Genomic DNA, 437,506 nt, shown 5'->3' on the forward strand with positions numbered 1-437,506 from the left:
CAGTCTGTAAACAAATGAACAGGGCTGTGGTCCAGTACAACTATTTACAGGAACAGGCCCGGGCTTGCGGGCTGGAGTTTGCCGGACCCCCTGGTGTAGTCTCCATATTTGATTAGTGACTACGGAGGACTATTTTCAAATTATTTGGGCTTTCTAAATTAACAGGTATATGTAAAGAGTTGTCTTTCCACCTTTTAAATACACACATCTTCGGCTAAACTAAAGGTACTTTCTTTATATGATGAGAAACATTCTCAAACATAATGGAAGAAGAAGTAAGTAATGTGCTGGACCAGCAGGCCATCTGGAGGGCTGACCCAAGTGGAGTAACTTAAGACCAGATGAAGAAGTTTGGAACTACAGAGACAGCAGTAAGGCTTTGCTCTACTCTTTGGCTCTGTTTATAGCCCTGAGGCCCTGGGGATGACATACCACCTTCCCAGTCATGTAAATCATTACAGCTGTAACACCTGTAAAGAAGAACCTGAACTCTTCTCTTTAGATTTCCTCGAAGAGAGCTTTAGAGGGCACTAGTTACTAGCTTTCTTACATACCGTGTTCTTAACCCATTAGTAGGATATGAGTCAGGTGCAAATATACCTCCATAGTTACTGTGTCAGAGTGATGAGTGGAATTTTAAAAATTTGTTCCTATTCCTTTTGTTATTTCAGAGTCAGCAGTTTCTCCAAAGTTGGTATCAGCATAATCTGATTCAAAATCTCTCCAAAGGTTTACCCCTTAAATAAGCATTCTAGCCCCTTAATAAATCTGAACTCACCAGACCCACTTCCGTTAAGTTCAAAATAGAATGTCTGGAGAAGACAGGACTCCTGGTGCCCAGGAGAGTCATGAAGTAGAAAAGCAGGTGGCACCTTCCACCTAAGGTGAGGAAGGACCCACCCAAGGAAAGATCAAATCTCTTCAGGCCAGTAGTTTACGGGAACAGAAATGAGACGGCTGGGCTTCCCTGGTGGCGCAGTGGTTGAGAATCCGCCTGCCAATGCAGGGGACACGGGTTCGAGCCCTGGTCTGGGAAGATCCCACATGCCGCGGAGCAACTAGGCCCGTGAGCCACAACTACTGAGCCTGCGCGTCTGGAGCCTGTGCTCCGCAACGGGAGAGGCCGCGACAGTGAGAGGCCCGCGCACCGCGATGAAGAGTGGCCCCCACTTGCCGCAACTAGAGAAAACCCTCGCACAGAAACGAAGACCCAACACAGCCATAAATAAATAAATAAACCCAAAGTTAAAAAAAAAAAACAAAAAACTGTATCTCTCTTTAAAAAAAAAAAAAAAAAAAAGAAATGAGACGGCTGTAAATGGCAGGTAATTTTGCCTGTTCACACTAAGCAGGTTTAATTGAAAATATTAATAGTTGGAGTGAAAAATAAGAACTTTCTGTCAGGAATCTATGTATCTCTCAGAGGCTGCACTCATTCAGGAGTCAACCAGAGTGTCTTCTATTTGTATGGATTCTCCTAGAATGATTATACCTGCTCTATACCGATAAATGAAATTCTAAGTAAAAATCGTATGCTTAAGAAAGGGAAATATTTAGCAGAAGACCAAAGAAAATCTCAAATCAGAATTCAAATAAGAGAAACCTTAACATTTCAAGTGTTAAGACCTCCATGTCTTTGCTTTAACTCTTCTCTGCCCAGAATGTGCTTGCTTTCCCTTCCCCAGTACAGGAAAGCCTGAGGTCAAGGTGTTCCCTACTCTGTTGAAACTGGCCAGTCCTTTCTTTGTTCACCACCCCTCTCAGCCTGGTACTGGCTTCCGGCATGGCCCTTGGGCATGTGTTTATTGGTCAGGTGTGTCTCACCCACCTCTCCCTCCCCCCTCTCTCCTACCCTCTAAGATCAGGGTCTTGGTTACTCCCTTTCACATCCTCAGGGCTAGGAGGCAGACAGCAGTCACTCACGTTGTCTTAAAGATGCAATCAAATCAACCTTTCTCATCCTGTTCTCCCACTCCTGTTACTTTTTCCCTGCTGTGAGCAGAGAGGGAGGTTTATGGATACTTGTTAATTTCTCTCTCTCTCTTTCTCTCTGTGTCTCTGTCTCTTCACCCTCTCCTTCCAACAGCATTCTGTTCACTCAGCACTCTTACCTAAGGATGGATTTGTAGAAAAATAACCAAAACCACTGTCTTTCACCAAATGGCATAGCACAGACCTCACCGGGCTATGCAGTCAGCAACCAGCTGGTGTGATGCGGTCTACAAGGCCTGGGCCTCTGCGCTCCCAGCCTCACACTAGCCATTCCCAATGCCGTGTATGTGTGTCTGCGAGTTTTACCCACAGCCCCTTCTGTAGGCGTCTCTGGCTCCTGGCCCAAGTTATAATATTAATTCCCTTTCTTTTCCTCTAACTCCTGGGAATGGTCCCAGTAAATTTCAACAGACAGGTTGGTGTTTTACTGTTTGCTTCCTACCTTGGAAAGCCTTATAACTTAGGCCATAGAGGTATTGCTTATGATTAATTCAGTATGGTTAATTCAGTATTAATTCATAAGCAGAGGTATTGCTTATGATTAATTCAGTTTGTATTTATTTCTGTAAAAAGTTGAGCTTCAGGCCTTTGATCAAATCAGAATGTAACCCTCTGTTATATCACTGTTCCCATGAGTTTGTCCAAGTCAGTGTTAAGTGCTTCTCTGTGAAAGGTCCCTGGTCATACCTTTGAGGGCCACCCTTCCATCCTCCCATAATCCTTTTTCACCATGGCTAGTAACCGAAAATTCTACGTGAGCCTTAGACTGATGCTTTGGGGGCCCATGCCATGGTGTCTGCCCTAATAACTGAGATCCTTTGTCATCTTGGTAACTTCAAGGCAATCATCAAATTTTGTGCCATGGCAACTTGTGTTAACAATTTCTAGTGCGATTTCATCCTGAATATTCAGTGCTTGGTTTCTAGGATGTATATGATCCTAATTTTCCTTAATCTTCTCTGTTCATTGATCCCAGACTCTTCTTCCATGGACCTTTCTTTCCTCCTGAGCATGGTTTCCAAGGTGAGATTAGTGCAGAGTAAGCACAAGTCCAGCCAGGAGCAGAAACGTCTGGGGAAGATGTGCTGTCCTAGGGTGGATTACACATTCCTGGGCTGCTGAGCCAGTGTCCAAGATAAAGGCTCAGGAGAAACAGCTGTGATTTGGGTGATTACATGTTTAGCGTGGTCAGAGAAGTTTGTGTTACAACGTGCTGATCCCTCTTGGCTCAGACAGTCTGCTCTCTGTGCTGTCTCGGTTAGGCTGATACAGAGGCGCACACCTGGCCAGAGAGATGAGTTTTGCCATGTAGATTTCAGATAGGCTGCCTGCCCTCTTTATGTTTCTGAGGGCTCAGGCAAGACTAGCACTATCAAAGTAACTCACGCTGCATGCCATGTTTTCAAAGGCACTTTCATAATTGATTTCTTTCATTTGCCTCTCATTGATGACGCTCTCCATTTGACCATTGAGAAAATCGAAGCCATGTTTTGCTTCCCCGTCACCCTAGCCACTATGTTAACTGTTGCCTCATTTTCTGTCATGATTTTGATCCATTTTCCTTTTAAGGTCCTCGATTATGTACATGTATTTTATTAAAAGCTTCCTCAAATCCCTTGTTTAGAGTGATCAAGGCAAGATTTAAATATATTAGTAACTTGCCCAATATTAAGGAACCAGTTAGCGGCAGAACTGTTGTTACTTGGAACCTGATTGTCCTCAAGCCACCTGGGCCATATACACCTCACAGCTCACACCTCTCTCTCTGCTCTTGCTTTTTCCCTCTTTGTCTCTTCCCCCTACATAGGCTCAGGGTTAAGGAGCATGAAGCTGGGTCACCTAGCTTTACCCTCACCTAGCTTCCTAATGTTAGCATCTGATATATCTACGGTACACTTACCAAAACTAAGAAATTAATATTGGAGGAATACTACTAACTAAACAGTTTTTGCCTACTTCTAAATACCTTTTCAAGACTCCATTTTAAAAGTAATACTGAATTTTAAGACAGAAAATGAAAATACTCAACATTAATACCCAAGCTATGGGACAACGGGAGTGTGGAGTCCAAAATAATTGATTTTACCTTCATAATACACTCAAAACTGCCCAATACATAACATATTCATAGTTAATTGCAAATAAGTCATTAAACAACTTGCTAAAATGTCAGTGTTTCAAAAGAGATTTTTAAAGACCCATCAGAATGAACATGTCATTCATAATATGACACAAATTCAAGTATTTATTAGAAATAGGAAATTTACTCACAAAGACTGCATTAAAATTTTTTGTTCTTATGACATAATTTCAGACTTAGAGAAAAATTTTCAAGAATAGTCAAAAAATTCTCCAATACTCTTTATTCAGATTCCACCAATGGTACACTTGCTTTTTCACTGCTCTCACTCTTGCTCTCCGTGGAGAGAGAGGGAGAGAAAGTAGTGTTTTAAGTTGCAGACACAATGCCCATTTACCCATAAATACTTCAATGTGTTATTTCCTAAAGACAGGAAACTTTCTTACATATCGACAGTACAATTGTCAAAATTAGGAAATTTCCATTGATGCAATACTATAATCTACAGCCCTTATACAGATTGCACCATTTGTGGTAGGCAGAATAACGGCTCCCCAAAGATGTCCATGTCCTAATTCCTAGAACCTATGAATGTGTTAGGTTACACAAGGCAAAGGGGAATTAAAGTTTCTGATGTAATTAGGTTGTGAATCAGCTGATCTTAAAATTGATAGATTATCTTGGATTATCTAGTTGGGCCAATACAACCATAAGGATTCTTATAATTGGAAGAGGGAGGCAGAAAAGGAGGTCAGAGTGATGCAATGTGTTAAGGCCGCCACTGTCGCCTTGAAGATGGATGAGGGGGCAGGAGCCAGGGAACGTGGGTGGCCTCTAGAAGCTCAGAAAGAAAGACAAGGGAATGATTCTTCCCTAGAGCCTCCAGAAGGGGACAAAGCCCTGCTGACATCTTGATTTTAGCCCAGAGAGACCCCTATCAGACTTCTAACCTACAAAACTATAAAATAAGAAATTTGCATTCTTTTAAGCCACTAAGTTTGGGGGTAATTTGTTACACAGCATAGAAAATGAATACACAGTTTGTCTCAATAATGTCCTTCACAGCAAAAGAAAATCTGAAATCGTGTGTTGTGTTCAGTTGTCACATCTCTTTCATTTCCTTTCATCTGGAACAATTCTTGAGTCTTTCTTCGTATTTCATGACATTGGCATTTAAAAAAAATACAGACCCTTATTTTGTAGAATGTCCTCAATTTGGTTTGTCTTGTTTTCTTTTTTTTTTTAATTATTTATTTATTTATTTATTTATTTATTTATTTATGGCTGTGTTGGGTCTTCATCCCTGTGCGAGGGCCCTCTCCAGTTGCGGAGAGCGGGGGCCACTCTTCACTGCGGTGCGCAGGCCTCTCACCATCGCGGCCTCTCCTGTTGCGGAGCACAGGCTCCAGACGCTCAGGCTCAGCAATTGTGGCCCACGGGCCCAGTCACTCCGCGGCATGTGGGATCTTCCCAGACCAGGGCTCGAACCTGTGTCCCCTGCATTGGCAGGCAGACTCTCAACCACTGCGCCACCAGGGAAGCCCTGTCTTGTTTTCTTTTGATTGGATTCAGGTTGTGCACTTTCAGCAGGGTGATCGTAGAAGTGATGCTGAATTTTTTTCAGCACATTAAATCAGGAGGCACATAACTAATTACCGGCGATGTTAACTTTGACATTTGATTGGGCTGGTACCTTCTAGGTTTCTCCATTGTAAAATTACTCTGTTATCCTTTGTAATTACTAAGTATCTCACAAGGAGATGCTTTGAGACTATATAAATATCCTGTTACTCCTTATACCTTTACCCAATGATGGCGGCTGCCAAATGGAGATTTTCTAATTCCATCATTCTTTCTGTATTTATTAATTGGCATTAATGCTGTGAGGTAGAGCTTTTCCATCTCTCCCATTTATCTATATCTATATCATATATATATCTATTACTTTTTTTTTTTTGGGCCACACCACATGGCTTGTGGGATCATAGTTCCCCAATTGAACCTGGGCATGGCAGTGAAAACACCAAGTCCTAACCACTCGGCCACCAGGGAATTCCTGATTGCTATTACTTTAGATTCATGGATTCCTATTTTATTTAATGTTTTGTTCTTGATATTTGTTTTGATCTCAAATGTCCCTTATTTGGCCAATGGGAGTACTCTACAGCTGGCCTCTGTGACCTTTGGATGCATCCCCATCGTTCTTTGAGCGTTATCTTACTTCTAGCACATCAAGACATTACAGGCTCATCTTGTACTTTCCCTGCCCTGATCTTGGAATCAGGCACTTTTCCAGGGAGCAAAATTAGGTTTTGTCAATTCTCAAAATGCCAATAGCCAACAACAACAATGATAGCAAAAACAGGTTGCTCAAATGAATGCAAAAACTCTTGAAAATGGTGCTGAATTTTAAGCAGATTGTTCATTAGGCTACTTGATTTTAGGGGACATGGCCTGTTCTCTCCCCATAGATGATTGCCTAGGTTATGCGTTATCAACAAATATTTTTGGAGTACTCATTGCTTGTACAGCCTACCTACTACTGGTACTCATGGGTTTTACAGTGTGACAAAAGCAATTATTCCTACTTTGGGAAATTTATTTAAGTCAAGGAGGCAGCAAGAAACAAAACATAATACAAACAAAAATAGAGAACGACATATTTCTATAAAGTAGGAATATGTGAGGATGTTGGTAAACAGATGCATAGGGACATTATATATATATGTGTGCGTGTGTGTGTGTGTGTGTGTGTGTGTGTGTGTGTGTGATCAATGAATGCTCAGGACTGTTTATTATGGGAAGTCTTAGAAGGACAAATTATATGAAAAGGTGTGTATTTTTTAGCTGTGTTGGAGAGAATATAATCTGGGAAATGAGCTTGGAAACACTGACCCAAATACGACAATGCATGGACAGAGAATTCGATGATGTGCAATTGCATAGTTGAGTTTTCTTCCCATCCATTCCTCTCTATGTCTTGAAGATGTTCTGGCAACCCAGCCCTGTGGTCTCTAGCCCCAAGGAAAACTCATGCCCTATATGGGCATTTTCCATGTTCCAGTTCTTGATTGATTATTGTTGGCTACTCTTAATGTGTGGTGCTGTCATTTCATAAGACCAATGACATCATGGCAAATTATTTGGTTATTTCAAACTCTCACTTATTATTGGAGGGTCTGAAGAAGTGCCTAGTCATTAGGGCACAAACTAGAAAGATTTTGCCATGTTGAGATCAAAAAAGGTAGTTATCAAACCATTAGTAGTCTATTGATGTTTTATTAGATTCTAAGAAAGGGCTAGCAAAAACTATTGTGGGCCTAATTATGCTCTTTTGCTGAGTGTTATGAGGGTTAAATATGTAATATAATGAGGTTTGTACTCAAGTAGAATTGTGGACTCAGAACGTTTCCTTGAGCAATGGTTTTCAAAGAGAGGCCCTGAGACCAGCAACATCTACGTTGCCTGGTAACTTCTTAGAAATGCACATCCTCAGACCCCACCCCAGACCTACCGAATCAGAAATTCAGGGGTAGAGGGGAGGGGGATAATCTGTGTTTTAACAAGCCCCTTCTAGGCGATTCTGATGCTGCCTAGAGCATCAGAGAGTGCTATGCACTGTTCTCGCAATTTTCCCCCTTGTGTTAATCTTTGTTACTGGCATATCCTATGTGTCTGCATGTTGGACTCAACGAAGCATCATCTTTACTTTCAGCTCCGCTTGCTAGGAATTGGGGAGAGAGACGTTCAGAATGTGTCTATGCTAATTACAGTGTTAGAGATGGTGTTAACTCTTTTCTGTGCTTCTTAAAACTACTGAGAAACTCTAAGTATTCTATAACACTGAATTGGTTGATTAATCAAGACCTTCCTCCTATGGAGTACAAAGACCTTCTTAAAAAGTAGGCAGAGACGGATGTATCTATTTTTTAAATCTTTTAATGTAAGTATTTTATCTCCCAATTGATTTCTTCACTTTTCATAAGATCTTCTAAATAGTAATTTCTATCCACTAGGTGTGAACAGGCCAAAGGATTATGGGATAGACTAGACTTTTTATGATTCATCATTACCATCCAATGCTGTGAATGCAGTGAGCTTGTTCTGAAGTATAAAATAAAAGAGAGCCAAATCATTTAATGTGGTGATGCATTTGAAATTAGGATAACCAACAAATACACCTAAAGACATCAAAAGGAGCTCAGTTTAAACCTCAGGCCTTTCTGAGTTGCCACAGTTCATGGACAGCTTAGCTGTGTGCTCTTAGCTAACTAAGCCTCTCAACTTGCCAGTGTTTCCTATAAGTGGGGCTAGCACAACCTTACAGAGTTCTTCACGTAAGTGGGTAAGTACGTGACATTATACAAAACATAGGATAGTCAGGTAAACTAAGTTTTTGTGGGGCCTGAAGCTTGTACAATTTGGGGCCTTCCTTTAAAAATATATATACAATCACAAATGCAAAAGTAAGGATAGAGCTGGAAAGAGGCCTATAAGCTCCATTACCTCCACATGGGAAATCCACGTCTGTGTGGTTACTATATTTATTTTAAGCCAGGGGAAGGCAAAGCAGTTGCTTCCTTTATGTCACTGTGTCATCGGGCGTGTGCATGACTGTACTTCCCTTCCACTGCAGACACCTCAGCGGCAGTCTGGCCAGGAGAACCTGTTTGGTGTGCTCACTGCATGACGACAGTGGGTGCGGCTCGGAGGGGAGTGCCTGGCCTCCAGAATGTGCCCAGAGGCTGCAGAATCAGACTTCTGCCAAAGGAAGAAAGAGCGCCCAAGGACAGGCATTCGTTGGAGCAACAACGGTGGCTGACTTGACTGGGGAGAGCCCACACTATCTTCTTCACTAAACCTTTTAATCTCAGAAGTGGAAGAGGCAGAACTCAATTCTTAAAGATCACTTCTTAAACTAGAATTCCGTCCACTTCTATCCTCAGGGAATTATATATAATACCAAAGACAGTCCAATACTGGAGTCATTCTTAGGTGGGTTCAGGCCCAAGCCTGCTCTAAGCGTTCACCATACAGAACAGAACATAAACTCTGGACAGCAAGGACTCAGACCCTGATGTTTCAGCCAGGACCTGGTGCCAGGGTATTTTTATTAAAACAAAACAAAATAGCAAACATAACAAAAACAATGCTATTTTAATGAGTTGAAAGATCTAAACTCTTAAGCTTACCCTTCTGAGTCTATTTTTCTGGAGACTGTGAGATGATAGAGGACAGGGTTATAGGACAGGGGTCCTCAACCCCCGGTCCTCGGCCTGTTAGGAACCGGACCGCACAGCAAGAGGTGAGCGGCAGGCCAGCGAGTGAAGACTCATCTGCCGCTCCCCATCGCCCACATTACCGCCTGCACCATCCCCCCTCACCCCCCCACCTCTTGGAAAAATTGTCTTCCACGAAACTGGTCCTTGGTGCCAAAAAGATTGGGGACCGCTGGTATAGGATAATAATAGTGTCCTTCAAATTATTTAGGGAGCCCATTTCACTGGGGACCCCAGAGTACCCTGTGGATATCTGCACACTTAAGTGGCATTGTGAAGAATATTCTGGTCAGAAAACACTGAGTAGAGCTTCAGTGCAGGACTCGAACTAACCTCAGTTAGTTCCCATTTACCAAAGGAAAATGATTTTTGGTAGTTATAGATCAAGTACTAAAATAGAACCAATGCATGCTCACCTAGCATGCTGAGAGTCTATTCTGTGACTTTCTGAAACAACCTAGGAGAGAGGCTTGCCACCTGTGAATGATGAACACAAATTTATCCAGGCCTATGTCAACATCAGCAATCAGGAACTTTAGTTTTTGTTCATATGACGTCATTATATTGAGGAAATTTTTCGCAAGTTTTCCTTACTGACTCTTGAGTATCTCAGAAACTTTAATGACTTGTCATTCTACAGCTGTATACTGAGAATCAGCTCTGGGTGAGGCCCTGACTATGTGGTGGGGATCAAGCTGTGTACAAAACAGACAAAACCCCACCCTAGTGGGGGAGGCATAATAAACAAAAGATGGATGAAATATGTGTTAGCTAACCATGTAGCACTTCATATGTTCCAGATACCTTTCTAAGAACTGTACAAATATGAAACCTACAACCCGATGAGGTGAGGCCTATTATTATTCCCATTTTATAAATGAGAAAAATGAACAATAGAGAGATTCTATCTTGACTACCTGGTAAGTAACATAGCGGGGCCTTGAACTCAGGCACACGGACTCCAGGACATACCTGTATCTCAACCACCACATCATGCTGACTGTAAGTGGCACACCGACGTCTAGTAGGGTCGAAAGGAAAATGATTCTCTATGGAGAAAAATAAAGCGGGGAAAGGGGGAAGGAAAATGTTTAGGGGGTATGGCGGAGCTTGCAGTTTTATACAAGGTGGTCCAGACAGCCTCACTAAGATGGCATTTGAGTAAAGAGCTGAACCACATGACTGTCTGGAGAAAGCACCTTCCTGATAGAGGCATGAGAGGGTGCAGAGTCCACAAAGAGGAAGTGGCTATGTGACTGGAGGTGAGCAAGAAGGGGGACACTGAGGGAAAGGGGATTGGAGGTGGGCCAGGATGCACAGGGTAGGACCTTGAGGCCATTACAAGGACTTTGGCTTTGAGAGTGAGATGGAATGCCATCGGAAGCTTTTGTAACCAGGAGTAATGCGGTCTGAGCTATACTGTAATAGGAGGATTCTGGCAGCGGTGTTAAGGTAGACTAGAGGCGGGCAACAGCAAAAGCAGGGAGGCGAGATAGGAGGAGATCACAATAATCTGTGCAAAAGATGAGGGAGCCTGTATTAAGGTGACTGCAGTGGAGGTGATGAGAAGTGATCCAATTCTGATTATGCTCTGAAGGTAGAGCAGGGCAGCAAGATCTACTATGAGAATGGGAGGAGCCAAGAATGACTTTAAGGGCTTCCGTGGTGGCGCAGTGGTTAAGAATCCGCCTGCCAATGCAGGGGACATGGGTTCGAGCCCTGGTCCAGGAAGATCCCACATGCTGTGGAGCAACTATGCCCGTGCGCCACAACTACTGAGCCTGCATGCCACACTAATGAAGCCCGTGCACCTAGAGCCCGTGCTCCACAACAAGAGAAGTCACCACAATGAGAAGCCCACACACCGCAATCAAGAGTAGGCCCGCTCGCCACAACTAAAGAAAGCCCGTGCGCATCAACAAAGACCCAACACAGCCAAAATAAATAAATAAATAAATAAATAAATAAATAAAATTTATTAAAAAAAAAAAAAAGAATGACTTTAAGGTGCTTGGACTGAAGTCCAAAAGGATGGGAAGACTGAGGCATAAGAGGAGCAGGAGGCAGAATATGAGGAGCTCAGCTTTGTGTTACACCAGGGATGTGAACTCTCCGTCCAAATGGAAATTTCAATTAGGAAGTTGAATCTGATCTTAAGAGTTCACGGGGCCTGTGCAAGGAGGCTAAAGATATCAATGTGAAAGTCGTTAGCAGACGTGCTTAGAGTTGAGACTAGCTGAGAAAACCAAGGGAGTGAGTATAGACAGAAAAGAGACGAGGTCCAAGACCTGAGCCTTGGGTGGTTTCTTCTCCATTAGGAGGGCACTTCTGTATTAAGGGGTCAGAGAGATGAGGAGGAATTGACCAAGAAGGGGTGATTGGTGAGGTAGAAGAAAAGCCACATGAGCATACAATGTCCTAGAAACCAAGAAAAGTGTTTTAAGGAGAAAGAAAGGAATGGTCAGTTATGTTAAAGGATGCTGAAAAATGCAAGAAACGAAGGCTGAGAATTGGCCATTGAGCTTTACACCATGGAGGTCCTGGAAGGCCGTAGCAGGGGCTTTTTCAGTGGAATGGTGGAATGGTGAAGACTGAGGCCTAATCGCAGTGGTTGGAGAGGTTTCTTGAAATCTAACTGCAGCAGTTTCAGAAGGTACTGGGAAGAAAGAACCCCGGGGAGGGCACAGATAGACAACACTTTTGTTGTCCGCAAGGGAGACAACTGTAGAAGGGGCAGAAAAATAGGGCAGAAGCTGAAGTGTAGCACAGGTTCAAGGGAGTTATTTTTTTTAATAAATTTATTTATTTTGTTTATTTTTATTTTTGGCTGCATTGGGGCTTTGTTCCTGCACACGGGCTTTCTCTAGTTGCAGCGAGTGGGGGCTACTCTTCGTTGCGGTGCACGGGCTTCTCATTGCTGTGGCTTCTCTTGTTGCGGAGCGCAGGCTCCAGGTGCACGGCCTTCAGTAGTTGTGACTCGTGGGCTCACTAGTTGTGGTGCATGGGCTCAGTAGTTGTGGCTTGTGGGCTCAGTAGTTGTGGCTCGCAGGCTTCAGTAGTTGTGGCTCACGGGCTCTAGAGCACAGGCTCAGTAGTTGTGGTGCACATGCTTAGTTGCTCCGCAGCATGTGGGATCTTCCCAGACCAGGGCTCGAACCTATGACCCCTGCATTGGCAGGCGGATTCTTAACCACTGCACCACCAGGGAAGCCCCGGGAGTTATTTTTAAGATGGGAAAAATCCAGAAGAGAAAGAAAAACTGATGACACAGGAGCAAAGGTGAAGAATCCCTCTCCAGGGGGTGGGGTGCTATCCTTGACAAGGGTGGCGGGAGCCCTCCTGTTGGCCTGAGATGAGGGATGTGACAGCGGGACAGGTGAAAGGAGGGCAGGTTACTGGATGCGGCAGTAAAAGTGTGTGGTAGAGGCTCTCTTCCGAGGGCTTCCACTTTCTCAGAGTCTTGGGAAATAGGTCAGCAGACAGTGACATGAGGAGGAGGTGTGAGAGGTTTGGAGAAAGGGGGGAAGAGAAATAGTCTTTGAGGGGAATGGAAGAACAGGCAACCTAGGGAAATGGAGTCTGATCGCTCACAACCCCTTGAGGTTAATAAGCATGAATTCAAAATGTGACAGTAAGTTGTGCGTGGGAGTTTAGTGGGACTCTAAGGGAGGGATTCTAATGACTGACCGTGGCATTTAACATGGGTGAAGGGGGCTGAGATGGCAAGAGGGTGTGGGAGGAGTGTAAATGTGGTAGGTTCCGTGGTATTTTTAAAGTCTGGGCACTAGAGAGCCCGACCTCCCAAAATCAGAAGTTGTGATTAGAGATTGGGTGCTTGAAACTGAGGTTCTAGAAGAGGTACAGTGACTTGGAATGGCAAGGTCTAGATGTGATTGCAACAGTGAGTAGCTGAGTAGGGCATGTTTTACCAGAGAGTTTACTTGGTTAAGCATCACAATCTTTTCTCTCTTTCAATCCTGTCCCAGTGGAAACTACCTCAGTAAACTGTCCAAAAGTTTTATTTTTCAAATGAAGCCGAATGAAGTCTTTGTTTACTGGCAGCTCATAGGCCATGAGTGAACCACTGTGATTCATAGATGCCCTGACTGTCTGCATCCTGCACCCATACACCTGACTGGGACATTTGGTGGAAATGGATGGGTTTGAATCTCGAATGAACATTAGCATACATACCTGATGTTGATGAAGTATACTTGAGTAATTTCTGTAAAGCCAGTTGTTTAAGTAGGGATATTTGATTTGCTCTAACCAAATATCAGATTACTGTATTTCCTTTTGTGGTTGCCATGTGCATTCTGCAAATTGGCCTTCTTTGAAGTGTTCCCCTCTAGGCAAAGAATTTGAAAACCATTTACCCAGAAATCCTTAATCAGAACATTTAATTGGACTGAATTTTTTTTGGCAATTGATTTAACTGAAAAGAAAAATATCTCAAGAATATAAGCTCATATCAATTATCTCACTAAAAAAAAAAAAGACAAAGAACTATCTAAAATTTCCAAGTGAAGTCAGAGGATGGGCAAAAATTTGGCTTACACTGTTTATATTAACTATAGTGCTGAAGAGTATAAATAATGATTAAGAATGAACAAGATCCAAAATCTTCCAGAAAGAATATAATAATCATGCTTTAGGCAATGTGGATGACACAGAGAGGGCACCTAATTTGTTAAAGGCATGAATGCCTTAGTCTGCAAAGCGAAAGTGCCATATTTAAGAAAAAACTGTAAGCTGGCGTTTAGTTAGCAATAAACCATATTCAACCACACCATCTCCTTTCCTGAGCTTTCTGTTTAATCAAGGATTCTCCATTTGCTGTGTGTATAGGAAGTGAAAAATTGAGAAGGCTCTGAACTGACCAGGATAATTCTTTTAAAAAATCTTCACCACAATTACAGTAAAACTGTTCAAGGGCTTTTTTCCTTGTACTCGTTTTAATGGCCTGGGATACTAGATCAAAATGCAGGCCTGTTTTCAGGTGTTTATGAAAGCACACCAGAACAGGATAAGACAGGAACCAAAGCCTCCACCGCTGGGAAATGGATGCTTCTATACACCATGCAGTGGGTGGGTTTCCAGAGAAATGTGTCAGAGCCATGGAATGCTGTGACTAAGGCTGTGCCCGACCTGAGCATGTTAGAGGTCTCTCCGTCTTGGAGTAAATTCTGGAGAAATAAACCTTCACCTATTTCTGTCAGCCTATGCTGCTTTGGAAGCAAATTTTGAATTGCTTTAAGAGAAAAAATATTCTGATAGAATGAAGACAGTGGCGGCTGAAGTTTGATCTGACCAAAGAGATATGGAAACCTTATAAGCTGATCCAACAATAATCTTCCCCCATTTTCTTTCAAATTAACCCCAAACATATACTTTTTAGTTTTATAAGAAGTCTTTCCGAGGAGAAGTTCAAGTGGATTTTCAGCTACCCAGCCAATTATTCTAATTGTAATTATTCTAATTCTAAGACATGGAATTTATTCTCAAGTTGTTTGGTTGTGTGTGGTATGTGGTGAGGGGTGTGTGTGTGTGTGTGTGTGTGTGTGTGTGTGTGTGTGTGATTTTTAAGAGCATGTTAATACTAGATCAATCGAAAGAGAGAGGCATAGAGAGAGCTTCCTTTCTGAGGAGGGGCAGGATTCATAGGCTGGAACACTGAGAGCACATTTTCAGGACATGCTGAGGTAACCAGTTTAAACTTGCCAAGGGATGCTTTTCCACTTGGCTCACAGCTATTCATTTATATTGGTTCTGACCATCCCACTCATTTTATTTTTAATTCCGTATTCATTTTCAGATCTTTCCATATAGGGTTACTGAGGAACTGCTAATTTCAGAGCTGCCCTTTGTGATGCTCAACTAGAAGATTGTTAGGTTTTAGAAATCTTGGTTTTGTCAAATTTCCCCCATGCCCAGCTTAAGAACACTCCAAATACAGAAAGTGGCGAGTTTTCAGGATAGCAATTTGAGGGAAGTTGGCTTTAGACTTTCTTCAGTGACGTTTGGGAAAAATAATTCATTCGAACAAAGACTAGACTAGAAAAATTAGTTGAGGAGAAAAGACAAATCCCCCACAGAGAAGAATTCCAAATAATTTATCTAAACACTCTGCCCTCAAAGATGTGGAAGGTAACTCCCTAGCCCTTACGTGTGGGCAACGTGTAGTGACTTCCTTCCAAAGAGAACTGTGTGGAAAAAGGGGGGAATAGTAACTTTACAGTGGAGAAACCTGGCAAACACTACCTCAGCCAGGCCCTCAAGGTCAACACCGACAGTGATAAGTGATGTTGACAATGTGTATCCTTGATACAATTAAATGGCACTGACCTTTGTGGTCTTCCTCCTAAAAACCCACAACCCCAGTCTAATGATGAGAAAAACAGACAAATCCCAGTGGAGGGACATTCTACAAAACATGGAACCAGTACTCCTCAAAACTGTCAAGGTCATCGAAAACACGGACGGTCTGAGAAACTGTCACAGCCAAGAGGAGCTGAAGGAGACGTGACAAGTAAATGTACCATGGTATCCTGGACGCACTCCAGGAACAGAAAAAGGACATTAGGTAAAAACTAAGGACATTTGAATAAAATATGGCTGCTAGTAGTTGAAAACAATGTATCAATATTGGTTCATCAATTGTAACAAATGTACCCTCCTAAAGTAAGATGTAATAGGGGAAACTGGATGTGGGCTATATGTTAATAGAGAATTCAGAGAGAACTATATACTCAATTTTCCTATAAATCTATAACTTTTCTAAAAAATGAAATCTATTTTTTAAAAATTGGCTGACACAAAAAAGAATGAAATAATGCCATTTGCAGCAACATGGGTGGACCTAGAGATTATCATACTAAGTGAAGTAAGTCAGAGAAAGACAAATACCATACAATATCGCTTGTATGTGGAATCTAAAAATAGATACAAATGAACTTATTTACAAAACAGAAACAGACTCGCAGACATAGAAAACAAACTTATGGTTACTAAAGGGGAAAGGGGGAAAGCTGGAGGGGAGGGATAAATTAGGAGGTTGGGATTAACATATACACACTACTATATATAAAATAGATAACCAACAGGGCATACTGTATAGCACAGGGAACTCTACCCAATATCTTGTAATAACCTATCATGGAAGAAAATGTAAAAAAAAAGAATATATATATTTACACATATATGTATAACTGAATCACTTTCCTGTACACCCGAAACCAACACAGCATTGTAAATCAGCTATATCTCAATAAAAATTTAAAAAATTTCTTTGGCTGAAAGGTAAACCTCACCGCTCTCATAGGGTCAGTCAGTCTGGTGCAGAAAGTCTGATGGTGAATCGGGCAGTTCTGGGCAGGGAGAACCCTGTAAATATGGACTCTGCAGACCAGCAATTCTGTGATGAGAAGTGTATTCCAAAGCTCCCAGCTTCCACATTTGCACCCTTCCCCTCATGCAGATGACAGCTAGTACTTACACAGTGCTCTACCCGTTCATTGCCTTCCACTGCACAGCAGCCAATGCTATGAAGTAGGTGAGGGCTATGACTATCATTATTTTATCTCTGAAGAAAATGAAACCTAGCAAGTTTAAGGACCCAAGGTCACCCTGCCTGTAGGGGTGAAGCTGGAGCTGGGATAAAAATCCAGGTTAGTCTGAGCCCTAGAGCCAGAGTTTTCTGTTTTATTGAAATATAGTTAATTTACAATATTGTGTTAGTTTCAGGTATACAGCAAAATGATTCAGTTATATATATTTTGTTCAGATTATTTTCCATTGTTGGTTACTATAAGATATTGAATATAGTTCCCTGTACCATATAGTAAATCCTTGTTGCTTATCTATTTTATGTATAATAGTGTTTATCTGTTAATCCCATACTCCTAGTTTATCTCTGCACCCACCCCTTTGGTAACCATAAGTTTGTTTTTTATGTCTGTGAGTCTGTTTCTGTTTTGTATATTCATATATTTTGTATATTCATATGTATTATTTTTTAGATTCCACATATAAATAATATCATATAATATTTGTCTTTCCCTGTCTGACTTACTTCACTAAGTATAATATTCTCTAGGTCCATCCATATTGCTGCAAATGGCAATATTTCATCTTTTTTAATGTAGAGTGAGTGTTCTTTTAACCTCTCTTATTTGTGGACTTCCCTCCCCCATTCACTCTTTCTCTTCCAGGGACTCAAAGGCTCATACTTTCTTCAACAGGAATTATCCTTGGGATATGAATGGCCGAATTTGTTAGGACCCATGGTGTCAGCCGTACTGTGTGGGTTCTATAGAGGAATAACGGAGGAGGGGCGGGTGCTGTGAGCAGGGTGGGAAAGCATCACTCTCTGAAGTAACGCCTGGTTTCTAATGACAACGTTGGCTCTGATCCCACACTCAGATCCCCTCAGGGATGTGCAGTGATACTGAATCCCATCCTATAGTTGATTCTAGCCCTAAACTAACATTGTGCCCATCTGATGTCTTGGAAACAACCCAACCTTGAGACATTTTCAAATGGTTTCTGTAATGAGCATTAGTGAACCCACAAGTGTGCCTAAGTGAGGATTTGTGAGGCTGAGCATACTTTCCCAACCCTGTATTTCAGAAAGGTTCGTTCCCTTTTATTTACCAAATAAGGTGAAATTGTATACACCAACCCAAATGAAGAGAACTAGGTGCTCTTTCATGTTTGCAAAAGATGTGTGTAAGACTTTGAGAGAGTAACTTAAACAGCAACTTCTCACACTGTGCTCTTTTCCATACATTTCCTTAAATGGTCAGAAAGTTCACAACTTAATAAAGACCCTTAGAAAGGCTAGTCAAAGAATGGACCCATTCAGTTACTTCATAAATATAGGGAGCTAAAAAAATAAAATATTCCATCACGACTTCCTGTTGGAAAAGTCAAAGCTAGTTCAGATCACTTGGAGGGAAGACCTCACCTCTAGAAAATGCTGTTTGTTTTAAAAGTTCCCAGGGGTGTGGGATGGTGACAAGTTTTCTTTTCTTTTTTTTTCCTTTTGGTTATCTATGTTTTCTAATGTTTCTACAGTGGACATGTGTTGCTCCTGTCACAACAGAATTAAACAAGAAAAGCTATAAAAGAAAGGGCAGATTGCTGTTTTGGCAGGAAAGGGCTTACCTGGAAAATCATGATGTGAAGGTACACAGGAGGGGTTCTTCCTGTGACTGAGCAGGCATTGTAAGGCAGTGCCCTGGTTTGAGGGAGGTTTCTTCTATGGCTGCAGCAGGACTCTGGGGAATTCCATCAAATGCTGTTGGTGGATTGAAGATCTGGTAGAGAGCTCAAATAGTCTGGATCCGTGGAATGAACAAATAACTGGAAGACAATTCAGAAAACAAAACAAAATGAAACAAACCATCAAAACGACACACGGCTAAGATTGGAACACAGATCAATCAATATAAGGAACTGATACTAATCCATCTGGAAGAGAAGTATGAGGTTAAGTCAATGGACTTCAAAAACTAAGGCTTGGGCTTCCCTGGTGGCGCAGTGGTTGAGAATCTGCCTGCCAATGCAGGGGACACGGGTTCGAGCCCTGGTCTGGGAGGATCCCACATGCCACGGAGCAACTGGGCCCGTGAGCCACAACTACTGAGCCTGCGCGTCTGGAGCCTGTGCTCTGCAACAAGAGAGGCCGTGATAGTGAGAGGCCCGCGCACCGCGATGAGGAGTGGCCCCCGCTTGCCGCAACTGGAGAAAGCCCTCGCACAGAAAACGAAGACCCAACACAGCCATAAATAAATTTAAGAAAACAACAACAAAAAAAAACTAAGGCTTTCCTTCTGAAGCTGGTGTGTTCTTTTTTTTTCAGCTCTGCTCAGAAAAGAACAAGAGAAAAAAATTAACTTAGGTTGACATGTGAGGACCTTATATCGATCCCACTGTGTCCAATTTTCTCTCATCGTGTAGTTGCATCATGATTTAGGGGACTGGACTCAGCTCCAAAGCGGCCCATGTTATCCAAGCCAGGGGTTGGCAAAATTTTTCTGTAAAAGGCCAGATAGTAAATGTCTGAGGATTTATGGGCCTTATGGTCTCTGTTAGCAACTACTGAACACTGCTGTTTTATGGAAAAGTAGCCATGGATAGTATGCAGAAGAAGAGAGTGATTATGTTCTAATAAACCTTTCAGATAAACAGCTGGTGGGCAGGATTTGACCCACAACCATTGTTTGCCAACCTCTAGCCTAAGCCAATCATAGTTATCCATCTCTCTTGCCAGTCATTAGGGTACCCAAGCTTAAACCACTCAACAAAAAGCATTTTCCTGGTGATAGTTCCTGGTTCAGAGACAGACATATGACCTAAATTGGTCCAATCAGGAAGGGGAAAGATTTTTGTTTGAAATTTGGGAGAGGAGAGAGGGGTTTGAGCCTCTAACCCCCCATGTGAATAAGGAAGCATACAACCCTGATTGTTACTGGCAATAACAACTCTGATTCTACAACTACGCGGGGAGCCAGCCTTCAGATGAAGTGGACCCTGGACAACAGAAGAGAAAGATGGAACTTGGATCCTTGATGGTATCATTAGACCATAGGGTAATTTAACCCTATTTCCCACCTGACCTCTGAATTTTCAGAGATGTGAGCCTCTAAATTTGCTTATTATAAAAACCACTTTGAGTTGGGATTTCAATTACTTGTAGCTAAATGCATCCTAGCTGATGAGAAATTTAAAAATAAGTGTATGGCTCTCAAAAGTTTGCAAACTCTAGAAAGAGTTGACCCTGTTTCTATAAAATTTCCTTTCTGTCTTTAAAAATAAATGTAGAAAAATAAGATATAAAACTACTATAGCTCTTTTTAATTGTCTAGATTGGTGAGTGTGTGTCTTCCAGGGGGTCGAGAAGGTTTGATTAAATGACCTTTAATTTACGGAACTGTGGAATATCTGGGTTGGAGGACACTTTCTCTGTGATGAGACCGAGAAGATGGATGCAAAGAGGTACCTGAGGATATGGGCTTTCTCTTTGTCTTCCATTCATACCCTTGGTCTTAAGTGTAGGTCTCTTCCCTTCTTCATCTTCAAGCTCTAAACATAAGAAAGTACTTTTCATAAGCAACATCTCAGTTTAAAGTTTATGTTACTTACACCATTTTTGTTAGAGTTACTTGCAATTCTTCTATATTCATTTTAGTCTCTTTTATTTGTATGAATTTATAGCTTTGGTAATCTATGAAATTATCTTAATAAAGTAAGAGAACTTGAGTTTTAGAATTGTTTTTCTTCCAAGCAAGTCAAATCTGTATAGTATTAACTTATTCATCTTTCTAACGTTCTTAAGGGGTAATTTAGATAAGATATAATTTCCCTCATCATATTAATATTTAAACTGAGATATAGAAAAGTGAGCGAGTTCTGTCTTGCAAAATAAGTACTAAACATGAATTACTCTTTCAAAAAGATATTACTGAGAGCCTACTAAGAACCAGGCAGTGTTTTAGATCCTGTTACAACACAAAATCCCTGCTGTCCTGTAGCTTATATTTGAGAAGAGACAGATGGAAAAACATGTAAATCTTATGTCAGGTGGTAATAAGTGGTAAGAAGAAACAGAAAACAAAGGAAGAAATCGAGAATGACTGGGCAGGGGAGGGAGGTGGCATCTGATCGCGGTCACCCTCAGGTGGGATGGCTCTGAGGTAGATGGGCTCCTGGTTTGAGAAACAGCAGAGGGGCCAGGATGGCTGCAGCAGAATGAAGGAGAAAGAGGACTATAGTGGATGGGTTGGAGGGGTGAGGTGGAGTGTAGCGTGTATGACCTTAGAGGCTGCATAACGACTTTGGGTTTTATTCTGAGAAAGATGGGAATCACTGGGACGGTCACTGGCTACAGACTCTCTCTCTGACTAGCCTAAATGTCCCCAGCAATACGAAACACAGTACAGTTTTTGAATTCTTTTTTTTTTTTTTTAATTTATTTATTTATGGCTGTGTTGGGTCTTCGTTTCTGTGCGAGGGCTTTCTCTAGTTGTGGCAAGCAGGGGCCACTCTTCATCGCGGTGCGCGGGCCTCTCACTATCGTGGCCTCTCTTGCTGCGGAGCACAGGCTCCAGACGTGCAGGCTCAGTAGTTGTGGCTCACGGGCTTAGTTGCTCTGTGGCATGTGGGATCTTCCCAGACCAGGGCTCGAACCCGTGTCCCCTGCATTGGCAGGTAGATTCTCAACCACTGTGCCACGAGGGAAGCCCAGTTTTTGAATTCTTACTGTTCACCAAGCTGATTTATAGTCTTAACAAGCAGTTGAGTAGCCATTTATTAGATAAATTAAAGGGATTAATTCATTCTACCAGGGTAAGTCTTTGAAACTCTACTTCATAATATTTTTCCCTTTGGTTCCCTTCATGCCTAGTAAATTGTGTTTTTGTTGCACCTGTCTTTTCATCCTTTTCCCATAGATTATACAGAATGAGCTGTATTATTTATCAAGCATCTACCACCCTGCCTGGTTCATAGTAGATGCTCAAAAAAAAAAAAAAATCATTTAACAAGTAAATGAAAGAATTGGCATAGCAAAATATTTTACTGTGATAAAGGATTCTCTGTATAAATTACCTCTATAAAATAAATCTCAGACTTTAATATGAAGAATTTAGCCTATGGTCACTGAAAAAGACAGATTATAAGAATTTTTTTCCTGTTTTTTACATCATATTATTTTCCTTAAAAATATCAAATCATAAAATCAAAATCTGTATTGTGGTGACAGTTTTTGTAGGTAAATTCCATTTGTAGGTGATGACAACACCTAAGTTTTCAAGAGTGTTCTAGAAAGCAATTTAAAATACATTTTTTGGTATTTTACATATGCTACTTCTTTCGTTTCTCATAGAACACCCTTCAAATATAGCAATGTGAATACCTTACTTTACAATCGTGAAAACAAAAATATGTGCAACTTTCCAAACTTTAGACTCAAGAAGGCAAAACTAAATGAGCATGAAACCTATATCCCATTTCCAGGCATCTAGTTTATAGGATTTTATTAATGTAAAAGTGATATTTGCCAGTAGAAATGTAGGGTTAGAAAAGTTTAGGTAACACATAAGACAAAATTTCTGCTGGGTAAAATTTTAATAGTCAAACAACAAATTACTAAGTATTTACTTTCAAAGAATTTTTTTTTTTTTCTTCATCAGAAGTGATCCTATACACTCACTGATTTTGCAAGAACTCAAATTATGGGACTACTGACCACAGAGACAACACTTAGTTACAAGTGACCACTGTGAAGGACAGGTTTAGTGAGACATCCATTTATAAAAAGATGTCAGAGAAGGTCTTGGACCAGTGCTGTGTATGCAATATGGTAGCCGCTAGCCACATGTGGCTATTTAAATTTAAATAAAATTAATGAAAAAAATTAGTCCCTCATTTGCACTAGCCACGTGTAAAATGCTCAATAGACACATGTGATTAGTGGTTACCTTGTTAGAAAATTCACATACAGAACATTTTGACCATTGCAGAAATTTCTACTGGACAGCACCACCTTAGAAAGTACAGGTAAGGGAGTCAGGCTGATGAAATCTTTAGTAAAGGTAGGCAAGCAAATTTCTCTGGAAAGGGAAGCATGGATTCTGGGGAAAAGACATCTGATCACACTAGAATGGCTCTTTGGGAACACAAATGAGTTTCAAGACAAGATAGAAACAACAGTTGTTTGTTTGGATGCTCAAAAAAGTTACTAAAATTCCACACCAGAAATTATTTTAAAACTTTCATTACCCTAGAACCAGAGGCAATGTTTTGTTATACATAGGGAACTTAGAGAGAAGAAAGGGCAGTTTTATTTATTTATTTATTTATTTATTTAAAATTTTAAAATTTATTTATGGCTGTGTTGGGTCTTCGTTTTCTGTGCGAGGGCTTTCTCTAGTTGCGGCAAGCGGGGGCCACTCTTCATCGCGGTGGGCGGGCCTCTCGCTGTCGCGGCCTCTCTTGTTGCGGAGCACAGGCTCCAGACGCGCAGGCTCAGTAGTTGTGGCGCACGGGCTTAGTTGCTCCACGGCACGTGGGATCCCCCCAGACCAGGGCTCGAACCCGTGTCCCCTGCATTGGCAGGCAGACTCTCAACCTCTGTGCCACCAGGGAAGCCCCAGGGCAGTTTTTTAGATGGAGGAAAATGTGCTAAAAGCAATATCCTCCGAAGATTGGTGTGGTAAACAATGTTTTCTTAAATGACTGTAAATTACCTGGAAGACATAATACATGGTTTAATCTTCCAGATGGTATTTTGCTCAAGTTGATGCTAAATACCAAATTGATGCAGAGAACAGAAACTTTTTCGGAGAAGCTCACAAGAACTGGAGTAAGCAGGAAGGTGAAATGTGAAATTCAATGAAAACTGGTGTTAATTATTGTATTTAAGGGAAAATCATCCAAATTAGATTAACTAAATGATGGTATCTGAATCCAGGTTCATATCAAAGGCAAAATCAAGAAATCATGTGGACTAATCCTTTGCTTCCCATTTGTTGCTGATGGCTAAAAGGAGCCCCTCTGGGGAGACCAAGCAGAGAAAAGTTTTCCTTCCTTTGGATACTGTGTCAGAGTATGTGGCTTGGCAAGAGAAGCTCCGTGCTGGATTTTAGTACTCCATCCCCGCCACCCCTGCATCCCTCCTCTGCCAGATGCTCTTGTGCTGGCCATAACCATACAAGGTGACCCGCACGAGGCCCTCCGTCCAAAACTGTTATGCTGCCCTTTTGCAAGCTGTGATGCATCCAAATGTAAGGTGCTTTTACAGTCTGGCCTCTCTTTGTTAATATATACATGGGAAAGCTTGGAAATATCCTTAAAAAGCTAACCAAAATCATCACCAGAGCAGGTTACTAGATGAGTCTAAAAATGGGGTTTTTCATCCAGGAAAGCAAAGAACATGTCGGTAAAGCTTATAAAGTCATAAGGGATTGGGAAATGGCTGTAATATACTCTTGTTTAGCAAATCCTAAAGTAATAAAACCAGGAACAATTAAGAGATCCTCTTAATAAAGTAAAAGATAGATGATTTAATATAGCAGATCAAAAACTTCTAGAAAATATAGATATTTAAAAGAGAGAGTTGTTAAATTTACAGATGGTAATTCCATAGTATGCTAATAAGTAAATTTTAGGAAATTTTGAACTGTTTTCCTAACCATTTGAGGTTAGAATCATGGAGGCAACCCACCCTCAAAACATCCACTGGTGCTCCTGTGAGGTCCACTGTGTGAGGGGACAGTGGCCCGAATCAGCATGGCATTTTATGTGTTATCACTCTTGGCTTTGTCTGTGTTCCGGAGGGAAAATCAACATTGTGGTTGACTGGTTAGACATGATCTGGTTCTGAAAGGAAGCTCATTAAATTAATTTTTATTAATATAATTTATTTATAAAGTTTGTAAGAATTCTTCAGAAAATTTTAACAAGAAAGATTAGAATGTAGATAATATTGGGACAGTTAACTCTAAGATGGGTCTTTCCATCAGGCCCTGAAGGGTAGAAGATTTGGAATTGCCCTTTTCTTAGAAAATATTGAATGTAAGATTAAAACCTAAAAACCAAACCAACCAAACAAAAGCCCACACATTTCACTCAAAAGGAGATTTTCTACCTAGAGCTCAAGTAATACATATCTGTGTGTGTGTGTGTGCATGTGTGTGTAGAATTTTTAGCATAGGTATAATCCATTCTAAGTTTACCAAGGCATGTAAAATATATTAATTCCATATAAACAATTCTGCTGCAAAACCAAGTCGTCATATTCCGCTTTTGCTGTGTTTTTCTAAGTTACTTCCCAGGATTGCTTTAATAGAGCACCCTGAGATAAGAAAATAGCAAAGGTATTAGCAGCTTTGATAAAGCAATTAAATATTGCTTTGCTGTGTCTTCATACAATAAAAGATAGGACATTGAAACAATTGTCCAAATAATTCAGGCCTGAAATATAATCACCTAAAATATCCAGAGAGTTGAGATAAGTGTGTCATTTTGGTTTAAGTTGTCTGAATCACGGCGTTAATTCTGCTATTTAATCTAAGTAGACATATCGAAGCTGTGAGAAATTTTTAGGTCAGCGAGGAATGTCTCTAGATTTTCCTGAGATTATTTGTAGCTCTTTCCGTAATTGCAGTGATCTCACAGTTTTACCTTTTAACCGAAGTCTAATCCAATCTTCAGGCTTCCTGCAAAAGAACCACCCAGGAATGTTTGGGGATTTCTGTGTAACCAGGCCCTAGAAAAGCTGACCCCAGGGAGACAGCTACTCAATTCTGGAGCTCTTTCAGACTGCTCAGACACCATGCTGAAACTAATTTCCAATTATCCTAAGGAGTTCAAGAGTTGAGTTATTTAATAAAGAGTTCTTATACCTGGATTAAGGTATCAGTCCAAGAGAAAACCATTAAGACCTGATTAGATGACGTAAAAGGATTTTGCATAAGAATTCGAAGTCATCATCGTACACTGAAGAGTTACGAAAAGGTAATGTGAAAAGGAAAATGTACTCCTAACAACCAAACCTTTATTGCTGATCTGCAGGAGGGGGGAGTCTCTGTAGAATACAGTATATCTTATAAAGATTAGGCATTTGGTAGGTCAATTATACTTCAAAAACAAACAAACAAATAAACAAATTCATAGAAAAAGAGATCAGATTTGTAGTTACCAGAGGCGGGGGTTGAGGGAAGGGTGAATTGGATGAAGGTAATCAAGAGGTACAAACTCCCAGTAGTAAGATAAATAAGTCCTAGGGATGTAATGTACAACATGATAAATATAAGTAACACTGCTGTATGTTATGTATGAAAGTTGTTAAGAGAATAAATCCTAAGAGTTCTCATCACAAGGAAGAAAAATCTTTTTCTATTTCTTTAATTTTGCATCTTTACGAGATGATAGATATTCACTAAACTCATTGTGGTAATCATTTCATGACGTATGTAAATCAAAGCATTACGTTGTACACCTCAAACTTTTACAGTGCTGTATGTCAATTCTATCTCAATAAAACTGGGAAAAAATTCCCTCAGCAAAAGTAAAAATAAATAAAAAGATTAGGCATTTTATTTTTATTTGAAGATCCAACTCAGTTTTTTTCTTTTTTAGTTGGAGAAGAGTGTGTTTATCCAAGTGAGAGGCTTAATTTGTTTTTATACTCTAGTTGAATAATAACTCTAGAGCGAGACATTGGCATGGATTTGTGAAGGAGCCTGGGTAACCTCAAAATGAGGATAATAATAGCACCTGCTTCAGAGGGCGGTGGTGAGGAATGAAATCCAAAACCCCTGCAAGGCTCCCAGCACCGAGCTGGGCACACGCAGAATATTCAGTACAGTTTTGCCGTCAGTATTGTGATTGTCAAAACTCTTATTAGATGTTTAAAATACATCCAAAGTTTCCTATCTAAAGGCAGAGGGTTAAACTCTAAATGCTATCGAGTTTTTCAGAGGGTTAGACTCTAAATGCTAATGTTTTAAATTATTAAAGGTGGAAAGTTCCAGATTGAAACTGAGTCACGTTTAGAAACATTGTTTCGTGAACTTGTTTCTTACTTACGAAAGGTAGGGGTGGGGACCTCTGATCTAAGGTGACTCCCCTGCTTCTTTGGACTTATCTTGTCACGCCTGCAGCCCTGACCCCCAACACTGCAGTCCAGGGAAGAATTTCACTGCGGTGGGCTCCTTACCTCGCATTCAAATCTGAATACCTATGGTCCACGTATTAGAGTGGGTGAGGAACCAAGGGTGGCGTTTAATCTACTGATGGACGTTTCACACCTGAGTGGATGACCAGACTTTGTCCACAGCACAACAGCTGGCACCCCCCTGAATCCACTAGAGTTCCCTTGCAGAATCTTTCACCCTCGCTTTTTTTTTTTCTATTTTGCCTTTTTTTGAGCATGTGTCCTTCTTCTCTCCACTCCTCTCCATTTGTTGTATTGGTTAAACAAATACTCGGGGCTTCCCTGGTGGCGCAGTGGTTGAGAATCCGCCTGCCAATGCAGGGGACACGGGTTCGAGCCCTGGTCTGGGAAGATCCCACATGCCGCGGAGCGGCTGGGCCCGTGAGCCACAACTACTGAGCCTGCGCGTCTGGAGCCTGTGCTCCGCAACAAGAGAGGCCGCGATAGTGAGAGGCCCGCGCACCGCGATGAAGAGTGGCCCCCGCTCGCCACAACTAGAGAAAGCCCTCGCACAGAAACGAAGACCGAACACAGCCATAAATAAATAAATAAACAAATACTTTAAAAAACAAAACAAAACAAAAAAAAACAAATACTCGGTGTGAATATTTCTGTCTAGAATAACTACATCAAAAAATATGCAAATGAAGTTGCTCTTTGTGGTTAGCTGTTGATTTCCCATCACTTCCCTGGTCCCAGGTGCATCAGCAGCCAACCATAGAAAAAGGAATATCTCCCCTTAAAAAGTAAAAGGTGGGGAGGGGGAGGGATAAATTAGGAGTTTGGGATTAACAGATACACACCACTATACAAAACAGATAAACAACAAGGACCTACCGTATAGCACAGGGGACTATATTCAATATCTTGTAATAACCTATAGTGGAAAAGAATCTGAAAAAGAATATATGATATGTATATGTACGTATAATTTAATCACTTTGCTGTACACCTGAAACTAACACAACATGGTAAATCAACTATACTCCAATACAAAATAAAAATTAAATTAAAAAAAATTTTTTTTAAAGTAAAAGGTATTACTTGAACTCTGGTCTGGCTTCCACTGTTCCCTGAAAACTAGCTGTGGGAACACCATATACATTTCTGCATAAGATGGAAGCTTGCCACTTCAGCCAGGATGCCTGCTTCAGAGAACATTGTTTTTCTGGAGTCTGGCCAACCTCAGAGAATTTACCCAGACGATCCAGGAAACACCAAACCATTTCCATTTATGGACATTTTCCTTTACCAATTAAGAACAAAGGGGAGTTGTTGGTTTTCTTCTCCCTGATTGCATTATTTTGCGTTTAAAAATTTTATGCAAATGCTGACGTAATTAGAACTATCTGAGGAGATTAAAGGCTTGGGATCAAGACCAGCAGCCGTGTCTACTGCTGGCATGTTAACAGCCAGTGCTTCAGTTTTTATCATAAGTGAGTTTGAAAGCGGGTGACATGCCAGACATTCCTTCTGAAAGTTAACTAAGGTAATGTTGGAACTCAAGGCAAAAAATCAACATGTCACTTGCAACTCTATTTGGGAGGCTGGGGTGGAGAGATGACAGTTCTGTGAGGTGATTTACACAGCATGTAAAAAAAAAAAGTCCCCTGGACGATGACGGAACTGCAAAAGAAACAATGGACAAAGGGGACTTCCAGGGCCTCAGCCTTCCCGGTCATGCCCTGGGGAAATGCTCCAGTACCTTTCCATCTCTGTTCAGAGAACTTCTGCATAGAACGTTATCCCCACTGATAGTAGGGGTTACACTCTAGCTGAATGTGACTACTTTGGAAAAGGTAAGAGGAAATTCTAAGTGCTGACTTCCTAGGACAAAAGTCCAAGAAGGGTTTCAAATTCATGCTCCTAAGCAAACATTTCAGAAAGGCATCTCTTTCCTTTTGTAAATTGCTGAAACGGACCTCCAGAAGAGGGATCCTTAAATCAACTACACTTCAGTAAAATAAATTAAAAAACAAAAACAAAAAAATGGAAGAGGGGTCTCCCTGCAATTCTTGGGTGGTATTTCTGCCCGAAGGCCTGAGATGGCCTTCTACTCGAAGCTCTTTGGAGCTTAATAGAAACAGCAAGACATCGGGGCTGGAATCTGTGCTCTGGCTTGTCACAATTTATGCAGTCACTGATGTGTTTCTAGTTCTGCGCTTGAGTTTGCACATTTGAATTAAAGTATTGTCTTAATTATAAAATAGCTTTTTTTGAGATGTTCTCTTGATTTTTTTTTTATTAATATTACATTCATGGTAGAGTTTTATTTATTTATTTTTTTGGCTGTGTTGGGTCTTTGTTTCTGTGCTAGGGCTTCCTCTAGTTGCGGCAAGCGGGGGCCACTCTTCATCGCGGTGCGCGGACCTCTCACTATCGTGGCCTCTCTTGTTGCGGAGCACAGGCTCCAGACGCACAGGCTCAGCAGTTGTGGCTCACGGGCCCAGTTGCTCTGCGACATGTGGGATCTTCCCAGACCAGGGTTCGAACCCGTGTCCCCTGCATTAGCAGGCAGATTCTCAACCACCGCGCCACCAGGGAAGCCCTTCTCTTGATTTTTCAAAAATAAATTTATTTATTTATTTTTGGCTGCGTTGGGTCTTCGTTGCTGCATGAAGGCTTTCTCTAGTTGTGTCAAGCGTTGCGGTGCGCGGGCTTCTCATTGTTGTGGAGCACGGGCTCTAGGTGCGCGGGTTTCAGTAGTTGTGGCACGCAGGCTCAGTAGTTGTGGCTCGCAGGCTCTAGAGCACAGGCTCAGCAGTTGTGGCACATGGGCTTAGTTGCTCTGCGGCATGTGGGATCTTCCCGGACCAGGGCTCGAACCCGTGTCCCCTGAATTGTCAGGCGGATTCTTAACCATAGCACCACCAGGGAAGTCCTGAGATTTTCTCTTATTTTTTAATACTAGTTTTATTGAGGTATAATTTATAGACAATCAATTTTACCTGTTTTAAGTGTACAATTTGATTACTTTTGACCACTATCATATTTCAGAATATTTCCTTCATGCCCCCCAAATTATCCTCACACCGCATTGCAGTCAGTTCCCTACCCCTGGTAACCACTGATCTGTTTTTTTTCCTTGTAGTTTTACCTTTTCTAGAATTTCATATAGATGGAATCATATAGAATCTGGTCTTTTTTGTCTGGCTTCTTTCACTTAGCACAATGCGTTGAAATGTATTCGTGTTCTGTAAGTATCAGTAAATCTTTCCTTTTTATTGCTGAATAGTATCAAGATTTTTTTTTTACTTTTTTTGTGTAAAAATACACATAACATAAAATTGACTGACTTTTGTCTGAATTTGAAAAAAAAAGATTTATTTGGGTCATATGGAAAAGCGAATAGATTTTTGTTGCCTTTTTGAAAAGTATGTGTTAATTGAAGTTAATCATAAGGATATATTCAAATCCATCTTACCTTTATATTTTCTCTGAAATATAAGATTCCATCCCCACCCCTACCCATGACTTACTTAAAATGAAGTTCTAAATGCAAAACTTTTGAAACATTAGACAGGTGAATCTGAATGTGAAGAAAATTTCCAGATATGTAGCAAAAATATAAATTAATTAACTTCTGAGTAAATGTTTGTAATAAGGACATGAACCTGGGTTAGACCAAGTGTTTCACAGACGTTTAAAATTATGATGGAATAATCAATTAGTAGAAGGGTTAAAGCAAAAAAAAAAAAAATCCCATCTTTCTCTATGATACTTGTTAGTAATTATAACAAGGAAAAACTGATGGTGCTTAGTGATAATAATAGCAACAACTGTTATTATTATTATTACTAGTATTATTATTATAGCTTACTTGTATAATGCATATTATATGCCTGGTGCTGCTCTAAGCACTATATAGGTCATTAACTCATTTAATTTTCCCAAAAAATCTACTAGGTAAGTGTTCTATTATTATTGCCATTTTACAGGTGAAGAAACTGAGGCATAGAGAAAACTAAATAACCTGCCTTGATGAGTGATGAAGCAGCCAGGATTTGGCTCTGGGAATCTATCAGCTCCAGAGCCTTGACTTTTGACCTCTAGAGCATTCTTAACCACAGCAATGCACTAGCGAAATGTTCAGATTGGCAAAGGGAGTTGATACTGTCCCTGAGGGAGGTAGGAAATTAAGCCAGAGCAGAGGTTGCAAGCCTGAGCCAGACAGGTTGTTCAGATGTGTGAAGAGGCCCAGAATAAGGCAAGGAGAGGAGGTAGGAACTGAGAAACACTGGAGCATTCTGTTCATATAAAAGAGGCTACTATTGACCTGGTATCCAGGGGCCTGCTGCCTGTTTTCTACCCCAGGTCCAGATGACCCCTGGGGCTCCTTGCAGAACTAACACATGTTAGGAAAATCAGAAGTATTTGTTCAGAGTTCATTGTGACTTAGCTTTATTGATGTGGGCCAAGAGTCCACAGCCTGGTGAGGTTATAATGGAGATGTTGATAAATAACCATTGACTGTATATTGAATTCATTCAATATTGTGAATTTGTCTTTTTTATGGTGCTTTTTTTTTTTTTTAAATCAGACTGCATGGCAGAGGGAAATAGACATGGTTTTTTGGGGGGGTGGGGTGGGGGGGCGTATATATTTCTTTATTTAGGCCAAACCCTTTGGCTTGTGGGATCTTAGTTTCCCAACCAGGGATTGAACCCAGGCCCTCGGCAGTGAGAGCACAGAGTCCTAACCACTGGACCTCCAGGGAATTCCCTTTTATGGTGCTTTTTAATCTGACCTAACAAAGAGCTTATGGACTTGAAACTAGATTGCCTGATTTTGAACCTTGGTTTTGCCATTTACAAGCAGTGTGACTTCGAGCATGTTGCTTGATCTTTCCATGTCTTTCCATGCATCTTTCTTTTTCTCATCTGTGAAATGGGAAAATTAATAGTACATCTGTTTCATAGCATTGTTTTGAAGACTGAAGGGTTATGTATAAAAGATTTACAACAATGATGGCAAATAGGTACTGTATATTTTTTAGCTATTATTATTACTATCCAAAAATGATGGTAGCTGGAAATTATCTGCTCCAACTTTTGAGATATAATAAACTATAGTAATCTGTACTAAAATGAAATTACCTTCAAGACTTTACTTTGCAGGGCTCTGCTCCTTGTTCCTGCAGGGCTGGGGGGCATTGCCCATCACTGATGGGTAGGCGTACAAGGAACAGACAACTCAAGGACATGATTTCAGCCTCTACAATGCACCAGATACTAGAAGGGAAAATTCTAAATACCTGGTCTCTGTGACCTGAAACTTCAGCAGTAATCAGACACAATGAGTTTGGGGAAAGAAGAATCTTTATTTTTTTGAATCATGGACAGAATAAAAGAAAATCAAGCTTGGGATAAGAAAATTGGAGCTTCCTTTCTAGTCCTCATTTTTTATTGATGGAGATTTTTTTTTAGAGTAGGTGTTGGCCAGTTTGCAGTAACCTACCTCACTCCTATGGGTCCTTGGTGCTGTATTCAGATCCCAGGTATTCCTGAGCACCTGGTTCATGCTCCATGGTCTGTACAAAGCCATCCCTAGCTGTCCAGACAGCCCAACCTGGCCTTGATTACATGCATAAACTGAAATCTTATACCCTTTGACACTTAATCATGTACTATTTTGCATTGTTTGTTGCCTTATGTTGTTATCATGTATGGAACTATCTAGAGAACACCCATTCATTTATTTAGTCAGTGAACAATAGTTTATTGGGGGCTTTATTGGGGGTTTTTGCAGGCCTTGATGATGAAAAGTAGGGGTGATTGTTTTGGACAGATTGTGTGTGTGTGTGTGTGTATATATATATATATATATATATATATATATATATATATATAAAATACCTCTGGCAATTTAAAAATCTCTAGTAGGAACCAAAGCTTTCTCCTTGGCAGCCACCTCTTTGAATTAGTGCCACCAGCCTCCCTAGGGAAAGGGACAATGTAGGATACACCACTTGCAGTTTCTTACTCACCTAGGACAATGGACTTGGATGATAACCACAGTTGGACTCTACAAATGTTTTCTAAAGGGCCCATAGAGAATGGCATGAGAAATATGCTCTATGATGTACAAATAATATGAAATCTGGATCCTCTTTCTTATTCAATCCAACAGAACACTAACTGAGCACCAAGTGCACGCTGGATACTATACTAGTTGTTAGTGATACAGAATGGTACCTAGCCTAGTACAGACTGGTGCGAGGCCCACCAGTCAACAGATGACTTAATGAGTTACTAGGCCTGGTGATCAAGAGGTTATGGGGACCCAGGAGAGGAACCTTGGTCCAGCCAGGTGATGGTGAGGCATAGGATGATGTGTCATCAGAGTGGATAAGCTGGGGTAGGGCTACTGTATTTCAGAGAGAGGTTGAGCCTAGGCTGGAGGGTAAAGGGGACCCTGTTGTGACTGTTGGACTGGCCTGTTTTCCTTGTTGTCTTTCAGACCAGAGCTGATCACAGCTGCTGACTTATTTCTGAGTTTGCACACAGGAGACTGGGCCTCCCAGTTGGAGGAAGGGGCAGGCTGCTAGCTACCTCCGAATTCTGCCCTGGACCACCCTGGGAGAGAAGGAGGGCTCAGGGGGATCTGGCACATTCCTCCAGAAGGATCCCTGGGCCGCAGCCTCTGCACCACACCCTGGGCCCAGGCCAGGTGTGCGCCCTTCTTGCGGCGAGGGGCGAGCCTGGCAGCTGGGGTGAGCGCTTTTACAGCTGCGTGTGTGCTGTGTGTGTGTCTGCTTCCCGAGGGCTGGGTCCTCCTTATTCACAGGTGAGTCACGCCCTGAAACACATGCTCTCTTCCTGTCAGGACTGAGTCAGGTAGAAGAGTCGATAAAACCACCTGATCAGGGAAAAGGAAGGCACAGCGGAGCGCAGAGTGAAAGCTCCCAGCCGCGAGGCTCAGGGCAGTACCCCTGCAGCGGCTGACTGCGCGGCCCGGCCCGGCCATGCCTGCGCTCTGGCTCAGCTGCTGCTTCTGCTTCTCGCTCCTCCTGCCTGCAGCCCGGGCCAACTCCAGGACGCCAGGTGAGTCCCTTCCAGGAGCAACGGCGCAGCCCTGGGCTGGGAACTGGCCTTTCCCTGCAGACCGTGATGGCGGCCCACACCTCCGAGGAGCCCCACTTTGTGAGAACCTCTTCAGAGCTCCCTCCTCCCGCCCCATCCGGGGCTCCTCCAGAGATTGGTTTACAATAATATTATATAGTATTTACTAATACTGTATAAAGCTGTCTGATTTCAAAATATGAAGCCAATAGGTCGTGCCAAACCAGGGTTTTCCTTGCTTTAAAATTGTTCCTTCCTGATTGCTTTTTTGATCAAAGGGCTTCTGTTTGATCAGTAATAGCAAAACGTGTTGGTATGTAAATTCTCTTCCCAATGTGTGTTTTTACTGATGGGATCTTGGTGAGAATGCTTTCTGTGACTGTGAGCCCCACAAAGATTGAAAAGGAATCTCTTCAGTCATCCTTCTGGAATTCCCGTTTCTTTGCAATGGAAAATGAGTTAAGAGTCTTAACAATGCTTTACTTTTGCATAACATTACTTTTTATAGTATTTTCACGTAATATTCATTCACCAGGCATTTATTGGGCACCTATGTCATAGGTCATTTGATCTTATTTAGGGCACCCAGTGGCTGTCACTTCATGAGAAGTTCAACTCCTATAAACAAAACTTTCTGGGCACCTAGCAATGGTTTACTGTATGCATGTGTCAGCTATGACAACATATAAAGGGTGTTTTCCTTAAGTTTTACTTAGTAGTCACTTAGTTTTACCAGTGATATTTGCCTGTGTAATTACCCCAAATTCTCAGGTTTATTTTTGCTTCTTGTATCTGATGGCATTTCAATACTTATCTCAATAGGTCCAAGAGCCATCTTCACACATGTGCATGTGTGAACATGGGACCAGGTTCATGGGTACATGGAATTATCTTAGATATTTCAATTATTACTTTGCAGTCTGGGTGATGCTGCCTGAATTGTATTTGAATGGCATGAATGTTTTAGCGTGTGTTTGAATGCATTTGATACAGTCTTTTTTTTTTTTTCCCTAAGATAATATTGGAATTAACTTCCAACCCATCATCCTTGACTACCATTTAAAAACCACTTATGAAAAAAAAAATAAAAAATAAAAATAAAAACCACTTATGAAAATGATCATGTGGGTTAGCGTCCCTCAGAATAAATAACTTTAACCTAGTGAGAAACATCCTAAAAGTAAGAACAGTCTTTGAATATTAGAATTCAGAGGAACTGCTTACGGATCAACTACTAGAATTCCTTGGTTTAAAAAAAGAAAATATGGAAATGGATTTGCACAAAGCTACATAAGCAGCTACTGGCAGAGACACATCTGGCACTTGATCCAGCGGTTCTTAGACTGGAACTTCAGGGACCACATTATACAAGTAATAAGGGAACAAGTTACATATGTTTTATATAATGAGTAACTATTGAAGCAATTTCCTTTTTTGGCTGTAGCTGAGTGTATGTGTGTGCGTTAGCATTAGATAACAGAAACAAATATGTAGGGTGATGAATTGTTTAATAAAATAACTGTTTAATAAACTGTTTAATAAAATCAGACTCAAGAGGACAGAGTTCGGACTCTCACTTCTCCAGGATGGACAAGCTCTGAGTATTCCATCTACGTCACTAAGTCAGAAGCAGCGTTTAGGCTCATTTCCAGACTTTCCCCTTCCTTAAAGACAGGCCACTTAAAATACTAGGCTGCCTTCTCAAAGGGCTTCATTTGGGGCTCAATGAGAGTGTGAAAAGTTTGTGTTAGGCTAGAGCACACATGCTTTCCCATTTATGGGGTGCTGTAATGTAGTGAGAGTTGGACCGAAAGTATGGTGCTTGCCACCTCCCAAAGTGACCTGCGTGCACCTCTGCGAGCCTAAAGCAGTGATGTTGCTTCCTGGGTGTTCCCTTGCAGGTGAAATTATGATGTTAGATATAATCAGAGTTGGTCTCAGCTAAAGCACAGGTTTTAGAGTCAGCCTGACCTGGCTTCAAAATTTGGCTGATTCACTTACTGGTCCCTTATTCGTAGCCATTCAGGTTCCTCAGCTGCTTGGAGTCTGCTCTTTGCCTGTTAAGTGGAGGCAATAGTGCTGTGTATCCTTGCAGGTCTGCTGAAAGGATGAGATGTTACTGTAAGGTGCCTTAAAATGCCTAGAACCACGTTTCTTCAAAAGGTCTGATGCTGGGCTTCCCTGGTGGCGCAGTGGTTGAGAATCCGCCTGCCAATGCAGGGGACACGGGTTCAAGCCCTGGTCTGGGAAGATCCCACATGCCGTGGAGCAATTAAGCCCACATGCCTCAACTACTGAGCCCGCGCGCCACAACTACTGAGCCCACGTGCCACAACTACTGAAGCCCACACTCCTAGAGCCTGTGCTCCACAACAACAGAAGCCACCGCAATGAGAAGCCCATACACCACAATGAAGAGTAGCCCCCGCTTGCCGCAACTAGAGAAAGCCCGCGCGCAGCAAAGAAGACCCAACACAGCCAAAAATGAATAAATAAAATAAATTAATTAAAAAAAAGAAGTCTGATGCCAAAGTCTGATGTAGTGAACTCAGATGCTTAGAGGTCGTTAAGAAAGATAGAGACTCCCCTTCAGGAGCTCACAGTTGGTGTGAATGTGGGTGTAGCTCCAATGGTCTGGATCATAGTTCACTTGGGGAGGTATGACTGGAGAAGGGAGATAAGAATGCGACTAGAAATGTAGCCAAGAATCTGGTTGTGAGGAGCCTTACGTACCAGTCTGTGCCATTAGGTTGGTACCCTGTAGGCAAAGAAGGGTTGCGGTTGCAAATGTTTTGTAAGTGGGGTGGGTGTGGTCAGATTCATGTTGAAAAGATCACTCATTTAAGGGCTTAGAGGATGGAGGTGAGCTAGGAGAGGCAAACAAACGGCCATTGCAATAATCCAAAGGAGAGGTGATGAGGGCTTACCTCATGGTGGTGGAATAGTAAAGAGGAAACAGATCACAGAGACATTTAGAAGGTAAAATTGGAAGAATTTGGCGATCCAATGTGTGTGTGCGTGTGTTAGGGCTAATAGTAAGGGAAAATTGTGAGAAATGAGGAAGAGTCCAAGATGGGTCCCAGGCTTCAGGCTTGTGTAGTTGGTTAGACAGTGATGCCGTTAAAGGAAATGAGGACTATAAGAGACGAACAGATTTGGGAGCGAGGCTGGGCGATGGATGAAGCGAAGGAAGTGAGTTTCTGTGGGGATCTGTTGTATTTGAGATGCAAGTGGGGATGTCCAGTGAACAGCTGGAGCTATGATTTTGAAATTTAGAAGAAATTCAAACAATATAAAATTGGGAGCCCAAAGGTGGAAAACAAAGCCTCGACAATAGATGAGACTACCCGAGACAAAGAGACAAAAGAAACCTCAACACTGAACAAGGAGATGGAAGAACAGTGAAGCAGAACAGGAGGAAGGGGCATTGAGGCTAGGGGAGAATCAAGAAAGAGGAGAGTTTTGTTAGCCCAAGGAAGAGTTTTGCCAATGTAAGAGTCATAAATGGTACTCAGAGGTAGAAATATTAATACACAAAGAATGAGGACTAAGAGACACTGTTGGATTCAGCCATCAGGTAAGTTTTAAAGCAATTGTTCTAGAATGGTGAACTCAGAATCCAAGATTATTTAAATCACTAATTTAGTTTCTCCCATGGCCTGATGCTAGAAAAGAAGTGCTGTGGAGAGTGGAATGGACCCCTGGAAAGGTTTACACTCTCATAGATTCTGTTATTAAATCGTTGAAGTGGTACAGCATCATGCGTAGGGGTGCAGGCTCTGTAGTAAGACTGCCTGGGTTCAAATCCTAGCACTGTCGTTTACCACTTAAGGGGCTGAGGTTAGCCACCTCACGTGTTACTCGGTTTCCTCATCTCTGAGATGAGGGTAATAAATTGTTGTGATTATTATATGTAAAGCATTTTGCACAGTGCCTAGTAAACACTCACCATGTTCGATATTATTGTTATATAACTAACTGCTCTGCCAGTACTGAATGTCAGTATAATGCCTTTTGTGTTTTAAGTGGTAAAGTTTTGGAAGAGGCTCCTTTCATTAGTCCAGGAAAGGTGATGAGGAGCCCTTTGGCTCAGGCTGAAATGAACCCTAAATTTTACCCAATGAAACAAATGGAATTCCTGACAAGGAACCCAAAGCAGATTGGAATTTCAAGATTGGGTTTCATATCATTTTTTTTTGCCTTTTGTCAGCCAGACCTCATCACATATAATAGATTCAGCACATCTGTTAGTCTCTAGAACATGCCCATGTATACGATGACCCCGACATAAGATGATCTCTCACTTCTCAATGGGAAGATCTCCCTCTCACACCATCAAAAAAAAAAAAGGGGGTTGGTTAACCTTTTCTTTTTTTTTGCCACGCTGCATGGCATGCAGGATCTTAGTTCCCTGACCAGAGATCAAACCCATGCCCTCTGCAGTGCAAGCACGGGATCTTAACCACTGGACCGCCAGGGAATTCCTAGTTTGGCTACCTTGATTATGAAACATTGAGCAATATAGATGCAGTGGTCGTGTGTCTCTTTACATTTAATTTAGTAAATTAGTTTTGCAAACATATTTAAAGTCACATAATCTGTAAAAGAATAACTTAGAAGTATTCATTTGTTCACTTACATTTCATGTAGTAATTATATTCAAATTCCATCTTTAATATTCCTAAAGCCACTTTAATGCAGTTTTTTCTCTACTTCAGACCAGGTGACTTGAGACACAGCTCTATCTGAGTTTGCTTTTGCTGCTGTCACTGGAAAGTACACCATTTCAGAACATGAAAAGGATTTTAAAATTATCCCGAAGCGCACACTGTGATCGTCACAGCATGATCATCTTGAAAGTCTTACTTATGACGACTTTCAGCACTCACAACTGTGGGATGATGAACAATTATGAGAATTATGTTTGGCCTCTTTCTTGCTAATAAATACCTAAAACATTGATTGAGGTCATTTCAGGTTAACATGTCTTCCCCAAATAATACTTTATTTTAAAAATGAAGTAATTGAGAAAGTGCTGTATAATACGAGAGATTTTGAAAAGACTTAAATGTGGCCTTATATTCACCTTATATTCTAGTATATATAGTAAATGGGAGTATAGAATTGGGTTGGAGTGTAAGCTGGAGATTCCTATGTAAGCTTAAATTCTGAGTGCCCTGAACTGGATTCTGGCAGCCACTGGTTTAGCTCCACTGATCAAAGAAGCTAAGGATGAATGTTGATTTGTGATCAGTGTTTATGGGAAAGTCAGGAGCATGAAATTAAGATGTTGAGGCCATCCTGGGAATAATTTTCCCATTTAAGTTCTTGGTGGCTCAACTATATTGACATTTTTTTTTTTCTTCTAGCTTCCATGTCAGCCATTGTGAAATCTTCTAGCTTATGTATTTATTTATTTTTTTTAATATTTATTTTTTGGCTGTGTTGGGTCTTCGTTTCTGTGCGAGGGCTTTCTCTAGTTGTGGCAAGTGGGGGCCACTCTTCATCGCGGTGCGCGGGCCTCTCACTGTCGCGGCCTTTCTTGTTGCGGAGCACAGGCTCCAGACGCGCAGGCTCACTAGTTGTGGCTCACGGGACTAGTTGCTCCGCGGCATGTGGGATCTTCCCAGACCAGGGCTCGAACCCGTGTCCCCTGCATTAGCAGGCAGATTCTCAACGACTGCACCACCAGGGAAGCCCATATTGACATTTTTTTTTCCTAGAGAAATTTCCAAGGACAAGACTTGAACCATCTATTACAGACCAGTGTAGAAATAGGAACTCCATAGATTCTGGAATACTCTAATTTAGTCACAAATTAGACATAGCAGATTACTGAATCATTACTGGGCTGTGTTCTAATATAACCCCCAGGTACATGATGTAATATTTGAATCACACCCAAAGCCAAAAGCTGAGTCTCTTCTGTGTCTCTGGGTGACTCTCTGTCTGTTTATGTGCCTCCCCAACTAACATGTGCTTCCTTATGTCGTGAAAGAAGAAAAGACTGGTTCTTTCTCTAACATTGATCATGTGAGGACTCCTGCCGTATCAGAGGAAGGTGGAGATCAATTGGGCAAATGTACACATATCCTGGACTTCTTCAGGCTTGTCGACCACTTACAGAAACCCAACTGTTTCTTTTCCATATTTTATTTTTAATTCACTGTGTGAATATGGATATTCATATTCTAAAAAAAATTAAATGGCAACCAAATCATTTCCCACACTAACTTAAACATTAGAAAAATGATGAAATCTTCAGCTGCACTTATATGGGGTATTTCTTCAAAAAGTTTTGCATGTTTCACCACTTTCTTCTCTTATTACAACATCATGGAACTAAATGAGAATGGCCCTTAAGGGTTCTCTACAGGAGCTTCTCCTTTTATAGTTAAGGAAAATGACACTCAGAGAGGCAAAGTAACTGTCCAAATTCTCACGGTTGGTTATAACAGAGCTGGACTCCGGCATGTACGACCCTCATTTATAGATTGGAAAATTGAGGCACAGGAAAATGATTGCCTTGACCAGAGCCAGGCAGTTAATAACAGAATCAGATTTCAATTGCTAGTTTGATTTTCTTTAACAAGATATCCCATTGGCTTATTTCTCATTCTTTTAAAGAATTTTCATTTAAATCAATTTTCAGACCCAATGGAATCTTGATGTATTATAAGAACATCCCTTATGCTTCTAGATGGAACATCTGTTCAGACATCTCTATTTGTGTGAGTCAGTAGAGTGGCCTTTCCTTTAAAAATGTCAGCGAACAGCAGGTTAAAACCAAGCACAAATTCCAGTCTCTGGGGCCCTGACAAGAGAACAGATTTCAGACTACCAAGTTTCCTCTTCTCTTTGTTCAGCTCTGTTTATAGATTATCACACAGCTTGGAATTGACCAAGTGGCTCAGGACAGTTGAGGGACAGCAATAAGCCTTTCTGCTTCACCTGTCAATGTTTTGAATTTATTTATTTATTTATTTATTTATTTATTTATTTATTTATTTATTTTTGGCTCTGTTGGGCTTTGTTGCTGTGCACGGGCTTTCTTTAGTTGTGGCGAGCGGGGGCTACTCTTCGTTGCAGTGCGTGGGCTTCTCATTGCGGTGGCTTCTCTTGTTGTGGAACACGGACTCTAGGCACGCGGGCTTCAGTAGTTGTGGCTCATGGGCTCAGCAGTTGTGGCTCGCGGGCTCTAGAGACCAGGCTCAGTAGCTGTGGTACACAAGTTTAGTTGCTCCGCGGCATGTGGGATCTTCCCAGACCAGAGCTCGAACCTGTGTCCCCTGCATTGACAGGCGGATTCTTAACCACTGCGCCACCAGGGAAATCCCTGAATTTATTTAAGCATCGTTGTGTCCAGAGGTATTTTCTCTCTCTGCTGGAGACTATTGGTATATATTTTGAAGTCTTTCAGTTTCACGGCCAGAGCATTGACCATTAAGCTTCATACATATTTACTGCTCTTTCAAATCACTACCCGTTTTGCTCTTGAATAAAGGAAACTCCTAATGTTTAAAGATCATTTCTCATTTCAATAGGCTGGTCTACTTTGTGAGAGCAGTGGATCCAGCAGCATCCCAAAGCTGCCGCTTTTGCCTCATCCAGGGGGTTGTACATGGGACATGGTAGGAGGGGGTCTTCACGTGCTGAGATCTGAGGGGACAGAACCCAGGCCACAGATGACCTGGCGTGGGAAATGACAGCAGAGCAGCAGCCCTTTTGTCCAACTGGGTTGCAGGACACGTTGCTCCCACTCCCTGCTGGAGGCTTCATGGTCCAAACTCTTCTTAGAATATTTGCTACTTCTCTTTATGGATAGATAAAAATGGCTGGGCTCCTAAAGCCCATTTAATTCATTCTTCTGTCTTTAAGCAATACAATTTTAATTTATTATTTTCAAATGGATTTTTTTCAGCAATGAATCTTTAAGGAAGGTGTTATAAATGCATTTCATACTTTTTCCAACATTGCAATGTACATGAATTACCACGTTCTTTTGGCAAAACTAAGAAGTCTAGTGGTGCATAGTAAGCATGCACATACCTAAATGTGTGTACCTTTGTGAAGGAATGTAGTGATAGCAAAAAATCTGTGGCTAATCTCCTTGTACAAAAATATCTTGTTCATAAACGCAATGAATGGTTTAAAGAGGAAGAATCATTAGGTAACTTTTTTTTTAAGGGGCCAACAAAACACAAATTTAAGCAATTGAAAAACCACATTTAATGTATACTCCAGAAAGCATTTCAGTACAAATCAGAATTGCCTTTTAAACTTTTCTTTATTCAGACTCGTTGTACATGATTTCTTTCCTTTTGGTCCTCATTGCTTTAGGGGCTGCCTCTAGCTGTCCTGGACTCTCTAATGTCCTTTACTTCGGCTGCTTCTTAAAGGGGCATATGATACCTTTTCCTGGGCCAGGTAGCAAGTGCTCAAAAAATACTATGCTCGTGCTCGCTTCGGCAGCACATATACTAAAACTGGAACGATACAGAGAAGATTAGCATGGCCCCTGTGCAAGGATGACACGCAAATTCGTGAAGCATTCCATATTTTTTAGAATCAACATTGTGAAAATGACTCTACTACCCAAAGCAATCTACAGATTCAATGCAATCCCTATCAAACTACCACAGGCATTTTTCACAGTACTAGAACAAAAAATTTCACAATTTGTATGGAGACACAAAAGACCCTGAATAGCCAAAGCAACCTTGAGAATGAAAAATGGAGCTGGAGGAATCAGGCTCCCTGACTTCAGACTATATTACAAAGCTACAGTAATCAAGACAGTTTGGTACTGGCACAAAAACAGAAATATAGATCAATGGAACAGGATAGAAAGCCCAGAGATAAACCCACGCACATATGGTCACCTTATCTTTGATAAAGGAGGCAAGCATATACAGTGGAGAAAAGACAGTCTCTTCAATAAGTGGTGCTGGGAAAATTGGACAGGTACATGTAAAAGTATGAAACTAGAACACTCCCTGACACCATACACAAAAATAAACTCAAAATGGATTAAAGACCTAAATGTTAAGCCAGACACTATCAAACTCTTAGAGGAAAACATAGGCAGAACACTCTATGAAATAAATTGCAGCAAGATCCTTTTTGACCCAGCTCCTAGAGAAATGGAAATAAAAACACAAATAAACAAATGGGACCTAATGAAACTTAAAAGCTTTTGCACAGCAAAGGAAACCATAAACACGACCAAAAGACAACCCTCAGAATGGGAGAAAATATTTGCAAATGAAGCAACTGACAAAGGATTAATCTCCAAGATTTACAAGCAGCTCATGCAGCTCAATAACAAAAAAACAAACAACCCAATCCAAAAATGGGCAGAAGACCTAAACAGACATTTCTCCAAAGAAGATATACAGATGGCCAACAGACACATGAAAGAATGCTCAACATCCTTAATCATTAGAGAAATGCAAATCAAAACTACAATGAGGTATCATCTCACACCGGTCAGAATGGCCATCATCAAAAAATCTAGAAACAATAAATGCTGGAGAGGGTGTGGAGAAAAGGGAACACTCTTGCACTGTTGGTGGGAATGTACATTGATACAGCCACTATGGAGAACAGTATGGAGATTCCTTCAAAAACTAAAAATAGAACTACCATACGACCCAGCAATCCCACTCCTGGGCATATACCCTGAGAAAACCATAATTCAAAAAGAGTCATGTACCAAAATGTTCATTGCAGCTCTATTTACAATAGCCAGGACATGGAAGCAACCAAAGTGTTCATCATCGGATGAATGGATAAAGAAGATGTGGCACATATATACAATGGAATATTACTCAGCCATAAAAAGAAATGAAATGGAGGTATTTGTAATGAGGTGGATGGAGTTAGAGTCTGTCATACAGAGTGAAGTAAGTCAGAAAGAGAAAAACAAATACAGTATGCTAACACATATATATGGAATCTAAGGAAAACAAACAAACAAAAAAAGGACATGAAGAACCTAGTGGCAAGATGGGAATAAAGACACAGACCTACTAAAGAATGGAGTTGAGGATATGGGGAGGGGGAGGGGTGAGATGTGACAGGGTGAGAGAGTGGCATGGACATATATACACTACCAAATGTAAAATAGATAGCTAGTGGGAAGCAGTCGCATAGCACAGGGAGATCAGCTTGGTGCTTTGTGACCACCTAGAGGGGTGGGATAGGGAGGGTGGGAGGGAGGGAGATGCAAGAGGGAAGAGATATGGGAACATATGTATATGTATAACTGATTCACTTTGTTTTAAAGCAGAAACTAACACACCATTGTAAAGCAATTATACTTCAATAAAGATGTTAAAAAAAAATACTATGCTCTTTGATTAACAGTCCGATGTGCTTTCTGTATTGGGATGCTTTTCTTTACAGATCATCTCATGGAGATATAGAAATTTCTACAGCAATTTCTGTGGTCGGAAGTGTGTAGGGTTACATGCGATGATAGAATCCTCACCGCGATCACCGCTGATCACACCCTGTAGCTGACACCAGCTGTCTTGGAGTTGAGCCCTTAAAGACGCCGGGTGTAAGAGAAGGGAGCCTCTCCTGTGTCCCTTGTGTCCTAACCTTCTCTTCCCTCTCACCTTTGCTACTCAGACAAAAATTGGCATCCCCAACCTCTCTGTTCACTGGGGCTTCTTTCCCTCTCCCCACTGTCTGCCTGGGCCCTGGTGGGGTGTTAGGGAAGACATCTCCAGGTGTGGTCTCCTGGTCTAGCCCCCACCAGGCTGAGTCATCCACAGTCCACGTGTGCCATTTCTAAGTCTAGGTTATAATAAAATGTGCTATGAACTCTTGATGAAAATAGGTGACTGCTTTTAAGCCATAGTCATTCAAAAGGAAAATGTGGCGATCTGAGTTTCATTGACTCTTGATGACTTAGAGTTGAAAAGATTTATCCGTGTTCTAGCCTTCAAAATTGCCCATGCAATTAGAGTACTGACCTCTGTTGTTTCTCTCCTCAGAGCACTTCACGTCACAGGCTAACTTGCACTGCTTGGACATTTACACGTCCAGGGAAACAAACGATCAGGCAGGATAGGGCACCAGTGGTCCTGGCTGTGCTGGCCTAAAAGACAGCTGTGAAAAATGTGAGGCAGAGAAAGGAATTCAGTTAAAAAACTCTTAGCGAGGGACGTGACATTTCCGTTTTCTTATTCTAGTTAGAAAACATATTGTGACAGACCTGAAGAATCTGAAACTGGAAGCAGTCACACATCAAACCATAAAATTCAAGATCACTTTAAATGATGAAATGTTCATATTTTGTTTTAAAGCATTTACCCAAGCTGAGAAACATATTAAGCTTTGGAAAGAAAAATCTCATGGAGGAGGTTTTAAATCTAAAAAATATGAGCATTTTCATTATAATTTAAGAAAAATACTCATCTTGTCATCCTGAGTATCTCAGATTTGGAGGTAATTTCAACAATTGCTTTTCTTCTGAAAATGAGCATCTGTCAGGATTTTTTAGAGTATACTATTCTCACCTTTACTTTTAGTCACCGTTTTCTATCTAGTCATTTACATTTGGACTTCCGAATGAAGGGCCTCATTATAGCTGACTTCCTGGAGGTAAAGTTTGCTATCTTTGAGCAGAAAAGGTTGTCAGTGTACATGAGGCCAGTTCTTTGACTCAGAGGAAGGGAATGATATCTAAATAATAATAAATTAAGATTGAATTTTTAGCATAACTTCTCTGAACAAACCAAAGGTAAGAGGATGGTTGAGGTAGGGTAGCCCCAATCCACATTTCCCCACCATGACGCTTGTCCTCTGCAGCAAGAATTTTAAGAAGCAGAGGAAGTCAAGACCTAAAATGAAATATAAGTGAAATGAATGGGAGAGAGATGAGGAGGTCCCAGTGGGGAGTGTTATGTGAAATTAGGCTGGAAAAGTAGATAGAATTAGGCCGTGGAAGTCTTTGTAGGCAATGTTAAGGAGTTCTGGTCTTTATTCTAAAAGTAAAGGAAAGGCGTCAGAGAGTTTGAAGCAGGGAGGTATTGGTAAAATTTGTATTTGGAAAAGTTTTTCTGACTACTGAGCGGAGGGAGGCAAGAGAAGTTGCAGGGGATCCAGTTATGAAGCTTTGCAGGCAAGCAGTGGCTGGGGTTTGGTCTAGAGTGGCCATAGTGGAGATAGAGTTGGGTGACCTTGAGCTATGTAGACAGTTATATCAATAAAATTGGGAGTTGAATAGAATAGAGGCAAGCGAGAAAGATGGAGACCCTATAAGGATAGTTCCCAGCTTTCTGACTTGAAGGGATGACAATCACAGGTTTGGTTTTAAACATATTTTGTGTAAACAGCTTTTGAGACAATCAGCTGGAAATGTAAAGTGGATGACTGGGCATGAGGGTCTAGAGTTGAGAATGAATTCTGGGCCAGGGAAGTATCTTGGTATGTCAATACCCGTCGTGGTTATTGAAGCCCTTGGCTTGGATGAGAGAGTTCTTCAGTGAGAGGCATGGAGGTTCAGGACTGAGCCTTGAGGAACACCAACACTTCGAGTTGGGGCAGGGAGAGGATCCCGCAAAGACTTGGATGGGGCAGGGGTTGGGGGGCATAAGCCAAGGGGAAGTACAGTACAGTACAGCACCATAGTATCCAAGGGAAGAGAGTTTCAAAAAGGAAGGAGAGAGAAAAACATTCAATGTCTCAGAAAGGGAATGCGGGGCACAAAATACCAGAAATGAAACACAAGGCACATACCTTTCCTCTAAATAAGGAAGAGAATTGAGCACGGTTTCTAAGTGGTTTATATGTGGACTCATCCACAGGAGATTAGGGGCAACTTATTATAAACTTGCTGCTGTTTCACTAAATCAGTATTAGTGCACTGAGCAGCTGAAATGGCAGCAAGAGCAGCAAAGCTCAACGTAATAGCAGCCAGCACACACTGTCAGGTTCAAACATGACGATCAGATTCCTAGCTCCTGAGATAGTCCCACACAGCGGCCAAGTACACTACCTGTCAAGGCTGCCTGATCACGGCAAACTGATCTCATGGTCTCACGCCTGCCTCCTCCCCTCGCCCCTCCTCCCACGCAGCCCTAGGCGTGTTGCCCTTTGAGATGGCAGCTCCGGGCTCACACACAGAAGACAGGCAGTCCTGGCACAGAAATAGTTCATCCGGTGAGAGCAGCAACCTGAAAGTCTCAGACAACTCCTTCTAACAAAAGTATCACATTCCTTTCACAATTCTTTCTGTTCTCATCTCACCGTGTATTTTTTGGGTACAGACATTAGTTATTTTACGCTGAATACCCTATATGTAGACAATGAAAATTTTATGTATTGTGTTGAGAAATTTTCATATTGGGTCCCTAGAGTCCTGGGAGATTTCTGTAAGTTCCAGTTCTTGTTTGGCTTTTCTTAGAGTCAGACTGCCTGCTTTCCTTCCTTCTTTCCTTCCTTCCGCCCTCCCTCCCTCCCTTCTTTCCTCCTTCTGTCCATTCTTCCATCTATCCTTCTTGCTAACCAATCATTTCAGCCAGCCATTCATCCACCGGTCACAGTCTCAAGCCCTGTACTAGGTACTATGGGGTACAAAAGTGAGAAATGCTATAGAGGAAGTAAGTCATGTACACAAATAGTGATGACTCAGGATATAAAGTGATAAGTGCCGAGAGAGATGGGGATGAAGACCTGTGGGCATCCAGAGGGAGAAGCTCTTAAAGGGTTATCAGTAGAGACCGAACACCATCTAATTTATGTTCCTAAGACCTCTCTGGCTGCCGCGTGGGTTTAGGGAGGGTGTGAGCAGGTAGTGCCCACGCAAAGGAAACAGCAAGCCTGAAGGCCCGAGGAGGGAAAGAGCTTGGTGCACCCCAGGATTCGTGGGTGCGAGGGCCTGTGTGTTGGAGTCCAGTGAACAAGAGCTAGAAAGAGGACCGAGGTCAAGTTGGAGAGGTCAGCAGGGCCGAATCTTCAGGGTTTTTGAAAGGAGTTTGGATTTGAAATTTTGTTGTTACTGTTAGAACACTAAAGAGCATTGATGTTCCACCATACGAAGGTGGAAATTAGATCAGCTTGGTGAAAAGCAGAGCTGTGTTTTTTTACATTTAGAACAATAGAAAGAGGATCTGCTTGTACACAATTGACCATATGAATGCCAGATTGTTGAAACGTTCTTGTAATTGCTTGTAATGTTTCCTCTGGGGAATTTAAAGTGAGGTCTTGATGAACTGCGGCCACTGATGCTGATTATACCAAGACCTTGCCCCGAGTACAACCCTAGGAAATATTTTCAGTTTCCTTTCATTCTCCGAAGGATACAGCTTGGAAACAGCCTTTGCCCCTGAGCTTCCTGTCCTGACCCGTTAGAGTTGTGTGTTTGAGCGAGGGTGGGAGTGTTAGGTGAGCCTGAGGCAGTCCACACACGTTGTTGCATTGTTTGTAGAGTTTCCAACTCCTGGATCTTCCTGCTGGTGGGGAGCGTGGGTGGTGGTGGGCAGATCAGCCTGTATCTGACTGCCCGGCAGGCTTTTCTAAGAAGCACCTTGAGGGTCAGTGATGGTATGCTATTATAGTTATTATGATAATAAATGCTTAAGTGCCAAAGAAGCAGTATACATCGGAGTCAGACACAATTACCATCCACGCTTTACTAGACTGAAAGAAATACATGAAAATCAGTAAAATGATTCTGTTTCCGATTTGTTTATGCAGGGCTTGAGGTGAACTTGATGAATCTCGCTCCTTTAGCTGTGGAGATCATTCCCCGCTGACAGGGCAAGGATTTAATGAGGTAGAGTGAGGGGGTGGAGAGAGGATAAGGCAAAACCTTGAAGAGATGTCCCTAATTTGGAAAGAGTACCATACAAATGAATAGTCAAGTAAGAGTAGTGGGTAGGACATGGCTCCTATGATACAGAGTTCAGTGAAACAGGGAGAAAGATCCTGCTGCTTTTAATTCCTAGACCCTATAAGGCTTCAGGTCTATTCAGGGTCTGAGTCTGATTTGTTTCTGTATTTTCTGGTACAGTGATAGCTTAATGCCAGGTCCTGGACCCGTGCCTGTCCATGGTGACGTGAGGAAAACAAGGGTAACGTGATGAGTATGTGACAAAGCCCAGTAAATGTCAAATAAGTATATATTTAATGTCTTATTTGATGAAATAAAATATTGCAACTCCCTTTATTGAAATCTTGTTGGCTCAGGGCTTCCCTGGTAGCACAGTGGTTAAGAAACCACCTGCCAATGCAGGGGACACAGGTTTGAGCCCTGGTCTGGGAAGATCTCACATGCCGCAGAGCAACTAAGCCTGTGCGCCACAACTACTGAGCCTGAGCTCTAGAGCCCGTGAGTCACAACTACTGAAGCCCGCTCACCTAGAGCCTGTGCTCCACAGCAAGAGAAGCCACCGCAATGAGAAGCCCGCACGCAGCAATGAAGACCCAACGCAGCCAAAAATAAAAATAAAATAAGAAAAGAAAGAAATCTTGCTGGCTCACGAAGTCCCAGTGTCCAAAATGAATGAAATAATTGTACATCTCATTGAGGCCAGAAGGAAGGAGAAAAAGGAGTAGAATCAGTTAAACAAAATCTATCAGTGAGGTCCTTTGGAGAGAAAGGGGATTTATCCAGAGAGGGAAAGGAAAATCTGCAACAAAATGACAGGTGAATAGTTTGATACATTTGTTATAGAAATAATTAAAGATAATTTAAAACATCGTGCCTGATAGACAAATAGCCAAAGATCATGAACAGACCGATATCAAAGTAGAGATAAAATAGTAAACCAGCATATGGCACTTTTCAACCCTCCCTTCCTACTCACTTTACCCACCTCCAGCTACCTATTTCCTTTCACTGCTTTATGTATTTCTCCTTAACAAATATGGCTATCCACATATTCTCCCTATATTATTTACCTTGTTTATTTTCTTTTCCTCCAATTTGCATGAAAACTCCATGAAAGCTGGGACATCTATTGGTTTTGTCTACCTCTAAATCCCCAGTGCCTAGAACACTGCCTGGAACATAGATGCTCAATCTATATTTATTGGATGAATGGACCTTGACAGATGATTCCCAGCCGACCCAGGACATGTCCAAGACCCCCATCTTTATACTTCCATCACTTGCTTTTGTGTCAAGGCTCCCTGATGGAAACTAGACAACGTAGTTATAAAATTTACAGCTGACCCCAAATTTGGAAGAATAGCAAGTAGATTACAAAATAAAAATGAAAAAAAATTCTAGACATAAAATTGAACAAGGCTAAACATAAGGGAAGGAAAGTATAATCAAAAGCATTTTTAGCATATCCTCTTGTTTTAAAGTGTATTATAGGTGTGTATTTAGGTCTGTGAATCTTAATAAATCATAATATAAGTTACCAAGAAAGGCTATTTTCTGGATTGGGGTCGTATGGAGAAAAGTGTCCCCTCAATTAACAGGGAAGAGAGTAACTGCTAAATATTGGTATTTGTATATATATTTTTTTGGCTGCTGCCTCACAGCATGCAAGATCCTTAGTTCCCCCACCAGGGATCGAACCCGTGCCCTCTGCAGTGGAAGCATGGAGTCTTAACCATTGGACCGCTAAGGAAGTCCCTAGTATTTGTATTTTTTTATTTCTTTTTTAAAAATTTTTAAATTTTTTGGCTGAGTGGGGTCTTTGTTGCTGCGTGCGGGCTTCCTCTAGTTGTGGCGAGTGGGGGCTACTCTTTGTTGCGGTGCGCGGGCTTCTCATTGGTGGCTTCTCTTGTTGCGGAGCACGGGTTCTAGGCACGCGGGCTTCAGCAGTTGTGGCTCGTGGGCTCTAGAGCGCAGGCTCTTAAAGCATGTCCAGACATGTGGGGCCACATGGAGTCCTGAAGATGGTAGAAACACATCTAGGGGTTTCCTGAAGTTCAAGAGAACATTCATTCATTTGTTCACTAAAAATACCTCAAATACCTGCTATGGACCGGGCACTGTGCCATGCAGTAGGGCTTTATATTTCCTTCTCTAAAGCATGAGATGTGTTTTCAGCCTGTTAGAAGAGCAGAGTCCAGTGCAAAGATTTGCCCTTGGACACAGCTTTATTTAAAAAAATTTTTTTAAATGTTTTTTGGCCAACCTTTAAAAATCAATAGATTTCATACCCAAAGCCAGACTTCTGTCTTTAAAAAACATAAGTGGAAATGCTGATTACAATAGGCATCATTCCCATGGGGCTCCCATTGGCTCGGGGTGAAGTGCTGCTTCTTCCTTTAGCCCTTTTGTCAGCGTCCCCACTGCTCCCTGTTGCCTTCCTCCTGGCCTGACAGTGCCCTCTGGCAACCAACGTGTCCTGGTAGTGGCTGGGCAGAAATCAGTCACAGAATAAAAAAGACCAGGCACAAGCTGTAGGAGGCCCATTTTATTAAGCCCAGTTGCAAGAATATTCTGGAATCTGAAAAATAAAGATTTTTTTTTTCCAGCAGTGAGAATGAATAATAATTGCTCTTAGGGAAGTTAGTCTAAATTTGGGAGATGATTTGAGAAAGGCCATGTTTCACATGCATCAAGAACAGAAAGGATTATTCCATGCCAAAGGAGCAAACTCTCTCTCCTCAGTCTCTGGGTGTGAATGTTTGGAAGATTCGATAGTGAGCCAAGTGCAGTGCAGCTAAGTGTTGAGTTCAGCACAGCCTGGTAACTTCAGAGTCCCACAGGCAAGGCTGGAGAGAGTTGCTTCCTGGCATTTTCACATACTGCAGATACAGGTGGCCAATACATTCCCTAGGCCTGAGGCCCACAGGTCCCCTCACTCCAGCCTGCATAACCCTGGGCTTAAAGGGAAACCCATTTGAGAAGAGGAGGGTAGCTTAGCGATAGGTTTGTAGCTGAGTTCCAGAGTGGAGATGCTGGCTGAAGGCCTCCCTTACTGGAACTATACTGCATCTCCATTGAAGGTTGTGAATTTAAAAGAGGAACATCAATTCTTTCATAGTAGAGCTTTAAAGGAGAAAGGACAGAAGGAGAGGGAAATGGTTAAAAAAAAGATTATAACAAGGTTATCTGTTTTTAAAATAGTGCTCTAAAAATATATCATTTCCTTATGAAATTAACTACTACCAGCAAAAAGTTTGTTTTGAATAAAAAAGACACAATGAAAAGTTCGTAATTATTTTGAGATTGCTCCCAAAAGTCATCCAGGGTAGAGAGGGCATTGGCTCAGTGTGTGACCCAGCTGGGTAACCTCCCAAGGATCTCTGGCTGGTGAATTTAGCTCCTAATTGTGCCTAATGAGGTACCTGGTAGAAATTTCACAGCACATGACAGCTGTGTGGTACATCTGTTAGAAATCCAAAACAACAAATTGGTTACACAAACATTTTTTGGGAAAGATTCAGCTTGGCACCAGTTCTGTGAAAAAGCCCTGGGAGTTTGAATTGAATGCAAACTTCATATACTGTGAGTTTAATGAAATGTTAGGCTCATCCATGGAATTATAATATCTGGTCCTGCTGTAAGCCGAGCTGTTCAAACCACACTTGAAGAACTGGAATAGGGGCTTCCCTGGTGGCGCAGTGGTTGAGAATCTGCCTGCTAATGCAGGGGACACGGGTTCGAGCCCTGGTCTGGGAAGATCCCACATGCCACGGAGCAGCTGGGCCCGTGAGCCACAATTGCTGAGCCTGCGCGTCTGGAGCCTGTGCCCCGCGACGGGAGGGGCCGCGATAGAGAAAGGCCCGCGCACCGCGATGAAGAGCGGTCCCCGCACCGCGATGAAGAGTGGCCCCCACTTGCCGCAACTGGAGAAAGCCCTCGCACGAACCGAAGACCCAACACAGCCAAAAATAAATAAATAAATAAATAAAATCAAGTAAAACTTTAAAAAAAAAAAAAAAAACTGGAATAAATTCTGGTCATTTAAAGGCAGATAGTGAAAATTAGAGTTTGTTCCTAGGAGGGGCATCAAGAAGAAATCATGACCTGGGAAATGGTTGAAAGTCCTGTAGGTGACAGGTCTCCAGTTTAACCCGAAGAAGAAAAGACTAAAGAGGGAGATGCTCTAACTATCTTCTGATACTCAAGGACTTGGCTGATGCAGCACCTTGTAAAACAGTGCCTGAAAGAAACATCTGATGGTACATAAATAAATGGAGAAGAGAGTAGGTATGCCAGTGTGTGTGCCTGTGTGTGTGTGTGTGTGTGTGTGTGTGTGTGTGTGTGTGTGTGTTGTTTTCCAGGGAAGAACAGAACACATGGTAAAAATTACAGGAAGGGAGGTGGATTTAAAACTGCAAAAAAATAATTTGTAATAACCAGTGCTGCTGAAGGAGGGATGGGACATCTTACTAGATTAGGAAGAATTCTAGAAGGGTCTGAGTAACTCTCTATGAGGGAGTTATAGAAAGAATACCTATTTGCAGTGGCAAGCCAGCTCTTGGAGGCATAGGGATAACATAGAAAGGTGAGGGCATTGCAGTTGGACAGACCTGGGAGCAATTACATCCTTGCCACTTAGCTGTGTGACCTTACGTGAGACACCTAGCCCCTCTAAGCATTCATTTCTCCATCTGTTGACTGGGGATAATTGAACCCATGTTAAAGTGTTACTGTGAGGATGAACTGAGCTGCTGAACGTAAAGTCCTGGATATAGAGTGGATATCTCTGGATAGATGTTCTTGACTTTGCCTAGATTACGTGGCATCCAAAGGCGTAAGAGAGTGTTTTAGGAGCTCTTGCAAGGAAGTCACTTAGGGAAGTGCATCAGATATACTTAGTCACTTTTGCCACCTTTGTGCCTTCGGAGCTGACCCAGACTGCACAGGGCAGCTGTTCCATACGTGTTAGTACATTTGCTGACTTTTTAAAGTCAGTACTCTGGGTAAGTCATGGCCCTGGGCACTGCCAGAGACAGGCTATCACTGGGGATGCGTGGCCAATGGAGACAGTGTGTCTGGGGCAAAGAAAGTGGGTTTTGGCACCAGACAAGAGGTTCAAATCCCAACTCTCCACTGGCTCAAGTTACTTAACCTTTCCAAGCTGCATTTTTCTCGTCTGAGGCAATGCCTATCTCATGTGAGTTAGGGGTGAAATAGCACAGATGAAGGACTTGATGTTCTTTTCTCAGTGGGGTCCTTTCAACAATCCAGGGAGGCACCTAATGAAGACTGCATCTCTGAAAGAAGAAATAAGATTCAGAGAGTTGAAGTGATTTGCCTAAGGAATTAGTAGAACTGGTATTTGATACCATTCTTTTAACCTCAAGGCTCGTCACCTTTTCCAAACCATGGCTGACACAGTTTTTGAGCGTCTGCTGCGTGCCAGGTACAATACTAAGGATTTCCCCTGTTACCTCATTGGCGGTTTCAGTCCCACATGGAGATGTTAGTCACTCCATGAATCTCTTTGGAACGTGCACAGGGTAAAACTTTCCTAGACACTTGGGGAAAGTCATTCTTAATGGGACGATGGTTGTTTTTGACACCTGGCTTTGGGAGAGACACTTATGGCAGTGAGAGCGGACGAAATACCTGTCCAGACAGTCATATTAGCGCCTCAAGAAAAGGGAACCCTCCTACACTGTTGGTGGGAGTTTAAATTGGTGCAGCCACTATGGAAAACAGTACGGAAGTTCCTCAAAAAACTAAAAATAGAATTGCCATATGATTCAGCAATCCCACTCCTGGGAGTATATCTGGAGAAAACTATAATTTGAAAAGATACATGCACCCTTATGTTCATAGCAACACTATTTACAATAGCCAAGACGTGGAAGCAACCTAAATGTCCATGGACAGATGAATGGATAAAGAAGATGCAGTACATATACACAATGGAATATTACTCCACCATAAAAAAGAATGAAATAATGCCATTTACAGCAACATGGATGGACCTAGAGATTATCATACTAAGTGAAGTAAGTCAGACAGAGAAAGACAAATACCGTATGATATCATTTATATGTGGAATGTAAAACATGGCACAAATGAACATATCTACAAAACAGAAATCTACTCACAGACATAGAGAACAGACTGTGGTTGCCAAGGTGGGTGGGGAGGGATAGACTGAGTTTGGGATTAGCAGGTGCAAACTATTATATATAGAATGGATAAATAACAAGGTCCTACTGTAGAACACAGGGAACTATATTCAATATCCTGTCATAAACCGACCATAATGGAAAAGAATATGAAAAAGAATATGTATATATGTATGTATAACTGAATCACTTTACTGAACACCAGAAAATAACAGAGCATTGTAAATCAACTATACTTCAATAAAATAAATTTAAAAAAATATTTGCTCCTCAGCCTTGATCATCACTGGAGGGACGGGTGCTAGGGGTCCTGAACAGATGACACCATCGGCTTTTACACAGTCGTGCCAGAGTGCACAAGCTGGCAGTTCTCAGGTCTTCTCCAGCTCATAGACTTGTACTATGGGGTTGCACAGAATTTTAAAAATGAATTCCTTGGGCTTCCCTGGTGGCGCAGTGGTTGAGAATCTGCCTGCTAATGCAGGGGACACGGGTTTGAGCCCTGGTCTGGGAGGATCCCACATGCCGCGGAGCAACTGGGCCCGTGAGTCATAATTACTGAGCCTGCGCGTCTGGAGCCTGTGCTCCGCAACAGGAGAGGCCGCGATAGTGAGAGGCCTGCGCACCGCGATGAAGAGTGGCCCCCACTTGCCGCAACTGGAGAAAGCCCTCGCACAGAAACGAAGACCCAACACAGCCAAAAATAAATAAATTAAAAAAAAAATAAAATAAAATAAAAAAGGAAAAAAAAAAAAAAAGAATTCCTTGCAAATATTTAAATCAGGACTTTTCACATAAAACCACATAATAAAGATTTTGGGTTTCTCTGGAGGAGTCGGCAACACTGACCTCATGTTCTCTCGCGTTCTCCCGAGCAACACCCGACCAGCACTGCTTCCTTAGGTAAAGCGAGAACTCTCTCCATCATCAGGTGGCCCATTTGACCCCCTTAGCTTCTGCCGTTGAGCAGTTTGAATTAATATGTAGTACCCTGGGCATCATTTGTATTCATAATAATAAAACACCCGGGGAGGATTGCCCCTGACTTGTTTTCCTACTGACGATGTCTTTTTTTGCCCTGACCCTAGTCTGTGATTGCAGTGGGAAGTCCAGGCAATGCGTGTTTGATGAGGAACTTCACAGACAGACAGGAAATGGATTCCGCTGCCTCCACTGCAGTGACAACACGGGTGGCATTCACTGCCAGAGGTGCAAGGAAGGATTTTACCGCCAGAGAGACAGAGACCGCTGTTTACCCTGCAATTGTAACTCCAAAGGTAGCTGGATAAAGGGGGAAAGAAAGAGGGAGGCGGGAGGGGAGAGAATGGGGAAGGAGAGAGGGGAGGGGAGAGAATGGGGAGGGAGGGAGGCAGGGAGAGAGACAGAGCAGGCCAAGAGGGAGATGTTCAATTTCTAGAACAATTGGGAAGATACTGTTCTTTTTAGCAATTTCAGTCTGAAAGGAAATATGTTTTTCTTAAGTCTGGGTTATAGGAACCAGCTGTGGTCTTTAGGGTACATTAGTTTGAATTCTAGTCCCAAGAGAGACACACGATTACTTTCCTGGCAGATAACAGTCTGTGACCTGGGAACAAAGAAGCTTGCACTCTTCCAGTGATAGTTCTTCATATCCATAACTATCCCTTTGACCGACCTCTCAAAAAATAAGAGGTTAGAAAGATCTGTTTCTGGTGCTATGCTGGGTGCTAGCAATATAAAGTGATACTAATAGAAGAGACAGACAAATAAATAGGCAGATTAGAGTCATTCACAGGGTTGTGAACAAGAGAAAACAGAACAAGAAATAGGAAGCACCTAACAGGGTGGCTGGTTCATAGGAGAGCCTGTTTTTGTTGTTGTTGTTTGTTTGTTTTAAATGTATCACCCACTGCTGTATTCTCAGAACTATAGGTAGTTTTTGTGTACGCAGACGCACACATCCTGCTATATTCATCGTGGGCAGACAGTAAAGACAAGTTAGTAAATGTAAAGAGGGAAAGAGAGGTAAATAAGTTGGGACTTTTTAAGGCTACCTTATTTGTCTTTTATCTTCCTTGGTAGTATCTGTTTCTCCTCTTTGCCAGAAAGTGTTTCATAGCATAATATGATCAATATTAGTCTACCAAAAAGGTATAACCTTAGCGCATGGTTATGACTTAGTGTAGTTCTGTGGAGCCAGTTCTTAGAAGCAACTGAAAGAATCTAAAAATGGGCAGATTTTGGCTTAGCCATGACTTGCTGGTAGAGTGTGTCAGGGAGCCTTATAGAAAACTGGGGTGACCCCGTGGTGATACAGACCCATATACCAGCAATCATTCCCAGATTCTTCAGACTTGCTGCTATTATACGGTTTGAGTCAGATTTGCTCAGCTTTGTGGCTTTGACTCAGCATCCAGAATCCTTTGGGTTTAGCAATTCTCCCTCTGAATCAAAGAATGTCGTAAAGAAAAATTAAAAGAAAAATGATTCTACTTTAATGGGTATTTAACCTCTCTGAAGGCCCTGTATCCCCTTAGGTTATGCAGCTTTGTTGTGAGTCACTGGAGTTGGGTCACCCCAGCAAAATAATCAGCGAGAATGTGATGAGAAATATAATTGGCTCAGCTGGAAAGCCTGGCCTGAAGACAAGGTTATTAGTCTCAGAATAGACAAGGAGCCTGCAGCCTAGCAAAGAGAGATGGTAATGAAGCTTTACCACGCCATCATTTCTTTTACACTGTGTAGTCCATTGTCCACCCAGCAACAGTGAGCCTGGCTCTTTCTTTTCTTTGGGGGAATAGATATCTCAGACTCAGGGTGAACAGCCTCGTAGGAAGCAGTGGAGCCCAGCGATGATTTATATCTTGTATGATAGCTACCATGCATTACACGCTTACTCTATGCCAGGCACTTTTCTAAATGCTTTCATCCAGTAATTAATCTTCACAAATAACCCTATGAAGAGGGTGCTATTATGATTTTCATTTTACGAGTGAGGTATCCGAGGCTTAGGGAGGGAAGTTATGAAACTTGAGGGCTGAGTGGCGTGTTGGTGGCAGGAACTGTACCCACCGTGCACCATCTCTGGCTACGTGTTGGTTGCACAGGTCACTAAATCAGTGGCACAGATTTAATTCTCTATGTGATTCCTCAGTTGCCCAACCAGCCAGGAGGTATTTTTCACTTTCAAATAATAACTTCCCGAGGGAATTTGTTGTATATTCAATTTCAAACGCAGAATTCATTTTACCAAAAAGCTACCATTCCATGCATGGCAAATTAAGCCAACAGCATTCATAATCCCCAAAGTGGTCACAGATTTTGGACGTCACATCAATTTCTCCTAAATATAGCAGCTAGGCTTATTTTTAAGTGATGATTTTGTGGGCTCAGCAACAGGGCTGAATTATCCTCAGTTCTTATAACCCTGATAACATTTTGTGGATACTTTGAAATTCACTGTGTGTGTGTGTGTGTGTGTGTGTGTGTGTGTGTGTGTTTTCCTCCCCGATACCTAAATTCTTGAGATCTGTGTACACATCAATGATACTGGGCTTGTTCTCTTAATTTTATTTTTTTTACATGTATATGACCCAGGCAGTGGATTACTCAAGACTAAAACATTTGAGTTATTATTTAAGATATGTCTTTAGATAATAATTTAATTGTTATTAAATATAATGATTAAATAATAATAAAATAGTGCTATTTAAAAATGCAAGTGTATATATTTTTAAAGGGTTCTCAAAAGGAAGCAAGCTCTCTTGGTTTAAATTTTAAATATTAGTCATTTTAGAATACCTTCGTGAGTCCTCAGATACATGTAGACTGTACTACATAAGTCCAGAAAGTGCTTATTGAAACAGTAAGCTGTTCTTCATCTGTCCTTTAAACCCAATTGTTCACAGTCCCTAAGAGTAGCTCATGATGTAGGAATTGGGACAGGTATTTTTATTTTAATGAGATACTCTGAAAACCCAATGCTATTATTTTGGAAGTTTGGGAACATGAAATAAATCAATCCCATTCACATAAGGGCCTGTGTACGTTTCCATGTCAACTTTGCAAGGCTTGAAGGAGGCCTAGAAGATACGAGTATAAATTACTTTTTTGAGCACCTACTATGTGTGAGATGTTGAATCAGGCCCTTCATATATTTTATTTATTTATTTATTTATTTTAACATCTTTATTAGAGTATAATTGCTTTACAATGGTGTGTCAGTTTCTGCTTTATAACAAAGTGAATCAGTTATACATATACATATGTTCCCATATCTTTTCCCTCTTGCATTTCCCTCCCTCCCACCCTCCCTATCCCACCCCTCTAGGTGGTCACAAAGCACCGAGCTGATCTCCCTGTGCTATGCGGCTGCTTCCCACTAGCTATCTATTTTACGTTTGGTAGTGTATATATGTCCATGCCACTCTCTCACTTTGTCCCAGCTTACCTTTCCCCCTCCCCGTATCCTCAAGTCCATTTTCTAGTAGGTCTGCATCTTTATTCCCATCTTGCCCCTAGGTTCTTCATGACCACTTTTTTTTTTTTTTTTTTTTTAGATTCTGTATATGTGTTAGCATACAGTATTTGTTTTCCTCTTTCTGACTTACTTACTTCACTCTGTAGGACAGTCTCTAGGTCCAAGGCCCTTCATATATTTTAGTTCAAAGTTTTACAACAGCTCTACAAGGTATGGTTGTCCCCACTTAAAGAAGGGATGAGGAGCCCTTTGCCCAAGGACACACAGCTAATCAGTGGCAGAGCTGGTATTTGAGGTGAGGTCTGTTGGACCCCAAAGCCTGGGCTCTTTTCATGTCCCCCAGCTTCTAGAACTGTATTCTTTACATTATGTCCTATGGAATATTGTGTTTCCCAAGATAATAATAGGCGTTGCCTGTAAGAATGTCAAATAATGTTTGGAAACACTGGCATTAGAAAGTTAAACAAGATTCATGCCTACTGAATGTGCTGTTATAAATCTCTGAAAGATTTAGGACGTACCATTTCCCAAACTCTTTTGAACACAGAATGCCTATTTCCATGAGATGACTGTTAATACCCATCAGAAGAGTGTTTTGTACAGTACTGTTTAGGGCTATTTGGGAAAACCCCCAAGTAAAGTACAGTCTTCTCCACCTTATAAGAATAATTTGTTGGGACTTCCCTGGCGGCACAGTGGTTAAGAATCCACCTGCCAATGCAGGGTACCCAGGTTCGATCCCTGGTCCAGGAAGATCCCACACGCTGTGGAGCAACTAAGCCCGTGTGCCACAACTACTGAGCCCGCATGCTGCGACTTCTGAAGCCCACGCACCTAGATCTAGCCTGTGCTCCGCAACAAGAGAAGCCACCGCAATGAGAAGCCCTCACGCTGCAACGAAGTGTAGCCCCTTCTCGCCACAACCAGAGAAAGCCTGAACTCAGCAATGAAGACCCAATGCAGCCAAAAATAAATAAAATTTTAAAAAAAAACGAATAATTTGTTTCTGAAAAACTACTGTAGGGAGAGTTTTCTTAAATTGAAAACATAATTTCCATTAATTTGAATGGAGAAAAACAATGTGTTTCTGGGTCCCAGATTAACACCCATTTATGTTAAAAATAATTAAATGGTATTAAAGAAGGAACATTTAATGTTACTCATCAGAGCATAAATTCAAACAGGAATTTACCTTCTTAGCTCTGTCTGCTGTTTGTCTCTAAATGCCAACCCCAGTGGTCTCTCCTCACTCTCATCTTGTTAAATGTTCTCTTGCCTTAGATCCTGAAAATCATCCCATCTTCCTTCTCCCTTAACTCTTCTCAGAATCCTCCTCCGTGAGACTTCTCTCTGCTCCCATCACCTTTTCCTTAATCAATGAGGTTTCATTTCTGTCCAAGGCACCTTCCCCTCCTCTCTCTATCTGCTCCCGGAGTGACCTTACACTTGGCTGTGGCTTCCTGTTCTGCCTGTGGGCTGAAGGCTCCTAAGTCTTCATCTGCAGCCTCTTTCTTGAGCTCCAGATGAACAGTTTCACCTAAGTTCATTGTGTCCCAAACTAAACTGGTTGTCTTCTCTTGATGATTCCGTGTGAGGCCCTGTTCCTCCTCTGGCCTCTCCTGGTTTGTCAGGAGCCTCATATCTAGCGGTGCCCTCTGGGGACCTGCTGTCGTCTATGTTGATCCACCCCTCCCCCATCATCCATATCCCAAGTCTGTTCATTCTACATCTGCAGTGGCTCTCACAGCATGTCCCTCCTCCCCTTCTCACCCAGACTCCTCTAATCTGGGCCATCGTGTCAGGGGAGGATTTCTGCCCTGAGACCCTGCTGTTCTCCTGTCCCCAAGCCATCCTGCAGTTGCTCTAGAACTGACCTTCTAAACTGCACATCTGATCTCCTCGCCACCTGCCTGATCCTCTGAGAACTCCCTATTATCCACAAATGGATTTGTTACCCTTCCATCAGTTCTTAATTCACCAGTAGATACGGGGAGCTAGCATAAAGCGCCCAATTCAGTGTCTCACATGTAGCAGGTGCTCAAAAAATGTAGTTTATGTTATTATCACTGAGGGCCCTTTCAAGCGTTGCAAAATTGACATGGAGACTTTCACAGACTGTAACTGCGAATGTAACTAATTTATTTCATGTTTCACCTGCGGCTATAGATACAGAGCCAATACTTTTATTGAGTTAAATTGTATCCACAAGTGAATTAAAAGTTCACAGACGGGTAAGAAATTAGAAAAAAAAGGAGCTAATGGTTAGAGTTCTGTTGACTTTATAGATTATGAATAGCCTAATTATCACAGTTAGTTGGAATATAGGGATTACTTTATAATTTTGCCATTTGCTGGGAAGTTATCAAGTAGGTGAGCCCCCTTCCACCTCATCTTTTGGCTTTTTCCAAACTCCTTTCACAATGGCCACATCCTCTTTCTTAAGGGTTAATTAATCCAACAGATGTCTGGGCCTCTTCTTTGTGTTGGGCGCTGGGGATACAGCAGGGAACATAAGCTGAGGTAGTCAGCAGTAAGCAGGGCTAAGGACTGGGGGAGCCGTGGGATGGATATTTTAGATATGAGAGTCAGAGAAGGTTTCTCTAGGGAAGTAATATTTAATCAAGATGTAAGTGCTGAGAATGGGCCAAGGAGGGGAGGTTCTGGGGAAAGAGCATTCCAGGCTGAGGGAGAAGCAGGTGCAAATGCCCAGAGGAGAGAAGCAGTTAGCAAATTCCAGGAACAGGAATGCGAGGGGAGCTGGGGAGCTGGACCTCAGTGAAGGAGAGCGGGAGATGAAGCGAGAGAGGTCGAGTCTGTAGGCCGTGGTACAGAGCTTGCACTTCATTCCGCTCAGAGTGGGGACCCCCTGGAAGACTTCAACAGACGAGTCATATGATCTGAATTCCATTTGCAGAGGAGCACTCTGGCTTCTGTAGAGAGAATGGAGCATAGGGAGGCAAGGATGGAGGCGGGAAGAAGAGTGTGAGGCAGGGTCCAGGTGAGAGAAGATGGACGCTGGGACTGGGGTGTGGAAGGGGGTGCGGTGAGGGGTGGCTGGATTCCAGAGTGGCACATTTTGTTATCCTGAGCACCTCTTGCCTTTCATCAATACTCAGTCTGCGAGGTCCCATTTTACAGAGCATGTCTATAAAAAATTAATCACAAGACAAGTACTCTAGGGCCCCAAACCAGGTAAAATGCACAGGGTCTTCACTCCTTACAATGGGTGAAGCTCCAAGGATGAGAATTTCTGCCACTCCAGGTAGGTAGAGATGTTTTTGGTTAAGAGGCTTTTTTGTACTCTTAAAATCATACCATACAAGCACTGCCCCCTAAAAGATGGCGTTTGCCTGCCAGAGATAAGGGAGAATATGGCTCACTTTCTCACCCTGTCTTTGTGGAGGCCGAAGTGCTCATTCACCAATGTCCCTTCTTGAGATCTCAAGGATTTGACAAACGACTTAATGTTGAAACCAGAGCAGATACATAAATAATAATGCTTTCAGGAGTCATTTCTGTTCCTTTCCCTGAAGAAGCTATCCTTGGCTGTCAGGACTTTCCCTAGTGGGTAGATGCATATCCAGATGATGTGAAAGAATTACTAGAAGCAGCAGGTGGTGGTTATTACTTAGTATTTATTGAGGTCCCATAGGGTGACGTTTTCTTCGTAATGTTGCATGAATTAAATATTTCCTTTTCTTCTTTCCTTTTCCCTACCTTGTGGTTACAGGTTCTCTTAGCGCTCGATGTGACAATGCTGGACGATGCAGCTGTAAGCCAGGTGTGACAGGAGACAGGTGTGACCGCTGTCTGCCAGGCTTCCACACCCTCACTGAGGCTGGGTGCACCCAAGACCAGAGGCTCCTGTAAGTGCCTGCCCCACCACTGTGGCTTCCGCTGTGAAGAATGGCGATTGTATCAACCTTAGGGACCACTTAACATTTACTGAGTAACTGAGTTACTGAAACACCGTTTCGAGGACTTCATTGACTCCTCATAATAATCCTAAAAAATTGGGATTAGCATTATGCTTGTGTTAAAGATAAGAAACTGAAATCGTGAGAGGATAAATAAGATGCCCCGTGTTGCTGGTGAGGGTGGACTTAAAATTCAGGCTCAGAGGTTTGTCTCTGGAGCCTGTGGTCTTCACCCTGACAACCGCCCCTCCTTTAGATGAACTAGGATGGAAGTAAAGAGTCCTTCAAATTTTAACCTGGAAATCATTTCAAAGAAATAGACTCGGAGTAGAAGAACTTTCTGTATAATTTTGATCCCCTTTAGCTTGAAGCATTCTCTATCCCTCCTCAACTTCCCTTTTGGAAGAAGGTGGAGCATACATTATAAATCACATGACCGACCCACAGAGATGCAGAGCCGGCAGGGTGTTGGGCTGGCTTAGAGGAGGGGGAGCTTGGCTGGGAAGCCATTGGCTAGAAGGCCACCCACAGAGGAATCGCCTCCCCATTGCCCATGTTTCCAGCCCCTTGCCCATATGAGACCCGCCCACCAGCCATGCCTGCACCATCCCCGTTACCACTGTCCCAAGTTCTCTTACCATCTGGGCCTTTATGTGAATTGTTCTCTCCCAGCCTTCCCTGACCCCTCCCTGGGCCCTGTCTCTCTTTTGTAAACGCTTGTAAAATATGAAGCCGTTGTATCACGGCTCTGCTCCAAATTTCCATTAGCTCCTTTCCCACCTAGAATGAGATCCAAACTTCTTATCTAGGCAGGTAGGGCCCTGCAAGACCCTCCTGCCCCCTCCATCCTTGGCCTTAGATTCCTGCTCCATTTCTCACCCCCTCCCAGCCTTCCTTTTCTTCTTCAAAGGAACCAAGCGTATGTGACTTCGGCCTTGGTCTAGAGCCCTCTTCCCTCCCTCAGAGCCATGCAGAGCTTCACTGGCTCCGTCCCCACCTTGTCTATCTCCTCACAGAGGCCTTCCAGACCAGCCCCCACCCCTCCGTGTTCTGACTCTGTTGTTTTACAATCTCTTATTTTCTACATGCATCTGTTTATCTGTCTCTCCCACTAGAATGTAAGCCCCACTTGGGCTTTGTCTTGTTCACCACTGCAGGAAGAGGCACACAGAGGGTGTTCCAGCTCGGTTACACTGGCGTTATGCTTTATTGCCATTGCTGTTCGTGTATCTGCCCTGCCTTGAGACTCCTAGAGAGCAGGGCTATTTCCTATTTCTTACTATCCCTGGTGCTTAGCAACCAGCAGATGCTGAACACATGTTTCTCAGAGGATCCTGATAATGGTATAGAGGGACCAAGATGGGGAGGAGACTGTGGGAATTGAAAGATGAAGATTGGGAGAGAAATCTTCAGGTAGCCGGCTAGGACTTGGCGTCTGACTGGATGAGGAATGTGAGGGAGAAGGAGGAGTCAGATGCAGGCTTGGCAGGATTTGACGGGGTCATGGGGCAGTCAGAGGAGGAGCAGGTCAGTAGGGAGAAGACAACAGACTTGGTTTTAGACGCATGAGATAAACACATGTGCTTATGTGCCAAACTCAGAGCCAGAGACCCGTGCTTTGATTAGTCAGAGATCAGTCATTAGTCAAAGCTCTAGTCTGCACAAGTCAAGGAGATGGTGCTAAAATTAAATGATGAAAATACTGATTTATTTTCATTGAGAAAGTCTTGCGACCAAAAAAAAAAAAAAAAAATCAGCAAAACTAGTAGCAATTTAACTCCCAGGTATACATTCGAGAGATGTGAAAACATATGTATCTGCACAGAAACTTGTACACAGATGTTCACATTAGCATTATTCATAATAGCTAAAAAGTGGAAACAACCCAGATGTCCATTCCAATGAATGGATGAACAAACTGTAATATATTCACGTGACAGGATTTTATTCAGCCATAAAAAGCAGGAACTACTGATACATGGTACAACATGGATGAATCTTGAATACATATTGAGTGAAAGAAGCCAAACACAAAAGGCCACATGTTGTACCATTCCATTTATAGGCAATGTTCAGAATAGGCAAATCTACAGAGACAAAAGTTGGTCAGTGGTTGTCTAGGGCTGGAGGGAGGGAATGGGGGTGATTCCTAAAGGACACGGGGTATCTCTCTGGAGTAATAAAAATGTTCTAAACTTGGTTGTGGTGCTGGTTGCACAACTCTGAGGATACACTAAAACCCCTTGAGTTGTGTACTTTAAATGGGTGAATTACATGGTGTGAATTACATGGTGTGAATTATATGTCAGTAGAAGTGTCACCAGAAGAAAGAACTAAATGAACCAAAAACAAGTAGATGGAATTAATCACGGTGAAAGCAGACACCATTGAATTAAACAATAGGGAAACAAATGATAACTTTTTTTTTTTAATGTCAACTGACCCACACAGTCAACCAAACCAAACTAAACAGCTTTGTGATGAATGTGGTTTACATTCTGGGGCAAACCCCTCCTCTTTATAGGAGTGGGTAGCAAACAGTTCCTGGACTGGCTGCCGGCCACAGACCACACTTTGAGTAGCACTGGCATGGACAAACAAATTCTTTTTTTTTTTATTATTATTATTATTTTAATTATTAGCACCTTTAATTAATTAATTATTTATTTATTTGGCTGTGTTGGGTCTTCGTTTCTGTGCGAGGGCTTTCTCTAGTTGTGGCAAGCGGGGGCCACTCTTCATCGCGGTGCGCGGGCCTCTCACTATCGCGGCCTCTCTTGTTGCGGAGCACAGGCTCCAGATGCGCAGGCTCAGTAGTTGTGGCTCACGGGCCTAGTTGCTCCGCGGCATGTGGGATCTTCCCAGACCAGGGCTCGAACCCGTGTCCCCTGCATTGGCAGGCAGATTCTCAACGACTGCGCCACCAGGGAAACCCCAACAAACAAATTCTTAAAGGGTCTGAGAGAGATTAGCATGGACAACAATAGCTAAGAGAGGCCTCACTGAAGATGAAAGATTGACTCAAGTTGGTGACATTTGCTTATGAGTGCCTGATCTTCACGTGTATAGTTGCAAAGTATTTGGAAACACATCCCTAATTTTCTTTTTCTTCTTTCTCAGAGACTCCAAGTGTGACTGTGATCCAGCTGGCATCTCAGGGCCCTGTGACACAGGCCGCTGTGTCTGCAAGCCAGCTGTCACCGGAGGGCGCTGTGATAGGTCTGTGTGAACTGTGACCCTACGGACACAGCAGGGTGTCCCTTGGCAACTAGCATGAGAATTCATCCTCAGTGCAATTACGGAAAAGGGACACTTAACAAATGTTGATGACCTTCTTCCTGCCCCCTGTCCTCAAAAACTAGGCTTTATTTATTTATGTTTAATTTTACTTTTTGGCCGCGCTGCATGGCGTGGAGGATCTTAGTTCCCCGACCAGGGATCAAACCCATGCCCCCTGCATTGGAAGCGCAGAGCCTTAACCACTGGGACTTCCCTCAAAGACTAGGCCTTAAAAAAAGTGCAACCAAGACCCCAAATCTCACTGGACTCCAAGCTTTTGCTCTGGGTCCCTTCTCTGTTTATGCTGTGACCCCGGTGAGTCCCTGGCCAGCTGGCTCTGAATCCCAGGTGCTCTGTACAAGGTGGTACGCTGCGATGAGGTCACATGACTCAACCTGGTCCCAGGAAAGGCCTGGTCTAATTAAGCATGTTGGGAAAATCTTAGTAAGTGGGAATATCGCAGTGTATGGCCACAGATAACCGTCTCGTGCTGAGAAGGACCGGGGCTGGGACGGTGGTCATGTGCACACACGTGAACTAGGGGGGAGATGTAAGAGCCCTTTGGGTCCCAAACCACGTTGGGGCAGGTGGTGCAACCAGGTCTATCCGCCTTCAGTTGCTGCTGCCAGAAATTCCTTAAGTACAAACTGTGCCCAGACTTAAAACTCTTCCCTCCCCGAGATTGTTTTGAGCAGAGGGCTTTGAGGTAGGCCCCAGAGGTAAAGGCTTCCCCCTTATTTCCTTAAAAGAAAGAAAGCAGTTCTTTGGCACCCTGCCAGTCACGTATACCTGGGCAGAGGAAATGCCAGGTACATTCCTGGCTTTTGTTTTCAGGGGGTTCTTTGCTGCTGAGGTGGGGGGGGGGTGAGGAAACATAGCTTTAAGCGTTAAAAAAGGAGTCACTTTTTGAAAGCATTTTAAATTTCAGAATAGAATACAGAAATAGAAAGTCACATAAAACAAATGTTGTCAGCAGCACCAGTTATATGAAACGGACCTTTGCTAAAAATATGCCAGCCTCATAACACCCTCCCTCCTTCCTAGAAGTCACCACTATTCTGACTTACTTACTTTTCTTCATAGTTAATTACCCAAGTACATCCTTAAACATTGTGGTTAATTTTGCCTGATTCCCTTCACTTCCCGCCCCCCACCTCCCTTCCTTTATCATTCCCTCTCCACCCTTTCGGTGCCTCCCCACTTCTTTCCTCCACTCCTCCCTCCCTCCTTCCTTCTTTCCTTCCTTCCTTGGTTTTTAATCTCTTTTAACCTGAAGGTTTCCTCCACAGAAACTATAATGATTTTTTAAACCCTTTCTCTATAGAAAAAAAACCCAACTTATTTATTTACAGCTGGTCTCTGAAGCATCTGTTGTTCATGGCTAAACTGCTTTTTTGTGATTTTGCACAAGGAACATATTCTTGACATATAGTCCAGTGGATTAGACCACGTAATTTTTCAGCAGATATACCTGAATTTGAATTTTGTCTCAGCCACTTACCAGCTGTATGACCTTGAACAAGTTTCTTAACCTCTCTGGCCTTGGTCTTATCATCTAAGAAAATTGGAAACAATTCCCATCTCATAAGGTTGTAGTGAGGATTAAATGAGGGAGCATAAGTAAGGTGCCTGGCATATCACAAGTGCTAAATAAATGATAATCGAAACTACCATTATTTCATGTAGAAGGATGTCGTTAACTTGAACAGAAAACAAATCCTTCCCGGCTTCCCCTGCCCTCTTCTCTGTGACCCCAGCCTCCGGGACTTGTCTGCCAGCTGCGGTCCTCCGAGAAGTCACCGGAGGGCTTGAGCTAGGAGCAGAGGGGAGGCCAGCCTACATTTTGCTTTTGTAGGAGCCTCTAGCCATCCTTTTTTGGCATAACCTCACCTGCCCCCTCCCCTGGGGGTCAGAGCCCAGGTACAAGGGGCAGGGATGGTGGGCAATGCCAGGGAGGATGGTCTGGGAGGGGTCAGTACAGCTGAGTGGGTGCTGGGGCGGGAGCATTTGCCTTTCTTTTGCTGGCCCCCACTTCCCACCCTTTTGCCCCCGTTAAATACTTACTCCAGGACAGGGCCAGCTCTGCATATCCCTACCTGACCCCTCCCCATCTTGCCCACTCAATTCCTCACCACGGATGGGAAAAATCACTGTTTCCAGACCATCACGTCAAACATGATACTGCTTTATCAGAGCAAGAGAAAGTGAATATTCTTCATGCTTTCTTTTTTAATTAATTAATTAATTAATTAATTAATTAATTGACTGTGTTGGGTCTTCGTTGCTGCGCGCGGGCTTTCTCTAGTTGAGGCGAGCGGGGCTACTCTTCGTTGCAGCGCACGGGCTTCTCATTGTGGTGGCTTCTCTTGTTGCGGAGCACAGGCTCTAGGCATGTGGGCTCAGTAGTCGTGGCACACGGGCTTCAGTAGTTGTGGGTCACAGGCTCAGTAGTTGTGGCTCGCGGGCTCTAGAGCGCAGGCTCAGTAGTTGTGGTGCAGGGGCTTAGTTGCTCCATGGCATGTGGGATCTTCCTGGACCAGGGATCGAACCCATGTCCCCTGCACTGGCAGGTGGATTCTTAAGCACTGTGCCACCAGGGAAGCCCTTTCATGCTTTCTTAATGGGGAGCTGTGATTTGTCCATCGGGGGGTTTGGGAGTGGTGGGTGGTATGTGCAACTTAGTATTTCTCACCTCTGGGAATTAATGGGCCGGGTGGAAGAGAAAGTAGAAATGATCAGTTGTCATATTCTCTATAGGGACAAGAAATAACCTATAATATTGTCCTGATTTCTAAAACATCACTGCAGGTGCCGACCAGGTTACTATCACCTGGATGGGGGAAACCCTGAGGGCTGTACCCAGTGTTTTTGCTACGGGCATTCAGCCAGCTGCCAAAGCTCTGGAGACTACAGTGTCCATAAAATCACCTCTACCTTCTATCAAGGTAAAGCGACCTGTTTTCTAGGTTTTTTCCTTTTAATGTTGTATAGGGTTTTGTGCTTATAGACTTCCGTCTGCAGGATGGGGTCCTTGAGTCATCTTTAGCAACTCTCTTCTCGCTTTAAATGTGTATTATTTTGTCAGGCAATAAGGAAGAGCCTAGTGTCTTGTAAAAGTTATAGCTGAATAGTTTACTCAGACCAGCTTATGAATAACTTAAAAAAATAACTAAAAAGAGACCAGATTTTCATCTCCCTGCATTTCCCATCCCATCTATTTTAAAACCACAAAAGAGTCATTCTTTTGGATTGAAGGGCTTAACATGAGTCTTCCTGGAATTCACATTCACTAATAATACCGCTTTCACGTACGCCAAACGAGTTAATTTATGTGAAATTAGTTACCAAGCTACAAAGCACTCTAAAAATATAAAGATTAATATGATTTCAACTCTGAGTTTCTCTTTGAACATACTGGACCCTCTTACCTCACTAAGACCAGACCCTGTTTATGTAAATAAAATAAAAATACAAATTACAGGCAGATGAAAACATGCTCTCTTATTCCAAGAGTCAGACTCGGAGATAAGAAGTGAAAGCAGCTGTAGGGTAGGAGCGGTTGAAGGTGAATACAAAGTAGAGAGGTGCATAGGGGATTTTGAGGATGGTACACGAATGTGGAAACATTAAGAAATCCCCACTTGTTACTCACCGCTAGTGAGTAGCAATCAAGTCTTGGCTTGTTTAACTCAGTAGATGTTGAGGTTTGTCCAAATGCAGAGTGGTTTTATTTGTGTTTCAGATGTTGATGGCTGGAAGGCTGTCCAAAGAAATGGGTCTCCTGCAAAACTCCAGTGGTCACAGCGCCATCAAGATGTGTTTAGCTCAGCACGACAGTCAGACCCTGTCTATTTTATAGCTCCTGGTATGTATGGTATTTTTCCTGTAGAAGCCAACTTAGAAGACTAAGAAGTCAGGATAGAAAAATGGGGTTAGAAAATGTGGACATCTTATCACTTAGTGTTCTGGGCAGTAGTATCTCCAGAAGACAATTGGGGCTTCAGCCCTTTTTGACAAAGTCATGGCACAGGACAGCAGACCTGGGTGTCCAGGTGGTCAGACCCTGGTTCAGGTCCCTACTTCAGTCAAATGGGAAGTTTCTAGGTTTCCCATCAAGACAAGAAATAAGGACAGTGGTCAAATCTGTGGGTCTACTGAGAAACAGATGGAAAAGTGAAAAGAAAGCATTTCTCAAAGCTTTAAACCGCTTGTAAATTTTAAAAAAATACATTAGTCAGAGAAGCTGGATGGAGAAGCTCTGGCTAGAATTTTAATCCTAGTTCATATCCTTAGCTGATACGTGATTCCTGGGCAAGGTGCTCTCTTAACCTTTCCAAACTTCAGTTCCCTCAGCTGTTGAATGGGAAGAATAATGACAACCTCCACGAATTATTGCCATCCAAGGTGATGATGTCAGTGAAAGTATTCTGTAAACTAGAAAGCATTATGTAACAAATGGTATTATTGCTGATAGACCTGGGATCTTTACATATTGGTCTGTCATAGGGGCCAGGCTATGAATCATGTAATGGATGGAATCGTCTTATAATGAGGCCCTTTTAGCGTTTCAGTAACTAACCTTTCTTTGTGGCCAAGAGCTGCACGGCCATGTCCACTGCCATGAACTGGCTCTTCTGGCAGGGTGGTTGGGGAGGGGTGATGGGTGGGTAACATAGGACCCCAAGAGAAATTGCCAACATCGATGAAAACTTACTCACTCCTTTGCTTCTCCAGTCTCAGAACTGACCTCAATCTTTTCGAATTCTATTTCACAGCCAAATTTCTTGGGAATCAACAGGTGAGCTATGGACAAAGCCTGTCTTTTGACTACCGTGTGGACAGGGGAGGCAGACACCCATCCGCCCATGATGTGATCCTGGAAGGTGTTGGTCTACGGATCTCAGCTCCCTTGATTCCACCTGGCAAGACACTGCCTTGTGGGGTCACCAAGACTTACACTTTCAGGTAAAGAGAGAGACCACAAGTGGGTCAAAGAGAGCAAACTGTGATTGAAGTCTGATTCCTTTGTTCATCCAGTCATTATTCATTGGTTCAACAAGCTTTTCTGAGCACCTTTTATGTACCAAACATGGTGTTATGTGCTGAGACAGGTCATGATTGCTGCCCACAAGCCCCGGACAGGCTAATGGGGGAGAAAAATAAACAGATGATTATAGTGCAGCTTGTAAGGGACAAGGTGGACACAGGTGCTTTGAACACACACAGGAGATATCAGTAACTCACACTGGAGTGATCAAGGAAAGCTTCCCAAGAAGATGTGACAAGTGAAGGGCCGCTCTTTAAGGAAAGAAAAGGGGGGAAGGTTAACATGGCAGAAGAAGTATGTTTGAGGAAGTTTCATACATTTAGGAAATTCTAAGTGGTTAAGCATGAGTGGGGCATGGGGTCAGGGAGAGGAATACAGTGAGAAGTGAGGTCAGAGAAAGAGGCTGAGGTAAGGTCATGGATGGCCCCATGTGTGTCTAAGGAGGTTACATGTTATCCTGTGGAATGGGATATTTTTTGAAGTATAATTGACCTATAGCACTATGCTAGTTCCAGGTCCAAAACATAGTGATTTGAGATTTCTATACATTACAAAACGATCACCCTGATAATTCTAGTTACCACCTGTCACCATACAGTGTTATTACATTATTGACTATATTCCCCAGGATGTACATTTCATCCCTGTGGCTCACTTATTTTATAACTAGAAGTTTGTACCTCTTAATCTCCCTCACCTATTTCACTCATCCCCCCACACCCTCCCTTCTGGCAAATACCTGTTTGTTCTCTGTATCTATGAGTCTGTTTTTGTTCTGTTCTGTTTGTTTGTTTTTTAGATTTCACATATAAATGAAGTCATATGGTATTTGTCTTTCTTTGTTTGAATTATTTCACTTAGCATAACACCCTCTAGGTCCATCCATGCTGTTGCAAATGGCAAGATTTCATTCTTTTTTATGGTTGAGTAATATTCCATTGCATACACACACACACACACACACACACACACACACACACACACACACATACATATACACCACATCTTCTTTATCAACTATTGATGGATACTTTCCATATCTTGGCTATTGTAAATAATGCTGCAGTGAACATAGGGGTGCATATAGCTTTTTGTTTTTTTGGTTTTTTTTCCACACACACACACTGTATTTTATTTTTACAAGAGATAAATAGACTGACACCAAGCATTGTACATGGTTGACCACAACAAAAGCAACAATGATTGCAATTACCAAACATGAAACACAGTTATACTATGTCATAATATTGACATTCAGTCCAGTAATCCTCCACTGTAACAGCTCCTTTACTTTGCAGTGAAAATTGATTTGTATATTCTTTTCCTCTGAGTCCTTGTGGGATTTTTTTTTTTTTAATTCAGACAGAAAGTCACAAAAATTATACTCATCCTCATCAGTTCACTCAGTCCCATGTAATTAATTTCTTTTTTTTTTCATCTTGATCTTTTGTTAGCACTTTTATGAGTTCATCAGTTTTTCATTAGAGTTCTGAAAATGCTTATTCATTCAGTTCAGCAGTACAGTCAGTTACCAGAAACCTGTACTTGTCAGAGTCTTTTCCATGAATTTCTTGAAGATGAAACCCTTTTATAGGAACATATTTGCAAAATCATCAGAGTACACCCAGAACTGTCTGTAAATGACAAAAGACTTAAAAATGACCATGGTTAAAGATTTGATGAAAGTTCATAATAATGCAGTTGACAAGAAAATTAGTTATTTCTGAGATATACATTTTAAAGTAATAACTAGGATTATTACTTATAACATTATACCAGAACATATAAGATTTTTAGACGTTTCCTGTAATGTCTGAAACATTTATATTAACATATTTCCATACATATTTCCATACAAATACAAATATAAGATTTTTAGAAATTTCCTGTAATGTCTGAAACATTTATATTAACATATTTCCATACATATTTCCATACAAATACAAATATAAGATTTTTAGAAATTTCATGTAATGTCTGAAACATTTATATTAACATATTTCCATACATATTTCCATACAAATACAAATATAAGATTTTTAGAAATTTCCTGTAATGTCTGAAACATTTATATTAACATATTTCCATACATATTTCCATACAAATACAAATATAAGATTTTTAGAAATTTCCTGTAATGTCTGAAACATTTATATTAACATATTTCCATACATATTTCCATACAAATACAAATATAAGATTTTTAGAAATTTCCTGTAATGTCTGAAACATTTATATTAACATATTTCCATACATATTTCCATACAAATACAAATATAAGATTTTTAGAAATTTCATGTAATGTCTGAAACATTTATATTAACATATTTCCATACATATTTCCATACAAATACAAATATAAGATTTTTAGAAATTTCATGTAATGTCTGAAACATTTATATTAACATATTTCCATACATATTTCCATACAAATACAAATATAAGATTTTTAGAAATTTCATGTAATGTCTGAAACATTTATATTAACATATTTCCATACATATTTCCATACAAATACAAATATAAGATTTTTAGAAATTTCATGTAATGTCTGAAACATTTATATTAACATATTTCCATACATATTTCCATACAAATACAAATATAAGATTTTTAGAAATTTCATGTAATGTCTGAAACATTTATATTAACATATTTCCATACATATTTCCATACAAATACAAATATAAGATTTTTAGAAATTTCATGTAATGTCTGAAACATTTATATTAACATATTTCCATACATATTTCCATACAAATACAAATATAAGATTTTTAGAAATTTCATGTAATGTCTGAAACATTTATATTAACATATTTCCATACAAATAACCCAATGAAAGTTTAGTATTAGTTGTTTTGTTTGTTTTTTTATACTGCAGGTTCTTATTAGGCATCAGTTTTATACACATCAGTGTATACATGTCAATCCCAATCGCCCAATTCAGCACACCACCATCCCCACCTCATCGCAGTTTTCCCCCCTTGGTGTCCATATGTCCATTCTCTACATCTGTGTCTCAACTTCTGCCCTGCAATCTGGCTCATCTGTACCATTTTTCTAGGTTCCACATACATGCATTAATATACGATATTTGTTTTTCTCTTTCTGACTTACTTCACTCTGTATGACAGTCTCTAGATCCATCCACTTCTCAACAAATGGCTCAATTTCGTTCCTTTTTATGGCTGAGTAATATTCCATTGTATATATGTACCACAACTTCTTTATCCATTCGTCTGTTGATGGGCATTTAGGTTGCTTCCATGACCTGGCTATTGTAAATAGTGCTGCAATGAACATTCGGGTGCACGTGTCTTTTTGAATTACGGTTTTCTCTGGGTATATGCCCAGTAGTGGGATTGCTGGGTCATATGGTAATTCTATTTTTAGTTTTTTAAGGAACCTCCATATTGTTCTCCATAGTGGCTGTATCAATTTACATTCCCACCAACAGTGCAAGAGGGTTCCCTTTTCTCCACACCCTCTCCAGCATTTGTTGTTTGTAGATTTTCTGATGATGCCCATTCTAACAGGAGTGAGGTGATACCTCATTGTAGTTTTGATTTGCATTTCTCTAATAATTAGTGATGTTGAGCATCTTTTCATGTGCTTCGTGGCCGTCTGTATGTCTTCTTTGGAGAAATGTCTATTTAGGTCTTCTGCCCATTTTTGGATTGGGGTGTTTGTTTCTTTGATATTGAGCTGAATGAGCTGTTTATATATTTTGGAGATTAATCCTTTGTCCATTGATTCATTTGCAAATATTTTCTCCCATTCTGAGGGTTGTCTTTTCGTCTTGTTTATGGTTTCCTTTGCTGTGCAAAAGCTTTGAAGTTTCATTAGGTCCCACTTGTTTATTTCTGTTTTTATTTCCATTACTCTAGGAGGTGGATCGAAAAAGATCTTGCTGTGATTTATGTCAAAGAGTGTTCTTCCTATGTTTTCCTCTAAGAGTTTTATAGTGTCCAGTCTTACATTTAGGTCTCTAATCCATTTTGAGTTTATTTTTGTGTATGGTGTTAGGGAGTATTCTAATTTCATTCTTTTACATGTGGCTGTCCAGTTTTCCCAGCACCACTTATTGAAGAGACTGTCTTTTCTCCATTGTATATCTTTGCCTCCTTTGTCATAGATTAGTTGACCATAGGTGCGTGGGTTAATCTCTGGGCTTTCTATCTTGTTCCATTGATCTATGTTTCTGTTTTTGTGCCAGTACCATATTGTCTTGATTACTGTAGCTTTGTAGTATAGTCTGAAGTCAGGGAGTCTGATTCCTCCAGCTCCATTTTTTTGCCTCAAGACTGCTTTGGCTATTCGGGGTCTTTTGTGTCTCCATACAAATTTTAAGATGATTTGTTCTAGCTCCGTAAAAAATGCCATTGGTAATTTGATAGGGATTGCATTGAATCTGTAGATTGCTTTGGGTAGTATACTCATTTTCACAATGTTGATTCTTCCAATCCAAGAACATGGTATATCTCTCCATCTGTTGGTATCATCTTTAATTTCTTTCATCAGTGTCTTATAGTTTTCTGCATACAGGTCTTTTGTCTCCCTAGGTAGGTTTATTCCTAGATATTTTATTCTTTTTGTTGCAATGGTAAATGGGAGTGTTTCCATAATTTCTCTTTCAGATTTTTCATCATTAGTGTATAGGAATGCAAGAGATTTCTGTGCATTAATTTTGTAACCTGCAACTTTACCATATTCATTAATTAGCTCTAGCAGTTTTCTGGTGGCAGTTTTAGGATTCTCTATGTATAGTATCATGTCATCCGCAAACAGTGACAGTTTTACTTCTTCTTTTCCAATTTGGATTCCTTTTATTTCTTTTTCTTCTCTGATTGCCGTGGCTAGGACTTCCAGAACTATGTTGAATAATAGTGGTGAGAGTGGACATCCTTGTCTCATTCCTGATCTTAGAGGAAATGCTTTCAGTTTTTCACCATTGAGAATGATGTTTGCTGTGGGTTTGTCATATATGGCCTTTATTATGTTGAGGTAGGTTCCCTCTATGCCCACTTTCTGGAGAGTTTTTATCAGAAATGGGTGTTGAATTTTGTCAAAAGCTTTTTCTGCATCTATTGAGATGATCATATGGTTTTTCTTCTTCAATTTGTTAATATGGTGTATCACATTGATTGATTTGCATATATTGAAGAATCCTTGCATCCCTGGGATAAATCCCACTTGATCGTGGTGTATGATCCTTTTAATGTGTTGTTGGATTCTGTTTGCTAGTATTTTGTTGAGGATTTTTGCATCTATATTCATCAGTGATATTGGTCTGTAATTTTCTTTTTTTGTAGTGTCTTTGTCTGGTTTTGGTATCAGGGTGATGGTGGCCTCATAGAATGAGTTTGGGAGAGTTCCTTCCTCTGCAATTTTTTGGAAGAGTTTGAGAAGGATGGGTGTTAGCTCTTCTCTAAATGTTTGATAGAATTCACCTGTGAAGCCATCTGGTCCTGGACTTTTGTTTGTTGGAAGATTTTTAATCACAGTTTCAATTTCATTACTTGTGATTGGTCTGTTCATATTTTCTGTTTCTTCCTGATTCAGTCTTGGAAGGTTATACCTTTCTAAGAATTTGTCCATTTCTTCCAGGTTGTCCATTTTATTGGCATAAAGTTGCTTGTAGTAGTCTCTTAGGATGTTTTGTATTTCTGCGGTGTCTGTTGTAACTTCTCCTTTTTCATTTCTGATTTTATTGATTTGAGTCCTCTCCCTCTTTTTCTTGATGAGTCTGGCTAATGGCTTATCAATTTTGTTTATCTTCTCAAAGAACCAACTTTTAGTTTTATTGATCTTTGCTATTGTTTTCTTTGTTTCTATTTCATTTATTTCTGCTCTGATCTTTATGATTTCTTTCCTTCTGCTAACTTTGGGTTTTGTTTGTTCTTCTTTCTCTAGTTTCTTTAGGTGTAAGGTTAGATTGTTTACTTGAGATTTTTCTTGTTTCTTGAGGTAGGCTTGTATAGCTATAAACTTCCCTCTTAGAACTGCTTTTGCTGCATCCCATAGGTTTTGGGTCGTCGTGTTTTCATTGTCATTTGTCTCTAGGTATTTTTTTATTTCCTGTTTGATTTCTTCAGTGATCTCTTGGTTATTTAGTAATGTATTGTTTAGCCTCCATGTGTTTGTCTTTTTTACGTTTTTTTCCCTGTAATTCATTTCTAATCTCATAGCGTTGTGGTCAGAAAAGATGCTTGATATGATTTCAATTTTCTTAAATTTACTGAGGCTTGATTTGTGACCCAAGATGTGATCTATCCTGGAGAATGTTCCGTGCGCACTTGAGAAGAATGTGTAATCTGCCGTTTTTGGATGGAATGTCCTATATATATCAATTAAATCTATCTGGTCTATTGTGTCATTTAAAGCTTCTGTTTCCTTATTTATTTTCATTTTGGATGATCTGTCCATTGGCGTAAGTGAGGTGTTAAAGTCCCCCACTATTATTGTGTTACTGTCGATTTCCTCTTTTATAGCTGTTAGCAGTTGCCTTATGTATTGAGGTGCTCCTATGTTGGGTTCATATATATTTATAATTGTTATATCTTCTTCTTGGATTGATCCCTGGATCATTATGTAGTGTCCTTCCTTGTCTCTTGTAACATTCTTTATTTTAAAGTCTATTTTATCTGATATGAGTATAGCTACTCCAGCTTTCTTTTGATTTCCATTTGCATGGAATATCTTTTTCCATCCCCTCACTTTCAGTCTGTATGTGTCCCTAGGTCTGAAGTGGGTCTCTTGTAGACAGCATATATATGGGTCTTGTTTTTGTATCCATTCAGCCAGTCTATGTCTTTTGGTTGGGGCATTTAATCCATTCACGTTTAAGGTAATTATCGATATGTATGTTCCTATGACCATTTTCTTAATTGTTTTGGGTTTGTTTTTGTAGGTCCTTTTCTTCTCTTGTGTTTCCCACTTAGAGAAGTTCCTTTAGCATTTGTTGTAGAGCTGGTTTGGTGGTGCTGAATTCTCTTAGCTTTTGCTTGTCTGTAAAGCTTTTGATTTCTCCATCAAATCTAAATGAGATCCTTGCTGGGTAGAGTAATCTTGGTTGTAGGTTCTTCCCTTTCATCACTTTAAGTATATCATGCCACTCCCTTCTGGCTTGCAGAGTTTCTGCTGAGAAATCAGCTGTTAACCTTATGGGGGTTCCCTTGTATGTTATTTGTCGTTTTTCCCTTGCTGCTTTCAGTAATTTTTCTTTGTCTTTAATTTTTGCCACTTTGATTACTATGTGTCTCGGCGTGTTTCTCCTTGGGTTTATTCTGTATGGGACTCTCTGCGCTTCCTGGACTTGGGTGGCTATTTCCTTTCCCATGTTAGGGAAGTTTTCGACTATAATCTCTTCAAATATTTTCTCTGGTCCTTTCTCTCTCTCTTCTCCTTCTGGGACCCCTATAATGCGAATGTTGTTGCGTTTAATGTTGTCCCAGAGGTCTCTTAGGCTGTCTTCATTTCTTTTCATTCTTTTTTCTTTAGTCTGTTCCGCAGCAGTGAATTCCACCATTCTGTCTTCCAGGTCACTTATCCGTTCTTCTGCCTCAGTTATTCTGCTATTGATTCCTTCTAGTGTAGTTTTCATTTCAGTTATTGTATTGGTCATCTCTGTTTGTTTGTTCTTTAATTCTTCTAGGTCTTTGTTAATCATTTCTTGCATCTTCTCAATCTTTGCCTCCATTCTTATTCCGAGGTCCTGGATCATCTTCACTATCATTATTCTGAATTCTTTTTCTGGAAGGTTGCCTATCTCCACTTCATTTAGTTGTTTTTCTGGGGTTTTTTCTTGTTCCTTCATCTGGTACATAGCCCTCTGCCTTTTCATCTTCTCTGTCTTTCTGTAACTGTGGTTTTTGGTCCACAGGCTGCAGGATTGTAGTTTTTCTTGCTTCTGTTGTCTGCCCTCTGGTGGTTGAGGCTAAGAGGGTTGATGGGAGGCTCTGGTGGTGGGTAGAGCTGACTGTTGCTGTGGCGGTCAGAGCTCAGTAAAACCTTAATCCACTTGACTGTTGATGGGTGGGGCTGGGCTCCCTCCCTGTTGGTTGTTTTGCCTGAGGCAACCCAACACTGGAGCCTACCCGTGCTCTTTGGTGGGATTAATGGCAGACTCTGGGAGGGCTCACGCCAAGGAGAACTTCCCAGGACCTCTGCTGCCAGTGTCCTTATCCCCACGGTGAAACAGAGCCACCACTTGTCTCTGCAGGAGACCCCCCAACACCAGCAGGTACGTCTGGTTCAGTCTCCCCCAGGGTCACTGCTCCTTCCCCTGGGTCCCGATGCACACATTACTTTGTGTGTGCCCTCCAAGAGTGGGGTCTCTGTTTCCCCCAGTCCTGTCACAGTCCTGCAATCAATTCCCACTAGACTTCAAAGTCTGATTCTCTAGGAATTCCTCCTCCTGTTGCCGGACCCCCAGGTTGGGAAGCCTGACGTGGGGCTCAGAACCTTCACTCCAGTGGGTGGACTTCTGTGGTATAAGTGTTCGCCAGTCTGTGAGTCACCCACCCAGCAGTTATGGGATTTGATTTTACTCTGATTGCGCCCCTCCTACCGTCTCACTGTGGCTTCTCCTCTGTCCTTGGACGTGGGGTATCCTCCTTGGTGAAGTCCAGGGTCTTCCTGTCAATGATTGTCCAGCAGCCAGTTGTGATTCTGGTGCTCTCGCAAGAGGGAGTGCGCATATAGCTTTTTGAATTGGTATTCTTGTTTTTTTCAGAAGAGTACCCAGAAGTAGACTTGCTGGATCATACGGTAGTTCTATTTTTACTCTTTTGAGGAACCTCCATACTGTTTATCATAGTGCCTGCACCAATTTACATTCCCATCAACAGTGCGAAATGTTCCCCTTTCTCCACATCCTTGCTAACACTTGTTATTTGTTGTCTTTTTGATAATAGCCATTCTGACAGGTGTGAGATGATATCTCATTGTGGTTTTGATTTGCATTTCTTTGATGATTAGTGATGTTGAGCATCTTTTCATGTGTCTGCTGGCCATCTGTATGCCTTCTTTGGAAAACTGTTCATTGAGGTCCTCTGTCCACTTTTTAATTAAGCTGTTTGTTTCTTTGATGTTGAGTTGTATAAGTTATTTGTATATTTTGGATATTAATCCCTTATCAAATATATCATTTGCAAATATTTCTCTCTAGAATGGGAATTTTGAATGGTGGGTACAGAGAGTTCAGGGGAGGGGGCCGTGCCTATTAAGTGCTTAGTACTGTGTCAGAGGCTGAGAATTCAAGATGAAGAAACGTGGTCTTTGTCCTTCAAGAGTTCTTGTCTAGTAGGATATGTAACATGTCAAAAAGCAAACATAACACAATACAAAATCTCTTCAGTGGTGGTGCATTCTCATGGGGAGTTGGGAGGAGAGGAAAGAGTCTTAGTTCTGCCTGGAGGAGCTAGGAAAAGCATTACTAAGGATGCAGTGTGTGGACTGAGAACAGGAAGAAGCACAGGGCTTTCCCAGGGACAAAATCAGGACAACCCGTACATGTGAATATATGTGAGAATGTGGAAAGGCATAATACAGGGCATTGGTAAGCAGTATTTATGGCTGGAACACAGCGTGTATAGAGGAGACGGGCAGATAAGATTGAAAACGCTGGAACAAGACCCAGCATGGTGGTTCTTGGATGTCATATCAAGGTGCTGAGATCTTGCCCATGCCTACAAGATGATGGAAAGCTATTGAGAGATTGGAAGTCGAGAATTGGCGTGATCAGGTGTGAAGGCTGGGTGCAAATACTGTGTGGAGGACAGTTTGGGTAGGGTCTTTAATTGAACCACCAGGACACATTCACAGTGGTTCAAGTGAGGGTTGTTGGGTACCTACCCCAGGGCAGAGGTAAAGGGAATAGAGAATAGAAGACCCACAGCACACACACAAGGTGTTCTTAAATAACTGAGTGCAACTTATTTGAACGATACAAACACCCAGCTCTCCACGCGGGAACACCCATTCCCGCCTTCTCAGCTTGGTGAACTTACTCTTTAAGATTCAGCTTACAGGTTTTTCCTTTGTATTAGCCTTCTCAGAATCCTAGGACAAGTTACAGTCATCCTGAGTTTCTATGGCATCCTGTTCATGCCTTTGTTATAGCCCTGTCTGCATTGTATCATAATTATTTGTTTACCCGCCACTCCTGGGAGACACTGATCACCTCACTCTACTTGTCTTTGTATCCTCTGTCCTGATACAGCTTCTGGCTCAAACCAAGTGCACAGTAAACAGTTATTTCACGAATCAGTGGATGAAACAAAAGGGTTAGTGTTGTTCCTGGAAGAGCTATTCCAGTAGAAATCAAAACAACATAAAGAAGAATAGTACAGGGGCTGGTGATGTGATGCGTTGAGGCAACATGACGCCAAACTAGGAAGTATTAGATGTGGACAGTGTAGAAGGTGGAAGCTGACTTTTGAAAATAGGAGGTGAAATGTGCTCAGATAACAAATCATTTAAACAACGAAACCAAAAATGAATGATGGCTCTTGAGGATCAGAGCTTCTGGAACTCAGAGATGTTCCTGCTATTAGGTTCTGTGTGACCAAGAATAGAAAGTGGTCTCTGAGGACTTGGACCAGCACTGGATGCTGTGACCCCGGGAGCTCGGCTTCCTGCCCTGGGATGCCCTCCATCAAATCCTGTGGGGCTTGCACTCCCCATGGAGTGAGAAAGTTCCAGGCTTGTGCCTATGGGGATGTGGCTACCAGCCCTTCATCCCTGTACAAGCAGGGCTGTGAAGGGGCTTAGCTATCCCCCCATTCTCAGGCATAATTTGTATCGGGTATATGCATTATAAGATTTGATAAGAGTTGGATTTTTCAGCTTTTGCTTTTAAATCATTCAGATTAAATGAAAATCCAAGCAGTAATTGGAGCCCCCAGCTGAGTTACTTTGAGTATCGGAGGTTACTGCGGAACCTCACAGCCCTGCGGATCCGAGCTACCTATGGAGAATACAGTAAGTGGCTAAAAGAAATGAATTTCTCTCTTCTTAGGTTTTAGTTTAATTTGCTTCAGCTCTCTAAGGTGGTGACAGTCTCCAAACAATTAAACAAACTACTTAATGGTTTTGATGTCGAGTCTCTGATTGGGTCTAGATTTGTACATTCTAGAAGAAGTTGTTACGAAGGAATGTTTCTTGAAAAGAGGTCAGCACCAATGAAGAATGAATGATGCTTCCTTGCTAAAGAGCCTCTGAATTTAGATTACAGCTGATTATTTGCAGAAGATAACCTACAGCAAAAGACACGTTCCCTTAGCTCGGAAATCGCATCTACAACACTGTTCTCTTTATTTCTTGAGTAACTTTCCTTTGGGATTATTCTCCGTGCTACCACGTTCCGAGATCACCATGTATTCTGTTAATTCCTATTATTGAACTTCTATATACTATGTACTATATTGGGTACTCCTAATCTCGATTGGGATTATTTAAATGAGACCTCCCTTAAGCTTTTTAGCACACATGTAAAAAGGAAGCATGGCTGGCATCCACCATTTCCATGTCACTGATATAGCGAATAAAGCAGGAAGTAGAAAAAGTGCTTACTAACAATTTATTGAATCTTTACTATGTGCCAAGCACACTACAATACATGCATTGTCTCATTTAATTCCACAAGAAACATAGGAGGTAGATACCACTGTCCTTTCTTTCTACTGTTGAGGAAACACAGTCATCGAGGTGTTTTGTGACTTGCCCAATTCACACAGATAGTGAGGATTGAGCCAGAATTTAAACCCTGATTTTTCTGACACCAGAGCCTATGCAGTCAGTCGTGATGAACTGCTATATCTTTATGCATGGCATAGTGAGTGAATACCAACTGTCTTTGATAGGGCTATCAATGAAAAAATTCATCAATAGTCAATCTAAGAGGGCTTCTCTGGTGGCACAGTGGTTAAGAATCCGCCTGCCAATGCAGGGGCACAGGTTCGAGCCCTGGTCCAGGAAGATCCCACATGCTGTGGAGCAATTAAACCCGTGCGCCACAACTACTGAGCCTGCACTCTAGAGCCTGCGAGCCACAACTACTGAAGCCCACGCACCTAGAGCCCATGGTCCACAACAAGAGAAGCCACCACAATGAGAAGCCCGCACACCGCAATGAAGAGTAGCCCCCGCTCGCAGCAACTAGAGAAAGCCCGCGCGCAGCAACGAAGACCCAACGCAGCCAAAAATAAAATAAATAAATTTTTAAAAATTGTCAATCTAAGAAAGAAATGGAAAATCTTATTCGAGCCAATATGAGAATTATAACTCAGAAAACAGTCTCTTGGAGAGTTCTGAAGACTGTTCCAAAAAGGTAAAGGGGGAAGCCAGTATATATGTGATTTGGGAAGAGGGTATGTGCAATCAAGCACACATATTGGTAGAAGGTTACTGCTATTTGCAAGGAACAGATACCTTAGTTAATGGTTTAAGTGCTTTTCTAAGTACGGGATGATGCAAGAAACTGGGTTCATAAAATTTTCTCCTGAAAATATCTAACTCTCTGAGGGCCAGTTCTGTCAGGTTTCCTAGAGCACAAAGTGCCTCATCCTGATCTTCGCCCTGAATTCCTTTCAGGATGTCCTGTAGGTCAGCGACTGCAGTGGCTAAAGACTTGATTCTTGTAGAACTGGATAGTGGGCAACATTCTTTATTTTACAATCCCTTCCCTTTCGGTCTTAAGTTCAACCAAGGTTTGGGAGGCATTTTGTGACCAGTTGCTAGGAATGCGCATTCCCAGGTCAGGCGAGGATTTCGTTGACAGCCCACAGAACGTGCTATTACTGGACTAGTTTCAGTCAACAGTAGCCAAAAGCCTCTGGACCGCCTGTCTTTCTAGTCTGTTATGGTCCATGAGATAGTTCCCTCTTGTTGCTTCTTCCCATATCTAGAGTTATTATGCATGATTACAGTCTTATAGAACTATATATTTGATCAAATTGTTTCAAGTTGCCTAATCATTAATTTTATCTAAGGCTCAATCACACATTTGGTAATGCAAGAAACAATAATCTTGTAAAATAGGCAGCATATAATATAGCTAGTAACATTAATGGTCATAAACAAGTATTTAAGCTAAGAACTTCCATTAAGTGCGGCCCAGTATCTCCCCAGGTCGTCTGACCAGTCTGTTCTGCGCTAATTGCTATCTTTAAGGGAAATGATGTATTGGCATTGTACATAAAGTTTACCAAAGATGTCTGCACATACAAGGCGAGTAGTGGGTCATCATGACCCCTTAAAGGATTGACAAAGGAATGTTATCATCTAAGGAGTTACATGGCTGGCGCCAGAAGGAGAAAAATTGATCTTTATGGTTGAGCAGGTATTTCTGCCACAGGGGAGGTCTGGTTAACACATAATGCAGATGTACAATGCAACTAGAGAGGAAGGAGGAGGCCAAAGGGCAGAGAAAAAGTTTCATGTTTAAATTTTTCTTGTCTTGCCTTAAAAACGTGACTTTTCATTTTATCAGGGAGTTAAGAAAAATAAAATCCAATGAGAGGCCTGACTTTAGATCCTTGGACTTTACCACTTGCTGCTTCTAACGTGTTCCCTCTCTTGCAGGTACTGGGTACCTTGACAATGTGACCCTGATCTCAGCTCGCCCCATCTCTGGAGATCCAGCACTATGGGTCGAACAATGTGTATGTCCTGTTGGGTACAAGGGACAGTTCTGCCAGGAATGTGCTTCTGGCTACAAAAGAGATTCAGCCAGACTGGGACCTTTCGGCACCTGTATTCCATGTAACTGCCAAGGAGGAGGGGCTTGTGATCCAGACACAGGTGAGTGAAATGACACCTGCACCAGATGGCTGGGGGCACAGCCAGGTGACTGAGGTCTCCCGCGGAAGAGAGAGCTGTGTAGGAAAGACCATGCCTGAACTCATTTCAGAGATGGGAAAGGATTAAGGGAAGCAGGGCTGGAGTCGGGGAAGATGGACATGGCGCTTTATTACACTCAATCCTTTTCATTATGGAAATGCCACAGGGTTGTGAGAAAGGTGCCAGGTTACAGGAAATGGCTGTCATGGTTCAGTGCTGGGTGGGGGAATTGGTGTCGAGTTGCAAGCATTGTACGGGGAGATCAAAGGCAATGTCAGGACTGGAATGAATGTGCCGACAAATGGTGTCAGGCCTTGGGGGACAGGGGAGCAGTGTTAAGTTATGGATGGTAAAGGAAGTGTATGTCTGCTTAGCCTGGGAGAGTGAGGGTGAGATTCAGGGTCGTGGCCATGTTTAGAGTTGGTACTAGGGCAGAGGAGAGTGCCGGCACTCAGGCACTCTGGGGAAAGCTTCAGAAAGGCAGGCTGTGAGTTACTAAGCTCTGACTTGCACATGTCATGAGTATTAAAGCAAGCGTACAGTTTTACCCTGCTCATTTCTCTGCTCCTCCATTCTTCCTCTGCCTCCCAGGAGATTGTTATTCAGGGGATGAAAACCCTGACATCGAGTGTGCCGACTGCCCCATTGGTTTCTACAACGACCCGCGTGACCCCCGCAGCTGCAAGCCCTGCCCGTGTCGCAATGGGTTCAGCTGCTCCGTGATGCCCGAGACAGAGGAGGTGGTGTGCAATAACTGTCCCCACGGCGTCACTGGTGAGGCCAGCTGCCTGCCCTGTCCTGATGCCGTGAATCTGCAAGGATAGCTACTATTCCAAGGGATTCCCAGGGAATTTTCGTTACTCAGGGTTAGTCTAAATGGGCTCATTTTAAAGATAAGAAGAGCTCGTCGATGCCCGAGAGCTGAAGTGGATTGAGGAAGGGCAGAGTGCACAGTTATGGGGAGGAAACATCTAAAGCTGTTTTAGGAGGTTTGTAATTAGGAGATGAAGTTTTCAGATGAAATACAGGGTTTAACTAAGTTTTTAAAAATGAACCAAGGTGAAGAAGGAAAACTTAGTGGCCTTATAAATGTCTCCTCTCTCTGCTGGTCAGTCTGAAAGAAGAGTTTGTCTTCAGCAGCAGTCTCGGTGGTATGGGTCAAAATCTGACTTTTTCCCAGTCAGCTAGTTAACCGGCAGGAAGGCTCCTAGTGGCGCTTGTGTTCTAAAATCTGTGACCACCGCGGAGTGGAAGAGCCAGGCCCTGGCCGTGGGCGCCTGCTCCTGAAGCCACTGTTCTGGGGTGCACGGGGGAAGCTCTTCTAGAGGGCTATTTATACTTTCGGCCTCTGCGTCTGGTTTTGCTGCCAATGGATGATCGCTTGGGCTTGGCTCTTTGTTCCTTCCAGGTGCCCGCTGCGAGCTCTGTGCCGATGGCTACTTTGGGGACCCCTTTGGGGAACACGGCCCAGTGAGGCCTTGTCAACCCTGTCAGTGCAACAACAATGTGGACCCCCGTGCCTCTGGGAACTGTGACCGCCTGACGGGCAGGTGTCTGAAGTGCCTCCACGGCACAGCCGGTACCCACTGTGACCAGTGCAAAGCAGGCTACTTTGGCGACCCCTTGGCTCCCAACCCAGTGGACAAGTGTCGAGGTAGGACTGCACCCCTAGACGGATTGGACAGCCTGTGTGTGTGTGTGTGTGCGTGCGCGCACGCCTGTGTGTGTACACGTGTAAGAACACACAAATCAGCAAGGCCAACAGCAGGTAATATCGCGATGCTACTTTGGCTTCTCTGACCGACTGGCTCGTGAACAGCCTGGACCTTTCGCCTGTCAGAGGTCTTAAGACCGGTGTCCCCTGCAGCAGGGCTCTGGAGTCAGAGCTGGAGGGTGTTGAAAGGGTTAAAGCTGGGCGGGAGAAGTGCAAAAGGTCAGGTTTACGCTCCAGAGTGGAAGAGGAGATGAAATGGGGCTGCTTCCAGCACCCAGTCCCGACGCTGGTAGGCAGGGAGGGGCTGCCAGACCCGTAAGCGGAAGGTGATAAAGGGCTCGAGACTAAGCCTGAACACACTGAAGTGGGAGGGGAGTGGGCTGTAAAGCAGTTGAAGAGACCCTCTCAGGAAGTCAGTGCGATTGATGTACAGAAAGGTAACAGTCCAAACGTCTCCTAAGGAGACTGGGCTTCAAAGCAGTAGCTCCCGTGGAGCATTCCTGGGGGCCGCTTCAGATCAAAGCATGAATGTGCAGATCAGTCCTCTTGCTCAGCCCTTCTTTCAAACCTTCGAACGTGTTCTGTTCTAGAGGCAAATTCCGTTCTAGGGAGCTGGCCTACCCCACAGACTCACCCCTCGGTCACAAAGCTCCCAGACCAGCCCTGGTGCCCAGAACTCAGGAGCTTCCTCATTTTAAGGTTCAGAGTGTCTTTGGGGACCCAGACTGGAGGACTCCTGGTCCCCCAGGAGGTCTGCAGGGAGCCCAGAGCCACCCCCCCACTCACACCAGAGTCCCCAGCCCCGGAAATGCTGAGGACCTCTGTGCAACTTGGGGCTTCTACCCAGGGGCATGAATTCCACCTGCCCTGACCCCAGCCTGTGGGTTAGCTGTGATGTCCTATGATAGGAAGCATCCACATGACATCAGCGGTACTGAGTTCAAGTCCAGTTGTTTTAACACACCTATTGTATTATGCTGATCATGCCAATTAATCTCTCTGAGCCTCAGTTTCCTCATATGGATGATTAATATTTTACTCAAAGTGGCTGCAAAGATAAAATAGCATATGAGAAAGCACACTATAAACTATATAATTCCATCTGTAAGGTGCTATTAATAGAGATTTCACTGCCTTTAGACCATACATTTTTTCATTCAACTATCTTTTATCAAGCACTTACCGTGTACCCAGTATGGAGCTAGATACCGAGGTTATAATAATGAATAAATCAGCCCCAGCCCCCAAAGAGCTCATATGCTAATAAGGAAGACACACAAATATGTAAGCAAATAATGACAGTACGCTTAGACATATGATCATACTACCAAGTGTTTTGTGAGCACTGAAGGTGGAGTAACCCAAAGAATCACTCCAGTAGAGTAGTGTCTCACCCACTGTTACATCCTCAGCTCCTAGAACTGAACATGACACATAGTGGCACTGAATCAATTTGATTGAATAAAGGTACTGCTTTACTGCAGACGGAAAATATCACTGGCTCTTTCCAGGTTCTCATTCCAGCTTGCCATTTTCTTTCTGTGTGTCCTAGGTCAAATTACTCAGCTTCTCTGAGCTCATATTCCTCATCTGTAATATACAGAGAGATGTCTACTTCTGGCACATATAGGCCCAGAAGAAATGTTATTTTCCCTGTGAGCAAAGCCAGAGTGTCTGCAGAATATCCAACAGGCTTATGATTTAATGGGAGGAAGTAAATAAGTGCCACTAGAAAGGATGAACTGTTGTAGTGTCTCTTCATCCAGACACACACCCCAAACAAACTTGCCAGATGATTCCGAAGACCTCTCTGTGTTGCGGGAATGTGCTTGGAGGCATAGCCAAGAAATGAATCTAACACAATATGAATCAACAAGGGCAAAGAAGGATTCTTTGCCCTTGGTGACTCAATCTTCCTTTTATCTTTGCTATAGCTCCAGTTTCTGGAATTAGCTTGACATGAAAGCTTCCTGTTTGTCCGTCTTTTTTCTCTAGCTTGCAACTGCAACCCAGTGGGCTCGGAGCCCGTGGAGTGTAGAAGTGATGGCAGCTGCGTTTGCAAGCCAGGATTTGGCGGCCTCAACTGTGAGCATGCAGCATTAACCAACTGTCCGGCTTGCTATAATCAAGTGAAGATTCAGGTGTGCATGCTAGCCAGACCTCACCCGCACGAGTAAAATCCTGAAGTGTCTCCTGGGTGGTTCTGTCACAAATCCAGGACTCTCCTAGACTCCTGGGGATGGGGGCGGGGATTACTATTTCTTTCTTTAAAAACTGCTATGTTAAAAAAATTTCCATATACTAGTAATAATACTTCAGGCTTATGTTCTTATATTTACCGTTTTCAAAACCCCCTTTGCAGATACTGCTGCATTCGGTATTCATGGTAACTTAGTCAAATTGGAAGGAAAAGCATTCTGATCTCAGCTTTCACTGAGCAAACAAAGTTTTGAAAAATGTGTAATTTTTCAAAGTCACATGGCCAGGTGGAACCGAGAATGCCATCCATGTCCCCTGATTCTGAATTCGGTGCTCTTTCCATTATAATATGCCACTTTCTAGCTGGATTTTTTCCCAAGAGATGTCCTTATTAAATAAATGAAGAAGACATAAACGTATAAAAGATATGAGGAGTCCAGAGGTGTCAAGGCTGTCGAAACAGGAATAGTCTCCAGACATTTCTCATTCAAATTCCAGAGAAGAATGAAATTGCTGTTGTTGTTGTTAATTATTAATTAATATTTTACTGGGGTGAAGGGTAGGGGAGGAAAGGGCCCAAACAGAACCCAAGTGTAGAACAAACTCAACCTATTTTTTTTAAATTTATCTATTTAACCAGCCCTCTATAGCACTTTATTCCAGGCACTGTTCTAAGTACTATACAAATACTAACTCATTTAGTCCAAGTAATAAGTCTGTGAGATATTATTATTATCATCCCCATCCTATGGATAAAGAAAATGACTTACCCAAGGTCACACAGCTAGTGAGTAGTGGGGCCAGGATTCAGACTCAGAAAGTCTAGGCTCTAGAATCTGAACTTTAACATGACGTGCCAAGCATTTCTGGGCTTTTAGCTACTAGCCCCTGGGTCCCTGCTATTTGACCATGAACTCTGTCATCTGTTCTAATCCTCTTCCGTATGTGGTTTCAGATGGATCAGTTTATGCAGCAGCTCCAGAGCCTGGAGACCATGATTTCAAAGGCTCAGGCTGGCGGTGGAACAGTACCCAACACAGAGCTGGAGGGCAGGATGCAGTGGGTTGAGCAGACCCTTCGGGACATTCTGAGAGAAGCCCAGATTTCAGAAGGTGATGAAGGCCAATTTCCCTTCACATAGGAGAGAATTCAGAGTCCTAGAAAGCAATACACTAGGTCACAGACTCTTCGGTGGTAACAATTCAGCAGATGTCTCTGCCTAGCCCTTGCGGAGGTGGAAGGACTGTCTGTGATGTTCTCCTGGGATCTGAATGATGGAGATAAAAGAGCAGTTGCATGCATTCATATGTCGGGTTTTTACCATTTTGCCATAAGCTAGTCAAAGTCACTTTTTCAACCCTCCGTTATGTTTGATGACTTGGCCCCCAAAGCGCTCATCCTCCCTTTCCTTGTTGGTGTTCAGGTGCTATTAGATCCCTCAATCTCCAGTTGGCCAAGGCCAGGAGCCAAGAGAATAGCTACCGGAACCGCCTGGATGACCTCAAGATGACTGTGGAAAGAGTTCGGGCCCTGGGCAGCCAGCATCAGAACCGAGTTCAGGATACTCACAGGCTAATCACTCAGATGCGCCTGAGCCTGGAGGAAAGCGAAGCCGCCCTGCGAAACACCGTAGGTGGTGCTGGGTTAGGGGGCTGAGAGTCATTGCTGAGATGGAAGGCCCACTGCCCACGTCACAGGCTCACCTTGCCTCTCAGGTTTTCTGGTCTCTCTGGCAGACAGACTTCTCTTCCTTGCAGCAGTCGCACCTTTCTTTATGTTCTTTGGCTTCCTGCAGGTTCCCATTTTACTGTGTTATGTTCCTCTCCTAGTTCATTTCTTGCTACCCATAGCCTCGTCTTGGCTGTCCCTTCTCCCTTCTTTCTGCAAATCTTCTAGCTTGTTAGTTCCCAGAGGGCAGGGTTCAATTTTTGTTCATGTTTACATTCTCAGCCCGTAGCACAATGTGTGGCTGTGATAAACATTTGCTGTAAGAAAGAAAGAGAGAGAAAGAAAGAAATAAAGAACAGATGAAAAAGGAAGAAAGGGAAGGAAGAAGAAAGGAAGGAAGGAGGCCAATAACGACATGGTTCTTAAAATAGGGAAAAAAAATGTTGCCAGTATGATTTTCTTAATGACATAGTTTGTAGCGTGGTGGGAGGGAGAGGTTTGAATCAGCACTCTTCTCGTTCTGAATAAAGAAGGCAGTGGTGATAATAATGTAAGTGGGTGGATAGGAGGTGGATAAAGAAAATTGGAAGATAATCAGATATTATGCTGAGAAAATGAAGGATTTTAAAATAGTGTGTATTGATCTTCCTTTTGTAAAAAATTCAGAAAATACATAAAAATCCCCTATGATCTCATTACTAAGAAATAACTACCATTAAAACTTGGTCTATGTTCTACGAGACTTTGAATACATATGCAAATATAAACATGTATATATTTTAAAATGCATCTATATCTATATACAGACTTCCTTTAAACTTGGATTTCTATTTTATTCTTGTCTATACATTTTTTTTTTAACTCTATACATTTTTTAACGTAATGACCATCGTGACCGGGGACTCGATGTGTCACGTTGTAGAATGCTGTGTGACTAATGACGAGTGGCTCTGACAGAACAGGTGCAGAACCTGCTTAGGCTCACGGCAAAGCCTTAACCAATTGTCCTTTTTCCACAGGACGTTCCTTCCTCAGAGCACTATATGGGGCCAAACGGCTTTAAAAGTCTAGCTCAGGAGGCCACGAGATTGGCAGACAGGTGAGCAGTACTGGAGGGCACCTCTGCTTCAGACCACCTCTGCAAGGCCAGACTTGAACAGCGCTGCGGGGTACTCAGGACCAAAGCATATTCATTATCTCCAGGCTCCTTTGCAGCCATCGCCCTGCCCTGAAGCCATTTTTTTAACCCCTTGGCTTTTAGTGTATATAGATGGCCACTGGGCAAGGTCATTTGGCAGGAGTTGGGGGCAGGGGTGTTTCTCTCACAGATTTCTCTATGACTCAACAGCATGGCTTTGGTGTATGTCAGATGTAATTCCTTGGGCCCCATCAAATGAATCAGCCCTTGGAAAAGAATGCTTTGCACCTTTGAGGGACTCCCACGCTCCCACACCAAGCCTGGGAACAAGTAGCAGGGAGCTGTTTGCTGGCCTGTGGTGGCCAAGTCTGCAGAGGGGTAAGATCCTCCTGAAAACCGGCTCTGCAGGCCCCCAGTGATAACAGGCAGCTCCTTAGTCCTTGCCTGACTATAAGTCCTACCATGCTGAAGAGGTTTGCTCTTGGTGGAGGGCTCAGCAGGGTGGCAGGCTCTGCTAATCCCAAGTGAAATTGTTAGCAGAAGGGGGCTGGCTTGTGTTCTTGCAGCGCGCGCTGCCTCTTGAGCTCGTTTCCATCACTTTCTAGAACCAGGAGGACAAAAGCAACTGGGGGACTTTTACTGACAGGCTTTGTCCCCCTTAGTGGAGGGCTCAGTTCAGAGAAGCAGCAAAAGTGAACAGGGTGTTGGCTCCTGAATGGAATAAAACCTAGGGGCTTCTCCCGCAGAAAACAGTTTATAAATGCAATATTTTATCCCCCTGAGACTTCCCCCACCCATCTCCATAGCTTCCACTGATTATGCCATAAATGGAGTAGATGACCAAAAAAGTCTAGGACATGAGGCTACTTCTCAGAACACCCTCTGCTTCTCGATAGCTCCTCTATTAGAGGAGCTCCATCTCATCTGGGTCAATTCTGTTTGGTTTTTCTCCTCCAACCAGTTCCCTTACTCCTCTCCTTTCATTTAAATAAAAGCCCTAAAGGAAGCTCTTTGCCGTGAAAACTCAAATTCTTGGTTTTTGATCCTTTCAGCCACGTTGAGTCAGCCAATAACATGGAGCAACTGGCCAGGGAAACCGAGGACTTCTCCAAACAAGCCCTATCCTTGGCGCGCAAGGCTCTGAGCGAAGGAGGCGGAAGCGGCAGGCTGGACGGCTCCGTGGTGCAAGGGCTTGTGGGAAAGTACGTTTCAACGGGTCCTCACACGGGCCAATATAATCCGCTCCCGCCCAGGGTTCAATGCAAACCACGTCTGAGGGGGTGCTGTGTTTCTTTAGAAGTACATCAATACCAAGAGGGATGAGAGGATGAGAGTATTACTTTGGAGGAAAACAGACGCCTTTAAGGCTGGAAGAAAAGGTTGATTAAGTAAACTTTGTGTTTTGATTGAGAGATTGTATATTTGGAGATACGGTCACCGTCTGTGGTGTTTAAAGGATGTGAGTACACTCATCTGATGGCATGGCTCAGATAAACATAATATATTCATATGATCAAGAATTGGGGAAAAAAAAATTAGGGAACTTGGGTTGAATTTTTCTGACCCAACCTGTATAAACTTTAAGGTCTCTGTTTAAACTGTGGAAAGGGACACATCTCGTCTGGTTCTTCCAATAATCCCGACTACATACTTTTAACAGGATGAATTTTTGCTTTTAATAAAAAAGAGTGAATTCTCAAAGTCCTTTTTCTTCACTCCCTGCAGATTGGAGAAAACCAAGTCTCTGGCCCAGCAGTTGTCAAGGGAGGTCACTCAAACTGACATTGAAGCAGATAGGTCTTATCAGCATAGTCTCCGCCTTCTCGATTCAGCATCTCAGCTTCAGGGGGTCAATGATCAGTCCTTTCAGGTAAGGACACCTAACCTACGCACTGATGTTCAGAAGAAGGGCCATAATGCTTTCTTCTCTGGGGGTTCCATTGAATCGTTCAATCATTCAGTTTTTTTCTCCATATTGACTTTCCTTGCTTTAGATTAGAAAGAGGATTAATTATCCTTGTTCTTAAACCCCAATCTTGGTCCCTGATAAGGCCATGGCTCACATCCTGAACCTATTCCTATTAGTGGATAAAAGTTTTCTATCTCTTTCCTAGTTCTGGGGACTGTTGAAACCTGTGGGAAATTATTATAGATAAAGTTTGATATTTACATTTGGGTCCAACCTATAGTGTATCTCTACGTATGGCCACTCAGAAGGCTTTTGTTTTTCTCAAAAGTTTGGCATTGTTTCTGTTATCTTCCCTTAATTATTGCAAATTTATTAGGTTAAGATTCAGCTTTCTACCTATGGCAAAAAGTACTCACAACGATTTCCACAAAAATTTTCCCATGTATATATAAACTAACATGTAAAATAATAATAAAAAAAATAAAGCAGGCCTAAGACCTGTTTGATGTTTGGGAGACCTGTTGCCTGACTTTCATGAGGAATATTGCCTCATTTCTGTTAGACTTTTGGCCTGGATAGTTGTTTTCAAACAATGATGGCAGGTGCTAGGAAGGCTGGTGTGACAACTGGTGAGCAGAAAGTAAGGCTCATTCATTTTTGGGGGCTCCCAGGTAGAAACGAAGAGGATCAGACAGAAAGCTGACTCTGTCTCAAGCCTGGTGACTAAGCGTGTGGATGAATTCAAGCGTGTGCAAAGCAATCTGGGAAACTGGGAAGAAGAAACCCGGAAGCTCTTACAGAATGGGAAGAATGGGAGACAGGTATCCTTTGTTAGTTCGTTCATTCAACAAACATGTATTGAAGGGCTACCATGTGAATTAATGCTGTAAGAAGAACCATCAAAAACTCTCGAAAGGTCATGATACTGCTGCTTATAGAGACCTTAATGTAATTAGCTCAGCTCCACCCACTGAGTCAGCCCTCAAATCTAGGAATAGGACTCAGGCCTACTGGACCTAATTTTGGTCTGGCTCTATCTACTAGCTTGGTTTCAGGAAGTATCTAGAGTTTAAAATTAGGATTTGCAAACTGTTCTTGTACCTGATAGGGGACTAGAGCTTGAGACTGTTCTCGATGCGGGATCCTATTGGGTCATTGCGTTATAGAGTTTGTGCTGCCCCAGATTGTGGAGCGGTTTGCTACAGCACCCTTAGACTCTTTGGCGAATCACAGCTCTCTGTTGTCATGAAGAGAAGTGTGTCAGAGTGAATATGCTGGCAGGAGGGCACTTCCTGGGTGTGTGTTACATTTACTCTAATCTTGTTCTGCCTGCCTATTTACAGAAATCAAATCAACTGCTTTCCCGTGCCAACCTTGCTAAAAGCAGAGCCCAAGAAGCACTAAGTATGGGCAATGCCACTTTTTATGAAGTTGAGAACATCTTAAAGAACCTCAGAGGTGAGTATTTCGTGGTTCAGATCACTTGAGTATTTTAAAGTTATAACCATGACTTTGGTTTATTTTGAATCTTTATAAATCTAAGTGACAGGTACATTGGGGTATTTAATAGACACTTAATAAATATCTTTCTAAAGAAAAACATTTTAAAATATTTGATGTAGTAGAAAGAATTGAACTAAATGTCAAAAGGCTTGAGTTCTGATCTCTACTCAGCCATATGACTGGACTGAGCTGGCTGTGTGACCCTAGGTAAGTCACTAGCCTTTCTAGATTCTAACGTTCCCCTCTGGAGAAATTTGAACTAAATGACCTCTAAGGTTCCTCACAGATTCAATATCCCACTACCATACAGATAATTCTCTTTTCTTTTCCTCCCTCCCCCTCTCTCTTTCTTCCTTTCCCTCTCTTTCTCTCTCCCTCCCTCCATCCATCCCTCTTTCTTCCCTTCCTTCCTCCCTCCCTCCCTCCCTCCCTCCTATCTTCCTTCCTTCCTTCCTTTCTCTCCTTCCTTCCTTCCTCCCTCCCTCCCCCCTTTCTTTTTTCTTTCTTCCTTCTTTCTTTCTTTCTTTTCTTTCTTCCTTCCTTCCTTTCTTTCTTTCCTTTTCCTTCTTTCTTTCTTTCTTTTTTCCGTTCTTTCTTTCTTTCTTTCTTTCTTTCTTTCTTTCTTTCTTTCTTTCTTTTCTTTCCTCTTTCTTTTGCCTGGTTGGTTCCAATATATTGACAGAACCAGTGAGGTTGCTTTGTGGTAATAATAAAGCAAGCTTTGTCATAGCATCTAGATTCCAGGTAATCCGGGTTTATGCCTTGTAGAGATTTGGTTAAAGTTTCAGTCTTCTTCACTAAAAAGAAAAAATAAACATTCCTAAGTCTTAGGATTTTCTTCACAGAAAGTACCTCTCTACCCATTCTGTCCAATCCCCAGCTATTGCCATTGGCAGCTTAGGGATTAAGGCTCTGGCTTGAAACTTTGGGCTTCAAAGATTCCACCTGCTTCTGATTCACTTTGGGGTTCACTTTTGCAATGATGGGGGCCCAGGGCAGGCTGATTGTTGATGGTTAGTTCAGTGCCTCCTTTAAGATGCTTTCTCCTGGACAAGAAAGAGTAATAGCCACAACTTTCCACACTCTCACCACCTGGGCAGTATTAACACTCTTTCTGGAATTTTTCTTAAAAACCTCAGCCACTTTCATCTTCCGTTGGAAGCTAATTTTCAACTTTACGGCAATGTTTTCTTATCTGCATTTCAGAGTTTGACCTGCAGGTTGAAGACAGAAAAGCAGAAGCTGAAGAGGCCATGAAGAGACTCTCCTACATCAGCCAGAAGGTTGCAGATGCCAGCGACAAGACCAAGCGAGCGGAAACAGCCCTGGGCGGTGCTGCTGCTGACGCCCAGAGGGCAAAGAACGCAGCCGGGGAAGCCCTGGAGATCACCGGCAACATAGAACAGGTAAAGGGACATCAAGGTGCAGGTTGGTGGGAGCAGCTCCAAACACAAGGGTAATGTTCAGGGAGCAAGAGCGCTGGGCTCATGTTGACCTGTAGGGTTCTGTTATGGTCCACGGCGGCCCTAGAGCCACTTGGCTGACCCTCTTGTTGATTGGTTCACAGGGCTATCATTGGCTGAGCACTGCTGCCCCATGCCCACCATTTTCAGCTCCCTTTTTGGACAACACCATGAGAAGAACCATCCAAGACTGTTGTTTATATAGACTATTGTATTAGTTTCCTGGAGTTGCTCTCACAAAGTACCATGGACTGTGTGGCTTAAAACAACAAGAATTTCTTCTCTCACAGTTCTGGAGGCTAGATGTCTGAGACCAAGGTGTCAGCAGAGCCACACTCTCTCCAAGACTCTGGGTAGAAACCTCCCTTGCCTCTTCCTAGTTTCCCGTGGTGGCTGTCAGTCCTTTGTGTTCCTTGGTTTGCAGCGACTTTACTCCAGTCCCTGCCTCTGTCATCACATGGAGCTCTTCTTCCTGGGTGTCTCCAACTCTTCTTATAAGGACGCTAGTCATGTTGGCTTAGGGGCCCACTCTACTCCAATATGACTTTATCTTAACTAATTACATATGCAACAACCCTATTTCCAAATTAGGTCACATTCTGAGGTACTGAGGTTTAGAATTTCAACATATCCTTTTGGGGGACACAGTTCAACTTGTAGCAACTATACCAGTGTTTTGAGTCAAGATTATGAAATTCTGGAGTTCTGGATCCCTTGACCCTATGTTCTATGTCTAAGCTCCACTTACTCATTTTTCTCTTTCCTTCCATTCTGTGCCAGCACTGTGCTTGGTGCTGGGGATACGGACATGGGAAAGACCCAGTCCTTCTCTTCAGAGAGCATTCAGTGTAATGGGAAAGGACAGGCTAGTTACACTTACACCCCATATGTTAAGTGCTACAGTAGAAAGAGTGCTTCTCAGCTGGACGAGAGCTTCGTAGTTCTTATTTAAGCATGACTTCTAGAAAGCTTAAGCAACTCTAGAAAGCCCAGAGGGAACTCTTGATATCTAGACTGTGTGGCCTCACCCTTGGACCACTTGGTAACTTCCAAAAGTCATCTCAAATCTTAGGTCCCTTGAGGGTAGAGACCAATTTCCTGTGCTTCTCTTCACATGGCTTCTAGTACAGAGGCATCTGTGTAACTTGATGCCTAATAATAGCTTATTGGTAAAGATATTGATAAGATTCATTCATCCTAATAAAAACAAAACTCAAAGCTATAGCCCATTCATTCTCTGCACCCCAAACTCAACTGTCTTGGGGAGTAAAGCCATTCAAAAGATGTCAGCAGCAAAGAAACATGACAGAGAGTGAGATGAGTTTCTCAGCCTCTGGGTTTTCCCGACTGGTTCCTGTTTCACGCACCATTTGGTGAGCTTAACCTGAGAGGGAAGCAGCGTCTCAGGGCTGATCATCCTCGTCCCTGGAGACATACCCCCAAATTAACTTGTTTGAGGCAGAGCTTGGGGAAGGGTGTGTCCCCAAGTCTGACTCTCTCATTGTTCATCTCACTCCATCAGGGCCTGGCTGCAGCTGTATTTTTTCTGCAGTTGTCTTTGGGATGTTTTTGTGCCTTACCCCTCTCTCTCCTTCCGTCCCTGGCTCCTTTTCTTCTCCCAGGAGATGGGGAGTCTGAACTTGGAGGCCAACGTGACAGCAGATGGAGCCTTGGCCATGGAGAAGGGACTGGCCACTCTCAAGAGTGAGATGAGGGAAGTGGAAGGAGAGCTGGCAAGGAAGGAGCGGGAGTTCGGCACAGATACAGATGCAGTGCAGACGGTAAGTTCCCGTGGCTTTCCAGCAGAGAGCACTTTAACCTTGTCAGCGTGGGAACACCCTTGCAAAATGGGCTTGTGTTTATGTTTTCCTCAGGTTATCGCAGAAGCCCAAAGAGTTGATAACAGAGCCAAGAATGCTGGAGTTACGATCCAAGACACACTCAACACATTGGACGGCATCCTACACCTAATAGGTATGTGGAGTATCCACAACCTTCCAGGCCATGTTTCAGGGCTTCTCCCGATGAGTGGGAGTCTCAACTTTCCTTTAGGGTATCAGGAAATTTGCTTTGTTTCCAGGCCCAGATACTTCAGGGCCTGGAAACTTCTTTACATTTGTGGGACTCTGTTTTACCATCTCTAAGATGGGTCACCTGAACACCTACCTATTGCCCTTGGAGGTGAAAATCTGTAGGTCAAAGAACTGGGTGTATGTAGGGAAGGAATATTGAGGCTCAGAGAGGTTAATAATGTCCTGCAGACCACACAGTAAATTGTGGAGGCAGGATTCGAGCTTCACAGTGAAAAAAGAATACTGCACAGTTTGACAGTCCTGATGAGGATTCTGACCTTGATCCTGAGAACTTAGTAGACAGTGTCAAGCAGAGGGATGACATTGTTGCTGTACATTTTGGAAAGATCACTGGGGCAGCTGAGTGGAGGAGAGTTTGAAGGTGGGTTAGACAAGAGGCAGGATGAGATCGTTCAGGAGGCAGTTGAAATAACTGAGGGGAAGTCATAGAGCACTGAGGAAGTAGGAGTGGTGAGGGGGAAGATTCTCCCAGTCTGTGAGGTCAAGAATCACCCGCCAATTCTGTTGCTTGTCCCTCCCAACCACAGTTACACCTCGCTGTGACGGGTTGTGGAAACTTGAGCTGCCAGGTAGATGACCCCAAAGAAATGTCAAGGTGGTAGGCCCATGAGATACTGCAGAATTTTAGGATAAAATAGATCTGATGGCACCGTGTGGCAGCAGCTCAGGTTTCCTCACAGAATCCCACCCAAAAGAAAACTCACATACATTAAAATTACGGGCTTGGGTAGAACTGATATCAAACACTTATTGGCCTGTTTCATCAAGCCTGGACTGCAGCATATATGGAATTAGGGATTCAGTCAGAGATTCCAGCAACATTCAGGAGAACCTCTTTTTTTTTTTTTTAAATTATTTATTTATGTATTTATTTTTGGCTGTGTTGGGTCTTCGTTTCTGTGCTAGGGCTTTCTCTAGTTGCGGCAAGTGGGGGCCACTCTTCATTGCGGTGTGCGGGCCTCTTCACTATCGCGGCCTCTCTTGTTGCGGAGCACAGGCTCCAGACGCGCAGGCTCAGTAATTGTGGCCCACGGGGCCCAGCTGCTCCGCGGCATGTGGGATCTTCCCAGACCAGGGCTCGAACCCGTGTCCCCTGCATTGGCAGGCAGATTCTCAACCACTGAGCCACGAGGGAAGCCCCCAGGAGAACCTCTTTAAAACCGGAATTTTCTGTGGAGTGTCATCATCACCCCGAGAGACCAATATTGTCTGTGTTGTTATCCTGACAGGTTTGCTTTGTGATCCAATGAGCCCCAAAGAGTAAAAGACGCTCTAAGGGTAAAAAATAAATAAATAAATAAACCCTCCCCAGTGGAGAGTTTAGTGATTTTGCTTAGTGTTCTGAAAAAGGCAATGAAACTAACAGGGCCTTTAAAGAGAAAGTGAGAGCGTGGGGAGAGAGGCTGGATGGGAACTGTCAAACATTTACTGTGTGACAGGCTCTATGCCAGGTTTTTCGTGGTGGAAGATCATTTAAGTCTTTTAAAGGTCCTATAAAGTAAGTTTTATTATTATTATTGTTATTAAAATTTATTTATTTTATTTATTTTTGGCTGCATTGGGTCTTCATTGCTGCGCATGGCCTTTCTCTAGTTGCGGCGAGCGGGGGCTACTCTTCATTGTGGTGCTCGGGCTTCTCATTGTGGTGGCTTCTCTTGTTGCAGAGCACGCGCTCTAGGTGCGTGGGCTCAGTAGTTGTGGCTCGCGGGCTCTAGAGCGCAGGCTCAGTAGTAGTGGCGCACGGGCTTAGCTGCTCTGTGGCACGTGGTATTTTCCTGAACCAGGGCTCGAACCCGTGCCCCCTCCATTGGCAGGCGGATTCTTAACCACTGCACCACTAGGGAAACCCCAAGTTTTATTATTTTTATTATTTTATTTCACAGAGGAGTAAACGGAAGCTCAGGGAGTTTAATACTGTCCCACCGGTCACATAGTAAGTTGTGGAGGCAGGATTCTAACCGAGGTCTCTGTCTCCAGTGTTCCTGCTGTTTTCGAGAAGCTCATGCTGCCTCCCCATGGACATTCTGTCCCCAAGCTTGCTTCACTTTCCCTGCATGTTGTAGCACCCTAAATTCTGGAATTCTCCCTTGTCCGCAGGTGAAGGACTGATCCACTGGATCAACATTTTTTTGTAGTGCTGTTTCTACTCTGTTTGCTCTCCTGAGTCCCAGAGCAATAACAATTTAATCTCTCTAGTTGTGATAAACTTCTGCAGTCAAATGCTATCACTGCACCTGACCTTGAGTTTGAATTGACTAAGGACCACTCAGACCTTTTCAAACCAAATGGGTCTGGCCAGGTGCCCTTCATGCTGACATTAGTGTCAGATTGTTTATGGGTGAAACATATCTGAACAAATGTGACCACATTTCATATTGGAAATAAACTAATATCTAGCCAGATTCCCACTGTTTCAGGCCAGAATGAAGTCTTACATCATTTCATAACAGCTGGAATTCATCCCTCAAATAGCAAAGCACACCTTGGCCTCTCTAAACCCTGAAGCCCAGCCAGTTCCTAAAGGTCTTCTAATAGAAAACAGCAAGAGATTTCCTAAGGGTTGTTCAGAAAGCAGAATTTGGAGTTGATGCTGATGTTAGGCATGAGCTGAGTTGGGCAGACACCTTGAGCAGTATTCAGTCCCTATGACCTTCAGCCTTCATCTTTTCAGAGCAGGAGCTGTTGCCTCTAACATGAAAACAGAAATCCAAGCTTCATCTTGCTGAACTAAAGAGTCCAGAGGCTTAAACTGGGCTGTTCAAAACCCAATAATGAGGCTCGTGCTCTCAGAATTTCTTCTAGATTATTTCTAATTTAAAATAAGCCTTTCAAATGCACAGCATACTATTTGCTCTGGGCAAGTGAAAATGGAAATTAGTTAAAGTTACAGAAGGGCCTGCATATGTTCAAGGAGATCTAACCACGGCTTTTTCCTCTGTTAACTCCTTTCTTGTTTCCTAAAATAGACCAGCCTGGCAGTATGGATGAAGAGGGGCTGATCTTATTGGAGCAGAAGCTTTTCCGAGCCAAGGCCCAGATCAACAGTCAGCTGCGGCCGTTGATGTCAAAGCTGGAGGAGAGGGCAAGCTCTCAGAGGGGCCACCTCCGTTCGCTGGAGACAAGCATAGATGGGATTCTGGCTGATGTGAAGAACCTGGAGAACATTAGGGACAACCTGCCCCCAGGCTGCTACAATACCCAGGCTCTTGAGCAGCACTGAAGCTGCCTTCGCGATTTCTCAACTGAGGTTCTTGGGATAGAAACCTCAGGCTCAGGAGCCATCTCATGTGGGTGGGGTGGGATGGGGACATGTGAACATGTTGAATGGGTGCGCTCAGGTCAACTGAGCCTGGTCCCGTCCTTGAGACCTTGGCCAGATAAATGTCTTATTGTATCAGTGTGATGCTCTTTGCTTCCTGGTTCAGGGTAATGAGGCAAATGGCACTGGGTATGAGACTCATCAAGGGCCTGGACCCCAGGGGGTAGACTGGATGGAAGGACAAACTGCACAGGCAGATGTTTGTCTCAGAGTAGTCATAAACCGAGTCCTGGAGTATGGACAAGTGCTGCTGGGTTGTAGACAGCTTATCCTTTGAGAATGTGACCAAAGGGAAAATCTTTTGACTTTGCCAACACCTAAAATTCTTCCTAACGTCAGAACAGAGAGTGAATCCCAGTCATGCCTTGGTCAGTAAAATCCTACTGCCTCATGGTGTCCAACATGTTCTTGTTGATCAAAGTTCTTCCCACTTATCACCCAGGCCATACACACTTACTCCACTTTCAAGCTGGAGGAAGTGAGCAGTGACGGAGTGAGGAGCTGTTAGGCTGGCCCCTTTGGAGCGTTGGTACCCTGCCACCTTCGAGTTCCTCTGGGCCTGGAAGTGACCTCCTTTCCCCTGATGATGGCAGGAAACTTAGAGACTACGTTTTTATTAAAGCATTTCCTATCAGCCAAGCAAACATTGGGAAAGTATTTACTTTGGGGTTTCAAAGTGATGTAAAAATGTAGCTTGGGCACTGAAAGAGGTGCAAGTATTCAAGAAGATTTATTAGTCCTAATTCAATGCCATTTTTCAAACACTAAAAATTATATGCCTCTATGTGGTTTGTTCTCTCTCTTCTGATACCAGACGATGTTCCTATTTATACTTGAGCTGGGTAGAGTCCATCCTTCCTTCCATCCATCCTTACAACATATATTTATTGTACCTATTGTGTGCCAGGGGCTGGGGTACAGTGGTGTCATTGTCTCTGTCCTCATAGAGTTGATTGAATAGTGAGGAAGACAGACCTTGAAAAAAATTTAAACTTACAAATCCTGTTTATTACAAGTGGTGTTTATTGCAATAACCCCATGGTTTGCAACCTGCTTTTCTCAACAGAACATGTGTTGCAAGACATCCCACGGGGGCACTTGGATTTCGGTAAATAGCTGAAATGGCTCTGGGTTGTGCATACTTCTTTGCATTTCAGCTGTCACTCTGCCCCTTTCCTCCACTGATTGCAACACATTGTTGAGTCATAACACCAGTGGGAATTTCTGGAAAAACCAGAAGCACTTCCAACCTCGGCTCAGAAGGCTTTGGTGCTGCCTCACCTCTGTATTTCCTTGGCTTTTCATGGACATGTTTTTAAATAAAGAACAATTCTTAGATGCCTGTGGCCAGTTTCTAATTTGTTAAACTCTAAGCTTAAGGTGTAGGTACCAAAGCAATGAGAACAAAGAATGCTTCAGAAAGAGCAATGAGCCCTAGAATTAACATCTGTAATTCCTTTTTCTGAGCATCTTGTTTTGCCCTTTCCAACCATGCGCACACTTTATGAGATTTAACTGGTGCTGTCTTCTAAGCATAAAGGAGGATTTATTTCTGGAACAACCTGAGCAGGGTGGGGGTGATCATCAATATTTTTGTCTTTTTTTGCATCAGCTCTAAAATAAAGGTAAAATCAACAGTTTGTGGTACATTATCCTGCGTTTTAATAAACTAAAATTTAATAAATTAAGATCCTGAATTGGCCATCTACCCAAGTGGCTGAGGAAAGGATTCTGCTTCTGCCTACACTGACCCCCCCCCAAATTCTGACTGATCTGATCACTATGCTTTACCTTCTCTGAAAGTGCATTTTTAATACTGCCTTGGAATACGCAATCACATATGTTACAAATTCGCTTACATTAACTACTATCTCACACAGACCTAAAAATATGCATAACTCCCTCACGACAGACTTTCTTCTTGCTCTCATGGCATACTGGATGTGGAGAAAGTTGGCACAGTAGCCTTCCACATAGTCATTTCCAGAGGCCCTACCACCATGTGACTTCTCAGGTTGCCCTCTGCACCATCTCCATTCCAGGGGGTGGAGAGGAAAAAAGACATGGAAGACGGAGACACATGGAAGGTCTTTGTGGGCCAGGCCTGGGAGGGGCTGCACATCACTTTCTCTCACATTCTGTGGTCAAGAACCCAGTATTATTATGACCACATCTTACTGGCAAGGGATCTAGGAAATATAGTCCCTTGGCAGGAAGCCACTTCTCTGACAATTCTATACTGTGAAAGGGGGGCATGCATCATGAGTGAATGGCTATCTGCTGCTGCCAAGTATAGAATTAGGTAGTAGCAACTCTAGAGAACTTGGTGGGGGATCCCATTAGTTAATAGCCAAGATGCATGTAATCATAAAAGGATTCCTTAGTGGGATAGACTGTTAAGGAAGTCATAAAAATGTCTTCCCTGACAAACAGGAAATGATCCCTGAGTAGGGATGGGGAGTGGAAAAGTGACTCATGTGACTCTCTTAGTATAATAATGATTCCCTCAGTTCTGAGGATGTGGCAGACTGTCCCTAAGAAGAAAGAAGGGGCATGTGACTTAGAAATAGCCTACCCAGGACTTAGACTCTTGTTACCAGTCTTGACCTGACCCTGCCAAGTTAAGGGTACTTTCCTTCCTATTTCTTATCAGTATTTATGATTTGTAGTGGCAACTCTCTTGTGCTTCTCCTCTGAGAGTTGTCTGATTAATTGTGCCACTGGTAAGCTATCACACATATCATCATCTACTTTGGCCCATGGGGATTTCTGTTTGGAGAGGTGGGTAGAAATGAAACTGCCCATAGACTGTAACATCTTAGCAGATGTATTTCTTTCTTTTTTTTTTTAACATCTTTATTGGAGTATAATTGCTTTACAATGGTGTGTTAGTTTCTGCTGTATATAACAAAGTGAATCAGCTATATGCACACGTATATCCCCATAACCCCTCCCTCTTGCATCTCCCTCCCACCCTCCTTATCCCACACCTCTATATGGTCGCAAAGCACAGAGCTAATCTCCCTGTGCTCTGCAGCTGCTTCCCACTAGCTATCGATTTTATATTTGGTAGTGTATATATGTCAGTGTTACTCTCTCACTTCGTCCCAGCTTACCCATCCCCCTCCCCGTGTCCTCAAGTCCATTCTCTATGTCTATGTCTTTATTCCTGTCCTGCCCCTAGGTTCATCAGAACCTTTTTTTTTTTTTTTTTAGATTCCATACATATGTGTTAGCATACAGTATTTGTTTTTCTCTTTCTGACTTACTTCACTCTGTATGACAGACTCTAGGTCCATCCACCTCGCTACAAATAACTCAATTTCATTTCTTTTTATGGCTGAGTAATATTCCATTGTATATATGTGTGACATCTTCTTTATCCATTCATCTGTTGATGGACACTTAGGTTGCTTCCACATCGTGGCTATTGTAAATAGTGCTGCAATGAACATTGTGGTACATGTCCCTTTTTGAATTCTGGTTTTCTCAGGGTATATGCCCAGTAGTGGGATTGCTGGGTCATATGGTAGTTCTATGTGTAGTTTTTAAGGAACTTCCATACTGTTCTCCATAGTGGCTGTATCAATTTACATTCCCACCAACAGTGCAAGGGGGTTCCCTTTTCTCCACACCCTCTCCAGCATTTATTTTGTTTGTTGATTTTTTGATGATGGCTATTCTAACTGGTGTGAGGTGATGCCTCACTGTAGTTTTGATTTGCATTTCTCTAATGATTAGTGATGTTGAGCATCTTTTCATGTGTTTGTTGGCAATCTGTATATCTTCTTTGGAGAAATGTCTATTTAGGTCTTCTGCTCATTTTTGGATTGGGTTGTTTGTTTTTTTGATATTGAGCTGAATGAGCTGCTTGTATAATTTGGAGATTAATCCTTTGTCAGTTGCTTCGTTTGCAAATATTTTCTCCCATTCTGAGGGTTGTCTTTTCATCTTGTTTACGGTTTCCTTTGCTGTGCAAAAGGTTTTAACTTTCATTAGGTCACATTTGTTACTTTTTGTTTTACTTCCATTTCTCTAGGAGGTGGGTCAAAAAGGATCTTGCTGTGATTTATGTCAAAGAGTGCTCTTCAGGTTTCCCTGGTGGTGCAGTGGTTGAGAATCTGCCTGCCAATGCAGGGGACACGGGTTCGAGCCCTGGTCTGGGAAGATCCCACATGCCGCGGAGCAACTAAGCCCGTGAGCCACAATTACTGAGCCTGCGCGTCTGGAGCCTGTGCTCCGCAACAAGAGAGGCCGCGACAGTGAGAGGCCCGCGCACGGTGATGAAGAGTGGCCCCCACTCGCCACAACCAAAGAAAGCCCTCGCACAGAAACGGAGACCCAACACAGCCAAAAATAAATTAATTAATTAATTTTTTTAAAAAATCTCTTTAAAAAAAAAAAGTGCTCTTCCTATGTTTTCCTCTGAGTTTTATAGTGTCTGGCCTTACATTTAGGTCTTTAATCCATTTTGAGTTTGTTTTTGTGTATGGTGTTAGGAAGTGTTCTAATTTCATTCTTTTACATGTAGCTGTCCAGTTTTCCCAGCACCGCTTATTGAAGAGGCTCTTTTTTCTCCATTGTATACTCTTGCCATCTTTATCAAAGATAAGGTGACAATATGTGCATGGGTTTATCTCTGGGCCTTCTATCCTGTTCCATTGATCTATATTTCTGTTTTTGTGCCAGTACCATACTGTCTTGATTACTGTAGCTTTGTAGTATAGTCTGAAGTCCAGGAGCCTGATTCCTCCAGCTCCATTTTTCCTACGTTTGCTTTGGCTATTCTGGGTCTTTTGTGTTTCCATACAAATTGTGCAAGTTTTTGTTCTAGTTCTGTGAAAAATGCCATTGGTGGTTTGATAGGGATTGCATTGAATCTGTAGATTGCTTTGGGTAGTATAGTCCTTTTCACACTGTTGATTCTTCCAATCCAAGAACATGGTATATCTCTCCATCTGTTTGTATCATCTTTAATTTCTTTAGCAGATGTATTTCTGATCTGATCCCAGGATGTGATTTCTTTTTTTCAGTACTCTTGGGAGACTGGACAAAAGGGTGAGATGATACTCAGTAATGTCCAATGTTTGGACCAAGTCTCAAGGACCAGGAATATGTTTATCTTTCCTTTTTTAATGTTTTATATGGTCATGGGAATGTTGTGGATTCTTGCTGTGGTTCAATTTTCCCACCTGGAAAGCAGAGGTTAGATTTTTTTTTTTCTCTGCTTCCCTTATACTGTGGGCTACATGGAACTTCCTAGGAAATTCCAAGATCTGAAGTTTACTTATGGGTCATAAGGGAAAAAATGTGCTCTGTACATGTATGTTAAGTCATAGTTAGTGTATATATTTTATAAGTTAGTATGAGTAAGCAAAATAAACCAGTGTTTATACCCAATTTTAAACAAGAGCACATCATTACGTAGTCTCAGGAGAGAAGGAAAAAAGTGTTTAGCTTTGCGAGTAAAATAGCAAACATAAATACAAGACATAAATTTATAAGGCATATCAAGCACCATCGTGATATGCCACCAAACCCACATGGATACACACAAAGCTGACTAATCTCAGTCTTAAACAAAAAAAGATACTAAGAACCAAAATAATTTAAAAAAAACCCCACACGACTCATCTGACAAACAAGTAGCTAAGCCTTAAATGAGGTGGCCGAATGGGGAATTGTTATTTGACCTACTGAATCATGGCTGATATTAGCTAATGACTATCATTATTTACACCTAAGCCCATGCATAATGTATGTCATGACTAAAAATTAAATACAAACTAATAGTCACAGCAGGATTGAACAATTAACTTATTCATTTTTTGCTTGTTTACTTTACCAAACAAAACCAATTGTGAGTTTAACAATTTCTGTCTTACTTAAGATCTTTCATGTCAAGAAGCAAGTTATTCAAGTTTTTAATTTTCACAAATACATTTTTATGTCACAAAGCACTATTTTCATTAAGGATCCAAAGCTAACCAATACCAGACTACGCAGATTAGGTAGAACCTAAGATTTGATTTTTTTTAAAAACTGAGAAAACTTAGGCACAATTGACAAATTTGCTAATTACTCTTCCCTCCTTATGGGTGTGGTTGTATATACTTTCATATTACACATGCTGCATCAGCTAAACCAGGCAGAGAATCTCCTGCTCTAAGAGCATGCTTAACAACTGTTGGCTTCTGTCAAGTAAGACTGTGAAGAAAAAGTGGTTAATTCTGCAACTCACAGAGAAGATTCTAGGCCAAGACACGAGACTAGTAGCATCATCTTATTTATTAACGTAATTGAAACATTTTGCTGATAAAACTTTTGTCTGTGACTATTCTAGCAACAAAATTTTACTCAAAATATTTCACTGTGAGATGGGGTTGCAACTTGAATGTAGTTTTTATTAATGTGTTGATTTCCAAAGCAAATCTTGTTCTCAAAATGGCAGATTCAGGGACCAAAAAGTGATTCAAAAAACCTTCCCCCTCCCCATGCCAATCCTTGAGACTGCTTGGATCAAGCTGAGGTCTGGGCCCCAGACCTAGACTGAAGGCGGAGGGAAAGAGTGTAACTCATTCCTAACTGACTGTTACAGGCTAATAGGACATTCCAAACATACACAACAAAGAAACCACGTGAAGAATCGCGTTTACTGGGCAGCTATAGGAAGGCGCAGACCAAATGAAGTGAACAAGCACATTCATCATCTTTACCACGATGCTATTCCTAAGGTGTCCAAATTGGATGAACTACAAAATCGATCCCTGTTTCCATCCTTCCCATCTCACCTGCCCGCTTTCCTGCCGTAGCCTTGGGAGAGATCCTGAGCTTTTCATATTCTACTGATTTATTTTTGCATTATACTTTTGATGAATAAAATATAACATGCTTCTCTCTCTTAGTCCTCTAGAGAGAGAGAGAGAGTCTGTTTGGGGGAACAGATTCGGGCTATTGAAATACAAGTCATTTCTCCCTGTAATTCTCTGCCTTTTGCTGTAGTTTGGTTATGGAGTCTTGCTTTCAATTTAATTAGAACATCATGTTCTTTTATTCTTTCTGAGAAGCTGAAGCATGAGACTAGGGAACGTTGGGGGAAGGTTGGCCAAGCTGGGACAGGAAGAACAGCGTCTCTAGAAGCTCTAGTTCTGGGTTTCAGGCACTTCAGTAAGAGACTTTCCTCCCTTGTTCCCATGTACATTCAAGGAAAGTGAAAGCAAGAAGGCCCCAGAGGCTGCCTGGGGTTAGGGAAGGGGGGTGGCAAATGAGGTACCAGCTAGCAGCACAGACCCCTGCCCCTAAAGGGCCATTCCTTGAGAAGAGAGTCATTGACACAAAGGGTTTCCCTACTGCCTGTTCTTACGTATCAACCACTTTCATAAAAGTGGGAGGGACATTTTTATTGGTAGGCAGGAAATGAGGCTCCAGACTCCTCTTGACACAATCTTTCTAGCCCATGCCCTTCTCACAATCTCTGAGCCTTTGGGTTGGCCATTTTGGGAAGGAGCAGGACCTGAGTGGAAGTTGGGGTCTCGAGGTCATCGCGTTGGCACCTGGGGCACTACTTCAAACTCTTGAATCATTTCTCTGGTGTTGGCCTTGGCTGGGTCACAGTCGTCGTGTCCTGCCCTGAACTGAGAGAGGGGCTCTGACCTCCCCCTAGCAAGTGAAGAATGGGGCAGGGCAGGAAATGGACAATTCCATCCAAAAGGGGAGTCACTTTTCCTGGTATTAAAGAAAAGCTATTTTAACATGATCCTTGTGATTCACCAAGATAGGATCTGCCTCATTTCATTCCTAGAAATCTACTTCTATGCCCTCATTCTTTTCCTCAGCTCATCTCACTCTCCCTACAAGCATGCCTTCCACCCCCCCTCGCCCTCCCTCCCCGAATGCCGAGAGCCAGCCCTGTTTCCTCTCATGGGTCGTGGACTAAATGGGGCTTGACCACAGAGCCCAGCAAAGGAAAAGTGGACCAAAGAGACAAAAGACAGCTGGTCTTTCTCAGATCTGCTCACATGGATCTTCAGAATAAACTCTATCCATAAACTCCATATCCTTGAAAATGCGTGTTCTCCCAGGGAATCCATCTCCCTGATTTCCTTTGTTTCGTTTCCTGGCTTGTACCTGTCTTGCCTAGACAAAGATACTTCTGTCACTCTCTCTCCAGCACTAATGCAATCTTGAGCGCTTTCTGGGTCTTTGCCTTCCACAAAGCAATCCTTTCTTGGATTCAGATTTCCTCCAAGCTGTTGCCATCTCCAGCTACCGGTTTCTAAGGGAAACCTAACTACAGCCTTCCTCACCATCACATTCTCCCCCAGGACTAGCAAACACAAGGCCATATACAGGGAGCACCTAAGACAAACATAACTTAAGAGAAAGACGCCAGGTAAAGGCTGAAAACTACATCTTACCTGGCCAGTATCATGGGGAACCAGAGGATCAGAGACCATGGGGTGTGATGACCTAAGGGGTCAGGGAGACGTTAGTCTTTTGCCAGACTCTACACTTGCTGTGTGACCTTGCGTCAGCCATTTAATCCAGTGGATCTCTGCTCCCTCATCCTTTAAAGGAAGGGTTGGATCAACAAATCTCTAAAGAACTTTCCAGTTTATGATTCCATGACCCTTAGCCAAACACTGAGACCCAAGCATAGGATCTCACTTCTGTCCTTTGGAGATTATTTCCATAATGCAAGAGGAACAGCACCTTCCCCACCCCCGCTTGCTACTCTTCTGTTGAATTTAGTTTCTTTCCCTGGAGGCTATTGAAGGATGTTACAGATGTGAAATGTGTGGTGAAGAACATTGTTTCTGGTGTCAGATCCTACCCGGCCCCTTCTGGGACAGAGCTGGTACTAGATTTTGAAAAAATTATCCTACTGTTCAGCGACCATTCCTCAAAGAACCAAAAACCCAAGAGCCAGAGACTGGATGAGGGACACAGAATACAAGACAGTAATTTCCTTTTGGTTCTTTAAGCAGGTTGTGAACGAGGCCTGAACAACTAGAACAGAGTCTGTCAAAACTATTTCCAGGGCTTCCCTGGTGGCGCAGTGGTTGAGAATCTGCCTGCTAATGCAGGGGACACGGGTTCGAGCCCTGGTCTGGGAAGATCCCACATGCCACGGAGCAGCTGGGCCCGTGAGCCACAATTGCTGAGCCTGCGCGTCTGGAGCCTGTGCCCCGCGACGGGAGGGGCCGCGATAGAGAAAGGCCCGCGCACCGCGATGAAGGGCGGTCCCCGCACCGCGATGAAGAGTGGCCCCCGCTTGCCGCAACTGGAGAAAGCCCTCGCACGAACCGAAGACCCAACACAGCCAAAAATAAAAATAAATAAATAAATAAATAAATAAGAAAATCCTTTAAAAAAAAAAAAAAAAAAAAAAAAAAAAACTATTTCCAGGGCAGCAGAGGAAGGTGGGAAATTAGGGAGAAAAGGGGTGAAACACTTTAGTGGCTCTTGACACTCCCCCGAGATCTCTGTTCTGTGAGCCCACCCCCGCCAGGCAGCGATGACTGTGGCTGCTGGGCTCAGCACAAGACGTAATCATAACCCAGGAACAAGGCTGAGGCTCTGCTTCTCAAGAAGGAACTAACCTCAGGCGCCGCCTGTGTTACCAAGCTAGAGTGGGTGAGAATCACCGGTTCCCATCAGGGAAACTAACTGCTTTCTCCTAGGTCATCCTGGACTGACATTATGACAGAAGCATTTCCCAGCCAAACAGGCAATAAGTAATTCCAGTCAGCAAAGATCTCTAGGGTTAAGTGAATTCCTAGCATATTTTATTTCAGAAATAACTGCATTATTAGGATTTGGCCTTGCGTACGTGATTCTTCTCAAATGCAAGAATGCGGCTAAGTATGGCCTCCAAGGGCTTTGATGGTGATCTGAAGGTCCGTTGGTAATGCCCGGGCTGGCAGGGAACAACCCACACTCTGTCATCAGTCACAGCCCAAATAAGTAACCGTACAGATGCCACCAAGAAAGGAGAAGGGACCGGCTCTGTGTGATCACAGGCCCATCAGGAACGTGGTCTTCTGAAACTAAGGAAATGGGCTTAAATCCTTCTGAGAAACCCTACTATTCCCAGACTTGCATCCCAGGTTTCAGAACATGAATGTCTCAATCTCAACCCCAGACTGCGGTGTGTGTGGGCAGCAGAGGGGAGAAAGTGGGTAGGTGGGTGATGGTGTTGGGAAAGTGGAGGTGGCTCGGCCTCGTTCACCGGCTGTAGCCCGCACGCACCTTCTGAGAGCTGAGGCTGGCTGTGGTATCCTATCAAAACGGAAGGAATACCACAGTAATGCAACAAGACTACAAACATAAAGAACCACGGACACTGATTGGATCCAAGTTCTCTGAGGAGTGAACAACAACAACACAAAACAAAAAAAAAATGAAAGAAAAGAAAGAAAGAAAGAAAAATAGCCCTTTGTGGTAAAGGGCATGCTGGGAAGGCGAGGGCCGGAGCCGCCTCCCCAGAGCATGCTGGGAGACGGACACCCGCGCATCTCCGAGGACTGCACTTCCCCCACCCCTACCCCCTCACCCACCCCCAACCCGGAGACTAGAGGAAAGTTTGTCCGAAGATGACTGCGGAGTGGGGTATGCCGTGGTTCTCTGCAGGTCCTCCACACTGTGGGGGGTTGAGTCAGCAAGTGGGGACAACAGTCAAGATGAGATGGAGGAACAGAGAGGCAGGAGAGAAATGGGACGGACAGAGGCTGCAGGGGCCAGTGTGTTGGTGGAGGACGAGGGGAGATCGGAGCAGGGGGCCCTGGGGCTGCTAGCCCGAGGTGTTGATGTACAGCTGGCTCTTAAGAATGTAGTCGATGACAGGCTGGGACAGGTAATCCACGACATGGCCGTCCCCATGCTGCAGGGCCAACCTGGATGAGAAGAGACAGTAATCAGATGACATCCTTTCCTGAAGCAAGGCCAGAGGACAGGCCAGCCCATTCCCTTTCGGGGAAAGGGTTTACCCAACACCCCATTACCAGTCTTTGCTTAGGCTAAATACATGGCATCCCTATCAGGAAAAGCCCTCTTGCCCCCATAATTCCTCCCCCATCCTAACTCTGCCACTTCCTAACTGAGGAACCTTGGGCAAGTTGTTTAAGCCCATCTATTCTTCCATTTTCTCGTTTATAAAATGGGGGTAGTATTTGGGCCGATCTCAGTTATTAAAATGATTAAATGAGTCATTACACAAAGCACTTAGAAAAGCCCAAGCACACAGTAGGCATTTCAATGCAAGTGTTAGCTATTCTTATTTCATTTCTTTGCGTTTCTCTACACCATGGTCTCATGAAAATGAACCTTATGATTGACCCCTTCTTTTCCTTCCTATTGAAGTTCTGATAGAGATGAAGTTGCCCTTCTCTGAGGCCCTTCTCACAAGCTCTGGAGGGCGTGTGGACTACCAAGTACAGAAGGGGTCTGGTCATACAGTTTGGTTTCTGCACTGTTTTGCTCCAGCCTTGGTCTGGCTGCTCCCCATTTTCTATGCGCATGATGGTCTTGGGAATGTCAGGCCCCAATGAGCTATTTGTAAGAATTCATATACTCCTCTGGATATCTAGATTCTAAAACGCATCTGTGCTCTGCGCTGTGATATCTCCCCAGAGGCTGGCTCGGTGCCTTTTCAATGCATAGTGTCCTGACCTTCCAGCAAGCTAGGTCCCCAAGTGCCTCCCTGCACAGTTTACAGGGAGCCTTCTTGAAAAAGTGGTCTATACCTATGGTTTCCAAATGCCAATCCCAGCTTCACGAGAATCACCCAGGAAGCAGATAGCCAGGCCCGGCACCCAGAAATTCTGATTCAGTGGGGCTCAGTGGGACATGGGAATTTGTGCTGTGTAAGTTCTCACGGTAATTCTATTGTGCAGCCATGGCTAGAACCACAGCCTTCCCCTTTCCCCTCACTGGCTGTTGTCACTGGGCTTCCGCTCTCGCCTCCCAGTTGATGCTACTATTTCAAGTGTCTACATAATCACCTTCCAGGGAAGAAGTCCAGTGGACCTTTTAAAATCCTGGGCTCATCTGATTTCTCTGAAACATGCGACACAGATGACAACTGACAGTGCTCTCCATCTTTGTACACTCTGCTGCCTTTGTTCCAGGGCCACCAATGCTGGTGGTTTCTGACTGCTCCTTTGTCTTCTTTTATTTTTTTATTACTTTTTAAAAATTGAAGTATAGTTGATTTACAATGTTGTGTTAGCTTCAGGTGTAGAGTAAAGTGATTCAGTCGTCCATATATATCTATCTATTCTTTTTCAGGTTCTTTTCCCTTGTAGGCTATTACAAAATATGTCGTATAGTTCCCTGTGCTATACAGTAGATCCTTGTTGGTTATCTATTTTATACATAGTAGTGTGTATATGTTAATCCCAAACTTCTAATTTACTCCTCAGCCTTCTTTTAAATGTTAATGTGTTTTAAGTATTCCCCATAGCCTCCTTCTCTTCTTGCTGACTCTCCCTGTGAGCGTAGCCACAGCCCTGAACTTTAATTTACACTTAGGTACTCATGGCTTTCAGTTTTATTACACTTCCAGACCTCTATATTCCACTCATCTTATTATTCCACTGGACATTTCCACTTGGGGGTTGTGGTGAAGACTGTTAACTGGCCCCTAGTATCCATTCTTTCTTCTGCTTAGTATTACAACCTCCCAAGTTTTAGTTGGACACAGGGCTGCCAAGTTACAAAGTCTACTCCCAGCCTCCCTGGAGGCTAGGCATGGCCACATGACTGAGGCTGAGCCAGGGGGATGAAGGGGAAGGGATATGCGCAACTTCGGGTCACCTTCTTAAGGACAAAGCTCCTTGCTCTTTCCCACTGGCTGAGAACAGTCACTGTAGCAGCTGTGGACCCTGAGAGGGAGGCTTCACATTGAAAAGAACAGAGATTCAGTTTCTTCTGACTTCAGTAAGAGGGATATAAACATTTCTCTTATTTAAAACTCTAACTATTGGGGGCCTTTTTGTGATGGCAGCTTAACCTAAACACTTAACAAATTCCATGCATACCTAAACTAGAGACCAAACTAAAAACCTCTTTTTCCCCCTTCAAACCAGCTAAAACTAATAAATGGCCTGTCCCCCTTTTAAAAGTCAATGACTGGGGACAAATAAATGAGCTCTAAGAAGAAGGCTGCATACTGGGACAGCAGGTGTCAGCCAACCTAACGGTCAGCCTGGACTGAGGAGAGTTGTATGGGAACTTGTAAGCCAGTCTGACCAAGGTCTCTCTGGTCGTTTGTCAAACGTACCTGCTCTTGGTTGAGCTGACGACAGACATGGGATGGTTGATGTCATCCTTCACCACCATGATGTTGTTCTGGGGACAAAGCAGAGAGAGTAGGTAGCCAGTGTCTCACACTAGACTCCTTTTGCATCCTCACTTCTCCAGCCCCCAGGCTTCTCAGAGAAGGGCCATCACATTCCTACACCAGCAGGGAGATGGAGGACTCACTTTGTACTTGCGGAGTATTGAGGAGTGATTCATGATTCGGTCTGTGTCGGCTGCGTCCCGGGGGACCACCACGATCCCAAAGTCCCCGACAATCACCTCCATCTGAAGAAACGGTGAAGGGGGAGGGAGAGAGAGAGAGAGAGAGAGAGAGGAAATGCCCTTTGGTGAGACCTTGACTACAAACCCCTACCAAGCAACTACCTAGCGAGGTGGAGCTATCTTCTCTTGGAACCCCAAGCCTTAGTCCCAAACTTGCCTTCTCAGCCCCATCAGTCAGCTCCTTCAAGTTACAACCTGTAACAGTGTTCGTGGAATGAGTGGGAACTTCACCTGGCACACGTAATGAACACCTCTAGACTGAATTAGTAAGTGCGCTCCTGCGTGTCTAGGCAAGACCTCTCCAATTCCTGAGGCTCCCGCTGAGCTCATAATGCTGAAGAGCAGCATGACACATGGTCCTTACCTGGTAAGTACCCTCTTCGGTTGCCCAGCAAGCATACCCCAGCCCCCGGCTGGTCTCCTGAGAGGGGCTGGAATGCTCCCCTGGCTCACCCATGTCAAAGCTGCTGTGGGACTCAGGGCAGCGAAAAGCAGGGAAGGGCTTGGAAAGCATCAGTGTGCACACAGGCAGTGATAAGGAGGATTACTATGGGGTCACCTCTGAAATCAGCCTCCTATAGAAGCTGGCTCCCATCATGACAAATGAAACCTTTTCATTAAAAAAATAATTTTTTTCCTGATCATACATACAAACTTGGGGAACTCAGAAAAAGAAAAAATATATACAAGAAATCAATCACAACCACACAATCCAGAGAACCACTGTTAACAAGTTAGTATTTCTGTTCAGGGTTCTTTTCTCTACAAATTGATGTGTATATCCACAACCGGACTGAACTGCAAAATTAAACATTTTACCTATACATTTTTTTTTCTTTTAGCATTATATTGTGAGCATTTTTTCATATGGTTAAAAATATTTGAGGACTTCGCTGGTGGCACAGTGGTTAAGAATCCGCCTGCCAATGCAGGGGACACAGGTTTGATCCCTGGTCCGGGAAGATCCCACATGCTACGGAACAACTAAGCCCGTGTGCCACAACTACTGAGCCAGCACTCTAGAGCCCGTGAGCCACAACAACTGAGCCCCCACGCCACAACTACTGAAGACCACGCGCCTAGGGCCCGTGCTCTGCAACAAGAGGAACCACTGCAATGAGAAGCCTGTGCACCTCAACGAAGAGTAGCACCTGCTCGCTGCAACCAAAGAAAGCCTGCACGCAGCAACAAAGACCCAACTCAGCCAAAAAAAAAAAAAAAAAAAATTGAAAATGTGTTTTGACAATCTGTATATTTCATTGCCTGACTATACTGTGATATACCATGATATATTAAATGGAATTTGTGTTATAGACAGTGTACAGTTACTTCTGATTTTTGCAGTTATAATAACACTTTGTTGAAGATCTGTATACATAAACCTTTTACCACATCTCTGATTATTTCCTTAGGATAGAAAGTAAAATCATTGGATGAAAGGATATGAACTGGACATATTTCAAGTTCTTGAGACTTATTACCAAGCTGCTTTCTTGAAGGTCGTGGAATTTTTCTTTTCAAAGAGCCTGAGAGTTATGGCATTTAATAGACTTGGATCTAGCCTGGGCATATTACAGTTTAGATCTTGCCAATTAAGGATCCCAGATGGAGGGAGAAGGGGACGGGCAGGTTTCTTCCGAGCATGCAGCTCATTGGGCAAGATCTGCTTTGGGGCAAAAAAACCCAGGTTTTTCCTCATAATTCTCCAACTGAGTGCCACAAAAACAGACATTATAGAGCACTACAGCCGCTTCTTCTCTATCAGAGGATTTCTGTACCAGCAGAATTCCACTTCTAAGTCTGATTCACTGATAATGCATGTGTGTGCCTGCACTGTGTGCACGTGTGTGCCCTTGGCTATTTCCATCCACCTTCACCCTACTTCTCCCATCGCTTACAACTGGAGCTAGAGCTGCAATTAAAAATTGGCTGAAAGTGCCATAGGAGGGAAGTTGTGGAGAGAAATTAAAAGCTGGGTGTACAATATCTGAGCCCACATTGGATCGTGCTATTTGGAAGATACAGAACATTACACAACATACTGCATCTACTGGTGATGTTCAGATCTGGTAAACTGGCCCCAAGTCTTTGTCCCATAAACCAGGAATGTTAGGGAGAGGCAGGGCAGGTAGTTGGAGGTAGATCCAGCCTCTCCTGCCATAGCATTTAGAATATTGCACTGGGACTCACTACTTAGAAGGTAATTGAAGACACTGGTTCTCAAATTTGGCTGCACATTAGAATCACCTGAGGACCTTAAAAAACCCTCAAAGCCCAGCTCACACCCGAGATCAACTAAATCAGAATCTCTGGGAATGGGGCCCAGGCATTAGTTGTTTTTTTAAAAAAATTCTCTAGGTTTTAATTCCAATATGCAACCAAGTTTGAGAACCAGTGATCTAAGCACTGAATTAAAACTTGAGGGGAATTATTAGGGTACAGAAAGAGATAGAAAAGAGAAGGGAGGAGAAAAGAGAAGAGATGGAAAGGGAAGGGGAGGGCAAAGGAAGGGAAGAGAAGAGAATCCATCCGAGATGGAAAGGGAAGGGGAGGGCAAAGGAAGGGAAGAGAAGAGAATCCATCCAAGCTGGTATACATGGAGATTCCTCAACTGCCTGGCTATGTAGGTAGGTGTTTCGAGATATCTGGTGTTGATTGTATAACATAGGATCTGAATTCAATTTGATTCTGAGGATCTGAGGGATGTTTCATGTATGATGCATGAAATAACAGGGCTATTTAAAGTGAGCATTCTAGGACTTCCCTGGTGGCGCAGAGGTTAAGAATCCACCTGCTAATGCAGGCGACACGGGTTCAAGCCCTGGTTCAGGAAGATCCCACATGCCGCAGAGCAACTGAGCCCGTGTGCCACAACTACTGAGCCTGAGCTCTACAGCCCATGAGTCACAACTACTGAGCCCACGAGCCACAACTACTGAAGCCCGTGCGCCTAGAGCCCATGCTCCGCAACAAGAGAAGCCACTGCAATGAGAAGCCCGCGCACCGCAACGAAGAGTAGCCCCCGCTCGCCGCAACTAGAGAAAGCCCATGCGCAGCAACGAAGACCCAATGCAGCCAAAAATAAATTAAAAATATAAATAAATAAATAAATAAATAAAGCATACACACACACACACACACACACACACACACACACACACACACACACATATATATGTGAGCATTCTAGTTTAAAGCATTAAAACAACGGTTCAGAATGGCAGTCAGGCCTCACGGGGAACGGCCCTACCCGTGACATTAGTGCAGCTGCTGCTTTCTACACAGGAACTAATGATCTGAGCACCCAATCAATAACAGTGCAGGCTGCTCAATGGGTGGCAAGCAGATGGAGACCTTGATGCTTGAGATGGAATTCCTCTTCCAGAAACAGGTGACAGACTTGCCCTCTGGGAATCACAGATGGGGTAAAGGAGATGGGTCTACCAGACAAGACACAGCTTTACCACATCCAAGTGGCATCTCTGCAGGGGTTTGGACCAGAGAATGCAGACCTTTTCTGCTCTTTTGGCCAGACGTGAGGACATGGGCTTGATTTTCATGCCAGAAGGTGTTTGTGTGTGTGTGTTTTGGGGTGCTAGGAGGTGCCAGGTGCTAGAGTTGGTGAGGTGTGCCCTCATCCCACAGGTACCCATCTCCCTCCAGGAGCTTAGCTGCCCTGCCCACCCCCACCCCATCCTTGTCTCCTGTCTTCACGTGGCCTCCAAGATCCACCCTCTCCTGGTCGTCCTTCTACCTCGCTGGCTGCTCTTTTGTGGTCTCCCTGTGCTATTCCCTCTCATCTCCCCGATCTCGAATGACTGGAGTCCCCCAGGCTCAGTCCTTGGAGCTCTTTTCTTTTCTATCTACACTTGCACCTTTAATGATTTCATTCAATTCCAAAGCTTTAAAGACACATGGAAGGCTCCCAAATTTATATCTCCAGCATAGATTTCTCTCCTGAACTTCAGACTCATACATCCAGCAGTCTCTTCAACATGCCCACTTGGATGAGGCATCTCAAACCTAAATAATATGTCCACGAGCCCCTGAACTCTCTGACATCAATCAATCAATCAGTCAATCCCCTCCACCATCATCCTACAGGCACCAAGATGCTTTTCCTGTAGTCTTTCTCATTTTAGTAAATGGAAACTCTCTTCCTACAACTGCTCAGGCCAAAGCCTTCGTGCTTTCCTTGATTCCTCTCTTTCTCTCACATCCCACATTCAATGTATAAAGCAACCCAATTGGTTTGGTCTTCAAAACAAATCCCAGAATCTGCTCATTTCTCACCATTTCCATCACTTCTACCCTGGTCCAAGCCTCCTCTGGTAGGTTAAATAATGGGCCCCCAAAACACTGAAGTCCTAATCCCTGGAACCTGTGAATGTTATTTATGTGGCAAAAGAGACTTTGCAGATGTGACTAAAGTAAGGATCTTGAGATTATTCTGGATGACCTAGGTGGGCCCTAATGTAATAACAAGTGTCCTTAAAGAAGAAGGCAGCGGGAGATTTAACACAGGAGAGAGAAGATGATGTGAAGATGGAGCAGAGAAGATGCTACACTGTTGGCCTTGAAGATGGAAGAAGGGACCAAGGCATGCAACAAATGCAGCTCTAGAAGCTGGAAAAGGTGAGGAAACAGATTCTCCCCAGGAGCCTCTGGAAGGACTACGGCTGTGACTACAACTTAGTATTGGCCCAGTGAAACCTATTTCACACTTCTGGCTTCCAGAAGTGAAAGAGAATAAATGTGTGTAGTTTTAAGCCACCAAGTTTGCAGCAACAGAAAACTAATTCATATATGATCTTATTTGCAAAGCAGAAATAGAGACACAGACATAGAGGACAAATGTACGGATACAAAGGGGAAAGGGGGGGAGGTGTGTGGGATGAATTGGGAGATTGGGATTGACATATATACACTATTGATAGTATGTATAAAATAGATAACTAATGAGAACCTACTATATAGCATAGGGACCTATACTCAATGCTCTGTGGTGATCTAAGTGGGAAGGAAATCCAAAAAAGAGGGGATATATGTATACGTATAGCTGATTCACTTTGCTGTACAGCAGAAACTAACACAACATTGTAAAGCCACTATACTCCAATAAAAATTAATAAAAAAGAATTTTTTTAATTAAAAAAAATGAAAACTAATTCATCTTCATCAGCTCTCACTTGGCTTGCTCTGGTTTGTTTTTCTCTTGCCTTTTTCAGTCTATTCCCAACATCCAGACTGATAATGTGAATACACCAAATTATGTTGCTCCTTGGCTCGAAACCCTTCACTTAAATACCAAGATGGCGGTGTGGGAAGACACAGAGTTAGGTCTCCCCACAACTAGGGTGCCTGCCGGCTGCTGGTGGGGAACTCTGACCCCCAAGAAGATGGGAGGAACCCCAGAGTGAACCGGTAGGATGTAGGGGGACCAAGGGGGAGGAGAAGTGGAGGCCAGACAAGATCTGCGCCCATGAGGCCAGGGATATCAGGAGAGGCAGGTGGGAGGGACTCTCCAGGAAGAGCGGGAGAGGAGCAGAGGGCGATTGCCCTGTCCACTCTGGCACGGGGAGCCTGCTGAGCTCCCAGGCTGATCCCCCAACCTCCAAGGCCCCTCCAGGCTGCGTGGGTCCTTGGGGGCATAGGAGGGAGGCCAGGGAGATCAGGAGAGGCAGGCGGTAGGGACCCTTGGGGAGGAGTGGGGGAGAAGCAGAGGGCGACTGCCCCACCCACTTGGGCATGGGGAGCCTGCTGAGCTCCCAGGCCAGTCCCCTGCCCTCCAAGGACCCCCACTCCCCCTCCAACTGCATTGGTCCTGGGGGCACAGGAGGGAGGCCCGGGAGATCAGGAGAGGCAGGTGGGAGGGGCCCTCCCAGACCCCAGATCAGAGGAGCAGGAGAGGAGAGGAGGGCGTTTGCCCCACCCACTCGAGCCCAGGAAGCCTGCTGGTCTCCCAGGTGAGGTCCCCTGCCCTCTGAGACCAGGGGTGGGGGGCACGCCTGGGCCCCTTCTGTTCCTTGAGCCTAAGCCCCACCCCCCACAGCCCCCAGGGCCTTTTCCAGCCCTGTGGGTCCTGAGCATGGGCCCAGCCCACCACCCAAACCTCACCCTTGATTAGGCCCTGCCCTCCACAGCCAAGGCCTTCCCCACTCCCACCCCACCTTTTTTTTTTTTTTTTTTGCTGCCCATGTGGCTTGCAGGATCTTGATTTGCAAGCCCATGGTCAGGTGGGAGCTCCTGCAGTGAGAGCTCTGAGTCCGTACCACTGGACTAACAGAGAACCTCAGACACCAGGGAATATTCATCAGAGTGAGGTCTCCTGGAGGTCTTCCTCTCAGTACCAAGACCCAGCTATACCCAGTAGCCTACAAACTCCAGTGTTGGAAACCTCAGGTCAAACAACCAGTAAAACAGGAACACAATCCCACTAATTAAAAAAAAAAAAAAAAAAATGAGATGGCAAAAAAATATGTCACAGACGAAGGAGCAAGGTAAAAACCTACAAAACCAAATAAATGAAGAGGAAATAGGCAATCTACCTGAAAAAGAATTCATAGTAATGATAGTAAAGATGATCCAGAATCTCAGAAATACAGTGGAGGTATGGATTGAGAAAATACAAGAAATGTTTAACATTTCTAGAAGATCTAGAAGAACTAAAGAAAAAACAAACAGTGATGAACAACACAATAACTGAAATGAAAAATACACTAGAAGGAATCAATAACAGAATAATGGAGGCAGAAGAACGAATAAGTGAGCTGGAAGACAAAATGGTGGAAATAACTGCCAAGGAGCAGAATAAAGAAGAGAATGAAAAGAATTGAAGACAATCTCAGAGACCTCTGGGACAACACTAAATGCACCAAGATTCGAATTATAGGGGTCCCAGAAGAAGAAGGGAAAAACAAAGGGTCTGAAAAAATATTTGAAGAGGTTATAGTGGAAAACTTCCCTAACATGGGAAAGGAAATAGTCACTCAAGTCCAGGAAGCATAGAGAGTCCCATAGAGGATAAACCCTAGGAAAACCACACCAAGACACATATTAATCTAGCTAACAAAAATTAAATGGAAGAAAAAATATTAAAAGCAGCAAGGGAAAAACAAAAAATAAGATACAAAGGAATCCCCATAAGTTTGTAAGCTGATTTTTCAGTGGAAACTCGGCAGGCCAGAAGGGAGTGGCAGGATATACTTAAAGTGATGAAAGAGAAAAACCTACAACCAAGATTACCCAGCAAGGATCTCATTCAGATTCAACGGAGAAGTCAAAAGCTTTTCAGACAAACAAAAGCTAAGAGAATTCAGCACCACCAAACCAGCTTTACAACAAATGCTAAAGAGACTTCTCTAGGCGGGAGACAAAAGAGAAGAAAAAGACCCACAAAAACAAATCCAAAACAATTAAGAAAATGATAAAAGGAACATACATATTGATAATAACCTTGAATGTAAATGGATTAAATGCCCCAACCAAAAGACATAGACTGGCTGAATGGATACAAAAACAAGACCCATATATATGCTGTCTACAAGAGACCCACTTCAGACCTAGGGACACATACAGACTGAAAGTGAAGGGATGGAAAAAGATATTCCATGCAAATGGAAATCAAAAGAAAGCTGGAGTAGCAATACTCATATCAGATAAAATAGACTTTAAAATAAAGATTGTTACAAGAGATAAGGAAGGACACTACATAATGATCAAGGGATCAATCCAAGAAGATATAACAATTATAAATGTTTATGCACCCAACATAGGAGCACCTCAATACATAAGGCAAAGGCTAACAACCATGAAAGGGGAAATCGACAGTAATACAATAATAGTGGGAGACTTTAACACCCCCCTTACATCCAGACAGAAAATAAATAAGGAAACACAAGCTTTAAATGACACAATAGACCAGATAGATCTAATTGATATTCATAGAACACTCCACCCAAAAGTGGCAGAATACATTTTCTTCTCAAGTGCACATGCAACATTCTCCAGGATAGATCACATCTTGGGTCACAGATCAAGCCTCGGAAAATTTAAGAAAATTGTAATCATATCAAGCATCTTTTCTGACCACAATGCTATGAGATTGGAAATCAGTTACAGGAAAAAAAACTGTAAAAAACACAAATACATGGAGGCTAAACAGTGTGCTACTAAATAACCAAGAGATCACTGAAGAAATCAAAGAAGAAATAAAAAGGTCTCACCTCAAGAAACAAGAAAAATCTCAAGTAAACAATCTAACCCTACACTTAAAACAACTAGAGAAAGAAGAACAAAGAAAACCCAAAGTCAATAGAAGGAAAGAAACCATAAAGATCAGAGCGGAAATAAATGAAATAGAAACGAAGAAAACAATAGCAAAGATCAATAAAACTAAAAGCTGGTTCTTTGAGAAGATAAACAAAACTGATAAACCCTTAGCCAGACTCATCAAGAAAAAAAGGGAGAGGACACAAATCAATAACATTAGAAATGAAAAAGGAGAAATCACAACTGACACTGCAGAAATACAAAGGATTATAAGAGACTACTACAAACAACTATATGCCAATAAAATGGACAACCATGAAGAAATGGACAAATTCTTGGAAAGGTACAATTTTCTGAGACTGAACCAGGAAGAATTAGAAAATATAAACAGACCTATCACAAGTAATAAAATTGAAACCGTAATTAAAAATCTTCCAACAAACAAACGTCCGGACAAGATGGCTTCACAGGCAAATTCTATCAAACATTTAGAGAAGAGCTAACACCAATGCTTCTCAAACTCTTCCAAAAAGTTGCAGAGGGAGAAACACTTCCAAGTTCATTCTACAAAGCCACCATCACCCTGATACCAAGACCAGAAAAAGATATCACAAAAAAAGAAAATTATAGACCAATATCACTCATGAACATAGATGCAAAAATCCTGAACAAAATACTAGCAAACAGATTCCAACAGCACATTAAAAGGCTCATACACCATGATCAAGTGGGATTTTTCCCAGGGATGCAAGGATTCTTCAATATATGCAAATCAATCAATGTGATACACCTCATTAACAAATTAAGGAATAAAAACCATATGATCATCTCAGTAGATGCAGAAAAAGCTTTTGACAAAACTCAACACCCATTTATGATAAAAACTGTCCAGAAAATGGGCATAGAGGGAACCTACCTCAACATAATAAAGGCCAACATGACAAACCCACAGCAAGCATCATACTCAATGGTGAAAAACTGAAAGCACTTCCACTAGGATCAGGAACAAGACAAGGATGTCCACTCTCCCCACTCTTATTCAACATAGTTTTGGAAGTCCTAGCTAGGGCAATCAGAGAAGAAAAAGAAATAAAAGGAATACAAATTGGAAAAGAAGAAGTCAAACTGTCACTATTTGCTGATGACATGATACTATATATAGAAAATCCTAAAGATGCCACCAGAAAACTACTAGAACTAATCAATGAATTTGGTAAGGTTGCAGGATACAAAATTAATGCACAGAAATCTCTGGCATTCCTATACACCAACAATGAAAAATCAGAAAGAGAAATTAAGGAAACACTCCCATTCACCATTGCAACAACAAGAATAAAATACCTAGGAATAAACCTGCCTAAGGAGGTGAAAGACTTGTACTCAGAAAACTATAAAACACTGATGGAAGAAATCAAAGATGACAGAAACAGATGGAGAAATATACCATGTTCTTGGATTGGAAGAATCAACATTGGGAAAATGACTATACTACCCAAAGCAATCTACAGATTCAATGCAATCCCTCTCAAACTACCAATGGCATTTTTTACAGAACTAGAACAAAAAATCTTACAATTCGTATGGAAACACAAAAGACCCCGAATAGCCAAAGCAATCTTGAGAAAGAAAAACGGAGCTGGAGGAATCAGGCTCCCTGACTTCAATCTATACTACAAAGCTACAGTAATCAAGACAGTATGGTACTGGCACAAAACCAGAAATATAGATCAATGATACAGGATAGAAAGCCCAGAGATAAATCCATGCACATATGGTCACCTAATTTATGACAAAGGAGGAAAGACCATACAATGGAGAAAAGACAGCCTCTTCAATGAGTCGTGCTGGGAAAACTGGAGAGCTACATATAAAAGAATGAAATTAGAACACTATATAACACCATACACAAAGATAAACTCCAAATGGATTAAAGACTTAAATGTAAGACCAGACACTATAAAACTTTTAGAGGAAAACATAGGAAAAACACTCTTTGACATAAACCACAGCAAGATCATTTTTGACCCACCTCCTAGAGTAACAGAAATAAAAACAAAAATAAACATATGGGACTCAATTAAACTTAAAAGCTTTTGCACAGCAAAGGAAACCATAAACAAGACAAAAGACAACCCTCAGAATGGGAGAAAATATTTGCAAATGAAACAACAAAGGATTAATCTCCAAAATATACAAACAGCTCATGGAGCTCAATATCAAAAAAACAAAAAATGTAGTTAAAAAACGGGCGGAAGACCTAAATAGACATATCACCAAAGAAGACATACAGATGGCCAAGAGGCACATGAAAAGATGCTCAGCATCACTAATTATTAGAGATGGAAATCAAAACTTCAATGAGGTATCACCTCATGCCAGTCAGAATGGCCATTATCAAAAAAGCTAGAAACAATAAATTCTGGAAAGGGTGTGGTGAAAAGGGAACCCTCCAACAGTGTACTGTTGGTGGGAATGCAAATTGATATAACTACTATGGAAAACAGTACGGAGTTTCCTTAAAAAACTAAAAATAAAACTACCATATGACCCAGCAATCCCACTACTGGGCATATACCCTGAGAAAACCATAATTCCAAAAGAGACATGCACCACAATGTTCATTGCAGCATTATTTACAATAGCCAGTACATGGAACCAACCTAAATGTCCATCGACAGATGAATGGATAAAGAAGATCTGTCACATATGTACAATGGAATATTACTCAGTCATAAAAAGAAACGAAATTGAGTCATTTGTACTGAGGTGGATGGACCTAGGGTCTGTCATACAAAGTGAAGTAAGTCAGAAAAAGAAAAACAAATACCATATGCTAACGCATATATACGGAATCTAAAAAAAAAAAAAAATGGTACTGATGAACCTAGTTGCAGGGCAGGAATAAAGATGTAGACATAGAGAATGGACTTGATGACATGGGGTGGGAGGGCTAGGCTGGGGCGAAGTGAGAGTAGCATCGACATATATGTACTACCGAATGTAAAATAGTTAGCTGGTGGGAAGCAGCAGCAGAGCACAGGGAGATCGGCTCGGTGCTTTGTGATGATCTAGAGGGGTGGGATAGGGAGGATGGGAGGGAGGCTCGAGAGGGAGGAGATATGGAGACATGTGTATGCATATGGCTGATTCGCTTTGTTGTGCAAGAGAAACTAACACGGTATGTTGAAGCAATTATACTCCAATAAAGATGTGTTTTAAAAAAAGAAAAAGTATCAATAGAAACCAAAAAAAAAAAAAAAATACCACCTTCTCAGTGAGACCTCCTCTGGCCATGCTATTTCAACCTGCGTCCCTGTGCATGTAGACCCACACCCATCCCACGCCCTCACACTCCCCACTTCCTACTGCGCTTCATATTCCTCCATAGCATTTATCTCTAACACCTTGTATATTTTCTTTATTTAACCTTTTTTTGCTCTCCTTCTCTCTTCCCTATAAAGGTAACCTTCATGAGGGCAGGCAGTTTTGTGTGTTTCGTTCACTGCCGTGTTCCTGGGTGAAAAGGACCTGGCATATCGTACGTGCTCGATATATGCGGTTGAGCAAGTGGATTCCTGCCGAGTCCCCTCTGGCAGTTGTCCTTGAGTTAGCTGATAAACTCTCTCACCTCAGGACATGGAAGGAAGCCCGATGTACCTAATGGAAACTCTGGGAGACCCAAGGAGGTGACTCTAGACAGACTTTCAGTTCCCCGTGAAAAGCACGGGTGATCTTACTTCTGTAAGTTCCCACACTTCATCTGATTGGTCAGCGGAATCACCCCGGAGCTTTAAAAACAATAATAACAGCAGCAACAGCCCCCCCAGACCTCACCCCAGGGATTCTGATACAACATGTCTACAGTGGGGTGGAGCCTCCCTCTTTACAATGCTTCCTAATCCTCCTGACGTGCACCCACCTTTGGAAAATTGTCACTTTTAATAATAGAGGCAGTTGCCTAAGCTGCTAATACTCTGGCTTGGTTTGGGATGAAGTCAAAATGAGATACTTGTGGGATGAGCACCTCTGGGGATTCCAGCAAAAATGAGGACACTTCCTCCCCCCACCCGCGCCCCACCCCCGGCTCTGGGGAGATGAGGACAGATGTCTGACCCCAGGAAACGGAGGGTTTCTCAAGCTCTCCCTGCCCACGGAGCCCACAGGAATGTGCCCAGGCCCCTGGCATGGAGCTCCTGTTCCAGCACGAGGGGCCCAACACCTCCCGTGTCTTCATGAAGAGTTCTCTGCAGGTCTTGCCTTGGGGGTGGGGAGGTGGGTGAGTGGGTGGTCAGAGCAGCAGAGCCGTCCTGATTGGCAATTCCCTCTCCCGATGGTGACTGATGTGACCTCATTCCGCCACACGGCAGTGGGCAGGATCAGGGCACAATCTTCTCCCCCCGCAGCAGACAGTGGCCTCTCACTGTAGCTCTGGCCTCTGTCGTGTCTCAGAGGCGGGGGTCTGTGACATTCATCCTGCTTCAACTTCCTGCTCACAGGCACAGCTTTGATCACATCTTTTCATCTTCTGGTCAAAGGCTCCCAGGGGCAGCAGGGGTGGGGAAGGGGAGAGGAAGTGGGAGGGGGCAGACTCTGTTCCCCCCAGTGTGGGGAATCTGAGGAAAGGATATGAGACATGTTGAGGCAGGAAGCAACTTGGCCTCGGGAGTGAGAACACTCGTGGCAGCCAGGAGGCAGATCTCTTGGAAGGAATGTGGAATCATCATCATCCTTCCAGGAGGCGGAATTTCAAGACCTGCCCTGCTGGGTTTCAGGGATACTCTGGGTGGGAGGATGCCCTGTGATCTTAGCCAGGCACTTTCCTGGGCACCAGGGCTGAGCAAGACAGACACGGCCTCATCTCTTGGCTCAATCACTATCTAGTGGGAGACATTAAACAAATGACTAATTATTTCAACTGTATTGCTCTGAAGGATAAGGGCAGGTTACTATTAAGTGGCTAATCTCTTGTAGTGGCTAATGTCTTCTGGGTAACTGGCAAAAGTTCGGGCCATATCTCACGGTGGAGGCTGAATTTCTCCAACCAAGCTGTTCCCAGGTACTCTTACATTCTTTCATTCAACAAACTTTTATTGAGTGTATATGGTGAACCAGGCACTGTCCTGGTGTTGCCCAATGAGACAGACAAGTGCAGTGTGCTCACAGAGCTTACCTCCAGTAGGGAGAGATCGTAAACAAATAAATACATAAATAAGAAAACATCAGGTGGAGCTAAGTACAATACTGAATATAAAACAAAATGACTTTTAAGCCGAAACCTAAATGACAAGAACCGGCCAGACATAGGGATACCTGGGAAAAGAGCGTTCCCAGTGAGGCCACAGCTAGTGCAAAGGCCCTGAGGTGGGAAAAACTGTTCAAATAAAGAAACTAGGTGGAACTGGGGCACAGAGAGGCGGGAGAAGTAGAGAAGGACCAGATCATGATAAAGATGGGGTTTCATTCCAAATGTGAAGACAAGCCATTAGAGTGTTTTAAACAGAGGGCTTGACTTCCATTAGTGACAGAATCCAATTTACACTGACTTACCCAGGCAAGTCTAACTGGTAAGACCCTCTATGGAATCATTCTGAGATCAGGGTTCAGGATCCTGACCATCTCCCTCAAACATCTCTCCTCTCTTCCCAAGGTACAGTACCTGAGTTACTCAGGCCAACTCGTACTTCTTCTCCAGATGAGGATGTTCAGGGATGAACAGGGGACTACCAGCAGGAAGCAGAAGCACCATTTATTAGAGGACCTGCTATGCACCAGGCACAGTACTAGCAGCTTTATTTCTTAATACATTTAATCCTTGAAGCAACCATCTTCTGAGATGTGTGCTTCAGTTCTCACTTCATAGATGGGGAAACCAAGACTCAGTGAGATATAGTAACTAGTCCAAGCTGCACAGCAAGTGAGTGAATTTGAACCCACTCTGGTTCACTTTAAAGGCTCTTTCCACCACAGTATGCCTCTTCTAGATCCATTTTTAAGACTCCCATTTTAGTGACTTGAAATTTCTTGGTTTGAGAATATAGTCTATCTTATTTTTTCTCCAGGCTTATCCTAAGTCCTCAGCTCATTACTGTACATCGCCCCCTAACGTATATAATTTTGTGTGCTTCTGAGTAGGTTAAACAAGATGCAAGGAGAGAGCATCCAGCAGAAGCCACACAACAGTAGGTGAGGAGCTTCTGAAACAGGCTCCAGCCATTTCGGGAAAGAATCCTCCACCCTTCTTCTGGCCCCTGCTCCTCTCTGGAGGGAAGGCCAGGTGGGAACGCATTTCCAGGATGGCTCTGTTAGTGCAAATCAATGAATGATCCTTCAGACGGGTTTCCCAGGGGAAATCATTCCCACTACCATTTCCAATCTGCCTGGGGGTGTGGGAAGGCAAGGAATTCCAGACTCAAGTCAGAAGCGTGAAAACCAAACCAACAGTGCCTTTCACACGAGAACCCTAGCTCCCATGGTAGGGCCGAAGCCGCCTTCCCCAGAGCTGGAAACACGGCATCAGGCTTATCAGTGTGGAGACCTAATCCCCGGGGTGGAAGTGTCCATTGGGCTTCCTGGCTGGGGCTGGACTGTCTGATAAAAACCATCTGAGCCTGAAAAACCAAATGTTTGTCTTTGCTCCATTTATCCTGGAGCCCTGGGATTTCTTCTGGAGTGGCTAGTGCCCCAGGCTCTTCCTCTGTTTATTTTCTTTGGTTGTTTTCCCATAGCTGGTGGATGTAGGAAGCAGTTAGCCCATGCCTGGTTGGCTGGAAAAACGTAGAACACAGCCAATTAGAGCCAGCCTGTGGAATGTTGGGCTTTGAGAAGTGCAAAAAGAAAGAAAAAGAAAAAAAGAAAAAACAGTTTCCTCATTGGCCCATCTCTGGTGCTTAATGTTCCACCTTTGGGTTTTCATTCCTTTGAGTTAAATATTGACCCTTGCTCATTTAAAATGCAAATACCATTCTCAAGCAGTGAATACATTTAATCATTAAACTGAATGATTTTGCCTGCTTGCTGAAAAGTCAAAAGTCTCCCAGATAAGGACCAAGATAAACCTTCTATTTCAACCAGCCAGAACCAACTCCCCAAAAGGTCTTATGCCCACCACTGGATCTTTTACAACCTTCTCTCAACCTCAAAAGCCCTTCTTTTTGTACCCACTTAACCCAATCCTGCCCATTATTCAAAGCCCAGCTCAAGTGCTACCCCCTCCCTTGTGGCCTGCTATGAATTTCACATCATTCTTCCCACTTGTCTGTCTTATCTGGATTAGAGATCTGAATGTATGCCAAGTCCTGCTCTGCTGCTAATAGCTAAGTGGTCTTGGACAAGTCACAATCCATGTGAGCCCTGGTTTCCATACCTATAAATGGGAACCGAGATTCCACTTTCAGGAGTGTTCCGGTGGTTAACTGAGACAATCCACGAGAAACAAGCTAAGTGTTTATTGTGTCTCCCCATTAGAAAGCACAGTGCACAACGGTGGGGAACTTCGTCTATTCTGTTTTCTCCGTTCCTCCAGCCCTAGAACAGTGTCTGGCCCATGGCAGGTACTCAATAAATATTTTAAAACCAATGAATAAATAACAGCCAACATTTATTGACTGCTTACTAGGTTCAAGAACTCTTCTAAACTTTTTATATGTTTTATTTCATGTAATATAAAGAACTAATAGAATAAAAACTGTAAGATATTTTTAGATTGCAAGTGCTGCAAGGACAAACAACGTGCTTATATTCATACTGGGCACTCAGTATCAGCTGAAAGATTGATTGAACGAAAGAATGCTTGAATCAGAATTAATTGCCAGACTGCCTTCCATTATAATATGACGGACAAAGCAGATGGCAGCATCAGATCCCTAGACGATGGGTTTTGTCTGGGGGAGGGGAGTGAGGATAAGAGTTTCCTGTTTCACAAATCTGTCCATGGCTGACCCTTTAGGCTTTGGCCTTGACTTCCCATAGACCCCGGTCCATGGCTGGATATGTGCTTTGGTGCTGGTGTCAGGATGAGGCATAGCAAAGATCCCTAACTCCAAAGGCTGGTCCCAAACTCCAAAGGCTGGTCCAGGAAACTGGACCTTGCTCTCTGTCAGGAATCAAGAATGAAAATGCCAACTGCCAGGCCACACAAGCAACTCTTTTGTATTCCATAGAGAGAAACATGATGTATATGTATGGAATTTTCTCCCCATGGAATGTAAGGGGAAGGGGTGTGTCACGGGTCAGAGAAGGTCAGAATCCACTATGGGCTGATGGATTTTTGTGTCTGTTGGGAAATGCCCAGGGGATGTGTTTGGGTGGGGATGGGTTGTTCCTTTAGTTGTGTAATTAGATTTCTGGACGGAGAGCATAGGTTCAGGAATCCAAATCAAAAGAAAGAGCAAGACTGACTCAACGGAGAGTTTGTGATTGTGTCGAAAGAGGGCTTGGCAGCCCTACTGTAGAACAGACTGTCCCAGCTGCTTTCCAGCCTGGGTGGGGCATTGCTGCTCCACGGTCCCCACTGAGCTTTCTTTACAGAAGGATGGTGGGGCTTCTATGTCTCCCAGACCTGTCTGAACTAGTGGCTTCTCTCTTGGTTTGTTCCTGAGGATTCTGGAGAGACTGGAACGCAGAGCAAGGGTCTAGGACTTTTCCAGGAAACTTGGTTCTCTTCCCCACCCTCCTGTGCCATCATTGGCAGATTCAAGGCTTCAGGTTCATGGTCACTGAGCACAGGTCTGTGGCCAGCAAGTACCACTTGGGACACCAGGTGATAAAAAGAAATGTGTTCTGATAAAGGGTTGAATAAAAGAATGAAACCTGGGATAGAAGTGGGTCTCACATACCTGATGCCTGGTAATCTCATGGTTAGGAACAGAGATCCCTGAAATGGGCCGCTTCCAGGCAAACTCCAGAGGCTAGAACTTTCTATTAGAATAAGCAGGGCTCACCTGTACCAGTCTTGAAAGAAAGACCTTCCTTTTCTAGACCCTGAGCTCCAACTTTCCCCACATACGGACAGTGGGATAATTCACTGAGTTACTAACTAGTTTCATGTTCCCTATATATGCCTTTGCCCAATCCCCACCCTATTTCTAGCAGAGAACCAGACCCTTTATGAGAGGAGTTTTCACGGCAGAAAATAGTACGTTTTGAAGTCAATGGCTTTAAACCACTGAAGAGATTTCCCTAGATGTCCAGAGGAGGGGAGAGAAAATAGGGGAGATAGCTTCAGAATAGAAAGAAGAGGTTCAGCTGCCCCCCTTCCACACTACAAAGAAGCTAGAGAGCTGTGAAGCCCACCCCCTCCTCCCTCCCAGACAGCACCCTAAGGGCAAAGCCACAGAAGAAAATAGGGCCAGGATCATAGGTGGGTTGGGCCCAGCACGGGGCCTTCCAGACTCAGCCAGGAGTCCCATGCCCCAGGTGGGCCTGGAGTAGCTTGCCATCCACCTCACTGGACCGCGAAGGCCCCCATAGGGAAGATGTCTGTGGCGACCCTGATGAACGGATGTTCACGTTCAGAACCCACGAGAGCCTCTCAGGTTCTGCTAGTCAGTAATGACTGAGCCTAACTTTCCATCATCCCTGGGATGGTGATTTGGAGTTGAATTTTCACGTGATTTAAATAAATTGTGATATTTCTGGCACACTTCTGTTGTGGCCTGAAATTCACACTTGTTACATAAGGAAACAGCTCCTTGATTTTGATTTTTTTTTTTTTGCCTCTCCCTCGGCTGTCATGATTCTAAGGACCCCACAGATTCACGGTCAGTGGAATCAGGGAACTGAGCAATCGGTTGGGCGGGGGTGGGAGGTAGAGCTCTAGGCTCTAGAGAACCATCTGGAGTGAGCCCTGAGGGTCCGCTTCAGCCAGTCTCCCTCCGCCTGTGCTGTGGATTGGAATTCTCAGCACGCTGAACAGGACAGATGTGGGGTCCCTGCTGGTTTGGAATTGCTGTGCCTCTGGGAGCGGCCGGGCTGGGTGCTCCGATCTCCAGGATGACCCGTCAGGTGGGAACATGGTTGAACAGATGAGGGTCTCACTCCACCTCCACTACCACAGCCCCAGTAAATCCACAGCTATCGGTTTTTCAATTCTTTTCTTGTAACCAACATGTCATGTCAGCATCAGGGACCAACTGGAAGAGGAGTGACCTGGGGCTCTTTTTCCTGGTTCTCTGAATGTGGGATCTGACAACGTCAGCAGCAGCCATGTCGGAGAGAAATTAGAGGCCCTGCAGTCGGCCTTCTCTCTGGGAGGAACACAGAGGGACTGGCGTGCTTCAAGGGCCCCCGGTTGTGTCAATTTCAGGCTCCAGAAAGCGGGGTCTGCCCTTGAGAGTCACACTTAGCAAAGAGGCCCTAGAGACGTCCTGTTCATGCAGCGGCCGCTCAGGCTGCTGCCCCTGTCAATTTCACCCCCCTAAATTGCTCCCGGGCTGCCAGGAACTCCCCATGGGATGGGGCCTCAGGCAATTGCCCGGATTTGCCTGGATTCTTGAAAGAGCTTTGCTGAAATCTTGTACAGAACTTACCCCGCATTACTTTTTGCTTTCAAAGCAACTTGTGAAGTAGAGAGGAAAGTAAAAGTTAATTAAGCCACTTAATCCAGAACCGAAAAGAGGTTTCAAATTTCACCTGCAGGAAATTGTGCAGGGGTAGAGAGGAAAGGACTTCACAGTATAATCTGCTTCCCTGAAACTATGCCTCCACTCTTGGTTACCCCACAGCAGGCTAGCATCTATGCCCTTCACCTTGAATATTTATGTGTTTATCTATGTGTCTATTTAGGTAAATTCACTTATTAACAGTTGTTGTATGTCACTGTGTGTCAGGTGCTAGGCTGGGCACTTTACATGGATAATCTCACTTAATTCTCCCCAGACCCTATGAGATGGGTACTATTAGGATGCCCATTTTAGAGATGGGAAAAACTGATGCTCGGAATATATTTTGTCATGAGCTGTGTTGGAGCAGAACTAGAATCTTGAGTTTAACCCTGAAGGTTCTCTACTTCTCTCTCTCTTCAGAGACATATATATACATGAAAAATTTTCATATGCAGACATCTTACCAGGTGGTAATACTTGGTACCAGGTGGTACCTGATACTTGGGGGCAGGGACTGTATTGTTTATTTCTTTAAAAATCTCCAAATGCTACAGATAACATTCTATAGATTTAAAAAAAACAACCAAGGCCCAGAGGAGTTGAGTGATTTGCATGGGGTCACACAGTAAGTAATGAAAAAGTACTAGGTCTAGAATATCTGCCCTGAGAATCCAACTTTCAAAGGGCTATGGGTTTGGGAGCTAGCATTAGCTCTGGCTATCAGATGAATGAATTAATGAAAGAACAAAAATGAATGTACGTCTGAAGGGTGAGTAACTCATGAATTAGCTAGTTTAAGACCATCTCTGTCAGATCTGGTACAAAAGATGTCCACTGAGCTTCTAAATGGTATAAGTTTAACTTCCTAGTTCCCTCTATCCCTAGTCAATTGCCAGAAGGATCCTACTGACCTTTTGCTATTAACTTTTCCCCTCTTGACCCCTTTTCTCTTGTTAAGGGAATTCTAGGGTGGTATTTACCACCTCTTCAAAAGAATCAAAGGAAAACAAAACACACACATTTCAAAAGGGCAAAGGCTTTTTAAAAAACTTCCTCCCTCCCCCATCTTTCCCCACCAGCACACACCTTCCAAGCACTACTTGGAGAAGGTATTCTATGACTCAGATTGCTTTTTTTCCCAGGGGCTTTCCAGGAGCAAGCATGAGGAGGAGTGAGTATAAAAATACAGGACGAGATAAACCTGGGGGTAGGTGAGAATTTTCTTTTTTTTAATTTAATTTAATTTTTTAAACTAAGTTTTATTGGAGTATAGCTGCTTTGAGAATTTTCTTCCATCATGATGTGAATGGATTGCCCATTGCCCTCCTGTGTGAGGAGGGAAGACTACAGGTCAAAGTCGAGTGCCCCCTCCCCATCCATCCCCACGCCAGCTGTGCACAGGCCATAACCTTGCTACTCACATCTGCCTCATTCCAGAGCCCTGGGATGCAGAAGGACTCCAGAAGGTCACTGCCACACAGCAGCAAGATCCGCAGCTCTGAGGAGGGGGAACAAAGTTTGAAAAGGGAGTGAGTGGAGGCCTGGGAAACATTCAAGTCTCAGCCTTCTTCCCCCGCTGAACACAGAAGTGTCCCATCCTTGGGGCTCCAGAGCCCAGTTCTTCCAGGCACCTCTGCACCACGGCGTGTGCCGTGCTGAAACCTCTGCTCACCCCTCCCCCAGGCTCATTTACAGACCACCCTCATTCCCTGCAGGAGGAATGGCGCAGAGAGGGAGACTAACTGTCCTGGTTTGCTGGTACTGAGGGGTTTCCAGGATGGGTTTCCATGCTAAACCAGGATGGCTGGTCACCCAAACAGAGACTGAGCCAGCTACATGCCTAGTGTGAGGTCTAAGGGTTTCCTTTGCTCCATATCAAACCGAAGTGCCCGTGGAGTTTGGCTTCTCGGCTGCTGTGCATTATCTGGGGTTTGTCTCGTCACAAGCACCTGATGTGATGGGCGGCAGGGGACCCCGAGCACACCCTCAATTCATCAGCTAGCTCAGCTCATCGGATGTCCTCTATTTACATGGCCACTGTCCTCAGCAAAGGGCTTGAGGAGTGAGGCTGCCCCCCACTTTCCTGACTCCCAGGCGTACTTCTTGCTTGTCACTTGTTTTTCTTCCCTCATTAAGCTCACTCTGAATTTCCCCAGTGAGGCCGCTGTCATTTAAAACAGGCAGCAAACTGACCGGGGCATGAACACTGAGCAACAGGGGGAAAAAGAATCCTGGGATTCTCAGAACCACGTGGGGAGAGACTTCCACCTGGGCTGGGATGCAGGTGGTGCGTCTGGTTCCCGGGTATCCCAGGCCCTTCCATCAAGAGGCTGTGGCTGTGGGTATCTTGCCTGAAACAGTGAGACAGCCCCGCTCTGAACCTTCCAGAGAACGCTGCCACCCTGGACCCTGAGGCCGAGAGATGGGCGGCAGCTCTGCCCGCCTCAGACCCTGTAGCTAGCTCAGGGACCTGACGAGCACTTTCAGGTGGTGAGCTCGCCCTGGCTGCAGGCTGAGTGGAAGGCTGTTGGGCTGGCGACAGACAGTGAGAGCATCTCACGGTCCCAGCTCAGTGCAGCCCATACTCAGGGAGCCCCATGGAGCCCTGGGGTCTTAACTCTTAAATATTCCTGCAGCCTCCCCTCTCCCCTCTCCTCCACGTCACACTGTAGTCTCATGGTCTGTTTATGTCCAGGGACCTTAATTGATCTTTATATCTCCAGGGCCTGGCAGAGTGACCTGTGCACAGTAGGTGCTCGGGATGTGTTGAATGAGTGAACAACAGACAGGCTGACCGCAGAGGCCATGCGGGCAGGCTGTCTAAGAGCCTTCTGGGCGCTCTGGGATGGCAGTCCGGGATGGCGATTGTGGCCTTGTCTCTTGCAGCATGGAGGCCCTGGTCAGTGGTGCCTCCCTCTGTGTTAGGCCACCAGCCTTCGGATGGCCGAGAGGAGCCAGACCGGGCTCATTCTGGGATCCTGTTGTTCCCTGTCTCCGGCTTGGAGCCACCCAGAATTCCAGGTCAGTTCTCTGTTGACAGGCTGAAGCTCTGTAACTGTGGGCCTAAGAGTTCAGTTAGCTGGCCGTCTCCAGACGACATGCTGGTCCTCAGTTTCTTCTCCATCAGTGATTCTCAACTGGGGGCGATTTTGTCTCTGGAATTTGGCAATGTCTGGAGACTTCTTTGGTTGTCAAGACTGGAGAGAGGGGTGTGCCGCTGGCCCCTAGTGCTTAGAGGGCAGGAATGCCACTCAACAGTCTACACAGCACACAGCAGCCCCCATGACACAGGATTATCTGGTCCCCACTGTCAACAGTGCCGTGGTTGAGAAACCCTGCTCTACAGCCATGGAAATGAATCTCTTTTCTATTCCCAAGCCAGAGACTCACTTTCTCACTTGAAAATAATGTAGGATTATTTTTAAAGCCAAAGCAGATCAAGTTAAAGCGCGGGGTTTCCACCTTTGCTTGCAGCACTGGAACAGATGGATTTGTCACAGACCAAGAGGCCCTGGCAGGGCTTGGGAATCCCACGTGTGGCCGCTGGAGGGCAGCAGTGGTTTCTCAGGTTTATCATCTGAGACTAAGGTACGTGTTTTCAGCCCATAAGCCTTGGGTCTGGGGCAGGCCTCGGGAGCAGTCAGTGGGTTAAGGAAGTGGAAATGGAGGCATCGATGCTAACTGAGCTAGGAGAAATGGCTTTTTCCTTTTCGTGAAGCGTGCAAGGGGATTTCAAAAAGGGGACTTGTGAGCCAGAGGGCCTCACAGCACAGTGGTCTAGAGGCCAGGCAAGCTCCCTTCCTGGGACCTCCTCTGGGTCCAACTTCCTTCCCCAGTTCAGGATCCAGGGAGCCAGAATCAGCACTCTCCAGCCACACTCTCCTCCCGGGAATCCGGGTTATGCAAAACCCCAGGCCCTGCAGCCCCTTCCAGTACCCACTGCACACTGAGGCAGCTGCCACCTGCACTACACGAGGCCACGAATCCATCCAGACAGCTGAGGCCACTCAGCTTTCCTTTCTCTGAAAGAGGAGTAAGATGGGGCTAAGACTAGCTCTGCCCCTCACAAGGCTGCAGTGAGATGGTAAACGTGGAGTGCTAGGAGCTAGGAGCGTGGCCATACAAACAAACACCCATCGCATCGCCTCTCCGTAGGAGGGGGAACTCCCTTGGGCGGAACAGCCTGATACATAGGCCCTGGGTGCTGGGAAGGTAGAGAGGTCCCAGCTGAAGCTGGGCCACAACGCATTCTTCCTGGAACAAGGTGTCGGAGGAAAATATACATTGAAATAGAGCTGAAGGTCTGAAGACTGATCTGAGCTCGGCTGGTCTGGTGGAGAAGACTTCCTCCCTGGGAAGGTAGTTCCTGGCCAGGTGTGGAACTGCAGGGCTTTTGGGTGTTTGGGGCTGTGGAACCTGGGGTTGCATGCTTCTTCCTGCTGGCTTTGGGAAGCATCCAGAAAGGCAGGCGCCCTTTCCTGTGGTCCTCAGACAGCCATGTGCTGGTAAATAAAGCCTATTAAAACTTGATAAAAGAATTGGGAAATGAGGAGTTTTGAGTACTTAATACTTTTGTTTTTGAATACAATGTATTTAACTGTTACTTAATATAATTTAATTTTTAGTATAGGCTGCGTTTAACAACTGGTTGGTAAGATCCCTGAAAATTTTACAAATGGCTCTGGCGAATAAATATGAGCCAACTCAGGTGCACCACTGCCTGGGATCAGGGGACAGGCCCCAGAGAAGTTCCTTGAAATGACATCACATCTGCTGGGCCTCCTGGGAGAACCCAGTGCCCAGGTGCAACCCCAAACCTCCATCTCTAGGAGGGGGTGCCTGGAGCATCTCTGTAGCTCGAGTTGAAGATTAAGCATGTCAGCTGGACACCAGGTTGCCCCTTATCCTAGAATTTCAAGCATTCCAGCTGTCACTGACCCTCCTTGTCACCTGGTACCTGCATCAGCTCCAGCTCCACTGTTGCTGTCTGCCCTTTACCCGGCTTCAGATACTTGTGTCTCTAACTTATTCTGGAACCTTGGAAAGATCTGTTTCCTGGTTTGTTTCCTAGGGTTGCCCAGGACTCAGCTCACTTCTGTGGGGGGTTAGCTCCTTCCCATCCTGACAGCTCCGTGTAACCACCTTCCACCTGCTCTGGCTCAGGGACTTCATTGCCCTCACACACAGTCGGGGCCTTAGTCTCTACTCAAGGCTGCGGGGGAGGTCATAGATGTGGCTTTCTGCCCCGTCTCTCCTCCTCATCCTCCAAACGCCGGAATCCTCTGGTGAGGAAGGTAGGGGAGCTCTCCTGCCGCAGGCACAGTGCTGTGGGCAAGAGAAGAGTCTCTCTGGCTGGCAATGAACTCAACTTCCATGACTTTTGAAAGAGGGAGAAGAGGCTCCGAAGGGAAAATTACCAACTCATCCCGTCCTTCCTCCTGGGAACCTACCTGAATCTAGTATGGAGATGTTAAAGGAGAGATGACTAAGAATATGATCTTAGCTTGGGAACAATCAATTATCCCTCTAAGAGCAGACCCTGCTGCAAACACCACCCAGGGTTGGCAAGGCTCTCCCCTCCCCCACTTTGCCCGCGGTGGAGGCAGGTGGCCCCAAATGTTCCCACTTGCCCAGCCCCACTCACCAATCTCCTCGTACCGCATCACTGTGCCCAGATTGGCATTCTCATCTAGGGAGGAAAGAGGAAATGCAGAAGCATCAGGGAACCAACTTCCGGGTACCTGATGCGCGTTCTGTACTCGGAGGGAGGACCCGGGGTGGGGTGATTGGGTGGGAGTAGGGAGGGGCGGCTGGGTGGGAGCAGGGAGGGGCGGCTGGGTGGGAGCAGGGAGGGGTGACTGGGTGGGAGTAGGGACATCTGAGTAGCGTAAATGGAGAGGAAGCATCTCCTCAGGCTCCAGCGGCAGGATTCACTGTTCTGGGACTTTCAGAATTGGACAGCCCGGCTGGGTTGCCAATGACGGACACACACGTGCTCATGCCGAGCGCCTTTTGTTTCCTTCTGTATTTAGGGGAGGCTGGCCACAGGAGCAACTTCCTTGAACCTAGGGTGACAGCTTGTAGCGTCACACGGAGGTGGCCCTCTCTCGTTCAGCGTTCTGGTTCAAAGAACAAGCAAAACTGAGTACGCTGAGAGTTTTCACGTGGCAGGATGGAGAGGCCGGGAAAGATGTGAAAGACAGAGGCTTTACCATGTGCTCTGAGTGTGCACGCCCACATGGGGCACACGGTGTGCAGAGCACCACGGAGATGCCACCCTGGCCCCCTGCCTCCTCAACCATCCCTCTTAGTTCCTATTCAAGGTTGGAAATCTGAGAAATGGCAGAAGTCAGCCCCAAAGAGTCAAAGGAATGGGGGCTAGACCTTCAGCTCTTGCAGAGTCGAATTTGGGGTTTGTAGGAGAAAGAGCCCCAGAGGCAGCTATTCTCATCTATGCTGAGTCCTTAGGGGAGCAGCCAAAAAATGGAGAAAATTAAGGAAAGGGCTTGTGTGTTCTTAGCCTCTCAGCAGGAGTACTGACACTGCCAGAGCTGGGAGGACCTGAGGGAGGATGCTGGGCCTCCGAGAACTCTCAGGCAGGTGGACACATCCTATAGAGGGAAGGACCAGAACAGCCCAAGGAGGGGAGAGGAGTGGGGAAGGTCTCCAGGATCCCTGAGCCAGGATGATCGCGCCTCTGGGCTCCCATCACACCTTGGCCCTGCAGGCCTGGTGACATCCTCTCTTCTCTCCCAATTTTTGCTCTATAAATACTCATCCCACAGCAGGTGCTGGGGCTTGTCTGGTGAATGAACAAAGGGAGGAGGGAAAGAAAAGAGGAGGGATTGGTAAAGAAGGTCCTTGCTCCCTTACCTACAAAGGTGAAGCGCTCCACCGGTGGGCGGACACAGCAGATCCGGCTTAGGCTTTCTCCCACCTTTCCCAGGATCTTGGCTATGGGAGAGAGAGCAAGACAGACAGGGACAGACGGAGAGAACCACTCACAACTCACAGTCGCGTCAGTCCCACATTTGGGAAACTGTAGACAGTGGGGCTGCCCTGGAGGGGCAGGGGTTGGGTCATGGAGGCAGTAGGAGGGTGGAAAGAAAGAACAGAAATATGACAGCCCAAATTCCCTCTTCTCATTCCCAGTCCAAGGCACAAGCATTCTGAGCCCTAGATGGGAATCTATTTTCTGGTCGTGTTATTACACTGTTGAAAAATTGGAAAATATGGAAGAGGAATATATATAAAAAGGAAAATAGAAAGCACCCATAATTCCACTGCTAGAGATAACCACCACTAAAGTATGCGTATATTTTTAATTTTCTTCCATTTTTATTATGTGTATTAATGCAGATATGTCTACGTAACATAAATTGGATCATAGTCTACACTTAAAGGGCCTGTGCCCTGTTTGCATTTTTCGTTTTTTAATATCATGTGCATTTCCTCAGCCACCCCCAACACTAAACAGTAACACCCAAATCCACGGAGACTCGGCCTGTGGCAAAGAACTCATTTGGAGTAATTTCTGCTGAGCAAAGGCCTTCCTTCCCTTTCAGATGGTGTTTAGAATAATCAGACATCCTACTTTGGCTGAGAGGGATCTGGTTTTCAGTGATCTTTCTGAGCTCTAATCCAGAGAAGTTTTCTGAGCCCCCAGATGTAGCTATATGCAAACTATGAAATTCTGGCTCATCCTTGTGAATTACCTTATTTATGATAGACTGATAACCAAATAGATTATGGTCTCTAGGCTTGAAAAGTAATACCAGGATCTGTCTCTTGCAATTGGCCTGGAAGGAAATATTAGGAAGAACATGGACCTTGGAATCAGACAGTCCTGAATATGAATTCTGGCTCTTCTACTTTTGAGCTGTGTGACCTTAGGCAAATTACTCACCTTCTCTGAAGCTCAGTTTTCTCTTTGTAAATGGGAATATAATATCTATATCACAGAATTACCGCATTAAATGAGAACCCGTGTAAAGCACTGAGCACCGTGCAAGCATATAGTACTAGGTGCTGGGTAAATGTTGGGGCACCCCTGCTCTTTGTCAGTGAAGGGATGGCTAAGAGTGTGGGACTCTGGCTGCAGACTGTCTGGGTTTAACTCCTGGCCCTGCTACTTCCTTACTGTGTGACCTTGGCAAGATCCTCAACCTCCTTAGAAAAGGCAGAGAAAAATGCTCCCTTTTGTCTTTAATTCCCACTTAAGGCAATCATATTTATATTAAAATACACACCATCACCCCTGTCTCTCTCTGTCTCTGTTCCTGTCTCTATCACTGTGACGATTTCTCTCTGATGCCCTACATTGAGAGTTCTCAAAGTATGGTCCTTGGACCAGAGCATCAGCATTGACTTTTTAAAAATGCAAATTCTCTTCCTTCTTCCAGACCCACTGAATCAAATTCTGGGGCAGCGCTTAGCGATCTGGATTTTAACAAGCCCTGCAGGCGATTCTGAAGTTTGAGAGCCCCTGCTCTACACCAATGTTCCCCTACCTGCAGTGGGCTTGGTGGGCACATTGCTGTTCTGGTAAATGGGCTGGGAGGTCTCATTCTGGGGCTGTCCAATCACAGGCGTCATGGAGGGTGTGTTGACATTGGAGAGGATGCAGCCGGTCACCCGCTGGGGGAAGGAAGAAGGGCAGAGTCAGCGTCGTTAGCCCAAGAGACTTATGAAAGCATTTCCCAGTTGTCCATCATGGTCAGGTGTCCTGGAACTGAGAAAGGGGGCTGGAGGTGGGTTCTAGACCCAGCCACACCCTGTGACCACACTAGGCTAGCAGGAGGTGAGAGAGCTCGATGGGAAACGCGTGGGCTGTGTTGTTTCACAGACCTGGGTTCAAGTTTGAGCTCTGCCCCCTTCTGGCTGTGTGACCTTGGATAGTTACCTGCCCTTGAACCTCAGCTCAAGAGCCTAACACAGAGAGGCAAAAGAGCCACCTTTCTGGGCTGCGGCAGGATTACACGAGCGAGCATACACAGAGCGCCTTTAGAGCATCTGGCACCTGGCAGGAACCTTGTACATGTTGTGACCTTCTGTGGAACATGCATGCCTGCCCTCCCTGCCTGCTTCACGGGGCTCAAATGAGGTCATGTCTGCAAAAGGGCTGTGCAAGCTTGGGAAAGGTCGTGCAAACACCAGGCGCTATCACCACCTGCCGCCTCTCCAGGCCAGAGATGCCAATGACAGGGCCAAGCTGGGGAGCAGTGCCAGGCAGAGCAGGATGTGTTTGTGCTGCAGGAAGAGGGGCGGGGTTCTGGGAACTCTTGCGCCTGCTCAGAGTGTGAATACACATTCCAGAGCCAAATGGAAATTCTATGTGTATTATCCATTGTCCTGTGTTATCTGGCCTGCTGCTTCTCTCTAGTGCTACAGAAAACACAGAGCTGATAACGCAGCATTCTTCACAGCTGACCCAGAAGCAACCCCCCCTTGCCCGCGGGGAGTGGAGCTATTGGGCAACAGAGAAACAAAGGGTGATTTTTCAATCTGTTCAGCTTCATAGGGCTGTTGCTTATTCAAGGTCCCTTCCCTGAAAGCCAGCTTCCCCTCAATCCCTGGCCCACCACCCTTTCTGGGTTATTGAGTCCTGCTGCCAGAGGACACCAAGTCCCAGGATTGATGGCGACCCTCCAAAGGCATCTTCCACACACCACCGTGCAGGCAGAGCAGAACGTGAGAACTTCCGAGCCCTGGAAGGGCAGGCATTTGTCCTGTGGGGTGACCTGTCACTTCTGTAATGTTCCTGACAGGCGATGGTCACGACAGCAAGCAGCCGCAGCTGGGAGCCAGCTGAGGTCGGGGACCACAGGATCTTCTTAGCCTGCTTTGTGGGATTCTCTGTGCGGCTGCAGCTGGTGGAGTGGAAGGGACAGTTTGCCTCCTTTTTATTATGCTTTCACATCCAGAAAAGAAAATGCCACATTCTCATGAAATAACGGGTCTGGTAGCTGAGGATTTTCTTCTTCTTGCTGCATGCATCATTAGTCCCATTCGACTTGTTCTATGCTGGAGAAGAAAGGTGCTGGCCACCTGCCCCGCTCTGCCCTCCACCGGCTCCCACGTTCTCAAAGCCTTGCATCACCTATTAAGCCCCGTGTCTATCTCTCCAACAGGTCCACTCTCCAGGCCAGGAACACCGGCCTGATGCTGGGACCGGGGAGACTGGGAGTTACAAGCAGCTCCAAGCTCCCGCTCCAAGGTGGGGGGCCATCGTGACTGGCATTCTTTGCCGGCCTGTGACCATCACTGCAACAAGCTGGGGGTCCTTGGCCAAGCATCTCGGGCCCAGACTCATGCTTCTGGGCCTGAGTAACAGAGGGAAGGCTCGGGAAGCCCAGACATTTAGACAGCAAAAGAGCAGCCAGGCTTTCTGGCTGGTAGAGCCAGGGCTCCGGCGTGCCTGCAGGGTCCCTGATTCCTCCCTTCGGTGATGCAGCCTGAGGCTCCTGGGTGACCAGAAGGAGCACAGGCCCCCAGCGTGAAGCCACTGAGATTCAAAGGATGTCTGCGAATCTTAGCCTCTCCTGACGGATACATCCTTATACAGTAAGATGGGATGTCTTTTATTACTGCCGTTGTTGAGACAAGCCCAGAGGAGCAAGTCAGGGCCACCCTACGTCAGGGTCCTTCCAAAGGGACCAGGAAAGACTCGGGATGTGTGTGAAGGGTTCTGAAAGCAGAAAGAGAGGAGATGGGTTTTCTTCAATTCCATGGGGGAAAAGCTTATTAGATGAAGCAACAGCCAACTCGTCCTCTCCACTTCTCTTGCTCTTGGCTTCCTGGATGGTCTGGAGCCCCAGAAGTCCACATCTGTTCAAATAAAGCAGGTGGAGAGTGGGGGGGGGGGATTGGGGCTGCTGGCGGCTCCCCAAGGAGAAGATTCTGAAAGGCCCCTCTGACAGCAAACACAGATGCGATGGAGGCGCCCCCTGTGTCAGGACGATGCCATTCTGACCCTTGTTTGGGGCTGCGGAGGGCTGTGCATCCGGGTCAGCGGAGGCAGGGAGGATGGATCGCGTCTCGTCTCGGTGGGTCAGGCTTCTTGCTATTGATCGCACCGCTTTTCACCCCCCGCACGGTGGGAGTCGATGGGTTGCTATTGATCTGTGAAAGGCGCTTTCTGCACACGCTCACTGGTGCTGCTGGCGGGTGAGGAACCCGTGCTTACCTAGCAGCCAGGTCCTCGTCACTGCGCACGGCCACACAAGCCCTGGGCAGCCATCTGCGTGGACTAGGCAGTCACTGTGTGTCCTCAGATACCCTGGTTCACCTCTCTGTGCTTCCTTTTACCCACAAATAAAACAGAGATGAGAACACCGTCTGCCCGTGGACTCCTGTGAGGAGGAATGAGTGTGCATGACAGTACGATGCCTGCGGGTATGAAGTACGGCAGTCACGGCAACCTACGCTGGGGTAAGAGGACCAATGGGTCTCCAGGAGGTGTGGCAGGAGGACCCGGCTGCTTGTAACTCCGCCCAGTGCCCCTCTCTCCTCCTTTGCTCGCTTCCCCTTCTCTCCTCACTTTCCGAAGCTTTCCAGCTGTGGTCTCCTGAATCCCACCTTGAACTTACTGCCAGAAGATGAAAACTGCCCCAAGTCATATCGAGGAGGGGGACAAGGCAGGAAGCAGCCTCTGGTGCTGCTCTGGGTCCCTAATTCACTGCCCTCCTTGCTGCTGCTCGGAGCCTGGTCTCCCCCACCGCTGGCGGAGAAGCAGGAAACAACCAGGTCATAGGCCAGCAGCATCCTTTCCCTGGCCTGCCCGGCTTCCGGGGTCCACCCAACCCTGAGCCTGGCCCAGCTTACCTTCATGAGGTCCCGATGGTGTTCGAGGACGCTGCAGGTTGTCTGCCAGGTGTCCTGATAGCACTCCCACGGGTCCACCCTGACAATAGGAAAGATGTTTCCCTTGGTTTCCATTCTCACGCTCTTTGCTTATTGGTTCCTTCCAATGACATGGCTCAAAAAGCTTAGCAGACCTGGTCATACCATGTACTTAGACCTTGAATCAGGTAAAACATGGGCTTGAAACACCTTCCTGAGCCTCAGTTTCCCCACTGTAAAATGAGAGGAGTTTGACACAGGCTTACATGAACAGTTGCTGGTACTGGTCTGGCCAGGTTTAATATCAGCACCAGACCTTCCCAACTGTGGGGCTTTGGGAAAGTTATGTGATTTTTTTGGTGCTCACTTTCCCATCTGTAAAATGGGAATAACAATAATAACTCTCTTGCAGGGTTATTAGAAGGGCTCAATGAGTTTTCTATGCAAAGTGCTTAGTACAGTGTCTTGCTCTTATTCTTACCTGCAAAATGGGAATTCTCCTCTGGACCTTATAGGACTGTGATAAGAATGAAATGAGCCAGGCCCCCATCAAGTGGCGACTGCAGTTACCCGAACTGGGGAATCTGCCCACGTCTGACTCCCTGTGCAGCGGGGTGCCCTGTGGGCACGCAGGTGGGCACGGCAGCCAGGCCGGAAGGCACAGCCCCGCAGACTGGCCAACCCCTGCTGCCCACGGGATGTAAAGTGAGCAGGGATCCAGCCCCTGACGGATGCAGCCAGCGCTCGGGCTTAATTACCAACTTAACGAGCTGCTACATTGGGACGTTCCTCAAACACGTCCTTAGCAGTTGAGCATTCCCTCCCTAGCCCCACCTCACAGCACACCTGAGGTTCCCAGAGATGAGATCTCGTGAACTGAAAACGCTGAGCGACCCAGCTTGCCCTGAGTCCCCAGATCCCTGACCACCGTCCCCCCTGAGCTGGGCAGACACCTGACCTAGCTAAACAGGCTCCCCCATGTCCAGGGACTCTGCGCACCCACGCCCCATCTCTCGAGCTAGCTCCAAGCCTCTCTGGTGACCTCAGTTCGCGGAACTCTGATTTTCCCAGTGCCTGGAGCGGTGCAGGGCAGGCAGTGAGTGCTCAGCGAATATTTGTTGAATGAATGAGGGAGTTATTTCAGAATCTTCTAATCGCATACAAGCAGTAACAGTCTCCTGTTCAGTATTTCCCCCACTGGACCCCATTTCCCCCTGAGATCATGAGGTGCCGTGCTAAGAGGCTCCGTCTCTACCCTGACTTGACCACAGATGTGCTGCTCCCTCTCAAACTCCTTGACTTCTCCTGAGCTGTCTCCCAACTTCACCTCCGTCTCGGGGCGGGGGTGGGGGGCGGTGAGAAAGTCTGTAAAGGGCATGCACTTCTCACACAAATCACTGCACACAAATGGCACGGATCACTATTTAATTATTATTGTCGCTTTTCTTCACTGCTCCCATTTCCACCCGCCCCATCTCTTCTCCGCTAACTCTGCATCCCTCATTCTGAGGTCAGTGGCCCTTCATTTCTCTCCTTTCCTGGAAACCTCTAGGTGCTGCTTATTTTTCCACGGGGGGAAATCACAGTACAAATGGTGTATCGTTATTTTTTTTTAAAAAGTCTTCTTCTCATGCAAATTATAACTGTAGGTGCTTTGGGGGGCATAATTAGCATAATTCGTGGAGGTTTGCTTTAATTACACTGCAAGAACGATGGATAACGGTGTCTGCCATCTTAAGACTGCGCAGGGACCGTCTGCGGGAAAGGCCGTGAGCGCTTGGGCCTGCCTCCCCCAACCCCACCCCGCCCCGCCCCTCTGTCCCACCATCATCGCGGGGTCCTAGGAAGCCTGAACAGGAATGGAAAATAGCCAAAGCCGGGGGACCTTCCCTGAAAGGTGGTGACAGCTCATGGAAGTGAGTACGGATGGAAGTGGAGAGGCATCTCGGATTCTCTGGCCCTGCCTCACCCCAACCCCAGTGATGCTTGTGGAAGCTCCGAGCATACTCCTGAATCCAAACGTGCCAGAGCAGATGAAACACCAAAAGCTCCCTCTTTAGTTCCCCAGGCTGTATAGCTTGGTTAAAAAATAAAGTCATCAGGCCACCCCAGAATGCTTACGTAATTATCACCTGCATGGGGTTACTCTCTCCCCTGGCCTCCCCACTCCTGTGGGGACTCTTCCTTTTTTCCACCCATTCCCAGGGTGTCCCTGGGCCACCCACCTCTGGCATCATCAGGGCAGCCCTACCTGATCCAGTCGGAATTCTGGACGGCCAGCTGACACATGATGAGACGGTGCCGGCTCGACACGAGGCCCTGGGAAGCAACAGAGCAGTCGTTGGGAGGCTCACTCTGGTCCCCACAGACTCCCTAAGGCTCCATCCCAAGCCAGCCCATTATAAAAGCGCAGCATTTTTCAGTGCCGACAGAGAATGCAGGTGTGACCCCTCCACATGTCCCCCTGCCACACACAAGCGTAGAGTGGCAGGGTGGGCGGGAGAGGAAGAATGGAGGGTGTGTGCGGTATACTCTCCTCCCCCATCAGAGTCAGAGGTGAGCCTCCACTGCCGAAGAAGCCAGTGTGTACCCAGCACAGAGAGGAGACTTAACGTGGTGAGTGTTGCCTTGTTTCCTGGGTCCATCTGGCTGGGTCACTTCCCCAGAGCCCACCAAGTTGTATCTGGGGGAGGAGATTGAGGTCTGGGAGAGCTTCTAGATTTTCTGGGATGTGTGGCAGGGAGGGAGGGAGGGGCAGGGAAATGAATTTTAAATCAGATTATAGGAGGCATAGGCCTTTTTCTCCTAAAATCCCAGGAAAGATTGCCCAGCCCATTACCAGCCCCCAGTTTGGCATCCGTGCTGAGTCACACGGCATGGATGAGTTCTGACTGGGCCTGGTCACAGGCAGCTGTTCCTCCCAGCTGCTGCCCAACCCCCATTTGCTCAGGTCTGACTGTGGTCCAGAGATGGGAAGCAGGACACCTGCTAATGTGTGTTTTGCGTTTCCAGGAATCGTAGATGGCAGAGATGGCAGCAGAGCAGTTTTACATCAGAGGAACCATCGGGTCAGGAAGGGGGGTTAGGGAGGAGAGGGGCAAAGGAGGAACCCACCTGTTTTCCATAGGAGTCGTGGACAGGAGACACAATCCCACCAATGACAATAAACCTTCCAGTTTTGTGTAGATAATCTCTGGCTCTTTCTAATTAAGAGAAGAAAACCTCACATTATAAAGAGGAAAGGTGTGGATTAGACGTGATCATTGAAATCAATACGTTCAGGTCTGTAAGGCTTATTTCCCATCTTTCTTGCCATTTAAATAGAAAGTGCCAACTTTCAAAGCAAACATTGGTGATTCAAAAGGTTATGGAACCAGATTTCAGCCCCCAAAGCAAAAGGATTTAGAAGTCAAGGGGATTAACCCAGGTTTAAAGGTCCAGTGCTGGACTAGCTTAGAGAGATTTAAAACAAGCACCTCACTCAAAGCCAACAGAGCAACTGATTGGAATTAACCATTATGATCACAAGCAGAAATTATTCCAAAGTGAAGGAGTCATTTTCTAAAAAGAAAAAAGAAGAAGCCTTCTTATAATATGAAAGGTGGGCTGACTGCCTCATGGAGTTACTCAGAAGAGGAAAATCACCAAAACAAATTTAAAGGGCCTTCTACATAATTAGGGAGAATTAACAATCAGACCAGAAAACCAACATTACAGTTGGTTGAGAAAAGTTCAGCCAGAGAAAAGCCTTTTTTTTCTGCTGAAAAAAAGTCATGATGTTGCTTTTCCAAATTTACCAGACAAGCCCAATTTCATTTTCATGAGTCAATTTAGCAAACTAAGAAGTGATGAAGATTTTGGTTTTGTCTTTCTTCTAAGGCGGTTCATTGTACAAATCCAACAGGTCCTGAGCTACTACAGCTGAGGGAAGGTGGCGTGGATTTACTGTGTAGGTGAGGGATTCTGTAAGGGAACAGGGGCTTGGGTAGCAAAACTGGCTGTGTAGTTTACAAGCAAGCTTCCAGGATCACCCTGCTGGCTCTCTTAAAAATTTTAATTCTCACCACATTTGCCTGTTTTTTTTCTTTCGATGTGAAATCTCTTAAAGTTTTTTTAAAAAAGTAATTAATAAACTTTATTTTTTTTTAGCACAGTTTTAGATTTACAGAATAATTAAGCAGATAGTACATAGAGTTCTATGTATTCAGTCCCCCCATCTTCCGACCTCCCCCCCGCCACGCACCCCATTTCCCCTGTTATTACTATCTTGCATTAGCCGGGTATAATTGTTACGTTTGATAGGCCCGTATTGACACATTGTTATTAACTATAGGACATAGTTTACATTGAGATTCACTCTTTGTGTTGTATGGTTTTGTGGGTTTTGACAAATACATAATGACATGTGTCCACATTGGTTTCATAGAGAATAGTTTCTCCACGCTCAAAATCCACTGTGCTCTCTACCTATTCATCTCTCTCCCTCCTTCCAACCGCTGGTAACCACTGATCTTTTTACTATCTCTACAGTTTTGTCTTTTTCAAAATGCCAAAGAGTTGGAATCACACACTATGTAGCCTCTTCAGACTGGCTTCTTTCACTTAGCAATTCATATTTAAGGTTCCTCCATGTCTTTTCCTGGCCTGATAACTCATTTCTTTCTTTTTTTTTAAAAATTAATTAATTAATTAACTTATGGCTGTGTTGGGTCTTCCTTTCTGTGCGAGGGCTTTCTCTAGTTGTGGCAAGCGGGGGCCTCTCTTCATCGCGGTGCACGGGCCTCTCACCATCGCGGCCTCTCTTGTTGTGGAGCACAGGCTCCAGACGCGCAGGCTCAGTAGTTGTGGCACACGGGCCTAGTTGCTCCGCGGCGTGTGGGATCTTCCCAGACCAGGGCTCGAACCCGTGTCCCCTGCATCGGCAGGCAGATTCTCAACCACTGCGCCACCAGGGAAGCCCCTCATTTCTTTTTATTGCTGAATAATAGTCCATTGTCTGGACGTACCATAGTTTGTTTATTCATTCACTAATGGAAGGTCATCTTGGTTGCTTCCAGTTTTCACTGATTATGAATAAAGCTGATATAACATTCATGTGCAGGTTTTTGAGTGGACATAAATTTTCAACTCAGGTAAATATCAAGGAGTGTGATTGCTGGAACATACGGTAAAAGTATGTTTAATTTTGTAAGAAACTGCCTAACTATCTTCCAAAGTGGGTGTACAATTTTGCATTCCTGCCAGCAATGAATGAGCGTTCCTGTTGCTCCACATCCTCACCAGCATTCAGTATTGTCAGTTTCTAACATTATAACGTGTGTCATCTTTGCTTTTAAAAGAGTGATATTACTTCACTAGTTTCCAAATCTTATTCTGAGGTCAAGAATAAATTGAAGGCCTTGTAGCAAAACCTTTTGGATATCTGAATAAATTCTATAGCCCCTCCTCTCTTCCCTTTGCCCTTTATACCCCAGTCTTCCTTAGGATCATTTCCATATGGGCTTTGGCTGTCACAGATCCTCTGCTGCAATAAGCCAGACCTTCCTTTGTCTCCCTATCTTAGAAAAAGTGTCCTCTCTTTACTCTCCACTTACCCAAGCTTTTCATTTGAAGCTCAGCTCCACCCCACATCCAGCATGCCTGCCCTGGCAACATCCCCCTTTGCTGGACTTACTGACCTACTAGCTCCCTGTGCATCCTGTTCAAGGGATATGATCTGGAAATTGTTTCTGAAAGTTTGTGTCTTTACTCCTCTTCTGTACGGAATTCTTCAAAGCCAGGGACTTTGCTGTAGAGAAGAGGTCCCAAATGCACAGCTAAAGGAGATGTGCAGTTAACATACACGTGAGAAGCAAGCAGAGCGTAAGATGATTTACATTCAAACAACCTTGGCTTGTTCTGTTGCCACTTGACACACTGTACAGGCTTAAGAAAAGCAATCCACAAGTAGTTCAGTCTGTCACCCATGCCAAAGACTTCTTGGGCTCTTAAGCACTCAGCACAGTGGCTTGTTTATTGAGTAATGCTTGTTCAACAAATGCTCATACCTAGAAGGCTCAACTAGCCACCTTCCCTTAGGGTTTCCTTCCACTGGGCCGTGTCTGTCCGGAGAGCCACCCACTCCATTCCTCAGACCACACTCCAGAATTTCCAAGGGAAATAGGTTGCACCAAGCAACCTCATTGCCTTGGAAAAAATAGGTTGCACCAAGCAACCTCATTGCCTTGGAAAATGTTATCCTTTCCCTCTGGCCAAGATGAGGGGGCACTTCCCCTGGCAATGCTCCAAAGCTCACTGTCTCACAAAGAAGCAATTTTTGAAAGGAATAGCCCCAACCCTACACCCTAAAAAAGGATTCCTGATCTGAAATAGTTAAACACAGAAGAGTCATGATTGTGATCAGGCAGTCAAATCAATTCAGTTAACATGTACTGAGCACAAAATACCATGATGGATCCTAGAGGGATAAGAGTGGCTTTATTTATTATTCTCCAAAGGTTCACAATAATGGAGAAACAGAAGGCTCTAATGAGAGGCAAATTGGGTGAGTGCTATAGCTGTGGCTTTCAATGTTGTTGCTGTTGGTGGTGGTGTTTTACTACAACCCACAGTAAGAAATACATTTTATATCCTGGCACAATACATACATACATATGTATGTTTATGAAACATATGTTTATGAAACAAATGTTACAATGTTTTCTAGTACATTCTATTCTAGTAATTACAAATTTAAATAAAAAGCTGGTCACAACCTACTAATGCGTGGCAACCTATATTTTGAACTCTGTGAGATACTAGGGCACGTGGGAAAAGGGACAAGAGAGGTAATTTTGTCTTTCCAAGGAGTGTGAGGAGTTCCAGCAAATATTCAGAAATTGCACAGTTTAAAGTATGCTTATCAACTGGTTTAGTCTTAACCACTAGGGTTAGGCTGTAGGGGGCCTGGTAGGGGTGGGGTGAGGGTGAGGGAGGGGTACTGTTGGCTAAGCAAGTGGGAATCAAATTTCAAAGGGTCCTGAAAGCCAGGCAAGGAATGTGACTTTTATGCCACTCTTTGGTCAACATGCATTCTGTGGACCACTTGCATTGGAATTACCAGGGAGAGGCTATTAAAATGCACATTTTTAGGTCCTCATCCAGAGTTACTGAGTCAAAATGTCTGGGATTGGGACTTAGTCTACTTTTAAAATTAGTTTCCCCAGGTGATTCTTTTGCTCTCTCAAGTTTGAGAACAATAGACATACATTGAGAATAACCATAAAGATGAAAAGTATAGATAGTAGGGAATCATTGAAGGCTTTTGAACATGGGGAGTGACATGCTCTGAGCTTGAAGAAAAACTCACAGAAGGGATAGTGAAGGTGGTGAAATATCCTACCTTAAAGGAGACAATCATTCCTGGCAGGAAGTTTTGGGCCAGGTGATGAGGGATAAAGGAAGAAGATGACCCATCAAAACTTCCCAGAGAATGTTCAGGGACCATGGATTTCCTCCTTTCTCCAGACATTTTGTTTGCTTTGCCTCTGGGGCTTTGCAGTTGGATGTGTCAATGCAATGCCATGTCATCAATATTTCAGACCATAACTTTATGACTATACTAATAGCACTAGGTTTTATATTCTGCAATTCACTTGTTGCCTTATTATCCTCTAATTTGAATGGAATGTCAGGCAAGTAAGAAACTGGAGGGACTTAATCTTGGAGGAGTCAAGACGGTGGTGTTGGAAGATGCAGAGTTCGTGTCTCCCCACAACTAGGGTGCCTGCCGGACACTGGTGGGAGACCCCAACGCCCAAGGAGGTGGAAAGAACCCCCAAGCAAACCGGTAGGACATTGGGGTCTGAGGGGGGAGGAGAAGTGGAGTCTGGACAGGACCGGCGCCCCTGACGGGTGGCTGAGATGGGGGAGGGGTTCCCACGCCTGGAGGGACCCTCAGGGGCTCGGATCAGGGGGGAGGGGGCTCAGCATTTCCACTGCCCAATTGGCCAGGGAAGTCTGCCCGGCTCTCTCTAGCCGGGTCCTACGCCCTCAGAGGTCCCCTCCGGGCTGGGTTGGTCCTGGGGGCATAGAAGGGAGGCTGGGAGAGATCAGGAGAGGCAGGTGGGAGGAACCCTTCAGGACAGGAGGAGCAGGAGAGGAGTGGAGGGCATTTGTCCCACCCACTCGAGCCCAGGAAGCCTTCTGGGCTCCCAGGTGGGGTCCCCCACCCTCTGAGACCAGAGGTGGGAGGCATGCCTGGGCCCCTTCTGTTCTGTTGAGCCTAATCCCTACCTCACCCCACCCCTGCCTTTTCCAGCCCTGTGGCTAATAAGCATAGGCCCCACCCACTGCCAAAACCTCACCCCTGCTTACGCCCCGCCCTCCACAGCCAAGCCCTTTTCTGCCTTTTTTCTGTTTTTTCTCCTCCTCCTTTTTACTATTGTGGTTCTGTTTTACCTTCTGGTTGTCGTTTCATCTATACTTTTAATTTTATATTTTTTCTAACATAGTGGTTACTTTCCTAGTCTAATTTTATTTTTTACTTCGTTATTGTTCTTTTTTTTTTTTTTTTTTTTTTTTTGCCGCCCTGCCCAGCTTGCAGGATCTTGGTTCATGAGCCAGGGGTCAGGCTGAAGTTCCTGAGGTGGGAGCTTCAAGTCCGAACCACTGGACTAACAGAGAACCTCAGACACCAGGGAATATTGTTCAGAGTGAGGTCTCCTGGAGGTCCTCATCTCAGCACCAAGACCCAGCTCTACCCAACAGCCTACAAACTGCAGTGTTGGAAGCCTCAGGCCAAACAACCAGTAAGACAGGAACACAATTCCACTCATTAAAAAAAGGAAAAAAAATTAGACGGCAAAATATATGTCACAGATGAAGAAGCAAGGTAAAAACCTACAAAACCAACTATATGAAGAGGAAATAGGCAATCTACCTGAAAAAGAATTCAGAGTAATGATAGTAAAGATGATCCAGAATCTCAGAAATACAATGGAGGTACAGATTCAGAAAATACAAGAAATGTTTAACATTTCTAGAAGATCTAGAAGAACTAAAGAAAAAACAACCAGAGATGAACAACACAATAACTGAAATGAAAAATACACTAGAAAGAATCAATAACAGAATAACTGAGGCAGAAGAATGAAAAAGTGAGCTGGAAGACAAAATGGTGGAAATATCTGCCAAGGAGCAGAATAAAGAAAAAGAATAAAAAGAATTGAAGACAATCTCAGAGACCTCTGGGACAACACTAAATGCACCAAGATTCGAATTATAGGGGTCCCAGAGAAACAAGGGAAAAAAAAGGGGTCTGAGAAAATATTTGAAGAGATTACAGTGGAAAATTTCCCTAACAAGGGAAAGGAAATAGTCACCCAAGTCCAGGAAGCACAGAGAGTCCCATACAGGATAAACCCTAGGAAAAACACACCAACACACATATTAATTAAGCTAACAAAAATTAAATGCAAAGAAAAAATATTAAAAGCAGCAAGGGAAAAAACAAAAAATAACATACAAAGGAATCCCCATAAATTTATAAGCTGATTTTTCAGTGGAAACTCGGCAGGCCAGAAGGGAGTGGCAGGATATACTTAAAGTGATGAAAGAGAAAAACCTACAACCAAGATTACCCAGCAGGGATCTCATTCAGATTCAATGGAGAAGTCAAAAGCTTTTCAGACAAACAAAAGCTAAGAGAATTCAGCACCACCAAACCAGCTTTACAACAAATGCTAAAGAAACTTCTCTAGGAGGGAAACACAAGAGAAGAAAAAGACCCACAAAAACAAACACAAAACAATTAAGAAAATGGTAAAAGGAACATACATATTGATAATAACCTTGAACGTAAATGGATTAAATGCTCCAACCAAAAGATACAGACTGGCTGAATGGATACAAAAACAAGACCCACATATATGCTGTCTACAAGAGACCCACTTCAGACCTAGGGACACATACAGACTGAAAGTGAAGGGATGGAAAAAGATATTCCATGCAAATGGAAATCAAAAGAAAGCTGGAGTAGCAATACTCATATCAGATAAAATAGACCTTAAAATAAAGATTGTTACAAGAGATAAGGAAGGACACTACATAATGATCAAGAGATCAATCCAAGAAGATATAACAATTATAAATGTTTATGCACCCAAAACATAGGAGCACCTCAATACATAAGGCAAAGGCTAACAACCATGAAAGGGGAAACTGACAGTAACACAATAATAGTGGGAGACTTTAACACCCCACTTACATCCAGACAGAAAATAATTAAGGAAACACAAGCTTTAAATGACACAATAGACCAGATAGATCTAACTGATATTCATAGAACATTCCATCCAAAAGTGGCAGAATACACTTTCTTCTCAAGTGCACATGCAACATTCTCCAGGATAGATCACATCTTGGGTCACAAATCAAGCCTTGGAAAATTTAAGAAAATTGAAATCATATCAAGCATCTTTTCTGACCACAATGCTATGAGATTGGAAATCAGTTACAGGAAAAAAACTGTAAAAAACACAAATACATGGAGGCTAAACAGTGCGCTACTAAATAACCAAGAGATCACTGAAGAAATCAAAGAAGAAATAAAAAAATACATAGAAACAAATGACAATGAAAACATGACGACCCAAAACCTCTGGAACGCAGCAAAAGCAGTTCTAAATAAGAGGGAAGTTTATAGCAATTCAATCTCACCTCAAGAAACAAGAAAAATCTCAAATAAACAACTTAACCCTACACCTAAAGCAACTAGAGAAAGAAGAACAAAGAAAACCTGAAGTCAGTAGAAGGAAAGAAATCATAAAGATCAGAGTGGAAATAAATGAAATAGAAACAAAGAAAACAATAGCAAAGATCAATAAAACTAAAAGCTGGTTCTTTGAGAAGATTAACAAAATTGATAAACCCTTAGCCAGACTCATCAAAAAAAAAAAAAGGGAGAGGACGCAAATCCATATAATTAGAAATGAAAAAGGAGAAATCACAACTGACACCACAGAAATACAAAGGATTATAAGAGAGTACTACAAACAACTATATGCCAATAAAATGGACAACCATGAAGAAATGGACAAATTCTTGTAAAGGTACAATTTTCCAAGACTGAACCAGGAATAATAAGAAAATGTAAACAGACCTATCATAAATAATGAAATTGAAAGCATAATTTAAAATCTTCCAACAAACAAAAGTTCAGGACCACATGGCTTCACAGGTGAATTCTATCAAACATTTAGAGAAGAGCTAACACTGATCCTTCTCAAACTCTTCCAAAAAATTGCAGAGGGAGGAACACTCCCAAATTCATTCTACAAAGCCACCATCACCCTGATACCAAAACCAGAAAAAGATATCACAAAAAAAGAAAACTATAGACCAATATCACTGATGAACATAGATGCAAAATCCTGAACAAAATACTAGCAAACAGAATCCAACAACATATTAAAAGGATCATACACCATGATCAAGTGGGATTTATCCCAGGGATACAAGGATTCTTCAATATACACAAATCAATCAATGTGATACACCATATTAACAAACTGAAGAATAAAAACCATATGATTATCTCAATAGATGCAGAAAAAGCTTTTGACAAAATTCAACACCCATTTATGATAAAAACTCTCCAGAAAATGGGCACAGAGGGAACCTACCTCAACATAATAAAGGCCATATATGACAAACCCACAGCAAGCATTATACTCAGTGGTGAAAACCTGAAAACATTTCCACTAAGATCAGGAACAAGACAAGGATGTCCACTCTTGCTACTCTTATTCAATATAGTCTTGGAAGTCCTAGCCATGGCAATCAGAGAAGAAAAAGAAATAAAACGAATACAAATTGGAAAAGAAGGAGTAAAACTGTCACTGTTTGCAGGTGACATGATACTATACATAGAAAATCCTGAATATGTCACCAGAAATCTACAAGAACTAATCAATGAATTTGGTAAGGTTGTAGGATACACAATTAATTGCACAGAAATCTCTGGCATTCCTATACACTAACAACGAAAAATCAGAAAGCGAAATTAAGGAAACAATCCCATTTACCACTGCAACAAAAAGAATAAAATACCTAGGAATAAATCTACCTAAGGAGGCAACAGACTTGTGCTCAGAAGACTATAAAACACTGATGGAAGAAATCAAAGATGACATAAACAGATGGAGAAATATACCATGTTCTTGGATTGGAAGAATCAATATTGTGAAAATGACTATACTGCCCAGAGCAATCTACAGATTCAATGCAATCCCTATCAAATTACCAATGGCATTCTTCACAGAATTAGAACAAAAAATTTTACAATTCATATGGAAACACAAAAGACCCCGAATAGCCAAAGCAATCTTGAGAAAGAAAAACAGAGCTGGAGGAATCAGGACCCCCAACTTCAAACTATACTACAAAGCTACACTAATCAAGACAGTATGGTACTGGCACAAAAACAGAAATATAGATCAATGATACAGGATAGAAAGCCCAGAGATAAATCCATGCACATATGGTCACCTATTTATGACAAAGGAGGAAAGACCATACAGTGGAGAAAAGACAGCCTCTTCAATGAGTCGTGCTGGGAAAACTGGAGAGCTACATATAAAAGAATGAAATTAGAACACTATATAACACCATACACAAAGATAAACTCCAAATGGATTAAAGACCTAAATGTAAGACTAGACAGTATAAGGCTCTTAGAGGAAAACATAGGAAAAGCACTCTTTGACATAAACCACAGCAAGATCTTTTTTGACCCACCTCCTAGAGTAATGGAAATAAAAACAAAAATAAACAAATGGGACCTAATTAAACTTCAAAGCTTTTGCACAGCAAAGGAAACCATAAACAAGATGAAAAGACAATGGGAGAAAGTATTTGCAAATGAAACAGTGGACAAAGGATTAATCTCCAAAATATACAAACAGCTCATGGAGCTCAATATCAAAAAAACAAACAATTCAACTAAAAAATGGGTGGAAGACCTAAATAGACATATCACCAAAGAAGACATACAGATAGCCATGAGGCACATGAAAAGATGCTCAGCATCACTAATTATTAGAGAAATGGAAATCAAAACTACAATGAGGTCATGCCGGTCAGAATGGTCATTATCAAAAAATCTAGAAACAATAAATGCTGTAAAGTGTGGAGAAAAAGGAACCCTCCTGCACTGTTGGTGGTAATGTAAATTGATAAAATCACTATGGAGAACAGTATTGAGGTTCCTTAAAATCTAAAAATAGAACTATCGTATGACCCAGCAATCCCACTACTGAGCATATACCCTGAGAAAACCATAATTCAAAAAGAGACATGCACCACAACATTCATTGCAGCACTGTTTACAATAGCCAGGACATGGAACCAACCTAAATGTCCATCAATAGATGAATGGATAAAGAAGATGTGGCACATACATACAATGGAATATTGCCATAAAAAGAAACGAAATTGAGTTATTTGTAGTGAGGTGGATGGACCTAGAGTCTGTCATACAGAGTGAAGTAAGTCAGAAAGAGAAAAACAAATACCATATGCTAACACATATATATGGAATCCTAAAAAAAAAAAAAATGGTACTGATGAACCTAGTGGCAGGGCAGGAATAAAGACGCAGACGTAGAGAATGGACTTAGGACATGGGGTAGGGGAGGGGGAAGCTGGGGCGAAGTGAGAGAGTGGCATGGACATATATACACTGCCAAATGTAAAATAGATAGCTAGTGGGAAGCAGCAGCATAGCACAAGGAGATCAGCTCGGTGTTTTGTGATGACCTAGAAATGTGGGATAGGGAGGGTGGGAGGGAGGCTGAAGAGGGAGGGGATATAGGGATATATGTATGCATATGGCTGATTCACTTTGTTTTACAACAGAAACTAACACAGTATTGTGAAGCAACTATACTCCAATAAAGATCTATTAAAAAAAAAAAAAGAAACTGGAATCCAGCTAAACATAAGTGGCCAAGGAGCAGATACAATTACTCTTTCTTTGTTTCCCATAGAGATTCTAAAGGCTTGAAAAGTCTAGTGATCTCTAACTCAGGAACTGTGGTACTGTGGAAACAACACTGAACTTGGGATCATAAGACTTCTGGATCTTGGGTAAGTCACTTAATTTCTCTGAGCGTTAAGTTTCCATATCTGTTAAATGCCTTCTTTCCAAGGTTGTTTTGAGGGTCAAGTCAAATTCTGAATATAAAAATGCATAATGCCCATGTGGTTTTACTGGAGAATTCCACCAAACATTTAAAGAAGAATTAAAACCAATGCCACAGAAGGATCTAATGTAAAACATGGTGACTATAATTGATTGATAGGTAAAATGATTCTAACACCCAATTCCAATGTGTGTGCATGTGTGTGTGTGTGTGTGTGTGTGTGTTTCCCGTACCACCAGGCAATTCTTGGACACCAGTGGGGTGTCCTACAATTCAACCCAATTCTGACTCATCTACCTGGAGAGAGCATTGGATCCCACAGATTAAGGGCTCAGTCTTACGAGACTTCCTCCTCCCCTTCAGATGACAAATTCCAAGCTCAGGTTGTTACTGTGCTTCTGACCGACCAAGCGGCTACAAACTGGAGTTTCCCATGACCCACTCCTTAGACTTCATATGCCAGTCACAAGTCCAGGTTGTTACCTGTATTTCTGACCAACTGGCTATAAATCAGAGGCTCCCACGACCACCTCGTTTATCTGATTAATTTACTAGAGCAACTCACAGAACTCAGGAAACCCATTTACTTACCAGATTATCAATTTATTACAAAGGGTATTAAAGGATACAAATCAACAGCCAGAAGAAGAGATACATATGGTGGGGTCCAGAACAAAGGAGCCTTTGTACTCGTGGAGTTTGGGGTCTCATGGAATTTGGGGCATGGCACAGTGGTATGTGGAAGCATTCTGGTTCCCCAACCTAGAAGGTCTTCAAACCCCTTGCTTTTCGGGTTTTTAATGGAGGCTTCATTATTTAGGCATGATTGATTAAATCATTGGCTATTGGTGATTGATTCAACCTCCATCCCCACCTCTTCCCCAGAAATCAGAGGGTGGTGCTGAAACTTCCTACCTTCTTCTCTTAGTTGCTTTCCAAAAGTCACCTCATCAACCTTAGCCTAGTTGTGGTGGAAAGGAACTGAGGCAAGAGACCAAGTATTATAACAAAAGATGCCTCCATTGTTCTTATTGCTCAGGAAATTCCAAGGGTTTTGGGAGCTGTGAGCCAGAAACTGTGCACAAAGACCAAATATACGTGAGAAATGTATATGTGGACGTCTGAATGACCACATCTATATGTCTTATAAATCACAGTATTGCAATAACACTGTATTATCTAATTTAAATTTGCTAAGAGAGTAGAACTTAAATGTTCTCACCAAAAAAATGTAAATACGTGAGGTGACGGATGTGTTAATTAACTACATGAGAGGAATCCTTTGACAATGTATACTTAAATCAACACAATGTACACTTTATCTTAAAATTGTATATGTCAATTATACCTTAATAAAACTGAAACTTAAAAAAAATTCTACAGTCTCTTCTAAAAAATAGAAAAGAAGGGAACCCTTTCCAATTCATTTTATGAAGCCACTATTGCTCTGACGTCAAAACCAGGCAGAGTACAAAACATGCAAAAATCATTAGCAAAATATTAGCAAATAGAATCCGGCTATATATAGAAAGAATTATACACCATGACCAAGTGGCATGTAATCCATTGATGGAAGGCTGTTTCAATATTTGAAAAATCATTCAGTGTAATTCACCACATTAACAGGCTAAAGAAGAAAAATCACATGATTATATCAATTGATGCAGAAAAAGCAGTTGACAAAATTCAACATTCATTCATGATAAAAACTCAGAGAAGTAGGAATAGAAGGGAACTTCTTCAGCATGATAAAGAACATCCATGAAAACCTACAGCAAACATCATACTTAATGACGAAAGACTGAATGCTTTCTCCCTGAGATCAGGAACAAGGCAAGGACAGCTGCTCTTACCACTGCTATTCAACATGGTACTGGAAGTTCTAGCTAGCTCAGCAGAGCAAGAAAAAGAAATCAAAGACAAAGAGATCAAAAAGAAAAAAAAAAAACCTATCTCTGTTGCATATGGCCTGAAAGTCTACTTAGAAATACCAAGAAATCTACAAGGAAACTCCAAGAACTAATAAGTGAGTTCAGTAAGGTCATCAGATATAAGATCAACATAAGAAAATCAGTTGTATTTCTATATGCTAGCAAAAAAACACATGGAAACTGAAATTTAAAATACAAGATGACTTATAACCTTTCAAAAAATAAAATACTTAGGAATAAATATAACAAAACTTATACAGAACTTATATGATAAAAACTACAAAATGTTGATGAAAGAATCAAAGAAGATCTAACAAAATGTTGAGACATACTGTGTTTATGGATTAAAAGACTCAACATAGCAAAGATATTAATTCTTCCCAAATTGATATATAAATTTAATGCACCTCCTATCAAAATCTCAGCAAGATTTCTTTTATGCATAAATGAAGACAAAATAATTCTAAAATTTATATGGAAAGGTAAAGGAGCTGAAATAGTTAATACCTTTTTTTTAAAAAGAGGAACAAAGTGGGAAAATCGATCTGTCTAAATTTTAAACCTTATTATACAACTACAGTAATCAAGAGTGTGAGGTATTGGCAGAGAGGTAGACACAGAGATCAATGAAATAGAACAGAGAGTCCAGAAACAGCCCCATACAAGGATGGCCAACTGAATTTTGACAAAGGTGCAAAAACAATTCAATGGAGGAAGGGTAGTCTTTTTTTTTTTTTTTTTTTTAAAGTAGATTAGTGGTTGCCAGCAGCTGGGGTGAGGGAGGGATGGGGGTTTGCTGTTTTTTTGTTTTTGTTTTAAGTATTTGTTTTTATTTATTTATTTATGGCTGTGTTGGGTCTTCGTTTCTGTGCGAGGGCTTTCTCTAGTTGTGGCAAGCGGGGGCCACTCTTCATCGCGGTGCGCGGGCCTCTCACTATTGCGGCCTCTCATGTTGCGGAGCACAGGCTCCAGGCGCACAGGCTCAGTAATTGTGGCTCACGGGCCCAGTTGCTCTGCGGCATGTGGGATCTTCCCAGACCAGGGCTCGAACCTGTGTCCCCTGCATTGGCAGGCAGATTCTCAACCACTGCGCCACCAGGGAAGGGTAGTCTTTTTAATAAATGGCACTGGAGCAACTGGACAGCCATAGACCAAAAACAAAATAAAAACAAAAACACTCTATACAAAAGTTAATTCAAAATGAATCATAGATTTAAATTATGTAAAATGTAAAACTATAAAACTTTTAGATGAAAATATGTGAGAAAATCTTTGGGTCCAGGGCTTGGTGAAGACTCTTAAGACATGACACCAAAAACAGGATGTATAAAAGAAAAAAAAAACACAATAAATTGGACTTTAATAAATAACTTTATTTTTTTCTACATAAGACCCTATTGAGAGGATTAAAAAAACAATTTATAAACTGGGAGAAAATATTTGCAATCCACATGTCTTAGGATTCATATTTAGAGTATAGAAAGGACCCTCAAAACTTAACAGTAGAAAAACTAATAATCCAATTAGAAAATGGGCAAAAGACGTGAAAAGACATTTTACTGAAGAGGACAGATGGATGGCAAATAAACACAAGAAATGATGTTTAGTATCCCTAAGCATGAGGAAATGTAAATTAAGACCACAAGGAGATATACCCATTCACTAATAGAATGGCTATAAGAAAAAACAATGACAATGCCAAGTGCTGTCAAGGATGTAGAGAAACTGGGTTCCTTGTACATTGCTGGTGGAAATGTGAAATGGCAAGCTACTCTGAAAACTAGTTTGGCAGTTTCTTAAAAAGCTAAACATACATTTACCATATTACTCAGCAATTGCACTCCTGGGTATTTATCCCAAAGAAATCAAACCATGTCTACATAAAAACCTGTACATGATTGCTCATATCAGCTTTATTTGTAACAACCAAATACAGTAAACAAATAAAATGGCCTACAATAGCTAAATGGTTAGACTGTGGTACATCCATACCATGGAATACTACTTAGCAACAAAAAAGGAACAAACTGATTTGGAACAAACAAAAAGGAAAAATGATAAATGCAACAATTGAGATAGATCACCAGTTCATCACACTGAGTGAAAAAAAGCCAATCTCAAAAGGTTGCATACTGTATGATTCCACTTATATAACATTCTCAGAAATTATACAGATTAGTGGTTGCCAAAGGTTAGGGATGGGGGTACAGGAAAGGGAAGTGGGAGTGACTATAAAGCTGTAGCTCTAGGGAGATCTTTGTGGTGGTGGACTCGTTTTGCATCTTAATTGCGTTGGTTACATGAATCTACACATATGATAAAATCACATATAACTACACATACACTTTATACCAATGTCAATTTCCTCATTTTAATATTGTACTGTAGTTACATAAAATGTAAGCATTTAAGGAAACTGGGTGAAGGGCACATGGGATCTCTCGGTACTATCTTTGCAACTTCCTATGAATCTATATTTGTTTCAAAAGAAAATGTTTTTAAATTTTATTTATTTATTTATTTATCTATGGCTGTGTTGGGTCTTCGCTTCCGCGCGAGGGCTTTCTCCAGCTACGGCAAGCGGGGGCCACTTTTCATCGCGGCGCACGGGCCTCTCACTATCGCGGCCTCTCTTGTTGCGGAGCACAGGCTCCAGACGCGCAGGCTCAGCAATCGCGGCTCACGGGCCCAGCCGATCCACGGCATGTGGGATCTTCCCAGACCAGGGCTCGAACCCGTGTTCCCTGCATTGGCAGGCAGACTCTCAACCACTGCGCCACCAGGGAAGCCCCAAGAAAATGTTTTTAAAGAGTTCACACTAAACCACGAAACAATGTATAATTTTAAGGTGGCAGTGTGCAAATCCAAGCAAATGGCTAGAAAACTCGGGGGTTAGATGCTTCTGGAAATTTATCTCTCCTCATCCCTTTGCAGTTTTGTTACTATCTGGATTCCAAGATTTTGGGTTGTTAAGGCCGGGAGGTGTCGTTGAAAGCAGTGCTTCTCAAGCTGATGTCCATGTAAATCCTCTGGGGATCTTGTTAGGATGTAGATTCTGATTCCAAGGGTCTGAGTGGGGCCTGAGATCAGGGCCGGGATTAGGGTCAGGTGAAAGGGGCAGGATCATTCAAGTGCAGGGTCAGATCCTGTCTTCATTTAAAATTATGATATTTTCTTCATCACGGGTTTTTGCATTCATTTTGATTTTTTAAAATATTATTTATTTTGATTACTGAGTTTGGGGGTGCCCCCTTAAATTTTGCACTGGAGGGGGCCATCCGCCTTGGCCTCACCCTACTCCTGGCCCTGCCTGAGATGCAGCAATTCTAATAAGCATTTCAAATAAGACCAGTGCTGCCGGTGTGTAGACTATATTTTGAATAGCAAGGGACTACAGACAGGTAGGGCAGCCCTTGCAATGGTAGGGCACCCACAAAAGAAGTTCTCCTCCCTCCTCGACTCCACCACTACCACCACTTTGCATGACAAGGGCATTTCTCAACACTGGCAGGTAACCCACTGGCAAAGCCGTAGCTAGGGCCCTGGAATTTAATTTCATGCCAAGCTTCCCAAGTTGTGGTCTGTTGTTGTCCGTCAGCTCTGTCCCAGGGACAGAGCCAAATCACTCTCACATTTTACACTCGGGGCTGACCCACCCTCCATTTGGTCTACTTTCCTTGCTCCTAGTCTCACAGAGGAGGAGCCCGCGGCTCCCAGTGGCATTGTCATGTCCTGTCCTTGGTACCCAAGGATCCACTGTGTCTCACAACTCATTCCAGGCCACTTGGAACCAGGTAAATCTACCTTCCTGACAGGCTCTGCTGGACCCACCAGCCGAGGACAGACACAACACAGGTGATTTGTCCATTAATAATAATTCATGAGACATGAGACAGACATGTCTCGTCTGCCTCCTGGCTACTCAGTGAACCCAGCTGATGCGTAATCTACTCTCCTCTTCCAGGAAGTTAGTGGAGGAAACACAGTGGTCAAGACATCAATACTAACTTGATTTTTCCTTTTCAGCTGCAATTAGAAATGACCCTTTCTGAGTTGTATTCACAGCTGGAGCTGCCTGCATTTTCCTTGTTTGTGAATTTCACAAAGGCAGTCTGGATTTGTAAACATTCTAAATCTCAGAAAGCACTTGCTAATAAAGGAAGAAACCAAACTGTGAGTCCCTCTAGGCAGAGTTATTCCTGCTCAGGGGCTAAAAAAAAATTATTTTTAAGGGAACCATCCTTGTGGCCTAGCAAACGGAAGCTCGGGCATTCCCTAACAAAAATTTAATGAGTGTTTATTATGTTCAAGGCTCTCTGCCAGGTGCTGTAGGGGACATAGAGAAGTAAAAGACACAATCCCTATCTCTAGGGAGCTTAGGTTTTCAAGGCAAGGACATGGCATCCTCTGCTTAATCAATACCAAAATGAACAACAGAGACCTCAAGTACTATAGAACTTCAGGGGAGGGAGCAATCCCAGTGGAATGGGGTGGCCTGGGAAGCTTTCCTAGACCAGATGAGACTTGAGCTGGGTCCTGACAGCAGAGAAGAGGAAGGTATATTCACTCTTTTTATTTTCTGTTTTCTGATGCTTTAACATCTGGGCCCTTGCTGACCCTGGAAGGGCCACCCTCCAAGAGTTTGTCAATTCCTAGAGATAGTAAACAACTTATCCTAGAGATGGAAAACAACTCACTCTAGAATGCACCCTTCCCGTACCACCTCCTCCATCTGGCTCTCACACTCAGGGCCACTATTCCCCTGCCCTAATCACCCCAGAGCCAGGTACCAGACTACTAGAGACAGCTCCTATGTCACAGAGCCTGTTGAAATCATTCACACTAGCCAATCCTAAGCCTGCTCACCCTGCCTCCCCCCCATTGCTTCCTACAGAAACCACAATAAAGGCTCTTACCCATGTCTCCCCCCGTCTCTCTGCCTCCTGACTGGCCCTGGTGCTTCCCCATGTGGCCCCCCACCCCTGAAACCTGTCATGTCCTCTCCTCTTGGGATCTGTGAGTATACGTATCTTTTCAATGGCAATCATCTCCTGATCTGTTGGCCTTGCCACACCTAAATAATAGCAAAGCCTACATTTTGAAACAGAAGAAAGACACTCATTCCAGGGGGACCAGGCGATGTGAGCAGATGAACTGAGTCATGAGTGGGGTCTCCAGGCTCTATGGCTTGGCTTCTTTGAAAAGCAATGATACCATTTTCAGCCACTGTCACTGAGAGTGTCCCCCAAACAACTTGAGCACCTTTCTGGATCTTCCTCTAGTCCCAAATCCTCCAGTCTCAATCCTTCTGGGAAGCAGGGAGCCGGGCGATCACATGCCCCTGGCTGGGTGAAACAGTCAATCATACCAGCCTCTCTGAGTTGTCCAGTCTAAGGCATAAGACAGTTGTCAAGGGAGATTCCTTCTTGAGTCTGAAATGAGTATGAAAGGGTGGCATTTTCTCTGACGTTGATCCATGGGTGGGACAATGGGAGCCCACCATGCCATCCCTTGGACACCATTAGCTGAGTGGGCTAAGAGCCCCCTAAAATAAGTGCAGGCTTACTCCCCCCCAGGGATTTACGGGCTTACTCACCCCAGGGAGCAGTTAGCTGAGCTCTTCATGAATCAGCCCTGCCCTTGCTAGCCATCTACAAGTGCATGCCATCGTGCCTCAGCGGAACTGGGGGAGAGGATGTGGATTCACCCCTCACTGGATTCACCCTGTGGCCTCTCCCCTTCTTCATACCCTTTACCTGCAACTCTAGGAGAAGCAATGAAATATGAAGCCCCTTGAGGTCATGAGAGCACAGATTTTTCTTCACAGTGAAAGACAGCGTCTTAGTCCCGCCTCTCTGACTCGGGAAGGCACATGATGGAAGCTACGTTTCCCGAGGAGGTGATAGCGTGCCCAGATCCGGTGCATTCTTCTGCCCGGTGTCTGTGGCTAGCGGCTGACCAGCAGAGGAGGTGGTCTGAGCTTGGATGCACGGGGTGATCAGGCTGAGGTCCCTGAACAGACTCATGTGCAGAGCAGCCCTGAAAACCTTGAGAAGCTCCCCTGGACACAGAATCCAGTCTCCTATTGACCATCTGTCAACTCTCACCGGCTGCCCCCCCCCCCCCCACTGCGCATGCCTCAGGCTGTCTGAACTGACCCGGGAAAGTAATCAGTGCTTCCCAGAACCCCTTGCATGCTTGGCTTTCCTCTAGTTCCTGGATTTTTATCCATTTGTCTGGCTTTTGCAGCCCTGAACTGGTTGTCAGGGAGAAACAGAGTGGCACAGTCACTCCCTCATTACTGCCGATCTTATTTGCTCCACTACCTCTAGCTTGGGAGGATTGGAGTCCCTTTGTCTTCATAGCTGGGAAATGATTTATGACCCTCACTTCCTCAACTCTCACTTCTGACAGACCGTGCTGGGGTGAACCTCTCATACGTCCCAGCTGCCATGTGCCACCCCAGAAGTCTCCATTCAAATCCGTTCCACTTGAAAAGCCCCCCCCGCCGCCCCCCCCACCCCGCCCAGATCTCCAGCCGTCACCCCTTTCAAACCAGGCTACAAGCTTCTTGGAATTCACCCACTGTTGAAAAATATTTTTTTCTATTTATTGCCTCAGAAATAGAGAGCTAAATATATACATAAACCCTTCAGTGAGACTCAAACACATGAGAGAATTATTTCAGAACCCCGCAGACTGTAATACTAAATATAACTGGGTGGGTGGGTGGGTTGGGGTGGGAGGCGTGGCTAGAGTGGAAGGTGAGGGGGAAGGAATAAAGGCAGGAGGAGGGCACACGATGTAGAAAACCCACCGTAGCTTCACATTAAGGAGACGAGTCTCTGTTATTTGCATGGAATCAGGCTCTATTTTTAACTACAAGTTTGTTACTCCACACTTTATTAACTTTTTGAATGGCTTCTTATTTAGGGATAATTCAGGCTTTGCGGTAGAATTTATTGAGGAAATAGCTTTGCCTTTATTAAGTAAAACAAGTGGAGAACATGAGGCCAAGAAGTTTCCTTTTTTGTAAGGATGTGGTCCTCCTGAGGCTGTAGTGCAGGGTAGGATTTCTCAAAGGTTAAAAGTTGCTTTTCTCCTAAAGAACGCTATTGGAAAAACGCTGTTTTCTTTACAGCTTTCTTATTTGTGTTCATCTTTCCTCTCTACTTCCCCAAGAGTCAGTAGAAATACCTTCTGGAAACAAGGGCCCCGTTAGCTAGGGCAACTGACTGCCCAGTTTTGCCCAAAACTTTCCTAGTTTTAGCACTAAAAGTTCTATGATCGGGGGCTTCCCTGGTGGCGCAGTGGTTGAGAATCTGCCTGCCAATGTAGGGGACACGGGTTCGAGCCCTGGTCTGGGAAGATCCCACATGCCGCGGAGCAGCTGGGCCCGTGAGCCACAATTACTGAGCCTGCGCGTCTGGAGCCTGTGCTCTGCAACGAGAGAGGCCGCGATAATGAGAGGCCTGCGCACCGCGATGAAGAGTGGCCCCCGCTTGCCGCAACTAGAGAAAGCCCTCGCACAGAAACGAAGTCCCAACACAGCCATAAATAATACACAAATAAATAAATAGAAATTTTAAAAAAGACAAAACTGTAGTTCCCAGAGGCTCTCATTTAAAAAAAAAAAAAAAAAATTCTATGATCGGGAAGACCGTTCAGTCCCCAGCAAACTGAGACAGTTGGTGTGTTATGCTAAATAACGGCCCTCGAAAGATGTCCACGTCCTAATCCCTGCAACCCGAAAATATGTTACCTTAACATAGCAAAAGGGACTTGGCAGATGTGACTTAAATTAAGGATCTTGAGACAGGGAGATTTTCCTGGATTATCCAGGTGAGTCCGATGAAATCACAGAGGGAAGGCAGGAGGGTCAGACTCAGAGGAGATGTAACAACAGAATCAGAGGGAGATTTGAAGATGGAGGAAGGAGCCATGGGCATGGGACCATGGGACCAGGCGGCCTCTGGAAGCTGGGAAAGGCGAGGGAGCAGATCTCCCTCAGCGCTTCCAGGAAGAACACACCTTGATTTTAGGACTTCCAGACCACAAGATAATAAATTTCTGTTTCTTTAAGCCAAAAAGTTTGTGATAATTGATTACAGCAGTAGGAGTAAATCAACAGAGTTGTCACCCTAACCCTGCCGCGACCAGGGTGCCCGGTCAACCACTGAATCTTGCCGTCTTTTTCTTTTACATGCACGTGAACCAGAGAACAAGTATCAGCTCCCACAGAAGTGGAGAAAAGAAATCAGCTCACAAAAAATGTACATGTGTTAGACTCTTTCAGGGTCACAGAAAGGACACAGTTTTAAAGTAATTCCACTGTTATTTTGGAATTTCCTCTTTAAAGAAACCTATAAGTAAAGAAATGTATAATAACTTATAAACACCCCAAAATTAAAGCCTTTGCAATTCCTTAAGTTAAGACACTGAGCCGACCTAGGAGGCAATAGAGCACAAGTTTATAGGCTCTAGGTTCAAATCCTGCCCCAGTGGTTGAACCTGGGTTTAAATCCTGCTCCAGGCATTACTAGCTGGGTGATCTTGGGTTAGTTACTCAGCTGCTCTGGCTGCTGACTCATCTCTAAACTGAAGATAATAAAATTATTCAGCTCACAGGGTTGTTAGATAGTAGGTGCAAAGAGCTCAGGATAGCACCAGCACCCAGGAAACACTGACCATACTTTTCTTTCTTGGGAAAGCCTAACAACTCCTTTGGAGAGGAAAGTGTGAGATAATAGAAAATATATATATTGGTCTGTGCCCCCAATTCCTGGCACAGAGCTCCTAAAACCCTTGTAATTTCCTAAGTAATGAGAAAACTAGGAGCATCTATTGTTCTAGTATTTGTCCTTGACCCCATCCCTGACACAGGGCTCTTAAAATCCTTGCAAATTCCTAAGTAATGAGAGCACAAGGAAAGCCTTTTGTTTTAATGAGGTGACTCTAGGTGAGTTCCCGGATGACTCCTGGGTGGAGGCTGGTCACCAGGAAGACCAAGCCATGATTAAAAGCTTGGAATTTTCGGCTCCACATCCCCACACCCTCCCCATCCTCCAGAGAGGGGATAGGGGGCTGGAAATGGAATTAATAATTGATCGTGCCTATTTGAGGAAGCCTCCATAAAAATCCCAGTAGTAGGTGGTTCAGAGAGCTTCCAGGCTGGTGAACATATCACTGGGAGGGTGACACACCCCAACTCCATGGGGACAGAAGCTCCTACGCTCGGGACCCTCCCAGACCTCACCCTGTGTATCTCTTCACCTGGCTGTTCATCTGTATCGTATCCTTTAATAAACTGGTGAATGTGTTTCCCTGAGTTCTGTGAGCCGCTCTAGCAAATTAACCCAAGGAGGGAGTTTTTAGAACCTTGCATCTGTAGTGTTTGGTCAGAAGCACAGGTGAAAGCATGTGAGCTTTCTACTGGTGTCTGAAGTATGTGTGTGGAGTGAGGTGAGGGGTTAGGGTTAGGGTCTGGGGGGAATGGGACAGTCCTGTGGGACTGAGCCCTTAGCCTGTGGGATCTGATGCTATCTCTGGATAGTGTCAGAAGTGAGATAAATTGTAGGACACCAGGCTGGTGTGGCAGAAACTGCTTGTTGTGGAGAAAAACCTCCAAACATTTGGTCCCCAGAAGTGGCAGAAGTGTGTTTTGTATGAGGGGTAAAGGAGACACACAAGGAAGGGTCTCATAGCAGGGAAGAACTGGGTCTTTCCCTCCGTAGGAAGGTGGAAACTGAGATTTTCCCTTATAACCAAAGTTATAACAAGAAGAATTCAAAAACTCTTTCTAAAAACATGCAGCTTGCCACTGTGGGAGTAGGAAGTCTGAGAAGTCTTACTTTCGACCTGCAGTGCTTGCGGGTATCCCCAGTGAGATGGTTTCCTTGGCGCTCACTACCTCTCTCGTCCTGCCCTATCCTTAGGAGAGCAGATGTGCTCCTCTCGGCTTGAGAAGCCACCACTGGAGACCAAGAGTCTGACTCTTTCCAGACCCTGATCTCCACTTGTCCTTACGTGAAACCAAAGAAAGCGTTCTGAGTCATGTCAGCGAAGCCAAGACCGAGGGCGGGGGTGGGGTGCGCTGCCCTTGGGCAGATTTCCACTCACTTTAGAGCATTAGCTGAGTTGCCGGGTGTGTTCGGATGATGGATGGGAGAGAGAGCCGCATGCAGGAAATGTCAGCCTGGCCCACGGCTCTCCAGGTTATGGACTGAGCCCTGCTGGCACGGGGCACAGAGGTTTCTGGTGAGATGGAGGAGACTGTTCTGGAAGGTTCCATTGGTCTTATGAAACTCTCAGAGCTCACAGAGATTTTTGCTGCTTCTCCCTGAACTGACTTGGAGGTATGACTCCAGGGGGCACCAGCAGGAAACAATCTTAAAATGGCCATTAGGATTCTGATGTGAAATAAGATACCATTGTTGTATATCCCTTAAGGCAATTTAAAAAAATGATACTAATTAGTGTCAGTGAGGATGAAGGGAGGTATGCATTCTAACACACTGTTGGTGGGAGTACAAATTGATTAAGCCTTTTAGGAAAGCAATATGGAGGTCAGCATCTATCAAAATGACAAATGGGCATAACCACTGACCTGGCAATTCCACTTCCAGGAACCTATACTACAGAAAAAAAAACTTGCACATGTGCACAGAGATGTGTTCAAAAGGATGTTTCACTTTAGCATTATTTGTAATAGTAAAAAAATCAGAAATCATATGAAAGATGTTAGACAAATTATGGTATACACATCTAAAGGAATATTATGCAGCCATTAAAAAGAATGAAGAAGGCCTGACATGGAAGAACTCTAAGACACATTGTTGGGGGGGGAAAAATCAAGTAACAGAACAATACCTGTAGTATGGTGACATTTGAATAAAATGCTGTGAGTGTAAAATAAATTCAGCTAATGATAAGGAGAGAAGGGAAGAAACTGAAACGGAGAAGGTATGGTGTGGGCCAGCTTCTTTGCGGAATTGACATAGGGGCAGAGAAGTGAATGACAAGGCCTCAGCCACACAAAGATCTGGAGGGCACGTGTGGCAGATCAGCGAGAGCAGCTGGTAAAGTCCTGGAGGCGGAAGAGCCAGGCTGGTGCTGCAGTCAGAGATGTTTCAGGGAGACCCACAGGCAAGGGCCTTGTAAGCAGGGAAGACGTTTGGGATTTTATTCTAAGCGCGTGGAGGGCTGTAGGCAGGAGAAGGATCCGAGTTACATTTCTGAAAGCTCAAAACTGGCCTTGGGTGAAAAATGAATAGTGGGGGAGCAAGAGTGGAGGCAAGTGACAATCACAGGAGTCCAGGCTAGGAATAGTCATGAACCTGCCAATCGCCAGGCCTCCTGTCATGTTCTTCTGACAGAGATATGTTAATCTGCATCTTCGGTAACTACGATATTATTTTTTAAAGTAAAAAGACCTATGTTAAGTGGAGAGTAATATTATAGGAGAATTAAATTTTGTTAGAGTTGATTAATTATGCAGATTATTTTGTTAGAAACATATCTTGAGCTGGTCAAATTCTTTCCACAGCATACAGCAGTTTACTCAACAACCTGATATTACATTGTTAGTTTATGAAATGGGTAGCGGAACTGTTCCCCCAACCCAAGACTGAAAAGGAGACCCCAGGAATTATGAAAACCTGTACAAAATTCCCAAGTCAAGTTCCACAGTCTCATGCTCTTACTCTGTATGTGCTTAAGCATAATTCTCTGGTTTCTGTTCCTTTTTTTAGCTAAAGTTACAGTGTCCTCTAGAAGGCCAGACTTTTTTTTTTTTTAATCCTAATTTTAAGCATAGCAAATATTTTCTCTTGGATGAACCTTCTCAGCACTTTTTTAAAAATATAAAGTGGACACTAGAAGAATCATGGAAATTTACCCCGGGCGGTCCATAGCTCTGTTCTTGGAATATAGAAGATGAGTTTCGTGACCTTCCACAGAGAAGGCAGTTCTAATTAGAGTGAAAAGAGATAGCTAGGATTAGGTAAATCTGCAGTCAACCTAGGTGGTGCTCAGATGGACTCTCCCAAACATTCCTAAGATGCCGTGTTTCTGATTATTCAAAAACCTTGGCACGGTGATCTGAATCTTAGTATCTCTAGGTCAGCTTCCCAAACTGCCCTGACCCTGAGACTGCTTTCCAAAACTCTGTGTGAACAGCCAGTGCAGAATATGACATAGTCCTAATGCTTTAGAACCAGCACCCAGAGTAATAGAACAAACCCCGACTTCCAGAGTGCCTCAAATATCAAATCACAACTATTTCTTGTCCCTCCATTAGCCCAACCTTGAAATCAAATGCCCTTCAGCTTGCTCGGGTCCCTCTCCTGTCCCCAGTGGTTTCCCAAGAAGGCCAGAAAGACCCCTATTCTTAAGGAAGTTTTTAGATCAGTTCACAATCAGGGTTGATTTTGCTCTCAGGGGACATTTGCCAATGCCTGGAGACAATTTTGGCTGTCACGATTGGAAGGAGGGTACTACTGGCTTTTAGTTGGTAGAGGCCAGGGATGCGGCTAAACGTCCTGCTATGCACAGGACAGCCTCCTACAACAGAGAATGATCTGGTCCAATATATCAATAGTACCAAGGTTGATAAACCCTGTTCTAGATAAACAAAACAAGGCCTCTGTCTTGATAAAGCAGAAACTAATGTTAACACAGGTGGAAGAATTACTGTCCCAAGAGAGAAAAAAAAAAAGGGCGTTGGGATTTCAGAGTCTGCCTTTCCGCCTCTTTTAGCACAAAGGGCTGTTATTGGAAAAAATGACCAAGTCAAACACCATTATGACAAAATGCCTGCGTGACAAAGGGATTTCCAAGCTGTCCAGGGGGGTTTTGTGAGATTAGGCCTAAGATTCCTGCTCACCCTGAGAGGCTGCACGTGGAAACTTGTCCCCACTGGCGTGAAGGACGGTGATCTGGGACAAGCTTCAGCTCACCTGCCTTCTTCCTCTCTATCCCCTCCGTTCCCTTCGCTCTTACAAACCGAATCCATCAAGGGAGTCCCACATCTCAGTTTCAAAAATCCCCCTGAGCTGACAGAATGGTTTCTGTGCACTGTCGTTAAGGAGCTCAGGATTTTGGAACAAGCAGACAGCGATATAGGGAATTCTTGGCCAGAGATCAAGGGAGAGAGACCCTTTCTCCTTGCAAGTCCTAATTAATTAATTGGTTCTTCATGCAGAGTTGTAAGGGAATAATTCAGACAAGCAGCAGCGAAAGGATTTTTCAGCAGCCTATTTTCTAGACTCAAAGTAATAGTATATAATCATCAGGCTAAACGAATTGCACTGGTTTCTTGGCACTCCCCTGGTAAAGCACTTTTCTTTTGTAAGTTCAAATGACACGAACCTCTTTGCCCTGTCTTGGCAGGAGTGGACCAAGAGGCCTGTCCCTAGTAAAGCTCCCTGGAAGGACCTGCTTCCCACCTCTCAGGCTGGAGGACAGGAGGGGCTGCTTTATAACCTGATGATTAAGAGCCGTGAAATGTAGTTACGACTTTTCTTTTGTCACCCGGACCGAAAGAAGCAGGCTGCTGCCCAGATCAGAGTAAAACGATCGTACGATGCATCCCAGACTTCAGGCTCCTACATACACACACACACACACACACACAGATCATCATCATCGTCCTGGTGTTCTGCCCAGTTAAACCAGACACATTTAGAAATTCACAAGCATATTATAAAATAGAAAAAGACAGAGAATCGTTTTCTCTAGGCATGTTATTCACAGGCTTTTGTTGTTGTTTTGGGTAGTTTTAAATTTTTAAAATAATCTCAGACTTAAAACAAATTGCAGGAATAATACAAAGAACTCTATACACCATTCACCCAGATTCCTAATTTGTTAATATCTTGCCACATTTGCTTTACCATTTTTGCTTTCTGTACCTTCGTAGTATTGTTACTTTTTAAACTATTTGATAGTAAGCTGCCTCTTTGCTCCTAAATACATCAGTGTGTATTTCCCAACAAAAAGGACATTTTAGTGACAGTTTATTAAGTTCATCCTTTTCCAGTTGAAGGAAGGCTGAACGTTTGACAAATGGTTTCAAAGTCTGAACCTGAAGAATATGATTTTCCAAGGATCTCTTGGTATATCTGGGTGCAAATCCTGGCTTTGCTACTCTCCAGCAATGTGACTTTGGATACCTTCTTTTTCTTTTTTTTTTTTGGCATGCGGGATCTTAGTTTCCCAGCCAGGGATTGACCCCTTACCCCCTGCAATGGAAGGGTGAGTCTTAACCACTGGACTGCCAGGGAAGTCCCTGGATACCTTCTTAAGTCTCAGTTTCTTCATCTGTAAAATGGAGATAATGCTGGTAACTCTTTCATAGGTTGCTGTGAGGATCAAATGAACTAAGTCACTAAATAAGACTACAGTGGACAGGTTTAACACACGTGTGACACAATGCTCAGTAGTGATAGTGCTTTTGCTTGTAATTATTCAGGACAGCTACTCTCCAATATTTCTCCAACCAGAGTCCTTTCCTATGAAGCCCAATCCCATAGTTTTCACTGGTGGAACTGGCATCACATGTACAATCTCCTTAATTTCTCCCTCTCCACTGCCAGCCACCCACCCCCCCCACACACATCAGTCTTCTGTTCAATTTAACCATGACAAATTTAGAAATTTATGAGCATACTATAGAATAGAAAAGAACAAAAACCCATTTCTCATAAGGTTATTAAAGTATTGTGCTTTGAAGTGGGACAGCCACAAAGACTCTAGCATGCTTGTGATCACATCTCTTAAGGAACAATAGACAGCAATTTGAGTAATTACCACGGAAGAGAGGGAGATACCTGGCTTCTGGGTATGTGGGTCAACCAGCGGTATTTTCTGTCCCTAGGCGTGGATAACTGGGTATTTGATTAGTAACAAAAAAAGAAAACTAATGTTCAGAATATACTATGTTCCTGCCTATCTTTCTGCCTATGTTCCTAATCTATCTTTCACAAGATAGATATTTCTACTTTCAAGCATCTCCTTTTGAGAACTATACCTCTTAAAATCCAACAACAATGCACATGTATTAATTAATCACTAATTATTACCAACGGCAGCTCCAAAGGGGAAGGCTGGAAGAAATGCCTTGAACCAGAAACCTATGGTTTGGTGCCAGCTACGGCTGGGTTTTCTCTCCAGGGCCCTGCTGGGTGAGTAGCTATTGGGAACTCGGTGGCTTTTGCTGAGCTACAGCTCTGGGCCTCCAGTTTATGAGGCAGACTCAGCCAACGGCTGTCTCAGCTGAAAGTCAGAAGCCGCCTTCAGGATGTCCCATGTGGAACCTTCTGCCTGTCTCTAGGGTCATCCATTCACCCTCTAAGATGCCTTCAAACCTTTCACAACTACCTGCCTGTAGGGTGAGACCCAAACTCCCAAGTAGAGCATATCTGGCCCTTAAATCTGTACCCTGCAGCCCCTCCTCAGCTCCTGCTACAGCCCTCCAGCACGCCCTCTTCCCCCAGTGACATGGATTCATGAACACGCCACTGGTACCTGCATCTCTGTGTTCCTTCTGCCTCAGATGCCCTTCCCCAGCTGGTAACACCTGCCAACCCTTCAAAGTCCAATTCACCACACTGCGAAATTCATTCTTTCTTTCCACAACTCCGTGTATATCTCCATAACAGGTTTGATCACATTTTCTTTGGGGCAACTATAGTTTAGGACAACGGTTTACTTCTTTTTTTTTTTTAATTTTTATTTATTTATTTATTTATGGCTGTGTTGGGTCTTCATTTCTGTGCGAGGGCTTTCTCCAGTTGTGGCAAGTGGGGTCCACTCTTCATCGCGGTGCGCGGGCCTCTCACTGTCGCGGCCTCTCTTGTTGCGGAGCACAGGCTCCAGACGCGCAGGCTCAGTAATTGTGGCTCATGGGCCCAGCCGCTCTGCGGCATGTGGGATCTTCCCAGACCAGGGCTCGAACCCGCGTCCCCTGCATTGGCAGGCAGACTCTCAACCACTGCGCCACCAGGGAAGCCCGGTTTACTTCTTTATACATCCCCAGTACCTGGCCCCTCCTTATCCACTAAACATTCAATAATACTCTGCAGACACTCATCATATGCATGGCTCTTGAGTTGAACTACAGCACCGGTATGGATAAAAGTGCAAGCAACTAAAAAGTAGAATTTCCAGTCTGGAGATGATTTTTTTTCATCTACAAATGTAGCAACCTGTGGGCCAAAAAAACCCCACCAAAGTTCTATACTTTGTATATGCTAGTTTTGAGATTTAAATTCCTAATATCACTTCATACAGAATTTAAGAGATAAATAAAATAATAATTAGGTCAAAAGTTTAAATTAACACTCCATCTTAATATTCCATCCAATTGTTTTCTCTTGTTGTCTAGAACATTCATCCACTCCAACAAAAAGATGCTGCTCATGATTTTAAAAAAAATAGAAGAGTTTATTCAATGGACTATCCATCACACTGTGATGACCGTCTGTGCCTGGCTGAAATCACTTGGAGCAGACAGACAGATAGAAATAAAATGCTTTTGCACATGCTTTTCAAAGGGTCCATTTATATTTCAACTGTTTTAACAAAATAAAGAATAAGCACCAAGTTCCCCACTGACACAGCATTTCCATATTGGTGAACACAAACATGCGTCATGCACGTTTGGTAGCATGTGTGTAACTAGTCCAGCATTGCTTTAGAGGGTACTGTGCACTGAGGACAGGTGTTGTGTGTGTGTGTGTGTGTGTGTGTGTGTGTGTGTGTGTGCATTTAATTCAAGGCAAATTAAAGACATCACATCCAAACTGCTTTTAAAATATTAGAGTAGCCCATGAACTGAGCACACCGCCAAATTCAGAGTAACCAAAGCCTTTAATCTTTGATACGTAGAGGACTTTTCTCCTTAGTGACTACTGAAATAAAACACCTACTCTGGGGGAGGGTTGAGCCTGTATGTCTCTTCTTGGGTTCCGTTTCTGTGCGTCCTGACACCATCTATAGCCTGGGGGGCTGCAGGCAGCTTTCCTTGGGAACGCTGATGACATCATAGGCCCAGAGTGCCCGCTGACACCACGTGCTTGGGTTCCCAGGGACATCCCCCCCTGGAATCTGGAATTCATTTTGACACAGGTCACGGAGAGCCATGTGAACAATGAGGAGGGAGCGGGTGGCGGGGCTGAGTGTCTGTCTTCCCAACTCCTCCCTGAGATCAGTGGCCACACGGTGAGATGGAAGCAGAGGGGAGAGGGGCTGGCCTCTCCTCTCCTGCAGGCTCTCCAGCTTGAAAAGGGAACGGATTCATACCAAACACATTCTTCCTGACCCATTTTCTCTTTCATGTCTGTGAAGATCATGTGCTGAGCCAAACAACAGCCCCGGATTTCTTCCCAGGCCGCCGTAATACCCAGGGCAGACCCAGGGTAGGCCAGCTCCACTGGGCATCCTGGGCCTTTGAGCTGGTCGGCCATGGGCTCCCGATGGACCGTGCAGGAGTGTTGACACTTTGCTGGTGCTCTGGAGGGCAGGACTGGACGTCATCTGGCTTGCTGTCTTACCCATCCCACCCCCCAGCCCTTAGAAGATCATCTTCAATGTTGCTACTCAACAAACAGTGAGGGAGTGAGGGAGTGGATAAATGCAGACTTCTCCCCATGGGGATACGGTATATTGTATACTAGGCAAAATATGTTGGAAATAGCCCCCTATCTGATCCCCTTCCTCTCACTTGTGGAAAACTGAGGTTTTTCACAGCAGCACCAACTCCTCATGTGGGCCCTGGCTCTGTATTTTGGAATCTCATTTACCTCCTGGGTGTATCCCATGTTCAGACCTCAGTGCCTCCCTCCTGCCCTCAGCTGATTGTCACTCAGTACTCTGACACTGCTAACCGCTCGACAGGTGTGTATTTTATAAATGTTACCTGATCCATGTCTAACACACACTTTAATAAGAGCCCTTACCGTCTCTCCCCAGAAAAGTGACTACAAGATGGGAATTTCCAGAACCTGCGTCAAGGTGGGGTAGATCCCTCTAGATTGGGGCCCTCGGGTCATGCCCCAAAAGCAGCAGCCATAGGGCCTTGTGGCCAGGCTGGTCAGCCCTTTAACTATACACAGTAGGCCCAGCTTCACCCTGCAGGTCTCAGCCCCAAATCCCCAGTCCCACCCTTAGCCTGACCCTAGTTTTCTATACACTTTCTGATCCCTGGTCCTCACCACCTGCAATTGAGTCACCTCCAGACAGGCTCTGGAAGCAGAAAAGCCCTGTTAGAGTTGACTCAGCTTCCCCACATTTTATTGACAGAGAAGCGAAGGCCCAGAGACTGCCCAAGATAACCCATGGGTTGGAGAAGGATTCTTGAACTCCCCCCCAAGTCCATGAACCCCAGGAATTTTGTCACTGGTCAAGGGACAGGCCTCTACCCACGTCAATGCCAGGAGCTATTCAAAGAGTCTTGACTAGTGTCCAAAATAATTTTTTTTTTTAAATTAGCATCAACTGTGAGCTGGATACTGTGCTAATAAGCACAAGATATACAAACAGAGCACCCAGTGTGGGAGAGAGATACCTAAACAAACACAATACAGTGTTGTAAGAGTTATAACAATGGGCCAGGTTTCTGGGTGTTGTATACGTGCCTGGCACTGTGCTACAGGCTTTATAATTACTGTTTTAATGACAGAGGTAAGCTCACGGTGCTATGGGAGCTCTGAGTCCCACAGACAGTGGGAAACTGAGCCTCTAATCCTGGCACTGGTCCAGGCTAACACCGTCTTTGCCTCACCTCCCCCGCAGGCCCTGGGACCCCAGCCCTGGGTCCTGAGCGCTCCGCTCACTTTGGCTTTGTTGGGCCTTCTGGGCCTCCCATCCTGAAGCTCTCCTGCCTGTTTGCAGATGCTAGCCCAGTCTGTTAGAGAAAAGCCCAGGCCTGATGAAGAATCGGGGCCAGGCTTTGGAGCTGGCTTCTTCCTTGAGAGGAGGAGGGGGATGCAGAAATGATGCCCACAGGAAAGGAGCGATTGAGTTGCGTTCTGTGTTTAGAAGCCAGGTCGGCTCTGGAAGATTTATGCCTGGTTGGTTTTGGAATTCCAAAACCAGAGCAAGGTCATCTTGCCCTCCCTGAGAAAGGAAATCCCCCAGAGAGGGTGGTGGGGGAGGAATTTCTGAGAGCCAGCGTCTCCTGATCAGGGAAGGGAGGGGTCGGGGAGGAGAGAGCAGCAGAACACTGCCCAGCCCTTCTCTCCCTGGGAAAAGTCCTAAGTCCTTCCTGTGTCGGGTGAGCCAGAGGCCACGGGTTCCATCTGCTGAGACCTTGTCGATACACACGCCAAACAAGCCCCAAACTGCTGACCTCTACTTTTACCTTCGCTGGACTTCCTAAAATCAGATGCAGGAGCAGAGAGCGTGGGTGACCCAGACACAGAGCTGTGTGGTCTGGGGTCTGGGTGCCCGGAGCAGGAAGGAGGGAAGGGCCAAGAAGGGTAAGGCTACTAAGGATTTTTAAAATCACCTTTTTGTTGTTACCGTTTATTTAATCATCACATCAGCTCTATTGGGGCTGGTATCACTAGGCACAGTTTACGGATGAGAAGCTAAGTGTCAGAGTCAGGAATCACACCAAGTCTGGACTCAGAAGCCCGTGCACTGGGGACACAGGTGTGTGCACGCCCCTACACGACAATCACCCAGGCTGAAACTGGTTGGTGGCTCTGGATTTTAGTTAACTCACCTAAAAAAAATATCTGCTCTGCTTACTTGCATTCCGCCAACGTTGAGCACCTACCATGTGCCAGTGCCCTATGCTGGGTGTCAGGAATACAAGGATCTATGAAATCAAAGTCTGGCCCCAGAGTAGTTTATATACCAGTGAGGGGAGAAAGACTTATCCACAGATCATTTCAGTACAATGCCCACATGCCCAAGTGGTTATAAAGTTTAAGTGAGATGATACATGCAAGTGTTGAGCAAATCCAAGGCTCACCCTGATTTCCCCGAGGTTGAGCCAGTGCTCTTAGGGGCAGAAGGAGAATCAAGAACGGGATGGGAAACTCTTCAAGAGTATCTCAGGGCAATCCTTCCCTCTCAGGGGTGCCTCAGTACACCAAGGCCTGGGCTGCCTCCTGCTTCCACCTGGTATAGTGACAGGGCCATCCTTTCTTCCCTTTTTTCCTTCCTCCCTTCCTCTCTCTCTCTCTTTTTTCCCTCCCTCCCTTCCTTCCATCTTCCTTCCCATCTCCCTCCCTCCTCCCCTCCCTCCCTTCTTTCTTTCCTTCCTTCCCTCCCTCCTCCCCTCCCTCCCTCCCTTCTTTCTTTCCTTCCTTCCTTCCTTCCCCTCTCTCTATTTCTTTCTTTTTCCCACTGTTCTATGAGTATCCAGCAAAGTCCTTGGTGGAGAGACCCATGGTGGAGGATGGAGTGCAACCTAAGACCTCAGAAGGGAGTTTTCCACCATCTGCTCTGTCTTTGAGCATCTGCGGTGTGAAAGAGTTCCCATGCTCTCATTCCCATTTTCCTGGACTTATCCCAATGTGATAGGAAAATCATTATTCATCTCTTTTAACAGCCTCTCCTCTTCTCTGCCTATAGAGGGGAAATTGTGGAACAGCGCTGTCTTCTCTGCTGAATTGGGGTAAAGGGAAAGGAGGGAATCGAGAGAAACCAGACTGGGTAGATTGATTTCCTCTGGAAAGTAACTCTGAGTTGCTGGCGGAAGAGAAATAAATAGACCCTGAGAGTGAGATGAGAAGAAAAGAAAGATGCGAACATTCTGGGCTTAAGGAGAGTTTTTAGGAGTGTGGAGAGAGGTGACGGTACTTGAGAGATAGTTGTATTTGAAATGTACATGGCGAGACAGATTTTTTTAAAGTGTTGCTCTATTTTGAGCAGAACACACTTTTGGTGTTCTTTGAGAGATTTTAGCTGAGAGTAAGATTTCTTTGTGAATTACTTTTTGTCTATCTGACAGTTGTTTCTCTGAGTACGTCACCATGTCAGGACTGGGTCATGAGGCAGCCATGCTTTCTGTGGGTTACACCAGCATTCACAGAATTCAATCCAAAGTCATCAGTTCTAACCTCTTCATCTTATTACGATAAAGAAACAGAGAAAAGTCAGACAGATCCCAGTTCCTTGTTTCTCACCTAATTTCCTGACCAGGTGGTGGAATTGCCCCTGTCCTTTTGTTGCTGAAAGGAAATGAGGAGAGACTGGGTAGCAGAGGAGAAAAAGGAGAGGAGCAGAGAGAGAAACTATCTCCCTGCATTTCTTTCATTGATACTTCCCACATCTCAGCCACCTGCATACTGGCAGGCAGTGTTAGTCTTCTCTCTACCTTTTTTAAGCTATATGGCTTTGGGCAAGTCACCTCCTAACTGAGCCTTAGTTTCCTCCTCTATGAAATTGGATTAATAAAAGCAACTAACCTGGGCTTCCCTGGTGGCGCAGTGGTTGAGGGTCTACCTGCCAATGCAGGGGACACAGGTTCGAGCCCTGGTCTGGGAAGATCCCACATGCTGCGGAGCAACTGGGCCTGTGCACCACAATTACTGAGCCTGCGCGTCTGGAGCCTGTGCTCCGCCAACAAGAGAGGCCGCGATAGTGAGAGGCCCGTGCATCGCGATAAGTGGCCCCCGCTTGCCGCAACTAGAGGAAGCCCTCGCACAGAAACGAAGACCCAACACAGCCATAAATAAATAAATAATTAATTTTTTTAAAAAAAGCAACTAACCTGCAGGGTAGCTGGGAATTTTGAATGACAATGCAGAAGCAGGATTTGACCTATAAGCTACAAGTTGTGATGTGATGAAACAAAAATGTCCAACCCTTTATCCCACCAAAGAGAATCCTTTCATTTCAACCTAATTCCATAAACCTCTTTCTCCACAATGAAAAAGGATGCATTCTTTCCTCCTAGGAGAAAGTCCAAATCATATACATAATAAAGGGCTAAGAGAGAGAGAGAGAGAGAGAGAGAGAGAGAGAGAGAGAGGAAAGCTCAGAGACTAGGCTATAAAAGAGTTTATTTAGGGGAGAGGTTTGAGATGTTGGTGCCAGAGCAGCTTTAGTGTGTAAACTATCTGAATAGAAAAAGAAATAAAATTTTAATTAATGTTGCTGGGACCACAGATTTGAGTGCCTTTAACATCCTTGACGATAAAGATGGCATTCCTTTTTAAGTATAAGTAAATGTTGAGCTGACTTTTCTGAATATGACAGCCCTCTGAGACTGTACTGCCTGGGTTTACACAGGGTATAAACATGAGGAATTAGAGTATCATCTGCCTGAGAGACTCTTGAGGGAAGAACATGCTTGAGTGTGTGGTCCCAGGCTCTCCTTAGACCCGAGCACAGTGGGCCCTGACCTCTACTTCTTCAATGTCTTGTGCTGCACCTGCAGCCTTGAGGCACAAGGAATCACTGCCACCATCTAGGGTTAAGCTGCTCCTTCTCATCTAGAAAGATCTCCCTCCACCCACTCCATCCAGCTGGGCAGACCTCTCCCTCCTCCTGCCCCTACTCCTTATGAGCTGGGCTTGTCCCAAGCAATGTCCCCAGCTGGGGGCTCTCACATGTCACCAGATTAAGAAGAGTCTACAGAGGAAGGAGCAGCAGCTGTCAGGGGATCACTGAACCACCACTTGGGTCCCCAGGTCCCCTGGAGCAGCCATCTGGAGACTAAACTCTTCGTATCCAAATCACGGGGTGAAATATTCAGGACCACACAGTGAAGTCTAAGTCCCATCTGAACACTCGAGACTATTTAGCGTCCATTCTCACGATTTTAAAAACTATCTGTCTGCTGACATCTCCCAAATTTCTACCACCTTGCAGACTTCTCCTCTGAGCTCTAATCTCAGAAATCTAATTATCTGCTTGACGTCTCTCCCTTGACTGTCTCTCATAAACATCTCAAACTGGACACACACAAAACTAGATTCTCCATATCCATCCGCAAATCTTCACCCCCAACACTCCCCCACCTGCTCCCTCCCTGCAACGATGACACACTGCCCAGGACCTAGTTGCTGAAGCCAGAAACCAGGGTGGTATCGTTTGTTCCTCCCTCTCCTTTAATCCCCACGTCGGCTCCATCAACAGCCTCTAAAATCCACCAGCTTCTTTCTATCTCCACCGCCACCACCATACTCCAAGTGATCCTTATCTCATGCCTGTATGACAAGGGGGTGGAGCTAGAGGAGAACGGGGTTGGAAAGGGGGCACTTTAAACCCGAGATGGAGCTTTGCTCACTGCTGCCCCCACCCCTCATTACTGTTGCATGGGGTCAAAATGGGAAGTTTGGGAATCTGAGAATGGAAAGAACTTGGCACCACAACTCTGGAAGTTGACCCTCTGCAACTCTGGAAGGAGACGGAGATGCCAGCACCAACAAGGGATGCCCTGTTGATGCAGATGAGCAGATTTAGGCAGAGAGAGGGCCTGAGATACTACCTTCCCTGCAAACTTCTCCCCTCCCCCCATCCCACCCCGTTATCTTTGCCTCCTATAAGATGGGGAGTAGATCTGACAAATGCCCATGTGCAAGGTAGGACAAAGGTTAGCTGACAATGGAGAGCTTGAAAGCCTGATGGGGGATCATCATAAAGTGGGCAAGGGGATCCAATGTCAGAAGCTTTAAGGTGGATGACCAAACTGGGGACCTGAGATGGGGCATAGTGGTAAGAGCTGAGATGAGGGCAGAACTCGGAAGGGCAGAGCCCTCAGCAATCACCTCCTGTTGCCCAAGGCAAGAGAACAAATGACAAGTTACATTAAAATAGCAGATGCCAGCAGAAGACATATGTGGATCAGGAAGGACATAAGCCCCTTGGAATTCTGAGCAAATTCAGAGAGAAAGGGAGAAGGAAAAGGAGGGGAAGAATTCTGAAACTGCTGAAAGAGTACTCAAAAGAGAGTCCCAGAACTTATTATGTCATCAGCATAGTACCCTTGCGTAAGGGGGAAATGGACTCTCATTAGCTAAGCTGAGTTTCATTATAGAAAAATAAACAAAATTAAGTGTTTGCCAAGGGAAATTTCACACTGGTGAAATGGAGGTCCAATCACACTATTTCCCTTACTCAAAATAGAATCCAACCTCCCTACTTTGACCCCAAAGGTCCTGCATGGTCTGGCTTCTACCCTCTTCACCAGCCTTATTTCAAACCTCTCTTCCTGGACCACTAAATGCCAGCCACTCTGGCTTTGAGTTCCTCCAATACTCTAAGCCCTTCCTTACCTTCAGATGTGTGCTCCATCTCCCCTCCTCCTTTTTGATAATTCAAAAAGATACCACCTTCTCAGGGAAGTCTTCTCTGCCCACTTTCTAAATGGTTTTCCTTATGTCATCCTCTACCTCTGCACCTTGCTTCCATCCTCTTAGTGTTTCACATGGTACTTCTTCCTTCTTCCTCCCTCCCTTTCTTCCTTCCTCCCTCCCTCCCTCCCTTCTTTCCTTCCACCCTCCCTTCCTTCCTTCCTTCCTTTCATTATAATTAACATACAATATTTTATTACTTTCAGGTGTACAACATAGGGATTCAATATTTTTATAAATTATGAAATGATTACTGCAATAAGACTAGTTACCATCCATCACCATACAAAGTTGTTACAGTGTTATTGTCTATATTCCCCATGTTGTACATTACATCCCCATGACATTTATTTTATAGCTGGAAGTTTGTACTTTGTAATCCCCTTCACCTACCCTCTCCCCTCTGACAACCACCAGTTTGTTCTCTGTATCTTTAAGTCTGTTTCTGTTTTGTTTTGTTTGTTTTGTTTTAAGATTCCACACTGAAGGGAAATCATAGAGCATTGTCTTTCTCTGGCTTACTTCACTTAGCATAATACCCTCCAGGCCCATCCTTGCTGTAGCAAATGACAAGATTTCATTCTTTTTTATGGCTGAAAAATATTAATATTCCAGATATATATACATATATACACACATACATAACACACACACACACATATATATATATATATATTCTTTATCCATTCATCTGCTGATGGACACTTAGATTGTTTTCATATCTTGGCTATAGTGAGTAATGCTGCCATGAACATGGGGGTGCATATATCTTTTTGAGTTTGTGTTTTCATTTTCTTTACATAAATACCCAGAAGTGAATTGCTGGACCATATGGTAGTTCTATTTTTAGTTTTCTGAGGAACCTCCATACTGTTTTCTACAGTGGCTGCACCAATTTACATTCCCACAAACAGTGTAAGAGTTTTCCCTTTTCTCCACATTTTCACCAACACTTGTTGTTTCTGTACTACCGTCCTTCTTTTTGGCTTGCTACTTGTATCCACCACTAGACTTGAACTCCCTAAAGGCAGGGACTTAGACTTTCCTTCCATCACCATTATGTACAAAGCTCCTAGCACTGTGTGTAGTAGGTGCTTGGTAAATATTTGTTGAACGAATGAATCTCTGAGCCACCAGAGCCCACCCAGTAGGGTATCTAATGCAGGGTAAAAGTGGGTTCAATGACTGTGGTTCAACCAAGCAGTCCCCAAGGTTACTCAGGAATCAGAAGTCACACCAAGTCCTCTCTCTGGATACAGGATATATGACTAGAGGCCCCTGGCCCAGGGGCCTCTAGTCATTTCACCATCATTCATCCTGATCTACTAGGGGGAACACCTAACTGAGTCTACCCTCTGACTCTCCAGGTGAGAAATTTGAGGCCCATTGAGAGGATGTGACTCTCCAGTTACTTAGTGATAGAACTGAACCCAGTGTCTGAGCTTCTGACACCTAGTCAGTACTCTTTACCCCACATCAGGTGGCTTCATCCTAAATTCAATTGCTTCCTCAGTGTAAATAAAGGAATTTTATTCCCTCTCCTTCAATTAAATGTAAACATGGCCAACTTGTAAAGGGACTAAAATTCATAAATACTCTGGAGAGATACATACATTTACCTGCATGAAAAAAAGGAAAAGTGTCATGTTCTTTAAGAGGCTCAGGGAAATCTTTAAGGTTTTTCTTTAAACTACTTTAATGCTGTGATGGTTTGAGGAAAGCACATCAGAAATCTCTAGAGAAAATGGCTAAGTAGGCCCAAGATATTATACCTGGGCTGGAGCTACTTTAAATAAAACCTTCTTTCACCTCGTATTTCATCTCATATTGTTTCCCAAGTGGAGCAAAATAGATAAGTCCGTTGTTACTATTTTTTTAATGCAATTTCAATGTGCTTTGGATATTAAAAGAGCCATCACCTTTTCTCCCCTCATACTCAAATAATAGTTAAATCATGTGTTATGACCATTCGCCCTATGTGGGCAGTCTGTTTTATTTCTTCACTATTTGCCCAGCACATAGTACAATTCTTCACACGTAGCCAGTGCTCAAAAAAGAGGTGAATAAAAATGTATTGAGCATCTGCTATATCCTGTGTACCCAGCCTGGGTTCTGATGGTCAGAGGTAGACCAAAGACACATGTCCCTGCCCTCATGGAGCCTACAACCTGGAATAGGGAGACAGACAAGACAGGTATTTATTTTGAAGTATACACACAAACACACACACAACTGTACAATGAGAAAAATGGCATGAAAGTAATGAACAGAATGCAGTCATCAGGCACACATGAAACAGGCAAAGAAAGCTACTTAGAGATGGTTGTCAGGGAAGATATATTGGAGAAAATAATTTTCTTTTGAGGCATGAATGAGGAGGAAATCAGGGGCAGAGACTTAGAGCTGAGCATTCCAAGTGGAGGTGTGACAGGTGCAAAGACTCTAGGACAGGATAAAGTTTGGTGTGTTCTAGACCATGAAAGGTCCAGTGTTGCTGGAATGGTTCAGCAGGCGACATATCATGTTGGACGTACTCGAAGGGAAATGTGAAGTCATTGACGGGATTTAAGAAAGGGAATGACATGATTTCACTTATGTTTTGAGAAAAGCACTTTGGGGACTTCCCTGGTGGCACAGTGGTTAAGAATCTGCCTGCCAATGCAGGGGACACGGGTTCGAGCCCTGGTCCAGGAAGATCCCATAGGCTGCGGAGCAACTAAACCCGTGCACCACAACTACTGAGCCTGCACTCTAGAGCCCGCGAGCCACAGCTACTGAGCCCGTGTGCCACAACTACTGAAGCCCACGTGCCTAGAGCCCGTGCTCTGCAACAAAAGAAGCCACCGCAATGAGAAGCCTGTGCACTACAACGAAGAGTAGCCCCCGCTCGCCGCAACTAGAGAAAGCCCGCGTGAAGCAACGGAGGCCCAGTGCAGCCAAAATAAATTAATTAATTAGTTAATTAATTTAAAAAAAAAAAAGCACTCTGGCCTGTGTGGAAAAAGGATTGAGAAACTAGAGGACCAATATATATATATATGTTTTTAGTATCTTTATTGGAGTATGATTGCTTTACAATGGTGTGTTAGTTTCTGCTTTATAACAAAGTGAATCAGCTGTATATATACATATATCCCCATATCTCCTCCCTCTTGCATCTCCCTCCCACCCTCCCTATCCCACTGCGCTAGGTGGCCACAAAGCTCCGAGCTGATCTCCCTGTGCTATGCAGCTGCTTCCCACTAGCTATCTATTTTACGTTTGGTAGTGTATATATGTCCATGACACTCTCTCACTTCGTCCCAGCTTACCCTTCCCCCTCCCCGTGTCCTCAAGTCCATTCTCTAGTGGGTCTGCGTCTTTATTCCCGTCCTGCCCTTAGGTTCTTCATGACCTTTTTTTTTTTTCAGATTCCATATATATGTGTTAGCATACAGTATTTGTTTTTCTCTTTCTGACTTACTTCACTCTGTATGACAGACTCTAGGTCCATCCACCTCACTACAAATAACTCAATTTCGTTTCTTTTTATGGCTGAGTAATATTCCATTGTATATATGTGCCACATCTTCTTTATCCATTCATCTGATGATGGACACTTAGGTTGCTTCCATGCCCTGGCTATTGTAAGTAGAGCTGCAATGAACACTGTGGTACATGATTCTTTTTGAATTCTGGTTTTCTCAGGGTATATGCCCAGTAGTGGGATTGCTGGGTTGTATGGTAGTTCTATTTTTAGTTTTTTAAGGAACCTCCATACTGTTCTCCACAGTGGCTGTATCAATTTACATTCCCACCAACAGTGCAAGAGGGTTCCCTTTTCTCCACACCCTCTCCAGCATTTACTGTTTGTAGATTTTTTGATGATGGCCATTCTGACTGGTGTGAGGTGATACCTCATTGCAGTTTTGATTTGCATTTCTGTAATGATTAGTGATGTTGAGCATCCTTTCATGTGTTTGTTGGCAATCTGTATATCTTCTTTGGAGAAATGTCTATTTAGGTGTTCTGCCCATTTTTGGATTGGGTTGTTTGTTTTTTTGATATTGAGCTGCATATAAATTTTGGAGATTAATCTTTTGTTAGTTGCTTCATTTGCAAATATTTTCTTGCATTCTGAGGGTTGCCTTTTCATCTTCTTTATGGTTTCCTTTGCTTAGAGGACCAATATTGCAACAGATGAGGTGGGAGTGGATGAGGGAGATAGATGGAAAGGGAAGGACGGGCTCAAGATACAAATGAACTTATTTACAAAACAGAAACAGACTCACAGACTTAGAGAATGAACTTATGGTTACCAGGGGGGAAGGATGGGGGGGGAGGGATAGATTGGGAGTTTGGGATTGACATATACACACTACTATATTTAAAATAGAGGGCTTCCCTGGTGGCGCAGTGGTTGGGAGTCTGCCTGCCAATGCAGGGGACACGGGTTCGAGCCCTGGTCTGGGAGGATCCCACGTGCCGCGGAGCAACTAGGCCCGTGAGCCACAACTACTGAGCCTGCGCGTCTGGAGCCTGTGCTCTGCAACGGGAGAGACCGCGACGGTGAGAGGCCCGTGCACCGCGATGAAGAGTGGCCCCCACTCGCCGCAGCTGGAGAAGGCCCTCGCACAGAAACGAAGACCCAACACAGACAAAAATAAATAAATAAATAAAATTAAAAATAGGTAACCAACAAGGGAACTCTGCTCAATATTCTATAATAACCTAAATGGGAAAATAATTTGAAAAAGAATAGATACATGTATATGTATAACTGAATCACTTTGCTGTACACCTGAAACTGATACAACATTGTTAATCAACTATGTTCCAATATAAAATAAAAATTAAAAAAAAAAAGATTGGATCATACCCTTGATGTGTAATTTAACCTTTAAAGAGACTAAATCACCTGTATTACAGTTAAGGGAAAGAAAGGGTTTCTATTCACTGGAGGACAATAAATTGATATGTAAACTCTCCTGCATTTGCTATAATACTGAGCAAGTGTCACTTCTTTGAGAATTTGTGTGAACATCATTTATATTAAAGACTGACTGTTTAAAACAAAAAAGATACACATTAGAGGAAGAATTACCAGGTTATCTGAAAGTTTGGCTCCCGGGGTTAGGGAAGGGCTGGGATAGCCATGTAGGTGGGAAAGGACCCGGGAAGGACCAAGATGAGAAGAATATTATTCGTCTATAGTCACACTGCACAGGGATAATAGGGTTTGGAAAGCTGTTACCCTTACCATTTCCCAGCAGTGTTCATAGTTGTTTTCTTTCCATAATAGGAAAACAGAGACAGAAATTGGTGAGATAATTTCAGTTCACACGCAAATTATGAAATGTGTTGGCACAAGAATTACCAAACCAGCAAACCTAATAAACCATATTTCCATGCAATCCCCCTTGTTAGGTGACAGTTCATGTATATCAGTGCCTCTTACTGTCTGTGCTCCAATAGCTCTTCCCAACTTGAAAATGTGCACAAGGCACAGAGACTAATATTTCCCAGAATCGTTTAGCACGGAGTGGGTGGTAGGGTGAAGTGGCTGAAGAAGAGAGGGGATGTTTATTCGGCAGCACAGAGCTCTCTGTACACAAAAACCAGGTGATTTCTCGGTGCACAAGGACATTCGTGAGTCACGCGGGCAGATCTCTTGGGAGCAGTGCTTGAAGAGTTGGAAATAAAAATAGTGCTTTTGGCCGCTGGTCTTCTCCTTTCGCCCCAGGAGGCCGCGGCTTTCCCTCTCTGCTCCTCCCTGCTCCTGGCTGCTCCCTGGCTCCCCTGGGTTTCAGAGGAGCTGGCACTGCGCACTCCCCTTTCTCACGTGACATCCTCTCCAACACAGCAAGCAGCTTTCTTGCCAAATCTCTAGGTCAGTGGCTCATCAGATGTCAGCTGCCCTGGCAGCTCCCAGTGCTCAGGGCCAGAGAGGAGAGAGGAAGGCGTCATGTGAGGGGTTCATCACCTGGTCCTGGAACTGAAGACCACACAGCTCTGCCACTCAGACTGAGTTGGCAGGTCCCTGAAAAAGGGGAGTGGCCAGACACCACAGGCCAGGACCCTGGCTTCCTGGCTTCCTCCCCACCCAGCCGCCCTACCCCATCTCCCCTCCAGAAACTTGAGGGGCTGTGCTTTCTTTGGACATAATCTGAGGCTGAGATCAGCAAAATCTGGACCCTTAGAGAGCGTTTCAGAAAGAGCCTCTGTGGTGCTAATCTAAAGGTTAATGAGCTTTTCTAGGAGGTCCTCTTCTCTGATTCACCATCTCTGCCTCCCTGCCACTCCCCAGATATTCTTGGGCAGTGGCCCTCTGTCCTCTGGTCCTTTCTCAGAAAGAAGGGGATCAGTGCAAAGCCCTAGGCAGACCCACAGTGAGCCAGCATGGCCACTGCTGACCTGAGCAATCCTCAGTTTGCTTTCAGAGCTAGCAGTCCTCCCAGATCTGGTCTAGGTGATTTGTCTCCAGGTACCCTGCCTACTGGCCGTCCCAGTCCCAACACTTAGTGCTGCTGGAATGATCTTCTGCAGTAGGAAAAGTCTGCTTCCTGCAAGGGAGATCTTATGGACGGTCTGCCCAATTTATACTGACCCAAAGACCCCCAGGGACAGGAAGCTGGCTGCCATCTTGTAAAATGTGACACTATTCTCCAACTCCACTCCATTCCTTCCAGGTGGGCTAGCAAGGTCAACAGGAATCTTTTCCCTGATGTTAGGATTAGAGGCGAGAGAGAAAAACACAGAGACAGAGAGATTTGGTCCTTCTGTGAGGCTGTAGTTGGCCTTTTTGTGCTGTGAGTCTTGAGATGTAGAGGTAGCAAGTCAGCAGAAAGAATGAACAATGAATCAGTTACACAGAAAAAGGCAAAGAGGAGAGATAAAAATACCTCAAGGATTCCCCACAGCATTCCAGAATTGGGTTTCTTGTCTCCCTGAGGCCCACTCCTGCCCACAGGGGTTCATGATTATTCAAATAAAGTCCCTCTTCTTCCTAAAGTGATTTCTCTCTCCACCACCAACATAGACTAATAATGCTATTATATTCCTTTAATTCTAACATGCACCATCAATTTGAATAATGTTTGTGTGTCTGTCTGTGTATGTGTGTTGGGGGAGAAACACTACATTAAAAATAAATACTGTTTGGGGCTTCCCTGGTGGCGCAGTGGTTGAGAGTCTGCCTGTCAATGCAGGGGACACGGGTTCGAGCCCTGGTCTGGGAAGATCCCACATGCCGCGGAGCAACTAGGCCCGTGAGCCACAACTACTAAGCCTGCGCGTCTGGAGCCTGTGCTCCGCAACAAGAGAGGCCGCGATAGTGAGAGGCCCGCACACCGCGGTGAAGAGTGGCCCCCGCTTGCCGCAACTAGAGAAAGCCCTCCCACAGAAACGAAGACCCAACACAGCCAAAAATAAATAAATAAATAAATAATAATTAAAAATGAATATCTGCTTATAAAAAAAAAAAAAAAAGAAAAGCATGCATCTTAACACTGAGGAAATAGGACACTTCAATTACGCACTCTCTTATCCTGACTCTTAACTAGGTAAAATTGTCCATTTAAATCCAATTAAACTGTATATGTCTCCAAGTCATGAAGGAGTAGCTGGACTCTATCTGTTGTCGTTTACACAGGAGGAGGCCGCTTGAGTTAGCCTTTAGCTGGTCAGGAATAGCCTTTGGCAGTTTCCTACAGACCCCGCCATGATCATAGCCATGCTCATAACTGTGGGACTCATTATGGATCATAATGATAAGAGGACGTCCTGTGAAGAACATCATCCAAGCTCTTACTGTCGCTCTCAAGGAGGGACACAGTCAGAGCCACATTAAGTTGTCCGCCCTTCCCAAGGAGGCCGCCCACCCACTGCCTTTTTGCCGAGCGTGTTCGCTTTCCTGCCTGCTTCCATCTCCCTCTGGTAATCCCCACGACGAGGTCCAGGAGGAGGCAGGGATGGCTTGGCCCAAGCATCACTGAGCACTTTATGGAGGCTTTGCAAACAGCCAATCTTAGAGTGGTTTGGAAGCCATCTAATCCACTCCCTCCTCTGCAAGATGTGGAACTGGGGCTCAGAGAGTTTGAGAGAGCTGCATAGGGTCACTTGGCCAGATATTGGCACAACCCAGACTACACCCAGGTTCATTGACCTTCCATGCTGGGCTCTACTCTCTCTATCACCACTCCTCTTCCCCCGCAAAGCAGGGAGGCTGGGCATCCAGCAGGGATACAAAGGGAGCCGTCATGAGATGCAGCATGACAGGTGATTAAGAGCATGCAGCTGGAGCCAGAATGCCCAGGTTCAAATCCCAGCTCCACGACTCCCCAGCCCCGCCACTCCCCAGCCGCGTGGGCTCAGGCCAGCTACCTAACAGCTTTATGCCTCAGTCACCACATCTGTAAAATGGAGATAAAAACAGTATCTACTGCCTAGGATTATTGCAGCATTATTTTAGTTATTGAGAGTAAAGCATTTTGAACACTGCCTGGCACATAGTATACTCTTATGTTTGCTAAATAAAATTGAGCAGCCCCTGATGCCCCAGGGTCTGAGGAGGAGTCTGGGGGGTAGAGCCACCCTGGGGCATCACGTGGACAGAGTCCCTGAGCCCCAGGCTGCGGGGCTGTGTTACAAACGCAGCCAGGTGCAGACCCGAGGAAAGGAGGGTAGGACGGACGCTGCGGCTTGGGTGACCTCAACGCAATGCCCATCACCTTCCCCACCCATACTCCCTCTTGGAAACCTGCATGTCCTTTCCCAGGGCCTTAGCTAGTGGTGCCCCCTGAGAGCACTGTTGGTGGCAGCGGGGCCACATGCTGAACGGCCAGTTACCTCCAGCTCCCAAAGCTGCGCCTGGTGGAGGAGAGGGTTTCAGAGGCTCCCGCTCGGTGAGAGCTTCCAGAAGTCTGGGTCAACCTGGCACCAGCCCTAAAAGTGTGGAGTGGGGTCACAAAAAGGAACTCCTAAATAAAGGAGCATTTCTTATTAACATAAAAACACATGGGGTTTTGTGGGTTTTTTTTTTTTGCCACATTGCATCTTTAAGGGTTAATTCAAACAGGAACAGAGAGGTGAATTCCATTCCAATTGGCAGTTCCTCCCCCTCTAAGGTCCTCTCAGAGGCTAGTATAAAACATGCAGAGAAAGGTTTTCACCTCCTTCAGGGCTCAGAGCTCCCAATTCCTGGCTACACGACCCTAACATCTCAGTCAGATCTTCACTCAACCTCTCAGAAATGTGGAAAGAACCTTCTCTGCTTCCTTCCTATGCTCAGCCCCCCACCTTTCTTCCCTCCCTCCCCCCTGCCTCACTTCCCCAGGTTTATTCAAGGTCCAGGCTTGATGTTCAGGCAGAGCCACAGCCTGAGACCCTGAACCCCTCGCAGCACTTCCAGCAGAAGGACAGAGGCAGGTGGAACTGTGGAGGTGGGGAGGGGGCAGCGGCGCCCTGAGCACTGGCTCGGGAGAGAGGGCCGCCAGCAGTCACAGCTGCTGTCATAAAACGTGCAGCGAAACCAGGGGAGGGGGCTGCTGGGGGCTGCGGAGGCCTGTTTTCCAGCTCGCAGCTGGGGACTTGAGGAGAAGGAGGGCTGACGGGGAAGCTTGAAAGGAAGAGAAGGAGGCTGGAGGGTGAGGAGCTGGCAGGGGACCCTGCTGGATAGACCAGGTGAAAGGAGAGGAGATACCGAGGGGCTGAGTGGCAGAGGGGGAGAAGAGGCAAGCTGGCCCTGGGGCGGGCCGAGGGAATCCGGGAGCCTGGAAGGGAAATACCTTTTCTCTTCTAATGAAAAGCCACCAGGCTTCCTTTTTTTTTTTTTTAATAAATTTATTTTATTTTATTTATTTATCCTTGGCTGCGTTGGGTCTTCGTTGTGGTGCTCAGGCTTCTCATTGCAGTGGCCTCTCTTGTTGCGGAGCATGGGCTCTAGGCACGCGGGCTCAGTAGTTGTGGCACGTGGGTTCAGTAGTTGTGGCTCACGGGCTCTAGAGCGCAGGCTCAGTAGCTGTGGCGCACGGGCTTAGTTGCTCCATGGCATGTGGGATCTTCCCGGACCAGGGCTCGAACCTGTGTCTCCTGCACTGGCAGGCGGATTCTTAACCCCTGCACCACCAGGGAAGCCCCACCAGGCTTCCTTTTTGAACTGCCTTCCTTTCTGGAAGGCTCTGCGCTCTCTCTGTGGGGCCCTCCTGCTGCAGCCTCAGGCCTGAGTCCTTCAGAGAGAGAGACACACACTGCTGGTAATTCAGGGCCCCTTCCCCAGGGAACACAATCTGCCCCCCACTCTCCCAGGCAACCCTCTTGCCAGCAGCACGCCCTGCTCTGCATCCCCTTGTAACCCTCCAAACTGAACCTGTGTCCTCAGATAAGAGCTCTGCCCAAGCATCACACATGCTTCCCAGGTCCAGCTTTCTGTTAGAGAACTGTTAATGTTAGTGCAAACAAAGGGCTAGTGGGCCTTTTCTAGAATCTGTATGCAGGACCCAGATTCATAAAGTTTAAGCCTACTCCTTTCTCTGCTTTCTGATCTCACCAACATGGGATTTTTTTTTTTTTTTTCCCCAGACGACTTTATCTTATCTGACTGTCTTTTGGGGATATGATAATGCAGGATACACTGCAGAGTTAAATTATGAGGGAGGATGTGGTATTAATCACTGAGAATACTCAGTTTTAAAAGCACAGAATGCTGAATAAATGAAAGCACTCAGTCATGTAGACCAGACCAAAGGGAGAGGAAACTGAGGGCAACTACAGTGGAGACAAGACTTAAAATGAGGTTTGGGATCTGTATGAGCACATGGATAGAAGCGAGATGCAAGCAGACACCGTCACCATCCAGCCCTGCACAGGAGTGGGGAAAAGAGATTCTAAAGTGTCAAAGGGACTGCCTTTGAGTCTGAGCAACAACATGCTAGCTAAGCCCACAAGGACCACCCCAGAAGCACTTTTAAGTTATTCTGGACCAGAAGGAAATTCCACGGCATTTCTCTGGGGATGCAAACTCACCATGGAAAATTCCCAGCCTCACCCAGGTCTGGGCACCCTCACTCTCCCCACTGGTTTCTGGACCTTGAAAGCCTCTGCACATTTCTCCTCGTTTTGTTGGCAGCAGTGACAGCCATCAGCCTGTTGGGAACCACAAGGTAGTGGCAGACTTGGGGGTAATGATCAAGAGAAGTTGCCACTCGGCCTATGGCTGGGCCGGGCTGTGGTATCAGTGTCACCAGGCAATGCTGCCGGTTCTGGCACAGAGCCGGGATGTACCTGGCTCCCACTGTGGAAACCCCAGAGAGAAGGACTCCACCCAGCTGTCCAAATTCCTTTTGGGGGAAGGAACGAAACCGAGGAGGAGGCCATCACCCAGAGAACCCTCCAGGGGATACTTGGAGTTGGTAAAAGTAAGTCCTGGATACCCCAGCATTCAGAGGTGTTACTGAACATTTCTAGATAGACTCGAAGACGAGAGAAGACTCAAACTGGAGGTGGGTTGAGAAGGTCACCTTACTGTGGAGGCAGAACAACAGCCCCCCAAAGATGCTTACATCCTAATTCCCAGAACCTGTGCATATATCACCTTATATGGCAAAAAGGACTTTGCAGATGTGATTAAGTTAAGGATCTTGAGATGGGGAGATTCTCCTGGATTATTCAGGTAGACCCAATGTAACATACGGGTCCTTATAAGAAGGAGGCAAGAGGGTCAAAATCAGAAAGAGAGACGAGACAAGGAAAGCAGAGGTCGGAGTCCTGCGAGGCCACGAGCCAAGGAATGCGATGGTCTCTAGAAGATGGAATGGGCAAGGAAACAGATTCCTGCACAAGCTCTAGAATGGAAATCAGCCCACCTGACCCATTTTAGACTTCTGGCCTCCAGAACTGTAAGGTAATAGGTTTACAGTATATTGATTTAAGCCACTAAATTTGCAGTAATTTATTACAGCAGTGATAGGAAACTAATACTCTTATAAGCTACTTGATTTCCCCACGACCCAAACCATTTCTGGGTAGGCCTGAAACATGGTGCCCCCCTTGGCTTTCTCCTCAGATAACCTGCGCCTGGTGCTTCCCTCTCCTGACTTAGTAATGCTGCCATTAATTCTCTCATTTCCAGCTATGAATTTATTATCCACAGCTATCTCAGGGACCTACCAGTACAGTCTAACTGTTCCCAGTAAGGAAGCTGGATGGAGAAACACGAGTCCAGAGGCTCTGAGGTATATGCGTGATGCCATTTCCTCACTGACTGAAGAGGACACTGGAAAGGGTCCCTCCAGCAGAAAAGCTGATCAAAGATTTCTCCATTGGCCCTCCTGGCCACACCCAAAGAAATGTATTGCATAAGTGTGTCATGCAGACTGTGGTTGGCCGTCATACACTGCCATCTCCAGGGATGTACATGGCCCAGGGCCTCCCCTAGAGGTTTGCTGGAAGGATACAGGTTACATGTCCCCGGCCCACCTATCCCTAACCCCCACCAGCTGTCACCTGGGCAATCTAGTTAGACAAATATCAAAGGAGACCTTCCTTGGCCTTCTACACAGCCTCTTCCAGGGAAAGGTGTTTGTCTTTATTCCTCACTGAACAAGCACAAGCCCATTTTGAGATTCTCTGAGCCCTAGATGGTCAAGACACTCTCTTCTTCTCCAACTTTCACACCACGGGCAGCAGCTCTAGGCCTTAGGGCCCCACCAACATTTAATGTCAATCCTGTTACATTTCAGCACACTCTGTGCTTTTCATGAAAGCCACATTCAACTGAATTTATTTCACCCAAGAGTCTGTTTGTGCCTTCTTGAACAGGTACCGCAGTGGGCAGCTGAGGAGAGCACAAGAACACCCCACCCAGTCTTTCTGGCCCCAACTCAGATGCCCACGGACAGCTGAGCACTGGTGTTTGGGAGGCTCCAGTGTGCCCTAGGGAGGCGGCTCTGGGCCCACTTCCTGTCTGCTCTGGTCAGTGGGTCAGGAATAGGTCACTTGTTATTGTCTTAAGTGGAGAGAACTGAGGAACTAGAGCACAGTTTGGGATTAGGTTATCACATGTCTCCCAACTCCTCATCATGTTAATTAATAATGATTACCAAATATAACCTCCCAGGTACTTTATGGATGCCTTCTCATTCAAGTCACTCAACTACTCCATTATTCTAATTTTGCTGGGCTTCTGTGAAAAGTCATCAACAACCACAACCAAAATGACAACTCCCAATGCAGCAGGTTTCCTCCTCCTTATTAGATCCTGTCTCTGTTAACGGCAGCACCATCCACTCAGATGCCCCCAGTAGAAATGTCTGGTAGAAACCACACGGTCTCATCCTACTTTACCCCTCTCTGCTTAATCCATCTCCAGGTCCTGGAAAACCGACATCTCTGGCTGTGGATGCAGGTGGGAAGGAGACAGCCCTTCACTGGTGAGTGTAAAATATGAATGAGCCAGCAACTGGCCATCACCTCCACCCACCCCTGTGGTGAGGTGGTTGAGTGTAAAGGGCTCCTTTTCTGATCTATGGCTGCTTTTGTTGCAACTGAGCTTAAAGATGTTTCTGCTCAGGTCATCTCCAGTTACAACTTGGCTTTGTCTCCTTGGGATGAACATGTCTCCCATCTATATGATGCCTTCCTAAAGCTTAGGGAAAAATATGACTTCCCAGAAGGGACAACGCATCTGTTCCTCTGGATGCCTTCCCTGTGTCCCAGGGTGGAGTGGATCAAGCCTTTCTCTGCACTCCCATGTTAGTTTGTGCATACCTCTTTTTGCAGTCATCGCTAAGCACTGTCATTTATTTCACTGCATTATTCTCTACATATGGTTCTTCAACTAGATTGTAGGCTCTCAGAAGTCAGGTCAGGACCAGGTTTATCTTCTAATCCCCCGCCTAACTAGTGCCTGGCACATTATAGATGTGTGCCCATAAATGTTTGTTGGATAAATAACCTCTGAATATAAGGGGCTGGCCTGTTCTTTGTGCACAGGATGTTCTCAGGAGATGAAGAGGTTTACAAGGAGAGTAGAAGGCAGAGACCTTCACGGCAAGAGTGTCTGAACTCTATGAAACTCGTTTCTGGGAAGAACTAAAGCCCGGTCAGAAATTACTTGCTGAATTTATGTGATATCCTCTAATACCAACTTTATTCCCTGGTGACAGACTTTCATGGCTTCCTAAATCAGCACAGAGAACTTCAGTTTGTTGGTTTTTAACCAGCACATGCACTATTGTGTTACTAGAGTAGCACCATGATCAAATGTAGGCCTAACGGACTAGATTAGGAATCAAGCTAGGGGGACCAGATTCAATATGACAGCTATTAACATTATGAGTCACTATCCCCTCCACTTTTCTTTTAATCCTTACACCAGACTTCTGTTACACAGGGCTGACTGAATACATGCATTTATTGCCCCTCTCTTGAAACCCCACTAAAATGACATTAAAGGAATTAAAAGGTAAAAATGTCAAGGACAAAGAAAATGGGAGGGGAGACGAAAGATGCCTACCCATTTTTGGAAGGTGCAAAATAAACGTATGAGTGGTCATTGACGTGGCAGAGTGGAGAAAGCCAAAACTTAAATGCCTGGAGCTAATTTGCACCATTGAACCTAAGAATGACTCAGGATTTGAGGTACCATTAACTTAGAAAGCATGGAGCTGGATAGAGAATGGGTAAAAATTGGCATAATGGGCTGTTAGACCTACACACCCACTGGCCTCCTCCGTGTAGCAGGTCTGCTGCCCCTCCCTGACCTTGGCAGGAAATGGGAATATTATTCTCTGGAGCAAATGATCCTAAAAGGTTCTAGACTCTGAGAAACGAGACAAAGTGAAGGGCAGAAGGAAAGCGCTTTCTGGAACACAAGGGGATTAAGTGAAAGTCTCCATGCTGAAGAGTGAGAGCCACAGCTCCCTTTCTCATGAGTCTCCCAGAACACATGCAAACTAGTTCATGTTCCTCAGGAAGACTGAGGACTCCTCTTTAGGGAAATGAAGGGCTCGAGAGAAGCATGGATTGATATTGATGGAACCACCCTTGCACGTCTCTAAAATCCACTAGTCAACAGGCTCCATCTATGACTCAACAAGGCCCAGCTTATGAATGAGCAGTCAAGGATCACCAGTCATTTGAGAAAGCACCCAATATAAAGGCGGAATATCAAAATAAACAAATGGGGGGAGGGGAGGAACTCAGAGAAACTGGAAATGCAGAAAATAGAAAAAAATTAAAGATATTATAATATCCTCAGAGAGTTATAAGATCTTGCTTTCATGAAATGAGAAGAAAATTCTATAACAAAGAAACAATTATTCATTCATTCATTAGATATTTACTGTGCCTATTTGTGCATGGCACTATTCTAGGTGCTAGAAACACAGAAATAGTACTAATATAGAAAACATTTAAACATTCCTGCCCTCATGGAGCTTTCATTTCAGTGAGAGAGACAGACAACAAACAAAAAAATAAGTAAAATATAGTATACCAGATTATGATAGATGCTATGGAAGAAAAAAAATAGCAGGGAAGGGAGTTAGGGAGAGCTAGCAGAAAGGGATTATATAAATGTAACCATGATGATCAGGGACTACCTCAAGGAGACAGTGACATTTGAACAAAGAAATGAAGGAGGCTAGGTAGCAAATATGAGAACAAGGAAAGACTCTTGCCAATCAAAAATATTACAGCCAAAATGTAAAATTCTAAGAAAAGTTGGAAGATTAGGTTGAAGAAATCACATAAAATAAGCCACAAAGACAAACAACAATAGGACAGGGAAAAAAAGGTAGAAGGTAAAAGATGAATCCAAGAGGTTCAATCTGACTAAAAGGTTTCCCAGAGACCCACACATATATGGTGTACTAATTCTCAACAAAAGCAAAGGAATGGGAAAAGGAACATCTTTTCAACAACAGAAATTGGTGCTGAAACTACAGAGAAATGAATAGAAAAAAAAAAAAAAAAGAACTTCAACTCCTATCCAAATATTCCTGAAAAGTTAATTTGACATGGAACTTGCCATATTTATCTAAATATACAAGCTTAAAACCATAAAGCTTCAAGAAGAAAACATAAGATAATAAACTTGTGATTTTGCAATAGGCGAAGATTTCTTAGGACAGAAAAAGTACTAACTTATAAAAGAAAAAATGATAAATTGAACTTCAAGAGAATTCAAAACTTCTGCTCATCAAAGTATACTTGTAAGAAAATGAACAGGTAAGTGACCAAGTGGAGAAAATATTTGCAATATATGTAACTAAGGACTTCTATCTAGAATATAGAAAGAACTCCTACAACTCAATAATAAAAAGATAAACCAATAAAAGGAAAATATGTGAAAACTTGAATACATATTGAATACATATTTTTAAACCTTTTTTATTTTGAAAATAATTATAGATTCATAGGAAGCTGCAAGGAGAGTACAGAAAGGTCCCATGTACTCTTCACTGAGTTTCCCCCATTGGTTACATTTTACATCACTTTATACCAATTTGAAGACCTACAATTAAAAAAAGACTGACAATGCCAAATATTGGTGGTGATATGGTAAAACTGAAAACTTCGTACATTGCTGGTGGGATTGTAAAATGGCAACCACTTTGGAAAACGATTTGATATTTCTTTACAAAGTTAAACAGATACTTATCACATGACACAGTAATTCTATTCCTAAGTGCTTACCAAAGAGAAGCAAAAACATATGTCCACAAAAATACTTCTACAAGAATGTTTATAGCAGGTGTGTTCACAATAGCCCCAAACCAGAAACAGCCCAAATGTTCATTAACAGATCATATAAACAAATTACGGTAGATTCGTATAATGGAATACTACTCAGAGGTAAAAAGGGATAAACTGTGCTACTCGTAAGAACACAGAGAAATCTCAATAACATTATGTTGAGCAAAGAAAGCCAAACACAAAGCAATATATACAATGTAATTCCATTTATGTGAAGTTCAAGAATGCAAAACTAATCTCTGATGACAGAAATCAGAACGATAGCTGTGTATGGGGGATAAGGATTGCCTGGAAGGGGGCATGAGGAAACTTTCTGGGGAGATGGAAATGGTCTGTATCTTGATTGGGGAGTTGGTTACACAGGTATCCAAAATTTATCAAAATTTTGATAAATTTATCAAAATTCATTGCATTGTACACTTACTTGTCACTCTGTATAAACTTTACCTCAGTTTTCAAAAATGAAAAGAATGCAGGAAAAAAGATTTCCACAGTGAGAGAGAGAATGCGCTAAGGAGGGAAGGAAATAAGGGGAAAAACACAAATTAATTTTTTTAACTTTTAAGTCCTCACATCACTTTTTGATGTATTATTTAGTGTTATTATTGCAATATAGATTTTATAAATAAAACCCTGAGACATAAAGAGGTTAAGTAATTTACTAAAAAAAATAAGGACCTGGATCTAGGTTTTCTTACTACCAATAAACTTAACCACCTCCTCTCTGCGGCAAAAAATGACCATATGTTTGAAAAGCATCTATAATTGAGAGCTGCCATCAGTTTGTGGGCTATTATAATTATCCCTTCAAGAGTAATGGACCAAGGATTCAGCTGAAGCATCTCTCTCTTGGCAACAATCATTTCCTGCTCCATTTTAAAATTCTTAATCACTTAGATACCTTGAGCCATCAATACTCTCTATCCACTTGCCCTATTACTGCCATTCTCCAAAGATCTAAATGTCTCGTGGATGATTCTAGAAGATGTCACAAACCACGCTTCTCTACGGAGAGAGCGGCTGTGCTGTGCTCAGAGGTTTAATGCCCAAAGAATGGGGCTGCTGGAGTTGTGCACACTGGTGGGGCTGTTTCTTTATTTGGTCTCAAAATCTAAGGAATAAACTGGTAGTTCCCTTATTATTGATTTCATCTAGGTCCCCTCCCTGAAGAAAGTGTATACATTGCTATGTTTAAAATAGATAACCAACAAGGACCTACTGTATAGCACAGGGAACTCTGCTCAATATTCTGTAACAACCTAAATTGGAAAAGAATTTGAAAAAGAATAGATACATGTGTATGTATAACTGAATCACTTTGCTGTACACCTGAAACTAACACAACACTGTTAATCAACTATACTCCAATATAAAATAAAAATTAAAGAAAAGAAAGTGTATCCTGTGAACTATAGAAATGGAAATGTTACAGAATACAGACAGAAGAGTGGGAATAGATCTGAAAGATCGTAACCCTGATACAAGTATCAGAACTCTGAGTTCTTCAGATTAATAAGGATTCATCAGAAAATTGAGAGCCAGAAGGTCCTCAGAGATCATTTATTACAAACGCCCTCACTTTACACATGAAAAAAAATGGAGGTTCATTTTGTGTGCGTGTGAAGGGGGAGCAGAGAGAGAGAAAGAGAGGGAGGGAGGGCGGTGACAGTGTGGAAATAGCATTGAAATTTCAATTAAGAAATCTTGGTTTTCACATATTAGAAGTACAATCTTGCACCAAGTGCTTAACCAAACCTCAGGTTCTCTTCTGTAAAATGAAAATAAGAGAATCTGTCCTGATTACTCACGTGATCTTATGAGAATCAAATAAAACAAGGTCTGAGAAGCTGTTCTGTCAATGCTGTATTAATGCTTGTTAGTACTATTACCCAAGTTAGCAAATGGAACAGCTAAAACTAGAAGTCAGGTCTCCTGAGTGCACTCCATCAGTCTGAAGACTGCCCCTCGACTCCTCAGCTGACCTCAGGAAGCGCTCTATTATTTACCTCGTGGCTTAGGGTGGAGCATCTGGCTTCAGAGGGTTGCGGAGGAGGAATGTCAGTTGACCACTAGTGAGACAGTGGGGGCTTGGGAAAGAGCAAGAAGCAACTAGAAACTGTCCCATGTCAGAGGATTTGGCCAGGCAACCTTTTGAAGACTGCCCCGCCCTGTCTCAGGAGAACTGGGGTGGAATGGGGTGGGGAGGGCAGGACTGGGAAGACAGAAGGAAATGTCTGCGGGGATCAGGACCAAGTGCCTCTAGTTCACTGTTCATTGAGTTTGAAGGGTCCTGCCAGTTGCCCCTTCTCCCCCAGCCCCTCCACTAGGGCTCCCCTGAGGACTGATGTCCCATTACGGGCAGGCACAACAGCTCCGGTTCCTGAGATCACAGCTGCAAATCCTCAGGGGTTGATGTCCAGAGTAAGTGCTCGGAGAGCACTGCTTAATCCCTTTCAGCATTTTTGGAAAGAGTTTAACAGCTCCACTGTGGGAGGACGCCCAGCTCAGAGGAATCCTGGATTCAAATCCTGAGGCCATCATTCACAAGCTGAAGGTCCCTGGGCAAGAGATTCACCTTCTCTGAGCTCCAGTTTCCTCCTGCTTAAAGTTGGGATAATAATAATACCTTCTTTACAGAGGTGTTGTGAGGAAGGTAATGATAATGGTTAATATTAATTGAACACTACTATGTGCTGTGCACTGTTCTAACACTTGCCATGGATTATCTCAGTTGTCACACAATGTATTTTTTTCTTTTTTCTTTTATATTGGAGTATAGTTGATTCACAACGTTGTGTTTTTAGTTTCAGGTGTCAGGTGTCCAGCAAAGTGATTCAGTTATACATATACATGTGTCTATTCTTTTTCAAATTCTTTTCCCATTTAGGTTATTACAGAGTATTGAGCAGAGTTCCCTGTGCTATACAGTAGGTCCTTGTTGGTTATCTATTTCAAATGCAGCAGTCACATAATGTATTTTTGGTAACTGCTCTGGCACCCGGGAGGTACCCTGTACACCAGTAAAATGAAGCTCATTTTGAGGGAGCATCTTCATCTCTGCCTTCTAGGTGGGCCAGTGAGAGGCTGGGAAGGGGGCGTGTCTGTCTTAGGGAGGGGTTGGAAGCATTCATTAATGCCTGAACATACAGGCATGTCCTGGGAGGTAAGGCCATTATAACCTTTAAAAGCCAGGACCCTGTAAACACAAACACATGAAAGAGGAGTGGCCCTTTGAACATCAAGAGAGCCAGCTGGGCTGATTAGAATGATTACAATTAGTGGAGAGTCTGAGCCTGTCACCTTCCTTAGGGTCCACTGCCAACCAGCCTTGCAAGGGGCCTCAGCCCAGAGAATACGCCCTGGCTTCTCCCTTCCTGGGTGCTGCTTCCCTACAGGGAGTGCTGAATAGCAAACAGCTGTGCTAGCAAACGCAGCCTCTCACACGGCTTCCACTGGACAAGTGTGCACAGCTGACTGGTACCCAGGAGGCGAAGGGGCTGGTGCCAATGGCCGTTTGGATCCTGACACTGTTTCCTCTGGTTAGCTGCTTCTCGTGAACAGCCGGACTGGGAAGTCTTTCCAAATACCTGCTTGACTTAGGTGTGAACATCCTTCCCTGGATGCTAGGAGGTATTTATCCTCCCAGGCCTGCCAGGCTGGGCTGAGGAAGCATAACCCAAGGATGACCTGCCAGATTGCTGGTTTAATCCAGCAAGTGCCATAATGGTCAGGGAGGAAAATGATCATGACCCAGAAGCCCCACCTAACAACATGAATTTATACTAAGGGCGGGTAGTGGTTATTAAAGTAATATCTTTACCTGGGGTGGGCTGGCATTCGCAAAGGCTCCACATACGTTATTACATTAGATCCTGATGACAAGCTGTGAGCTAAAGCAAGACATGTCCTTATTTCACCGACAGGGAAGCTGAGGTTCTGACAGGCTAAGGGACTTGCCCAAGGTCATATAGTTAATGGGCAGCTGCTTTATGAATAAGAAATCACTGGATTAAGGTAGGCTTTCTCAGCCTCAGCACTTTTGACATGTTGGATCAGATAACTCTTTGTTGTAGGGGGCTGTCCTGTGCATTGTAAGATGTCTAGCAGCATCTCTGGCCTCTATCACTACATGCCAGTAGTTCCCCTACCCCAGTTGTGACAACCAAAAAAGTCATATGTGGGAATTCCCTGGCGGTCCAGGTGGTTAGGATTCCCCACTTCCACTGCAGGGGGCACGGGTTCAATCCCTGGTCGGAGACCTAAGATCCCGCATGCCTACGTTGCCACCAAAAAAAAAAAAAAAGTCAAATGTTCCCTGGGAAAGAATTGCCCCAGGCTGAGAACCACTGGGTCAGGGTAGTAGTAAATGAATGCAGCTGAGGGCCCAATTCCAGTACTTCATCTGACTCTGCAGCCCCAATTGTGAGTGACCCAGAATCTGGTGAGGGCTAGCTTCTAACCGTGACCCTGACATCAAAATAGATCTCATAGTTAGGAAGGAATTTTCTCCTCCATGCCAATCCTAATGAAACTGAAATGGATCTAATTTCCCTTACAATTCTTCTACTACCTACCATTAATAAAATGAAACCTCACTTTCATCTGGCCCTCCTATTTCTGAAGGAATCCAGCAGGGCTGGAGATGGAATTCCTTTAGTCCACTCAGACTTCCCTTTGAGAGAAGAAGAAAACATAAATAAGCTCTGGAAACACTTTCACACAATACAGAATAAAATATTTAAAATATTTAGAGCCCTCACTAAGTACCAGGTGCTGTACCTGGCATTTCATATGCTATCTGATTTAAACCCTATTTTCTAGATGTGGAAACTGAAGCTGAGAAAGGCAAAGCATCTTTCCCGGGACCACAGAGCTAGCAATGATGAAGCTCAGGTTTGAGCATAGGCCTGACTCAGGCAGGGCTTCCTCCCCATCCTAGGGCCACTGGAAATCCTCCGGCTCTTCCACATCTGCTCTCGATTGGTTCAGAACCCCAGGGCGGATAAGGAATGTGAGAGTTGTCATCAAATCTCATCTTCCCTCCCAAGGCCCATCTCCTGATCTGACATGTTGGAAATCTCCCCCTAGATAGCCTATGGTCAATTAAAATTACTCTGCCATGGACTTCCCTGGTGGCACAGTGGTGAAGAATCCACCTGCCAATGCAGGGGACACAGGTTCGAGCCCTGGTCCGGGAAGATCCCACATGCCGCAGAGCAACTAAGCCCGTGCGCCACAACTACTGAAGCCCGCGTGCCTAGAGCCTGTGCTCCGCAACAAGAGAAGCCACCGCAATGAGAAGCCTGCGCACCGCAACGAAGAGTAGCCCCCCATCGCCGCAACTAGAGAAAGCCCGTGCATAGCAATGAAGACCTGAAGCAGCCAAAAATAATTAATAAGTAAAAAAATAAATAAATAAATAAAATTACTCTGCCAATACACCACCTCATCCTCTCTTCCCTCCTGCCCCTCACTCTCCTCCTGGATGACTTGTTTCTATCAATAAAATCAACCACCTTAGCAAGTCATTAAGCTCTCAAAATCATCTTTGACTCTTCCCATCCACTCCCTTCTCCCCCCTATCCAATCATTCGTCATCTCTCACACCTGTCCCAATTCCCAGTTCCAATTCTACCTCTACGTTCAGTTCTCTTTGCCTCTCACCTGGATTTTTCTTTTTTTTGGCCGCCCTGTGTGGCTTGTGGGATCTTAGTTCCCCGACCAGGGGTTGAACCTGCACCCTCAGCAGTGAGAGCGCAGAGTCCTAACCACTGGACCGCAACGGAATTCCCTCACCTGGACTGTTAATGGCTCCTCTCTGTGATCCCCTCCAGGCTTTTAACCTCCAATCCCATTGCACCCCCTGCCACCAGACTAGACATCAGCAGCCAACTCTGATCTTCATCTTTAGTGGCTCCCAAGGTCAACATAGTTGAGTCCAAATTCCAGACGTACCTTGACTTGCCCCACCTCTACTCTTCCAGCCTCTGTCCCACTATTCCCCAACCAAACATCTTGTCACCCCCAGGGATCTACAACCTCTGTGTTTCTGCTTACTGCCCACTGTCTGGAACGGCCCTGCAACCCACTCTCACCCCAGTTATAGTCATTTCTTGCCCCCTTTCTTCCTGTGACAAAGCAAAGAGCCAAACATATAGAAACCCTCTGTACCCTTCAAGACCAAGCTCAGGTGTCACCTCCTCTATGAAGACTTCCTTGATCTTCCCGGTTAGAAGTGACATTTCCTTCCTACAAACTACTATAGCATGTCCTTTCTATCTTCTCCTCTGGCATTTTATCACTTTCTCTGTGAGTGTCTTACCCTTACTGTACCGCATAAACTCCTGATTCATAATCTGTAAAATGGGGATGATAATAATGGAACCTCTCTCATGGAACTGTTGAGAGGATTAAATTAGATGAAATAAATTATTATATGGAAAATGCTTGGGAAATTTAATACACAGTAAAAGTTCTAAAAATGTTTGCTGTTATTATTATCTTTATGTCTTTGAAGCACTTAGCACTGTACTATGGACATAGAAATTATTTTTAAAAATTTTTGAACACATGAATGACTGCAATAGCACTGTTCTTTGGAGATGCAACATAGCTGATCAGCATACAGCCAGGGCTCCAATTACATCCCAGATCTGAATGGAAACGATTTTTTCTTGAGTGCTGCCATTCTCCTCGTGGGGGATGGACCCCAAACCACCCTGGTCTTCTCAACCAGATGACTTGAACCTTTTTTTTTCCATGCCAGTGGCCTGAGAGACAACACCCTCCTCAGAGGCGTAGCTCACTTCACCAGCAGCTCAGGCTGGGAAGAGTAAGCGGGGACATGTACACTGAAAATCATCTCCAAGGGAATTCCTGATACGCCTCCCTCCACCTCCCATTTTGAAAAGTGTGTCCTCACCTGCCTTTCTTGAAAAATAGGACTTGTACATAAAATGCCCTGTTCTTTAATTTTCCCATCATGGTGATACATTTTCTCCCTTTCTATTCAGCCCGAGGTTTCATTAAAACAGTGGCAACCCAGCAAAGACATCTTTTAGAGGTTTTTTCCAATCCTTTGAAATAATAAGCAACATGGCTTGTTTGGCCCTAATTTGCATGTGTGAGCGTGCGTGATTATGTACGTGCACGCACAGGCGGTAGTGGGAATGGAAATGACTTATTCTGGTGATGCTGCGTGAGTTAGTGTTAAACCATTCCTGCCTTCCCTCACCAACAGGGTCCGTCCATTGTGCTCCCCTGTGCACGAGGAGCTGCATCCAGCAGAGAAAATATTAGAGTCACAAAGATATTTATGTTCTTTGCCCCTAAGACCTTTGTACCAATGTGAATATAATGGAAAAAACAAAAGAAGGAGATGGGGCGGGGGGATGTCAGAGAAAATGTAAATGTTTTTGCGTAATACACCAGACCAGCCTTGCAGTGCAGACAGTTTGGAGATTCGCGGGAACAAAGGGTCTTGCACGGCACATGCAAGATAAGGGGCGTTTCAGCAGGGTTCTTTTGCTTTCACAAAACAAAAACCAAAAACCCTCTCCTTCATAGCTCCTGCTTCAAGATATAAGGAAGATATTATGTTTTCTGATGTCTTGGATTTTGGTGAGATCTGATGCTTGACTTACTGAATTCACTATTTGAGTCCGGATCCTTCCATCACCTAATGAGCATAACTTTCCCTTGAAATGACAGCCTCAGCAGAGGATCGGGAAGCGAATCCTTGGAAGTCATTGGAGTTTCTCCTCATGTCATGCTTAGGAGAGACTATGACACAGGTCAGGTCCTTGCCAGGAGAAAGGAACACTGATGTGAACACAGCGAGGACTTGTGCTGCCCGGGGTATGTCTGTTGCAAAGACCAAGGCAGGCAGGGAGAGCGTTACCCTGCCAAGTGGCTCCTGACCCATGGGACCTGGCTCATCTGCTTCTTGACCTACACTCTCCTGGTTGCCGGTTTCTGGTGTTCAGAAATAGCCCACATGAAACCTGTCATATGGATTATATTTCCCCCAAAGGACAGAGCTCTGCTGGTTTGCGATCCTGAATCATCAATTTAATAACACCATTCTGCATGGCAGAATTGAAAGCGGGCTTGGAAATGTTTGCTGCCAAGTTTAGGTGCCTCTGCTCCTTCAGGCAGCCTGGGAGGAGCCTGGGGGAATGGTCCAGAGTCACAGCCAACATTTCAAACTCTTTGCCTGCTCACAGAAGGACCAGCCATCCTTAAATGGTCATGTAGACAGAGAGGGCGCAAGACAACTCTCAGGCAGCTCCCATGCTGAAGGCAAGGGAAGAGGAAAATGGAAAGACTTTAAAAGCATTCTCTTTCCAGCCCCCGCTGAGAATTTTAAATGCCTTCTACCCTGACATCCTTGAAGACCGCATTTTATTGTCTGTTTAACTTACCCAGCAAGCTTCGGGGCAGGCGAGAGCTGTGTGGTTGTATGTTTGTATCTAGCACTGAGGGTGCTGTTGACACTCAGAGCAGCAGAAAAGAATAATATGGCTAAAATCCCCTGCAGCAGCAGGTGGCCTGGGCTCAGAATGTAAAAGCCAAAGGAGAAATTTCCTATCTGGATGGTGTGAAGAGGGCATGAGATTTCCAAAGCTGCAAATGCAAATGCTGGGGAAGGAAAGGAACATCAAATACATACTGGGACTTCTCTGGTGGCGCAGTGGTTAAGAATCCGCCTGCCAATGCAGGGGACACGGGTTCAAGCCCTGGTCTGGGAAGATCCCACATGCCGAGGAGCAACTAAGCCTCTGCGCCACAACTACTGAGCCTGCGCTCTAGAGCCCGTGAGCCACAACTACTGAAGCCCGCACGCCTAGAGCCCGAGCTCTGCAACAAGAGAAGCCACTGCAATGAGAAGCCCGCGCACTACAACGAAGAGTAGCCCCCGCTCGCCACAACTAGAGAAAGCCAGTGCGCAGCAACGAAGACCCAACACAGCCAAAAATAAATAAATAAAATAAATTTAGTAAAAAAAAATACACACTGAATTCCTGCTGAAAATTGTCTTGACCTTGCTGATTGGGAGCCTGGCAGGGAGAACTGGGAGGCTCACCCCTCTAGGGAGGAAGGCACAGAAACCATCCCAATGCTGACCTTGCTAGAAGAGGCATGACTCAATCCAAAATAGGAGGCCCCCTTGCTGGACTGGCAGAGTGTAGTTGGAGGCTTCTGAGCACAGCTCGTTTCCAGACTTGCCTTGTGACCCCGTCCCACCAGGCCACAATCTCACACATTCATGTATTCATTCGCCCTTCATTTATTGAATTCCTACCGTGCACCAGGCATTGTGTAAATACCGAGCGCATAAGGGTATATGGAATACACACAACTCCCACATGGAGTTTACTTTCTGAGGAGGACAACTACAGAGGATGGTAAGCGCTATGAATAAATAAATGGAAGAACAAGGTATTTGGGGTCCTCCTTCTTTTCCCCTCCCTCACACACCAAGCAAGAGGCATGACCTAGAGTGTCCAGGAAGACAAGGGGGTCCCCGTTCTCACCTACCAACTGAGACCAGGGAACTATCCTGGCCAGCCTTGGTCAGTTTGGGAGGGAAACTGAAATAAATCCATTCAAAGATACCCTGTAGGTTGGAGGTCTTGATGATAAAGGGAAGAAGGAAAAAGGAAGAAAGACAGAAGGAAAGAAAGGGAGCCTCTTTTTATTACTGCAATTTTATAACTCAAAGTATGTTAAGTTATCTTTAGTAAGAAATATGCATGTTTGACTTTCAAAGCCCAATGCTAATGTGTCAAAATACACTTTTGTTATAGGCTTGATCACAATTAAGCTCCTGGAATACTTGAGTGAATGATTTAAAAATCTAGATAAGACCCTTGGGAGTGCAATAGAGGGAATTCTTGATGGACACATTAGAGGGAGCTGCTACAGGAAATAAAAGGAGAAATGATAATTTCCATTGATCGCATGTCTACCACATGCCACACAGTACATGAAATTTCATTTAATCTTCACATATAGTATGTATTATTTTCTCTTTCTTACAGCAGAGTGAACTAAGGCTCAGGGAGATTAAATACCTTACTTAAGATCACAAAGCTATTAAGTGGTACAGCTGGGATTTGAACCATAAGTTAGATCACTCAAGATGAATCTGTAGGGAAAACTCCCCACTTCCAGAATTGTGTCAGCAAAAATGGCAATGAAATCTCACCACAGAATCTTGTTGAGGGTCGGGGAGGGGGGTGTCCTTGGGAGCCATGTCCCATCATTATTATCAGCCGACCTATCATCACTCAAAATTTCCATTCTTCTCTTTAGAACAGTGCTTCATACTCCAGATCAGTGCTCCAGCACCTGCACCCCATTTTCTTAGGGTCTTGCTCTTTGCTCAGCCACTTATGTCTTCATTTGTCACTGATTTCATTTAAAATGATTTGCATTATAATAGGAACTTTTGGAGACAATGCTATAACCAAATCCCTGTGGGATTTTCAGACACTCTGACAGCCTCATGGGGCTCCAGTAGCAGGCTATTCCCTCCATGATAGGCCCAATCTTGCCCTTACAATGCTTCATATGGGCCACAGGGTTCAGCTCTTTTCAAATACTTAGAACCCTGCATGGACAGAAGTAGTTCTAGGTGATCGAACAAGTTCCAGAGATGCTCAGGATACAGACTGCCAAGTCTGTGAATGTCTGAACCCTCTTTCCCTGCAGAACTTTGGAAACGGCCAGCTACCCATTCCTGATCTCACTTCTTCTTCTCTTATATCCCCAGCAGCATCTAGGGAAAAACCTCACCCACAGGGCAGGTGCTAGACACACAAGAGCATTGATAATATCTTCTGGTTGGTTTATTCCTTTCAGCCTAGGGTCTTGGTTAAAAGGACTGAGTCCCCAGAAGGTGATGACCTCCCCACTGTTGGCAGCATTCAAGCCAAGGTGGCCTGGGAATATAGCATTGGGAACTTGTGTTCTAAAGTACTGGATTGGAAGAGCTGCTGGTCCTTCTACAGTTCTGGAGGAGGCTCTAGTGGGCTCCCTGTAAAAGTATAGAAATTGGGTACCCTTGGAAAGGGACACTATTAACAGTCAACCCATCCTAAGAGAAAATCAATAAATCAGGAGACAAGGTGGCCAGGGTATGACTTGAGTGGACATAATAGCAAATGATATTAGGATCAAGACAGGTGAAACTCAGTGAAATGTAATGTGTTACCAACAGAGATATGGTCTGAGTGGACCTCATATAAGCCCAAAGGAGCAGAACTTATCAGTACTTACTCTCCCAGGGCTGTCCTGGGAAGAGAACAGCCAGCTCAAGGGCAAGTGAACATTCTGCTATAACCCAGTAAATGTCTGTTGTTGGGCAGAGATAGTTCATCAGGGGTTTCTTTCTCAGATAAAACATCCTTTGAGGTCACCCACTTTCCTTTGCTCTGAAGCTCTGATGGCTAAGCAAGCTTCTGATTACTAATTCTATCTTCCAGATGCTCCGATACTGGACAAGAGATGTGAGAATTCTGGTCACTGAAGTAGAATATCCCCATTGTAAAATGCCTATATGGACATTTGAGTTTATATGCCATTTTATTTCAAACTTGGTTATTGTGAGTCAGTATAGGAGACCTGGGCCTACAAGCTAATGGCTGGTCCCAGGACTACAGTGACCACACCAAGGTCCTGCATTACGGGAGGGTCTCACCTGAATGAAATCTTAAAGTCTTAGGCAGTCCCCTGCTCATCCCTCTCTGACACACTTTCCAGCTCTAATGTTCGGTGATTTAAGAGTTCTCTGAGTCATCCTGGGATGGAGATTCAGGGTGCCTGTGTGGCCTGGGCACATGATCTGACCAGATGAGCAAGGAGGGCATGAAGAGGGGGCTGAGGGAGGAGGCCCTGACCATCTTTTTCTGAACATATTCTCCTAAAGAGACAGGAGAAGTTCTCAGACATCTTTTGGAAATAGTCATCAGGATCTTTACCATTCATCCTTCTTGGTATTTTGCAAAATCAGAACAGTTGGAAGATTTTGCAATACTCTGACAAAGAGTTTTAAGCTAGTAGAAAATCTCACTCCATTGGTACCTTAAAGTCCATTATTCTCTGTGAATAGTGCAGTGGACAATGGGAAAAGACATATTATGAGATGGTGCTTCTAGGGCTTCAATCCTAAGACCACATCACCATGTGGAAAATCATCTGAAACTCTATCAAATGCCTGGGAACCATGTTGTCACAGATATTTCCAATCTGAGACAATGAAAATGAAGAAATACAACAGGTTTTCAAAGCAGCAGTTGACTCACCCTGTACTGCTGGGTTGCTGGTCTCAAAAAAGAGGTGGTATTATCATTGCCATGGGAACCTCCACTTTCACTAATTGGTATTCAAACCCCCAGCTGGGAACATCCTCTTCTTGTCCCTAACTGCAGCTCATGACCTACTTCTACTTGCTTGAGTGAGCGGCCCCGGTGAGATACCTGGGAGCCAGCATGCCCCAAATCCCCACTCTGGAATTTGCTTCATTCTCTCCGTGGCAGAGAGCAAGACACTTTACTCCGTGGCTCAGTGTTGCCACAGTGAGATTAGGATAAAAGTATTAAGCTTTCTCTGATGAATGTTTTAAGAGTTTACTAGATAAAGCTTGAAAGGATAGAGCATCTGGATGTGTGGACAATTCTTTCTTCCCACCATGTTTGTCAAATTAGGAGCCCAAGCCTACAGGTCTTGATCCAACTTGCCACAGCCTTGCCCTCATCTTCAAATAGCCTACTGCCCCAGCAAATAGCTTAACTGGCCTAAAGAAGTGATGAATGGGTAGAGACTGGCTTGAAGACAAAGATGTGAGAGGAAAAGGGAGGAGGGAGGATGAGGGATAAGGTTAAATACTGTCCATGGATGTGGACACAAAATTTGCATCCCTTTCTCAGGAAGATCATCAGAACTGTCCTACTGCTAGTCCATCTCACTTACCTGTAGTCATCCTTAATGCTTTCCTTTTCTCCTCTCTCTCCCACCTCTAATCCATCACTAAATTCTATCAATTTTACCTGCGAACAATATCCCAGATTAACCTACTCCTCTTTACACAGTGGCAAGAAGCTCAATTTTAAAAGCATAAATCAGAACATGTCATTTTTCTGTTCTACAAAGGCTTCCTACCGTACTTAGCATTTAACCCACAACCTTTCTGCTCGTCCACCAGATGCTGGTGATCTATCTGGCCCTGGCCCCTTTGGTTTTGCCTCAACGGCTCTCCCGCCACCCCCCGTGCTCCAGCCACGCTGGCCTCCTTGCTCCCCATCACCATGCTCCTCATGGCCCCCACATCTTCCCCCTGCTCTTTCCTTCCTGTTCACCTTCAGACTTCAGTTAAATGCCATTTTCTCAAAAAGGACTTCTGAGACTCTTCCAATCTGAGTTAGGACCCTCTGATATACTCTCCCAGAACTCCCGATATTTTTCCTCCAGAGAACTTAGCACACTTTGTCATTATATGATGTTAGTGATTCTCCAAGTGTAGTTTCTAGACCAACAGCATCAACGTCACCTGGAAACTCTCTAGGAAATGCAAATGATCGGGCCCCACTCCAGACCCACTGAATCAGAAACTGAGAGTGGGCCTCAAACCTGTGTTTTACCAAACCCTTTGAGGGATTCTAATGCACACTAAGGCTGAGGACCAGGACTCTATTGTCATTCCTGTGGCAAGTTGATTGACACCTGTCTTCCCCACTTGAATGAAAACTCCATAAGCTCAGTGCCTGGCACACAAAAGGCGCTTAATACAATTTGGGTGAGTGAATGAATTCATAAGTGTGCTTTACATGCATTGGTTGGGAGGGCTGCCAAGGAGGCCAAAATCAGAAATGTAGCCCTGGCCTGGGCTTTGGCAGCTTGCTCTTTCACAGACTTTAATGGCTAACTCACCAGCCAGGCCCCAGCTCAGATCCTGCTCACAGCGTGTTTCTGGGCCTATAGAGATTATGATATTGTTCTAACCCATGGAGCCCCTGCTGTAGAGACAACACATCTGCTGTCCTTCTCTCAGTCTCAGATACTTGAGGAAATGTTTTGGACAACCAGAGTTGTACCATTAATATCTCTACCTTTTAAGCAGTGCTTCCTGCTTAAAAGCCAGAAACAATGAAGAATTGCTTCCAGAGAGGCAGAATATCTATTACTATGCACATGGGAATAGTCAATTCAGAAGAGCTTGCAGGTACTGAGTACTCACTATGTGTCTATGTGTCAGACACATAGTGTCTGAGTGCATCTACACTATCAAGAGATGCACAGGGGGCTTCCCTGGTGGCGCAGTGGTTGAGAGTCCGCCTGCCAATGCAGGGGACACGGGTTCGAGCCCTGGTCTGGGAAGATCCCACATGCCGTGGAGCAACTAGGCCCGTGAGCCACAATTACTGAGCCTGCGCATCTGGAGCCTGTGCTCCGCAACAAGAGAGGCCACGATAGTGAGAGGCCCGCGCACCGCGATGAAGAGTGGCCCCCGCTTGCCACAACTGGAGAAAGCCCTTGCACAGAAACGAAGACCCAACACAGCCATAAATAAATAAATAAATAAATATTTAAAAAAAAAAAAAAAAAAGAGATGCACAATTCCATATGATCCTCGAAACGATGCCATGAAGTGGGCTATTACTCCATTCTACAGATTTTATAATGAGCCTTAACAAGACTAAATAACTTGTTTTACATCACTCCTTTAGTAGTGGTGAAGCCAGGACTTTAACCTAGTTCTGTCCAAACACTCCTCATTCTTTTTATTTTTTTAATTTTTTAAATTTATTTTCACACACACACACACTGTATTTTATTTTTACAAGAGATAATAGACTGACACCAAGCATTGTAAATGGATGACCACAACAAAAGCAACAATGATTGCAATTACCAAACACGAAACACACTCATACTATGTCATAATATTGACATTCAATCCAGTAATCCTCCACTGTAACAGCTCCTTTACTTTGCAGTGAAAATTGATTTGTATATTCTTTGCCTCTGAATCCCTGTGGGATTTTTTTTTTTTTAATTCAAACAGAAAGTCACAAAAATTATAATCATCCTCATCAGTTCACTCAGTCCCATGTAATTACTTTTTTTTTTCATCTTGATCTTTTGTTAGCACTTTTATGAGTTCATCAGTTTTTCATTAGAGTTCTGAAAATGCTTATTCATTCAGTTCAGCAGTACCGTTACCAGAAACCTGTACTTGTCAGAGTCTTTTCCATGAATTCCTTAAAGATGAAACCCTTTTATAGGAACATATTTGCAAAAGCATCAGAGTACACCCAGAACTGTCTGTAAATGACAAAAGACTTAAAAATGACCACAGTTAAAGATTTGATGAAAGTTCATAATAGTGTAATTGACAAGGAAATTTAGTTATTTCTGAAATATACATTTTAAAGTAATAACTAGAATTATGACTTATAACATTATACCAGAACATATAAGATTTTTAGAAATTTCACGTAAAGTCTGAAACATTTATATTAACATATTTCCATACAAATAACCCAATGAAAGTTTAGTATTAGTTGTTCTGTTTGTTTGTTTTTTTATACTGCAGGTTCTTATTAGTCATCAATTTTATAGACATCAGTTAAACACTCCTCATTCTTAACCCATTATGCTATACTATTCCGCATAAGTCAGAGAGAGACACAGACTCTTAGAGCCACTTCTGGTGAATAGCCAGTGTGTTGGGCGCACCTCATTGGCTCCAAAGTCTTTCCAATAGCAATACTAGGCAGTGCCCCAGGGTGCCAGGGCACCACCCAGCCAGGTGTGTAGTTAGCATGTACCTGCTAAATTACAGAGTACAGAAGTGTAGCATCATCACCGTGGGTATTTGTCTCAGATCTCAAATCTTTTGTTTAAACTTGTGCTCAGACCTGACTCCCATTAGACCATGGACCCCACTAACCCCATGCCAGAGACAAGACCAGCTGGATGAACCATGGGCCTGAGCCAACTGGTTAGGACTATCTATGTTCATGGTATATAAACAAGCAGAGTTAACTAGCAAGGAGGTGAGAAATATTCACCTTTGGAGGGTGCTAAGATTCCTTCAAGCTGCCAGGGGCTATTTATGGCAGTGGAAGATGGAGTTTTCTAAACTGGATATGTCTGAAAATTGGCCTCTAAAACCCAAGCAATTTTCACTAACAAAATCAGGTCTACTGCTACAATTCATAGCCAATATTCTATTCAATTTTAGTGCCCACAGTGGTCTGGGTCTGTGCCATGTGCTACTGATAATATAAAAATTAATAAGACACACACACACCCTCAAAAAGTTTATGATTAATGACACAGGGTGGCTATGGGGGCAGTAGGCAGAGCAGAGAGTGGAGGATGTTGTTGAGGATAGAAAGAGTGCACTGAAATAATCTAGGTGCCAGAACCTAGGTGCCACGGCCAAGTGCTTGGGCGGCTCAGAGAAGAGAGACATCAAGTTCAATAGAATATTGCAGGGAAGCCCTCATGAAGAACATGATTTTCTGACCTGGGCCTTGAAGGAGCAAAGAGGGAAAGGCTCAAGCTAAGTGCAAAGGTGAAAACACTGCAAACATATTTTGCAAGATCTTGAGCTGAGTGTCCTGACAGAGAACTGGAGAGCAAACCAGAGTGGAAGGGGAGTGGCAGATACCACAGAGAACAGTAGGGGACACTTGCCTCGTCATTTCCCGCCCCCCCATCACTTGGTCTGATATTTCAGTTTCCTAAACATGCTGGGTCTAAAGTGTTTCTAGAATCTTACAGCATACCAAGAATGTGTAGCTTTCTCCTTTTTCTGCCCTCTCACGTTCCTCTCCTCCTTTCTGGATGGCAGCAAATTGAAAGATGAAGGGGACACACTAAAGCTGGTGCATGCCCCCTGCCAAATCACTCCTAATTCACTCAGGCATGAATGAGCCAAAGTAGCAGCATCCTGGTGATGCAGGGGAAGGGAAGGCAGGAGATGCGGCCTCTGCTGTCTCTGCCACTACCTCTGTGCAACCTTGGGCAAATGACCTAACCTTTTCGCCCTCTATTTCATCAGTTGTAACAAGAGGGTTAGATCAAGTGATCGTGGATATTTTTCCCATTATGAGATTTTCTGACTCCTTCCATTTTATCATTTTAGAAGACCAATACCTTCTTCCTGAAGGGAAGCATCACATAATCAAAACAAGATTTAATGGTGTCACATAAATAAAATGCCTAAGGGTTGGGAGTAGAGGGCAGGAACTCAAATTACTTGAATACAATAGTGGCAGGTCAGCCCATAATTGAAGGAATGTGTGTGCCTTGTAATACAGAACTATGCAAGCGTCAATATGAACAAAGCTTGTGCAAGCAGGCTGGCAGAAAACAGCTGGACAGAGATGTAAGATTAAAGTGTCATTGTCGGTTGTGTTGTTCAAATATAGAATTTTCTTTCTATCTTGATTTTTCTTTTAAAAAGGTATGACTGCTGAAGAACAGACTTGTGGTTGCCAAGGGGGAGGTGGAGAGGGGAAGGGATGGACTGGGAGTTTGGGGTTAATAGATGCAAACTATTACATTTAGGATAGATAAGCAGCAAGGTCCTACTGTATAGCACAGGGAACTATATCCAGTCTCCCGGGATAAACCATAATGAAAAAGAACATTTAAAAAGAATGGGGCTTGGCTTCCCTGGTGGCACAGTGGTTGAGAGTCTGCCTGCTAATGCAGGGGACACGGGTTCGAGCCCTGGTCTGGGAAGATCCCACATGCCGCGGAGCAACTGGGCCCGTGAGCCACAATTGCTGAGCCTGCGCGTCTGGAGCTTGTGCTCCGCAGCAAGAGAGGCCGCGATAGTGAGAGGTCCACGCACCGCGATGAAGAGTGGCCCCTGCTCGCCACTACTAGAGAAAGCCCTTGCACAGAAACGAAGACCCAACACAGCCATAAATAAATAAATAAATAAATAAATAAATAAATTTAAAAAAAAGTATACATATTAAAAAAAAAAAAATGAGGCTTTCCCTGGCAGTCCAGTGGTTAAGACTTCGCCTTCCAATACAGGGGGTGTGGGTTCAAACCCTGGTCAGGGAGCTAAGATCCCACATGCCTCAAGGACAAAAAAAAAGACCAAAACATAAAACAGAAGCAATATTGTAACAAATTCAATGAAGACTTTAAAAATGGTCCATGTCAAAAAAAATAAAAACAAAAAAAAGAATGTATATATGTGTATAACTGAGTCACTACAGCAGAAATTAGCACATTGTAAATCAACTGTACTTCAATAAAAAATAAAAACAAAACAAAAAGGTATGACTATTAATACCAATTATAGAATACATGAAACTGATTTTATCACATAGTTGATTTTATTACATAATTTTTAAAATTAATTTATTTTTATTTATTTATTTTTGGCTGTGTTGGGTCTTTGTCACTGTGCACGGGCTTTTTCTAGTTGCAGCGAGCGGGGGCTACTCTTCGTTGCGGTGCGCGGGCTTCTCATTGCGGTGGCTTCTCTTGTTGCGGAGCACGGGGTCTAGGCGTGCGGGCTACAGTAGTTGTGGCTCATGGGCTCTAGAGCTCAGGCTCAGTAGTTGTGGCGCACGGGCTTAGTTGCTCCGCGGCATGTGGGATCTTCCCGGACCAGGGCTCAAACCCATGCCCCCTGCATTGGCAGGTGGATTCTTAACCACTGTGCCACCAGGGAAGCCCTATTACAGAATTTTAATAATTCTATCACATCTCCCCAAAAGGTCCTTTCTTTTGGAAGTGGGAGGTAGGGCATATCCTGGGTCCCTTCAGGCTCCTCCAACGCCACACTTACCAACAGACTACATTAGTAAAATAAGAACTTCTTCATAACACACATGCCGTGCTGCCATTCAGAACCTTTCCATAAGGAAATGAAGAACTCTCAGGAAATGTAAATCCCTTCTTTTTCCCATTATCCATCCAACAGATAGGAAAGAGAAGAAAACACAGTGGTATGTGAACCGCCAGATTTGTTTGTCAGCTGGAACGACACCTCAGCCCATCTTGTACTGTCTGGTGGCTGTGGGATGAGAACAGAAGAAACCCCTGAAAAGCAGATGCCAGTTGTCTTTGTCTCTTAATTTCCTGGATCAGTTTATATCTTGAACCATGTGAGCTCTGGATTCTGCCCTTCCTCTGTGTGAGGCTGCGCTGGCTCTGGGCGAAGCTTTTTTCAAGCATAGGAGAACAAGACAGAAAGCATTTGGGCCATTAGTAAGGGATAAGTGAGACGGAGCCAGCCCAAGGCTGGTGGGAACGTGTCCCTCGGGGCTGCCTCCTGCCTGCCCCTTGCCAAGGTCTGGCTCAGCAGTGGGAGAGGGGAACTGGGGAGACGCATGACCCAGAGGCGAGCTGAGGTGGGACACAGGTGTGGTTTAAAGGCAGGAGGCACTGGAAGGCATTTGTTCTTGGGACTTCAGCCTAGACATAAAAATCTACTACTTATTCTTCCTGTAGAGAAACCTGTAGGATAAAGATAGTGGGTTTGCTTATAATCTTCTAGCAGCTCTTTTCTTCTGTCCTTGTTGTCTGCCCAAGCATACCCTTGTCCTTAAAGTTAAGTGTAAAACACTGAATTTTTGCTGACTTTGGACTCTTTTTCTTTTTTTTTAATTTATTTATTTTTGGCTGCATTGGTTTTTTTAAAAATTAATTAATTTATTTATTTTTGGCTGTGTTGGGTCTTCGTTTCTGTGCAAGGGCTTTCTCTAGTTGCGGCGAGCGGGGGCCACTCTTCATCGCAGTGCGCGGGCCTCTCACTGTCGCGGCCTCTCTTGTTGCGGAGCACAGGCTCCAGACGCGCAGGCTCAGCAATTGTGGCTCATGGGCCCAGTTGCTCCGCGGCATGTGGGATCTTCCCAGACCAGGGCTCGAACCCGTGTCCCCTGCATTGGCAGGCAGATTCTCAACCACTGCGCCACCAGGGAAGCCCTGGACTCTTTTCTGATGGGCTGTTAAGTCTAAATGTGAATTAAGTACCTCCACACACTCTTGGGTTCCTCCAAACCCAGAGATGGGTCACCCCACTGTATCCTGTCCTTATTTCTCTATCATTTCACACTTTGCTCCCAGAAGCCCATATGATACATGTCAGGTCAAAGCTAATTAGATTCCCCCCAGATCCTTGGAACAGAGGAAATATGAAGTCCATTTCAGAGATGAGAAAGCCAAATCTCAGCTAAGGAAAAAGAGCCTTGTAGAGTTGACAGGGAAAATTTGGGGCTGAGTAAGATGGAGGATGCACAGCCACCCCAGAGTGAGACGGTGGAGACAGCTTGTCTTTTCCCATCTGGAAGGATGCTGGCTGCTCACCTCTTCTTCCTTTCTCTCCTCAGCTCCAGGTTCCATCCATGATTGAAATTCTCAGACTCCCACATCCACAAGTCTCCCCATTCACCCTTGAATCTCCTAAAGGAAGGCCCTGCTTGTAGACTTCTGTAAATATCACCCATCTAGGGCTTCCCTGGTGGCGCAGTGGTTGAGAATCCGCCTGCCAATGCAGGGGACAGGGGTTCCAGCCCTGGTCCGGGAAGATCCCACATTCCTCGGAGCAACTAAGCCCGTGCGCCACAGCTACTGAGCCTGCGCTCTAGAGCCCTCGAGCCACGGCTGCTGAAGCTCGTGCGCCTGGAGCCCGTGCTCCGCAACAAGAGAAGCCACTGCAATGAGAAGTCCATGCACCACAATGAATACCCAACGCAGCCAAAAATAAAAAAATAAATTAAAAAAAATATATATATATATATCACCCATCGAAGGAGTACCTAGCAGGGAGCAATCTGAGAGGTGCCCTCGGCAGAGCTGAGGTCAAAAAAGCTTTACAGGTCATCTATCAAGATCAAATTATAGCAAATTTGCCCCTAATGAAAAACAGGCTGAAGGAACAAGGTAAGTGAGTCTGTAAAATTGGCATTGTGCCTGCCCCTCACTGCAAAGACTCCGATCCGCGGGTTGCATACAGAAGACTGACTTTGGGTTTCCCGAGAATTACAATAAACCCAGATGCCCCAGGTTTTGATTTGTCTTTTTTCCCCCCAAGTACAAGCGCTCTTTTATTGGTAGAAGCATTTTTATCAGCCGCGTTTTCTTTTATTTTAGAAAGTAATGCATGATTGTAAAAAACTCAAACGTAAAAATAAGGGAGGGGCTTCCTTGGTGGCACAGTGGCTTACTCCCCGCCCCCCTTAATCCACTCCCCAGAGATAATCACTGCTTAAACTGTAAAATTGGGAGAGGCTTTTCTACCCTTTGGGTGATAGTCCCTAACGTCAAAGCCATGACAACCTGCACGTGTGCAGAAGAGGCAATAATAATAATAAACACTCTGCACATTGAGAGTTCACTATGTGCCGAGCACTGTCGTAAGCATTTTTGCATGCTCAGCTTTTTCAATACGCACAACATCCCCATAGAACGGCAGAGGCAAGATTCAAACCCAGGCATTTGACTCCAGGGTCTGGGCTGGACATGACTCATTCCACCTCCGTGCGTATCCTCCCCACCCTCGTGCTGTCCGCACTTAGCCAGCCACTGCTTGTTCCTGGCTCTCCAATCCAACCCTTAGCTTGGGAGTCAGACAAATCTTGGCATAAATTCTGTCTCTACCACTCACTAGCTATGTGACTTTGGGCAGTTTTCTTAACCTCTATGAGCCTCGGTTTTCTCATCTGTAAAACAAGGAGACTTGTCTGTGAGGGAATAAATGTAAGAAATGCTACACCGTTAACAAAGTACCTGGTACACTCTAGATGTTTGATAAACATTTTTTTTCGGGGGGTGGGGTGCGTCACACTACACAGCGTGTGGGATCTTAGTTCCCCGACCAGGGATTGAACCCAGGCTCCTGGCAGTGAAAGCACAGAGTCCTAACCATTGAACCACCAGGGATATCCCTCGATAAACATTTCTTAATGAATATTTGTTCAAATGAAAGGGGCAATAGTAGATCCTAGCAGTAGGTTTACCTTTATTATACCATCGTATTATAAATAATAGGCTGTTGTCTCCTATTGACACTATACTCCTAGCACCTTAATCTCTATGAGATACATTAAGATTATTTGTATTGAGTGGTGTATCTCACACCAGAACCGAAAGGGACATTCTTTTTTGGCTGTTTATCAAGAACCTCATTTCCAAACCTGTCACATACAGACATTTGCAGCAAGCATTCTGGTGCTCATTTTATTGTTAAACCCTAAATCTTGGTAGCATGTGCCCAGTGGGTTAGGGTTTTTTCTAAATATGGTACCTGACACTTGCTTAAGCCAACCTGGCCTCAGACATATATTTTTATAACAGCTTTGTTAAGATATAATTTATATACTTACCATGAAATTCACCCTTAATTTTAAAGTGTACAATTCTGTGGTTTTTAGTGTATTCACAGAGTTGGGCACCCATCATCACTATATCGTCTAGAACCCTTTCATCACCGGAAAAGAAATTCCATGCTCCTCAGCAATCACTCGCCATTCCTCCCACCTCCCCAGCCCCTGGCAACCACTCATCTACTTTCTATCTCTGTGATTTATTCATTCTGGACATTTCATATCAATGGAATCGTACAATATGTGGACTTTTGTGACTGGCTTCTTTCACTTAGCAAAATGTTTTCAGGGTTCCTTCACGATGTAGCATATATCAGTACTTCATTTCTTTTATGGCTAAATAATATTGCCTTATATAGATATATTGCCTTTATTTATACATTTATCAATTAATGGATATTTGGGGTTGTTTCCACTTTTGTCTGTACTGAATAATGTTGCTACAAGTAAGCATGTTTAAGTTTTGTGTAAATATATGCTTTCAATTCTCTTGGGAGTGGCATTGTTGGGTCATATGGTAACTCTATGTTTACTTTTCTGAAGAACGGACAGGCTGTTTTCCAAAGCAGCTGTACCATGTTACATTCCCATCAGCGATGTACAAGCGTTTCATTTTCTCCATATCCTTACCAATACTTGTTACTGTCTCTCTTTTTAAATCATAGCCATTCTAGTGGGTGTGAAATGGTATCTCATTGTGGTTTTGACTTGCATTTTCCTAATAACTAGTAATGTTGAACATATTTCATGTGCTAATTGGCCATTTGCACATATTCTTTGGAGAAATGTCAATTCAAACGCTTTGCCCATTTTAAAAACTGGGTTATTTGTTGGCCTCAGATATTTTTATAACAGTTGTTGTATGTATGGTATGTTGGAAGGATCACAGGCTTACCTGTGTTTGACCTGTGTTTGATTCTGGCTCCATCACTTAACTATGTGACCTCAAGCAAGATTATTTCATTTCTCTGAAACTTAGCTTTATTATCCATAAAAGGGGAGTCACACCTCTCTCCCAGGACTGTTATGAGGAAAAATGAGATGTAAAAGCATCAAGCACAGATTGGGGTACTCAACAGACACTCAAAATTTGTTACACCCTTTTATCACTCCACCCACATCTTAGACATGTTTTCCCTTAGGAAGATGTATTTGACCCTGGCGGACCAATTTCAACAGGGCCAATGAAGTGGAATGAAGTCTAAAAGGTAGGGTCTCCAGTTGGAAAAGGTCAGTGAGTTTACTGTGAGGTCCCCCCAACACATCCAACAATGCTTCCACTTTGGGGTAAAGGTTAGGGTTAGGGGTGACGTGGCCTTGCTGATCTCTGCATGAGATCATCTGAGCAAATATAAGCCATCTCAGTAGCCTGAAAAATAGGACGGAGACAGTTATAAAAGAGCAATTGTAACCCCTTATGCCAGCACCACCAGTACCCTGTGTAACTGTCCGAATTTTGAATAGTAAGATTTTAAGAATGAGTGGCTTGAGACGGTTGGGTAACATGACATTCAGAGTCTGGCTTTTCATAAGAGCAAGTCTGGCTCTTGCTTATTAACAGTCTGGTAATGCACAAGGCCTGTCATTTGTTCTTTCTCTAATGAATGGATAGGCTGTTTAATTTCCTGATGGGCAACCTAGTAATTTTAATCTCCCACTCCAAGCTTTTGTCTGGCTTGTTCCACATGCATAAAAACAACCTTCTCCCTCTTGCTGTCACATGCTATTTTTCTTCCCATTAAAGCTCAGTTCGAAGGCCATTTCCTCTAAGTAGTCTTCTCTATTAGGGGAGGATAATCCCTGAATGGGTGGCCAGGCTGATAATTGCACTCAGTTATTAATCCTGTAATCATTTATTGAGCATGTATTATGTGTAAGACATTGTGCTGTGTCCTGGGAACACAAAAAGGAATATGACATAGTCTGTGCCTTCAAAGGCTCATGATGTGTTGGGTAAAATGGATGTGTAAACAGATATTTACAAATAACACCATGTTTCAGTGATTGCCCCCAAAGTGATTTTCATCACCGGAGCACAGCGGGTAGAGCTTGCAGGAATAGCAGACTCCAAAGTTTCATCTTTCCTCAGGTATCCTTTGGGCAACCCCCCCATTTACATACAACCATTAGAAGAGAAGAGAAAAAACACACACATTCTTTCATTTTTCTGTGTCAAACCATACTTTGGAGAAGGGAACCAGCAGAGGAGAAATGAAACAGAGTAGATTTTTAAAATTATTTCTCTAAATAGAAAAATAAAAGGAGAAATCACAGGAAAGTATTACAATCAATTTACAGTATTGTTTTGTTATATATAAGTAGGAGCTGCAGGGAGAAATTTAGGCGAGGAGAGAATGATTTCGTCTCCCATGTCCCCCAGAGCCTGACAAAGGTTTTCCTGCACCCCCACGAACAGGGTCCTCAGCCTTCTCTAGACTTCCATCTGCTCATATTTAAAATGAAGAGGTTGAATTATGAACTAATTGTTATTGGGCAGGAGAGTTCTAGCAGATGCAAAGAGAAGGCAGGGATTAGTCCTGCAGGGGCAGTAGAGAAGAATTCTTTGAAAAGTTTTAAACCAGCCTGAAATATGATAAATGGAATCTAAAGCCATGTCTGATTTCTGTAAGTGGTAAAGGAAGATACTTGTGAAGAAAAGTCCTTTGGTAACCTGTGTGTTATGGACTGAATGTTTGTGTCGCCCTACCCCCACCCCACCCCGCAATTCATACGTTGGAGCCTTAACCCTCAATGTGACTATATTTGGAGACAGAGCCTGTGAGGTGATGATGAAGGTTAAATGAGGTCATAGGGGTGGGACCCTAGTTTTATAGGACTGGTGTCCTTACAAGAAGGGGAAGAGACACCAGAGAGCTGTCTCTGTCTGGTCTGTCCATGCTCAGAGGAAAGGCCATGTGAAGCCAAAGAGGTGATCTGAAAGCCAGGAAGAGAATTCTCATCAGAAAGCAAGACCTGCCAGAACTTAACCTGGGACTTCCAGTCTTCTGAACTGTGAGAAAATGAATTTTTGTTATTTAAGCCAAAAAAAAAAATAAAAAATAAAATAAAATAAAATGAAGAGGTTGAACCAGCAGATCTTGACGATTCCTGATAGTTCTGAGAGCCTATGAATAAGAGTGGGCAGTCTATTCACGGGTTTATTTTTAGCTGGGAGAAAGGAAGAAAACATGAATAGCAGGAAAAATGGAGGTGTCTTAATGTTTATTTGGTTGTAGAGGGCAGTAAAGGCGTGAGAAGAACCCTGCTCATTGCTGTTCTTTCTCAGTGGTGACGCAGGACCACAGAACTGGAGCACAGAGCCCTATGGAAACAGAGAGGAAGCTCAGGAAGATTAGCAACTGAGGAAGACAGCCAATGGGTCCAGGCAGCATCGTTTTTCTAGATTAGGAAATGTGCAACCGGTAGTTTGTAGTAACTAGGCTCTAATGTGATAAAGAAGATGTGGGTATGAAGAATAGGTTTTTAAAATAAGGGACAATGGGGCTTCCCTGGTGGTGCAGTGGTTAAGAATTCGCCTGCCAATGCAGGAGACACGTGTTCGAGCCCTGGCCTGGGAAGATTCCACATGCCGTGGAGCAACTAAGCCCATGCGCCACAACTACTGAGCCTGTGCTCCAGAGCCTGTGAGCCACAACTACTGAGCCCACGTACTAAAACTACCGAAGCCCACCGGCCTAGAGCCCGTGCTCTGCGACAAGAGAGGCCACTGCAATGAGAAGCCCGTGCACCGCAACGAAGAGTGGCCCCTGCTTGCCGCAACTAGAGAAAAGCCCGCGCACAGCAACGAGGACCCAGCGCAGCCAAAAGTAAATAAATAAAGTAAATAAATTTATATAAATAAATAAATAAGGGGCAATGGCAGGTGGCTAGTAGCCCCCAATAGATGTCCAGGACATTGTGCTATATAAACCCCAGAGATTCAGCTCCCTGGGGCACACTGGTCACGGCGTTTGTGTAGCAAGGACTGGATGAGGCAGGATGCCAGTAGCACTCTGCAGGCACAGACTGCAGACAAACCGCCCCTGACTCGTATCTCCCAATGAAATAACACCTTGGGCCAGCCAACCTGCTTTCCCTCTCCATCAAGAATGTTTTATCCTCTTATTTTCTTTTGATCACATATGTCAGATTCCTATTCTCTCTGATACATCGTTACGCTTGGGTCAAACTACAACTGCCAAAACAATTAGTGTCTATTTAGAAAGATCCCCGGGCTTCCCTGGTGGCGCAGTGGTTGAGAATCTGCCTGCCAATGCAGGGGACACAGGTTCGAGCCCTGGTCTGGGAAGATCCCACATGCTGCAGAGCAACTGGGCCCGTGAGCCACAATTGCTGAGCCTGCGCGTCTGGAGCCTGTGCTCCGCAACAAGAGAGGCCGCGATAGTGAGAGGTCCGCGCACTGCGATGAAGAGTGGCCCCCGCTCTCCACAACTAGAGAAAGCCCTCGCACAGAAACGAAGACCCAACACAGCCAAAAAATAAATAAAAAATAAATAAATTTAAAAAAGAAAGATCCCCAAGAAATACCTCCCAATCTAATAACTATACACATGGCACAAGTTATCATTATATGCTACAACCCATCCTTCTGGCCTCATTCATTTGTTCTCCCATGTATGTTTTCATTCATTTATTCATTCAATATTGAGCTTCTCTAAGTTGTGGACCTTGGTCAAGTCACTTAACGTCCCTACCTCAGTTTTCATCTGTAAATGGAATAATAGTAGCCATCTTAGAGGTTACTGTTAGAATTAAGTGAGCTATTCTATGTGCCATGCTTGGAACAGTGCTTGCCACATACTAAGCACCATATAAGCATTAGATTTTATCATTATTATTATTCATTAATTTTACTACTATACAACAGGCTAAACACTCTGCTACCTTAGAGATTCCAAGATGTGCCTTCAAAGAGCACACAGTGGCCCAAAATAGTAGCCTTATAAAAAGTATTATCATTATTAATATTGAAAGGAAATGCACATTACACATAACCAGGAGAGAGAATTGAACAGGGAGTAAGCGAAGAGATGTCGGAGGTGAGAGAGGGGAGAGTCTGATGCGGGCACAGGGAGAGATGGTGGTGCCACTGATACACTGAGTGTGAGCTGACGGAAAGACATTGGAGGCAGATGGATATCCAGATCTTATGGTAAGATGAGAGATCTGGAATGGAGACATCAATCTGGGAGTCACTGAAATGTAAACAATAGTGGGAGTATATGAGAGCCAGCAGGAGGAAGCTCCAACATGTGAGCAGAGAACCCAAGACGGAACCCTGGGGGAGCGTCCTCATGAAGAGACAAGTAGAGAAGGAGAAACCTGCGGAGGAAACTGAGATGGAACCAGGAGAAAGTAGGAGGACAACAGGAAGAGTGACACCAAAGAGATCTCGGGAGAGGGGAGTTTCAGTGAGAAGCGTGTGATCAATAGGGTCAGAAGGGCTTCCCTGGTGGCGCAGTGGTTGAGAGTCTGCCTGCCAATGCAGGGGACACGGGTTCGAGCCCTGGTCTGGGAAGATCCCACATGCCGCGGAGCAACTAGGCCCGTGAGCCACAACTGCTGAGCCTGCGCATCTGGAGCCCGTGCTCCGCAACAAGAGAGGCCGCGACAGTGAGAGACCCGCACATCGTGATGAAGAGTGGCCGCCGCTCGCCGCAACTAGAGAAAGCCCTCGCACAGAAACGAAGACCCAACACAGCCATAAGTAAATAAATAAATAAAATTAAAAATATATATATATATATTTTAAAAAATAGGGTCAGAAGACTGAAGAGTCCATGGGATTTAGCACCAAAGAGGCCACTGCGAGCCATTCGGGGAAGGTGGAGGGATGCGTCCAGTCCTCAGTGAGTCCAGATACGGGTGGAGGTGAAGTGGCTACAAAGAGGTATGACTATCATAAAACCTGGCAGCCCTCGTAGGGAGGAAAAGGGGTGAGCAGCTAGAGAGGGATGCATGATAGAGGAGTTGCACCTCCCACCTCTCCTCTCTTCCCTCCTCACAACTCTGGGTCCAGCCATGGTGAAGTGCAGAAAATGCCATGCTCTGAACACACTGTGTCACTTGCAACTTTATACGTTAAAAAAAAAAATTGTGGTAAAATACATATATAACATAAGGTTTACCATTTTAACCATCTTTAAGTGTGTACAGTTCAGTGGCATTAAATACATTCACATCGTTGTGCAACCATCACCACCATCCATATCCAGAACATTTTCATCCTCCGCAGCTACAACTCCATGCCCATTAAACAGTAACTCACCATTCCCTTCCACCCCCAGCCCCCGGTAACCACCAATCTACTTTTTGTCTATAGTTTTGACTACTCAAGGTACCTCCTATGAGTGGAATCATACAACATTTGCCCTTTTGTGACTGCTTAATGTCACTCAGCATGTCTTCAGTGTTCATCCATGCTGTAGCATATGTCAGAATGTCTTTTTAAGGCTGAATAATTTTCCACTGTATGTATGTACCCACCACAATTTGTTTACCATTTGTCCATCCGTGGACATGTTGACTGCTTCCACCTTTTGGTTATTCTGAATAATGCTTCTATAAACATGGGTGTACAAATATCTGTTTGAATTCCTGCTTTAACTCCTTTGGGTATACACCCAGAAGTGGCATTGCTGGGTCATATGGTAATTCCATGTTGAATTTTCGAAGAACCACTACACCGTTTTCTGTAGCAGCTGCACCATTTTACACTCCCACCGACAGTGCAGTTCCAGAAAGGGTTCTAATTTCTCTACATCCTCACCAACACTTTGTTATTGTCTGTTGCTGTTAAAAAAAATAATAGCCATCCTAATGGGTGTGAAGACCTTTATGCCTTTTTGCGTCTTAATGTTAGACAAAACATCCTGCTTCCTCCTGTCACCCACTCAAAGCCTAGTTACCCATCAATAACTTCTCAGTTCCTCTGAGTGGATTCTGAGAACCACTCCCAACAGAGTTAACCACTCTTTATGCCTCATGTTTGTTACTTACACGTGCTTACTGGATTGCACATGTTACATTGAGGGAAACTATAAGTTTTCAAATCTCTGTCCTCAACGTAGACACGTACACCTTAGAGAATGGAGATTAATTCCTAGTCGTCATTATATTCCCATATCCTAGCACAGTGATTGGCATGACAGCCATACTTTTCTCAGCTTAATAAATAAGCTTAAATAAGGAATAGTTCCTGCCCTCAAAGAATTTATAGTTTTATTACAATTTTAGGACAGGCATAAATATATGAAATCTTAAATAATAGGAGGTCAGGACAGGAATAAAGACGCAGACATAGAGGGTGGACTTGGGGACAAGGGGAGGGGGAGGGGTGGGCTGGGACGAAGTGAGAGAGTGGCATGGACTTATATATAGTACCAAATGTAAATTAGATAGCTAGTGGGAAGCAGCCACATAGCACAGGGAGATCAGCTCGATGCTTTGTGACCACCTAGAGGGGTGGGATAGGGAGGATGAGAGGGAGACACAAGAGGGAGGGGATATGGGGATTATATGTATATGTATGGGTGATTCACTTTGTTATAAAGCAGAAACTAGCACACCATTGTAAAGCAATCATACTCCAATAAAGATGTTTAAAAAAAAGAAAAAGTGAATAAATAAATAAATAAATAAATAAATAAATAAATAAATAATAGGAGGTCAATGAAAGATACGAGATGCTCCAAAGAGGGATAACAATAACTTTCACATGGGTAGTTGAGGGCAGTAGCCTTCAAATATTTTTGATCACATTAACTCTCTCAGTAAGATTCTGAGCACAACTCACCATATATAATATGTATGTATTATATTACTTATAATATATATAATACATTATAAGTAAATTAATTATATATGTCTTATTTTACTATTGTGCCTTGAAAATATATACAAAATAAAAATTAAAAGAAGATGTGATAGAAAAAGCTGCCTACTGAATGGGAGAAGATATTTGCAAGTGATATATCTGATAAGGGGTTAAGATCCAAAATATGCAAACTAATGAACTAACACAACTCAACATAAAAAAAAAAAAGCCATTTTAAAAACTGGGCAGAGGGCTTGAATACACATTTTTTGAAAGAAGACATACAGACGGCCAAAAGACACAAGAAAAGATGTTCAACATCACTAATCATCAGGGAAATGAAAATCAAAGCCACAATGAGATATCATCTCACACCTGTTAGAATGGCTATTCTCAAAAAGACAACAAATAACAAGTGCTGACAAGGATGTGGAAAAAAGGGAACCCTCATGCACTTTTGGTGGGAGTGCAAACTCGTGCAGCCACTATGGAAAACAGTATGGAGATTCCTCAAAAATTAAAAATAGAACTACCATATGATCAGTAATTCCACTCCTGGGTATTTATCTGAAGAAAATGAAAACACTAATTTGAAAAGATATATGTACTATGTTCACTGCAGTATTATTTATAATAGCCGAGATATGGAAGCAACCAGTGTCCGCCCATAGATGAATGGATAAAGAAATCGTGGTGTGTGTGTGTGTGTGTGTCTCTCTCTCTCTATATATATAGAGAGAGAGAGAGAGAGAAAGAGAGAGAGAGAGAAAGAGAGAGAGAGACACACACACACAATGGAATATTACTCAGCCATAAAAAAGAATGAAATCTTGCCATTTGCAACGACAAGGATGGACCTTGATGGTATTATGCTAAGTGAAATAAGTCAAACTGAGAAATACAAATACTGTACGATTTCACTTATACGTGGAATCTAAAAAACAAACAAAAAACAATGAACAAACATAACAAAACAGAAGCAGACATATAGCTACAGAGAACAAACAGGTGGTTGCCAGAGGGGAGGCGGGTGGAGGAGATGAATGAAACAAGTGGAGGAGATTAAGAGGTAAAACTTACCCAGTTAGAAAATAAATAAGTCTGGGGGATGAAATGTACAGCATGGGGAATGTAGTCAATAATATTGTAATAACTTTGGTGTCAGATGGTAACTAGACTTATCATTGTGATTATTTTACAATGTATAGAAATATTGAATCACTATGTTGTGCACCTGGAACTAACATAGTGTTGTAGGATAGAAATCCAAATAGCAAAAAAAAAAAAAAAAGAGGATGCAACAGAAATATAAACAGAAGTGTCAGTATTTTCTTCCTGCACCCCAATGGATTGCCTTGGCACCCCATTCCGGGGACCAGTAATCTAAAGCAGTGGAATACAAAATGGGGTCCCCCCAGCCAGTGTTGGGGCACAGCCATTTTGTCACTAGTCTATGACATGATAAGCACAAAAAATGGAAAGTAAGCATCTAGAAATTTTTATAGCAATTTAACTAGGTACATTCAAGTCTGCTGGACATCAAAATTTTAAAAGTGGCCTTGTATTTTGCACTCTTTGCTTCTTACTTCATTTGTCTAAATTATTTTTTATTTATTTATTGAATGAATTTAGTAATTAATCTTTACTGTCTTTTATAAAAGTATTCACTTGGAAATTAAAAACAAAACAAAACAGAAATCTGTGCTTGGGAAGCACAAGAATAGACAGTAAGTCTTAGGCCCCTGAGCTGGAAGGGCCTCGGAGAGCTGTCTGTCCTCTGGGCTCAGAACTGGGGGAGCATCGTGCCTGCAGTGGACTAGGAAGGGTCCCATTTCTCCTGACTGCTCCCTGCCCAGGACGGGGTTGTCTGCTCCCTCCTGAGCTCCCAGAGCCCTCTGCACACCACACAATAAACGTTGCTGTTCTGAAGTAAATTGGGATGTTTGGGGAGAATTACAGGCAGGGAGTCTGAAGGGACTCCTGTCCCCAGATCCAGCATGACACAGGGGCGTCTAGGGTGTGTGTCTGCTTTCCCTCCTCTGTTCCATTACACGCCACCTTGCTGTCCTCTGACCAGAGCCCTAAGCACTCTGCATTCTCCCTTCCCTATGGACACTCCATAAATATTTGTGGGCAAGGCCAATGAAAACATTAAAACACCATTCTCTTTTCAGACATACTGTATTGATGCCATTTAATTGGATGTTTTCGTCCCTGGGTTCATAATTCTTTTGTTCTAGCTTAACTACCAAATTCAGCCTCGCGTCACAGCCCGCAACTCATGGAGTGAGTCTGTGCAAAATGGGGCAATTTAGCAAGCAGCGCCCCATTTATAACCCTGGTGCTCGACATGGGCAGCGGGGGCTCTTCCATTAACATGCACAGTCACCAGCCCCTGTCCTGACAGCTGCCGAACCACAAACTTCTCCAGAAACCAGGTGTGAGACCCCTTCTCACGGCAACCCTGAGCCAGGTGACAGGCGTGCCCTGCAAGACTCTGCCCTTGGCCCCGGGGACCTCCCTGGAAAAGGCCAGGGCTGGAGCATACAAGATCTCCTGTTTATGGAGCATTTACCACATGGGCTGTTCTAAGTGCTGAGCACACAGCAGCTTGTTCAATTCTCCCCCAAATCCTTTGAGGAAGGTACCTTTTTTTTTTTTTTTTTAACTGTGGTAAAATATACATAACATAAAACTTACCATTGTAACCATTTTCAATTCAGTGGCATTTAGTACATTCACATTGTTGTGCAACCATCACTACCATCCATCTCCAGAACATTTTCATCTTCCCAAACTGAAACTCTGTATCCATTCAATAACAACTTCCCTTTCCCCTCCTTCGTCCCGTCGCTGGCAAACACCATTCTACCTTCTGTCTCTATGAATTTGACTACTCTAGGAACGAGGACAGTATTTTTATTACTACCCCCTTTACAGAAGAGGACACTGAAGCACAAACAGTTTAAGTAACTTGCCCAAGGTAACAGCTAGCAAATGCAAGAGCAGGCAGTCTGGCTCTGGAGCCTACTAAGCCATGTGAAAGTGCACAGAGGTCCCTCTGGGGAGACAGCCAGATGCCTCATTTCTTAATGCCTCATCCGTCCACGACACGCGGCTCTACCCTGATAAGCAGCAGAGCAGCAAGGTACTCTTCAGGTCCAAGACTCAAGGTGGGAGAAAAAGAAACTGGGATGATTCAGACCACTCAATTTATCCTCTCCCAGTACATCCCACCACACACGAGCACACACACACACACACTGTAGTGGCAAGAACCTGACTTCTGGATTCAGACAGACCTGGGTTCCAGGCACAGTTTTGTGAGGTACTAAATGTCTGCTCTTGGACAATCTGTCTGACCTTTTGTGAACTTCCATTTCTTCTTCATTAACGTGGGAATGATATTATTTACCTTACAGGTAGGCTGAGAATAAGGGTTAAATGAGATGGATCTGGAAAACCATCAGGCACAGAATCTGACACAGAGCAGAAACTCAATCGTTGTAACTTCCGTCCCCCTTCTTTTCCACTTCACCCTTCCTTGAAAAGAAAACTGAAAAACCTCCATGAACGCGCTGGAGCCTGGCCAGTCTTTGGCTGTTGGAGTTACCAAGTGTGCTGGGGAGAGAAGAAATGAGGAAGAGGAAGAGGTGTGCTGGAGGGGAAGGAAAGGCTGGGATTCGTTCATCTTGGGGGAATGAAATTAAATCCCCAGAAAAATATGTGCTGCCTCTTGCATCTCAAGTATTGGCAGGAAAATTAGAACAATGGGACACGGGTGGGTTCACAGTAATACTGATGCTGTAAAGAGCCAAATCCCTGCCTGAGCTTCCATCCCCTCGGGCAGTAGGCAGGCCGGACAGCTCCTGCAGAGCCCAGTGTATTGTCCACTGGATCCCCAGAGCCTCACAGCACACCAGACACACGGGGTGGGGGGGTGGGGATGGCGGCAGTGGGGGGGCAGTAAATACCCACTGAATCAGTGAGTGAGTGAATACATGTCACTTGACCACAGTGCCTAGAGTGTATTTTTACTTAGGAAGAGTGAACTGCCTGGATAAATATTTCAGTGTGGATTCCCCTGTGCTCTCCACAAGAAAAAAAAAAGTGAAGTTTGGGGCAGGGGGTTGGGGGTTGGGGAGTGGGGAGGGATTTGATTGATGCTTTCAGCCACCTGGGTCATGAGGCAAACTTCCTGAAACTGTAAATCCAAGGAGTTTAAAAGGCCTGAAACTCTGGGGTGTTCTAAGTTCTGCTGAGATTGCTTGCAACTGGAGGGCAAGGAAAGGGGGAGCTGCTGTGCTCCCGAAATTTCTTCTCCCCTTTGCAACGATCCACGGTATTAAAGAAACAAGAAGTGAGCTATGAACGCTATGCCTGCTTCTCTGGAGAAACAGGGGCAGCTTCAGGAGACCATCTGGAACAGGTAAGGGGCTCCAGAAACAAAGGCATGCTTCTCAAGGAACTAGGCTGCTGGGCATTGGCTAGTGAAAAAAATAGGGGAGAGATATTTAGCAAACCAGAAAAATAGAGACACAGAAAAGAAAGAAAGAAGGCAGAAGCAGAAACAGTGATGGCAGAGAAATAAACTCCACAGTACAGAAAGCCACAGAAGAAAGTCAAGGAGAAGGGAACAGCAAAGCCAGGTGGTGGAGATGGAGTGAGGGAGTGAAAGCAAGGCTCCAAGACGGGGCTGGAAGAGTGAGACAGAGAACAAGACTCAGCCTTCAACTACATAAAATCTCATGTTGTCTGCGTGCGGCCACCTGTGCAGAACAGCAGATGGAAAGCCAGGTCCTTCCTGTTCCTCAAAACAAAGTAGACTTTTTAGTGAGACAAAAATTCAGAACTTACTGCAAAATTGCTTGGTTCCTTATCCTCTTCTTCAATGTTTTGCTTCTGCAAACAAAAGAGCAAAAATGCCGGCTCCCTTTAACAGCTAGATAATTTCCAAGGAGATTTTGGAAATGAAGATCATCATCAAGTGTGATCCTGGAAAGTGATCAAGCTGAATAGCTGGGTTTAAAGGGATGTTGCTATGAGGATAAGATACTCGGGCTTCCCTGGTGGCGCAGTGGTTGAGAATCTGCCTTCTAATGCAGGGGACACGGGTTTGAGCCCTGGTCTGGGAGGATCCCACATGCCGCGGAGCAACTGGGCCCGTGAGCCACAACTACTGAGCCTACGCGTCTGAAGCCTGTGCTCCGCAACAAGAGAGGCCGCGACAGTGAGAGGCTAGCGCACCTCGATGAAGAGTGGACCCCTCTTACCGCAACTAGAGAAAGCCCTCGCACAGAAACGAAGACCCAACACAGCCAAAAATAAATAAATAAAATTTTTTTAAAAAAGAAATAAAAGATACTCTATGACATTAAAAAGAATTTGGCCCTGATGCCATCTGAGCAGCTTAGCCTGGGAAATGGGGCAGGAATGAATATCAAAGTTTAATCCCCCAGATCCTGGAGATGGGAGAGACCCTCCATGGATTCTCCTTGTGAACCAGAGGGCACAAACGTCTTTCATATTCTAGGTTCCATGAGGAACCCCAGGGAGCTGTAGAGTCCAGGCCCAGATGTTCCATCCCTGGAGCTGACAGGCTCTAAACAGAGCTATGGGGCCAGCGTGCCTGGGATGTTTACTGAGGCACTCAGCTCTAGGTTGGACGAGGGGGGTCTGGGTCATACTCTCCGGTCAAGGGTAGCTTCTCTGCTCACCCCACTATGCTCTTCGGATAGTCACTTCTGGTAATCCTTGACAGGAAAAGTTTGAACATTGCCAAATGAAATGTCTGGCTCTTTTTAAAAATCAGTACTCTCTATGTGAGGCAGGTACCTGTGGTCCTATAGGTGGAGACTGATTGCAAACGGCCCTTTTACGTGGGCTTAATGCACCAGATTCCCAGTGGACAGAGAATGAGCATAGATGTAACAGAATCTGACTATCATGGGGTAGCTGTCTGACCAGCCTGACGAGGCCCTCTTGGCCCTCTTGGCCTCTTCTGCAACCGCTGGGGGAAAAGCTTCAGAACAGCCATGAAATTCCAGTCACCAAGGAAAGAACAAGTGTCCACAAGGGTCTCTGCTTATTCTAAGGCCTCTGACTTCTCCTTTGAGATAGTTGGACTTACTCCTTTTAAACAATAAGTTAAGTGCTCACTATGTGCCTCTTTGCTAAATACATTTCATATATTATTTCATATAACCCTGATGCAATACTCCAGGTGTTGGGTGTTACTGTCCCCAAATTATAGGGAAGGAAGCTGTAGCTCAGAGAATTTAAGTAACTCTTCCCAAGGTCACACATCTAGGGATGAGGGTCTGAACCAGTTCTTTCTAACCCTGAGCCCACATTCCTAATCATACACTATAGTACCATTTAAGAATTTTAACAAGAAGCTTTAACAAAATTTTAAAAACACAATGATGGGTTCATCAAAAGGAAAAATAGGCTCTTCAGGTGTCTGTTTTCACTCCCCTGGCTCCAGGCATCCTTACCTGGTCAATTCCTCACCTGGCAGTCTGCCCTCAAGAGGCTGCATCCTCAGCACCTCCTACCTCATTGAGGAGAGCCTCTCTTCCCCCCACTTGTGGAGGATCATCTACTTAAACTAGGCCACAGCCATAATCATTCATTCCAGAAGGGGCTGTGATTCACATCTGAGCTTCGGAAAACGGTGTTAGTTTAATTTAAAGGGGAGAAGAAAGCAAAATAAAATGTGCAGATGCTGACAGATTTCTTCAGACCTTAATTTGCATTCATTTTGTTTTCAGGGCATTTGATTTGTTTTTTTATTTTCAAACTGTGTTGTGCCAAATGCAAGGAAAATAGATTTACTTAATCTGGATCCTGTGATTTCACTGTTTATTGATGTCAATACAGAGTAGATGAGGAGCGTGAAGAGAGGGACATCAGATGGTTTTCCATCTTCCCTCTAGGAAGCAAAGACAAGAATCACCAAGCCCAGGACTTTTAGGGGCTTCGACAAACTTCAGGGCTGACAGTCACACTATGTGTCACCTCCCCGGTCCTTCCTGGGAGCCACACTAACCTTGACACAACTGCAACTAGGAGACCTTATTCCTCTCCTTAGGAACAGGATGTGTGTTGATGTTCCCAGTGTGTGTTTAAACACACCCTGCGTTTAACCTGAGTGTTGACATTCACTGACCCACAAACGTTTCAAAAGAGGGAAGCATTCCAGCCTTGCTTTTTACAGAGGCAGAGAATCAGGCCTTCCAGGACTAGGGGCAGGGAGGCCATTTAAGACAATCACCACGGTTTCCTAATTCACGTCCCTGCCCATGGTCGGCCTTGTTCTCCACAGAGCTGTCATGATAATACGATTATACCATCTTCCTATTCAAAATTCTTCACCATTACCTACCAAAAGAAATAAACAAAATAACAACCCATGCCTGACACTGCCATTTACTTATGCCATCATTTGACAATTATTTATTAAGCACCTGCTCTGTGCCAGCACAACCTAATTCTGACCAGTCTCTCCAGGCATATCTTCTATTCCCCATTCCCTCCACTCCATTCACCCTCCATACACCTGCACATTCCGCCCTCTAAGCCTTTGCCCAGGCTGTTCCCTCCCCCACATACATCCAAGTTCTACCCAGCCTCAAGGACAACTCTTTCTTTCCCCTCTATGAAACTTTCCCTTTTTTTCCCCAGGTCAGCATTAATCACTTCTCTGACCACCTGCCGCTCCCCTATCCCCAGGAAGAAGTAACTGTTTCCCTCTCTGAGTTCCTGGACCATCATGCTTTTTACACATCCCTCTGTTATTTCTTTATGACTTGGTAGTATTATTTCTTTACTACTGTCCATCAAAAGCAAAGTGCATGCTTATTCTCCTCCCTCCACCTTAAAAACAGAACCAAGCAGCCATTAAGAGTATTTTGAATAAATGGGCACAAGAGTACTTTCTTCTCAGTTCCCATGGCACTCTGTGCTCATAATTAGGTCACTGATCACATTCTGCTTATTATTATAAATATCTGTGTACATAATAATTATAAACCACCAAAGGGCTTATTTATCTCTTATTTATCCTTTTATCTCCCACAGCATCTAAAAAGAAATTCCTTTCTCAAAGTGGGCACTCACTAAATGCTATTGAGATTAAAGAAAATTAAAATAAATTCCCATCCTTCCAGATAGGTTTAGGGAGGCACTGGGAGAAGACTTAAGGAGTGCTTGGGAGAGCATGCCAGAATGTCAGTTCAATTCAGCTAACATTTATTAGCCATATATATATATATATATATATATATATTGCACCATATATGTACACACATATAGTTGACATTAATGTATTTGTATAATAACATAGTATGGTATTAATAATTAATTTAATAATTAATATTAATCATTATTATTAGCTGAACACCTATTAAGTGGGCTATATTTGAGGGTTAAGTTAGAAAAATAAAGATGAATGTGACATAATCCTGCTTTCCAGGAACTTACAACAGAAATACAGAAGACAGAACTACATGAAAAGGCAGCCAAGCTCTACAGCAAACCCATGAGTGCTAGGCTGAGGGCTTGTGCTGGTCCATAAGTAAGCATCCATTGATCTATGATGATAAAGATAAAAAATTAAGTTCACTTTATTGAGTTTATTAATCAGGCTAAATTTATTCCAAATAAAAGGATTGCTCACTCTTCCAAGAGTACATCCTTTGTACTTTGGGGGCAGGGGGATATTAAACATCCTTTCATATTGAAATAATGGGATGGCAAATGGGTGCTTTTTGGTCTGAAAAATAAAAAATTAAGAACCTCATGTTGATTCTCCCAATTATTTTTGTTTTAATTTTGTTGTTTCATGAAATCCAAAACTGGGATCCACTGTTCCTCCATATTGAACTTCATGATCTTGAAGATGCATTTGACTGTGTGGTAGGTAGAGTAAAGACAAGCCTTGGAAGATATTTTCCAAGAAATATCATGGCCCTGTCTATAGGAGCTCCATCAGTCCCCTGCATACTGAGGTAGAGTGGTCATATCTTCAGGCCCAAGAACTGTTTGGAAGCCTTAACTTTCATAAGAAGAGTCCAGTTCTGCTCAGTTTATCGTCAAAAGTAAGGCTCTCTTTGCAGATTTTTCCTCCAGGAATCCCACCAAAGGTTTTCAGGACAAATCAGGGAGAAAGTTCCCCTCATGGTGCTAGCTGGGGGAGGAAGACAATAGCAACTGCTAAAATTCAATCTCCCTTCTGCTATATAAGGAAGAAAATATTCAGAAGGAAGGACAACAAAACAATAGTCTGAGGGCACTGGTGGAAATTTACTGAAGCTGGAGTAAGGGAATAGGAAAGAAACAAAGAAGAAAAGCTCTACCTCTAGTCAAGGGACAGGAATGCATGCTGGTCACAACATTGCATCTGGAGGAGGGCTAAGAACACTTGAGAAAGCCACACCCTGAGTCCCAGATTGATAGTGCCTGCCTACAACTGAGACTTAATCAGAACATCAGAGAATGACCACTCCCCACACTTACCTTCTCCACACTAGCAAGTATCAAGTAAAAATAACACTGGCATACAGCTGGGAGAGCTGCAAAAGGCAGATTCTCTCTGAGGAGCAGTGCAAATGGAGACTCAAATACAATCAGGAAGATTAAAAGTCAAGCAGAGAACAGACTTTGACAAAACCTTCTTGTAAATCAGTCTATACCATAAACAGAAGTTACTGTTAGAGGAATTTGAAGATTTTGGTGCACTAAGGGTAACCACAGAAACAACAAACTTCAAACACAGCCCAACTTCAACTAGATTAACATAAACTTCCCATACTAAAGATGTAAAAGGAAAGGAGTGCTCATCTTCAAGCATTAAAAAAAATTGGACTCATCTCATTATCTACTGTATATATATGTCTGGCCTTCCACAAAAAATTACAAGGCATACAAAAAGGCAAAGAAAAACAGAGCCTGAAGAGAAAAGCAATTGTTAGGACCAGATTCATAAATGATACAGATGTTGGAGCTATCAGATTAGTAATTTAAAATAACTATGATTAATATGCTAAAGGCTCTAATGGAAAAAGCAAACAACATGGAAGATCAGATAGATAATTTCAGCAGAGTGTTGAAAACTATGAGAAGGAATCTAATGAAAATACTAGAAATCAAAACACAGGAGCAGAGATAAAAAATGCTATGAGTTTGTCGGTAGACTTGACATAGCTGAAGGAAGAATCAGTAAATCAGTGAACTTGAAAATAGGTCAATAGAGATTACCAAACTGAAACACAAAGAGAAACAGTAAAAAAACAACAACAATGATGGACTAGAGAATCTGAGAGATGTGCGACAATATTAAATACACAATATTAAATATGTAAGTATTTGGAATAAAAAAAAATCCCAGAACTAAGAAGAGAATGCACAAAAGAACTATTCAAAGAAATAGCAATCAAAAATTGTCCCAAATTAGTGAGAGACACCAAACTGCAACAGATCCAAAAAGCTCAAAGAGAAAATCTTAAAGGCAACCAGAGAAAAAGACACATCACCTACACAGGAACAATGCTAAGAGTTACAGCAGACTTATTCTCAGAACCATTGAAGCAAGAAGACAATGGAATGTTATTTTTAAAGGGCTGAAAGCAAAAAAATTATCTATACCCAGCAGAGATAGCTTTCAAAAGTGAGGGAGGGGAAAAAAAAAAAAGTGTGGAGAAATAGAGACTTTCTCAGACAAAAAAAAAAAAAAAACCTTAGGAAATTCACTACCAGCAGACCTACTCTATAAGAACTGTTAAATCTTCAGGCAGAAGAAATATAGTATGGGTCATAAACTTGAACATAAAGAAATGAACAAAGGAAATAAACTTAAAAAAAATTTTTTAATTGTCCTAATTTTAATTTAACTGTTTAAAGCAAAAAGAGTAACGAGGTGTTATATGTTTCTAGCATAGGTTAAAGTGAAATAATATAACTACAATGGCACAAAGAAAGGGAAGGAGTTGGGAATACAGTGTTATAAGGGTCCTTACATTTCACTAGAAGTGATATAATATTAAGATAGACTCAGATTATTTTAAAATGTGTATTATAACCCTAAGAGAATCACTAATATAAATAATATATCAATAAAGGAGGGCTTCCCTGGTGGCGCAGTGGTTGAGAATCTGCCTGCCAATGTAGGGGACATGGGTTCGAGCCCTGGTCTGGGAGGATCCCACATGCCGCGGAGCAGCTGGGCCCGTGAGCCACAACTACTGAGCCTGCGCGTCTGGAGCTTGTGCTCTGCAACAAGAGAGGCCGCGACAGTGAGAGGCCCGCGCACGACGATGAAGAGCGGCCCCCACTTGCCACAACTAGAGAAAGCCCATGCACAGAAACGAAGACCCAACACAGCCAAAAATAAATAAATAAATAAAGGAGATAAAAATAGAATTGCAAAAAAATTCTAATTAAACATAGAGAAGGTAGAAAAAGAAAATGTAAGCAAAGAACAATCGGAACAGATAGAAATCAAGAAGCAAGATGGTAAGATTTAATCCAACCATATCAATAATCACTTTAAATGTGAATGGTCCAAACACACCAGTTAAAAAGACAGATATTGGGCTTACCTGGTGGTGCAGCAGTTAAGAATCTGCCTGCCAATACAGGGGACACAGGTTCAAGCCCTGGTCTGGGAAGATCCCACATGCCGTGGAGCAAATAAGCCCGTGCACCACAACTACTGAGCCTGCGCTCTAGAGCCCACAAGCCACAATTACTGAAGCCTGCGTGCCACAACTACCGAAGCCCACGCGCCTAGAGCCCATGCTCTGCAACAAGAGAAGCCACCGCAATGAGAAGCCTGCGCACCACAATGAAGAGTAGCCCCCGCTCGCCACAACTAAAGAAAGCCTGTGCACAGCAACGAAGACCCAATGCAGCCATAAATAAATTAATTAATTAATTTATTTAAAAAAAAAAGATATTGTCAGATTGGATTTTTTTAAAAAAAAGACCAAATTCTATACTATCTTCCAGAAACCCACAGGTTTTTAAATATAAAAACGCAGATAGGTTAAAAGTAAAAGGATTGAGAAAGACACACCTGCAAACATAACCAAAAGGAAGCTGGAGGAGCCCTATCAATTTCACATAAAGTAGACTTCAGATCAAGGAATATTATCAAGGATAAAGAGAGACATGACATAATGATAAAGTGGTCAATTCAAGAAGACATAACAATTATAACTGTGTTTGCACCTAACAACAGAGCTTCAAAAACGACGGTCTGCCCTTGATTGGTAACAGAAGTTACTTGAACTCTAGGACCTGGCCACAGATGCTATAGCCTTGAACTCTCAAATATTAATAAAAGATATACTCATGATATATTCATATTAATTCAAAGGATTTCTTGAAGGATAAGCAGCCCATCCATTTCTATAGTTATTTTAAATTTTATTTCCTAATCTAGCCAAACCATTAGAAAGCTGTGCTCTTGAGCTGCACTATTTTAGTCCTTTATGGAACTGTTTTCTTAATTGTACTTTGATGTTCTGCCAGCAACTTGAACTAAGAGATGTTATAAGAAACAGCCCTATAAAATGCCTTACTGGGCTTAACATAGGGTTATTGTTGAGAAAGCTGTCCCTTAGAGCACATAGTATTCTCTTCATAGGGGCCCATGAAAGATTTTTTTTTAGGTTTCAGAGCTAGGAAAATCTCTATTTCTCTGGTCATAATTCCCTACTTCCTTTGGCTGCTGGAAAATTTGCTCAGAGGCAAATTTTAGCCCATGGAAACTTATGGCATACATTTTTTTATACTAACTTTACCCCTGAATTTATTTTATTTTCCCATCATCCCAATTTTCCCATCTGTTAATTTTTATTCTGTTATGCTTTTACTGTACTTTTCTTTTAAATTCAATTTTATTGAGGTATAATTTGCATGTAATAAAATAAACCCATCTTAAGTGTACTGTTCAATGAGCTTTGACAAATATTATCATGTTGTTTTTGTTAGCCATCTAAAAGCAGTTCTGAAGTAAGTAAAGGTAAAGGTAAATGTCACAAGGCAGTCTGTGCTAAGCATTATCATAGAGATATAAATAAATTACTATGGGAATATGAGAGAGGATGAAAAATCTGACTGGAGGGATAGTGGGTGGAAGGTGAGGGATCTTAGAGAAAAAGTCTCATTTTAAAAAGTAATATCTCACCTTAAATTTTAAAGATGGAATTTAAAAGATTGAAGTAGCAGGAAAGGTAATTTGGAAAAGGAAATGTCTAAGTAAAGGAATCATGTGAAAGATATAGACACTGGTTCGGTTTGGCTGGAGTGGAAGGTGAGCAAGAAAGGAGTAAAATGAGCCTCTAGCCATGTTGCAGGAGGTTCTGAAAACCAAATGGTGTCTTCTTACATTATTGTGCAGGCAATAGGGCGCCATTGAAGAAGAAAAGAAGCAAAGAGAAGAAGCAGAGAAGAAACATAATGACATGTGTTTTAGAAAGATCACTCTGGAAGCAGTGTGAGAACTAGATGGGGATGTTTTGACGGGAGATAGAGACAGCAGTGGGGAGGTTCCTGGGGCAGGAGAGAGAGAAAGAGGACCTGGGGCATCTCTTATGAGAATGAAAGAGAGATGAAATCGGGTGCCCTGTAACGGGAAATCTCTAGGAAGGGTCAAAGAATTAGTTATGAGAATGAGTGACAGAGAGATTGACTATACAGATGACCAGGGGGACAGGCATCCCCGTGATTCCTGTTCTGGACAGAAGATTGCCAGGCCCTGGGTCTTCCTTCTCCCAACCTCTGCCAGCAGAGAAAGCACAAGCTACCAACCCCAAACTAACCCCTACTTTGCGGCAGGTTAACCCAATTGGGGCTGGTCATGGTAGTCAGTTCCTTTACAGTTAACCAGAGCCAATAGCATACATAATAATAATAGCTAGTACTTTACTTCAATTTTAAAAAAGTAAAACGGTAATAACTAACACTTAAAATAACAGTCTCTGTGAGGTACTATTCTAAGCACTTCACATATTTTAACTCATTACTTGCCACAGAATTCCTACAAGTAGGAACTATTATATACCCATTTAACAGATGAAAGAATTGAGGCACAGGGAGAATAAGAGTCTTGCTTGAAATACATAGCTGGTAAATGGCAGAACCAAGAATCAAACCAGGCATGTGATTTCAGAGTCCAGGCTGTGTGTCATTATGCTCTAATGCTGAGTGCTCTGGACCCTGTAATAATTTCCTAACTCACATGCTCACCCAGGGTCTCTCACTGCCTTAAGGTAGGAGGTGCTGATATTCCTGGCTGAGAGATTAATAAAAATGTGAGGGAAGGGCTTCCCTGGTGGCGCAGTGGTTGAGAATCTGCCTTCTAATGCAGGGGACACGGGTTCGAGCCCTGGTCTGGGAAGATCCCACATGCCGTGGAGCAACTAGGCCCGTGAGCCACAACTACTGAGCCTGCGCATCTGGAGCCTGTGCTCTGCAACAAGAGAGGCCGCGATAGTGAGAGGCCCGCACACCGCGATGAAGAGTGGACCCCTCTTGCCGCAACTGGAGAAAGCCCTCGCACAGAAACGAAGACCCAACACAGCCAAAAATAAATAAATAAAGGAGTTCTTTAAAAAAAAAAAAAAAAATGTGAGGGAAGGCATTGAAGATCAATGTCTATGGTGTATTTGGTGCCCCATCAGTCATCAGGTATGACCAAGCACAGTATTGGCAAGATGTTGTATAATATATAAACTGCGACCAAGAATATTGCAAAATACGGAATAGAAATAACAAAAATATTGTAAAAATCAATGCCCATAGGTATGTATGAGCATGTGTATTCTTGTGTGTGTGGAAAATGTGAGTTATCGATGATGGCTGGGGTTGGCTGAAGCAATGGCCTGTAAACTCACAGACACCATAAATTCCTGGAAAGCCACTCACCAGCTATTTAACAATCTAAAAATACACCTTTGGAAGATAACCTTGGAAGGAGGCAAGCAAAGGTCTAGCTGAGCTAAAACAAACTCAAAGCAGATGACCAATCTACAGACCTGCTGAACTTGGACATACTCTGTGAAGACAGGGGCGTGGCCTGGCGCCATCACAAAACCGACGTCACGCAGTATAAACAAACAGATCGAGCCTGGATTTTTTTTTTCTTCCAGAAAAGCCTCCACATTTAAGCTGTAGGCACTGCCAGTCCTCCTTTCATCACCTCATGTATGAGATTTGGCCACCCATCCATTTAAGCAACAGATGGGAACTATCTGAATGTGTGTACATAGTTGAAATCAACAAATACTAAAGTCTGCATGTGGCGTCATTTGAACTTTATACCAACTCTGTAAGATATTGGAATAATTTCTTATCACAGAAGAATGTGTGGTGCTTATTTGTTCATTCATTCCTTCAGGCACTATGCCAGGGATTGAGGTAGTGAATAAAACGCAATCTAAGAAACTGCCCTCAGGTTACCCAGCATCTAGTTAGAGAGCCAGATAAGTAACCAGGTGCATATGAAGCCAACTGATGAGGGCCCCCGAGGGTGCTGAGAGCACAGAAGGAGGCACTGACCCATTGTGTCAGGGAAGCTCTGGGGAAGAAGGGACTTTAGGAGAACCCATAGGGCCCATAGGGAGAACTGTACTAGGGAATTAAAATTTTTGTGTTCTTTTGTGTTTTTTTTTTTTTTTTAATTTATTTATTTATGGCTGTGTTGGCTCTTCGTTTCTGTGCGAGGGCTTTCTCTAGTTGTGGCAAGCGGGGGCCACTCTTCATCGCGGTGCGCGGGCCTCTCACTATCGCGGCCTCTCTTGTTGCGGAGCACAGGCTCCAGACGCGCAGGCTCAGTACTTGTGGCGCACGGGCCTAGTTGCTCTGCTGCATGTGGGATCTTCCCAGACCAGGGCTCGAACCCGTGTCCCCTGCATTGACAGGCAGATTCTCAACCACTGCGCCACCAGGGAAGCCCTTCTTTTGTGTTTGTTTGTCTAATCCTGCTATAGCATTTTGTTACCTAAAGGACTATCTTTTAAGCAAAAATTATACTCTCCCAGAAAAAAAACCAGGCTGTGAGTAAAGGGATGACAAGATCAGGCACTGTCAATGGGAGAGAAGAGATCACATATGTGCAAACAGAAGTTGTCCAAAAACATCCCTCAGGAAAGAGAGGGCTATCCCACGTATAAACCTTCACCAAGTCTCTAAGATTTTGAGGTGCCCTTTCAATTACCTTATTTTGAACCTCAAAATTGTACTGTTGAGGGAGGTTATATTCACCCAAAACAACCACAATCTATGCTAAATTTTGGTGCTTATACAGAACATTTGATGAAATTGGTAAAAAGCAAGACAAAGAAATTTATCACAAGTATAATAATTATTCTTGGGGATATAACCTCACAATAGCAAGGGATGGATGTTGTATATGAGCTTTTTAAAGATCACTTTTTAAAAGCAATGTAATTGTTTTGAATATTATTTCTTGATAGGTGAGGTCATACTATATTTACATAATCACGTATCCTGCCGTTATCACTTGATATTACTGCATCAACATTTTGCACAAAATTTAAAATTCTTTAACAATAAAAAATAGCCATGTAGTATGTAGTCATTTGTGGATATCATGGATAGCTGGCAATAGGAAAAATGAAAGCTGTTCTTATATTATGCAAATGGACACTTACAGCTTAGGATAAAATTTTATTATACGCAGATGCAGAAAGGGTTTTATATCAACTTAGACAAATGTGAAAATATTGTGCTCTGAAAAATTATTAGATGGTTCAAAATTCACTTCAGCAATGACAAAGACATTTATGTTGAGAATACCTGTGATGAGTTTGAATTAAACTGATGAAATGTACATGAAGAAAGGCAATATTTATAAATTAATATGTCATACAGTATATACTTTAAATCTTCAAGAGTAAATATTACATGAATTAAACATTATTTTAAATGTCATCTGTAGCACTAAAAGTATATATATGTATATTTTTCTGTTGGGAAAATCCTATCTATTTTCTGCATCTTCTTACTGAGAAAACATGGAATACCTTTGATTTGGAATTTATACTGTAGATGATAAATAATTCGTTTAGGTTTTCTTGACCAATCCCTATGGAACATCTGATAGATAGATACAACTAGTAAAAAAAAAAAAAAAAAATTAGATAACTAAAAGCTTGCAGTAGCTTTGGATCACTTAACATTGGGGTAAATGGTCCTTACACCTGTACTCCTACATTATAGCAGAGGACAAATCTGGATTCCTGAAAGTCCACACTAGTTCTCCCATTTGCCTATAGAGTAAAGTCTAACACCAACAAGCTTAACACTCACGTGCCTTCACAATTTGTCAACTAACCTACCATGTTTCTACACCCCATCTCTCGGTCTTAGCCTCATGCATTCAACATTCAGACAAATGAAACTGCCCGGTATTGCAGTGCTGGCTCCAAATGTTCAGCTTCTGTTCTTTTGCTCATGGTGTTCTCTCTGACTAGAATGGCTCTCCCCTCCCACTCCGCACCATTTCCAAATATCTACATCCTTTCCATTTCCAAGGACCATCTAAAATATCACTGCACGGTTGTTTCATTTGTCTCAAATAAAAGTAGGCTTCTTTTCTGTAATCCCAAATCTAAATCCCAAGGGCTCTGTACTGGTGGTCTCTCTGCTTGGGTTGGGGGTGAGGAGGGGGATTCTCAGCAGGGGTGGTCTTGAGAGTGAGTGAGGTCAGTCCAAATAATAATAATGAACACTTAGATAACACCAGAATAATAATAGCTGACTCTAATGCAAAAATTGCTGTGTGCTAGGCACTCTTCTAATTACTTCACGTAAGTTAATTCATTCGATCTTCACAAGAGTCCCTTGAAGCAGGTACAATATCATCCATAGTTTACAGATGAGGAAACTACAACCCAATTTAAGTAACTTACCCAAGGTGGCCTGGCTACAAGTAACAGAGCTGAGAAAACATGAACTTAACCATTACGCTTTTCTATGTCTGGACTACTAGAAAAAAGACATCAGCTGTGGGCAGGAAGACAGATGGTAAACTGCACGGTACGGAGACCCACATGTTTAGTTGGGTGAAACAAAGGTCAAACATCAAGCAGGCAGGAAGATAACAAGTGCGGGCACAGAGTAGAGTCTATTAGGGCTTTCTTCCCACTCTGGACTAATTTCAGGATCCTAAAGAAATACACTCCTGCCAACTGCTTTGGAAGATGCACAGCATTTTAGGTACCTCATTACTTTTTAAATTACTAATAAACCTGTCACATCTCTGCCAGTAACCATATGCTCCTTGAGGATCCATGCTGAATTCACTTACTATAGTATCTAGAACTATGCTTTGCACATGGTAATTAATCAATAAAATATTGTTAAATGTCATAAACCATTAGTCCACAGTTCAACTGGCTCTTTTTAATAAAGCAAACACATCTTAAAGATATTTTAGGAAGATTTCTATGCAACACTTCAAAAATAATTCATCATTATATTTTTTCTTTATAGTACTTCCTTGGTTTGTTTGTTTGTTTTTTAAATTGTTTGTCTCCCCCAACTAGTATATAAGCTACATAAGGGCAGAGACTTCATTCTTGTTTATCACTGTATTTCTGGCACCCTAGAACAATGCTTGGCACATAAAAAGAACTCAGTAAATATTCATGAAGTGAATATTTGAGAAAGAATGGACTTTGAAAATGCTCACCAGACCCTTGTTGGGCAGGCTTTATTCTTGCCAACCAACCCTGACTTAGTGTATCAATACTATTCCATTACCCTCAAAGCAAACAACAGTCATGCAGCACAAGGAAAAGAAAGGGTTTTGCTGGAGTGGGTTGGGAGATGGAGGAGAGACACAGGCTCACACAGAGCACAGCATTTGTCCCTTTTCCAGTCTCCACTGGGCATCTCTGTCCACACTGGGCTCCAGGCCTGCCAGCTGGTCATCCCTCTACCCTTTCATGCTGCCCACCTCCAGCAATGCAGGGTCCCAAGTGTTCTTCCTCCTGGACTCTACCCTCCCCCTGGGCCCTGAGCAATGTAGGCTCTCCAGTTCACCTGTGGTCTCAATAACAAGGGACACGCCCCTCGGGATCTATTCTCCTTAGAAGGAAGCATGGGAATTAAAAAGAATTTTTCTCTTTTACAAATATCTTAATTTTTTTTCTGTCACCCACAAAGACCTGAATTTGAATTCAAGTTTTCCATTTTACAGGTGCCTGACCTCAGTCAAATTACATAACCTCTCACCACCTTGATCTTCTCATCTTGTAAACATGAAAACAAAACTGACTTTATAGGGCTGCTGTGAGAATTAAGTGGGACAAAACCAGCAAAAGCCCCTGGTGCAGAGCAGGTTTTAAAGAAAAATGTTACTTCTCTTTTTGTTCTTGAAGTAAACTCTTAATTCTTCAAAAGGACCCATGAACCAAGGAGAGTTGAGGTTTTACAGGCCAGTGCAATAGAAACTCATCACCATTGAGAACATTGTTTCCATGGTCCCAGGGACTTGGAGGCATTGACTGCACAGGGTAGTTTTGTGGGCAGCAGTGGTGAGAGGTGGGTGGCCGTTGGGGGGGGGGGGGCGGTGACATTACTGATTTCTCTGTGTGTTGCTTATAAATCAGAGGTGACTGACTAGGGTGAGCTGAATGTACATCACTGTGAAAACAGCTACTCAGAAATGCTCAAGGAAAAAAAAAAAAAAGAAAAGAAATGCTCAAGGTACCAGCCAGCATTGAAAGGGAGACACACAGATCTTAATGACCAGAAGGAATATGTCTAAGTGCTTATGGTGAGAAAATGTCACATGCCAAGGTCATGTTCCCACCCTAATCCTGTCACCACTCCCTCAGTCCTCAGTTTCCTGATTATGAGGTGGCGGAGTCTGAGAAGGCATGCCATTCTGCCTTTGTTGGCCGATTGCTAATGCCAGGTGTGTAAGAGCTATCACCGCACATGATTATTTCTGGCTGGTACATCATAATTGCCTCACAAATAACTGCTACCTGCTTGATTCTAATGGTAGTTATACAAATTATACTTAAAACCAAAATTGAAGACTCTTGGCTGCTATCTAAAAGGTAGTCATTCGAGGCAGCACTTAAAATTTTTAAAAAGATAACTCAGGCTAGGAATGCCTGACCAGATAAACCAAAGTCACTTTGGCAGGGAGAAATGTAAAGGATAGCACATTTATCCAAAACAAAAGAAATAAAGAATTCCTCTCCCAGGCCAAGATTGACTCCCTAACTAATGATGTGAAGGAGAAATTAAACCATGTGGTGCTGCATAAATTTGGAACATTTTGAAGGTCAGCTTGGATCAGAGCACAACATTTTTTCCTTTTACTTTTTATGAAGTCAGTTTCTGAAAAGACATGACAGTTCTGATAGCTCCCACAACTGGAATCATTTGAGTGATGCACCGGTAAGCTGTAATTTCAAAACTTAGGCCTAAAAATCGATAAAAATCTGACTAAGAAATCTTGAAGTGGGGATAGGGACATCTGATATTTGGCATGTAGATCACCGCTGATGAAGGTCTCTCACTCAAGTGCAGGGCCAGAGTCCTTAGAGAAATACCTTCACCCCATCAATTTTTTTCTGTCCCTGCTCCTCTGGCATATTTCTCTTCTCTCCTCAGCACCTCCGCCCCCACCTGACGACCTTTCTCCCTATTTCACTGAGAAAATAGAAACTCTCAGAAGAGAATGTCCCCACGCTTCCACCACCAGATCTACCCACCCACCTGCACGTGACTCAGTATCCCTCATTTTCTCTTCTACTCTGATGGATGAATTTTTGGTGCTCCTAGACAAAGCCAACTCCCCCATTTTGCCTTGACCCAACCCCTCTAGCCTATTCAAGGACATTCTTCCAAGATCTCTCTCTTCTCTTTCTTGCACTAGCAGTTCTTCATATGCATTGGATGATTCCCATCAGTCTGAAAACATGATTGCGCCCATCTTAAAAAAATAAACAAAAAACAGAGACCTTCTCTTGACCCATGTCCCCCTCCAGTCACTCACTCCTCCTCTGCTCCCTTTTAGAGCAACACTTCTCAAAAGAGCATCTAAATTTGCTCTCTCCAATTACACTCTTCTTTCTTGCTTATGTTCAGTCCAGCTGCCATCCCCACCACTCCAGCAGATCTGCTCTTGTCAAAGTCTTCAATGGCCTTTGCTTTGAGAGACCAGTAGTCGGTCTTTGTGCTCATCTTAGTTGACCTCTCAGCAACGTGTGACATGGTTGATCTTGACCCCTTGAAGCACCACCTCCACATGGCTTCTTGGATATCACACTCTCCTGATTTTCTTCTGCCTCACTAGCTGATGTTTGACAGTCAACAGCTGCCTCTTCCCCACCTCACCAGTCCCTGGACGCTGCAGTACCCTGAACACTCAGTCCTTGATCCCTGCCCTATCGACACTCACTTCCTCAGTATTCTCAGCCAGTCTCGTGGCTCTCAATATCAACTCTATGCTGATGACTCCTGAGTTATATTTTTATTTTTATTTTTTATTTAGTAACAGTATATGCTTACTCAATATGCCCATTTGAATGTCCAATCATCCTCCCAGAGGTAACATGCCCAAGATTCATCTCCTGATGGTCCCTCCCGTTCTTCCCACAGTTACCCCACATCAGTAAAAGGCAATTCCATTCTTCCAATGCCTCAGGCCAAAAACCTTAGCTCATCCTTGATTCCTTTTCCTTTCTCACCAAAACAGATCCATATTAACAAATCCTATCAGTGCTTCCTGCAAAATATGTCTAGAATCCTATAACTTCTTGCCACCTCTACCTCCCTGGTCCAAACTACTATCGTTTCTTCTCTAGATTATATGTAGCAGTTATATTATTGTTTATTACATGTTTCTAGTCTCAGTTCCAATGGTCTGTTCTCATCATTGCAGTCAGAGTAAGTCACTGGAAGTCAGATCATATAACACTTCTCTTCAAGACCTTCAAATGTCTCCCCTTCTCCCTTAGAGTAAAATCCAGTCCTCACAATGGCCTGTGTGGCCCTACACAATCTGGCCATCCATTCTCTCTCCAATCTCATCTACCACTCCCCCTCCCTCCCTCTATTCCAGACACACTGGTTTCCTTATTTTTTTCTTGGGCATTTGAGGGAAGCGCTCAGTTTAGGGCTTTTGCAGTTGCTGTTGTGTCTGCCTGGAATGCTTTTCCTCCAGCATGCATATGGCTAAGTCCCTTATTGCCTTCAAGTTTTTGCTCAGGTGTCAGCATCTAGTGAGATCTCCCCTGACCACCCTTTAAAATTACAACCTCTAGCTTTGGTACTCCCTATTCTTCCATCTCCCCTTCTCTCTCTGTTGTACTCCTTGGCACTTACAACCCTAATATACTACACAATTACTATTGTCTCCCCACCTCCTCTAGACTGTAAATGCCACAAAGGCAGGGATTTTTGTCTTTTTTGTTCTCTGATGTACCTCCAGCAACTGAACTACTGCCTACACATAGCAGGCACTTAAATAAGTATTGGTGGTGGTGGTGTTGGTAAGCAAACTCATAAAAAGCAACTCTGGAAAACAAATAATCTCTAGCTGCTCCAGAACTTAATTCATCTCAAGTGGAAGATAAATTCATTCTCAGGCTAAATATACTTTTGCTACATAAGATTATACAACATCAAACACAATAATAATAACAGTTATAACTCTTATACTTATATTGTGCCTTCCAGTTTACAGAATTCTTTCTCCCATATAGTTGTATTTTATCCTCAGGACAACTCTGAAATTGAACAGGGAAGAGAGTGTCAATCTCATTTTACAGATGAGGAAGATAAGCCCCAGAGCAGTTAAATGTGCCCTTAAGGGTTATCCAGGCAATGAGTACAAAAAGTGGGATGAACGCTGGTCCCCTGACTCCGGGATTAGGACTATTGTTGCTATACCAGTCAGCTTTTGAAGAAACAACTTGTCCTTCTCTGGAGTACTCAGATGAGACCTGACAGGATCTGGGGCCATCACTATCCTAATTTGGCTCTTGATTAATTCAACAAATATTAATTGAGTACTTCCTATGTTCCAGCATTTTTCTAAACACTGGGCATACAGTACAGGATGATACAGAGCAGGACAAGGTTATGCTCTCATGGAGTCTATATTCTTAGAGAAGAGATGTCAATAAACAAACACCTCCTAAAATATGTTGGGCTGATAATGCTATGATGAGGAAAGGAATAGAAATTGATGGGGAATGGAGAAGATCAGCTATTTAGAGATGCCCAGTAATAACTTATTAACATGTTACCCACAAATCCTTCCTCTGTCAGCGGGGGGGTCAGTGCTTCCAAATGTTGGATGGAAATACTACAAAATGCATCATTATACATTTGAATAATAAAAACGTTCAAGATTCTCTTTCTAGATTCTAGGGAATGGGGGTGATAGAAAAGCTAAATAAAATAGCCTGGTTGACAGTTGGAGGAGATGGCATCAGGACAGTCAACCCTAAGTTATGGGAACACAGATTTTGTTCAAGACAGAAGCGCTTTCTAACAAATGAAGCTGTCCAGCGATCAAACAGCCTGGAAATGAGCTCCCTGTCATGAAAAGTATCCAATAAGAGACTGAATGACCTCTGGAGCCTCTTCCAACTGCATATCTGATTATTCCCCATTCTGCGGAGCCTTTCTCTACCCGAAGTCACCATTAGTTTCAGTGGTCAATAGGGTGAAGACAGGCACAAAAATCTGGTCCCAAACCATGGTTCTCTTGCCAGCCCTCCTAGAGGATGAGCAGTCACCTGACTGTTGGCCCTAGATCCTTCCAGCAGCAGCCAAAGCTGATTCTTCTGCAGGGAGACTAGGGGTACAGACGATCCTAGCTTTACCCTGCAGGACTTACCAAGGACTCACGTCTAAATGAGGTGCTCTGCCCGGCGGGAATGGGTGGGATGTCTTCGCCAGTCATTCTATTCTCACCGACAGTTAAGCCACCAGTGATTACAGAAAGGAGAATTACAAATTGTCCTGGACAGGAGGCAGTCCCTCTGGATATTCACTGGCAGCGTCCACCTCCACAGGCCTGAGATCCCCACCGGCTCACAATGTCCCTGGATGGCAATCACCTCCCCTCCTCTGCCTTTCAGCCATTTCCCAAATCCTCCACAACCCTGGCAACCAGACCTCCAGGGTGACTGTGTGTTGGCCCAGGCAAGATACCACGGGACAGACACTGGCAACAACTACTATTACCCGCATTTATCCATCACTTACTGTGGGCCAGATAGTTTGCTAAAAACTCTGTATGTGGCAGGAGGGACTATAGCCTTTATATACGTGGCTGGGACATACTTGGAGAACTACAGCTGGGCACAGTCTGACTAGTGGTGGTGGCTTTTGCTTGCTGAGTGGGATAGGCCAGCCAAGGGACTTAGAGCCGTGGGAAAGGTGATGGAGGGGATGGAGGGGGAGCTGGGCCAAGGAAGTGAGGGCAGGGGGACCGACGGCATTTTGTGGGAAGGACATGGGGAGGTGGGGAGCAATTGCTGGAAGATGAGATATGAACCTGCTGCCTTATGGGGAAGAACCAAATTTCTTCTCCCTAAAGTTGCGTGAAATATTTTGGAAATTGTTGGTGATTTAGATTGTAACCCCTGCTATCTCTTGGTAAAATATTTAGTAAAATCTATATCACTTAGTACCTAGAGACTGGATCTGTGCTTTTTCAGCGTGTGCAATAATGCACTGGGGCCCAAGGTGAGAGCCAAGTGGTCAAAAAAGGTGGTATTACAATATATTCACATTATGTCATTTAATCAACAGCCCCAAAAGGTAGGTATTATTATACTCATTTTACAGTGTGTGGGGGGAGGAAGGTTACTGAATAATTATCTGTAGATGTTCTTGCCAACTACAATGTAAAAGAAGGGAGAGAATTTTATACTTATATCTGTCCACTCTGACCCTGTGCCTGTAAGTAAGCAAAATGGTGAGCAGGGCTACTTCACTCTGTTCACCATCACTGCCCAGGCCCTTCTTGATTTGCTCCCAGTCTTCTCCTGTTTCCCTCCAGTGCTTCCTGGTTCTGGGCCAGGTCCTTCTCTTTGCTCCTCACTCTGTCCTCTGGACTGTCCACAGGTCTCCTGGGTGGTCTGCAGAGTCCTCTGGCCCAACCACACTTGGTGGCCTTGGGCAGGATCCCCAGAGCAGTGCCAGCCTCTCTGCACACAAACCTTGGCTCTGGCCCACATAGTAGATGCAAGTGCTAGAGGAGGCCTAGCCTCCGTTTCTGCATTGTTACAGGCCCAAATGTAGAGCTGAGGGTCCCTTTCCACATAAACGAGCAAGGCACTGTTTTGCAGTAGTTAAAACAGGGATCTCCAGAGTCAGAGCATGTGGGTCTACATTTCTGCCCACCATGCACTTGCTGTGTGGCTTGACACAAGCTACCCAACCTCTCTGATCATTAGCTGAATGGGAATGATAATATGATTGCTGTAGGGATTAAATGAGGTAAGGCAAGGAGCGCTCTTAAAACAGTGCCTGGCACAAAGTAAGTGCTCGATAAATGTTAGCTCATGTGTTAGTTTATAATGATTATGTATTGGAGATGAATGGAGTTGGTCACAACGCAGGCCAGAGTGTCTATCAGTGGTTCCATTTCCCACAGAGGCCTTTGGGCAAATGCCCTCTGGAGATAGTTCAAGTCTATGGAAAGGGAAAGGAAAAGAAAGCTGAGAGATCACCTAATTGTCAAGCTGGATTTTTCTTTTCTCTTCCCCATCTCTTTAATTTCTAAAGTTCAAATTTTCCCCCACAGCTATAGTCATACAATAAAATGAGATTCCTCATAAACAGTGTCATTTCTTATTCCTCTTCCCTTTCCCAGCCTTTTCAAACACGATGTTTCTGCATTTCTTTAAACAAACAGACAAAACTTATTATCACAATAGACTGAAATTAACCAAATTTGCATCTAAAAGAAATGTGTATGTGTAAATTACTGAGGGTTGTATTGAGTGGGGAATGGGAGCAAAGTGAAGAGAAGCCAGACCAGAAAAACTACATTAAATGGCCGTGATGGGTGGCCCCACTCAGGAGACTGTCTTTACCTGGTCCCCTTCATTCCTTCTCCATCCACTCTTAGAGCTCAATACAACCACAAATGAAACCACGAAAAACCAATCTTTATGAAACAAATGCAGCTGGGAAGAGCAAATTCCATATGGAGAAGTTATTCAAGCCTCTTGTACAATATTCAGAGCCATAAGATTTACTGGGCAAACTGGGATATTGGGTTTAGACATCCCCCAAGGCCTTCAGCAGGGAGATCTTTATTCACTACATTTAAATGCAAATGATAACACAACTGCATGACAATACACTTCGAAAAGCTGATTTAAAACAACACAAGGGAAGGATTAAGGGACCAATAAGAAGAATTTTATTCTAATTTTCTACAGAGGTTAAAGGCAGGCCAAATAGAAGGCCAGAATTCAAACGCTATGGCAGGAGCCAACCTTGTCCCCAGACAGAATTTGTTTAATTACTTTCCTCTTCTTATGAAGAAATGGAAGAAAAAAAAATTCCTTTTTTTTTTTTGGCTCATCAAAGACATCTGTAGCTACCAAGCAGGACTCCTGATCAATATGAGATTATCTCACCAAACTAATAATAATACAAGCAAAAGCCCAGAAACTTGACTCATAGCCTGTGCCATATTGAGGGTGATTGCATAAGCTTAGAGATACTGGAAACTGTTCCCTGACCCTTATTCTGATTTATGAGAAACCCTGGTTGTTCAGAGTCCTCAGGTTGGGAACCACTGATGTAGGAAGGAACATCTAACACAGACATTCATGGCTTTGAATGACAAGGAATAAAGAGCCGAATGTTGCATGTCATGGAAGAATGGCCCATTGTGTCCAGTGGGAGTTCCACTCTGGAGGGGAGCCTTGGAAGCCCCATACGACGTGAGAAAGATGGGAAAGACCATAAATCCCTTGCAGTAAAGGCAACGCTGATGCTTGTGTCACCCACTGTTGACTGTGGTGAAGGTATTATTATATCTACTCAAAGATGGAAATTAGACATTGTCCCCATACCAGCCCTGTCTGCAACTCAAACTGTCGAGCAAACGAACATGAAATGGAAAGGAGAAAGGTCCAGTCTGTAAATGGAGGTCAGAGAAGCAAATAGACAGAGAAGCAAATATATACTAGCTGAAAGGATCTTGCCTTGAAACAATAGGATGTCTGGGATTTGCTTCAAAAGAATATAGGGCAGGTAGGGGTAGGAGTACCAATGAATAAAGACTGGCAATGAATTGATAATTACTGAAGTTGGGTGACAAGTACATTGGGGTTCATTATACAATTCTGTTTACTTTTGCATATTTGGAAATTTCCATAAGGAAAATTACTTTTTTGTTATTTGTTTTCTTAAAGATTCCATCTGCCCAATTTAAATGTGACACTGACCACCTCTGTTGGGACAAAGTCATCATTGCAGGGAATAAGAGCATTTTTCAAGGGATCCCTGGGAATAGGGCAGTGCCAATAGCACAATCGTGAAGGGAGGAGCTAGACAAGATAGGAAGAAAGTTCAGAGTTCAGTCCCAAAACCAGGACTTTTAAACATGGACAAGAGTTGATTTGGAGCTCTCAACAGACCCCATTAAAAAAAAAAAAAAAATAGCCCCTGAAATAAAATATTAAGAAACTTGATAATTCAACAATTTAGAGACTTCTAGCATCAGCCCTGTCCCTGAACCTGAAAAATTTCTTTCATATTCTGAAAGCAGCATGTTACATGTCATACAACCAAGCATGTGCATTGACCTGCAAAGTTCCAGAAGATACCCATCTTGGCAGTATACTAATCAGTTTTGTTTTACCAGCCAGATTTTTAAATAAATTGGACTAAGTTTAGTAGCTTAGTCCATCGAATTGATTGATTATTCAGAATGTCAGGACATTTCAGCATGCAGCTAGCCATAGGTTGCCTTACCTGATTCAATTAGAGAGACACAGTGCCACAAATAAGGGGAACATCCAATAAGCTACGTTCAATAATAGGTAAGAAAGCACACATCATGCCACATCAGAATGCTGCATCACAAACTGGACATAACATTTAAAGAGGGATGTACACAATGAAGATATGTTTGAAGAAGATGAGCCAGGATGTTATGAAGACTTAGAAACAGTAATAGATGTCCAGCTGAAGGAACTTGTTAGCCTACGGAGAAGACTGGTGAGGAGGGCTGAGTAGCTGTCTTCAGCTATACGAACGTCTCACAAGCAGAGGAAGACAAATTAGACCTGTTCCATGGATCTCAAGGAAAAGAACTAGGGCCAACACGTGGAAGTCTCAGGAAGGTCAATGTCAGCCCAATAAAAGAAATAATCTTGAAAAAAGTAAAACTGTGCCAAGTGCTATTTGGCTGCTTTGGAAAATAGTGCATTCCCTGGCTCTAGACGATCTCAAGCCAGAGTTTGGACAAACACTTGCAAAGATGTTTTAAAGGAGATTTCAGGACTGGATGAGGATCTGCATGAATTTTTAAATCTCCTCCAAATGGAGATTCTGTGATTTCTGAAATGAAAACTTACAATTGACAAACCAAGGTTTTTTGTCTATTTTGTCTGTATGAAATAGAGTAAGTAACATACAAAGCTTCCCTGTGCCAGGTGCCATGTACATAAAACCTTTTTCAAACCACGAATAAATAAAAGTAAAACTTAGCTCCTTTGTCATCCCCAAACCTACTTTTGCCTCACTGAGAAACCACTGCTGGATGTACCAGACATCTGACTGAAGCACCCAGTGGATAGTTTCAGGATTCACCTTCATCCTTGACCCACATTTTCTACTCCTGCCAAGCTACAAACTTAATAGCCCCCAAACACGACTTGCCGCTTGCCCTGTGGATGCCTGGAAAGGCTGTACTCTGGGATAGGGTTCCCCTCTTATAACACATGAGCCTTCCTATCTTGAGGCAACAATCCATCTCAGTTTTGAAGCCCCTAAATGTTTGCTATTTGTCCTGTTTTCTGACTCTGTCATACTTGAATTTCAGTTTCCCTGTGTTTCTTGGTTTCCAAATTCTTGTCTGATTTCTAATCACCTCTTTTGCCTAAAGTTTGAGATTCTGAATATTCCTAACAGTTCAATCATTCATTCATTTGCTAAATATTTATAGTAACTTCCACGTGCCTAGAGCACTGTGCTAGGCATTTTAGGAGATACAAAGAGCCCTATGATGTGGGCAAGGGCCTAAATCTGACAGAGAATATGAAACATGGACTGAAAAAGCTACAACCCAGGGCACAATGTGCTAAGGGCTATACCAGAGGTACAAACCGAGTGCTATCAGAGTTCAGAGGCAGGTGAGATCCTGCAGAAAACCGAGATGTGACTGCAAGAGCAGCCTGTAAAAGCCTGATGCAACTGATGTGTTGATTTTTAAAAATCCTCAAATATAAAGTATACAAAATATTAGATTGAAAGAAGGAGGCAGCCGTGAATCAGGTAAAGCAGTGGTCCCCAACCTTTTTGGCACCAGGGAACGGTTTCATGGAAGACAATTTTCCCGCGGACGGTGGGAGGCGGGGGATGGTTCAGGCGGTAATGCGCGTGATGGGGAGAGGTGGGGAGCGATTCGGAGCGGCAGATGAAGCTTCACTCGCCGGCTGCTCACCTCCTGCTGTGCGGCCTGGTTCATAACAGGCTGCGGATACAGACCGGTCCGCAGCCCGGGGGTTGGGGACCCCTGAGGTAAAGGATGTTCTGGGAAAGTACGTCAAATGTTCAGCAGCAGATAAACGTCCAACATTAGCCAGCGGGGCTATGTCCAATGTCCAATGTAAACCAAACACCAGAAAATCATCCCCGTTGTGAACACAGTCATTTACTCAGTCAGCCAGAAAAATTACAATTATGAAATTGAAACTACATTTGCTGCTTAAATGAGTCTTTTTAGAGATTTAGTTTAGACTGAAAATTGTTCATTAAAGAGTTCCTCTGGGTAATGGACTTCAACTGCACTTTGTATTTTTAGAACCCTTTAAATTCACTGCCCATTCCAACCCCTAGAGGTAGGTAATATCAGGGATAGGCAAACTTTTTCTGTAAACCGCCAGAGAGTAGTAAATATTTTAGGCTTTGCAATCCAAACAGTTTCTGTCACAACTACTCTGCTCTACTGTTGTAATTTGAAAATAGCCATGGACAGTTTTCACGTGAAGGAGTGTAGCTGTGTGCCAATAAAACTTTATTTATGAATACTCATATTTTAATTTCAGAAAATTTTCATGTGTTACAAAGTATTTTTCTTCTTTTATGTTTTTTCCACCATTTAAAAATGTAAAAGCCATTCTTAGCTTGCATGCCACATTTGGCTGGCAGGCTGTAGTTTGCTGACCCCTGGGTTATATCAATCACCCTATTTACAGATGACAAAACAAAGGTTAAAGGAGACTAAGTATATTCTCAAATCAATAGCAATTCAGTTTCTTAAATTCCATATATAATGGAACTAATGAGAGAAATAATGAAGGAACAGGAAAAACTGAGACATTTACCCACTCTTTATCAACATGTTTCACAGGGTGGGAAAATCATGTATTATCTATAAACTTTGATTCCCTGGGGCAAAACAAGTAAATAATTTTTAAACTGTGCTTAGCAAGATTGGTTCATGGTAAATGAGGCAATTATGGCTTAAATTTATATGTACAATACTATATTGTCTCTCTTAATTTTAATTTATAATGGGTGACAGTCTCTAAGTTAAAAAAAATTTTGTCTTATTTTGAAGATCTTGTAGTTTTTGTGATGAACCACACACTGCTAAATATTTATCAGCACATAAATATCTCAAAAGAGATATGAACAGTTATTGATGTAGTTTAATCTCAGTGTTCCATGGAATGAGGATTCCACCTCTCTCTGGGTACCAAGATGAAGGGTTGAAGAAATGTTGAAGAATAAAGCACTGGGAAACCCAACCCCCCACTGGAATGTCACTTATTTGAGGCTTTAAAATGATATAATAAATTTCAAAGTCACGGACACCCATAGCTTTATAGCAAGATCAGATATACAGTATACTTGTTCAAGACCTCCTGAAAGGATTAGAGCAGAAAACAAGTGTCAAAGAAAAGGATCTCCAATGGTCCTCACTCTTCAGACAATTAAGCCTAGGGAAAAGAGAACAGGCGCATGATACAAATGCTTAAAAATCAAGGAAGATCACACTAGGGTGAACTGAGTCACCAAATCTGAAAATACTCTAACAACAGTGAGGTGACATACTGTTAGGGGAACTACTGACCAAAACCGCCCGCCCTGGCCTGGCATCATAGTAACCACATGCATGAGTTATCTTACAACAGGAGGTCCTGTTAAAGAATGCGGCGGAACTAACAAGCTGCCACCAACCGGAAGAACTGGGGAAAGGTTAAAAGAAGAGAGGAGACGCCAGTCCATATGTCCTACCAACCTCCCAGGATCCTTCTTGCTGGAATCCATCTTGGCTGAGCAATGCACACGCCACCAGGAAGGACCCTAAGTCAGAACGATTGGCCAGAGACAACCCAGAAACTAACCCCATTACCATAAAACCTGAGACTGCGAGCCACGTGGCAGAGCAGTTCTCCTGGGTTCCCTTACCCTGTTGCTCTCTGCCCAGGCACCCCTTCCCAATAGAGTCTCTTGCTTTGTCAGCAGACACACAGACACACACATGTGTCTTTCTGAGTGTTAGACAAGAGCCCACCCTCGGGCCCTCGAAGGGGTCCCCCTTCCTGTAACAATCCCACTGAAGTACAGAAGGGCTACATTTAGAACCTAGGTGAGAACAACTTCCTATGAGAGAGGTGGCTGGTTGGTTGTTTATTTGCTTAGGTGGGTTGTACAGCAGTATAATTTCCCACTGATTTATTCCTTCAGTAGAATGGACAAATGGTTCCATTTCAGAAAGTAATAAATAAATAAATAAATAAAAATTTTAAATCATAGGGGAAAAAAGCCCTCCATATTTAGAAGAGTGATACAGAAATAATAACCTCAAAATATTTAGATAAAATCATGGTGTCAGAGCCCTAATAAAGAGAACCCTGACATTTGGGATGTAGGTCCCACATCTGGAATGCACTCCTCTGCCCATCACTAAAAGGGCTGAGTAAAGTCTTAACTCTTTGGTGCCTACCCTCCACCCCTGCCAAAACCTGTTTTCTGGCTGTCTCATCTCCTGCCCTTTCCTGTCCCCGCCCGCACTCCAGTCATCTAACAAGCTCCCTGGAGATCCCTTAATGTGCCATGATGTTTGGGGCCTTTACACATACCCAGCTCTCAGCACAGAATGCCATTCTCCGTCCTGTCCACTGGGCAGCTCCTACCTTCAAGCTCACTCTCACTAATACCTGCCCTGATGATCCTCCCACCATGTCTAGAGTGATCACTTTTTCTTCTATGTTCTCACTTTACGTCATCCTCCCCTCTTTTTATAGCACTATGACCTGAACTGCTATGTGTAGTTTATCTCCTCTACAGAAGATGATCTCCCTGAGGCATAAGAAGGAATGCCTTTAATTTTCATATCCCTGAGGCTTAGCATGATGCCAGAGGCACATTCGTAACTCAATAAACATTTGCTGAATGAATTAACACCCACTGAGTCCTCTTACGACTCTACCCTTCCTGCCACAGAAAGAATCTAGACTTAAGGTCAGGGTGGTAGGTAATTCTAACATTTCATTCATTCACTCATTCAACAGACATTTATTGAGCACTTACTCTGTGCCAGGAACTCTTCTAGGAGCATGAGAAACATCAGTGAGCAGAGTAAACAAAGATCCCTGCCATTGAAGAGCTCACATTCTAGTTGGGGAGACAGACATTAAACAATAAATGTAACAGATAAATAACATGCTTTGTTAAAAGGGGATAAGAGGTAAGGGGAAAAGATATAAGTAGAGCATGACAAGGGGGACTGGCAGTGTGTGAGCTGTGATTTTAAACTATGTGATCAGGGGAGTAGGACCTGCCAAGTAGACAGTGAGAAGGTTGCATTTGGACAAAGACTTAGAGAGTCAATTAGACATGGAGATATATGGGGGAAGGGCATTCCAGGCAGCGAGAACATTCAGTGCAGACTCTAAGGCCAAGACAAGGAGGTCAGTGAAGTTGGCTAAGAATGAGGTTGGAAAGAGGTGCGATGAGGTAGGGGGAGGAGGGGGAAAGGTGGCAGATCATGGAGGCCTTTGTAGGTCATTAAAATGACTTTGACCCTGAATGAAATAGGGAACCATTGGAGGATTTTGAGCAAAGGAGCAACATGATCTGACGTACATCTGACTTACATTTTAAAAGGATCACTCAGCTATGTTGTTGAGAATTTAGTATTGGGCCAAGGGTAGAAGCAGAGAGATCAGTTAAGAGGCTATTGCAATGATGTAAATGAAATGTAACAGTGGCTTACATCAGGGCTGTAGATGGGAAAAAGTGATTGGTTTGAGTTTTATTTTGAAGATAGATCCAAAAACATTTGCTGCCATAGATGGGATGTGCAAAGAGAGAAGGATCAAGCATTAGTCCAAGGTTTTCGACCTAAGCAACTGGAACAAGAGAAAAACTATAAGCATTTAGCCTTATCTAGGGGCTATACTTCACTCACCCGCCTACTGTCCGGAAAGTATTAAGTGAGGTCAATAGGTAGCAGCATAGTGACCCACGCGGAGGCAACATGATGCAGGAGAGAGAGCAGAGAAAGAGTGCTATTTAGCTGTTACCGCTTCCTGGGGTTAGCCTCTGAGCCTTGCTCATTTTCTACCTCCTCCTCGTACTCCCTTATCCCCCAAATTCCAAGAATTTTCCTTGTTGGCTCACTTGTTCAGAACTAAAGAGAATTATGCCATAGATTTAGTGGAAGACAGTTTAATGGTAGTAGATTTTAAAGAAGTTCAAATAAGGTTAACTCCATTATTAAAATGATCATGGGGAAGGTGATGATGCTGGTCATGTTTATAATATTTGCCTTTGCTGCAGAGTTCATAGATCATAGAGATATTGTACAGAAGGAGGAGGGAGCCAAAGCCGGGAGGATGGCCTTAGTCACACCATGTAAGCCACCAAACATCTTTTTTAGGCTAAAATACTTCTGAGGCTATCTGCCAAACTGTATTAAAAAAAAAAAAAAAATGTGTTCCATGCATTTGAATGCTTATGATTGGAAAACCTCTGGCGATGGAAAACTTTATTCTTTTTAAACTGATGCTGCATTTACATATATTGAGATATGGAACACATCCATAAATAAAGTTGTGTAATTCTCTATAAAATGCATTCCTATATCCCAGTTCTTAGTTTGTTAGATCAGATCCTTAAGAATTATTTTAAATGCCTTTGTTTAACCAAAATTTTGTGTGTTGAGTGTTTTTTTTTTTAAACTGGTGTTTAAAATATATTTAATGCATTCCTTTGTGCCCTTAGGATCTTTCTTGAGCAATTCAGGATGATTTGAAAACTCTTTAAAAATGAACGAGAACTCTACTAGAAAGTGTGTATTTCATAGTATCATTAAATATTGATGAAGCACCCACTACATACACAACACTGTATTGGTGGCTGAGAGGACAATGATATTGTAAAATTTAGATTTGAATCTTTTTAAAGAAACACTTTCAAAACAGGGTTTTCATTCTCTTTTCCAGTCATGCATAGACTACTTTCACAATTATTACCTATTAATAGAAAAATAACAGAAAATATAGATTATCCGTCTAGTTTTGCATTTTCCTCTCTTGTCTGAGGATCTCCCTGAAACAGAGAGAGATCCAGACCTGAGGGTTTGCCGGTTATGTTTTTAGTTTAGTTTGCCTCTGCATTTTAGGCTGTTCATTTGACTTGGTCTAAAACTGGAAATTTGTGTAGAAGTGTTTCTCTTGAGACATAACATTTTAAAGGAGGTTCCTACTGAGCAGTAATCTGAACTATTTCTTAAAAGTCATATGAACCTCTTAATTCTGATAGTTCTAAGCATAAAGGGTTGGATATGTAGAATAAGATCAAGGAAAACAAAAAGAGAAGAGAATCTGAAAATTAATATTTCTTCATTTCAAAATTCATAGTACATCAACCTTCTTGGTTATATCCTGTTCCTTGGTTTGGGATGCATTCTAGATGGGAGAGTTGCCTATCATAATTAGCATAATTGTGTCTACGTGGGGCTCTGTCAATCAATTCAGCAGGAGAAAGTAAATCAAACTACCTGTTCATGTGGACAAAAATATCTAAATTTTCTTTTTCAGCCATTATTCTCACATCATGAGCAGACACAGCTCTCGCCAGTGAAACCACCATGAGTGATCCATAAGTTTCCATTAGAGGACATTCAACTTATCAGTGAATTAGAATTCCCAAGCGGCCACTTAAATATATTATTACAGCCATCATCATAGTGATGGGCAAGTTCTGGAATGGTCTTTTGAACTGCATCAACTGTTTCCAATCTCACATCCTCAACATTATAAAAGAGTCAACTTTAGGACCTTGATTTTCTCCCATCTCATAGTTTATAAAAAAGCTGGCAAATTCTTTATCTTTTTATTTCCATAATGTTAATGAATTTCAATATATTTCTTGCATGAAGAATTTTGAGTAATCCAAATAAAACCTACTAGGAGCTTTCATTAGAAGTTTCAGACGTCCCAGGTTACAAAGAGACTTTGAATTTAGGTATTTCCTTCTTTTGCATTAGTACTTGGTTAGAATACATTATTTCCAAAATCTTAGAGTAAGAAGTATGAAGCTTCACTTTCCCCACCAAACCCAAACCTGCTTCTCTTCCAATGTTCTCTATTCATCCACTTTGGATGGAAACCTGCCAGTTACCCTGGACTACTTTGCCATCACCCACCCATCAAATCACCAAATAAGGATCTCTTTTACCTCCTAAATATTTTCAAATACACTCACTCTCCATCCCAAATGCCACCAACCTGAGCAAGGTGACAGTCTTCTCTGACTTGAACTCTGTATTGCTGAAATAGGTGCCCATCTGTTCACTACATCTCCATCCTTGCCCTTCACCAGTTTATGTTCAAAATTCAATTGAATCATAATCTTAACAATATGATTATGACATCCTTTTACTTAAAAAAATGCAATATTTTGTCACTGCCGTTGGGATAAAATCTAAATTCTTTAATATGACTTACAAGCCTTCATAATTGATCAGATTTCCATCTAACTTCCCAGTCTTATTTCTCAATCCCCTCTTCCTTGAGTCATCCTGAACTTTCTTTTGTTCTAATATGTCATGGCTCTCTGTCTCATCACCCCAGCCCTTTATGCATGGTTGATTCCTCCACCTGGAATGACATTCATTTATTTTTAATTTATTCAGCAACTATTATGAAGCAAAGACTCTTTATTTGCAATTATTATTATGTTATACAATTATGGAGAGCTTACTCCATGCTAGGTACTAGGAAGTAAATCAATGATTAAACCAGGCATGGTTTCTGTCTTAATAAATCTTATTGTCTAGCCTGGCAAATAGTCATGAAACACAGAACGAGATTAGAGTTATGGCATGGAAAGTATAAGGTGCTCTGGGATCAAATGTCAAATGTCAGTAAGGGTAACCATACTTAACTGAGGAGTCATTGGAGGTTCCCTGAGGAAGTACTGTTGAAGCTAAAATCTGAGAGATGAGTAGGAGCTAGTTGTGGTAACAGAAGAGTGGGGTGGGGGGGAGTGGTGGAAGAAATGTTCTAGCGGCACAGTTAAATGGAAAATATATGAGTACTAAGAAAAGAAATAGCTTTTCCTTGTTATAAGCATAAGATATTGGGAACAGGTATCTTTATTGAATATATTTTGTTGGTGGCCTGTGTCGCAAAGGAAAACAATTTATAAAGTTCTCACTACCCTTTGTTGATAACTAAGTTCAGTGGCTCTTTCTTTCATAAATGCTGTTGCAATTAAAGGAGTAAAAAAAAATCTTTGATGAGAGACAGGCTGGATATCAGGAAACTAGTTCTATTCTGACTTCTGCTTATGACTGTACCAAATGACTTTTACTTGTACCTCTGCTTTGTTGTTTGTAAAAGGGTGATGATAATATCACCCAGTTTAGGTTACAGGGTAGAATCAAATGAGATAGTGGTGCAAAAGTATAAGTACCACACTGCTTAATGAGCTTTTTAAAATATGCATTTCAAGCATACTAAACAGTTTCTCAGTTTTAGACTGTTCTCTACATATTGGTAGAAACTCAAATTCATTTTTCTTATGATTTCTAGTTGTAGCAATAGGAGCTGCAATTCCAATTTCACAAGTAGAAAGCCATCTTCAGTACATTTTAAGAGAAACAGAATTAGATTATGTCTCTTTTCAAAAAACCAAATAGTTTTTCAAAAAAACCCAATTGTTCAAACCAAAAATATTTTGAAGCAGAAAAACTGGAAAATCCAGTTACTTTGGAATCATCAAAAAACAGGACACATTTCTGCCGTGATCAAGTCCCTCAATTCCTTTATTTTTTATGGAGAAGTTAATCTGATCAGACCTTTCTTACTTTCCTGTTTAAACTTACTATCAGATCTACCAGTGGTATATTTATTGATAAATATTGGCAATACAAATGCAAAGAAAGTTGTACTGAAATATAATCTCTACATGCATAATAGCTACGAACTTACATGTAAAAATAAAAAACCTTCTAGCCTCATGTTATCTTTGTATGTAATAAGGCAGACATGAAATAAAACACGGCTGGTTTATGGGTCTGCTTTGCCAAAAACTTTTACTCATCCCTGAAAACATTTTATTTTTTATTTTATTTTAAAATTTTATTTATTTTTTGGCTGCGTTGGGTCTTTGTTGCTGTGCGTGGGCTTCTCACTGTGGTGGCTTCTCTTGTTGCAGAGCACAGGCTCTAGGCGTGTGGGTTTCAGTAGTTGCAGCACATGGGCTCAAGAGTTGCAGCACATGGGCCCTAGAGTGCAGGCCCAGTAGTTGTGGTGCAGGGGCTTAGTTGCTCCTTGGCATGTGGGATCTTCCCGGACCAGGGATCAAACCCATGTCCCCTGCATTGGCAGGCAGATTCTTAACCACTGCGCCACCAGGGAAGTCCTGAAAACATTATAGTCACAGTTAAGTATATATGTGTCAAATACCTCTATCACAAATATTAATTTTTTCGGGACTTCCCTGGTGGTCCAGTGGTAAAGAATCTGCCTTCCAATGCAGGGGATGCGGGTTTGATCCCTGGTCGGGAACTAAGATCCCACAGGCCGCGGGGCAGCTAAGCCCGTGGGCCGGGCCACAACCTACAGAGCCCATGGGCTCTGGAGCCCGCGCGTCACAACTAGAGAGAAGTCCACACGCCAAAAGAAAGAGCCCACGGGTCGCAACTAAGACCCGACACAGCCAAAAATAAATAAATAAGTAAATAAGTAAATAAATAAATTTTTCTTTAATATTAATTTTTTCTTATATGTTCCCATAGCCACAAGTAGAAATAATATCAACTCCCCCTTCAGAATAAAAAGACAAGCTCATTCTAAAATATTTTACAAATAATGAGAACTGTACAAGTACTACTTTACAGAGATGAAGACTGAGTTTTTAGTTCTGAGTGACACTTTTTTGTTTTGTTTTGTTTATAGTCTCTTTTTTCTTTGGTAAGCAATTGTATTTCAAAATATAGAAGCTCTATTAAAGGTGTCTAATTTCAAAGTCCTGTTTGCATCTTTATACTTTTTTTCTATTACAAATTGCAGGCATCTTTTAAAAGTTTGATAATTTTATTGCATTAATTATTTCTGTATTGTTGGGGAAAAAAATGTTAAAGCCATTTGAAAGGAGAAAGTAGTTCATGGATGCCTGGTTTCTTTAGAGATGGGAAAGAGCTCTTAAGGAAATGCATATTTAGGAATCTCATTTAGTTGATGGCAATTTAATTCTAATCTCTGTTAGTATATGTTTGAAGGAAATAGAGTTCATGGAATCATTCAGTCAGAAGATTAGTGAGCAGTTCTTTCTGCTTTTGGTACAGTGCAAAGGCCTATTCAAGAGGAATCAGAAATGCGGGGTTCCAGTCTCAATTCTGCCACCCACGCTCCATGTCACTTAAGCCACTTAAGAAAGCCACTTAGCCTCTGAACATCAGTTTCTCATTTGTAAAATGGAGATAATGATGCCTTTCTCATAAGCTTCTTATTAGGAATAAGTGACATACACGATGAAAATGCTTTGTAAATCAGAAGCTGCTCTACAAAAATAAATTACAAAACTTATTACTAGCTCAAAGATTCCCATAAGAGATTCTACCAAAAAAAAATTGTTTAATATGTATTTTGTGTTCTTGTTCCTGTTTCCTTTTCAATGTATATGTGCTAAATCCTTCATTAGGTTATAAACTCCTTAAAGCCACAGTGAGCATACCGTATCCTCTTTCCATGTTGCTCTCTGGATTACACATAACTCATGGACACTCAAAAGTTGATATTCTCTCCTCTTCTTCAGTTCCAATAACAAGCAAAAGTCACTACTGTCAAAGTCTCCTTTCACCTATTCTATGTCTAAACCTCCCTGCTGTAATCCATACCTATTTCCATATACTCACTCCTCTAAACTCATGGAGAACTGGCAGGTCAGCATCAACTTAACAAAAGCCTTTATCACTATTACTAAACTCTCTTTAGCTGCAAGACAAAATCCCTGGTTCTCGATCTAAATCTACCCCTCTTGCAATCCAAGTGGAATTAAGTACATCCTTAGTCCCAGGAAGAAAGGAGGAGTACCTGCTGGCCCACTAAAGATTACTAGAGCCAAGGAGTTCCAGAGGAAAGTCCCTCCCTGTCTGGGCAACTGAGAGGAATAAAGTACAGCCACATAAAATGGCTAGAGGAAATACAGACAGAAGAAAAGAAGGACAGGGGTGAAGACACCAGAATCAAAAGGAAGTGAAAGGAGAGTGTTTTCAGGGCACTGATATTCCCTTAGAAGGCTGATGAGATGCTCTAGTCTACTTTGATGCTTGAACAAAAGTCTTTATTTAATAGGTAAGTTGGCACCAGCTCCTGATACAATGCTTTTAAAAGCGAAAGTATGGTGAGGAAGGGATGGCTACCTCAGTCACCCTCCTTGGATCCTATAAATGTGCCTATCTGATCTGCACTCTGCTCAAAGTATATTCTTTCCATGAGGTTTTTAATGAGGGTGCCCAGTTCAACTCACCTTTTAGGTTTAAGAGAGGAATATTTTTATTCTAAGCCACCTCGCCCAGTCTTTACCGATATGATGTGGCTTTCACTAAACAGCCCTAGGAGGGCCCACGCAATCCTCAGGCTCCGGGTGAACACGTGTGCCCGCAGCCGGCTCCGGCTCGCCCTGCGTTTCAGCACCGCTGTCTCTGGATAGCGCCTCGCTGGCCGGCCGGCTCAAGGCCTCCCACCCCTCACTCATCCATCCCTAGTCCACTCGCTTTCCTCTTCTCGTTTCTCTCATTGCCAGAAGAAAAGCATCCTGACTTACAACTTCTCAATTCCTGCTTCTAAAGTCACCTCCGCGTCCCTCCCTCAGGGTGTAAACGCGCAAGCCCCCGCGCCTTTGGGTCCTCCTGGAGCAGCAGCGAAGCCCCGCCGTTTACCCACCGGTGGCCCGAGATCTCCGGCAGGCAACGATCACCTTTCCCTTGCCACGTCTGAATCCCAGCCAGCAGCCAGGAGCCCCCGCTCACTCCGTCTCTCTCTTCGCCACAAAGCCTCCTTGAAAAACACGCGCGATGATGCGCCCTCGCCCCGCCCAGCCCCCAAACACACACACACACACACACACACACACACACACACACAGTCGTACATACACTCGCACGCCTCAAACCTCGTGGGAGCCATCGCCAACCTGGGCAGAGCCTCAGCCAACTTGGGCCCGATCCTTCAACACCGGCTCGCAAAGGGCAGCCCGCAGCAACCGCCCCGCCCCCTCCCCTTCCTAGGCGGCGGGTCCCGGCAGCCAAGCCCAGGCCCCCGCCCCCTGCTCCCCACCTCCACATTCACCAAGCCATCCACCTCGCGCGGGCAATCCACTGTCCATAACCCTCAAACCTTTGCCCCGGGCCGCCCCGAACCAGCAGCCAAACCATAAACGAATCTCCTTGAAGCCCAGCCCTGTTCCTGGTGTGTTGTGTGTGTTTGTGTCTCTGAAGCATATATATCATTAACTCCTTCGAGCTTTCGGCCCAACCTAAACAAACAGCACGTTATCTCTAACCCCCTTCTCCCTTCTCCGCGCCCCAACCTCTGCCCCCATCCCGATCCTCACCGGCCAAGTAGCCAAACCACCGCACCACCGCACCCCAGTTCTCAAACCTCGACCTCCCACCAACCCGAACCAACACTCCTCTCCGGCCCCTCCCCTCCCCCACCCCTTGGCCCCCAGCGAGTAGGGTCTGGCCCGAGCGAGTGACGCCTCGGAAGCACAGTCTGCGTCCCCTCCCGGGAGCCCAGAATAGAGGGGCTGACCTCCCACCAGCTGGATCGGCCAGCACACCTCTCCAGATGGGTACTCGCCTTACCGGCAGACGCCCTGGAAAACACAGGTGCCGGGGAAAGGAAAGAGGCGGAAGCAGTCTCCGGGGGTGGGCGGGAGGACTCACCGAACATCTGAATGTGCCCTTTGGTGATGGGATTGAAGCTGCCGCAGGCGAGCAAGATAACGTGGGTCTTGGTGGTCTCGGTCATGGTGCGGGTGGGTCCCTCGCGCTGGTCCAGGGGTCGCCTCTCTTTTTGTGTCTCGATACGTCTGCAGAGGGAGAAAGGAAGGCGAGGCTCCGGCGGTGGATGCTGGGGACTCCAAGGAGCCGCTCCAGACGCAAACCGCGTCACTCCCCGCCTCCCCTTAACGCTTGCAGCTCCGGCAAGATCCGAGGCTGCTTTTGTATTGCTAAGCTCCGTCCTCTTTTCCTTCTAGCTTCTTTCACGCCTCTCGCCCTGGTCTCCCTCTCCTCCCTTTCTCTCACCCACACCCCACCCCACCCCATCACGCTCTCTTCCGTAGTGTTTGTCTATAAGTCAAGATGTGGTACCCAAGCCCAGAACCCTGAACACTGACAGGCAACCATCAGCATGGTGTGAGCTCTTTCTCTTACCTCCTTCTGAATTAGTTTTCCTCCCTCAATCTAACATTTTTCTGTCCACACCTACTTTCTCGAACATTTCCAACTCCAAAAGTGTTCGATTTTAAGAACTGTTTTCTTTCTCTCCTCAAATTTTAAGTGGGGAAATGACAATTGGTGACTTCAGGAGTATTCATTTCTGCCCGTCTTTCCCCCCTTATCTCATGGTTTTGAACTACTGAACTGAGTCCAGAGGTTGACCTAGTGGTTGCCAAGAGGTAGGGGGAAGCTGAATCCCTCCCCTGGCATACTGCTCCTTTTGTGGGTTGAAGCAATGAGAACATGGATGTGACAGAGTTACTAAAGCTGTGCTAGAAAATTATTGTGATCTTACATAAGCTATCAAAATTGAGACAAAGATTTACCCATTCAACAAGTGTTCCTTGAGTGCCCACTATGTGTTAGGCTGTGTTATAAACACTGCTGATAAAGCAAAGTCCCTGTCTTCATCAAGTTTACATTCTACTGGAAGGAGATAGACAATAAACAAACATAGAAGGAAATATTAGATGGCAATTGTGCAATGCACAATAAGTGAATGCAGTGCACTCTCTGACAGAACAAAGGGTGAATGGAGAAGAGGGGACCACTTGAAATGAAGAAGTTAGGGAAGGTCTCTCTGGGGTGGTGAAATTTAAACTGAGACCCAAATGACAAGGAGTTGCTAGTACAAGTATTCTGGGACAGGGAAGGGCTCATTGTGCTCCTAGAAATGAAAGAAGGCCAGTGTGACCAGACTGCATGAATAATGGGAAAAATGCTAAGACAGAAGATTGGACTGGTGATTAGGACCAAATCAAGTAGGGCTTGTAGGCTAGGGTAGGGTTTGGATGTTTTTCTAAGAGGAATAACTTAGAGAGGAATAACGAAAGGAAACCACTGAAGCTTTTAGGCAGAGAAGTGATAAGTAATTTACATTTTTATAAGATCACTCTGGCTGCTAGGTGGAAAATGGGAAGGCAAGGAAAGCATTTAGGAAATCCTCCTGGTAGTCTAAGCAGGTGTAGTTGTCCTTGGCCTAGGTTTTATAAAGCTGAAGCTAATGAGAAGCAAATGGTCTCAGGATAAGTTTTGTAGATAAAGTTTACAGTCTTTGCAAATGGATTGGATGTGAAGGATAAGGGAAAGAGAAATCTAGGAAAATGTCTAGAAATTTGGTTTAAGTAAATGAGTGGGCTGAGAGTGAGAAAGATGGAGAAAGGAAGTTTCAGGGATGACCAATGTTCTATTCTGAGACAATAAATAAACCTAATAATTTGAGTTTTTTTAAATAGCCTTTCAAAAAATTGAGATATCATTGACATATGCATTGTTATTAGATTTAGGTACACATAATAATTCTGAACTTAGAGATCCACAAGTACAAATATTTACCTTTTTTGGGCTTCAAGATTCTTGGAAAAATTTCTACCTATTTTAGTGGATTGGTCATTGTTTCTTATTTAAGAGCATGTAGTTGGTGTTCAGTAAATATTTGTTAAATTATGCTGAACAGCAAATTGATCCTAATATGCATAAAATTTCCAGTTTAAAGATAAGTCCTAAGAATTGATGTATATTTGTAATTTGATGTATCTTCCCTCACAGGGGATGCAGATTAGTGGGGCAGAAGAGCAGGAGATGTTGAGGGGAGCCCGACTTGGGTAGGAAACTCTGACACTGATTAGCTGGGCAATAAATATTTATTGAGTGTCTGCCACGTGCCAGATACTTGATTTAGAGGCTGTGAACAAAACAAAGTCCCTGCTTTAATACAGCTCACATTCTAGAGGGCAAAACAGACCATTAAAAAATAAAATAAAATAAACATAATGGTAACAGATACCATAATGAAAAATAAAGCTGGATGAGAAGAAAAGGAAAGGGAAATTCTCCTTTATTCAAGGTGGTCAGGGATGGCCTCTCTGATAGGATGGGATCTGATCAGGGACCTGAAAGAAGTGAAGGAATGTGTCATTTGAATATCTGGGGAAGAACATACCTGGCAGAACAGCAAGTGCAAAGAGCCTGAGGAGCAAGAGTGTTTGAGAGTCTTCGACAAGCACACCCATATGGCTGCAGAAAAGAAAGCAAGTGGAAAAGTAGGACAGATCATATAGGGCCTCATAGGCCCTGGTTAGGGGCTTTGGCTTTTTCACTGGGAGAGATAGGAAGTCACTGGAGGGTTCTGAATAGAGAAGTTACATGAGCTGACTTACACTTGAGAAGTACCATTCTGGCAGGAAGTATAAATTTTGGAGTCATCAGTATAGTTTTATATTTAAAACCAAAGGATTAAATGAGGTCACCTAAGGAGTAACAGATATATACATATAAAGAAGAAAAGAGGCCCTCAGATTCAGCCCCGGGGCACACCAAATTAGCAACAGTAGCTAACATTCACTGAATATCAATAGAAGCCCAGGCATTATAAGCCATTTACAGATGTTAATTCATTTAACACTCACCATAATTCTATGAGTTCAAATAATTTTATCCCATTTTAGAGATGAGCATAAGGGAGAACAGAGAAATGAAATAACTGGTCCTAGTAAGTATGGAGCCGAATTCAAACCCTGGTAGTTTTGGTTGAGGCCCTGCTGTTTTAGTTTGGCCCTGCTGTTGATCCAAGCCTACTATTTCATCTTGTTTCACTGCTATGCTATACAGGCATACCTTGCTTTATTAAGCTTCACAGACATGGCGTGTTTTCAAATTGAAGGTTGTGACAACCTTGAGTCAAGCAAGTATATCTACACCATTTTTTTCCAATATCATTTGCTCATTTTGGGTCTCTGTGTCACAGTATTTCAAACTTTTTTCATTGTTATTATATTTGTTATGGTGATCTGCAATCAGTTGTCTTTGATGTTACTACGGTAATTGTTTTGGAGCACCATGAACCACACCATATAAGACGGCAAGCTTAATTGATAAATGTGTTCTGACTGCTCTACTGACCAGCAGTTACCCCATCTCTCTCCCTCTCCTTGGGCCTCCTTATTTCCTGAGACACAGTGACATTGAAATTAGGCCAATTAATAACCCTAGAATGGCCTCTAAGTGTTCAAGTGAAAGGAAGGGTCAACTGATGCGGCAAGCTCCATCGCTGTCTTATTTTAAGATATTGTCACAGCTATCCCAGGCTTCAGCATCCACCACCCTAATCAGTCAGCAGCCATCAACATCCAGGCAAGACCCTCCACCAGGCAAATGATTACGACTCACTGAAGGCACAGATGATGGTTATCATTTTTTAGCAAAAAAGTATTTTTTAATTAAGGTATGTACATTGTTTTTTTTTAGACATAATGTTATTTCAAACTTAATTGACCACAGTATAGTGTAAACAGAAATGTTATAGGTTCTAGGAAACCAAAAAATTCATGTGACTCACTTTATTACAATATTCACTTTACTGTGGTAGTCTGGAACCAAACCTGCAATATCTCCGAGGTATGCCTGGACTAACTGCATTCATAAAAATGAGGTTAACTATACCCACCAAACCACAGAGATGTGAAGATTACCAGTAATGTAGAACAACTAGCATATAATAGATGGTCAATAAGTGATACCTATTTTATAAATGAGAGAATGGAACTTTGTAGCAGAGGTTAGAAGAACAGACTGAGAATTGCCATACCAAGTGTTCAGGTTTTCCCTCCTTTACCCAGGAAAAATGGAAAAGTAGGCAACAAAATTCAATGTAACTTGCTGGAATGACTGGACATTCACTCAACTCTACAAGTTAATTTTCATAAAAAGAAGGAAAGAAAAAAGTCCAATTCAACATTCCCACACAGAACAGTGGTCAATAAATATTTACCAATGAATCAAGTACAAAAATCTTTTTTTACCAGCCCAGTGCTGAGAGAGTAACAATGAAACGTGAATTTGTAGCACAATGCAATAAATATGTTGCAGTCTTGTAGGTTATGTCTTAAGTAACAGTTTAAATTCTATAGATTAGATTAATTGTTGTGATTCTAATTGTCTCTTGTAATTTTCTTTGTGCTTATCTCTAATTTGTGTATCCCCAAAGAGGGCTCAGGAACTGGAATATAAAAACATTGAAAGCAAATCTTGGTCCTGTCACTTGCTAATTGTTTGTCTTTGGGCAAGTCATTTATTGCTAAGACTGGAAATACAGTAGTCCACCCTTATCCTCGGTTTCATTTTCTGAGGTTTCAGTTATGTGTGGTCAACCTCTGTCTGAAAATATTAAATGGAAAATTCTGGAGATAAACAATTCCTAAGTTTTAAATTACATGCTGTTGTGATTAGCATGATGAAATCTCACACCCTCTGCCTCCATCCTGCCTGGGACCCCCAACCACCAACATAATCTGTTCCTGACATCTAACCATAGACATTGTCATGGCTGGATGATCCAGGATCACCCAAAGCAGATGATCCTTCTTCTGACAAATCCTCAGAACGTCAATAGTAGCCTAATGCTATGTCATTCATCTCACTTCATCTCATCATGTAGGTGTTTTATTATCTCACGTCATCACAAGAAGGGTGATAGAGTACAAGAAGAAATTTTTGAGAGACAGACCACATTCACATAACTTTTATTACAGTATATTGTTGTAGTTGTTCTATATTATTATTATTGTTGTTAATCTCTTACTGTGCCTAATTTATAAACTAAACTTTATCATAGGTTTTTACGTATAGGGAAAAACATAGTATATATAGGATTTGGTACTATCGCCAGTTTCAGGCATCCACTGGGGGTCTTGGAACGTATCTCCCATTGATAAGTGGGGACTACTATACCATAATACATGCCCTGTGTGCTTTATAGGGGTCCTATATGGATCAAATAAGACCATGTGTGAGTAAATGAGTTTTTTTGGTTTTTATTTTTAAAGTATATCCTCAGCTTTAGGTCAAACTCCACAGTTATTCCATACAAAATACCTACTGTTTTTAAGTGTTCAGTGTTTCTATTGATGAATTTGTCAAGGATGTTTCTGGCAGTTCCAATCTTAGAGGGTAATGGCTTTGGGAATGCGCTAATAGTGTATATATATATCAACCAATGAAAACAAATACCAAAAAACATACTAACAACAAATTTATTCTCAGTGAAGATTCCAAGGCTGGTCCATAAGATATAGAAATAGGAATGTCAACCCTTGCATAATACATGTACCTTAATATATATCGTGATCTATTCTCAGGGGTGCTTATTTTAACTTAGGTAATATAATTTGGTCCAATATTTCAAGTTTCCAACAACTGGTTAATTGGAAAAGGAACCTGAGTCATTCTCCCACAACCTAAACCTTGCAATCGGCTCCAGCCAGTTCAGTTTCCAAATGGCTCAAGGCAGACAGTCCAACCCAGAACCTTCCCTGCAATAAATGTCTGTTCTGATGGGCAGGCTTAAGTGTCTATTGGGTCTGGTTTGAAATGTGCATATGTAACGTCTAGCAGTGTGGGTATGTATTCTCACTTATCTCTCTATTTACCTAGTCCAGATTAATCATCCATTTACATCACAAATCAGGGTAAAACTATTCCATGTTTACGAAGCTGGCTTCCAAAGTAATGTTAGAGATCATCCTTCATAGGAAGGGCACAAAGTCACACACACAAATGCGGCTCCGTAGTTCCTGGGATCAAGTCAGGTATTGAATATTTATTTCATGTTTCCTGGTAAAAATGATTCTGAGAAAAAAATATTATTCTGAGAAACCATGACTCCTTGGGATTCTCTTCAGTTCTCTACATTTGTATAGTTCTTTCCCCTTTGTTTTCTCCCCTTCTCTTCAAGATAAACATCTTCAGGGATACAGCTAAAGTGATTGGCTTTATTCTCCCGTTTTCCTCACAAGGAGATATTTTTACATCTGTGGGATGAAAAATGTCCCCAAGATTTAAAAAAAAAAAAAAATGTACCTAAGATTAAGATCCTTCTTCCTGTAGCTCTAAATCTCCCAAGTCTCACTCAAACTTATAATTTCTCTAATTATTCTAAGCATATTTCAAAAATGAAAGATGTTTCCAAATTTTAAAACCTGGTTATCAATTATAAACATGCCAATTTTGCTGGCACCACAGTGAAAGAAAAAAAGTACATGGGTCTTTATAACCAATAAGCATTGTATACCATTAAAAATAACAAATTTCTTCAACTAACTCAGATATTTGCTGATTTATTTATCATGACTTCTTTCAGATAATAGGGTGAGGGGCATGTACAAATCATTACTTTCATCTTGAGACCAAAGATCTCTTTTCCCAAGAGACAGAAAAATCAGTTCTAACAGACTTAGCAAGAAGTATAATTGATTAAGAAGTAAAATAATTCCTTGAAATGGCATCTGAGAATATCTCTGCCTCCCTCCTTTAAGTCACCCAAATGGAAAACACATTCGGCTCAAGGGAGCATTAAATAAAGGATAGGGGACGTAAAATACAAAATATTTTTTCCATTACATCAATACCTCACAATTTGGTTAAGTCAGATATAACCTAGAATTTCAATCCCATCATTTCCCAAACACAGAAGATGTAGAAAGCAGTTGGGGTTCCACTTCTAATACCCCGAACACCCCAAAATTAAACTCCCCCATGAAAAACAGGCCCGGGAACTAGAGGAGGAATGATAAAGATGGTGTGACATGATACCTTTTATTACCTCTACAATGGCTCTAGAGAAGTAGCTCAGATCAAAAGATTATCCTGGGATATAATGAATAGCATGGTAACTGTAGTTAACAATACTGTACTGCACATTTGAAAGTTGCTGAGAGAGTAGATCCTAATAGTTCTCATCATAAGAAAAAATTTTTTTGTAACTATGTATGGGGACAGATGTTAACTAGCCTTATTGTGATCATTTTGCAATACATACATATAATCAAATCATTATGTTGTACAGCTGTAACTAATATAATGTTTTTTGGGGGGTTTTGTTTGTTTGTTTTGTTTTTTTTGTGAGATCTTAGTTTCCCAACCAGGGATCGACCCCATGCCCCCTGCGGTGGAAGTGAGGAGTCCTAACCACTGGACCGCCAGGGAATTCCCTAATATAATGTTATAAGTCAATTACACATTATTATTATTATTATTATTATTATTTGGGTCGCACTACATGGCTTGTGGGATCTTAGTTCCCTGATCAGGGATTGAACCTGGGCCCTCGGCAGTGAAAGTGTGGAGCCCTAACCACTGGACCGCCAAGGAATTCCCAATTATACCTCATTTAAAAAAAAAAAAAGACTATCCTAACAAGAGAATGGATGGTGATCACTAAACTACGCTGCAGAATGTGAGGGTCACTAAAGCAAAAACCAAATGCAAATACAGTCCCCACTCCATCTTTTTTTTTCCATGTGGCCCTAAATTTGCAATACTAATGTCTCCACTATGTTAAATAACTAGCATGGGGTATCTGCATCTGGAGACCACTATTACAGCACTGATCTGTTACCTAAGAAAATAAGTTTGTTAAAGAATTTTTGTTTCCCAATTTAAATGAATAAAGAAGTGAATAGGGGACTTCCGTGGTGGCACAGTGGTTAAGAATCTGCCTGCCAATGCAGCGGACATGGGTTCAAGCCCTGGTCCTGGAAGATCCCACATGCCGCGGAGCAACTAAGCCCGTGCGCCACTACTGAGTCTGCGCTCTAGAGCCCGCGAGCCACAACCACTGGGCCCACGTGCCACAACTACTGAAGCCTGCGCACCTAGAGCCCGTGCTCGGCAACAAGAGAAGCCACCGCAGTGAGAAGCCCATGCACTGCAACGGAGAGTAGTCCCTGCTCACCGCAACTAGAGAAAGCCCGTGCAGCAACGAAGACCCAACGCAGCCAAAAAATAAATAATAAATAAATTTATATAAAAAAAGAAGTGACAAAGGGAAGAGGTGGGATAGTGGGGGAAAAAAACGCATACCTTACTTTCCAGCCAATTACTTCCTAAATATCTCCAGAATTGTTCCATTTTTCTGTATCTTTCTGCTACTTTTCAGCTTCAGGCCACCTTTCTCTCTCTCTTTAATTACCGAAGAATTCTGGCTGGATTTCCTGCCAGTAATCTTTCCCTTCCCTAAGCCATTTTTCATATTCCAGCCAAAGGGATATTTCCCTAAAATATAAATCAAATCTTATCACTCTCTGGCTTTGAATCCTTCAATGGCTTCCCGCGGTCCTCAGAATACTATCCAAACTCTTAAAAGTCTAACAAGTCCCCTCATGATCTGGCTCCTAACTGCCCCCTCTCTTCACCCTATTCCCTTTAGTCCAGCCACAATGAACTTCTTTTAGGCATCAAATGTGGCATGCTCTCTCTTAGCCAGCAAATGCAAACCTAAATCGACTTAATTTATTTCCTGAGCCTTCTGTGAGCCCCGTAGGTCTGAGTTAATGCCACTCCTCATACGTGCTGGTTTTTTCTGTATCACAGCATTATCACAGTGTCCGGCATGGTGATTGCCTTTTGATTTGCTCACACTCTTCACCAACATTTATTCAGACCCTAGCATGTACCAGGCAGTGTGCTTAGCACTCTGCATTCATTACCCCATTTAATTTTCACTGAATCTCAGTTAAGTATAATAGGTTCTTTGATTATACATTACAGCTGAGGAAACTGAGACTTACACGAGTAACTTGTTTAAGTTCACACAGCTAATAAGTGGGGGAGGCAGGCTTTGAACCTGGGTAGTCAACCTGGCACTTCTAGTACCGAACTCACCCCAAACTTCAATGAGAGCAGGAACAGCTTCTATCTTGTTCACTGTTATACCCCAGTGACTGTCACAGTTTGGCACATAGCAACGGCTCAAAAACTACCGGTTTCATAAATGTGGAATGATTTTTCCTTATGACTGGCTCCACTCTGTGCATAATTTTTTACTCCTATTCTGAGTTGGATGTCTTAAAATCTAAGAAAAGGACTGCACCAAATAAATCCTACTAGGTATTTGTAAGGCCTGTAACTATAAGATCTGTGGGCCTGTTCTTCCCCTCTCCTCTCAAGCTCTCTTTTAGACCACGGTGGTGTTGTCCATTCTGGAAGGAATAAAGTCACACCCTGGAACAGGTTATTGTCAGCTGGAAGTAGACATCCATCTTCAAAGCCCTCTATGTATGTTCCTGAACTTTAGGGCCTGAAAAGTTAGAAACAACATTTCTCAGACTCTCTGGCAGTCAGACTTCTGGATACTAATTACATTCTACCAGGGGATGTCCTGTGTGAGATTTGGAAGGCAAAAGTGATAAGAAAGCCATCTTACTATTGCTCTTGCTGCTAAGCAACACCGTTGATGTGTGTTTGAAGCCAGAACCCACATCCTGTAGTCCCTAAATTCTAGTCACCGAAGTGATGGGTGTTGAGAAGAGTTTGGCAGCTTCCTGTGGACTACAGCTGTCACGGTGTGCCCTTGAAAGCTAGAGTCATGTGGTGGCACCTAACTTCAGTTTCTTTAGTACTCCCACAGAATCTCCTAAGCACATAGTCCCTTGTTTTTAATCCTTTCTGCTTGAAATACCTAGACTTGTTTCTGTTTCCTGAATTGAAACCTACATGACACATCACCTTAAATGCTGTATCTAGCTGTACCCACTTTTTGTGTAGGCAAGAGCAAATTATATGTAAATGCAGTTATTTTGGAAATGTAAATATGCAGTGAATAAGAAATTGATTGACAGGAATTAGAATAATGGGTGAAAGAATTATAGGTTTTGTGTGTGTGTGTTCCCCGAGTAGGGGAAGGGAGATGGTGGGAAGGATGAATCAAGCAGAATGCTAGATGATGACTGGGAAAAGAGAGAGAGAAAAATGAGTACAGAACCCTAGGGTTCTACAAGGGAATAGCAGAGCAGAATTAATAATCAGTTTTTATGAAGAACTTGATCCAATAATTGTTTATATGCGTGGAGCCATTTAGAGCTCACAGTGCTTTCACACATGTTATTCTATTTGATTCTTGTAATACATGATGTTGTGAACTAAGCTTTTGCAGGCTCTGTTATGGATTTTTCATCTGAGGAAAGAAAGCAAGGTTCAGGGAGTTTAAGTGACTTCCTCGAGGTTACAGCTAGTAAGTGAGTAGATCAGAACGTTGATTCCAAATTCCAGTGTCCTACTCCAGGCTGCTGGCTACAGAAATCACTTTGGCTTAAGAATGAGGGAGAATTGAGGCATTCAGACTGTCAAGGGCAATAACCATGCTATTTTAAATCTGAACACAAAGGCTGTAGAGCCCAGTCATCAGGACCTTTGCCTTACTCAGAATTAAGAGGTGCCTTTCTTTGTTCTTTCCCAGTCACTAAGCCCTGAGAGGTAGGACCTGAGTGGCCTGGCAGTGGAGTTAAGGAGCAAAGTGGATTCAGTCTCTATGCTGCATAGGTAAAATTGGCATTTTGTAAATAGTCTTGGCTTGATGTTCCCATATTGTATAGTAAAGTCATTCTTTTTTTTTTTTTTTTAAATAGAACAGAATTTTAGTTACTTTAATTTTTTTTTTTTTTAATAGCTACTTTATTTATTTATTTATTTTGGCTGTGTTGGGTCTTGGGTTCGTGCGAGGGCTTTCTCTGGTTACGGCAAGTGGGGGCCACTCTTCATCGCGGTGCGGGGACCGCTCTTCATCGCGGTGCGCGGGCCTTTCACTATCGCGGCCCCTCCCGTTGCGGGGCACAGGCTCCAGACGCGCAGGCTCAGTAGTTGTGGCTCACGGGCCCAGCTGCTCCGCGGCATGTGGGATCCTCCCAGACCAGGGCTCGAACCCGTGTCCCCTGCATTAGCAGGCAGATTCTCAACCACTGCGCCACCAGGGAAGCCCAGTAAAGTCATTCTTGTGCTTCAAAGTCTGGCTGAGTTCTCATTACTCATCATAGAGAAAGGCACTGGGGCAAAGTAAGAGTAAGTTTTGGTTCTAAGGTCACATTAAAGACAGGACACTTTGAGTGCTCTGGTGTGACTCATGGTGAATGGGATGCCTTCTTTACGGGGGACCCCTGATGTCTGTGTCCATCTTCCACACAGCCCCACTCAGCTCTCATACTTCCTATCATCTTTGTCAGTCCTACTCTAAAGTGAAGATAGGCAAGCAGTCTTGCTTGGGGAACAGAGAGAGCTGTCTCCACTGGGGCAGAGTCATGTACAAATAGCTACTGAGAAGTGGCATGGGAGAGGGAAGGATGAATAAGCAGTCAATTAGGGGAACCAAAAGGAGTTGTTCTACTATTTATTTCCTCTGCCTGGAGGACACTTCAGTATCTGGTGAAAGGATGACAGTCCTCAGTCCTCTGGGTAACTGGCATGATGATAAACACAGATGCATCTGGCCCTGATTTTGGAGTTGTGGGGATGTGCGAAGTTTCCTTTAGTTGCTCCCTTGATTAGCCCCTCCTCTACATACACATAAAAGATGAACATCTTAAGCAAGGTTGCGGGGGGAGTACAGAAAAAAATGTTTAAGAAGTTTGGTAGAGCCATTTGGGTACAAAGAATACATTTATCCCAGGTGATGAGTGTTCATTGCTTAACGCTTCCTCTGGAGGATTAGTTCTTGGCCTTCTCTGGTAAGCCCAGTCCTCACTGAAAAGGTGCTCTTTAAAGTGATAGACACACAAGTTACTAAAATTATTCTATATTCTTATATCAAACTAATTCAATTTATCTTCTTTCCAATTAGTCTGAATGAGTGTGATAATATAGAGATTGCAAAGTTATTTAAGAAAGAAATTCCAGAGTCAAAGAAGAGGGTGGTTGAGCTGCTTTTTTGCTCACCAAACTTGGAGGTGGCCTTTGAGACAGACGGTAAGAAAGATACTTTTCTTTTATGCGTGTGGTAGACACTGTTGTTTGCCAATTCTCTTCTTCCTTTTTTTAGGCTGCCATTCCCAGCTCTCTTTGAGGCCAGTGTGGCTATGTGACCCAGTTCTGGCCAATGACACATGAGGGAAATTAGGCTGGGGTGGGAGGAGTAATTTACTCCTGGGAATGATTGTTACTCCTGTTAAAAACAGAGATGAGAGTTCAAAACAATTGTATGAAAATGTGATCTTGCAGCTGCAGCAACAATTTTGTTACCATGAGATGACTATCTGAGGAGGAACATTCAACACTCAAGGATGTCAAAGTAAAAAGATATATATATTGATATATTTTTAATGACATCACTGAGCTGCTTCCCAACCCTGGAACCATCTATCTCCAGATAAATGTGTTAATTGCTTAAGCCATTATTTGTCACATGTTCTGTGACTTGCAACTATATGTATCCTGACTGATACAACAGACCTAGCAAACAAAAGGATTCTTCAAGTAGGGCTGCCATTACCCCATTCGACACCTCTGTGTAAATTAGATAAGACGCTTCTTCCTCTAGATGGATTTCAAGTCCTACTTGTTTCCTTTGCCAAGTGCCCCGGTGCCATTATAGATCCAACTTGCCTCCTTAAGTACATCAGAGGGCTGCCTCTGTTCAAAGGACTCAGGTGCCAATTCCAAATAAGGGGGAGAAAGCAATGAGACTTAATTTAATTTTGAGATTGACTAAAATTTGGGCTGTTGTTATTGTTACTGCTCTTCATTTTAAACAAGGAATTTGTTTTTAACTCCAAATCCAATATTGGATTTTTCATTATTCAATAGTGTACCCCAGAATAAAATTCTGGAAAAAATACTAGTTAGTACAAAATTCTTTTTTTAAGTTTGTACTACCACACTTCTGCCAATAACCTGTTAAAACTGGGCTGACGAAAACCATATCGAAGCAATATAACCACTTGCAATATGAAACTGTTATGGTGCAGATTATTTAATTCTCCTACTCCTCTATTAAAACTGCTAGAAGCACTGCTTTTGTATAATTAGCATGACATCATTTATCCTTCACTTGATGCAAGTAAATTTACGTATTAGGTCAGCTGCTACTCATTAGTTGGCACTATGTTATTTTCATCACTTTTAATCAAAGTTTCAAGTTATTAAATAACTTAAGCCAAAGTACTTTTCTGTGAAAACATCTTTCCAATTAATTTTATCACTATAAAAGCTAGTTTTGCCCACATAACTGGTAAAACTAATCAATATGAGTATAGCCATATATGCAGGATACTTATTATCACTTTAAGAGATGCAAATTAATAGGAGTCTGACATGATTTTCCAGTCATTTAATATTATATGCTGTTACTTTAGGTTACTCAGTAGTACAAACTCACCTAGAAACAAACATGGGGACTAACATTATATGACAAGATTGAGAATAATCTTAGACGATCATAAAATATAAACACATTTAAAAAATCCTCTTTGAACTCTTAGTCGCATTTGAAAACTTTGAGATAATGCATTTAATACAATAGGCTGACAGCCTGTATAGACAAAACAATCATCATAAGTAGACTCAGATGTTATAACTAAACAGGATACAATATATACATTATATTTATATAGTATATATACACTTATATATATCAATTTTAAGATTTACCATAAAGCTACAGTCATCAAGACTGTGCGGAATTGGCAAAAGGATAGACACCACAGATCAATGCAACATAAGAGGCCAGAAATAATCAACTGATTTTTAACAATGTGCAGAGACAGTTCAATGGAGAAAGTATAGTCTTTCCAATAAATGGTACTGAAACAATTCAGCATACATATGCAAAAGAAAGGGGGAAATAAAAAAAAGAACCATGTCACAGACTTCACACCTTATGCAAAAATTAACTCAAAGTGGACCATACATCCCAATGTAAAATGTAGAAATATCAAGTTTCTAGAAGAAAATACAGAAATTTGCATCATCTTGGATTTGGTGATAAGTTTTTAGATATAACACCAAAAGTACAATCCATAAAAAGAAAAAATTGGGCTTCCCTGCTGGCACAGTGGTTAAGAATCCGCCTGCCGATGCAGGGGACACGGGTTCGAGCCCTGGGCCGGGAAGATCCCACATGCCGCAGAGCAACTAAGCCCGTGAGCCACAACTACTGAAGCCCGTGCACCTAGAGCCCGTGCTCCGCAACAAGAGAAGCCACCGCCATGAGAAGCCCGTGCACCGCAACGAAGAGTAGCCCCCGCTCAATGAAACTAGAGAAAAGCCTGCACGCAGCAACGAAGACCCAACGCAGCCAAAAATAAATAAATAAAATAAATAAATTTATTAAGAAAAAAAAAAAGAAAAAATTGATAAACTGGTCTTATCAAAATTACAAAGTTTGGCTTTGCAAACAACGGACAACCATGGTTAAGAAGAATGACAAGACAAGCTATAGAGCTGGAGGAAATATTTGCAATTCACATGTCCAATAAAGGACTTAGAGCCAGAGTATAAAAAACTGCTATAACTCAACAAGAAAACAACCCCCCCCAAAAAAAGATGAGCTACTTTTCCAAAGAAATTATACAAATGGCACATAAGCATATGAAAAGATGCTCAAAGTCATTAATCATTAGGAAAATGAAAATGAAAATTACAATAAGATACCTCTATTCACCTACTAGAATGACTAAAAAATTTTTTTAAATTAACAATTCCAAATGCTGGTTAAAATGCTGTGCAACAAGCACTCTCAGTCACTGCTTGTGGAAATACAAAATGGTACAGCTAGTTTGTAGTTTCTTAACAAAGTAAAACATACACTTATAATATGGCCCAGCAATCCCAATCCTAGGTAATTATGAAAGTGAATTGAAAAACTTGTACATATAGAAGTCTGTAAATGAACATTTACAGTAGCTCTATTCATAATCACTAAAAACTAGAAGCAACTGAGATGTCCTCAGAGGTGAACAGATTCACAAATTGTAATACCTCTGTACAATGGAATACTACTCAGCAATTTTTACAAAATGAACTCTTGATTCACACAACAACAATTTAAGATGAATCTTAAATGCATTTGATAAGTGAAAGAAGCCAGATCCAAAAGACTACATGCTGTATGGTGCTATTTAACTGGCATTCTGCAAAAGGCAAAACCGTAGAGACAGAAAATACACATCAGTGGTTGCCAGGAGTTGGGAAGAGGTTGACTGCAAAGGGGCTGGCACAAGGCACATTTTAGGTGTTGGAAATCACTATGGTGGTGGATATGTGACTCTATACATTTGTCAACACCCATAGAATGTTACACCTAGTCTAAGAAGGTGTAATTTACTGTAAAACTAAGAGTGAAATTTACCATATGCAAATTTTCAGAATCAACCAGGATGGTGGGGGGATAAGGGTGGGAGGATCCCAGGATGGAATGCAGACTAACAAATCTAACTGTATTACAAATATATGATATAGCCTAACTGAAATGGATGGGGGAAAATGAGTTGACCAAAGTAATTTTGGAAATGTGTTTTGACTGGCTATCATAAGGCTAAAGTAAGTGCAACTGTACATAAATGCCTTACTTTCCTTGGTAAATTTGTTTCTCACAGGGGTATAAGTTAGCAATTCTGAAACTACTACGCATGTATACTAGGGTTGAACAAGTAAGTAAATAAATTGTAGCTAATGAAAGCCAGGTTTCTCACTGTCAAAGAAAGAAGTTACAAACAGGCAGAGAAGGCTAGAATGAACCCTGTAGCTCTAGATTAAAACTGATTCTATATGTATGAATTCACCATGTGTGTATACACAGGTAGAAAGATACAGAAATAAATATAAATTTGTGTGTACATATGAGCTAGCAAACGTACATACATTTCCCTTTCTATCTGCTCAAAGGGCCTAGAAGCAATGGCACCCCATGAGTGATGAGCACCCCGATCCTGCTTTCTAATTATCATTCTCCAGTAAAGAAACCAAGACTCTTTGAAGAGATGGCTGATTCTGTGACTGGGATGAGGAAAATATAAGTCTGGAGCTTCTTGTAGTGTCACAAAGTAAGGAAGTGCTAAAAAAAATAAAGGATAAGGAATTTCCCTTAAGGGATAAGGTCTTTGGGGCATCCAAGACTGCTCACACATTCTGTATTATGCTACAAGGACTTCACAGGGCTCAACATATTATTGTACTAATGACTAAAATTTATCACTATGACACAATAAGGTTACACAGCAGATAACTGAGGGAAAAAGACACATTGGCCAGAGTCTGGAGAAATCCACCCACAGGCTTTCTATACCAGAGGTCCAGGAGAGGACACACTAGGTGTGTTCCCTTTGCTAGCAGTGAAAATGCAGTGGCACATGTGTAATGTTTCTCCTAGGGAAGCCCATTTAAGACTCAGCGTTTAGGGATTTTATTGGAGACTAGTCATGTAGGCATGCTTTGGCTGGCATCTACCAAAATCCCAGGCTCTCAGAAGGAAACAGGTATTCAGTGTCTTAAGTGGGCAAAACAACCTTACCAGTATAGAGAATTTTCCATATCAGTGTGGGGAAGTTTTCACAAACCAAGTTCACAGATGCCAGCCAAGGGCAACCTTGCAAGCAGGCCCTTCTAAAGATAGCAGCCTCTGGCCTGCTGTGTTAACTCTTTCCTGCACAGGGTATATCAAAAGGACACAGGACCCAGGGCCAAAATTGGAACAATCTGAACAACAAAATAAATAATTACAGTATTGGATTATAATTCAAAGAATAAAATAGATATCCATGAGTCTATACTACTATAAATAAGTGAAATAAATAAATAAATAAATTGGGTGGCAGACAAATCTTTGTTACAGGAGAATTCCATATAATAATATAGAAGGAATTACGGGACTTCCCTGGTGGCGCAGTGATTAAGAATCCGCCTGCCAGTGCAGGAGACGTGGGTTCGAGCCCTGGTCCGGGAAGATCCCACATGCTGTGGAGCAACTGAGCCCGTGTGCCACAGCTACTGAGCCTGTGCTCTAGAGCTCACGAGCCACAACTACTGAGCCCATGTGCCACAACTACAGAAGCCTGTGTGCCTAGAGCCCGTGCTCTGCAACGAGAAGCCACAGCAATGAGAAGCCTGTGCACTGCAACCAAGATTAGCCCCCACTCGCCACAACTAGAGAAAGCCCGTGCACAAGGACGAAGACCCAATGCAGCCAAAAATAAATAAATAAATAAATTTAAAAAAATAATATAGAAGGAATTAAAGAAATTGAAAATCACCATTAGAGCACCACAGTGATAATTGCTTCAAGAAAGATCCCCTAAAATTAGCAGGTGAAACTAAGAAGAAACAGATTTGCATAGCTTCAAAGTATCTCACCCCCCCAAAAAGAACATTAATTATTGCGGTGGTTTAAGCATTTGTTCACAAATTCTTTAATAATCATCCTTCTGGAATGTGAAGCCTAATTCCCTTCTCCTTGAGTATGGACTGGACTGGGCTTCTTCTAGCAAATAGAGTACGGAAAGGCAAAAATAGTAACTTCACAGTACAGAAAACTGGCAGGCTCCAGCTTAACCATGTGATTAACATCATCAGTTATGTCATGTTGATACAATGTACCCCTGATATGATGTAATCAGAGGGCACTTCACTCTGTGATATCATTTCCAAGTTTAGTCTAGTCATGAGAAAACATAAGAAAAATCCCAGTTTAGGGATATTCTACAACCTACCTGATCAGTAGTCTTTAAAATTGTCAAGGTCACGAAAAACAAGGAAAGACTGAGAAATTATCACAGATTTAAGGGAACTTAGATGCAATGACCAAGTGTAACATGGACTGTGTCTCAAAGCTGAAAAAGGACATTAATGGAAAAAATGGTGAAATCAGAATTTAGTTAGTAGTTTAGTTAATAGTATTGCACTAATGTTAATTTCACAGTGTCAGTCATTGTACTACGGTTATAAAACATGTTCATGTTAGGGGAAGCTAGACGAAGGATATTCATGAGCTCTCCAACTATATTTGCAACTCTTCTGTAAATCTAAAGTTATTTCGAAACAGCAACAAAAGAATTTTTAAGCACTTAGGCTGGCGCACACTAGTTGCTAACTGATGTTAGCATCTCTTGGTTAATTTACTTGGTAATCATTCCCAGAGGTTGATAGTGATGGGAAATCTCTCTTGTTGCCTTTACTCCAAATAAAAAGTGTATTTCTAAGGATGAATGATTTTAGTGGAGACTATTTTCCAGAGTGCCAACATGGCTGGAGATTAGGTCTGGACCCGTGACCACTCAGGGGTAAGATGAGCTGGCTATATACACCCCTACAGCTGGCCTCAACCCTACGAGCCCAGCTATCTAAGCCTGTGTTCTTGAGGCTGTGTGGAAACGTACGGCTCGGGATGCCAGAATCAAACCAACACTGAAGCCAGAAATACCTAAAAATGGGACAGTGTAAAAAAATGTGGCCAATATGGGCCTTACTGCTGGCCCTAAGGGTTCTAGATATTACTAACTTCAACAGTGGTGAAGTGAGAGGCTGGCAAAGGCTGAAGAGGCAGCTTTGGAATACTGTAAGCTGTATTGTAGTTTTACCTGTGCTTCATCCTACATTAAAATATTTTTTTCTCCCATTGGAAATGAACTTTGTAGTTTTACCTGGCTAAGCTCTTTCTTGCTCAGTGGCTTTCGTAAAACCACAGTGAAGTAGTTTTTGCTTATTATTTATGCTCCCACCTACTTCCAAAAAGGATCTAAGATGGCTTATTCCCCAAACAATTTTGCTAACCCTAGGCCTTCATTCTCTTCCAGACCATCTGTTCCTTTTCACCATGAAGTCATAGTACTAAATTTGTGACAGTACAATCATTCCCATGGCAACAGGATGTGGTCCTCACCACTGAATCCTGATTTCACTCTGACCAAGATCAAGCAGCAGGAAGATCAGGAAGTATATTCTAACATTTTCCATTCTTTTTCAAGTTTTGTTTCTCTCTGAATAAGTTCTTAATTTTGATTCTAAAATCTTATACTCAGCCTAGATATGTGTTTTTGCATAGTTTACACATGAAACATTCTTTCAGTAAATAGATATGCAAGCCAAAAAATAAGTTGAGAATAATCATACAAGCCTACACACACACACACACACACACACACACACACACACACACACACATACACTATGATGTATAAACTTGCTTGACAGTGGGATGTTTTACAAATACCTTTCTGGTTTGTACAGAAGAAAAGAGAACACAGAATCCATTTAAAAGACATGAAACTTCTAAGCCTAAGAAATTTGCTTTGATGACTGTGATAGGCAGTGCAAGGCAGCTGACCTAGTTCCTACTTAGTGCTTTCCTTATCTTGCTGAGCACAAGTAAAACATCAGAGGGTCTTCCCACGTGAGACCAGAGCAAGACAGATAGATGGCTGGCTTTATTTATATAAATGACCAATACCTGGATATTTTGTCCATTTGTTTTAATCACACTCAGCTTAATTACACAATCTTTGGAGAGACTCCTTAGAATGCCATTTACTATACTGTGAAATTGAGTAAAGGGCATGAATTTTGAAAAGAGAATTAGTTACTGGAGTATCAGAAAATACCTGACTGGTACATTAAGTTAGCAGTCTTACAGGACAGATGGCAAAGTGTGTTATAATGAGGCTCTGCTGGACATTCCACATATTATATATTAAAAATATATATATATATTTAATATGTCACATATATGTTATATATGTCATATTATATGTTATATATTATATAATACACATAACATATTAAATACGTATAACATATAACATGTTATGTGTATATGTATATAACAGAAGAAAAGTGTAACGTGTAAGAACTATCTTCTCTCTCCTTCTGTTCTCCCCCAGCTTCCATGTTGAGTTAATGGACTAAGTGGGGGGAGGTAGAGGAAGAAAGGGCGATAAGAGCTAGAAAAAATAGCTGGATGAGAAGCTAAAGTGATTTATGTTAATTTTTTAAAAGGTAAGAAATTACTTGCAGTGGAAAACATGTGGAAGGAAGAGGAAGTGGAAAGAGAAAGTAGACAAGTGAGAGATAAGGGGAGTGACTGAAAAGCTGAAAAGGGGCATTTTGACAGCACTTCCTCTGTGATGTGGGTGTTTTGGGGGAAACAAACAGAAAAGGAGGATTTTAAAGTTCTGTTGTTTGTTACGTTATATGATTCACCACTTTGCTACCTCTTCAAGACTTCAGTGAAGACAAATTATTTTTCAAAGCTCTTTAGAGATGGATTCGTAATTCTTCTGAATGAGATAAAATGTTCAGATGGACACTAAGGGCTGGAGTAAGCCCTATTCTGATTTTACATATATATAATCAGATTCTCTTGAGGAAAAAGACCAGCAGTGCCACCACTACTGCTATCTTTTACCCTTGGAAAATATGTTGGCCAGAGCTATCCCACTATCCCAAGTCATGTCACATTTGTAGTGGCCAGAGATGTGTGGCATTCTATGGTCTGGAGTTTTTAACTCTGAAGAAATTTAATTTTAGCCTTTAAGAATTTCGGAATTTAGATGATCAAACATGGAAGAGTGGAAAAAGGCATTATGACCGCTTTAGGGAGGCCTAAGGCCAAGCCCTAAACTCAGTCTTTGAGGACCAAGAGAAGGCAAGACCAGACTACAGAGAGCACCATGACACCTAAAGAACAGGCCTCACTGACAATGAGGTGTCACATTCAGGCTTGCTCCAGTCTGACACTGATCTCTCTGAGTCTTGTTACACATTGTGACTGGTCAGAAAATGCAGAGACTCCTACTGTACCCATGTACAGGAATATGGCAGTAAGTGGTAAGGAAGACTTTGCACGGAGGTCATCATCACTTTTGATGTCATCAACATTTTCTAAGTATAGACATCATAATGGAGCATATGTAATGATTCAGGGGAGGGTAAGGTAAAACAAGATGGAAGAGATCATCAGGATAGAAATGGGAGGCCAGTGCAGGAATAGGAAGGATCAACTATTCCCCACTGTCCTGCATAACATTAGTTCATAAGATGTGCTGTGGTTTTTTGTTTTTTTTAAGGATCTGTGGAAAGCTAATTTTGGACACATTGTGTATTTTTTTCCCTTTGGGAAATACATACTTGCATGTTATAGGGTCTGTGATGTCTCACCAAGAAAAAAACTTCTGTTAAACTATTGTTGCCCAAACTTATTTGGTGATAGAATACATTATTTAGTAACATCTATTAACATCCAAAGAGGCTACTGTTATTCAGAATACATATTGCTTAATACTGGGGTAGATTATGTGTATGAAACCATTTTATAACAGGTTATATTACTCTTATACCTAAAAAAAAAACCCATACTGAGGAACACAGGCATTTGTCAAGCTATACCCAATTACTGTGATTTTTGATCTTCCTGTAGTTTCAGTGTAGGGCTTCACGCTACTATACTTGCTTCATGAAAACTGGGTGGGGTTTATATTTGCACTCTCTACACAGATGCATGCTTTCTCCATTTCTCCTAAACGCTCAGTGCCTTTATAATGCCTGTTACTACCCAGGAACTATCATTTGGCAAATCTCTAGGATATAAACTTTCCTTTGCAGAGTTGCATGCATCAGAGTTTTTTTTTGTTTTGTTTTGTTTTTTAACTCCCTCCCACCAAAACCAACCTCATTCCTCAGGAACTGCTTTCTGCTAGGGGACTACTATGAATAAATCCACCCTAACGTTACCATGTTACGCATTTGCAACATAAAAAGGGCTTGCTGAAAATGCAATGCCTTTATCCCAAAAAAGAAAGTTCACAGTAGGGGTTTCCAGAACTGGAGGAAGTTAACACTAGAAAATGTTTGGGGTTAGATGGCTCTTTAATGATCCACAGATTGTACCACTTAAGAAGTCACCTCTTGTCTTTACATGAAGGGAAATTAATTTGCAGAATGATGCTCTATTTGAAAAAGCCATGCTTGACTGTGTGGTATATTTCTTTTCAATAGTCCAAGAATTGCTGGTGCAGTGTTTTATGAATAACATTCAGTGTAAGGGAGTATCTATTTACATTTAATAAATAAATAAATGACTATCTGCATGGCTGTGGATTTTTTTGTTTTTAATTTTTTGTTTATTTGTAAATAGATAACATACTCACATGATACAAAATGCAAAGGACACAAAACAGCATACCATTAAAAGGATGTTTCTCTCCTTCCTCTGCCCCTCAGTGATCCTGTTTTCCTCTCCAGAGGCAACAATTACTACCAGTTTCTTAAATATCCTCCCATGGATATTCTGTGTGTTTACAAACATACACATACTTTCTTTTCCACACAGATGCTAGCATAATATACATACTGCTTTCTACCTTGATTTTTCTCACTTATCAATATATCTTAAATATCCTTCCATATTAATATATGGAGAGCTAGTGCCTCGGTTATTTTAACAGCTGTGTGGTGTTCACTGAATGCCTGTGTTATTTTATTTCATCATTCTATTGAGGGATATATTGTTGCCAATCTTTCATATTATTAACTATATTGCATTAGTAGACTCACTGAATAAACACCTAGAAATGGAATTTGTGTCCATGGGTATGTACATTTTTACTTTTGAAAGATATTTCCCAACTGTTCTCTATCCCTTATACACTCACCAACTCTGTATGAGTGGCTACTTCCTTAAATCTCTATTAAATCAGTATTTTATCAAATGTTTTGATCTTTGACAATTTGATTGGGAAAAATTGTGTATATTTTTAAACCTGAGAACCAAAGATAGTTAGGGAAGTGACAACTTAGGATAAGTGTAAAGGGCATTTACCTATCTTTTCCATTTGTAATATGAGGCAGAATTCCTTATCTTACTTTTTTTTTTTTTTTTTTTTGACCACACCCGTGCAGCTTGTGTGATCTTAGTTCCCCAACCAGGGATCGAACCCGTGCCCCCTGCAGTGGAAGCACGGAGTCATAACCACTGGACCGCCAGGGAATTCCCTCCTCATCTTACTGAACTCAAGAACTTGTCCCTAAGTAGAGAGGTATTGGATTAAAATAATAAGTTGATCTTAAATCAAAAGTGACTGAGATTTAAGTAGGTTATCTCAAAAAGTTAGACTCTTTATACCAAGAGGTCCTTACATATACATTAATTCTGGCCTTGACACTCTGGAAGTAGGGGGAAGACTATAACCTCTCCAGGGTTTTCTAGCTTCATGATTTCTGTAATTCTGCAGATATATGAAGTATTAAACAATTAACAGAATACTTTAATTACCAGCATTCACAATTACAGTTTGTAAAATAAAGAGAAAACATTTCTTTTATAGATCACCAAATATAAATCAGGAGAAAGGGAGGGAGACCCCAGCTGTCTCCACCTTCACCCTCCTAGTCCCGTGGTCACAGCCAGTTGGAGCCATTCAGCATCGCTAATTGTAAATTCACACCTCTCACCAGAACCACAGCTCCTGGGCTTCCTGCTAGTTCATTACTCTTGCCACACATATTCTCTCAGTTTATCAGGCCACTTCCCCCTGCCTCTTCCTTCCCAACCCAAGACAACCCAGTCTTCTTCCCAATGAGAAATTTATCTACATCACTATTCATCCTTGCTTTCTTCTTCTTTTTTATTTTTTATTTTTATTGGAGTATAGTTGATTTACAATGTTGTGTTAGTTTCAGGTGTAGAGCAAAGTGAATCAGTTATACATATACATATATCCACTTTTCTTTAGATTCTTTTCCCATATAGGCCATTATAGAGAATTGAGTAGAGTTCCCCGTGCTGCTTTCTTCTTTTCTAACATAAAAATGCAGCATAGGGCTTCCCTGGTGGCACAGTGGTTGAGAATCTGCCTGCCAATGCAGGGGACACGGGTTCGAGCCCTGGTCTGGGAAGATCCCACATGCCGCGGAGCAACTGGGCCCGTGAGCCACAACTGCTGAGCCTGCGCGTCTGGAGCCTGTGCTCCGCAACGAGAGGCCGCGGGAGTGAGAGGCCCGTGCACCGCGATGAAGAGTGGCCCCCGCTTGCCGCAACTAGAGAAAGCCCTTGCACAGAAACGAAGACCCAACACAGCCAAAAATAAATAAATAAATTTTAAAAAAACAGCAGCATAAACTCTATGTCCATCCTGATGTTGGCAGAAATATAACCTTAACCAATGTTCTCCCTTTCTCTGGGTTGTATTTAAATTTCAGTTTGGGTATTGCATTTATGTGTGGGCAGGGGTTGGGTGTGGACCTGGTTTGGGGACCCACGCCATGTAGACTGCAGCCACTGTCTATTAGCACTGGCAGCCAGTAGATCACCATCATAAGCCATCTATCAGCCCATGCTGGGTGCTGCTGGGTTGTCAACTCATTCAGGCCTTTAGATGCTCTTGAAGTCATTCCACTGAAGCATGGGACTAGCTTGGGCCCATCTTCCTAGACACTGTTCAGTCTTTCTTTGCCCTTTTTTCATGAAAACACATTTTCAAAAGTACATTCGATAACATAAACCATCCACGTACTTATTACCCAAAATGAACAAATGTTACTCTTTCATATTTTCCTTCAGTACAGTAAAGGTGTGAAGTCCCCTAGGTGCCCTTTGCAGCTTCACTCCCTTCTCTCCCTCATTCCCTAGAGACAACCAATAACATGAATTTGGTACAAATCTAGTCCATGTTGTTATGCTTTTGTTTTATACATTTGTAGCCAAAACCAATATCTGGTATCTGTTTTTTAAAAGTTTACAAATAGTATCATAGTGAATATAATAGGCTGCAATTTGATGTTGCAGAGTATTTTCAGGATTCATCCATGTATTGATACTAGTTATTTTAACTTCTGTATAGTATTTCATCAAATCAATATACCATACTTTGTCAGTACCCTACACATTCATTCTTGGGGGTATTTCCAGTGTTTTATTAATACCAACAAAACTGTAGTGACTATCCTTTCCTGCCCCTTTTCACCTTCTGCTACTCCTTAATTATCTCTATCTTAGTAAATGGCTTCACCAGGCACGTCGGCCAAAAACCTCAGTCAGCCTTGAAACTTTTCCCTCACACCTCAAATCCCCATCACCAAGTTGTCTGTTCTGTATCCTGAATCCAATCACTTCTCAACACTTTTAAACAAGTCCAAGCCACCAATGTCTCTCTCCTACTACTGCAATAGTTTTCTATCCTACCCCAAGTGCTAATTCCACTTTACCTTATGGGCTTTCTTTCTTTCTTCCAATGTTCCAAGCTCATTTCTGCTTCAGAGCAGTTGTGTTTGCCATGCTTTCTTTCCTGAAATGTACTTTCCTCAGAACTTAAACATAGACCTTGCTCCCTCATTTCTCTAAGTCTCCTAAAATTCACCTTCTCAGGAAGGCCTTCCCGATTCATCCCACCTAAAATAGCACCTCCAGCCCCCATCCCTTTACCCTGCTAAACCTTGTTTCAACGTACTGGACCCTCCTTGAACTGGTACATAGACTCTTCTTCTAATAATAATTTCTTTTAATGCTTATAAAATATCTATTTATCTATATCTAATCTATATATCTCCATAAGTCTGTTTCACTTAGTTTCATGAGAGCAGTCTTTGTTCACTTTTTTATTCCCAAAGCCTACTATGATGCTTGGTTCAGGTAGGAACTTGATAAACATTTATTCAATCAATGAATCAATGTATCCTCATGCATTTTTCAACATTTGTTTTAAATTATGTATCTAGAGGTGGAGTTTCTGGATCATAGAACGTGTGCATTTTCAACTGGACAAGGCATTTCTAAACTGCTCTTCTAAGTGGTTGTACCAATTTACACTTCCACCAGCAGTAGGTAAGATTTCTCACTTCCATATAACTAATAGTCAACACTTGGTATTGTGAGTTTTAGAAATATTTCCCAATCTGATGGATGCTTTATATTTCTCTGATTACTAGGGAGGTTGGGCATATGTTCTTTTACCTATTTTTCTCTCAGGTTGTTTGTCTGTCTCTTATTTATAAAAGTAATTTATATTGTCTGAATATTAATCCTTTGATAAATATGTTACAACTATCTTCTCCCAGACCATGGCTTTCCTTTTAATACTGTATGTGAGATACTTTATCAAACAGAGGTACTAAATTTGGAGTATTCAAATTTATTAGGCTTTTCCTTTATTATAATTTGTGCTTTTGATGTACTGTTTAAATAATCCTTCCTTCCCCTGTGGCCCTAATGTGTGCACCTATAATTTCTTCTAATAGTTATAAAGTTTTTATTTTGTCCCAGGTTTAGATCCTTAATTCATCTGGAGTTTAGTTTAGAGCAGTGGTTCTCAAACTGTGGTATGGGGATACCGGGGGTCCCCAAGACGTTTTCAGATTTGCAAGACCAAAACAATTTTTGTAATAATACTAAGACATTATTTGCTTTTTTTCACTCTCATTCTCTCATGAGCAGCAGAATTTTCCAGAGGGTACATGACATGTGATGATGTCATCACTCTGATGGCTAATGGAATGTGTGCTTATCTGTTCATGTGTTTTATACATTTCTTACTTTTAATTTTCAATATAGTGTCTTAGTTGGTTCAGGCTGCTATAACAAAATACCCCAGACTGGGTAGCTCATAAAGAGCAGAAATTTATTGCTCACAGTTCTGGAGGCTGGAAATCTGAGGTTTAGGGTGACAGCATGGTTGGTTGAGGGAACTTCTTTCTGGTCACAGGCTTCTCATTGTATTCTCACATAGAGGAAAGTGCTATTCAGTAAGTCCCCTACATACAAACCTTCAAGCTGTGAACTTTCAAAGATGTGAACGTGTATTCCATCAATGTCAGGCATGAGTGAAATTGCAGCTTGCCCTCCGTCTCCTATTTTTTTTTTTTGAATATTTATTTATTTGGTTGCTCTGGGTCTCAGCTGTGGCAGGTGGGCTCCTTAGTTGTGGCATGCAAACTCTTAGTTGTGGCATGCATGTGGGATCTAGTTCCCTGACCAGGGATGGAACCCGGGCCCCCTGCAATGGGAGCTCAGAGTCTTAACCACTGCGCCACCAGGGAAGTCCCTCCATCTCCTACTGCTGACGATCCTTCAGCTCTACCATCTCCCACCGCCTCTCCCTTCTCCAGTCAATAACTCTTCTTGCCTGTTCACCTGATGCCAGCCCCTGTATGCCAGCTGTTGTATGGTGCTACTGTACTTTTCAAGGTACTGTACTATAAGATTAAAAATGTTTTATTTTTTGTTTTTTTTAATGTATTATCTGTGTGAAAAGTATTAGAAACCTATTACAGTGCAGTACTATATAGCCGATTGTGTTAGTTGGGTACGTAGGCTAACTTCGTTGGACTTAAGAACAAATTGGACTTATGAACGTGCTCTTGGAAAGGAACTCGTTTATATATAGGGGACTTTAGGATTTCAACACATGAATTTTGGGTGGACACAAACATTCAGAACGTAGCATTTGGTAAATATCGACAGATACAACCCATATAAACAAAAACTCTGAGGGATCTTCAATAATTTTTAAGAGTGTCAATGAGTTCTGAGACCAAAAAATTTTAAGAACTGCTGGCATAAGATATGAGATAGTGATCTAATTTCATTTCTTTCAGTACAGAAAGTCAGTAGCCCCCAAATTCACTAGGTCTATAATGCTTCCTCTATCATATGCCAAGGTCCCATACACACTTGTGTCTACTTCAGTGCTCTCCTTCATTTTACAACACTGCACCATCTAATTACTATAGCTCTATGAGGAATCTTCCTATCTGGGGAATACATCACACTTCCTTGGTTTTTTAGAATTGTCTTGGCTCTTCTTAGACCTTTTCTCTTTATAATTAACTTTAGAATTAGTTTGTCAAATACCACAAAAAAAGTTTTGTTGGGATTTTGATTGAAATTGCACTTAACTGTGGAGTATCATAATACTTATGGTATTGATTTTTCTGTGAATTTAGTATTACATAATTTTTATTAAAATCTTTTATTCCCCCTTTGGTATTTTAGCCATAAAGGTCTTGCACATTTTTGTAAGATTTATTCCTGGGCATCTTATTGTTTCTACTGTAATTGTAAATGGGATGTTTAACACCCGCCCCCCCACCACTACATAGGTGTATGGATTTCCTATTACTTAGGTATATAGGATTGCTATTGATTTTTCACATTGATTGTGATTTAGCAACATTGCTGAACACTTAGTCTAATTTTTTTTTTTTTTTCTTGAAGAGCCTCTTGGAGATTCTAGTTTAAAAAATGATGTTGTCTGAAAATATTTTGTTCTCTTCCTTGTTAATGATTGCATATCTTTTTTTTCCTCTTAAATATAAGGACTAGAACTGGTAGTAAAATGTTTAATTATAGAGGTTATAGCAGGTATGTCATGTTCTTGACTTTAATGGGATTGCTTTTACAGTCTCATAATTATATATGATGTTTGTTATAGACTCTTGGTATATACCCACATCAAGTTAATAGTCTTTGTTAGCTAAGAGATTTTGTTTTTAAATTATAGTTCTTGACATTTTAATGCTTTTTTTGTATCTACTGAGATGAGCATATGGGCCTTTTCCTTAATCTGATAACAAGGTAGATTACAGATGCATTTTAAATTTTCGTAGCACCTTTATATTTGAGGTAAACTTTATTTGTGCTTGATGTATTTTTTTTTTGTATACGCTGCTGGATTTGATTTCCTAATTGCTTTATATAATTTTCATATCAGTGTTCAAAAAAATGAGATTCATCTATAATTTTCTTTGCCTGTAGAATTCTTCTATTTTGGTATCAGTATCATAGTAACTTCATAAAATAAGCTGGGTTGTCTTTACTTCTATTGTTGGGAATAATTATATAATATGGGATTGTCTGTTCCATTAAATTTGGTAAAACTTACCTGTAAAACCACCTGGCATGGTTTCTTTGGCAAGGGATGGGGGAAGGGTTTGAGAGACTGTGGACTATTGATCTATTTTGTTGATGACTGATTTATTTAGATTTTCTATTTCTTCTTAAGTCAACTTTTTAATTTCTATTTTTCTGGTAAATTGTAAGTTCTATCTCAGTTTTCAATTTATTGACAAAAAGCCACTCAATATTATAAATTGTAAAGTATAAGCAATGATATTCTTAATCTCTACTGTATCTCTAATTATGTCCCCCTTTGAATTTCTTTTTTTTTAAGAATCTGAAAAAGAATTTATTGATGTCTCTCTGTAAGTGAATCAAGTGGATGTACAGCAGAAACACAGCATTGAAAATCAGCTATATTCCATTATAAAAATAAAGATAAATTACAAAAAAAGAGAAATTCTTTTTTTTTGTTTGTTTCCTAAATTTTATTTAAGAATTCATACAAAATACTCCAGATAACTGAGTTTCAATCCTCATCTTTCTCCTCTTCTTCATCTTGATTAATCTGGAAGTAATGTAATTCGTAACTTTCTTTGCTGTTAGCAACTACGCATAACCAATCACGGAGATTATCCTTCTTCAAATATTTTTTGGTGAGATATTTCAAATACCTTTTGGAAAAAGGCACCTCAGAAGTTACAGTGATCTTGCTTTTGCTTCTTTCAATTGTTACAACACCTCCTCCGAGATTCCCAGCTTTTCCATTCACTTTGATTCTTTCCTGAAGAAACTGTTCAAAATTGGCAGCATCCATGATTCCATCTTCTACAGGATGGGTGCAGTCAAGAGTAAACTTCAGGACCTGCTTCTTTTTTATGCCCCCCTTCACCACAAGCTTTTTCACAGGCGCCATGGCGGCAGCGAAGGCAGGAAAGGAGTTGGGTGAACTCGAGAGAGAAATTCTTACAAAATTTGTTCTGGGGTGGTGACATAACCTGGAGTCACATCATCTAGCCCCACAGCTGGATGGGTCCTAAGGCTGGACACTCGTGGGGCTGAACGGCTTGGGGAGGATGTGCAAGCAAATGCAGCCCAATGGAGTTATACTGTCTGGTCCCCACTCCATGGGTCCCAAATCGCCAGGTGCAGGGGTGAATTTCCAATATCATTTGTGTTATCTTCTTCTCATTGTGGCTTGCTAGAAATTTGTTTTATTGGTTTTCTCAGAGAACCAGTTTTTGGATTCATTGATCAATGGTATTTTGGGGAGGTTGACTGTATTCATTTCCCAGGTCCTTGAAGTGAATGCTTAGTTCATTCACTTGAAATAATTTTGAATAAATGCATTTAATGTCATAACTTTCTTTCAAATGACTGCTTTATCTGCATTATCCGAGTTCTATCATGTATTTTCTTTGTTTTTCTTTTCTAAATGGTGTGTAATTTTTTATTTAAATCATGAATTATTTAGGAATGTGCTTTTAAGTATTCAAACATATGAGAATTTCTAATTTAACTAAATTCTGATCACAGAATGTGGTCTGTACTATAGTGATTCATTAAAATATCTGGTCAAATTTTATAAATGTTTGATGTGTGTTTGAGAAGAATGTGAATTCTCTATCTGTTAAGTGGAGGGTTTTTATATATGTGGGTATATAATATATTCTCCAAAGAAGATATACAGATGGCCAATGGGCACATAAAAAGATGTTCAATATCACTAATGATTAGAGAAATACAAATCAAAACTACAATGAGGTATCACCTAACACTGGTCAGAATGGCCATCATCAAAAAGTCTACAAATAATAAATGCTGGAGAGGGTATGGAGAAAAGGGAACCCTCCTACACTGTTGGTGGGAATGTAAATTGGTGCAGCCACTATGGAGAACAGTATGGAGGTTCCTTAAAAAACTAAAAACATAGTTACTAAATGATCCTCTTCTGGACATATATCCAGCAAAAACAAAACCTCTAATTAGAAAAGATACATGCACCCCAATGTTCATAGCAGCATTATTTACAATAGCCAAGACATGGAAGCAACCTAAATGTCCATGGACAGATGAATAGATAAAGAAGATGTGGTACATATATACAATGGAATATTACTCAGCCATAAAAAAGAATAAAGTGTAGCCATTTGTAACAACATGGATGGACCTAGAGATTATCATGCTAAGTAAAGTAAGTCAGACAGAGAAAGACAAATATCATATGCTATCACTTATATGTGAAATCTAAAAAAATGATACAAATTAACTTATTTACAAAACAGAAATAGACTCACAGACATAGAAAACAAACTTATGGTTCCCAAAGGGGAAAGGGGAGGAGGAATAAATTAGGAGCTTGGGATTAACAGATATACATTACTATGTATAAAATAGATAAACAACAAGGTCCTACTGTATAGCACAGGAAACTATATTCAGTATCTTGTAACAACCTATAATGGAAAAGAATCTGAGAAAGAATACATATTTATATATATAAAACTGAATCACTTTGCTGTACACCTGAAACTAATATGACATTGTAAATCAACTACATTTCAATTTAAAAAATATTATAGAAATCTCTGTTCCCTGAAGATGATCCATTCCCACTGGAATAGAAGTCCATATTGGCAAGTAATCTTAAAATGACTTTACAATAAATGCATTCAAAGAGTTAAAAAATAAAATACCTAAAAAAAAATATAAAAGCTTAAGAAACAAGAAGATATGAATTAAGGAAAGATGAAAATCAAAAATAACTAAATAGAAAAACAGACATTGTGATAAAAATATTCAATGAGATAAACTCTAAACTCATTACAGTCAGAGAATAAATTATTTCAGCTTTGTTAGAGGTTTAACTGACAAAATCATAAGACATTTAAAGTGTACATTGTGATGATTTGATATACACACACATTGTGAAGGGATTACCCTCTCCCAATTTATCAAGAATTATTGAATTAGAAGATTAATCTAAGGAATTCATGTAGAATATAGCATATATTTTATTATTATTTTTTAAAAACTGCAGTATAGTTGATTTACAATGCTGTGCCAATCTCTGCTGTAGAGCAAAGTGACTCAGTTATACACAGACAGACATTATTTTTTTATATCCTTTTCCATTATGGTTTATCACAGGATATTGAATATAGTTCCCTGTTATAGCATGTATTTTAAAACTATATTATGGCAGTTTAAAATTACAGCCACAGATTCTTTGATACTCCTTCTATTAAGAGATGGGTCTAGCCCCTGCACTCCCCAATCTGGGCAGGTTTGACTAAGTAAGGTGGAAGTGATACTATGTGATTTTTGAGCCCAGATAGTAAAACTCTATGTAGCTTTTGCCTTGTTTTCTGGAATAGTCACTATTGGAGCCCTGAGCTGCCATGTAAATAGTATGATTACCATGAGGCCACTACAGTGTGAGGAAACCCAAAGCACATGGAGAAGTCATGTGTGGGTACTCCAGTCTATAGGTCCAGTAGAGTCCTGCCTTTGTCACTGTAGCCTAGACATGTGAATGAAAAAAAAAAAAAAACAGCCATTCAAGTGACCACCAGCTGTTCAAGTCTTCTCATTTGACACCCTGGACATCATGAAGCAGAGTCAAGCTATCCTTGAAGTACCTATCCAAATTCCTATCATACAGAACCTTGGAGATTAGTAAAATGGTTATTGTTTCATGCCACTGTGTTTTGGAGTGGTTTGTTACATAGCAATACATAGAATACACGAAGGATGCACCTAATTAGTAGTTTTAGGAAGAGAATAAACGGTATGGTGGAAGTCATATTTGGAGAGATGATACTAAGAATTTTCTAAAGTTTTTGAAATAAAAGCAGTTATTAAGTACAAAAATAAAAATAAAAAAAGAAAAGAAATTCATATCCAGATGCACTGTAGTGAAGATGCCTAACATTGAGAATAAAGAGAAAATTTCAAACGCCACCAAAGAGAAAACATAGATTACCCATAAAAGAATGATAATTAAGACAACAGAATTCTCATCACCAACAAAGGATACCAGAGGTCAACATGGTAATAATTCCAAAGCACTGAGGGGAAAACAACTGGCAACATAGATTTCTATACCTGGCTAAGCTATAATTCAAGAATAATGGTGAAATAGAAAACTTTTCTTTCAAAACTGAGTTTACCAACCATAAATTTTTATTGAATGAATTACTAAATGATGTATTGCAGCAAAAAGAAAAGTAAGTTCACAATGAAAATGTGGTATTAAAGAAACAAGTGCTAAACACAAAAATTGATAAATTAGATTGATAAATCTAATTATACATTGATTGTATAGTAACTTTTATGTTATGTTCTAATAAATATGGAACTAAAATTCTAGAGAGCAATAACTGCTCAATACATTTGGTAGCTAAAACACAGCCTTGTTGGGATAGTTGTATTTTAAACACTATAAATTGTTAGGAAAATAAATAGTTAAGTATACATTTAAAAATTTAAGAGTAGCTGCTTATAGCATAGGCAAAATATAATCTATAGTTTCCAAATTAGCAGAGGTAAAAGTAAGAGAATTTGAAAAGTTATCAATTCAACAAAAGCAGTTAAGGTAAGCAAACGAATAAAACAAGGAGAAAGCATTGTAAACAGAAAATCAAAAGTAAATGGTAGAGATGGTAGAGGTACTTTTAAATAGATCATACTCATATGAATTGAACTTTCCAGTTAAACAACAGAGACTGTCAGGAATAAAAAAAGAAAACCCAGCTACCTGATGTTTACAAAAGATGCACCAATAATAAAATAGCATAGAAAGGTTGAAAATAAAGTAAAAAGTTATAGCAAGCAAATGCTAACCAAAAAAAAAAGTTATAGTAGAATACGAATATCAGATAAAATAACTGTTTAAAGCAAGTATTGATAAGGATAAAAATACATTACATAATGATTAAAATTATATTAAAAATGATAAAAATTTAAAAATCACCAAGAAGTTCTATCCAGCTAACCGTATAACCATGCAATTAAACAAAAAGTAACGAATTATAAGAAAAAAAAAAGTAGATCAACAATAATATTGGGAAGTTTTAATATAAATTTATTAGAAACTCACAGATCAATTAAACAAGACTAAGTTGAGAGGTTGGTTAATGTTTTTAGCATTAACTTGCCTTGTGTGTGAATTGTAATTTGCAGCTCATCTTAAATGGTAGCTTTATCTTTCTACCTATTCCACTCCATTTGCTGTTTTAGTGTAGCCTCCATGTAGATCCGGAGACCCCCTAGTCCAGAACTAGGTGTCACAGGACTCCTGACCCTCAGGGATATTGGGGAAGATAACAGATCTGTCCTCTAGGCAGGAAAGCAGACTGGCATAAGTCCTGTGTGCACTGATTTCTATTCTTCCTTCCACTACCACAGATAGGTAGGGGCTTTGTTTGTTTATTTATTTTGTTTTTTAAACTCTAGGTCAGGGTGGAAATCATTTGGAAGCTTTTCCCAAATCCCAGTTTCACAGTGAGCCTGGCTAATGTGCCACACCCTGTATGGGGTGCTGTTGATACCCAATGCTCTGAGGAATTCAAACTCCTAGCCAACTTCTACCTGCTTCCAGACCCAGAAGACCATCAGGGCCACAGCTCTACCTTTACTAGCCTAGTGGTGTTGCTTTTTCATTTCTGTTACCTAGACATGATTATCTTGTTAATGAACCCAGACACGGCTCTTAATTAAAAAAAAAAAAAGTTTTTGTGATTGGAGTTCTTGGAGAAGATGTGGAAATTCAAAGCATAGCTCACAATACCATTTTGACTATTTTCCTCTGCCTTTCTGGATGCGAGGAATTCTGTGGTCTTGCTACCTTCTTTGGTTTTACTCAGTAATGGAGATTGAGGTTTCTTCTGCTCTCAAATGCCAGAAACCTATTAAGAATCTCTATAAATCTCCTCAGGCTTCTGGCGAAGGATGGGAGGCAGAGCACAAAGTCCCTTTGTTTCTTTCTCTCCTCTCTGATTTTCTGTGTTCATCAATTTGAGGAACTTTTAATATATTCTGGTGCTGAAAGCCTTACCCTTAAATCATCAGTCTTTGTCCTGAATCCTTCAGAGCCTATGTGATTTTGTAACCCAAAGTTTTAAAATCCTAAAGGGCAAGGGATAAAAGAAAACATGGGGGAGGGGGGAGAAAATCCACAATTTACCATTTCATTATTATTCTACCGGAAAGAGATTTCCATCTCTGCCTTTGTGTCCTGAAAGTCTATCTCTTCCCATTTCCTCAGAAGTCACATTCCTAACTACTCAGCCTCTCTTATCTCTTATTCTTCTATCCTTTCTGCTGAAGGCTCTCACCTCTTCCTAAGACAAAACCTCTCCTAGCTTTCTCATTTTATAGGCAAGCTTTCTGAAACCACTCAAGCATCTTTGGTTACCATCTACATGCTGATGACTCCCAAATTCACAACTCTAGCTCAAATTTCTCTCAAGTTCTCCAGATCTTCAAGATCTCTCAACTCCAGACAACTACAGTTCAACATGTCCACAACAAAATCATTATCTCCACATCCATTCATCTCTCCAAACTATTTCTTCTCTTATGCTTTCTATTTTCATCCAGTTTCCCAAGCAGAAGCCTGGGAGTCTCCTTGATTTCTTCCTCTCCATCTCTCACAGCCAATAAATGACCAAGTCCTGCCATTATATTTCCATTTATGGCATATTTATAGCCAAGTATTTATTACATACCACTAGAGAGATAGCAGCATAATGAATTAAAGATGAGGTTAAGGTAGTAGAATAAAAAAAATTAAAATGTCATTGGATTCAAGGTAAAAATATTTTTGGTAAAGGAAACATATTAGTATTACCCAATAGAACAGAAAGTTTAAAAGAATAAAAACTTACAATTGTTAGATTGTTAGATTTAGTTAGAAGGTTCCTAGTGATCTCAAAATCACCTAAGGGGTGAAAAAGGATTTTCTGCAGAGCGTCTAGTAGTTTAACAGCTGTCTGGACTGCACTGCTTTGTAATGACTTGTTTTAAATTGGTGTTTTCACTCTTATCATATGGGTAAGAGGTAAGAGAAGGGTAACACTCGCATGGTACCCAAGGGTCAAATTCATATGACATATTTTGTTTTGGAGAATATCAGCTTTTAAAATGGCAATACAAAGTTTCTCATGGTCTATATCAGCCTTTTTGAACTGGATCATTAAATGGAATCATCTCGAACTTGCCAGGCAGCAACAACCAGGGATGTCCTATTCAGCAGATAGAGATTACTGAGTCTGAAAGTATATTTCAGCGGTCGCCCAGTCCCTTTCTTGTTTTTAATTCAGACTGGGGATCTAGTCATTTCTTAGCGTCTCTCACGGAAAGTAGATTCTAATAGATAAATGTCTAACAGCTATTACTACCACCAGGCAGTGTGCTTCTTTTCTCCTGCATCTCTTCTTTCTCCAGACTTTATAGCTTTCTTTTTCTCTTTCCCTGCTCCTGCTTCTTTCTCAATTCAGTTTTCCTGCCTCTCTTTTTCTTTCTCACCCATAAATTGGAAAAAAAAAAAAAAAAGCAAATGTTGAGTTTCCTGACTGGTCACATTCCAGAGAAAGGAGGAAATGCAGGTTGTTATACAACTGGGAGGGGTCAGGTGTGACCTAAAGTTGAGGGACAAGGAGAAGAGAATTATAAAGGTAAGAGAAGGCAAAAAGGTTAAGTAAAGGTTTGATTTTAGACTTTTATTACATAAAGTGATTCTTTTGTGAATCCCATCTAGGACATTTCATCCTTCTCAGCCTATGATGGTTCCCAGTAGATCCAAAATTGCCAAAGAAGGTCAGTAATGATGTATTCAAAGATGATCACTCTCATCAGCTTTTGTACAAAAGAATCAGTACCTGATATTGTGTTAGAGTGAGCCATAGGAAATGCCTTAGGAATTGTCTCTAATGAAGTCTTTTTTTTCAGTCACCAGTATGTGAAAAGCTATTACATCTATTTTTAATCTGTCTCCTATTCAGTTTCCAATGTTGCTCTCAGGCTTCTGTAACTTGGCAGATAGTTCAGGTATTCTTTAAAAACAATGACAATGAAATTCCCAACAACCACAGCAACCGCCAAAACAGTGAAATCTACTTAGCTTTTTGGTTGGTGGGAGATGTTGAAAAACATAAGAAATAAAAGCCACCCATAAATAATTTGTCTCACAAAAACAATTGCTCTTAGTTATTATATTGTATTTCTGCCCATTTTCTATGCAATTCTATGTCAGAGTTATACTTTATATATACTGCAGTATATAACTTATATAAGTTATATTAACTTAAATATAACTATGACATAGAGTTACATAGTTTGTATCTTTCAGGCATATTTTAGTCTAGAATACTTTCAGCTATGGTTTTCCATCACTTTTCTGGCGGTTGAACTATATATATTTCTTTTGCTGCTGGGAAATAGAATTTGAAAAAATTAAGTCTGCAAAATCTCATTCTAAAGGACTTCGCAGTTGACCAGGACACTTAAGTGGATTATCCGATTGTATGTCTTCACTTGATCTCCAGGTGGAATGGTTCCAAAGACCCCTAACAGCTTTATCACTCTATAGTATAACTGCCCCTTAATTCTCCTCTAAGCTTTAAACCCTGAGAGCAAGACTGTATTGTTCACCATTTGCACCCCAGTGACTAGCATGTGACCTAATACATAGAAAATTCGCAATATATTCTTGATGACTGAGTGAATGAAAAAGTGAGTAAATAAATACTAAAATTCTAGAAGATCCATAACTCATCAAGATTTCTCCTTAGTATCAGGATACAACCAGATTAAGGTTCCCAGAAGTAAAGGATTGGTTTAGATTTAGATTTGTCTCGAAAGATCAGAGAAAGATAGGAATTGATCATCACTTGAACATTCCTTATAGACCCTAAACTCTTTACCTAAAATTCCTATTGTGCTTTAATGCTACAATTTAGCTGTCCCACAAATACTTACAGAAAAGTAATTTTCAACTTTGCTTTCTACAAGCTAATTACCTTCTGTAACATCCAGGCCACTGCCACCTACATTTTGGAAGTGTTGGCATCCCAATAGTTGGCATGCCTTATAGGTTTACCATAGGGCCATTATTAAAGAACTAAAACCATGCACGCCCTCTTGGACAAAGGATTGGATCACCTTGGGGACCATAAAGGAAAGCTTACAGTGGTTGAGAGAGCAAGACAATGAGAGAGAGAGTGAGCCAGAGAGCCTGCCAGAGATGTCAGTTTGAAAGAGGGCAGGGAAAGCATAAGCAGGTGGTTTCACTCCTTATGAGCCTCCTTATCTTCTTCAGTTTTGACAGATCTTGGATCTCATCTCATCCAAGTATAAAACTCCTAGTGAACTGAGACATTCTCTGCAAGTAGATGAAAGCTGTTTTCTCTCTTGGCAGTTTATACTTGGTCACATGATACAACTAGTCATACAGTTTTAAGGCAGTGTGCTGTGTACCTCTCTCTCTCCAAATGCAATTTTACAACATTCTGTGTTTTATTAAAAAAACAAGTTTAATCTACATTAATTAGAGTGTGAAGTTGAGTGTGTGAAGCTCTTATTTACCTTACATGCATAACAAGGGCAGCACCACCTGTTGACTGCCTACTAAGTGCCTGGCACAGCTAGGTATGTTATACACATTATCTAATTGAACTTGGAGAACATGCCTGCCTCCAGAAATATAACTTAAATATCTCATTTACTTTGAAATTGCAAATGGCCCTTTCTTTAAGAAACTTAAATTAAATTTATTTAGCCCTATCCCATTACAGGAGAAAAAAATAACAATAATAAGGCCAGAATTTATAAACACTTTACTGGTGAGAAACACAAAGATCACTGAGCTTTCCATTCTATACTCTAATCCAATTTTCTTTCTGAATTTTTAAATCTAATTTTTCTATCCTATTTTCCAACCTAGCTGATAATCTGTCTTTTCTCTTGCCATCTTCCCCAGCAGTGTTTTTTCTTTTGCCACATAATAAGAGAGTTAACTGCTTCCCCTATTCCCAAATTAGAAAACATAAAGGTTAAATAAAAGTGACTTGGACACTGAAGACTTTTTTCCTACATTGAAGTATGAGACTTTGTGGTGAGATAATTGATGAGTTACCCATAATCTTATGTGTGCTCTTTACTCACTGCCTAAGTAAATTTCATTTAATTAAAACTTTCATCATGTTAAATATAATAGATTCCTCAGATGGGCTGAAGGCCCAGAGTTCTTTTCTTATTGCTTAGTAATGACCTCTATATTCCATAGGAAGGCCGTCAGAAATTTTAAGCATTTATATGAAAGTCGTGGTCCAAATTTCTACTTTTTTCCCCAAGATTAATTGATTCAACAAACATTTATTGAGCACCCTTGTATCAGGCACCCTGCTAGGGGAGTGATAATACAGTAGTGAGCAAAACAGGTACAGTGTTTGCACTACAGAGCTTACAGCCAACTGGAGGCAACAGACACTGAACAAAGAATTACAAATATGACAAATGCCGTGAAGAAGATGGGCAGGGTGCTATGGGAATATGTAATAGGTGTAGCTAACCTAGCTTGATGGGAGGTGGGGCAGAGAAGATTTTTCCAGAGAAGTTCAAGTTTAGGCTTGAAGCATAAGAAGGAAGAAGTGTTATCTAGATAAGGGAACAGCTTGTGTAAAGGCTCTGAGTAGAAAAGAACACCACCCATTCAAGGACCTGAGAGAAGGTCACTGTGGCTAGAGTGCTGACTTCAGGAAACGTTAGAGAAGAGGCAGGCAAGGACCAGATCACATAGGTCACCCTAAGGATTGGGGACTTTATTCTGAGGGCAATGGAAAGCCAATGGAAAATTCAAGCCAGGAATTAAAAAAAATTTTAAGCTTAAAATAGCTAAAATGTAGACTATAAGAATATATTAATTCACTAATTTGTTCTGGAATATGCTCTCATATCTAGTAGTCCAATGATATTAAGAATTTTTATAAATGCAGGACAAACTGTCTAGGTTTATAATATGTAGAATTTTTCTGTGAATAGAAAAGACCCTAGGATAGTTAAGCAAAGCAGAACAGTACTTGGGTACATATAAGTACCCAAGTAAGCCTTGAAACTTATGTCCTGAGTTTCTTTGCTTTTCATCTATATCACATTTTAACTTGAATTGAAAATAGAAGTGGTAAAATAATAAAGGCAGGGAAAGGAGGAAGGCATGCATGTGTGTATGAGCATGTGTGCCCACATGTGGTTTCCTATGGTTTTGAAGAAGAGCAGATTTATGACAATATCAATATCACATTCTCTGTGCTCGAAAATAGTTGTCTACCCTCCAGAAATTAGGAAAGTAGAGACTATATAATAGGGAAAGATAAGATTTTTTTTTTTCTTTTAGTGGGGTGTTTTAAGAAAAAAAATGGCAGCTTCTGGGTAATACAACAGATTTTGACATGAAATACATTGATTTTAGACTATGGACCCCAAGATGGTTTCAGTAGTACTGTGCTTGGAGTAGTAAAGAGATCCATGTACGCCAAGGCCTTTGGACAATATAAAGTGTAAGAGGCTAAGGTTTTAATTTTCTTTTTTAATACTCTTCAGTCTTCCCTATGGGCATTTCTTCTTGTCTTCTCCAGATGGCCTGCATCCATTAAATTAGTAGATAGGATTTTAAGGTGTGGTTCTTTCCCAGAGGTATTTTCTTACTGGGAGTTGAGAGAAATTCTTGAAGATTAATAAGATTTCCATTAGTAAATATTAGGAGAGTGGAGAAGGAGAGCTAGCTAGCTCTGACTACCATTCTCTGTCACCTCACTGTCTCCCAAACCAGAAGTTTCTTCTCTTAAATCTTGGACTGCAATGCTTCCTGACTGTTCTGGAGGCTCAGTGACTCCTTCTTAGAAATGAATGAATAAATTCACACTTGGTGAACTGTTTGAGAAAGGCTGCTGACCCTTAGTCTGAGAAATCTTGAGCAACAGGAGACCTGAGTTTAATGTCAATTTGTATCTGTCTCACTATTTGAAGAGAATGAATTACTTACTTGATTGAATCACTTAGCTCCACACCTGAGGTGCAGTAATGAAGAGAACATGGGCCAGCTTCATATACATTGTGTCCTTCAGTACTGCAATTGATAAAGCATTCTCATCAAAATAGAAACACATTAAGTACCTATTGTACACATGATTGGGAAACAATCAGAATATGTAGGTTAAATATTAAAATAAATTAGTGCTTGTTAAGGTTTCATGGAACAGGTGAGATGTGTATTATTATAAAAAGTGAGCAGGTTTACTATGTATTAATTATCAGGCTACCAAAGCTCTGGGTAAATTTGATAGCAATGTTAATTAAGAGTAGCTTCTCGGCAAGTACTTGGTGTCAGGTTGAAAACTGGCCACTCCGTTTACTTGGGAAGAAATGTGGTTATATTAGGCTGCTTTTAGTGATAAAAGGTTTTTAAAAAGTTTCAACCTTCTGGAATCTGACTCACAATGTCCTGATATTGTGTTCTTTTCTGTAATCAGTGTCATGGATAAAGAAATCTATCTTTCAGCACTGAATAAGAATAAATTTGGGTGTGTGGTCAGATCTATGAGTATTACAGACAAAGACTAGATAAACATTATTTAAAAAAATAATTTTATGCTGCAGTAGTTCTTAATTATTAGTTTTAGCTTGATATAAGAGCAAGATGGCAAAAAATAAATTGACATTCATCAAGTACCAGGGTTGTATGTCAGGCACTCATATAGTCAGTCACCTATATTATCATTAAAGTTCACAGGAAGCCTGTAATAGGTAATGTTTCCATTTTGGTCAAGGAAGAAACTGAACTTCAGAGACTGAGATGGCAGAGTTGGGATGCACACTCAGGTCTCCTAGCTTATGGTCTTTCAATAAAATCACTTAGGTATAAACTGAAAAACTTAAGATTAGGTAGGATTAAACAAAGTGAAACAGCTTCTCATCTATAATTTCTTTTGGTTTAGATGTAATCTTTATCTGCAGGGGGGGAAAAGGTGAATAATACTGCAGAAAGATGCTTGTATTCTACAAATCTGTTGATGGGGACTAGTAGAAAGAGATGAGATTAGAAAATGTACATTAAGCAATATGTAAATTTGGGTCATAATTTTTCTGAATCCTATTGATTTTTTAAAGTTATTTTCAAGATGGGCATCAATGTTTTACAATCTGTAAAATGTAAATGTTACTATTCTATCTAGTTTGTAGGGACACTAAAGCTATTGAAGAATCTTGAAACATTATTAGGAAAACTGCTATAAAATATAAAGATTGCTTATATGTCTGACCTTCATCTGTGCACTTAAAGCACTTGGTTCTTACCTTAATTGTTGCACCCATAATATTGCATCCAAATCATGTCTCTATTCTCTGGTATCTCTACCAGAAGGTCGGTTCCTCCAAGACAGGGACCATGTCTCTTCCATGGTGGTATCCATAGTAACCTGGACAGTGTCTGAAATATAATAAATGCTCAGTAATATTTATCAAACAAACAACACAACAAAAGGATTCATTTTTTCCAACCCAAGTTTCCTTATTTCCAAAATGAGAAGATACTAATATTTTTCTAGATTGTCAGGCGGGTCATGATATATGCTCATATACTGTTGACTGGAGATATGAGGCACAGACATAAAAAGTGTCCTTAGGATGATTACTAAGGGGGTGGTTATTTTACACAACATAAAATTTTTATTCTGTTTAAGATCTTTTAAAAAAATCTAACCAATAAATTTCAGGAAGAAAATCTAAGGTATTTCAGGTAATATGTAGTAGTAATCTCCATCCTTGGGCTCTCAGGGTTGAAGAAAAGCCGGATCCTAAACCAGAGATGAGAACAATCTTTCACTAGGTGGCTCTCTTTCCCATGAGTGGGCGGCCCCTCGGTGGGTGGAGGGACGACACAGGGCAATGTACAGCTGCAATCACCGTGTGTCACACCGCATCACAGTAGGCGCATGCAGCACGAGGGGCATAGTTCAGTTCCTATGTCGTTAATGATAATCTGTCCTTGGGATTTATTTCAAAGTAGCTTGTACTTTCATTTCCTCCAAACCTACACATAGACATTGGCCCAGTCTTTTTTTTTTCTTTTTGGCCCAGTCTTTTAACAGGTGCGGTCTCAGAGAAGGATTTTGATAGCGCCTTTTCACCTAGCATGAAAGACAAAAGGAATCAGGTACCCCGACCGAGCCAAATCAAAATAGCCCATTAAAATTCTGATTTTAACTGTCCAGTGAGGGCTGCATTCCTGGAGGGGTTTATACCATTATTCATCCTAAAGTACTTTGGGACAGCTGTTTAAACGCCTCCACAATACGAATGGAAAATATAATTTGTAAAATGTCAAATAATTCTTTCAAACCACTAACACGACGACTTCTCCAGCTACTTCTCACACACTCATTATTATTGAGCCCATTTACGTTATTCTGCTTTTTTAGCCTCAAACATGAGACAAAATACACATAATAAATATTCAAAAAGATTTGTTCTAAGAATGAATATCCTTTTCCTAAAAGACTTTCATAGGAACTTCGCTCAAGTATCTAGGTTTTTCTTGATACTATTTTACACAATGTTTTCCTCTCCAACCCAAAAGATACATAGTGACAAGTTCTAAAATACTACAAACGCCTGAGAGAAGGAGGAAGTTTGCAGAGAAAGGAACTCGGAGGTCTGTTTTTGATAAGAAAGGGGGACTCCCACTGGGGGGTACCTCTCAGAGGGATGGCGGTCGTGAGCATCTCACCACGTCCCCTGCCCTAAGTGCTGAAAAATCACTTGTTAGCCTTCCAAGATGAGTTCCCGCTCTCACTCTGGCCTCCTCGCGGCAGAAGGTGGCTCGTGAAGGCCGCGTGGGGGGTCTCGCAGGAGGCTAGGTCGCCGAGAGTGTGTGTGGGGTGGGGTTTGGGGGATTTCAGTAAGGGGTCGACCCGCCGGGGAAAGTCGTATGTCCCCGTCGGCAGAAAAGGGATCTCGGCAGTCGTGTGCCGTTCTCCTCCCTCAGGGACCCCGTCCTGGCGGGACCCCGCCTCCCAGAGCCGGGGGCAGTTGTGGGGAAACCCCTCGCCCGCCTCGCAGCCTAGCGCCGCCGCCTCGCCTAGCCTGCTCCAGCCCGCCGCCCACCAGCCTTCAGGCCCAGCATCTTCCGCGTAGGCCCAGCCCTCCCCAAGCCCGGCACGGAGAGGAAAACTATGGAGGTGGTTCTCGCCCGCAGGCGGGTGGAAAAGCCCATGGTGAATGCCTCGGGGTCTCCCCCATTGCTGCGGGAAAGGGAAAGGGAGGAGAAAATGAACTTCTCCGCCCAGGAGAACTACCCGGATTCCCAACCTGGGGGAGGCCTTTAGATGGAAGGGAAGCCAAGGGGAACCCTGGGCTCTTTCCGGGGAATCCACTCGCCAAGGGAGGGTCATTCTGTCTGCACACATTGGTTACTATGACAATACAACTACAGCCTCCAGTTGCCTTGGCAGCTGCTTATCCAATCCGATTGGTTTCTTTTCTCTTCATCCCTGGGCTCCACCCTATCCCTTCCAACAGCCTCCCTGCGTGCAGGGGGTGGGGCCACAGAAAAGAGGAGGGGGTCCTCAGCTTCACTCTAGGGCGCGAGGGCAGGCCGGAGACGAGGGACTGGCGGCCGGAACTGTAGGAGGAAGGGGCGTCGTTTCCGGTAGGGAAGAGTGGAGGAGTGGAAAAAGGAAGAGAGAAATCGGGTGGAGTGCAAAGACGGGGGAAGACTTTGAGTGTAACTCCCGGTTGATTTGAGCTCGATGTTCCCGGTGAGGCTGGGGTTGCCCCCTTGCGCGGGAGGAGCGGGGTGGATTGGCCGGAAGCCGCCAATCGCCTACAGTGGGCCGCTCAGCAACCGCACAGGCGCCGCACCGCTAACTGATCCCAAGAGGGAGCGCTACAGAGAGGCGGAAATCACCCGGAGGGACCGGCGCCGCTGAAATCTCGCGAGAGAGACCCCACTTCCTTCCTCTGCTTCTCCCTCCTCTTTCCCCCGCCCCTATCCCTTCTCCCTCCCCCTCCCCCCTCCCGGGTCGGAGTGTCCCTGCGCCCCACGGGCCGGAGAAGCAGCGAGAGCAGCTATTCCCGCTCCCTCCCCCTCGCCTCACTCACCCCCACCCCTCGCCGAGCGAGGAGGAGCCGGAGGAGAGGAAGATGGCGGCGGCCGCCAGCACCCGCGGTGCCGTGGGGCCGCTCCGAGGAGCCTGAGAGACCCACAGAGGCTTCGCGGGAAGACGCGGCGGCGGAGGATGAGCCTGCAGAGCGCGCAGTATCTCCGGTGAGTGCCGAGGCCGGCCCGGTACGTAGCGGGGAGCGGGCCGAAGGTTGGGGCATGGAGCAGCAGACACAGAGGTGGTATGTCCGGGGTGGCGGGGGAGTTGCTGTGTCCTCTCCTTCCCCGGCAGGGAGGCGGGGGCTGCGAGGATCAGCGGGAGGGGGCGGAGCAGGCACACACTTGGGTGCCTAGCCCCCGCGAGCAGGACTGAGTGTTCCAGCGGAGCCGGCTAGTCTCGGTGCGAAGAAGGAGGTTAGGGAAGCGTGAGAATGTGTGTGCGCGCGCGCCCCGGGTCGCGGGCTCTCTAGTGAGGGGTGGGGGGAGGCGGCGGGCGGCGACCCGGAGTGGAGGTGTCTGATCCCCGTGGCAGGGAAACGTGGTGTGTGGGATTGACTGGAGCGATGAATGGGGAGAGGACAAGGTGGAAGTCTGCACACCTGGGGTGTGTGCGGGGCCGGGGAGGGAGGACTAGAGGAGGGGGAGACCGTAGGAAGCTGGAGTTTGTTCTTCATTCTGGGGTTGGAAGTACTGAGGAATAATGGCATCTGTAGTTAGTTGGCGGAGTGCAGGTGGAGGGCATAAAGAAGGGAATGGGTGACGAAGTGAGGAAAGAAGGAGGCACTACGGATGCGGTTGGGTTCCCCCGAAGAAACTGGGTTAGAATCAGTGCAGTCGGAAGATACCATTCTAAGAGTCGTGTGGATTCATTAAGAGTGGTGTAAGGAACTTGTATGTCGAGGTAGAATGACATATGGGTGCAGAGTGTGAGAGTATGTGATGTGTATCTGGGGAGGGTTAAGGGGGCGATTGACACACATTGTAGGAGGAAGAAGATGCAGACACATTGGAACCAAGTACATGGTGGCGAGAGCATATTGCACCAGCTATTGTGCAGCTAGGAAGGTTCCATGGATGCAGAATAAGAGCTTGGAGGTAGAGGTAAACGAGGGTCAAAATCTTGATGACAGAGAAAAATAAGATTGTCAGAGCCTGGGATTAATTAGGGAGTTGCCACTGCTTAGAAAAGGGGAAGGAAGATCCAGAAACGGGTCCTTTTTGTCTTTCAGTAGAAGAACTAAGAAGGGCAGGCTTATGGGAAAATGATTTTAAAAGTGGTTTCATACCTTGTGGAGGAGGGAATTGGACGGGGTAGAAGTCTGAAATGAGCAGAAAAGTCACTTTAGCTGTTTAGTGAAGTGAAAGTATTGATGTGTGAGTGGATCCCTGCATGTATGTTTCAAGAGAAGGTTTGTAGTTAGGTGATACGTGAGGGTAGCTATTCTCCTTTTGAAAGTAGTAATCGTTTTATTAAGCGGTGTGTGTAGAGGAGGGAATGATGAGATCTTTCAAGTATGGTGGAATGCCTGAGTTTAATAACACACATCATGTATGCTCAATAACTATACGGTGGGTAGTTGGAATGATACCTGTATATCGAAGTCCTTTTTCTCCTTTATTATCCCTTTTTTGTTTAACATATCAGATAAGCTTAATAAATACAGCTGTGGCAAAGATGTATGATAGATGCTGTAGAGGGGAGATATAGAAACTATCAGGACAGTCCTTAATTTTAAGGAATTTGCAGATTAATATATATTAGGAAAGTAAAATATGGTAAGGATCATGAAAGATGCCAGTTTTATTATAAGAGTCCAAAGGCAGGAGATTACCTGAGCAATTGAGGTGAATCAGGAAAAGTTTCCTTTGTTTATTTTCTCATTCATACACATGATTCATCAGTCATTTTGTTGATCACCTATATGGGAGGCATTGTAATAACTTCTGAGAGTAGAGAAGTGAGAACTCCACCCTCCTCTTGCAGAGTTTACAGTTTGTTAGGCTTCAAGGAGAAAGTGGCACTTAAAATGGACCTTAAGGATAAACAGTATTCTGAGAAGTGTGGATTGAGAAGGAGGAATCCAAATGGAAGGAAACTGAGCAGAGATATATGGAAAGGAGGGTTGGGTGCTGGGGGAGGTATTCAGTCCAGTTAAACAAGAATGTAAGGTGATGCAGCTGGAAAAACTTAAGAGTTTCATAGCTTATTAAGTTTGACCCCTTCTTTTTACAGATGAAGAAAGTATAGCCCAAAGAAGTTAAAATTGTTGAGGATCATATAGTTGGTATGTGGAAGCTCTAACTCAGATGTAGGTCTTCTAACTCCAGATCAGCTATACTGTATGTGACATGTCTGAATTCATCCATTCTTTCCACAGGTATGGCTTGAGAGCTTACTGTATTCTAGGCACTGAGGATTCAGTGGTGAACCAAAGAGTGAACATGGGAAAGTATTTTCTTTCTAATAGAAGGATGCAACAAATAAACATATGAACAGATAAATATATTTACCAGGTGGTGACAAGTACTAGGAAGAAAAATAAAGCAAGACAGGGATGTGCTGTTTTTTATAAACAAGGGTGGTCAGGGAAAGCCTATTTGATTAGGTGCCCATATTTGAGAGTATCTTGAATATAATGGTCTGTAGTTTATGGTTAAAATGTGTGGACAGTGGAGAATCTGAGATGATTTGTTTAGAAGGGAAATCACATGTTCATGGCTATGTATTAGGAAGATGAATCTGTGTAGTGGGCAGTTAAGGGTTAGAAATAAGGTGGTGGCAGTGGGACTGGAAAGGTATGATGAAAAGCAGATTGGGAGAGCGGTGGTATTTTTAATGGGAAGATCAGTTGGCTTTGAGAGGCTTCTGTGTTAATGTATCTTATGTTTTTAAAGTCCACATGGTAAGGAAGACTTATCCTTAGGTTGCGGAATCAGTAGTAGACATCTTGAGATGAATTTAGTTCATTGAAGGAGGGAGAAAAGAATAAGAATGAACACAATGTTTAGCCTAAATTTTCCAGCTAAAGTTGAATAGGCAAAAACTGAACAGGCGTAGGACCTGGAATCACTTAAAAATTCCTGAGAGCCAGTCTTTTCTCAATCTTGTTCATCTATCCTAAGTAAATAAAGCAAGTCTTAGGGCTTGTAGTAGTCGGAGGCAGAGATGGGAAGAGGTAATAAAGTAAGGCTTGCACCAGCCAGAATTTCCCTCTTTCTCTTCTTTACATAATCATTCCATTTAAAGTAAAGTGCTGTGAGTAACTAGTGGTTACCAGTGGGGATGGAGTGGGGTGCAGTATAGGTGTGGAAGAGTGGGAGGTACAAACTATTGGGTGTAAGACAGGCTCAAGGATGTATTGTACAACATGGGGAATATAGCCAATATTTTGTAATTACTGTAAATGGAAAGTAACCTTTAAAAATTGTATTAAAAATTAAAAAATAAAGTCTACTGTGAGAGACTAGAGACTATGTTCAGGGAAGCATTATGTTCGCTTTCTTTTCTTTGATGCATATGGAACCATTGGTTTTTATAGACAACCCAGGGAGAATGCTGGGTATTGCTGAGTGAGTATGGTTGGGGGTATAGCAGTTATTCTTTGTGACTTTCACTTTAGGAAGAGTTTTGTTGTCTACCTTTGTCAGTGGTGTACGACCATGACTGGGCAATTTTTAGACTGCACAGCTACAGATCTTCCCTCATGTAGATGAAAACTAGTTTTGTCTCAGCTGAATTAATTTCTTAGAGTAAATGAGCTGGGGTGTCTGGTGTTGAAATGGTGGGGTGGTAAGATGGCAGTTTCAAAAGAGTGAGAAATGAGGATATGCAGTAAGAAGCATCAGTAAGATAAAGAAAGGGAATTCAACAGCAAGGGGACTGAATTAGTCTTGAGTTGTAGAAGTAGAGCATAGATGAAAGGAGAGAAAACCTATCCTCTGGATGGGTGATGTTCTGGGCAGGAAAGGATGATGAAATTTTTTTTGTTAGAAGGGGAGTGTCATTTTTTGAAATAGGAGACCCAATAGGACTCCTATCCAAATGATTAAGTTGAGAATACTTTCTTATATTTTATAAAAATAAGAAATGGTCTTAAATATGGGGCTTCTAGACTGAATAACATTGGAAATTTAATACTCGAAGAAAAATTCAGTGTTTTCTCTTTTGATTTATGACAAAATGGAAAGATTTGTAAAGACTTTGACATCTTTGTTGAGTAAAAGAAAAGGGTGTATTGAATATAGTTCATTTGAGAAGGGCGGAAGAAGGGTGAGAATAGGCCATAGAGAAGATAGTAGGTGAGGTGTAATTTCATGCTTTAAAAGAATAGCATTTGAAAGAATAGAAATATGGAAATTAACATGTCAAAGTTGGAAAAACGGGTGGGGGATGTATTGAAGTACCATACAGGAAAGGTATCATTGAAGTTGTTTTGGAAGATGAGATAGTGGGACAACCATAGCCATAGGGAATACCAGTCAAACAGGTCAAATCTGATGGTACAAGGTGGCACCGGTGCCACTGAATGACATCTGCTGTGACTGTGGGAGGCAACTGTTCATACTCCCCTCCCTCTTTCCTCCACTGTTCTCCTCTTTTTATCTTTAATTTCTTTTTATGCTGAAGGTTTTTCTGTGGGATCCACTTGAAGTCGATCCCTGGTGTTAGACCACTTGACAGGAAAGGCCTACAAATTGTCTGTTTTGTTAGAAATTTTTTGCATGATACCTCTATGGGCGGAGAGCTGCATTCCAGTTGCACATTTCTTTGTCAGAAACTTTGTTACCAGAAGTAGAAGTAATATAACATCCACAAGGTTGTTCTTCTGAGACAGCAGAAAAATGGCTGTCATTTAAATACTAATTAAAATATCCAGTATATTGTAAGATAAAATCTGTCACTGTAAATCTTGAGACAGAGGGAAGTAAAGGGAGGGGATGAGACTGGATAAATTAACAAGCAGAGTCTTATTCTAGCCTGGGGAGGGGAACAAGGTCATGGGATCATTTGGGAGACATAAATATACTAAATAGGGTGGGCTCCAGGTTCTGGAAGAATCTGGTAATGCTGGACTGGATATTCACTGTTGCTAGAAGCTTCAAGAAGTCCTATAGTACACACTGATATTAATTCACATGGTTGAGAAGTCTCCCCCTGACCCGTCCAGCCCCCTCCCACTCCCATGCCCAGGATTTAAAATAGCTTTGGTCCCAGAAAATCAGCCAAACGTGGCCAATTTACCAAACATGGGAAAATTGAAAAAAAAAATGACCCTCTCTTGAGGCTTTATAAGTCTATTTTTTGTTATAATAATGTTAATAGCATTTTACCTGCTTGGGTAGTAACAGGCTAAATTATTTTAGCAGTTAATTTCTGCCTCCCTTGTGGTTTCGGTTGGATTCAAAATGTATACTTCCTGTCCTAGCCTGTGTTTCGTTGCTTTCTAACAGCTGCTGTGTTTTACCTTCATGGTGGATGAAGCATTTGCTGAGTTTTTGTTTTGTTTTTTAAGATATGTTATAATAAGATATGGACGCACTAGTGTAGCAAGTTTGTCATGAGGCAATTTTGGGGTGGAGGGGAGTTCAGACTTGAAAAGGGATAGTTTGTTTTATGGTGGAGAAATACCATTTGCAGCCTCCAACTACATCTCTAAACGTGGCTAGCCTTTCAGATTTTTGTTATTGGTGGCATGCATGAGTACCTGAAAGTTTAGGTGGGTTTGTTTAACTGATTGATCTTTTTCAGAGAATAGACTATTAAGCAGATGTCTTTTGGATAGTGGATTGTTCATCTGTCGGTGGGTATTTTGGCAGATGGTCATCACATATTGCCATTTAAGTTTTGTAATCAAGGTATATTTTAATTTAGTTGCTGAATTGTTGTGGATAGACTTAACAGTGATCTAGGAGGTTATATATAACTAAGAAGGGCTAATCAACAGTTACAGAAAAATACAGGGATGGCATTTTGGCAAACATGTCACATGGTAAGTGAGAACTTGTAACCAACTCCTTTCTTGTTAACATGTAAGTGGAGCTGCTTAGGCAGGTTGTTTTCACCTTCCCTGAGACCCAGTTTTTAAGTCAGTGGAAAGAGTAGGTGACTACGTTAAGAAAACTTTGGGAATCTCAGGTAGACTAGGTAACAGTGTTGTTCAGGGTTTGTGCTAGATAATTCCTTGTTGCAGGGTGCAATCCTGTGCATTGCAGGATGTTTAACATCATCCCTGGCCTCTACCCACTAGATGCCAGTATCATTCTCCCCAATTTGTGACAACCAAAAATGTTTCCACACGTTGCCAGAAGTTCCCTGTGGGTGCAAATTCACTTAGATTCATGTTTTTTTCTTCTCCTTCAAGCCACAGATTATTTCTAAGGCTTCTCTTAGCAGTTTTCTCTTAGGTAGTAATAGGCTAGTTACTATGTTTAGACTTCACCCATAGAAACTTGTACAAGTTTTAAATATATTTTTTAAAAAGTTGTGTTTTATTTTACTGGCAGTTTTTGAACACTTACTATGTGCAGAGCACAATTATAGGGGCTGTGCCTATGGGAAACTCAAAGATACTAGAGAAAGACATTTAAGTAACTATAATAGTGGATGAACTGGTAAGAGCTATGATAGAGAAACAGGTACCGTGTAAGTTTAGGGAAAAAGAACTTTATTCCAATGGAGTTGGGGTGAGGAAGGTATCTTGGAGGAGGTGAGATTTTATCTGGGTTTTGAAATATGGATGGGACTTTTAAAAAGTGGATTATTGGGTAAATTGACATTTCAGGCATCTCATGGCTCCTTTATTCCAAATACATTTTAAAAAATTTTATTCACTCACATTTATTTTTATTTTTATTTTTTTTAAAATTTATTTGTTTAATTTATTTATTTTTGGATGCGGTGGGTCTTCGTTGCTGCGCACAGGCTTTCTCTGGTTGTGGCGAGCGGGGGCTACTCTTCGTTGCGGTGTGCGGGCTTCTCATCGCGGTGGCTTCTCTTGTTGCGGAGCACGGGCTCTAGGCACGCAGGCTTCTGTAGTTGTGGCTCGTGGGCTCTAGAGCGCAGGGTCAGCAGTTGTGGCGCACAGGCTTAGTTGCTCTGTGGCATGTGGGATCTTCCCAGACCAGGGCTCGAACCCGTGTCCCCTGCATTGGCAGGCGGATTCTTAACCACTGCGCCACCAGGGAAGCCCTCACTCACATTTAATATATGACATTAGAATTCTGGCCAGGCCTTTCTAAGTTTTTCTTACATAAGATTGGTTATGGACAGAGAACTAGAGGTATGTGAAGTGGTAGTTCCTGAAGACTTGATGGCTGGTATAGGTCTTGAAAAGGGAAAAGCAGTTTGGCTAGTAGAGTCCTGCAGAATGCCTTTCTTTACCTCTGCTCTTGCTTATATATTATTCCTCCAGAACGTTATTTCAGATGTGCTGTCTCTCTTCTTTTAGTCTTTTTAATTATTCCCTTTACTTGTCTTCTCTTTTGTGGACCAATATCAGCCTTCTCTTAAAAATTCTTTCCTGTTCCCGTTTTCCTTTTAAGTTCTGTCCTTCCTTACCTTTCTTTTATGGCTAACAATTTCAAGTTTGCCCTGTACTGTGTTTTTCCTTTTATTTACCATCTTCTTTTCCTTAGTCCCTTGTAATCCAGCTATTTTTCCTTAGCACTTTATTGGAATTAACCTTTCCAAAGATGCCAAAGACCTAATGGCCAAATTCATCCATTGATTGTTTTCCTCTCTCTCACACACGGACTTTTGCTTTCCTTTCTCTCAGTCTTTCTGTGTCCCTCTCATATCCATCCATCCATCCCATCAGTAAACATTCAGTTAGCACCAGGATATATCCCAGGTCCCTGCAGATGAAATGAGAATATACTCTCAAGTAGTTTTACCAGGCCTATAAGTAAGTACATAATTACCGCATAGTTCATAGCTGCTATGATGTACACACAGCGGCCATACAGGAACTTCGTGAGTTCTGTTGTTTTTAGCACTGAGATTCTGATTCTGAGATTCTGATTCTTATTTTATCTTACTTTCCTGGTCCACCTCACCCCACTTATGGCAAAAAGAAAAGCATGGCCATATTCCTCTATTTTCTTTCAACATTTTCTTTCCTCAGAAATCACAGTACTTTGCTGTCACCCCATCATCATTGTTTAAAATCTATCAGGCACCTACTTAGTATAAATCATTGTGCTAAGTCCTGCAGAGACAAATTGGTGAAAGATACCATGCCTGCAATTCAGAGAGTTTATAAACTATTTAGTGAAATAGGCATAAGCATAAGATCATACATAACAAAGTGCAATTGAGTATAGTGAGTATAGTGGTTTAGAGCAGAGGTTCCCAACGCCCAGGCCACGGTCCGCCATCGGTTCGTGGCCTGTTAGGAACCGGGCTGCACATCAGGAGGTGAGCAGCTGGCGAGCGAGCTAGCAAAGCTTCACCTGTATTTACAGCCACTCCTCATCACTTGCATTACCACCTGAGCTCTGCCTCCTGTCAGCATTATGGTGAGTTGTGTAATTATTTCATTATACATTACAGTGTAATAATAATAGAAATAAAGTAAACAATAAATGTAATGCACTTGAATCATCCTGAAACCATCCCCCCCCAATCCGTGGAAGAATTGTCTTCCATAAAACCGGTCCCTGGTGCTAAAAAGGTTGGGGACCACTGGTTTAGAGCATAGTCTCTGGGGCAGAACTGCCTGGATCCAAAGCACAGCTCTAACACTTACTAGCTGTATTACCTTGAGCAAGCTGCTTAAGTTTTCTGTACCTCAGTTTCCACATCTGAAAAGTGAGGGTAGTAGTAGCATCTATCCCTTAGAGTTATAAAGGTCAAGTGAGTTAACATGTAAAGTGCTTGGGATGGTTCTGGCATATAGTAAGCATGTAAGTTTTAGCTATGTGTCAATATAATGCCTGAAAATTAGCCACTGGCACTGACTAATTGATAATTTTGCACCTCTGCCTTCTGGACATTCCTAATTTTAGAAGTCTTCCTGTCACAGCAAAGTCAGCACTCTTAAAGGTAGACTCTTAATTAACCCTTACCCTTCTCTTCTCCCCCATCCCTCATGTTTTCTCATTTTCCTCATTGGTGCTGCCACTCCCCATCCTCCCATTCAGGTTTAAAACCTTGCAGTCATCTTTGAGTTCTCCCAGTTTTTTCCTCACCCTCTTGCACACGTACACTACTTTGGAAATGCTGCCTTCCTGTTGTCTGTTCTTTTTCATTTCCAGCACTGTCAATTTATATGCATACTGTTGAAATAGTATTCACCTTGTACCTTGCCTGCAGTTCTTGCAAGTAGCAAGAAGAAAGCACTGACTTTGGGTTTTTAAACACTACCCACTACGTTCTCTGTTTTTGAACTAACAACATCTCTGGGTCTTGATTTCTTTATCTTTAAATTGAACATTGATCTCATAAAATTGTGGTCAATCTTTAAAAACAAAAAAAAGTTCACATATGTTTACTAAATTCCGGTTCTCCTTCAGACTCCACCACCTGTCCCCCCGCTGCCCCCGCCAATTAATTTTGCATTGCTTCTATTTACATTATTATTCCTGAAAAGCATTTGTATGTGGCTTTCCCTGGCTTCAACTCCTTAGTTTGGCATTCTTGGCCTTCCATAAAGTGACCCTCATCTATCTCTGTCACATATCTCCTTACCTTTTGAAAAGAGTCAACTGCCCTAGCTAGAGTAATCTACTCATTGTCTTCTAAACATGGCTTATCCACTCCTGCTTTAATCTGTCTTCCAAGGCCATTTCCCCTGCAGGAGGTACTATCCTCCACTCTCTTAAGTTTCACCTTCTGTGTGAATATTTCATGTTCACCCAGGTGATTTCTGCAGTCATTGACTTTCTGTAGCATTTCCTGTTTCTCAGTCATTTGGTACTTATAATTTCTTAAATTTGTAGTGACCTCTTTTTTTTATATAAGTGAATTATCTCTGCAGCTAGACTGAGTATGATAGAGATCATGTCTCAGCAATTTTTAAATGCATAATGTACATAATGGGTGTTGAATAGAGTTTTCATGCTTTTGTTTCATTTTTGCAAAACATTTATGGAATACTTACGAATGCCAGTGCTAGGCTCTAAGAATATAAAGGCAAGTGAACTGATTTTTGTTTCTTAGGCTAGTGGTCTCCTGAGGGAGATGGATGTTGCACAGATATTTCAATATACAGTTGGCCCTCTGTATCTGCGGGTTCCACATTGGTGGATACAACCAACTGCGGATGGAAAATATTGGGGAAAAATTTTTTCAGAAAGTTCAAAAAGCAAAACATGAATTTGCCAAGTGCAGGCAACTGTGTACGTAGCATTTACATTGTATTTACAGCTATTTACATAGCATTTACATTGGATTAGGTATTATAAGTAATCTAAAGATGCTTTAAAGTATACAGGAGGTTGGGGAGGATGTACAAAGGCTATATGCAAATACTACACCATTTTATATAAGGGACTTGAGCATTTGGGGATCAATCCCCTGCTGATACCAAGGGGCAGCTGTAATGTGGTAAATACCAAGGTAAATGTTTTCGAGGGATGAGTATATTGAGGGAAGTGGAACTTTTACTGCCTGGGAGTTCAGAGATAGCTTCTGGAGTTGAACTCATGAGCTCAGTCTTACAGGATGAGTAGGATTAGTCAGGTAAAGAAAGAAGAGAAGCTCTACCGGCAGCATCCGACGGCAGGATGTCTCACAGGAAGTTCTCCGCTCCCAGGCATGGGTCCCTGGGCTTTCTGCCTCGGAAGTGCAGCAGCCGGCACCGCGGGAAGGTGAAGAGCTTCCCCAAGGATGACTCTTCCAAGCCCGTGCACCTCACAGCCTTCCTCGGCTACAAGGCTGGCATGACCCACATTGTGAGGGAGGTCGATAGGCCAGGGTCCAAGGTGAACAAGAAGGAAGTTGTGGAGGCTGTGACCATCGTGGAGACACCGCTCATGGTCATTGTGGGCAATGTGGGCTATGTGGAAACACCTCGAGGCCTCCGGACCTTTAAGACCCACCTTTGCTGAGCATATCAGTGATGAATGCAAAAGGCGCTTCTATAAGAACTGGCATAAATCTAAGAAGAAGGCCTTCACCAAATACTGCAAGAAGTGGCAGGATGTAGATGTCAAGAAGCAGCTGGAGAGGGACTTCAGCAGCATGAAGAAATACTGCCAGGTCATCTGTGTCATTGCCCACACCCAGATGCGCCTGCTTCCTCTATGCCAGAAGAAGGCCCGCCTCATGGAGACCCAGGTGAACGGAGGCACTGTGGCCGAAAAACTGGACTGGGCCTGAGAGAGGCTAGAGCAGCAGGTCCCTGTGAACCAAGTGTTTGGGCAGGATGAGATGATTGATGTCATTGGGGTGACCAAGGGCAAAGGCTACAAAGGGGTCACCAGCCGTTGGCACACCAAGAAGCTGCCCCGTAAGACCCACCGCGGGCTGCGCAAGGTTGCCTGTATTGGGGCGTGGCATCCTGCACGGGTGGCCTTCTCTGTGGCTCGGGCCGGGCAGAAAGGCTACCATCACCGCACCGAGATCAACAAGAAGATCTACAAGATTGGCCAGGGCTACCTCATCAAGGATGGCAAACTGATCAAGAACAATGCCTTTACTGATTACGATCTGTCTGACAAGAGCATCAACCCTCTGGGTGGGTTTGTCCACTACGGTGAAGTGACCAATGACTTTGTCATGCTCAAAGGCTGCGTGGTGGGAACCAAGAAGCGAGTGCTCACCCTTTGCAAGTCCTTGCTGGTGCAGACCAAACGGCGGGCCCTGGAGAAGATTGACCTCAAGTTTATTGACACCACCTCCAAATTTGGCCATGGCCACTTCCAGACTGTGGAGGAGAAGAAAGCGTTCATGGGACCACTTAAGAAAGGACTGAATCGCAAAGGAAGAAGGGGCCTAATGTCAGAACAGATTATACAGCTGGTAGAATCCAAAAAAAGAAAATTCTGCTTAGTTTAGATAAATGAAATAATAATATTATTTGTCTAAAATAATCATTAGTTTCACTTTGCTTTTCTGTGAAAAAAGGTCAGAATATTAAGAAGCACAACTCAAAGGTTAAGGCATATTGGTCATAGATTCTGAAAATGTTAACATGTTAGTCACTTGCTAATTAAAAATATGTTAATTAGGTTGTCTGTAAACCCATACAGGGTTTTTTTTTTGGCTTCCTATGAAAGCAACATAGTGTAGTGAGTTGAATGAGCAAAGCCTTTGAATTAAGATTGGCCTAATTTGTATTTAGGTTGTCCTGAGTTCAGATCCCAGCTCTGCTGTGTGACCTTAAACCTCTCTAGTTTTAGCTCTTTGCTCTGTATTTTCCTGTCTATAAAATGACAATGATAGAAGTATTGGGAGAATTACATGGGAAGATGTATATATAAAACCCACCATAGTTCTAGGTGGGTAAAGAGCCTAATTTATGCATTGTTTTCATTTTCTGCATTTCTGAATATGAATATATACCTTAAAACTTGTTAATGTAGTCTTTGAGTTGGTTGGCAGCAATTGTGCCTTAAATGGGTAGAAGGCAGTTGACAGGTCTTAACTGTGAGGTAGGCTGTTTTATTCCTCAAGAGTATCATCTTACATTTTACTAGTGCTTTATACTTTTCAGAATGCTTTTATATAATTGTCTTCTTAAGTTCTTCTATCCAATAACCTTACATAACTGGATTGGCATTTTGTAGAGAAGGAAAATGAGTACCTCATTAGTGGCAGAGTTGGCATTGGCCTTAATCTGCTCCCTCTTTGTCCACTGTACACACTTGGGCAGTGCTCTTAAAAATGAAAAATTTTCCCTTTTGATATCTATTTGCCATTGATGCTGTCAAGTGGTATAATATATATATAATTTAGATGATTCACAATTAGTGTTTGCAGATTCATGTATTAGAAAACATATTTCTTAAAAATTACTTTAGTTTTTTAAAATTTCACGTGTAATATAGATCTGGTTCTTGCCACTTCTACATCCAGTAAAGTAATACATACTTGTTTTAAACAAAACAAAACCCAGAAAATTTTAAGAGCGATCATGTAACAGTGAAAGAGAGTGCTAATTATTGCTGGAACATGAGGCATAAATCTGGACTGTTCCAGGCACACAGGAACTTATGGTCACCCTACCACCCAGGGTTGTGTAGCCTTTCAGTTATTTTTTATATATATATTAGCATTCACATATTTGTATAAACATATGTATGTATATAGTTTTAACAACTGGGATTGTTCTAATTTATATAGTTTGTAATCTTTCTTTTGTCACTTGACATTTTATCAAAGACATGTTCATAATTATATATCTAAAGCATCATTGGAAACGTCAGCATGCTGAAAATTACAGGAGTACTGTAATTTTCTAAACTGAATTCCTAACAATGAAAATGTGTGTTGTTTCCAATACTTTATTATTATTAAAAAATGCTGTAATGAACATCCTGGTACACACATATTCTTGTGCATGCTTATTTGAATGACAAGATTTGCACATTTCAAAATAATTTGTTAAGCGTGGTGGGCAGAATAACGCGGCTCCCAAAAGACGTCTACATCCTGATCACCAGAACTTATGAATATATTATGTTACATGGCAAGGGGAAAGAAATTAAGGTTGCTAATCAGCTGACTTTAAAATAAAGAGATTATCATGGATTTTTTGGTGGGCCCAGTGTAATCACAAGAATCCTTTAACTGTGGAAGAAGGAGGCAGAAGAATCAGAACCAGAGAGACATGACTTCCCTGGTGGCACCGTGGTTAAGAATCTGCCTGCCAATACAGGGGACACGGGTTCGAGCCCTGGTCTGGGAAGATCCCACATGCCGCAGAGCAACTAAGCCTGTGTGCCACAACTACTGAGCTTGTTCTCTAGAGCCTGAGAGCCATGACTGCTGAGCCCACGTGCCACAACTACTGAAGCACACGCACCTAGAGCCTGTGCTCCACAACGAGAGAAGCCACCGCAATGAGAAGCACACGCACTGCAACGAAGAGTAGCCCCTGCTCGCCTCAACTAGAGAAAGCCCGTGTGCAACAACGAAGACCCAAAGCAGCCAAAAAATAAGTAGATAAATAAATTTAAAAGAAAAGAAAAGAGAAGAACCACAGAGGATAACATCCTGTTGGAATAGAAGGGGGTCACAGCCAAAGAATGCAGGTAGTCTCAAGAACAAGGAAAACGCAAAAACTAGGTTTCTTCTCTAGAGCCTCCAGAAAGCAGCACAGCCATGGTGATACCTTGATTTTTACTGAGACTCACTCAGGCTTCTGACTTTCAGACCTGTAAGAGAATAAAATTTGTGTTGTTGTAAGCCACTAAATTTGTGGTAACCTGTTACAGCAGCAATAGGGAAATAATGCCTGGTAGATGTTGCCAGAAAGCTTGTACTGTTTATTCTGGCCCTAGCAGTGTTTGAAAAGTACCTGTTTCCGTACATCCTCACCAGTACTGAAGGTCTCATGATCTCACCTTTTTTCTGAAGCAGATTCCTTGATGTCTTTACTTGTATTACACACAGACAAGTCTATCCAATACTCTAGCATTTCCCAGAGTGTATTCTGCTGAACACGGGAAATTCATATATGTTAGGGTTCTCAATATATCCAAGGTAAAATAAATTTCAAAATACGGGGTTAAACTGGATTCTTTATTTAAGACTTCTCATAGCTTATAACATGCTAATGTATATTATGAACCTCCAAGAGGGAGATAGAGGTTGGTGTTTCCAAAGCTATGTCACAGCTCATAGAACTGATGTTTTCTTAGAACACTCTTTAAAATGCAGCTCTCCTTTTTCTGTTCTTTTCTCTCTTAATCTTTCTCTTTAATATATTAACCTTTACGTATGTCCATATTATATCTTAGACTTTGTTATTCTTCAGAATTCTTCTACCTCTAAAGTCTTACATTCAGCCATTCCATTTTGACCACAGCCTGATCCGCATTAATCCAGCTGCTTCTCTGTTCAGGACTTCCAGTGTGGATTCCAGATTTTTCGCGATTAGTCACTTCTTGCTTTTTTCTTTTCTTCCTCCTCCTGTTTTTGCTCTTCTGCCCATTTTTTGATATATTACTTTAACCTGTCTTACCAGTATCCTCAGTCCTCTTGTCCTCCCAGCTCACTTGTCTAGGAAAATCTGCTCTGAATGATTCTGAAAATATGCTTCTTTGGGTATTATGGATAGCCTCACTGGAAAAAAAATCTTACAGACTGGCCAGTTGTTTAAATGCAGTCTTCCACTTCAATATCTATTAGTTCTTTTTCCCCCCAGTTTTGCCCATTTCTTTACAGTAGTTAAACTTTTGCTGTTTTCTTGAAGTTTTACTCTCTTAGCAAATGATCTTTATTTGAACATAAAAATAAAAACCTTTTGGTGGGACTGATCTGCTTCCTGTTCCTTCCTCTACTAGTCCTTGCCTCTGTCGCTCTTAGAAAGGAAAAGGTTCTCATCCTCCTTATTAAGGTGGTTTTCTTTGTTTTTTGCTCTGGATCTCATAGACTTTTTTTTTTTTTAATATATTTATTTACTTTTGGCTGCACTGGGTCTTCGTTTCTGAGCGCGGGCTTTCTTTAGTTGCGGCAAGCTGGGGCTACTCTTTGTTGCGTGTGCGGGCTTCTTATTGCGGTCTCGTTGTGGAGCATGGGCTCTAGGTGCGCGGGCTTCGGTAGTTGTGGCTCACAGGCTCTAGAGCGCAGCCTCAGTAGTTGTGGAGCATGGGCTTAGTTGCTCCACTGGCATGTGGGATCTTCCCGCACCAGCGCTCTAACCCGTGTCCCCTGCATTGGCAGGTGGATTCTTAACCACTGCGCCACCAGGGAAGCCCATAGACTTTTTTTATATTCAACCTTTTCCCTCCTTAATTGGAGCTTTGTCATAAACATTTGAGCAAGCTTCCCTTAACCTGTCCTTCCCTAGCATTTGTTCTATATTTATCTTCCCCATTTATCACCTTATAAACATGGTCTATACTGACTCCCTCAACCCATTGTTCTCTGGTTTCTACCCCTACCTTTCCACTGAAACTATACTTGGTCAGGTCACCAAAGGCTTCTGTTTTTAACTCCAAAGACTCTTTTTTTAATTGAGGACAGGGACTGTTTTGCTAACACTTGTATCCCTAAGGCCTCCGCAGTGCCTGATACATAGTGGAATCTTTGCATATATTTGATGAATATTCATTCAAAGCATGTATGAATGTATTTCAGTTTACTAATGTCTGTTATGACTCTCTGCTCTGGCCTTGTTTATGTCTTCATGTGTTTCCTTGTTTTGTTTTGTTTTGTTTTTGTTTTGTTTTCTAACTCTATTTGAATTTGGTACTTTTTCTATTTGTCTTTTTCTTGTTATGTTCAGGATAATTCTTATATCGAAAGCTGTTATCTCTCATGGGATTTACCTTGTCAGTGTGTTACTTTGCTTTTAAAAGTGGAGCTATATTATCAGAAAGTTTAGCCTGATACTCCAAATATGAGCATTAGCCAAGCACAGCACTTAAAGGTATAGTGATTTAAGAGTAAGGCCTTTACTTTCTGGCAGCCCTGAGTTTGAAAACTGGGTGTATGATCTTGGGTAAGTTATCTAACCTTTTGATTCCAGTTTCCTCAGTGTTAGAATGGATATAATATGTTTCCTAGGGTTTGAGAAGGAATAAATTAGATAACAGAGTAAAAGTTCTTAGCATGGTGCCTTATACCTGGTTAAAAAAAGAAGCAGTAGGACTTCCCTGGTGGCGCAGTGGTTAAGAATCCGCCTGCCAATGCAGGGGACACAGGTTCGAGCCCTGGACCAGGAAAATTCCACATGCCGCGGAGCAACTAAGCCAGTGCGCCACAACTACTGAGCCTGCGCTCTAGAGCCCGCGAGCCCCAACTACTGAGCCTGTGTGCCACAACTACTGAAGCCCACATGCCTAGAGCCCGTGCTCCGCAACAAGAGAAGCCACTGCAAGGGGAAGCTTGCACACCGCAATGAAGAGTAGCCCCCGCTCGCTGCAACTAGAGAAAGCCCGTGCGCAGCAACAAAGACCCAACGCAGCCAAAGATTTAAAAAAAATAATAATAATAATTTTTAAAAAAGAAGAAAAAAGTTACATTTACTTACATATTTATTATTTCTGACACTCCTCATCTCTTTGTGTAGTTCCAGATTTCCATCTGGTACCATTTTCTAACAGCCTCAAGAGCTTGTTTTTAATATTTCTTATGGTATTGATCTATTGGCATCAAATTTTCTCAGCTTTTGTGTTTCTGAAAATGTCTGTTTCACCTTCAGTTTTAAAGGATATTTTTGCTGGATATAAAATTATAGATTGATAGGATTTGGGGTTTGTTCTTTTTTTTTCTTTTGCTAGTTTAAAGATATTATTCCATTATCTTCTGGCTTGCACTTTTTCTGATAAGAATTTTGCCATTATTCTTATCTTTATTTTTTTCTCTGCCTGCTCTTAAGATTTTCTCTTTATCATTGCTTTTCAGCCATTTGATTAAAGTGCCTTTGTATGGTTTTCTTTTGTGCTCAAATGCTCAAAGTTTATTGAGCTTCTTAGATATCTGGGTTTATAACTTTCATCAGATTTGGAAAATATTCCGTCATTATCTTTTCAGATATTTTTTTGTGTAACTGATATGAGCCAGATATGGTATAAACTCTTAATTTCTTTGGATCTGTTGCCTAAGTGAGCTGGTAATTTGATTTTGTTAATATGGTATAGAATTGTATGTTATCTACTGTACGTTTTGCAACTAAAGAGGTTTTTGGGTTTTTTTTTTTCTTCTTGTTTAGCAAAGAAGAACTTAAAAAGTGGGTTTTGAGTGATGTTGGAATCACAGTGAGGCTAGGCTATATCTTTGCTTTGGGGAGCAGTGTGGGAGAGTAGAATAAAATTTGTTTGATCTTTATTTTAGATGGTATCTAAGAAAGTTGTATAGCATGAAGATTTGTCCACAAAGATATCCACCTCCCCTTTTTTACCATGTATTCAGGAACTCTTTCTACGAATAGCTTTTGCCCTAAGCTGCAGTGCAAATTACTTGTAGTGGTGACTTAGGGTCACTCCAAGGAATGTTCTGCTGTTGCCATTGAAGTCTGTGTATGTTTATTTTTCCTGTATAATTTATGTAAGAAAATATAGTAAACCTGTGTTGTCAATTGTCTTATTAATCAAAAATTTCTAGAAATTAGGATTTTTGTTTTGCATTGTGATGAGGAGGAAGAGAGTGGGAAGAAGAACTAGAGAGACCTCTGGGACAGAATGTATACCAGAGGCTAAAACCAATAAGATTTCCTGGAGAAGAGTTTTTCAGGTTTAAGGAAAAGGGGAATATGGGTGGGTCTTATGCTTTTAAAAAGGCAAACTCTGAATAAAATCATAAGCAATAAAATAGTCACAATTTAGTGTTTTTTTTTTTTTTTTTGGCTGCATTGGGTCTTCGTTGTTGCACATGGGCTTTCTCTAGTTGCGCTACCCTTTGTTGCCTTGGGGGGGGCTATCCTTTGTTGCAGTGCGCAGGCTTCTCATTGCGGTGGCTTCTCTTGTTGCAGAGTATGGGCTCTAGGCGCACGGGCTTCAGTGGTTGTGATGCACAGGCTCAGTAGCTGTGGCTCGTGGGGTCTAGAGTGCAGGCTCAGTAGTTGTGGTGCACGGGCTTAGTTGCTCCGCGGCATGTGGGATCTTCCCAGACCAGGGATCAAACCCATGTCCCGACGTTGGCAGGTGGATTCCTAACCACTGCACCACCAGGGAAGTTCCACAGTTTAGTTTTGAACATGTGAATTGTTGAAAATTGAGGTCTGTATTGCATCATGGAATAATGAATAAATGAAGTTTAGGTTCTGAAATTCTGATAACACCTGGATTTGAACCCCAGTCCTAGCACTTACTATCTTTGTGATTTTGGGCAAGTTTCCTAAAATCTCTGAGCCTTTGTTTCTTTATTTATAAAATTGGAAAAATAGTAGTTACCTCAGGTTGCTATGAAAATTAAATCGATGATTGTTTATGTAATACACTTGTCGTTTACCTAGGTCCCCAATGATTATTAGTTTTCTTTATATATTCACTTTAAATTTTATTCTTTCATTCAGGGACCTTTTTACCTTTTAAACATTTATAATATTTAAACAAACCCCTATGGCATTCATGAGACTTTGTTTTCATCCTTTATTTTTCTCCATTGAATCCTTCCCTTGTTATTTATCCCACTCCATCCCATAAAAAACATGTTATGTATTCCATCTTAAAAACTCTTTTGACCCTCTCATCTCCCTCTACTGCCTCTCCTTCCCAGATAAAGTGTCTAAACTCAGTTTTAGTCTCAGTTCCTTTCCTCCTGTTTTCCATTGAAGTCAGTCCATGGGCTGATGCTCCCACTTTTCTGCCCAAATTGTTCTTAACAAGATCCTCAGTGCCTTCCACATACGAAATCCAATAGTCATTTCTCAGGCCTCATTTTACTTGATGCATCAGCAGTATTTATCGATTCTACCCTCTTTTTTGAAGCTCTTTTCTTTATTTGGCTTCTAGGACACCATAAAACTTCAACAAGTTTTCCTCCCTTCTCTCTGGTCATTAGTTCTCTGTCTTTTTACTGACCCATTGTCATCTCTAGTCTCTATATGCTGATGGCTCCCAAATGAATTTCTGTAGTACATACCTTTCCTTTAAATGTCAGACTCTTTAATTAACTGCCAGTGTACATTCACATGGATGTATATCTTAAAGTTATCATCGTTGTAAGAAATAATAGCAAGTGGTTATATAACACCATGTGCCAAGCACTGTTGTCCAGAATGAACTCTTCGCCCACACCTATTTGTATTATCTTCCTGTTGCTAGTAAATGACAAATTCCCATGAATCATTTTTGATTTTTCTCTCTCTCTCTCTCAAATTTCACTCAACAAATGCTGTTGGTCAGAGTCTGATCAGATTTTACTCTCTCCACTGCTGCCTACTGGTCCAAGCCAGTGAAGTCTCAACATATAGTCCGGGAGGAACCTCTTAAAATCTAGGTTAGGTCATGTCACCTCTTTGCTCAAAATCTCCAAAGGTCTCACAGATTATCTAGGTCAAGTTGGATGACTCAGTCATTCAGCAGCTCAGCCTGACCTGAAGGGTCCAAGATGGCATCACTCAAATGTCTGGACTGTCAACTGGAATGGCTGTGATAGGTGGGAAAACTGGGTCTCCTCTCTCCAAGTAGTCTGTCTCCTCTGCTTCATAACATTGTGATGGCATTACGAAAGGGCAAGCCCAAATACACAAGTGCTTATCAAGCCTTCGTTTGTGTCACACTTCCTAAAGTCTAATTGGCCAAAGTAAGTCACATGGCCAAGCCCAGGGTCACTGTGTAAAGAGAGTTCACAGTGGTGCAGATGCCAGGAGGTGTATGATTCATTGGGGGCCATCAATATAACAATCTTCTATAGGCCCTCTATGATTTGTATCAGATTTAATTTATTATATTATTTGATTATAGTGCAGCACCCCTTTCTTTAGTCAGATAGGTAAATAATAAAGAAAAAAGGAGCTTCACTAGATAAAACTGATGTCTAGAAGTATGGGTTAAATAATGGTTCTTGGGTGGAAAAATCAGATTTGACTTTTGCGTATCTTTTATTTTTAATTTCAGACACCACCTAGAAGTAGAGAATACTATATATACCATAATACTTTATAGATTATTTTATTTAGTTAAATCAGACAGTAACTTAAATATTGTTGCTGGCTGAGTTAATTAACTTGTCCATATCCCATGTTATCCTCTTACTCCAAATTGGGAAGTTGTACTTTATTTTTCCCTAACCTAAATTTATGTGGTGTTTTACATTATGTAAAGGACTGTTTGCTGTTTCTTTTTCCAACCTAAGTTTTGTTCCCTGTTACCTATCAAAGGATATAGTCACAGCCTTGTTTTCTTCAAATATTCTTCGTACTTTGTCTTGTCATGCTGTCCCTAATGTCAGTTATTTTTCTCTTATTCTTAGCATTTCCAATAAGTCTGGTCTGCTGTTACTTACATTAAAACTTGTTTTAATTCTAGTGTCTACTCATTTTTTGCTTTCATTTTCCTATCTTTGGAATTCTGTTAATCTTAAAATTATAAGTATGTGCAAGCATTGATAGCTTCATTATGTCCTCAAGGTTAATCTTACCTGACCATTTGTATATTGTTATACTAGTTTTATTAAAAATTGCTTTCTTTTTATTTTTCCTTATATAAGGCATTTAGTTATTCATTTTTAATGTGTTAAATAAGTAGTTCATATTATCTTTTATTTTAGGAAGATATAAGGGTTGTTGCAAATAATGCATTTTTGTTGTAAAGCGTTGGGTCCAATAGTGTTGAAAACCATTGTTCTGGCATATATCATCTACTAGGATAATCTCTAGTGCAGAAAATGTGTAAACAAAGAACTTCATCATAGTGCTATGCGTGCTATGATAAAAGTGGGCATTAAGATGCACTGGGAGTGCTTGGCCAAGCCAAGTCCCTTTTACAGGAGTTGAGTCTTTAAATACAAGAAGGGGTTAGCCGGAGGGAAGAGGGCAGGGATTCCATGTTGAGTGAAAGAGCATGAATCAAGGTACTTAGGGGCAAAATAGCAAGGAACTAAAAGTAATTTGGTTTTATTGGGTCATGAAGTGTATAGTGGGAAGCTGTGGGACCTTACATGCTATACTAATAAGCTTGGGTTTTGTCATGAGGTATTTTCTCCTAGTCTTTTCTAAAGTACAACTAAAGTCACAGGTGATTAAATACATGCTTTGGAAGTATGGTGCCAAAGTCCACATAGACCTCCTGCATGTTTGAAATTTCTCTTAAGACTGGTGTTTTATTGTTAAAAATTATGAATAACTTTGTCTTCTATTCTAGAATTGATTAATGTGCATTCTTAGCTTCAATATCCTAATTTTAGAATGAGGATAATAATAACATTTACGTCTTAGGATCGTTGGGAAGAGTAATAATACCTATAATGATGATAATGACAATAATAGCTAACAGTTTTGAGGGCTTATTTAACAAGAAACAATCCTAGGTGTTTTATTTCTATTACCTCATTTAATCCTCAAAACATCTCAATGAAGAACGTACTTTTATTATCTCCTTCTTACTCCTGACAAAAATGGGGCATAGAGAAGCAATTTTCCTAAGGTTATACAGCTAATAAGTGGCAGAGCGTAGTTAGAACCCAGGCAGTCTGAATATAAGGTACTTAACTACTACATTTTATAGTCCCATTCTGTGAGATCAGGTGTATAGAACATTTAGCATAGAATCTGCTACATAATAATTTTAAATGTAAGCAGTTATCAGTATTCAATAATAATTAATTTATTTTGTCCAAATCTTTGCGTTAACTTGATGTCTCTAAGAAATTGTGCTATGTCTTTCCTGTGGCTTGAGTTATTCCCGGCATGCCATTGAGTGCAGCGTGATACCCAAGCCCATGCCTTTAACCACTACTTTCTACTGCTTCCTCTTTCCTTGTTGGTCTGTGTCCATATTAGAATTTAAATCTGGTAGGAACTATAATCTGTTTTGTTCATCATTGTATACCTCGTCCTTAACACTGTATCTAGTACATAGAAATGACCAAATCATTGTTCGATGAGTGAATGAAGATGTAAAACCTGCCGTTTTCAGCTGGTCTTAGAATGTAAGCATTATTTATACCATCTGTAATTGTGGTTTAATTACTTTACTTGTTTTTCCTTCCATAAGCAGTCCAGTTTGGACCAACCGTCTGCTCCTGTGTTCTACAGGGCACTCTCACCTTGGTGCTGCAAGAGCCCTGCTGGGTAACTGGTTTCTGTCTTATAGAGATCACTCAGCTTTCAGGCAGGGAGGGAGATTAGGGTAACACTTCGATCCCAAACTAGAATTTTAGAAATATACAAAACATAATTTTTAAATGTGTATTCTAAAGAAACTAAATATAAAAAGGAAAAAAAGCTTTGATATTTTCCCTTTGCTTTTGACATTAGATCATTTTAAAGAGAAAATTTAACTTTCTTCAAGGGGGTTCTCTGTTATTGTGGGTTAACTCATATTTTCCTCCTCTCCTCTATCTAGAATGTCTTAAACCATTCTACCTTATGAGAAATTGGATGTTCTTGCAGATAGTCATTGTGGGAGAAAACGTTTCATTTAAGTCCCAGATGAGGACCGGAAACTTGAAATCAGAGGAGCATCTGAAATCAAGTAATATTAGGTAGGATGAAAATTACAAGGGATTTCTACATGTTTGTATTCCTTTTAGAGCTATATGTTAAAGTGTTCATATACTATGAACACTAGTACAAGAATTAGAAGCTTTCTGAAGCATTTGATATTGGCCAGGATGGGGGAGGGGAGTGCTAATGGTTTGGGGTTTTTTGTTTGTTTGTTTGTTTTTTAAACTTATGTGGCTTCATAAGAACTTTGGCATGTTTACTTTGTCATGAGCATTTATATCTTACAGTTCAAGGAAAATTTTTAAACATTTAAATTTAAGAAATGTTTATGTTTATATATGTGGTCTCTGAATATTTATGATAAGCATAAGGACATGTGATTTATCTTGTAGATTATCCTTTAGAATAAAAATTCCTATGTTTTGGGTTACATATATTGCAGTTCATTTGAGTGCAGGGAGCATCAGTTCTTGGTTCTATATGTCAGCCTGGATGCAGTCAAGCCTCCTAGGTACCTATAGAAATAGGTATATGATGGTATACAAGAGAAGCCCTCTGCAGCCATATGGTGAGTTGGTAACTCTTGTCACAGCAGCTTGTATCAGTTCAAATGACGGTGTGAAGGTGCTTGATCTTAGAGATGGGGCTTTTAAATGAGAAATGCTAGTTGCCCCTACAAGTTGATACTATGACAGTGACACCTATAGCTAGGCCATTCCAGAAGACTTGCTTTACTGTGTAACGCTTATGAGCTTTGGAACCAGACTGCAGGGTGGAACCCAAGTTCTACCACTTCCTAGTTGTGTTTTAAGTTTTATATAATCAAAGTTTTGTATAATCAAAACTAATGTTTGGGGAGAAACAAAAAGTACAATAATATAAATTCTTTGCAATTCTTTTTTTTTTCCTTCTTTGCAATTCTTATGTATCAATCTCTGGTTTTATTTTATGTGCATACTAGAATGCGGTCATTATGACATTCAAACAGTTTCTCTTTTGTCACTTAGCATTATGTGGTGGTATCTAGGATTTTTGACCTCCACCTTGGAATGTTGTCTTCTTCAACCTAGTGTGTTGCTTCAGAAAGGATCCTTTGTCAGTGACTAGATTAGCAAAAGTAATTTGGTGGTCACTGAAGTATTCAACTCATAGTCAGATTAACCCTCCCTCTCGGAGTTATCACTCATGTTCTTTTATGTAACTTACCTGTTGTCTTATTTGTTCCTGATAGCAACTCTGAAAGGGAGTTTGTATCCCTATTTTATAGATGAGGAAATTGAAGTTTCTTGGAAAGAAATTCCAAGGTAGCACTACTAATACGTAAGAAACCCAGATTCAGGGCCAAGTCTTTTTTATTCTGTATCATTTTGTGTTACATAAAATTGCCTTAAGTATGATGCACATTTTACCATTCATTAATTCAACAACATTTTAGTGAACAGCCATGACGTACCAGGCATTATTCTCGGTGTTAGGGATATAGCCTAACCTTCTTCCTCACATTTTTCCATTGTGCCTAATCCATATGGCACTCATCACTTTTTCTCAGGTTCTTTTGCCTGTTCATTTTGTAATTAGCTCAGAGATTTACCATTCTCCTCAGTTAATCTCCCTCTTACTTTCAGACACTGATCTGATTCTCCTACTTTGTCTCTGAATTTGAGGCAATGTAGCAGTGAATTCTCTGGACATCTCTCCACCCTGCACTACTCCCAGATTTTCCTAGCATATTTCTGTCTAATCTTACCTTCCTCCAATTTCATCCTGCCTCTTTTTCAAAGCCAGTCTTGCCTCCTGTCTTTTTCACATTCTCATGTCTTTTCATCTCTTCCAGGATCATGCTGTGTTAGTTTTGTTCTTTCCTATATCTTCAAGCTATTCCTTTTTCCTAGCTTCTTTTCTTCATTCTAAACGTGCTCAAGTCTTTCCCATTGAAAAAAAGAAACGTCTCTTTACCCATGGCCCCCTTCTCTTTCTCTTCACAGCCCAGTGTCTTAAGACTTGCCTTAAACTTCTCCCTCTCATTTGTTCCTCATTCTCCCTGCAATTTGACATTTTGTCTTTCTCTGGCAAGGCTATCATTGACTCTTGCTTCACCAAATCCAACACACCTTCCAATCCTTATAGTACTTATCCACTGCCTTTGAGATTGTTGACTACTCTGCCTTTTTATCTTCTTCTTTTCCCTATACCACTCTTCTCTTGCTCTCGTACACCTGTAGTTTCTTCTTGGTGTTCTTCATGGGCTGTCTTTCTTTTATCTGCCACTTAAAAATGAAGATAGGGAGCTAGCACCACCCTTCTGCCTTTCTGGGCAATTACATTTACTCTTACGGTTTTAACTACCATCGCTGTGCTGATCACTCCAACACTGTATCCCTGGTCTTGATGTCTCCCCTGTGCTTGACACTCATCTGTAAGTGTCTGCTTGCTCACCCCCACTTTGTCAAATACCCAGATGTCCAAGCCAACAATCTGGGAATGATTTTAGACTGTTTCCTCTGCTTTATCTTTCTCCTTCTGATTTTACTTCCAGATATTTCTTGAATCGAGGCTTTTCTGTTCATCTGTATTATCACTTCCTTTCTTCCAGTCTCGCCCTTTTAAAATCCACCTTCCATGCATCTTGTTGTTGTAGTCTTTTAAAAATGCAGTTCTGACAATGCTGTGCCCCTGTTTAAAACTCAGCACTGTTCTCCTAGTAGTTAAAAGATAGAATCTGAGCTCCTTAACGTGTCATACAAGGCCTCACAGTCTGCTCTCTGCCTTGATTCTCCAGCTCATCTTCTGTAGCTTCCTACCGTGAATTTGATCCGTCAATCTACCTCCTTCACTGGCTTAGCTTTGTTTTTACTGTTGTGATATTTTCTCTGCCTGGAAGAATAACTCCTTCTCATACTTTGAGATTCCCAGACCAGAAATGGCCCTTTATAAAACTAGGTACACATATTCAAATTGTATAGATTGTAGAGTGAACGTTGTAATATAGAGCAGTGGAGTATCAGGAGATTTGAAAATTCGTGCCAAACTCTGTAACGTTTCATAAAGAGAGAAAGCAAGTTAGTATTTTTATTATCTCTTACTGAGAAAAGCTCCTTTAGGAGCAACATCTTCCCTAGATGTTCTTTTCTATGTGAAATTCAACAGTAGAGTGATGTGATTTATTTTCTTCTGATTAATACCATGAAACTTGGTGATATCTTAAAGTTCTAAGTGTATATGTGCATGTGTGTCTGCATGTGTAAGCACACACTCACCTTATGGTGTCTACTGTCTGGCCTGTTATTTAACACAAATAATTATCATTAGGTTAATATGTTTATGGTCATAATTGTTGGCTACTGTTATCCCAAATACTCCGTAGTACTTTATGGAAATAGGTAAACAAATTATCTTGAAATAAAACCTTCTGTGGCTTTTATTTAAATTTCCAAAAAATGTTGCTCTAGCATTACCTCCCGGAACAAAAGAACCTGATTTACCTTTCCTTAACAGCTGTGAGTTTAGAGGATATTGGCTTATATTCCTATGTTCTGCTCATATGAGAAAGGGGGTTGGGAGGCCAGGTAAAAGGAATCCTTCATTGTATCGGCCCCTGATTTGGAAATGTCCTATATTTTTAAACCATGAATATTAATGTGTGATCATAAGAGAGATTATCCTGTATTTGTTACCTTGCATTGTTATATCAGTGCTATGTATAATCAAGCTATTTGTTAAAGAAGATAACCATTAATTAGTTTTTTTCCTCTAGTGACATTATTAAAAAATTACCATAAAATGTTTAACCTTTGAAAACCCCAATTCTTTGGGCTATTACTATCAAACATTCCATTTTTTTTTTTTCCCTTACAGTCTTGTATAACAGGGGAACTATGATACAATGGTTAGGAGTTAGCCCCTGGAATCAGTGTGTTAAAATGCTACCTCTACTACTTGCTAACTTGATGACTTTGGGCATGTTACTTAATCTCTGTCTCCTTGGGTTTCTTCAGCTATAAAGTGGGGGCAATAATAGTACATAGTGAGGATTGAATGATTACCTTATGGAAAGCCCTTACTTTAGAACAGTGTCTGGCAATAATAAGTGCTAAATATAGTGTTAGCTATTTTAGTATAACTAGTGCATTAGAATGCATTAAATGTATTTATAGATCTTGATGATCATGTTCTCTCCAAGAGTATTGTTTCAGATGGTTAGCTTTAAACATATTTGATTATCACTGAATGTTTCAAATTCTTTTCAGCCTTTTAATGACTTTCTTTTTTAGTGTTTGATAGAAGTGCTTAATTTCCCTTATTATTTACGAACTGAGACAATATATTTAGTATTTTGAAAGCTTTATATTTTATAACTATTTAATAGTGCTATTTTATTATTGAAGGCATGATGATTTTAGTTCTTGGATTCTTCATTCATTCATTCTTTTCATTAATTCCTTTAGCTTAAAGTAAGAATAAAAAGGATCTCATGTGGCCACACCTTCTAGAAGCCAAGAGGAAACATTTAAAAACTATTATCTCTTTATATAAGCATTGTAACGTTAATCTTTAACAATATTGGTCTTTAACAAAACCAGTAGATCATTGAGGTGTAGTATTTTTTCTTTATAAAAAAGTAGGGGCTTCCCTGGTGGCGCGGTGGTTGAGAGCCTGCCTGCTAATGCGGGAGACGCAGGTTCGGGCCCTGGCCTGGGAGGATCCCACATGCCGCGGAGCGGCTGGGCCCGTGAGCCACAGTTGCTGAGCCTGCGCGTCTGGAGCCTGTGCTCCGCAGCGGGAGAGGCCGCGATGGTGAGAGGCCTGCGCAGCGCGATGAAGAGTGGCCCCTGCTTGCCGCAACTAGAGAAAGCCCTCACACAGAAACGAAGACCCAACACAGCCAAAAATAAATAAACTAATTAATTTAAAAAAAAAAAAATATATATATATAAAAAAGTAAAATAATCAAATAGCCAATTTTGTGCTAATCTTTATGAAAGCAGTTGGTATAAGATCACATATCTATTGATTTGATTTCTTGTATATTATACATTATTTTAAAAAACTAAGAGTTGTGTAGGGGTGGGAGGATAGGGGTTCCTTTTCTTGTGAGATAATTTTTAGTTTAACCCTCTCACCTACCTAAATGGGTATTTTTGGTACACAGAAAAAGGAAGAGTTAGTGGATAATAATATATAAACCTAACCACGTTTTAAGCAATTTGCAAATTAATTCCATCAGAAATATAGCATGGCCTACAAGTACTAACTTTCTGATTACATGAGACTATATTTTAACATAGTCTTTGTGACAAGATTATGACATTAGTGATTAAAAATAGATCTTTAGTCTGAGGAAACTGTTATTGATGATTCCTCATATGGGAAAACTGTTTGGTTTGGGAACTTACAGATATTCGACTTCTCATTTTTGATGAAGTACTCCCTGAAGCAGGAGAGCCAACTTTTTCTGTAAAGGGCCCAGATAGTAACTGTTTTAGGCTTGGTGAGACATGTGATTGTTGTCTCAGCTACTCACCTCTGCCCTTGTAGCAGAAAGCAGCCATAGACAATATGTAAACGAATGGGTGTGACTGTTCCAGTAAAATTTATTTATAAAAATTGATCCAGTGTGAAGGAGGGAATTTCATCCACAGGCTGACCACTGCGCTAGAATGTGAATTTTACTTCTTGTGGTCCTTTTGATAAAAATCCCAGGTATTTATATCCTAATGTGATCTTTTTTAAAATATCTATTTATTTAATTTATTTATTTATTATTTTTGGCTGTGTGGGGCCTTAGTTGCAGCACGTGGGATCTTCGTTGCCTTTCGTTGCAGTGCGTGGGCTCTTTGTTGTGGCGCATGGCGCGTGGGCTCCAGAGCGCGTGGTCTCTGTAGTTTGCCACACACAGGCTCAGTAGTTGTGGCACACGGACTTAGTTGCCACGCATCATGTGGGATCTTAGTTCCCCGACCAGGGATCGAACCCACATCCCCTGCATTGGAAGGTGGATTCTTAACCACTGGACCACCAGGGAAGTCCCTGAACCGATCTTTTAATTTAGACTAGTTGACTTAAATGTTAGGGTTTAACTGACAGAGCACAAAACTGAACCTAGATAAGTCTATGTTAGCTTTTTATGTCATAGAATTTTTTTATTCTAATTTAAAAGAAATAGAAATGACTTGGACTTTGGAGTCAGAAAGAACTAAGTTTGTACTTAATTGTACCTAATTGCTTTGTGACTATGGACAAATTATTTCACATTTCAGAGCTTCAACTTCCTTGTTTATGGGATGGGAATCATAGTAGCTATCTCCCAGGGTTGTTACATTTTCCATTTATCTAGCTTTTCACCATTTCAATTTAGCAAGGTTATTTTAGTCATTAACACATGTCTCTTTCAGAACCTAGGAGAGAACTGTGCACAGAGGAGCATCTCTTCCCTTGTGTTACTAAGGAATCAGAACTCTTGGAATTTCAAAATGCTTGAACATTCATGTCAGATAGTTTTTATGACATTTTTGAACTTTTGTTAGTGTTTGGATTTTTAGTTTTACATTTTTCTTGGGCAGATTATAGTGTGTAAAAATGTAGAGTGAAATTTTGATCTTTGTTTATCAAAGCCTAGAAGTCTGCTCCAGAAACTGTTAGAATTATAGTTTTTCTCTTACTGATGGCCTATCAGAGAAGCAGATTATTTGGAAATAGTTCCTGTTATATGCTCAATATGATCTTCATTTGACTGGAAATTGGTATCCTCGTTAGGCAGATGTTAGCATACCAAGATGACATTTGTTCATCTTTACAAGCAAATCTTGTTTGGAATGAGAAAACAATCATTAGACACATGATCCTAAGTGTATCTTGTATATACTAGAGTATGTATTTTTAGCTAAGATATGGAAGCATTGTGAAATATGTTCTTTGTAACTTGGCAGCTCAGAATGAAAGGTATTGAATCCAGTGGAGATGCATAAGTAAGGTTGGCTGTCTCAGTATAAGGTTCATAAGTTAGTACTCTAGGAGGGTTTTGGGGTGGGGGAGGAGTGGAGGTTGTTGGTAGGTTAGGATGTGTGCTATTCCTAAGTGTGATCTTAGGTTTTAAGAGCATAAACCAAATACTTTGTGAAGATTTTTTTTTTTTTTTTTTTTTACGGCAAAAGTTTAACACTCAAACTAGGCTTTATGGGTAATGGAATTTGATGTGATGTTACCTTTTAGGACTAAGTGTAGCTGTTTATTTGGTATTGTTCATTTATATTGATAGTTCTTGTGGTTTGTGGTTTCTATAGCATCCTATTGTGATTCTATTTGAAAGCTTAAATTTTTAAAAATATAGATATCTTTTTAAAATCTAAGAAAATAAAAAGATTCATGTTTTGATAAAACTAAAATTCACAATTGTTATCAAATAATAAATTACATAAAGCATTTACAGTAAAACTTTTAGAATCTCTAAATATCCTCTAGCTTTTATGTCAAATTTTGTTTTTAAAAATGGAAATCTCATAAGTTTATATACTTACCTTTTTAGAGTATATGAAAATAATTTAGCCTTTTTCCTTTATTCACTTAAAAAATATGTATTGAATGCCCACTGTGTAGGCAAAGAAGTTGTGATGGTGAGCATTCCTAAAATCTGTGATATACACTGTAAAGAAAAAATACAAGTGCCTTGAGAGCATAAAACAGGAATATCCTTCGTGTGTGCAGGGTTCAAGTAAAGCTTCCTGAGGAAGTGATGTCTCTACTGAGACAAAGGATGAGTAATTAACTAGACAAAGGAGGAAGATGTATTCCTAGCAAAGGGACTCTTCTTTACAAAGGCCCTGAGCACCAGGGGAGTCAAGCACATTGGAGAATCCAGAAAGAAGTCCAGGGGCTGGAACACAGAGATCCAGGAGAGAAAAGAATAATGGTAGAAGTAGAGTACAGAGACTCTCTTCAGTTACAGAGGACTTTGTAGACCGCTTTAGTAAAGATCTTGGTTTTTACCCTAAAAGCAGTGGAAAATCATTAAAGGGTTTTAAGTGCGCAATTGGTGAGGTCAGATTTGCATTTTTTAAAGATCCCTCTGATAGCAGTGGAGAGAGCAGAATGAAATGAGACAAGAGTGAAGTGGAGAAAACAATTTGGTGGCTTTGCAATAGTCCAGGCAAGGGATGGTTGTAACTTGAATTATAGTGACTGAAGAGGAAGTAAAGGGAGAGCTACAGATTCAAGATGTATTTAGTAGGTAAAATTCTTTGGAGTTGATAGATTACCAGGGATTTGAGAGAACGTTATCATGGATGAATTCCAGGTGTCTGCTTTTCACAACTGGAAAGCCATGATACGTTTGCTAAAGTACAAAACACTAGAAAGAAAACCAGGGATGGGGGTAGGGATGGGTCATGAGTTCAGTTTTGGACCTCTTGAATATAGGCAATTCTTAAAGAATTTGGGAGAGAGAAAAGAAGCAGCAGCTAGAGGAAAATCTAGGATAGAAGGTTTTAAAATCTGTGAGAGAATAGGTCATGTTTAAATACTGTGAGAAGGATCCAATAGAGAGGGAAGTTTTTAAATTATTGAAAGAGGGGAGAGGGTAATTAAAGGAGCAGAAGTCCTTGAAAAGGTTAGAAAGAGCATACCTAAGTGTAATTACTGGTCTTAAGTAAGAGATGCAGTACCGCTAGTATTTTAACAAGAGTAAGAAGGAAGAGGGCTCTGTGACTGTAGTAAGTGTTTAGTAACTGGGCATTGTTTTTCCTGAGGTATGGGGCTGTCCTTTGCCGAAAAGAATTGAGGAGAATGGAGATTTGAAATAGTTATAGTGGCTAGTGAATTGAGAAACATAGAATTTCCTGGCCTCATTGAGGGAAAATTTGGAGGTAAACAGTAAGAAAATGAACTCTACTCAGTAGAAGAGTTTGCGATGACCCTGTGAACTTGTAAGAAATGGCATCAATTTGCCAAGATCTAATGCTACTCTAAACATTAAAGCAGGGACACTATTTGCAGTGCCACAAATAGAGCTGTTATACATTCTTACTGTCATATATAATTTTACTTAACATTTAGTGTTACTTACGTTGGGTGGGCCTACTTTGTTTCTAACTGAGGTTCTTTTTTCCTTTTTTAGGCAGGCAGAAGTCCTGAAGGCTGACATGACAGGTATTGGCTGGCTCTTCTGTTCTTCACAACTTATTTTATACCATTGAATTAAGGGAAGTGTATCATCTTATTATACTACTTGTAGTACTGTCCTGGTTGCCAGAGGGGATGATAACTTACTATTTATTTTAAATATTTATTGTTTTTATACTTTGAATTCTTACTTAGATGGCTTGTCAAAATTTTTATGTAATCTGTGCTACACTGAGTTGAATATTACTTAATTTAATGCATATACTCATTTAATTTTTACAAACTATTTATCAGCTACTTACGAGATACAGAAAAAATAATTCATATACCATATAAACACAAATATCTCATGGTATTAGATTTATATCTTCCTGTTTATAATTCCCCAAACTTGAATAGTAGGTAAACCTTCAGAAAAAAATGTTTGCAGGAAAACTCTTGCGAATTGAAAGTCCTTGAAATTGAATGAGCTACCTTGCCACTTTTCTTTCTTTTCTCACGTTTTTTGTTTTGAATAACAGCCAAGGTGTTTTTGAAAGAATAACTGGAATTAGTCACTAAAAGGAGCAGGTGAATTTAACTCCAAAATTAGGAAATATATGGCAATAACTATGTAGTGATCAATATGTTCTCTGTAACAGCATAACAGCAATATGCTTTCTATAACCGTCCTAAAATGTAAAAAAACAATAAGTGCTAATGGATCTCATCCTAATTTTTGAAGATTTTAGTTCTGCAGTGAAACCTGCAAAGAAGAGTTAAACTTGTAAGCAGCATACCTGCCATAATTTACAACCAAGAGGAAATGGGCTATTTAGATCTCTTTTTCTCAATCTGTAGAATTGCAGGCTAATGTTCTAAGAATTTTAGATAATCTCATTGTCATCTTGCTCAAGAAAAAAAAGGGAAAAAAAGCCAAAAACACTTTTTATAGGTTTATAGTTCTTCCCATTATTAACATAACTGTCATCATCTTCCATACTATGGATTCTGATGTCAGCTCTGAGCTACTGTATTATGCTCTTGTATGGGCATTGTAAGCATAATCTATATTCCGTGACAGAAATTGTGCACGGAACAATGTTAAGCCATCTATATACCTTTTACATTTTCTTAACTCTTGAACACCCTCAGTAAGTAGGCTTAGGGTTTGACTTTTGTAGGGGACATTTGACCTGCCCAGAAGGTGACCTGTCCTTAAGATATTAAGTCTGCTCATTTAAATGATAGTCTCACTGATAGGTCAGAGTTAATGATCCCTTACATTCCTTTTCCTGCAATCAGTGAATTGAAGCAGGGTTGAATAAATCTATAAATCTATTTATTTAGTCATTAAAAGCTTAATAAGGAAGGGACCGAGACCCTGATACCAAAAAATAGACCCTATTTTTTAGTAGCCAGCAAACTCTTGTAAAGATTAACTCTGATGTCTGGGAGATTCTGTGTGCAGAATAGGATTATGGTGGCTGTAGATACTAATAGCAGACCTAAAGAAGAGTGAAGATTATGCCATTGTGCAGCGGCAAAATACTAAATGCAACCAGACAGGCTAACTAGCAGCCGGAAATATATAATTGAAAAGTCCATTATTAAGTTCTTCTATTGAGGCAGCTCACTGTCAATTATTGCACTCATAAGCCTAGTAATCGGAAAGGCTAATGTGCCTTGTAGGACTCTGGCAGACAATATGGCCCCAATTTGGTATTACATATAGTTATAGCCTGACTTTCTGATTTCATCTTGCACCCAGTCTCTCATTTGGCCTCTTGAGCAGTTTAATCACTGTCTGCTACTGGTCCTCATTTGCATTAAATAGCAAGTGTGTATTGCTCACAAAAGTGTCTTGGCAAGCAGTCTACCGATTGTTAAAATAACACTCACTGTCAAGACTTTATTGGCTTGACATACATAGGGAGAGTAGGAGTAATAGCAGAATGCCCAAACAGCTGCTGGATTGTGAGCTGACAGGAGGATTCTGTAAGGACAATTGTGAGAATGATTCAAAAGAAAAAGAGAAAAGCTGCTTTGGACAAAGAGATATAGTTATGAGAGTAAACAGACCAACTTGGCAGTCCATCATTTCAAATGGGGTGACTTATTATGAGGCATATGGCTTCCTATGGTATGAATGCATAGAAATCCAAACCAAGATCAAAGGGTGAACCATTCTCTTTTTTTAAGCCTTTTTCATTTCATGGCGTTATTTCAAAACTAAAAGACAAATACAGAAGCATTTTGAAACAGATGTAGTCATTAGCCAAAAGGTAAAAGTCATCTGAAATGTAGTAGTATAAAACTTCTGCAGCTGTCTATGATATCTGTTTAAAGCATGTTTTTGCTTTGGGGAATGGAGAGTGAAGGCATTCTTGGTGTGGCATAATGGTCTTAACTATCTGTTTATCTATCTACTGTTCTGTTTTTGTTTTGTTACTTAGATTCTAAGCTGGGTCCAGCCGAGGTCTGGACATCCAGGCAGGCTCTGCAGGACCTGTACCAGAAGATGCTGGTTACTGATTTGGAATACGCTTTAGACAAGAAAGTAGAACAGGATCTGTAAGTATTACCATTTGGGATGTCCCTGTAAGATCAGGAATCTCACCAAGACTTTAGAATAGAAGAGAACAATTTGGTTGTTTCTTTTAAACCTATTTCAGAGTAAGCTTTTTCAATGAAAAAAAAAAGGAAAAATTCTAATACTTGTGATCTTTTTGAACAAAATATTTGACCATTGATATTACTTTAGATACAGTCTTAGGTAGCAAGAGGAGAAATGTTTAGAGTTGAGTTTTATTAAGGTCTTCAGGGCGTATCGTAAAAACAAATTTGTATGTGTTTCAAGTACTAAGAGACAGTGTTTGGATTCTCTGTATTGTATTCAGTCCTATATTTGAGCCATGATTTAAAAAAAGAAATACGAAGTAGGCTTTCTTTGATAAATATGATTCTATAAGTTTCTCGCAAAGGAAAATGTGTTTACATTGTAAGGAAAGTTCTTCCTTTTAATCCAATAAATAGGTATTTCCTTTTTTTTCTCCCTAATAAGACTAAAGAAAGATTTTGTATATTTAGGCTGTTCCACTCATTCTTTCTATTAGGGGTGAAATGGCAGATGACCAGATTCCCAACTGAGTAAATAAATGTCTTTCATGGAAGGCCTTGCCTTATAAATTGGAACCAAGGACATTAGCCTGGTGGAAAATTAAAAATCAAGAATATTCTGTTTAATAATGCCTGTTACCCTAAATAGTGGTGAAGATTAGTTTTTCCTATATTGCACACCTAACCTTTATATTGTCAGGAGATCTAGTAATAGAGCTTAATCACAACCACTCAAACCCATATTTTTGATATTAGAGTCATGGATAAGATGGCATCAAAAATGCTAAGGGAGTGATTGATTGCCCTCATAAATCATTAAAAACCCCAGTGCTTCAAAAGAGCCTCAAAAGCTGCTGTTGATAAAGAATTAGGTACTTTCCAGGTAGGTTGTAAACCCTTTATCTATCTGTGTTTGCTTCCTTCAGCCAGTAATATCTTCCCTCCATCCTAGTTCCCTTTTTTTGTTTTGTTTCTTTGTGATTTCCCCTGTGATTTCCAAATTAGGGAGTGACTGTATTTCACCATAACTGAATTTAAAATGATTCTCTCTACAATTCGATTAGTGAAAGGCATTTTATAACAGGATTTTGGTGCGCCACGTTTCAGCATTGTGTTCTTTCTTAGTTTGAAGAGCCAAAGTTGAAATGTCAAAATGAGTTTATATGTCAAGCTCTAACGAAAATATTAACCCCAAGAGAAATAAACAAACTGTTAAATAGAACTAGAACTGAGTGCTGTGGGAAATAAGTTTTAGAGAAATAAGAGATATGGCTTAATATTTACAAAAAAAAACTCCCCCACCCCCACCCCCAGACATGCCACTTGATACAGAGAACACATATTTTTTGACGCAATGGTGCAATGTATGGAAATTTGTTAATAGCTTGCTTTTACTTTGGTCTTGGCACTGTAGTTCTAATTTTGTACCAGGATTCCTAAATAGGTTCTAAGTCTAGTAGCCCTAAAAGATTAATAACTGAAGCCACAGTCTGATTATTCGAACATTTGGTAAGTGTTTACTAAGGTCAGTTGCATTCTACTGCTTGTCTAGTCTTGTTCAAAGGGGAGCATAAAGTTATTTAAGTGAATAACTTTAATGCAGGTTTACTGTCTAGTGTGTTATAATTATAACAAACAGTTCTTTCTTGTTCTCAGGGGGACCAGTGTCTGCCCAGTGAGTCACTGCTATACCAAATAGAATTACATTTTGTTTTCAGCTGGAATCATGCCTTTAAGAATCAGATCACAACACTACAAGGCCAGGCAAAGAATCGAGCAAACCCGAATCGGAGTGAAGTTCAGGCAAACCTTTCTCTGTTCCTAGAGGCAGCTAGTGGCTTCTATACTCAGGTGAGTTCTGCACTGTATACCAATTTTCCTAAAATTAGTAGTGAATAATTCTCTTTGTACACATCTTGTTCATATAAGCACTTGGGGTACCCACTGTATGGTCCATCCAGGAGTTGATCACCTATAATCTCAGATGAATCAAAATGTCTGAAATTACTTACCATAAGACCTTTAAAACAGTAAAGACTCTGCTCTTAAAAAGGTGATGGAAAAAAAAAAAAGTGATGGTTCAGCTTAAAGGTTAGAGGTATAATTGTGTGAATAAAAAAAAGGGTAATGAGAGCAATGCCTTAGTGAAACAGCAGAAGTAGTGAGTTACAGGTGGTAGTAGAGCAAATGTAAATGTATGGGCGTAGTCATTGTGAAAGTAACAGCTATGTTTTGCCAGGTAAGAAATAGTCAAAATTTGTGATATCAAGTGAGTTTTCATAGTATTATATATACAGTAGAATTTATCTGGAGCTTCAGTGCTATTAAACTACCTAAGAAATAGAGTAGCCTTTCCTCAGTTTGAATAATAAGCTATTATTGATTGTCCTCAGAGACTTTCCTTGTCCTTAATTACATCTTGATATGACTTCTGAATCAGGCGAGGTAAAAGAATAAATAAATCTTTTTGGACAATGAATTTTATTTAAGCAGAATTCTTTAGAAATTCATCTCATCCACTTGTAATAGCATTCATAATTTAATTAATAACATGTATATAAATTCTCATCTTATAATGACAAGACAAGGTTTTGCAGATCTTGCTCCGAAAGAAATTCAAGAACCTTCTCTCTGTGCTGCTACTTGACCATTGCTACCTGTATTTTGGCTCCATTTTGGTTTTACTACTTCTTAGAATGAAGAGAAAGAAAAGACTGTTAAAAGATAGCAAATAGCCATCATCTTACAGAGATTATTTGTTTTACTTAGACTAAAACATTCATCACAGTTCATCATTGAAAGAACTCAAGTATGGTTCTTGTTCTCAAAATTCATTTTTAAATTGATGCCAACTTTTAGCAAAAGTTGATATTTCTGGAGAGGGGGATTGTGGTTTGCCACTAACTAATCCTTATTAGCAGATGTTAAAGAGTAATTCATTCTACAAGTAGCTGTTAAAAGTCTACTCTTCGTAAGGCACAATACTAGACACTGAGAATTGGAGAGAAAAGAGACCATCTTTAACTTTCAAGGGCATATCCAGTCTAAATGAGGAGATGGATACATTAATAGATATAGGGTTTCTTTTGGCTTTCTGATTATAAAAACAAACATACTAATTTCAGAAGATTTGAAAATTATAAAAAGTCAAAAATTGTTCATTACCCTCTCATTCAGGATAAATTACTACTTTTAATATGTATGTTTCTAGTGTTTTTATACTTTTGTACGTGTTTGTACCTATTCATTCTTGTATCAGCTCTATAAACATAATGTAAGTTTTTCCTTGTATTATTAAACAGTTTGATAAGCATCTTTGTATATAAAGCATTTTCTCTAATACTGGATTACTTCCTGAGGATAGGTTCTTTTTTTTTTTTTATCACTGAGTTTACGAGCTTTTTTTTTTTTTTAACTTTTGAGTTTATTTATTTATTTATTTATGGCTGTGTTGGGTCTTCGTTTCTGTGCGAGGGCTTTCTCTAGTTGTGGCAAGTGGGGGCCACTCTTCATCGCGGTGCACGGGCCTCTCATTATCGTGGCCTCTCTTGTTGCGGAGCACAGGCTCCAGACGCGCAGGCTCAGCAACTGTGGCTGACGGGCCCAGTTGCTCCGCGTCACGTGGGATCTTCCCAGACCAGGGCTCGAACCCGCGTCCACTGCATTGGCAGGCAGACTCTCAACCACTGTGCCACCAGGGAAGCCCCTGAGGATAGGTTCTTCATTGGATGGTGAATTAAATCATTGGATGAGTGGAGCTTTAATACTATTGATACACATAACTGTTTTCCCAAAAGGTTATCATTTATATTTTTGTATTTCCATCAGCAGTGTATGCAAGTGTCTGTCTTGACATCCACTCACCAGTATTAAATATTTCAATAAAGGCAAATGAATGATTAATTGAATAACTTATACTTGATAGATGGAAAATAATATTTCATTTAAAATTCAATGTAATCTAATTACTAGTGATGTTGAACTTCTTTTATATTTTATTAAATATTTGTATTTTATATAAATCATTTATTCATTTACTTTTCCCTTTCATTGTTCAGACCCTAGTTTTTTCCATGGTGATTTGTCTGAGCTTTTTCTATATAAGGGGATATTAATTTTTCTTCCTTTTTTTTGACAAACATCTTTTTCTCCAATTTCTTCTGTTGTTCTTTCATTTTATTTAAAGATTTTTGAAATACAGAAGTTATCAGATAGTTTTTGTTTTTACAGTACAGTTTTTTCTTTGTCCATTTGTCCATAGATTAGTGGATATTTAACAATAACAATAATACTTATATTTAAAGGAACAAATAGATATTATAATTCAAATATTAAAATTTGAAAACAACATCAATATCCTGAAATAGAGTAATGATTAAATAAATTACAGCCTATCTGAAAAATGGAATTATGAAACTATTATAAATGGTATTTATGAAGGTTTTTTTTTGAGGTTTAGTTGATGTACAATATTATGTTTCAGGTGTACAACATAGTTACAATTTTTAAAGGTTATACTCTATTTATAGTTATTATAAATATTGGCTGTATTCCCTGTGCTGTATAATATATCCTTGTAGCTTATTTATTTTATACATAGTAGTTTGTACCTCTTCATCCCCTACCCCTATCTTGCCCCTCTCCCTTTCCTCTCCTAGCTGGTAACCACTAGTTTGTTCTCTATATCTGTGAGTCTGTTTCTTTTTTGTTATATTCACTGCTTTGTTGTTTTTTTAGATTCCACATATAAGTGATAACATGCAGCATTTGTCTTTCTCTGCCTGACTTACTTCATTTAACGTAATATCCTCCAAGTCCATCTGTGTTGTTGCAAGTGGCAAAATTTCATTCTTTTTTATAGCTGAGTAGTATTTCACTGTATATGTATGTATGTGGGGACACACACACACACACACACACACAGAGCGCCACACACCACATCTTCTTTATCCATTCATCTGTTGATGGACAGTTAGGTTTCTTCCATATCTTGGCAGTTGTATATAATGCTACTGTGAACATTGGGGTGCATGTATCTTTTTGAATTAGTGTTTTCATTTTTTTTGGATTTATGCCCAGGAGTGGAATTGCTGGGTCCTATGGTAGATCTGTTTTTATTTTTTTGAGAAACCTCCATACTATTTTCCACAGTGGCTGCACCAATTTACATTTCTACCAACAGTGTATGGGGGCTCCCTTTTCTCCACATCTTCACCAGCGTTTGTTTGTGGTCTTTCTGATGATAGCCATTCTGACAGGTGTGAGGTGATACCTCATTGTAGTTTTAATTTGCATTTCTCTGATGATTAGCGATGTTGAGCCTCTTTTCGTGTGCCTGTTGGTCATCTGTATGTCTTCTTTGGAAAAATGTCTATTCAGGTCTTCTGCCCATTTTTTAATCTGGTTGTTTTTTGATATTAAGTTGTATGAGCTGTTTATATATTATTTTGGATATTAACCCCTTATCAGTCATATCACTTGCAAATATTTTCTCCCATTCACTAGGTTGTCTTTTCGTTTTGTTGACTGTTTCCTTTGCTCTGTGAAAGCTTTTAAGTTTAATTAGGTCCTGTTTATGAAGATTTTTTTTTAAGATGAAATTGTGTTATTATTAAGTGAAAATCATGATGTAGAATTATGTGTACATTTGACTCTACATGTTAATTGAATAGTCTTAGCTCAGTGGGGTATTGACAGAAATGGTATCCCACCCCCCACCCCCACTTCACTACTTTCAACTATGCTTTGTTGAATTCCAGATTCCCGTCATAACATCTTGGACAGATTTCTTACTGTTCTGATTGCTCTTAGGTTTTTAAACATAGTCCAGTTTTAAAACTCCAGTCTCATCTCCAGCTTAAATCGCTTCCTTCCCTCATGTAGTAGAAATTTAAACTGTGAACACAACTGAAGTAGGGAGGGGTAGTAGGGACTTGCTGCAGCCGGCCCTGGTGGAGGTAGAGGGAGAGCATCCACTTTCTGCAGTACATTTTTATATTAGCCATTACACAGACTTGCTTGTTATCTTGAAAAATGATTCTTAACCTTTTTTTTATGATGTGATATACATGTAACACATTTCCAAGGGTTTGATTGGACATTGATAAATCCAGACAAGTAAAGCAAGAATCATCATTTTTGTTGAGGGGGCATGTTATTTGCAAAAACACTTTATAAGCAAGTCAATAATAAAATCATTCAAATGTCTCAAAATGTTGTTTTATAAAGAAAAATATATAATCTAATTTTGAAATTTATTTTTTGAAATTTTTATAATAAGCAAGCATTGATCTTTCCCCACTGCATTCCATAGGCAGTGGTTGAGTGATCACAACAGTTGTAGAATGAGCAGCAATAAACTTTTTTTCAGATCTCAACATTAATAGGACTTGTTGCTTGCATTTTTTTTTTGTTGTTATTATTTTGGCTTGATAATTGAAACAGTTAATGATGTTGTGAACAGTAATGTTCATACATCTTTTTTGATGACATGCAGTGCAGATTAAGCTACCAGATTGGGGAAGTACACCAAGTCCAAATCATTGTACAGCCTTATAGACTAAGATGAGTTTTGAATTTTAATCTTAAGTGTAGTTGCAAGCCATTGGAAAGTAGGCAAGGGAATACCATGATAAGATTTGCATTTTTAAAAGATTACCTTGATGTTCTGTGGAGAATGAATTAGCAGGTCAGGAATGGAAGGTAGTTAGCATGCTGCTGTAGTAATGGAAGGTTATTAAGGGATTTTTGAAGTATAGCCAGTAGAACTTCCTGATGGTTTGGATTGGATGTGTAGAATCGGGTAAGGGAAGAGTCAAAGATGACTTGAGTTATCAGATTGAGCAGCTAGCTGGCTGGTTATACCATTTACTGAGATAGGGAACACTGAGGAGAAGGCAGCTCTATCCATGTTACATTAGAGAGATGCCTGTTTGAGAGGAGGGGTCAAAGAGGTAATTAGGTAAGCTTGGAGCTCAGTGAAAAGGGCAGGGCCAGAGTAAAATTTATTATTACAATAAAGAACCTTGACTTAGACATTAGTGTTTGGCATTGAAACCCATGGGACTAGGTGGGAACACGTTTGGCACAGGAAGAGCCACATTGCAATAGAAGAAAGTCAGAGTGGTGCCTTGGAAGCCAGAGAGAAAAGCATTTCAACAAGAGGAAGGGGTGATCAACTCTGTTGAGCCTACAGAGAAGTCAAGTAAGGTGATTTAAAAGTGATCAGTTAGATTTGACAATATGGAAGTCATTGGTGAAATTAATGAATACCATATTTCTTCATTTCTAAAACATTTTTCATATTTTTTTTAAATTAATTTATTTATTTTTGGCTGTGTTGGGTCTTCGTTTCTGTGTGAGGGCCCTCCCCAGTTGCGGCAAGCGGGGGCCACTCTTCATCGCGGTGCGCGGGCCTCTCACTATCGTGGCCTCTCTTGTTGTGGAGCACAGGCTCCAGACACGCAGGCTCAGTAGTTGTGGCTCACGGGCCCAATTGCTCCGCAGCATGTGGGATCTTCCCAGACCAGGGCTCGAACCCATGTCCCCTGCATTGGCAGGCAGACTCTCAACCACTGCGCCACCAGGGAAGCCCCATTTTTCATATTTTAACACCTCTGAGATAGGGATAAGTTTACAAAAGGTGGTCAGTCACCATTTAATTGGCATTGTTTTTTTTTCCCCTCAATGTTATGGAAATAATAGTTCATCTTATAATTTATGGTATCTTGGATTTGAGGAAATGTGACTTCAGTAGAGTGCTTGAGATAGAAATCTGAGTGGAGTGGATTGACAAGAGACTGATAACATGATTATCCTGTGAAGATGATTTTGACTTAGATATTTTGTTAACTATTTAAAGCATGGTTCAAGGGGGACGAATTGGGAGATTGGGATTGACATATATACACTACTATGTATAAAAGAGATAACTAATGAATACCTACTATATAGCACAGGGAACTCTACTCAGTGATCTGTGGTGACTTAAATGGAAAGGAAATCTAAGAAAGAGTGGATATATGTGTACATATAACTGATTCACTTTGCTGTATAGCAGAAACTATCACAACATTGTAAAGCAGCTATACTCCAGTAAAAATTAAATGAATAAATAAAGCATGATGCCTCGAGCCAGAACCAAACTCCCAATCGAAGTAAAGATGTAACATCATGCAGTATGGGTTTTTTTTAAAACATCAAAGAACAGAACAGTAGAGTAGTTCTTATTCTAAGAAAATGGGAGCCAAAAAGAAAGCATTATCATTAAGTTTCTATAGTAAGTTAAAAGGTGGTATTCTGTATCTTCTTAGTTAGTTCTCAGTTCTTAGTGTAGAGTGAAGAGCTAATAGTATAAAAGAGTTTTCACAGAATAATTGCCAAATATAGTTTTGTTCAACTTATTAAACATATGTTTCTCTTCTTTAGTTCCACTTCGTTTCTGCCTCTAAACTAGTGCTCTCTCACCTGGAATCCTGAACCAGGAGGAACTTTTCTGGTATCTCTACCTACAACTCCTGGGTTCTGGCAAAAATTTTACTGTAAGACATGCACATGAAGTTTCAACCATGCTTGATTTACTTTTCATGAACTTTCTTTTTTCTTTTTGATAGATATTCAACCTTGCCTAATTTTCCAGTCTGTTCTTTAAGTACCTGTTGAACTCAGTTCTTTATGCTGTGTTATGTTTCTTCTTGCCATCTTCCACAGTCATCTGTTTCTGGGTTTCTTCCATTTTTTGTTCCTTTCTTGTAGTTCTTGCTTTTTTATATTTCCAGACTCTAGCCATTCTGGGCACTAATTTTGTTTACTCAGTTTTATGTCAGCAAATTTCTTGCCCATTAGAAATGTACAGGTATAAGTAAAGATGTAGATAATTGCTATGCTTCATGAGAAGGGAATGCAGGATTTTATATTTGGTTATGGAGGTGGTTTTTATCTTAGGAAAACAGTGGGACATTTTATATCCTTCTGAGTTGGGTGCTCAAGGTGTTTTATTTTGTATTGTGAATTCTGCACATATTAGAGTGGTGATAGAATCAAGATATTTCTAATTCTGTAACCTTAGTCAAATGACTCGATATTTTCGTTTTCATATCCTCATCTAAAAAATGGAGCTTCGTATCTACATACTGTATTGCTACCAGTTTATCACAAGGAGAAAGTGAGACAAATGTATCAAATAACCCAGGGAATGAAGTTTATTATAAATGAAGAATATTCTGTTGGCTTATGCTGTCATGTTTCGTATCTTTCCCTCCCTTCCTCCTCTCTCCTGCTGTTTCCTCCCTACTTTATATACCTGTCTTGCTCATTTAGCTATGAACTGTTTAAGGACACAGATTTTTTTTTTACTCATCTCTGTGTCTCTATTGCTTACCATGGTGTGTGATACAGTAACCAAATATGTGAATGATTACATTTGTAAGTAAATACTTGAATGAATGAGAATAGAAAGTGTAGAGCTGTGTGGGGGCCAAGAATGAAACCCTTGAGGGGATTAAGGTGGGAGGAGAAAAGCCTTTGAATGAAGGACACTGAAAAGAAATGATTGGCAAGATAAAAAGAACTAGAAAAGCTCAGTGATCAACCATAACATCAACTGTTTTAAATGTAGCAGAGAGATCCAGTAAGATGATGACTAGAAAATGTCCATTGTATTTGCTTATTTATAACCAGTTGTCATACAGACAACAGTTTCAGTAGAGTGGTTTGTGGATGTTGGAATGGGGAGAGAAGGGGTTGTGTGGAAGTCAGATCATAATAGACTAAGGAGTGAACAGGAATTGAGAAAGTAGATATGACACGTGGACTCTTTTGAAGGAATTTGGTTGAGAAGAAGAAGAGACATTAGAAGGCTGCTAAAGGAGAAATCTAGAGTCATGGGAAAGTGCTTTTGTTCTGTGTGTTGTGTTTTTTTTTAATAATAATACTTATTGTTTATTTTTCGTGGGCAACACTTTATAGGCCACAGCAAAGAAGCTTGAGAAGTTGAAAGTAGATTTAAAAAATGAGAGGATGACAGGCAGGAGGCAGAGAAGAATGAAATAGCATGCTCAGGCAGAGAAATTATCTCTGACCGGGAAGAGGAACCCTCTTATACCATAAGACTAGAGAAGAAAGGAAGAAAGAGTGGGTGTTCTACATAATATCGGAAGTTCCTTCCAGATCTGTAGTACCATGAGATCTTTTGTGTATGCAAAGGCACAAGTTGACCTTGGGCTTAACAAAATAAGTCTCAAGAAACTCCTGAAGTCTGCCAAATATGTTGGTTTGTATTTAAGTCAAATTTGTGACCAACCACCAGTGTTTAATGGGTTTTGTATGTTTCTAAGAGGAAAAGAAGATAGATAGATAGATAGATAATTTCATGGAGTTGCTTGCTGAATGAGTCTGAATACCCTCCTTAAGTGGTCCTTTTTTTAATGCTGCTTTTCCTTTTAGATGTACATTCTGGATTGCTCTAATACTTGAGAAGTCAAAAGATGTGATTTGTAATGAATGTTACTAGTTATCCTATGAAAGGTTATCCTATCTCAGGTGTCAGAAGTATGTGATATTAGTTACACCTGGAAACTCTACTGTTCGAGCACTTCTGACTTACCAGTTCTGACTCAATACTAAATCTTGCTTATGTTCTCCTTTTAGTTATTACAAGAACTGTGTACAGTGTTTAATGTAGATTTACCATGCCGTGTGAAGTCTTCCCACTTGGGAATTATCAGCAATAAACAGACGCGTACCAGCGCCATAGTGAAGCCACAGTCTAGCTCCTGTTCCTATATCTGCCAGCACTGCCTCGTCCACCTTGGAGACATTGGTGAGCCATTGGTGTGCGGGAATTGATCATGCATTCATGCTTTTCTTTGGAGTAGTCACAGAAAGAAATTATTTTCCTTTAAAAATACACACACAACTTAGATTGTCGTAAGAGGAAACTCTAAAATGTCTTTTAAGGAACCTAGAGTTTCGGGATGCTTTGGGATTGGCAAAGGATCTTGAAGGAAGTAACTTTCATGTTCAGATTTAAACTTTGTTCAGACTTTATGCAGATGTAGGCAAATAATGAAGCAGCAGAAATGTAATCAAAGCTAAGTTTTTCAGAGTGGTGCCACAGTATCCCCTAAAGGCTGAGCCCCTTTGGGTTGTGGGCTTTATGAAAACTAGTCATTCTGAAGCTGGGATTGCCTTTTTGTCTGCCTGCCAGTGCATTAAAAGCTCATTTGTAATTGTTTCCTCTTTACAGTTAGATTTGTGTTTTCACTTTATATATTTTATCTGGGAATGTTATATGACTTATTTATTCTTGTTCATTCCTTTAAGGTGACCTAAAAGGGTTGTAAAACAAATTAACTATAGGATTATGTTTTGGCTGTCCTCAAATAACAAGGAATGGAGAGCATTACCGCTTTAAGTTCAAAGATTTTAGATTTCTTGATGTCATAAATCATTGACTCCATGAGAGGTCACATCAAAGTAAGCCCTAAAATTTCTACAGGGAGATTCAGTGGGTAGTATATTTAGATTGGCTTTGCTTTCAATGTATTCTTTGCACACACATAAATAATACTGCAATAGGTATGAGGTATTTTTCTTTTTTCTTTTTCAAGAAAATTTATTTATTTATTTTTGGCTGCGTTGGGTCTTCGTTGCTGCACGCGGGCTTTCTCTAGTTGCGGCGAACGGGGGCTACTCTTTGGTGCGGTGCACGGGCTTCTCATTGTGGTGGCTTCTCTTGTTGCAGAGCACAGGCTCTAGGCGCGCGGGCTTCAGTAGTTGTGGTACACGGGCTCAGTAGTTGTGGCTCGCGGGCTCTAGAGCGCAGGCTCAGTAGTTGGGGTGCACAGGCTTAGTTGCTCCGCGGCATGTGGGATCTTCCTGGACCAGGGGTCAGACCTGTGTCCCCTGCATTGGCAGGTGGACCCTTAACCACTGCGCCACCAGGGAAGTCCGGTTTGAAGCATTTTTCAAAATCACTTTATAAGATATTGAAGAAATACATAAATTTCAGATCATATTGTATAGTGTTTTTTTGTTTTGTTTTGTTTTTAAGTGCCATATAACTCACCCCTTCTTGTGGGCCGGCTCCAGGTCACCAGCATAGTCCATAGTGGGAGCTGGTGATGCATGACACTGGAGGACCTGAAAAAGGGGGCTAGGTAAGCTTTAAAATTGGTTACATGCTGAATGTCCCAAATAGGGAAGGCCGGATAGACACTTCACACATAATCCTATAGTTAATTTGTTTTAAAATATTTTCTGTCTTTAATCATCTTAATTTTAATGTGTTTATTAATTTTAAATTGTTAAACTGTAGCTGCTTTGGAAATATTACCCTAATGCTTGTTTTTTCTGTTTGTTTGTTCGTTTGTTTTTAAACTAAACTTTCTTTTTCCTCCTCTCAGCTCGATACAGAAACCAGACCAGCCAGGCAGAGTCCTACTACAGGCATGCGGCTCAGCTTGTCCCCTCTAATGGTGAGTGGGCCATGTCAACTTGCGGTTGATGATGACACTTTACTCTAGATATAGAAAAATGGTGAATAGTTCAAGGCTCATCTTTCAAGTGTTAAGAAACCAAAAAATGTTGAGTTTTGGTATTGATTATTATATTTTTCCTTTTAACTGTACATTCTCTGTAACTGGAAATAAATTTTTTAAACTAATATTACGATTGTCAGTAAAGCAATATAAATAGAATATTTCCTAATGTGATCTAAAATTGTTTCAACAACTCTGGCTTCCTTAATTACTTATAGAATAATTTTCTTTTTAATACTATCATTTCCCTCCTAGAAAAATTATCTCTTATTACTAAAAGATAATGCTTTTGACTTTTGATGGCTCCCAAGATAGGCATTAGCAGTGATTCTTGAATTAAATTACTGTAGATGTTTGGTGATCTACATTCTTGTTAAGCCACATTGAAAGTCCTTTCACTTCTAAAGGAGCCGCTTGAAGGCAGGGATGGCAGTTGGACACACATTATTTCATGTTGTCTGTGGCTGCTTTCCCACTATCATGGCAGAGTTGAGTAGTCGTGATAGAGACTCTTCGATCCACAAAGCCAAAAATATTTACTGTCTAGCCCTTTCTGAAGTCTTATTTGAACTTATTGTGCGCTTCATCCTAATTATGTGACTCTTCAACCTAAATATAATATGTACCATAGCTGAAGTGTGCTGTTTTACATTATGCCATTTTTAATGAGGTAGTCATGAGATTTACTTCATGAAGTACTCCCCATTGTTAATATAAAGATTTAAAAACTGGCCTTCTATGTTCTGATAGCAAGACTTCATGCATTTTGGGTTGCTTTAGAATCTTAACTTTCTCCTCCAGGTCAGCCTTACAATCAGTTGGCTATCTTAGCTTCTTCCAAAGGAGACCATCTGACCACAATTTTCTACTACTGCAGAAGCATTGCTGTGAAGTTCCCTTTCCCAGCTGCCTCTACTAATCTACAAAAAGCACTTTCTAAAGCACTGGAAAGGTAGGGTTGACTTTTCCAAGAGGACTTTGTAACCTGGTAGCCTTCACCCCTCAAATTTGGGCATGTAAGAAATAATGGCCAGTTTACCTATGCTTCTCTTCTCTTAGGTTTGCCTAATTTCTAAACATATACATTACAATAGTTTTGCATGTAGTCATCACTGAATTTCAGCCAGTCAGCCTCTGATTTGTTCCCAGTGGAGGCGTACAGGCTGCTGAGTACTGACTCATCTGAGTGTGTTGCAGTTGAAAAGTCAGTCAGATGCCGAACCCTCTCCTTGAGTCACAGGTGCTCAAATAATGTGTTTTTGCAAATCGAAGTCTCCTGTAAGAGGTTTTAGCCATTTTGTTGCTTAAGATTCATGGAAGTTTTTCTTTCGTTTCAGCCGGGATGAGGTGAAAACCAAATGGGGTGTTTCTGACTTCATCAAGGCCTTTATTAAGTTCCACGGTCATGTGTACCTGAGTAAGAGCTTGGAAAAGTTGAGCCCTCTTCGAGAGAAATTGGAAGAACAGTTTAAGGTTAGATTTTTTTAAATAGAGAATTGTTTGTCTTGTCTAAATGAGGAAGCATAAGATTTGGAGGAGGCTTACTCCCACTTTTTATGTCATTACTTAATTGCAAACTGTTGATAAAAACTAAATTTAAAGCATGTGAAATTCTTGCATACAGCATTCTTTCAGTTTAAACTGAGGTGCTGTCTATATAAAGAAATACAGCAGCAGTGTTTTCACTAAGTAGCTGAAAATATCATTTGGCAGAAAATATCATAGTGGGAAAAAACAATTTTTCCTCCTTCCTTCTCAGACCAAGCACCTTTCTTTTCTCAGTTTTGGAAGTCCTACATCTGATGGTTTCTGTATTTAGATATGATTCTGTTACCTACTTCATAGATAGTAATTCCATTCTGCAAACCGAGCGCATTGTTCTCCTTGTGCTTCGATCTCTCAGAGTTTGTGGTTGATTGAAGGAATGTAATGAGAGTTTCATTCAACAGGAATATGTTGTACTAATTTGTATAAGGAGATAAAATTAAGTAACCTTTGTTCTATTTATATATATGAAAATAATTTTTTATTAGTATATTAAATTAGCAGTTTAAATGTAGTATAATTTATATAATATTGGAGGAGTCAAAATTAAGTATTAGCATTAATTTTATTTTTAGTTCATTTATTCAACAAATATTTGACTAGTATGTATCAGTCACTGTTTTAGTCACTAGAATCAACAGTAAACAAGACAGTCTCAAAGAACATTTTATATTTCTTGGTTACTTCTGAGTATCTATACACTTGGGGAATTGTCTGTAACTACTTTACAGTTTTATAAGTATTATAAAAGTTTCACATTCCAGAGATTGTTGAACTTAGACAGTTGAGATAATAAATTAGCCAAATATAGTCAGTGTGAAATAGTTTTTACAGATAATCATTTTTAGTTGATACTTTTTATGCGTAAGAGATCATACTAAATAACTATAATAGACATAGTTTGTTTTAAAATAAGCTTCTAGAGTCCCCTTCTGTTCTTTGCTTCTCTTAGTGACCTATTTAAATTTAGCCCATGATTTATAGAGTTGGGTACATGAAAGAAACAACCAACTTTTTAAAGCCCTAGGCTCTTCAGCCTAGAAAGAACAAACAAGGCTAAATAGTTTCATTATACGTTTTCAGTTATATGAAGGATTATTTTAAAATAACACACCTTTGTCTTTCTGAGGTCAGAAATAAAATCTTAAAATTTAAATAGAGACTGTAGGGGATTACTGAGGGGGTCTCTCTTTTGAGAGCTTAAAAGTCGGATTGACAGCCATCTTTCTTGGATGGTTTAGGTGCAGTCCCATTAACTAGCAGGGAGTTGGACCAGATGACGTTTTGATCTTGCTTCCAGTTCTGGTTCTGTGAAAGATATACTCCCTAAATGGGGAGGAAGGGGGGACCTACCTTAGTGAGATCTTCTTTATGTGAGTTATTCTTGTATAAAATCTAGTCAGTTTTGTATTTGGTTCAACCTCAAATACTAATACTCTCTTCAGATATATTTCTGAATGTGAAGTTCTGGTGGGTGTATGTGGGCAATTGCTAAAATACACTTTGAAATATCATTCCAACACTCTGAAGTTAAACATAGTATGAGGCAGATCTATTTTAAACCTCACCCAGTACTGAAATGTCAGAAGAACGTTGTTGGAGTGAAATTTTAGCATAGTTGGGTAAGTATTTCTAAAGCCTTTATAGATAATTAGTATTATCCACATGTAAACATCAGTGTATCTGTCTAACTAGCAAGTCTTTAGCTACTAAGCAGAAACGTGTACCAACTTGAGGTTCGTTGAAGGACTTAAGGCCTGGGATTTAGGAATTGAGATACAAGGCTATTCCTATCTGTTAAATGTGTGCTGTTTCTTAATGGTATTTAGTTCAGTATATTCCTCAACTGCTGTTGAAAGTGTCTTTGAGGAACAAAAAGTCAGTTCCGGTTTGATTTTGTTCCCAGGGAACTCCTCTGTTTACTAAAATACAATCCAAATGTTATGAAATTACAACTGAATAATTACATATTTACTTCTAAAGGTCTGGGTTATTCCTTCACTAAGTGTTTGAGTACCTACTGTCTACTGTGTACTTTTCTGAAGCTCTTAGAGATAGACAGGGGAGAACAAGACAAAGTCTGTGTGTTCATGAACTTACATTATCATTTGCTAGTACTAGGCTGCACTCATATGCTGTAATGTTTCTGTGCATACACTAGAAAAATGTTTTTAAAGGGCTAGGATTTGTTTGGTAGGACATCACCTTCTAAAAGAAATGCCAGTGGATTTATAGATACAAGGGATACATTGCTGTAAACTATACTTACAGGAAAAAATGCTTTTTGAAAAATACAAATTAATATTCTCATGCCAATATTATGCATTTCTGTAAACGATCAGCTGATCTATAAGGTTGGATGTAGAGATTGAAGGAGAGGTTTTGTGGGAGAACTCTGGAGAAGAGATAGCATTTCAGGACATTCAGAGTAAAGGAAAGAAAAATGGTCGATATCTTTAGAAAAGGAGTGAGCATTCTTGATGTATATACTGGAAAGGCAGATGACAAGGAAACTGAGAGAGATGATAGGGAGAACAGAGTTAAAGAAAAGTACAATTGTATTTTTTTCCAATGATAATGTGAAAGGTCTTATTAGTAGAATTATAGAACTTATTCTGGATATTTCAGATTCTTTAACTATGTAAAAAAAAAAATCTCAGAATAGGCTAGACAAAGGCAGCTGTAAATTTCTGAGATGGTAGGATCTCTTGTCACTGCTGGTAGAACTGTAAGTAGTTTGCTATTTCCCACCATAAGGCTAGTGACAGTGAATCGCCCACTTTCTCCAAAAATTTTCCCTGGGGAGGGAGAGTACTTGGCTATGCTAAAGTGTAGGGCAAAGCCAGGTATCATCTCTAATAGCTATCAACTTTGTTAGGAACTTGTGTTTGAAAAATATTTTATATGGGAGTAATCTAAATTACTGTAGATATTAAGGTAGAAGGGTGATGAAGTTAAGGCTATAACTGAGAGCATGTAGGTGAATTTTTCCGTATAGTGCTGATTAGCAGGTCACTGTGAACACCTAGTTATTAAGTAAAAGAAATCCGATTATGAAGACCATGCTTTTCTAATAGGGGAAAATGTAAGTGTAATAATTTGTTGAAGCGCCTATAACACTTGTTAATGATTGCTTTAGTTTATCATTTACCCTGTGTTCCAGATATGTTCTTGCTATATATCTCATTTATAAATAAGTTTCTTTTGGGACTTCCCTGGTGGTCCAGTGGTTAAGAATCCGCCTTCCAATGCAGGGGACGTGGGTTCAATCCCTTGTCGGGGAACTAAGATCCCACATGCCTCAGGGCAGCTAAGCACACGTGCTGGAACTACTGAGCCTGTACGTTGTGGATCCCGTGCTCCGCAACAAGAGAAGCCACCACAGTGGGAAGCCCATGCACTGCAATGAAGAGTAGCCTCCACTCACCGCAACTAGAGAAAGCCCGCGCACAGCAACAAAGACCCAATACAGCCATAAATAAATAAATAAATGTATTTTAAAAAATTATAAAATATATATATATATATGTATAGTTTCTCATGGAAAAAAGTATTGTTAAAAAAAAAAACAGCTCAAACAGCTCTGTGGTGTCTGGGTTTAATCCTTTCAAGGCAGAAAGTCAACATGAGAAACATCAGACCATGTCAGACTCAATTAAAATACTCATCTATAAATGTTAACCTTTGTGGCTTTAAATGCAGACTGCCAGTTTAATTCTTGTGTCAAAGATGGCTTCTGTTCTTGATAATATATTCAATATTCCTGTCTTCTTTTACAGAGGCTGCTATTCCAAAAAGCTTTCAACTCTCAGCAGTTAGTTCACGTCACTGTCATTAACCTGTTTCAACTTCATCACCTTCGTGACTTTAGCAATGAAACGGAACAGCATAGTTATAGCCAAGATGAGCAGCTGTGTTGGACACAGTTGCTGGCCCTCTTTAGTGAGTATAAAATCATTTAACTTTCTGTGCCATCTTCTTTGGAAAGCATGATCTTAGGCATTTTCATCATTATAACAAAGCATTAGTAACACTAAAAAGTGTCCTACATTTCTTAATATTGAATCAGGAGGCCTAAACCCTAAGTTCTGTCCTTTTATCTGCTGACACCCCCTCATCAACTGTATCTATAACATTTTTAACATAGGAAAGAAAATGCCTTTTTAGAAAGAAGCTGTAAGATATTTAAGTATTAAGTAGGATACAGCAGGAGGCTCATAATAATATTTTAATTTGGACTGGTACACAATTTCAAATATCTTATGCTCTCTGAACACATTTTTTCTTTAAGTGTCTTTTCTTGGCATCCTGTGCAAGTGTCCTCTCCAGAACCAGTCTCAGGAGGAATCCTACAATGCCTATCCCCTACCTGCAGTCAAGGTCTCCATGGACTGGCTGAGACTCAGACCCAGGGTCTTTCAGGAGGCAGTGGTGGATGAAAGACAGTAGTAAGTGTCTCGGAGTTTCATGTTAGCTTGTGTGCTTTGTTTGTTTGATATTCAGATATGTAAAAACTGCCTTCTAAAACAGTATTGGAATAATGGAAGACTTTGTATTTTCCACCTACTCTCTAGAAATTGAACTGAAGACTTCTTTGTATGCTTTTTATTTGTTTGTTTGAATTCTTCATGTGAGGCACAGTCTTAAGGATTTCTGACTCCCTGTGTGCTCCCCCTGTTCCTGGTTGCCGTCCTGGGGAAAAGGCATTTTTCAGATTTCAAAATGAAATAGAAATAAAATCAGTTTGTTTCTTATTCACTATAATATGCCCCAATTTTATGCTTAGGAGTTGAAGGGAAGAGATTTTTACTTCTTCCATTCTTTTCTGTACATAAGCTGTTTGTTGCCTTTTAGTAACACCCCATTTGAGTTATATTTGTTTTAAGCATAGAAGATTGGAAGTTATTTTGGCTCTCACTACTTTCTCTGTAATTTCTACTCAGAATAATTCTGACAGTTCTTAGGAACTATTCATTTTACAGTGGCAAATGAAAGCATTCAGTTTACCTTTGATTATAGGAATAACTATTTCCAGTGAGGCTTTGCAGTGAGTGGGAAGTTCCTCCCCTGCATATTTTGATGGTGGATATTAGGAGAGTCTCTGAAATATCTGCTTTGTGGCCCAGTATCTACACATTGACTAAGGTCACAACCTAGAAAATGTCCAAGCCACGTTTAAGACCCTGTGATCCCTCTTACTGCATACTTTTCTTTCCTCTTTTCCCCTCAAACCTAACTTTAAGCGCCTTCATTTTTGACATTGTCATGAATAGAGTTTAGCAACATAGTACAGCATACTACACATCTCCTTTCTGTGCCAATGTAGGTATTAGTAAGTCATACATATTTTTAGACATTGCTTTCTTGCACCGGATTTTCATTTCTCGACCAGAGGTATACATTTTTCCTTCCCATGTGTACTTTAGAACTTGTGTTTGGTTCAGTAACTTGTATCAGTAATGCTGTGAAAGAAGCTTTGATATTTTTATTCGGTTTTTTTATTCCTGTACAGTGATCTTATAGGCCCATTCTGTGCATTCCTAGTTCTTTGTTTTGTTTTTTTTTTTTTTCCCTTTCTGTTTTTAATTTTATTTTGGCCATGCCACGCAGCTTGCAGGATCTCAATTCCCTGACCAGGGACTGAACCCGGGCCATGCGCCGAGTCCTAACCACTAGACCACCAGGAAACTTCCGGTGCATTCCCATTTCTTATCGTTGCAAAGGATATTCAGCCAGAAGGAATAGTTTATTTACAAACTTTTTTCCTTTTCCTTCCCTATCATTTTCTCTTCCCCATCATTTTCTCTTCCCCATTCCTTCTCTTAGATTTGTTGGGATCTTTAGAATTATGGCCTTGCAGGTATTTCATTCTGTCTTAAATTATGTTACTACTCATTTTAGGCTAGTGTGGGGTATTTCTCTAAAACTGAAGATTTTCCTTATATGTCTGATATATCAAGGTGTAATAATCTTCATTTATATCTTTTAAATGATGAAAAAAACAGTTCCTCATTGTGAACTCAAAGTTTTATATATATTCAAATAACCTTCAGTTTCTTGCTTTTGGGCCTTTACAATTTCTAGAACTTGTCTTCTTCTGTACATTTTTTGAGAGCATGTTATCTTAAGCTAACAAATGCATGAAATAGTGATGTATTTTTTTCCTTTGTAGAAAGCAAAGTTAGACTTAAGTAACCCACAGTGGGGTAAAGCAATATATCATTAAGTCATTTCTCACACTCTTCTTCTGTATTCTGTTTCTTGAGATCTCATATTTGTTGCATAAAGATATTGTTGTTCTAGTCTAACATTCTTTTTTAGGTTATTAATCTTCTTTTTCAACTGTCTCATAATTCGTTACATCCCCAAAGACTTGTAGCAGACATTTATTCTTCAGTGTTTATTTCATTATATATTTTTTCTGTATTATTCATTTATATTTTTTTAAGCAGCATATTCCCATATTTTAAAGTGTACAACTGTCAGAAATAGTTGTCAACTTCCAGGTTTTTTCTGTGATGTGGTGATGTACATCCAATTTCTCTATCCTGGGCAACTAACCTTGGGCTTTCTTTTTTTAAAACACACTTTTCACCACCATTGGTTGTTAAGTATTTCAAGAAACCTTAATGTTACCGTCAGTAGATCGTGATTATTTTTAATATTTTAACTAAATATTAAGAATATTTTTTAATATTTTTCAAACTTTGGCAAAAACTTTGTATTAGGAAACAGGTAAGGATATTACAGCAATGTGTGGATTTTGTTGTATCATAAAAAGGCACAGTCATCACTTTGAACAGAGAATGTGATTTGACTATGATGTCACCACACCCCCATCACGGATTAAAAACTAGTAATGGGTTCCACAACTGATACTGTATGTGAAAACTATAAAAACATAATGTGCTATTTCTCTGGTCAAAGTTTTCTCAGTAAATATCAATGTTTAAAACTGACAAATTAATTTTGCTAATTGTTAAATTAGGAGCCTGGGAAACGATCTGCAGTAGTAGGTCTCTATCATGGAAATTTGGCCCTTTTGGTGTATCTTATCTTGACACATTTGGAAATATGTTTTAGGAAATCATACAGCCTTTAAAATGCTGAAGCAAGGGAAAAATACATAGTCATGGTCCTATAGGTAACACTTTCATGGCTTATTAGTGTTCTGGTTTTTCATGCAAAAATAAAGTCTGAACTATCTGTTTAATTTACAGCATTTGGCCTTGGCTAATTTCTCTTCTGAATAGTTTCCATCCCCATGAAGAGGATCTTTCAAGTACTAATGGTAAGGGCTACCTTAACCTTGTGTCACTGACATTGTTCTCCATCGCTAATAGTCGGCTTAAGGCCAGAGAAAAACAGGGTTTTGTTCTTAAGTGTTTGACTTTATTATTATTATTTTTTTAAAGATTGACGTTTCTTTTTATTATTTATTTATTTATTTATTTATTATTTATGGCTGTGTTGGGTCTTCGTTTCTGTGCGAGGGCTTTCTCCAGTTGCGGCAAGCGGGGGCCACTCTTCATCGCGGTGCGCGGGCCTCTCATTATCGCGGCCTCTCTTGTTGCGGAGCACAGGCTCCAGACGCGCAGGCTCAGTAGCTGTGGCTCACGGGCCCAGTTGATCCACGGCATGTGGGGTCTTCCCGGACCAGGGCTCGAACCCATGTCCCCTGCATTGGCAGGCAGATTCTCAACCACTGCGCCACCCGGGAAGCCCAAGTGTTTGACTTTAAATGCAGTAACTCAGAAGTGACTTTGAGCTCTGTATTGATTAAGTGGGTGGAAATAGAGGTAATGTTCTTCCAGTTCTCTCAGCAGCTTATTCTCCTGTTTAGCTACATTTGCATAGGAGCCCAGAGAGTGTAGTACCTTCAGATTCTTTCCATCTTCCTTTCCTCCTCATTCTTAGTAGGTTTTTTTAAGGAACTAATGTGAACAACATTATTCTGTCAAAGTAATACTTGCTTATCATAGAACATTTGGGACATACAAACATAACACACGTCACCCTTAATTCTCTCATACAGAGATACTTTCTGTACTATTCACATGATAGTGTATTTTCTTTGAGGCTTTTACTTATGTGTACATACACACAACCTGCATGTGATTGATGTCAGATACAACTTTGTACCTGCTTTATAATTTAACACTACATTGTTAGCCTTTTCCTTTGTCATTTAAACATTTTGGAACATGATTTTTACAGGCTGCTTAATATTCCGTCCTGTGGCTCTGCCATAATTTATTTTATCATTGTCCATTTGCTTAAAAAATTTCCCCATTATAAATAATCCTGCACTGAACAATCCGTAGTTGACTCCTTTCTGATTATTTTTCTTCCATTACATCAGTGCCCCTCAAGCATCATATTTGCAAATGAATCACCTGGGATCTTGTTAAAATGCAGTTTATGACTCAGTAGGTTTGGGATAATGCCCAAGATTCTGTATTTCTTACAAGCTCCCAAGTTATGTCATTGTTGGTATTCAATACTTTGAGTTAACAAGGAGATAATCTAAACATTGTGATTAATGGATCTGAGGCTTTGAATTTTTAATGCTGCTAGGGGGAAAAGAAGTCCATTGTACCCATCCTCCTCAACAATGAGTAGTAGGTGAGTACTAGGACAATGTCTAGGGCCCAAAGGCAACATGCAGGGGTTTGACAGGTAAGTTATTCTATCAAGATTACTATAAAGAAGAGCAGAGAACTATGAGCATTATAGTTTCTCTCTGTCTAAAAAATACTTTTTTTTTTTAATTTAAGAAGTAATATCCTGCTGAATGAAAGTATTTTAATTAAGATATTTACAGATCTTGTTTTCTGCCCTTCTGTAGCTACACCACTTCCAGAGGAGTTTGAGTTACAAGGATTCTTGGCTTTGAGACCTTCTTTCAGGTAGATGGCTTTTATCACTGTTTACCTAGAGTATAAAAAAGCTTCCTAATCAACTTCCCTATATTGTCCATTCTATTCTGCTTCAGCAATTATATTTTTAAAGTACAGGCTTGATGATGTCCCATTACTAATACAAAAACTTCAATTTACCCATCCCCAGTTGTTATAATATCTTTTTTAGCTTAATGTCCAAATGCTTAGTTTTTCAGTCATATTTCCTGCCACTTTCACCTTCCTCCCCTCCAGTACTTACACATATTATACATACACTATGTCCTGTACTTGAATAGCTCTGTATATTTATTCCTCCAAAACTTTGTTCATGCTATGCCTAGAACATTCCCACTTCCTCTTTTGCCCTTCCCTTACCAACCTGTTAGCACTTAACCATACCTGTCCAAGGTCCAGCTCAGGTATCACTTAACTCTGTGAAACCTTTTCAAAGCTTATCAGAAGAAACTAACCCTTCTTTATTATGCTTCTCTTATTCTTTGTTTAGCTTTTATTTCTTCAGATTAAATCATAATTATTTGTTCCTTAAGGTAGGGACTATTTCTCATTTATCTTTGTATCCTTAGTATCTGACCTACTGCCTAGCAATTCTTAGATGCTGCTTCTTTTTTTTTTTTTTAAAGATAGCTTAATGAGAAATCTGAAAAATCCTTATTTTTTAGGTTGACTTACCTTTCTAATGTCAGTTAGTTCTTTGCTCTATGTACTTTATGATATGTATACATTTTTTCTGATTTAGATTGGGCCACCTTAAAGTGGATAGATTAATACTATTTGTTAGAATAGGCATTTCAGAGACCCTTAGCATTGCCATGGTCATTTGAAGTGAGTTACTTATAATGCAAGGTTAGTGTTAATGAAAACTTTATTCTTATGATAAAAGAATCTTTCCTAATAAAAGATGGTGATTTATTTGAGCTCCTCCGTGAGAAAGTGAAATATAAGTAAAAGTATCACATTAATATAGTGAATTTTGCATATTGTCTTTTCTACTTTGTTTCATTGTATTTACAATCTTTGAGAGCATAAATAAATTTAAACAAATGCAGTTGCTTACATTAAATAGCTAACCTGTATGGAAAAATCTGAAGCCATTGCAGTTCATTAGGTTTAATTTTCTATAATTTGCTTATATCAATTTTAGGAACTTGGATTTTTCCAAAGGCCACCAGGGTATTACAGGAGACAAAGAGGGTCAGCAAAGACAAATACGACAGCAGCGCTTGATCTCTATAGGCAAATGGATCGCAGATAATCAGCCAAGGTATTCCTCATCGGATACACACACAGCCCCCACATGAGTTTTAGACTTGGTATAATGCTATTGATTGTAAACTCTTAAGTCAAAATGTTGGTAACACAGCATCAAACTATGACCCTAGTGATCATACGTATCTCTTTATTTAACCTCTGTTCTCTCATTACACTGCCTATTTTAGAGGAGTTTGCCTTGTCGCCACTGTTTATCATGAGCTTTTTCTCCAATTTATAAACATCTATATAAATCTAACTAAATTGTATATTCACAGTTACGGTGATTTGTATTGACGGGGGCATGGTGGTCAGTTTCAGTCAAGACAGACCAGGATGGTGCTAGTTAAATATGAAGCAGGTATGGTAGTTGGTGTAATAGACAGGGCATAGGTTTTAGAGTCAGATTTGAATTCAGTGTCTAGTTCTGCCACTTCCCCAGGTGTGTGTGCTTAGAATCTCTGTGGTTGATTATAACCTTTCCAAAGTCAGTAACTGTTTCATATTCATTTTTGTATTCAGGTTCATATTATACTGTAAGCACTCACATGGTTGCATATTTGAATAAACTTAATACCTCTGAGCTTCAGTTTTCACGCCTATAAAACAGGAATTATAGCTGCTTCAAGGGCCTAGTCTAGTGTCTTGTGCTTAAAACATGCTGAGTAAATGTAGCTGTACTTATTAGAAAACGTTAAAAGGGCATGGGAATGTGTGGTGGTGATGTTCAGTGGGATAATGAGAATCTGAGTTCACATAACTGCTTTTTATGTTACCTGAATCCACACCGTTATACCCTGCTGTTTCCCACATTTTAAGGCTGTGGGACCCATACACAGTTCAGTTGTTATTGTCTTTTAGATTTGTGTTTTTCATATATGGATTTATTTTTACTTTTTTAGGCTGATTCAGTGTGAAAATGAGGTAGGGAAATTGTTGTTTATCACAGAAATCCCAGAGTTAATACTGGAAGACCCCAGTGAAGCCAAAGAGAACCTCATTCTGCAAGAAACAACCATCATAGAGTCACTGGCTGTGGATGGGAACCCAGGACTGAAATCAGTGCTGTCTACAGGCCGAAATCTAAGTAACAACTGTGACACAGGAGAGAAACCAGTGGTCACCTTCAAAGAGAACATTAAGCCACGAGAAGTGAACAGAGACCAAGGAAGAAGTTTTCCTCCCAAAGAGGTGAGAAGGGACTATAGCAAAGGAATAACTGTAACTAAGAATGATGGAAAGAAGGACAACAACAAGAGGAAAACAGAAACCAAGAAATGCACCTTAGAAAAGTTACAGGAAACAGGAAAGCAGAATGTGGCAGTGCAGGTAAGCTGTATTTGAACTATAAAGCAGCTAGAGGAAGGCTCACACAAAAGGCAAGATTTTTCATTTTGTTCCTAAAGCCTTGAGAATTGACTATTCTGGAAGCTTCAGTGCATTCTTAGAAGGCTGCATAGTAAGGTCATGTAAAGGACTATGGTAGATGGGTACTCCACCAACTCTCAGGAGTTGTAATGTGAGTGAAAAAAATCTCAACCTGATTTTTGTCAGTTCTCTCCAGTTTAAGTGGCTGGAAATGACCAGTTGCAGAGCTATCAATTTCACAAAGAATTACATTTTCTTTGGAAGGTATAATTGTGATTTATTAATGCTATAGTGGAAAATTTGGGGTCTTTTATAGATCCCATAGAACCAAGTATATTAAGGCTTACATGGTGGTTTTTTGTTTTGCAGATTCACTATACAAAATAAAATATATTCTTGGGGAAAGATGAGGCTATTTTCCTTGACATTTATACCTGCCCCAGCTAGTAGCATTATATAACCTCAGTGTTATCCTGGCTCATAGGAATTTGTAAAGCAAGAACCCACGTCTCTTGCTGGGAAAGGATAAACACTGCTCAGTTATTTGTGACTTTTCTTTTAAATACACACACACACACACACCTTTACACACACACGCACACACACCTTTCCAAGGAGATACAGATGATTTCATATAAACAAAAGGGTCTTTACTCTGTGCTGGTTTTATTAACACCGCTGATGTTTGTAGCCATTTGGTTATTAACACATTTTGGCAAATGTATTTATTTACAGTAGGCATGAGGAATCTTACAGTTTTGAAGTCTGCTTGCAAATAAACAATACCTGCAGTGCATTTCCCTTACAGTTTTTTGCGGGGAAAGGGAGAAATAAGAACATAGTAGTTCTGTTTTAAGGTTAATAATAGGGGAAGAAACAGAGAAAAACATGGTAGAAATTGAGGAAAGGCACAGAGAGAGTGAGAGGTGTTGGGGAAAGGCAAGGAAGAAGACAAAAGAATTATAAGGCCACAGGATCAGGGTTTTAGGGATAAAGAGTTCAGCATTTCCTGCCTGCTCTGGCTCTATCCTCTGAAACTGCCTCTCCAAAAGGTCCAGACGGAAAATAAAATCTCTTTTCTGGTCTCTCATCCTTTTTAAATCTGACTATTGATGATTAAAGAAAACCTGACAGTAGTCAATGTATCACCATCCTCTGTACCTCATCCTGAGTTTTCTATAAATGCTACCTATTTTTTCTCATTTTACTCATCTTTACATTACTTGAGCAGTGCATATGGCATCTACTTCTCTCCAGCTCCATGTATAGGATCTCAGGCCTGTTTCTTACTGCTGAAAGTATCCTTATTTATTCTGAGGGTGGTAGGGTTGCGGGGTGGAGCGTGGATGCCTGACTGATAACCCTTGAAGCTGCCCAGATGGAGTTAAACTGAGGGCCCAAAGTGTCTCATCTGTGGATTAGTGGTCATTATTCATTCATAATTCATGTACATTAAGAGAATACAGGGCCCTGGGGCCCATAACAGTGGCTTAAGATCATAAGCAGCTTTTTAAGCCTGTTGGCATCAGGTGTCTCGTTTGTAAAACAAATGAGTTCTCAGGTCTTCTCTGTATTTCGTACTTTTATGATATTGTGAAAGCAAAATAATTATACCAGTAAAACTAAGCCCTTATAGCTTTTTTTGGCAATTAAATAATTTGACTTTCCCATTTTTAATTTAGGTGAAGTGAAATATCTGCAGCATATACTTTTTTGGGGGGGGGAGGGTACATAGTAGGATTTTAAATACTTTCTTAGAGTAGGTGCTTCTTTCTGACACATTTGAGTTTCAGATTATTATAGATAGTTTTGCTTCTGGTTGGTCACAGGTAAAATCCCAGACAGAATTAAGAAAGACTCCAGTGTCTGAAGCCAGGAAAACACCTGTAACTCAAGCCCCAAGTCAAGCAAGTAACTCCCAGTTCATCCCCATTCATCACCCTGGAGCCTTCCCTCCTCTTCCCAGCCGGCCAGGTAAATATATGTTTTGTAGTTTCTTCTGCTGAATTCCATCTGTGTACGAGTTTCTATTAACCCACTGAGAAATTTTAGACTCTGAGTGACATTACTAAACCATAGTGTTAAAAGGTATAAGGGAGTTCTCTTTTCCCTAATGTTTATGAAATTGTTTTTTGAGCCATTTCTCTGTAGTTTGTAGTTTCTCTGTAGTTTATGCTTGTTATTATGAAGGAATTCCTGTCACTAAACATGGCATCTAAGAAACTGCCTTTAGGATACTCCAGTTACCTCCGTGGATAGAAGTAGCAGCCAATAGTCTATATTTAATTCTTGAAATCAGGTTATAGATTGGCACTTGATCAGTCTTACTTGATGGTTGATCCCTGTCTTTTATAATTTATTAGAAGACCTCTTCTCCACCCCAGCCCAAAATGACTGTACTATTTTTTGTCTTTCTTTTGCTAAGTTTCCTTAGAACTAAAGCTATGTTCTTCTGTTTTGAAGGGTTCCCGCCCCCAACCTATGTTATCCCCCCTCCTGTGGCATTTTCTATGGGCTCAGGTTACACCTTCCCAGCTGGTGTTTCTGTCCCGGGAACCTTTCTTCAGCCTACAGCTCACTCTCCAGCAGGAAACCAGGTGCAAGCTGGGAAACAGTCCCACATTCCTTACAGCCAGCAACGGCCCTCTGGACCAGGGCCGATGAACCAGGGACCTCAACAACCACAGCCACCTTCCCAGCAACCCCTTACATCTTTACCAGCTCAGCCAACAGCACAGTCTACAAGCCAGTTGCAGGTTCAGGCTCTAGCTCAGCAGCAACAATCCCCTACAAAAGCTGTGCCGGCTTTGGGGAAAAGCCCTCCTCACCACTCTGGATTCCAGCAGGTAAGTTACAGCTGTGTGTACTGTCCAGCTGAAGTAAGGAGAGGGGAAGGTTGAAATTATTCCGTGTTTGGTTAATTAAAAATACTAGTTAAGCATTCAGCTACTTCTTGCTTAGACTTGTAATGATTATGGGAACACATAAGTCTTCTCTTTGCTGTTTAGGAAAGTTCAGGTGTTCTCCTTTTTACTTTTGTAAAGGACAGTAGATCTTAACTACCATTCTTTGCTGCTACTACTTGTCAGCTTTATAGAAAAGGATTTTCTATAAATAATTTCCTCTATTTGAACCTAAACTACAGCAGGGAAATAGTATCGTAATCTTGATGAGGTGTCAATGATACCAGTCTTAAATAATTTGTCATCCCACAGCACTTGAAGCAGAAGGAGAAATGTGTGCGCGCCCACCCACACTCACATCCTCATTTATTAAACCTCTTAAATAATGGAACTGAAAGGGAACATGAGTTTAGTGCCCTTAATCTGTTCCCAGAAAGCTCTGTGTATTGAAAAACTTAGAGTAAACAAAACTGCATTGCCTAGAGTTTTGTTGGTGATAAAATCTCTCAGATTCATTCTGTGATTGCTGAGTACTGAGTGTAAGTAACATTGCATTTTATCCTCATCTTGGTGACAGGCATCTCTTTTTTAGTATCAACAGGCGGATGCCTCCAAACAGCTGTGGAATCCCCCTCAGGTTCAAGGCCCATTAGGGAAAATCATGCCTGTGAAACAGCCCTACTACCTTCAAACCCAAGACCCCATAAAACTGTTTGAGCCGTCATTGCAACCTCCTGTAATGCAGCAGCAGCCTCTAGAGAAAAAAATGAAGCCTTTTCCCATGGAGCCATATAACCATAACCCCTCAGAAGTCAAGATCCCAGAATTCTACTGGGATTCCTCCTACAGCCTGGCTGATAACAGAGCTGTAACGGCACAGCAAGCCAACATGGACCGCAGGGGCAAGCGGCCACCGGGAGTCTTCCGTCCAGAGCAGGATCCTGTGCCCAGGATGCCATTTGAGGTGTGTGTCCTTTCCTATCGCCAGGCACTTCAGAGTTAGGTCTGGGGATGCATGTCCTTTAAATTTCTCAAGTAGATGTTTATAAAGGTCACTCTGCTTCATTAGTGCTGCAGAATGCTGCTGAGTAAATGGGTGCAGCTTTTGGTCTCCTCTTTACAATTGCATAGTACGCTTGATTTGGGGGAGCTGAAGAATTCTGTTCCTGATTTTGACCTGTGATGGTCTGGCAGAGAAATCATGTGCAGAAATCTCTAACACAGCATGTTAGAGAATTCTGAGACAAAGCTCCTCTCAGTTGGGCTGAATCATCTAAGTTTAAAAATAGGTTTATTGCGTATTTAAACAAATTGTTTTCTGAGAGGAAGGAAGCCAGTTATCTTTGATAGTGGAGTTCCCTGTCCTTGAGCTTTTTACTCATGAGAAACAGGTATCTGTTTGTAACTTTTAAAGAAGCTGTTTCTCTGTTAGCACAAGATAGGCTAATCACTTTGCTCCGTTGCATTGTTTTACTCACTGCCCACATTAACCTTTTATGTTCTGCTCTGTCACTACTTTTGCTTCTTTCTGTCGTCTCGATCTTTCTCTACCATTGTCCTTGTGTCACTTTGCTTTGGTGTTTCAGAGCCTTTTCCTCTTTGCATAATACTGTCTCACTATTCATTACTTCTTCCTTCTTGACTTCAGTTGCCTTCATCCCCCTAATCATGCTACTACTCCTTTGTGCTTTTGTCATCCCTTATTGCATCTCACTGTGATCCTTTCTGTCACTAGGACCCCAAGGGCTCCCCTCTGCTTCCTCCGGACCTGTTAAAGAGTCTGGCTGCCTTGGAGGAAGAGGAAGAGCTGATTTTTTCTAACCCTCCTGATCTTTACCCAGCTCTGCTGGGGCCTCTCGCCTCTCTTCCTGGACGAAGCCTCTTTGTATGTATTTTACATAATTCTTCTTCTTGCTCTAACCTCAACTTCTTTTCTGAGATTTTGTAGTACTTGGAATAGGTGGTTTCTTCTTTCTAGGGCTTTCCTTTTTTACAGAATTTTAAAACTTATTTCCTGATTGCCCAAACTAACCTTCAAATGGTAGTAGAACATAGCAAAACATGTCTGACTCCATAGTTTCCCCAAATCTTATAGTTATAGCTTTGTTACATGTTATCCAGAAAGCATCCTGCAGGGCTGGTCACACACAGAATGTGATGCTGGCCAATTAACTTACTTTTCAGGTATCATTTCCACCTGGACCCAGGAATTTTAGGTGTCATTTAATCTTGTTTAGGAACAGTGAGATTTTTCCTCATGTATTCAAAATATGAAATGAAATAATGTTCTAGATTTTTTACTGAATAAAAAAATTCTAGATTGATTTTACCGAACAGTATGTGGTTCTTTTCTGTTTGGTTAACTAAGAGCCCTGATCTAAATTCAGAGCCAGATTCATAAACAGAATGAGTGAAAATGAAAAGGACTCTATTTATAAACATTGTTGGAGTACCATAAATGAGTGAACACAGAGATAAATAACTAGAATGACGTAAAATAAAGTCTAAGAATTGATTAGTGGTATCTTTTAAAAATAACCTTCTGTAACCCAGTGTGCATTTCAAAGGATGCCATTGTTTACATATTTTACTAAGGTGGGGGGGGGCTGTAAGAAAGATGTATGCTGTGAGGTGTTTCCCCCGCTCCCTTCACGCCATCTTAATAAAACACTTCTTGAGTTCCACTTTCTCGCTGTTTCTTTCCCATAAACACGGGGTAAGAAAACATTCGTAAGATTAAAGTGCATTGATTTTAGTATTAGGAGAACTGAAAGCTGCTTAATGGCTCTCGTGACAAACTGCCATCCCTGGCACTTGAAGTTCCCTTAAGAATTTTCCTGAGTGAGTGGCCACAGAGACCTCTCACTTCCCCCACCAAAATTAGCAGAAATAAAAGATCCCCTAGACACTTGAACGTCGTAGTGCAATGGCAGTGCCTAGAGGTTGTGGAATGTCCAGCTACTAAACTGTTGCCTCTACGTGTTTGCCTTTCTTGCTGCTTTTTTTTGCTGGGGTGGCTTGAGGGACAGGCGAGGGAGCACGTCTCTGTACACTAGTTTCCTAATCCCTTAGTTCCTGTTGTGCTTGCCCCTTCCGTTGGAAATGAAGCTGATGGTGGAAAAAGCGGAGGGGGGCCTTTTAGTGGGTTTTTTTTCATGTTAAAAAAAACCTTACGGTAGCCCTTCTTATATTTAACATCGTTAATGATGTGTGTGAAAGTGCCTTGCATGTAGCAGGTGTTTAATAAATGCTTTGTTGACCAACAATTCAGTGACAGTGAGCATCAGAGATTCAGCTTTTTTTTCCCTAATAACTTTCTTAGGGCCAATAAATGTAAGCTTGACTTCAGCAGCTATTTTAATATATACCACAAATAGAGTTGTTAGGAACCATGCTAACAAAACCAGTTGTCAAATGGATTTAAAGGCTTTTTAAAAGTCATTAATGTCAGTGTTTTAAAAATTTAGGGAGAAACAGTGCCTGATCAGTTCCCCTTCTTGTTTTGAGAGTATTTTAAATGCAACTGTTGACAAAGGGCTTCCTGAGGTTCTTGCCTAGTGAACACTCCAAACTGCCAGTTTCCAGGGTCCCTGCCAGGATCTCTGTGCTAGATTAGAGGTGCTGATCAGGAGGGTTCTGTCTGACTCACCTGTGACAACTGGCACTTATCTGGTGTCATGGTATTAACGGATTTGAATTTATATCTTCTAAGCTTTAAATTGTACAAGATAGGTGAGTACAAGTATGCTTAAATTGTGGTCTTTTGGTTGCATGGTATCTTAAAATTAATATTAAGAAAATGGAAGGCATAATTTAACTACCTTTTTTTCCGGGACTGTGAAGAAATCCTTATTGGAGAAGCCCTCAGAGCTCATGTCACATTCATCCTCTTTCCTGTCGCTCACCGGATTCTCTCTCAATCAGGTGCGTTAAACAGTGAAGCATCCTGCTTTGTGCTTTTATTGTGGGCTAGTATTTTCTTTCCCGTTCTATTTCAATATGTCTGTTTTTCCTTTCTATTCCATATATTGGTGTTTTCCAGGTATTTGATTTTATTCCCCACCCTCCTTTGATTAGGGTACACTAGAGACTTGTATAAGTTTCAATTGTTTAACTTCTCATTAATATTAAAGTCTCTGGGGCTCTGTTGTTCGGCAAGTAAATTATTCATACTTTCTAACCCAGGTGGTTTACATAGAGCAAAATAAAGGGTGAGGGAAAGTAAAAGGCAAATGAATTAAACGGGAAAACTGAAAGAAACAGAAGTAAAAGCCTTCAAAAGTTTGTCTTGCAAAGAAAGGCTTAAGATAAGCATCCATGAGCATGAACACTGCCTTTTCTTAAATCTCTGTCTTTGGCATGAGTTTGTTAACTTGGTGGTCATTGTCTTTCAGGAAAGATACCCAAATAACAGTGTGTTCAATGAGGTGTATGGGAAAAACCTGACAAGCAGCTCGAAAGCAGAACTTAATCCCTCATTGGCCCCCCAGGAAACATCATTGTACTCCCTTTTTGAAGGGACTCCGTGGTCTCCATCACTTCCTGCCAGTTCAGGTATTGACTAGTCTTTAAATTATAGACCTTGCATTTCCCCTACACTCAAGTTGATTAAGAGATAGTATTGATTGTGTTTTGGTGGTTTTTGTTTGTATTTTGTTGTTATTTGTTTTTAAAGTAACTTCTGAAGGAAAATAGGAAAAAAAGCCTGATGAACTGGTTCACATGATAAATGACAGTAAAAAGCTGTTTTACATCCTCAGTAATGAGCAGAGTTGTAAGGGAGAAAAATACGAGTTTTATCTTAAGGTTTGCAGCTTTTTTTAGTTTTATTTGTAGATATTTGTTCTTTGCAGGAAAAGTTGCACTTTTAAAAATACAGAGTTAATAGTAATTTTTAAGGTTAGGCAATTCTGTTCTGATAGAGAAGAGCAGTTATACTTATCTGAAAGAGGCACACCAAAAGAATGCATTTATTTGACAAAACTGTCCTGTTTTATTTGTAAGGCAAGGAACGTGCCTTAGGCATGCACAGCAAGACAGACGAGTGCATTTGGCAGGGTCCCTTTTGGGGCCTTTATTTGCCTTTCTCCTGAAACCCTGTGGTTATTGTTAACAGAATTTAAGTGATCAGATCTACAGGAAACTTTCATTCTTGGCATGTTTGGGAAACATCTTTGTTTAATGTCCTGCGTTGCTATTATTTCATAGATCATTCAACACCAGCCAGCCAATCTCCTCATTCCTCCAACCCAAGCAGCCTGCCAAGCTCCCCTCCGACACACAACCACAATTCTGTCCCATTCTCCAATTTTGGACCCATTGGGACTCCAGATAACAGGGATAGGAGAACTGCAGATCGGTGGAAGACTGATAAGCCAGGTGAGATCCAGACTTCATTGCTTAGCAGAAGTGAGAGAACTTACTCTACCCTTCCCTGGCTTTTGGCATTTGGCAATGATAGAACAACTTCTTGAATTATTCTTATCTCTTCATTCCTAGCCATGGGTGGGTTTGGCATTGATTATCTCTCAGCAACATCATCCTCTGAGAGCAGTTGGCATCAGGCCAGCACTTCAAGTGGCTCCTGGACAGGCCACGGCCCATCCATGGAGGATTCCTCTGCTGTCCTCATGGAAAGCCTAAAGGTGAGTGGATCAGGAACAAGAACCACAAGAGATGTCTCTGCTTTCATTCACATAAATGGCTAATCTTATTCCTAAGGCCCTTAGGATTGATTCATAGCACATATCTAGCAAAGTCCTAGAAGCATGGTCTGCCTTATAAGATTCTTGAATAGGACTTTTTTTTTTTAATTTGTGAATTCACTAGCGATAAAGCAGTATCCTCAGGGGGACAGACGTGAAGGTTTTAGTTGGATTCTAAGATTAAGAAAATTCGGACTCACCTTGGAATATTTTATTTAAGCCTTTTCTGAACAAGTCAGAGAAGGGCATCTAATTTCAGAAATGTTTTGTTTGCCTGAAACCTTTCTGGTAAATGCTCTGGTCTCACATGGAGCTGAGTTTTAGCAAAAAGACTTTATATAAAACATACTTTCACCTTTTCTGGTTTAAAATGATCTTAATGGGAACTAACCTGTCTTGAAAACCTGGTCTTAAAACAACTTTTTCTAATAGCGGGGTTTCTTTAGGGTTTGGGAATCTTGGGGCATATATGCCTTTATGTTTGGCTGGGATTGAAAAACAAATCCCTTAAAGACAACCAGGCATTTGACCTCTGCTGACAAGCTCTGGGCTGTTTTTCAGTCTATTTGGTCCAGTTCCATGATGCATCCTGGACCTTCCGCTTTGGAGCAGCTGTTAATGCAGCAGAAGCAGAAACAGCAGCGGGGACAAGGCACCATGAACCCTCCACACTGAGGCCAGAGTGGCAACCCTGGGAACGAAGGCTCCATCAACCGTGGCATGTTGGGTCTGCAGGACTGGCCCACGCAGTCCCCTGCAGGTGGCAGCCCTCTTTTCTGTCTCTCGCTGTTGAGAGGGTGTAAGTGCTCCACCAGCCCACTGAGTGTGCACGAAATGTCTGCAGTGCAGCAAAAGAAAAAACCATCAGGAACTCTCCATCCCCCCGGGGCCTTCCGGAGGGAGAGAGGAACTGCTGTTTGTCTCACTCAGTTACCTGATATCACCGCCTTTCACCTTCTCCATCGTGCATGTCCCCAGCCACATGGGAAGTGAAAGCTGAGAAGGGAAGGCAGATGGGAGAAGCCAATGGGAACGTCTCAGTCCTTTTTTTTCCTCTTTGGGGAGTAAAATAGGAATCCATTAATGATTGCTTTGCTGACTGAGAATGTAGTTGAAATTATTCCTGAACATCTTTTGTCATTGTTATTCCTCTCAGTAGTAAGATATCACACTGAATTCTTCCGCACACGGATGTGCTTCTTCTAGTCAGTGTGTAGCAAAGGAAGCCCCGTGCACTGCTCCTGTGAGAGGTTGGTGGTGACAGGATGGGGAAACTGACCTCTTCAGCCAGTGGAAATGTTCCATAAGGGAGAGGACAAGGCCTCAACTTTCACTCCGAAGGTTCTGGTGGGCCCTCCTCTGGCCTGGAGACTCCAGCAGGAAATGCCCTTCACTCTGTAGGTGCTTGAGCCCCAGTCGAGGATGCAGCGCGGGTGGTGGTGCTGGGCTGGACTAGCAGACAAGCTGCTGTAGGGTTTTAAATGAACGTTTTTGATTCCTGTACATTGTACGGTAGCAAAGCAGGCAGTCCCACAGAAGGCAGGCTGGTCCGTTCGTGGCCTGACGCATTTGAATAGGCAGAAGCTTTCAGTGTGGTTATTTTTTGTTTGGTTGGTTTTTGTGCCCCCATCCTACTTACCACCCACCTCCTCCTGTCCCTACCTCCACCCCTTTTCTACCCTGTGCTGTGTGCTAGTAATCGTTATTATTCCTAACATGCACAACATCTCGCCAAGAAGCAACAGCATGGGGTCCAGCAGCTGGGGCCCAAAAGACAGTCTGAAGAAGAAGGAAGCAGCAGCAGCGGCGTCTGCACAGCCCACCGAGGGGCCAGGCCCCTGCCCGGCTGCAGTCTCCCGGCCTCCACTTTCAGAGTGAAATTCAAGGCAACACAGACACGTGTGCATCATGCAGAGAAGAAAACACAAGGAAGTCCATTCTGGAAAAGGCGGAAGAAAGGAAAATAAACTTTTATTTGATATTTATTAGAAGGAAAGAGGACTGAAAATTTTCTTGTGTAGAAACAGAAGGACAGCATTTCTGATAGTCATTTCCTGGAAAAGTAATATTTTAAGGGGAAATTATGGAAACAATCTAAATGTCCAATTGCTGTGCTAGTGGTAGGGTTTATTTTCTGGGAGAGCTCTCCTTTGTGTGTGTGTGAGTGTGAGTGTGTGCGCACACATGCCCGTCTGCTCCCCCAGAGGGGAGGGGTGATGCGTGTGAGTGTGTGGAGCTAGCGTGGGACTTCAGAGCTGGAAAACAGCTGCAGAGCAAAGCACATCCAGGAGCCCCGGTCGTCACTGGAGTCTGGGCAACCCCAGCAATGAAAAGGGGTGAGATTCATGCTCATTGCTCTTCCGAGAGAGTGGTTGGAGTCCTGTATGCTTACATTATTGCTCTTTTAGTTTGACATGGTGTTTGGGTTTTGTTTTGTTTTGTTTTATTTTTTTGAAAGGTCCCAAAGGGTGAAGTCCCCCCACCCAATGGCAATATGAAACCCTTTGTGCTTCTCTCCAGCCCCTTCCCCGTGTCCACCTTTCTCCCTTTCCCTCCGTCCCAAGCCTCCTTCCCTGCTGCCTTTACCCACTTTGTGTGTTTGAGCTCTGCATTCAGGCAGCTGCAACATTCCAGTGTTTGAACTGTCACCGATTCTTGCACCCTTGACAAGCTAACCAGGTTCACTGTCTCGGTCCCACGTAGTGCCCACGTCCCATCTACAGCCCCATTTCTGCATGAGAATTTGGTGTTTGGAATGTTTTCTGACTCTTGGGGCGGGGTTCCTCGCCTTATCATCCTCAGTGTGGAGTAATGAGGAGGGAGAGGAGAATCTTCATCAGAAACTGGTTTTGTGTAGTAAACTTTCTTTTGTGTTTATTTTTTTGTTTTTGTTTTTTGTTTTGGTCTGTCTGTGCAAGACCTGCAGCTGCTGAAATCAGCTTTGCCTTTAATTAAACCATGTTCTCTCCAACCAGATCTGTGTATAGATTGTTTCTTTTTTATCCTAAAAGAAAATCCAACTTAAAAAACAAAAATTTAAACTACTTACAAGTCATCTAGGGGAAAGCAAAGAAGGTCAAAAACCAGATATGCTTCAGGGTTATTTTTGCTTTTAGTAATGTTCCTAACCAATGTGCAGGATTATGGAAAGGGATGGGTAGAAAGAAACTGTCAATTCTTTTAACAGCTCAGCGTTTTTATTCTTATTGTCACCCTTAATAAAGCAGCTCAGAGATAGTTTATCCTTTTGGCCCAGTAAACTCACAAGTGTGATGAGCAGCAACAGTAGTTGGTGTTCTTTGCTTTGGGGTTGTATTTCTTCAAGTTGTGTCCCATATTTCCAGTGGTAGCCTGCCGGGCCTTTGCCACGTGCCAGAAGCCAGCACCACAGCTCACCAGTGTGTGTGTGCATGCCCAGCAGCTGCCCTTTCACCGTGATGTTGATTCAGTCTACACTTCATTTCCTAACTAACTGTGCTTTTCACACGCACCTACACACTTGAAAAATTGTTAACAAAGCCACATGTATTCTACAAAAGGAAGTGGGGGGATTAAGGCCAGGTCTTTAGTATTTATGGAAAACTCTCACCCAAGTTAACCCTGAAAAACTGGGCCATTTGGTTAAATGATAACCAGCATAAAGCGATAGCATTCTATCATGTATGTTACTAGAATACTTATTATAAAATGTTACCTAGTAGGGTAGTACTAACCAACTGGCTTCCTGAACACAGCTGCTTTTCATTTCTTATTTATTAGTGGCATACATTCATTACTGAACTCTTAATAAATGTTCCTCCCTGAGAACACATGAAGGGATGTAGTTCTAGTATTTTAATTTTCTGTGGAATTAAAAGCTGTATTTCAGGGGTACATAACTCAGTCTAGGTTCTGTTTAAGCAACAAGACTGTTAACCCCCCGAAATGTTAATTTTGTGTGTGTGTGTGTGTGTGTGCACGCGCCTTCTGAATTACCTGTAAAGTTACCTGAGGCCCTAGGAGTCTGTGATAGTAATGGTGCAGGAATGGGGGTAATTACACTTAGGTCTTGGGCCTGCACTCTGGGTATCTTGTTTTTGTAAGTTTTTTATTGAGGCATCACATACACAGAGAGGTGTACCGATAGTAAGTGTACAACTCGGTGAATTTTCACTAACTGAACATATCTGGGTAGCCAGCACTCAGAGCAAGAAACAGATTATCAGCACCCTAGAAGACCCCCTCATGCCCTTCCAGACTCTTCCAACCACCACCCCCTCCCTACCTCCAAGGTAATCATCATCTTAAGTTCCACATCATTGTCTAATAGGTTAAATTTTAACAGGCAAAAGTAGATGAATTAATACTTCCAAACAGCGATGTCTCTGTACAGTGTACTGCAGAGGCGTGCTAAATCTTGCAAATGATAGTACCTCCTTTTCTTCAACTTTGTAGTTTGTGAAACATCCTAGACTCCTCTAGGAGTGCTTTCCAAGTCTGTAGTTGCACGTTCTTCAACAAAAACTTTGGGGAAAATGCCAACTTTCCCTTTGCACTCCCCCTCCAGCCATTCTTCATTCACTGATAAAAGGAAAAATATACTTCAGTTTCTAAAATGAGTATAGGAGAATTACCTCATCTGAATATTGTACACAGATCTTTTGTCAGTCCTTCTTCACGCCCCAGTTGTGCTAACAGGGAAAAGTCTGCTTTGGAAAGTGATTGGAGGTAAGAGCAAACATAGGACTTAGCCATTTCATTATTCGTTTCTGTCTTAGACATGATAATGGAGGAGTAAAATGCAGAAGAATGAATTAGATTTTTCAAAATGTTACCAAAGAAATAAAGTGAAAGAAATTGAACAATGAATCTTTAGATACGATTTTTTTTTTATTTTAACAAAGAGTTTTAGCGTTCTTGGGAATCTTTGTTTTGATTACAGGAAAGGGACATGCCATTGGTTAAATATGTTAATAATGAATGTTCACTGGTGAATGATCAAAGAATTGAGAGTTGGAGCTAGTGATGGGTTCAGTCCATGTTCGTAAAATATAAGAATTTTCATAGCACCTATTTTGAGACTTTAATAAAGTGCAGGCACAGACTTCGTAACTCAGTTGGAGATAATATCCCCGGTTTACTAAGGAAAAGGAGACCCAGAGAGATTAATAGCTTGTTCAGGGTCATTCTGCCAATAAATATCAGACACCTTAGGTAATGTATGACCTACTCCAGAGCCCATCTACCAGACCATAGAACCAGTTCAGAAGTTCATCTTTGGATGTAAGACATCTGCATCAGATGTTACAGCAGCACTGGTGCTTGGATCCTGTCCCCAGAAACTCTTGCTTTAATTAGTTTGGAGTGTGGCCGGGCATCAGAGATTTTTCTAAAGTTCACTCAAGGTAATTCTAATTGCAAACTGTTGTCTTGATTCTTCCTCCTATAATGTGAGTCATGGATCAGCATTTGTTTGTCTTGGATCCTGGGAGCATACGAGAAATGCAAAATCTCAGGTCCTACCCCAAACCTGAGTTGGAATCCATTTTAACAAGCTCCCCAGGTGATTCACATTATAAATTTGAGAAACTTTTGGAATGAAACTCTCTCATAACTGTTGAATACAGTTGAACTCGCCCCTCAGCCCCACACGATGTTTATGCTGAATTCTGTTTTCTCTGTAAGTGTTATAATAAAGTTTCAAAATATTACATGGATACTTTCTGAATTAGACCGACTTAGACTTTTATACATATCCCAGTAAAGAGTACACCACCTTCTCCGCATACCTACCCAGAACGTTTTTCAGAGCATTCACTTGTCTTTTTCTTATCCCCAACCCCGAAAAAACACCTCTGGACAATTTAGCTGATTGGTTGATACTGACACTTAAAAAAATGGTGTGGGGAGTTAAATCCAACTCTTACAACTGAGTTTCCATTCTCCCTTTCAGAAGATAGGCACTGATTGTGCATCCTGTTTCTGTTTTTCATTACTCTCATTTTGAGTTAGTCGCCACAGTCTCGTACACTCACTCTTTACCCCATTAACTTTAAAATCTCCCGCTCTCATTTCTTAACCTGTTAGATTTTCTGTTATAACTGATAATAGTGTTCGGTTTCACTACTTCGCGTTACTAATGCACAAGATTTCAGCCATGTGAATGAAGCTTTTGATGTGACTCTTACTTGTTACCAGGTAGAGAAATAAGACTGTGTCAAACCATGAGTTAGAGCGGCGCTCCTCTGTATGGTCAGTAGACCAGCATCACCTAGAAGCTTGTTAAAAATGCAAGTTAGTGAGCCCCACCCCAGACCCGAATCAGAATCTCTGGAGCTGGGCCAAGGAATTTTATTTAACAAACTGCAAAGGATGCATGAGCATACTTAAGTTTGAGAAGAACTAAATTAGAACCCTCCACTTATTTCAGTGTTTAATGTGTTTGATTTGTAACATCCAGGAGAGTCGCCAGAGAGAGCAATTCTGAATAGTTGCTTCTTAAGGCAAAATTTATCCCCTTCTTCCTTCATCTTCGAAAAGTACATCAATTCAAAGAACTGTAGTTTGCAGAAGATGAGTATCATGTGGTTCGGCGCAAAGGCAAAATGATTCTAGCCACCTTCCAATTCATTAGTTCTGGTATGAGAATCCATGGCTTCCAAAACAATCTTTAATAATCAAAATGTGATTTAAGTCTGCCATTTGTTGCTTCCCTGCCCAGGAGAGAGCATCAGATGGAAAGGTCAGTGCTCAGTTTTGCTCCCTCCGGCTGAAAGCTAGGCAGGATATTGAAACCATTGGCTAAAGTTTGTAGCTTATTGATGTTTTCTTCTCTCTGCTCTTGAACTTATTCCTGCTAAGGTGTGAATTAGTTACTCTAATCCAGGAGTAGCACTTACCCATTGATATCACCAGGATTACATCCCCTTCCAGAAACTCCAGGTCTTCTGGCTGGGTAGCCTCGTAGCTGAAGAGTGCTACCACTTGGCCCCCTTCCTTAAGCTGAGCTTCTGTTGTCTGGTTATTAGCATCAGATTTTTGGGTTTCTTCCGTTTCATCTGGAAAGCCCTGGTCACCCTGAAATAATAAAAGGCCTGTTAGTTTTCCTAACTTCCTGTGGTGAACATTGAGCATCCCTAAAGTCAGCATCAGTCAGCAAAGTGTCAGTGTAGCACCTGGGTTATAAACTCAGGCAAGTTTGTGATCAGTACCTAGCACAGACCTGGCATGTACTTTATGAACACCGGATGGTTGGATAAATGAAACCAAAAGGTCTGCAGGACTGTAGAGAGTCTTAAAATCTTACTGAAACCTTACAGTAATCCTGAAAAAGGTAGAATAGGTACAATTGATACTTCTTTTCAGATGGAGAAACAGGTTGAGTCACAAGTAAGTGACAGAACCCAAAGTCAAACCTGGGTTTGTAACTCCCAAATCCAACACCCTTTCCCCAGTACCCACAACACTGGGCACCTTGTTATAGAAATGCAAATTTTCTGCGCCATCCCAAATCTATTAATCAGAAACTCCCTGCAGGAGTTAACAATTGTTACAGAAATTAACAATGATTTAAACAATTAAAAAAAAAACCCGGGGCTTCCCTGGTGGCGCAGTGGTTGAGAATCTGCCTGCTAATGCAGGGGACATGGGTTCGAGCCCTGGTCTGGGAAGATCCCACATGCCGCGGAGCAACTAGGCCCGTGAGCCACAACTACTGAGCCTGCGCGTCTGGAGCTTGTGCTCCGCAGCAAGAGAGGCCCGCGCACCGCGATGAAGAGTGGCCCCCGCTTGCCGCAACTAGAGCCCTCGCACAGAAATGAAGACCCAACACAGCCAAAAATAAAATTAATTAATTAATTAATTAATTAAAAAAATTATAATGTCCAGGGTAATTGGACAAAGTTCTTCAAAAAAAAAAAAAAAAAAACCCTTTTCAGTGAAGTAATTCACATTTAGAGCAGAACTCCTAAGCAGAATCCTTTAAAGACAGAACTGAAGGGATTAGTCCAAAAACAGACAATTGGAAAACCTAGAGTGACCTTTCAAACTTTCAAGGGACCCCTTGCTCTGGCACTTACCCTCAGGGTCCTGGGCCTTTCCTCTCAGCCAGAGGCACCAGCAAGTCTCACCTCCAATGTCTCTACTTCCTGAAGGCAATTTTCTGAACTCTTAGATAACCACAAGGTTACTTTGTGGGGTTTACTACAGGGCCTTCCTCCAGGCCCATCCTCTTTAATTCTTCCCCTCCCATTCATTTTTTTTTTTTTCCATCGAACATTTGCCTTTGAGTGAGAACCTACCAAAGAGACCCTTCCCTAACTGAGCAGAAGCCCCTGCCCAGCTGTAGGGATGAGGGTTTGGAGGAGGGACTCTGCCTTCCACTGTGGGCCCAAGGCCTGCATGGTCTGGAATAGCTTTCCCACTCTGGTCATTTCCATGGTCTCAAAATCTACTTGCAGGTGAAAACTAGCAACTGACCAAGGATTCACTTAGGAACTATTTAATTTTATACCCCCTAGACTGATACAACTGCAGATGCCACAGTCGACAAATGCTGAAGCAGGAAACACAGGTGAGTAGAGGGAGAACTGAAGTGTCACTGGACCCGACTCAACAACAGCTTTGGACAGTGGAGACTGCAGACTCATGCACTCTGGTCGGGACACCCCAGCCTCCAGACTGCGGATGGGGAGCTGAGTGCTCAGAGGAAGCCCACCGGCCAGCCTAGCTGAGCTCCCTGCCTTGCTCATGCGCCCCTTGAATCATCGATCCAAAGCAAGGCCTCACTATTTTCTCCCTGCTCACAGCATCACCCTAGCACAGCAGTGTACAAGGCCTTCCTTGATGTGGCCCTGTGGCCTTTCCCACCTTGTCTCCAGCCACTGTCCCAGTTGCATCCAGTAACACTGAGCCCCCTTTCCCGTTATGCTGATTCTTGTGGTCTTCCCTCTGTTCTCTCCATCCATCCTACCCTCCTCCACCTTGCTAATTTCTGTGTACCTTTTTCAGGATAAGCTTCAAGACAATTTCAGCATCATTTTCTCTAGGAAGGCTACTGACTTGTCCCACTTCCCTCCAGCCTTTTTGGGTGAGATGCCCTCCTGAGTGCTTATATAACACGGTAAGGCATTTGTGCATCTCCATCAGTTTACTTAACGCATGCTTTGTAGTCATCTGTTTGCCCTTGTCTTCCCCCCAAGAAGGGCCTGTGTCTTAACTAGTTTTTATATCTCTAGTGCCCATCTAGGAGAGCAGTAAGAGCCCAGCAAATGTTGGTTGAAGAATTAATGTCACTTGACAAACGCTGGAAACAACCCCAAAGTACACCAGCAGGTGAATGAATAAGCAAATTGTGGTATCCATACAGTGGAATACCATTTAGCATTCAAAAGGAACGGACTACTAAAACACAAAAGAATACATCAGTGTATACTGTATGATCCACTAATGTGAAATCACATAAAAGGCAAACAAGTATGTTGACAGAAAGCAGATGGATGGTTTCCAAGGACCATTGTTGGGGGAGAGAATTAACATCTACAACGAAAAGAAATGGCAACTTTTCCTTGAGAGATTAAGGGACAAAGTCCAAGAGTAATAACTTGTAGCTACTACTTCTAGCCTCGAACTTTGCTCCTGACTCCTGACTTTATTCTTACTGGAAAGTCAGTTAACTCTTTTCTAGACCTCAGATACTATAGCTAACCTGCCCTTCTACTGTTAGTATCGTGAGGTGTTCAAGAGTGCAGGCAGGGGCTTCCCTGGTGGCACAGTGGTTGAGAATCTGCCTGCCAATGCAGGGGACACGGGTTCGAGCCCTGGTCTGGAAAGATCCCACATGCCACGGAGCAACTAGGCCCGTGAGCCACAATTGCTGAGCCTGCGCGTCTGGAGCCTGTGCTCCGCAACAAGAGAGGCCGCGATAGTGAGAGGCCCGCGCACCGCGATGAAGAGGGGCCCCCGCTTGCCGCAACTGGAGAAAGCCCTTGCACAGAAACGAAGACCCAACACAGCCATAAATAAATACATACATAAATAATAAGTAAATAAATAAATAAATAAATAAATAAAATTTAAAAAAAAAAAAAAAGAGTACAGGCAGGCTCTGTGTAATCTTGGTCAGGTTAACCTCCCTTTGCCTTGTTACCTAAATTACAAAATAGGATAACAATACCTGCCTCATAGAGTTATGGGGATTGTGAGAATTAATACGCAGACTGCACGGTATCTGGCACATGGGAAGTTCTCAATAGATGCTTGCTGTTAGTAGGAGGTTTTTATCCGAGGCATCTCTTTGTGAAATAAATGCTCACTACTTTCTTTCACTCCCAAGTGTTCTTCCCCGTGGAAACTTAAGGTGAAGAATGGCTGTGAGCTCAGCCTCAAGCTATGACTTCATTCCAACCTTGCTTGATAGTGATGGGTCTAAACATTGAAACAATTAGGTGTGGCAGCAGATGGAAGGGACTAGAAGCTTTCTTTGGGCGCCTGGGCCTGCTCTTCTCTTGTGGGAAACCCCCTCCTGGCTGCAACCCAGGTGAGGATGCAATGGAATGGAGGCAGAGCTGAGGCTCGTTACCCACCGTATCCCTAACACCAAGCCTAGTGCCAGGCACACAGGAGGTGCTGGGTAAATGCTGAACTGCTGTTGAGGAAGTGGCCCATTAGAAACGTGGCCTTAGATGCCCTTGGGCTCACCGCACTCACCACTGTGTTCTCGCACCACACAGTCAGGCAGTAGTTTTTCGCTTGGGCCCAGGCATCCTTCATGCTGTCTTCTGAAAGGACCACCAGCTCACTGCTGTCCCGAGGCCGATAGCTGGGTAGAGATCATGAGGAAGAGTCAAGTCAGAGAGCATCAGTGCAGAACCATCCTCCTCCCCTGCCCACCAGGCCAGCAGCAGGCTCCCAGGTGTGCCCCTAACTGCTCCCTGCATGGAGCTCACCTCAGCTCAGTATGTTCCGGTAGGAGCTCCAGCTTCTTAGCCACCAAGCCCCGGACCTGGCTGTAGGGGAGCCCGGGCTGAATTTCCATGACCACCGTGAACTTGTAGTGCACCTTGAGTGTGTAGGACGTGGGGACGCTGAGCTTCACTTCCTGTGGGGAGAGCAAGCAAAGGGAACTCAGGAGCGTCTGAGGCTTCCTCTGAGAAACACACCAGATCACAGGGAGCACCCCGTGGCAGGGAGAGGCCAGGAAGTACCAAGAATTCCTGCTGGCTTAGATCTGGCCCACCAGCCATGGGCCGGTAGGCAGTGTGTGCATGGAGGAGGGAGGGATTGTCGAGGGAGTCCCTGGTCCCTGTATGAGTGGTAGCATCTGGTCTACCCTTCCTTTGGGTCTCTTTCTGTAATCCAGGGAGACACACCCGTGGACATGCTTAAGTGGGCAGCCCAAGCTCTTCCTTCCTCTACCACTTGAAATAGTACAAGGAAAAAAAAATGTTACCTTGGGCTCTTTTTTTTCTTTCTGACCTAAATGAAGAAGGTAAGGAATAAAACAAAAGAAAACGATGAATGAACACTCTTGGCCAGCCCCTGCCATATACAAGAGGAAACCTCTTGGAACAGGGCACCCAACTTCATACCCTTTAACCTCTGGGATGATTACTAATCGTAATAAACTGCAGGGTAAATCACTGGGGCAATGTGAAGGGCGAAGCCATGAACACACAGATGAACCAAGTCTCTGATTTAGGGAGGATATAGGTAATTATCAAAGGACCATCACATTCTCACCAACCCATGGGGTTAGGGAGGGATCCCCAAAGTCAGTTAACAGCAGTGCTGCTGGTGTAGTGGTACCATTCAAGATTCCCAAAGGTCAGTTAAAGCAGTGGGCTCCGTAGAAATGAAAATCAGAGAGTGTAAGATGAGCCAGGGGCCACTAGAAGAAATATTAGAACCACTTATTTTCATTTTGTCCTTTCTTTTTGTGTATGTTTTCTAATGTGCAAAATATATTAATATAGCAGTATGTATATAATTTATATAAGAGAAGGTAAAGATATTATAAAGATATCCACCATGGTGGGGAGGGGTGCATGATCAAAAAAGACCACTGATCTAAAACCCAGCTGATCACTGGAATCACTTGGGAAGTTTTTTCTAGAAATACAGGTTCCTAAGCCTGATTCCAGTCCTAAAAAACCAGAATCAAAGGCCTAAGAATCCAAATTCTTAAAATCTTCCTAGGTTAATATGTTTGCTGGACCCCCTAGACAGAAAACACCAAAAAAAAAAAAAAAAAAAGCTATCAAGGACATTTTGGGGGGCAGTAGGAGAAATTTGAATATGAAATATACAATTTATATTATATAATTAAGAAATAATATTAACATTATCCTAGATATAACAATTATATTGTGCTTATGCAGAAGAATGTCCTTGTTCTTAGGAGACAGACGCTGAAGTGTAGGGTGAAGTGTCATGAGTCTGTAACTTACTTTCAAGTGGCTCAGCCACTAGAAAAAAATCTTCTATTAGAGAGAGGAGCAGGGCAAGTATACGGTCCAAAATGTTAACAATTACTGAACTTAGGTGAAAGGTATTCTGGTGTTTATTGTACTATACTTTCAACTTTTCTGTAGGCTTGATATTTTCAAAATAAAAATAGGGGTGGGGAGCATCCCAAGTGATTCTAATGATCAGGTGGGCATGACAATCACTGATCTAGGATCTGGACATGCCACCTATTCAGTGCATCTCTGCCAAGCACTTACTCAGAATCTGCTTAATCTGTATTAGTGACAAAAAGCCCCTGACTTCCCAGGGCAGCCGTCTCCACACATCAGGGGAGTCTCCCTTTCACATTTGCCCCGTGGTTCTTTGTCCAGCCCTCAGGGCTCTGCAGAGCAGTTTCTTTTCCAGATAGAGCTCCTCAGACATTTGAAAAGAGCCACTCCATCCCCCTCTTAAGTAAACATGTGAAGCAATTACTTGAAACTTTCCTCCTGGGGTGAGGTCTCAGTACTTAATGAGTGAGCTGGGGTACTCACTGCCCCCTAGAAAGCAGCTACATTTACCCAAGCCCCATGAGTGTTCTGGAACAGGCAGGGAGAAAGGACATCTATTTCCTGTGTTTGGGGTGGGTGAGTGGTACAGGAGAGAGGGGCCTCTGGGGCCGTGTGGTCATACACTGAGTGGCATGCTGGGAGGACAAGAAACCACATTTTCCTGGAAGGCTGGGAGAGCAAGTACACCCAGCCCTGGTCTGGGGCTCCAGAGACACAAACCTGGTGACAACTGGGGTCTCCCAGGAGCACTGGAATGGGGAGGAGCTGGGATATCAGACTCCAGCGAGGTTTCCTCCTGGAGGGAACAGGAAGAGAGGGTGAGAACCTTCATTCAGACGCAGTTCTTAGGCAGGGGTAGGAGTTGGGGGCAGGGGAGACCCTGCAGACCCCCATGGAAAGGAGCCAGATGCAAACGACTTCCTAAAAGCTGGGGTGGTGGTAACATTCAGGGGAGACTAAGGAAAGTGTTGGTTAAATGGGAGGCAAGGTTGGCCTGGTGAAAACAAATCACAGTAGAAATGAGGATCCTAACCCCCAGGAAAAAGGCCCTTGCTGCCTAATCACCCCGTTGAGCCGCACTGGAAACCCACTGGAGGTGGGGTAGGACCCTGAGTCTTGTCTTAGCTCACCCTCTCACTCCACATCTTGCCCCTGCAAAGGAAACATTCCACTTCTCATTTGCATGGCAGTTAGAACTTTTCAAGTCATCTGGACATAGTGACTCTGGCCAGGGAGGGCCAAGCCCACAGAGGACAACTGGTTGCATAGTCTAGAGAGAGACAGGGTCCACTGCCATCAGACATCCGCATGGATCCAACAAAGACCACTCCCCAGGCCTGGCAGAAGGGCAGCTCACTGAGACGGGGGCTGAGGGTGGGGTGGCAGCGGTATCAGAAGCAGTGGCTGGCAAGGCCTGCTCTCTAAAGCAGATTTCTAATTTTGAATGGATTTCACCAGCCAACACATTGACTATTCTTCCAGGTGAAGAGGACATTCTGGGAAGACCTAACATTCATATGCTATAGCTTTGGTCAAGTCACCCCTGACCAGGAGGAATCACAGAGCTGGGGGGCCGCGGTAGGTCCTGCCGATGTCTCTACTCAGCACATCTGGGTTTTCTCCTTCATCCCCAGGTTCCGCTCCGGGCAGCTGGTACCAATGCAAGGTGGGCTCGGGACTAGTGCGTCTTCAGCGCCTCTTCCGCACTGCTCTTCTCCCCTCCGTGGTCTGTCGGTGGGGGGCTCGGGGGGCAAGTGGGGGGAACAGGTCAGACCTTGGCACCACAGTACCTGGGGCTTCTGCTGAGAATGGATCCGCAGTTCAGCTGGTTCAAGGTAGTTGCAGGGAACAAGCCCCTTCTGCAGTGCAGCACCACGGAGCCAGAAAGTAGGAAACAAAGATGCGCTCATCAGTGCCCACAACACAGAACAGCCCAGAGACATGGGGAGGGGTGGATGGACGGTCGAAAGAGGGTAGCAGGCGCTGCTCCTCAAAAAGCTCTGCCATGTGCGGCCAGGACCCCGGGCCCCCAAGCCCACCCCCGGTCCTCTGAATACCTGCCCGTTGAACATGACCGTGGCCCAGTTGTCACTGCCCTTCTTCAAGACGAAGACGATGTTCCCCGGCATGACCTGGAGCTCCTCTGGTGTCTCAGGCACAAACCCAAACAGCACCCGGTGGGCTTCCCCTTCCAGAGCCCTGCAGGGGGAGGCAGCGGGGAGAAGAGGGGGTAGACCCAAGATACAAGATCCCATCCGCTGTCTAGCCTGGACCGCATCCCATCCCGTGGCACTATGGACCAGCAGCTACGGGCGTGCAGCCGGCTCACTCCAGGCGCCTTCTAACTCCACTTCTAACTGCCCAGGTGACCCTGAGCAGGGAGCTTGCCTGCCTGAGGTCCCAAGGGGACTCGGTAGGAAACTGCATGTGAACGTGCTCCGTAGCCATATGTGCAAGTGGCACGAGAGTAAAAGAAATATAACAACGCTCATAACGAGGCCTTGCCATCCCTGCCCTCCCTTCCCTTCTGAGGGGGAAGTTTCCTGGATATGCTTAGCCAGCGCCCAAGCCTGGGTAGAGCCCAATCAGAGGAAGGGCGCAAGGTGAAGGTGGGTGAGAGCCCGCTGGGTGAGGAAGATGAGTTGGGGAGGGGGTCAGAGCAATCACCTAGAGCCAGCATGGGGGTGGGTCAGGCACACAGGAGGGGGACAGAGAGCAGGAGAGATGAGCCGTGAGGCATGGGGGAGAGTAAAGGGCTTTGAGGTTGCCTAGCTGTGCCTTGTACAATGTCATGTCCCCTTTACCGTTTCCTCAAGGCCTGCTTTGCTCTTGGGGCATCCCATTTGTGCCACTCCGGAACGTGTGACTGAGGCAGGCCCACGCGCCCTCCACTCACTCTGGCCTTGCTTGTTCTCCCTCCCTCCCACTCTGCTCCTTCCTTTCCCTTCAGCCCCTCCTTTTGTTTCCAAACACCGTATTCATTTATATAGGGGATACTGCCCCCACCAGCAAATGGAGAGTTTAGGAATGAGCTAATCCAGCCCCCTGATTTTTATAGTTGCTTTTATATACTTTTTTCACCTTTTGTGACACACTTCCCTATCGGGTGCAGGAGCTAGGCTTGCTTCCTCACTTAGAGATAACTCTTAAGAAAGCTGTAGGTTATGTCATTCTTGGCTTCTCATCTTACAGAAGCATGACTTCTTTTTCTTGAGTCCTTCCTCTTCCTTCTTCAGGAAACGTGTGCAAATAGGCAGTGAAAAACGCCCACACAGGAAAGGACGTGCCGTCCCAGCTTCCCACTCTGCTCGCCTGACTCCAGAAGCCCGGCGTCCCCTCCTCCGAGGGGGCTGCGGCCGCAGAGAGCTCTCCACCCTGAGGTCAGCGCGCGGCCCCCAGCGGCCACCTTCCACGGGCACTGCTGCACTTCAGCAACAACCCCTCACTCTCTGGGCGCACCTTGACCTGGGGACACGGGGCCACCACGCAGCTGTGGCCAGACACCCACGGTCGACCCCACCACAGCCAGGGCTCCGTCCTCTGCATCACTCCATTCTAGCCCTGAAAGCAGGAGGAGCCGACATGCTGGGCTAAATTCCACAAGATTTGGCCCCTGACCCCAGCTTCACCTTCTTCAGCCCTTTGTTGCCATCAGTTCAGGCTTGGAGTTTGGATAGTCTGCATTTTGGTCTAAATCTAACTTACCTGAAGATCTCTGGGGTCTTGGGCCTGGGTGGAGGCTCAGCTGCCTATTGAACGTTCAGGAGAAATGAAGAAGGGCAGGACAGTAAGCGAAGGAGGGGGAGACAGAACAGACGATTAATGGTAATTTAAGCCTCCTTCCAGACCAGAACATCAAAGACTGCATCTCTGGCTCAATCAGAACACTGTCTAGGGAGAGGACACAGTGTACCCTGACTAAACACTGGAAAATAACGCCTCCCACCAGCTCCCAGGGCCCAGGTTTCACCAGCACAGCAATTCATCTTGAGCCACACCTGGTCTCTGGAGTTCAGCTGTCACAGAGCAACACGGTGTCATGAGGGTGCTTTTGCCCTCGAGCTCCATCCCCTTCCTGGAACAGTTTCCCAAAGCGCTGCTCTATAGTTACTGTCTGCTCTGTCACATGACACTCGTGGGTATTTAAAAATGAACCCAAGGGCCACTGAGCAGGCAAGACTCTCCTTTTGAGGTGTGTTCCCTGTTCTACACTGAGTAGCACGGAGCCCAGTTCTCCGGGCTTCTTCCCCTCTGGGAGTCCCCTGGCTGCCCTGAAGCCCAAGGGAATCCCGCAAGGCTTTCTTCAACGTTATGGTGAAGAAAGAGGTCAAAGAATTTTGCCTCTCTCGCTCGCCTCCTTTGCTTATCTTACCCTCCAGTGCCCCGGTGTCGGTCCCATTTTGAGCCAGCGGTCATCTCCCTGACCCCGGGACGCTGTCACCGCTGCTCTCGGCGTGACCGGGAGTGTGGACACTGGACCGTGGTTGCCACGCTCAGAAACCCCTCCCTCTGCTAGTGTGGACCAACACTCCTGCCCATCATGGTTCTTTTGCAGCAGAGCTGGAATTTTCCTTAGCCGGCCCTTCCCTCTTCCCTTCATAAGGGAGCTCTGCCTTCACATTTCTAGACCCACTGTCACCTAATCCATCTGGAACTGTGTCTCTGAGCCCAGCTTGAGCAGAAAGATGGTTCACCCTGGGCCCCCCACCTGTGTTCCCGAGGAAATCTCCTGCACGCTGGCAGACAGATGCAGCCAAAAGAGCCACGGCCTCAGGCCCCGGGCCCCGTGGGAGTCCCCTACCAGCCCCTGTGTCCTGTGTCTGAGAAGAGGCATTGTGAAAAAGCCTTCCCTAGCTGTGTTTCAATTTCCTGAGAGAATGGTCAAGACATCGGGAGAGACGATACACCCAGGAGTTCTCTTAGAACTTAGAGAAGTGAAGCCTGGCATCTGGGGAGAAGCAGGAGTGTTGCTTCCTGAGGACTTGAGATTAAGCCTAAAACTGCCTCATCCCCCCGCCCAGTCATGGGACCCGTGACAGAGGATGGTCATGCAGACACCCTCAGAGGCACTGAGAGCTCAGCTGAAGGAGCCCTTAAAACGAGGCAGCTGAGCACAAATATTCTCCCCAGTTGGCTGTTTCACAGAGAGCTCTGGAGACCTCGGTCCGTGGAGAAGGACAGGACCGCCTCACCTGTGGCTGCAGAGGGGCAAACCCCGAGAAACTGTCTTGATCCACCACAGATGCCACGACCTGAAATTGAGAAAGGAAGGTGTGAGGGCTCGGTCAGCAATGCTTCCCCATCCCTCCGTGGTTTTCCCCAAGATTCCCTCCTTTCTCACACCCTGGATCTGTTCTCACGGGTACTTGGTTCCGGAAGTGGAGGGCGGCTAAGGATGGGCTTGCTGACCCTCTGGGTTAGAAGTTGCTGCTCTCCCAGGGCAGAACCACAGGGCAGGTGCCCTTTTCCCAAGAGCCCCTCCCCCCTTGCTCCACAGGGCCCATGCCAGAGGGATCTCAGGGGACGCTAAGTGACCTCACTTACCGTGGCCTTGCCTAGGTAATCCTTCTTGACCAGCTGAGCCACTTGCTTTTCATTTGGCTGAAACAGCCTGCCCACAGGGATCACCACTGGCTCATACAGCTTCTGTTTCTAAAACACAGAGAACATCGTCTTTTATTACCTGTGAAATGGGGCTAAGGGTGTTTGTCCTACCTCCCTCAATGAATGGATGCATGGATCCGTTGAGAGAACCTCACAAGAGCACTTTTTCTCAATGTGCAGGGCCGGACTTGTTATTATTTCAGCGTGTCTAAGTTAGGACCGTTTGGGTTCACAATCGCCTTACACCGAGAGGCCATGAGGACATCTGTGGGTGTTGCTTGCCCAGCACGCTCTTTTCCTAGGGGAGCTGCCCCTTTCCCACTCTGTGTGGCTCAGGCAGGGCTGTCACTCATGGCCTGGGAGGCACCACAACCACAAAGGTGGCCCGGGACCCAAGCAAGGCCCATGACAGTGCTCTCTTGGGACTGGTGTCCGCAGACGTGGATGGGCATGTACAGACTGACTTGAGGCCCCTTGTTCCTGGTGTTTAAAAATCTTATTTAAAACCAGCTTCATCCCCAGCTGCACTCAAACTATGGATACTTTTCACCATTCGTTCATATAATCCATGCATTTTTGTTGAGAGCTGGCATGCACCTGGCACAGAGCCAGGTTTCGAGGACCCAGGGGTGAGCAAGCCTCTGTCCTTGTGTTCTGGCCCCAGCCCCCAGCCTCCCCCCATCCCCGGCTGCCACCAGGCGCCCCTCAGAGGGGCATGAGGAGGGCTCTGCTGTCCCATACTCTAGGCCCCAGCTTCTCAGACTTCCAGATTCAAGATCCCACATGGAAACACGCCCCAAGATCAGTGTTACCCAGAGTTCAGAGGAGGTAAAAGCACCACGATTACGACTTCCCGATCCGCACGTGCACTAAAACAAACACAAACCCAAACAAATCCTCCAGCCACCTGCTTCCCCAGCGCACTCACCCAAACACTTTCCATGGCTTTGTCGATTTTGGAATGTCTCGGCTCAGACTTCATGCTCACAGCCAATGCTAAATGTTCCTCAGCCTTTTTCCATTCCTCCTTCTTGGCGTACATGAAAGCAATATTATATAACACCTAGAAAAGCACAGGCCACAACATAAAACTTGAGGCTGCTCCGAATCTAGGGACCACGCAGGGGAGAGCTTGCACGTGTGTTCCCGGAATGTTGCCTGGTGACATTTCTCCCTTTCCCAGCTCTCCTGGGAATATCCAAACTACAATCAATCTTGCTCCTGAGTTATATCTAGCACAAGGACGGTGTGAAGAAAACATCATGTAATGCACAAATCCAACATCGTGTGCATTCTTTCAACAGCCGGGTAGGTCAGGAGGGGACGAGAATTATTGTGTGGTTTTGGTATTGAGAACAGTGATGTGCTCAAGGCCCCTTGAAGAGTTGGGAATAAAATACAGGCCTGTGGCCTCCCAGACCGGCTTCTGCCACTGAGCCAGCGCTCAAAGACTGGACAGGTGTGGGATGGAGAGAGAGAGGGTTCCAGATGCATCATTCGGCATCAGCACCAAGAGAACCCTGTCCAGAACACAGGAGTAACAAGACTGTGATGTAGTCATACGGGCAGGAGGAAACTCTATGGGCAAAAGTCCACTGGAGGTGGAAAGAGGCTCGATACAAACCCAGGGCAGCACTATACCTGGGGTGGGAGAAAATCAAGATGGCAACTAACAAGTAGGGTTTACTTTACTTCTTTTTAACAACAGTGCAGCAAGTTCTTAGGGTTCCTTGCAGCATGTACGGAGGATGACTGAACAGCCAGGAGCTGCTGCAAGCTTTTCACAGGTGAAAGTGATGGGAGTCACAGCCTGATGCCCCGGGGTGGGGTGTGGGCAGTTCTCCAGGGCCTCAGAGAGGAGGTAGAGCTGGTTAACTGAGGCCTGGCTGGAGAAGGGGATTGTTGGCCTTCCAAGCTGTAACCCGTGGAGGCAGTGCAGTGGAGGTACCCCAGGGCTGTTTGCTAGTATGTGGCCTCGGCTTCATTATAAAATGGTGATAATAACGTTTCCTGCCTCCAGATTTTTGTAAGAAATAAATAATTCACATAAAGCACTGAGTTCAATTGCTTGGCACATACTAGGTGCTGCATAGCTATTCATTACTCTCATTACTATTATCTGGGGAACTATCTCGGGATTTGCGGGGAGGCTGAGCAAAGAGGTCTCGCCTGCCTTCTCAGGGAGAGCCCACATGGTTTGGGGGAAGATCACAGGGCCGAGTCTGCAGACTGATGCCATCTGGGGATGCTTTGTGTTTGCAGTCAGAAGGCTAAATCTACGAAGAACTTGGGGCTCCTGGAAATCAGTGCTGCCTGATACCATTGGTATCAGTGATACCATTTACTGACCGCCTCTTTGGGCCAGGCACTTTATCTGCGTTATCTCTAACCCCACAACCATCATACAAGGTAGGGGCCTCACTTCTGTGCTTCCATAGTCCTTGCCTAGCACTTCTCTTGCCCTAACCTTATCACCTTGCATTACACGTGACCATGAGCTGCTGACACTGGCTTGTGGACTCCTGGACCTCCATTGCCTGACACTAGCAGGCACTATAAATGTATGCAAAAATGAGTGAATTTATTAGCAAATGTGTATGAGGTAAGTACTCAGCCTTTCTTTACAGATGATGAGGAACCTGAGGCTCGGAAATGACACATAACTTCCCTAGGTTTATACAACTAGTAAGTGTTGGGCAGGGATCTGACCACTGTCTCTCTGATCCCAAAGTCCTTGCTTTAGTGGCAGCCAGATCCCAAGATGGATCCCGTGATTCTCACCCTCCCACGTCCAAGGGAGCTGACAGGTGTAGCCAATAGAATATTATGGAAATGAGGGGGGTGTGACATTTGAAGCTACGTTATAAAAGACACTGATGGTCCATATTACTTTCTCTTGGTTCATTACTTCCTCTGGGGGAAGTCCATGTCATGACAGGACTCGGGCCGCCTTATGGAGAAGTTCATGTGGCAAAGAACTGAGGCCTCCTGACAACCAGTAACACTAACTTGCCAGGCATCTAAGTCACCTTAGAAGTAGATCCTCCGGCCCCAGTCAAGTTTTCAGATGACAGCAGCCCTGCCAGCATCCTGACTGCAACCTCATGAGAGCCTCTGAGCCAGCACCACCCAGCCAAGCTTGGGTTCCTGACCCCAGAAACTGTGAGAGAATAAACGGTATTGTTTTAAGCCACTCTGCTGTAGAGCAATTTGGTAATCAGCAGCAGATAATTAATACACTTCTCTATACCAGTCTGCCACCCACACTGCGATTTGGTCCAGGGCCTCATCCAGATAAAAAGGACGGTTTATCAAGGCAAGTATGGATGGGGGCATGGTTGGTTTTTCCATAGAGTTAGTGGCTGGTGCTGAACGATGGACACAGGGACCAAGCCCAGACACAGAGATCTAGACTCCCTTCCTGGGCTATTTCTGAGCAGCAATGAGCTGTTGTCCTCTGCATACATGCTTGGCCAGCCCAGCCCAACCCTGACCATGTGTGCAGGAAGAAAGGAGAGCTCGAGGCCATTTAAAACTTCCTGTTTGGTTCTCAGCCACCTGCCCTTAAGACCTTTTCTAGCAACAGGTTTTTATGACTCCATGACTGGAAAAGCCCCAGACTCTTTTCAAAAAGGATGGTGTGATTTCTCAGAACCCTGGTGGGAAGGGAGGGGTGGCTTTATAAGTAGGGAAGTGACTGGAGTGTCCCATGTGGTGTGTGGGACCCTGAAAAGTCCAGCCTCCCTTACAGAGAAGCCCATACAGCCAGTATTTCCTGCCCCCTGGTAATTTCAACTCCAACTAGAGGGGGAACGTCCCTCCCATGGAATTCTGCTTTGATGGTACCATTCTAAGATTCTTTCTCTAGAGCTTCTGGGTAAGTGATTCTCAATCAGGGGTAATCGGCAATATCTAGAGACATTTTAGGTTGTCACACTGCGGGTGGGGTGCTGTAGGGATCTAGTGGGTAGAAGACAGAGATGCTGTTCAACATCCTACAATGCACAGGCCAGTCCCCATAATAAAGAATGAGCTGGTCCAACGTATCAAAAGGACCACAGTTGAGAGACGGTACTCTAGAAGCTGGCCAAATGCCAGCCAATTCCCACCGAAAAGCCTCATTTCCCTAGTCTGGGAGAACTGAAGTAAGTCGCTATCCTGTCACAGGGCGGGATGGGGACGTGTGTCCCCAGGGGCCCAGGCAGCTGTGGACTCTATTATTAGCCCTGAGTGACCCTGGGGACACTTGGCTTCTCCTGTCTGAGAAACTAAAACAAGGGGACATTTTTTCACCAATTCTTCTAAATAAAGATCTATGATACTTACATGAATTTTAGTTTTAAAGCTACTGGTATATATTTGGGGTTTAGAACAGGAGTGGAGAGGGTGGGTTGGAAAAAGTACATGAACCTATAAAGTCACAGCCGGACATGCCTCTCCGTCTTATGTCATACAGAACATAAGTTATCCTTCTACGGAGACCTTTCCTAACTGTGTGCTCTGAGCTGTTCTCTGACCAGGAGGGGACAGCTTGGTGCTAAATTGTCCTCACTCTCTCTTTGGGTATATACCAAGTACATGGGGCCAGACCATTCATCGCAAAGAGTGTGAACTTGGGAACTGAGCAGGGTTAAGGCAGGTTATGTATGGCGAGTGAACCCGTGATTTTGGATTTGTCAGTATAATGCTGAGAAAATTGCCTGTTCACCTGAATTATGCAAATTATTATGACGACTTTCACAGGCCAACATACTCGTGTGCAGCCAAGCCTCCCCCTTCAGAGAACCCAGCAAACTCATTTCTACATTGTCCTTTGAGCCTCACATTAATAAAATCCATGCTCTCAGGTAACTGAGGACTCCATGAGGAGCCCGAAGCAATTGATCTGAGTCTTTTCTTAAGGGAAAAATTTGAGTCCCAAGGCAGGGGAGGCGAAGTGCCTTTTCCAGGCTCCCGGATGTGTCAACAGATTGACGTGCATCTCAACTGTCAGCTGCCCCTCAGCCAGCATCCACTCCTGCCCAGGCTGGGCCCTTCCTCCTCACCTCACAGGCAAACAGCTTGAACGGTAGCCCCAGGATCTTGTAGTCGATCAGCTGGTTCCCTCGAAGCTGAGTCAAGGCCTCCTTAAGGTCTTTAAGGGCAGAATCATATCTGCAGGGAAAGAAACCAGTTGAAGGCACGGAGGAATAAAGAATAAAATGTGTGTCTGCTTCTCTTTGCCCATCCGTCTCACTAGGACAAGAAGCCTGTCTAATCTCTTTTGACCTTCTCTAGTTTTTCGCCAATCCTGAGCCCCAGCATTCCATAGAACCCAGTGTGAACGGTACCCCCTGGGGTTGTGCATGCCAGCAACCCTGCCAGCCTCCCAGTTTCAGGCAGGCAGAGGTATTTTTGTCTCTGTTGACTGCACACACCTCCCACCTTTCTGACAACCAGCCTGCCACTTCCTAAGAGAGCCTCAGTCTCCCCTGAGAGCTTTAAGCAGAGCAGCACACGCTGGCCTCCACGTCCCCACGGGGCTGATCAGAGCATGGCTTGTGCCTTGCTTCCCACCCGGAGGCCAGGCCAGCCTGACGCAGCTCCAGGGGGCCCCTCCTCACAACCACCGGCATCACCCTCCTGCCCAGGGCCTTCTCCTTCAGCTTCTTCTGAGTCCAGCTTAGCTCTTGGTTTCGTGGCCTTTGTAGTCTCCTGTCCCCTCCCTCCTCCTCCACACACTTTGGGAAAAAGAAAACAGAAACCATCACTTAAGCCAGACAGCATTTCTAACACTTCTGGCACTGCCCTTCTGCTTTGTTGGGCTGGCGTTGTGCTGGCTGGCTCAAGGTGGACCAGGGCGGCTGTCATGGGATTCGTGGTGGAGAACAGGGCCGACCATATCAATAGTGCCCATGGGCGGGACTTCCCTGGTGGTGCAGTGGTTAAGACTCCGGGCTCCCAATGCAGGGGGCACGGGTTTGATCCCTGGTCAGGATCCCACATGCCACACAGTGCGGCCAAAAAAACACCCCCAAACAAACACACAAAAAAAACCCAAAAACCACTTAAAAAAATAGTGCCCATGGGGGCGTGGGCAGGACCTGGACCAGACCTGCTCGGCCTGCCCCTGACCTCCACAGATGCCCTGGTGGGGGGGAGCCATTGCCAGGCAGCAGCGGGTAGAAGCAGCAAAAGTCAAGCTCTCCCCATCCCCACGCCAGCCCCTGGCCTGGCAGGAACAAATGTGGCTGTCCGGTGGCTCCCAGCAGGCCACGGAACCAAAAGTCCCCCGGCCGCTGTCTGACCCAGAGCTGCCACGTGTGGCTTCTCTTGAAGGCAAGCCTTGGATCTGGACACAGGCTGGTGGGGACCCTCGAGAGGTGGTGTGGGGTAATGAAGGCACCCTAGGACAGGGGCCAAGAGACTGGGGCCAGCCCCGCCGCTAACTGGGAGACCCTGGCAAATTGCTTCCCTGGCCTCAGCTTCCACGTTGATATTACAGGGAGCGCATTGTTTACAAGGAGCATATTACACTCAAGGAGCAGAGCACATGGGGAGCTGACTACTATGTGCCCCTGGATCTCATTTCTGAGGTCACACCCACCCAGACTGGAGTCCTGTCTCCGCCACTTACTATCTAGTGACAAAGGGCAAGTCACCTAATTTCTCTGTTTCCTCATCTTTAGAATTAGAGAATAGTAATAGCACAGAGCATTCAGGTGCTTAGGACGGTGCCTGGCACACACAGTAATTTACTATTTTTATTAATGTATATATATATAAATAATATAATATACATATTAATATATATAATAATTTACTATTATTATTAATATTTGTAGATCCAGCTCTAAAACTGGCAATGAAATTCATATAGCAACCTTTTCTTCCATGCTTACTTAACACTGTATACTGTATTAACTATTATCAGGAGATAAAAACACATAGTTGTAGAAGCTGGAACACTGATCTCAGGGAAGCCTGGAGCGGGCCAGGAGGGCAGGCTGGCCAGGAGGTCCCAGGGTGGCAGCAAGGTGGGGGGAGGGAAGCTGGACATTCTGTCGTCATTTGGTTGGAAGGAAGTCCCACAGCTGCAGGGGCTGCAGGAGGAACAGCTGCAGGAGAAGACCTGCATTTGAAACAGAAGGATGGTTTCCTCTAACACATCCTTGTTAATAAAGCTGATTGTAAAACCTGTTAAAAGCAGGCAGGTCATTCCTTAAGAAGCAAGAAGCATTTCAAGTCATTTACACATCCTTTTAGGCATTCCCTTGAAGGGGGGCGAGGTCAGCAACTCTGTTCTCTCTAAGCCGGAAGATGGGGTGACTGGCTCCGACTCACTGAGCCAAGAAGAAGCGGGCAGGCGGAAAGGCAGGTGTCCCGTTTCACGTTCCACTGCCTGTTTGTGAGAGCGTGGAAGGTCCTCGCAGGGCACGCGTGAGGTGCTGTCACCACTAACCTGCGGGTGTACCTGCCTCTCTGGCGAGCGGGCTCAGCAGCTGAGTTTCAGCTGTGAAGTAACAACGCCTGTGTCTCCCTGGGGTTTAATGAGCCCAACAAAATCCTCCTCATAATTCTGCCCATCGGGATGGTTAAAGATCTGGGCCCAGGAGGAGGGAGAAAGAAAGAACTGACGTTATTCAAAAGGCTTGCTTTGTGTTTAAAACGGCGTGGGTGTCCCCCTGCTAGATGTCTGTATTTAAACCTGTCTTTGACAGCATCGCCCTGACCGCCGGCTGCCAGCCTCTCCTCAGCACCCCCGTGTCTACCGGGAGCTGCTCCCCTGGGGCATCTGCTTGGACACACAGCTCTGCTTCCTGCTGCACAGGGTCTGACTGAGCTCAGGATGAAAATTCCAAAAGAGCCTTCAGCCCCGAGCTGGGGGCAGCGCGCTGTGCGGCCCCTGCATCCCTCCAGCTCTGCCGCAGGAGGTTTCCTCTGTGCCACCTGGAACGCACAGCGTCCCCTACGAGGCCGAGGTGCTGGAAGCTTCCCGCCCTCCCCCCACAGGCTCTGCTGGGCTGGGCCCGAGGGCTTTCCTCACGCACACACCCGCCTGGGGAATGTCACCCGCCTCGGCTGCCCTGGCTGCTTGGCAGCGTGGTGGCAAACTCGCTGATGCTTCTCACCAGCTCTGAGCCTGGGAGGATCTGTAGCCCTCATGTCTGTGATACTCCCTGGAAAGGTTTCTCGGTAACTGCCGAAGTTCCCGACGGTTCCTGCTCCGTCAGCGCCCCCGTGCAGACTAGAATCCTGCAGTCCACACACTCGGATAATGGACAGAGTCTGAGCCAGCTGAGAGGAGTCGAAATGTCACACACCTCCACGCCCCGGGGCTGGGGCCATGCCCGCTCCCGTTTCAGACGTCAGGGAAAAGGCTCTGCTGTGTTGCCTCTTTGGGCAGCTTCACCTAAAGGGTCTCGCTATATTATCAGGGCCCTAATATTCAGAAGGCCAGGATCTGAAAGGCACTTTGAGCTTCCCTCCCCTTTCGGATGACAAGGCGGGGGTCAGAGAGGTGAGACAGCCAGCCGCAGCCGTCCTCAGCCCTGACCTGCCTGCTCAGAACGACTCTACCTTCGTTCTGGTGGAACTTTATAACGACAGAAGAGCAACCCAACAACTTCTGAAAGTGGGAAAAGCTGAGAGAAAAAACATCTATAACACCACCTTCAAACAAGTCCTGTTGTAATCTGAAGCTAACCCACTCATTACGAAGCGATTGTTCCAAGTCCCCATGGCACTTATCTAAAAAGATCTCCTATAGCGCTTGTCCCATTCTGCTTTGGGTTATAGTGCTTGTGACCTCTTCCCCTTTTTAATGTATAAGTTCCTTGAAGCAGAGGATATATTTCACCTGCTTTCACTTAATAATTCCATAAGCATTTATTAATACTATACTAGATGCTGAAAGCTAGTCTTAATACTATACTGGATTCCAGAGTGAAGAAGTATTCTTCCCTTGCGAGCAGTAGAGGAGACAAATATACAGGCACATATCCGTCGTAGAGGAGACAGATGTGATAAAAGGACGCACAAAAGAGAGTGGTGGCCGCCCTAGCGGGTGAGTGTGCCTGGGGCAAAGGCCGGAGGAGGTGAGTGGGTGGACAGCACTGAACCACAGAGTAATAGGCAAGGGAAGCTGCCCTTTATCCTGTAGTAATGGGATCCAGCGGAGGGTCTTAAACAGATCACATTTCTTTTTTTAAGAAGATCACTCTGGGATATGGGTGGAGAAGGCAAGACAGGTCGCTAGGAAACCAGTTTGGAAGTGATTGCAATAGTTCCAGGGCAGTGCTGGAAGGGAGGGAGAGAGATGGGTGCATCTAAAAGATATTTAAGAAGTCAACTTGACCAGGTTTAGGAAAAGAGACATTCTGGGTTGATCCCAGGTGGACACTTAGTAGCTGGCCGGGTACGGATGGAGATTAATCCAACAGGAGAGGGTGTGATCCTTAAGGGTTCATGTATGATTTTCAGGGGACACTGAACCCTCTGAAATTGTACATAAAAGTACGTATGTGCTTGTACGTGTTTTGGGGGGAAGATAGCCCATATATTTTGCTATTTGACAACCACTGTTATAGTGATAAAAGACAGAGTCAAGAGCTGAACCTTGGGGAGGGGAGGACACCAACGCCTATGGATTGAGCGAAAGAAAAGAAGGCAGCTTAGGGCTGAGAATCGTGCCTTATTTACATTATTTTCTCAATAGATAGTTATTGAATTAAAGATAAAACTTGGTAGATTTTTCTCTTAGATTGAACTATTATCAATCACAGACTAATTGAATCCTGGGTCTTATTCCTGGATTTTTCTGAGGTCTTTTTGACTCACTCAGTATATGAGCCTTTCAGATTCTGGGACTTCCGGGCATTTCACGTAGAAATTTCTTCTGGGAGGCTCCCCTCTTCGCCATCTGTCTCTCCTCATCAGAGGTTGTTAGATTAGAACTAATTAAAGGATGGCCTTAGAGTTTGTCTTTTGAGATTTAAGATCAACTGGAGGATTTGTGCTCAGACCTGCCTGCATACCCTATACACCCAGAGGATAGCAGGGATGAGGGAAGGGGGGACCGAGAAGGAGGAGAGCATTAAGAAAGGAGACAGAGGCATGATGCTGCCAAGAAGTAAAGGCCTGCATTGCCTCTCTCAGTTCAAGGCTTTCTCTTCTCAGACTGCCTCTGTGTCTGCGGTTCTTCTTCTGGGGAGACTTCACCCCTGCTCTTACCCATTCAGGTAATCAACTGCATCTACATCTTGCAAGTCCTCTGAGCTTCTTCTGGTGGTTGCCCCTAGCAACAGCTCTGCATAGCGGCCTTGCAGGCTTGGTTTCTGACTAAACCCTAAGATCAAAGTCTTCCAGGGTTGCATGTAGAGCATCAGAGCCCAGCCCACCCCTTCCCCAGTGCTTGGACAACCTCTACAGCCTCCCCTTTGCCCCACCAATGACGCCCTGCCTCACCTGTCGTGCACATACATACACACCATGCCCCTACTGACCGTTTTCACTGTTTGAAAGTTCTTCATGAGCCTGAGCTGAATCGTCTTCACTAGAACTTATACACACTAATGGGACAATTTCTACAAAGGGTCAGTTCACCATCCCCTAAAACATTTAAAACTGATGCTTAGAATATGTTTTCTTTGTTATTTGTATGTTATTGGGATATTTGGGGGAGGGGTGTGGGAATTGAGATTAACTTTCATTTTCTATTTATTTGTCTTTTTTTGCTAATATCTTGTGTTGACCGTAAATGCACCAAAAGTACAGAAAGGCTGATAAAGAAAACGGAAATCCCTATAATTTCACCGCCTGGAGAGAACTGCTGACAACCGTTTGGTCTACGGCCTTTCAGACTATTCTGCAAAATAGAAATGGAATTGGGCTATACATACTATTTTGAAATCTGTTTTAAATTTAGTATCTATGGTGAACTTTCTATGTTAAGACATATGCTACTTATTTATCTGTATTAATATATTCTTGTACATATAATGTTGCTTGTGTTCTCACCGTGGTGGCTGAATTATATCTCATTGAATGGATTAAACCGGGTGTTTGCAAACACGTTCTGCAGGAATGAAGGGAGGTTTTGGTGTGGCTTCATGACGATCGTCATTGTGTGACGGCTCAATACCTCGTAGTAGTAGACCACCATGGATGCTCCCTTGAGGGACAAAGTATCACCACCTGGGCTGACCCATCAGGAACACTGGTGGGTACCACACCTAGCCTGTGGTGGTTATGTAGGCTCACTGTGGGCCATATAACTGGGCAGCAGGCCTGCCTTACCACCCCAGAGAGGACTTCTGCCTCTTGCTGACTGATTGCATAACTTCCCAGAGAAGGTCCAGTCATGCTTCCCAACAGAGGCTGGGGAGATACTGCTCAAACACCACGTCTGGCATCACCAAGACCCCCTCGGGCTTTCTCTGTGCACTCCTCCAGCTTGTGCAACACTGGACCACTTACTTCTCCATCTGGTAGTAGAGCATCCCTCGTTGGAAGTAGGCCACTGCCAGGTGCTTGTCTCGGTGAATGCTTTGGGTGAAGGCCTGTGGGGAGAACAGACAGGCTGTGAGGAGGTGTGAGATGAGCCAGAGGGTGAGGCAGGAAGGGTCACGAGAATGGTGTCTTGAAGGCGACCGGAGGCTGAGGGGTCAGAATGCCCTGTGTTGTCACTTCCTAGTGGCACAGCCTGAGGCAGTTTACCTAATCTCCTTGAACCTTAGTTTCCTCCTCCGTAAAATGGGGATATTCAAATCTGCCTTTCAAGGTTACTGACAGGATGAAAATAATAAAAGTAATCAAATTTGAAAATAACCTAATTAAAATGTTATATACAGCGTTATATTTATTTTATAAATGTATTACAGAAATATTATGCAATTAAGGTAATTATCTGTATGTGTGTTCTTATGGCCATTTTGTTCACTGTTTTGAAATATTATACAATTTAAATAATAACAAATAAGAATGCATAGAAAATGCCAGGAGTGAGGACTCAAGTATGAAACCAAAGAAAGAATGAGATGCCAGAGCAGAAGAAAACAAAGAGAAACCTAGAGCAGGGAGACGAAGGGTGGACGGCGGAGTGGGCGAGCCGGAGGCCACAGGCCCTGCTGGCAGAGCTGCACCCAGACCAGCTGCTGAGCTTTGCCAACCTCTTCTCCTGACGGTGCACCTGCGGTGCCGTTTGCTCAGCCCCTGGGCAGGCCCTGGAGGGGAGGTGGGGGCCCTCTCCCTCCAGCCAGATGCAGAGCCCTCCTGCACTCCTGTCTGCCCACTCTGGAGCCAGAGGCAGGCTTGGTAGTCTCTGCAGGTGTACCAAGCGGCCTATCTCTCCCTCTTTGTCAGGGTGAGAATGGCTGTGGTAGCAACTAGCCCTTTCAAGGGGCCGGCGAGTCAGCCGTCTGGCCACACCACCTTGCAAAGACTTGCAGTAAAAGGTAAAAATAAGGACTAACATTTACACAGTGGTGTGAAGTTACACAGCACTTTAATAGTTGGTGCCTCCTATATGGGAATAGAATCTAAAAAAGAGTGGATATACGTATATGAATAACGGATTCACTTTGCTGTACAGCAGACACTAACCCAACATTGTAAATCAACTATACCCCAATAAAAATTAATTTAAAAAAATAGTTGGTGCCTCACTCCATCTTCATGATGTTTAACCTCTCCAGAAGCTGAGAACCAGAAGTCTACATGACTTCCTGAAGACCAAAGGTCCAGAGAGAGGCAGAGCTGGGGTTTGATCCTAGATTTTCTGCTTCCAAACGCCATACCGTTTCCAGCTTACCATGCCCAATCTGAAAAAGTGATTGTTGAGAATGCTCAACCCCATACTAGGGAAGATGAGAGAAAAAATAGTTGAGAAAGGTGCCGTGACATCCCACAACTTGTCCTCGGCAGACATCGTTAATCAATCACCGTCTGCTTTCCTTCCACCAGCCTCAGAATCCTTAAAAGAATGAGCCACAGGGCTTCCCTTGTGGCGCAGTGGTTAAGAATCCGCCTGCCAATGCCAGGGGACACGGGTTCGAGCGCTGGTCCGGGAAGATCCCACATGCCGCGGAGCAACTAGGCCCGTGCACCACAACTACTGAGCCTGCGCTCTAGAGCCCGCAAGCCACAACTACGGAGCCCACATGCCACAACTACTGAGCCTGCGCGTCTGGAGCCTGTGCTCCGCAACAAGAGAGGCCACAATAGTGAGAGGTCCGCGCACTGCGATGAAGAGTGGCCCCCGCTCTCCACAACTAGAGAAAGCCCTCGCACAGAAACGAAGACCCAACACAGCCAAAAAAAAAAAAAAAAAAAAAGAATGCGCCACATAATTGATCAGAATTGTCACTTGAGATGAAACCGATTTTTCTTAAGCACCTCCTCTTGATCTCTTGGGCAGGCAAAGCTCACACACAGGAACGTCTTGGAAAGCCAAAAGCAGTGCTTTAAAATCAGGTGTGAAGCAGTGAGATGGAAATTCTGTGGCTAGCAGCTGATAGAAGAAAACATAAAGTAGGGAGGCTTTCAAAAAGGTGTTACAGAAAGTTTCCAGAATGATTTGAATGTAATAGATGGAGAATAAAGGAGAGCATAACCCACAGCTAAGGGTTCCCAGCCGGCTGCTTGTTAGAACCACCTGGGGAGCTTTTCAAAACTGTGGCCGCGCAGGCCCCACCCCAGGCCAATTGAATCGGGATCTCTGGGGGTGGGTTGGGCCTGGGCAGCTTTTGTGCTTCCGAAGCTCCTGAGAGGTTTCTAAAGAGAAGCCCGGCTGAGAACCGCTAATGACAAAGGCCCGGGGGAGGCCACGGGCACAGGCGTCTCCACTCACCTTCTCCGCCTCGGGCATGCTTCCCAGGATCGTGTGCAAGCAGCCGATGTTGAAGCAAATCCTGGAGTGGGGGTCCTGGACAGCGGTGAAGGCGTCCAGGGCTCCCCTCCAGTCCTTCTTGTCGGCTGCTAGCACCCCTTCATTCCAGAGGCTGATGGTCTCGACCAGGGACATGGTCAGGTGCAAAGCGGGAGGCGGTGAGCCGGTGTCTCCCCAGGCAGGGCAGTCTTGGCCCTCACTTTCCTGGCCTGGAGCTCAGAATGGGGCACAGCCTCCCTTAAGACAACTTAGTGTTGCAAAGGCGGCAGGAAATGTCCCCACCTTTTGGCAACTGACGTGTAAGCCTATCGCGAAAGAAAAGGAAAGAGAAGGAGAGAGAGGGCAAGCGGGGCGGAGTGTGGAGGAGAGAGGAAGTGCATCAGAGACTGCCCGTGATGCAGCAGTTCCCCAAAATGCTTCTGCTGTGTCCCCCGGCTCTTCCTCTCCGTCTTCCTTCCCCATCTGTGGGCGGCAGCTTCTGGCCAGAGCTCTGACCCCAGGCTCAGGGCGACCTCTGGCTCCCTGTCAAATGAGGGTGTTGGATGACAAAATAGCTCTTTTCAGTCTCGAATGAATGTTTTGCTCACTTCCTCACACCCTCATAGACCGTCTTGATATATTTGGTTTTTTGTCTTGAGCTGAAATTGGCAATCAAATTTCTGAGCAGGATGGTCTTGGGTGTACATCTGGGACTGAGATACTTTTGTGAACACTTAGGAAGCTCAGAGGGAACCAGTCTCCTGAAAATGGCAAAATTAGGAACCAGATATGACAGTGAATTGTGACTTCTCCCATCCTTCTGTGAAAAACTGAAGAGACAAGGGATCTCATTGGTGACTAATGTGTTTACTAAGTCCCCCAAAACACAGATTTACGATTCTTCCCCTTGCTACCCTGGAAAAGTAAAAGTCAGTAAAATAATTGGGAGTAGAGGGTATAACCAGTTTGATGTACTAAAATCCTGACTACTTGTTAATCGCTCTCCACCAGAGTAACGTTAAGGTAAAATGCAATTCCAAGGGTCAAAAATACTTAGATGCCAACTCTTGTTCTGTAGTTCCTGAAAGCACCCACCAGCTATCACCAAACTTCCCCTATGAGCCTGAAAATAAAACTTAAAAATGTCCATTCTATAAGGCTTGTAGGATCGAAGATGGGAGAATTGAGAAGACGTGCACGCACCTTTGCACAGACCACACCCTGTGTTTGGAAGCCCTTCCCACCTCACTTCTTTGGCAAACTCCTACTCATCCCTTAAGGCCTGTTTAAATATCACCACCTGTCTGAAATCTAGTTCCACACTCCAGGTAGTAGAGAGAATTTCTCACTCCTTTGTACCACCTCTTCCCAAACAATTGTATTTGTTGCCATTTCTCTTTTCATCTGCCCAAACTCCTAGACTCCTTGAAAGCTGGGCCCATGCCTTTTTATTCTAGGATCCCCAGCACCAATACTCAATAAATGATGAAGGGATATATTCTAAAAAGAAGTTAGAAATTGGCAAATGACCTGCAGGTAGCAGTGATGGCAGGAAGAGATAGTGCTATTCCATCCAGTGAATAAATAATTAAAACTCGGGACTTCCCTGGTGGCTCAGTGATTAAGAATCCACCTGCCAATGCAGGGGACACGGGTTCGAGCCCTGATCCGGGAAGATCCCACGTGCCGCGGAGCAACTAAGCCCGTGTGACACAACTACTGAGTCTGCGCTCTAGAGCCTGCAAGCCACAACTACTGACCCGTGAGCCACAACTACTGAAGCCCACACGCCTAGAGTCTGTGCATCACAACAAGAGAAGCCACCTCAGTGAGAAGGCCGCACACCGCAACGAAGAGTAGCCCCCGCTCGCCGCAACTAGAGAAAGCCTGCACACAACAACGAAGACCCAACACAATCAAAAATTAATTAATTAATTAAAAAAAGAATCCGCCTGCCAATGCAGCGGACATGGGTTCAAGCCCTGGTCCGGGAAGATCCCACATGCCGAGGAGCAACTAAGCCCGTGTGCCACAACTACTGAGCCTGCGCTCTAGAGCCTGCGAGCCACAACTACTGAGCCTGCGTGTTGCAACTACTGAAGCCCGTGCACGTAGAGCCCGTGCTCCACAACAAGAGAAGCCACCGCGATGAGAAGCCTGCGTGCCGCAACAAGAAAGCCTGCATACCGCAACAAGAGTAGCCCCTGCTCGCTGCAATTAGAGAAAGCCCGTGTGCAACAAAGACCCAACACAGCCAAATAAAGAAATAAAGAAATAAATTAAAAAAAAAATAGACTTCAGTTATTGAGGAAAGGGACTATTTGCTTGTGTTAAAAAAAAAAAAAATTAGGGCTTCCCTGGTGGTGCAGTGGTTGAGAATCTGCCTGCCAATGCAGGGGACACGGGTTCGAGCCCTGGTCTGGGAAGATCCCACATGCCACGGAGCAACTGGGCCCGTGAGCCACAACTACTGAGCCTGCGCATCTGGAGCCTGTGCTCTGCAACGGGAGAGGCCCGCGCACCGCGATGAAGAGTGGCCCCCACTTGCCGCAACTGGAGAAAGCCCTCACACAGAAACGAAGACCCAGCACAGCCAAAAATAAATAAATAAATAAATAAAAATTAAAAAAAAAAATCATTAACTACTAAATACATTGTAAACTGATTTGTATTATGAAAAAAAAAAAATTAAAACTCAATTAGCACATCGAGTGTTCCTAGGAAAACCAAGTGGTTTTGTAGCTAACATAGACTTTACTTAAGTCTAGTCCCCTTTTTCTTTTATTATCAGAGTCTGCCAGAGAGAACACTCCTTAAGCCGATATCCATGACTATTCCAGCCTTATTTCCCAGAATGTCCTTCATAACCCCCTACAAAATCTACTGCTTTGTCCTCTCCCCCTCGGCCTTCATTTCCTGCCTCCCTGCTTTGGCTCATGCTGGTTCCTCTCCCTGGGCTGCCCTTCCCATGTGTGCACCTTCAAACTCACCTTGCACAACCTCCGGTGTCCTGCTCAAATATCACCTTCCTCTGGAAGCTATGCTGAAATCAGGCCTAACCTCAAGCCTCCAAACCCGTGATCTCAGTTTCTCCTGAACTCCCACGTGACAATCACTCTCACTAAAGTGTGCACGTGTGTCTTAGCCCCTCGAACAGACTGTTTGCCTGGGATGGGGGGGGGGGTGTCCTGGGACTGCCCCATCCTTGTATCCCCCAGAGACCCAGCAATGGCATTCACACTGAATTCTGTCCACTTTCCCTCCCGTCCCCAAGCCACCATCAACTTGTGGGTGAACGTATAGTCTCCTAACCTCTTCTCACTCATTCATCTATTCCCACAGAGTAGCCAGACTAATCTTCTAAAAACACTTGTTGGATCACATCATGCCCCTGTTTTAAAATCTTCAGTGTCTTAACATTGCTCTTAGGATACAATCCAAATTCTTTCCCATGGTGCAGGAAGGACCCTCTCCGCCGCCCAGCCCCATGCCACACCATTTCCCATCTGTCCCTCCCAGTGCTCCTGTACACCAGTCTCCTTTCATGTTCTCAGCTGGTTTCCTCTGCCTGGAATGCTCTTCCTCCAGCTGGTTCCTACTCATCTGAGTTCCTACCCAGCTGGTTCCTACTCATCTTTCACTTCCTCTGGATGCCCTTTCTTGATCCGTGACCTCCCTGTGATCACCCTGCTTTCTCCCTCACAGCACACAGTTCTCTCGGCTCATGACATTTGTCACAATTTGTAATTGTATATCATCTGTGAGATTGTTTCTGCACCCCAATGCAGAAACAGTCAGTACTGCTGTCTTTGATTACAACAGTCATTGATACTGTTAGTAGATGGCCTCCTCAGGCACTCTGCATTCCCCTCTTTTCCTTTGGTAGAACCCCTGTTTTGTTCAAGTCTCTGCTCTCCGGAGGCCATGTGCTTCAGGAGAGGTGAACTCCCAACACTGCCCCAGGGAGTGGGGCTCTGACTGGCTTAGCCACAGGTGTGAGATAGAATTCTAGTTAACAAGACATCAGGGGAAGTCTGCTGAGGATCTCTGGGAAAGATTTTTTTCCTTACTGATAAAAAAGGACACATGGGAAGAAACAGTACTTGTTTCTCCCCTAGACAGTAGTGTGAAGAAGTGCCTGGAACAGTGGCAGCTATCTTATGACCATCAGGAGAGCCAGCTAAGAGCAAGCCATCGTCTTAAGGAAAAGAGAAGAAAAAACTAAGAAGAACCTGGATCCTTAATTATGTTGATGAGCTCCTGAATTAACCAGTCTTGGAGCTAATCTACTCAAGATTTCTTTGTTGATGAAATAATAAATCTCTTTACTGTTTAAGCCGTTTGAATAGTGTTCTCTGTTCCTTATCGTTTAAAACATTCTAACAGATATACCACTGTATTCTCGACTCCTGGCGAAGCACTTGATATAGTAGGTGTTCAGAAAACATTTTTTGGGGGGAGATTGGTATTGACATGTGTACACTGATGTGTGTAAAATGGTTGACTAATAAGATAAATAAATAAAAACTTTATTTATTTATTTATAAAAACTGTTCTTAAATTTATTTATTTATTTATTTATTTTTGGCTGTGTTGGGTCTTCATTTCTGTGCGAGGGCTTTCTTTAGTTGTGGCGAGCGGGGGCCTCTCACTGTCGCTGCCTCTCTTGTTGCGGAGCACAGGCTCCAGACGCGCAGGCTCAGTAGTTGTGGCCCACGGGCCCAGTTGCTCCACGGCATGTGGGATTTTCCCAGACCGGGGCTCGAACCTGTGTCCCCTGCGTTGGCAGGCAGACTCTCAACCACTGCGCCACCAGGGAAGCCCAATTTATTTTTAATATTTATTTATTTGGCTGTGCTGGGCCTTAGTTGCGGCACACAGGATCTTCGTTGCCACGTGCAGGATTTTTACCTGCGGCATGAGGGATCTTTTAGTTGCAGCATGTGGGATCTTTTAGTTGTGGCCTGTGGGATCTAGTTCCCTGACCAGGGATCAACCCCGGGTACCCTGGTTGGGGAGGGCAGAGTCTTAGCCACTGGACCACCAGCGAAGTCCGCCAGAAAATATTTATTGAATAAATTTTGTTAAGACACTGGTTGGATATCTCAAAGTTTTAGCTCAGTGTCTTCAAAATTATTTCAAAATTCTGTATAAGCAAGATTTACGTTTGCTTTGCTAACAGATCACAAGCTCCTGTTGGATGCGTTCGTTCAGTGGGAAGCTAAGAACCTTCTTAATGCTTTCCTTTTTCTGAGGGAGGAGGCTGTTAAATCAAACTCATTATTCTCATTATTCCTTGGCACTCAGCAATAATGTCCTCCTCCCCACTTTTAGAGCTCAGCATTTCATCATTCTTTAACTTCTTCTGCTACTCTCAGTTTAGCCATAATCTGAGAGTAGCTCAGAAAGCTTCTCTCTCAAACTCCTCAAAGGGTGGGACCAGGTCTCAGTTTTCCCTCATTCTTTCATGTTCTAGGCACATGACAGGTGCTCTGTAGACCCTTGTTAATTGGTCAAATGAACAAAAATTAAGAAAATACACCCCTACTTGAAAAAAATAGAATTTTATGGAGTTTGGCAGTATCACCTTATTTGCATAAAGTGAGGTACCTTTATAATAGCCGGGAATACTTTCTGTGTCCTCAAGAGTACCAGACAGGAAATGCTCAGGAAGTGGGCAGGGAGACCTTGTTTATTACATATAAACTGGGCCTGGATTTCACAGGGAGGATGCAGAAAACTCAGCATGGGTCTCCTTATTCAGCAATACTAGTTGAAGACCTCAGTGCTAAAGGTCTTCCTTCTCCAGGAAGACATCATAAGTTAGTCCTGTCTAGTCTACCATTGTGTTTGTTTTCTATTGCTGCATAACAAATCACCACAAACTTAGTGGCTTCAAATAATACACATTTACTCTCACAGTTTTTGTGGGGCAGGAGTCCAGGCATGGCCCAGCTGGGTCCTCTGGTCAGGGTCTCAGGAGGCTGAGATCAAGGTGTTGGCTAGGCTGCACCTCACCTGGAAGCTTGACTGGGGAAGAACCTTCTCCTAAGCTCCCTCATGTTGTTGGCAGAATGCGTTTCCTTGTAGCTATAGAGTTTATGAAGCTTACTTCTTCAAGACCAGCAATGGAGAGTGGGTCTCTACTTCACTGAGTCTCTGATCTCTAGACCCCTTTTTAAAGGGCCTGCTTGATTAGGTCAGGCCCACCCAAAATAATCTCTCTTTTGATTAAAATCAGCTGTTTAGGGATCTTGATTACTTCTGCAAAGTCCTTTCGCTCTTGCCATAGTCTGTGGGTGAGAAGCAAGTCACAGTTCCTGCGCACACAAGGGGAGGGGATTACACAAGGGCATCTTAGGACTGGGGGTCATCTTAGGATTCTGCCTACCACAACTACAGGGTTACAGTCTTCTCCTTCCCTGACCCACCAGCGAGGTTAGTTACTCCTGCCCTGTGCCCTCAGAGCAGCCTCTCTCCACCTCTCCAACCACGTGTTCAACTGCACATGATTGTAACTACTTGTTTAAGTGGCTGTTTGCCAACTAGACTGTAAGCTCCAAGAGTATAGGACCTACATCTGATTTTTCCAGTCTTATCTTTTGTGCCAATCACATGGTAGACTCTCAAAATACGCGCTAAATATCAATGGTGTGGAAGGTGCTTTTAAAGTCACTGTAACGATTTAGTTCGGTTGGTTACATGTATCCATCCTATCATCCAAATGTGGGCATGTATAATGCTATTATTTTAAAGGACCCTCACATTAAGCACACTAGAGATGAGGATCATTTTCATCTTTGAATCCTTATACACAATATATCTAGCACCTACATTGGTGGGCACTCAGTAAAAGTTTGATGAATGAATTAATGAAGGAACACATAATGACTGAAGCTCTGAACCTGAGTAGGACAAGTAAAGACACTGGCTCCTCACTCTAAAATTGCTCTTTGACTTTTTTCTGCACATATGAATCCTGCCCTTCTTTAAAAGCCGAGCTTAGACTCTTCTCCTACATGAAACCTTTCCTCACCTAGTCTCAACAATTTTCATTTTTCTGAATTCCTATAGCGTTTATAATCAAGCATCAAAACACAAGCACTTTATGTTACATTATCTGTTTTCTACCTCATCTTTTCAGCTAGCTGTAAGCTCTTTGAAAGCATGGAGTATGCTTTCTATTTCTTTACGTTTTCCACAGAACCGGGCATCTAACATCTTACGTCAAAAACTTAATCAATATGCACTGATCTAAAATTTTTTAAAAAATTATGGCTAATCTGATTTAATTCTAGTCCTACACATCTTGTAACTTTCTCTTTTTGGATGCAATTGGCCTTTTCAGTCCTGTGTCTTCTCTCCATAGTATCCATCACTAAATGTGATCTAGCCACAGAGCCAGGAATGTGGTTTGCTGCTTTCTTGGACGTGCTTAAATACTCCATGGGTCTTTCTCTCCAGGAAGGTCAGGTCTCTGGATAATTCATTCATGTGTTTCTTCAGCATATTCCCTGCAGGTAAGCATATTCCTAAGTCAGTAAGTGTTTAAGGGGAAATGCTGTTCTAAGCAAGACAGTGACTGGTGTAGAAGGTTTAGAAACTGACCACCTCATAATACAAAAAAAGGGGAGGGGTACAGAAGAGTTAGAAATGTACCTCACATTTAGCAAAATATAATTCTTAAAGATTCTCTTCTGCTTCCCCTGTGTCTCTAACAACTAAAACAGTGTCCAGACATATGATAAATATTTGCTGAATGAATGAATGAGGAGTAAATCCCTATTAGGCTGTGCTCCTCCCCCTCCTTCTTTAGGGACACAGAGACAGTGAAACTCAGTGACCTTCCAGCCTCTGATTCCAGCTTTTCCTGAGGCCCATCTGAATTTCCACCCTTATCCTCTGAGGGTCATTTGTAGGCCCTTACACTAAATTTCAGGGTTTGCTAAAGTTTGCTCTAGTTAGTTTTGTTGTACATCAAAAATTTTTTAAAAATGAAAAATAAAAAGAGCCTTGGCTAATAAAAAATGAAAACTAGATGTGTGCCCCAGCCCAGGACTCTAAAACAACAGATTGCTAAAGAGAGATGGGAGATTCTCAGAGGTGAACACAACCACCTGGGACACAGGGATCCTAGAGAGGAAGGAAATGGAGAGGCAACGGGACCCCCCTAGGGAATTCTCTCAGGGGGCCAGACACGCACAAATGATAGAAGACGTGGCTCCTGACCAAGAAGGAATCCAAATGCTGGGCAGAGATCAAAGGCAGAGTACATGAAAAGCTGAAGCCCAGAGTGAGCTGAGCCTGCAAAAAAACACTAAGGACGACACAAAGAGCTCTTAGTGTCAGAGGAAGAGCAAGGAGGGTCACTGCTTGGTGCAGATGGCATCACATCAACAGATGTCAAAAAGCAGAACTTCTCAGCTTCTACTTTGTTCCTGAGTTACACAGGGAATGAAGACCCAGACTGAGGATGGTGAGGAAGCTGATAGCTGCTCTAAACAAACTCCAGTTACTTAATCCAGATTCATTAAGTCCCAGGAACTGAAAGATTTTTGTGAGTATGATCCCTAAAACCTTGTCAATAACTGAAGCACCGTGAAGACTGGGATCAATGCTAGAAAGTCAGGATGGATGGGTAAGTGTGATTCTAGTTTTCTAAAAGATATGAATTCTAAAGATGACATCAAAGATTTACCAGCTGATCCCTGGAAAGAATTCTAAAATATAGATTATTATACAAAGGCACTTAGAAACAAAAAGGAATTGGTATTTTAGGAACCAGCATGAGTTTACTAAGAACAAGTCTGGTCAAAACAAACTCTTTTCCTTTCCTAATAGGTGGACCAGGAAGGCACCGTGGGCAAATATCAGAAAGATATTTGGCCAAGACATTCCTTAGACAAGATAATTTAGATAATTTCGTTGGCTAAATATTATGTCCCTAGAGTGTTCTTGATATATCAATGTCAATTTGTGCTTGTAACCTTTTTATAAACAAGTTGGATCAGATTTACAAATGACTCAAAGTTTGGAAAGAGTATCAACATATACAGTAACAGAATCAGAATTAAAATGTTGCCTGACTCATACTGATTCACAAAAACTTCAAGTTGAAATTTGATGGGGAGACATGTTAAGATTTACTGCTAAGTTTAAAAACTCAACCTCCCAAATATAGGAAGACGACCACTCTTAGGAACAACGTACTGGAAGAAGTCTAACCATTTGAGTTGACTGCATGCTGAACATGAGTCAACAGAATCGTGTGGTTGCCAAAACAGCTAATGCAATCAAGCCTGTGCTAACAGAAGTGCAACCAACTCTTGTGTCAGTCGGCTCTTGATTAAACCACCCACCCAGAGACCTGAGTAACCTCTCTGTTGACCAGTGCAGGAGACTGGCACCAACTTCCTAACCTGGAACATTCTTGCACACATCCTTTTCTATCCATAGTGCCTGTCTATCATCCAGGGCTCGCATCCTGACCTGGTTGGCATTCACATCTCTTTCCCCAGAACCCTTGGCTCAGTCAGATTAGAAGACACTCTAGAATGCTCGCATTTCATTCAAACCCTTTCCCCATCTGATCACAGGTCAACAGCCACAGCAGACATAGCTCATGTTTTCTTCACAGAGGGACACAATCCCTTTTCTCTGGGGCTTAGCTTCTTTTCTGGGCTTCAGGCAGTCAGCAACGTGGACTTCATCAGCATCTAATGCCTCAAGAGCCTGGCTTAATGACGGGCTCCTTCTGTGTCCTTCTCAGCACTCAGGTTGACCCACCTGCCCAGGACTTTCACCTGCTTAACAGAAGTCGACCAAGGCCATCACCCCAGTCATGCGAGTCAAATCCATCAGAGACGTGTTCCCCAAGTAAGAACACCTACCATCGATGGCTTATGAGATGATTTTAGGCAGTATGTGGAGGAACATTTCTATCATAATAATTATTGTATTATTTTAATTCATTTAATTTTTTGGACAAATAATACACTCACATGGTTCAAAATGAACAAATTTGAAAATTATCCTCCCATCACTGCCAAATTCTTCCCACCCACCAGGAACCACCTATATTAGTTTATCGGCATTCTTCTCTCAGAAGAGATTTTAAGCATATACAAATGTAGACCCCTGACCCCTCCCCTTTAATGCACATACCATTTGATACACAATTCTGCACCTTGCTCTTTTCTCTTTATTATTAAGGACTATTGTTCCTTATCAGGACACAGAGCACTTCCTCTCTCTTTTTTTAATGACCATGTAGTTTTCCTTCACATAACCAGTGCCCCGTTGAGGGACAGATCGTCAATTTGTTTCTAATTACATGTTATCATAACAACATTGCAATGAATGTTATTGTGTACTATATACATCATTTCACACATCTGTGAACATATTTATAGGACACATTTATAGAAGTGGAATAGGTGAGACAGAGAGTTTATTTTAATGTATATTAGAAATAATGTATAGCTAGCACACCAAACCCACAATTTCACAGTTATATTTTATAATGAGGCTAACATTTTTAAAAAGTGAATTAATGAAAGAAAAATAGTTATAACAGCATAGGTGGATTGAAACTACGGCTAACAATTATGGAATACGGAAGTGATATATAAATGGCTGGAATTTGAGAAACACTGACCTCGTGTGGAACTATCAGCTTCCCTTCCAGAAGCCCCTGAAACCTCCATTTCTTGCAGGGTTCAAAGGTAGAGGCAACGCACAGAAGTAGGGGAGAGCTTTGGAGTCCAGAGACCTGGGCTCGGATCTTGACTGTCCTCCAGCTGGCCGTGGGTCTATACAGCTTCTCGCAGCCTCACTTTTCTTGGGTGGAAAGGTGTGTTTTGGGGGAGGGGTGATAATACAGTCAAGAGCTTGGACCACAGTGCCTACTTGATAAACAGAGGCTGTTATAATTCAGCTACTTTGAATGAATTTGGGAAAGAAAGAGAAGTGAGAATCCTTGTTCTGCCCAGCACCTCTCTCTCTCAGCACCCCTCCTCTACACAGACATTAATCATGGCAGCGAGAAGTGAAGCCAGAAACAGTGCATGACAGGGTGTGTGACCTGTGCAGTCCCTCAGGGCCCCAGGCTTATAAAGTCTCCATGCTCAGTTTCATTCTCTGCCGTCACCATCTTGAAGTGCTTAATGATTCTGAACAAGAGGCCACATTTTCACTTTGCAAAGGTTCTGCAAATTCTGCAACCAGTCCTGTACATAATGTCAGTCACACCTGGTCTCCTCCCTCTTATTTCCACCCCCAACAGACTAGCTCCTGTTTCTCCTGGATTTTGACGGGGGCAGCCAATCCCCTTGGGACCATCTACAGAGGCTAAAACCTGGCGGCTTCTGCTGCAGCCAGGGGCCCCCCTGCTGTCACCTTCTGTCCTAGTTTAACCTCTATCACAGACTTCTCAGCACATTCCTAGCATCCCTCCAGGAGTGAGCCTTCAGATCGGCTCCAAGTTCCCCTAGGTTTCCCGGGGAGCCTGAGCTGGTCAGAGCCAGGGTTGGAGGTGCCTCAGTGATTTCTGTCCCTTCCATGCCCCTGAGTTCCGTGGAAGCACTTAACCGCTGTTGGCCCTCTCTCATCCTGTGTTTTAACCAAGAAAGCATTGCGAGGTCAGAAATCCTGGATTCAAATCCTGGCTCTGTCTTTCTTTTTTTTTTTTTTTTAATAAATTTTTATTTATTTATTTATGGCTGTGTTGGGTCTTCGTTTCTGTGCGAGGGCTTTCTCTAGTTGTGGCAAGCGGGGGCCACTCTTCATCACGGTGCACGGGCCTCTCACTATCGCGGCCTCTCTTGTTGCGGAGCACAGGCTCCAGACGCGCAGGCTCAGTAATTGTGGCTCACGGGCCCAGTTGCTCCGCGGCATGTGGGATCTTCCTGGACCAGGGCTCGAACCCGTGCCCCCTGCATTGGCAGGCAGATTCTCAACCACTGCGCCACTAGGGAAGCCCCCTGGCTCTGTCTTGTACTACCTAAGCCAGCTTTCATAAGTCATGCCAATTCCAAGAGCCTCAGTTCCCTTGTCTGCAAAATGGTTATAAGAACAGTGCCTAAGAGACTGAAATGAATCTCCATATAAAAGTGCCACGCAGCTGCTAACATGCAGTGGGTGCTTTCGGATTTCCAAACTTACGACAGAAGAATGAATGGTCTTTGTTTGCTTCGTGGGGTGCTGATTCTCTGTTGTGATATTCCCACCCTCCCACTCCAGGCTCAGAGCGTGCTAGGCACCACCTCCCCAGCTGGACCCTTGGACATTCAATCTACCTCTGACCCAACACCGAGCAGCTTTTTTTTAAAAATTAATTTATTTATATTTATTTTATTATTTATTTATTTTTGGCTGTGTTTGGTCTTTGCTTCTGTGCGAGGGCTTTCTCTAGTTGCGGCGAGCGGGGGCCACTCTTCATCGCGGTGCGCGGGCCTCTCACTATCGCGGCCTCTCTTGTTGCGGAGCACAGGCTCCAGATGCGCAGGCTCAGTAGTTGTGGCTCACGGGCCTAGTTGCTCTGCGGCATGTGGGATCTTCCCAGACCAGGGCTCGAACCCGTGTCCCCTGCACTGGCAGGCAGATTCTCAACCACTGTGCCACCAGGGAAGCCCCATCGAGCAGTTTTTTCTCAGCTTCTGGTTTGCCTGCTCTTAGCTCTGTAGCCGTTTCCTCCTTAGAATTCCTAGGACACAAAGGCTTTGCAGAATGCTTTATCACACTGAGGTACACTTAAAGCCACAAAATTCGTGACACTCTGTCCAGTGTCATTAAATGCTGGTGAAAGTCCCCTTTTACACAAAACAGTGGACTTTCTGCTATAGAATCTATCATAATTTTCCAATAAACAGAGTTTTTCATACTTCCTTCTCTCCCTCTTTGGATTGTCTGCTTACAATCTGTAGGGGAGACGTCTCTTTCTTGCAGCCATGGTCCTTCCGGACCCTCTCTTGCTTTCTTCTTTCATGTCTGTCCATTGGGACATGGAATCCTGGAAGGAAGATAGGGGAATAAGGAGTTTTGAAGCCTGGACCATTGGTTCTTATCTGGACAAGGAGATATCAAGAAACGATTGTATTTGGGACTTCCCTGGTGGTGCAGTGGTTAAGAATCCGCCTGCCGATACAGGGGACATGGGTTCAAGCCCTGGTCTGGGAAGATCCCACGTGCCGTGAAGCAACTAAGCCTGTGCACCACAACTACTGAGCCTGAGCTCTAGAGCCCACGAGCCACAACTACTGAGCCCATGTGCCACAACTACTGAAGCCCGTGTGCCTAGAGCCCATGCTCTGCAACAAGAGAAGCCACCGCAATGAGAAGCCTGTGCACTGCAATGAAGAGTAGCCCTCACTCACTACAACTAAAGAAAGCCCGTGCATAGCCAAAGACCCAACACAGCCAAAAAAATCAATAAATAAAATAAATAAATTTATATAGAGAAAGAAGCTATTGTATTTGAAAAAGAAGAGATACATGTATATGTATAACTGAATCACTTTGCTGTACACCCGAAACTAACACAACATTGTAAATCAGCTATACACCAATATGAAATAAAAATTAATAAAAAAGAGGCTACCGTAATATCTGAGGCAAGAAATAGTCATGCTAAGACAGCTGCAGGAAGAGAGGAAGGGTGGGAATAAATGCCAAAGACAATTTGGTTTTGCACATGGAGATAAAGAGGAAGAGGAACCAAAGATAAAGAAGCCCCTGGTGTTTCCAGCCAGAGTGGCTGGGAGGCCGGTGACACTGGTGGCTGCCGCAGGAAATGGAGGAGATGCAGAGGTAATCCATCCACTCCCACAGCTTTATACAAATAAGTCTCAAAGGATGCTTCTGGCCACGTTGTCTCTGCAGGGCATAAATCTGAGATCCCCACCAACATCTCAGCAGCTGGGCAAGAGGAGGCTGGGAGTGGGAGAGGCGGGGTCTCCCATCAGCACACGGGCCACCAGGGGATTCTGCAACATGGCCTTGACTTCCTAGCTGCTTAAAAGCTTAAATATACTGGAAATGTTTCCTCTGTGACCTCCAACGAATTTCTATAAAGGTAAATGAATATCAAAACAAATACAAAAATAGCCAGAAATTTAACACATGTCTGAGAAATCTGGAATTTGGAATCCCGCATAGTCCTGTGTTCTTCCTTGTGGAGCTTGTGCCTCCCAGGGACCTGGCCCTGTGGGCCTCGGCCTCGAGCACATTTTAGCTGAAGGACACCTGGCCTGCAGCTCCGTCCATTCCCTTAGCCATTGCCCTGGGCCCAGGTGCCTTCTCAGATCCCACAGGGGCCCCTTGAAGGGTCTAGAATTCTTCTCTGGCTCCGGCTGGGGCACCTTGACAGAGAGGTGGGTAGGGAGCAGATTGTCCCTGCTGGCGGGACTGGAGATTTGGTGACTCCTAGCTTTCCTGAGGTGATTTGTGAAACTACAGATAAAGGACTGCTGAGGTCATTTGCCAAAGTCAAATGGAAACAGACTCTTTTTTTTTTTTTTTGATACCTTGTTTTTATTTCCTTTGCTATACACCAGGATGTGGTATTGCTGCAGCATATGGTCCTATATTTAATTTTTTAAGCAACCTCTACAGTTTTTCCATAGTGGCTAAACTATTTATATCCCCACCAACAGTGCACAAGGGTTCCCTTTTTTTCCATCCTTTCACCAATGCTTATCTCTTGAGACAGACTCTTAAACAACTAGATTTTCTCTGCCTGGGGAAAGAAGCAGGTGAATCCTTCCTCCCCAGGGCTTTCATTTTAACTCTGGAGAAATCTGTGTCATCTGCTGAAGCTCCCACTGAGCTGTTTTCAGGCCCCAAGCAGGGACTCTTCAGATAACCGCTCACTCTGGATTCTGCTCCTTGGATCTCCGTAGCAACCTGGATACCAGGTTGACCTGAAAGACCTGAAATTCAGCAGGGCCCTGCTTACCAGGTCTGAGGAAAAGCACTGAACAGGTGACAAACAGGAAGTATCCTTTTGCAGAGGGCTTTTTTTTTCTTTCAAGGTGAGTTCTGAGGAATTAAAAAATGTGTCTAGTTGACCATGAAGTTAGCTTCA

At 42.6% G+C, this 437,506-nt stretch overlaps 5 protein-coding genes, 1 non-coding gene and 1 pseudogene across 12 annotated transcripts; 4 read left to right on the forward strand and 3 right to left on the reverse strand.

The window, feature by feature from the left end:
* Positions 1–33,927: 33,927 nt before the first annotated feature.
* On the forward strand, positions 33,928–104,267 carry LAMC2 (laminin subunit gamma 2). The gene is made up of 23 exons (XM_007175197.2): positions 33,928–34,113; positions 56,232–56,420; positions 63,333–63,468; positions 66,640–66,738; positions 69,607–69,743; positions 70,541–70,663; positions 71,574–71,763; positions 82,719–82,831; positions 85,433–85,651; positions 86,282–86,464; positions 87,099–87,344; positions 89,400–89,545; positions 90,559–90,715; positions 91,027–91,232; positions 92,291–92,370; positions 93,462–93,611; positions 94,135–94,279; positions 94,990–95,139; positions 95,662–95,776; positions 97,028–97,227; positions 98,907–99,065; positions 99,159–99,258; positions 102,344–104,267. The coding sequence occupies exons 1-23, from the start codon at positions 34,035–34,037 to the stop codon at positions 102,595–102,597; spliced, it is 3,576 nt and encodes a 1,191-aa protein (XP_007175259.2). The 5' UTR covers positions 33,928–34,034; the 3' UTR covers positions 102,598–104,267.
* On the forward strand, positions 42,588–42,694 carry LOC114236854 (U6 spliceosomal RNA). The gene has a single exon (XR_003622703.1). It is a non-coding gene; the product is annotated as a U6 spliceosomal RNA (small nuclear RNA).
* Positions 104,268–113,251: 8,984 nt separating the features above from the next.
* On the reverse strand, positions 113,252–318,568 carry NMNAT2 (nicotinamide nucleotide adenylyltransferase 2). The gene is made up of 13 exons (XM_007175207.3): positions 318,512–318,568; positions 317,202–317,285; positions 276,025–276,170; positions 150,108–150,196; positions 149,245–149,312; positions 146,976–147,054; positions 143,663–143,789; positions 142,026–142,106; positions 140,797–140,841; positions 136,574–136,650; positions 116,182–116,283; positions 115,979–116,046; positions 113,252–113,591 (listed from the first exon to the last, which is right to left on the reverse strand). The coding sequence occupies exons 3-13, from the start codon at positions 276,107–276,109 to the stop codon at positions 113,489–113,491; spliced, it is 924 nt and encodes a 307-aa protein (XP_007175269.1). The 5' UTR covers positions 276,110–276,170; positions 317,202–317,285; positions 318,512–318,568; the 3' UTR covers positions 113,252–113,488.
* Positions 305,663–317,283, reverse strand: LOC130709331 (60S ribosomal protein L22-like). The gene is made up of 2 exons (XM_057557802.1): positions 317,202–317,283; positions 305,663–311,287 (listed from the first exon to the last, which is right to left on the reverse strand). Exon 2 carries the CDS (start codon positions 306,072–306,074, stop codon positions 305,688–305,690), a length of 387 nt encoding a protein of 128 aa, XP_057413785.1. The 5' UTR covers positions 306,075–311,287; positions 317,202–317,283; the 3' UTR covers positions 305,663–305,687.
* Positions 318,569–321,343: 2,775 nt separating the features above from the next.
* Positions 321,344–393,454, forward strand: SMG7 (SMG7 nonsense mediated mRNA decay factor). Of its 7 annotated transcripts, none has more exons than XM_007175198.3 (24): positions 321,344–321,482; positions 344,436–344,574; positions 353,646–353,677; positions 356,086–356,203; positions 357,967–358,099; positions 366,896–367,067; positions 368,653–368,724; positions 369,589–369,739; positions 370,125–370,260; positions 374,112–374,274; positions 374,624–374,780; positions 377,553–377,623; positions 379,181–379,241; positions 380,398–380,517; positions 381,407–381,833; positions 383,702–383,846; positions 384,336–384,718; positions 385,368–385,739; positions 386,511–386,660; positions 388,619–388,699; positions 389,170–389,329; positions 389,984–390,154; positions 390,275–390,420; positions 391,042–393,454. In XM_007175198.3, the coding sequence occupies exons 2-24, from the start codon at positions 344,459–344,461 to the stop codon at positions 391,153–391,155; spliced, it is 3,651 nt and encodes a 1,216-aa protein (XP_007175260.1). In that variant the 5' UTR covers positions 321,344–321,482; positions 344,436–344,458; the 3' UTR covers positions 391,156–393,454. The 7 variants fall into 7 exon arrangements, with proteins under 7 accessions (XP_007175260.1, XP_007175263.1, XP_057413758.1 ...); XM_007175201.3 differs by having other exon boundaries at positions 381,407–381,695; XM_057557775.1 differs by having other exon boundaries at positions 381,407–381,695; positions 384,393–384,718.
* LOC103007145 (60S ribosomal protein L3-like) lies at positions 331,998–333,271 on the forward strand (annotated as a pseudogene).
* A 1,096-nt stretch (positions 393,455–394,550) lies between the features above and the next one.
* On the reverse strand, positions 394,551–422,780 carry NCF2 (neutrophil cytosolic factor 2). The gene is made up of 15 exons (XM_007175211.3): positions 422,407–422,780; positions 420,036–420,118; positions 413,624–413,732; positions 409,507–409,641; positions 408,519–408,626; positions 408,167–408,226; positions 406,680–406,723; positions 405,032–405,173; positions 404,765–404,833; positions 403,695–403,770; positions 401,909–401,934; positions 401,406–401,557; positions 401,167–401,278; positions 397,359–397,536; positions 394,551–395,040 (listed from the first exon to the last, which is right to left on the reverse strand). Exons 1-15 carry the CDS (start codon positions 422,578–422,580, stop codon positions 394,928–394,930), a joined length of 1,581 nt encoding a protein of 526 aa, XP_007175273.1. The 5' UTR covers positions 422,581–422,780; the 3' UTR covers positions 394,551–394,927.
* Positions 422,781–437,506: the final 14,726 nt, after the last annotated feature.

This window comes from Balaenoptera acutorostrata, chromosome 1, assembly GCF_949987535.1.
Source record: "Balaenoptera acutorostrata chromosome 1, mBalAcu1.1, whole genome shotgun sequence".
NCBI classification, from domain to species: Eukaryota; Metazoa; Chordata; class Mammalia; order Artiodactyla; family Balaenopteridae; genus Balaenoptera; species Balaenoptera acutorostrata.

Bases quoted from the DNA above. Each gene is read 5' to 3' on its own strand.
- NMNAT2 (XM_007175207.3), bottom strand. From the start codon at position 276,109: ATGACCGAGACCACCAAGACCCACGTTATCTTGCTCGCCTGCGGCAGC. The intron at 150,197-276,024 runs GTGAGTCCTCCC...TCTCTTAATTAG, and splicing joins AGGGCACATTCAGATGTTCG to AAAGAGCCAGAGATTATCTA. The intron at 149,313-150,107 runs GTGGGTTCCTCC...GTTGCTTCCCAG, and splicing joins ACGACTCCTATGGAAAACAG to GGCCTCGTGTCGAGCCGGCA.
- LOC130709331 (XM_057557802.1), bottom strand. From the start codon at position 306,074: ATGGCGCCTGTGAAAAAGCTTGTGGTGAAGGGGGGCATAAAAAAGAAG.
- SMG7 (XM_007175198.3), top strand. From the start codon at position 344,459: ATGAGAAATTGGATGTTCTTGCAGATAGTCATTGTGGGAGAAAACGTT. The intron at 353,678-356,085 runs GTATTGGCTGGC...TTTGTTACTTAG, and splicing joins CCTGAAGGCTGACATGACAG to ATTCTAAGCTGGGTCCAGCC. The intron at 379,242-380,397 runs GTAGATGGCTTT...TATCAATTTTAG, and splicing joins GCTTTGAGACCTTCTTTCAG to GAACTTGGATTTTTCCAAAG.
- NCF2 (XM_007175211.3), bottom strand. From the start codon at position 422,580: ATGTCCCTGGTCGAGACCATCAGCCTCTGGAATGAAGGGGTGCTAGCA. The intron at 408,227-408,518 runs GTAAGTGAGGTC...TCTCAATTTCAG, and splicing joins ATTACCTAGGCAAGGCCACG to GTCGTGGCATCTGTGGTGGA. The intron at 403,771-404,764 runs GTACTGTGGTGC...TGTTCCCTCCAG, and splicing joins ATTCTCAGCAGAAGCCCCAG to GAGGAAACCTCGCTGGAGTC.
- LAMC2 (XM_007175197.2), top strand. From the start codon at position 34,035: ATGCCTGCGCTCTGGCTCAGCTGCTGCTTCTGCTTCTCGCTCCTCCTG. The intron at 66,739-69,606 runs GTCTGTGTGAAC...ACATCACTGCAG, and splicing joins ACCGGAGGGCGCTGTGATAG to GTGCCGACCAGGTTACTATC. The intron at 86,465-87,098 runs GTGAGGCCAGCT...TGTTCCTTCCAG, and splicing joins CTGTCCCCACGGCGTCACTG to GTGCCCGCTGCGAGCTCTGT.